The sequence below is a fragment of the Passer domesticus genome, chromosome 2, assembly GCF_036417665.1.
Source record: "Passer domesticus isolate bPasDom1 chromosome 2, bPasDom1.hap1, whole genome shotgun sequence".
Taxonomy (NCBI): domain Eukaryota; kingdom Metazoa; phylum Chordata; class Aves; order Passeriformes; family Passeridae; genus Passer; species Passer domesticus.
The window spans coordinates 6335366-6858784 of NC_087475.1; the positions used below are offsets into that span (position 1 = coordinate 6335366).

Sequence of the window (523419 nt, forward strand, 5' to 3'; positions counted from 1 at the left end):
TCGGCAAGCGACGCTTTTTTTGGGGAATAAAAAGCCAGCAGAGGGCACTTGGTGAACAACGTTCTGTGCAGGATTCCACTTACCCAGGGACGATATTCCAGCTGTGTAACAACTGGAACGTGGGACAGTTCTGTAGGGCAGGTTTTTTGGACATTTTGGATCCATATGGAGAATAAAACAAATATTTCTTCCTCCTAGCTTCACAATAATAGATAGGACGTCCAATTCCATTGCAATGAATGCATTTGTCCTGCTGTGTTGTTAGGATTCATTTCATTTCTTCAGCACACTTATTTATCCCTCTGAAAATATAGTAGCAAATACACACCAATTAAGATCTAGCCCCTTCCTGTGATACAAATAGCTCAGAAAAAAAGTGTGGTATGAAGTCATAGAGGTACATGGTGAAGTTTGGGGTTTTTTTTGTTGTTGTTTTCTTTTGTTTTCTTGTTTAGGTTTTATTTAAACACTAGTGGTGTTATGGCCAACATGACTGAAAATGAAGTTTTGTCAGGAAGGACTTTTATCAGGCTTAGAGATATCCATGGAAAGAAACACACTGTTTCTTGGAGTATTTGTGTCTTTGCAAGCTAGCAGTACTTTATATGTGTGAATATGCACTTACTTATAATTTTTTTTCAGAGTGGGAACTTAGATAAACTCCACCTGCAAATAATTAAGAGTTGTCTTCTTGAGTCTTTTATTTGACCCGATTTTCTTTTTCCTGTGGCTTCAAATGCCCAAGGGGAAGCTTCCTTATTGAATGGGCGAGCCTCAGCCCTCAGGGGAATCAAGGAGCTGATATTGGGTTATTTTCTCCAGGGTGATTCCAGTGGTGGCCAACATCTCTGCAGAAAGAGAGAGAGAGGGGAAGAGAAGGGGCTAAACTGGGACTATTCCAAAAGCTGAAACAGAAGTTGCAGTGAGGATTGCAGCACTGATAGCCACGCGATTTCCTGCTGCATATTTAAAAATAATCACCTTCCTTGCTTGTTTTCAGTATTTTTCAGTACTCTGTTCAACTTCTGGGTGCCAGGCTGTGGAAGGACTGGCCTCAGGCTCAGCTGAACTAATGGTGAAAATTCCAGTCTGGTGGAAGGTGTCCCTGCCCATAGATGGGGTTGGAACTGCGTTACTGTCATATTTTCTAAAAAATTTCTTTGCCCACAATTCGTCTCCTGGGAAGCTGAGAAGCCTCAGAGAAAAATGAAAACAATAATTATCTGATTTGCTTCTCCTGAGTTTTGCTGCTTTAAAATGTAGTTAGAAATTGTTTATCCAACATGTGAATTGTTTTGACTTAATGACCAATCACTGTCAGGCTGTCTGGACTCTGGAAGGAGTCACGAGTTTTCATTATCATTTTTTGTAGCCTTCTGTCTGTATCCTTTCTGTATTCTTTGGTATAGTTTAGTATAGCATTCTTTAATATTATATAAGATCATAAAATAATAAATTAACCTTCTGAAAACATAGAGTCAGATTCCTTCCTTTCCTCACCTTCTCTGGACACCCTGAAAATACCACAGAATTGGAAGATCTTTAAGGCCCCTTCCAACCCAAAACATTTTAAGATTTTATGATTCTACATCAAATGTGTCCCCATTAATTTCTTGCTGATGATCTCTATGGGCCATTTCTCCCATGTCACTAAAGGGAGCTGACAGAGGAAAGCATTAACCAGTTAATCTGGCCTTGCTGTAAACTTAGAGAAATATGATCAAGCTAACTCCTGGTTGTCTCTTACCAGTGTCACTGCCAAATATTGAAAAAAAAATTAATTGGCTTTTACAACCACTCTGTGGCAATAATAATGTCCAAAGACCTGTTAAAATTTTCTTTAATGTAACATATTATCAGCCATATGCTCCTGCCATGTGGCATATGTAGGTGTGGGCCACCAAGGTACTGCAAGTGAGAGAAGTGGAGATTACTCCTTAAATGTGTGAATTGTTTTTGTGCTCCTTAGTTTTCAAAATGATCCCTCTCGTTCCCAGTGAAACTCTGGAAGACACAAGAACTGTGTGCTCCTCACATTCTGCACAGTGAGGGAACTTTCAAGGCAGACACCTCCCGTGTCATCACCCAGCCAAGGAAGGACAAGTCAAGGTCAGCTGGTCACTCAAACCTTCACTTGCAGGAAATTGGAATGGTGGTTGTGGATAAGCACTGGGAATGGCATGAAGTGCAGCTCTGGGAAAATATAATAAACAGGGACGTTTAAACATCCCAAGTGCTGCTGCAAATCTGAGTCATAAAAAAGGAGAGTTGTAAATAATTTAGAGGTCACCCAGGCTCTTCTGTAGTCACACAGCTCACACTCCTCAGTGGAGGTGCTCACACAGCACAGAGCAGCACACAGCAATAATTACATTTAAAAACAGGTGGATGATACAACAAAGAAATGTTATTTTCCCAAAAATAGCACAGTTTGTGGACTCAAGTATAAAAAGTTTATGCCATGTGAAGCATATTAAAAAAATGAAAGCATCTGAGTCTTATTCATATCATGGCTTTACAAATCAGTTTTAATGGGCTTGACTTACAGGTGATAATCTATTAACACCATTTTTTTCAGTAACTTTTCAAAGCAGCCATTAAAAATTGAGTTCTACAATTTTTTTGGGGTAAAGTTGGTAGAAATTAAATAGTATATAATCTAGCTTATATGTTCATACTGGGCTTATTACTGAAACATTTTAGTTCCATATGCAATGCACTGGATTAATTTGTGGTTTTGTGCAGTTATTACAAGGGTTTTATTTTCAAAATACACTCTGAGAATTAATACATTGGTCCATTTACATGATTGGACTCCTAATACATTTTCAGTTTATGACCAAGAAATTATGATGCTGATAGAATAAATGCCCACTACTGTGTAAAACAGTAGCTAGGAAATTTCTCCTGCTGTTGGCACAAAACAAACCCAAAACAAAGTGAGGAATCTTGGCTCAGGCTTTTGATGTGTCAACAATGTCAGCTAAAAAAAATTGTACAGCTTCAGCTTTCTCCCACTAAACCAGGGATGACTCTTTTCCAGCACTGTGCAGGGATGGTGTTGGGAAACTCCCTGAACTTGTAAAAATGCTTTGAGCTGCCTGCATCAAAAGGGCTTTGTATGGCTGGTCACTGGGTAAATGAGATTTCTGCATTAGTGTCTTCTGTGTTCTAAAGCAATTGGAAGTTTGCCTCCCTTCTGTGCTGTAAAGGAATTCCTGGTTTGGGAATAAACCAGGACTGTGCTTTGGGGCTGAAATTGCAAGGTTGCTTTAGCCATGCAGGTGTTACTGAAATGGATTTCCTTGTGTTTTAGTTTTCTTCTACTTTGTTGGAGGGTGCTGTGGAAAAAAGGCTGCAGAAGCCCTCTCTTTATTCCAGCAATAAAGGTGCATTGGGCTGGGAGCACAAGAAGGACCCTGCGCTACCACTCTGGATTCCTTAAATGCAATTTTAAGACTGCTTGCATATTTGCTGTTGCAATTTACATAACAGTTTACATTACAAAACCTATTTACATTACATCTTCAGTGACCTATCAGAACCTGATCCTCTGGGTCCCTGCAGCTCAGTTCTTGCTGCTGCCCTTGCACCACTCGTGCCCTGGCTTGGTCTCTCTTTCTCATCTCTGGCCAAGAAGCCAACTGCAGCAATTTTTGGCAGGAAAAAAGATTGCCATCAGTAAGTGTAATAATTTGGAAAATGCCATGAACCTCCTTCTCCTCTTCCCCCTCATCTTCATTTGTTTGCTCCAGATCCTCATTCTGAAAATTCTTGCTTTTAGGGAAAGAGGAACTGCTTGACCTGTGTTCTTATGCCATATCCTGAGTGTATCATGTGTAGTGATACACTTCTGATAGTCCTTTCTTCTCAAAGGGTGAGATAGAAAAAAAAAGAAGAGAAAAAATAATTAAAAACTAGGTGTGGGAATATTTTTGTTCTGGTTGGGGTTTTTTTGTTTGTTTGTTTTTTGCCGTTTCAACTTTCTTTTGTGACTCTTGTGAAAATGTCTTTCTGTACTCAAGAAGTATGGAAACATATTTTTAATTCCATGTAAAAGTGGAGAAAAATGCTGTACTTAGTATAGGCTAAATCAATATTCACACAGTGCCTGTTGATCTAGAAGGGATGAAAGGCAGAGCTGTGTGACTGATGTGGGGAGGGGAAAGAGAGGAATTGGGGGAAAGGGAGAGGTTTTAGATGTCTTATGTACAGTGTAAGTGGAATGTGCCTGGCATGAGATATAAACCCAAAATCTGGCCATAGTTTAGAAGAGAATGGCTAAGAGAAAAGGCTTAAGGAAAAGGAAAAGGCTAAAGGGAAAGGAGAAGGGAAAGGATGGAAGGATATTGTTAAAGGAAGAAGACACCCAAGTTCCACCTATACCTCCAAAAATATCCATCTACATTGGCTAAAAGATGTGACCTTGTCTTTTTTGGCCGTCAGTACTATGATTAATTAATTTTATAATTCCAGTCTGGATTGTTGCTACATACAGCACTATGTGGGAATGCAATTAGCACAGCTAGAGCAAATTAGTCCAGGATGTGCTGTTTCGACATCCCTTTGCCTTGTGACACCCTTTGCAAAGAGGAAAGTTTGCTCCCAAAATGCATTGGCTCCTGCTTTGTTTTCAAAACCAGTTTTGAATTTTTGAGTTTTTGAAATTTTGAGTTTTTGTGACACAAAACATGGAGTTTAGTTTATAAATTAGATATGGTTTGAAGTCCTTGCTCCTGACAGACTGTTTTTTTCCTGGCAGTCCTCTGGGCAGGAGCACTGCTGGCAAGGGAATTTGTCTCTAGTCTCTCTCTGCCTGCAGATCCATCAGAGCCATGTCTGGACATGTACCATCCTGTGTCCTCACACAGAGCTGGCACCAAAATGTTGAGATTGTTTAACTGAACTGCCATCCCTGGGTGGATCTAAAAGATGTCTAGATGTGGCTCTGAGGGACGTGATTTAATGGTGGACTTGGCAGTGCTGAGTTAATTGTTGGACTCAATGATCTTTTCCAGCCTCAGCTATTCTGGGATTCTACAGTTCCTGAGAAATGCTGAGCTGCTTAAGAGGCTATCAGATTTTTAGAGGTCATGGAGTCTTTGAGATGTGGCAAGCAGTCCAGACTTTTAGGGCCAACAAAACCACACAGATGTTACCTTTTAAACCTTCTAATTGCAGAGGAAATTCTCTAACTGTAGAGAACAACTGAAATACAAATAACAAACTCTTACAGACCAAGTAATTGCTCTCATCAGGATTTTTGTTTTTATTTCAGGTTTATTTCAGGTGTCTTGAAAAATACACAAATTCTGAGACAAACATTTGGAGGATGGGACACAAAAAGTCGCAGTGTGTACAATTCTTACAATCAAATCTCTCTGTCCAGTTGGACCCCAGCTGTTCCACTGAGCTGCTGTGTACTCAGGGTAGCCAAATATCAGCTGAGCTTCACTGCAGCACCAGCACAGGCCATGTGTGGGATTTTGTTTCTCTTCCCCACCATGAGGAAAGGGCCTTTAGTTAATAAATTCAAAGGTAACTGTCTCCTCTACATCCATTTTCAGCTCTGATTTATTCTGTCCCTTCCTTGCAAAAACAATCTTGTCTCTCCATTGGAAAAAAAAAAAGGTGCAACTGTTCCAAATCCAAGTGACTGAGTGCATCCCTGTGAGTCACTCCCCCTGCCCGAGGGCTCAGCCTGTTCAGTCACTGCTGGTCTCCAGCTCTGTTCTCTGGATGCTTCTTGGTTGTGAAACAGGGCTGTTGCATTTCTGGCCTGAAAAAACCTTCTGCGCTTCCTCGACGTTGTTTGTATGCAGGATCCTTTGGACCCAAGTTTTGCACGGGAGACCTCTGCTATCTGAATTATACATTTCTAGAAATAAACCCATTTTGTTTGTATAGGTATCAGTTACAATTATTCTGATGAGTTTTTAAATATATTTTTTCCTCTCCAAAGGTACTGTTTTTAAAGAAGTAACATTGTCACAGTAACGAGTTCTTATTGCACAGTTCCAGCTTAAGAATCCAGCTTTGCCACATTTCATGACAGAAAAACATAATACTGAATTCAGCCTTCTGAATTTTTTAGCTGTGGATTTTATAGTAATACATCACTTCCTTCCTCTAAGTGGATATGTTATGAACTTCTACCCTCTTTCTCAGTCAGCTTCATCCTTATGCTGAAGAAATACTACATTTTTGTGGAAAAAAAGGGTTCTTACTCATAGCCTATGACGCTTAGAAGTGAAAACAGAAGCTGAAGTTCCACAGAATCAAGTTTCACTTGGTTTCCATCCTTCCATTTCACAAAATGGGAGTGTCTTCCTACTTCCAGTTTTTGTCTGACACAGAGAGTAGTTACCCCCACTCCTCCCTTCAGTTGTCTTGAAGGACAGCAGATGAAAGGCACAAGATTTCACTAGGACCAGCTGTAATCTGATCCTGGAGTTTTGTGAGCCTTTTGTCCTGTCATTAAAGCAAACCCACACAATCCAAAATAAATTGTATATCCTGGCAGCACTAAAACTGGACTCCAAGAAACAAATGCAGAAGCAGACTTGCCACCTCAGAGTTTTGCTGCCCTTGGTTTTGTGGAACACCAGAATGTGGGAGGTGAACGCCTAATGCTTGGTCTGTTCTCAGCTCTTGGTGCTCTGGAGCAGGTGTCACACTGACCCCACAGACCTGTCCTGCCCAGAAGGGTCCTCTGGTGAGGAGAATTTCCCAAAGACAAGGGTGGCTTCCCCTGTTACAAGTGCCAAAGCCCCAGGGGGACCAGGAGGAGCAAAGAGAGGGGAAGCACAGCCAGACGTGGCACATCCACGGGGCTTCCGGAGGGAATCTGATTCTGCTCTGAAAAATTGAAAAAGAGGAAGTCAGCATGTCAATGATGGCATGACAAAAAAGTGTATTAGAAGTTTGCAGGACAGATATTTTACATTAATGCATTGAGGGAGGTTGTTTTTAAAACTGTGGATTTTGGCTCATTGTCGTAATTCTCCTTTTTTGTGTCTCTACAGAGTCCAGACAAAAAGGTCTCAAGGTACTGGGACAAATAAATTTGTCTTTTTCACAGAAGAGGTGCAAAAACTCAGCAACAATGATTGCAACTTTTCTGGATGACTGACAATCTTTGTTTAAAATTCTGAGAGAAAAGCAACAACCAGCCAGCTGTTTATTGGGAGCTGTCCCTGCCCATGGCAATGAGGTGGGAACTGGGTGATCTTTGAGATGCCTCCCAGCCCAAGCCATTCTATGATTTTAGGATGAAAATACATTTTCATTCTTCCTACTCAGGGCCTGAGGGAGATGTTTTGATTAAAAGTCCATCAATAATGGTAATAAGTATTAAAAAATCTAGGTCACACACTTTAGGTGGTGGCAGCACTGTGGGCCACTCTTGGTACAAAACCCACAACGTGGACAAAGGGCACAAATTACCCTTGGCACAGGTGGTACCTTCAACTTGTGCTGAATGCAGTACACAAGTAAAAAGAGATTTTCAACCCTTGACTTAAAAAGAAGAGAAATTTTTCCTATAAGTGTTCCAAGTCCTTCTGTGTGAAGAACAGGCTGTATATTGGTTTTTATACACCTGAGGGCTGTTCCTATTGCTGTAGGATCAGCTGTCAGTATCTCACTGGAACTAATTTATCTCTAGCCAGGGTGCTTCCCCCCTGTTCCTGGAAGGAGTTTGTGATATTCATGTGTAGAGAGCAAGTAAACATCAGGTAGTCCTCAGTAATGCTTTGAAATAAATGTAGGGTTGTAACAACAAACCTCCTGGCCTTTTGTGTCTTCTGCCTGGCACAGGCACTTTCATTTTTTTCCCAGGGAAAGTGTTAAACTAGTAGTTGGGAAAAATAATCCATGCAGCAAACAAACAGATTTGTAGCCATAGTGAAACAGATGAAAATTGTTTCTGTTTGACGTAAAAATAGTATTTGTTGATCTGGCTGACTGTGAAATGTGAGAACTGTTTCTGTATATAATGCCTTTGTTCTCAGCAGGTCATTTTAAAATTTTCCTAAGTCCCTTCTGAAATAACAGCTAATATAAAACATGTTTCCTTTCTCTCTTGCTTAAGAAAAGAAAAAAAAGTGGGGGAGCTGTGGCTGATGATTTTCTTTAAAAGAAGTTGACAACAGGAAATATATTTTCCCTTTTTGCAAAAAATTACACTTAAAAAGTTAGGGTTTTGTTCTTTCCTCATGCCCAAGTCCCTCAAAATCTGGCAGTACAAGAACCATCAGACGTCAAAGCTGTGTCTCAGTTTGTACGCCTAAAGTGAAACACTCCCCTTTTGTTTCAATAATTTATTTTCTTCCTCAATGAAAATGCCTTTTAATTATAAGAAATAGTTTATATTCAGGGGTAGTTGTCAGGAAGGTTTTGGCTGAATCAAACACATATACAACTATCTCATTTAAATACAGCCCATTTATATTTGGTTTTGAAAATCTTCCACTGCTTGTGCATTAAGAAGTTTGACCCTCAATAATTTCTGATTTCTTGTGAAAGGTAACAGCTGGAGATATTCTAATTCTGATTCTATTTGCTTTTGTAAAGTAATGTGAAAGCACATTATACCATCTTGAATTTAACTTCATGGTTTTTAAATACCTTCAGGCCAGACAGACTACCTAGCTTAGGTCTAAAAATGAATATTTCCTGTATTTTTTCAAGTTCTTTTTTGCTCATCAAGCACAATAACTGTTTTTGGTGGTTTTTTCCTTCTTCTGTGTGGTCGTGAGATAAAACACTGGAACATTTCTCTTTCTTAGTTTCTTTTTGAGTTTATAGCAGCTTAATCTGTCTGTAATGTCATAGTGTGGCTGAACTTATCACATTAAATGTAATATAATAATTACTATGTAAAGGATCATATCTTCCAGCCCGACTGAGTAAAATAAAAAGTGCTGCTGTTGATTTTATATGACAAAGTGTTATAGGTTTAATGCCAGTTTAGGATTTTGTGGCACTAATAAGAATCATTTGGCTTGCAAGGAAGATTTTTAGGAAAGAACTTACTGACAATGGTATCTAGAAGCTGGACATCCCTTCTGCATTGAGTTCACTCCAGAAGTGTTTACAAATGACCTTAGTGTAATTACTTCTCTGTAATGAATAAAGCTAGATAATAGCATCTGCACTATATTGCAATATTGCCTTTGGAGGAAATCTACCTTAATTTCCCAGAAGAGCTTATGTGGACTCATTAATCATGTTTTTCTTTTTAATATTTATTACCAAAAGGACCCCCCAGATCTCTTGACCTGGTACCTGGTACTGTAACTTTAGAACTGCCTGAGAGGAAGGTGTAGGTAGGTGGGGTTTTGTCTCTTCTGCTATAACTCAAATGAGAGGATGAGAGGAAGTGGCCTTAAATTATGTCAGGGGACATTCAAGTCAGATATTAGGAAAAATAAAAAATCACTGAGAGAGTGGTTAGAGGCATTGGAATAAGTTGCCCAGGGAGGTGGTGGAATCCCTGTCTCTGGAAATGCTCAAGAGGCTCCGGGATGTGGCACCTGGGGACACGGTTCAGGGTTGATGATGGTGGGATGGATGACCTTGCAGGTGTCTCACAGCCTTGATGATCCCGTGGTTTATTCACACCAAGGTAATTTACAAAGGCCTTAACTCCCAGAATGGAGTGGCTTCTGTTTTCCTTGCTTTTCAGTGGTTTTTATGGTGCCCATACTGAACTTGGAATTCCTGGCCCTTCAGCCTTCTTCTCCCTGCAGCCCAGGTCTGTCTCAGTGCTGGAGATGTTTTTCCCTCTCTGAGACAACTGCATTTTGCCAGGCTTAGTAAGAGAGAGCAAGCACCCCAAGTTTATTGGACTTACTCTATTCAGAACATTTTGCCAAACTTGCCAATACAAAATAAAGCACAGGATAATCACTCAGACACTGCAAGTTAAGGAGTGTTGCCTTACCAGAAGGGGAAGGTGGCTCCTCAATCCTAGGTGGAGCTGGGAAAAAACCCCACAATAATCAAGGTTAATTGTTTGAACCTAGAACTTTTTCTATTTTTCTTATAATTGACCTAAGAGTTAATGTTATTTTTTTCTACCTTTGTCAAACAAACTGAAAGTTTAAGTATGATCACAGAATAATATCAAAGACACCTTACTGATCCCAAAATTTAGATGATTGAAACATTTTGATTCTGCATTTTCAAAACATCATTTTTTTTCAATTTGAAAACTGCAAAACATTTAGCTTTGAATTTTTTTGAACAAATGTTATTTCACTTTACATTTTGAAAACATTTTTCTCTTGAGAATTATGTGCATTAAAAGAAAGATATTAAAAGGTTTATATTATTTGAAAACAATTTTTTTTCTGTTTTAAGCAGAAGTAAATCTATGTGGCTGATCATAATGAAAGTTTCCAGCTGATTTATTCAAGCAAGACACCTTAAAAAAGTATGATCTGTTTTGATGTGTACCCCTTATTTTTTTTATTTTCTTTTTCAGTTGGTCAGCTGGTCAAACTCAATGCCTCATCCTTCTGGTTGCTATGCTTCTGGGTAGCTCAAACATATTTGGCATTATTCAAACATGTGTTATGGTGTCACTCATTTTCCTAAGGAGGAAAAATAAAAATTCTTGTTGCATCTGTCCTGCCATGCCACCAGACCCACATCTTCCAGCTGCAAGGGAAAAGGAAAGCAGCAGCTGGCTGTCATTCCTCTGAAAGGGTCTGTGACCTGGACTTTGGATCCAATTGCCAGGATTAAACTTCTGCTTCACAGACCCACGTGCAAACAGTGAAATTAACTCTGCTGCTCCTCAGGGGCAAACTGGATCAAGGGCAGTACAAACCCATAAATAACCAGATGCTTAAATTTGGGGACATTATTCCTTAATGTTTCCTCAAAGGAAGGATGAAGAGGCAGGTGCCTTGCCTTTAGGAGTCCTGAAGTGCTTAACAAAAAGGATTTAACTTTTCTTTCTCATGTATTCTTCCAACAAAAGCAAGGAACAGAATGAAACTGAGTGAAAAATTGCTTTAAAAATTGAAGTAATCCCTGTCAATGGCTGCATATGGCTTATCAACAAGAAATGGTGCCCTCAGCTCACTCCTCTGTACTAAAAAAAATCTTACCTAATACATTGAGTTTAATTGTAGATTTCTTTGTTTGGTGGCTCTCAGTGTGTCTGTAGATGCAGGAATATTCAGCATCATCCCATAACTGGACATTGGAGATCTTTAAGGAAAAGTTGCCGTGCTTCATCTGGTCCAGAAAAAGGCTGGTTCTGTTGTGGAACTTTTCATCCTGGCCCTGCAGTGAATCCTGCCCGTTCTGAAAGAAGTGCACCAGCTGCGTGGTGCCAATCTGCCAGTAGAGCATGGACTTGGACAGGGCCAGCTCTCCAGGAGGGGTGGTGGTGCAAGGCAGAACCACAGTTTCTCCAACAAATGCATGGCATGTGGCATCCAGCTGACCTGGAATAAAACCCAGACAGCTCCATCAGCAAGCAGCAGAGATAGAGGCACCAGGTTTCCTATAATTTGGCTTCACCACAAAATTATTGCCACTCTCCCTCCCAAATTCTGCTGTTTCCAGCCAGGAGGGCCATGTGTGCTCAGAGCCCAGCCAGCTGTGCAGCAGGACAGATGTTGATATGTGCAAGTTGCCTCCACTTTGTGGCTTTTGCTTGAGCTTGTTTCCCCTTAGCTGGTGATCTTCCAGCTTTTGGGAATCTCAGTCTTTGGGGTTAGGTGTCTGATTTGATTTTAATTAATAGGTCACTTCACAAGAGGAAAAGGGGATGTGGGGAAGTGGGGGTGGGCAGATATGATGAAACAAGTTCTGGCTCTGTAGGAAGTCTGGCTGAAAAAAAGGAGAAGTGTGAAAACAGTGCTAGACCAGGAGAAAAATGCTGGATGAGTTTGGTCTCCCACAACTCCCATTATTTGACTACCAGATCACAATTCCCAGCTTTTAAGCAGTGTGCTGGGGGCTCCCATCCCCCTTCCCCTGCAAAATCTTGCAGAGGGTCTGACAGAAAAGAGCTTTTTTCTGGAGATCTGGCTTGGTGCACTCTTGCTGATCCCTGTCTGGTGGTCTCTCATACTCTTTGGTGTTAATTTCCAGCAGCCAGAAAGAAGAGTCTGTCATTCCCACTTTAGAGAAATGGTTTTTCCAAGACCTTGGGGAGACTTGGTTGGTGTCCCTGACATCAGGCAGAGGTGTTACCAACCTTCCCAACCAATTCTGGCACATGCAAGAGCCAGGATGAAGGAATCCTGCAGGTGGGCAAACAGGGGCACAGGCAGGGCAGGCAGCCAGCTGCACCCCAACTACACACACTGTTCATTTCATAACTTTGGTGCCAATTATCTCTATAAATCCTTCCAAGTTAGCTGAAAACATACTAAAACTTGCAAAAATGGGTGAGTCTGCCACTAATAGGTAGAACAATTCCTATCAGATTGTAGTGCCACATTTTCTAGGGAGACTGGGTAATAAAGAAGGTTTTTATGTATTTATAAAGGATGAACAACTAGGTATTTCCAGCACAGAATGTGGGCTTAAATTAGCACTCTGACCAAACCTGTTGCATGAAATAATATTATAAATTAAATGCAGATTATTGAATTTGGATGAAAAAGTTATTCCCAGCACGGAGCAGAATAAAAGCAGTGCGAGTCTGTGATTGCACCAAAAAGAAAAGCTAAATTCATTGTGAAACAACTCAATCTGCTTCCATGGCCAATGTTTTGTGAAGCATAAGGAGCAAGTAATTGGACTCAGTATTGAAATAAATATTCTTGGTTGCAGTTGGGTCACTCCTGTGTTCCTGGCTTGCATCAGCTCTCCACATGTCAGGCTAAAGACCAAAGAGAGTCCCAGTTTCCCCTTGAAGTCAGTGACATCAGCCATAGCTCAGCTTGTCACATGCTCAGGCCTCTGTTTCCATATCAATCAGCCTTCTTTGGTGTCACACTGTTTATCCAGACATGAAAGCAGAAGGAAAAACACCATCCAGACAGCTGAATCTCAGAGCCAAGTAAACATCTTTGGTTATAACTCTGTCACCACACATCTGCTTTTCTTTGTTTTCAGAGTTTTCAGCTGAAAATCCCAGCCCAGTTTGCCCAACAGTGTCAACTTTTAGCTGAAAAAAACACATATCCCAAGACATTTCTCTGGTTAGTGGTGGAAGGAGAAACCCCTTGTTGTGTGGTGAGCTGAGCCACTCAGTCATTATGCTTTGGGCATGACAAAAATTCCTTCACAGGGTGATCAGACCTGGGAGTAGGCTGCCCAGGGAGGTGGTGGAATCACCAGCCTGGAGGTGTTTAAGGAAAGACTGGATGTGGCACTCAGAGCCATGATCTGGCTGACAAGGTGATGTTTGGTCATAGGTTGGACTTGATGATCTCAGAGGTCTTTTCTATCCTAATTGATTCTGTGGTTCTGTAATTTTCAGAATGTATCAGTTGCTGACCAGGTTCTGCTTCTCAAAGGGCACTTGAATGATAACAAAGCTCAGCCTGCCCTGTACTGTGCCCTTCCTGCCCCAGCATCTCACCTGCAATCCCAGGCCCTGCCATTAATGACACACCCAGGCAGGGCCATCAGCTGTCCCCAGCACACCTCAAGGGGCCACTGCTGGATGAAGGAGGGGAGGGAGCAGCCTGAGCCCCTTCTCTGAGCTGTTTGAGGAAATGTTGGAACCCTGGATGCTGAGAATTTAAAACTTTCTGTGCTGAAAGGCACAGAACCTCAAGGGAACACTGCATTTGACCTGAGGCCATGGAGAAGGTTTCCAAAATTGACAGAGCAGGGATTATGGGTGTGCAGTTTGATTAGAAGTGTGTGATATCACAGGGTGGGAAACTCAGAGATTAAGGGTTTAGAATACAGTAATATATAAAAAGCAAGATGGAGGTTTTAGGACTGTGGCTGGTCCTCCTTCACCTTCTTCTCCCTGGGTTTGGGTGGTTTTGTGTAATTGGATAAAAAAGTCCCCATTGTGGGCACGGGTGGTTGGTTATTGGGTTAAAAGTAAAAATAATTTAGGTGTAATTTCTTAATTAGACAGTTTTTCCTTGAAAGACCTTGTAGAGAGAGAGATACGGGGCCATTTTATAGCTTGTTAGTAGAATGCTGTAGAACTCATGACTTGTAAGATTGTAATATAGATAAGAAATAATAAACATTTGAGCCAGAACACGAAATACCATCTCCAGTGCTTTCATCCTGATCCTGACAGGGAAGGGCTGTGCTCAGCAGTGTCCCCAGGGCAAGGCCACGTGTGAAAGCAGATTGTGGTTCTGGCTGACCCTGACCATGGTCAGGAAACCACAGAGGGAGAGGAGCGTGCCTGAGGCTGCTGCAGGGGGTTGGCAGGCAGGGCAAGAAAGGAGCCTCCAGAGGAGGAGGGAGAGAGACTTTCCTGGTGGGAAAAGTCCTGTCTGCAGGGTGCTGTGAGGAGAGAGAGTGCTTGCAATGCTCGGTGTTGCACTTGGATGAAGAAAAGTTGATAAACAGAGCTTGTAGTTCCATTCAGAAAAATGGACAATAAGGATTTTCCTAATGAGCAAAGGAGGGAGGAAGGGTGTGGGTCCTACCTGCTGGCTGTGGACACCTGTACATTTGATACTGGTTTTGGAAGTGCACCTATTTCCTCTTGATTCTTTTCTGAAGGTGGAGGACACCAGTATTTAGCACATCTGAGCTGAGCCATACCCATTCCCTCTCCTCCAGGACATGTTGAACAAACCTCATAACACTCGTGATGACTCCATGAACACCCACAGGGTCCATCCCACCCTGCCCTCGCTGCTTCCAGCTGGGAAAATCAGGGCAGAAGGAGGCAAAAAAGGAGGTAAAAAAGGAGGCACTGCTGAAGCTGGCTGGGATAAGAGCAGGTGACTGAAATCTGCTGTAAGGAGTAATTTAATCAGCCCACAGCTGCAGAAAGTCTTTTGTAGATGGGGAGAACAGACTTCTGGGGCCAAATCAAGTATGAGGTCATACAGAAGCCTGTCTTGAGAAGAAGAGTGAAGTCCTGTGGAAGCTGGTGGTGCTGGTAAAGCTTCCCTCTGAGGCTGTTGCTGCAGCAGGAGATGTGGAAGCAGGGAATTCCTGGCCAGAAAACTGAAGTAGTTGTGGTGGCAGCTGCTGCTGAGGTATGTAAATCAGGATTAATTGTGCTCATCTTGCCTACCAAGTAAGCTTTGCACATGGAAGGGGCAGTTTTCCATCTTGGAGATGAATGTTGCCACACAGCTTTCACTTGCAGTTGTGAGGCTTGAATGGAAAGTGGGATGAGCTTATTTTGTGGATCCTTTTTAAAAAAAATTATATGTTTTAAATATTGCTGAAATGTTTAAGCCTATTAAGATGAAGTTGAATGTGACAATTTAGCCAATCTGTAAGATTCCTGTAATGAGAAAACACTCCTGCTTCAGCGATTGAAGTGTGGTGTAGGGAAGCTCATGAAAATTGGGCTTTTTTTGTTCCTCCCTTTTGTTCCACCCTGTTTTCCAGGTGAAGTGTAGCATCCTTAACCACCACAGTGTCTGGCAAATGTGAGGACTTCTGGGCAAACAGAGGAGTCCTGACCACACACAGAGATCTTACTGCTGACTTTAAATGTCAATAAGGAAACTACATCTTGTATGAAGTTCTCACAACAACTTGTACTAGTTTATTGTTTTCATAGGGAAGATGGTATCTAATTCATGTAATGTCAGAAAGTCAACTCTGCTAGAACTAAGCAGATGCAAGATGGTTTGGGGTTGTAAAGGATGAGACTCCAAATCATCTTTAACATTATTAAAATGATGGGGTGCTTTTAAGGATGTGGCAGGATAAACTTTATAGGTAAATGTTTATGGGTCTGAAACACCTTAAATTTGAAAACCACTTCTTTTGGATACAGAAGTTTATCTGAGGGTTACGACCTGTACTCACAAACCTTGGATTGTGATGAAATATATGCAAAGCAATGCATTCATTTGTTCTGTTTTGCTCCAAGATTCTGCTTGCAGCTTGTGTGTTTGCACATAAATGCCTCTGCAAATTCCTAGGTGTGCACTATGTAATATTTACCTCTGGGCAGAGAAGCAAGCAGTGAGCAGGCAACCATCCAGAGAGCAGTCTCCCTAATTGAGGAGAGAGAAGAGAGAAAGGTCAGATGCTTTATTAGGTTGCTAGAGCAGAGATCAAAGACCTTTTCCCTGGTGTAATTTATGCCATCTTTCCCAGCTCCCTCACCTGTGAAGGTAATTTGGATATGAAGCTGGATGGGTTACAAACCCTGGCTTGTTTTGCCATCTAGATTTGGTGTGGGTTTTATCTGCTGCCTGTAGAGCTGAGGTTTCTCAGTGCTCATGATGGGACAAGGCTTCATTTGCCAACACCAGCCCTGTACTTTCCTCTTGCCTTCACATATAGGCAATGTTAATTGCATCTGTATCGTCATAGTTTGAGCTTGAGATTATTTTCTGTAGGTAATTAAATGAAATTCCTTCTGCTCCCAAACTTCAGCTCCTTCACAGCCCAAGGAAAAGCATAGCTTACCATTTCATTTTTTTGCCTCCCAGCCCTCGGGAATCTGTCCCTGTCAGGAGCTTCACCAGACACTTCAGCTGCTACTTGTGTCTCTGCAAAAGAGTGAAAGGCTTTTAATTTTTGTTAGAAGCATCCCTTATAAGAGAGAATAGGTTATTTACTGGTACTTCATTTGCTGTTTTCTTTCACTTTGTGTATGCAAAACGCAAGGTGTTGTATAGTTGCTGGGTATATATGATTTACAGTCTGTGTTTGTATGTGTGTTTGCTTTTGCATACACTCTTGCAATACAAAGAATGTGTTTTCCTGTGTAGGACGGATGTGAGTCACAAGCCCTGCACTGACTAGCCCTCAGCTCTCAGCCTGGTGAAGGGATTTTTGTTCTACAGCCAGCTGAGAGCAAAGAAAGTTGAGAAACTTGATGGGTGTTGTATTCATCAGGAGGTGTAGGCACCATCCTGCAAACTGCTAAATACCACCAAAGCTGTACATCTTCCAACAAATAATGAGCCTGTAAGGAAAATGAAAAGAGTTTCTTTGAGGAGGCTTTTAAATCAGGTACTTTCTCAGGAAAACAATCCAAAATGGAGCAGGAGTGGAGATGGGAATGAATGTGGAGTTTGGGATTCCTTTTGCCACCCTCATAGGATCCCGTAGATTAAGGAGTACAAATAGCTGAGTGATTCTTCCTCTCTGTGTGCTCCAGAGATGATTCTGATGGTGGAAGCAGTGGTTTAGCCAAGGTTCTCTTCCCCCTGAGGAAGCTCTGTGTGGGCAAGGTGCTGCTGCTGTTCTCCTGGCACAGTGTGGCTTCCTGGGGTGAGCAAGATCTGGATTTGTGTTCTTCACTCTGTCCTCATGGCCAAGCCCTGCTTATGAATTGTTCAGCAGCCCCTTCCTGATACCCAGTGCAAACCATCTGCCATGGTTGGCTTCTTTGACATTAACAGTGTGTCCTGCCTGTCTCTGCTGGACTCCTGTGATTACCTCCCTCCCCACTGAGGAGGTTAATGTTTTGGGCAAGGGTAGACATTTATGGAAGTTTATTCTATATTGGTTTATTTCCTGCCTCCCTGTTGTCAATGAAACTGATGGCCACTCCTACCACAGAATCATTTAGGTTGGAAAACACCTCTGAGGTAGTCTAACCTTTGTCTGCTCACCACTTTGTCAGCCAGACCAGAGTGCCACCAGTTGTTTCTTGAACACCTGCAGGGCTGCTGACTCCACCAGCTCCCTGTGCAGCTCACTCCAATGCTTAACCACCCTTTCTGTCAGAAATTCTTCCTGATATCCAGCCTGAACCTCCCCAGGTGCAGTTTGGGGCTGTGTCCTCTCATCGTGGTTGCCCATGACAAGAGTTTTTCTGTCCTCTCAGCTTTGTGCAGATGTTCCATTCCATGTAAAGCTGCCAGAATACCAGGAGCAAACTTGTTCTTCTGGACCAGGGTTCCCCAGCAGCCTCTCCTGTCAGGCAGCAGTGAGGTCTCTTCCCATGATGAAGGTGTCTGCCGAGCAGCTGGGCTCTGTGGTATTTGTGGCTGTGTCCACTCTCTCTGTACATACAGGTGCTCCTTATGATGATCTCCTTATTCAGAAACAGCTGAAAATTTTGGCATGTGTGGCCAGCTAACAGGCCTTTTTAAAGGTGGAATGACAGCAGACAGGAATGACCCACAAGGCAGAGCCCCTGGAAGTTGTATCATTCTTCTGGAGGGACAGTCACTTTCTGACACTTTTGATTGTGACTCCAGGAAAACCAGGGTGGCTGTTCCAGCATAGCTGGTTTGTTTGTGTCAACTTGGCTTCCTCCCACGGACTCCCTGTGGAGTTTCTGGTTCTCAGAAATGCCTCTTCGGAAGTTTTGGATTGGGGAGTGACCCAGATCGGAGTTAAGATACAGAATTGTGTCTGAATTGTGCATGTTGAGCTCTCTTGCCATCCACGTGCTGGTGTTACTTCCCTACTGGAGTTAAGCTTCTGCATAAAGAGAGCCATGCAAGTCTTTTTTAAGGAAGGAGAATCGAACCACAGGAATGATTCAGATGGTCTAGCTGGAGCACTCGACCCTTAATTTCGCTGAATTCAGTACTGTTTAGTTGAAATAGCATTTTTTTCTGGTTTGAGCTGACTTAACTTGATGCTCCTAGTACCCCAAAGGAGAGATCTGTTCCTGTCCAGTTGAGCTGGTGTAAGATGTTTCATGCACCGTGTGGATAACAACTTAAAACAGTTTCTATTTGATATTTCATGTTTCTTATTCTCCATTTCCGGTTTAAAGTAAATGGAAGCCTGAAAACTAACAGTTTTTTCTTTCTAATTTTTTTTTTCAAATTTAAAATTTGACCCATTTATTAATCATTTAAATCAGCTGTAGGAATTATTTAGGACTTCCTTTTTCCAGAAGTTAAAATAATTAACTGAGTAAGGCTTTGCAATGAATAATCACTTCATGAAGAATTCAAATGCTAATTAGTAACTCTTTAACATACTAACCTACCTGAAATAACTAAGGCATTGGGTGCAATTAAAATACATGATTAAATTGTAAAATGTATGATTAACTTGTAAAGCATATGATTAAATTGTAAAATTATGATCTTCTTGACAATCTTTGTCACCCAACTTTTGCGTCATATGTGCGAGGCCATGTATTGAGCATGCTAGCTCAACCTGCATTAAAATTGAATTAATCAAGTAGGGAAGTAACCCAATGTTCCCAGTAGAATAGCAGGGCTTTGTGTCCCAAAGCAAATGGGTTCCAATTGTCCCTTTCCAGTGCAGGAGGGATGGGGTGAGAAAGGGGCTAAATGCTGCTGTCAGAGTTATAATGCTCTTGGGAGCACTAAAACTCTCCCTGTGTGGTGACCACAGAGTGTGACACTGATATCCAAGTGGTTGGCAGGACAAAGCCAAGGAACTGATTTGCTTTTTCAGCTCTTCCACCTCACCTGGCACCATCAGCACTGGGCCCTGAATGAATCATTGTACAAGGTGGAGCAGACACGAGCTGCAGAAGGCAGCAGCAGTTCTGAAAGGATTACCCAAAATCACCTAGCACATGAATGAAGGCTGCTGCCAAGGTGGAAACTTCTCATTGTGCCCCTGGCAAGGCTTGGTAGCTTAGTCATTGGTAATTTTTTCAAATGTGTTTTCTATTCCCCTCCCTTCCTTGCATACCTTTGCATAAATCTCTTCTCAAAAGCCAAAGTGACTGCTGTTACTGGTGCTTGTAGGAGGGTGGGGGAGGCACCTTTCTCCATGACTTTGTGAAATCCTGAGTGTACCCTGAGCTGAAAAATGCCACCTTGCTATTCCTTAGCCACATCAAGGCAATTTTCTGTCATTTCTTTAAATGCTCTCCTCTCATGTAACCACAGTAACAGTCCCATTACCTTTAGGTAAAAGCCATTAGTTAATAGAAAGCTAATGAGTGAGTTTGCAAGTGGAAATTACAGTCTGGTTTCTTAGAGAAAGTTTTATGATGCAACAGCTTGTATCGAAACTGTGTGATTACTTCTGGTCTTATCTGAAAGCAACCTATAAACAACATGAGGCATCATTTAAAGGCCTGTCCTATAATTAGCTCAAGGAGAGAGATTTAAGACATCTTGGTGAGGCATACATGCTGATGCATAGTCAAAAATGACAGTGGCTTCCTCTTCAAGGATTCTAGGTTTTGAAATTGCCCTAATTTGAAAGCAATCTTCTGGAGGTTTGTGAGTGTTTCTGTAGGCACCCTTGTGGCTCAAGGCAGTGGGAAGGAGTGTCCTCTGCTTCCTTGGGGGGCTGCCTGGGGCTTCAGGCTGTAAAATGTGCTGTGGTGACAGCTGAGAGTTGGATTGGCTTCCCTATCCTCAGGTGCCTTGCTGTGGGTGGCTGGCCTGGTTTTCATGTTTGTTTGTTTTAGCAAACTTTATACAGTTGTACTTCTCTGAATTTCCCTTATCTACTGTGCACTGGGGCTCTGTGCTGCAGTCACACCAGCCCAGCTGTGGAGGTGGTGGGTGGGGTGCTGCCTTTGGGCTTTCCTGTGTTTCCCCATGCTGCTGGAATTTCCCATTGCCTGTTTAAGGCTTGTTGTGGGCCACAGACAGGCTCTGGGGACTGAAAGATTATCCAAGGCATTTCTGACCTGAAAAGATTATCCTTCTTGTGAGTAATGAATGAATGAGTGATGGTGCTTGGTTTGCTCCTGGTGGAAAGCTGTAGAATCAAAGAATCATTAAGGTTGGAAAAGTCCTTTAAGATCATAAAGTCAACCCAGCACCACTACTGTGTTCACCACTAAACCATGCATGCCCTCAAGTGCCACCTCTACATATTTTCTGACCACTTCCACAGATAGTGACTCCATCATTTCCCTGGGCAGCTTGTTCCAGTGCTTACAACCCCTACATTTTTTCCTGATATCTAATCTGAACGTCCCCTGGTGCAGCTTGAGGCCATTTCTGGTCCTGTCCCTTGTTGTCTGGGAGAAGAGGCTGACCCCACCTGGCTACAGCCTCCTTCAAATAATTGTAGAGAGTGATAAGGCTTTCCCTGAGCCTTCTGTTCTTCAGGCTGGACATCCTCAGCTGCTCCTCACCAGTCTTGTGCTCCAGAGCCTTTCCCACCCATGTTGCCCCTTGTTTACTCCATGGTACCACATACAGGTCCTGCAGCAGGAACTTAGAGCCTCCCTGGCTTCTAAATAAACAGCTTTGGTAAAGAGGAATTTATCTCTGTGTATGGAAATAAAATGTGGAGGGAAAGCAGGAGTTTCAGTTTATAATGGGTCAGTTTCCAGAACTCAAACATAAATAAACATCTTCCCAAGGGTTTGAGGGAAAATAGCAAAACTCTCAAGGTGTCTGGCCAAAACCAGACTATGTGTGACCTTGCACACTTAGAAGGCTGGAAGCCTTGGGAAACTAGACTGTGTTCTTGCTTTCAGAACAGCCATTCTAAGTAGCTCTCAGACTAAACTAAAGTAGGCTGTGGCTTTGTGAAATGGGAAGGGTTTAGTGGCTCAGGGGACTGAAGCTAAAAGTGGCACGTTTCATTTCAAGTTTCAGGAGGAAGGAAGCACGCTCTTGGTATGCAAGGGAACAGAATTCAACCCTGAGCAAATGATGCTACAGTCTTGTGGGCGTTTGGTGGTTGCATGTCAAGTCTTGTCTGACGGAATTCTCAGACAGTCAAGATCCATGGCATCCATATTTCTAGCTGTTATTTCTGAGAAATTTCTGCCATCTGCTCCATTGCCTTGTGTGAAGGCAAATCCAAGGATAAGAAGGATTTTTGTGCTTGTTCCTGAGGGATGTCATGTCACTGCTGCCTGTGGGGACAGCATTAGGCAGTTTGGCATGACAGCTGTGTAATTTTCTGTAGTGGAACCTCATCCCATTCTCTTAAGACATGCTTTATTCTCTGTGTGAGAAAACTTTTGGGCATTTAGCTTTTCAAGAGAATGCTGCTGCATGGCAGGGCAGTGCTTTCCCTTTGCTTTCTTCCTGTTGCAAAGACTCTTGGCACAGGGAGGGATTTCTTCCCTCTAAATCCCTAGCGAGTATTCCCAGCCCCAGCTATCCCTGTCCTGTGAGTCCTAAACCCTCCTGGGACTGAGCCCTGCAGATCTGACACTCTGTGACACCTCAGGAAGCATAAGGTTTATCCCCCCTTGACCCTCGTGCTCATGGGTGAGATTTATTCCTTGTGACTGGTGGGGTGTGGTGGTATCGTGCCCTTTGATGAAGCTTCTGGAATGAGACCTAAAAGCCACGGTTCCTTTTTGTAAAGTCCTTCTGACAGCTCCCACAAAAGTTCTTCTTTTTCTCAATTCCTTTTTGCCTTTCTGAGAGTTTCCACTGCTCTTTATCTTCCAACAAAATTGTTTTTCCTCTTTTGGTGAATAAATTATTCTTCTCAAGAATAAAGATGTCTTCTTGCAAGAGATTACAGTTGTGTGAAAAAGGCATAGGTGTGTGAGGCTTTAGCTTTTAGGAAGCCTTAAAGAAGTACCTCCCAAGTGACAATGCAGAAAGAGAAAAGGACTCATTCAGCTGAATCTATGTTACATATTTTTTATTATTTTGGAGGCAGTCCCTGCCTGAACATCTGCTTCTAATACTGTCTGTATAATGGTTTATTTTAGTGTTGCTTAACCTACAGAGGTATTGTAGGCTAGAATGTTAACATGGACATAAGGATTTAATTTTTTTTCTTCACTGGGATTTTTTCCTCTGGCATCTGCTCTAACCAACCCTTAAATCAGTGATATTGCCTGACTCTGGAGTACCAAGCATCTAAGCTGATTCATAGATTAAATTATATAAAGAGTCCCAGAGGGTTATTAATTTAACTGTTATCAGTGAAAATGTTTGGATTAATACAACAATGACCAATACTAATACTTCTAAAGTGGATGATCTGGAGATGTAAAAATAAGACCTGGTTTTGAAGAGTGATGATCCAGTCTGGGTTATTAGCATCACTTTGGAGCAGAGAGCTCAGCTTCTGTGCAAGTGTGCCATAATCTCTGATATGATTACTTGGCTTTCTTACTGACTGGATGTGTGTGAGGTTCTTGCTAGTTACAAACTGGGGAGAAACTTATTGGAGTAGCATAGAAGATAGGTGAAATAAAAATACCTCACCAGCCTTCCTCTGGCCCTCTACACATGAACTATGCATTAATTATGTCAAATGGTAGGAATTCCTGAATACACCTCCTCATAAGACAGATACAGGCAAGAAGGGCCAAAATGGATTGAAATATGTGGAAAGTTCTTGCACAGTATGGGTGTGGTTGGTAGGTATTTCTCCTTGTTTTTCTCATGGCCTTTCCCTTCCATCATAGTTACTACTTGCATTAAAGGGCTTTGTGCCACCTGGATTAGACATTCCCTATGTGAAGTAATTAATGTCTCCTTAAAAATGAGGATGGAAGCCTAATCCTGTTGTTACAGAAGCCTCCCTACACAGAAATATCTCCATCTAGTTTAAATTTCTGCAAATAGTTTGCAGCTCCAATGTTCAGTGGGCTGAGCTCCTCTGCCTGCATGAAAATCACACAATCATTTGAGTTCTTCCTTTGTTACTAAGCTCTCACAGAGGGACAAGGTACATGCACTGCTAGATGTGTACAGGGCTGGTTCAGGCTTCTTGGAAAAACAGAGTAAAGAGAGTATTGCTGCCTGAAATGATGGAAAGGGCAAGGAAAGCTTAGAGAGGATGTAACTTGACAATAATTGAGTTACTGAGCACTTAGTAAGAACCCAAAGCCAGGATGGATGAGGCTTTGAGCAACCCAGTCTAGTGGAAGATGTTCCTGCCCATGGAGAGGAGTTGGAATGAGATCATCTTAAAGATCCCTTAAAACCCAGACCATCCATTGAGCTGTTAAGATTGTAAAGCTCCAAAATGATCCATTTTAAAAGTGTTTTTTCCTGCCCACTCTGCAGCTATCTTTCACACTGAGCCAGGATTATAAAACCCCCTTGGTAAATGTTATCAGCCCAAGGAAGGAAAGAGGAAAACTCCCTCCCTTGGAAGTTTTGTATTCAGGTAGTGGATGTAGCCTAATCAAAAGGGAGAGGGAGAAAAGAAATTCCCCCAGAATTTCCCTAGGAAGGAGAAGAGAAACTATTTCAGGCTCAAGAGACTGCTTTGAGCTGACCGAATAGTCAATAAAATGCCTTTATTGCTTTTGTTTGATGTCTTATATAGGAGGAAGTGTAACACACTAATGCCAGAGAATTTCTAGTCTCCAAAATGACTTTCCAGCCCAATACTGTGAGAACAGGGAAAATCCTGACATGCAGATGTTTATTTTTGCTAGCAAGAAGCTCCAGGATTACCAGTTTCTTTTCCTTATTGTGATTCCTCCCTTCCCTTAGCTATTTTTGTTTCCATAATGTCTCAAAAAGAGGTTCTTTCTACAAGATGTGGTTGTTAGTGATACATATAACAATCTCACCAAGGCACAGCAGTCAGTTTTGTTTTTTTCCTCTATCAGACCTGTTAGGACAATATATCTCGTCCCTGACTTGTAATGCCAAAATAATTGTACTTATATTTCCCATCAGATGAGAAGAGGAAGAAACTTGGACTAAGTTCAAAAAATGTTTTTGTTCTACAGGAGGGAGTTAAGTATTCATCAACAAATTGATGAGCCTGACAGGTAAATGAGGCTAATTAGCAGCCTATGATATTGAAGCTGCTGCACTGGATGTTGAAATGTGAATGGTGAATTCTGAAAGTGGAATTTCAGAGGGTAAGAGGAGACAAAAAAACTGAGATTAATCAAGGCTGCTGTAACTTTTCTTGGCTCTTCCCTGGAGGATAAGGTTCACTTGGGACTGAACTGCCAGAGTCCCTTGTTGAAGGTTTTTACACCTGGAAGATAAACCCTGACAACAGCTCCTCTGAGCAACTGAAACCACCTGAGTCACATCCAGTGTTTTTCTACTCAGCTGCTGAATGCCGTTGTTTGAGCACGTTTGTGAGCAACTGTTCATCATAAAGTTTTTGTAGACCTGGAACAAATCCTGGGGCCAATCAATGATAATAATTAGCCCACTGATGTCAGAGCTAAGGAAAAAAAAGCAGCTGGTCTCTGCCTGAGCTGGTCTCTCAAGGAGCATTGCTCTCTTAAAGTAAAAGTGAAGGTGTCTGGGTTTTATTTGAGGTTTGTTTTCTCACAATTCTTGTAAGCAGACCTATAACTGTGAACTTTTTGAGGACAGAGGAGCTGTTTATAGAATAATTTTTCCCAAGTGATTCATAGCATACACCCAGTACCTCTGGTATGCTGCTCAATTATCTCTGATATTTCTGCAGATTGCAATGGCACCTTTTTTTTATGCAAGGAAAAGATCAGATGTGTAAATAATTAAATGTAAAAGCTGTTCCCTTCTCCAGGAGTCCAACTTGGCTTTTTCCATAGATGGCCATTCTAAAGCACAAAGTACTCATGGAATACTTTGTACTAGTAAAAAGATGGAGTCCTAGTGATTCAAGGACTCTTGAACCAGTGACAAAAATAAGACTGAGAGTTGCCAAATATGGCAGGCTTAAACCTGACCCGTCTTCCCCATGGAATTTCTTTCCCAACCCCTGCTTTTTGAAAATATTTATGAAGCTGAAGCCTACACAGTCTTTTAGACCTAGCTGCTCTGGAGTTGGAGCAGAAAGCTTCCAGTTGTATGGCTGTGTTACAACCATGGTAATATTAATGTCCAATTAACTCATGTTTGTCAGAGATAGATATGAACAGGATCCCAAGCACAGGCTCTTAAAAAAGCCTGTAAGCACTTCATGCTTCTTTTGCTAATCTCTAAATAATTGTTCCAAATGCAGAACAGTCATACAGAGTTATTTTGCCTGGGTGCTGAAGGACTGTAGACTTATAGCTTCATAGTAGAGGTGGATGTATTTTTTTGTCTGAAGAAAATATCTCTAGCAGTCAATTTGTGTAAATAGGAGAAGGAAGAGTGGGGATCATAAGCACTTCCTGCAGGCCCCATGCTCTGGAATGTTTCTCAAAGTTCTTAAAGCTTTCAGATCTTTTTAATGCTTGGTTCAGATTTAGTTCAGCCAAATGATTTTCTATCTGGAGCACCCATCTCTCAAGCATTGTGTAAGCATCATCAGATCTTGTCTCATTCTTGTCCCACCAGCAAAAGAGCAAATTCTGTTATTAGTATAATAGCATTAATAGCATTTTTTGCCCCTGACTGTAATCACAGCCACACAGGGAGGTGCTGGCTGCTTTTCAAAGTAAAAGAGTTGGAGTTTGGAAGCAGAGCAAGGGGCTCCTCTTTTCTTCTGAACTTCTCTGAAAGACCACTTGTGTTTGCTTCCTACTTATGCATTTCTGCTCAGAACCATGGCATGAAAATGAGGTGGCATCTTTCCTCCTACCCTTTTCTGACAACAGTTCCCTATTCTTCCATGGCTGTGTGCATGTAAATTAATTTTCATATTACCTGCTCTCGCCTTTAGGTCTATGTGGGGACCTGCTGAAATTTGTTTCATTATTATCTGAACGTGTGTCTTGGTGGGGAAGGGCTGTGTGTTACTTTTGCTTTTTCTGTGGTGGTTCAGTGCCTTGGTTTTCCTGTTGGAGACTGCAGGACTTCAGCAGGATGTTTTTTTTTTTTAATGATCTTTTAAATTAAAGCTGTACTTGGTTGAAGTGTTTCTCTTCTAGAATTGGAAGATGACCAAAGAGCTCTGGTTTTAAAAATCCAAACCCAGCTCCTCCCATTCCTGCTCTCCCCTTTCCCCCAGTGAACAGTGAAAGGTCTCTTCCTCCAGGAGAAAGCAAAGGAACAGTGTAAGATGGAAGCCACAATTCCTCATGCTGTAGCACTTTTTATTGCAATTTCTTTCAGTGTCTTCCCTTTCATATTGCAAATCAGCTCTTGCAAGCCCTTATCTGGGGTAACTAGGAGACAGAATAGAAAATCCAGCTACAGCAGCATTACAGATGGTTTTACAAAGGATGAATTTAGAACCAAGAGACAGCAGCAGCTGACATAGAAATGTTTTGCATTGGGTGTTGCATTCCCTGATAGTTGAGGGAAGGCAAACTGTTGTTCCATAACTGCTGTGACAAAAGTGCACAGAAGTGTATAGAAAGGGCAGATGAATTCTGCTATGTGTTCTCTGATGTCTCCTGATGTTAATGCTTTTGCCCTCTAACACAAATTCCCTGGACTCAAGAGCTAGCTTTACAGAACTTAGTTTTGTCTTCTCTCTTGCCTTGAGAAGAGAATCTCTTTGGAGTTCTTTTTTTTTTTTTTTTTGCAAGATTTGTCAAAGGGCTAAAAGGAATGTTGGGGGGAAGAGGAAGGAATTAAGCAAGTGTTTTGCTTGATCCCACAAACCTTACTCTTAAGAAACCAGGCTGTGAACTGTTAATTGCATCTTTGTGCAATGGCTGGTGCTGATCTTTGAGTTGTGATAGAATGGAAAAAGTTAAGCCAGTCCTTGAACTTAACAACTGGAGATCACAACCCAATATGTAAATTTATTATAGCTTCCAAGAACTAGGTGGAGGGATAGAAGTCCTAAAAGTTACTGACTTTATTTAAATAAGTCTTTAGTTTGCTTTTCTAAGGTGAGATGGTTCAGTGAGAAGGGAGATCTGGTAATGAACTGTCTCATTGCTTCAGAGGATGCTGATTTTGGTTGTAGCCACAATAATCCTCTCATCAGTCAGTATGTCTAATACCAGAGAGTCCTGAAAGTAGGACACAGCTGAAAGTAGGCTGGAGAGTGAATATCTGAAATCAGCCAGATGGTATCAGGCTGATAAATTCTGCCCAGATGTCTTGTGTTGCAATAGCATCTGGTGGTCACTTGGTAGTGGACCCTAGGGTCATCCTGAGGGGCCATAGGGTCATCCTGTGGGCTGTGGTGGAGGTCCCTTTAGATGTGGCCCTGGGCCCAAACAAAGTACCTTGGCAGTGAGTCACTGGATCAGCTGTGTGAGGCTCTTTTATAAAGGAAACTTGCTGGCTCTGCAGGCTGCTGCATCTGCAGCAGGGGAGCAGCACACGGCTTGCTGCTCTCTTGCCTTTTTTGTAGTCTAGGGTGCACCAAATGAAATCTTTCTCAGTGTCAGAGATGCCAAACAGCATCTCTTTTTAGATGTTTATGCTGTTTGGAGCATATTGGTAAGTAATGACTTGGAAAGAAAGAGCAGCAGTTTGTGCAGAACCACAAGGTTTCATGCTATGAAAGATCAGCCTGACCTCTTTGTGGTTCTACACTTTCAATGTAGGAAATCCCCCTGTGAAAGTTTTAGGTGAACTTTGTTTTGCAGTTATTTTCAACTAGCCCTGAAGTGGAAGTTGAGGGTGTGAAATGCACCTAAGGCTTGACAGTTCAGCAGAGCATTGCACTGCCTCACAGCTGGGTCTCTAGGACTTGCCTTCCCCCAAATGACTGAGCCCTTTCCTTTCCAAACCAGCAACATTTACCTTCACCAGTGTTGTTGAGAGGTCTTCACAGTGCTCTGGCTGAAGCACTGCTTGTGTGACATCTCCTGCTCCCAACACTCATCCTTACTTCCCTTGAACTCGTGCTCTTTTCTTTCCATTGATTAACAACATCCTGTGAGATATCTTCTGATGCTATCTCACACCAGATGTTTTTTTCCCCTAGGATGATCCAGTACCTGCTTCTGCAATGGCAGGAAAATGTTGTAGCTCCACAGTTGTGATCTGGTATCTCTGGGTAGCTGCAGGAGCAGTTTCAGTGCCACAGACACAAATCTCTGCACAGTAGCAAGTGCCTGTGGCACATCTGCTTTGGCACCCTCTGAGCTCTTAGCTGGAGTTTTGCATCACCCAGATAAGAACTGTTATTTGGAAATCCAGGAAAAAGGGGTTGGAGCACTACATGATTGTGTCTGTGCCTGTGATTTTGGAAACACTATTAAATACATGTATTATATGGCAGCTAATTGCTGGTTGGGGGCACGATGTGCCTTGGAGCCTAAAAGGCGGAAAGATGCACTGGTTCCAGCCATGTCAAAAATCAAGGTGGTGTGTGTGTGTAAATCTCTAATATCACCTAAGTACTCAGAATCCTTGGGTATCTTCTCCTGGGATACCAGAGAATCAATGTCATTCATGAGGCTATCCAGAACTGAGCAGGTGGTTATGGCTGTGTAGTGTCAGGGCCAGCCTTCTCAAATGTTTCTCTGTTCACATTTCCTAGAGTCGTGACAAAAACCTTGAGCATCCAAGCTGTGATAACTTTTAAACTGGTTACTCTCAAGCTCCTCTGGTATTCTCTGCTTTAGTGATTTCCTAAGGTGCAAATAGACCTAAATCAGAGACAGGATTTCAGCTTTCTCTTGTATCACACACACTGAGAACATAAACACCAGTGGACAGCCCTGTTTTCTGGGAAAGCAAGATGTGTAAAGTATCAGCTGAAGCAACTGGGTTTCTATATATGTGAGAGATGATTGTTTATCTCTGGTTTTTCTAGTTAGGAATGCCTGCTGCACTTTCCTTAGGAAGGACTACCTTCCTTTATTCTGTTCTTGCACAAAATGTTTAAAATCATAGGACAAATCACTTATTATTTATCCATGTGCATATCTGGATGGGCTCCTTTGGCATCTTGTAGTATGCTGTGGATATTTTGTTTGCATGGAAGGGATGTCCTTATTTGCATGTCTTAAAGTACTTTTCAGTGTGTTTCCAATACAGTCAAACTCTCATAAAACACAATATTATTCAATACACAGCTGTTGCTGCCAAAGTAAACAATTGATCTTTCCGCTTTGCCATCAGATTCTGGGGAAGTAGGCACTTCTGGGAGAAGTCTAACAAAGCTGGAGGATTTTTGTCATTGCCAGGAGGCAATGGAGGATTTTTGTCATTGGAATGTGCTAGACAGATTTAGCAACTTTTACTCTAGACAGATGTAGCAACTCTGAGTGGGTCTTTGTATGGGTGGGAGAAGTTTTCCCTGAGCCAGCCCTGTTCCTACAGCTGGTCTGTCTGAATTCACATCCTCTCTTGCTATCAGCTCTTCATGAAAACCCATATTTTTTCGATGAGCCCAAAGCTTGAATTCTGAGTATTTGTGGTAAGAGATGGCCAGACGTGGGCCTTTAGAAATGACTAAACTTGAGATGAAAACCGCACAGGAACTTTGATTTGGAAAGGCAAGACTCCTTCTCCGAATTGTCTTTGCTTATTGGTAAAAAGAGCTGATGCAATCAATGGGAATTGAGTTGATTGATCCTTGATAGGAAGGTGACAATTACCTACTTCTTGTCCAAACTGCATCTCGTAAGTTCAGCTGTGGGGAGGAGTGTTGGGTGGGACTCCTGTGCAACCTGCTGCATCCCTGACTCTCGAGGGAAAAGGGATGTGATGTCCTCAGATGGGAAAATACCAAGTGCTAATTCATTAGGTACGGCATTTTGCATTTTACAGGCGGCTGCCAAACATCTGCAGGCCTCATTATAATACAGGCAAACAAAGACTTGTGTTTGGATCTTTAGAGCACTATGGAATGGCACTAAACATTAAACATTACAGCTGCCCTTTGTGCAGACACAAATGTCCATTTGTGAGAATATGTTGTGGAACAAGTTGTTTTTGTTTTTTTTCCTCCCCTTGCTGACACATTTGTGGAAATTTAACTAGTGGTTATTTGGTGTGATTTGTCCTGTGCTTTAACTGACAGCTGTTAAACAAAGTAGTAGTTTCTGGGTTTAACCCAGAAGGGAGAAATGATTTGTAGGAAGCACTCAACGTAAGTGAAGTTTACATGACCTAGTTTTGAAGCACTTCCTCAGAGCACTCACAGAAATCTTCTCTTGGCGTTGACATGCTGATCTCATATTTGTGGTTCAAAGCCCTTACATTCCTGTCCTTCTACCAGATGGGATTTGAAGAGCCTTGTTAAGTTTGTCTCTTTCAATGCTCCAGATTGTGAGGAACTCAAAGCTGACCTCGGTGCTTCTATGACTGTTTATTTAGAGGGCTAAACTAAGAGTGTTACATGTTGGCCTTTTTATAAACACTCAAGCTGTAAACCATCATTTGAGAGATTGAATTGGCAGCTGAAGGACAGTGAACACCTCAGAGCAGCTCTGAAACGTAACACAGGTTTCAGAAATTGAAGCAATCCTTTTTCTATGCAGTTTTTCAGGGATGGCAAAATGTCTGGGCCTTGCAGACCCTGTTCTGGAGCCACCCAAGACGAAATGCCTGCCCTGGTCTAACCAGAGCAAGACATGGGGAGTCTCTGATCCACACCTTGCTGGTAGGAGGTCAGTGGTGGTCTTGCCATGATTTATGTTACCTGCCTGAGCTCTGTCTCTCACAGCTTCTTCATCCCAAAATCCCTGCGTTTTATGGCCTCCACATGCAAGGCACATTGGAACTGAAGTTTCCATTTTCCCTTGGAGATAACCCCTGACATGAGGACTATTTTTGAATGGGAACTTGTTTGTGCATCTCTCAACACAGAACAGTAGGAGAACATAGGAGCCAAGCTAATAAAACTGTGTTTTAACCAAGGCTATCCTAAGTTAGATCCTTCTCTCCCTTCCAAGGTGTGGGGCACATCTGTGGCTGGGCTGAGGCAGGGACACTTTGCCACACAAGCCAGCAAAGCTTCAGTGACTGGGATCAGCTCCTGCAGGTCACTCTGCATCTCAAGTGAGTTGTTCAGCTTCAGTGAAAGCAGTATTTGGAAAACACCTGTAATAAAATGGTTTTCTTCCGTGACCACCATGAAAATTGTAGCCACAGTGAGGTTCTCAAGAGGTGAAATTAATTGTATGGAGGGTGATCTTTGAGGATAGAAGTTTCCCATGAGGAAATTCAAAGATCCCCTAGACAGGCCTACCATAAAACCCTGCTAGCTCTTTATTAGATGTTTTGCAGTTTGGTTTGAGGCTCTGAAGCTTTCATCCAGGTACTTGTGCAGCTCTGTCTATGAGGAGTTTTTCCTCAGCAAGGCACTGCTGCTTTCCTTGGCTTTAATAGATCCCAAGTGTGGGCCCAAGAAATGTTTATGGAATTTGCTTCCCCAGGGTACACTTACTGGATGGATGACAACACTCTAGTACAAATCAACACACTCTTTTCTGCTTCATTCCTCTCTGGTGAGTGAAGAAATGGGGGAGGAGGTAGTAAAATGTGTTACAGCACAGGGACTTACATGGGTCTTAGGAAAGAAATTACATTAAATTCTGACCCCTGACCCTCTAGCTTGGCATAGCTGTCTTGTAGAGGGGACCTTTCCAGGAAAACCTTTTAGCCCTAAAGCTTTTAATTTCATGCCCCTGCTTCCCTTTCCCAGCAGAGGATTTAAAAAGTACAAGAGATGTGACACAACATGGGGACCCCAGGGAGCCTTCACTCCCATCCTCATATGTCTTTGCAGAATTTCCTGTTAAGAAAAAATCCTTCCTCATCTGAATCCGACAAATAATGCTGCAAAAAGAATATTGATTGTGTTGTAGAAGATGGTAGAAGCTCTGACAGATTCTACTCTATAGATCCTATCACTGTGGGCCTTTAGATTCATACAGGGTCATGCTTTGCTTTCAAAAATCTCTGAAAACTACAAGTACAGTGCTACCTATAGTGCTGCCAGAAGAACTTGGCTTGCAGCCTGAGTCTTCAAAAGCATGGCTCTGGGTGACTGAGTGAGGAATGAATGGGAGTGAATTAACCATGGAATGGCCCTTGCAGGATCTGTGATAGAGCTGGAAAAGTGGTGACACTTCTGTCTCCATTTCTTCTCACCTTGTGGGTTTCTCAAATGCTTCTGGGCATCTCCTTTTTTCCCTTCATCATTGCTACTGCTGTTTAAAGAAAATGTCATTCTCTGGATAATACATTGCATTTGAGTAAGAACAACCAAGTTTAAGCTGGTCTACCTCAAATAAATAGTATATGGAGTTCTGTATGCTGTTCCCTCTCCTGATGTCAAAATAAATCAGTTCTCTTTAGAGATACAATGGGAAGGATCTGCTTGGCTCTAGCTCTGATCTCTCTCTGTGGTGACACCAATCATTGGCCGGGCAAGAGTATTGATAAAGAAGGCGAAAGCAATTTTGCTTTTACAAAAAAATTCTGGTTCAAAACTGTAGAACATGGGGTGCCCAGATGTTAAAAGGGAAGCCAGAATTAAAGATTACACTTAAATGCACTTAGTTGAGAAATGTGTTTGGACTGTACAACTAACTATATTCATAAACTGATGGGAGGTAAAAAAAAACAAACAAGCAAACAGCAAGGAAATGGTAAGTGGAATAAAATAATATGGAAAATGACATTGTAACATAAGCATGAAGTGGTGTGAGAGGAAAATACATACAAAACGAAGTTGTAAAACTAATTTTAAAAATTACATCCCTATAGATTGTAACCCATCGTAGTTATGTAGATGAATAATTTGCCTGTTTTCTCCATACTTCCCATTCTGTAATGAAGTTGCATTCTCCAACTACACCAAGCAAAATCTGGATTACACCACTCACCAGTGTTCTTTTTTTATAGAACAGAACTGAATTTGGAGTGAAACTTTGGGTATTGGAGTGATGCAATTAACAACTTCCCTTCATCACATGGAATTCATGCCCATGCAATGCTGCACGAAGACAGCAGCACTTCTCCAGCTCCTGTTAGCACAGGCACCTTGCTCTGGGGTTAGGATTTGCCTCGAGGTGTTGAGGTGCTGTTTTAAAAACATGTCAGCAGATGTGACCTGGAATCAATGAATGGAAGTCTCTGAGGCTCAGGTGCTTTGAAAAATGTGACAGCAGGTACACTCACAATGTATACACATCCCCAAATGCCCCTGAAAATTGTCAGTGCTCAATGAGACACACTCACTGAGGTATGTTCACCTGTGTGTGTGCATTCAATGGACTGTAGCAGAAAAGTATCTCCCTGCTCAGAGGATAGTTTATATGTATTTTCCTCTCCTCCCCTTATTTTTCTCACCTGTTGAACCACAGCTCAGTCATGGACATATCCCAGCACCTGGACTGTCCCCTTTGGTGGCTGTTCAGGGATGCTCAGCTTCCATAGGAGGCAGTTGCTTTGTCCTGAGAGGGAGGGAAGGCTGTAACACAGTTCAGAAAAGGAAAATGAGAAGGGTGTGAAAGACAAACCAGCTGAACTCTTTCAAAGGATTCTTAAGTACTTATCATAGAAACATAGAATGATTTGGAAGTGACCCTGAAAGATCATCTTGTTCCACCACCCCCTGCCATGGGCAAGGACATCTTCTGCTACTCCAGATTGCTCAGAGACACATCCAACCTGGCCTGGATGCTTCCAAGGATGGAACATCCATAACTTCTCTAGGAAACCCATTTTAGTGCCTCACCACTCTCACAGTAAAGAATTTTTTCATTATGTGCAACCTACACCTACCCTTTTTCAGTTTATAAATCGTTGTCCTTTGTCCTGTCATTACAGGCCCTGGTAAAAAGTCTCTTTTTTCACCAGCCCTGAAAGGCCCCTCTGAGATCTCCACAGAGCCCTCTCCAGGCTGAACAACCTCAACTCTCTCAGCCTGTGTTCAGAGGGGAGGTGTTCCAGCACTGACTGTTTTTGTGCACTTCTGGAGCTGCCCTAGGTCTCTGTTTTGTGTTAACAGAAAACTGTAGATGGAATTTACCATGATAAGGTGAAAATCCAAGAAGCCCCCTAAAGAGTTGACTGCATCTGTGTATTGGCTTTTTTTTTTTTCTTAAAGAATACATATGTTTTTTCTTTTGTAGAGTGAAATGCTCTTCTCCCACCCATCCCTCACCTCCCACCAACCACTGGGTGGCTTCTCTGGAGATAAAATACACAGAACTCTGGTGACTTTTTTACCAAAAGATCAGTCTGCTGAGTGTAGTATACACCCATGCAATCTTTTTTTAGGGCTTTCCCAACTGGGGAAAGCCTATCAGAGATATTTTTGCAATACTCATCTTGCCAAATATTTCAATAACCTGGTCTGTGTTACAAGAAGAGCACTTGGAGCTGGAAATTTCCTGTCATCTCCTTTTCCTTTCCAGAAATAGATAAATAATTTCTCTGGAATGAAAAATCTGTGTTGATTCCCACCTTTGCACTACTTACACTTGTGTTACAAGATAATCTCCAAAAAATGGCAAGATTTTTGATTTAATGAGAACTGAAATCTATAGCTCTGTCATTTCACTTCTTCCTCAGGATTCACTTTTAGTCAACTGGTGAAACATTTCTATTTAGCTTTCAGAAAGGCAAGATTATCTAGCATGAGCTGGCTCTTGAGGGGGTCTGAGTTCCAGGTTCACATGGAGGAGGTGTGAGAAGTTGGACTTTGTGGCATCTGTTGCTCTGTACTTTCCCCAGGTGTCTTTCTCCTTCCCTGGGACCTTCCTCTGTCCCTGCATTAATTTGGTGGGTACAGTTCCCTCTAAAAGCAGCAATGAGCTACCAAGAATAAAATTAGATTTTAAGACAGAAAAGTTGTTTTAAATGCCTTGTTATAGGGTTTGGCTTGTACATCTATTGCTGTGTAGGTTTTGTGGTTTGTTTTTTAATTAATCTAATATAAATCTGTCAAAACCAAGGCACCAGGTTTGTCTGGAGCCTACTTGTGCCACAGAATTTTTTTTCCCAAACTCCACCACCACTTGTAATAGAAACTGCAGTGACTCAGTTTGGGAAAACCCTCCTGTGCAGCTGTTTGCCCTCTTTCTAGTCTTGTCACTCTTGCACTTGATTTCTTCACTACCTGCAGCCTGGACCCTGGGACCCCTTGCCTTCCCTTTTAGCTGCTGTTACCTCTGCCAGTTTGTGAACAGTGACAACTGAGAGCCTGAGAAGTTACCTGGAGCTCCCTTTCTGCCTGGATGCTGAATGGCTCCAGCCTTTGCTCTTGCTCAGGTGACATTCTGAGGCAGCAAGTGTGATTTGACTGTTTTCAGCCTAGTGTTTGTCCTCTGAATTTCACTAAACTGAGACTCCCTGTTCAGTCACTTCTGTCAGTGTGCCACTTTAATGGCTAAGGAAAAGCAAAAGGATAAGAGTAGAAATAAAGGCAAATCAGTGCTCAGTGAGAAAATTATTTGGAAATGCCTTTTTGGTGGCCTCACTTTCCATTTTGCAGTCTAAGCCCACCCCAGCTGTGAGCCAGCACAGGGGAGAGCATTACACAACTGGGAACCCCCTCAGTCTGGAGTTTTTCCTCTCTGGCAAACTTATAACAAAGAAAAAAAACACCCAAATCCCCAAGTCAAATCCACACTGTTTCTTTTTCATTTTTCCCCATGGAAACATAATCCGAAGCAAGTGTAAAAGACCTTAGCCAAACCCCATAGCCCAAATACTGCAATTTTAGCACTTTCTTGTTCAACATAGAACATTTGATCTCTTGCTTACCTCTGTGGAATCTCCCTGTGTCCCCTCTGCATGTGCTGAGATCCAAACGTGCTGCTGCAAGGAGCTCCTGCAGTGAATGAGGAAGTCCTGGAGCAGGGCAGGATGTGAGCAGTGACTCAGAAATCAGGGGCTGTTTCTCCAGCCAAGCTGAAGAATAAATGGAAATATTGTCAGCTCTCACCATAGCATTGCAGCTGACGTAAGGTCTTGCAAGCTATCACTTTACCAATAGAAAAAGTTCAGCATCCACCTTTGATCTTTTCCCAGAATTTAGCTATTTATGATAATGCAGCCTTCAGGTATTGTAGTTCCTTCTAGGAGGAGTGCCTACCTTTTGTCTTGCAGTTAAACATTTCTTTGCATCAATTTGCCACTTGAAAATGTTCAGAACAAGGGTTTTGCCAGTGTTTCTGAAACAACTCTTGTCTCTCAGCTTAAGCAGGCACTTGAGACTTTGCTTAGTACTTTCTATTGAGGAAAAAAAAAATTAAAAACTTTTATCTTACAATTAGTTGTGACTGATGTTAATGTATTTGGTTTCCTGTACAGCTGAGCACAGAGGCTACTCCTTGCACTTTATAAGCATGCTTTTCCACACTCTACAATGCCAAAAAAAGCTGTTTCTTTATTTGCTCTGCAATCAAGCACTACTTTTTCCTGGCTCTCTGCTTTTGATGTGTGGGTACTGAGCAATATTTAGCCCTTTTGTTTTCAGCCAGCCATGGCAGAAGCCTTTCTTTTTCTCCTTGAGAGCTCTTGCATCTCACAGAGCATAGTCTGGCATAGTCTGTTGTTGCATTTCATAAAGAAATTTATGTTTTTCTTTCAATGGGCATTTGCTGACAAGGGCATTTCTTTACTAGGGTGGGGTGGTTTTTTTGCACATAGTTGCTTAATTGCACAATTCAGCAATTGTGGAATAATATATTTGGTGTATTCTGTTCAACACTTAATCAAACTGCTAGTTTCTGGGTAGTCTCTCTTGCATTTAATTGAATCCTTCTGACATCTCCCTTTGTTTTCTTTACAGATGTGTACACACACTTCTTAATACACTATTAGTGTTGAACTTTGTGTTATGTAAACATGCCATAAAAGGCATACCCCATTGATTTGGATTATTAGTAAAAAGTATTAAATAATATTTACTTATAAAAATAAACAGTAGTAGTACAAACACTGTTTTCACTCATCTCAGCTCCTCCTCTCCTCCTCTGCTTGGATTAAGTGGAGAGCTTGCTATTTCATCATGCTGGAAGAATTGAAATATTAGCATGTGACACTCATACAAAAAAATACTTAAACTTTAGAATAACCCCGTTTGTTTTTATTTTTTGGGGTTGTTTTTTGTTTTGTTTTATATTAAGCTAGAAGTTAAATAATTGAAAAAAGTCTAGAAAATTGTATTTCGTTATACTAGAAAACAAACAAAGCCACCCACACTCTATTTAACTGTTTTAAAAGTGAGACTTAGTAAATCAGTCAGCTTCATGGTAGTATTTCAGCAATATGTAATTTCTCACTCAAATAGGGCTGTAATGAAGTTGCTCACTCTCTCCTGTAGCAGTGATAATCCAGAGTATTTCCTGAAGCACTTCACTTTTGGAAAGCTTTGAATGCCTGATGCAACTCATATTTAGATGGATGGAAGACAAAGCAAGGATGGAAGGATGTAAGACTGAAAATAACGTCTAGAAACTTAGAAGTTTATTCCTCAATAAACTTCTGAGTTTCTAGAAGTTATTTTCTCTCTAGCACTAAAACACGGAAGTGGAAGACTTCCAAGGCTAAAATTCCTGATGAAGTCCCAAAACCATCTATGGCTGCACTAATGTCAAGAGAAAGTCATATTTGTGGGGTTTTTTTTCCCCTCATGCTCTTCTGAGAGCTACTCTTCTGGAAGATCCTAATGCTACTCTGAGAGCTCCTCTCACAACAGCAGAGTGTTGTCCAAGTTAACTCAGTTGCTGGAATCTGACTCTGAGGTGCCATGTCCTGCTCCAGATAAAAGAAAATCACTCCATAACAAAGTATAAGGATGTGACCTTAATGCTTCATAGGCTAATTCCTTCTTTACATGCTTTGAACAAGCCCAAATTTAAACTATCAGCTGAAGTAGTTCCCCTGTGTGTCCACTGTTTTCAACAGCCTTTTCCACTGCATCCCTTTAAACTCCTATGTCTTTAAACACAGGTTTTTCTTGTGTTTTGTCTTCCAAGTGCCCTGCCTTGGTGATTAAATACCACCTAGCAAAAAAACTCATGAGGATGGAAAGGTTACTGTGTTCCAGCTTTGTGCTTAGGTACCTCTGTGTCTTCCATTCTTTTTTTTCATGTTATTGCTGTCCTCCTGTCTTGCAGGAGGAGGTGGCAGATATGGATCACTAATGCATTCTTTCAGAACCTCTCAGTTTACAAAAATACAGGAGCCACAGACACTTGTGGTCCTTTAATGCTCGGGATGAAGGCTGTGGGTCTGGTGGGAACAGCCATACAGTTTTTACTCAATTTGATTTTCAGTGATAAACACAAAGGAGTCATACTGATCTGTGGTGACTGCTCACCAGGATAAACCTTTCCAGTGTGTGGTTGAGCTTTGGTTTGGAGTTGGTTTTTTGTTGGGGATGACTTTTTTCCCAGGCTCATTAATGGCTTGTGACAGAAGTGAGGTGCTGTGATTGCTCAGTGTTCCATTGTGCTACTCTGAGTGTAGTCAAACGTGGAAGAAAATTAAGACCTGGCAGCAGTGCAATACTGGCTTATAATTGTTTATCTTGACAGAAAGAAAAGACTGAAAGAAATATTTTTCTCTTCCTACCCTTCCTGTTCTTTCGACATTATCCTATTAAACTTAGCATGGGTTGAGTGACCTGCAGGAGATTGCTGTTATGGCTGTAAGCTTTCAAAATCCACTCATAATTTTTCCACAGTCACAGAGTGGTTGAGCTTGGAAGCCACCTCTGGAAGTGATCTGCTTCTGCTGCCCTGCTCAAGCCAGGCCACCTATTTTATCTTCAGACAGAGCCTCCTGTGTGTGCCCATTTCCTCTGGCTCTGCCCTCTTTGCACCCTCCCTGGAGGTATTTCCATGCACTGATGAAATCCCACCTGAGCCTCCTCTGCCCCAGCAGCCCCAGCTCTCTCAGCCTTTCCTCACAGAAGACACACTCCAGTCTCTTCATCATCTTTGTGGCCCTTCACTCTCTCTCCTTTAGACTGATATATTTGTATGTTTTATGGGTGAGCCCAGAACTCCAGAAGTTGCCCTCATTAGTGCTGAGGAGAGGGAAGGGATCACCTCCCTCAACCTGCAGGCAATATTTTGCTTAGTGCAGCTCAGGATGCCTTTAACCTTCTTTGCCACAAGGATACAATGCTGACTTGTGTTCAGCATGGATCCTTTTTCTTTCTCCTCTTGAAGACAGGAGTAATGTTTGTTCTCCTCTGCTCCTCTGGCACTGCTCACAGCAGCCATCATCCATCAAGGATTATCCAGAGGGGCCTTGCAATGATATCTGCCAGCTCCCTCAGCACTCATTGGTGCATCCCATCAAAACCTTGAACGGATCAAATTCCAGGTGGATTTTGGCTTTTTAAACCATGTTTCTGCATGCTCAGACAGTGTCTCTGTTCCTTCCATGTTATCCACCCCTGCTCCACCTTTTGCAAGCTTTTTTTTGTGCCTGAGTTTTGTCAGGATCTCCTTGTTCATCCATGCAGGCCTCTTGGTATGTATTTTTTTTGTTTGTTTGTTTGTTTGGGTTTTTTTGGTGTTTTTTTTTTCTTTTTTTGGGTTTGGTGGGTTTTTTTTTCTTTTTTTTTTTCTTCCTACACATTGCAATGAAGCAAGCACAGAACAAAACTTTGTTGAAACAAGCTACCAAGCCAATGCAAATCCTTGAGCTGGCTCACTTCTTACAGTGCTTAATGTCCATTGCTTAATGTCTTCTTGGTTTTCAGCACCTGGGGACTCCTCACTTCAGTTTTTGGAGATGTTCACATAATCAGTACCTTTGTCATGCTGCTTTTAGAGTGTATAAATGTACTTTCTCCCCTCTATTTGCTATATCCTGTATATTTGCTAAAAGGTTTCCAATTAAAGCAAAATACAGCCTGCTTTTCCACAGAACACAACTCCCTTTTTTTTTACCAAACACAGTTGCCCACACATCTGCTAATTCAAACACTGTGAATCAGATGCTTTCCAAAATCAGATCCAGAATGTTTTCATTATCTATAAGTGAATTGATGGAAGAATGAATAGCTTAAGTATTTTAATTTCTGGAATATAAATTTGAATTCAACTAAGTACTGGTGCAGACCGGTCAAGGGACTTGTGTGTTTTCATTTGGTGCTATTATAGCATGTTGCAACCTTGCAATATTCCTTTTTCTAGTTGTATATTTGTATATACAACTATATATATATGTAATGACTAGGGCAGGAGATCTTTCTCCATTTTAATGCCTTTATTAAAAAGAATCTGCTCAAGTGGGGAGAACTGATGGGTCGTGCCCGCGCTGCCGCTGCTCCCAGGAGTGGCACAGAGGAGGAGGATGATGATGCAGCTGTGTCCCTGGTCTGCGGGCAGAGCTGGGGCTTCTGTCCTCATGGGAAAGTAGGAGATTCCACTTTTTCAGTCTAACATTTCAGGTCCTCTCTCTAGTTAATATCCGGTTAGGGTGAGAAGTACAAAGGATCTTAGCAGGTACTGGATTAAGTTCCTCACCTTTAGGCATCACTTAGGTCTCTTAATTCCATGTTGGCTCGTTGTTGTTAGGGTTTTTTTTTCCTGGAACATTGCAAAATCTGGTGAAATGCATTCTCATCTGCGTAGGAGCTCTGATGTCACTCCCTTTCCCTGCTACCTGCAGGGTCTGGTGTCACTCCCTGGCAATCTGCCAGGCTGATCACCAACCATAAACAGGTAATTGAAGAAGAACTATCAACAACAGGTGACTGCAACATGAAGGTAACTTTCAATTCAACAGCAACTGGTTCAACTTGTTTTAACTCTGCAACCTTAAAAAAAAATGGACAACTTTTTACTCATAACATATATATGTATATCCTCTCTGCTTGTGTTTGTTATCCAAATGGTTTCTAAGCCTGCAGGCAGAGTTCTCCAAAAAAGTGAGTCTTTTTTTGGCTCTTGTTCATCTCATATTGGTGATCGTAGCTGGTATTATTAATAAATGTGAGTTTTTCTCTTTGCCCTGCCCCCCATTTTGTTATCAGATGAACCAAATAACACAGACAAGCTCTCCTCAGAAGGAAAATGCAAACTCCATTTGTCATTCTGAGCAGAAGACAGCAAGGTTGTTTGGGTAAGGCAGTACAGACCAGCTATATCTTGTCATGCTCATCTTCTCTACTTCCTGTTGATAAACCTTAATCCTTCTCCAGTTCAGGTGGAAATCAAAAGACTGTTCAAATGAGCCTAGTGAGCACCTGAATCTGTGTGCTTTATTTGTCATTTTGGATTTGGCTGCTGAGTGAGGCTTTCCAGCCCTGGTTGTGGCTGGTTTCCCTTGTTTCCATGTTTTTAGCTAATATCTTATGTGGTTAGGACTCTTATCTCAGGGTGTGGGCAGATGAGAGATATGAAAAATTAATGAGTTTTTGTGCTGGCTTTTGAACCACTTGAGCAACAGTGGAAGGCCTTTCATGGTGCAGCCATAGTAGCAAAAATTGAAGCAGCATGTTGAATTGCACAGGGAGAGGCGACAGCCAGCAGCGTTGCTGTCCAAGAGATGTGTAAGTCCTGGCATGGGAGATGCTTGGCAAGAAATCTGCATCTGTTACTGAGGCCTAATGACCTGAACACCCAGTAGGGATGGGAACAAAAATTCAGCTTGACTGTGAGAAAGGAACAAATGTGAACTGATTTTTGCTGCTACTTTTGTCAGTCTGATCCTTTAAGTGATAAAGCTTTTGGGCCAATCAATTAGCTGTTTGTTTCTCTATGATGTGAATCCCCCCACATTTTTCAGGGTACCCTGCAGTGGATGGCTGCCCAAGGGCTCAGGATCTCAGACACTCAAGAGAGAGATTTGTACTTTTCTGTAAAGGTGTTAATGGTTCTATTTGCCACAAGGTTTCTGGATTTTCCTCGGGAATAGCAGCAAGCACTGGGAGGTGTTGGAAGGGTAATTTGCTCCATGTATGGTTGCTTTTCTCCCAGCATAAGCAAGACATAAAATAGACTACTTCAGTTGGGCAGGACCTGCTTTAATCAGGTGGGGTTAAATACCTTTGGAAAGGTATTTAACGTTCCAACAAGCTCATTTGCAACTATGATAGTATTTGGGGGTGTAACTGGGTTCTTCTCCGAGTCTGTGAATTGTGTAAGCCAGGCATTGAGCAGAGGGGAAGGTTCAGAACAGTACCAGCAATGCCATCTGCAGCTCTTCAGGGATGCAATTGCTCAGGCCAAGGCTAAATATAGGAAAGGTTCTTCTATTTAGGCATGGCAGGGATACCACGAGATCCAAGAGCAAAAAAAAAATCCTCCCACTTGGTTTATGCTGTCAGAGCTATGGTCTGTGCTATCCTGTGTGAGCTTTGTCCAGCCTGATGCGTTCATTTCTGAGCACAACTGCAGATCCAGCCACTCTTGCTATGTTTTGTAGGTTTTTTGTCTCTGAAGGGCTATGTGTTAATGTAAATGTTAGCAAGCAATGAAAGTGCCCATTCTGCAGTTGTTATCTGCAGTGCTTTACTCCTGGCCTGGCAGAAGTTGGTCTAATAGTGGGGAAATGGTTTAGTTCACCTGCTGAGCTGTGACCCACAGGGACAGCAAGGTGAGCAGGGACTTTGTGATGGGAGAAGCATGTAGCAGCAACTCTTCAGATCTTGGAACTCACCTTAGCTAAAAATCAATATTTATTTCTAAATTTCGTGAGAGAAAGCACAATTTTTCCAAGTGGGAAAGTTCAGGCAGACCCTAATAGCTTTCTGTGTAATTAGGTTGCTGGTGTTCTGCTAACGTGTGGGCAGCAGCACCTCAAGAAGGCAGAAAATAATCTGTGCTGTCTTGGCAGTGAACAGGGACATGAGCTTTGACATGTTGGGGTGTGGAGGAGATAGGAATATCAATCTTCCCTCCCAAAAAACAAACAGTCTGAATGAAAGCAGTGACATTCCAGATGTGTTTGCATCCAGTCTGTGACAGTCCTGCCACTCAGACAAGGATGTTTTGGGAGCCATGTGCTTTCTTGCTTATCTCCTTGCAAAATTTGCTGCTGAATTGCACTTTATCTCTGTTCAAATACACTTTTGCATGTGCAAAAGTGCTTTTTGCTCACCTCTCAACCGTGCTGACTGCTTGCATGGAGCTTCCAGCTGATAGGACATATCAGAGATATGCTATACAAGTGTTTATTGCCAGGCTGGGTGCTCCATCCCATCACCTGGCAGTGCAGAGATCAGGATTATAACTTGCTTTGTAAAAGCTGCAGTGAGAGATCAGGAGCATTGCTGGGCTGTAAAGCCAGGCCTGTGTAGGAGGGGTTCAGGGTCCATTGCCACCTTCACAGCCAGCTCCTCACCTGGCTTCTGCCTAGGTGCAAAAGTTCAGTGCTTCCCTCCTTGCTGTTTGCTGCAGCATTGCCTGGAGACTAAACCAAACAATTCCTTTCCTGTCCTGCCCTTCAACCACACCCCAAACCTTCTGAAAAATATTCCAACAGGAGCACACCTATTGTGCCTGGGATCCCTCGTGGCTGTAGGGTGCTTGAGCCTGAGCACTGGGAACACTAAAACCAGTTTTAATGCAAAAGTTGATGAAGTATAAAATGGAAGAGGTATTTGACACATGGATTATGTACTAATGTAGATAATGTTTCCCAAGACTCGAAGGTCTACTGATGCAATAAATGCAGCCACAGAATCTGGTGGATTCCTTTGGCCAAGTTTTCTGTTTCTGAGGAACCATTTTTTGATTTTGTTTAGAAATAATTTTCTACCCAGGTTATGTTGTGATGCAGTAGGAATTGCTCAAAAATGAAGCTAAGACGCATTATATGAAGCTGGTCTGCACTTGCCACATTGCCAAAAATGCTGATGAAAGGCACTGGCTCACTCTGTGCATGCCTGGTGGTTTTGTGGTTAATCATTCCAGCTGGCCAGAGTATATGTTTGTTAATGGGAGCTCTTCTTTAAGGGCTGTTTAAAATAAAAATGAATTAAAACCCAATCAATTTCCCCCACAAGGTTTCATCTCTTGCGGACTGGCAAATTGTTACTGCTCTGGAGCAGATTAAAAGATTTTATTTTTATTCCTTCTTTCTTTTTTGCTCCTCCTCTCAGCTGGATCAAACTGTCCCATACATAACAGTGTGGGCAGGCAGCTATCTGTCCCATGGTAGTCATGAGAAATGCAACTTCAAATAATAAACAGATAATGTGAAATTAAACAGAACAGTTGTGTGAAGTTTGGATGTTATTTATTTATGTGTTTAATTTTATATTCTTTTAATTTTTCCTGCTCAATGGCACTTACCCCTCAGCACTGGGGTGTGCCCAGAACTCCTAATGGGATCCCCACCTGCTGAGAAGAGACCTGGCACCAAGGCTCACCCTGTCAGAGATTTCCCTGTCTCCAAAGCCACTTCCTCAGCTTTTCCAGTCCTTCAGTTTCTGCTTTCTGTGCCAGCTGGTGCCAGGAGTGCAGGAGACCTTCCTGGGGTGGTGTCCCTCTGTCCCACCCTGTGCAGAATCAGTCAATGAATCTCCTGGAAAGTGTGGGCACTATCTGGCCAGCCCTGCTGCCTTGTTCAGTAGGTCAGGAGCCAGCACAGGGCTGGACTTTTCTCATGGTTTTGATAAGGGAATTCAATAATATATCTTGAATAAGATAGCAATCCTCTGTGCTGCAGATACAGCCAGATGGAAATATGGGCACACCCAGACTTAGTTCATGAGGGCAGGGAAAACCAAACCAAAGGCTTTCAAAGACCAGGTTTATGATAGGACTTACAGTCCTTTGCTGAGGCAGAGTTTAATCACACTGATCTGAGCTGGTTAATAAAACTTCCAACAAGGTGATAAAGATATTTCATGTTTGCCTACTCTTATAAAATTAGCTACAGTTCAGGCATTTTGCACCTTCCATGACCTATTTTTAGTTACAGTAACTGTGATAACTGTGGTGGTGATGCATTTTAAAAGCTAGGTAGCACAGTAATGGTAAGTCTGATTGATAGAGAGATGAATTGAGAGGTGTAGAGTTGCTTCTAGTCCAGCATGATGTTGTGGGAAATTTGTTTTTGCAGGCAAATCTGATCTTGTTTCGAAACTGCAGTCTCAGCCGTGTAAGAGGGATGACATGTGACAGCACTGACCTGGCAGAAGAAATTAAGAAAAAAACATTTTCAGTCACTCCCTGTCCACATTATGGCTGTGTTACTGTTGCTTCTTACTGACAGATTCTTTAAAGATTTCCAGTTTGAATGAGAGATATCTTTTCCCTCCTTCTAAACTTTTTTAGTGGTGATTGTTTTTTTTTGTGCAGTGTAATCTCATTCAAAATTAGCAAACAGCTTCTGTTGACTTATGATGTCTACTGGGGTGGATGCTGCAAAAAAGTAGACTTTCCAGTCCAGCAAGTGGGAAAAGGTCTCTGCAAGCTGGAGATAGGAGTGTAAGCACCAAGTCAGCTACAGGCAGCCTTGTGTGACTCTGAGCACGACTCTGTGTCCAGTCATCCGAAGCAGAACTTCTTGGAATTACAGAAAAACAAATAAGTAATTTATTAGTAAATTTTTGGGACTTATTTTGGGCAAGTTCAAAGGTCAGCCTAAGCATCTTTGATATATGAGTATCTATCCCTACATAGCAGTTTTCTGTGCCAGACTGAAATGGGAGACAGGCTCTTTCCTAACAATGTGCAAACAAAGAGTTTGTGATTAACAGCAATGTCACGAGCAGCTGCCAAGGGCTTGCATTTGACATCAGGGACCATGGCTCAGATGCACTAATTATGCTAAGTGGTGCTGATAACACAGGAAATGTTGGAAGCGTTTTTCCTGTGTTGGAAGGTAATTGTACAAACTGACCTGTTGTCACTTAAGTGCATCCTGAGAGATGAATGGCATAGAAGTCACTGCTCTGTAATTCCCTGGGGTGCCAGATGCAGAGGAGATCACCTCCAAGAACATGTGGGGTGTCTTTTATAAACATAGAATGGGTGAGTTGGGAAGGGACCACAGTTGGTCATCCAGTCCAACCTCTCTGCTCCTGGAACACATTACTTAGGATTGTGTCCAGACAGCTTTTGAGCATCTCCAGGGAAGATCTCCACAATCTCTCTGGGCCTCCTGTTCCAGTGCTCAGCCACCCTCACCAAAAATTTTCTTCATTTTCAGGTGGGACTTTCTGTCCACCAGTTTCTCCCCATTCCTCTTGTCCCATGTCTCAGCACCACAGAGCAGAGCCTGCTCCCTGCTCTGACCCCTCCCTGCAGACAATGACAGACATGGCTGAGGTCCCCTCTCAGCTGTCTCTTCTTGGGGCTGAACAGGCCCACCTCTCTCAGCGTGTCCTCATCACTGAGGTGCTCCAGTCCCCCCATCAACTTTGTACCCTTGTTCCAGACTTGCTCCAGGAATTCCACAGTGATCCTCAAGTGAGGACCAGATTACAATGATTCCATCCCATGTGATATCATGGAGGTGCTGAAGGCCCTAATTCACATATTGAGAGGAAAAGTCCCAAGAGCCTCACAGCTATGGGGGTGTTTTCCCCCTGTGGAATAAGGCTGTACTCAATTGTTCTTTAGAGCAGTTTCTCTTCCTCTGGAAAACAGAGAGGTTAGAGAAATTACACTTGGGGATAATATTACCTTTTGTGTGTGTTTGCTACAAATATAAGAAAGATTCACTTTGCAAGTTGGGAAAGAAACAAATAAGTTTTCTTTGATGTAGCCCAACAGCTACTGAGAGCAGATGTTGGAGTCAGGGTAGCTGGAAAAAGGGAATGCTTTTTTGAGCAAAAGAGATACTTCAGCTCTCACAGGTAAAAATATTTAAATGGTGAATCTGACAAGAGGACAGATGGATCCAAATCACTAAGTAGCAACACATGTTTTCTCTTGGGGCTTTCCACTTGTGGTTTACCAGCCATGCCACAACAAAACTCTTTCCCTTTTCTGTGAAAGTGAGTCCATTTATTAGTCTTCCTCCAAAGCTGCATCAACTGTTGCTTTCTTGTGTTTAAGTGAGCTGCTGTCTTCAATGAAGGCAGAGGGATGCTGGTGCTCCTGTGCAAGACTGGTCTGGGGGGAGTGCAATGAGCTGGTTTCAGTTCTGGAAGCAGGAGTGTGTGCTGTACCTTTGCTCTGCTTGGTGTTGTGGAGTTGGGTGAGAAAGGGATGAATCAGCCCAGGCTTAGTGCTGCCTTCAGGCTACTGCCTGGCTTTTGTGGAGTCTGTTGTGCTGTTGGAGGGATTTTGTTGTGTGAGCCAAAAGAAAGCAAAGGTGGTCAGCTCTGTGTTGTGTTTGTCTCCCCTTATTTGAGGCTTTTGAAAAGGTGCACTGAGGGATGTGGCTAAAATAAAACTCACTTTGGGTGGAGGCAATGGCTTGGATTGACTTGTCTCTGTGTGTTGGTAGATTTAGTCAAACATCCAGAAGAATGAATAGATTTTATTTAAAATATAAACATGGCAAGTGAAGACAAAAAAACCTGTTGTTACAAAATTCCCAAATCCTTTGAATGTCATCTAGGATTTGCTGACCTCCAGGAATAGCTGCAACCCTAAGCTAAATGAAAGCACAGATTTTGCAAGAAAAGGCTTTTGTATTTAGGTGTATCCCTGAAGTAGCCCAGAAGTAAGAAAACCAGTCTAAATTTGTTTCAATACCATATTGCAGAGTCACTGCTGGGTCACTTATATCTTTGAACCGTTACAGTTGCAGAATATAAAAGTGGAAAGCACAGCAACTCAGCTGGGAGCTTCCCTGGGGGTATTGCTTTGACAAAAAATAACTGCTGCACTATTGCCAAATGGTCCTGCTTCCACATGATGTGAGTACAACAGAATTTTCACTCGGCTGGAAATTGAAAGCTGATCTTCATATGAAAAATCAGTGTCTGAGCTCAGAGTTGCTACTGGAGTGCCTCTTACACACAGAGCAAGAACAAACAAGGCTCTGATTTATTCACAAAAATCATAAAATTTTAGTCTAGCAACTGGTGTAGGAGAGGTCAAGTGTTTCCAGAGCTCAATTTAAAATAACAATCTCCATCTGCCCATGACAAGATGGGGAAGCTGTCCCATTTGGGAAAGATAGCTAGTAAAAATTCATATTATCAGAAAATTTTACTGTTTTGCTATTTTCAGCCAGTCAGTTTGGCTGACTTGGGGCTGAAACAGCAAGGCACATGCACTGGCACAAGGAAAATGCAGCTCTTGGCTTTCTGGGCATTCATGGACAACACACTGATGGAATGTGTTTTTTGTTCTTTTTCGTTTTGTTGGGTGAGTGCAAGGATGAGACACAAACACAAGTTCAGTTTAAAACATTCAGTTTAAAATCCTCCCTGGAAGCCACAGGAAGGTGCTTAAATAAAGATTCAGTTGAATCAAGCAGAGCTCAACCACAGTTTTTGTTCCATCCTGAGAAGGGTAAGTCCAGGTAACATGACATTCACATAGCAGAGAGCACTATTTTTAATTGTGCTCTTTTAAAAAACACAGCCTGTTTTTTTCTCACAGCTGGCTCCTGTTGAAAGTGGAAGTCCCCTTTTTTGGTGGAATATTTGGTAAAAACCAAAATATTGCTATCAAGGCTTAAAGAAGGCACCTTCCCTTATGATACCAAATTCAGTATTTGACCCCATTAGAGCAACTCCTGTTTTTGGAGGACTGGGTCAAAGTGTTCTGCCTGGTTCTGTACACAGTAGCAGTTGGTGAAAAGAGACAATGAAAGGATTGTAGTCTAGACAGAGAAACATGGAAGAGGTCACAAATCTCACTCTGCAGGGCCCTTCAGTTTTCTTTCTTGGTTTTAGCTGCCTTTCTTCACATGCAGTAGCCATCCTCAGGGTAAGGTGACAGCAAGAACATCCCATGCTCCTGAATGTGGCTGCTCCTGACAGTCCTCAAGGATTGTGGTGAGAGGCTGGACAGTCACCAGCTTCCAGTGGTCTGGCACAGAGCAGCTGAGTCCCAGGCTTTCTGCTTTCCCCAGTACAGGTGTCCAAATCACTGACAATCACAGAGGACTGTCCAAAGTGCTGAGCTGGAGTGCTGACACAGCTGTTCTGTGGACACAGTCAGTGGCTGGAATGAAAATCCAGCAGATTTTCCTCTCTCTTGTGCTCTAGAAGCTTTTATTTAATTTTTTTTTTGCCATCTCTCTTGGCAGAAGTCTGTCACTTTTATTATAAACAATGCTGCCACTGAGGGAGTGATGCTTCTCTTGACACATCTCCAGCTGCCCAAATTGTTGGCAGACCTTCCATTTAGGCAGGTGCTGTAAGAACAAAAGAACTTATTTTAATAAAAAATAGACAAAAAAACTTCTCCAGAAATAATCATTCATATGTAACCAGTGGAAAAATCTTCAAAGCTATGGAAAAGACTTTCATGCTGCTGAGAGAGAACTGAATGGGGAGAAGTCCTGCCTGGATACCCAAGACACTGGGGGATTTCTGTCCTCATGGCACAGCTGGAATTGCCTCTCTGTGCAAATGGGAAAAGTGGCCTCCCTTGTGAAAGGATATCAGAGTCACCTTGGGTTCACTTAAAACTATATCAGAGAATGAGATGCACAAAGTCTCTCTGTGGCCAAAGGAAAACAGCTTCCCCTGGGTCCTCTAGGGAAATGAAGGAATTCCTTCAGGTAATAGTCCAGAATTGCTCCAGCTCTGAATTTCTCCTCACCAGAGCTTCCTCCCCCACTGACTGGAATGGGTAATTCCAGATTAGTCTGGAAGGACTAATCCCACTAGGATGGAGTTACTCTTCTTTGCAATCTGCCTTCCTCCCAGTTTCCAAATGCTTTTTTGCCTTTGTAACAGCAAAGTTCGTTTCAGTAATCTCATTTTGGTTTGCAGTATTCAGGATCCTCACTGCCATGAAACAACCTGGCCTTCTTCATACAGCAGTACTGAAAAGCAAAATGCTGTGGCAGAGCATTCCCCTGGATGCACCTCCCCAGGGCCTTATCCCCCATCTACCACATACAACAGGACTGAAAATACCAAGTTAAGATTGAATTAGGCTGGAATTTCTCCTAGAGCTCATCTTTTGTACTAAGGTAGTACCAGCTTGATTTCTAAATAATTCCTGACAGATACTGGTTTTCTCTTTTGCTAAGAAATCACAAAGCAGCAAGCCTGGATGGATGGGATAGCCTGGACAAACTCTGCCTCAGTGCTCAACTATCATTACTCTTAGACAATCTCTTCTAACATCTGGCTTAAATCTCCTTTGTTTAAGTCTGCTGTGCCTTAAAACTTCAGTGTCAGCTGGGTTAGCAAAATAAATAACTTGTCCCTTCCTCTCAAAAGACACTCTGAAGAGGGTTGTTATTGTGTCCTTAATCCGCCTGGCCTTCTCCAGCCTAAACACACATAACCCATCTCTCACCAGAGATCACATTCCCTGGACCAGTTTCATTTCTCTGGTATCGTTCCAAGTTGCCCTTAAATTGGGATGCCCAAAACGTGGCCCTCAGAGGTGGGACACCTTCTGTCATCAGTGAGCCACCAAAGAGGAGGTACTGTCCCACCACCTGTTCCACAAGTTGAGTGGAGAAATGATAATAAAAAGACAGCATCTGAAAGGTGCCTTTGGTTTGTTCCTAATGAACAAATCATGCTACAGCAGCCTTCAAGACAAACAAGATAAATATTTACTCTTATTTATGTCACAGAGGTTTTTTTACTAATGGGCTAAGTCCAGGGATCAAACCAAGAAGGGCCTGGTATAAGTCAGTCTGGAGAAGAAAAAGTTGACCTTAAATGAGCTGCTTGTGTTACGTCAATGCAGTTCCTAGGAACAAAAGAAGAAAATGTCTCTTTATTTTAAAGAGGAAATCCATCCTCCTCCATAGATTATACTCTGCAGGAGGGAATGCAATGGCTGTTGATGTTTATCAACCACAAATGTTGGGGATCAGGCTATGGTCTGAAAAATAACTGACCATTAACCCAGTTCCTATGATGGTCAAAGAAGTTCCAAGAAAAGTAAAACCTTTTTTTACAGGTTTATTTATTTAAGGGTTATTTTGCTTCTGCTTGATACTATGAATTGTGTATATTCACAGCATCTGCTACAGCAAACCATGCTTTAACTAGTACAGTTTTAGTGAAACCACAATATTTCCTGCCTGTTCTGCAGAGACACACAGGCAACAGTGATTAGATTCAGTAGAAGCTACCAAATGAGATATCAAATAGGCAGATATTTCACCCTGTACTCTTGCAAGTCCTCTGTCCAATTATTTTTCCCAAATCTGTCATTTTTCTCACTCAATTTTCATTTTTTCCCTACTATAAAGAACAAATGAATTTGTAAACGAGCTGGCCTGCAATATTGCATGGCAATAAAAATAAAAATAAGAACATGGTGAAGGTCTGAAGAGCATGTTTCTCCTAGGAAAGGAGTTGTTTTTTGTTTTTTTTAAATTGGGTGTATATAGGCTCAGGTTCACAGGCATGATGCAAATGATGTCCCTGTATCCCAGTTAAAGACCACCCAGGATGTAGTGCACAAAGAAATGCTTCAGTTTGTATCATCCAGCAAGTCTAATCTAAAGGCTTGTGCTGAACTTGAGTACTGAAGCTATGAAGTTAAGTCATTTGAGACAAACAAAATAATATATTTTTAATACTTACAGCTGAGTCCTCCTTGGTCTTCTCTTTGTTGGACATCTGTTGAAAGAAATGCATGGGTTTCAGCATGTAGGATAGATAACCACAGACTTCAGAAAAATGAGATTAATATTAAGCAACATCCACCAAAGCTGAAGGTTCAATGTGTTAAATGTTCTGTAAAATGCAATCCAGTATTCTATTTGCTTACAACCCAGGCCACCATTTCAGAAAGGAGAGATTTTGGGATTGAAGTGATAGCCCCGCTCCCTGTCTTGGGACAGAGTCCTGCTCACTCGTGGGTTGTTTCTGTAGGAAGGACATGACTTCTACAAGAGCTGCTGCAGATCCTGGACAAGATCATGACTCTGCTTTCCCCTGATCTTTTCTGAGGCACCCAGGGTTGCTAACATTGAGGAAGAGGGCATGGACTGGAAACATGGATTGCCCCTGTCCATGAAAAGTGTGGTTGTCCCTGCTCTGTCCCTTAGATGTTGGCTCCTGGATAGAGGGTTAGAGCAAGTGCCAGCTATGTTGGCAGACTCAGTCTGGTCCACAAGATGTCTCTTAGAGCTTTTTTTAGAGTCACACACATGGGCAAATCCAGCCACATGAGGGTACCCTTGTGACCAGCGACATTTCTGCTTGATCCCAGTAGGATCCTGACCCTGATCATCCAGCCAGTGACACTAAAGCTCTCAGGACTGAATTATGCTCTGATTTCTGCTTTGAACTGTGCTAGGCTGAGCAAGCTACTGACCCCGGTCCTGTTTCATGCCATTCATGCCATCTGTCAAGAAGGAGCCTGCAGGGATCACAGCTGACAAACCATGGCCTGAACAAAGTCTGAGTTACTCTCACATCCAGAAATTACTTCCTGTGAGGCTCAGAATTCCCAGAATCACTGGGTTGGAAAGACCTTCAAGATCATCATGTCCAAGCCAGCCCCAACAGCTCAACTAAACCCTGGCCCCCAGTGCCACATCCAGGCTTTGTTAAACACCACCAGGGATGGTGACTGCACCATATCTCTGGGCAGCCATTCCAGAACTTTATCACCCTTCCTGTAAAAAAGTTTTTCCTGATATCCAGCCTGTATTTCCCTTGGTGCAGCTGCAGGCTGTGTGCTCTGGTTTTGTCAGTGCTGCTGGAGAAAGAGCCCAGCCCCATCTGACTACAATCACGTTTCAGGGAGTTGTAGACAGTGATAGAGTCACCCCTGAGTTTCCTTTTCTCCAGGCTAAACACCCCCAGCTTGGAGAAAGACACAGACACAGGAAGAAAGGTTCAGACACAGGAAGAGAAAATCATAAAGAATAACATATCCTGGGGCATTACATTTCCTCCCCAGGGCACCCCAAGTTTTTGTTAATGGCCTGATTTCCTACTGCCAAGTGGAGGCAGCTTAGTCATACTTCATCTCTTCCTGTTGGATAACATTAAGTATTTTGGCAAGTGCAAAAGGATTCTTATAATTTTGTCATGCAAATGAAGAGTCTCATTACCTTTATAGGACACTAGGTTAGAGGACCTCCTTCTCCACAGCCAGCAGATTAAACCAGTTAGAATACCTATCACAAAGACAATACTAATGATGCCAGCTGCTTGAGCACCTCGTCCTTTTTTTTCTGTATTTTTGTCACTTTCTGTGCCAGGACCACTGCTTTTCTTCTGCTGCGTGTCTACAATAAATAAATAGAAATAAATAGAAAAGGATGTCATAAGGTGTAAATTTTCACATTTCATACCAGGCAAATATTTCACCAGGTTTTACACGCATAAAAAACTCTGAAGGAGTCAAGATTTGTGCTATTCATATCACTGTGATTTTGGTGATTCCTTCTGAGTGAGACACATCTCCAGCTAATTATGTCTAAATACCAGGTTATTCTTCCCTGTCATCATATCACAGAATTGCATCCATGTTTCACTTTTCCTTTTTCTTCTTTCCCTCCAGCTTTGAGAGACTGTATGTTTGGTCTTGTATCTAGACTCAGTTGAAAATAAATCTATATAGAATCTATAATGTAAATCTGATGGTATTCAGAAAAATGGGTGAAAACCTGCTTCCCTGCAGTTAGTGAAGAATCTTCACTCATTGCTGCAAACTGAAGGTTTCAAATCACGTCTCTTATTCTTTCAAGTATGATTGTGAGACTTTAAAAAAACCCACAAAGTAGTAACATGAAGGTCTTTTTCCCTCAGAAGACAACATGGCAACGTCATTAGGAAACTAATGATGAGGTTACGTAGTTTTCCTTTAATTTGGGATGACAGCACAGCGTATTATCACATAAACACTCTACCTTGCAACTTCTTCTCATGTGTTCAACTTTTGCTCCTGGAAATAGTTTATATTGTTTGCCTACATGCATGGGATCAGTGTTTGGGGTGTTCAGGTAAATTAGCTGTGGGTATCCAGCTACAGTTATGGAAACATTGCAAGATCCTTGCACCAGGGTGCAGAGACCTGTGAGAGAAAAGCGTGGCTGGAGGCAGGGCCAGGAACAGCAGTGAGATCAAACAGCCACCTCCAGGCCAGCCTTCCACTCCAGACAGATTCTCTACACAGGTTTTTGGAAATAATGAACTACAGCAGTGGTACTGGAACTGTAACTTCTTAATACCTTTTTTTTTTTTTTAAATAGCTTTCTGGTTTTGTGAAGAATTGAGTGACTAAATACTTGCTTTTACTATTAATCATCACATCAGTAATAATTAGCACATTATACTTGTGCTAAGGTACATTGTTCTATTGAGCTCATATTGCCCATTTGCTGCAGACCTAGTTTAAGTTGTGCACTGTATTAAACTGAGTTTTGGAGAAACTGGAAATTGAACTTTGGAACGCGGCAGAGTAAAAAGCAAATGTTAGTGTTGCAAGGCCATTGTGTAGGGGGTCAGAAATCACAGATCTGCTTTATGGTGGCCCCTAAAAAACAAGCTGACTCCCCAAACCATCACGTTCCTGAGGAACTAAAAGGTTAAGCTCAACAACTGCCTCAGATGCAAGAGCTTCTCAGTGCTTTTGTCATAATACACTTGGTGGGTTATTCACTTCACTGTGGAAGATTTAAACATCAAGTCCATTGGCTAAGCATAACAGGAGCTTGAAACAAAGCCCGAGATCTTCTCAGAACATTTTGGAGCTACTGAATTAATGCATAGCTGTTATTAGTGTGCATCTACAAACAGAGACATGCTGGTTGATACTCCTGCTACCTAGAAAACAGAGCCAGCATGAGGGAACTTACAGTTGGCTGACAGATTTTCCTGCAGCATCTCATTTTCTATGGAGCACTCTATTTGCATGTTAGAAGTGGCTTTCACCTTCAGTGTGCTGAAAACACTGAAAGTGCCATCATTGTGGGGTATGATGTCTGTTTGTGATGAATTCAGGCGACTGTTGTTCACTTTATTGATCCAGTAAACATTGGGCTTTGGGTATCCATTGCCAGACCTGCAGTAAAAGGTCACCTCCTCTCCAGTGCTGTCACTGTTTCTTATTGGTCCACTGAGTATTGGTTGGCTGTAACTCGCTGGAGAGCAAGAAGAAAAAGAAATAGTTGTTGACATTTTGAAATGTACTGGAAAGGCAAAAATTTTGGGATGGATTCTGAACAAAGTGCTGGATTTCACATCACCCTCATGACTTGAAAGAGAAACACCTGCAGGTTTGGTCTGTAAACCAGAGAGCTCAGAGAATCACTGGGAGGGCAGAAAGCTAAAGCCAAACCCAAAGGAAGAAATTACCAACTTCAGCTGCTGTCACCCAGTCACATGCAAGAGCTCTCATACCCATGAAAAACAAGAAGAAAAGAAACATACACTGGGTAAACAGTTTTTACATGCATTCTCCAAGGTTTACATTCCCTGTCTGTAACATTTAAATTAAGCAGAGCAGACTTCATTTCAGCAAAGAGCAGAAGTCTGTTTCAAAATTAAAGTTGTGCTTATATATAATATTGAAATAGCACAAATATGAAAAGTGGAAATGAGAATTTGGGCAAAGTGACACAAGTTCTTACCTGCTAAGCTGAGAATCACTTCTGCCTGGTGAATCACTTTGGCAAGTTCAGTTTTCTCCTGCACTATGCATTTGTATGTATGTGCATCACTCTGGCTGACATTTAGCAATAGCAGAGAAAAATCACCATTTTCCAACCTATCCCAGAATAACTGAGTCCTGTCTTTAAAGCGAATACACTGATTACTGTTGTCATCTTGGCCAGAGATCAGTGCATGTACAACTGAACACTTTTCTTGGTAGGAATCATCAGCTATTTGCCAATATACCCGTAGATTTTTTAATTGCAAGGGTTTCTTTTCATTATAAATGCAACTTAGTGTGACGTCGTCTCCAAGTTTACTGATGATGTTCTTCTTCTCTGCTGCGGTAACTACAAGATTAAAAGAGAGAGAGCGAAAAAAAAAAGGGAGGTTATATGGGGAAAAATTATTTTCAAGTACATTATACCACATATAGACTCTAGTATTAGTTTTATAGCAGGTAGGTGAGTATGCTCTCTTCATAGTCATTCCTATCCTCCAAATTTCCAGTGGCTAATTCTCTCCATGTCTGTTTGTCTGTGCATTGTCCAAAGGGACCTTTTCTCTGAGAGCCAAGCAGTGCTAATCATTCCTAGCCCCATGGATACCCACATTTCACTTTGCACACTGACTGCAGACACATATTCAAGTCCTAATACTTCAATAATAACTTTTTTTTAATTAAGAAAAATGCCAAATAACTCCACTTAGATCACAAGAAGTGGAAACATTGATAAGAAAGACTGCTGCCATTATTTTGAGACCCAAAAAATTAAGAAGGGGAGTAAAGGTAATATTTCTCAAAGCCGGCATGACAAAGCAACCACATTTTACTGCTACTGTCAGTGACACTCTCTGAACAAATAAACTCACCTGGCAAACCAGCACACCCAGGTACCTCCAGTGACACATTCATTAGACATTTACATCTTGAGGGTCACTTGAGGCAAAGTCAGCACCTTATCTGGCTTTCAGAACACTTTTCCTGCCTTTTGGAGATGAGAAAGGCAGCCTCTGCTCCATGTGGGCAAGGCAAAGGCACGAGGTGGCTGACAGCTGGTGCAGAAAGCACAGCTCAGTGAGTCCCACAGGGCTGGGCAGCTCTGCCACAGCCTCCCTGCCGGATCCAGACCAGCAGCCAAAACCTCACTGGTGCAACTGGTTGGAGGCACCAAAGCAGTGTTTGTGTTGTCAGTGCCAGGCAAGAGGGGTCAGGCACGGGGCTGGATGGGAGAGATTGCAGCTGGGGGAAGGGATTACGTGGGTGGATGGCTGAGGGGAAGGAAGATGACAGGAGTGGAACAGTTTGGAAATGCAGAAACAGTGGTGAGGTGGGAGGGAGGTGTCAACGTTAAAGGGGAACCTGTCTTTGTGAGGGAGCACTGAACAGAAACAGCTCATCTACACGTCTGAGTAGGGCACCCTGGTCTAAAACTACCACAGTGCTTGCAGGGAGAAAGGCAGGATGTTTACCAGGCACTGGGACTGAAATAACAAGCTTGAACTGCAACACAATTGCTTGGCTTAGATTTTGGGAAACCTGTTGGAATAGCAGGAAAAGTAATGCCCTGGCAAGATGGGTGCAACTTCATGACTGGCCAGAAACCAGTCATGGTTTCATCCTGGCCAGCCAGCATCTACTGAATCTGGTACAGTTTGTTTTGATATTGGGGCCAGGGAGTTTCCTTGGTGACTTTGTTGAGGTCCTTCTCAGTGATTAAGCAAGAACAGAGGAGAGAACTTTAAAAACACTTCAATATCACCAGGTGGTGCGATTTAATTCTACCATTGTTTTGCAAGGGATATTTTAGAACCATAGTTCTAAAATATGCAAGAGCATATTTTAGCAAATTTACTCCACTCGTAGTAGGAGTAAATTTACCACTAATAAGCAGTAGAAAAATTACTAGTGTTGGCTACTTGATAACGTGACGTATAATTCTACTCTTGATTATGTTTATCAGCTTATCAGCAGCTCTTATTACTTCACTTCTAAGGCCTTTTGTTGACAGAGATAAGTACACAGGGAGGTCTCTGAAGCAAGCAAAGCAATCTGAGCAAGAGCATCCATAAGATCCCTTGCTGTTCTCTGCAATGAAAATGATAGAAATTGATTGTGCTTTTTTTCCTTGATGCATGCCAGAGAAACATTTCACTCTGAGGAATTTTTCAGTATCTTGTAGAAAACACCGAGATGTTCATATTGTGCATTTTACAACTATTTTGTGCATTTGGCCAAACACATTGAAGGGAGGGCAGTTAAATTTTTACTGAGTTTTTCTGAACTTACCAGTTTTGAGGACAAGAAGGAGCAGTAACAGAAATCCATACCTAAAATGAAAATCAAACGGGAGTTACAACTGACTTGGCATCTCTGTTGTTTAAATAAGCAATAAACCCAATTTTGATTGTTTTAATATAGTGCCAGAAGTAGGTAAATTAGGTACTGCTTCTATGTAATGCCCCATTAAGTATTTGCATTTTTGACAGCTGCAAAACTTCTGTTTCTACAACTCAGCAGTGGTTTGGTGGCCAAGGCCACAAATAGCAAAATGCACTAATATTGGAATCAGGGCAGAGGGCATGAAGCTGGTGCTGGGCCTGTCTTCTCTTCTGAAAGAATCAATTGGTCTGCTGGACAAGCAGGCTCTGGAGGCTGTCTGGGTCACTGGGAGGGACAGTGGCTGCACAGGTCAAACCCCAGGTTTTCCAACCTTTTGCTGAAACTCAAGGAGTCATTTTGTCTGGTTAAAGGAAAACAGCAGCTGACCATGCTGCCCACCAGGTTGTGCACTGAGTAAAAATGTGTAAACAGGAAACCTGCTGATAGTGGAGAGCTGTGCAAAGGTTTTTGCTGGGAAGAATTTGGTGTGTTTGATTACTGAGGAGGGGCAAATTTCTGCAGGAGTTTCTCCAAAGGAAAGGAGGCCATAGGAAACCCAGTTTAACCCACCTATAAAGCCCAAGTGATTTAACTCTCATCCCACAGGGGTTTAACATAAATGGACAGCACTTCCCTGTGAGTTACTTTAAAATAGCCTTTCACCATCACACCTAGTTACACACTGTGCTCTCCTTCCTCCAGACTGCTGTGGGAAAGGAAAGAAAAATGCTGGAAAAGTTCTGGAATGAGAACTGTGTGGCTGAGCTGGCCACCTTGACACTGCTCAGGTGCAACAGGGTTGCAAAGCTGAGCTGACAGGCAGAGTGACATGAGCACTGACCTGTCACCAGCGTACCCAGCTCACCTTTGCAAGCAGGACTGAGAGGCCACACCACCCAGGTTCAGCTGGCTCCCTTCCCCCACAGTTCTCATGATGCCTTAAGTTTTAGCTTTCACATTTTCCAGATTCTGTACTGCATTAGTACAGAATTCTGAACTTCACATAAAGTGTTAGCAAGTTCTCTTCACAGTTTAATTAGATAAAACAATCATTTTCCAGGCCCAGAACCAAGGACACCACTGCAGCTTCAGCCCCAAAAAGTGTAACGGAGAACTGAGGAGAGCAATCAGGGAGGATGGGACTCCATAACTTGAAGCTGTAGTTGGACAATTAACCCCAATATGTAAATAGACCAAAACTTATAAAAGTGTGAAAAGGTGTGACCCAGGAGCCCATCTTGAGTGTAGCCACAGCCAGGCTCTTGTACTGCCCAAGGTGTATCCTTTGAAGGCCTTTTGAATAAATCCCTGCTTTATTCCTTTAACACTGTCCAGCCTCTCTTCCAGGTAGCCTCTGTGTTCTTTGAAATTATTTGATAGATGAGGCTTGAAAAGTTTAAGTAGATGTCCAGTGTGGAAAATTTCTGTTCTATTTCTTCAGTAAATCTGCAATCAGTCTCAAATGAAGTCTCCCAGGGAAGCACACCTAAACATTCTGTTCTGTCTCTTCTACTACTTCTCTTTCATTAAACAGTTTATCAACCAATATAAAAGATGTAAAACATACAACTCTACAAAACAGAACAACAACAGATTTTCTTTTACTAATGCATAACCATAAGTGTAAAGATTTTGACAGTGGCCTTTACATGTGGATTTGTATTTTTTTTTTCCTGTTGTATTTTTTACACTGTTCAGGAGTCATCACTTTTGTGCCAGGCTTGTAGAGGTCTGTCTTGGCAAGCTCAGCTCATGTAGTCATCAATCTTTCTTAATCCCATACCTGTGTTTGTTTTGTTATCCCCATCCCAAGTTAGAAGCTGTGGATATAGCAACTCATTTGAATAGAATGAAAACAATACCTGACTGATGCTTATGGGGCTCTCTAGGGAATTTCCCATGGTAGGCATTTGCTAATGCCAACAGACATTTAGATATTCAGCCAGAACTGATTCTCATATGTATGTATACAAAGCAGATCTTGATTTCTCATTTTAATAAGTGATGCCACAGTCAAGGTTAGACAGATCCAGAGATGCCTCATCCTCCTTCTTGAAGGAAGCTGCAGCTGTGGGTTTGTGGGGGCGGTGTCCACCTACGATGTTCCCCTGGAATGGCCTTAGTTCCAAAATTCAAGGGAGAAATGCTCTGCCTGCAGAGAAACATCCCTTTTGCCCTCTACATTCACTCAGATCCCGTGTCCACCACTAGCAGTGAGCTCAATTAACTACTGGCATAAGTGCACAAACGTCTTTGGGTCGTGCTCTCCTAATTTTTAAAAAATATTTACATTTTTTAACTTTTTCAATTCTTTCCCACACCTTCCCCTTCTGCAAGTGTTTTAAAACGCCGTGTGAAACAGGAGAAAGTTGCACTTCTCCTTTCATGGGTGAGATGATTCTTCCTACCAGCACCTCACCTTTTTCATCACTACTCATCTTAAAGCCATGGGATGCTGCTGCCGTGGCAGTCTCCAGCCAGGCAAAGACATCCTGATGCTTGCAGTACCAGCTCTGGGGGCTTTGTTCCACTGCTGAGACCCGCTTTGTCCCCTGCCTTGTGGCGACAGCTCTTCTCCATCAGCAGGTGCCCTGAGCAGGTCACCTGCGGAGCTTTCCTCACACCTGCTGTAAAGCAGCGCTACCCGGGGCAATAAACCCCAGCAGAGTCATGTCCCATCGCAACCCTTCAGCTGAAAATATCCATAAAGGCCCGATAATTGCCTGGAGCCCTCGATGGCCGCGTACGGACAGGGAACCCCTGCCCGGGCTGAGGGGGAGCTCAGGTAACGCCCGGCTCCCCCTCCGGGCTCCGGGTCCCCCTCCCGGGTCCGAAGGTCGCCCTGACTGCATTTTAGCAGCCCAACCCCCGCCAGCGCTTTCCCTGCCCGCCACAGAAGTAGCAGCAGCAGCAGCAGCAGCAAAACTCGCGTTTCCCAAGGGAGATGCGCATCCCCGCCCGGGCAGCGGCCGCCGCGTCCCGGCGCGCACAGGGAGCGGCGGCAGCGACCCTTCCCCGCGGCCACCACTCACCCTCGCGGCTTCATCGTGCCGGAGCCGTGCCGAACCAGCCGAGCCGAGCAGCAGCCGTCCGCCTCGAGCCGTTCCTTTATCCCTCCCACGCCTCCTCCGCCGGGGATTTCCGCCTTCCGAGCACCGGGGCGCTGCGCTGCGCGGGACCCGGCCTGGCCCGGCCGTGAGGGGAGCTCGGGCACCCACTCGCAACCCTTCCAGAGCCCACTGAGCCCTTCCAGAGCCCACCGAGCCCTTCCGGAGCCCCGTCGGTGCCTCTGGAATGGGGATCCCGGCTCCTGCAAGTCCATGTGCCCTGCGGGAGGACGCCGGGCCCCGTGAGGCGGGCCGGCCCTCAGCGCGGCCGGGGAGCCGGGGCTGGGCACGGACACAGCGGCTCCTCCGGGCTCCGGAGCGCTGGAGATCGGGGCCCCAGCCCGCGGTGATCTCGAAGAATCCTGCCTGGGAAGCGGGAAAGTTGCGCTTCAAAGTACGCTTAGGTGTATGCTTGCATAAATAGCATATTTATTCCGTATTTTGTAAATGGCTGAAGGGGGATTGACAGAGAACAGGACCGCACCTGGAGCTGTCGTAGGTGTGTTGGTGAGGGGGTGTTTTAGCACCTCCCGGCTGTTTGAAAGCTGCGGTTCTCAGTCTCGACAATTTCATTTTCGGCTCCACATCGGTGGCTGCGTTTGCCTCGTTTGTTGTCAGGAGCTCCAACCCAGCTGGGACCTCTTTGCCAGCACGAGCGTTTGTGACACACAGCACAAAGCTATCACAGCAATGGTTAAACGTTCATGTTTTATTTTTTTCTGGCTTTTAGTCACCCTGGGAATGTGATTACGTTGTGCACAATGAACATGAAACTCTGGGTTGTGCAAGACCCGCAATCTCAGGGCCGTTTCCGCTGGCAGCCAGCAGCAAGAAGGGGGATTTCAGTTTTGGGTCTTACAGCTGATGCTACTTCAGCCTGTGTATTACTGACACCTGCAAACCAGTGATCACTGTGGGAGCGTAGGCTTAAATTTGTCCTAAGTTTAAAGGAAGATAAACATTCCTATGGAATTGCACCTGAATCCGAACATATTTTCATCAGCCAATTCATGTCTCACTGAAATATTTCCTGATGGGATATCTTAGTTTGTGAACTGTTCTTTAGATATTTTAGGTGTTGTTTTTAATAACAGGCATTTGGTGAATGGGGATGCACATGGAATCAGTGCTTTGTGGCTAAAAACTTCCTGACTTTAAAAGCTTGGGAGTTTATATGTGACTTTTTACAATTCTGGATATATATATTTTTTTCTAAGATACATAATTTGAAAGAACTCTTCTGCTGTTATTTGCAATGGCTTCTATCCTGCTTTTTTCATAACTATGTACCAATTTTGGTGGAAAGGAATTTCCCAATAAGCAAGAAAGGCAAATGTGTCTCCATAGCCAGGAATCTCTTCGATTTGGAAAGGTCAGGTTGCAAACCACTTTGCTGCCTGTATCAGACTTTTGAATGTAGATTGCCTGATGACTTTTTAATCTATAAGGCAACCTTGTCATCTATTTCCCTTCTAAATGGTGTTCATGAAGGCCCAGCCTTATGCAGGTAACTCGCCCCTACCTGCAGAATTCCTCAGAGGACATGAAACATAAGGATGTTCTTCTGCCACTGCCACAATGTCCATTCCTATGGCACACACTGAACAGCTCTGTGGTTAATAAAAGCAGGTTCTCACTGCTAAATCATTGCCATTACGTATAAGATGTTTCTTAACACACAAGCAAAAAAAAAAAAAAAAAGAGAAGCAGCTGCAGCTGATATGGTTCCTTGTATACACTGAATAGCATACAATAAAAATATATTTTTATTATTTTGAACACAGATTTTTACTTTGGTATTTGCTAGCAATAAGTTGGGGTATTTGGTTCAGGGTCAAAAGAGAGACCTCAGTGACACAATCTTTGTCCTACAAGAATCCCATCAAAAATAAGATGAACAGTAACAGAGATGTTTGAAAAGGAAAAGCCTATGTGAAATGTTTTCATCAAAGACGTGGTTCCTCATTCCTATTACCATACACTTACAGAAAAATTCAGACAGAGAGCCGAGTTCCTAGAGTGGTTAAAAAACACCCGAATTGTTGACAGCTGATTTGTCCTCTCTTCAGTGTGGACACATGACTTGACACAAAGCATCTGTGTCAGGAAAAAAAAGTAACTCCCATAGCTTGTGTGTGGCAAATATGTTGCCTATGGACTTTTAAACTAGAAACACTGGGAAGACTTAGAGAAAAAAAAAAAAAAAAAGAGAGGAAAACAATATCCCTGTTTTTGCAGGCTCTTAGAGAAGTGAGAGAGCTGTTTGCTTTCAAGTGTGTCATGCAAAGAGAATTGGTGGATCTGCAAAACACTCATCTTACTAATAGAGTTATTGAGAATCCAGAGTGAAACAGAGACATACCTCTCTCCATATAGAAAAGAAAAGATCTCAGACAGACTGAACACCTCTGGGGACAGGAAAAAGGGGTGACATGGCTGTGTGTGGTGTGTAGGACTTCAACTGTATTTGGAGCCAGCCATAAAAGGAGTGCTGTGACACCTGAAAATATCCCATCCTTATGGAATGATGGCCACAAATCTCTGGCTCTTGCACTGTGGAGGTTTCAGTGCATGGTACAAAAGCTTTACTAGAGTCAAGTTTGCAACTGAGTAAAAGTTGCAACTGGGAAAAAGTCAAGAGAGAAATCACAGTAGCTTTGGCCACTTGTGTGATTTTTTGTAAGGCTAAAGAACAAAAGCAGGTACAAGGTGTGAATGATTTTGCAACACTTTTCCAACACTTTTTCTCTGCCTATAGAGAAGCTAGTAGAATTAGCAAATGGAGGAGGGACATTTAATAGAGAATGAGAGGAGGATAGTGCACGCTTTTTTTTTTTCCTTAACTAGTGGAGGCAGTGGAGTAAGACAGCAAAGCTGACTGCTAAGAACAGTCTGGTGATGAGGGAAAAGATGCAATTGCAGTTAAAGTATCTTGTGATTCTGAGAAAACCATCTGTCAGAAGTCAATGAAAAAGAGGAAACAATAGTGTGTCTGTTTGCTCTCTTGCTCATATTTTGTTGTCACACCAGGCACTCAGGGAATTGGCCAAAAATATCACTTTAAACACCAAAATTCCAAGATTGTTCCATGCAAAAGAGGAAACCTGTAGCCCTGTAAAACACATGTTTTGGGCAAAATGTACTCTCTTGGGCAGCAATGGAAATGCATTTATTTATATGCAGAGAAGAAAAGTACTGTGTTATATTTAGTTATGTTGTTAGAAAGGAGCACTGATATTCACAGTTCTTTATTAATTGTGCATGTTGAAATAGTTGATTTCCTGTTGTTTTAGGAATAGCAAGGGAATAACTACCTCAGCAATACTTTTGCCAGCTCACTGTGTGTGGGCATGTCAAAAAAAAAATAAGTGATCCACCATGGTATGTCATTGCTGAAAATGTCTCTTGAGCCTCTTGTATTCAGGCCGTGTTATCCTGTGTGGAATGATTCCAAAGAGAAGAGTGCTCTTGCTGTCTGAATTGCCCTCTGCTCCTTTGCTCAGTTTCATTTCTGCCAGATAGCCTTTGCTCTGATCATTTGCTCAGGTCACTAGATAATGCAGCAAAGAATCTGTTTGGGAATAGAGTTCACAGCATTTTGAGTTCACAGGCTTTAGAGTGTGAAATGCCTTCTGGAGAAAGGTTACTTTCTTTTGCCCAGGTTCACTCCACTGATTATAAGAATGACAAGAGAGGGAGCACAGCTGGATAAACTGAGCCTCAAGCCAGATGCAGATGCCTTTAGCTGAGGGAGAGAAGGACCAGATTGTCTCAAACCATCCAGCAGAGGTTTTCCTTCTCCAACAGAAAGTTGTTCATGTTTAGGACGACTTCTTCAGCATGGCATTTCTAATCCTACATAACACACAAGCACTGGAATTCCTCTGAGCAACCAAAAAAACCCCATCACAGCTAAGCCTGGATCCCAGTGACTGCAAACTCTCACAGAAAGCATGAATGGGGGGGTCTGTGGTGCATACACTGGTTGCTATCTGGTATAAACTAAAACATAAATTTATTTAGAACCTACCAAAACTGATTTCAAACCTCAGCCTTCCCAAACAGTGGTAAGATGAAGTCCATAAAATGCCATGCAATTAAGGTAACTTTTTGTTTGTGATCATGGTGATCTTCTGGGAGGAGAACTAATGAAATGTTCAGAGAAAATGCTTAAGAACCATGGTGGCAATATCTGAACAGGTGAAATGTTTTTCAGATGCAAACAAAATTACATAAAGTCTCAGTTAAGGAAATAAAATGCAGCACGGGTATTTGCTGTACAAATTAAAGATTACATCAAAAATTTTTAAGAAGCGGATTAAAAGAAAGAATATTATCCATAATTTTATATATATAATTGTAAATTGATTATCACTATGTCAGCATAACTGTTAAAATAAATGAGCTCTGATTTGAAATTGTAAAACATATTAAGCATGGGTTTGTGTTTTAAGTCTAAATGGACCATAGAGAAAGCTATTTTAAGAACAGGTATTGTAAAAAAAAAATCTTAACGCTACGTTAGAAAGAAAATATGTATGTGTCCTGCTCTAAGCCACTGCCATGAAGCAAAGAATCTAGCAAATTTTGGAAATAAATCTCTGATATGAAAATATACCCTCTTGAAGAAAAAAAACCTGTATTCCTGGGTACATTAGTGCCAGAGCAAAACAGTGCTCATCACAGAAATAATGTTTTAATGTTGTCTTTAGAAATAAAAAATATAGAAAAGTATTTATTTCTCCTCATAGCACAGTCAAATAGGAAACCATGTAATGCAACAGGATATGATATGGGTGCCAATTAGTGAGAAACAGGAACTGAAATCTGTGTGGCTTAATGTTGTTTATTGAATGATTTGATAAAATATGGTACTACTGCTAGGATTTGATGAGAACTGTAGTTTCATTTTATTGTAAAAAGCTGGTTTGGCCCTTAAATAACTCAAAAAATTCCCTTTGGTACCATTTACAATACAAGTGCAAAGTGTAGATATAGTGTAGTGTGGCATTTGGGTATTTGAAAATGTGGTTGCAGGACAGATGGGTGGCTGGGCTGAATTCCCCTAAAAGCCCTGTCTTTCAGGAGGTGCAGTGGTCAGGACATGAACCTGATTCCATCATGGGTTAGAGGCAGGTCAGTAGCTGCCAGCACAATGAGTACAGGTGGGGATCTGCCTGCGGATGCTGCCTGGATTTTTGGGTGTGCTGCCATGAAATGCAGCCATGGATGTGCTGCCCCTTTCTTCTATTCACAGCAGGGCAGGGCTCACCCCAGAAGTTAAAAAAGGAGCAATATTGCATGGCTTATCAGCTGGTGATCAGCTGTCCAACATCTTCCTCCAGCCCCTGGTGCTCGACTTCTTGCACCATTGATTGCATACATATAATATTTTGTAATGTTTTAATTCTGACTTTTCCAACTTATTTACTTCCTTTTTTTCCCTGGCACTTGTCTCCAGCTAATATTGCAATTACGGCCTCTTTGTCCTTTTCCCATCACTGCTGCTGGTGTGATGTGATGCAGGCAAGATTTGGTGCAGCAACATACACTGCTGTACTAGTTACAGCTCAGAGAGAGAGAAGTGGGTTTTATTTCTCAGTTTTCTTTGTCAGATTATTGATTGTGATTTTATTTTGCAGGGAGGGAGGGAGGGAGGGAGGGAGGGAGGGAGGGAGGAAGGAAGGAAGGAAGGAAGGAAGGAAGGAAGGAAGGAAGGAAGGAAGGAAGGAAGGAAGGAAGGAAGGAAGGAAGGAAGGAAGGAAGGAAGGAAGGAAGGAAGGAAGGAAGGAAGGAAGGAAGGAAGGAAGGAAGGAAGGAAGGAAGGAAGGAAGGAAGGAAGGAAGGAAGGAAGGAAGGAAGGAAGGAAGGAAGGATCTACCTCACAGAGCTGTAGGTGCTCCTGTGACAGGTGAAGGCAATAATGTGATCTTTGTCTAGACCCATTCTGGAGATAATGCACTCTGGTTTTCATTTCTGAAAGGGACATTTCGAAGACTCTGCTCTTTTGTGTGAAAAGAAGTCATGATCTGCCATAACTTGATGATATCTAAGACGAGTTTTTGCCTTTAATGACTCAGAAATAATTTTTCCTGGGGTAAAGAAGGATGTGATCTGGCAGGGTGTCAGCTGCTCGGTGAGCACTGCCCACTCTGCTGTTACTTCCCTGAAATCCTCCAGAAAGCAGTGAAAAGGAGATGAATGTTGCCATTCATCTACACACACATGGGTTGTCATGCTGCACAGCCAGCACTGTGAAGCAAACATTGACCCCTGCTTTTGTGACAGCTGAGGTGACCTTGCTCCAGAGAATGGAGAACACTCCTGCTCTGCCATCTGGCTCCAGCCCTTCAGCTTCCCAGGCATCAGCACTTCTGGGACCTGCTCCTGGGGCAGTTGGCTTCAGCCACAATGCTCCCTTTGGCACAATGAACAAAGAAAAATCCCACAGTTTGCTTTCTGAACATGCTGTACCAGAATACTAAGAAAGCTGGCTAGCCCCCAAGGCTGACAGACATCACAGCCACCTCCACCCAGGCTCCCTTCAGACTTCATCCTTCATTCCAAAGACAGTAGCAGAGGAAAGAGCAGCTGGAGACTCTGGCGTGTTTGCTCCCACAGGCACCTTACTCATCTCTTGTCTTGTTTAGGATCTGTATTTGTTCTGGCGACTTTGCAGAGGCTGAAGGGTCATTAAACTTGCTATTTTGACTCCTCTAAGCCACCAGAGTCAAAGGGCCCTGAGTTGCTCAGCAAATGCTTGGCTAGAGCATCACCTTCATATAGGAATATGCCCCATGTTGATGGAGTGACAAAACTACCCTTTGTCCCCTCAAAAAGGAAATAAGCCCAGAAGTTTCTCTCCTCAATGAGGTGAAAAGGCATCTCATAGGACCTGGGGAACTTCACCTCAAACTTAAAGATAGCTAATTGGACAGAAGCCAAAATGTCCTGCCTAAACAATTTACTAGAAAAAGAAGATAATAAAGAAATGAATCGCTTTTGTGAGGTGTTTTACCAAGGACAAGAGAGCCTCTTGCACCTAGATAATTTTTTCTCTGTAAAAAGTTTTGTTATTTTGCCTTTTATTAAAACCTTTTTGTTTCCAACACTACCACAGAAGCCATCCTACTGATTTTATGCCTTCTAAGGTGACTGAGCTATCTTGGGTGTGAAATATATCTCCAAGAGCTTATGAGACCTGGCTCAAGGAGACTCATATTTCACCTTCAGAAAGACCTCCAGATTTAACCTACAACCCCAAGACAACCACATCCACATGGATCTGTTATGTCAGTCAGTGGCTCATTTCCAGAGCTCATTGTTCTTACTCTTAACAACTTCTCCCCTGGCAGTTGCCTGGATTTGCTTCCAGTCTCAGGTTTCCCTTCTCATTTCTGTGCTGAAGAGCCTCGCTAGAGTGACTACCTCCTCTCTCCTCTCCCTCATCCAGCCACTTGATGGGCTTTGTGCCACAGCATTGCACTGAAATACATTTCTGCTTTTTGTGAACATTGACCTTTTGTTGCATTTCTTGCTTTTCTGCAGCTTGAGGAATTATTGTCATGGCCTACTGTTCTTCACCTGTACAGCAGTGCAGCTGAGGGTGGAATAGAGCCCAAATTCAAAGGCAGTTCAATGAATGAGTACAACAGGACTGAGGTGCTTTAAATATGCAAATAGGTCCTTTGCCTATACTCCATCAGAGGAGCGACATATCAGACAAATTTGAAGTCTATAAACACTTGTGTCCATTCTTAGCAGGGCATTGATAGTACTGTCTTCATTGCACTGTTAACAGACTGGCTCTTCCCAAAAGGTTAAGTGAAAAATGGAAAAAGAAGAACAGAAAGGCAGGCAGACATATAAAATCCTGGTAAATCCACTTTTAAGACCAGATTACTTGCATAAATAAGCCTAAATTAGGTTAAATGTTGTAGAAACTGATTTTGTGAGAAGGACAGGCCAGAGTTCAGCTTTTCCTCCTTATAATTTTACTGTACCTCAGGAAAAACAGGTCCCCAGTTTTGTTATTTTAAAAATACAAATAATCTGCTCTTGTGAGCAGTAGACAATTTTTTAAAATAGTCTTGAGTACATAAATTCAAAATGTTCTTGGTTGTACAGGAAGCTTTTTTTTTCTTTTAAGTGTGCTAATTCATGCTCTAAGTGGAAAAGTGGAAACAAGGAAATATTGCCCTTGCAAAGACAAATATTTATTTTATTATTGAAAGCTCAGAGCAGTCATTCAGCCTTTGAGATCTGAGATTGCTGAGAGATGTTTTAAGATTGTATTCTAAATGTTTAAGAGATTACAGGCTTAGTTTTCTAGAGTGCTCATTAAGTTTCTCTGGAGTGTGAATGAGGAGTTGTAATCCCTTTCATTCTCCTCTTTGCGTGTGTTTGTATTAGCAGGATCTGTCTAAGTCTATAATTCTGCAACAAATAGGATTAACAGGCTGTCTGCTCCTGCTGCATCTCAGCTGGATTGCAGAAATGTGCATTTCTTTTCCCCTCATGAGCACGTTTGTGTGTGTGGTACACAGAAAGACCAGGAATGAAGGATTGCTGATGGATGTGCAGCTGTGTCCCTCCTCTGTCCTCCTTCTCAAATCCTCAGGAGATTTCTTAGGAGCAAAAAAGCTGCTGAGCAGTTTGGATCTTCTCTGAGTGACTGCTTCAGGGACTGACTCATCTCAGCAGTGGCTGCTTCCCTTGTCCCAATCAGTTTTATTTTATTTTCCAAAGTTGGTCACCTCAGAGTTTGTGCTGTCACACATCTCCCTGAAAAGTTGTATTTGTTTAATGTCTCTTGTTAGAATATAGTGTATTTTGGCTGTGGGAGAGGAAAAAACAGATGATTAAGAACATTCAGGGATGAATTTGCAAGACAAGTTGTCTATGAACTAAAAGAAAGTTTGTGATTATTTTTCTTGCCCTAGTGGTTTTCACTCCCACTTAGTGCATAATTCATCAGCCTTGATAGAAAGAAGCATTGCCCTTACAGCTCATATGATACTCTAGAGAAAGTATAGGGGTTTTAAAGTTTTGTGGGTTTTGTGTTTTTGTTTTGGTGGTTTTTTTTTTTCTTTTTAAATGGACCAGATTGGGCATTCATGTAATTTTAGGGGAGAGAAGGAATTCCTGTTCTCTTGCATGCTACTCATGTATCTACACAGCAGATGCAATCCATCCTGTGCACTGTTTTCAGAATATCAGAACCATGGCAAGAGAAATGCATGTATGTATTCACATATGCATGGATCCACAAGAAATGCAAGATGACATTGTTAAAAAGCTGTATATTTCCTTTGACCATTTCACTTTTGAGAACTTCCACCCACCATGAGCAGAGGATGTTAGAAAAGAAAGCAGTAGGGATGAGAACCACATTGAATGAATACATAGGAACACAACACACATCACCGAGGCAATTCAAAATCCAGTAGACATTTATCTTTAATTTTGTTCTCTGTACTCCATACAGAGATTTTTCACCCAGATTCCAGTCTGCTGGAATGAAAAAGCGCATGTGAGGTAAGAGCGCCCACTTTCCCCATTTGTGCTGGTTTCCCCATTTGTGCTGGTTTCCCCACCCAAACGCCTGCTTTTCCTCACGGGGGTTTTCCTGGAATCACAGCTGGAAGGGTCTCAGTGGAGCATGCACGCAGAGGTGCTTCCTGTGCCTGCAGCTTCTCACATGGGCTGCCCAGGCCCGTCCACCCACACAGCCACAAAAGCAGAACAAGCTGTGAAAACAGGCAGAGATGGTGAGGCAGTCACTCAGTGACACAATGGAAAATGTTCTAGGGGTATGGAGCACTTCTAAATCAGCACAGCCAGGAGTTGCAGGGATGTGGGAAAGTGTGCAAGTGCCTAAATCGTCCATGGTGAGACTGGTGGAGGGCATCCCTTCCTAATGGGAATATTGCTAACAGTGGAAATAATTTAAGAATATTTGGGATAATTCTGTCCCTGAAATTTAGGGAATTTAATTTAAATCTGCAATTTGGACCCACAATACCAGATATACCTCTGATATATATTACAAATGTTTTTAATTTTACTACCTCTTTGGGATTAATCAAGTCTATTCATTTCTAAATAAGATTCCTTGCCAGTAACTTTTATTTTTTCCCCAGCCAGTATCAGTCTCCAGTAAGTTATCTGGACTGTTTATATCCTCATGGCTCCTAGATGTATTTGTTCCTGTATTACCCCCCAACAGTGTGTTTTAATTGTTTCTGAGAATCTTATCTTTTGGTTCATGACTATGGCTTTGTGTGAAGCCAGTCCAGTATGGTCTTGCCCAAGCAGAAGGCATCCATTTGGCATTCTTCTAATTCCCACTGGAAGGATCAAAATATTTGGAAAGCCATTAAAAGGAAAGGAAGTCCTGCAGGGGAGAACATCCCTTGCTCTAGTACCACAGCCCTCAGCATTTTCTGAGTCGTATTTTGTAGAAAATTTTAACTTTCTGCTGACCACTGGCAGCCTGAGAAAGTGCCTAAAAAGGGTGCCTAAGGCTGCTACAGAGATTGGGGGGTTTCACTGGGGTTGTGCTGAGGTCCAGCTGTTGAGCACAGCTGCATGGCTGGGCTGCCTTTGGCCCTGTGTTCAGAGACAGGCAGGGTTTTTACTCTGCTGAGGGGGTGTAGCTGAGAAGAGAGAGGTCTGTGGGCTGGTCACTGCCTGCTCACACCTCAGCAGCAGCCTTTGCCAAAAGGTGATGGGCTTTGAGCCAGGGACAGGGCCATGAGGTGAATTAGTCTGAGCTCAACATCAAGAAGCAGCAGCAGAGATCAGTCTCCACCCAGCTGGCAGTGGTGCTTGCTTTGAGAGTGTTTTATATGGCCTTTCCTCAAGTGCTGAAAGCAATTAGCTCTAATAATTAGCCTGTAAAATAATAGTGGAGCTGTAATTTAATGTGATTGCTTTGGTTCTGTGTCTGCTTCTCATCTGTTGCCAGACTAGATGTGAGTTGAAGTAGCCCAGAACAATAACAATAACATACAGATGGAATTGTACCACTTACATTGACTTTATTTTCTGTTTTCCTGTCAGCACTCAGGAGTTTATATTTTCTGATTATTATCCTGTTTCTATTCAGATGTGAAAAACCTTTCAATTATACCATTAGAAGCAAGATAAAACACTTTCAAGTATGTTTACAGGATGATTTTTAAACTTGCGGACTAAGAAATCCTGTTTCATTCTCACATTCACAATCCTGTACAGTTTTCTCAAAATGAGACACATTTTACTGTTCTAACCTATAAATAATTGTTGCGTTGGTAAGCGTTTGAAAAGGATAAAGAGAAAGAATATTTTTATATGTTAGTGTTTATGGAAAAGACCTGGTGGATACTGATGGAGGTTTCCACCCTCCAGGCAAGTAGGCTTTGTGACTGAGGTCACACAGGTTGACACCTGTGGGATTGCCTCAGCAGGGATTCACAGAATCAAGACCCCAGTGTTCTACAAAGTCACCACAAAGGTCAGCATAAACAGTTTCTGGGTAGCTAATGCAATAACATAAAACCAATCTCATCCTCATGTCAAATAAAGACAATAATGTGGTTGTAGAAGGAAAAAAAAAAAGTGTGGTTTTTTATGTACTGTGGAAGAAATATGAAGAAGGAAATTTGCAGTCTAGATCTGAATCAAGGTCATTAAGAGTCAACAAGGTCTTACTTACATAAGTGAAATCTAAACCAGGACTTAATAATAGAAAAATAACACAGAAATCTCATAAATTTTGGGGTAACCCTTGACCTGGGAGACAGCCTGTTTTAGTCAGTTTACATATCTGCTATATATTTGGAAATGTTAATTGAGCAGTTCTTGTAGCACTAGAGGGAATATTAGCGCAAGCCAGGGAAGAATTTGTTAGGTTTATATTTTAAGCATGCCAGCAATTAGTGTTATCAAAACTCTATTGTATTAAGAATGTTTACTATCCTTTTAAAAGCATTTTAAAAGAATGTTTTCATAGTGACCATGGTAGATGTAGACACAAACTTAGTCATAATTTTACCCAAACAAGCACTATCTGCTTGTGATTTAGCTAAATAAAAATGTGACCTTATTGTCTTAGGTCAGCTTTGAAGAATTAAAGTAAACATATTTTATTTATCAAGGGAAGAGTTCAAAATGTTTTAATAGGACTTTCATTGTATATCAAGTTTAGGGCAGTAAAGAGGAACTGCTTTGCAGTTTCTGTGATAATTTCATTCATTATGAGATGTAGTTAGGGGAAGAAACTTGCTCTAAAAAAGAATCCCATTAATTCTGGGAATGCAGGAAATGTAAGGCAGTCTTATCTAGAATTTAAGTAATATCTCTGCCATCCTAAGAAATATCTTAGGTTCTTTAGCCTGAGGACAATACTACAAAGTTGCAGACAAGGTGAGAAAAATTTATTTAAAAATGTCAAGCCAAATTCACTGGTCAACCAGACGATCAGATCCTAATATGGTGCTAAAATACCTGCAGATGACAGGGCAGGCTTTATTCTTCAATAGTAACCTAAGAGATGATGGGAATAGCTGGCTGTTTCACCAGAAAAAGTAGGGCCAGAAGTGAGAACTCTTGAACCTACATAAACTCCATGGCTGGTCACCTTTGAGCAGATGATGAGCAGTGTCATTTCCTGTGATTATCCAGTTCTGGATGTTCTCTGTGTGATATCTCTGTATGGTCAAAGCTTTTGTCTTTTAAAAGAGAAAACTACACAGTTTTGTGCAACTCTTAGGCTACAGTGTCAGCCAGTTTTTAATATTGTGAGGGGCATTAAACATATCTTTTTATTGTGGGCTGGACAGAGAAGTTCCCTTCTCTGGTGAAGAGATTTCTGCTGAGGCAAACACAAGCACTTGGCTCTCATGCTTTCTAAAAATCAGCATCTCAACTCTGTGGGAATGGGCTTCTCCAACAAATAATACTGTAATACCAGTGATAAATCTATGGTGCTTTAAATTGTGTAAATGGATTATAGTTCTTTTAATATGAGATACAGTGTTGTTTCTGGTATTGACAAACTCTCATTAGGAACACCTATTTCTCATAGAAGCATTGAAGTTCTTGAAGAAATAGGTGCTGGAAAGTGATAAACACACAGCAGAATAATTCTGAGTGTATTCACTTTATTAGTTTGTATTAGTGTATCAAAACTAAAAACACAGATGCCTGTGGCATGCACAGACTCCGTGGTTGCTTTTGTGCTGTTTTAAAGTAATTTAGCATTCATCCATAACAGACTTAGGCCAAAAGCTTTGTCTAAGACTTTCCACAGCCAAGGGTGATCAGATATGAATCCCAGTGTAATATGAGATCAATTTGTGCAAGATAGATTCCAAGATTTCAACGTCAGCCATTTATTTTTTCTCTAATCCTTGTAGGACCTCTGCTTCAAACTCTGGGTAGGCTCAAGCTGAGACCCTGCCTTTATTTTTAATCTGATGAGTGGTTGATGCTTTGGCTGAAGAGACACCACAGAGGCTGCTTCACCCACCCACACCAAGATCTGAGAGGCTTAAAGAGCAGGGAAATAAACTTTTGTTTTTAAGAAAACAAAAGCATTGTCATTCTGAAGGACAAAATGTGCTTCAGTTGGGAAGGACCTAGACTCCAAAGTGTGAGTGTGAGTAATAAGGGAAAGCAGTGGGTTTTCTGAGAACTTTCAAGGTCTTTAAAAAGGCAAGAAACTGCTTGTTGTTGCCCATTAAAGATTATTAAGATTATCCACATCTAACCACAGGAATGACCCCCAACACTGCCAGGAGCTGGGGGACGCTCCAGGCCATGGGGAGGAGGAGGGAGAGGCAGGAAGGGCAATGGGCACACAAGGCCCCACTGGCCCAAGCTCATGAAAAGAGGCTTCCAAATTCTCTCTTTTAAGTAAAGAAGACAGTATAAGTTGTTTGAGAGGGAATATGCTGCTTCTCACATGTATGAAGATTTTTGTAGGTTCAGCTCAATGATGTGTGTTGGAGAGAGGATGCTGGGGGACGCTCAGGATCAGCACAAGGCCCCAGACCACATGGAGCAGCCACTTCCACCAGGTTTGTTTCAGACCCTGGGTTGTATGAGGTCCAGGAACGTGCTGAGAGGAATTTTGGGATGTGCTCCATACTTGTAAGTGACACGGGGTCCCTGAGGTGTGGCACTGTGGCAGAGAGCACACCCTCTCTTGGAGTCTGGTGCTGTCTACAGGCACACCAAAAAAAAAGAACTTATACAAATCCAAATACAGAAAGAATGCACCAGCTAAAATTTGTGTGGGGTTGATCAAGTCTGTACAGATGTGAGTCCAGAGTCTCCCTGAAAATAAAGGAAGGGAGACAGGGCACTGGGTGCTGTAGCTCTGGAATTGTTCCCATGGCTGCCAACCCCAAACCAAGTTGTCAGTGGCCGAATGCCACGTTCAGTCATTTCTTGAACACAAAACCACTTGTAAATCACTTGTAAAGCACTTATTCCTTTTATTTCAATCTAAATTGACCCACTTGTAATTAAAAAAAACAAAAAAGAGGACTGGTAGAAGAACCATGAGAAAAAAAATCCATTACCCAGAGCCCCAGATTTGGAAGTGCTCTTCCCAGAAATGCACAGGATTTATATCACAGAGCTGTTTTTGGCACTGGCAGGGAAATGAGCATGGATACAGTCAGACACAATTGCGCAATCTGAACACAGCTTTCGTATAGATAAGGGTCTTTTCCAGCAGGCATAATTAAAAAATAGTCTAACAGAATAATTTATATTGTATTGATTTGCATTAATGTGGAAGAAAATATTCAGCAGTTCCTGATGGGAAATATAACCTCCTGGAATGGAGAAAGTGGCAGTGAGTCTTGTATATAATTAAACCATGTATACCCTTAGAAACTCTTTTATTCAAGCATTCAAACTCTTTTATTCTTCTATACTGGAGATATAAATCATAGTGCCAAATTTTATTTATTTTTATACAAACATTGGCATGCACAGAATTGTTTTCTGCTCCCTGAGGATGCATACTCAATATGGAGGCTTTTTTTCTAGGAGGAAACTCCAAAAATTCTGGGCCAACAATGCTATATATTGCTTGTGTACTTGCTTTTCCCATAAGAACCAAAAGCCTGTGCATTATACAAATGCACAGAAAGGCATAGCTGAGAACTAGGATGAAAAAATATTCTCCATGTTTCTCAATTAAAAAAAAAAAATTGCTTGGTTTTGGTCATTTTGAGGAAGGCTGGGAAGTAAAATGATTTAAAAGTTGAGGGCTAACACACCCTATTAGAAATACTATATTGCAGGAGAACCTGAATATCTTTTGCTAAAAAAATCTGTAATAAAAAAAATCTTTTTGATTTTTTGTCCAGTTTTTTTGCTAACGGTAAGGGGAACAGCTCTGTGTGCTTACCACAGGGTAGTAGGAGCAAGATCTACTTCTAATGCATGTGCTATTTCCTCATTAAAACCAGTGGGGCGGAATGTGCTTGGTGAATCCCTGAATTCATACCGTGTTTGTTTGCTGACCCTAAGGCTTGTCAGGTGTGCTCACCTTTCAAAAGGGAAAGGACACTGCTTTGGGCCCTCAGGCAGATTGATCCCTCACTGGATGATTCTGTCGGAATCCGAAGATTGCTTCATGTGTTTGTCTGAGTCTTTGAAGTTATCCACTGAGGACAATAAACTGCACTTATTTGTGCTGAGCTTTTGGTTTTGATTTCCCAGGGGGACAGGTCTGGAGTGGTGCTTGCTGTGGATGTTGCATCACTGCTTGGCAGCAGGGCTGCTGGTCTGCTGTGGAAATCACTGCCTGCCTGCAGCCTGCCCTTCCTAAAGAAATGATCCACCCAACACACATGTTCTTTGTCACCCCAGCTCCTCATCCAGCTCATAAAACAGTTCTGTTGGCTTTGTATCCTTGGAGCAACTGAAACTGTAGGTAATGATTGCAGAATTAATGGTTTTACGTGCTGCAGACACGCACCCAGCCACCACTGCACTGTGGTCACGGTGCTTCGTGGGAAGGTTTCATTTTCTGAGTCCCACACTTCATCCTGCTGCTCACAGACCAAACCCTGCCCTGCAGGGTGGGCAGCCAGCACATCCAAGAGGAGGATTTGATGCCCAAAGGTGGGCAGTGGTGCCAGAACAGATGACCCTGAGCATCTGGGGATGCAATGTGGACCTAAAGGAAGCTTGAAGCCACCTGGGACCAAGGTGTCTCCAATGGTGATGCCTCAGGGTTCAGCTTTTATATGTTTCAGATTCTGTGCTGCTTTAGTGTGTAGTTCTGAGGTTCATATTAGGGGATAGTAAGCTCTCTTCACAGAGTAGGGAGGCAAAACAATTCCTTCTCCAGCTGGGCACCAAGGACAAATGATCCAAATCTCAGGCCCAAGAGCACAAACAATGTGGGCTGAAGAGAGAATAACAAGCAGGATGGGACTTCATAACCTAAAGCTATAACTGGACAATGAACTGCAATCTGAAAATGGAGCAGAGCTGATCCCAGGGAGAGACCCTGTGAGAACTCGTGCATTTTGGGACCATTTTGGTTCACCTTGGGTGCAGCCCTGGCTGGGCTCTTGTGCTGCCCAAGGTGGATCCATTGAGGCCTTCTAATAAATCCCTACTGTATTCTTTAGCTCTGTCCAGCCTCTGCTCTAGGTCAGCCTTCCCAAGGCATCAATGGCACGAAAGTGTTCTGGCAATTGACTCACCCTCCTCATTTCCAGCAGTGAAACTAGCCTTCTGTGAAAGTAGCTCTTCTCATTATGGAGAGGAACCCTCCAGACAGGCTGCTGGCCCTGGATAACAGAAGAGTTTCTTTTTGTGTTAATTGAAACTGATACTTGGGCTCGGGAGTCCTTGTTAATGCACATTTGTGTGGGTGAGAGGAGAGCCAGAAAAGCCGTGTGGTTCATGTCAGCTTCATCCTCCTATTGCTCAAGAGCAAAATTGCCTGAGAAAAAAAAAAAAAAAAAAAAAGAAAAAAGAAAAAAATCCTATTTGACTCAAAATTTACAGCATTCTCAGCCAGGATAGAAAGATGCTTGTCCACAGTGGGGAGCCGTGGGAAGAGACACTTGGAGAGCATTAACTTCATTCCTGGGAACAAGCATAAGAACAGTTGATGTTAAAGAATAAAATATCGTTCCCACACTTCCCTTTAATTCACTGCAACTTTATTCTGCAACTGGCGGAGCTCGGCTTCCCCCTCCTGGAGACAGGATGGATGGGCAGAGGATTTTCCTTCCCTCCGTGCTCCAGTGTGGAACTGTTTTTTAACTGCTGACTCTGGATACCTCTGGCTTTACCTAAAGGGCTTGTGAAGGGCAAGGTGATTTGGAAATCAAGCCTGTTGAAGCAGGATGAAATCTGCTACAGCAATGTTTTTGTCTCTGCTAGAAAAATATTTAGTGTCTAGTCATCAAAGCCTACAGTTGCTGTGTTGAAATGTTCCATGGTGATAATCTGCATTGTTTTGGTGCTGGAAATAGAAACCCTGAATGCACCTAATAGAGAAGTTCAATTCTGAGTCACAGGAAAATACCTTTGCCTTCATTAACTTGAAAAATCCTTTTAAAGTTTGCAAAACAGTGATTTTAAAGTTCAAGGGTAATTGATGGTGATTCCCTTTTAAGAAGAAAGCTCAGTATCTGTTCTGAAAACAAAGGCATGCATTATTATAATGATATGGACAAAGGAAAACAGTGTAGGATTGATCAGGCTCAGTAATAACCTCACCCCTTTCAGTTAATAATCAAATGACAAGGAAAATTTATACCCAACATAACAGCCCATCAGTTTTGCAGGTTATTTCTGATTTCTTTTTAGTAACCTGTGAGTACTCAAGCACAGATACATAAAACACAGCTGGTTACTCGTGGCTTTAACACTCATGGAAGTGTCAAGGGACCCAATCTCTTAAAGCAGGAGCACCTGTTCATGTGAAACAGCAAAGTTTCAGATTTTGCAGATGTACAGGTTCATTTTCATGAAGGCTCAACTTAATTTTTTAATTCTTTCTCCTTTTAAAATCAAACCCAAAGATATCACCTTTTTTGCCTCAGTTTTTAACTTTTTCAAAAGAAGCTGGCAGATATCCCACCTTTGATAAAGGGGATACATTTAAATGGACACAAGTCTGGGAAGATTTAAAAGAAACTGCTATTTCTTTATGCAGAACTTGGTGCAGGGTAGTCCTGGAGGCACATGGGAGTTTGAATTTCATTAGTGGCAGCAATTCTACATATATCCATAAATATTCTTACATGTTTTATTTTATTTTCTAAGACAGCTTCCAGAAAAGCAAGGGTATCACTTATTTGTGTCGTTTGTGACACTTATTTGGGGAATTCAATTTTTTACTGAGAAAGGGAATTAGGGTTTTAAAGTTACAACTCCTTCCCTATTTCTTACATAACTGCTGTCCCACAGGTAATTAGCCTGAATATATTCGGTGAATAACAAATACTTTAAAAATCTATATTTGCACAAACCTGAATTGAAGGCTTAACAAAATAAAAAAAAATCAGAAAATGGACCATATCTTAAGTAGGGTCATTGCTGCATGTTTCCACATCAAAGGTTTGTCTTTCATCTGGATTTGTGTGGCTTTCTCATTCTGAGTTCTACATTTTGTTGTGCTCTTCTGCCAAGAGATATGAAGAGTTACAAATATCTCTATCATTTGCTCTAGTGGAATTACCTCATAATTATTTTTCCACATTTAAAAAATGTAACCTACTTGGCATTTTACAATTTCCTCAGTAGATTCCTGAGTACCAGCAGAAAGTCGGGTTGCTCCCCCAAGTCATCATGACAGGCAAATCATGATGCACAGGAAACAAATATAAAGTATTTTTTTAATAACTAATTCAGGATATGAGCCTGCAAATTGCCAGACTAGATGCAAATTTCAATGAAAATACAAAGATACTATTTGTGTCCTATGTCTTTATCTAATCCAAAAGTAAAAATTTCTTCCTGTGGGCCCCTTCCTGTTTAGATATCCAATTCTTGTACACATTGACCAAAAAGCTCATAGTTCCCCCATAAGTAGCTCTTATTAATGCATATTCAGGAGGTTTGCTAGAAAAGAAAATCCAAGTCAGGGGAGTACTTTTCTGTGTTAGAAGATGTATTTCAAAAGATGTGAACTTGGCTGGAATAGTACAAAGGTTCCAACATTAGAAATTCTCAGTTCTACAAAAGATCATCTGGTGAAAAGCACTTGTTATTATTAAGCTATGCAAATTTCTATCTTATACAAACCAGCTTAAGTTGTCACTTATGGAAATATTTGCTTCCAGATGTGCCAGCTTTAACTCCGTTTCCAAGACTTTCATTTCCCAGTGGTATCTGCTGTTGCCTCATCCTTCAGTCAGTCCTCCATGATTTATTTTTAAGAGCAGGCTCTTCAACTTGCAGCTTTGATTTAAAGAAAAAAAAACAAAAAACAAACCAAACAAACCTCCACCACTAAATATTTTAACTAAATTGGTGTCCTCTTGGCCTTTCCTTCTGTGTCCCAACACCATGAATTTGGAGGATCAGGTGTAAAATGCTCATGGATTCCCCTAAAAGCAGCCACAGGCAGCAGTGACAGATCACCCTGTGACCTCCATCCTTCTCCAGAGCTCCGGCTAAAACTGTGCTCCTCACAAAGTGTTTCAATTCTTCATTAGGTGCTGACAATGGCATCTGAATATTTTCAACAAGATTTCCAGATGATATAATTTCCAGGTTTAATAAGCTTTGAGGAATTGACAGCATGGATCAGGTTTACAACTGATGAATTGAGTATGAAAGTATCTGTGAGCCTAACCCTCATGACAGCTTATTTTTCTTACTGTACTTTTCCCTCTCTTTAATAATCCCCTGCTTTTAGCTCCTTATGCTAGCAATGGAACTGAAATAAAGAGCAACACTAGTGGGAGCCCTCGACTGGCTGGACAGCACTGACACAGCCCAGTGACAGGACAGGGAGGAATGGCCTCACACTGAAAGAGTAGGTTTTAATTAGATATTGGGAAGAAATTCTCCCCTGTGAGGGTGGTGAGGCCCTGGACAGGTTGCCAAGAGAAGCTGTGGGTGTCCCATCCATGGCAGCGTCCAAGGCCAGGCTGGATGGAGCTCTGAACAACCTGGGATAGTGGAAAGTGTCCCTGCCCATGGCAGGGGTTTGGAACTGGAGGATCTTTATTTTCCTTTCCAATGTCTCAGGGCATTCTATGATTCTGTGATTTAACTTTCCTACTTCCATTACCCCACTTTTTAACCCCTGCTGCAGTCTGCTGAGATTCCTGGGTGTTTTTCTCTGCAGCAGACAGGAAACTCTGCATTTCCACCAAGAGTTTTGATCCATTTGCAGAACAACTCACTTGACCTGTGCTTCCATTTCAGGGGGTGGTGACATGAATCTCCCAGGGCTATTCAGGCCACCAAGACAGACCAGCTCTGCCTACACCATGCAGTAGGACCTGACCCATCCCTCTATTTTCACTCTCCCAAAGGCTCTCCTCCTTCCACTCCACAAAAAGATTTGATATTATTATTCCATAAGATAATACAACCATAAGGATGTGGCTAATATTCTTGGAATTTCTGTATTGCCTGAGGTATATACTGTTCAATTTTTTAGTGGTAAATGAAAAAGGGGTTTTAGCTCCTTAAAGTGATAGATCTTTGGTGATCTGTGTAAAACCATACATTTCTTTAAGATAATTGAATTGTTAAGAAATGCATATGCTAATTTTATTGTAAATTTTTGCCTTATTAGAAGATCCATATTCATGTAAGGATTCAGTGCTGAAGATTTATTTTAATGTCTTTTACTCAGGATAGCAAACAGTTACAGTTTCAATCATCTAGACTACACTTGATTAAACCATCTGTGAACCTGAGTGAATTAATTAACTGTTTTCCTAGTTTAAGGATTTTTTTTTTGTGTATAATTTCTGCCTGAATGGCAAGTCATCTTCCCATGCAGTATCAGATGAAGTTAGTTCAAATAATCCTGTCACTTATTTTCCACACAATTGTTCTCTTCTGCTTTTGTGGTGTGTTTTGCTCCTCAGTGCCTTTTTACAAATTTGTGACACTGCTGCTCAATATGAAATCAATTATGGTTTGACACAGTAGAGTTGCAGATTTTTAAAAATTTTCTGGTGTGAGAAAGATTACCCATGATTGTCTTCACAGCTTATAAAATTCTCCAGAAACATCACAAATTTCACATAATAAATGAGAAATATAGTTGTTTGTCACTGTTGTGATTTCCTCTGCAAAAACACAAACATTTCCCTCATTCATCAACTAAACCTTAATTAAATGAACCTCACAAAACTCTGTCTCAGCAAGGCTCTTGTGAAATTTATTTTATGTTTTGAGGCCCTTAGCTGAAATGTGCTCTGCAGCTGCAAAATGCTCCTCTTGTCTATTGAACAAACTCTGTATCCACTGCCTGCTTCTCACACTTCAGGGTTTTTTCTCTGATAGGGTAGAAAGTGAAATTAAACCCATCATATTCTGTAAGATGTCCTGGGGAAGGTGCTGGGTTTTGTGCTGGAGGGATCTGTAGTACCAGCAGAAGTTGATAGCAATGATGGAATTTCTTCAGAAATGAATGAAAATAAAACAAGGCTTAAGGCAGAATGTTCCATCCAGTGAAATGAAAGAATACTTTTCTGCTGTAAATGAAGAGCTGAAAGATTCTTCATGAGGGGAAAAGGCCCACATAGGGACCTAAGGCTGATCTGTGATCCAAACTCGTGCCTTTGTCCAAGAAACTGAGACAGCAAATGTGAATTCCTTGCACGAGTTAAAGCTGAGGTAAAATTTAATATATACAACATTACCACATGACCTGCTGTCTCTACCACTGTTCCAAGAGAAAAAAGGTGTAGGCAATTAACTCTAGTGGAGATGATGGAAATATTAATCCAGGAACAGTGTCAAATGATAAATCATCTGCTTTCTTCATCAAGGTAATGAAAGATTTAGAATGGACAAAGATGTTAAGCAAGGGGAACTTTCCAATTGCATGCAAATCAATGACTTGGTGGGAAAACAGTGCTTTAGTAGGAGGAAACAAGCTCATGATAATTTTTGACCTTTCACTTTGAAACATATAGAAATATTTTACAGGCAATAGCATAAAGAATCTTAGGGGAAACAGATGTTGCTCAGAGTGCACAGTCTTTTAGTAATTTAAGGTCCTATTAAAATCTAGCAGGGCATCAGAAAGTAGAGGATAACCTCCATCTTGCTTCATATTTATTTCTATATTCTAAAATCCCAAACTCTAAGTTGTCCACCCTGTGATATTACACACTTCTAACCAACTACACACCCATAATCCAGTACTATCAATCAATTTTGGAAGCCTTCTCCACAGCCTCAGGTCAAAGGCAGTGTTCTCTTGTGGGTCTGTGCCTTTAAGCACAGAAAGTTTAAAATTCTCAGCATCCAGGGTTCCAACAAGGGAGAGATCATAGGAACTAATGAGCACTAAATCAACACATGAATTGTTCCATTGATACAGCAAATTAATGTGTGTTCTAGTGCAGTGAGTGAGGTGTGTTCTGCTTCTCTTGTAATGATCATAAGTAAATAAAAAGAGAACTTATAAGTCTTTACTGTGACCCAGTGTGGGAGGCAAGTGGTGCATCCCCACTGAGCAGTGCCCACTTTGCCACTGCAGGTCTTTCTCTGCCTGGAGCTAAATGCTGTGGTGAGAGAAGTCAGGTGTGAATATTCTCATTGTGAAACTGGTTGCCAAAGACAAACCTTGATGTAAAATATCTGGCTAGCAATTGACACGGAAATGTGCAGGGGGAAATCCATCCTTGCAGGTGAGCAGCTTTGTAAGGCATGTCCTCAAAGCTGGTCTAACCTCTGTTTCAAAATGCACAGGAAAAGGATGGACTCTTCAATTGGAGAGGAAAAGCATTGCCCACTCTCCATAGGTACACAGACCACATGAAACAGACCTGGTTCTGATGAGCTCTGTGGGCTGGCAGTCCTGGAGGCTGAAATCCCACTCCTGTGTGCAGGCAGTGCTTACCCACACCAGCCAGAGGTGTCAAGTGTGCTCAGACACAAATAAATCTTTGATATCCAAGGTGGGTGATTAGGATTAGTGGTGTGGTGTAATGAGTTACCTGTTTCCAGTTGTTCCCAGGTTGCATCCATCCAGGATACTACATTCCCCTTCTCTTTCCCACTCTTCTCCCCTTCCTCCACACCTCTTCCCAGCAGCTCTGCTTTGGGTGTCAGCTCCTCAGACCTGCCCCACTCCTCTTTCACCTCACCCCTGTTTGTCCCTGCTGCTCCAGCCCAGCAAAGCTGCCTCTGCTCCTCCCAGGACCTGGTGCTGCCCTTCCTTCCCTCTGCTGCTGATTTATCTCCCTGCTGGCAGCTGGGATGTCTTATCACAGACCAAAACCTGAGCTGGGCCAGGCAGCTCCGGTCTTCTGAGTCCCCAGAGAGGCACCTAATGATTAAGTATTTAATTAAAGATGACATAACTCTTAAGCCAAAGAGAGAACCTCATACCTCATACCTTATTTGATGCTATTAGAAAGATTTGGTGCCTGGTTTAGTGAACGGAAAATAAATTTCTGCAAACAAATGTAGAAATGTATATAAAATACCTACATTTTAACTATACTTTTTTGTTTGTTTGTTTGTTTATTTGTTTGATTTTTTTCCTTCATTGGATCAGTAAGTCTTGCCCAGGGTGACTGGAACACCTTGGTAGGTCGTGGCATGTTCCTGTTGTTCTGCAAGGTACAGCTGATGTGGTAGGGATCCCTTCCCTGCTCCCAGTAAGATTTGCCTGTTTGGGGACTTCAGGTCATATTTTTCATGGTCATTTTTCATAGAATCACAGGGCATCCTGAACTGTGTGAGACCCATCAGGATCACTGAGGACACCTCAAGAATCCCACCACGTGCCTGAGAGTGTTGTCCAAACACTTCTTGACCTCTTGAGTCTATGATCACTTTCTATAAGTGAAATTCAGTATCTTGATTTGGTTTATCACCCATTTCTTCCTCTAGTGATCCCATTCTGACTCTCCAATACTGAAGTCCATTTTAGGTGGTGCTCCATCCTTCTGCAGCTGTGTGACTGCGCCTGTATGTGCTGAAAGCCAGTCCTACTCTGGAAGCTGTTTAATAGTAAATATATTAAAAAAATTCAAGTGTGAGATCCATTCAATCAGTGCTGTTTTGTGCTGCCAAGCAAAAGGAAAAGAGAGGGCACTGGAATAATGTACCCAAACTTTTCACAATTTCTGACAATATTGAGAATGTCTTTGATTTTGTAAATGAATGACTTGAACTGTTCTTGCCTCCATGGCAAATCTGTGAGGTATCAAGAAGGAATGATGTCTTGGAGATACTCTGATGGGTAAGGAGGAATCAGATTGCTGCACTGGCACTTGTGCTCTGGAAACAAAGCAGTGCCATTATAATTAAAGCAGCATCACCTGAAAGCAGATGAGTTGGGGGAAAATTGCCCTTTTATGGTGCTGTACTTTTCTCTGAAGGAAGGAATAATTTATTATATTACTGTGATCTATTTACTGAAGACATTTTCTCATCAGTGCTTGTCAGGTTTCAATTCATAAAAGCTGATTTTTCTTAGAAACCTGCCTGCTTTCAGAGCACCATCTGCTGGTGCTTCCTGGGCCCCGTGGGCTGCTGGAGAGCTGTGCTCCTCTGCATTCCCCAGAGGAGAGGAAGGGTCTGGGGTGTTCCCTGCAGCTTGGTTGTGTTGTGAACCATGACAGCATTTCTCTAGTTAAACTTCAGTATCCATTCATCCTGACAGAGTCTGTTTTCTGAAGGTAATTCTTATCCACATTATGAAAACCTTTAAAAGGAGCAGGAATATTTGAATTATGGGGATAATTAATGAATGGTGATTTGTGGGCTTGGGCCCTTAATTTTGTGTAAGCTCATCCACAGTTCGGTGGCTCTGCAGAGAAAGGGGCTGTGCTTTACCAAAGGTGGGCAAATGTGCTTAACAGACTTTGTGTTGAACTTGTCATATTTTCAATTACAATTTTGTCTAATGCTTCATTGCCTCTCATCCCTGCTCAAATATAATTTATTTCTTTCATAAACACAAATGAACTTGCCACATTTGAGGGAAATCAGTGATGACTTATCAAATTTTAAGAATTTGTATGTATGAGATAATTTTAGGTCTGAATTGTGTTGAGGTTGGTAAAGAATATTTATGTGGGTTCTAGCCTTGGAACAGTAGATGGGTTATGAAAGCCCAGTGACCTTTTCTCAGTCAAAGTTATCTTTTGAACCATAGCACAGGATATCCTGTGTCTCCAAAAAAGTGAAGAACTCTTCTATTTCAAGCCACAAACTTATCTAAATTCTTTGAAGGATTTAATACCTATATTTTAATCATGTTGATGACTTAGTTGTTTTTAGAAAGAAAACTCTAGCTGAACTCTATGGTACAAAGCCATCAAAATGTCTCCTAAAAATACTTACAAAGCAGTTAATGTTCTTTCTAGCCTTTAAATGTGCCTGAAGACTTAACACTGCATTAAAGAAGTACAATTAGAGTGTATGATTATGTGGAGATAGGAAGTAAAAGAGGCTTGTGAAATAATAATTTGTTAAGCAAAATGTGAATTATTTCTGGAAGAAGATGGTGTGTGAATGGTGTCAAAACCAGCAGTCTCTAAGCCAGTGGTGCATTGGAGCCCCATGCCCTGATTCACTTTGCCCTTTGGCTCCTTGCCCAAACAGCCCCAAAAGGGACTGGTAAATCCTAAAGGTCCCATTTCCCATGGCACTCCTTCCCTAACTCAGCCTTGCAGCTGTTCCTGCAAGAATGGACTTCAACTCCTCATCTTTGCCCAGAGGTTTGGGCCTGGTTGGTCTGGAATGCCAGGGGTGTCCTGTGGGACTGGATTGTTCTCACATTCCAGGTGTCCTAAGAGAATTCAGCCTGAACAGCAGGATGTGGGATCTTGCACCTCCAGGAAGCTTTACCACCTGCAGGCATCCAAAGCAAGAAAGAAGAAGAAACTTGAAGGCTGAAACAGAGAATCTGTTGGGAGGATGACTATGGAAGATCAGCTTGTGAATCCACACAAAGTACTGTTATTGAGTCAGGTGCCACAGTTTGGGCAGTTAGATTGTACATATTTATTTTACAACACGGCTGTGAGGTGGTTTTATCATTTTGTTATGGGCGTTTTACCTTTGTTTCAGGGATAGAGGTGCTTGTGCAATCAGGTAGGATATCTAAAATGCAGAAGAGAATGGAATTGCCATCATCTACATCCCACTTGCACAATAAATCCTTTGCTACAACTTCCTTCTTAGTACAGTGAGTTTGGTGCGCCACTTTGGCTGAGTGAGGTACAGCTGAGCTTCTCAAATACTTCACTGTGCTGTGTTTTTGCAGAAATCTGTTCCCAAATGTCATCCCAACAGTGAATTCAGTGAGCTTGAGGTGGAACACAAGTACAGTACTTGTCTTTCATCCTCTGTCAAATTTTGTGTGTGTAGGTGGCAAGCTCAAGCAGCACCTGCCAACTGCTTACTGGTTATTGGCTTGGGACAGAGCTGTTTACATTTAGTTCTGAGGCATCCATTTGTGTACCACTTTGTATCTGCTTTCAGAATTGTACTAAAAATCATGAAATTTAGGTTCAACCAAGTACACAGTCTCAAATCAGGAGCTCTAATTTAAAACCACTTTGTAATCAACAAAGAAAAATTGGTCTGAAATGAGTTACCAATGCACAGCTTGGTGGCAGGACTATATTTAAGATACGCAGTGGATCAGCCATTGAGGGCACAGGAGACTCCAAAGAGTTATATTAACATTTTCCAGACTGGCTTTTAGATCAAGGGTTTAACAGCTTGGGTTGTACCCCCAAGGTAATTGTTGAGATCTGAACTCACATCAGAACATACAGTCCCTTATGCTTCAAGGGGCATGAACACATAAGTGTGTAGTAATAATAATAATAACAATGATAACAATAATGATAACAATAATAATAATAATAATAATAATCTGTTTTCTGTGCCATGTTCAGAGTGTGTCTTAGGTGATAGTTGCAAAAATGAATCTGTTAGCTAGTAACACTTTCCTCATTCTTGCCACTTGTGGTATCACATACAAAATTAGCTTCTGATTACTTTATAGTTTTATTTACTTGTGTTCTGACCAATGGGTCCCTCTCCTCAGACTCTGTTGCTGATGTGCAGTTTGCAGTCACCTTCTGCACAGTCACTGCTGTCCCCAACTTTGTTTTGAACATTGTGTTCACCCCTACCAAGATCCATCTTCCCTTTTCTTGTTGATGTATCTGTCTAAAGGGTATTTGGTATGCCTTGGGTTGTTGGTGTTAATGTACATTAATTACACAAATAATGCAACATTTCCTTACCTACCTCCCCTGCCAGAAAAGAAGTTTGCTTTGTTTGCTTGCAGTCGAGGTGATGCCAGATTTGCTGAATCTTCCATTTGTGAATTTGCATTTTGAAAACCTCTTTACTCAACAATGATCAAAACTGTCACAGAGTTTTTACATGGGGAACATTTTACGGTGTTTTCTTCCTTAAATCAAGTGGTATCAGATTTGACAGTTAGTGGAAAGGCTTTATACCATATTAAAGAGCCTTTTTGGGAAAGCTTCTTCCAAAAAGAAAAAGTGGCTTGCCACACAATTTGATTACCATGAATTATCCTGAGTCTTAGGTTAACTTGAACTAGTTGAGTGGAAAACAGAAATCACCTTGGACCCAAACCAGGTAGCAGGCCCACAATAAGTTAATTTCTCTGTATTCATCTCCAAGTGTCATTCATTCCTGATACTTTGCATATTGATGTATGACAGAAAAGACAAATTTTTGTCTCCTATTTGAGACAAAATGTGATTTTTCAACTGCCCCCTTCCTAAGGGATTGGTGAAATCACCGTGGAGGTGCATGGGATCCCTTGGTGCCATGCAGAGAAGGATTTGAGAGGACCCTGCAGTGCCCCTGTCCTGAGCTGCAGGCTGGGAGCAGTGAAGAATCTCCCATCCCTGTACCCAGGATCTCTCTGGCACAGGGGAATGCAGACAGGGAGAGATTTGAGATGAGAAGTCGTGCTAGGAGCCAGGCAGATGCCATATGCCTTCCTTCCTTTCTGTGCTTCCACAAACTGTGCCCAAGTGCTTGGTTTGCCACAGGGGAGGCTCAGGTTGTGCCAGAGCAGCTCTGGATCAGGCAGGGAAGGTTGATGGCTGCATCTCCTCACTGATGCTCTCTTGCTGCCTGGTAACCTGTCTGCTCATTTCTGCACTGCCAGACACCTTGCTTTGGGAGAAGTCTTTTCATTTCTAAGTCTGTGTGGGAAACAGCCCTGTCTGTGGCAGTTCTGAGGAGGTGTTGTCACATCACAAGGTGCAGTTCTGGCTTTTGAACCAAAGCCTAATGCTCCCAGCTCATACACACCATTCTGCATGTCTGAACAGCACTGTGCTTGTTAAATATGAGTGTTTCCAGGACTGCTGCCCGGTTCTGCAGATACAGCATTCTAAGATTATCCATTTTCTGTCTTTCCATCACTGTGATCATTGCAGGAATGGAGATTATCTATCTGCCAACCATGGAAAACTCTCAAAGTCAAGCTGTGTCCTTTCTGGCTTGTGAATCATCACCTGTAACCTTGACTCAGCAATCACAGGGGAGCACTTAGGCCATGGTTAATGTGAATTCTTCTGATCTAAAAGATTCTCTGTGCTGCTGTGTTATTTGTTATTTCTTTAATAATGCTTATGTAGAATCCTACCCATAATCTTTAGTTCCATGGAGCTAAGGGAACAAAATGGTGGAAAATTATTTTTAGTCTGTTCAGGGAGCAAGATCTGACATTAAATATGTTTTGAATACAGATAGATATATATATACACACACACACACACACACACACATATATATATATATATATATATATATATATATATATGCATGTTTTGAAGAAATATCACTTTCCTGGCTATAGTTAACTGAAAATCAAAATAATAAATTGAAAAAATATATTGCTTCACGGTGTCAGGTTTTAGTTCCAGTGGGATATGATGTTCTGGCTATAGGAGGAAATGTATGTGAGTGTGAGCTGGGTGTGAGAAGAATACTCAAGAGAGAGTTTTCTTCATTATTTACATAACTTTTGGATATTCTGTGATTATTTATAACTATAAAAAGTGTATTTTGCATCAAAGACAATTATGTCAGTTAACAGCATGTTCAGGCCATGATAATTGACTGAACAATCTTTTAATACTTTGCCCCTTTCAAACCTGTTGCTTGGATACCACTTTCTTTGAACTATTATGTACCTTGCTGAAAATTAAATAGTAAAGAAAAGGTTTTAGCAGCTCTTTCCTTTGTCTTTTCCTTAAACTCTATATTATAAAATACTTTCAGAAGTGGAGACAAAGGGTTGGGGCTTTCTGGCAGCAAAGTACTGACAGAAACAGCTGAAAAATGCAACTCATGTACAATCTGAATTGAAACCTTTGTTTTCTAGATATATTTTCTCTTTTTTCTTGCATGAAAGCTTTCCCTTCCTTTTCCAAGGGAATTTGAACTTGAGATGCAATGAAGCAATTCTCAAATTGCAGTCATCCAAAAGTAACTGGATAATGCATCCAGGTGAGTCTCTCACTAGTGAGAAGGGTTTGTTCCCTGCTCAGCTTTACTTACTCACTAAAAGATGTAATCTAAAATTGTGTGGTAGCATTTGTGATTTGGAGTTTTTATATCATGAAAGGTATTTTTCATCTCCATCTAAATGCCATGTTTTCTGTTATATCCTGCCATGAACTGCTGTGATTTCTTTAAGCTGTGAGCTGCTGCTTTATCTGTATGCACAATCCTCTCAGAAACAACAGAGGTGTCTTGTTCAAGGGCTCAGATTTGCCTACAGGACTCATTTGCTGGAAACCTCCAGGTCTTTCCACCTAGCTTCACTTCACTCTGATGCACATGAAAGAAGGGTTGGGGGGTGAATGATCTGGTTGGCTCAGCAGGCAATGTCTTTAGAATCACCTTTTTCTGGGATCATTTTACCATCTGAGTTGAGCTTAAGCTGAGGACTTAAGTTATGTGACATTGCTAGCAGAAAACACAAACGTTTTCCAGTGAAGGTCCAACCTCTGACCAGGGAAGTCACTTGTTTACAGAAAGATGTTGACTCCAACCTTAGGTCCTGTTGGACCTAGATTATGAAAAGAGTTATTTATTAGAGATTGGTCCCAATGAGTATGTTTTTTTCTTCCTGCTGGAAGGCAAGGAAAATCTCCTGCCTGTTCCCTGTGACCCTGTGCCTGGGGAGGGCTGTCCTACCCCAGGACTGACCCTGTGCTCCTCCCAGAGAGGTGCAGGGATGACTGTCAAGGACTGGCACAGACTGGATTTTGAGAAGCAGCACTTCCCACAGTGAGTGAGAAGTCAGGACTTTGGTGCAGCTCATTGCTCCAGTGGGTGATGGGGCAGAGCTGCAAGCACAGCTACAGTCCAGCTGTCTCCTGTTTCAGCTCCTCGCTGCTTCCTGTCATCACAAAAGTGAGCAGAAGCAGAGGGGAAGTTCTTATCTGGGTACAGGGTTGGACCACAGACATCTCCCAGTCTGGATTTGGGGATTTGCCTGTGATCTCTAATGCAAAGGGAATGTTTTGTCACTTTATGTTCATAGCTGAGCCATTCAGCAGCACTGCTGGGGTGACTCACAGCAGTGCTGAGATTGTGACTCACTGCTGCATCCTTTCTGGAAAGACACTAATCCTCCTTTCCTGCTGCTTGGGCTGGTTTGGGAACCACAACATTAAGGACTGAAAGGCACATTTATTAAATGACACATGCCAGGACTGGGTTTTGTTTGCAGCAGCGAGGGAGGGCTTTGTGGCCTCTCTGCTGTTGACTAGACACTGACACATCTGGCACCCAGGCACCAGAGGATGGAGGGATCTGGGCATTTGTTTCCCTGGTTAGATCTGGGTGTCAAGCTTATTTCAGTCAGTGAGACTTTGGGCTGGATTCCAGCGTTTTTCTTAATTACCAACATCTGTCAGATGTCAGCTCTCTGAATCCACCCTTCCTGATCATGCTATTTTAAGGCACTTGTATTTTAAATACTACTACTACTACTAATAAAACCCTTACAGATTTTTCTCTGAGTAATTTGTCCTCAAGGGACGTGGAAGTCCTCAGGTTTCTTCCTGACCAGTGACAGGATGTGGTTTATCCACTAGGAGTCATCCAACCTTTTGCCACACAGGCAGTCTGGCCAAAATCCTTGGGGATTGCTGGTGGAGCAGCAGGAGCTCTGTCCTGTGAATGCAGTAAGGGGTAGCTCTGCTTCAGCTGATTATTGGTGCAGCTCTTGCCCTAAAGTGGGAGATTTCTGTTCTAAACCAACACTTGTTGCTGGTTGTGGTCTCTTGGAGCCTTAGCTAGAGCAGGAATGGTCTTGCATGCCCTTCATGTCTACAGACATTTGAAGGTGTCTTTATCAGAGCTGATCTCCCTGGCTCCAGTTACAGTCAGTGGAGAGAGCAGCATTGCTGAGTGTGATTTACCTGACATGTTTTATCTTTCTTCCTTAGGATGAAGCAGTTATGTCCTGGGAAGCTGGATGGAGCAGTTATGTTCTACCTGTTGCTCTCAGTAATTTGTAAAATAGCTCTTGGAAGAATCTGTACTGAGTCAGGTGACCAACACCCACACGTACTCAATAAATAAGCTCTAAAATGATATTTATCCATGGAAATGCCAATTAACTCTGTTACCACAGCTCTCTCCCAGGGCTTGGCCTTTGCATATTTTTAAAACTAATTAGGGGTATGGTAATTTAGGTTTTTTTTAACCAGCAGAGTTATATATGTGTGGTTTCTTCTTCCTTGAGGGAAGGAGGCACATTTGTACCACTGTCTGCACTGGTGTGGCTGCACTGATTCACTCAACTGTGCTGGCGTTTCTAAATATAGCTGTTAAAAAATTGTAGAAAGTTTTCAAACAACTCCTCTGTGGAAGTACCTACACACCCTAATCAATACACTCACCTTAGCTGGAGGAATGACCTCTGCCTTAAGACTCATTAGGACACCAGAATTTGCAAGTTTCAACAACTTCTATTCTTAAACTATGAAGGGATGTGAGGCAGGATCCTTTCTGATGAGGAGAATGTGTTTGTAATGTTTGCTTTGTATAGTAAAATGTTTAGAAATCATGAAATAAAAATTATTACAAATCAAATACAATTTTTTTCAGGGTGAGAGGGTTCTTAATTTTCTGCTCGTTGCTGAAGTTTTTGAATATTTTTTTCAGGGTGAACACTGATAAAATTAAAAACATCCAATATTTTTCTTAACAAACATCTTTTATTAACAAGAATGGTGGTAAAGAAAGTGTTGGTAAGGCAAAATCAGTCTCAGCAACAGTCTCATTTTTGAAGCTTTCTGCTGTTACATGAAAAAATGTAAACTAGAAATTAATATTAATTAAAAAATATTATCTCCCTAAAATACTAAATAAGGGAGTAATGTTAAAGCAGGAAAAGTATAAGGTTGGTATTTTACTGAAGTGCTGTGCAGCCCTGCTCCATGTGACAGGTGAAATTGGAGGCTGGGCATGTGCCAGGCAGGGATGGTCAGGGCATCCTGGGAGCCTGAGGAGGGCTCACGAGGTGCTGCCTCCTACCAGGGATTCATATGGATTTTGTTTTCACATGAGCTGTGTGAAGGTGGTGTAGCAGATGTTGGACTTCCAGCCATTAACAATTTTCACCTTTGATGGCACAAGGCTGTTCCATCCCACAGAAACACAAGTTCACTTGAATTCCCACGCTGCCCATCTGCCTGCATTTCAAAGTTTGCTACCTTATTAACTGGTGAAATATGTTCATTATAATAGCAGCAATGAGAAGTATTTAAGTGCACCTCAAGCAGTCAAACCCCAAAGATTTAAATCTGCAAAACCCATCTGCTCCTAACTCTGGAACTCACATAAAATAAGAAGGTGCAAAGGATTCCTATATTAAGTTTTGCAAGCACTTGCTTTCAGCCTTGGGGACATTGGAATTTCACTTGGAAGTGCAAGACAAGCCAACTTTTAATTTTTTTTTTCTCTTCAGTTTGAGTAGGCATTATAAGTTCATGGGTACTGCTGTTTTTTCTCAAGCTGATCATTCAGTTTTCAAAGCACTCTAGGAGCTCTCCAAGTTCTAGAAATTTTAGGTTCAGTTCTTTACTCAATCTCAGAATTGTCAGTGGTGCCTATCTAAACTGCAATTCCATTTTGTGTCAAAGGTGTCCATATTAACTTTAAAAATAAGGATTTGGGTCTGTGGCTTCCAAAGTTTGGAGATGTTTCCTTGCAGATGAAAATACTGCATCATTCAAAACACAGGTCTTCATGACTGAGTATATTTGTCCTGCCTGAAATATGTGTAGGACTACCAATTTAAAAAGTAAGATTTTCTTTTAGGACTGTGGAGAAACTCCTCCTTCCCTTCAAGAGGCAACATGTTTCTTTTAAACAACAAATAACATTTATAATAAATGCATAAGTTTGGAGAATGCCTTGGTTGCTGGAGCTGCCACTTTTCTGAGCACCATGAATTCTGAGATTTTAAGTAAACTGAGAATTATTTTAGAAAAAGGATGCTTGCATTGTAATCAGTTACATTTTCCTCCCTTCAAAATCTATGTTATCAACAAATAAACAAAAAAATCCTGTCAAAAAAGTGATAAATGTTAAGTTTCTTCTCTGATTTGTTTTTCATGTGAGATATTTCTCTTGTGCCTGTAACTGCCCTTTCTGTGCAGAAAGATGCCATGATCTGGTGGCTCAGGTGTTGTCTTGTAACCAAAAAACCTGGGTTCTCTTCCCACAGGTTTCCCTGCTATTGCATCAAAGAAATGGCAGCAAAAAACCAAAAAGGGATGACTCTCACTGCTGAAAAAAATCAGTCTAGAGATTAATTTGCTGATCTTTGATACCAAGTTTTTCTTCAACACCTACCCTAAATGCCTTTGCTGCAAGGAGGGGTGGATGTGTCGTGCTTGTTGCAAGGCTATGTCAAGGCGGAGTTTGTGGGGGTTTTTTAAGAGCTGTTTTAATCTGTTCTGGAAGTCTGTTTCTTGCCACAGAAAATCTAATCACACTGTTCTCTGCACGAGTGGTTTAGAGAATCCCTCTGTATCTTTCAACATGGAAATGCTCCTTGCATATATATTGCCTAGCAGTACATGGTGGAAAACTCAGCAGAAGGAGCAGCCTCCTCATACCTGCCATCCTGGCCTGCTGAACTATGATTTTCCCCCCTGTTTTCTATGTTTAAATCTTGTTTTTTGGTGGTTTGCAGATACTTCTCTTGCTTCCCACATAAATTCCAACAGTATGACCAGATGTCTGCTTGGTTTCTCCCAACCACCCTTTTCAGCCCTAATCCGAAATGTTTTTAACACCAGCCACACAAGGATCGTCCTGCAAATTACCTCAAGCAGATAGCCAAAACATTATCTCATGCTGGCCTGGATGTTAGAATGCTTGCAGCTGAAATGCTCCCTCAGGATCCTGGGAAGATGACTCTGGACTTTCTGGCTCTTCTCTGGGATGGACAAAGTCAAACCTCAGCCATTTCCCCATGTAGGAAATGTGTTGTTGGAATGGAGGCTGCTAGAAGACCAGAAATATATTTCTTGGTTGTTCCTTTGCCCAGAGGGATGCAGATACCAGCCACAAAAGGTGTCCCTAAAGAGGAAGACTTCATTTAAGTGGCTTACAGGAGGGAGAAGGTGATCCTGTTGGTATCAGTCCAGCTGAAAAACTTCCTCTTTGGAAATCCTGCCACCTTTGGGGCTGTTCTGCCTGTTGGCAGTGGGGGCAGAGCAGTCCAGGGCTCAACTGAGGAGCAACAACTGCAGAGCACAAAGTTTTTGCCCTAAGAACTTGAGTCTTTCACTCACCTTGATAAATTCTTGAAGGTTGGGTGCTGGGCTGTGAAACATGCTCTGCTCACCTACCACTGGCCTGCTTATTGTCCTTATTATTTTTATTTTTTTTATTTGTGTTTTTCTATTTGTAAAACTTGTGGGGTTTTTTTGTGTGTTTTTCTATTTGTAAAACTTTTAACTTCATTAAACTTTCTGAGATTCATGGTCAGAAATTGCTGCTTAAAAATTGAGTTGTTCATTCTGCTACTTGATTATTTTTTTCCCAAGGCCTGGGTGAGATTAGAAGTTTGAGTTTGCGTGCTGAAGTTGTATTATTGTTTTGTTTTCTTTTCCTAACCACTTCCACATGCAATCAGGTTTTAGTGCCAGCTGCTCTCCATGGTTGGTCTCTGGGGAACGTAGGCTCCTGTTTGTTGTTAAACTCATAAGAGTTAGTTAGTTAGTTTAACTTTTTTCAAATGTTCTAATTTGTCAGGTTTGGGTTTCCACCAGTTGTCTTTACCCAGCCAGAGGTGGGCAATGGAATAAGCAATGATGTGTAAAAAGGGCTCATCAGAACCTCAAATTCCTGTAGAGGGAGAAATGGGCAAGTTTATCACCAATCTTGCATTCTTTCTGTATTAAAATTAAGCATCTTGGAATTTTTCACTTCCCACAGAGCAGGAACATGAAATTTCATTTAATTAATAAAAGAAAGATTTTTATTTCACAATTTTAAACAGAAAAGCACAGGGCTCCCTGTGATGATTGCAGCAGGGAGCCTGTGAGCCCAGACATGCTGCTCACCAGGGAAGCTCCCAGGGAGGCCAGGAGCTAGCAGGAAACCAGCCAGGTTTCCCTAGGAAATGTGTTAGAAGATTTGATTCAATCAATCTGTTCCTGCAGAATATATATGCATATTTTTCAGGAACTGGCATTTTCCTATGGAAAAAAAGAAAAAGTCTTGCTGACTTAAAATTGGAGATTAGTGAACATGCTTTTCTAGCTGCATTGGTGAGAAAGCCACATGTACTTTGTAAATGTATGTAAATATATGACAATCTAACATGCACTTAGGCAGCTGTACCAGACCTCTAAAATGCAGCCTATGGATGATCTAAAATTATCCTTAAGGATTTTTTTTACTGTTATCTGTCCACCTAAAGCTAGTACTGAAATGAGCAGATTATTGGGATATTTTTCTACCTTGCAGGGAAAGGCTGTGTGGAAATGAGACTCCAGAGAAAGCAAAAGAAGCCAAAGGCAGTCACAGTGAGAACATGTACCCTCTTCAACTTTGCATATTCAGTGTGACAGCTGTGAGTCCTGTGCGTTTCCCTGTGGAATTTATTCTTTTAAACCAACCTTCTGATTGTGGGCTCGACCCCATGGTGCCAACAGCTGGAGGAATTCAGGAATTGGGTGTCTGCTCTGGATTTAAGCATCAGTTATTGGTACCAGCTGAGCACTGGCTGCTTTTTCAGCCGCCTGAGGGCTGGGCTGTCCCCAGACCATGGTTTGGAGGCCAGTGGCCAAGCTGCTGTGGTGCCACAGGAGGGACAGAGTGGGGGTGAAAAGAAGGAGGGTTTGTGGCTCAGTGGGGAAGCGTGGCCCACGTTCAGCCCCTCAGGAATTCCCATGGGTATTCCAGAGCATGGCACATGGAAGGGCTCAAGTGAAATCAGGACAGAAACAGAATGTCTGGCCCCAGGCACCAGATAGGAGCTGAAGCAATTTCTCCTGTCCTGGCAGGTATAATGGACAAAGGTCCCATTTACTGTTCAGTGTCTAGGAATCTAAACACCACCAAAAGCAGATTTTTTTCCACACAGGCTGTTAGACAGAGATGAATTCTTGCAAGGGTTGCATATGGACACCTTACTCTGTAGGAACAGGGACCTGTGCTAAGGAAGGAAAGGGTTTAAGTCCTGAGTGAGCTCTGGAGATCCTGCAGCATTTCCTACCCTCACCCTCATAATCTTGCCCTGTTGCTGTGGCTTTCCTAGAGAAAAACTGGTTTTAATGGGGCCACACATCCAGTGCTCCAGCTCCATTTCACAGGGAGGGAAGAGGAGCTGTGGTGGTGCAGGATGAATCCTGTCCATGGCTCTGTTTGTAAGGCAAATGTGGGTGGGAGGAGAAGGACCAGAGCTCCAGTTCTCTGTGTGTGGAAGTGATGAGGAGACTGATCCTGGCAAGACAGAGCAGTGTCACTGCCTGATGTGAAGGTCTTACTATTTAATAATTGGATGAAATGATCTCGTTTCTAGATGCAGGAAATAAAAGACTGTCTGACTTTCTGAATTTTTACCTGTGTAAAGCTGTTGCCCTCATTGTCCTGGCTGAAGAGAGCTGTGTTTAGACCTCAGCTGGATCTTGGTTTTAGTGGAAACACTTCTTTGGAAATACCTTGTCCCATAGCACTGACCCCACCAGTGACTCAGTGCTGACTCAGAAGAGAAGGTTCCACCACTGAATCAGCCACAGAGCTCAGGGACAAGGCGAGGTTTTCCTTGGCTCTGTCCATCCAGACTGTGATCAGAGCTGCACATCTACTCAGCTTGCTAGGTGGGATGAGGTCACAGCTCAAGAGGCTGAAGTCACATCAGAACATATTTGTAATGAGAGAAAAAAACCCACATTTTCACAGACTTGTTTGTTTGTCCAGGGTGTAGAAGGAGGTGTGATGCAGGACACCCAGATTTGGAGCTCTCTGGATGCTTATTTTAGAATTTTCTAAAGGGAATTCATCATTCACACTTCAGAAATGAGAAGACACAGGTACTCTTTGGGGTCTTTAAACTGAAATATGATGTTAATATTATGTCTGATTCAGGTTCTGTTTTCCCTGCATGAGTTGCCTTCACAGTGGTGGGGTTTGAGTTTTGTGGACTTGTTTATTTTTTAAACTCACCATTATATCAGCTGCAGTGCTTCTCATAGGGAGTAGTGCAAGAAGCTAAAAGTTACTTTATGACTATGTAAGAGCTGGTATATTACTCACCTTTCTAAAATAAAAGTTGTATAATGAATTAAATTGAATGATACCAAAAAAGGTAATTTTAAGCTGAAACTTCACAAAGAAATTTCGTCAGATCTGTTATTCTGCAAAGTATTTCCCTGCAAAGATGACTGGGGGAAGATCCTTAACACAGTATTTGCCTACACCTGCATGGAGTGGGCTCCTTCAGCAACAGAGCAAGTGATCCTGTCCCTGTCACTCCTGCCATCTGTGACTGCAGCCAAAAGAGTCGAATATTTGCTCCCTATTTATTTGCTGCCATGGTAAATTTTCACTGGGACACTGCTGACCCTGTCAGCCATCTGTTTTTGGTACTGGGCTGCCACACAGTGGCCTCCTTCAGAAACCTGGAGAATGGGAGGCGGAAGGGGGAATATCCAGTTGATAACAAGAATGAGGGAATGCAAACGTCGTGGTTCAGTTTGCAGCGTCTGTTAATTCCTTACAGGGTGGGGAAGCAGAGCTTTGTTTTGTACAGTCCAAACAACAAGAAGAAACAAACGTGAGAACACAGAAAAAAGAGGCAGGAAACCCCTGAGTTAACTAAAAAATATTCTTTCAAGAAATTTATAAAGGAGTTTGTATGAAAGTAGAAGAGTTTTCTCTGATTTACTATTACCTGCTTTCTTTTCTTTGCTACTTCCTCTTTTTTCCCTAGATACCGACAACTAAAATTTAAAGCTTTTTCCTTTGAGATGATCTCATGCTGGGAGGATGTTCAGGGTGGTGGTTTGGTTTTGTACTGCTGGTGGATTGAAGCACAGCCCCTCCTCAGGCAGTGGAGAAATCCTGTTTTGATCCAGACCTGGAAACTCTGTGATTTCAAATTTCAACTAAAGTGTTCTCTCGTGCAGGTTCTGCCTTTGTAAAGTGTCAAATAATTGTTTGGGGGTGGAAGGGGCATTAAAATCCATCTTGTTTCAAACCCCTGCCATCAGCAGGGGTGCCACCCACTGTCCCAGCTTGCTCAGAGCCCCATCCAGCCTGGCCTTGAGGGATGGGGCAGCCACAGCTTCTCTGTGCCACCAGGAGGGAGGTGTTAATGGGATCTGCTTCATCCATTAGGATCCTCCTGCATTATTGCTTTGTAACTGTGATAAAGTGCATGGGGTTTTTGCTGCCCTAGAGGTTGAGATTTTGACATTCTTCACTCCCCTTTTGTCTTCCCAATTCCTGTGAGAAGAAATCCATGGCAGGGGTTCTGTTCTGGAAACTTCTAATGCGCCTAACCCTGACAGCCTTCTGTGACAAATAATCTGAGGCAGCAGAAGATCTGACAGTGTGAGGCACTCTGATTTTCTGACCTTCCAAATATGCACTTCAGACCATCAGGAACCCTTAAATGAAAGACAGGATTTGGGAAGTTTGGACTTCAGTGGCATTATGTGCCTGCAGTCAGACAAATTGTGTTGGTTCATTAATATGAATTATTGCCAAGTAAGGAAGCAGAAAGGTAGGAAAATTAACTCTGTCTGTAAGAAAAGACTGTTTAAATCTTAAAAATATGATGATTCATGTGATTATATGTCAGGTTTCATGTGATTATATGTGATTCATATGATTATATGTCAGGTTTACATCTATTATTTGATGTATTCATCTCTGATAGGAATGTTCTGTACCTGCTTGCTTTCAGAATAAGCATCCTGTGGCCCTTGATTTGTCATAGTGTGAGGAGTTTGATGTTGTTTACAGCAGGTGGATGTGAAATATGTTTCTGTAGAAGCTTTGGGATCTTAGTTTTAACACCTGCACGTTAGTGCTATTAGAGTGGTGAGTGTTTCCTTGGTGAAATTATTGTTTGCTTTGTCATTGTGCTTATAAGGCTGGTTTTATTTTGTCACAAATTCCAGAGCAGGCAGAGAAGCACAAATGACTGATACAGTTGTTGCAGGTAAAACTGTCCCTACTCAGAGAAATGTTATTTAATCTAATTTACTGCCAATTAACACAAACTTCTGCTCACCTCGGTTCTGATGTTGAAAAAAAAAGGATAAAACTAATCAAACAAACACTTTGGTAAAAAAAACCTTCCTGCCCCTTCCCCAGGCTCAGCAGAAGTTTGATCAGCATTCACAGGAGCAAAAGCCTGGGTGTAACAAATGAGAGTGGAACTTAAACTGCCATAAAGGGATGTGGTGGGGCACCAACTTTCCTGGATAAAAAATAAATAAAGTTTTTAATAAAACTCTTTTCAGTAAAAGCAACCACTTTCTGCAACCTGATAGATGTCTCCTAATGGTCTGTTTATCTGAGAAATGGAGAACAGGTTAATTTTGAAAGGAAAAGTCCATGCTGGGAAAGTATGTGCACTCAAGATCCCAAAAGGAAGTATAGAGAGGAAACAAAATTCTGCATTTGACTGAGTGAGGTTTTTAGGGGCCCTCCTCATGGAAATCCCAGTGCAATTAGCCAGAAAAGAGATTGTCAGAAAAATCTGATGAATTTTTTACGTGGAAATATGCCCATGTGTTATCTTTTCCAAGCAATTTTACAAAGAATAAAATAAAATTAAAAAAAATAAAATAAAATAAAAATAAGAAGAAGAGGAAGGAGAAGAAGGAGAAGAAGAACAACAACAACAACAACAACTTTCCATTTTGGAAGATGTTTCAAAAGAATAACATGTTGCAAAAAGAAACTGCATATTTTGCTTGAAATTTGATTTAATCTTTTATATATGTTCTGTTAGCAAAATTGTGATGAAACTTTCAGCACAGAGAAATAAGTTTTAAGCAGAAAGAAGAGCAAAGCCTTCAGTCTGTTTTGAATTGCTACTGTCATTAATGACTTTTTAAATGGAATAAAAATTTAATGTTTCATGAATTAATGGGAGTAGTTATATTTAATTCCTATTAAATATAATATTAAATTATATATTAAATAATTATATACATATAAATATAATTAAATATTCCAATTTCCTATATTTCAATTTGTTAAATAATATAAAAACAGTGTATCTAAACTATGCAGTAAAGAATTTCTTTAAAACAGTTGAAAATTCCTACTTATTCTTTTTTAAAGAAACAAATTTCAGAGTTTTTATTTCATGGGAAATTTTGGAAATAATCTTTTCCTTTGAGAGTAAAAAAACTTGGAAAAGGTGGAATTTCCCACAAAATAAATGCTAGATTTTGAGACACTTTAGCTCAGAGTTTGAAGGACAGTCACAAAATTCAGTTTCCTGCTGGAGAATGGAGGTTGAGTCCTAAAATCTCTGGGAACTAATAAGAGAATTCTTGTCTGGCTGAAAAAAAAAGAAAAAAAGAAAAAAAGAAAAATCCTATCACTGGGAGCTGAAACATCCTTGGAGGTATCACCCAATGTGTCCTCAGAAATGTTCATCCCCCTGGTCGTGTTTGGAGCCCAGAATTTTTGTTTGGGTGTTTTTGGGGCAGAGGGAGGTTATGACACCCATGTCAAAATCCTACTGGCTGGAGAGAGAGGGTGTTGGTGTGGGAATCCTGCACTCCCAGCTGATTCAGGGCCCTCTCATCTGCTCCTGCCATGGCATCTCCTTCATGGGAGTCTTGAAAGGTTTGGAAAGCATCTGCCAGAAGTGTTCTGAGTGCAGGGGATCCCTCCTCAGTGGAGGGAGAGGGCAGTAAATGAACTGTGAATATTCTGCTTTTATTTCTCATCCCAGGTGTGACAGCAAGGGGGGTCTGGGGCCTCTCACCTGTGTTGTTCTGTGCTGCCTGCAGCTGAGTTTGGCTGGATGTGGCTTCTTTCCAGTGCTGTGTTGCCAGGTTTTTGTTGGAAACATGTTCTTTCACACCATACCGTCACCAGTATTCTGGGGCATTGCTGCAGTCCTGGTCCTGCCCTCTCCCCCAGGAGGATTCCCCTGGGATGCAGAGGTTTCTCCTGGATACCTGGTGTCTGGCAGCCTCTGCTGTCAGTGGTTTCTGTTCTCCACCAAGCTGCCTCCTGGAGCTGAGTGTGAGACTGACTAGAGCACAAACCACAGGAAAATAACCTGTGGGTTAATCCAAACAGAGCTCAGGTGGTGGTGGCTGCAAGTGGGCTGTAAAATCCATAGGGCAGGTTAGAAAAACAGGGAGAGCAACACCATTTAAAAGTGTCAGTGTGCCTGGGGTGGTGGGAGGAAGGTTACTACTTAGAGCTCCTGGAGAGAGAATGGAGTTACACAGGAGCTTGGATGGTTTTCCCTCTATCTCCTGCAATTTAGTAAATGCAAACTGGAACTGTTTTGCAATGGGATGCACACTTGCATTCCTGGCTGAAAAGCCTGGGAAGAAGAGGCTCCCACCTCCACTGGGATGTGCTGGTTGCCCTGTGGCTGTGATCCTGATCTTCAGCAGATTCCCAAAATTCATATTAGCAGCACAGCAAAGCAGGGACTGCCATGAAATCAGCTGCAGTAAAGGAATACCACAAATTCTGTCCCTGCAGTTCTGTCCTTCCTCCCCATATGCCTTTCCAGTGCTTCTGTTGAGTAAGTTCAGGTGTGAGGAGGTTCCTTGATTTTATAAGTAATGTATTTTTCTTGCACTTCTTATCATTCCTATAATGGGTTTTTGCAATACCCAGATTCTTTCTTCATGTTGAAATAGGGCTGTTCCAAGTGTAATTTTGAGAGCTACAACTTAAGAAGTTTTAACTGACACCACAACAGAGTATGCATTGAGTGGCAGCAATGTTTAGTGTTCTTTTAGTGAATATTCTTCTTTCAAAAATGTTCTCTTGGTGAATTTTACTCTAACTGATGTCTGTGTTGCTGTCCCAGCCCCTTTGCCAGCAGTCAGGGTGATTTAATCAATTTAGAAAGCAGGGGAGCACTGGAGGAGTAGTGTGTCAATCCAAGCAAATGCAGAAGTGGAGCTCCAAACCAAATACAACATTATAAAGATTTCCTACATCACAGATAGTGGCTCACCATGATCCTTGTGAATTCAGAGGTGTTGGCAGGTGAGTTTTATCTTCTTCAAATTTAAGAAACAATGTCACCCAATATATACAGCTTGAGAAATTTCTGAAAGAAGGAATGTAAGTGTTAGTAATGATCTTGGGTTATTTCATTTATATGAGGAGCATCCTCCTGCAAAGGTGCTGCCCTTTGAAACATTAGTTTTTATAATAATACCAGTATTTTTTACAGTGTGTTACTTCCATGTTCTTATTTTTCACCAAGAAGCCTGTGCTTGATGTAATGTAGAGGTTGTCTCAGAGAAATGCAGTTCAGGGTTTCTTAGCAGTGGCCTTTTTGCAGTGGCACAAAATGGACTTTATGACAACATTTTACCTGCAGCTAAGTGTATGAGACCCATTTTAATTGGCTGAATGTCATTACGGCTGAAAAAATCCAAAGAGTCACAACTGAATTAAGTAAATCATCTCACCACATCTTTTGACTTTAAGCCTTAATGCTTATAATGTCTAGATTTTTCCCTTCCATCACCTCCTTTAAAGACTGCAGAAGAAAGACAACCCAGCCAGCAGTGATGGCATCCATGGCTTTTCCTTGGGCAGGTCTTCCAACCTCAGGGAATTACAGGCAATTGGGAAAATGTGTAATGAAGAAGAAAGTTGTCAGGTTTTTTGCTAGAGAATGTATTAGTTTGAATTTACTCAAATTTCTCTATTTTTCTGCTAATTATTGCTACGTATCTGAGTAGGAAATAGAGGGGTGATTTAAATACCATGATGAAAACAAAATTATTTTTAAGTGCCAGTATAGGGAATCTTCCTGTAGAACTTCTGCTGGACTTCCTGCAAAGATGGTCCAGCCCCAGGGAGAAAATGTAGCTGAATATGATTATGCAAAAGAATATGTGATTTCCACCTTTGATCACTGGCTGATAATAAAATGCTGAAAGAATTATCAAAAAGAGTGGTAACAGTGGTTTTAGGAGTGCAGTTTTACAGCTGGTGAGAAGCACATTGCTTTGCCATCCTGGCCAAACACAATGCATCTTTATTTTTTTCCTTCCTTAACCAAGGAATGCAGCGTGTTTGACAGCTCACAGGCTGAATGGGTTTGCCTTACATGAGGAAAAAATAAAAATATGTGGGGATGTGGAGGTGGTGTTTAATTTCTGTTTAGTTTGTGGTGGGGTGGTGTTGTTTCTACTTAATTTGTGTAAGGTTAAAATCAGATATTTGGAAACTTATTTGCTGTTATTTAAAAGGTGTTACAGGGAGGTCTTGAACAGGAAATTGTGAAAAAGGAAGTTGTATGCCTTTGAATTAATCCTTTATAAATAGGTGCAACCAGAGGGGTTGGATAAAGGCTAGGATTTATTTGCATAGGAAAGTAAATTATGCATGTTATCTGCATAAAAGCAAAGGAGGAGAGCTGTGCAGCAGTGAAAATGTGAGCTGTTTCTGTAAAAGGCTATTTTTTACTTTATAAATATGGCACAGTTTTGACAGCATTCATGACATCATGCGATGTAAATGATGTCAGCAACTTGGTGCCATGCAGTTGTGTATTTTAACCTGCATTTCAACAAGAAAAAGACAAACTCTTGGGTTTTCTTTAAAATGTGAAACATAAGGGCTCCAAATTAAATGCTCCAAATAAAAATAGCCCACACTCCCCTTGCTCCAGTTTAGGGAATGCTGATCTCCATCACCCAGCCCAGGGAGGCAGATGTAGGTGCCAAGGTAGGGATGCTCTTCTCTCTGCTTTGCTGAGACAATTTCTCTGGTTTTTATGGCATTTCTCTTTCTCCTGACCAGTGAGATCAGAACAGTATCCAGCTGTAAAATGGCAACATGCTGAGGAATTTGCAGCCCGATTTCTTGTAGTTAATCCATAAAATAATTCTGTTTCTTAGACATTTATCTCTTCTGCAGTACTGACTTGGGTGATAATGTGAGGGGGAAAAAAGCACCCCTTGGGTAAGAAAGTGAATTTCTGCATTTCACACTGCTTCTGAAGAGCTTCCTGGTGCTCTGTTGGCAACACAATGATAATTTTCCACTCTGCTACTTCTCAATGCAAGGCAAAAAATTCTGTTAATGGTGAGATGCTATGCTAATTAGTTAATAATTTAATTGTTTCTAATAACTGTTTCTACTGGGGCAAGGTAAAGAGATATAAATCTAGCTATGCATATTTATTTACAATCTGGAAGAGAGGAGGGTTTGTGCCTGGATGTGTATTTCTAATTGGATGGATTTTTCTAAGAACCTGATTTACAGAGAAAATATATTGACAACAGACTTTAAGCTTTTTCCTTTTGGGAACTGAAAATTCCTAATTACTTTTCAATCCTGCCTCTTGATTTCTTTATTTTTATTGTCCTTTTTTTTTGGAAGAGAACATAAAATAACTCAAGTATGTTGTGCTTTACTGGTTCTAACTTAATTATAGTTCTGCACTTAATTAAGAAGAAATGATGGCAAATAACTCTTAGTGTTCAGCATTCATTGAAAAAAAAATCCTGGAAATAATGGAGGCCAGATGAGAGAGAGAGGGAGAGAACTGAAACTCTGAAAAGTGGGCTGGTGGGGCAGCTGCTCTCCCAGAAGCCATGTTCTACTACTCCATATATGCTTCTTACAGGTTCTTGATTCGGGAAATAGAAAATTCTGAAAGGAAAAGTCTGTACTGAAGTGGTAAAAGTCTGATCTTACACCCCTGTTTTGTGACAGCAACCTTTTAGTCTTCAAAGCTTGGCTGATTTTTTGAGGTGTTTTGCCAATGGGTGGCATTAATTAGTGGTGGCAGGGGAATTCCTGTGGAGTCCAGGTGATCCCCAGGGGTTGTGTGATTCCTGATGGGGGGATGCAGGGTAGATGCATCCTAAAGAGCACAAAAAAATTAGGTATGTAGCTAAGAACTTTTATAGATTGTCGGCAGAGGAGTAATGTTAGGTTTTTAAAAATCCTGAGTGTATCCCAGTTGAAACCTGGTGCTGAACAGTTCCATCATCACAGCACACGATGCTCTTGGGGTGTTGCAAGAAGAAATACCATCACCAAAGCACACTCCACCTTCCTTTAGTGTTTTGAATTTCACCGCTGGGTTTTTTCATGAGGTTCTGTTGAAGCTGTTCATACACTGCTTTGTTTGTCTTGCTTGGGACTTTATTTACAGAGTGAATTGCAGATGTCTGAAGATCAAAAACCTCCCAAATGCCTGTTGAGAAAATTTAGGATAGGAACAATCATGAGTGGGTAGTTTAGGAGTTTGCCTCTGTTATATCACTGAATAAAACCAATTTGATATCTTTAATGAAATGAGACAGTCTGAGGGCAGAGAACAGCTCATGTTTACATTGTGGGAGCATTGGAGAAACTGTCTGTTCCCAAATTCAGGAAAAAAATTGTTTTGTAGCTAAGGGTCAAGAAGAAAATACCCTCTTTTTCCCCTCTCCATATCCTGCAGGATGCTATAGAACAATTAGGTTCATTGGGGGTGGGGGGTCAGGATTAATCCTCTCACGGAAACATCTGGAATTGGTAAATATCTGAGGTGGGAGACCCTCTTAGAACAGAGTATGAAGGATTTCCACAATGGAACAAACCAGCTTTTATTCTTTCCTTTCTCCTGTTCTCAGCTCTTTGTTAAGTGACAGATTTTAAGACCTGAAAGGTAGAAAAAGTGTGTCTGTGCTTAAGGGGGAGGTAGGAAGGAAGAACTTCAGCCAAAATGAACACTGCAGACCAGACAGAGGATATGCTTATTCAGGATGGGATGAAAGAACAAAATATCTCTCATTGCACGAGACCATTTGAACTTTCAGATACCTGGAAATAACAGTTAATGGCAAAATACAGTTGAAGTTTCTTCTAGAGAGTAGAAAAGCAGGGGAAGGATGGAAGGGGCTGGTTTGTCTCAGAAGGACATTTCCCCAAACACAAGTTAAAAATCATGAATAAGTGGTAGATATTTGCTGCTGACTTGGAACTCACACTTCCTTTTGTCTTTGTTTCTCTGTCTTGGTTTTTAAAATGCATGTAACAGATACATATTCAAAAGTGCTATTTTTTATAGACCCTCATATTTCCTGGCTGAGAAGTGACTTCAGAGCAGAAAACCTGAAACTTCCTGAGCCTCAGGCAAAGTGGAGCCATATATGATAAACTCCTCTGCAACTGTAATTTTACATGGCTTATTTGGCTTGTGCTTATTATGATTTCTGCCTGTTTTTTTGATGAGTCCAAACAGAAGGGGCTGATTCTGTGGTAACACTCTCTTCCAGCAGAGAGTAATCAGTCTTTGTATAGATACACCAATAGGATAATTTTTCTGTAAGGAAAAGTTTTGTCTTGATGTTTTTGCATCAAGGCTAAGTGGAAGGAAGCAAACTGAGTCTGTCTCAGCTGATGTTTTCAACTGACTGAGGCTTGCCCACCAGACTTAGGGAATTTATTAAATCTGACTTGTGTGGTATATACTATACTTTTCAGCTTCCTGCCTCTCTCCTGCCAAAAGCAATTTCAATTAGAGCACCTTATTTCCTGGGCCTCCCCCTCCCCAGCCTTCTCTTCAATGTATCAGTATTTGACAGTCGTATTATTTTGTAAATATATGCATGTGTTTAGCACAAACTAAACCAGAACTGGCTGTGCTGGAGAAGTGAGAGTTCTCTTTAGGCATCTACTAAAATCCCTTTTCCCAAGAAGCTATGAAAATTTTTTCTGCTGAAAGTTGCAGTATGTGGCATCAGTGATAAATCAACTTGATTTACTCTAGATTTGTTAAATAACATTTCGTTTCTATTGAAATTGTAATGTTGGATGCAACCTGATTCTTTCTAAATTACCCCCACTCTCAAATCTCCATCAGCTTGTTTAATATAAATTGCTATTATCAAATTAAGATATTACCATTTAAGAGTGTCTAAAACGTTTTGGTTTTTTTTTTTCCTGTCATATGTAAAGTAAATATTGTGACAGCTGTCTTGCTGCAGATGTCTTCATAATCCTGCTGGTAGGATTTCATATTAATGAGATTTTTTTTCTGCCCATAGGTTTGATTTAATGGATGTAGGGCTGCTGCTGGGTCCCTGCATTCACCACTATTTGCTTGAGCACAGCACCAGCCTGTAAATGTGCTCCTCTGCCTGGAAGGTGACTCAGGCCAGGACTAAAAGTTGTTGTGTGTCTTCAAAAGACTGTGAGTACACAAACAGTCTCCTCATGAGTATCTGAACCATCAGAGCCTCTGAGACTGTATAAGGCACAAACACAGCCCCAGCTGGCCCAGGGATTTCTGTTTGATTATTGGCAGGGCTCTGCTGAGCCACTCCAGCCACATTTGCAGCTCAGATGTTTGTCTGTGTGAGATATGGATGTGAGGCTTGAAAGGCACCTTGGACTATGGTCTGCCTCCTTCTCCTGGAAACTTTGCTTAAAGCATTCCAGGAAAGAAAAATAATTCTCCAAAGGGATTTCTGATCCTCCAGAGGCTGATTGGTGTGACATCAAGAAAGAGCAGTTAAATGTAGTTACTCCTTATAAATTCAGGAGAGGGTGAAGTCAGTTCTCTGTTTAACAGTAATTTTATTTAATATTGCAGTAAAGTGTGCTCATTTTTGTGATGCCTGTAAAAAGTGCTATAGGAATTGACGAGTATTTTATATTCTCAGAGATACTGCAAGAGGTACAGAAACAATTTGTCTGTTTCTAGGTTTCACATCCCATTACACGTGAAGGAGCCTTAGGTACCCTCTTTTAAGAAAACTGGGCAATTCAAAATCATTGAAGGACCAGGAAAGGACTTCAGAATAGAGCAAACAAAAATGAAAGAATAAAGCAGCTATTTCAAAACTGCAGACAAAAGTAAATTCCTGACAGGAGTATCCCACCTAGTCAGCCTCAATCTGTGGGGCAAGGAAGGATGCTTGAACTGAAATCTACAGCAGCTGAAAACCAGAAGTAGCTAATAAAGCAGTATTAGCTGTGGTTTGCTACCATGCTTTAACCCCCCAAAAAAGGCTGACCCAACCAGCTAAAATTCCTTGAGACACCATCCACAATCTTTTTACATTACCACTAACACTTTAGCTAATAATTAGGAATTCCTCTGGTTTCCAAAGTCACTGTATGAATAATTTGGTTTAAATGTGGGTACCTTAAGTGAGTCTGAATGATTCTGCTGGAATCAGCAAATTAAGTAGACCATTTAATCTCCTCAGCTGCATTTACCTGGCTAGAGGAAATGTGGCACAGACATTTTGAATGTTAATGGGAGACTTGTAAAAATGAAGGTTCCTCTTACTTTTGTAAAGGTCAGCAGAATGAATGGCACAATTCACATCACCTGAAGAAATGAAAACATCTTGGGAAGTGTCAGAAGTGAAAAAAAAATAGTATTGAAATGAATAAACATGTGAAGGAATTAAGTGAAATGGGTACAGGATTTGCTTTGGGTCTAGGGATGAGCAGCTAGTGCGATCTGTGTAAGGAAATCAGCTGAAAATGTAGAGATAAACTTAGACTGGGAAATCAAATTCTAAACAGACAATTGGTCTGCAATATGTCCATTTCCCTCACCCCTTTATTGAATATATGATCAGTGATTAAACAGCATTTTAATGAGTATATGTATTACAAACTTTACAGAATCAATTATGAAGCACCAATAACAAAACTCTGTGAATGTACTATAATGGTAAAATATGTGATACTCATAATACTAAATGTTGTGAAACCCTCCATTTTTCCATTGGTAATAAAATAGGTGAACTTGGCACTACATAAATTAACTAAATATGGGATGCAATGAGTTTCTGTTTAAGCACCTCCTCTGAAGTTGTTACTATTCTTTCATTTAATTGAAAAAATCCAAAACTTCCTTTGCTTGTTTTTTGAGAGTTCCCTTTGAGTGTTGCATTTCCCATCATATTTGTGTTTTGATGGGTTTTTTTAAAATTATTTGCTCAAATGGTTTGTTTCTGTTTTTTACTTTTAGCTTTTTTTCCCTACAACTGACTCGGTGCCATTTTCCTGCCTCTCCAGCCCCAGGCTCAGCAGGATCTGCAGGTCAGCTCAGTTTTGTGCAGACTGGTGAGGAATTGCTGGGGCAGCAGAGTTTTGTGTGGAAGGAAATGCTGCAACTGCTTTATGGGAGCAGATTACATTTCTCACCTGAGGGGCTACCAGTGGTTAAATTGATTCTGTTGAGCAGTCTGTGGGTTCAGAGCTCTGAATTTATTCAAAGTGTCCTTAACCAAAGCCAAGATTTAACTTCCTTGCTTGTTGGAAGTCTTTGAGCCCATCTGCTCTAAATGAATCTTTAGGTATTGTTATTAAAATATCAGCAAGGGATATCACTCAGGACTGGAGTGCCCTTGCTCTGATTTCTGTGAAAACACAGACAAGGAAATGTTCCCTGCCCCAAAGAAATAAAATGGGTAAGACAAAACCAACAGAAGCATCTGGAAGGGAATGAACTTGGTTGCAGTCACACAGTGAATAAATCCTTGGCAGACCTCAATGTCTCTTGAATTTTGTGTGGTTGATTTTTACTTTTTTTAAAGTAAATGCAACAGTAGTTTGAAATGGTATCCAAAATGTCAGAAATCCCCTTTTTATCTCTTGTTGTTGGTCCATAGCTGGAAATACCCTTTCTGTCATATGAAGATCTTCCTGACCTGCTGCAGTCCATAATCCCTATCACCTGTCCTCTTCCTTCACCTGCCCTGTGATGTAGGAAAGGTGTGAAAGAATATTTATCTGGCATCAATAGCTGTTTATCAGAGGCAAATGAACCCCAGAGTGAGCAAAAAGGGAGATATTTTGCAGTAGCCTGATTTATAGAGGTGGTAGCTTATTTTGAAGACCAGGAATTTAGTCAATTGTTTTTAATAATGAACAGATCAAGCCATAAATCAATTTACCTAATGGCACAGATTGGTGAGAGGAATAGAAACAGTGGAGACCACAGACATACTGTGCTTTTATATTGCTTTTTCATCTGGTTTCCAGTTACCTTTCCTGCATATTTATTTCCTTACCTTCTTCCTGTCTCCATGGTGGTATTTTGAAGTGCTACTGGAAACCTTTTTGTAGGAGGTCTCCACCAAGGCAGCTGAAGCTGTAGAAGTGCCACCAGCTCTGCTTTCTGATGCGACACAAAGATCCCTCTGCCTTCCTCTCTCTTTCCTACTTGGCACCTTATCTCCTACAATTCTGTTGAAAAAAATAGTAATTAGTGCTGACAGAAATGCACACACACACACTCATATACATATATATCTATATATACGAATATATATATATATATATATATCAGTCAAGATTTAGGCCAAGATTTATACAAATAGACTTAGATTTTAAAAGCATTTTTCTTTTAAGTGGTTAGGTCCCAGTTTCAAAAGGCACTTTGGGGTCTCATTCATGCAGAAAGTCACGAGAAATCACCACACCATGAGACGACAGCAGTCACTGGCAAAGCTCAGGCATGGTGTGGATTCAGGGACTGAATTTGTGTCCAAACACCATGAAACTAATCCTGCAGGGTGTGGTCATGGTGGTCCCCATGCTGGGGGGTTCTCCCACATCAGAACCCTGACTGGTTCTGCCTGGCTTACAAATAATGTTTCTTTGGTAAAATGACCTACTTTTTGTACATTAATGTGACTCTCACTCTGCAACAGTGGATTCATTCAGGCATTGTAAAATGTGTAAGTGACCATTTTCAAATTTAGTAGCATCTTGAGGTATAAGTTAGGGTTAATGTCCCATTATACCAGCCACTGTAAAAACTCACAGGAGTGTTTCCATGACAGGAAATTTCTCTTATCTAAGTATTCAAGAATAGCCAAATTTAGGAGGTGAAGTAGTGATGCAGAGGGGAAAATAATCTGCCAATGTCTTGTTGCAAGACAATAGAAAAGATAAGAAATTAAACCATAGCCCTGATTCAGTGTCTTATCCAGAACCACTGTTGTGTTCCAAAATTAAACAGTAAGACTTAAAATTATGTTTAGTAGAAGACAAGGAATAAAGTAGAACTGTCCACCTTAAATATGTTTCTGCTTTTTGTGGTGCTCTGGACTTCTCTTTCCTGCTGTTTGCCTGATATTTGGGTACAGTGTTGAGGAACATGGACTTGCACTCTGCCCCAGTTATGTGCTTTTAAGTATTCTTCTCCTTTCCAGCATGGAAGGTTTTGATTGTTTATTTTATGCCTGTCTCTGCCCCTTCTGAGCAGAAGAGGACATTTAGGCTCCCTGTCCCTGTTGCTCATGGGCAACACTGGATTTTTCACCTTGCTTTTTGCACTGCCTTGTGCAATGGTGCTTTGTGCAGCAACTCTGAGCCAGCTGCTGGTCCTTCACCTTGTTGTGTGCAAGGGTCTGTGCTCAGAGCATGATTTTTTTTTTTTTTTTAAAGTTTATCTCCTCATGCTCTCTGCATGCCTTTTTCTGGGTTGGATCTCGCCTGTTTTCACAAACCAGAACCTCTCCTGCTGGCTGGAGTAAGTGAGCCTCAAATGTGCCTTTAATTAAGGAACTTTTAACAACTCCAAGTTAAGTGTTGATGTGTGAGTTCTTGGGTCCATAACATGAGCATGCAGCTCATATTTTGCTGCTTAACTTCTAGTCCAAGGCCTCTATTCTGTCACAAGAGTCACAGCAGTTCATGGTTGGCCTTGTGTTAACTCTTGGCAAGAATGTGTGTCTTCTATGTCCTTTCTTCTCAACAACACAGCAAAAGCTCCACGTTTCTTTTCTCTGCCCTGCTCCCTGTGAATAGGTTTGTTTATGGCCTTCCTTGTTGTTACTCTTGCTCCAGTGCTCGACCAGATTTGTAGACTCAGAAATGTAAATGCTGCTTTGTTTGCCTGTTCAATCATAAATTCTGTTCTTGTGTGTGTTCTGCCTGGCCGACCATTGGTGCTGTGCTTCTCAGATATTTATTAGGGAAAAGAGCCAGAGTCTCTGAAGCTGTATCCACTCCTTGCCAGGGACATCATTTGCAGAGATGTTGCTGGTTCTGCTCCTCTCCATCTAAGCCCATACAAGCTGGTTTCTTGGCTTCTTCCATCTAAGTGTTCCATTTAGGGCTTTTCAGTTTTACAATATAGCAGAAAAAAATGGAGTGAGTCGCCTTCCTTACTGTTTTCTGTAGCTCCTTCCTTGCTAAAGCAGAAGAAGGGTTGAAACAACACAAGAATGAATTAATGGTGAGGGATAGCAAAACCAGAAGCAGGACCACAAAGCAGTGAGTGCCATGCAATGCAGTGTGAAAAATTTCAGGGTAGCAGCATTGACAATGCCTGAATTAAGAACAGGAGGATTTAGGAGGAGAAATGTTCCTCTGTTGAAGGTCAAGTTTTCCTATGTCTTCTGTTTCTTGTCCTGTGCTTAACATTGATGACAGCAGAAGGAATTCTCTATTTTCTTCTTCATCTGCATTTAGACATGCTGTATTTCACTTACAAGTACCTTTTAAATAACCAAAGCAAAACAAACCACTCTGTGATTACTCCTCTCTTTAAATGCAGATTATTGTTTTTGCTGTTGAGATACAGTAGGCTGATACATACATCTCTGTGAGCACTGTCTTTACATATGGTTATTCCTGAGGGGTTTTTTGCAAGAAAGCAGCTCTGAAGATAGATTTTCTTGTTTCCAGCTCATGAACTTAACTATGCTGATCTTTCCACTGGTGGCATTTTAGATTCTTCTCCTGATACATATGTTTTGATATTTGCATGACATCTGCTAGTACAGAAAACCAGGTGTGGTGTGATGAAGACAAGGTCTATGTTACTTGGCAAGTTATATAATCTTAAAATCTGTCATAGGAATATAAAGTATTGGAGTTTAAAGACAGAGTATTTGTAAGTCTAGAGTTGGTATTTGCTTTTATTTAGAATAAATGCTGATGCCAGGCTCCTGAGGGGCAGGAGCAAGGGTTGTCCAGGTGGCAGTCCAAGAGGATGCAGCTTTCCTAGTTCAGGGTATTTATGATCTTAGACGGAAATTGAAAAGTCTGCTTTGTTTACTATCCCTTTTCCCTTTCTCTTCCTTTTTTTTTTTCTCTTTAGTATGTGCAATATACATCTCCCTTGGAATCTGTCCCAAATGATGGTGTTTAGCCTTTTCGTGTCATGCCCACCTGCTTTTTTTCAGACATTTCAGAAAATTACTGGTTTCACAATAGGATTGCAACATATGTCAGAGGGATGGGGACATTAGGACAAAATTGGAGAGGGAGGAAAATATAAATGCATCCAGAGCTGTTATTTCATGTTAATATGCAGATGTTTTTCATTGCATAAGGACGTGGGGAACCATGTGGAACTTGCTCTCCTCACTCCTTTTGTCCCAGTCCTATTCCCCATTTTTTTTGCATTATGTTTGACTGTTGCATTTCCTTGTAACCAAGAGTGTGTATTATCCTTGAGGCACCATCTGTTTGCTTGGTGCCTGTCTGAAACACCACGCTGGGACCTGGCACACACGGGCCCTGAATGCTCTGAGGACATTCATTAATAGCCTGATGAATGGGGCAGTTCTGCACTTCCTTGGTGCTCCTGGGCTCCGAGGGTGAATAAAACAAGCTCCAGCCCAGGCAGCTCTTGAACACTCTGCAGTCAATAGGAATTGGTTTGGAAATGTAGGTGAAGATTGCAACAAGGCGTGTGTGTTGTTACAGAAGGTTTCTGTTTGGAGTATATTTGGAAGGAGTGTATTTTCTCTTGTAATGCAGTGTGAAGACACAATTCTTATTGCTCATTTTGGCTGAGTTAGAATCTGACCCAGCTGTCTGAGCTGCAGCTGAATTAACTCCTGAGTCAGTTATAATCCACTTCTGAAGTGTGATAGGAGTCCCATTTTCCCTGACTCATTTTTAGCCCATTGTCAGTAATTCAACATGATCTTCAATAAAGATATGACAAACTCAATTTTTCCCCCACTGCAATTGCCTTTTTCAGCAATAATATTTTTCTCAGCCTGTATTTTTCAGTTTGTTTTGCATAGTCCAAGACTCAAAGCCACAAAATCAACAACATTTAGGTCTTTTGAAATCCACACTTTGTGTGGTTGTGTATGTCCGCATCCTTTTCTACAATGCAGTAGAGCAGAGATGAAGCACATCCAAAATAAAGCCAAAGATTTTTCTAATATTTAAAGAGGAAAAAAAAATATATATTTTAAAACACGTGTTTTTGTGAATCAAAGCTGAATTCTGTTTGCTCCAAGCTTCCCATTTGCTTTCAAAAAACCCCCAGGTCTGAACTTAAGCTATTAAAGGGAGGAAACATCATTGTAAATGCCTGTGGGAAGAAAAGATAGGACACCACTTGAGGGCAGCAAATGCTCAGCTTCTCCCTGACATTATAGCAAAGTATCATGAGGAGGCAGGAGACTGTACTTTTATTTTCCATTCATTTATTGTGTAATTTTTCACTTGTTTTACAAAGAACATTGTTTCCAAATAATTGCACAGATACAAAGATTTTTTTTTAAATTATTGCTGCAAAAATAAAAAAGGGAAAATTTGTTCCGAGTTTTCATTTTTGCTTTGGAATTTAGCAAACATATGAAGTTGCATGGAAGTTTTTTGAAGGTGGAAGAGAAGGGATCCAGCAGTAGGAGCAAATTTTCACCAAATATGTCTTAGGAATTTCACATGCCATTTGTGCAAAGTCTTCACACTAGAAAATACAGAAAAAACATATGAGCTAGGAAAGAAAAAAATTCAGTATAAATGATAATGTAAGATCATGTAACTTTCAGATACCTAAAGAATGAAGACAGTGTCAAAATACACATTTGATATGTCAGATTAAATCTGCACAAGAACCTCTAATCCTAGCATACACTAAATTCTTACAGAACTTGATTTCACAACCTTATCTTTTCCCAAAAAATGCTCAGTTTTAAAATGCAGCAAAATCATAAAACACAATCCATCATCTGGAGCTAAATTTATGCCTTTGTGCTCTCTTAACAGTTTTAGAATTCAGATGCCAAGTAGAGATCTTTACCAATTAGGGTAACAGGCTGATCAGGCAGGAGGTTATTTGGGAACTCAGTGGAGAAACCCATGAGGATTTTTTGTGATTCATGGTGATGACAGAGAAGTGCAGGTTCCAGTTGAGTTTTTTACTTTCTCCATCTTTCCTCAGCTGACTCATTTTGCAGCTTTTCTTGTACCAGTTGCTGCGTTCTCTGTAGAGACCTTTAGTCCTCTTTGGTTTCCATTCCTCTGCTCTGCGGTTTGAGCTGCTCCCCCTCATCCCCTGGCTTCCTCATCCTCTCCCAAGCTCCTTTTCCATGTCAGCTGGAGTTCTCCTCCTCCCCCTCGCTGAAGCACCAGGATGGGAGCAACCAGAGTGCATCAGAAATCACTTTCACCTCCTCTGCCTGGTGCTGCAGCATCCTCAGCTTGTTGGAAGATGTCAGAGCAGGGATGTCCTGCTCAGCCCCATCAGCTGTGACTGTGTGTGAGTATTTTGGGACCTCGGAGTCTTGTACAGCACAACCTGAGCAGATTGTCACAGAGGCTGCAAATATCAGCACTGTTTTTATCCACATTTTTCCCAAACTTTAATTTCTGGTCAAAAGCACGGAGTTGCTGGAGAGTTCTAGTTTTATGGTGGTATTTATTTTAATGTTAGAGGAAAAGTGAAGTCAATTTACCATTTTCAGAAACGAGTGAAAAGCATAAGCCAACTAAAAATATATCTGCATACAGAAATAAAATTCAAATTCAAAGCTTAATGCAATTCAGCACCATAATAGGCAATTTCAGTTCATGTGAACAAAGTTGATGAGGTTTAATTGAAGGCAGGCTTATGTAATTGAAAATGTAAAAGGTGCCTTACCTGTAGGTATTGTCATTGGTGTTACCTCTGCTCTGTATCTTTTGTCTGAGGTCATATTTTCCTGTGGATCCACAGGAATTTTGAAAGGGGATAAATGTCTCTATTTCACAGATGTAAACCCACCACTCAGAAACACTGTTGGTCAGAGTTTTCAAGATTTGGCACTGCTTTTGCATTTTAAAATTTTCAGCTTTTTAAAAATCCAATCTGTGAGAAAGAAGCTGTCTTTTCCACAGTGCCTTTTTATTGTCCTTCCCACTGAAAGTAAAGTGTAGCTTGCAGACCACTCTTCTAAAAATCAGTGTTTATATCTGTTTCAGATGAAGTCTGCAAAAACTGGCCATTACTGAAATGCTGCTTTTTTTCACTCTATCTTGCACAGGAAATCTGTTTCAGAGCCAGAAATACAGATTGAATCTCAGGACTTCTACACCTTTGGTTCAGCAGCAAGACCATCTGTCACTTCTAATTCCTGGTATGAAAAAGATGATCTAGTTATCTTTGATGGAATAGTTCTGAATTTGCAAGCTACAGTCTTCTCTTTTTCCTCAATTAGATTTTCCTCCCCTCCTACATACTGGAATCTCTATTTGAAGGTTCAGCCTTGGATAAAGCTAAACCCCAAAAGAATGATGCCTTTTTAATCACTGGCTCCCCACTGCATATGATATAAACTTGCAAAACATGCTAGCTCCTCTCACCAAAGCAATCTTGACTTGCTTCCAAAGAGGAGAAAAAACAGGTGAATTCCTTGTCACTTTAGATTTCACTAAAGATATGCAGAAATTTTGCTCCATTTTAAGCTTGATATATGTTTTGGAAGGTAGACGATTTATAAGGAAGGGCTGGATATTTTTTCAGGCATGTCTACATCTTAACCAGCATCTGCATATCATTCCAAGGTTACTTTTAAATCTTCTGGATTTTCACCCAGCTTTGTTTGACTCTCAAAGGCAAAGCACTCTTCCTCATAGGACCATTAAATCATGATGAGATTCTCTTTCACAATGAGGAAAAAAAATCCATATTTTCTTTTTCTTTTTACCCTCATCTTCATCTGGGTAAAGAGATGCTTCCTGAATCATAATATGTTCAGTCTTTCACACATGTGTGTTCTTGGTGTAAAATACAGATAAAAAGCACATGATATAATTACATGCTTTTGTACTATAGGTGAGGGATTGTCTCAGGCTGTTCCATCCAGCTATTGTTTTTTCCCACCCATGTACACATAAACACATTCCTGAAGCTCAAACTCAGCTATGTTTCTGTAGGCATGTCTAAGGGTATGTCTCTGCTGTTAAATTTTAATGAAAATAAGATTGAAATTTTAGGGATTAATGACCACTTGGCAAAAATTCAGCTGATATCTACTTTAGCTGCACCACTTCTTCCAACCTCCCTTTTCCAATGAATAACTGAAAAGGACCGAGGAACAGAGAGCTGTTTCTAGGATACAATGTGCAGCACTTCCTACTCTTGGCTCACTCTAACTTCAGCCTCTCAGCTCTGTCATTTTTTTCTGTCTATGAATTTTAAAATAGCTTTTGCCACCAGATAGTGAAGTGGAAGCAATAGCATTTGTCCCAGCTGTGAGTGGGATCACCTTGCTACCGTGGTAAAATCGAAGGGGCTGATCTTCACATGGATTTTACATTAAGGTAATTTCCACACCTTACTTTTCTTGCTGTTGGGGTAAAACCTTTCCTGCAGTGAGTTCAGAGGCTTTATGCATGTGTGTGAGAGCACATATGTCTCTGTGCAAAGCATGGCTTCTCTGCATTGGCATTCCAGCTGGCAGTTCCTGGAAAGCTGTCTGGAAAGCCTCCCTGCAGCTCCAAAATCTTCTGCAAAAGGGAAATCATGAGTGCTGTGGCCTCCCTCCTGCCACTCATACCTGTGCTGTCCTTTCTGTGCTCTGTGCATGGGCAGAACAGAAAAGAGATGGTTGCTTTTTTTTGTAATCCCTCTTTGAAAGGAGAACAAATTCCTTTTTTTTTTTTTTTTTGACCATTCCAGAAGAGGGAGAGAAAAGTCTGTTGAACTGGGTTGCCCCAGGTTCATCTGGGTACAAACACTTTGGGTACATTGATCCATTGTAAACTCCTGGAACAGGAACAGGATGCAGGTATGGTGGACAATTACTATAAAACAATTGCTGCTCTGTATCCAGCCAGTTTACAGCTTTCTGGTGTCCCCGAGATATAGGTGCTGGTTTCATGTTCTTGGCAGCCCTCCACACCCATAAGTCAAGGTCCCCCTTTTTGACCAGGAGCTGGCAGGAGGCTCACAGATCAATGGTGAGGGGCTATGGAGAAAAGCTTCCCTCAAACTGGAAAACTGAAGAGATTTTTTTTGTCATTTAAGCTCGGGAGACAAACCTCACCAGCATTTTCCACTTGCAGTACATGATTACTCTGAGATTTAGGAAGCAAACAAACAGTAATCATTAAGTGCAGTTTATTAAACAAAATAAATTTCTCCTTGTGCCGTTGACTAAAGAGTAGGCAATTTAGCTGTTCCTAATTATGAGGTTATGCCTGGATTTTTCTAAACTGAAATGACAGTTTATATACACGTTTTGTTTTTTTAGGAACACAGTCACTTTTTGAGGCTTTTGCACAGATGAACTCTTTAATATCACAAGTACCACCATGTGCAAGAGATTGAAAATGGTGATGGAAGTGATTGAAAATTGTGTTGTAAGTCTTGGTGCTGCTTCTAGCAAATTACAGAGCCTTGAATACGTGGCACATACCCACAGTATTTTATACCTGCCCTGATGTTTAACAGAGGGCTGTTTTTTCTAAGCCAATTCAGTCAGATACACACATTCACTCCAGGCCCATGTTTGGGATGGCGAAATGAAATAGTTCCCATAGCTATTCCTAGAAGTTAATTAGCTGTGACAGTGGGAAAGTGTCCACCTCATGATTCTTGGATATTTATAACGAGGCTGTCACTTGCTAGGTTAGTCAGGTCATAGAGGAGATGGGAGTGTGAAGTCAGCTTTCTGGTGGCACACAGGGCTGACCCTGCATCACTGCTCTTCCTTGCCATGGCTAGGTGTTGGCAGGAAGGATCTCCTGGTGCAGGACTTGTAACACAACCCCAGCTGAGATCCCTGTCTTTGGGAAACATGGCTTTGCTGCTCTGCAGAGCTCTGTAGGTGCATCTGCATTTCCTTCATCACATTCCTTCAGAGCCTGGCCTGGGATTAATGAAATGGAGATGTCTTTTCTGCTCCTGCTTCCCTGAGCTCAAGGTCAGACTTCCAGGGGCAGAGGATGAGAAGTGTCACAGTGCCATCCCTCAGCTGCAGAGACTGCACCACCCTGCTGCTCATCTGCACCAGGTGCTGGTTGCTCAATGGGGGACACAGAGGGAGATTTGGGGTTTTTTTCCTCTACTTTATATATTTTGCAACTGGAACTTCCACTATCGTGCCTCAGGACTTACTGTAGCTCAGCAGTTCCCTAATGCATGAGGAGATGTTTGTTTGACTCTCCAATTTTGCCATGTAATCAAGACTTAATGTGCTAAATGTGTTCTCTGTAAACTGGTATCAGCACAGCTGAGCATGACCTGAGCAGCTGGGAATATTTCTGAGAGCATTTTTTTGTGGTTTTGAGAATTAAGAGAGCAAAGGAGTTACATCAGCAGGGGAAAAAACCCTCTCAAATTACATGTTTTGTGCAAATCAGAGGCATTTTATTGGTAATGATAGCCTAACCTGGAACAGATTATTCCAAAGATCTTTTTCATTTAGAGTACCATTTATAAATGTTGTCACTGCTCAGAAAAAGACATATCTCACACTAGAAAAACTATGAGTTACTATCATGACAAGGAGAAAGCACAGAAGTTCATTTTTGTCTGTCTGTCATTATGGTCCTTCAGTTTTAGCAGGAAAAAACTTTCATAGAACTTCAGCATGATTTTCAGAGTGTCATTTCTCATTTCTCTGTTAAAATTTCCTGCCCATAAATAGTGTGCCAAATGTTGTAGTGGGTTTGTCATCTGCCCAATATTCTTCAGAGAAAGCAGCTGACTGTTGGCTTCCCTAATTATTTCTTCTTCTAATATTGTTTCCTCAGAGTTGGCTTGAAGGGGGAACAAACCCTAACTATATAGGCACATATATAATCAAGTAAAACCAGACATTTCTGTCCAAAAATAAAAAAAAAAAAAGGTAAAGCTTTGGAACAAACAATAAGTTTCATGCAAATGTCTCTCTCTTAAAACTGGCAAGATTTCAATAAGCATTTTCTGAGAAGTATTTCATTTTATTTCACTGAAAGGTGGGACACTGCTTTCTGCACAGCTATGAACCCCCACTGGAGAGCCAAGCTGGGAAACTGCCAAACCTCTCATACCTGCAGTGACAATGGGGAGCCATATCAACACTCACAAACCCATATTTAACTAAACTGTTCAATTGAATTCTAATCTCCAGCTAATCACTAAGGTTGAGAAAAAAAATCTCCCTATTCATGTTTTATTTCTCAAAAATACCTTTATGAGGTAATACAAGTGCATGAATGGATGAGAGACTCAAGCACAATACACTGTCTACAAAGCTCAATGAGCTAGGGGGGTCACATTCTATTAAATATCTCACCCATGAAACTCCCAGTTAAAAAGAAACTTTAAATGGAGTTTGGAAAGTCACTGAAGGACCTTTTTTGGGGGTTCCCAGGGTAGAAGGTGAGACAGAGGTGTGTTTTTGTTTTGCTTCACTCCAAGTCTCCATAAGCCACACAAATCAATGAGATTACAACAGAAATACCACGGGACACCAATGTATGTGCAGTTGGGCACATTTTGTGCTCAAAACAGAGCTGCAGCCTCCTGAACAGGGCACGTCTGTGTCTTGTAGGGCACAGGGAGACCTTTCACCCTTCCTGCTGCAGGACCATGTGCAGGAGAGAGCATGTCAGCCCCGAGTCTGGGCATCAGCCTGGACATCTCTGGTGTGACTGCCACTATCCAACTGAAATTCTGCTCAGTATTGTTTAGTGGGAGGGATCACAAAAGAAAAGAGGTGCTCCTTGACTTATCTGGGGGCATATTTGAGGTTAATAATGGGAGAAATGTGGGGTTAAAACACACAGTCCTTAAGTCAGGACTTGTAACACAGTCCCTCATCACTCTTTGCAAGGTAATGGGTGCCCTCCCCTGGTTTTACCAAGGCAGGACTGATGTTCCTGGTAAAAGCCACATCTGGAGAAGGTATCTACCTGTTACAGAACCAAAATACAATTTCACACAGGGATGCTGTGGAGCAATTGTGAAAAACAAGACATTTGGGTACGGCTGGTTCTCAAGCACAGCTGCTCAGGTCTCTTGCTCTCCAGAAACCTGTTTGCAAAACAGGAAGGTCTTCCCTGGACCACCCCCTCACAGTTTCAGGTGCTTACTCTCTGATTCTGAGTTTCCACCTTTTTTGCAGACCCTGGAGGCCAGTCTGGTCTGTGCTAATGGTTGGCTGGGGAATCCCACGAAACTCTCTGTGGGTATGATGGCTCCTCTTTGCTGACTTCAAGAAATTCCTTGCAAGCAGCTCATTCTTCTGGCTGTCCTCCCTGCACGGCAAGGCTGGGCGTATCCTTGATTTAGCCTGGCAGTGAGAAGTCCTGGCACTTACGTTTAACTGAAAGGGCTCTCCCTGACCCAGGTTTTGTGCTTGTGTGGAAACCCCGTCAGCAAAAATAATTTTCCAGGGTCTTCCCATTTGTCCTGTTACTTACTGTGTCTCCAAATCTCACCTTTCTTGATGTGAACAGGCCAATGTGACGACCTTGGCAAACACTTGTTGAAGTTTAGAGCCAGCAAAGTGTTGTGGGGGGCTATCAAATGTCTCCGAGGTAAGGCATGCATAAAACATGAGCACAGAGTTGTAAATAACTCGGCTCCTCTTCATTTATTTTAAAATAATGACGGTTGTTTAACTGGCTTAAAAGGGTTACTCTTTCACCCCTAGCTTGTTCTGAGCACCGTGGGAAAATGACACGAGCACTGTTTAGTTTAAGGGATGTAGTCATGCAAAACCTTTGCTGTACCTTCTGGAGGAAGCTGGAGTGTTTCAAGAAATAATGAAGGTGTGAATCATCACAATTCTGAGTTGTCTGATAAGAAAATCTTTTAATCTCTTGTAGCAATGCAAGGGCTCCGATTGCTGCAATTCTCTTTTATAAATTGTGCAATAAAATATGGAATAAATCATTGCAAATGAATCCAGGATTATCAGCAGTATTTTCCTTTGATATCAGTATTTCTGACCGGTTTTCTTTAAAGGCTTTTACTTGTTAGTTTACTTTTAGGAGACAAATAAAGTAATTAGTGCTCTTTCTTTTTTTTCCCCATTTTATGGTCTGTTCTTGGCACACTTAGAAAACATTTGAGCTTGAACAGTTAATTTTCAGTTGTGCCTGTTAGCAGGAATTATTTCAATTTTTCAAAAACAACCTAAGAAAACAACCAGGATGAGATACTGGTTTCATTAAAAGTCTGTGCAAAGGATGAGGTGTTTTGTTGCTTCTGTCCCATTTTTTTTCTTTAATTTTACTATATTTCAAGTACTCAAAATGCATTAAAAAAATTCAGTTTTATATGTGTGTGTTTAGTCAACAAAACCCTCAGGAGTTCCATTTTGAAAAATATTGTCATTGTTTCTGGAATTTGGCTCCACACGCTCTCAGTGTTTTTACAGGACAAAACCTCTAGTCTTTTACCAAGGTTTTATGTTTTTATTTATACAAAAACCACACAATGCCATAGGATGCCAAGAAAGGGAACAGCTTGGTAAGATTTAGGCTTTTTTTGGGAGAATTTTTGAGATCAAGAAATATATACAATCAAGTAAATAGCTCAAATTGGACACCTCAGAACCTAGCTTTGATATAATATACAATATGACTCTGATTTAGCTTTATCACTTCATTGGTCACTTCTTAGGCAGCAGATGCCCATTGGCTAGAGAGAAAATCAAACATTATTCACTGCTAATTTGACTGTGGATGGTAAACATGTATTTATAATATAAGGCAATGTCCTGCTGTAAGAGACTGGAATAGTGGAGCTAGAGATGAAGAAAGAGCTACAGCCATTAAAAAATACAGTTTGAAGTGTTTGGGTTGAAATCTGTTGTGATTTATTCACCAGCTCCTTGCTCAGGTTGCTGCATGTCCCCTCTACCTGCTCTGGGTGGGACAGCTCTGCTGGGTGTCCATGAGCATGCTCCACACCCTCTGGTTCCTAAAGGCTGAAAAAAGGTGGAAAAGCACTTTTTGGGAACAGCATGTCCACTTACCTTTTGGAATTTTGTTAGTTTCTTTTATTGCTGGAATGCCTTTTACTAATATTTGATGAGTGTGTGAAAAAAATGTGAGAAAATTACATCAATAGTAAGATTGCTCATGGTGCTTTAATTATTTGGTCCATTTGCTTCACGCAGGAAGTTATTAGGTAAAATACCTTTGCGTGCAGATTAGAGATGTGTGACACACTCTGCCTAATTGTCTGTTTTTTTTGTGCAGCTCAGAGGAGGGTCAGGCTGCCTGGCCTCTGTCACCTCCCTCCCTTCATACAGCTGCTCACAGCCAGCAATCAGCTTGGGAAATAACACACTGCTCAACCTCTGCTCGTGTGTCAGTCATGAGTGACTTCTTCCTACAAATAATCCCCAAACTGGCTTAGGAAACTGCTTTGGATGCTGGAGGGAGGAAGCCAAGTGGCTGTGAGCTGCAGGGAGTGAGTGAATAGCTGAGGATGAGTAGTGGAAGGGGAAGGCCAGCTCTGCCAGGCATGGTTATGTCTCCTGGGCCTCAGAGGTGTGGGACAGCAAAATGTCCCTGTGAGGGCTAGAGAGTCCTGAAGATGAGCTGAGACCCCCTTGCAGCTGAATAAGATCTCAGTAGGCATTTGTGGAAGAGGACAGACTGGGGAGAATACAAGTAACAGAATCACAGCATTTACCTGGTTTATGTGCAGGCCACGGGCTGAACAGGAGGACCTGACAGGCCTGAGCTCTTCTCAGGGGTCCTGAAGTGCTGAGATGGTGAAGAGGAGGAGGAGGAGGGAGTTCCTCTCTGCAGCTCTGCCGTGTGGTGAGGGCCAGCTGGCCCTTCCTGGAGCTCTGTGACACTGTGTGAGGTCACCTTGCTGTCCTCCTGCTCTCAGTACATTTGTGGGCTCGTGGTTCTCTGAACAAAGAGACACCTAATTCCCTCTCTCAGGTTTTTCCTGGAGAAGCACAAAGATCAAAACAATTCTTATCTCATTTACTGCTCCTGTGTTTTGGAACATGTGGAATGTGTTGGAAGAGTATTTACCTGAAGGAATTTGCTTGATTGGATTCTGGTGTGAGTGTTTTGTTTTCTTGACCAATCTCTGCAAACTGTGTCCTGACTGTCGGTCAGGAGAGAGTCAGGAGATTTTGTTGAGTTGAGTGCTTGTGCAGTTTCAGTTTAGATATATTGTAATATAGTACAGAATAATATAGTATAATAAAGTAATTAATTAGCCTTCTGATATCATGGAGTCCTCCTCATAATTTCTCCCTGTGTCAGGGGTCCTGAATTATCTGATATCATGGTCCCTCTTATGTTGCTGCAAAAATTGCATGGATGCCTGAGCCTGTGTGATCATACTCTGTCTACAATGGGCTTTAAATACCATCTGGTTCAGGTACAATCTCATGCAGCAGTTGGGACTGTGTGTGAATTGCTTGATTTCTCCTTGGGTTTCTTTAAACCTGAGGCAATGGCACGGCAATCTAGAGATAACCTGGTGTAGAAAAATAATAGAGATGCTTCTGTTGTTCCCTTGCCATTTTCACTTCCTCTCTTTTTCTTCGAAACACTGTTTATTTCCCCGTAGGGCTATGAAATAACAGGAAGCAAGAACACCCCAGTTAGGCAACACCTCTTCTGCAGAACTACAGGAGATTACATCCTGTGAAAAGGTTAATGAGGAACTGAGACTTTTTTTGGTCAGGATAAAGAGAATTATTCACTTCCTGGTGCACTAAAAGCATTCGTGAAACCTTTTAGGAAATGGCATAATGTATTTTTAGTGCAAAATTAGGATGGAAAGAAGTTGCAAAAAGCTGTACCATCAGTCCTGGATTTGATGCACCCAACATTCAGCAGCTGCAGGTTTTCTTACTTCCTTTCTTCATTGAAAACGGATGCAGAGGACTTTAGAAAAAATATCCTTATTTTCTTATATCCTCATCAGACTCTCCCTAGAAAATGTACACCACCCAGTGTGTGCGAGCCAGGCTGGTGCTGGACACTGATCCTGCTGGGCTTCAGGCAGAGTGCACAGCTCAACCTTCACTTTCCACCTTTGAGAGGACTTTTGTGGCTCAGTGCCCATTGCCATTTCCCTGCCTTCCTCTCCTGGGCCATGGAAGCTGCTTCCAGGGCTGCTACTTTGCACACTGAGAGAGATGGTTTTTTTTTTCAGTCTCTGCATTTTAATTACACGTCCTCCTTTTCAAAAGGCTGGATGTTTTGAGATAATGAAATCTTTCCACAGGTCATGCTGCTTTCTCTTCCTCTGGATTCCTCTATTAACAGAAAGCTACCGGTTTCCAGAAGGAAATTGTCTTGATTTCTTTATAGCCTCAATCTGTTCTCACCAAAGCCACTGGCAAACCTTCTGTTTATTTTTCAGAGATACAAAAACTAAGCCAAGTGCCATCAGGCAGAGATCAGCACATTTACTGAACCACTAGCAAGGCTGGGGAGCCTAGTTAAGTAATTCATTACAGCTTTCTTGAAATTCCTCACTAAATAGGTTTGGGGTTGGTTTTTTGCCAGAAATGCTAGCTTGCTGAGGTGGAAACATTTTGTGGCAATGTACCAATTTCTGTTATCCAGAAAGTTATTTTTGGGTCCCAGGTGAAATTTTATGGGGAGAAAAGGAGGCAGAAAAGGACTTTTTATCTGTAATACTTTGCTGAACAAATGTAGCTACCACAGCTTCTGGGCTAGAATTGCTTGCAATTGCCTGAGAACATCAGGCACATGGACTTAGCCCTTGATTTCAGGTGTCTAAATTGAAAGGCATTTGAAAGAGCATTTAAAGGGGGTTGGACTGGATGATCTTGAAAACCCAACCAAGCCAAACCATCCAGTGACTCTATGAAGTCTATATGTTTGTGATGTGCAATTGCTAAATATTCCTATTTATATGCGGTTATGAAAAATGATGTTGGAATTGAGAGGGCCATTAACCTGAAGGAAGGAGAAACCTCATTTAAGCCCAGTATTTTCATAAGGATTTGAATTCCATGTCATGATGAAGTATGACATTCCCTGTCACAGGGCACAGTGTTAATTCAAGGCTCAGAAGGCACTTAGAGACATCATAGAAAATCTTGTCAAGAAGTATCAGCAAAAGCTGTTTCTAGTTTAAGAAATCACTCGAAACTGGGCAAGTGTGTTGAATTAAATCCATGCCATCTTTGCCATCTTTACCTGGTCCTTACACCTTTTTCTGGCTGTGTGATCACTGTCCAAGACAGAACTCTTGGCTAGTGAATACTTAGTTCAGTCGGATGCATTGGGATGTTTTATGCTATTTTAAAGAAATTTTGCATGAAGGCAACAGAAAAAATCCTTCCTGCCCCTTTCAGCTGTGCTTGCTCTCTGCAATTAGCACTCTGTGTCTGTAGCTGCACTGGCTCTTGCAGCTGAGATCTTCCACAAGGCTCTGGAGGTGTCAGTGAAGGAAAAATGATAATAGAGTCGTGAGGAGTGCTGAGGCTGGAACAAGACCAAATACCCACCAGCATTCCGCTGGTTTTGATACATCACTGACAGTAAACCAAAGTCAGGGATCCACATTAATAAAAGCTTTCAAATACCTGAAGCTCACCAAAATCTCTGTGAGTAAAGTGTCTGAATATTTTTATAATCTGGATCCTAACAAAGTTAATAAATAATGCTTGTGTTAAATCAGAGTGTTGATGTGGCTGATTCATGTTTTATGGGAATACGGGAAAATTATAGTTATTCTCAAATAGTTTAAGGTATCACATGGTTACCTTGCATTTGAAACACCTCTATCAGCTTACCTCACTGTTGTGTTGTGTTGTGTTGATGTCACAGGCAGTACGGAAACAAAAAAAAATGAACTAATGATGAATGCTGGTACTCCAAAAAAAAACCAGATCAAAATTTGCTTTGTATGTTGATTACCCTTCTATTTATAAGCAGGATATATTCTAAATGTTAATATTAAGTGATCTACTTTGCCCAACAGTGTAAGTATGAAGTTCCAAGGTTTTTGCTTAGATGCTGGGTCCCCATCTGTTGTATCCATGGTGATAGCAAGACTTTTGTTCTGATTCCTTTTCAAATCAATGTTGTGATTCTTAGTGATTTTGAAACTGCTTTCCAGCGACACTAAAAATTAATGGTTAATCAAACAATCTCAGCTTTGGCTCAGTTATCTCTGTGCATGCACCCATTATTAAGTAGCAATCTACCTCCAGCAGCAAAACCTTTCATTGTGGTTTCAGTTCTTGTGTTGTGTCTGTAGGGATAGTATAATCTGTTTGAAGAAAATCTGATGAAATTGCACCAAAGCTTTCTACATCCTTTATTGGGAAATATAAAGGTCAAGCTCTTTCTTTGTAGGGATTACTGGGTCTGTAGAGCCTCAGCAGTAGGAGTGAGCAATAGGAATGAGGGAGTGGGGTGATAAATCAGAGGAACACTTGCTTCAGTAGATATCTCTCCTACAGCAATTTGCTCTTGGAAAGATAGTTAGGGTTTGTGTATCATCACATCTTTTCTGGAAATTTTTGGGTAAAAAACCCCAAACATAAAGTTAAAAGATGTGACTTTAGGGAGAAGAGAGATTATAAAGGAAGGGTGTCCCCATGTGCATGTTTTGGAGGAAAGGAAAGCAGGAGGTACAGCAGTGTGTGCAGAGGATATACTTTGGAAAGCAAGTGAGAAATAGTCTCAATTTTGACAGTCGTGGAATGGGAAAACTTTAGTTGTCCACCCCACACGAGGGATGATGTCAATTATGCCAATGGGACCAGCAAGAACCTGGCTTAGCCCAGAGTGTGGGACATGCCAGTGGAAAAATCAGTGTGTGACTGCTGCAGCTCCTTCTCTTCTAGCTAGAGACTTTTCCCCAAGCTTGGGCTGAGTCAAATGAATACATGTCTGATAGGAAACTTGAAAATCTTCCTGGTATTCATCAGGAACTGCAGGTTTCCAGAAACTGTGTATTGCTGTGCTCAGGCTGAACAAAATGAAGAAGTACTCCAGAGATTTGCTGTGCTGTAATTTGCCCTTGAACAAAAATGAAGCTTAAAAAAGGTTTAACAAATATTCACACTTCTCAAATACTTCTCTGGGGTTCTGGCCTCCCACTTGGCTTTATACACTGAAGATGAGGGGGAGAAGCCTGCACTGTGATTAATCCCCCTGACAAGGTCACCTGGATAAAATATTCTTGGCTAGAAAAATCCAATGAAGGGTTTGCAGTGATGCTACATATGTGGTTTGTCATTAACATACATTATCAGTGATTGAAAAGTAACCTTAAATCTTATTTCTGTGACTTTGCAGGGCTTTTATAGTTTCAAATAAACAGATGAAGGTTTTTTTCTGTTTCCCCCTCAAGTGAATGTGCAAAACATTTGGCTCTGGCCATTCCTCACACTTGCCATGAGAGAGCTCCTCCCTGAGCCAGTGATGACAGAACGCGGTCCATTTTTTACATGGGGATTTGCAAACTCAAACACATTCACAAATCAAGTTCAGTCAGGGGATTCCTCACATTCCTGCCCTGAATGGTCTCCAGACTCAATGAAAAATACAACTGGTCTGCACTCCATATGACCATGTTTTTTAAATTTTGCTCAGGGGGATGTCAAATGGTAATCATTGTCAGCCAGTTTCACAAATGACTAGAAATTATCCACAAAGCCAGTGCTATCAAGATGGAACATTTCTAATATATCTTGTGCTACTTCTGACGTACAATAAGATGCAAAAATACCTATCTTTTTTACAAACAATTTGACTGATGGAAGAGATGCTTTTAAAATTTGACACTTCAATTGGTGAAGTTGCAAGATGTACTGAAGGACACGATCAGAGTTCAAAATGAACTTGGTCAGACAGACAGATGAATAGAGAACTTGTCAAAGAGATGAATAGGTGAATAAGCAAAAGGATGTTCACTGTGGTATTTAGGAAGGAGAGTACAAATGCCTGGTGGGTACTGTCTGCTAAGCAGCAGTATGGGAGAAGAAGGTTTAGAGATGAGAGTGGAGCAACACTCTTTTAGTCAGCAGCATGGTATTGGAAAAAATGAGAACTTCACCCTAGGCTGAAGCTGAGTTTTAAATAGTTTGGTAGTCTTAAAAGTTCTTTACCAGTACTTCTGTGATAAATGCCTCATTTAGGTCTGATGGCCATTTATCCTCTGTGTAGATGCTCCATTTATTTTTGCAAAGCCAACTCATTCATTACGGTTAGCTCTTAGTATAATGAAGCATTCAACTGGGAAGGTTGGCTTATGGCAGTCAGCCTAAAGACATCTCCAATTTTGTTTTGAATTAATTGATACAGGCCCAGTGTAAAAGCTCTTAAAGCCCACGTGCAGCATGGGGTGCCTCCTTTCCTTGGACTTGCTTTGTGAGAGTGAATTTTTCTGTGGAGAGAGACAAGGTTCTGCAGAGGACATCCCAGGGAGCTTTCCTGGGACTCCCATTGTTTGGAGGAATCTAAGGAAATCCATGCAGACTAAGGTAACATTTTGTGGCTTTATCCATTCATATGTCGTGGTTGACATGGATTGATGATGAGCACATGATTCCTATATTGAATTAATCTGAATTCTGCATTTTATTAAAAGCAGTGGGGACCAAGCTAAAAATGATCTTGCACACAGACTGATTTTCTCTTTTCTTAAAGCACAGGCAATACCGAAATACAGAAATGCAGATATCTTCCTTAGTTTCCCTGTGCTTTCCTTATCTCTACATAACCATTTACCCAATACACACTTAAACAGGAAGATCTTCTTACCTGTGTATCATGTATTGCACAAATTTGACACTAGTTTAGCTATCCATCTTAGCTGCTCAGAGCTTGGTTTAAAGCTTTACAGCAAAAGGAAATTTCAGGTGGTTTTCAGTGGAGGCAGAACAGACTGTATGATGGAAGAGTGGAGTGAGTTTTAACTGAGCAGTCTGGGGTCCCTCTCAATGCTACCTTCTTCCTTTAGGAGTTTCACAAACTTTTTTTACATATACCCTATTAATATTTATTCCTGACTCATGAAAGAAGGGCTGGGCTAGATGACAGCCTTGAAGTGGCCTTTAATTTCTATGACTTCTTCATATCTTACATAATGCTGTATGACTTCAAACTGCTTGTAGGTAAGTGCACACTGAAAAACGTTTCTTTTGCCTCCCTGAGGGCACCACCAAAATGGAGCAAAGCAAGGAGAAGTAGGATAGCTGAATGGGGCTCTCAAAATCTAGAAGATACTACATCTTGTCTGTCTGCAGATCCCCTCTGTGCTGCAGCCTCTGCTCACTGCTTAGTTTGCAGAGATAAGTTGGTCTTATCTGGAAATATCTCTGTACTTGAAACTTCTAAGCAGAGCAGATGCACACACCTCCTCATACTGTAGAGTAACTTGTGAGGTTGGACTATCTGGTCTCATAAACCAGACTCTGTCATCAACAGTCTGCTTTTTGAAGTTTCTGCATGGGTTAACTCTAGAGTGCCATCTCCCTCTGAAGATAAGATCACAGACTGGACCTTCTCTGCAGTGGTAGACAAATGTGCCTGGCAATGTTTTTCTTTTTTTTCCCCCTTCTCTGTCACCCATGCAAACACAGACACAGCTAAACAAAACACAAGAAAAGAAGTGGAAATAATTAGGATAAACCAATCTAATATAAAATCTGTATCAACAGCCTCAGCCTCTGCAAGGGTTTAAAAGCATTTCTGACTGATTTGGCTGACAAACCCCCATCACTCTAAACATTGTTCCTGGTGTTTGTACCTGAGTAACCAGGAAGATGCCTACCAGAGAGACTCTTGCTCTTGGTTTTCTTACCAGTAGTGCCCAAGTTACACAGACCTAGAGCACTGCTGTTCCAAGCTCCTGCCAGAAGTCAGAAACAGAATGTAATGCACAGTGCCCAAGGAAGGTCAGAGGCAGCAGTGGCAGCTCTTGAGAAGCGTTGGGTCCACGGGCACAGAGGTTGTGCTGTCACCAAGGCTGTGCCATGGGGGGCTGTGGGGTGAAACCCATGCCCAGTTCTAAGGCAAGGAGCTGAGGTGAGGCCAACATCTCTTTTCTGTCCTTGAGCTCCATCTCACAATGGAACAGCAAACCCTCCGGGAGCTGCTCTCATTTCCTGTCTCCAAGCCATTCACAGGATTTCCCAGATTTGCCAAGGTATAAGAGATGTAGCTTGGGCTTTTCTTCCTTGCAAGAGAAGTGTGGGATTTTCTTTAGAGAAAATTATGGCTTCTCTCCACAGTGTGTAGCTGTTTGGAACAGTCAAGATCTGTCTTTTGGATTGATCTTCTCGAGATTAATCAAATTGGAAAGATTCCTGGCCAATTAATTCTTGAACACTTTATTATTACGCTCATCTGAGCTAAAATAGCTATGGAAAATTCTCTTGATATTTTGGATAAATAGTAAATGATTTTTCCTTATACTTTGGAATAAGCACGCATTATCCCTAGAACCAAAATTTCTCATATTTTCCCTAAATGAAAGTTTAATATTTATTGAAATCTTCTGTTGATTAAAAGCTCTGAATAGGGTATCCAGAAGACTAATCGATATTTTAAATGCACTCAGACATATTAGCTGCTTACTGTTACATAGAGAAATAATGAACTTGCTATATGAGAAGGTAAAATTCATGAATAATTCATAGATGCATTAATTTATTCAGTTTTGCCTTTTGAATTGATTTGGCAATTATTCTTGTACTGCACATCATTTACAAACGCTTAGATATAAATATTTACAGTTGCAAATTTGCGGTCAAATCATTTCTGTTCTCTGATTGAATGGCTTCTGTAGCACATCAAGCAGTGCAAATTGTGATTTTTACTGTTAAATATACAGCTTGGTGGAATGTGGGTGCTGGAACGATCAAGTAAAGTGGATACATACTGACTGCAAATATGGCCAAACTAACATATTTTAAATAGAAATAAATGTTTGCAGGCAAGTTTTCTTAATTTCTTATTGCAATAGGAACAAGGGAAAGACCTCCTGTGTTGTGCTGCCCCAGACAACAAAGACTAATGTCCTTTGGCACTGATATTTTTATTGTTCATTCAGCTCTTCTCACTTTTTCCTTTGTTTTCATTCTTTTCCCCTTGCTGATTGTGTTTTACGTCTTTCAAGGATGACTGCAATATTCAGGAAAATGAGAAGTCCCCCTAAAGGGGGATGACTTAACCCCACAGTGAAGCTATGAAAAGAGAGAGGATCCAGAAGCTGAACATTATGGATTTCTGAAGAAAATGATGGTCTGAGTGAAAGGGTTAATTCACAGTAGTTTATTTCAGCCAAAGGAGACTTGCCTCCTGAACTCCCCTCTATTTATTGGAGAAGGAGAGACTTCTCTAGAGGATGATTCAGAACAGGAGCCTAGTTTTAAATGCTCTGAATCACACTTTTAGTCTGCTTATTTTGAACAGTGCAGTTTATCTTCCCTCCCTTTCCTACTTGTTGCCCTGATTGATGAGTAAGGATTTATGCAGAATGAATGAATTCCACCTTTCATACCATTGTGAGCATTTAGAGAACTTGATTTGAGAATAAAAAACAAGTGAAAGTATTAAGAAGTATTATTTTATATACTTCTTTCTCTGCACAGTTAGAAGAACCTTTAAAAATTCCAGCTTAAAGAATTTAAGTCATTTAATATAAAGCAATAATTCAAAGTCACTTCATGTGATTTTTTTGTTTTCTTGAAGCACTCCAGAAAATTGTTTTTCCAAAGTTCTTTCACTTTGAAATGTCTGCACAGAAGCACTTGAGGCTGAAAGTAAAGCTAATCCATTTGCAGATAGCACGTTCAGAAAAGAACAAAACCTGTGAAATTACGAACAGTTTGTTCTGAAGAAAAAAAGATGAATGCCTTAGCATTCAAAGCAATCCTAAAGCAAAAGTCGGTATTTTGATGAAAATGCATTTGAGAAAAGAGAGTGGATGCTCAGTTGGTCTTAAAGGCAGACCAGTGGTAGCCTGGTAGGAATGCAAGGGATGCTCAAAGGAAATTTGTCACTGTGTGTAGCTCATGATAGGTGTGTAGTTCAAACCATCAAGGGCTGCTCCCCTCCTGGCATGAAGTTCTTGTGCTCAGAGAAGAGCTTCACCATCACAGCACACCAAACTGCTGGAGCTTCTGCTCTTGGGGAAGCAGCACGGGGCTGCTGGAGCACCTCACACCTGAGTGAGTTTTGGGTCAATGTGCTGAGCTGATGCCCAGGAAGGAAATTCCTGACCAGCAGCCTCCTCAGGGCCTGCTGTAAGTGCTGTCCACTGCCTTGCTCTCCATGGTGGACTCTCTGTGTCTTTTTCTTTGTGACACTGGGGATGTACAGGGCTGTGGATGGTGTCCTCCTGGCACATCAGCATCTCGGGACAACCACTGCTGATGCCTCTGAGCTGAAACTGGATCACTTAACAGATGTTTCTACAGGTGTTGAACAGTGCGTCTCTGTAAGGTGGCCTCCAGTAGGAAACTCAGGACTGCCAGCTGCCAAGGGCTGTTCTGCAGGGACCTCCTGTCCCAGGCAGCCACTGGTGATCCCACTCGTAACACTGACCCCCTGCTGACATCCACTGCTCTTTCCCTGTGCTTTTGTCACCCCTGTGCTTGCTGAGGGCTTAAGAAGAATTTCAAGCATCCCCACAGATGATTTAACATTAAAAGACTATTTTAAATATGATTTCCATTATGGACAAGGTCCATATGGGGATTTGTGCAGCTCAGAAATGCTGTAGGAGGGGAGTGATGAGTGAGCTCCTTAGGGCTCTGCCAGGTGCCTGTAGCATGTGTGTGCTCCACTTGAGTCACAAACATGACTTGAGAAGAGGGGAGGCCACAGGGCCATTGCACAGAGGTGAGAAACTGCGCTGCTGAATTCAGTGATGGTGTAAAGCATGCTTGAACCTGGCTTCCTGCTCGTGATGTGGTACATTGTGGAGCAGCGTGCCTGTGGTTAACTCTTCCTGTCATGGGTGAACAGACAGAAATGATATTTGCTTTTCTGTGCAGTGCTGAAACACTCTTGTAGTCTTTTCACATTTTCATGTGAAAAACAGAACAAAATTCTGCTGTCACTAAAATGAGTTGTCAGAACAACTGCATGTATGAGTTTAATTTCAATTAATATTTAATAACTATCTAGCTTTTCTCGGGGTAATGATTTCACAAGAAGAGAAAGATCAGAGCAGACCTCCTGCTAGTGTAGCACAGATACAGCAGGAACTGCAGAATTGCAGGGTCAATACAGCAGAATGAGATCCTGCCATCTGTAGTCATTGGGTAGCACTCCACTCCTTGAGAGCTGCACTTAGGTCAGTAGGACTGTGTGAAGGAAAGGATACACTCAGTGTTTATCGAGGAACAGAGTTTGACCCTGACTGCAAAATACTCCTTCCCTTGCAAAGAATAATCTGGGCATGGCTTAAGGCAATCATTGGTGTCTGTTGCCTTTTGTGAAAGGGGTGAGATGTCTCCTCACAGATCTTGCCTGTTTTAAGTCTGTGCTGTCCAGCCTTTTCCACAGTCACATAGCCTTTTCACTCAGCCATGTCATGGTGGTATTATTTTATGTAAAGTGGACTTTAATACAGCAATTTCTACAACATATTTGGAAGAGCAAACACTTCTGTATGGCAAATGATGCTAGAAACACTCAATCATCAAACAGTAGCTCTATGGTTTTGGCATCAATGTCAAAAGTAATATTTCTACTCTCAGCAGGTTAGCAGATATAGGTGGTTGTGGTTCACAGAGAAGAATAGGTGCTGATTTGTTTCCTCACAGTTGTATTGGCTCTGCAGTGCTAAAAGTCTTGTTAGTTCTTGTCCTTGGCATCGTCAGATGCATTACTTTGAATTTTGAGATTTAGAAGAACCATTAGGTACAAAGGAGGGAACAAGAAGACCCACAGCATATGTTCAGTCTGCAGGCAAACAGCACTGCCTGTGCTAACCCCGATCCATGTGCATAAAGATGGTCTGGGAAGTTAATTATGACAGGCAAAAAAAAAAAAAAAAGGAGAAAGGGCTGTAGGAATTTGCTCCAAATGACAGCAAATGCAGTTGGCAGGATGACTGAAACTCAGTCCCTGAAGAATCCCTCCAGGATATGTAGCTTCCCTGACACAAAGTGAGTGGGCTTATTAGCTGGATTTGATGATAGATTCATTTGCTACCCATAGCCAGACTAACATGTGTAATTCTTCCTCTTTCTAATTTTTTTCTGCCATTGGATAGGGGCCAGCTCCATAGATCAATTTGTTTATTTGTGGTGGGATGTTTTTTTCTGATGATGGATGAACCAACTGATAGTGCCATCACTGCCTTGTGAACCCAAGGATAAATTCATGGGCTGTTAGCAAAAGCACTGCCTGATACTTGTCATCTCCACTGAGCAGGCACTGCTCTTTTCTCCCCAAATTTCAGGATGGCTGGAGGCACCTTTTCCTTTAATGTTTTATTTTTCACTGAGCTGCACCCTGTGGTTAATTTCCCTTCCTACTTTGCAGCTTATCACCAGCCTGCTCTGTTACGTAGGTTTATTCCACTTTCAGATCTCACAGCTCGCCAAGCGCAAGGCACAGGGAGGAGCAGTGGCACAGATTCCAGAGGATCTGGCTAATTTCTCTCCTGGTTGGCATTAAGGAGCAAATAACTGAGGATTTGTACCTGTTCATTGGAAATGAACCCCCAAAGGTTAGTCGAGACAGAGGAAAGATGGTTTTGAGGCATGGCCCACCAGATGCCAACAGGGGGAGTTTCAGCTCTGCCTCAGATTTAGGCCTCTGACAGTCTCCTCACCTTTGCTGATATTGATCATGAGGGATAAAAGTTATTTATTTTCCCACATTTCAATAACATTTCTTAACGCCTCTTTCCTTTAAAGAAACACTTCTGCAACTCTTCTATAGATTGAAAATGAAGGAGCAGTTCATATCTCTTGTTGAAATCCTTTTAAAAAGAGACCAGTGATGGAATGGTTCTACACCTTGCTTTGCTGGAAGGAAAGAAAGCTAATTTGCCTCTGGGACAAATCAAAACCAGATTTTAGAAAGTAATCTCCATTTCTCTCTCTTCCCTGAAAACCTTGATGATGAGGCACTGTTGACTTCTCTTGCTCATTTTGCATTGACCAAGATTTGAGTGATAGGATTTTAGAAAACCAAAAATCTGCATCTAGCCTACCAGTTTAAACAAATTGATTCATAGCCAGATAGAAAACAAATGTAAAAAAATAAAGTCCTCTTTGATATATTTGTTTGTTTAGGGGGGCAATAAATGGAAGGACTTCCATTGTGAGGAGGCAGAAAACATCTTATGAAAATGAAGCTCAGTCCTTAGAGTGGGGGTGTAAACCATGCTCATGTACAAATGAATGGAGGAAATTTTTTTGAAGAGACATTTTGTCTCTTTATAAACAGGATGGATTATGTCTGTGCAATGCTGCAATCAGTTCTGCCAGGTCCCAGTGAACTGCACTTTCTTTTCTTTTCACAAAATTTCTCTTTTCTTATTTGAAAAATTGTCTTGGAAATTGGCTTCAAGGAAGAAGGACTGTGTATTTTTTGTAACAGAATCATGATATTTCCAGTTGCTACTGAGGAGGGTATCTTCTGTATAATGAGCCTCTAGGGTTCACTCAAGTTGCATTTCAATCATTCTTTGCAGCCATCCAGACCAGACTTCAGCTGCTGAATCTGCTTCATTTCTGGGTGTGAAAACATGAACAGATTAAATCCAAAGCTCTTCAGGAGAAAGCTGAAATGTCCTGAGTCATCCAGTGAGAGTTAACACTAGCTCCTCTTTGCAGAGACTTATTACCTCTGGCTCTGAGCTTCAAAACTACAGCCACTTTCAACTATGATGTCTCAGCTGAGAGGGTCCAGAGCTGTGATCTTGTCAATAGAGGACAGGATGGAAGAAATCACCCTTTGGCAGAGTTGGGCAAATCCTGGAAAATGGACTTCTTCTTACTTTGTGGAAAGAGCATTTTTAAGGGATTAAATAGTCTTAATTTTCCACTTGGCATATGAAATTTGAATTCACAAGCTTTGTATTTTTTTCATACCCATCTGTGGGAGGGTCATGCTCTGTGTAATATCCAATAATATATAAGTAAGAATGTCTGTGTATATATGTATGTATGTATACATATATATATATATAAACTGTAATTGCCTATTTCAGAAATCCAAATTAAAATTCATATCTACAACAGCGATATTCATCATTTCACTCAGTCCAGTTTTGCAGTCAGTTAAAAACCTTTAAAAACCTTTTTAATTAGTAGCTATCAGCAGTCCTGTGAGTGGGTTGCTGAGTAGAGAAGGTTAATGCTGTATCTGAGGGGGAAGGGAGAGAACTTACGGCTGTAGGAATTAGGACATTTTTCTTGATTTGATGAAATTGTGTTGGAGAGAAATCCACTGTGTCTTGATATTGACGTAATTGCATTGCATATGCTGAAACATCCCTCTGTAATGGGCTAATCCAAAGGGCAAGGATGGCCTGGTGAGGTTTGCCGAGATGCTCTGTCTATTCCCATGCCAGCAGACCAGCCAGGAGGGGTGAACGGTTCCAGGGGTATTAGGAGGGATGCCAAGATCAGTCAGGGCTGGCAGGTTTCACTAGGACAGTTGCAATATTGTGGTAATACATCTGTCTGGGCATGGCTCTTGAGTCAGAAATGGAGAGTAAAAGTAATTCCCAAGGATACAGAAGTAGGTCACTCCATCCCTGACTGTGACCCACATATCTCCCCTGAGAATGAAGCCTCATTTCACACCCCAGCCAAGCGGTGTGAAGACAGGGCTGGAAACCATTCCAGTTCTCCTGTGTGCGAACTTCTGGTTGGAGCCCAGACTGGTTGTTGAGGCCACTGGCAAAGAGTGAAAGAGAGGAAAGGCATGTGGATGTAGGGAAGGTGTTCAGACCAAGAACTGAGAGAGGCTGTGTCACAGGATTAAGGCAGCTATGCAAGCTTGCACAGGTATTTCCACTCGCGCTGTCCTCACACCTTCTCTGAGGGGAGGTTTTGGTCCTGGACACAAGGGCTGTTTGTACATGGCCATGCACCACACACACAGCCCTTGGCAACGTCTGCTTGTGTGGACATGCCAGTTTGCACCATGCCAGGTGTACCCTGGAGAAGGGAATGGACAGGGAAGGAGCTGTGGAGTAGCAAACACTGGTTGGAATGGCTGTGGGAGCAGGCCCTGCAGAGCCCAGCTGGAGGCCATGCTGGAAACCAGGCCTGCATCTGGTCTGTGCCCTGCTGGGCTCTGAGCAGCGCTCCTTGGGTTGCAGCACTGAGGATCCCAAGGCTGTATCCTGTAACTGTGGGATCTGGTCCGTGTTTGGGAAGCGTACAAAATGTTGCTTGGGAAGCATGCAAAATGGCTGCAGCAGGACATGGCACCACACACACACACAGCCCCTGGACACATCTGCTTGTGTGGACACGCCAGTTTGCACTGTGCCAGGTGTACCCTAGAGAAGGGAACGGACAGGGGAGGATCTGTGGAGCAGCAAACACCAGTTGGGATGGCTGTGGGAGCTGTGGGATCAAGCTGTGCAAGGCCCAGCTGGGGGCCATGCTGGGGACCAGGCCTCCGTCTCGTCTGTGCCCTGCTGGGTTCTGAGCAGCGCTCTTTGGGTTGCAGCACTGAGGATCCCAAGGCTATATTCTGTAACTGCGGGATCTGGTCCATGTTTAGGAAGCGTACAAAATGTTGATTGGGAAAATGTTGCTTGGGAAACACGCAAAATGGCCGCAGCAGGATGTGGGGTACGTCTTTCTGTGCCTTTGGCTAAGAAGACCAAACTGCTGCTGTCACAAGACCATGTGAAACACCAAGGGTCATGGTGGTGTTTTAAATAGGATCACCCAGTCAGTGGGGAGGCATGCACAGCTGGCTTTGCAAACCACAAAATCAGAAGCCTTTGGAAAGAGTAAGTAGGAAAGCATCAGTTGACTTGTAGAGTGAAGGTGGACATTTGATGGAAGTACATTAAAATTGTTTAATGCTAAATTAAATATCAATAGAAAATGCCTTATATCTCTATCTGAAACTCCCAGGCAGGCTTACATGGACAGTAAATAAAACAGTGTGCTTTTATGGAGTAAGGTCAAGATACTGTCAAGAATCACATATCTTTTAGTCAAAAGCGATATAGGACCATTCTGTCTCTAAAGAGAAAAGGGACAACTACAGAGGGGAAATGTCTGTAGAAGAATTGTTGGTTCTGACAGCTGTGTGTTTAAAGCACAAAATCCCATGAAACACCACCAGGAATTAGAGAGGAATGTGAGGCAATTCTTTAGAGCAAAACAAAACAACAAAATGGGAAGCAAGTAAGTTGTGTCTACCATGTGCCTAAGAACAATAGTGCTGAGTCAAAACCTGCTGGATTTGGTTGGGAATGCTGTGGTTTAGCAAGCGCAACTGAGTTGAACTGGAATGCTCTTTTTGTCTTTCAACAAGCCTGTAAAGGCTGGCAGAGATCTGGTCAGCTGTTCAAGCCATACAGAAGAACCCTCAGAGTTCAATTTTTATATCTGGTTAGGGGCCCAGTAGAAAAATTAAGGGTCAGGCAGGTTGTGTTTGAACAGTGTGTGGAATGGGTTTATTCTGCATGGAAGAAAAATGTTTGTTGCCTCAGAAAGATATGTCCTCATGCACTCTTCTGAAGTAGGGGATTGCTGTGTAAATAGGAATGTGAGCAGCAGTTTGGGGGATTATTTCATGCTTGTGACGTTATACAGACTAGTTTAGCTCTTTGTTTAAGGGCTCATGTCCAAATTGATTCAGGTCCAAGTCAGAGCTTTGGTCTTGCACCTTGCTCCCTCTCTTCTTGCCAGCACTGATATTTGCATGGTCATGTCATGAGCCAGTTCAGGGAACTAAACTTCTTAAAGGCTTCAGCTTTTTCTGCAGAGTTACTTTTTACCTGATTTGACTCCCTGAACCAGCTCATAGTAGGAACATAGCAAGGCCTGGTACTGGCACACAACATCTTGCTGGAATTTATGGCTGGGGTGAAATGGAAATTGCAAGACTTGGATTGGTTGAGTTCTTGGGGAACCTCAACTTACAGCAATTCATCCGTCCTCCTGCTCCACTGCATCCACTCATATACCTTCAGTCCCCTTGGATATTTTATATTCACTGTAGACTCTGTAACTGGACTCCTGCACTCATTAGCATGTGTCCATTTTGGTCTGTGAAATGCTATGGGTTCCCAGCTTGGAAAGATTAAATCTCACCACCCTGATGTGTCCTTTCCAGGTCAAGACAACCATGGCAGATGGAGAGGTGCAAAGACTCCCTGACATGTAACTGAGTTAATGCTGATTTTTTTGGGTCTTGGCCTCATCCATTGCTGGAGAACCTTAAGTTAATCACTCATCCTCTGGGCATAGGCAGGCTATGCAGTCACATCCATTTAATGTTAGAAGGTATCTATGTATGAAAAGAAGTAGAGCTCAGGATGGTAATTATTTGCTCCCATCTTCTTTACAGGGCCACAAGTATGAACAGAAATGCACACTTTGGTAGAACTGGTAGAAGACAGGGCTTCAGAGGATGGATCAAATGATGTCCCGTAGGAACTTGCCCTACCAAACAACAACATCTCCTTCAGTACAAAGGAAGTCAAAGTATTTTCAAAATTTGATATGTAAGTAATAGTTGCAGTTGCTGCAGAGATATTGAGCAATTGTGTCTCAGTGTGGGAAGTGGCCTGTGAAATCAGGAGAGGTGGGGAAAAGTCCCAATGTACAATTTCTCTCTTGAGTGTGGGTTCCACATTTTGTGAAGGCCTGAGACCCTGACTGTAATTTCACCTTTTCTGACAATTTGACTTCTATTTCCATTTGCCAGCTGTTGTCATTATTTTGTGCCTCCATTGCTCATCTGTTTGCCATAGCAATTTCTGCAAACTCTATCCCAGCTTATATGTTTTAGTTACTAATGGCTTCCTTAATGTTTCCTCAGTGTTCCTCTGTTCCTGGGTATGGAATGCAGGAATTTTTCCCCTCAAAATGAAGCTGTAGTTACCTGAAGGTTGAAAAATGAACATTGTATTTCAAGGCAGTAGCACATAGCAGTGGAGAAAGTAAGTGGTGCTTTTCACTTAGCCTGTTTTTTGTTTTTTTTTCACCAAGAGCAGACAACTGACTATTCTAATAATTAAAAGGAATACAGCTGGAGAATAAGCTGCATAATGAGTGCCCCAGATGTTAAAACTTCAGCTCTCTGATTGTGCTTTTGGTCTCCACAGATCTAAAATGCAGAAACCAAATTCCAGTTTAGAGCTGCTGCTTTCAGATGGTAGCATGAGCTCTGGTATCAGCACTATATTAATTATTTTTTCCAGTGCATACCTCAAAGTGACACTTAACAGGAGGAAGACTAGGGAAGAAATAAACACTGAAATGTGATAGCATACATTTTATATGATTTACCCATGGTCAGAGTGAAAACAGTGACTTGATAAGTGTTTCTAGTTTTAATATACCTGAAGAGAGGAGGGAAATACTCCCACTGTGGAGCTATCTATGGCTGGTTTTGTTCATGTGGAAATATGTAGCTTCTATGCCCAGGGGTGATGGGACAAAATCTAGAGTAGCTGTACTCCTCTATGTATGAGTAAACTGTCTGTATTTCTCTCTTATTCAGAGGATATTCATCTTGCTTTTTAATCTTAGAATATAAGCATGGCTGAATCTCAGAGAAAAAGGATTTAAAAAACCCAGTAAATTTCTTTTTCTTGTTATACTGCTTTGGACACCCTTTTATGAATAAAATGGCACGGCCAAGCGTGAAGTAACAAAGGAATTGTAAGCAGTGGCCAGCATGTGGGAAGTCAAAACTATCTACAGCTGAAAACGTTCTTATTAGAAATGAAGGGCAAACAGGAATATAATTTATTATTGCCTCTCTATGTGGCTTCAGAGATCACATAATCCAAAGTAAAAAATGGCATGCATATGTTCCCTAAGATATTCTTCACCATAGAGAGGCTATATATCAAAACCTTATTTCCTGGTAATGAATTTTAAATAAGTGCCCAGGGCATCAGGTCACTGATGTTTCCACTTTGCAAACTGGGTGGGCTATGAAAGCCCCTAGAGCCCTTCAAAGGCGCCTTAAAAAAAGATCCCTAGCTTTAACTGACCAAACTTTTCAAGAAAAATACCTGAAACAATTAGGAGAATGAAAACCAGGAGGTCAGATTACTTGGCCCATGGCTGAGGATTTACATAAATAGGCCTAACCTTTGACTTGAAAATAAAAGGTAAGTACAGAGCCCTGACAGAACAGCAGGTCATTGGTATTTACTCTGTAAAGTACTGCCTCTGATGCTATGACAAAAATGCCAGGAATTCCACTGATCACTGTGTGCTGATAGGGCTCAAAGGTATGCAGGCAGCTAACAGAAACCCAGCCTACCTGACTGATCGAAACTGCATTACTCCCACGCATTTATAACCCGCAATCTGCGAGCGTGGGAAAGCGTGCAAGGCCTCAGACTAATTCCTCAGGAAAAAAAAAAAAAAGGAGAAAGTTGCTGTCCTTAAACATTTTTATTTTTTTAATGGTAGTTTGGGCAACATATAATAAAATTAACAAAAATTCTCTGAGTGAGCATCTTGAGACATATTCTTCACAGTGTGTGCTGCTGTCCAAGAGACTCCAGAGGTGGTGTTGCCCATGCAGGCTGAGATTGGTACCACATTCAGTGTCTTGGGACTTTGTCAAAGATGAGCTGTGCTTCAGGTATTGAACTGGTAACCAGCTGTAGGAAGCCAGTCCCAGACTTAAGTGAGGAAACTAGACAGCAAACCTACAGGAGAAATGCCATGCTGTGTGTTTGTGCTACATTTTGTCAAGAAATGGCTGTGTGCTCACAGGTGAGAGAGGGAAAGGTGAGCAAAACAAATCTTTTTTTTGTTTTTAGTTCTAGTACCATAGCAAAGATGCTTTAGATATTGTTTTCTTTTCTACATGGATAGCAAAGAAAGGAAGACCCCTGTGAAAGTGGAAACAATAAGGGCAGAGTTTTTATGTTCATGTTTTATAGGGAGAGATTTGGTTTCCTGTTCCAGTTTGAGACACAAGCACACACCAAGTATCCTGCAGGCTGTTTCAAACTTGTTTCACTAATTAATCAAAAGTGATCCATTACAGAAAACCTGCAGGAATGTCAGAGATGGATGCTTCTGCTCTACTGTTTTTGACTTGCTTGTTGCAACAGAGGGGGAAGCTGTTAGTGCCTGTCTAGTAAATTATTGAAGGATGGTGTAAGAGAGCCTGCTGCCTTCCTCTTGAAGGGCCAGGGAGCCTGGGGCTAGCCAGCCACATGCTGATCTCCCTGCCTGCTAGACCACTGTGGGGTTTTGGAGGGACATGGAGGAACACCCCACAGCTGGGTATTGATCAAAAAAGACAGGCTGGCCCCATGCCCTGGGCACTGCCTGGCCAAGCCCCAGGATTGGAAAGCTGGGTAGGCAGTGCTGAAGCAGAAGGAGACAGTGGCCACTTGAGGATGGTCAAGCAGAGTGTCCCAGCATCCATGTCTGACCAGCGTGGCCAGAGTACCACTGGGCACAACTCCCTTTCCTCTGTGGCCAACAGGCATGAACTCAAATGGAAGTTAAAACCCTTTGAGGGACATCCTGTCTGGAGGGTGTTTGTGGCGACTACAGCCCCTTTGGTGTTAGTCCTTGTGCCTCCCCTCATCAGCCTCAAGCGCCTCCTCCAGTGGACCTCACTGGCCCTGGTCTTCCTGGACAGAGCAGTAGCCAAATGGCCCCTCTTCTGGAACCTATTCTGTGATCCCCTCATGTTGAGAAGGCTGCACTGCTGTGGTGTCCTTGTGTAGGCGTGCTGTGCTGGCACTGTGTTACTGTGTCACTGGTGCACTAGGCTGGGAGGCCACAGGGCAGAGGTGTCACCTATCCAGTCCCTGTACTGCGCTGCCACGTGCTCGATCTCTTGTGTGCTGAGCTGTGTTCCCTGCCCTGCTCTCATCATCTGCTTCTGTTTGGCAGGGAGGCTGTTGAGGGCTGCATCCTTTGTGGAGTGCTGTCCCTGCACAGTCCACTCACAGACTGCTCTTGAGTGCTCTCAGACTAGATTTTGGCCAGTGAGATCGATTTTGTGGAATGCTGAACTTTGTACCCTTACCTTGATCAGTGGAGCAGCAGACTCTGGCTGTACTCTTCTTCTGAGTCTCTTTTTACTAAAATGTCCAGTATGTAAGTCCTCTTATCCCATTTTACCATCCAGAACGTGTTCTGGCTTCCTGTGAAGTGCCTAAGGGCAGTATTGAATTCATCTTTATGTGATCTCTGATGGTAGGCGGCTTTTTCTTAAAGGTGCTTGTGCCACTCCACTCTTGCAAAACCACAGGAAAATATTTAGTATGACAGGACTTTCAAACATAGTGCTGCCATTTGCTTTCTTCAGATAATTATTTGCTTTTTTCAGGATCACTGTTAAATGTGACATTCACCCTGACATTCCCTAGTGGCTGTACATGAACTGTAGCTTTTCCTTCAGTCTCTGTACCTAATGGAGAAATTCACCTTTCCAGCTCATCTTTTAGCTTCTGCCTTGGAGGTAGAACTAAACTTTTACTCCCTGGAAGAGCTGAATGGAATTTGTTTGGAGAGACTGCTGGGGTTGAGCTCTGCTCCCAAAAACTCATCATCAGCCCCTTCAGTCTCTACCAATGTTGTTTTGTCCCCTACCAATAAGTAGCTCTCAGCAAATAAAAGGAAGAATTTCATAAAATTTTAACTCTAGGGAGACTTTTTCTTCCCCAGCTCTGTATTGGTTGAACATGTTATTAATTCCTCCACTCTTCCACTTCCTCTGCTGCCTAATTAAGGTAAGACACTGGCCCTGTAAAATCCAGATCAGCCCGGCTTGCCTTCTTTTGCCTATAGATTTTCCCTCAGACCTAGCAAGACCACAATCTAGACCAGAGATTTGGGTACCTACATTCATTGGAGATTAAGATGCCCCTTGTTTTGCTTAGGTTGATCTTCTGCTCCGCTGCAGGCACAGTGCTGTCCCCAGCTCTGTCAGAGGACTCCCTTGAGTCGTATCCCCTGGGTTGCTCAGCACATGATCTCCACACATTTGTAAACTCCTCCAGTGCCCTCAGTGTAGCTCAGGCTTGTTAGATTGCTTCCCACTGCACAGAAGAGCTATTTCATATATTCACTCATAGCTGGAAAGCATAAACATTCTGAAACAAAACATTACTCAAAGTCATAAGGATGGAAGACTGCAGTTGTAAAATCTTGTGTGGAGAAGCCCATTTTCTCTTGTGAAGAGCTCTCAGGCACCATATCAAGCTTGTGTTTTGCTAGAGGAGGCATCAGCTGAAACAGCAGCAGCCAAAAGGCATTGATTCGTTTCATTTATTTTTAACTTTCCCATTGAAGTGCCTGAGGGAAAAAAAAAAAAAAAAAGGGAAATCACTCCCTTGGAGAACCCTTCAGCTCTGGGAAAGATACCTGCTGCAATCTAGAAACAAGCTTGTTCAGGGAACAGCCAGGCCAAGCACTGCCCAGGGGGCTGCAGTTTGTTCTTTCCTAATCTATTTATTTTAACCATGAGCGCAGCCACCACTTTCAAAGGCTGTTGCCGTGGGTTTCGGTTTTGGGGTTTTTTGGGGTTTTTTGGGGTTTTTTTTGGCTTTTTTTTTTTTTTTTTGTGGAGAGTTGAGCAGACTCCAGTCATGGGGGTGGAACGAGCGAGAGCAGGGAGAGCCTGAGCCTGGGCAGCCTGGGCTGTGTCAGCCAGCCGGTCACAAGGATGCCTGTCATGTGCTGCTGCTCCTCACACAAAGATCCCTTTCTTTCCATGCCCGGTGGGTTCTCCATCAATGAGAGGACCTTGTCCTACAAACAGAAATCAAACATCTGTAATTGCAGTGTCACTGATAAAACATGACTTCTTTACCAATTTCTGTGAGCACTTTGACCTCCTGCCTCGGTGCAGCAGACTTCGAAGATTCTTTTTTGTCTCTGGCTCTTTTGAAGGCTGTGCTGGAAATACTTTAGGAAAGTTTATTTGGGGAGTATTTTTGATCCATCTCAAGTAAAAAGCTAAGCTCGTGCACTTCAGTCAAAATTGTGCTGAATTGTCTGGTGTGATTGCTAGCTCTAAAAGAAAAAAAAAGGATTTCAGGTTATGGTTTATTTTTGCTTAAATTTAGAACTGCTTTTGCATGAATAACTAGTATTATGTATTTTCAACAAAAATGAGAACAAAATTTCTGCTCCACACAGCTTCCATTCCTAAAAAAAGTGAAAAACTTAAGAAGGTTGAAAAGAAAAAAATTTCAGTGCTGAATAGCATGGCTGAGCAGCTGTCTTATTTTTTTTCTTCCCTAAATTGGATTATTGCTATAACTGTTCTTTCTAAGTTAAGATCTCACTGGGGGAAGGAAGAAAGTTTCTAGGTTTCCCAGCAGGAAAGTCTTTAACAAGAAGTTAATGTAGGATAATGAAAGGGTCAGGAAAATCGTAAGCACAAAGGGATTGTCCAGAAGGCTGTGCAGAGAGGAGTACAAATAAAGATATTAAAGAGGAGGGGAAATGTGCAGCAAGTCTTTTGAATTTTGACCAAGCTCTTCATGCCACAGCACATCACCCTGGGCACAGCAATCAACAGCACCCATGGTCAGTGTCCCAAATTGTCACAGAGAAGGGAAATGTCTTGTTTGTTCACATGTTCTTCTCTAAATGGAAACACCTTACAAGTGACAGGATTTAAAGTCTAGAAGATACATAGGAAGACAATTCTGTTTAAACACAAAGCTGAACTGAAAATGGAGAGAAGCAAGTATTTTTGGGATTTTGAGATTATGCTTGAAGTTTCTAACATTTAACTCCAACAACAGGGAAATAGAGCAAATTAACGGGGTTAGCAGACCACTTAGATTTGCCGTTGTTTTTCAGTCAATAGGTCACTTCCCTGGGTTAAGGGTTGTGCTCTGCCAAGCAGCAGGATTTTCTAGCTGGTTCTGTATTGATGAGAAAATAACTCTCGGATTCTGTGGTGCCATAGGTCATCAATAAAATAAGAAATTCTTATGTTCTTCAAATACTGCAAAATTTCTGCCTTTAATATTCATAGAGTACTATGTTATTTTTCAAATATACTAAAATTTTTTCAAATATATTAGAAACTCCTCTTAGCCAGTTTTTTTTTGCAAGCGATTTTATTGACATTATCTTCTGAATTCCGCTTGAGATGCTGTGTACTAATGGTGCTGGTAGTTAATTCAGATTTAGTATCTAGAGTGGGATTTTGCCAGTTAGATCCCTTTAGGGTCAGGCTTGGACACAGAAGTGTTATGGCCATGGAGACTGTTTCATCATGCAGATGTAGGTACCTTTCTGGTCTGTATAGTTGTGTTTGCATTGTTACCCCTAACAGTGAAATAACTTGCCAGCTTTAAACACTGCGTACAATGGATGAGAGACAGCATGAGTAGCACTGAGTTCCATGAACAGATCTGTTGCTGAACAGCATTGTTAGCATCAGAAAAAACACTATCTCATCTACCAGTTTCAGAAGATTTTATTGTTCCAGGATAAGAAGATTCCACATTGCTTATTTCAGATAGAAGTGGTTTTTATCTGTGAAATGTCCTCACTTCTCAAAAACAGATGTCACAAGTTAAAATACTTAAAAACTGAGGAAAATGACAGCTCTCCCCTTTCCTTTTGCCCTCAGCAAAAATGAAGTCTTGGCTAGCTACTGGCATTTTTTTGGGAATTATGCCTGCTCAGTTATTTTTTTTAATATTGCTGCAACTTTTTTTTCCTGATTCCTGCAGAAATGACGCTTATGCAATCCTGCTGCGTGCGCTTGTATCTTCGTCACTTCCACACCCCCGAAATCTTTTGAACCTATTGACAAATTTCAACCCATTGATCTCTCAAAGAAAAGTTCCTACAAGCTTTGTGAAAAGAACCTGCTCACAGAGAGGTTGGCTGCAGTGTGAACAGGCACCCTTTCAGACAGAGGAAAGCCCACTTTTAGGAAAAGTGTTTATTTATAGATACCTGTCCATGGAGAGCATTTCAGGGAAAGCTGTTTCCTTCCTTGAGCTACAGTCAATTTAGTTTGAGGCTCTGGTCTTCCAGCAGCCAGGCTTCAGTGGACTGATCTCCACAGCATGTGGGGATACTGATTTGCAGTAATGATTTACCACCTTAACTGCATTTAAAGCAAATTATTTTTAAAAACCACTTAATTTTCCATTTCCTCTCCTTTTTTTCCTCCCTTCCTTTTTGTTAAGAACCAAAAACTACCCAATAGCCTGTCTCTTAAGACCAAGACATTATGCCCATCACCCTAGAAGTCAACCCTTGACCTTTAACACTGTCACTTTTCTCTGTGGATTCTCTGAGGTTAAAGTTACAGAATTGCTGAAACAGATAACAGAGTGCAGAAGGCTGAAAAGTGACTGCGACGAACCTCCAGGGACAAAGTTAATCTGTTGGAGCATTTCCTGTGTGTACTTTGAAACCTCTCAATTTAACTTGATCAAAGCATGAGCCGACACGTTTCAGCTCCCTACTGAACAAACAAATTTGGTGCTTATCGTTGTTGCCACCTCAGCCTTTAATTTACTTTACTTAGTAAGCCAGTACATGTTAAATGAACAACCTGGTTGCTACAAATGCTGGGTGCTAGTCTCCAAAAAAGGCTGCAGTTCCCTTGACATTGTTTAGTTCAGCACATCAAAGACCCTGTTTTTCACCATAATCTCCATGTAAAAGGACCACAACCATTGTGGTCAACAGAAGCCTCTTAGGGAACCACTAGATCCATCAACATTCATTGGTTTATATTTCAGTATCTTGGGATTCTACCTTTCTTTTTCATTAATTCCCACAGGACTTAGGTGGACCAAGAAAATAAATGGTGGTACTTTTAAAACACATTGTTTAACTCACATTAACACATTTCAAAGCATATATGGATTAACAGATCCTTTAAACATCACTTTTTTTATCAAAAGCACTAACGAAAAATTTTTTTAATGTTCTGGTAGTTGGGAATTTTTTTCCCAAAAAATATCTTTAGTCAAGTTAATAATAGCAATAGTAAAAACTAGTGTGAGGTGTCACGACCAGACATGATAATGAGCTAAAGTGGCTGCTTTCTGTTTTTAAACCAAAACAACTTGACAGGTGTTTTTTAACCAAGTCTAAAGTATTTTCATTGTTTTCCACTTACTAAAATCCACTGGCCCCTATTTTCCAGCATATTTGCCTTTCCTTATTCTCAGAGAAATTGAGTCCAATGATTTGAATTGTTCTTCAGTGCTTCCCTGTGGCTGCAGAATCCCTGAACTAGGAAATTACTCCTGTCCCTCCAGGCTATAGGTTTCTGGGTCCATCATGCAAATATTGAAATATCCTGGGCTACAGGAAACAATCAGTCAATAAGCAAACCTCTTAAACCAACCTTCCTCCCAGAGCAATGCTATAAGGGAATTTTGCTTGATATAGGTGGGTACAGATATAATCTACTCTTCATCCAAACCATGGTTGCCTTTGGCAACTTCTTTCCTTCTTTCAAGTAAAACTGACTTCTTAAAATATTCTGCAGTCTCAGATATTAACCATAATCAGTTTTTATTCTACCTCTGTGCTCATCACTCATTGAAAATGCAAACTACTTAAACAACGTAAGTAATGATGGAAAATGTCTAAAAAAGTGCAGTGCAATGACACGTCTCCTCTTGGAATTAATGGGACACGTGTGGTGCTCTCCTGAACAATTCCCTCAGTGTCATTCAGAGACTTGTGAGCATCTCTGTAGGAAATGAGAGGGCAACCAGCCACATGGCAGTGTCTGCTGAAACAGATCAGCCTCCACAAGCAATTCAATAATAAAAGTATCGTGTCTTTCCCCATGATAACCACAGACTAGTTGAGTTTAGGGGTTTGTGAAACTTGCAGGTGATCTTTTGGTTTTGCTGGCATATAAGACACTCTCAGTTCCACAAGGTTCCTTCCCAATGTGGACTTGCACTGATTACTCTCTTTCTCCATGTTGTTAATTTAAACAAGTTAAAGAACTTATTTTTCCACCTAAATGAAATCTGTGCCAAACATAGAAAACTCCTTGCCCAAAAGAGGAGTTTTCACAAATAAATGACCTGCATTTTGGGGTTAGCTTTAATGAATTAGCCGTAATTATTGCAAATTAATGCAAGATTTATCATTTTGCCAACCTGGTTTCAAACTTGTCTAAGGAAATCTAATTGTAACTAGTTGCCATTTTCAAGAACAAATTTAGTCACCAGAGTTGGCTGGGTAGTGTTTCCATACTTCTCTGGCATGAAACAGAACTCTAAAAATATTCTCCAAATAGGGAAAAGAGCAAGTTTGTTCTGGACTAGGTGGTAGCCTGGTGCTTGTTTTTCACATTGGGGTTATTGGAAAAACAGATTTCAACCCTTCCTTGGCTTGATCTGGGTTTCTCACGCCAGGAGGGATTCCCCTGACACCACTCCATCAGCTGCTCTGTGATGGCTCTCCTTAAATGGGTCTGGCCATATAAGTTGCTTGTGCTTCTCCAAGAGATGCTGTCTGTGTGGGCTTGAGCACTGCTCTAGGATGAGGGACACTCAGATGCTTGCTCCTGAGCGAGGTATTTTTTATTTATAAAAAGTGGAAATTTCTCCAGTGGGTGGGCTTGGAGAAAATGCCTTTTCCTTTCTATCAAATGACGCTGGTGAGGAGAACACCTAATCCTGAAATTGAAATTCTTACATCAGCTCCAGAAGCCTTGACACATATTGTCTCCTAGAGTGACACGAGCTGGTTTTTATACCAAAAGTTTTGTTTTAACATCTATATTTCCATAGGATTCTCTATTTTTTAGCAAGTCCACATTTTGTAAAAAAAAAAAAAAAAAGGTATTTTATAGAAATTTCCACAGCAGCTCTAGAGAACAGGAGGTGAGAGGACTGGTTCCTTGAGCTGCTCTGTGGACCTTCTCATTCAGCCCCCAAAAAAACTTCAATCCTTTGACTCCCCTTCTCATCCCAGCTGGTCTTGGTACAACTAATCACAGAACATCACAGCTGATGCTGTCTGGAACATGCTGCTAAGGGCTGCAAATGCCCTTGCAGGTATCCCTGTCTGTGCTGAAGCAGCCAAACAAGTCAGGGCCCCTAAATGAGCAGGGCTGCACAGAGGCCAGCAGCCCAGAGGTGCCCTGTCCCATGTGTGGAGCCCTTACACAGCTAGTAATGGTTTCTAAAAGCAGAATGGAAACAAAATATTTAAAATTCCCCAAAAAAGAGTCACCATCAGCTGCTCAGCTGTACTGGAGGCCCTGTCTCAATGGAAGTCTGGTTGGATGGGTGGGAAGTAAATTCTGCACACCCCTGGTTACTAAGGGAATAGGAGCCAGGATTTGTCAGCCTTACATGCTCCTTGGTCCTCCTCTTCTGGATGAATATTAGTTACACTTTTCTAGGCAGTTTTGTGGGTGGGTAGAGACAAAGGAGAAAATAGACAGGAGAAAAAAACAAAACCTGTTTCTGTGACAAGGCCACCTGCTCATGTCTTCTCAGGGTGGTGGCCTCATTGTGTGTACTGCTTCTCTTTTCCTCTACAGACAGCCAGTGTTCCACACATCTGCAATTTTCCAACCATGAGTTATTTTAAATTCAAACACCAGTTTTAGCCTTCAAAAATTAATCTTTGCAAAGCATCTATGTCAGGAAAACTGCTGTCCATTAGTAGGAAATTATTCAGAAAAAAGGAAGACAATTTGCTTATTTATGTAAGAAACTGCTGTACAACTAAATACAGATATAGGTCAGTAAAATAAGTTCTTTGATCTATTGCCACAAGAAATCAGTGTAAATATGTTTCCTGATAAGAGTTGCTACAGCATAATTGCATTTTACAAACTGTGTAGTGTGCTATTACTCAGGAAATGTGTTCACTGATATACATGTCTCCACTCAGCCTCATGGCTGAAATGTTTGCTTTTTCTATTATTTATACTTCTTTCACATTTTTAATAAGGTGATTAAACTCACAAAGGCATGGAAGAGGTACAAATAGGGAAAATTGATTCTAAATCTTACACAATCACTATTGAAATAGACACCAGTTGATTGTTTTCGAACATATGTAGGTTAGTGGCATTTCAGATTAAACTGCAAGGCAAATATTAAGAGGGATTAATTTATACTGTCAACTATGACTGTTCTGGGCTTCATCCTTTTGCTAGAATAGCTGAGAGCACAACTCCATCACAGCTGTAAAAAGGCTTGTTCTTCGTGGAGACTTGTCCTGTTTTAGGGGGAACAGTTCTCCCTGTAGAAATTGAGCCCCCCCCCAAGCTTGCTGCTCACTGAATGCTGGTGGTGTTGAACACTCACCAGGTCCTCACCTCAGGGCAGATTTACCCTGGGCTTTAGTGGGATTGCTGATATGGGAAGATGGGGATGATCATAGCACTGTTAGAACTCCAACTGTGATTCCCTATTTACTAGGGATGCTGCCATAATAATGAAAGGTATTCAGGTAACTCCTTTCAAGGTTTGTGAACCTACCTGAGCAATGCCTGCTGGATAGAAATTGTTCAGCTCAGGCAGGACTGAGCTTATTAAACATTGTCTCAGCATGAAACTATGTATATGAGTGTACAGGTTTAAGCAAAGCCATCTCATCAGATTTAATATGGGAGATATGAAAAGACCATTGTTAAAAATAAGAGTGTCAGGGAAGTGGTTGCAGTAGTATTTCTTTACTTTGGAGAGCACATGGTTGAGCTACCAGAATCAGAACACTGCAGCAGGATGGGAAGGGCAGGAATGCATCTCTGCACTCAGGCTGCAGAGGCTGGGATTTGACTACTTGTGGGCTGCTATAAAGTCCCATTTTTCCAGGGCATGGTATTCATGACAGGGTAAACAACCCCCTTCAGGCTCCAGTGGGATGTCAACCATCCTCATGGTCTGTAGTAGGCAACAGAGGAAAAAACAGTGGGTCATTCCTCAGAGAGAGGATGTGGTTCTGGGTTCATGGCCAGAGTGGGAGGCAATTCCCGCATCCTGCATTTTCACTGGGTTCTGGAGCCAAACGTGCTGCTCTGCACATCATGTTCTTGTCATAGAAAAACAATTTCTACAGCTGTCTTCCCTGCAACAGCTTCCGGACAAGGCCTTCCTGGGACAGCCAGAGGGAAGCTCTTCCTTTTTCTTAAGTAGGTGCAATATGCAGTCACATGGAGGACAGCGTGAAATCAAAAAGAAACTGAAATATGATTTGTTACTGTCTGCTTGTTTAGAGGAGTAATGGGGGCCATCACCATCATTTAGGGTCTAAGTGAGCCTTGTGCTGTTCCATGGCTTTACTGCTCCTGACCTCTCTGCTCGAGGTATCTCCTTTCAATTTAATGGGAACCAGTATCTTTGTGTAACTGTGAAATGGTTGAGTGATAATTGCCGTCCTTAATTCACTTGGAGATTGACTGGTAGGAAGTGTTTTGGTGGGACAGTCTAAGTTTCTGATGGCATGGCAGTTCAGATTGTGATCAGGTTCTGCAAAGCTAGAAAGATGCTGATGTTGTCTTGTTGTAATTGCAACTCTCAGAGTACGTAGAAAAACCTTCTCCTTAGAGATATGTAGGATTGTCATCACCATAGTTATTAGAAATTTAGCTTTATCTTTTTCTCTCTTCATCTTTCTTTTTATTTTACCTTTTAAAATATGTTGAAATATTGAATAAGATGGGGAAAATGAACCTATAAAAGAATGAATTAGGAATATACTGTAAGGAGATACCAGGAAACAACAACATTCATGTTGCACACAGAGTCTCAATTTGGCTGCTTTGGGACAGTACAGTCTCTAATTACATGAAAAAATATAATTTTTGGAGTCATATGATATAAAAATATAGACTACTTAAAACCTTAGACAAACATGAAAGTCCCACCAGTTATGTTACTCTTCCTCTGCTTTGTTGCCCTTGTGGGTATGACACTCATTTTCTACAACAGTTCACTGACAGTACAGGGGGTTTGCAAGTGAGTTCAAATGTTCCTGACTCCAGTGCCATCCTGAACAGGGATAGATGTATTACAATTTTGAAAGGCTTTCCTCGCTCAAGCCCACAAAGATTGCTAGCAGTGGCCATAGCTGGGAGCAGAGAACCTTGGCTTGGTTCCCTCAAATCATAGTGTCCTATCACTATGTATTAGAAGAGCAGGGCTTATCTTTTTCAGATTTCTGAAGAGAAGTCTGGAAGGATTTCAGAAGATATGCAAAAGGGATGTAAAATAGGATATGTAAAAGAGGAATAGTCTGACCCAGACAGAAATTTGTTTTTCCAGTCTGTGTGAGGGCATCTAACTTGAGTCATCTTACTTAGGGGTGAGAAAGTTAAAGTAAGGCTCTGGATATTAAAAGATAAGGCTATTGATAAGATACTTGAAAAGCATGAAAAGAAATTAGGTGTCTCCTTCAGACATGCATCAGGCATTTCCTCAACCTCTTCCCCAGCAGTATTCCATGAAGAAATGCTTCCTTCTGTACAAGAACTTTTCTAGTGGTTAAAGACATTAATGAAGTCTGAGACAGGCCTTTGGGTCCTTTTTCTTGACTGCTCCTTATGGACTGCATGAACTCAATCACAGTTTTACATCCCTGAACTTCACCTTATTTCTCTGTAAGACAGCCTTTGCTTTCAATGTCAGATAGATCACACAGCCTTGTGAGGACAGACTTTATGTAAAGCCAGCAAAGATTTGCTGGGAGAAAATAATGTGTGGTGTAATCATAACATCTTAGAGTTATTATCTTTTGCCATTAAAAGAATTGTACTTTGGCATGTGAGAAAGGGAAGAAGGAAAGATTCTCATTAGCAGCTTCCTTCCTCAGGCTCTGATCTTCCAGGGGCTCCTCTCTGAGAAGTGTGAGCACAGCTGCAGTCCCACAGCAGCCTCAGCTGATGGAACAGCTACCTCTCCAGTGCAGTGCCATCATCTGCCCCTCTCCTTCAGCCCCACTCTATTCCCTCCATCCCCCGCACTGGCCTGGATGTTCTCTGCTCCTTTGTGGAGCCATTTTAAGGTGTTAACGTGGGAGAAAGCTACCTGTGACCTTTTGTTTGTGGAGATAAGGAAGGCTCTGAAGTGTGGCAGGACACTCAAGGTACCCCAAGGTGCTGCAAGAGAGGGGCAGAGTGGTGGGACAGGACAGCAGAAGACACAATGACTGAGGCTGCCAAGAAGCCACAGCCTTTGCCTTCAAGCCAGAGCTTCCTGGTGTGCTGGAAGCTCCTGCTGAGACTGCCTGGCTTCCCTAGAGCCCCACAAGCGCCAGTGTTGCTCTGACTGCTGGGGAAGTGCAAGAATGAAGAGGAGGAAGGAAAGGAGTGAGGATGGTGTAAGATGGTACTACAATCAAGAATTACTGTAAGAGAGAGAAACAGGAGTCTGAAAGTACCATGGGGAAAATGTTGTTTCATGGCTCTGCAAAGTTGACCAAACTGCGGTTATTAATAGTCTGGATATACCATTTTCCCACATTAGAAAGTGCCAGATTTGCTCACCTCTTAAACTCTGCAAGGAGCTTTGGTCTTTCCTCCCTCCTTTAGAAGGGATGAAGCTGAATTAATAAAGGTTGAGAGAAGGGCAGCAAGGATGAGTGAAGACACAGGGCACCTCACCCTTTTCTAAGGGGAGAGGCAAAACAGAATAATCATTGGAAGTGGAGTCTGGAAAAGAGACCTGGCAAGGGCAGAGAGGGGCTGTTGGTTTGTGGTCCTTCATGGGATCATCAATGGTGTGTTTGATGGGTAAGAAGAAAGTGAAGAAAGAGGTGTTTCACTATTACTTGCTAAAAAGGGGGGCAAACACTCTGGCAAGTTACAAAGGCAGGATGATTTAGGTTGAAAGGAATGCCTAGACATAATCTGGTCCAAACCTCTCTCTAAGCACCCCCAGCTTAGCTCAGCATTTTTCTTCCTTGGTTTTGAATGTAGGATGCAGATCCTACAGCTTCTCTGGGCAACCTCATCTAGTGTTATCAGATTAAAGATCTGAAGCAAATTAAGAAAGTGAATCAATGCAGAAATCAGATCATTGGATATGTTTTACTCATAAGATGCTATGGAGTGGAAAGTCCAAATTTCTTCATAAGATGACCAAAACACAAAATAAAAAATGCTTCCTGAGCTACTGAAACTGTGAGCACAACATCTGGCTTGAGGCAGCAGCTTGAGGAATCAACATGATTCCCACCATAACTTATTTGTCCTCCTCTGCCCTGAAACACCTGCTATTGGTCAGGCATTGGTTTTGAAGGGTCTCTGGTCCACCCAGCATGAATGTCTTTGGTCTGATCAGTGGGTGACCCAAGCCTGCCAACACATCAAGCAGGTGAAAATGCTGCTCCTAGTGCTGCCTTCAGTTTTCACAGGACAGCTGCCCAGGGAGGTTCGGACCTATTTTCATCAAGCATTAAAAGTTGATTTCATAACATGTATTTTTCTGTCAAACTTTGTGAATAAAACAGTGCAGGAAGATGTCGTGACTAACGCAAAGCTTTTTATTCAGGCAGCAGATGAAGTGGGTTAGTTTTAGAAAGGAGTAGGAGTCAGAAGAACATTCAGCTTAAGCAGACAGACCAACCCTGGTTAAACTGAAGGGAAAAGCAGTGACACCAGGCCCTGCATATCTGATGTGAAAGACTAGGAATACAATACTGGATTTATTGTTCGGGTTATACATTATCCCAGAAAACTGTGGTTTTATAGTGGCGACATCTGACCGCTTGCTATCAAGAGATAACTTGAAAGTGCTGCATGATAGGAGAGCTGTTTTTTTCTTGTTGCAGTTATTTTTATTGACAAGCTTTCAGACACCATGAAAGAGTCCACTGGTACTCAGCAGCAAAATACTGTTCACAACCAGCCAGAGGAAGATTGAAGGCATGAACAACAAAGCAAATGAATACCCTGCTGCCTCTCTGCACACATAGCTGCTTGTTCAGCCTTCAAAAACAAGTAAATAAAACACACAGATATTTGGATTCAGAGATGATGATTCCTCAGTGCGGGATGTCTCCCATTTGTTGATGCAATGTCTTGCAGGAGAGCTGCTTCTTTCTGCAGTGTGTCATGTGCAGCAGAGCCCCCTTAACTCTCACATCAGACCCCTCCTTTCCCACTCACAGGAGTTGATAATCTCTTTGTTGCAGAAACATTAATTGATTGCTTGGGGGGAAAATACATTGAGAAGGAATGCAATACTTTATTTATAGGTTAGCTGTTGCTTTTCCTCCTGTAAATTGCCTTCACTTCTGGTGGTTGTTTGTTAAGGAGAGCAATGCTGTGATCACAGGCAAAGGCTTTCTGGTGTCTCTGTCTTCTTGCTCTAATTTCTGCTGTTCCCCTGCTGAGCTGAGCTGCAGAGGGAAGTTCTGCACCAGCTGTGGTGGTGTCCAGGGCTCAGGATGGGACAAACCAGAGGCACAAGAGCCCAGCAGGCAGGTCCCAGGCAGGGGATGAGCCAAGGTACCTGTAACAGGCACGGTGCCTGGATCTGCAGCTCCACTTCCAGAGGCTCAGCGTTGCCAGGAGTGTCATGGCCAAGACATGGTGGATGGGCAGGTGGAGTGAGCTCAGCCAGGTGTCATCATGGACACCAGCTACACCAGCACCCAGTGTCTGAGTGTATGAGCAAGAAACCCTCATTTCCCCTCCACATGCACTTGCAGGAAAGGAGGAAACCTAATCTGCGTGCAGTGTGGCCCCATGTCAGATGAGCACCTCTGGAGCCAGGATCTGTCCTGGATGGCAAAGGAAGGGCAAGCTGGATGTTCAAGTCTGCACACTGCAAAGATAGGGAGACAATGAACATGCACATTACTTTGTTTTTGCAGCTTATATCTTACCCAAGCCTTTATTTTTAGGGATCTCAGTTAGAACAAGAGAAATAGCAAAGCTTTTAGTAAGATCAGTTTCTCTAATGACTCACCAAGTGCTACAAAGTCAAAACAGGTTGCTTGTGCTTGAAAGGTATAAAACATGTCATTTTTATGGTTACTGTACAAAACACTGCATATATGCATGCAAGGGAACATTTCAAAATCTCCTCGAGCTTTTTTCTTGTGCAGCTAGAGGCTCCTTTCTCCTGTTCTTTTATTCGTGTGTCATGATTTGTATTAAGCATTATTGCTCTAGCAATTAAGCAAATTTCCTCGCTGCACTCTGCCAGTCAGAATGTTGCTCCTTTATACTCCCAAAAGAAAGGAGGAATTAAGTTGCTGTACCAGTGTCCCAAAACAGTTCCTTTTGCAGTCCACTAGAGTATTTTCATTGGTGTTGGAAGGGGCATCAAGTTCTGTGAGCACTGGAGAATGAGTAACACCTGAATCTGACCTCCAACAAAGACCTGCAAGTCCTTCAAATGTCTGTTACATAATGCTATTTTCAATAACATTAATACACCTACATTTCTTTAATGTCTTTATTCCAAATGAAATTTCACCACCATAGTGGAAAATGTGTCTTTACTGTTGTAATTACACAAGATTTGACAAGAAAAATATCCCTTTCAGCAAAGGCTGACAGAAAAACAAAATTCCAAGGAAATAAAATATTGTGTAATGCAATTAGAGATTTTAGCAAAAACCTTTTGAGGGAAACACTCTGATTTCTTCAGGAAAAATGACAGCCATTTTAGAATTTCCCATTAGTTTCTTAATCTTTCCCCCTTTTTAAAGTTTTTAAAAATTTTATTTGATGGAACCAGAAGCATCCAGAATTACCCAAGCCCCTAGAGAATATAAATAGTAGCATGTGATATTTCCTTGGCTGGAGAATAAGTCTTGTGCATTACATTCCTTTTTCAAGTTAGGGGATGCCTCTGCTACAGCAACTGATGATTGCTGATGTGGTTGATCTACACCAAAGTCCCATTTCCACAGCAGCACCTCTACCCAGGCCCCCACAGCTGGTGTGGAGCTCACCTGGGTGTGAGCTGCAGACAAAAGATGCTCAAGACATCCCTGCATTGTGTTTAGACCTGCCTGAAATGGACTCTGAAAGGAGTTTATCTGATGAGTTAAAGCAGCAATGCATACAAGAAATAACTCACATCTTTGAGATCCTTGGTTTCTTTGTGCAAAGGTAAGTTACAAAATCCCTGGTAGGACTCTTTAGGTGAAATGGTCTTTTTCCTCCTCTTCCTTCCTGCTGGGGAACTCTGCCAACTGGTTGCTCAGGGAATTTGTCCTTCTTACCATGCTGGTTACAGGATGAAGATTTCTTGATGAAGACTGTCTTGAGGATGGGGATGAATTAAAAATTTAACCACACCCTTCCCTTGCAACATTGGCTTCACGAGAGCACTTCCCCTCCCTGGGCCATGGGGAGTTGTTATAAAAACAGGTGGAGGTGCATCACTCCCATATGGAACTGTGGAGAACATCAGATTCTGTGGGGTATTTTCTACACTGTTGCTCTGTGACCTCCACAAGCCGTTAGAAAAATGGAAAGAGTTAAATGTGACGGCTTTTGGAAGTGCCTTCCCAACTTGGTGCAGGTATTTCCTGCCTGACAGCTCAAAAATGGTAATTCATGGACTAGGATGAACATTTCTTTCTGCTCTCTGCTCATTAAAACATCAGTGATGAGAGACACAATCTCCAACAAGGCTGTTCTGTGCCTTGCCATGGCTCTGGCCTTCCCCCAAACAAGAGGGCTTGGTGCTGGTGAGTACCAGGACACATCTCCAGGGCCCAGCCACACATTGTTGGGGCAGAAGGAAGAGCTTTGAATGGCCTTTTGACCCTCTAGTCCTTAATCCTATTTACATCCTCATGTGGCCAGAGAAACCTTTGACTAAAGTGGTCTTCGAGTTCTGGGAGAAAAGTGCTGATCTAGGTATTATGTAATTGACTGAGGACAACCCCAGCAGGGAGGAGTTTTACAGGAGGGTGATGGAAAGGTGGGTTTGTTGCCCATGGATGGCTGACCTGCACCCCAAACTTCCAAGGACTGGCCCAGTAACTGCTCTATGCTCTTGAAAACGTGTCTTGCAAACGTGTCTTGCAAGTCCTTCTCCAGGACTACTGAGTTGCTCTGCTTCTTCAAGATCTTTAAATTTGGGTTTCCCCACAGCCAGACCTTTCTCAAGCTGCTTAGCTTTTTTTTCCTAGTACACCCACATAATTACTCCAGCACAAAGAGTGGGCTTGTGAAGCAGCAGCATTTAAAAAAACCACAAACTCTGATCTCAAGGCAATCTTTCCCTCCCACTTCCTCCCCCTTCAAGCAGGGGTGTCAGCCGTGCTGTTTCTTTCAAACTTTCTCTGAGTCATCTCATCAGGCAGCTTGTAAATACTTGAATGCATCCATCAATGTCAAGTCAAAGTAAGTAAGCAGCAGCACATGCTGTGCAATGGACTTTCCCTTGCTCACATTTCTCTCATTTTCAGGGATGCAGAGAATTTAGGGGTGACCCTATCTTCCTGCACCATCAGCATACATACATGTGATCAAAGATTTGTCTCATCATGAGAACAAGACACCAGAAATAAGGTGAGCTGCTTAAATTCAAGAAGGCTTCAACTCTTCTGAAACTCCCACTACTGTATTATCCAGAGTGGAATGCCTTCATATAAGATGCTCCATTCATTTAATCTTAAACCTAAGAAATTTGAGGAGCTGCATTACCAGCATGCCTTTGAGAATTTGAGAATGTGTCATTGCTAACCATTTTGGACCAGCTGGTCACAGCATTATGAACTGTTGCTAGAAAAATATTATGTTTTCATATTACAAGGGTGTAATTTGCTGTGTCATCATTGCGTACTAAAATCTAAAAGGCAGAATGTGATTCAGAGGGTGCATGGAACACAAACCACCTCCTCAGAAGGCAAAAATCTCTGCTGAAGAGCAGCAATGCTCCCAAGTATGACTGATAAACATGTGAGTCTTGTCGTGAGCTAAATGGCAAAATATGGCCCCTGCACCAAGGCTTTGCTCAGCACAGTGCATAATTTCCTGGTTTGTCTGCTAGCAGGCTGGTTTATGGTAATGAAATCATGGCAGTGGGAAGAAAGGAAAAGTCTTGCAAAATTTCTGAGTTATTCCCTCCAGATGGCTTGGAAGGAAGGTCTGGTGTCATCGTGATATTTGCCTAATAACTCTGAAATGATCAGTTGAAGTGGATGAGTGTACTCTCAAACAAGTATATGTGGAAATATGCTCCTCCCCAACCCTTCCACCCAGACAGGTTGGTTATGTGTGAAAATTACATTGTGAACCAGAAACTCAAGCTCAGTGCTACCTTATGGAGAAGACTGGGGGGAAACTGGCTGAGTAAGAAGAATGTTATACTGCAAAATGGAAGGGAAGGTGTTCTGAGTACTCTTCCTCCTCTCTGCTCCAGCCCCCGGTGAGAGCTGAGCACAAGTCCCGCTGTGAGGGGCATCTCACTCATATCTCCTTTGCTTTTAAAACATAAGGCATGGAGATCTCTCTCTAAATTCAGTGGCCTGCCAGAGTAAGATACTGGTTAAGGTGAGTACAGATGGTAGAACTGATTCACAAGCAACTTTTCCCTGCCATGACCAAGGACATTTCAAAGGTTGCCCTTCCCTCTTTTTTCTCAGGGAGTGCAAGTTGAAAATCAGGATAATTGCACAGCAAAAATGCTTTCCATCTCACTCCTTTATTTACTTTTTTTTCATTATTTCCTTCCACTCCCAGGTGAAGGAATGTAGGCTGTTTGAAGAGCTGATCTGCTCGGGTGGGGCATTAACTTAATTTGAGGCATTGCTGAATATTTAGTCATGTTCTGTAGGAGTATTAGAATCAGAAAATTCTTGGATTCCTAACAAACTCTGCACGTGTACACGATCTCCAGAAAGAGAACAAGTGTTTAAAAACAAGGCTCTGTACACAACTCTGAAATAATTTAAGATATATATATATATATATATATAATTTAAGTAAAAAACATCTTGCAGTACTACATTACTGACAGCTGAAAGTCAGACACCAACTGTGATGGCATAGATCTGTAAAGTGCTTTAGGGAAAAATTACTAACTGGTATAAATCTGATTTTAAAATAAAGATAGCACAAAGAGAAGTTTGAGTTAACTTAAATAGGAACATGCCATTTACAAAGAGATGTCTTTTTCCAATGGTCAAACTGGTCAACCAACAGTGGTTTGTGAAGGCAGTTCTCTTATTTTTAAATCCATTAATCTGTGCTATGGCATGTGGCACCTTGCTTTTGTGACTTATATCTTGAAACCAGGACACTTCTCAAGTCTGCTAAGGGCTATAGCAAGATTGTCCTCTTTAAAAGATTTTGTGTTTTAAAAAAAAATTCCCATTTTGGACAAGGATGAACATGAGCACTTAAGTGAGCATTTAATCCAGGGCTTACAGAAGTGTTTTCAGAATGGAATCACTTTGTCTCCCTTTTTCTCAGAATAATAGAAGTACACCTTTTTTTAGAAAAGCATAAGTGCCTGATTATGTGATGGCTTTATAAAAAAGCCCATTTCTGATCCTTCAGACTCAGACTAGAGATGGAAGTCTCACAATGCATACTGGAGTGGTGTGCAACAAGAACTGCACCCAGCATTTTCAAACCAGGTCCACTCATAGTTCACACACACTGGCTCCTGGCTCTTTTGGCATCAGATTTCAGAGGAAGGTAGAAATTGTTTGTAAAACACAAATACTTTATAGTGAATACCCTTTCACTGTGTGAAAGATGAGCTCAAAGCTGATGGTGGATGATAGATTGGCTGATTTATCCAACTTCCATGGACAGTTTTCCAGCTGTAGCTTCAGAGCCATAGTCAATATGTAGTCATCTTAACTACTTCCTGGAGAGGCATAACGAAGTAATTAGCTGCCTAAGCTCTATCAGATATACTTGCCCCTATGTGCCCACAAAACTGCTCCTGTGAAAGTCAAAACACAAATTTGGGAGGAGCTCCAGGCCATAATGCTGCGTTCACAATCAAAGTGAGGCAAAGGCAGCTGCTGTATCAAAAAACTCCCCCCAGCTTCCATTGTCAAAGGCAAATTGGCTTTCAGGTCTTAATGGTCATTACCCAATCCCTTATCATTCCCAGTGGCTGAGAGCAGCTCCCCCACAAAGCCACACAACATCATTCACTCTCACACACCACCTTGACTTCAGCACCAAGGTGCATCTCATGCCCTGACTTATCTTGGTACGTGCTGCCTATGAATAATTCAGGACATCTCCAGACAAGTTTACCATTTCAGTCCAAGTGAACAAGCAGCAGTAACAAATCCGATGCAAAAGTGTAGCAACAGACTGAGCAGCTAGTGCAAAGCAAGGAAGGTTTCCATGGACACACTTCTGCTCTGCTAGGAGGCTTTAAGAGGGAAATGCAGCCTGAGTGGAGCAGGTTGAGGACATAAGGGAGGATGCACTGTTCCAGAGAGCTGTGCTTGCCTGGTCAGTGGGGCAGGAAGGTGTGATGAGAGCTGGAGGCAGGATGAAGGCTGTGCAATGTGCCCATCCCTGCAGTGCAGGGCTGCCCGAGCTTTGCCAGCATGCTGTGCTTATTAGTCATTACTGGTGTGACAATGGGCTGCACTGCTGGCACTGCAGCTGTGCCAGATGCTCAGAGCTCGGGTGCCAAGTCACACCGTGCAGGACGCGGTCACACACAGATAGACCTGTGCACGTGGTTACAAACACACTTTGTTACAGTGTTGAATTGTTTCTGCGTACATAGCTTCCTGATTTTTAACTTTTTTAGCCAGAAATTGTACCAAGCAGCTCAGAGGCTTATGTTAGAAGCAGGCAGAATTCTTGTGACAATGTGTTTGGCAAGGATAACACTCAGCAGATTTCAAGGACATTTTGACAGGAAACTTTAAGATACATTGTCAGTGTTATAACAAGAAAGAATATCCTCCTATTAACATGTATCTAGATTTTCTCCTTGATTGTTTGGTTAATGATCCCAACCTTGTTAGCTGCTACCAGGGAAGATCCAGCAGCTAGAGGTCTGAGATGAAGAAGATGAAGGATCATGGATTTCTAAATTAGAAATGTTCAAAGGTAGAAACGGGTAATAAGGAAATGAAAGGAAAAATTTTTGTGATCATCATCCAAACTCTAGGGGGAAATAAAGAAATCTGCTATGGATAAGAGGTGCTCTCCATTCAGCCCTTCAGGTCAAAGATTTTCTGAAGTTTCTTTCTTTGAAGAGAGAATGTAAAATGAGCATAGATTTAGAAATACAGGGGGAACGTGGAGTGTGGAATACAAACGGGAATACTTGCAAATGTTGTGGTATTTGGGTCCCTTTCTTTGGCGAGAATGACTTTACCCTGCCAAAACTTGTCACACCTAAATTACTTAACTATTCCTGTTATGCTTGTCCCTTGAAATATCTGAGTAGATGAAAGCTGGCCCAGCTTTATTGGTGGATTTTGGAATTTGTTGGGGTTCAGGGTTTGGACTTGCAAAATTGTTTATTTTTGTGTTTTTCACCACAGCTTGTCTCTTCATTCCAATGTTTCCTTCAAGTTCTCTGAGCAGGGTTTGTCTCTTGCTATATTAACATATCCTGCTTCTGGTATGAGGCGTCCTGCTCTGGGGCAGGGGTGCTTCTCCTGCACAAAGCATATCTAATTTTTTATTTTACAACTAGCTTCTAAAGGTCTTGGTTATCTTTTATCTGCTATTTAGGTAAAGAATCTACAGCAAAGAATCCTATAAGTCTTTCCAGCTATCTGCCAAACTAATTAAAAAAAGTCCCATTAATTTCTTTTGGGCAATTACTACATAGTGAATAATGCAGTAAGTCACTCCAAGCTCCTGTGTAACGTTTCCTTGCTTTATGGATTGTTTCCTAGCATGCCTGCAGCAGAGCTGTTTATGTTGTTTTCACTTTGTAATTTTGTGCATGAAGAACTACAATAAACATAATTAAAACCAAATTTCCCTATCTCTCCTCTTATATTTCTTCTCATGACTCTTCCCTTCTCTTAATCTTCTTCATTCTCCTGCTTCCTTCCTCTCAAATTTATTCTTCTTTCTTCACTCTTTCTGCTTTTGCTTCTGCTTCCTCTCCATTCCCTGTTCTTTTTTTGCCCTTTTTTTTTGTATTCCTTGTGTTTTTAGAGCCCTCAGAGGGCCTACACTTAGCATAAGCTGGGGTTTCCAGAGATGACAAGTTTGTGGGTAGATGCCAATAAGATTTGAAGCTGAAACACAATCATAAAAAAGATCTACAAACTCTTGCAAAACTGGCTTGTATAGACTCATACCTGTGAATGACTTATGAGCAGACTGTCTGCATTGCTTGTATTTTCCATTTAAGGTGATCAAATGTCATCTTTCCACCATTCATCCAGGTGTCTGATTTTGTATCTATCAGTCATTTTCTTTTTAAGGAGATAGCTGCTACAGTATTGAAAGCACAGCTGGATTTTATTCCCTAAAATGCCCCCTTCTGCATCTGGGTTTGTGAATGCAAACCTTATTTTAGGGGTCAAGATTTTAGGCTCTCCAGGCTTTGTTTCTGCATGACCATGGGTTGACCAGCTCATCCTTGATCTTCAGCCTTCCATCTGCAAGATGGAGATATTGACTTCTATGTAAATTACTTGGAGATCTACAGATGACAAAGGTCTTTACTGTAAAAAATGCTTTTTTCTTTATTTACACCAAGAAAGCACTAAGCAGTTCTTGATGAGTGTTTAGCCCTTGCATGTAGAGCAGATGCATTCTGACCACTGGGATGAGGGGGTGAAGTTTTCCACAAAATTTAGCAGTTCATCCGAAAAATGTGTAGAAGCTGATGAGCATTACCCAGTGGGATTTATTTAATTACTTCTTCCTCTGCATCTTAGGAAAAGCCATCACATCATTATGCAGATTCTGCTCACTAAGTGGGAATAATTGGCTACTGGAATGACACTGCTTTAGGTAAGCGCTGCCCATGACACAATGACAAAAAGTGTATCCCTTTGGAAAAAAAAAAAGAGATGCCATCTTGACTGTGCTGAACACCAATATCAGTCTGCATTTTGCTATCTTTTCTAAGAGTCCCTGTAGCACTTGCTCTGAAATTTTATTTGGCCATTGATAAGGACTGTAGGATTTGGCTTTTAATGAAGATGATACAAATTTCACCTCGGCATCTTTCAGAAATGTCATACTTCAGTTAAAGGAAAATGCTTCTGCTCAGCACAGAATCCTGTTCTGACAGACAATGAAACACAGATTAAGGCTTTCATGCTAAAATGTTCTCTCATGTACCTTTGCTAAGTTTACAACAAGAAAACATGTCCCAAGGTGTGGAATGGGATCATATTTTTTTCTTATGACTACATAGCTTCCAAGCTGTTTTGAATGTTATTTACCAATGAAAGAAAAGAAGGTGAGAAGGATTTCCCCACCCCTTCATCCCCTCATCTATGCTTGCTGCTCTTACAAAATATCCAAATGAAGAAATGAAGCAAAGATGAAGATGAATTAACATTAAGCACATTTGAACACACCTATGAGAAAGACTTGGGAGGTTCCAAGAGAGCTGAGAGAATGAACTTCTCTGTTTGTTGACAGCTGAAATGGGATCATCTGGAAGAATTGCCACCAAAAGTCACCATGTTTTGTCAAGCCCAGAATATCTGCACTTGTAAATTACACAGTATAGTTGCCTCAGTGTAAATACAAACGCCATTATTTCTTTAATGCTATAGTGTTAGAAGAGACTTGGTGCCCCAAATACAGCAGCGACCTTCACCTAACAAACTTTTCTAACCAATTAATTCAAAGGTTCTTTGCTCACTAGAAGGGAAGAGAAGGGTCTTGATCCAGATTTTGTGGGGATGGGGAGACAGACTTCCCTTTGACTTTGCTGCCTCAGGCCCCCAGAGACCACTTGTATGTGCATTTTAACGTGGATGTTCCTTGCAGGTCTCCAGTCCAAGCCAGGGGTCTTGGCAGGGACACAGCCTAAAGGGGTGACCCAGGGTTCATCTCGCACTGCACCGAGGGCAAGGCAGCTCTCTGTTTCCATTTTAATTGTGTCAGTGTTAGCCAGGGCTCACGTCTGCTTCCTCTCTCACCCCACAAAGGGAAAATGTGTGCCAAAATGCTTCCTGTTTTTCACTGCCAGCTGGGTCGCGTGCTCGGGGTGAAGCTCATTAAGGCAGTGTGTGGCACTAAACCCTGCAGCCTCCAGGAGTGGAAACAATCATGTTTCAGCATCCTAGTCCTGAGTGGACTCAAGTGGAAATCAGGCTGCAGAGCACAATCAGTCCAGAGACAAAACCTGAAAGAGGGAAGGCAGACACATTTAGAGGTCTGAACAAACCAGGGGAGGAGGGCATTTGTTCCACACAGACAGTGTAATTGTCCCTTGCTTCAGACAGAGTAGGAAGGAGAGCCCGAAAGGAGCACCTGATGGTGCAAAATTGCTTATAGTCACAGGGATTTGCCTTCTTTCCCACAGTATGAAGGGGTTGTCCATTTGGGCAACCCTTTTCTGATTGATGGAGCTGACATGCATTACAAAAGTATTATCCCATTAATTAACCTTTAAAAAATCCCCGTTTCTTGACAAAAGCACACACATCTGTGTCCTTGCCACACTTTTCTGTATTTTATACTTCTCAGCTGTGATATCTCTCCCTCCCAGTGTTGCACCTACATTTTCCTAAGCCTTTGAGGCCAAATTGTTTGAATAATGCTGGTCATTTTGTCCTATAAGGGCTTCTTTTTCTCCCAGAGCAGGTTACAGGGCTGTTATGTCTAACTCCAATCTCACACACGGAATAAAAGACAAAGAAAAACTGTCTAGTGCTTCACTCTCTCTTCTTTCTTGGTGGCTAAAACAAGATTTCATAATAATGTTTATGTTTAGAATTTCTGCAGTAATAAGCAGATCAGTATCAGTGCGTATGCAGTAAGTTTAAAGAGCTGTTAATAGACAGTTGGATGGCTTAGGAATTTAAAACCTTCATTACTATGTCATCAGTTCAAAGCCAATTCACTTTACCAGGGAGCCCTGATAGCATCAGTCTCTCCTTCCCAGATGAAGCAGGTATGCTTGTCCAAACTTGGAATTGCATTGCAATTCCACAGAAAAATCAGGAATTGTAAACTTTTCATTCCACAACTTCCTAAAAAAATCCATTCTGAAAGTGGTATTTTTAAAAATTTCAATGCTCATTTAAAAATTTCATTTGGCCTGCGAAACACCCATAAACACCCAAGATTAAACATATGCCAAAAAGTAGAATGATGCAACAATAAGAGATAATACACAACATTCTTTTTTTAAAGAGTGAATTCTGAAAATCTATTTTATAGTTATGATCAAGAAAGGATATATTCTATAATAATGTGTCATTTTGGTTATTTTCTCAAGGGGAAATAATTATGAAATATTCTATTTTGATTTTTTTCATAGGAAAATACATATTTAGTAGTTTTTGGAGATAATTTAGGTTAATGTGCTCTGAATGTCTTTCTGATATTGTGTGTATACAAATTCCTTATGAGGAAGGGAAGGGAAAGAGCTGCTTACTTTGAGTATTCCACTTAGGATGTCCTAATAATTCGTTAATGAGCCACCAGTTGTGATCTTGCAAAACAGATTGGGACAACAAGGAAGTGAGGGAAGGAGAAGGAGGAGAAGAAGGAGAAGGAGGAGAAGAAGGAGAAGGAGAAGGAGAAGGAGAAGGAGAAGGAGAAGGAGAAGGAGAAGGAGAAGGAGAAGGAGAAGGAGAAGGAGAAGGAGAAGGAGAAGGAGAAGGAGAAGGAGAAGGAGAAGGAGAAGGAGAAGGAGAAAACACAGTTTCTTTAACAGTGTATATCCTACATGTAATACAATGCTTTCCTCTTCCACATGCTCCATGAGGAGACAGTGGATTTTTAAAAATACAGTTGTAGGTCTTAAGTATTTTCCTTAAATGAGACCCATCAAGTAAGATCAGAGGGCTAAAATGTAACTCATTGTTTGTCTGTCCATTTCCACCATCATGGAAAATCCCAAACTTATCCACCAGTGATTGGTTTCTGCCTTCCAAAGCCAAGTAAGGAGTTCAGAGAGGAGGATTGTTTCCTTGTCTGTGAAAAGTCGTTTTGTATTTATCTGTGTTGGTCTCCCAAGGGATGATTTTCTTGATTAATTGGATTCTGGTGATGAGAATAGATGAGATAATGGTGTGGTGAGTCCAGTTTTCAGCGATGGAAATGCTCAGGATATTGGTTGTACTTAACCCTCTATTTAAAAAGAAGAAAAATTCATCATCCCTTTGCCTTTGCTACTGTCATTAGGAATGTAGGGGCCAATTAACATAAATAATAAAGAAGGAGGAAATTTTCTTAAACCACAAAATTTGAATGTGGAAAATTTCCACTTTAATTCCTGAAAAAAATGCCTTTATCCTTTTTTTAACAGAAGTTTTCTTGGGCTATGACCCTTTCCTCTAGTGCTATGGTTTTCAGCATTTTGTCTATGAATGCTTCATGGTCCACAAAGTATTCCTTGGGATCAGGAAAAGGTGAATAAGTAAAGAAGGTTCATATATGCTCTCGAGTGATCTGTGCACATGAATAGTTGTGGAAAATTGAAAAGTTTTGGACATCCATAAAGCAAAAATTGCATTTGCAGTTAGCTAGGAGTAGAGAAATTTCGGACATGGGTATCTGGATATTTTGAGTTTAGTCTAAAATACTTTTGCATAAGATACTTTACAAGTTAAAATGGTATAAGATAGTTTCATGATATTTTTAAAACCTGTAATGAAACAGATAAACTGATTCTCACTTGAGGGTATCTAGGAATACCAGACAAACTCAGGATATGTACAACATGTAGGTACTGCTTCACTAAGAGGTATTTGAGTAGGAATGGAGAGACAATTTTTTTTTCCTTTAGAAAATCTCATGGTTAAAGAAAAACAGTGAAACAAATTGCTTGCTAATATTCTTTCAACAGAAGGATGTCATGTGAAATTGCTCCACTCCAACCATCAGGTTGTAACTCCTGATTTTTTCTTTATTTTTCTGAGCTGCAATAATGACATGTTTCTCCTGGTATGGTATCTGACATCAGACTGATCCACATACTCTGAATGCCAGGGAAATCTGGCATATTTTGGTCATTCCCTGACATTCTTCTGTATCCTGAGGCTGGAATCAGGCATTGTCCTTTCCCTGGTAACACAACTTAGAGCAACAGGCATCAGCTGACCTGCAGGTTTCTGTAGGTAAAGAAAGCTTTCCAAAGAGATCTCAAAACACATCTTTTGACAATTACTATTATTGCTATTACTACTGATTTTTTAGAAACAGAAGAACTCCCCACACCTTTTTCTGCAAGGCTGTAGTTTCAGTGTGTCCAGTAAAGTACTCACATTTTATATCATCTGATGGTCTGAATCCAAGCATCCTTCAACTGCTGGTTATGTAGAGTACTGCCTTTCCAGGCTGGTGTAGCTGTGTATGAGGGTGTAGCTTTCATGCAAAATCCCAGTTTTAACATAAAATCAGCTCTTTGGGTCAAGACTTTCAGATTTTCAGACTGCTAGCTACACACGTAGCTCCATGGCCAGAGATGTTTGGACCAGTGGGAGCCACATGCATTGAACTTCTTTGGAAACCAAATTTCTTGTGCCTGTCTCCTACAAAAGCTTTACATGTGCAGTGAGGCATGAGCAGTTTTGGGGATGTCAGTGGAACAGCCTCCATGTATGCAATGAAATACATGAATATGTGCAGCATTGAGCCACTTATTTTGTGATTTGCTTGTCTTGATCTTAACTCGAAGCCAGCGAGGCTTGAAAAAATTGTCTTTGTTCTTGTAGGAGATGAGGTGAAAAATGAAGCTACTGTTTATACTGAAGAAATTTCTGAGTAATCTCAAGGTAAAATAGCTAAGGAACATTTATTTTGAAGCAGTCAAATATTGTAGCCTAACCATGACTCATCGCTGCCAAGTTCAGCATCTTAGAACTTAAAAATGACTGCAACTTCATGAGAAAAAACAGGTGAAACAGGAGATGGTGCCACCTTGAAGCATCTTTCTTTGACAAGGAGGTAATGTTTTCTGGATTGCAGCATCATTTCACTTGCTTGTTATTTGCAGATGTCCATAGCTGAGACAATCTGAGTCAGTGAGACAAAGAATGCCGCAGTAAAATTTGTATTTTCAAAGGAACTGAGTGGTGATTGCAACTCACTGTGATTGTGTGAGCATCTCTGATCTTCTCACAATTTCATGAGTGCAAAATAGAAGAAGGCTCAAAAGTTGTTGTGTTCCTTCCTTTCTCAGTCTGATTTTCAGCTATACACAACCAGGACATTCAGCAACCTTTGTATCTTAAAGAAAAGAATATAGATATAGATATATAGATATGGATATAGATATATTTATATTCTAATTTTTTGTTTGTTTTTGGTTTTGGGTAGACATAGAACCAGGTGCTTCAGGTGCTTGAGAATCTCAGCTATCAGCATCAGGTGTTTCTTACATGGAAGACTTGTGCAAAGAGAACTTTCATGAGCTTTTGGTATAAACAAAATGTTCCATAAAGCTCCTTAAGTGTTCCTTCCTGCTACAGAGTGCATGGGGGAAGAATACTCTCCATGTTAAACTTATTTGTCCTCAAAAAGTGAAAGCTTGGCTTTGGTGAGCAAAGGAATGATTTGCTCAAAGGCAACCCAGTGAAAGATGGTATGAAATTCTGGGTTCTCTGTAGCCAGATCTCTTTGGCCTCAAGGACATCCTTAAGCCTTAAGTAGTAATTACAGAAAAGAGCTTGCAGTGATTGTTTCAATATCTCTGCAACAGAACGTGTATATCACAACATGCTTTATGAAATGCTCCCTGGGTAATGTTTGGAAGTTAACTTTGCCATATGAAGGTAAAAGTTCCCCTCCTGTTTGAAGGGTTTCATGAAAAAAAGAAAAAAAAGTGGATCGCCCACTGACAATTTCAAAGACCAATTTTAACAATATCACACTTTTGTTTGTTTATAGTAAAGCTCTTGTCTAAACTTGAAGATTCAGGGTTGTTTTCCCCTGGAGTAGTTTTGTTGGCACTGTTCATAATCCTTTAAATTCCAAGCTAGATTTTGGAGGACAGTCAATGCATTACTTCATGTGAAAGCTATTATCCCCTATGAATAATTAGCACTCCATTCTGCAGGAGGCTGAACGTGAGGCTTAGTGCTGAGCTGCTGCTCGGAATGCTGACTGTGGTTTGCACAATTTACAGTCCAAAGTGGAATAAACTGTGGGCTTGGGCTGCCTGAAACACCACTCCTAGGTGTATGGGCTGCTCACTGAATGAGTTCTCTTTGGGAGAAAACTCATGGAAAGCTTTTTGTGCACGTGGATGTCTGTCCTCCCCAGCCCAAGGTCCATCTGCAGGAAGAGCAGCTTGGAAAAGTGAAAATGGCTGCTGTGGAATTCCTTGCCATGTGGAGGATTGCAGCTTGGAAAATGATCAAACTGCACACGCTTGTTCAGCGTCCTCCTGTCCACAGGAGTGTCACTGAAATTTTTATCCATTCCCAAAGAAGCCAAATCCTAAAGCAGGAAAAGGATGATGAAGAAGAGCAGGAAAAGGCAGATTTTGTTTATGTGCCATGCTTTTCAGGCTGCCAATCCACATATCTCTGTGCTGGTCACACTTACAGAAGCTTCTTGTAATCCTGACTAAGAAATTTCATCTGTTTTCTGAATTAATCTGTCATAATGATGTAGGGATATCAGTGCTGTAAGGCTTCTGTTATCTATGTAATACAACCAAGACATCTTTATAGATTATTAATTCTAGTGTAAACCATTTACCAAAATACCCACGTAACTGGTATGTGAGACACTGATAGTGTTGGACTCTCCCAGAGCACGGGAGCATGTTGCACAAAGAATCCAGTACACAAACCTAAGATATTGAAAAAGATAGTGCATGGTTGCTTATGGAGTTGCTAGAAGTCATAGCAACCTGGAGAAAAATTGATCCATATTTGGCACTGCATCTCTGTCATCAAGAAAATATGATGATTTCTAATGGCAGGCTATGAAAACAGTTTTAGATCCAGGGCTTTTCAGAGTGCTCCCAGGAGTTTGAAATATCTCAAGAATTACTTTTCCTCATTAATTGTGGGATTTTCTATAGGAGTCTGAGGTTTAGACTATAGATGTTTGCACATGACCTCAAAAGTCAGTGAGTATTCCTGTGAGAGGACAGGGAAAGTGAACAGTTGTGTTGACCTTAGCTATTTTTACCCAATATCAAAAAGTTTCACACATCTTTATAATTATTCTTTTAAATTTATTTTTTCTCTGAATTGAATATTCTGGTCAAAGTGGGGATCCTCAACAGCTGAGTGTTCTGGAGAAGAGTAGAATAGGAATTTGCACCCAGTGAACTCTAAATCTTTGTGTGAACACTGTGGCCATTTCACCTTTTTTCCTGAACAGGCATGTTTTGAGAAAGAGAGTGAAAGAGTGACACTTCATTGAAGAGTTTCTAAATTAAATACTCCTCCCTTTCTGCCACTTCAATTGAATGCTAGGAATATAGTTTTAATGCCAGAAAAGACTATTTATTACCATCTTGCCTGACGAAAGCCATACATTTTTATCAAACTGGTTTCTCTTTTGAGCCTCTAACCCTTGCTAGGGTACACAGGTTCAATTTCAAGGCTTCACCTGAGAAGGAATCCAGTGTACCCTTGAGCAAGTGATTTGGTTGGAGATCTCGGCTGTTAGGAATGCATGCCTTTGCTCCTGAATGCAGTTAGCATAGTTGCCAGATGTTGGATCTTGCTCTGCCCTAATCCATTAGTTTAAAAAGCCCTTTGCTATCAGAGGTATTTACAGACCATGTTCAGATTCTTTTTTACCTTTCTGGGGATAAACTAAACAGACTGAAGTCCAGGAGTCATAAAACTCCTCCTTACAAAAAGGTTTAACTTTAGATTGTTGCTCCCTCTGAAAGGTGACTGTAAAAATAGTGCTGTGGAGTTTCATGTTGATGGTTTTAATGGTTTCTATATAAAGAGCTTTGGTTTACCAGTTAAAATGCAGTGTGACTGCCTGCCAGACCTTTCAGTTTTATCATAGTCTCTGAGGGAAGTTGAGATTTTGCATCCTGTCTGTCATCACAGGCAGTAAACACAGATTAAATCAGACCAGGGATTGAAGATTGCTGTTGAATTCCATCATCTGCATCCCTCTCCCCTTGAAGGAAAGGGATCACATCTCTGGTGACAGCAAGCCATCTCATGCCATGTGATGTGACTTGGAAGTTGCTCAGTCCCCCATCCCCTGGGTCCCTTCCTGGCCCCCACCACCAGGAGCCACCTCCAGTCCAGCCTTGTACAAGTGGGGAAGGAGAGGCTGGAGGGCAGTGCCAAGGAAAGGGCTCCTGCTCAGTGGAGAGTTGAATGTGAGCCAGCAGTGCCCTGGCAGCCAGGAGGGACATCCCTGCCCTGAGGGACATCAGGCACAGCATCACCAGCCGGGCAAGGGAGGGGATTGTCCTGCTCTGCTCTGGGCTGGAGCAGCCTCACCTCGAGTACTGGGGGCAGTTCTGGGCACCACAATGGAAAAAAGACATGAAGCTATTGGAGAGTGGCCAAAGGCAAGAAAGATGGGGAAGGACCTTGAGGAGAAGCTGTATGAAGCTGAGGGCACTTGGTCTGTTCAGCCTGGAGGAGACTGAGGAGACCTCACTGCAGTTACAGCTTCCTTGTGAGGGGAACAGGAGGGGCAGGCACTGATCTCTGCTCTGTGGGGACAGTGACAGGACCCGGGGAAATGGCCTGAAGTTGTGTCAGGGCAGGTTGAGGTTGCATATTAGGAAAAGGCTCTTCCCCCAGAGGGTGGTTTGGCACTGAACAGGCCCCCCAGGGCAGTGGCCACAGCACCAGCCTGGCAGAGCTCAAGAAGGGTTCAAACAATGCACTCAAACATGGTGTGACCCTTGGGGATGGTGCTGGGCCAAGACTTGGATTGATGATTCTTGTGAGTCCCCTCCAACTCAGCGTATTCATTCATTTTGTGATCTTCTCTGGTCCTGCCACTGCACTGTCAGTGCCTTTCACTGAGTCAGCAGCCAATGTCACCCCGTGAGGCCAGACAAGTGGCCCTCTTAATGAGCCACAAGATGAAGCAGAAGTCTGCCCTTGCTCCTTCAGCCACATCAGCTCCCTTCTGCAAACACCCAGTGAAGCAGTATGTTGCTCTCCAAAAAAATAGCTTGAATGTCCCCTAGTGCAAAAAGCATCAATTTTGTTCTATGAGAGGATTTCACTTTTACAAAGTCATTTCCTCACAGCAATGCTGCCCTTTGAGGCAAAGAAATGTTTTTTTACTCCCTCTTGTTCCAGCTGGTGGGTGTAGATAGAAAGAAAATTCCATACTTTAAAGATAAGAATTATAAAACTAGTGGATTAGATTGGTGACTGTGAGGAAAACCTAAATACAGAATGAGTGAAAGAAAAAAGGAAGAAGAAATGAAGAATATTTGAGGAAAGAATACACAGTGTTTCTTTTTCTCTCTACTATTTTTACTTCCCACCACTCCTTCCAATTTAAATCTTTCCTTTGGTTGTAGGCATAAATCCAGCAACTATATGAAGCAAGTAATTAGTGCAATGTATGAAAATAGTATTATTAACTTAGGTGACCACAGTCAAGATCAGATTTCTGTTCTTTTTTTTTCCCCTATAATATACATGTAGAATTATATTTCCCTTGACAGAATATTTCCTTTGCAATTTGTTAATTGCCTCTTTTATTATGAAGAAAATTTGTACTCGGAGAGCTGCAAAAGGCCATAGGGCTCCAGCAGCACTTAGAAACAGTCAGATCTGCAATGGGAAATAAAGAGATGAATTAAATGATCCCCAAATGCTTTCCAAGGCTGGAACAAGAGCTAAGGTTGTCTTTTGACATGTTACCTTCTCCCTAAACACATCCACATTGTCAAATAGGCAAATCCAGGCTCTCCTGGGTTAGAGCTGCACCTGCAAGACCCAGAGGTGCAGGAACAAACACTGCAGCTGTTTTTTAACAGGTGGGGAGATGGGTGTGAGCTCTTTGGATTTGCCCCAGTTGCAGGGTAACAGATGTAATGCTGGTCCCCAAAAACCCCAAGTACAGACCACAGTCTGACCAACCTTCATGATAAAATACTGGGAATTCAGGCTGCAGTGTTTGAGGCTGGGTATCATCACCCTCTTCCCCCTGCCTGATGTTTTTGCCAAATGGAAAAACTTCCAAATACATTTCACAAGCTGTGTCATTTTAATTACCATTAATGATATTTAATTCTTGAAGATACATGTCTGCTAAAATATTTATTATAAATAAGCCCTCACTATAGATTTAGAGTCCATTTTAAAATACAAATCATCTCTAAAAAACAGATTTAAGACAGATCTTATGCAATATTTATCAATTAAAACTAGTTTCAGGGATTCATAGTTGCATAAGGATTTATAAATAAAAAATAATACTGGGGGATATGTTTCATTTAAACTTTTATTTTCTTTAGATTCAGTTATATCTAATATTTTGGTAGTTAAACTGAAATCCTGCTACATAATTTACATCTGAGAACATAAGCTAACATCTAATTTAATTTCATCTTCTTTAGAGCACATATAAAACACATTCTGCAGATTCATAGAGACATTGTGTGATTTTTTATAATTAACCTGACAGGACACAAGAAATGCACGTATGGATAGTTGTTAGCAGTCTTCCAGCATGGTTAAAGTCTTCTTGTAATGAAATCAAGAGGGTGTGGATCCCTTCAGAAGATCACAGAGATCATGCATGTTTGTTCCAAGTGTTGTCCAGACCTGGACTGTGAGATGGAACACAATTCTGGTCACAGTCTGTATTGGTTCAAAAGAAAACAGAAGTTCTGCAGCTGCTGCTGCTGCCTGAAATGTTTGGTTGCTGCATCCAGTCAGAACTGCCTTGGAAAGTTACTACGTAATAGCAACTTTTTATTCCCCCAGAAATAAAACATTGGGAAGTTAATATTGATGTATTTTATTCACAAAGTATTTGAAACTTCCCGAGGCTGCAGAGGTTGGCAGTGTCTTAAAAACAGATTCAGAATTTTGTCCTGGTATTGCTGTGTAGATCAGTTTGTCCTGTTTCCCTGCATCCTGCTGCTGCTCCTTATCTCAGTCGTACACTGAAAACCCCTTCAGACACAGACCAACCTTTGCTTCTGACATTGTGCCCATGGCAGCGTTGTCTTTCCCTATGAAGTCTTGATGACACAAACAATTATACCAAAAGGCCATTGTGGGAATCTGTTTAGGATTCCTGTAGTAACAAATCTCTGAAAGCTTTGAACAGACCTTGTTTGAATTGCAATGAATCTTTAGGGGGAAAAAAAAAATAAATATGGTTGTGATTTAACTATTTTCCAGTGGTGGAGAATCCATCACAATCCTCTGCAACTGATAAATGTTAATTATCAACACTTCTATCAATCGTTATCATTTCCTGAAAACAACCACATCAAAACTTACCTGTCTGTTTACTCAGAATTGCAGATGAATCAGATCTGCTCAGTTTAGCAGCCTGCCAGGATGAAGGTATCCTCCTGCTATCCACTCCATCCCAAAGGATACTCTATTGCTCCAGAAATTCACCCCAGGACACATCAAAGAGTTTTGGGGGACATTGCTTTACTTCTCTAAAGAGTTAACAAGCAATAGGGCTGAACAAATAATGAAATATGTAACACTGTGGATTTCACTTCCCCTGCTGCAAAATGTCCACGAGCAGCACATACATTATTTAGTGTGGCTCTTCAGAATTGCTGCAAGAGCTGAATATGGTGTGTGTACGTGAGAAAGGAGGGTTATTATTCCTTCCCAACCAATTCCTTGGCAAATTCCCTGCAAATATTTGGGTCTTGACAAATATTAACTGTGATGGATAGTATCAGTATTTTGGTATTCTTTCTAGACTTGGCAGGTGCTATCAGCAGGTGGAATGTATTTGGGCTTCAGCTCTGCCATGCAGACACACAGTTAGAAAATTCAGAAAATTGAAACTAAACACAACAAATCTCCCCCTCTTGAGTCAGTCAGTTACATGAGACACTGTTGTTGCAAATCTTGTGTTTGGTGGTGAAATCCACAGGCAAATCTTGAAAAGGATGCACTTTCCTGGAGCCAGGCTGGCCCTGGACACCTGCAGCATCCTGGCCAGGAGAGGTTTGAGAGTTCCCTGCCAATCACAGCCTTGGTAAGGAGTGGATGAAGACTTCAAGTTTCACTCATTTTTCCCTCTCAAATACCCGCACACCCCCTGATTCACAGCCTTCAGCAGCAGTGAAACCTCAGGTGGGCAGCAGAGGACAGTAACCCCTGGAGGTATCCTGGCCCACCCACTGCCTCCGGCGAGCAGGAACGTGGACTGGGTACAGCAGCATGGAAGATATGAGGGCATTAAAATAAAGATTGTTTTTTACTAACAATCCTCTGTGAAATTAGCACCTACTTTTCCTGATTGATTGTTTGTTTGTTTTTTAAGTACCTGACACTGAAATGCAGCTAACAGGCATTCTTGGTATGGCTTGTATTATGAAACAAGAAATTATTTTAATTGCCCTAGCAATTCCCTTCCCTTGCTGTAAACAGAACGATTTCCTTCAGCAGCAGCCTGACTCATGTGCTGGTTGACAAAGGAGCTGCTCCCTCGGATCAGGGCTGCTGGAAAGTTCTCTGGGGGCTGCAGGGATGCTGCTGGGGCAGGGACTGATCTCTCAGCCCTTTGCTTCCAGCTGTCCTCACCCAGCTCAGTCTGCACAGACTCTGCCCTCTCCTTTGCAACTGCTTTCATTTTTCATTTACAAGCATTTCAATGCTGCGTGTCTGGAAATCATTTTAGGATAGGGGAAGGGAAGAGCTCTGAGCTGGGAGAGCTTCGAGAGCCCAGCTCTCTCTGAATTATTTCTAGATTGAAGTATCTTTGTAGAGTTTGAGGGATTTTTTTCCCTTGAGCAGGTTCATGCCCTGTAAAAGGATTCAGTTAAGACAGAAAAGCAGTTGAATCCAAAGGAGTAGAAAAGGGATTTTGGTGCATGGGAAAATATCCTGTGGATTTTCTCTCAAAATGTGCTGATCTATAAATTTATGTGCTAAATGCAGGACACAAATATTATGAAAATGCATCTCTAGCACTGCACAGCCTGCAGAACCTCCTCCTCTGGTGTTGGCTTTGAACTCACAGCTTCAAAATTATTGATTTAAGCATGTTATTATTGATTACATAATTAAAGTATGAGTGAAGGAAGGAACATGCAGCCAGTTATGGTATTCAGCTTCACTTTATTTGACTTTATGAGACACATTATTTATTTGTGTCTTGCTGTGGGATACGACTGAAATGTGTCTTTAGATATGCTTTTGGCCCTTGGCAGGTGAAACATCTTGGATTAATATCAAGTCTTAAGCCAGTAGCACAATTATATGAACACCACACTTCAGCTTACATATTCTGGATGTTTAATCATAATGCTGTAGTTAACTAAATGCCTGTAACTGTCTCCATAAGCCTAGTAAGTCTGTATTATTAATAAAAAGGTATTTTGCTGAGACTTTTAAAACTCCTCTATATTCTCAATGCTCAGGTGAAAGAGGAATAGATGAAAAGAGATTTTCAGACACTTCAGGGTGTAGAAATGACATTGCAAGCTTTTTTCTTAAATTAATAATAATTTTCTGCAGGCTGCACTCTGACTAATCTGCAGCTTAAATTGTGTAAAAACAAATTGGTTTTATTTAAGAGGCACAGATTTCTCAGGAGAAATACCTATTTTCCCTGCATGTATCTCTCCTGGTAGTGGGACTGCAGAAGGACACAGATGCCCCAGTCAGAATTTGCTCATAGACACAAAAAGTCCTTTGATAGTGATACATACACATTTTAATTAAATAAAGAAGACACGCCTTCAAACTGATTCATGTAGCAAATGATACAGCAAAGCTAATTATTATCTTTGAATCTGATAACAACAGTAATAAAATCTTCCAGATGCAAGGGAAAGAGATATAGAGAGCATTTGGGAAAGAAGGTAATGTAGATTCAATGACTCTTATTTTCTATTAAAATCAGATATGAAAGTAATTATAGAATTTTTGTGTGCCTGTGTCAAATTTTGCCAATGCCAAATAAGCTGGAAGTACAAATTTTTAAAAAGATACCTCAAGTAACTTGTAGTATTTATCTTATCAGCATTTTCAGGTGGATATAGTACTGGTTTGCTGTGGTGGCTGCACTTATTCAGCCTGAGATGAAGTAGAAGAGATGTTATTTATAGCAACTCCTTCCATTAAACTCGAAGCTTGTACTCTGTGCCACAGAGGAGCATCCAGCAGTCTACAGAGTTCAGATTACTCCAACTGCTCAGACTCCAGTCTGGCCTTTATTCCATAATCAATAATGATACAACCCTCATTTTTTATTGCTACCTAAGCATAACTACTAAATAGATTTGGTGGGAGATATACACCACTGCTACCACTAAAACATCTTTGTTCAACATCCTGTCCATGACACAACAACGTTATCTTTTTTTCTTTGTCATCCTTTGAAAAAAAGAAAGATTTTTAAAAGATTTGCCATATTGATGAAGTGGATTTTCCCTTAAGTCTGGAAACTCTTTTGGGGAACTTGATGAAGCTAGGTTACTGAGTGCTTTTTCACTTGCTTGTTTTCTAATTGCATATGGATTACAGCCAAAAACTTGGTAGATCTGAACACATATAGCCTCTGGAAGATGTGATCTGAGCTCAAAATTGAATTAGATTGCAAATTTTTTTGTTTTCATATCACAAAACTCTGAAGCCAACCATACTGACCTTGAGAACACTCCAAACTATATGGCCCAGACTCATGTCCTATAAAACCCTAGAATTTACCATCTGTTACAAAGAGAGCAGAAGAGTCTCTTGGTATTGATACTATTAGTATCAAGGTTAATTATTCCATAATTAATTACATTTGGTTTGAATTATTAGCTTTTGCTTTCTGGTCTTCATTTGTTTGCATACCTGTGCCAGCTGGTCATTACAGATTGCATAAGATTGGGTTTCTTCATTTGGATTGCTTGATACTTGTAAAACAGGAAAATTCTAAACAGAACAATTTTGGCTATGAATTTTATTATACAATTTTAGCCCTTTGAACTAAAATTTGTAAAACTCTGGGTGTCCTGTTAATACATAAAATCTAATTTGTTCTTCTGAATCGTTGGGGCAGTAAATAACACAATTCTCTCATAATCTGTAATACAAAACAAAAGGAATTTCTTTTTTTTAATGTGCCAATCTTTCATGGAAAACCAAGTGGCATTTTAACAGCATTGCTAATTTCTAGTTAGTAACCAATAACTAGAAACCTAATTATTCAAGATTTCCTGTTTCTACATTTTGTAAATTCTGGTTGTTTATTATGAGTTAACTCCTTAGTAAAGATTTGTGAAGGAGTGTTTTCTTGCCTTTAATATGAGTAGTTTTTTGCTCTTCAGATTCTGTTCAGAATTCTGAAGGTTATTTTCTTCTCCAAGGTGAATCTATGTAGAAGCATGAACTCAACTGCAAATGAAAAAGGTTGAGGGCAAAACCTGACCTCAAATTTTGATTTTGTTCAAAACCAAAACCTGGGTGAGAAGACTGTATTTTTTAGCACTCTGTCAAAAATGAGCAGCATTGGGAAATCTAAATTACTCAGGCACAGCTGAGAAGTTCACAGTGCAGTCAAGAAGGATAATGTAGTTTTCAGGTCTGTGGGTTGAGACCTGGGCAATTTAAAGGAATGTTGCTTAAACTGATCATCTTCTAAGGAAATATGCTCAGGAGCCTCTCCAAAATGAAGACAAGCTGGGTTATCAGATTTTCTAGTAGATACCCATCTAAAAACCAAGAAGTAAAGTTCCTTTCTCAACCAAAAATTCAGGCAAATAGGGCATATTTGAAGTAGGGAAGGGTTCAAAGTCTTGGCTGAACTGGAGAGGTTCACCTGTTCACAACAGGCCTGGATTGCAGCAGTTCTATGTTATTAAAAGCTATTCCTACAGATGGTTGCAGATGTCCAAGTATCCAAGAGTTTATGCCACTAAACCTCATGCCACAGCTCCACCTTGGTAGAAATTGGCTTGGAGCTTAAAAGCAGTTGATAAACTGAAATAATTAAGTCATTCTAGGGAAATTAGGATTCAAAATAACTCTATTTCCTAGTATTAACTCTGTCTGGCACTGTACAGATTGGACAACATGGATTGCTATTCCATGTTTATTTTATGAATATGGTCTGAATAGTATTTGAATTAACTCCTGCATTAGGAACTTTATTCCCTGGGTTTGATCAAGCTCAAATTGCATGTACATGCTTCACATTTTGACTGTGTGCATTAAGCATTCAGTTTGCAAGCAATCATGCACATCAGAGCACTTACAGATCATTTCAGATATGACGAGAAAAACATCAGCTCTTGGGTAACCCAAACCTGTCCCAGTCAGGTATCTCTTCCTTCCAGGCTCACTGTATCATGTTTCTATGTAAAAGTCAACATCCTTCCTGGAATGCTCCCCCTTAGGGGGAAGAGCAAGGGGAAAAAACAGGGAACGTGCCTGTGAGACAATGGTATGCCTTTGATTCATTGATCCTAAGGACAGTGCTGAGACATCCTCAAGAATGTAATGGCTTTGGAGCCTGAATTCCAGTTTGCCAGTGCTTTTTTCAATTCTAAAACCCATGGAAGACTGAAGAATTTTTTTCTTCCTGTTGTTGTGGGTTTTTTTGTTAGGTTTTTGGTTTGGTTTGCTTTTTGGGTTTTTTCTTTTTTTTGGGTTTTGTTTTTTCTTTTCTGGCAGTGAAAATGCTGGTTCAATATTTTTCATTTGTTTGGAAAGAACAAGAATTAGTCCTCCTCTCTATAGTCTTGTGTTTACCTACACTACACCAGCATGAAGTCAGTAATTGAGGTTGGTATTAAAAACTGAATCCATTTGTTTTCCTGTGTTTGGATCATCTGTGGATTATAACCCTGAAGCTGCACTGAGCCCCCAAATGTCCATAAAACTGCAGTTAGTGTTTCCACATGTAGTTTGATTGCAGGGACACATTAAATACAAATACATTAAAAAGAAGGACTCAAGAGCAGGCCTGACACTCTTCCCTGTAAATCTGGAATATAATCACACATTTTTTCTGTTATTCTAGCTGTATTAATGTAACTAAAACAAATAATTTTAATCAGAGTATAAAGTCTATCTTAAAAACTTCATTTATTTATGAGCAGTATTATAAAACAAGTAGTATTTACCCTGGAATGTCTTTAAACTTGTTGAAACTGTAAAATCCAATTAACGCTCTCCCTTCTTTGCTTCAGTCCATTCAAAAACCAGTGTCTAAGTCTTCCAAATACTGACAGAAGGGTTTGTTAGCTTCATAGAAAACATCCAAACAGTTCATGGAATTTATGCCTTGGGGAAGCATTTGTTTTTCTTGTTTGGTCAATTAAACACTGCCTTTCTTAAGGGAGGGTGTATTGTAACATCAGGCATGATAATAAACAGAAATACCAATGGATTGCTGTAAAAAAAGTTTGGGTTGATGTTGGGGATTCCAGTTATGCCTTTGGAGAGCTCAGACACTCAGGGAAGGGAAATGCAAACTGAGGAGCCTTCTGCACAACTTTGCTTGAGATTATTCAAACTGAATAGCTCCAAGCTCCTTATGAATCTGATGGTGCTCTAGTAGCAAGAAGTGAAAAAAAGAATAAAATTAAGCTACGTGATTATTTTTTTCAATGTGAGCAAAGGGAATTTTAAGCAGAAATGCTATGAAGAAGTTATCATGGCGCCATCAAAAATATCAGGAAAGTTTTTCTTCTGAAAAGAAATAGATGTACAAAGCATACAAATTGTTGAGCTGGATGGAGGCTTAGAGGGTGCTGATTCAACACAGAACACAATAATTTCACCAAGACCTTTAAGAAAAGTTTTGCTTTATTTCAATACATTTAAGATGCATAATGTTCAATTTAAGTTTTATTTTTATGCTTGCATTTAATCTTTTTTTTTTTTTTTGTAACATTATAATAGAAAGGTCAAAATCATATGAAGCAGTAGTGAAGCATTTATGTAAGTATGACGTGAGCAATTAATTTTGAATTATCTCAATCTCACGCAAAGTCAAGGACTACAGATTCTGAAGCCTTGGACTTTCCCATGAGGTGGTCTCGGGTGGGAAGTCTTCAAATTGCAGAGGATGTGTTTCCTTTCATTGGTTCCATTTTCAGGTACTGCCTTCACAGACACAAAGTTGATCCAGCTCTTGCTCTTTCCAGGAGGTCTGGTTGTAGAATTGCACTCAAGAAGCTCTGTGCTGTTCCTCAGTCTTTCCAGTGTCTCCAGTGATTTAAAATTAAATACAAAGTGTATTCTTCAAAGTAGCTGTTGGTGAACTTCCTCCTTTGATTTTGTTCCTACCTTCCCTCTACCTACTCTGTCCCTCCTGATCTGATTATGTTAAGAATTACTCTGGAAGAGGAGGTGGCTGGAAAAATACAAAAAGTACACACATCTGTTCTCTCCCTCTCCCCTCACTGGGTTGCTGAGCACATGCAGAGACCCTGGACCACAGTCCCCAGCAGGCCTGTGGCAAACCATAAGGAGGACTTGTTAACTGTGATTCTCTCACAAAGTCCTTATTAGGCTACACCATCAGACTTCCCTCTTCTTCCTTCTCCAGGTTGCTGTGGGAGTGTAACTGATGCACTTCATTAGGGTTTGAAATGGTGTGAGTAATCCTATTGTTTCTATCACTCTGTGTAAAGTGTGTATAATCACCCTGCTTCCTCATGAGGGTATGAGTAACCCTTTTTTATGACAAGCTTTTTCCATATTCCCTATTTTTTTGCTTTTTAGCTTGTGATTCTACTCCTGCAGCTTTGGATTGATTCAGGTGAGGGGGGAGGCTGGGAGGTGGGAAGAAGGAGGGATGCAAAGGGAGAAAAAGAGCACTTTTCCTTCCCTCACCTGTTACCCTGATGTTTCAGTTTTGCTGTGGGCTGGAGATCAGATCTTAAACCAGAGGAAATCCCACAGGCTGTGACTGCTGAGGGTTATTGGTGAGGATGTGGCAATAGAGGTTCCTTGTCCTGTTCCCAGCAGATGGAATTGGTGGTTTGGTGAGGGTGTCACCATCCCAGGGGTCTTTTCCATGCTCACTCTGCCAGTGCTGCTCCTGCTAGTGCAGTTGTACTGAGATGGGAAACCTGGGGCCAAGAAATCAAATGTAAACAACATCCAGAGTTTATTTACAAGTTCTTTTGACTAGTCTGTGAACAAGGATCTGGAAACCAAAAACCTGAGCTTGTTCTGGGCAGAAGGACAGCATTGCTTCTTACTCATGTCTCACAGTTACTAATAGCACTGAATGTATAACTTGGCTTAATTATTTCAAGTGATACATTTCTTTTCCTCATGCTGCATATGCCTTGTTCTTGCTGCTGCTCAGTATTCAGTACTGCCATCACATCCAGCAGTTTGCAGTGCTTTCCCCAGTGTGCCCCTGTGTTCAGCTCCCTCAGACAGTCATACTGGGCTCTACAGTCACATGTATTTTGCAATATTCCTCTGCCACTCATTTCCACCAGCATAGTCTCTCTGCAATGTTTTGCCGCAGGAGATGGACAGCGTTGTTCAGAGCATTTCCCAAATGCTCAATAAGAATTTTTGTTTCTGAATTTGAGGGTTTGTAATACTTCCTGGGAATGAGTCAGTTCCCATCCTATTGGAAGAGCGGGAGAAGAAGGCCCAAGGAAGAAAGAAGATTAAACACCAGCTACTGGATTGATGGATTGCTTTGCTTTACTTCCTTGATAATATACGGGCATAAACCAAAATCTTCCATCTCACACTTTGACATTTCTGGCAAACGTAAAATGCAGACCAATAGAAAAACAAAAGTAGCACATACCAGGAATCAGTCCCACAAACCCAACTTTTTTTTCACTTTGCTGCCACAAACCCTTATCCCCATATTGATAAAAGAATTCCTTCTCTTCCTTCCTACATACAAACTCAGCCCCCTTGGTAGATAGTCCATTTCTTTTTAGCATCTACTGTCTTTGTGGTAACATTTTTATTTGCTGGATGAAAGGGTAGGAAACCCACTGGTGATTTTCTATTGCTGTTTATTTTATGCAGAATTTCCTCAGATGCTCCAGCATGGATATCTGGGGATCTTTTCTTCTGTAGTATCCAGCATGGAAGGGTCTTGATCCTTGTTACACATTCAGTAAACATTCAGCATTAACAACATATCAATGCTTAGTTGTTCTTAAATAATTGTTATTGCCACTGGCTAGAAAATAGAATAAATGGGAGGGGAGGCATACCCTGGGCAAGTATTGATTGCTGTTCCAAAATATTGTCAAAAAATGAGATCCACGGAACCTATAGTAAAACATTACAGTACAAGTTGGTGAGACACTGTGTTCTGAATTGTTTTCAACTTTATTGAGAACATTATTGATCTTCTATATCCAAAGGGACTTGGTTTCCTAAGCATTTTCATTACAGCTTCTGGCTCACCTACAAGCACACTAAACCAAGAATACTTTGTCTGGGGAACTAAGTGGTCTCTGGTCTGCCTTGCCCTTGAGTTGAATCCGACTTCTAAGAGACTTCCTCAGCCCTGATGTCGTCAGCAGAGCACAGTGCTATGTTGGAACATGAGGGAAATATTAGATCATGGAAATTAACTAAGTGGAAGGACTTAATCTAATTCCTTCATCCTAGGTTATTGTTCTTTTACAGTCATAACAAATTAGGAAGACTATGTAGTGCAAGGAAAAAAAAGAAAAACACTTTATCCCAAAATCCCCTAAGAAACAAAACAACAGATCCTGGCTCATGATGTCTTTTCCTTGTGTTCTGATATGTCCCTACTCTTGTCCCTTTAATATACATCATGAATTTTTCAGAATGTGCTCTCTGCTGTTGTGCATGGAACCGTGGGTTACAGATGTTAATAGGATGTGGTAGAAATTAGTTTTAAATTTTCTGGTGAAGAGAACTGTGCTGGATATGGTCATAGGCTGGTGAGATGATCCACAAGTGGTGCTGAATGTCTGTGATTTCACTGTTTTGAAAATACACACCCCAGGAGTGGGGCTGATTGGAACAGCTGTAAAAAATGGCACTTTTATTTTAAGTGTTTGAGGAGAGATGCTAAAGGGCATTTACTGCAAACTGAGGCTTGTGAACATGTTGGTCACAGTTCTGATACCCTGGCAGTGGCTGCCACATGAGAGAATGCCCGAGCCTGAGGAGGGGCTGGGGCAGTTTCCCAGCTGCCCTCAGACAGATGGAGGAATGGATGGATGCCAGACTTCTCTGTGCTTTCTCGACAGGTTTTATGTGACCCAGCAGAACACTACCGAAACAGCAGGTCCTGTACCACTCATGTAGTAAAAGCTAATGGGTTTGTTGCTGAAATTTTTAGGTTTTCTGTGTGCAGTTGTAAGCATCCCATTTATCTAACAGCTGTGCTATTGTTGTTTATGACCACTGACTTGAATGAGTTACCAGGAGCTGCTCAGAAGGGGCTCTTTGCTGCCTATGTCTGTTTTCATCTATGCTCTTGTGTCCCCCAAAAAGAGCTAGGCTTTAAAAAGGTGTGACTCAGCACAGTTGTGTCACGTAATTTATTATTATTCTTCTTGAGAGCCTTGGGTATTACCTCAACACAATTATGAAACAGGGCCCTATTGTGGTTAGCCCTGTACACAAATATGCTGAAGGGTAGTCCAGTTATAAAATGAACAGTACAATGAGAAATACCAGCTAGAGACACTAAAATGAGTGCAAAAAAACAAGATAATGTTTTAGCCATCAGTGGTTGGGTTAGTCTGCAACTGCCTCAGCTGAAAGCATAGGATTTCTAAACTGTAAAAGGCTCCTTAAAAAAACCCAAACATAAACTTTACACCATATTTGTGAGCCAAACAGAAGCAAAGGTTTTGAGGTGGTGAAGCAATTGAAAGAAAAAGTGTTTGCAGAGTGATTAAAATAGGGTACTAGCGAACCTGGGCTTGCATCTCATGGTCCTTACTGCTGAAGAATGAATCTGTTTCTGTGGCTGGTGGTTGTGCTCCCAGTCCTATCCTTCTCTAGCACCACACTTTTGGAAACTGCTCCATGGCAGGATTGAGAATGTGTTGAGCCTCAGACCAGCTGGCTCAGGCAACATGTCCATTGCTCCAGAGAGGATTTCCAGAATCCAGTTTTGGTCCCACAGGAAAGCACTGGATTGCTCAAAGAGATCCCATTAAATAAAGGTTCCAGAAATTTCCAGTCTCTCTGCTGCAAAGCTTGATCTCAATTAGACCAAGAGCTGCAGGACCTTTGTTTTAGCTCCTTGGATGACTAACATTATCTGGGGGTCTGGTTTGTCTCTCCCTGCTGATGAAGTTTTCCTCTAGGAAAAGTCTGATGAGTTGTGGTGGGTTGGTTCTGGCTGGATGCCAGGTGCCCACCAAAGGCACCCTATCACTGCCATCCTCAGCTTGACAAGGGAAAAAAATACAACACAAGGTTCTTGGGCTGAGATAAGGAGAGAGACCACTCACCCATTACCATTGCAGGCAGAGCAGTCAGGATGTGAGAAAATCAGATTAATTTATTACCAATAAAAGCAGAGTAGCATAGTGAGAAACAAAAAGCATATCTTAAAATACCTTCCCCCTGCCCTTCCCTTCCTCTTGGGCTCAATTTCAGCCCCATTTCTCCTCCTCCTCTCTCTTAGCAGCACAAGGAGACAGGGAATAGGGGCTGCAGTCAGTTCATCACTCATCTCTGCTGCTCCTTCCTCCTCAGGGAAGAGGAGAACTCCTCACACCTTTCCCCTGTTCTAGTCTGGGGTCAGATATAGGGGAAGCTTCCAGCAGCTTCTCACAGAAGAAACCTTGTAGTCCCTCAGCTTCCAAAACCTTGCCTCAAAATCCCAATCTAAAGAACCATAGAATGATTTGGGTTGGAAGGACCTTAAAGATCATCTAGTCCAGCTTCCCTGAGAGGAACAGGGACACCTTCCAGTAGATCACCTCTAATCATGACATGTAAGTGTCTAACCCCTGCCAGATGTCTAATAGGTCTTGTGGTTGAAAAATGCATTTGATTTTAGGGAAGCTTTGAATGGGCAGCAGTGATTCTGCTTTGTATATTTCCATGAGTGCTCCAGCAAGACTGAAGTACCATGGTGGCTGAGGGGAGATTTGATTTGTGGGTCAAGAATACATTTTCACATCTCTGAATAGTATAACACCCTTTCACACTGATCCAAGAACACAGAGAACTTCTGACTAAACACTGTTTTTCCCTGTGACTGTGGCTTCTTCCTTTCACCTCCCTGCAGGACCCAGACCTTCCTGCTGCTGCTGCTACATAAAATTGTTCAGCTGAAGTCCGTAAGGCCATGGCAAGTGACCACAACTGAGTATCTGTCCCATGGATTGTTTTCTTCTCTGATTAAAAACTCAGAAAACTTCTTTTCATTCCCTAATTTCCCAAAGTGCCACGATCAGGTCTGTGCACCTGCACACCAGTTCCCCACGAGCAGCTTGGGGTGACACAGAACTGCTCTATGGCACATTCAGCTGGGGATGTTGCAGAGTGAAGATGTCCTTTAGCAACTCCCTCTGAAGTGACACTTTTTTCCTCCTGAAAATAGAAATAAAAGTTTTTCTGTCTCTCAGGACAGGTTCTGAGTTACAGCAGGTCAATGGTGTCTGGGCCAAGTGAAGACTGCATCAGTCAGCCCCCAAAGGTCCATGCAGGAGCTCCAAGCATGCTGCTATTTATTTTACCAGGTAGAGAGGTGAACCTAGCACAGAGCAAATACTGTACAGTCATCTCTGCAGCCTCAGAATGAGTATTTAACCTGGGGGGGGGAAAAAGCTCATAAGGAGATAATGTAGATATATTGGGAGGGGAGGCAATTTTTAAACCAAAAAAATATGATGTTTGGAAATAACAGTTTGATTCAAATGGTTTTCTAGAGCTAGAGGAGGGATGTGTGGTGTTGAGTCAAGGCTAGTCTTTGGGGAGGCATTCTGAAAATATAAAATGACACGATTAGTACAAGCATTCTCTAATCATCTACCCATAAGACTAAAGAATACTTTTTTCCCTACTTAGCCATGCACAAGTTTTTGTGCTGAATGGCTGCTTTTGGGAGATTGACAATGCCAAAGGTAAAGGCTGGCTACACTTTTCCCTCCAGTTGATGCATCTGGATGTATCAGTCAAGGAATATATTGTGAAAATAGTAACATTTTAAAATTAGACTAATCACTGAGAGAAATAATTCATGTCACGGCAAAAAATAGTTTAGGTAGTTTAGGAAGTGGCATATACGTTGTAGCCAGCTGCAAGTGGATCTTGTCTGTCTCTCAGTTGTGGGGTTTCTTTTCAATTGATACTGTCATTGAAATAGCTGAGACTCAACTCCAGATACCTCGACCTTTTTCTGCTTATTTTAATGCTGGCTGATTCTTCTGGATTCCCTACTCTGCTTATTAATTATACATTGAAAAATAACAAAATATTATGAAGCACTGCCATGTCTGTGGAATCCAGCATATTGGATTTTTCTCCTGGAGTGTCAAGCTAGATTAATTATTCTGATAACAGCAGGACTAATCCATTCATCACATACAGTGAAAAAGGCACCGTTAACATTCGGACTGAGTGATTCTTGGTCTTGAGAGGTGCAAATGGCAGAACTGGCATTTAGAGGGCATTTGTGCCTTTAAAAAAACCACATTCCCCTGTTACCTTCTCCCTTTCTTGGGTCAGATTCTTGCTGCAGGGCTGGCTGTTACCATGGGGGCAGGAGGCAGCTCTGTGCAGGGCTGTGTAGGTACAAATGTTTGGCAGAACCCTCCAATGTTAGGTAGAGGATATAATTAACCCGTCATTTAACATTAAAAAATAAAACAAAACATTAAAAAAAAAACAAACCCCAAACCCCCAAAAAACCCAAACAAACAAAAAAACAGAAAAAAAGAAAGAAAGAAGGAAGTGATTTTGTTTTTCTGGTTGCCTTAGTTCCTGCTTTCCTAAGGTGAGATTGCCAAGAATCATTTCATGGCTTTTGAAAGCTAATTTGAGGTCAGACAGTGAATCAAAATCAATTCTTGATTTTTGTCAAGTGTGAGCTGCAGCCGAAGGGTCTGATTTGGGACGAGGGTGAGCATCCACAGTGGCATCCTGCCCTCACTGCTGCTTCCAGCTGCCAGCACCTTCCTCTACTTCCTCTGAACTTATGAAACTCAGGGGCAGGATTCTTTCAGCTCAAACCCCTCATGTTCAAAAAAACTTATTCTATTTTGGTACAGGGAAAGGAAAAGAAAGTTAGATCTCTGGAATGTGCCCTCATTAAAAAGAGGCAGGTAACTGGCTGGCTGCATGACTGGAACTCGTCTCAGCTCATGCACTTGTAACTGAAACAACTCAACTTTCCAGAAGTCTCTAAATGGATTGCTTTCAGTCGGAACAGTACACAGACATTATAAAACCTGCAATTACTTTTACTGTAGGGCCATAAAATATAGATCTGTTAAAGTCTGGGTGTAGAACACACGGACATCCTACAGTTCCGACCAGCCCAGATGAAAGTCTATTATGAATGATGAAAACAAGGTACTAGAAAATCCATTAGAGCTATTTGTTCCCACTTGCAATGATAGTCTCTGTAACCACATTAAATCAAAGCATCTCTGGGACTTCATTACAAATTTCATTTATCGATACCGTAAGCTGATATAAATAACAGTGTAAGAAAATCTGGGAAGAAATTACATTGCTTTGTATGATTTAGGGATTTGTGATCAATTATTTAGCATTTCTAGCAGAGATGCACTTAATGTTTTCATTGAAGTGGGACCCTCTAGTGCTGGGGACCGTGTGCATATTGAGTGAACAAGAATCGTTGGCCCAGAGTGCTCTGACCATTTAAATTGGGTTAAGGACATAAGAGTGTAAAATGAGAGAGCAAAAATGACTAAACTCCTCTCTAGATACCACCACTGCTCTGGGATTGAAACTACATTCATATCTAGTGAGAAATGAAAAGACATGTTTGGTTTTGAACTCTAGGAAACAGCAAAAACAGAGACCAACAGAAACCTGTGGTCACTGTGTGTAGCAGCTCCTTCCCCGTGCTCTCCCAAGCCCCTCTTCTCTCACAAACAGGAACAGGACTGGCTGGGGTCTCTTCTGGAAATAATGACCTTGGCCAAGAATGGTTAGCAAAGAGAAGCAAGAACTGCCTGTTTTTGGGGTAAAAATTGAATCAGAAATTTCTGCAAGGGCAGGCAGTGATAGGATAAGGGATAATGTCTTTAAACTGAAACAGGGTAGACTTAGATTAGATATTAAGAAGAAATTATTTACTGTGAGGGCGGTGAGACACTGGAACAAGTTGCTCCAAGAGGTTGTGGACTCTTCAGCCCTGGAAGTGTTCAAGGCTAGGTTGGATGGGGCTCTGAGCAACCTGGTTTAGTGGAAGGTGTCTCTGCACATGGCAGGGGGGTTGGAAAAAGATGATTTTTAAGGTTCCTTCTAAACCAAACAATTCTAACAGTCTCTGATTCTGTAATTCAGATTGTTGTTGTGTTTTTGACACAGTCAAAACCAGCCTTGCTCTTCCTGACCCATCAAGATGTTTGCATTTCAGTTTTCAGGCCTTGTGAGCTCAAAATGTAAAAAAGAGATATTAATCAAACATGCCAATAAAGTTCAGAGAAAGCAATATGAACCCAAAACAATGATTCTCCACCCCACACCACAGATTCCCCTTCCTCTCTGCAACATGCAATTATCATGAGGTGGTTATCAGTCCTGCAATCACTAGGCACAACAGTGTGAGCTAGGAATGTATCATCAATTTATCATCAACATTACCTTGTAATTTCTTTGCTTTTATTGGTCTATACAGCCTCATCATACATAAATAGTGGTATGCAACTTTGTGAAAATTGTTCAGAATGAAAAAGCCCACCTTGAAATAAATTATATTAAACACATCAATTTCTAGCATAAATATATAATTTGCAACCCCAAATTATAAAAACTGTGACTTGTTAACATAGATGAGGAGATGTGTCTGTGTCAGTCACTGGTTCCAAAATACTTTTAAACAATAAATCTGAAACTCAAACTTTCATGATGCCACATTTGCAGGGACTGCTGAGGTGGGTGAAGTTCAGACAATGATGGCAAAGGCTCTAATTTCCTAAAGGATGTGAAAATCCAGTTTTTACTCAAGGTGGGATTGAAAGTTTCGGACTGTTTATTCTGTTTATTATCACCTCCATGCATTTTTTCCTGTGAACTGGATGTGTCAGGGAAACGTTCCTGTCCTGAAGGATGGTGCTGCTGTAATGAAGACAGAATTCCAGGAGTATTTTTCCAGAATGCACACAGGGGACAATGGAGTGGTCTTCTGAAGGCCTCAAATGTCAGAGAATTCTTTGTGTCTCTCTAAAGCTAAAGCTCTGGAGACTTTCCCCAAGGTCTGGACAGCTGGAGTTGATGCCATGTGCAGGAGTAAACTCTCAGCACAAGCAGCAATGCTTGTTCCTGACCCCAGCCACAGCCCTCCTGTCAGTCAGGGTCTGGTTGGCTCCAACACAACCTGCAGCAGCTCATCCTTTGCCCTTCTTTGGGTCTGAAATCTGGGTCTGTTTTACCATTCTCATTCTTTGAGAGGAGGAGCAGATGTGAGTATCCTAACCAAACAGAGCCTTTGGGGCAGCGGCTATTCCTAACTTGATCTTTAGTCAGTGTAATCATGGAAGCAGAATGTCTGCATCACTGGCATTCATGAAGAAAGCAGGGGATCCTGCAGGTGGGCGTTGCAGCATCGTGTGAATATTGCCCCTTTTTCTCTTCCACTTCACTGTACCAGAAAAGTGAATCTATCAATTATGTCCCAAAAAGCTACAGATTAAATAAACACAGCCTGCTGTCTCCCACCAGCCTGTCACCATGGTCTCTTTGACCTGTTTGACTGAATGCCACATAGCAAAGCCAGAAAACAGGAAAACTTCCTGTGCTCACAGCACTGACATGATATAATCAATGTCCTTGTCTCTAGTATCCCTTAGAAAAAGCCTTTTGAGGTTTAGCTGAAGCTTCTGAAAACATCCTTGAAAATGGTTTCTGAATACATCAGAGTTACAGCTTTTATGTGTATATCTGTATACATACATATAAATATTTTTAAAAGGTAAAAGTCCAATTCATCTTCCATTCCTTACAAGTCGAGTACATCCACTGGGTTTAATAAGAGAGTAAAATCAGGTCCCAGCTCATGAAAGAGCTTCAGTCTGAGCTTTGAGGAGGTGACACATACCAGAGGCTTTAATTAGTCATGTCAGCAAAAGCTTTGCTGACTAAGGGCTTCCATAGCTCAGCTGGTCTGTGGGGCAGCATCCAAGCTGGATGCTATAGGATATTGACCTCTCTTGAGAACCCTGTGCAGCAGCCAACCATCTGCAAAACATGCAGAGTAATCATAATAATTCCCTTGGCAGTCTGTTTCAGAGAGGAAAGGGAAAAGAAAGAGAGAGAGAGAGAAAAAGGAAATTAATTTCAGTTAGCGTTGAAATACTCCTGTGATTATTGCCTTCACATTTTTTACTTTGGGGCTATATATTAGAACATTTCTACTCTCAACACCAAATGTTGTAACAAGGTCTTCAGGGCTAAGAAAAAAAGAAAACTCGTTATACTAGTTTGGTATTCTCCCCCATCAACAAAGATAGATCTTGATTCTTAACAAGAAATGTGTTTTTACATATTTTTACACAGAGGTACTTAGCATTATTTATTAGTAGCCACAATAGCTTTCATATCTAATTGTAGGGGTGGCCAACCTCCCTGACCCCATGAACAATATAACAAAATCTTCATATGCTTGACAGTCTGTTATCCCAGAATTTATAAGGAAAGGAAGGGAAATAAGTTTGTGGTGGGGGGTTTTAGTTTTTTTTTCCTGAAGCACTGACATATAAAATACCTCAATAATGTTGTATTTCTGTATCTGATGCCCTGAACTCCTCCATTCCTCTGGAAGCACTGGCAAGGGCAGGTGTTGCTTTGCAGAACAGCTGCCTCTGGCTGGTGACTGCAGCATTATCAGGCCAAAACTGTGTTCCATGGAAGCTCTGTTTACCCAGGAGAGGTCAGGAGGTGGAAGTGTCCCCATGTGGAGCTGAACCTGTGACAGTGCATGGAGGTGACTTTAAAATGAAGGCACTCTAGCAGGTTCAGTTCTCAAATTCGTCACTTGTACAAATGGGGGAACAGAAAGTAAAATAAGACTATTTTTCATGTAGCACATGTAATAACCCTTTAAATACTTTGTGAGCCCTCTAGTGGTGCTGTCCGTGCCCTGGAAACCTCCGGGAGGCAGCTGGAGCAGGGCAGCCTCTCCTGTGAGTACCAACACTGAGTACCAACACTGCTCTTAAGGGTGCAGCGTGCACATCTCCTTTTTTTTTCTGATTAGCTTTTAAAACGACAGAGGTGAGGGCTTTATTTCTGCTTCCCCTGATAAAAAATTCTTCAGAACAAAGGTGTGTGTCTCCTACATCTCAGGCAGCTGTGGTGAACAGCTAAGACAACATCATCCTTAATGTGCCTGCTGCAGGTCTGGTTTTCAGTACGCCGTGGGTTAAACAGCATAGTAGGAATACAACAGGAGTTCACCAGAGAGGAAAAATTTGGCTGCAAAATCCTAAACCCATTTCTAAAAGAGCTCATCTATGGGATTTCTGTGCTGTGAAAAGCATCACTCTGCTTTTATTCCAAACACAGTTTGGAGCGCTCCTTTATTTTTTTAGAATTGACTCATAAAGACTACAGGAGGGCAATTAGTGAAATAAACCACTAATCCTCGGTGCAGTGCCCGCTATGGCACTGCTGTTTAACAGTCTCCTTGCTAATCAATTCTCTTCAGTCGGCTCAATGCCATAGATGCTATGTAAATAAATGCAAGTTTAAGAGTGTTCTACAGCGAGCAGTTACAGGTCTGTTCCTTCTCCTCCACCATAAAATCAGCAGGCATGTTAACAGATATCTACTCCACCTTGTAGAAACGACTTTCCTTGTTTGTTTGATTGCTGCAGCTCAGGAAAAACAGAAGCAGGGAGCAGCAATAAAGCAGCCTGTTCATCGTGGGCAGCACCTCCAACATCTGATACCTCGATGGCAGCCAAGGCATGGAACAAAGGTGAATATTTTAGAGTCAAAACAATGCCAGCAGTTTAGGTGGCTATTTTATTTCTTCTGTGATATTTTTTGTTTCTGTGATAAATTTAAAGCCAGATTCTCTTAATTAGAGTTTTCTGGATGAAATGGTTTTTACTTGTCATCTTCTTCCTGCATAACATTCCTCCAGAGGAGAGGTTTTCCTTTACAAGTTGAGATGTTTTCCTTTACAAATTGAGTTATTAGTGGAATATGTAATAAGTATAATTTGAAATGAGGCAGTGTGCAAAATCCCATCCAAGACAAATGAAACCTAACCCTGTTGAGGATGATGGCAAACCCACATCTTCTTTAATGGAACTAGAATTTCACCCTGGTGTGTCAGTGAGCAACACCTTTTAACTAACTTTTCTCTTCTAAGAAGGGTCAATGCTTTTTCAGAAATCTGGAAAGCTGTGTGTATTTGTCATTTCTCTTCTGTGCTGTCCTGAGGTAAGAGCAGTGATGCTCAGAAAGAGATAATGAAACCCTTTATATTTCCAATACTACAATCCAGTATCCTCCAGCACAGAGATGAGGGTGAAAAAAATGAAGACACAGGGAGATGGAATTACTTGCCCTGAATTATCCATCAGAACTTTAAACAAAGCACAGGTCTTGTATGCTCATGGCATTGAGCAGACATTTAAAACCAAGCAAATAAGAGGATGTTGGGTCCTGCAAGTTTCACTGAGTTACTTACATAACATTCTTGTCAGTCTTCATACTTACATTGGATGGCAAATCTAAATAAACAAAGCATTTTATTTGAGTTGAATAACAAATCTTGAATAAACACAACATTTTATATGAGTGTCTAGCATTTAAGAATTTTTAGAAGCTCCAAAGTTCCATTATGTTGTCTTTGTAGAGAACAGCTTCCTTCCCTTTTTTCAGTGTGGATTTTTTAATAATTTCTGATAATGTTGTGATACATATCACTGGCAACTTCAAACACTCACTTTTTTACAGATAAATTATCTTAATTATACAAATTCCTTCTGCCTAGTGGGAACTTATTAATATAGCAACATCTTATACATTAATACTAACTAATTTCCACATATATTATTTATCAATATTTTAGCATCTAGCACAGGTGGTGAGCTTTTCACTGACTAAAATGGTGAATGAACTCAGGTAAATTATACTGACAGACCATATGCACCATGTGCATGACTGCTGAACCTAAAAATTTCACAAAGCAGGAAAAAAGATGCCGTATTTTTTTTTCTCTCCAAATGTTACCAGTTTTGGAGCTCATTTCCTTCTATGAGACACAAAATATTCAGTAACTTCATTAGGTATATTTATTAAGGATAGAGAACTGGACCTGTTGACATACTGCACATGCAAAGCCATCCTGAAATTATTAGTTTAACTAATAGGCAGTTAAATTATTTCAAAATATGCTTAGAACACATAAAATTACTTAAAGAGGAATATTTCTGAATTCAGTAACTGAAAAAGGTGGCAACAAATCCTGGAAATTCAAATCAGTGCAAGCTAAAGGACAAAGAGCTGGTTGTACAAAAAAAGAGAATTGAAAGGACTCAGTGAGTCCTGCTGAAATTCCACAATAACAATATATAACAATTTCTTTGTAGAACATTGGAGAAAGTTTGTTTATTTAACTTTATTTGAATTTTAAATTTAGTATGAAAAGTTCAGAAATTTCTTTTTGTTTTCTTAAATTAGAAAGATCCTATGTATTTAAGAAAAAGAGTGGGGGCTTTTCTTCTACCTTGCATTAGACTGAAAATGTACATGCTTAGTATAAAATAGCTTTAAATTATGTAGCAGAATTTCCTGCAAAAGATTTGGGTCTGCTCTTACTAGGGCTAGGGGTTTGCCAGGATAAACCATACATGTTTTAATGGAAAAAATGCAAGGTGAGCATCATGAGCATGTACTATAAAACACTGATAATTTTATTTAAATAAAAATATTCTTTATTTTAAATACACATGGATATGATTTATTTTTAAACGCACATGCTAAAAAATAATTAAAAAAAAATAAACGAAACCAAAACAATTTTGGTAACTGTTTATCTTTACTTCAGTGGTAGCAATAGCAGAGTGGTGTTATTGCCCCCTCCTCATTTCTGCTGTTTTGGCTGTGCAGAGGGAACTGAGTTCCTAGTTCTGTGGGGTCAGGAGCTTCTGAGTGCACAGAGGATTTCTCTAGGGGCTGCCAGGAGTGAGGCAGCCAGCCACATCCAGTGGGTCACCCTACCAGCCTCCAACCCTCTGACAGAGAGCTCCAGGGGTCTGTGATGGACAGGGTGGAAATAATTGCTGTTACAGATTTCCACCGAGCAGCCTTGTCCCTAGAGAGTGCAATTACAGAATCATCAGGGTTGGAAGAGACCTGCAAGTTTATCCAGTCCCACTGGCAACCCAGCACCACCATAATCACCCCTAAGCAGTGTCCCCAGGTGCCACATCCAGATGGTTCTTGAACACTTCCAGAGATTCCTCCAACTCCTTGGGCAATTTATTCCAATGTCTGATCACCGTGTCAGTGAATTTCTTTACTAGTATCTAATCTGAACCTCCCAAATTCAAATTCAATCCATCCCCTCTTGTCCTTTCACTTGAGACATGGCAGAGCAGACAGACCCCAGCTCACTGCTACCTCCCCTCAGGTGGTTGTAGATGTCTTTGGGCTCCTTCATGATCATAACTGAGATAATCTGATACAACTGAGATATGGTAATCTCACAACTGAGATAACATAACCACTTGCCCAGAGAAGTCTGTCTGCTAATTAATCAATCAACGCTGATAAATGAATCTCCATCAACTAAAATGTTTCTCTATGAATTTTTTCCCCTGTTAAGCCGTTCCATTCTAAGCACAGGTGGTACAGAACCAGAGCGGGTGGGTTTACACTAACAACAGCCTTGCCACCTCTGCGCCCACCTTTCATTGAAAAGAAAGGTCCTGCTCCATCTCCCCTGCCCTTTCTCCCCAGCTACAGGCACCCTTCTCCCTCCCCATATTGGCTTTGGAAATTGTGTGGCCTCAGGGCGAGCCCGCTCACTTGACAGGTTGACATATCTGGCAGTAAATTGTTCTTTTACTTGCATATTTATTTATCTGCAGTGTTGGATTTCCACCAGGTCAATTCTCTGCATTGATTTGCCCCAGGGCTACCTGATCACTAGAACCATTCCAAGGGAATGGGGCAGGAGAGTGTGGCTGGGGGAGCAGAGAGGGTGAGGGGCAGGGTCTCCTCTCTCTTCCTTGGCAGGACTCAGTGAGATGTGAAACCATAAGAAGATGAAGCTCACTGGCAGATTGATGTCCTGCCTGCTCCTGTCACACACTCCTGTCCTGTCCTTGCACCAGCCCCAGCAGCTGCAGGAGCTGCCTTGGACAAAAACCTGACACTTCCTCACAGTCCTTGTTTCAGCTGCACTGCCAGAAATGCATTTCACTGCTGGGCAGGCAGGCAAGAGCCCACCCACACTGACAGGAGGGAGCAGGCAGGGCAGGGACATGGAACCACAGCAGATAGATAGGATACAGATGGCTTGAGATGCTTTGGAAGGGTTTCTGAGATATCCAGAAGAAATCATGAGCTCTAGCTGTGGGATTGGCATCCTTGAGAGCCCCTCTGAATGTGTTCATGGTGTCCCTCTTCCCGCATCACTCAGCACATCTTTCTCCTCTTAACAAACATCTCCTTATGGCAGGAGTTGTGGATGGGTTTAAAAACACACGAAGCCAGCTGAAAACAAAATTCATGTGACAGCTATCACAAAACTGCAGCTCTAACAGTGATGGCTGCCTGGATGTTGAAACAGTGCTGAAAGAGAGTCGGACTCAGTGCAGTGGCACTCATCAAACCCTGACATGATGGCAGGTATCCTTCCTGTTCTCACAGGCATCCCAGAAGCCAGAGCTGTCTTTCTGCATCTGCTTTATAAAAACTTGCTTCTTGAGCTGCACATATCAATTCAGTTTTCTTTCCTTCTGGATGATGAGCAAATGTGAGCTTTGAGTTTATCAAGCCACAGCTGTGAGATACCTTTGACAGGGAATCTGCAAACCCAAATCCCCCAGTCTGATGAATATTCTCAAAACTAAGCACATTCAGGCTTCTGTGCACTGGATATCACACAGGCTTCCACAAGATGTGAGGGACTGGCAAAACAGAGCAGTGGGTTTAATTATGAAACAAAAAGTAACTATGAGAGAAACTATGTAGTAGCTAAGGGTACCCAAACCCCAGAGATTAACTCTGTCTTCCTGAGATATGAAGGACTGGCTGTTACATGTCTGGTTTATCACTGTGTTAAACCAATTTTATGTTGGTGTAAAAACAGGATGGTAGAGCTGTGCTGAATAAACCTAAGTATCCATCCCCTCTGCTCTGTCATATACTCTCATAGATAAAAAACCAGCTAATGATTGAGAAAATCAAAGAAAAACCTGTAAAAGTGAAATGGTAGAAATGCCAGGTGCGGGGGAAGAGAATCATTACGCTACTTGATCAATGCACTCCTACTGAAATGATTTGGCCTGAGGGGCAAGAGAAATTATTGGGAAGATAACATGCAGCAAGATAAAGACCTCTTGCAAAGCAGCATTAAAATATCTTTTATGAGTAATTAGACCAGGCTGAAAGTTTCTACAAGACTTTAGATTTCAACACACACTTTGTGTGCTTGACCACCTCCATCTCACTGTGTTATTTAATTCTTGCAACCCTTTGAACCCTGTTCTGTTGTTACTGAGCTTGTTATACAGTACTTTATTGGTTTAGCAGACACTTTAATTCACAGTGACTTATTCACAACATAATTCTATTCAAGAGAAACAAGCATGTGGTTCTGTACAACAGCAGCACATTCTGAGTGGATAGCATGGCACACATTGCAAAATCTATATTCATCACAGAGCATGTGTTCATGCCATGAGAATTCATATTTCTTCTTTAAAACTACACGAGTCTTTCTCAAGTGTAAAAGGCATTAGGAAGTGCACTTGAAAACTCTCTGGAGTTCAGGAAATGCCAAGGAACCTCATTTTTAAGTGTGTCTATTTGCACAGGAACGTCAATATGCAGAATGGCTGCTGGGCTAGAACAATGCAGGAAAAGAATTTGCAGAAAGGGGGCCAGCATGGCTGGGGTGAGAATATTGTGAGAAAAGTACCTTGCATGATAGCAGAGCTTTCAAATAATGGCTCCATTTAATTCCATCTATGATCATTAACTTTAGCTGTTTAAAATATTGCAAATGTATTCCTTATGAAATTGTTTCAAAGAAATATTTGGCTTGCAATAAGTTAGTAGCAACCAGTGGCAATGGTACTTTTACAGTAAATGTACATGAAATTTATGAGTGACTACACAGTGGGACATAAAAATATCTATTTGGAATTTCAAAGTTTTATAGGTTTTCTCCAGAAACAAACCCCAACCTTCTGAGAAGCCTATTTACCCAAGTAGATATGTATATACACTCATTTATATTTATATTTATATACACTCATTTACTAAGAGAAAGCAAATTTGTGTCCTCTGTAGTGTTTACTTTGATTAACTATAGCAGGTTTGCCCTTTGATTGCTGCTAATGTTCTGCGGAACCATTTGTTTTCCTGCAGAGTTAAGGGCATTAAAGGAGGAGGTATTGGCTTCTTTTTGGCATAAATTAATTTTAAAAGAATTTTTGTTGAGAAGGATATTTTAAAAATCCTGAAGAAACAGAGATTGCCCAGTCTCTTACCTGTCCACTTTAGGAGTGTGCATGAGCAGACACCTGGGACATGGACCTTATTAAGGAAGAAGGGAGAATATTTTCGTAAGGAGCATTCTGTTAAGTTATTGGCAACAAATCACTTGTCCCTCAGGACACACAGCACTTTCATTTCTGCAGGCAAAACATGGAGGGAGCCTGTTCTAAGTTTACCTGCTATTTATTCTGAAAGGCTTTAATAAAGACTTAATTGTAGAAGGGTTTCCAAGGAGTGACTTGAAAGTGAATGTATCCCTGTCCAGGGAAAATAATGGTTGTGCTGCATAGTTCAGAGTCTTTGGGATTAAGGATGTGGCTGGCGGAATTTATGAAAAGTAGTGTAAATAAATACGTCAAGATGTGATCATGTGGAGGTTGTTTCTCATAACTGCTCTTCCCCCTCCTTTTGTGATACTGATTCTTCTCTGTTGTGCAGCCCTGTCTTGGTTTGAAAAGACAGGAGCCTGTGAAGGAAGGCAAAAGCCTCCTGTGAAATGGAGAAGGTAAACCCCCTCCCTCCGAATTATCACAACTTCAGAATTAAAAAAAGGCTCTCAGGCAAAGATATGGGAACAGGAATAACAGTTCTTTACTAGGAAGGAAAAAAAAAACTAAATAACAATGTAATTTAGCACAAGCAAAGAAACCACTGGCAGAGTGAGAAAAACCTGACACCCTGAGAAGTCAGGGTGTTGATAGCAGTCCAGCCAAAAGGTGGCCGCTCCTCCTGGAGCGGCGATCTGCAGAAGGGTGTAGATCCTTTCTGAAAACGCGGCGAAGGAGCAGCTGGGCCTTGGTTCCCGATTCCTCTGAGAAATCCAGCGAAGAAGGTTGTCTGTGGTCTCAGAAATGCTTGTTTTATGGTGTCAGGGATGCTTGGCTCCTCCCTCTGGGTGGAGCATCTCTCAATGGGATGATGTAACTAATCTTACCAGCCACAGTGAGTAATTCAATAGCCCATTAGCAGGAGATTATCTTCCTGGCAGTGTCATTGTTCTTGAAAGAGATAAGAAAAACTGCCCAACCCCCAACAGATGGCAAAATAGAATACATGCCTACTTTACAAGCCAGGACAAGCCCTGACAGTTTCCTTTGGGAACTGGTGCACAGACCTGGGGTCTGGCGGCAGGGTCCCCACAGTTGGGATGGGCTGGTCCCACCTCGATGTGCTTAGAGGGCTTCAGCCTCCAAACACACTTTCCCAGGAGAAAGCAAGCAAAGGAAGGCTCAGGCTCCTTTGTTGGTGTTTAGAGAGATGCTGTACCTGCTGTGGGTGGGGGCTTCACCACCCTACAGTGCTCCTCTGGTGTTCTTTCCTTTGCTTTCTGTGGAGGAGTCTGTTGACAATAGATTATTTTCCACCTGAAAAATGGAAGCAGTTTTGTTGTTCATCTTCCCTGCTGGAGGTTTTCAATGGCAGGTGTGCTGCAGCAGCCCTGGAGAACTTGAGGAGCCCACTGCTCTCACACCACGGAGTCAGAGAAAGGCACGTGGGCTTGAAGAGCCTTTTGAGAGACTCTTGAACCTGAACTTGGCTGCTTCTCTTGTGAATGACAGCAAAGAGCCAATCGCCCCTAACCAAGCTCATGTTGCAGTAAAGGGAATTTAAATCCTGAGAGTTTTGCTTCAAGGCTGTACCAACACCTCAATTTGGCCACTGGTCTGTCTTTTTATTCTGGCACTGTTGTAGGAACGTAGATTAGGACCAACAAGGAACAAAATGGTTTCTGTTCCTAAGTAGATGCTTAAGTTAAGGCCATCAGATGCAAGTTTTAATTATCATTGAGGTAATTGAATACTAACTTTTTTTGCTTTGTTTCAGGCTGTAATTATCTCATTTTACACCTTCATGGTCACTGCTTGTTTTCATGGGGACATTTTTTGCAGTCCCTCACACTGATTTAAAAAAACATCTGAAATTACTGGTACCACAATTAGGACTGAAACTAGGAACAGCTCTCCCTGATAATTGCAGATATGATGAGTAACTGTAATTTATGTTGGCTTTCTATTGCCATGAGTTTTACAAAAAGCAAACAAACAAAAACAGGTCAGCATCCCCACACTTGCTTTCTGCCCAGCCTGTCCCCTCCCCTCCCAGCTCCCGTGGGTTGTGGCTACACAATGGCAAAGGTGTGGGCTGAGCATGTCTGTCTGTCAGTTTTTGCTGCGTCTCTCCAGTGTAACATGGGGGTGAACCACACTGGATCTCATCCACATCCATCTCATCCACATCCTCAAGCACAGCAGCTCACAAGGGTGTGAAAAACTGAGCTGACAAAGCCAGAGGACCCAGTGGACAGGAACCCACAACACTGAGTGTTGTGAAGCTATGAGGAGCCATTACAGAAGAGTTTGGCCCCAAATTCTCCTCCCAAGTGTGTCTGCTGGGCAAGGGGCCATTGCAACCTCTCTTATTTCAAGATACTCCAGAAGTACTTTAAGAATTAAAAACCATCATGTTTCAAAAAATAACTATATTTGGGGGAGTTGCAGGTTTACTTTTTAGACACAATTGTCTAAACTCCCAGATGTTTCATGTTTAAATCACTTACCATGAACTCAGAGGTCTGATGCTCCACTCAGGCCAGGCCCAAGGTTTGGAGGCTTGGGACCATCTAATAAACCATCCATATGTTTTCACTCTGTCCTACCAGTGATGACTCAGACATTAAACTTCTCATTTTTATGATTTGTCTTTCAGTGTGTTTTTCATTAATATTAAGATAAAAATATACCCCAGAAAGTTATTAGGTGTTTGAATGTGTCATTAACACAAGTGTTGAATGATTACGTAAGATAAGAGTGCTTTTCCTCCTCCCTTGCATTTCCATGGAATAAGAAACTGTAATATGCCTGAAAATTCTCCTTTGAAAAGTTGCTTCACAATCATTGACTAGAAAAGATCAGAACATTTCCTGAAATAATGTGGTTTGCATAAGGTCACAGTAGAAATCAGAGGGAAGAATTGCACCATGTCCCAGTTAAAATATGTCTTTTAACCACTAAACTTGCTCTTTTGTAATTTTAAATATTTCCCCTGAATGTACATAATCAAGATACCTCCACATGTGTTGTTGTGCATGTATCTGCATTTATATACATGCCCATATACACAGCAGATGCAAAGATTTTGGTTGTACCACATGCAACTGCAAAAACAAATTTACTTCAGAAAATTAACCAGTAATAAAATGCTGTAATTTTTCTTAGAATGACAAGAAAATGTGAGCAAAGATTAGATTTATAAAAACAAAAATTAATCTGGAAAACTCTTCTACAGTAAACAGAACTGTTGTTCTTTATCACAGTGTAGTTGGACAGTCACCTGCAGTGTGGCAGCTGGCCCTGAACACCACTGGGTTCTGAATGCCCATGGCTCTGTACTGCTCTCATAACTGCTAACTGAAAGTTATAGGAAGGAAAATAAAATATAAAATAAAATAAAATAAAATAAAATAAAATAAAATAAAATAAAATAAAATAAAATAAAATAAAATAAAATAAAATAAAATAAAATTAATATCAGTTGTAACAGAGCGCTGGAAACCAAAAAGCCACAATGTGTTGTCTGGATGATGGTGTATCCAAAGTTCATCTGGAAGCTGAAAGGGGCTGCAGGAAGACATCGAATGCACCTGAGAGATAACAATGTAAATCAGGCTTTGTGGTAATTAAGGTATGTGTGGTGAAAACAGAGGCAGATGCATGTTTAGATTAGTGAGTTGTGCCAGACATGATTGGTGCTGAAACTTCAAGAACTGATTGCCAAATTTGTTGTTATTCCCATTCTGGGCAGAGAGTCTGGAGCAGGAGAAGAGTCATGAGCAGCAGCTCTCTCAGCACTCACCAATGATCAGTAGAACACCTGAAAACATGCTGTGCAGCCCTCTGGAGAGCTGGCTGCTTATGTGGCCCTATAAGTTTCTTTTACATTTTGTCTTTTACCTCCTGGTGTCCTAAAATGATATTTTCCACCTTCTTTTGTCCTAACCCCTGATTTTGGAGACCGAAATGAAACATATGACACACCCTTCAGTTCTCAGGGTCAGTAGGAATATTCACTTGCTGAGAGTTAACCACACACCAAAGAAGCATTTTTGAATGGCCATTTTAACCCTCCAACACCCTGCCATCTACCAAAGAAAAACATACTGGCAAGGATCAGTGTTATTCCCAGTGTTGTCTCCTCAGCTCTGTTTATGGCAAGAACCTGTGTTTTTAATTTACCATAGTTCCCTCCTGAACTCTGGTGTTGTCATGTAAAGGCAAACAGAGCAGATGTTGTTATGACGATGATTATTAACATTATTATTGATGTTTATAAATTAAAGCCTGTTTAGGGGAGCAGTCACCTGCCTGTTTGAGTTCCGTGGAACTGACAGGACCACTGAGGTCCCCACACTTGACTGAAGGCTGTTTTAAATAGGAATGAACCCAAACATATGTTTAATTGCTTCACTAGAAGTATGGAAAGTCTCATTCTCTTCATGGGACAAACCTTTGTTCCTTCCAGCCAGACCATGCAGGCATAAATCACTTTGAGCAGCCAAAGAATCCTCTGCCTGCAAAAATCCCCGGATTGATCAAACTGAACACCTAATTACAGAGCTGGTGAGCTTACACTGAAGGCGGTTTGAAAGGCTGCCTGGAACATCATGGGTTGAGCTGCCTTTGTTGGGAGCATTGTGCTGTGATGTGTAACGTGGGTAGATTCCTGTGGGATGTTGACAGTTTGTGGGAAATGCATGTAGGAGGAACTGGGTTACGAAGACCAGGGGGTTTAATTTTTATTTTTTTCTTTACTCTCTCTCTCTCTCTCTTTCTCACTGTACTGCATGTGAGCTTGGAGATTTTGGGGGTTTGGTTTTCTTTTCTTGGCTTTTTAAGGTATGGGGAAAGAAGACCTTCTGGTTTTGGAAAAATCTGGCCACTACATGCTGAGTGTTATGAGCCACTCGTTCCTGAAGGTTCAATACTGCACAGGTCCTACCCTCCCCAAAAGGATGCTGGTTGGTGCTCCTGAAAATGCTAATGTTCCTCTTTTTTTGCTTATGGCATTTATATTGAGTGCTAATCACTTGTTAAGCTATGGATTTATGTAATAAATTAATTAGCTCTGCAATGTTTTCTCCACTCTCTGCCTGCCAGTCGTCTCTGCTGGGACTTGTTAGTTTTTTTCCAGTTACAAATAGCTCTCGGTATTATTATTTGCTTTTAAATAATTTCTCAGGCTGATATTTTTTTTCCCTTTCCCACCAGAAGTGGATTTTCTCCTGTGTGTTATCCCAGCCTGAGGCACAGGGCAGGCATGATTTGGGTCTGCACTGGCAGTGGGTTTTCCACACACAAACATACAGAGTTTAAAGTTCATTGGCTTAGAGCAGTGCAAGGATAGGGCCAGAAGGTTTGCCTTTGGAAAAGGATGAATCTTGCCTTCAATAATAACTTAGGCCCAGTATTAACAGGGCATGAGATATCCAAAGTCATAATGCCATTTGTTATAGAAAAAACATTTTCATGGCACCCTCCCTCCCATGCTTTCTGTTCCCTCTCCTGAATGTATGCTGGAATTGGTGTGATATCAGCGCAGGATCTGTTTAATCTAGAGATGGTGTTTACAACTTTTTGGAAAATATTTCTTGAAGTTTATGAATATATTCTAGTTTTTGCATATTCTAGTTTTCTTCATATGCATTCAGTCCATTTTAATTTTGCTAGAACAAAGAATTTCAGAGAATAGTTTTGTATTGGTCTTGTGAGAAAAAAAATGCAGTCTTTTATCACTCCTTATGGATTTTTATCATGCAATGTTTCCACCTTTTTGAATGAGAGAAACATTGAATAGGAGCACAGGATATTTCATTTGTATTAGACTCATCGTATTGAAACCTCTAATATATTTCTTCTTATTTTGTCTTTAAATTAAATGGACCTAATCCTTTTATCTTTTCACATAGAAAATTCCTCATTCTGCTATTTATTTTAATTATTTTTCTCTGAATCCCCTCTGTTGTTGCATTATCTCCTCTAAAAGCACTGACCAAAACTGAACACAGTGTCCCTGTTGGCAGTGCATTATTCATTTACCTATCACATTATGCTGTTTATAATGTTTTCCATTATAATACACAATTCCTCATAATACACAATTTGTCATTTTTCCCCCACAGATTCCACACTCTACAGAAGCTTTCCTGCAGAGCTGTCATCAGGAGTGAACCAAGCCTTTTCCAGAGTGTAGCAGTTCATAAGTCAATAAAATGCCTTTGACTTTCCAAATTCTTCTTACTAATTGTCAATGCTTCTCACTTATCAGCATGCACTGGGCTGTCATTCACCTGGTATTGTTGGGGTTGTCACCAAGTTTTTCTTTAATTTCAGCCAATAATATGTTCAGTTCTGGGCCCCTCACGACAATGAAAACTTTGGGGCTCTGGAGTGTGTCCAGAGAAGGGCAATGGAGCTGGGGAAGGGGATGGAGTACAAATCTCATGATCAGTGGCTGAGGGAGCTGGGGGTGTTTATCTTGGATAAAAGGAAGCTCAGGTAGGACCTTATCACTCCCTAAAACTCCCTGACAGGAAGTTTTGAGCAAGTAGGCATTGGTACCTTCTCTCAAGAAAAAAAATTAGAGGATGAGAGAAGAAAGGGGAGGTTTAGATTGGATATTAGGAAATATGTCTTCACAGAAACAGTTGTCAGGCATTGAAACTGGCTGCCCAGGGAAGTGGTGGAGTCACCAACCCTGGAGGTATTTAAAAGACCAAAAATTGGTCTTCTTTATAATAGATTAATTATTTTTATATGAAAGTGTAAGCATGGCACTGAGGGACCAATGGTTTGGTGGTAGATCTGGAAGTGCTGCGTTAACAGTTGAGACTGATGCCTTTTCCTGTGATTCTACATGTGTGTGTCCTGCAGATGCTCCCACACAAGCACACATCCCTTTCTCAGGTTCATTTCCATCAGTAGCCCTGCTAGAAGACACCAGGCACCCCAGCTCAGTTTCTGCCAGGCCACCTGGGTTTTTTGTTCCTACTCTTCTCCTCACACCTCTGTGCTGTGCTCCAGCTGTCAGCACAGAGCTGGCACGGGGCTGGTGCAGACACCTCTGAGCTCCTCGGAGCTGGCTGGCCCAGGTGGAGCTGGCAGCAGTGTGGGAGGCTGAGAGCCTCCCTGAGGTAGCTCTGATGATCTCTGTGCTGATACACCTCCCCTCCTGCAGCACGGGAGCTGCGCTGGCAAAAAATGACTCACGTAAAGCTCCTCAGCCTCCAGCTGCACCTCGGAGTGCAACTTGTGCATGGCCGGAATATTTCAGCTGTGAGGAGGGGTTCTCCAGAATCCTGGGCTGCCATGTGTTGAACAGCCTTTCTAGGGAAAAAAAAACCCACTTTATCAGAGGCTTTTGGATACTTCTATTGCATGATATCCACTGAGGTGACTCCAGTGATTCTAGGTTCTTTCAGGCCTCCATCAAGCAAAATAATCTTTTGCTTAATAGTAAGCTACCACCAGTGGGATTTTTCCTGTGCTCACACGCAAAAAAGCATGCTCCTACATTAAACTCAGTGACATCTTTCTGTTTGAGTACTTGGCTGAAGAAACAAGCTGTTTTATGGGATGCAGTCTTTACATTTTATTTCTAAAAAGTTCATTTCTGTAGCCTGCAGACCAGGTTCTGTGGTCCTGTGCCTGAAAGGCTGCTCACTGATAGCAGGAAATGTTGGCTGCAGTACCTTTCTAAACTCTGGCCAAAAGAGCATTCAGATTAAGCAATAATTTAGGCAACATCATCATGAGTGGGGAGAGCACATGGCCAGTTAGTCACCAGAGGTACAGACGCACGCAGAAAGTAAATCCCCAACCTGTTATAGTAATGCACTTAGTTACTGGAAATGCAATATGAGCCTACTTTCATGAGCAAGGATGAAAGAACTCGTTTAACCTTTGTACAGCATTTTCCACCCACACACAGGAGTGACATCAGATGCCTCACATAGGTAAAAAAACAAGTCAGCATTTGGGAGACTCCCGAACAAGAGACACAGATAACCCCTCACCTCTAAATTTGTGCATTTAACACACTTGTGGTGGGTCACTTGAAACTTCTTGCTACTTATTCCTGGATCCTGATGACTCTGACAGAAAAAAAAACACCTGAAAGATCTTCAGCCCTAACTGAAGTTAACTTCTAAACTTCTTGTGCGTAACACACTGGACGTGAAGCACTTACTGGAAGATATTTTATGTTTGTACATGCAGTATAAAGTAGGGCTTTTGCATTTAAATCAGGGGATATTTTAATTTTGAATAGCCTGAAGATCAAATCATTGGAGAAGGATTTTCAGGAGGCCAGTCATTATCTGGCCTTTAAGTAAGATCATCAAGCCTGGGAATGGGAGTTTGAGTGAGCGTCACGGAGCCAGACAAGCAGGACAGGGCTGGAAGTGTCTGGCTCTGTGCAGCACCTGGGTGGATTTCAGTCCACTCAGTGCCACCTGAAAAGTCCTGCAGGATTTCTGAAGTTCAAGATTTCCTGAGCAACTCCATGCTAACTTTTGTGTTACTTTCAAAATATGTCGGGGCTCAGTTCCTGTGTGTCCCAACATGCAACAAGAAAGGATTTGGTTTTAATTGATGATTTTGATTTTTGGAACAATCTGATTCCTCTTTCCTCCCTCTTGCTCACCTCCCACCTCTCAAAAATGCTTGATAAATAAACTTTGAAGTCCTGGGAGAAGTAGCATGTGTTGGTGAAGGGAGAAGGTGGGGGTGGCAGGGGTGGTGGAAGGAGCTCAGTTTGTCAACACAACAGCCAGGAAGCAAGTTATTTATACGGCTTGTGGTGGAGAGGGGGCCAGCCCACATGTTTTTAAAAAAGGGCTTAACTAATCACATGGTACAGCTAATTCTGGCATTTGTAAATACAGTTCACTCTCTCTTGGTGGATGAAAGGAGAGCTAGAAGAGGATCACAGTCCAGGACATGACAAGTCCATCTCTACACCCAAGTGCTGCCCGTGCAGGTGCTCAGATTCCTCTGGGCTGCAGTGATGCTCCTGAAAAGGACTTTGCTGTGCCTAGGCAAAATATGGATGGAGATGCATGGGAACTGGTGCTTTCTCAGAATTCAAAACTCCTAAATAATGGCTCTGACAATGCTCAGCCTCAATTTTGAACCCATTCTTAAACCACAGAATGTCTCATTTTCAGCAGGGTTTCATGACTCTCTCAAGGTGGAAGTTGACTGTGAGAGGCATATGACCATGAGACCATACTTGGCTGGACTGACATCAAAAGTGAATTTTTGACACACAAAGATTTTTAAATCCACTGATTCACTGGAGTCACATTTATATATTTTTTTTTTTCTGTGTAGAGCATATAGTGAGCTATTCTTGTGGGTTGAATGAAACTCAAAGTCCCATGATGGAGGCATGACACGGACTTGACACTGCTGCTACATTCCTCAGTTCAATAGCCATGGAAAGGCTGTATCCTCCTCAGCTAAAAAAGGTTCACAAATTAGCTTTATCTCCAGTGGGATAGTCTGCAATTTAGTGTTTGGCCAGGCAAATTCAAATGTGTATGTATTTATATTTATTTATTTATTTATTTTTATTTATGCATAACTAGAAATATACATATACATGTTGTATATAAACCACAGTATTTCACTCTTCAATACAGTTATGTTTAATTTCACTTTCTTACAGTAAAAAAACTAAATCACACTAGTCCATCTCCCTTTTTTCCTTAAAGAGCAGTATAAGACATAAACATGTGACATAGCAGATATGCAAGTGTTTGTACTTTATTTTTATACTTGGAAAAGTATATTATAGACATGTTAAATAATAGCAGTAGTACAGTAATAATAATAATAATAATAATAAATAAGTAAATAATAATCTGTATTTAGGTCTGCCTTGTTAAAGGAAAGCAGAGAGAAGTTTCAATAGGTATTGCTGTAGAAACCCCCCTGAGTTATGTCCATTTACTGGTCAGAGAACTAAAATCACTTGAGGGCATGCCCTGCCCTTGATCCTCTGGATGTGATCCCAGTGGGATCCTGCAGAGCTCTGGAAGTGCAGCAGAGCTCCAGCTGGGGACGTGCCATCACCATCAGGAACCTCACAGTCAGCCTGGAATGAAATTTCTGCGTGAAATTCTGGCCCTGTTGACCTTGGCAGGTGTTTTGCAACTGGATGAAATGGAAAGAGAATTTAATCCTCTTCGTCCAGAAGAAGAGAGAAGAGAGAAGGTGTGAATCAAAATTAATACCCAGCCGCAAAACTTTTATTTTATAAAGGCAATTTTATACTTTTGGGTATCAGGAGACCTGCTCTTGATCTGGAAGGTCACTGGATGAATCAGGAAAGGAGTAATAGAAAATAATTCAGTGTCAATTTCACTGTTTTTCTGGTGTTCCAAAGAGGTAGGAAATTAGGATCAGTTATAATTTAAATGTACCTTGCTAACAAAATTTACCAGAACTTTCCCACACCTGGTAACGAGAATATGTGACAACTTTTACTCTCCTTAAAACAAAACAAAAGACATCCAAGAGCAGACTTGGAAAGCTACCTTTTGAAAACAAAAAGTTTCAAGAGAAACAAACATCTGGAAAAGATCTTTTAGAGAACATTTTGGTACCCTAAAATGCAGGGCACTCTGTGCCCTTCCAGTGTTGCATAAAAATGATGGAATTTGCTGTACCCCAATGTCATTGTGAAAGGTGTTCCTTCCTAGCCAGCAGAACATGACATTGGAAGGACAACAAAAGGAACATTTACTTAAAAGTTACAATTCTTATTTAGCCTGTAAAGTCTTACAAAGAGGGGAAGACTGAATAGAATTTCTATTTTATATGCCTATATGAAAATAGGTATTTTAGCAATCTACTCCATGTCACTTCTCAGGCCAGTTAGAACAGAATGCATTTAGGGATGCACAAAGAAACTATATTTCCATTTAAGCATAAAAATATGAAACTTTCATTTCAGTTTTTGGTTTTATTTTTAGTCCAATATTTCTATTACTTCACAGAGACAATGTATCAGCAGAAGCTGTCCTGGCCCTACAAAACACAAAATTGTCTCTAGTAATTTTCAGAGGTGTCTGAGCCCAATATTCCTTACTGGACAGTTTGCTGAATGCAACCTGGTGCTGCTCTTCCCAGAGGATCATAAATAATATTTTCACTGGAAGTACAGGAGGCTTCTTGACTTTAAGACTCTCCCACATTCATATCAGGCTAATATTTGTTCTGTGTTCTTGTGTTATGTAAAATAAGTGAAAGCAAGCAACATCTGAGTTCCCAACAATGGTTTCTGGCTGATATTTTTCTCAGAAAAAAATTCAGGCAGTCAAATCCCAGCACTCCCCTCCAGTTCAATTTGTAAAAATACAATTTTGTGCTTTCAAGGTTGGATTGCAATTTCTTGGTATTTTACCTATGTTTTGAACCATGATCAAGAAATGATAAATTGATCTCATATGCAGTACCATCAGTCTAAAATGTTATAATAACTTTGGCTAATTATTTAAATTGATTGCAAACAATTCTAATGAGACTTTTTTATGTGAATTTATTTTTAAATGAAACGTAATTATCTTAAATTGGGACAAGTGTTTAAACTGGCAAGCAAACTAATTGAGACAAATGTCTCAAAGCCATGATTTCTTGTCTAGGAGAGGAGATGTTAAAGTAAGACTGACAGTGGATAAAATGATAGGATTTGTAGAACTTACTTATACAGGGAGTCTGTAACATCTTAATGTCAAATCAGTCAATCCATTTCAAGCAAGTGTGTTCTTTCTAGGCTGACTATGGATCCAAACCAGAAGTCTGTGCTTCAGAAATATTTGGTTTCAAAATTCTGATTCTCTATGCATTTTATGGACTTTGAGTAGAACTGGATCAAAATTTCCATGCAGAGCAGTTCGAGCACCAGTGATCCATCCGTGAAGCTGCGTGCTAGCATTGATCAGGCTGTGTTGCAAGTATTGTGAAACTGCAATATTTGTTTTGAAAAAGCACAGATCCTGAGGCTCGAGAGCCTCAGCCACTTTATTTTTGATTAACAAACTATTTCTAGCACTGAAGCATGAACTTTTTTATTCTGTACAAAACATGGCCTTGACTTACTAATGGAAAATTATAATTAGACTCAATTTTGTGTTTTCTCCTTTAGATATTTGTAGGGCAGAGGTGGCATTTAATTAGGGAAGAAAGAGAGCAGAGTTTTTCACTCTGAACCCACCAAGCCGTGGTGCTGCCCTGCAGAAATCTCTCACGTCTCCCATGTACCAGGCAACAGCAAATGAGCCCATGTTCTTCCTGCTCAGATGACCAGCTGGGTAACAGTTAATCCTGACATTTTAAATAGAACTGACAATTCAACAATAGTTGCTACAGCTGTGAGGGAGTTCATTACGCCAAGGGACTGCATCTACAATGCACAATGGAAGAGAATCTGGGGAGGATTTGAATAAAAAAGGAGCTGAGCTGTTTGGAGGGGAAATGTGGAAGATTATATGGAGTCAGGAGCACTGCCTTTGTATAAATATGAACATATGAAAAGAGGTTGTGGAGGGAGCTGAGTTTCACCAGGGAGGTGGGCTCCTGAGATTCCCTATCAGACCTGGGTTTTGCCAAAGTGCAGCACAGCATGGGGGAGCTGCAGGCAGAGCTGTGGCACAGAGGAGAAGCTCAGGAGGCCAAATAAACCAGCAAGTAAACAAAGAGAGTACTGGACACCTAGAAAGAGCACGTGTTATAATTCTTTTTCCTTCATTTAATGGATCCTAGAAGACAAACTCTCTGTTCAGGATGATCGGTCAAGGTAGATTTCAACCGTGCTGTATCAACTTCCTCAGAATCCCCTTGCCCAGATATTGGTTAATTACTAATATTAAGAAAGGTGGGCAGACAGCAATGGGCTGCAGGCTAAAAAACATAATTCAAAACGACATAAAAATGTGTGTTAGGCTTTTGGGTGAGCTGTGCAACAACCCTGGTGTTGCGTGACCCAGCCTAAGGAGAGATGCATGAGACAAACCTGCACACAGAGTCCTTAGAGGGCAAGGAGCACATGAAACCACATCAAGGGCTCTGTGAGCTCCTTCTCAAATGGTAACAGGCAGCTTGCTTAAAGAGCAGTGGCAGTGATGAGAGAGACAGAGGCAGAGAGTGTAATTGGCTAGAAATAATTTTACTGCCAGAATGCTCTTTTGAACTGCTTGTTATAGCTTTCCAGCAAGTTATTTACACTTTCAGCCCGTGTTTAGCAAAGTTTCATTTGAAACAAACAAACAAAAAAAACCACCCCAAAAACCAAAAAATAAAATTAAAACAAAACAAAACCAAAAAACCAAACAAAAAAAAATAAAGGGGCAGCTATAATCCTATGTGTCTGCTAAGAAAACAGTACTAGCTGACAAGAGGAAAATATGACTTGGCCAGCAGTCTTAGCAGCTTTTGATCTTTTGGAAAAACTCAGCCTGGATGAAAAGAGAGGGAGTGTGTGAAAGGTGTCTGATGGTGTGTTGCTGAAGGGGGGAGGGATGAGTGGGTTGTGGTAGTTGTTTTCAAATTGTAATAATAAAATGTTTGCAAAAAGGACTTGCATGATAGTGATATCCTTCCTGAGATACGGGAAGACAGAAGAGAAGCCAGTCCCACCTGCAGCCCATCAGCTCCTGGGAAAAGAGGGGTACAGGGTGGAGGTCCCAGGTGAGATGCTGAAGATGAGACCCTTGGGAGCTTCAAAACTGGGGGTGCACCACAAGCCCTGGAATGGTTTCACACCTCTAGCAAGGAGTTTGCTCCCACAAAGCAGGAAAATAATCACAGAATGATGTGGGTTGGAAGGGACCTTAAAGATCCTCCAGTTCCAGCCTCCCTGCCATGGGCAGAGATTGAGTGGTCATGGTGCCCTGTGGCTCCTGAGAAGTAACCTCAGAAAGAGTTTTCTCAGAAATCATCTGAGAAATAGTTTCGGATCAGCCAGCACTGTGCTTTAATTAGGCACAGTAGCATTGTTTGAAAAACCTGGCAACACACTGGCCATGGCTGATATTAAGAGAACCTGAAAAATTACGAGAAAGGCCCTCATACATGGCTTTTTTTCATAGTTCTTTATGCAATCCAGTGCCTTCAGAGAGTAGCTGTGCTGTTTGTTTATTATTGTCATTAGCTTTTATTAGATTCAATGCAACTTACCTCAGAGTCCCTCTGTGTTTCAGTCTCTGTTTTGACACCATTATTTGCACTGAGGAAAATTTCAATATATTGTAGAAATTATTGTAAAGTAAATTATTATAGGATAAATTATTAAAATTTCTTATATAATATTTTAATAAGTAATGACCAATTGTTGAAAACATATTAAATGTAGATACTTCTGCAGCTGGCTGAGGGGAGACCAAGCAATATTAGCAGCTATGAAATGTTTATATTTGTGGTATCTATAGGAAAATGGAGGATTTTTTAACACAAACTAAGCAATACCTTGATTCACACATGGTCTTGAGGTGTAGATCTGTAGCAGTTCCAGCAATTGGTTGACTCTGCATCTACCTACCATGGTAGTTAAACAATTTCTTTCTATAAATGCAAAAATGCTGTAGAGCTGAATGATACTTGTTTGCTGTGCAATTAAACTGTTAAGGTCGACATTTCAATTACCATCATTAGCCCTCAGCCTGAGCACCCCACTGAGAGGGATGGAATCAGTTTACAGCCACACAGAGCGCCCCGGCTCCAGGCTCTCTGCAGAGCTGGGCAAAGCTCCCTGTGCTGGTCTCCTGCTCACCCAGGGTCTGGAAGGTTGCTTCCATCCCCAAACAGGCTGGAAAGGATGGTTTAGTTCCTAGGACAGCCACACTTTTTCTCACTGCAAGCCAATTTCAACAATCTCACGTGCTGAGAGCTGTGACGGCTGCTTGCACTCACTGCATTTCTTCAGGTGAGACTCACTGCATTTCTTCAGGTGAGACCCACGTCCTGCTGCTGTCAGCTTCTGCCCCACACTCACTGGAAGATTTCTCACCCTTCCTCTCCTGTACTCTCTATTCCCAGACCTCCTTTGCTTCCACATCTTGTTGCACAAGTGCCACACCAGAGCCCTGTCCTGCTCCAGAGCCCTGTGAGGCTGCTGCCTCTGGCACAGGAGCCAGGCTGTGACAGACACACAGCCAGGAATTTGTGTCTCTTTTTTTGCCCTGAGCCGCTGCCCCTCCCCAGTTCCACCCTGGAATTCCATGTCCCCTGGTGGAGCAAGGCACCAGTGACAAGGGTGACACTGAAGGAGGGGGAAGAGCAGCCAACAGAGAGAGGGAAGGTGGCACATTCAAAGCAGAGCTGGCAGTTTTGTAAAGCTGACACCAGCAGTGACAATGCCCAGGCAGATTACCCAATACACCTCAAGGTTTCATCAGGAGAAGGCAAGAAACTCTGGTTTCAAGAATGGAAAATTTGGAGCAGTTCTGCCCTGTATGAGGAGATAGTTCAACCTTGAACACAGATTTTTGTACAGTACCTCACATCTGTGCATCTCTGAAGTTACTCCCTGACTCACCCAGTCTGTGTTGTAAATGCAGTTATGAAGGTGTCATCCACACAGGAGCCAGAGGATGGATGGATCTCCCCAAACCCGCAGGCAGAGCTGTGCAGAGGTCACAAGACATCTTCATTCAGGATGCCTGACACTCTTCTGTCTCTTTTCCAGCTTTTTTTTGTAGTTCCCCTTCTGCAGGTGTGGGATGAGGACAGACTGCCTAGATTTTGTGTGCATTTCACCAGGGCTGGGTTGGGCCTTTTGGGAGATTTAACCACATTATCACTGCAGCCAGCTCCTTATTGTGCAAGGTCAACAATCCAGACTGTGGGGTGAAGAGATGCCCAGCATGAACCCCTGTGGTTCTGGCTGGCCTCCTCACTCCAGCTCAAAGCTGACCATGGATGAACAGTGGAACCATGGCATGACCATGGATATCTCCACCCTGTGCTTCCAATTCCTGCATCCCCCCTGATCCCAGGGAAGGGGGAATTGATTGAACCCCAGAATTACACTACAAGCATTGCCTTGGCAGGCTTGCTAGTGTGGAGGATCAAATTAAAAGTGACAATAACTTTTTTTTTTTTTATTACTTTATGAGCATTTCTCATTTTTAAGTCTGGCAAAACTGATGCAGAGATAAGGTGACTTATACAATGTCACTCATCCAGTGAGTATCAGTCAAAATAAAGACTAAGTAGCCTGAATCCCTTTATAAGCAGCTTTTGTCTCATATTTTGGCCTGACTTAGCATCATCTCACATCCCAAGGACTTCTAAGTGAATACTGTCTTCAGCAATGCATGACAGTGACTGCATGACATCTCCCAGACTCCTGAAAACTGAATACAGGAATTCAGTGGTGATTCTGATGTGCTTTTATGTGCCCATCAAACCAAACCTCACCTTAGCACACAGGCACATTACAATGCCAGCTTTATCCCCATCATAACTCTGTTGGCTCTAATGGAGCAGCACCAGAAACGAGGTTTGGCTGTAAAATGTTAAAGCAAGTTTCAGGAACAGGATTTTCAGCCCATGTGCAACTGTTTTCCACAATGGCAAGTACATTATTCAGCCAGTGAATGAAATAGAAACACTGACAGTCTGAGTGTGATGTTGAGGAAAGCAGTTTTTTCTTCATGTGTTGGAGGAAAATGAACTGGCTGTGTTTAAATATGTGGCCAAGCATATGTGATGAACAACATATAAAGTGACTGAAGGAAAAAAACCAGGACATTTTCAGCATTGCTGGGAGCCATGCTTTCAGACCAGAATTCACACTAAATCCAGCTAGTGGGACTTTTTTGATTTGGCTTTTAAAAAAAAATTAAATCCAACTCAGGTTTATCAGAACACGGCAGAAAAAATTCCTGTCCACAGCATTTTTCCCTGTGGGGAAGGTCATGGTGGCAGAAATTTCACAAGGAAAACTGGCATCATCCTGTCCACAGCATTTTTCCCTGAGGTGGAGGTCATGATGGCAGAAATTTCACAAGGAAAACTGGCACCAGCACATTTCCACCTTTCAATTGGTTTGGGGCCAAAATAGTAATTGATTTTTCACTTTCTGCTGGAGATTGTAAATAGCCAGAGTGTCTATTTTTTTTTGCAAGTTTTTTTTTCATTAGTATGGTACTAATTAGCTACAACAGAACTACTTCTGATCAAATTTTAATTCCTTCATCTTATCGTTAAATGTAATAATTTATATTTGGCACATTCAATCAAATTTGAACTCAGATAAGCTATCTTTAATGAAATACAAAATAAATGACAAAGAAGATTGGAGTACTACTGTGAGTAGTAAAACCAAAGCAAATTGGTAAATGGGTATTCAATTCCTTTATTTAAATGTCTACGGAGAAAAAGGTGAACAAAAATATATTTGACAGTGAGTATATCCAGTGGGAACATTTCCTTGTATTTTACTTTATAGTGGCTAAACATTAAGTCAAGCCTTTAAGTTGAATTTAATGTATTAAAGCAATAACAATCAAGGCACAAGGCATTTCCTGGGAATTAATGACTGACTGGGAGAGTTGATGGGCCAATGTGAAGCTGAGGGCCATTAACTTTGGCTAGTCATTAATTTCCCTGAAAATTCCCTGTGCTGAAGTTGTTAGTGCTTTTCATAATCTTCTTATCTGTTGAGTGTAAATACAAACATTTTCCCTCATGTCCAAGAAATTTTTAAAAATAATCCATAGGATGGAGCTACCAGCAGCAGTGTGGCTCCAGATGTCCCTCTGTGACATCTGGGAAAACAAAGAGCTTTGACCACAGAAAAGATTCTCCCAGGAAATCCTTATGAGTAAATGCCCAATTTCCAACATTTTCTGAAGGCCCTGCATGGCAGCAGTCTCATGAAATCAGATCCTGAACTGTCTTATGGAGTATGAAGCCAAAAAGGGCAGTTATGCCCCTTTATTCTGATGACATGTGTTCCTTTGTACACGTCCCTTACCAGGTTATCTTTATGCATTATTAGCTGTTATTAATAAAGTTCACTGCAGTAGTATCTCAGGGCTTTGGGGAATGGCTTCCTTTTGTGTCAAGGAACCAGAACAGACTCCCAGACATTCCCATGGTATCCACAATCTCACTTCTCCTACACTGCTTGGGACAATAAATAGATGAGCCACAGCAGCTCTGAGGAATAGAAATGGTGATGGCATTTTTTGTCTCATTCTTTGTCTGGCTTTTATTTTCTTCCCTTGATGGTATTGATTTAACCTTTATGAAAATTAATCTCAGGAGAGGGCCAGAGCCTGAAGATTTTATTTTTAAGACTTGCAATTTGCAAGAGCAATTGCAAGTTCTTGCTCTTCCTGTGTTGTTTTTGGTTTTTTTTTTTTCTTTTCAGGGTTTTTTTGGTTGTGCTTTGTTTGGGTTTTTTTTTTTTTGTGGGGACTATTTTGAGTTTGTTTGTTTGGGTTTTTGTTTTTTGTTTGGTTTTTTTTGGTTTTTTTTCTGTTTTTTTTTTTTCTGTGGATTAATTTTCTTATTTGATGAAAAGCTTATTGGTTAGTGCCTCCTAACTTTGCCAACCTGCTTTCAGGAATCATTATTTCATCTTATAATTGGCAATAAAATGTTCCATCTCATACTGTAGCCTGCTTAAAAATCAGTCATTGCTAACAACAAATGAAAACCCAGCATGTGGAAGTGTTGAAAAAATATGCTGAAGCATGTGTAGGGAATTTTATTCATCCTGATATTTTTGTGCACCTGTGAAGTAAATTGGGGCATATGAGCCCATGATTAAATGCAGGTAGGAAAGTAAATCCAACCCTTTATTAGACCTAGGGATGAAATTACTCACATGAAGAATAACCTCTGTATTAACAGATTTGAGATACACCCCTTCAGCATGGAGAAATAAAGAAAAAAATCCATGATTGGCAAAGGGCCACTCCTCTTAAATCTGAAGTCCAGCTTCTGTTTAGGTAGCATTGCTATACAATTTTCCACAGCTCTGTCAATTTTCTTCATGGATTCAGCTCTCAAAGTAAGCAGGAATTGGAGTGCAACCCTGGCTCAACCTGACCAGAAGCAAAATAAGAGTTATCACCTCCCTCTGTGCCCTGTCCTGACTGTGAATAGGAGAAATGAAGTCTAAAGAGGGTCCTGAACCAAAGGTGCTTCATTCAGCAGACTCTGGGGAAACTGGGACTCAGGTCACAATCTGAACTTTGTGGCTGACTCTTCCTTCTTGAACGGGCTACATTAAATTCTAAAACCCAGTAAATGAGGTTGAATTTACAGAGGGGAAAAGACAGTTCAGATATATTCTGTGTTGCCTCAAACAGTAGCAAATTACCCAGTAGGAAACTATAGAAAGCTGTATCAGTGCCTTTTCTTTTTGGCAAAACACAGTATATTTGACAAAACTGTTTCCACTAACTGAAACAATTGCTGGTGAGGAGGCTGTATTTTATCATTTGAAATGCAGCCCCAGCTGCAAGAGTTCTATTAGATTCTCTAGCTCAATGTTTTATATTTATTCTTATCATTTAGGAGCATCAGATACTCATATCTTGGAAGGTGTCTCTTCAATAAGTGTTTAGTACTTGCACAAGTGATAACACTGCATTGGAGTTAACTCAATTTCCCAATCTGTGAGTTCAGAGTATTATCATGGAAAGATCTTGGAGTTTATTTACATCAAATTGACCCATAATTAGGTTTGGCACTTGCATATATAAAATTTGTGATTTCTCCAGTGCTTTCTTTCCAAGATAGTCTACAATTCTTCCTTGGGCAGTCAGTCATCTGATTATCCTATTCATTGCTGTTATAAACCCCTCACTTTAAAAATGTATATATTGCATGGGTAGTTAGAGACAGAGCCCTCACAAATAAGTTTTAAGAATATATTCTAAAGAGATCCAAACTACTAGAAAGTGAACAGTCTACATGTTGAAATGTTATGAGCTGAAATGACTGTAGGGAGCAGAAAAAGGGGCACTGGAACTGGAACCAGCTGTGTAGTGGTTGAAGAAGTGTCATCAGGGAGAAAGGGATGTTTGCAGAGAATTGCAGGTACCCTGCTAGTTGAGGTGTCAGGGCTGGATTGGACTCCTTGATCTTGAAGGTCTCTTCCAACCCTGTGATTCTGTGTGATTCTCTGTGATTCTGTGTGACTCATTAGCCTGGCAGCTATTTGGTTAACCAATTAAGAAATTATATTGATTTACGCAGCGGTTCTTAGAAATGCATGTCAGTTTTATTGCAAATGCTTTTAATAACCAGTGGTGTCTCTAAATAGGTTTGGTCCAGGGAAATGGTTGCATTAGAAAACAGATTAATGAATGGCTTCAATGGCTGATGTAGACAAAAAGGGACAAATTTCCCAGTAGTTATGTGGTCATGGATATCTAATTTGTAGGCCCATATTAGCTACAATTCATTTAAAGCAAATAAAAATTTGTAATGATTTTCCAGTCTGTAGGAACAGAGCTCTTCTATTTTAGGTGAAAAATAGAGGGTTTTTTTAACCTGTATTGGAGTCTAAATGTAAACTGTATTGCTTTTTGGTTTCTTCTTGAAGAGGATTTCAGCAAACCAATGTATTCCTTAGGGGGGAAGAAAGTGACTTGAGATCTAATGAAATGCACTTGGAGAAGAACATGCAAGGGTTTGGGCAGAGAAATGGTGAAGACATCCTAAGGAATGAGACTGATTCTACTCTATGTGTTTATTTAACAAGCAGCACTGATCATGAACCTGCTACAGAGATGGCAAGGGAAATACTTTAAAGCACAGTAGATGAAGCAGAAGAGTTTCATTAAATGATTTTGTTTCCATGGAATTGACACTCAAGCCTTACTTTGCTCAAGTTAGATGGTTGCTGGCATTATCATATTCATTGAGTAGAGACCAGAAATAGTTGGTAACGAATAAACTGATGTGAAGGAAAATCTCATTTTCTTGTCCTGATGGTTGGAGATTTTGTAACTCCAAAACAAGGAGTTTGGAATGATTGCAACACCATCAAATTGAAACAGCCTATTGCCTTAAAATGCTGTCCAGGTTTTGTTAACATTTCATGACTGAACATAACTCTCAGCTATTCTTTTCCAAAGAAGGAGAAAAAGGCTCTTGATGGTCCTATTATTAGAAGGATGATAATTTAACTGGGGAGGAAAGATGTAACGTGAGGAAATTGGTTGTTGTTATAGGCAACTGTTATTCATTCCCAATGATTTCAGCTAAAGCAGATTCTTCGAGGGAGAACTTGTTCTGGGGGAGCTGATCAGCTGCCTCCTGGATTTTCTGGCTTGGCTGGAGACAGAGCCTTTGTAGTTCTGTTTGCTTAGATGTAATGTGCAGGATTATAACACTTCCTTACCCTTGCAGAGGTCTGGCCACACATCTCCCACTACCACCATGAGCAATTCCTTCCCACTGCCAGCTCATTTCCTTTACTCTTCTGAATCCCATGTCAGGGCATTTACTCTCCTCCCCAACACTGAATTTCTCTGGTGTAAATTTCCATGCTCACTAATGAACTAATGAATGTCTCTAAGCAGATGTTAAAACTAAATTAACAGTTTTAACTATAACTGTATTTTTACTCCATAGCTCTGCCTGTTTTTGTCTCTGATGTCCATTGGGGAATGTTGCAGAGCTTTGACAGAAGCTGAAGATATTAAAATACCCTCACTTGCTCCATGCTGATGTTCAGTGTACATAGCAAATTGAGGCAAGAGGACTCCCTGAAATCAGGAAAACTGTCCAGCTGCTTGCACTACATTCTGCATAGTTCCTAAGGACTGTTTAACACAGATTTCTCATTGTCACAATATTCTTGCATGCTAAATGTTTTATAGGATATTTTTTTGCCGCTATTACAGGCAATGGATGATTTTCCTATATTAAAATTGGTTCTTGATAAATGGGCTTATGAAATGGTTTTAACTCCTTCCTACTACTCAGAAACATCATGTGCTATCCTAACTCAGTCTCTGATTGCTGGTGTTCATCTGTGAACATCAAAGAGCCCACACTGTTATTCTTCCTCAACCAGCTGTTGGCTTTATTATGCCAAATTCTGGTTTCCTTAGAGTAGACTGAAGTCATTCTTTTGATTATAAATGGATCAAAATTTGCTTCATCACCTCACTGACTCTTAGAAGGGATTTTGCATGTATAGAAAACAAAAAATATTTTCTCCAAAGTAGTTTCTATGAACTCCCTTGACACAGAGTGAAAGATGTCTGTGCCCACTGTTCAGATTTCCCTATACAATAAACAAGGGTGTAGTCCAGCCTGGAAAGTTTAAGATTGTGACCTGCATGTTAAACACACTTGGTAGCAACTGAAACAAGGAGCTAGACCAGAAAAATACTGTAGTAGAAGAGCTTTCACCTGATCTGGTCTCAGGTGGATGGGGCAGGACATGGTGTGGCAGATTAGACCTGCAGACACAGGAGGGTTCTTAGCAAATTTTTGTGGAAGGAAAGGGTGAGATGATCTACCAGCACATAAAACAAATGGATGGTGCATTGAGATGTATCAGTAGGAGTACTGAGTCACAGCTCTTCATCTGGAAAACTGGAAATTTTCAGTACTACAGCAACGCATTAGTTGATGTATATATTTTGGGAATGAGGGGACAGTGATAAGTAATGCTTTCTGGAGCATATTATAAGAGAACTGGATTTTATCTTCTGGGTGTTTCCATCCTATAAGTCTTCCTGTCAGATTTGGGAGAACAATATTTCACTTGGCTTTCAGTTTGTCTCTGAATCATTGTTACAATGGAATTTATTCTTCCAAGCCTGAATTGCTGAAGAAAAAAGGCAGAACTGTTTGGGAGGTGGGTGGTATAGAGGAGAGGAGGTGAAAGAAAGGGTCTGTGCATGACTGATCTAATTATCTTCATCTCACACACTCAAGGCAAGTATGAGAGTGTCTGATTAATAGTCATTATTAGGTGACCAAATGCTTATTTTCATGGTTGGAAAATAAGAATTGAGAGAGCATTTCTCCTGTGATGGGCCAGATTTAACAGCAGTGTTGTGTAAGACCTGAAAGGAACAATGGCTTCTTTTGCAGATGGAACAGTTGTTGCACTGGCCATGCTTCAGTGAAAAGACAAGAACTTCCTACCAACATTTAATACATTTGTAACAGTTATAGGAAAGACACCTGTTGACAAAACATTATGTTTATGAAGGGCTGAGTGGAAAATTAGTTCTTCTGCACTGGAGGCATGTCAACGTGGTTTCTATAGCTGAGGCACTGTTTGAAGAGACACAGTCCTGGAAGTCATGGGCAGACCTCCCTGCAGATAACTATGGAATTTCATATGATATTCAGCAGTTGCTAACTCTTGGTATATTGATAGTTGCATTTAATTGAAATTTAGGTGAGGAGGTAAAACTGAAAAACTTAACAATTTTGTCTCATGTACCATAAGCTCAAGAGGATAAACATACAGTCTAGAGATAAAACAAAATTTATCACTTATCAGCTGTAAAAGCTTGTTCTGTATGTTTAACAAATGCCTTTTTAAGGAGAGCCATGGCACAACCGTTTCCAATATTCACATTGTTTTCTGAATTATTGCACCAGTGTGCCACTAGGTTGTTAGGTTTTGAAGGGAAAGACCAGGAGTGTTTTCTTGGATGAAGTAGATTAAAAACACAATTTCTACATGCCTGTATCAACTCTTATCCTCATCATTATTGGGTTAATTTATACTTTTTTAGTGTAAGTTTTGTTTGATTTTGATATTTTTACATTAGGAATGGCTGCAGATATGATTAGATGTAATTGCTGTTTATTAATCTAATGGAATTAAACTGTACAAACTTTCTCAGATAAGGACCTGTCTACATTGCTATCAAAATATGTGTGTTATAATTGCTACTTTTACTGATTTCTGGTTTACTACTCATTAAATATTCAGGTAGTCTGGCGTCTCACTTATGAGATGTAAGAAGAGGAACCGAAAATAGCCTTAATTCTGCAGAAGACTAGATGAAGAAAAGTGATTTTATTTTTGTAGCTTACTTCTTAACATGTCTAGACTACAGGGTGATATCACAGTTTGTAACATGGCTGTATGGATTTCTGGCTTACCTTGAAAAGGTTTGGTCCCAAAACATTAGGAGTAGAATAAAACATTTGGGAAAGGTAAAGATTGTCTTAAACAAAGTGGAATCTATTGCTGTGGGAAGAATGAATGTAGTATATTTTGATTACACAAATTTGAAAGTGGTATCAGTTGGTGTGACGCTGCACCAATGCACTCAACTCCTCCCAGCGCTCCTCTTCTGGGTTGTGCTAGGGCACACTTTCAATGCCAACATCACCCATTTGAACAAAAAGAGACAAACTCAAGAATTTCAATGCATCATATGTTTCCAAGATGCAAACACACCAGGCAAAAGACAGAGAACGAGAGAAGTGTTCATGAGGATGTGCTGCTCTTCCACCAGTGCGAGAGCTCAGATGGCATGTGCACAACCTCAACTTGAGCTGCAGTTTTAGTTACAGCACAGACATTTTCCTAACACTTTTCTCTATTTACCTGCTGCTTTCCTCGAATTTTTTAAGCATCGCAACTCACATTTTTAAGACCCCACCGCCTCCCGCCAGGCTATCCCTCAACGCCAGCTGTCAGAGACCCATCAACAGCTGGGCTTCCAGCACGTTCCTGAGCACGCCAATTATTTGTAGCGGCCAAGACTCCTCGTTCGTTCGGGCGGCAGGGCGGGGAGGCACCCGGAGCTCCTCCAGCGCCTGGCGAACGCCTCCCCGCCGCGGGGGCGGCGAACCTGCCGGCGCTCGGGGGCTGCGGGCGCAGGTGGGACGCGGCACGGCCACCGCGGGAGCGTCACCGCCGCCTCCTCCCTTTCCTCCGCAGAGCCCCAGCCCGAGCCCGCGGGCGGCTGCGGGAGCCGCAGAGCCCCGCAGAGCTGGCAGAGCTGGCGGAGGCCGCTGCGGTGAGCGGGGCCGGAGCGGGGGCGGCTCCGGGGCGCGGACAGGTGGGTGGCGGGCGGTGCGAGCGCGGCGGCGGCGGCGGGGGCGGACCGGCCGTGCGCAGGCGGCTCCGGCGCGGATGCCGAGCCCCCGGCACAGCGGCGGGAGCGGCGGCGGCGGCGGGAGCCCCGGCCCCGCGATAAAAAGGGAAGGGGCCGGAGGTGCGCGCTGCGGGTCCGCCCGGCGGAACGTGCCTGGAGGGGCTGGCGGCAGGCTGAGCCGGCGGGGGAGCGGGAGGCTGTGCCCAGCCGTGAGCCGCCTCCCTCGCCCGCTCCCGCCCTCCCTCCCGCAGGAATCCCGGCACCGGGACGCGCGGCTCCCGCGGGCTGCGCAGCGCTGGCGAGGAGGAGCCGCCGCCACATCCTGCGGCACCGGCCCGGCCGGCGCAGGTGGGTGGGTGGGTGGGCAGCGCCCGCTCCCCGGAGCGGTGACCCTGCCCGGCAGCGTCCCGGCGGAGCCCGTGTGCTCGGGGGTGCTGCGAGGGGTCGGGGGATTGGGGGGGCTCGGGGAGCGGGGCCGCGGGCAGCGGGCGGTGCCCGGCGCACCTGAGCGGCCGCGGCCGGGCTGGGATGGGATGGGATGGGATGGGATGGGATGGGATGGGGGCCGGTCCCGGGGGGCTCCCGCGGAGCCTCTCCCGTCCGCTGGGAAGGCGAGAGGGTTACCTGGACGCGTGCGTCGGGACGTGGGCAGCCTCGCCGGCGCTTGGGGATTTTATTTCTTTATTCTATCATCTTCGGGTTTGTGGTGTATTTTTTTTTCTTTCTTTTTTCTTTTTTTTTTTTCTTTTTTTTTTTTTTTTTTGTTTGTTTGTTTGTTTTTTTTTTTTCTCTTCTTTTTCTAAGACCAGCTTGTTCTTGGAAATCGCGTTTGATTTCGGTTTCTGTTCCATTCAGTGCGAGGTTTTTCTGCGGGTGCCGCCGCCGCAGGGCAGCGCAGGGCGCCCCGAGCCCCCCGCGCTGCGGGGACCCGAGTTCGCTCCTGGCCGCTCCCGACTCCGGAGCGTTTTTCCCGGGAGACGCGAGGTGGGAGCGCTCGGGCGCCCGCTCCCAGGGATGGTGAGCAGATCTTAGCTGGAGGGAAGGAGAAGGCGTGTGCGTGCAAAAGCCAGGTTTTCCCCCCGGAGCTTGTACTCCGAAACTTCGCTATTCGGTGAAACCCGTGTTCTGAGCACCAGGAAGCTTTGGTTTTTCCAGGAAGGCATGAGATTTCTGTTTTTTTCACATTTTCAGAGAAGGATTAACGTGAGGGCTCCAGCTATATTGTGTTTAGGTCTTGTTTTGTTGTAAATTGTTAATTTGGCCGGATCTGTGGCATATTGCTCAAAGTGCCGTAAGCCTGGAATAAATTGGATGCTTTTCATTGTATAAAAAAGTTCAAGATCACTGCTAATTCTATGAGATAATCTTTCAAATACTAGCAGTTTTTATTTGCATACATTTCCTTATAACCTATATAAGGCAACTAAGCTGAGCATGGATATTATGTTTCTGTAAAACTATGTTCATTTTTCAGGTGGAAGAACAACTCCAATTAGGTTTTTTGTATTTACCAAGTAATTAAGTGCAGATGTTTTTGCATTGCCACTTCAGAAGTCATTTTGCTCTGTCAAGGTTATGATGTGTCCACCAAGCAAGAGGATAAAATAAAAATCTGAGTCTGAGAGTTTTAAATGTCCCCTTGGTTTAAAATGAATTTGGATTGTTTGGTGGTAATTCTTCTTTCTGTTTTCTTCAAATGCATTAAAGGGAAAAATGTAAATAACTTGGTTTGAATATTGAAATGCACCTTTTACAAAAGGGGAACGCTTTGGAATGTTTGTCTAGAAAAACAAGTGAGCTGAAACATTGTGCTAATAGGATTTGCAGCATAAAATATTGCTAATTTCTCTTGTGTGACTACAGGTGGCAGTGTAGAAGCCAAGAACAAAAATTGGCAGAAATTGTGTTCTGTGTACGAGAATGTGAAGAGTGTACTCATGACTAAGCACAGGAACCTGGAAAACCACAGGTATGTGAAGTGATTCATACAGCTGCCTATGGTGCTCCTGGTATTTACTGTATTCTGATATTCCTGGCTCAATAAGTATTTTTGGACCAATTATCACTTAATGTGTTCACAGTAAGAGCCTAATCAAAATGTCATGGAAAAATCTATATTTGACTACTGAAAGGAGAAAAAATACTGTGAAGGCAGTATGGAAGGAGAGGTGGGATTTTCCTACTTTTGATGGTTTATTCTAACATTGAATTTATTGAAAATTGGAACACTAAGTAGCCTGAAGTTTTTTTTTTTTTAATCCCTTTAAATAAATAGATTTTATATTGATAAACCTAGCAACAGTTACAGGCCTGGATATCCTTGGAAAGGAGAAACTTTAGATGCAAGAGACAAGTTTGCATGTCTGGATGTTTTGGATATCTTATCAGTAAAGTTTTTTAAAAAGCACTGAAGAATTGAAAGTGTGAGGAAAATTTCAGAATTAAGAAGATGTAATTAAGAATTACATGCAATTTCAAATAAGTGTCCAGTAGAGATACGTATACCTTGTTAAGGGTTAAATCTTGTAAAATTAAAAAAAAAAAGACAACACTGTTTTCAGTTAAGAAATAAAAGTAAAAATAAGCAGTAGGTAACAAGAGCTCAAGATTAGGTGTCCTATTTCAAAGCACAGGGAAACACTAGATTATTTTAATAATTATTTGGTCATTAATTAGCAACATTAGAGTAAGGCAAAGCTTTTCTTGCATGTTTGGTGTGCATCGCCTGTGGAAATTAGTCCATGGGTCTGCATTCCAGAAGCCATGGAGGATGAGAGAAACTCAAAGCTGGGGCTTGAGGATTTTTTAGGACTGATGAGTGGGAAGTTATCCTGGTAAGAAGCGTCAAAGTGGAATGATCACTGTGATCATGGATATATTTATAGTCTTGCACTTCCTTTTCTGGTCTAGGGGAGCAGTTTGTCTAAACCTTTCAGCTGCTCCTGAGAGAATGTGGTTCTACTGCAAATTCCCATGGATGGCCAAGCCACCTTGTGTCAGCCCTGCTGGAAGGCAGGAACTGGCCTTGGGCACAGTTTGAGTTATGCCCAGTTCCAAAGAGAATTATTTATTTTGCTGTTAAAATGGGCTGAGGCTGTGCACCCCATGGGTACAACCAACCAGCTGTCACCACTAAACTGTTAAATTGTAGTGGCTTGGCATCTTTAGATTATGGAATCCAAGTAGAAATTATTAATTATTTCCACTCAGCACTTAAAGAAGTGACCAGGAAACCGTAGTTCAGGTGTGGCTCTGTAGGCACTCAAGCCCTGAAATTGTAAGGTCTCTGTAGAAAATCTGAGTCTGTTGGGGAATAGTGAGACCCTGATCTATGGGTTTGGGTACATCATAGTGCTTTCAAAATACTGTGTGCCTTGGATAGAATACCCTGCAAAGCTTTCACAGTTCTTCAATTACAAATGAAAAGGTGGCTAAATCTGGGTCTTCAGGCTGGTGTGCAGAAGAGAGCTCTTCTAAGCATCTGGCTGTCATGTTTTTCTTGTCAGCTGTTACTTCTGAGTGAGCATCAGCACTAACTTCCACATAAACCAGCAGTTCTTTTATTATTGTATGTTATTGAGCAACAGGGTTTAAATATCCATCAAAAACTCGCATTAATATCCCTGATCAAGTCAGTTGAACTGTTTATGTAGTACAGGTCAGCATATGCTTATGGCTTTGTTAAACATTGAGTTCATTAGCTTGTGCTAACACATTTGGAAGAGAAAATGAAAATCTCATTTGTCATTGGCACAAAATTTTAATGGGGTCTTCCATTACATCAAGTGCTGAAAATATTTAAAAAAAAATGGTAACTAAGCAGTGTGATGCTCAAGAGTTCAATTTACAGACACTTCTCTGTGCTAATTATGAAGTATTGACATAAATGAATGAAATCACTTGTTAAAGCGCCTTTTTCAGTGTATGGCAGTTATGTGTTCACAAGATGATTCATAACATTCAGCAATTTGTGATGAATTTCCCTACCATTACAGGAGATTACTAAGTATCTGATGTATTTGCACTACAGTGGGTTACTTTAAATTAGATTTGATGGTGGAAAGGGAACTAGAACCATTTTCTATCAACAGAAAAATCAGGCCTGTTTTGTGAATCAGTATTGAATTTTTTTTCTGTACTGTATGGCACAATTTACCCCTTACAATAAAATGCAAATGTTTGAGCATCTTGCCTATAAATACAGCAGTGACAGTGTGTTTGTGGAAGCTCTCAAGACTTCTTTTGTGTCGAAAGCTGTGTACATCAGAGCCAACAAAATGCAGCAGACTTGGTGTAATTGAAAGTAGAATTCATAGTAAGAAATCTAAATTTGGAATCTAAACGCGTGAGGTCCCACTTTGAATCAGCAAGTCTTGGTTATGAAGAATACTCTTTGATTTGGTGAAGGGTGTGTTTGTCAGTGCAGCTCCCCTCAACATTGCAGAAGAGGCTGCATCTTAAAAAACAGCTCTGTGCTTCTGTTTTGAGCTAAAAGTTGTGGCTGGTTGTGTTCTGTTGTCTTAGGGAAGCAGTGTTTAAGGGCTTGCACAATCAGTCCTTTCATGCTATCATAAAGTGGCTGTGATCTGTTAGATTATAAAGCATGATTGCCCAGCAGTTATGGGAAATGTCTGTTAATGATACCAGAGTGTTACACAAGAAAAATTAAACTTTCTTACTCCTCTTTACTTTCAGTGGATTGTCTTGAAAATGGTTTGTGGGAACCTGAGGAATGGATTAAAGACGCTGAATGGAAGGCAGAGAAGTTATTAACATTGCTCAAAATAAATAAATACTTTACACTTTCACAAGCACAAACCAGTCCAGTATTAAAGATGGATTTTTAGAAAACCACTAGAATGGTTTTAGAGTTTTAGAAAACCAGTGTCTTCCAGGAGGATGAGGACAGTCTGAATCAAAGTCTCTGGAGGGAGAGACACAAAGTGAGAATTTCAGTGGAATACAATGAGAGAGCATAAAACACAAGGAGTGTCTGAGGCTATTTAGCCTAAACCCTTTGGCTTCTCAGGCTAAAGGTTGATATCAGATCTCCAGTTAGGAAAAAAAAAATAAAAAGAAGCATTTACTTGCCCTCAACAGTATTAATGCAGCTGTTAAACCAAAGGGATAGTTATGACACTGCAAGATGCTCGTTGCAGATTAATGCAACTGAACTCTTGTGAAAGTCACAACATGCAGATGTGCAAAGCAAACCTCCAGGCAGGTATTCCCACCTCTGTCTCCAGGGAGGCTGCCATTGGGATTCCATGAGCAGCAGGACATCAATGACCCTGAAATTATGTCCAAAAAAACCTCATCCTGTAGATGAGACCTTGCTGTCAGGTGATGGCCAAGTGTCCTTTTGCTCTAAAAATTCCATTGTGTGGTGTTGGTTCCAGGTGATGCAGAGACACCTCCTGCTGAGGAGTGTAACCAGTGCTGGAAGGGAGCATTTGGTAACCTTCCAACCACAAAGTGGCTTACAGCAAAAGGAGTCCAGGCTGTCTGCTCAAGGTGGAGAAGTGCTGGTGACATAAAGGCTACCAAAAGAGTGCTGGAAGCAGCACACGAGTTGCTGGATAAAAGGTGAAGAGTAAGGAGCTGTGCAGCATCAGTGTGCAGTGCAATCCCAATGTTCTGCATGAGGGAAAGCAGGAAAGGCACACAGCTCAAGGTGACACTGGCTGTAGGTGAAGTATGTGGGGCAGAAGCTGATGAAGGTCATCTGGAGAAGAGTCAAGGATTGCTGGAAAAATTGGGTCCTATTTAGACAGGAGGACAGGCAAGCAGGCCAAAATGGAAGTGTTCCTATGCAAATGTTGGAAGAGTGGAATATAAAATGGAGGGACTGATGGCTTCGTTCTGCAGTGAGTCCTTGACAGTCCACATCTGCCACAGAGAAGGCATCAAGCAGGACACTGATTAGGGATCCTATGGACAGCCTGGTAAGAGGAGCTGTCAAGAGAATAAAATGCTTGCAGCCATTGTGGCGAGCTCAGAAAAAAAAGCATTTTTCTTAAAAACTGCTTCTCTGACTCTTTAAAAAAGTTTTGAGCGGTATTTAGCACGGTTGAGCATAATGTAGGGAACAGAAAGATACTCTGAAAAAGATGTTAAAAAATTTTAAAAGGGTGAAATTAATGCAAAATAAACATGAAATATATAGTAAAACAAGTTAAAGCCTGATATGTAATATGTAAAAGGCAGGGGAACTTGTCATGAGTTCTTTGAAAATGATCAGAAATGGGATGGCCAATGGTGCAGTAGATAACTAACATCTAAAAGAGCTCAAAGCATGTTGCACCTTTAGCTAAAGGCATGTGAGATAACAATGTTCACAGTAGCAGTGAAGCTGAGGGTGCCAAAGGTGATGCCAGTTTTTAAAAAGGCTTCCAGAAAGCCTGTGGGAAAGAACAGGACAAGTTTGACTGGCACTCATACCAGCCAGTTTTCTGGTAAATACCATGGAGAAGAAAACTGAAGCACTCATGGACAGTTTGAGGTACCAGGAAAGAGTCAGAACAGTCTCACAGGTCTGGTGGAGTTCTTTGAAGGCACTGCTGAGGTTGTGAGTAAGTGTGATTTAGCTGATGCAGTACACTGGGGTTTCAGGGAGTCTTGTGAGAGCGACTCACCAAAGGTGCTGAGCAAAATGAAACTTCTCTGACATAAGAGGAATTTTTTTTTGTCCTAGACTGCTGGCCAAAAGATGAATAAATGTCCTGTTTAACAGAAGGGATGGATAGAGTTACTCATGGATCTGTGCTAAGTTTAACACCAGTATGCATTGGAGTGCAGAATGATTCTAAGTTAATGAGAGAAGCATAAATGAAGGCCAATTATGAAGAACCCAAGAGGGAGCTTGTGATGCTTAGTAACTGGGGTTGAAGCTTGCTGCTGGTGCTATGAAGTAATGCATGTGGTGGAGAACAATCCTGCCATTGTTGAGTTTATTAGCATGGAAGGAAGTGATGTTGTAGAGAGTTTATCATGCCAAATCCAAGCATTGATCAAGAGTTTGGGATTGGTGAAAAAAAAAAAAAAGAAAAATTAGGGAAAGATGGCTCACAGAGCAGAAGTCTGCTATGCCAGTTTGTAAACTGCCTGTGCTTTTGTCTTGACCTCAGGGTGCTGTTCTGAGTCCTGGGTGTAAAGGAAGACTGAGGAGGGGAAAAAAGGGAGATAAGAGAACTAAAAATGGGTGGCAGTGATGATAAAGAGAAATTAAATAGATTGAGAACCTTCAGCCTGGCAAAGAAGTAGCTAAAGATGAAAATGATAAAAATCTATATAGGAGTGTAATGGAAAAAAAAAAAAGAACAGGGAATGCTCATTAAGTGTTTCTTGTAGAACAAGACCCAGAGGGGATCAAATGAAATTATCAAGTGGCAGATTCAGAGCAAGTAAGAGGTGGTATTTTTTCCATGGTGCATAGTTTAGCTGTGAGCCACTGCACACGCTGCAGGATTATCTGGGTGTGGACTGATGCAAAAGCATCAACTCCTGCTTAGAAGAACACAGAGCCCAGTGCCTGAAGGCTGCAGAGGGATCTCAAAGTCCATCCCTGCATGCTTTCCTTGTCCTGGTGCTCTTCCCAGACCTCTGCTCTCAGCCATTGCTAAAAACACAATATGAGCAGAGGTGTATCTTGGGCTTGATTGAATGTGGCTATTAATATGTAAAATGAAGAAAAATTGCAATCCCATACAGAAAATGCTGGCCAAATGCCACTCCAGAAGCATAACAAAAATATTGGTGAGGAAAATATGTTGAGAAGGACAGAGTTATGTTTTTTTCTTGGGCCTGATGGCTTCCCAAAGCAAAAAAGTTCAATTTTATTTGAAAAATGTACCAGTCTTTACTATACTACATTTTAGTAGTGTTGTGGTTTAGTTGATATGGTGATTATTGGCCAGAGGTTGGACTCACTTGACCCTGGAGGTCTTTTTCAGCCTTTATGATTGTGTGATATGTGGAGTTTAATGCCCATACAACGGAGTTAAGATTCTTAGTTCTGGAGTATCAGTATTCAGCTTTACTTCTGTCCTTGTTCAAAGTAAGTTGAACACTTGTTATCCCTTGCAGCATCTCTTCAGATGGACTGAATTAAAAACCTATATGCAAAAATAAACTGGAGAATTTTGGTTCAGGATAAAATGCTAATTGATATAAGAAAATTAATAATAAAAGTTTTGAACATGGAAGATGAAATATGTTTTCCTGTACAAATGGTGAAGTTACATCTAGGCTTGTTTCTTATCCAAATGTAGAAGGACTAAAGCTATGTTAGACTTGAACTGAGTAAGAGCTTGGAGAGGATAGGTTGTTCAGAATAAATAACAACTTGACCATTAGACATGAGAATGGCATTTAAATATTAAAATAATTTAGAAGTTATGAAACCAGGCTTGTGTAGCCTTCCAACCCAGTAATAAATGAAATCAAAGAAGAGTCTCCCAGTGGCAGATCTTGGTGTGAACCCAACAGAACCAGCACAAACTCCGTGCTGCACCCTACGAGGAGTCACAGCAGTGGATGGTGCAGGGGGCACAAAGGTTAATCTAACCCAGGAGTATTTGTCTCCTTGGGTTCCTGGGGTTGGTACAATAACTCAGCTTCCCCAGCGGGTGATGAGGAGCACCCCAAGCTGGTTTCTGCTCTGAGTTACCTGCTGGGGGAGGTTTTGTCTGTCCACACTGGCTGCAGACTGATGAGGGAAAGAAAGCAGACTGGCCTCCCTAAGTCAAAGCTGTTCTATATTCCAACATATAGAATATTCCCATTCTATATGTTACTGTCAGATCTGATTTTTCTAGAGGTTTTTGTAGGTCACTTTTTTTTCCCCAGTGGTACTAAGATAAAAATACATGAAAAGACAATACCAGCTAAACCCATTTTTAAGAGTTTTATGGAGAAGTGTCTGTTTCCTACAAAAGTTCAGATTGTCCTACAAAGTTTTCCATAGTTGCCTATTAAGCTGAGAGCCATATTGAAACATGAGACTAAAATATTCTTCTGTTTAAGGAAAAAGTAAACTCAGAGATTTTTCTGAAATAAAATAAAGAATCGTGCAAGAAGATGATATGGTGTTTTTGTAAATTATAAAATTAAGGCAGTAGAGTCTATTTGAAAGAAAGGGTTAATTATTTATTCCATCTAAGACACTCACCTCTCACAAGGATGGGAGAAGAATCAGTCCTGTCATTAGCTCAGTTATTTTGATGATTCCCTTGAATGATTTTCAGTTTCCCTATTTGTTCAACAACAGCAAAACAGATTTTAACTCTTTATTTTAATTTTCTATTGTGGAATGTTATAGTAAAGGAAAGAAAAAGTACAGGAAAAATCTTGGTTTTCCCTTTATCCACTAATTAATGTAGTGAGGTAATGAAGCTGAACCACTGGCAGTCAGACACTAAAGGAGATTTGGGTCAGCACAGATAACAGCAAGGTTTGATTGTTCTCTAAAAAGAATTTGTTACCAGGCACTGTGGAAGTGAACTTCACTTGTAGCATAGTCAGAGGGTTAGACTTTCATATCTATTTAAAATCACACTTTAAACTGTAGTGTGTGGTCTTAAGTGGTTATAAGGGGGTGCACCAGCCATAGCATATTTCCCAAGCAATTGTTTATTCCAGTGTTATCTTAGAAAGTGGACACTGCTGTATGTTTTTGTTTTTCTTTTTAATTGAGTGGAATCAGTTATTTGGGAACTATTTCAGTTATATTTTTCTAATACAACATCCTCTGAGAAAACAGGTTGTATATTTCAATATTATAAAGCTTGTGCATACATACCTTTTTTTAAATTTTCCTTTTTGTTATCAACTGCACTTGTATTTTTCATTTTTTGTGGGGAGGGTGTAATTATTCTCTGATGCCTTACAAGTAGTTGATTGTACTTGTTAGTTTTTATCTGGATAGTTCTTAGTGTTCCTGATAATTGAGGTGGTTGTGCTCTATATAATGAAAATAATAATAATTCTCAAGTCAAAATGAAAGTCACATGCTGCCTTGATTCAGATTTTGGTTGTATGAAGTCTGTGTTGCTCACAAAGAAAGTTGTAAACTCTTATGAAACCTTTGATAAAATGGAAGCCAGGGCCCAAAGCAAACCAGAAATCTGCTTATCAGGTCTCTCCTGAGCCCAGTGGCGAGGCACAGACACACTTCTGACATCACCTCCTACAGCCTTGCATCCTGCAGCCTCCTGAGCATGCACAGAAATTCCGGGTCCTCTAATTTCAGACCCTGAAACTCTTGTCAATTTGCTTTTTCAACTTTTAGATATGCCTTCTTTTCTCATTTCATTTTTCTGTTTGTTTTTTCTTTGCTTCACAGCAGTTTTACCTTTAATCATCAAATTTATAGGTGGAGTTTTTTAAAAATTTTGATCCATCTTGGTGCTTCTTGACACATGTAAACATAATCTCTGTGGTTGCTTTAGCCCATGCACAAATAATTTCTAATTGGAATGACTATTTAACAGCATATCAAACACATAGACATAACAGTGCTCTCCCCATTGACCCAGACTGGGTTATTTTATGAAGTTTGGAGAAGTTTTTTTGTTTGTTCAGTCAGAGCAAGCTGGGCTACTCTGAGTGGTGGTGTGCTGTGTCAGCTTGCTGGTGGCAAATGCCTTGAGAGGGTTACTCAATTCAATATATTTTTCCTCACCAGATAAACATTCATATTATCCTTTACAGAGACCAGCCAAGAACTGACAACTCTTTTTTCTCAAATGCTTTCCCATGAGGGCATTTGCCTGTTAAACTTTTCTGTTTGTAAAGGTGCAAGATTTTGTTGGCTGTGGTGAAGATGCTTTTGAGCAGGGGGTTCTGTTGGATGGTTTGTGGAATTTCAAGGAGCTGCAGCATCCAGACACAGCAGTTGCTCTGGGGTGAAGTTTCCTTATCTTCATCAACCCTGATTTTCTTAATTTTAACTCCCAAAGAACAGGAAGGCCAGGAGGACCTTAATGCCTCCTACAACCCTTGACAGGAGGCTGGAGCCAGGTGGGGTTGGTCTCTTCTCCCAGGTAACAGTGACAAGAAAAGAGGAAATGGCCTCAAGTTGCACCAGGGGAGATTTAGATTGGATGTTAGGAAAAAATTGTCGTGGAAAGAGTGGAACATTGGAACAGGCTGCCCAGGGAAGTGGTGGAGTCACTGTCCCTGCAGATATTTCAGACACACGGACATATTTGAGTGGTGGATTGGCAGTGCTGGGTTAATGGTTGTATTTGATAGCTTTAAAGGTTTTTCCAGCCTAAACAATTTGATGATTCTATGAATTTATTGCAAAAATGTCTTGTGAATCTTTAATGAAGTCTGTGAAAAGAAGCATTTCCTCCCCCTGAACTCTGCTCCCCTGTAAACAGACCTAGAAATCTCAGTCTAAAATAGAATTGTTTTGTATTTCTGAGGCTGGAGAATGGAGGAGAGTGGAGGTAGTGCTTGTGATGACTTTTGAAACCTTTAAAAGGTGTCAGTCCTTCCAAGAAGTCTGCTGTAGCTCCTTTGATTCAGCAAAACTTACAAAACATATAAGAACTTGAAGCCAGGTGGATTACTTAAGTAGATTGCTGATTTATGACTGTTTCAACAATTACTTCAGGTTTTATTTAATTTTAATGATTCAAGATAGAAGAAAGTTTTGTCCCACAGAAATTTCCTTGTGTTTTATGTCTCATTAATTAATGTCTTGGAACATAGTGAGGATGTGACAAACCTGTGGATGATATAAAAGCTGGGAAGAAGGAAAATTCTTAGGTAGTTAGAATTAAATCAAACTTATCTGTGAAGTTTTTGGGGAGTAGTGTGGTGTAAAAAATGAAGTTTTAGAAAAATATGGAACCGTTCTAAAAGACACAGAGTTACATTGAGTAACTTAGTGAGCAGTGGCACTCAGGCAAGAATTTTGTAATTAGCAGTAAGAGTTTAAATTGTTCAGTGGAAAAGAGGAATGTGTAGATGTCATGTCCATCAGGCTCTTTACATTTAATGCAGTCAGAGGTTAGGACAAAAATTTGTCAAAATGTTTAGGGAATAAAGAACCAAAAAGTTTAGGGAATAGAGAGCCAAACAATAAGGTCAGGCAAAATATGTAATGGCTGAATAACTAAACAGGTATTAATAAAAAAGTCCATTTAAAAATAATTTTGTCAAATGTCTTGTTACATGATTCCAGTTTTACATCTGAATTTTACCTGCTTGCTGAAGATTATTTTCTTATTCCTCAGTGGTCATGTGTTCAAAATATGTTTATCTTTAATTTTCCACATTTGAACTGGGGAATATTTTCTTCTGAAAATGTTATAGATGCCCAACCCTTACATTTGGTATTTTATGCAGAAGTGTATCTGGGGATAAAAAGTTTCATCTCTTAGACCAAATGTTTCTGAAATAGCACAGGACTTTCCTTGAGTGGCAGCTGTGTGTTTCCTTGGTTATATGGGGAAAGAAATACTTCTGCCTTCTTGTTAAAGTTCATAGATGTTTTTGTTGCCTGCTCTAATTGTCTCAAATGTTCTTTTACTTTTGCTGTCTCCATGCTGTTGTAGTCTAAGACCCTTATGAAGAAGCTTCCCTTATTTTACAAGCTGATTGCAGTTACCTTTCAGTCACTTGGGTTTTCCACCAGCTCTGCTGGTAAAGACATGTGGCCACATGGCACCTTGAAGATCTAGCACATTTTTCTCTCCCAAGGCAGTCACTTTACTGTGATTTTTTTTCTCTAAACTTTTTTTTTTTTTTGCACTGAATGTTAATCTCTCTCAAGCTGGTCTCACTGAAATGTTCTTCATTATCACTCTTTTCCTCCCACTCTGATAAATCCATTTTATGCTCCTGCTTTGTCAGGCGAGGTTTCTCCTCCTTCTGTCCTTCTGTCCCTCTTTTAGGTAGCATTATTGTCTGCTGGAGTGTTAGTGTGAGGGAATTAGCTTTGGTGGGGCATCCACAAAGGCTGTCCTTAATCTGGAGGGAGCACTGACTGTGTTTCCTCCCTGGCTAGTGGAAAATGATTGGGGTTTCCAGGGCAAATCTGAGTTTCCAAGTTGGTTTTTTTTCCTGAGTTGCCCTCCAGAGAAGACCACTGACTCCTCCAGCTGCAGCAGGGCTGCGTTTGATGTCGCTGGTGAGGAGCTGGATCCCCCTGCCCAAGGCAGCTCAGATTTTTCCTATCTGCAAAGGAAAAATAAGATGAATGATTGGGAATTACACCTTTTTGTTGTGTTGCACCACCTGGGTTGGCTTAAACTCTGTATTACACCATTTTATACCTGGTATAAAATATACCCTACAAGTGTTTCAGTGCTTGAGTTGTGTTTCCAATTCCAGTGGCTGTTGGAAAGTGCAGAATCCAAACAGCTTGGATTTTCTAGCTAGAAACTACTCTTAACTAGCTGGAATTTTCTCAGGGTGCTTCTCATTTAGTTGAGCTGCAAATAATTAGTGGCTGGTATCATTTGCTTCATAATATAGTCATTAATTTTCATCACAGTTCTGTAGAACTTGTCCTGTTCTGCCGTGTATAAAACTGTGCTTTTTATCTTGCCTGAATTGAGGAGAGTTTTGAAGCTGATACATGGTTAAAATATTATGTGGTGCTTTTACAAAGTTGTCACTAATGAATTAATTACAACTCAAGAATTTCAGTTCTTGTAGCTTGTCCCTATCTCTGTTCTCGTTCTGGAAAAAAATGAGACTTCTATGGAGACAAAGCTGGCTTTGAGTCCTTGGAGGCTGTACTCCTCATCCCCTTGAGTGGTTCCACACTGTATTGAATCAAAAGTTAATGTTTGCTACTGAGGATATCCATGATGCTTCACAATGCATGGATTTTGGGACCTTTAGAAGTAAATGGCATCTCTGGTCTCAGGGAGTTTTTTGTAGAATGGGACACTGGACAACAGACAAAGCCTTTGCTCTGTATTCTTTTTACTCTCTCTTAATTCATTATTTTCTCTTTCCCATCATATTCACTGTCTAGTCTCATTCAGAAAGATTCCCTCAAATGCATAATGTGTGTATTTTAAAGTTAAATTCCAAACTCAAATTTGTAATATTTACTTGTCCCTCAAGTAGAAACACATTGATGAAACCTGAATGATTGATTAACTTAATTGCATTTCTCAGTTTTTAATGTGGGTGGGTTTAATATTTGCACTTCTTGACCTTGCACTTCCTTTACATGTTTTTTTGCTGCCACATTTCTACCTGTATTTTCATTTTCTTTTTTTTTATGTTTTCATTTTCTACACCTACTGGGAGGGGATTGAGGATGACAAAAGGATGTGAAGATGTGCAAAGACCCATGGCCTTGAGAGACATAGAATTAAATTGTTTATTTGGTGTTAATAACTTCCTTAATGCTATACCTAAAATCTATATTTGGAAGAAGAATGTGGGGAATTCCATTAAAAAGTGGCACAAAAGCAGGAAAGAAAGTTAGCAGACAGTGATTAATTGCTTTATTGCAAGAGGGGAGGTTTTTGTATCTCCTCTTGGTTTGAAATGAGTTGCCATATGTCGAGAAGGTGGAGACTGGCAGAAGACTTTCCTGTCTTACTAAGTTGTGACATCAGGAAATAACTAAATTTACCACGGGGAGTTTACCTAACTAACCACAGCCTTTTACTGATATGTTAACTTTGCCCTCACATACAAATTTTGAAATAAAAATGCCAGTATTGGTGTGTCACTGATGGGAAGTAAAAGGCAATATTTTGGTCATAATTGGTAGGAGGCGAGACTGACATTCGCCTGAATTTTCCCCAATTAGAGAATGAGCAGAAAATATTTCATAGAAATTAAATTATTTCTTAAAATTTCTGTCAAGCTGATTTGGCATTTGTAAATGCTTGTGCTTTCCCCACTCATAATGCTTACTGTATGAAAGTGGTTTTATTTAAATAAGAAACACATTATTTGTTTAAAGCATTAAATATTTTCTTTAGATTTCAGTCTTCAGCTTTAGCACAGCCCGCAGAATTTTGTTTTCAAGGCCAGAAAGATCCTCATGCTGTCTTTTAAAACATCTTGCACGCCAAAGGACACAGAAATATATTCTGCAATGATTCTGCTGTGCTCAGTATCTTGCAAAAACTTAAGGGGATGACAGAGAATCCATCACTTAGCCTGGTACTCTGTTCAAGCAAATTACCCTCGCCGATAATTTATACAGACTTAAATCCTCAAGTCTCACTTGAAGGCACTTTGGTTTCATCCCTTAAATCACCTGGGGCTTCTTCTATTTCTTCTCCACTTTTATTTAGCACCTTCTGCATACAGTTCCAATGCCTGTGCATTCTAGTATTGATCTGGCCATGCAGAGAAGGAGCAAGATCGGTGAGCTTGTATCTGCTGGGTGTCTGAGGACTGCCCTAATCCTTCTTTTCCACAGCACTGCCTGCCAGGCACGTGTTGGGTGATTTGTTCAGCGATCCTGCAGCTCCACGAGAGCAGTGCCAGTCCAGGCTGTGGTCCCAGGTTTCAGACACACACCAGCTTTGTGTGCTCTCAGAGGAGTATGGCCTTGCATTAGCATTAGAGTTTGCCTTCATTGGGTGTAATTGGTGTCTGCAGATGGGATTTTGGGGAAATACCAGGCCTAACTGGAGATAAATCTGCTTAGATATGGTGTCTGAATCTTGTAACACTACTGTAGACCTGATTCTACTCTGTGAGTCTTAAGAGTAAGAAAACAGTCCTAAATTGTGTCTTCTGTATCTCCCTGCATTTTGTAATTATTTGAAAATGAGTCATATACATAAATGCTGGCTTATCATTATGCTTTGCAATTAAGTCAAGCTGTACTTTCCTCTTACATAGGGAAAAACTAGAAAAATTTTACTTTTTTTTTCAACAAACTCTAAGACCTCTTGGGAACTCCCCTGTTTCCAGTTTGCCCTTCTGCAATCTGTTTCTGCCTTTCTGACAAGTTAGATTTTAATTTCTTGGCAGATCTTTCTGAAACCTGTGTCTGGTAGTTTGTAACTGAAGACAGGCAGACTAAACCAGGCTTTCCAAAGCTGCTCCTCTTGTGTAAATAGTCTAGTGTGACCCTCTGACTCTGCCATGGATGGTGGCAGTGGTTGGGAAATAGGTCCTGGGGACTCTCAGCTGTGCAGTGTCCTTGGAGTGGTAGCAGAGCTGCCTGAGAAATCTGGGAGAGGAGAAGCAAGCAGCATTTCTTTCCTGACAATGAAGTGAAATGTTGGCTTTTCCATGAATAAAGTTGGAACTATTGATCTGTTTTGGACAACTGACAAGTGAAGATCATCACAGAGCTGTTCAGCTGCCTTCACACGAGCCCTTTTTGGTCCATTTATGTGTTTCAGTAATGGGAGCTTTGCCAGGCACCAGGAATTCCTGGTGTGTGCTGGTTCCCTGTAACAAGGTGAGCTACCAGGAAAAGCACTGTAGATCTCCAGCCTGAAGACTTTTTCAAAACATACTCTCTATTCCTGTCCAATATAAACTAGACTTGGGCTGCTCAGCTGCTGAAATCCTTATGTGGTCTTACCCAAAGTTTTCCTCAGTGCAGACCCTGGACATGGAAATATCACCCCGTTAACTGCTGCTGTTTTCCCTGCAGCCCCTCTGTTGTCACTCTCTATTTCTCCTCTGGAAACACCAGGGCTTCACATGGGTTGTCACCACCAGCATAATTCAGTTTGTGTGGGTCCCTTCCTTATCCAAGTTGTTGCTGGGGCATAACTGAGGCTGCTCATGAGTGGAGTGAATTATCCAGGCAGTCATTACCCATTCCTGGACATTGACTTCCCATCCCAGAGGGCAGGTGAGGATTCAGACTGTGTTGTGAAACATGAGTTCAGGAAGTCTGAAGCTTTGAGAAAGCATCCAGGATTTGCACTGGTTGTGTTGTGCTCGTGGAATTTGTGCTGCTGGGATGTGCAGAGCCCTCAGTGCAAATGAAGGGTGTTGTACATCTCACAAGATGTTCAGGAGGCTGAGAAAGGAGGTATAACCTCATGGTATTTGGCATCTTTTTGGGTGTGGAGCTTTGAGGGGCTGGAGTTTTTGCTCCTCAGCTGGTCCAGTTGGTGAGGTCACCATGAATGCTGGTTCTTGGAAACTGGAGAATTGAGTTATAGTGAGAAAACTCTGACTCCCTTCTCTGTCCCCCTGTGACATCAAGTTGCCTACCCCAGCAAACCATTTTTTTTTGGGGTGGGTGGGGGAATTCAGAACCCCCACACTGGCTGCATTTGTGCCTTGTTTTCACCCTCTGGAGAAAGGCAGCAGAGTGGCAAAGCAAGGAATGGGTCTTGTCATTGGGAGCTGGGGGTCACGAAGACCAATGGCCAGCAGAGCTGCATCGTGCAGGGGTGTTCAGGTGAGACAGCCCAGAGTGACACTGAGGACGACACAAGGTCACCTGCTCTGGCTGGGCACCACAGCACCTCTGTCATGGTGTGCTGGGTCTTCCCTTTATGTAGGATTTACCTGTGTGTCTGCAGAAGGGCAGGTCATGGGCAAAATAAAAGGAGAAATTGCCTTCCTCAACAGCTGAAGGATGTGTAGGTTGCCCAGCTGAAGCAAAATTGAATTTCCAGAGGAGAGGGCAATGGAAAAGGATGATAAGACACAATGGACTGAGTGTACATGAACAACTCCTACAGTGTTAAATTGACTTTGAAATAAAATATATGCCCTTTGAGTTAAGTTACTTTGAGTTTCTGGGGCTTAAGTGTACACTGGAACTCAAAACTAAAAATGGAGGGGGAGTTGAAAGGCCCAACATGGTTGTGACTAAAGTGAGGTCCATGTAGAGAAAATTAAGGCCTCTGAAGGCAGAAAACCAGCTGCAGAGAGTTGAATGGGTTGTTTCAGGTAGTATTCACTAGAATAGACTTAAAAATAATGAACATGTTGATGTTTTTTTGGCAAAATGAAGAGCTTGTTTTGGAGCTGTTTAAATTCGTGGCGGGTGGGAGGGAATAATACTATTGTAAACGTCATGAAAACAGGGGAACAATGTAGATCTGAACTCTTATTCCCAATGGGTTTTTTCTTTTTTGTGTTCTCTGGTACATGCTAAAAATATTTTCAATATCTTAACATCTGCATTGTTATGAAATATGGCACGTCTTTGTTTTGTTTTCAGCTGTGTCATTCTTCCATTACATTTTGTTCCATATGCTCTCTTCAGTTGGGATGTGAAGTCATTTTCTTCAGACAGTTTTAGGCCTAATTGCCTTGACTCCAGAACTGCACTGTACACCACTTGGAAGAAGTTATTTCTTTTGTTCTGGCTCAAAACAAACCCCAGGCTGTATGTTGGGGAATATGGATTGTGAAAATGTCTTCTGATTGGCAGAGGGGAAGAAAAAAGGGTAAAAAGAAGACAGTTATGCTTCTTTAAAGGTGGAAGAACATGAGGCTGAAGAAGGACTGGGTATACCAATGTATTTGGGATATTTCTGTGTTTTAGCACATCTTACCTCAAGTGCAGCCTCATGTCCCATTAATTTGATTCAGTTGGAGGATGGGACGGCTGGATAAGGCAGACCAAAGCTCCAAAGCTCCAAGCAGCAGAGGAAGATGGTGGATGAGGGTGGGAAGCAGTTCTGATTCGTGTGCAACAAAAGCTGCAAAACAGGCAAGAAACAGGGCCAGACTTGCTGTGAGCACAGGAAAGGGAGACATTAAATCAGATTGGTTAAGAGGGCAAGATGGCAGAAGATGAGGGGCAACCATGGGGAGCTTGGATGCTGCTGCTCCCCAGAACACTGCCTGAAACACAAGATTTCTGGGCTCTGCTTTCTCTCCTAGCCTGGGGTGCTGCAAAGTAAGATGGACCCTGGTTTTGGGTCTAATGCACCTGTCTCTCAGGTGTGCAGTAGTTGACAGGTTGCCCCAAAAGAAAAAAAAAAAAGGAATTTGCCTGGTTTGATTATTTTTTCTCTCCCCTAAGTTTGAGGAAACTTTACGTGCACACCATGCACTTTTAAAAACTTGCTAAGGTGACAAATCTTGGCCACCAGAACTGGGAAATGCTGAAATCAAAGTTGCACGTGTTACTTTAATTCTGTTTTCATGGATGTGTGTGCTGTAGCAGAATTGAAATAAATGGTAAGTACTGGAGGTTTTGTTGAGTTTTGTTTGTTTGTTTTCGTGTTTGTTTTTCCTGGGAGAAACACACCTGTGATAAAACTATGGTGTTTAGGGGATGAATCAGGGATAGGCAGGTAATGAGATGTCCACAGATATTTCTGAGATTAATTTTTCTGCACAAAGCTGTAACAGACATTTGCCCTTGAAAACATTCTCTTCCCAGGGGCTCTGCCACCTGCCTCTGTGTGCAACTCCCCTCTTGTTCATGGCAGCAGCAGCCTCTGGGAATTGCTGAAAACCCCTCAAAGGAGGGGGTTCCCTGCTTTGAGCCCTTGTCCAGAGGAGGTGCTGGGCTCTGCAGGCAGCCTTCATTTATAGCTTTGAAGTGGCCAACATCCCACTAATGGTGCACTCGGAGAACATCTCATCTCTGAATCTCCCCTCGTCACAAGAGTGGGAAAGTGTGACTGACAAGGCACAAGGACAGAGAAGGGTCTCCTGGCTGAGGCATCAGGTGCTGTGAGAGGGAGCTGGATTCTGGCATTGCTGCCTGTGCCACAGAGCTCCTGCCCGAGGCTGTCGTTTTGTGGCCAGCTGCTCAAACACTGGTACGTGTCTTGTTTTCTGGGTTTCCAAATCAACTCCAGGAGCCACGTGGTCATTCAAAGCCAGTTTTAGATGATTTGCTCTGAGGAATTCAATAAAAGGCACAACCACTATTAAGGGGTAATAGGGAGTGAGGCTTAACTATTGAATAGATTACGTGAGACTGGAAGGATCAGACAGCCTGAGGTCTGGAATGGTCTGCTGTTTGAATTTTCAATTCCAGGTCAAACATAACTTGCTGGGGTTCCCCTCCTCCCCCCCACCAAGTTGTTATGTTCCCCAGAGTGCAGTGCACTTAAACAGAAGTGATTGGAACAAAAAAGGCAATAGATGTGTCAGTTAATCTATAGCTCTTTTCTGTATTAAGTTAGTTTTAAATAGCATTAAAGGCTTGGTTTAGTGAAGCACTTAGTAAGGCATCTAACGGCATATTTGAATTGGGGCCAGCATTGATAAACTTGGATACTGTGTGATAATATATTCTAATAGGAGCACTGCATCCACAATGGTTAATGTGTACATCCCAAACAGGGCTGTGCTCTTCCTTCTGCTCAGATTCAGGGCTGCAATTTAAAGCTGGTTTATTTGTGGGTTTGGTTCACAGTTTTCCAGTAAAAATGGGATAAAAATGATTTTTTTTTTCTGTTGAAGTGATGGATTTGTAAACAAAGTTTATTCTTTAACTTCCCAAAATACCTGCTGTCTGTCACAGACCTCACTCCTGCTTTGATTCCTTTAACACTTCTTTATTTTCTGGTGGATATTGGACCATTTGATGTCCCTGTATGAGATCCACTTACAGAAGGTTTTCTGAAAGAGGGTTCTGAGGCTTCAGGAAATGGGAAGGGAAAAAACCAAACATTCTTTAAGCAGACCCTCATTAAAACAATGCTTATTCTTAATTTATGGAGAAATATGCAAATTGTGTCTGGAAGGTCACTGTAATGAGACCTTTACAATTTTAAAAAAACCACTATTTGCTAGGTAAAAAACCAGACACAAAACCAAACAAAACCACAAAAACACTAAGGCTAAGACTTTCACAGCTTCCAGAAGGTAAAACTTCGAACAGTTATCCTCTTAAAAGAAGGGATAAATATTAAAAATTTCCAAAACACATGAAATAAGAGCAAGAAAAGTAAACTTGCAAGGAATTAGGATTGCAATCAAGGACCTGTCTGTGTAAGAGGCACAAGATGTACCTAAAGCATTATGCAGATTTTTGAAGTCTTGTTAAAGTCATGTCAACCTGAACCATTATAAACAGAAATTAAATTAAAAGACACATTGTTTTAGCCTGACAATTGATTGAAAAAATATTGACTTCATTTTGCATTTAATTCCTGAAAAAGTTTTCAAAGTCATTTCCTGTGACTTTGGGCAAGGGCACCTTGGCAAAATGTTATTTAAAATGTTGTGAATCCTTCATTAGTTTATAGGAAATAATAATAGATTTTTTTTAAAAGTACTTTTTTTAACATTGTGGATTTAGTTATTATTTCAAATTTTAAATAATTCTCAGTAATTCCATTTCCTTTAGGTCTCTCTTTAAATCAAATCAAGAGTCAGAAAATGACACAGTTTTCTAAATGAGGATGCTGCCTTCTAGAAAATAGCATCTTTTAGATAATAGAAAATTTAACCAAAGTGTTCACATCCAAAACAAAATAGCTGTTATGTGCAAGGAAGTGAATATTTGATTATTTTACAGTAAAATGTAACTGCATTTGTTGTTAAGAGACCAGTGAAGTGGATACATTCAGAAAAGCTGTGATTGGAGAGAATGGCATTTCCCATTGTACCCTCATAAAACTAAACGAAGCAAATAATGTTTGGTTTTCATGATGCATTTGATCAACATGTTAAAATAACATAATTTGAATTTAATAAAACTATTACCACCTTCATTTATGGAAAAAGAAGATGTCTCCTTTTTTTTTTTTCTTATTTGTGATCATCAATTGAACGATTCTGTCTGGAAATTCTCCTACAAATTGAGCATAACAGCTGATAAAATAAAAAGTACTGTTTCAGTGTACAGTGATAGGGCACTTTGCTAGTTTTAAATCTTAATTTTGAAGTGCTCTGGTGACAAAATTACTCCTATTTTCTGTATTTATGCTAATCTTTCAGTGAACACAACTAAGTCATAAGAACCCCTAATTTCAAATTTCCACCTTTTTCTTTAAAAAGAAAACCTTAGTAAATTTTATATAAGTTACTCATAAATATGTGTCTCTGCTAGGCAAAATACCAGAATAGCAAAATATAACTTTTTGTCCTTCTCTTTAGCTCTTATTGGAAAAAGTTATGACATACCTTGTTTCCTTTCTATTTCCACATCTGGGTTCTTGTTCTCTTTCTTCATGCACAAAGGTCTAACTCCAGTCTACAAAAAGACAAAAATCCCACAGACAACAGTGATGTAAAGATTTAATTTTTTTCATCAGGAATGTGTTTCTATATTCCTATTGTGCCCCATCTGGGTAGTGTATATTTCTCTGGTGTGTAGCCCCAGCTGGGTTCATGGTTGTAGAGGAATTTTGTGTGTATGGGTATCTGATGCATCCATAAATTAGAATATAAACAAGGCTGTGCTTTAACCCAGCAACATTTAAAACAGTAGGGTAATCTGTAGTCTTTCCTCTCCCTCCTGGAATAATTGTTCTATAAATTTTTTTTTCACCCTAGTTTTCTTCTTTAGAATTTCAGATTCTAAAAAAAAACCCCTCAAACCAACCTAGCCAGCTGATACTGCCTTAGTGTATTTCTATTTTTATTTCTATTTTTTGTTAGCTGTCATAAATATGTTAGGTCATTTGAATTTTTGTTTTATATATATCCCTTCTGTTTTATTTATGTTTGTATATATACATAAAAATATGGGAGGGGTTTGTATATATATATTAAAAATATGGGCTGTACATATAAATAAATAAAAATACATGGGGTGTGTGCATATATATATATATATACACACACACATGTATTTTATACCTATCCAACTTCCTTTGGTTGTTTCTATCATTGTGACTGAGAAAAATGGGGTTTTTTTCTCTTCAAAGGAAGAAAATCACCCCTCTCAGTAGGTGATTTGCAAATGCAAAGTTGTCCTGCACATCTAGTTCCACTTCTGGAACTCCCCCTCCAGAGAGCATATGAAGGGAATATCCCTGGGTGATTCATAGGAAAAAATTGTGAGTGGGGGCAAGATTTTGACAGAAGTTAATGACAAAAGCCCTGTTGACTCCAGTGGGATGAGAGGAGTCACAGTCAAACACCAATGGTTTAAATTACTGTTGTTCCCAGACATAATTTGTGCTGTTTCACCACAGTTCATTGACTGTGCCTTACTATGCAGCTTATGAAAACTAACTCAACTAGTGGCAAAATTCACCTAATCTCAAAATTTACTAGTGCTTTTGTTGTTCTTATCAGGCAGCAACTTAAAATACTATTAGAAAGGTGTTGAACAAAATCAAGCTTGGTTAGTTTTAAGTTTTTTTTTAATGCACCTTTTTCTCTCATGTGCTTTTACTTCTGTAGAGGAAAAACAAGTTTCAGTTCAAATTCACAGTGGAGATCAAGAAGTACATTGATAGTCTGCTAAGACTTGAGAACCTTAATGGCATTGCATGATCAGTAGTGCAATAATATAAGGAATTTGTTAAGCACTTATGCACCAAGATCTGCCCTGTTCTGTGGCTTCTGAGTGCTGAGATTTTGGGTTCAAAGTATTTATGTCTCAGGCCTTGCAGGAGTGGTGCTGCCTTCGTGAACCTGAGCCCAGCTGGTGAGGTGTAGGTGGTACACCTGGTGTTCCTCTGTGTGAATTCAGTGAAAAACCGGGCAGGTTTGAAGCAGGACCCTAAAGATTTGTTGCAATTTTGGTGAATTACAGTGATTTGTCACAGCCTTGCCTAAGCAGGGATTGCTGCATTGCTCTGCAGAAAGTCATAGAACTAGAAGACAGCATCTAGAATATCAAAATCTCACATTTGTGGCACTAGAAATACCATACAAAGTAGAGTTATGATTTTGAAATTCAGTTTATTTAGAAGAGAGTTGTTGATCTTGTTCTGAAAATGTGAACCTGCGTATTTGGTAGTTTAGAGATCCACCAATTTTGCTAGGAGTTGCCAAGAAGAAGTTGCCAGCTTGGACCAAGGATTGCTGTGGTTGCTATGTGCAAAAAGCCTGGAACAAACCAGCGGGAAATAATACCAGGGTGGGAAAGTATTGCTATGGTTACAGAGTATTTTCTTTAAAGGAGAGGTGGATAACACAGCAAGAATCACTGAAACTTAGGAATAATGTATTATACAGAAGGAAAATGACTGAAAGATAATAACTGTCTTCTGCTCTTAATGGCATTTTGTTAGTTTCCAGCAAAGAGGGATTTAATTAAAGGAGGAATAATTTCTGAAAGCTTTGTTAGAAAAGTATCCTTAGCTTTTATTTTTTGAAAATGGAATGCCAGCACAATACCTTGCATATTTTGGCTTAGTCTCTTTGTTTATTAAAACAAAAAAGATTTTTTTTTTTGTCAAGGAGATTAAGAGTTCTTTTAAAAATAATAAAAGTGTAATTATACACAAATAATTTGGTTCATATAAACTTTTAAAACAGGCTTTCAGAACATTAAAAACTATAAAAGAACTGAGTTTTGCAAAAGATATATGTGATATAGAGTGACTACAAAATACAATAAAAATTATAATAAGTTATAAAAGCCTGCTTTAAGTGGTGCTGTAAATCTGAACTAAAAAATTCATCTGGGAAGTATCCTGATTTCATTTGTAGACGAAATGGTTGTAGATGAAATGTAGATTAATTGTTCTGCAGGATTTAATTGTAACCACCTCTGTGGGTTTGAGCCTGAAAATCAGGCAGCAGAGGACCCCTGTGCAGCCCAGAGTTATTTCTGATGGCCTGGGCTGGGCCATGCCCACAAGTGCCCTGCTGGGAAAGGTGGGGCTGGGGACTGGGGTGGCCTGGGCTACATTCCAGGTGGCCACCAGAGCCACTCTCACTCCCCTCCTCAAGTGGAGAGGGGAGAGAAATTAAGAAAGGCTCGTGAGTTGAGGACAGGGAGGAATCACTCAGCAGTGACTTCATGAGCAGCCTGGTGGCGGGTACAGGACAGATCTGTGCTCCAGGAAAAGGGAAAATGTGAGAAGTGGACTTTTTTTTGTTGTTTCCTGTGGCTCCTGTACTGTTTGTCCTTCACTCTGACATCCATGCCTGGAATGCTGCCTCGTTCAGCTGCTCCTGGAGGCCACCACTGCACTTCACTGGGGTGTGGTTGGTGGAACCAGATGCAGCTCCTGAGCTGTGTAAGTGCTGAAGGTCTGCACCCGACCGTGGCTCATGTGTCAGCCTAATCCCTTGTCCAGGGACATGGAGGAAAATTTATTGTGCTGGGGAGTAAAGGATGGGAAAGAGAATAAATGGACAATTGCTCTGTGCTCGAGAGCCTGCTCTCCTTCAGAGCTTGACTCCACCACACCACATCAATTGTTCATCACATCTCTGCCTTGGGCACAATTTGGGGAGGAGGAATTAAATTGTCAGGTGAAATATGTTCAGCTGTTTGTGACTGTTTTCTGTTCCTTTAGTGCCATTTTGCCTGTACTGTGGGGTAGGGATTTGAGACTTGGAGGTGAGGCAGCATCCTTTTACTTTGCCCTTGACAAGTGCAATTAAACATGGACATAACCTGCTGTACATAGCAATGCAGACCCTGGATATTAAAACTGAGATCAAAGACCCTCCTCAAGTAAATTTAGTAGTTTTTCCAGCAAATTCCTCACTTCTTTGCAGTGGACACATTAGACAGACTGTGGAGTACAGCGTGGGGAAGGAATAGTCCTGATGGGAATTTATTATACCAGGGCTGGACTTCTGTATAAAAACACTGAGACAAAGGTCCTGAGAAATCCAGAACAAAGATCTGAGATGGGGGAGAAGCAAGGGAAATTAAGTCAGCTGGGGAGATGAGGAATGGCCATTTTGTCAGGAAAACAGGGAATTTAAGAAAGAAGTCTTAAGAGAGAAGGGAGAACTAGACTAGATGCTGGAAGGAAATGAGGAGCTGGGACCAGTGGGGTAATGATGAGGGCCAGTGCTTGGAAGCTTGACAGTGGATGAAGAACAAGTCCTGAAAGGAAAAAAAATCAAGAGTATAGAAGGAGAAAATGTCAAGGCTGAGGAAATGGGTCAAAAGTTGTGTGCAACTCAGGTGCACTGCTCCTTGCAAAGAGCCAAAGATTTCTGAGCAGAGGCTCCTTTCTTTTCCTAGATGTCTTGTGTAGCTGACCCACTGTCAAAATGATGGCTTGCATGGATGAGAGCATCTCACTGCTGTAATTATTCCCTCCATTAGTACAAATGACAGAGACAAATGTCATGTGGATTCAGCTGTTCCACACTGGGCCATTTCCCTATGAGCATTTGTTTTACATTTTTTTCCCTGGGGTTTTAAAAAATATACTGAATAAAAGCACATTGAATAATAAGGTAGTAAAATAATAAGGTAGGTGCTAAAGATTATCCAAAGTTGGAATAAATTTTTATTATGCTGTCTTAGCTCACTGTAGTTCTGATTATTTAGCCATGTTAGAGGATCTAATTACATGCTCACATGATATTTATTCCACAGGACTTCCTTCTTGCACTCACTAGCTCAGGTGGATTTGCATGGGGGTACATCAAAATGTGACAGCTATGGCTTCTGAAAGATGTGTTGTGAAAGAGAGAAGTTTGCAAAGCAAGAACAACTCCCTTAAGGACAGCTGAGGGCTGCCCAGGGGCTCTCCCAAGGTCTGTGGGACACTCCATTCCCTCACCACTGCTGCAAAGCTGTGTTCCCTCCTCCTTTATCCCATTTTCAGAACATCTGACTGCTTGGCATTGCTGAACAGCCTCCTGTCCTTCAGAGAGGTCAGTGACAGCTGCATTTTGAAGGTCTCTGGCTCCTGGTTGGAGACACCTTACTCAGACATGGTTGCCCCCAGCCCAGATCTGTGGGAGGGTCTTGCTGTGGGCATGGCTGGGGTGGTTTGGAAGCAGCTGAACCATTTCAGTATTTATTTATACACAATTTAAATAAATATATGTTATATATTATTATATATTTCAGTACAGCTCAGCTGGTTGAGGTCGCCTGGCACCATTTCTCATTTTCTTTGCTACAGCTGAAGCTGGATGACCACAGTCATCCAAGCCTTGCTCTCTTTACAGCTCAGTTCCCCACGTGTGAAATTAAAATAGTTCTTCTCCCCTTTTTTCATAGGTAGGCGGTGCTTATAAATATTATGGAACTCATTTTCCCAGTATGCATAAGGTGGTGATAAACCCATGAAGAAATTTGAAGTCTCAAAGCTGGAGTTAAATAGGAAATGGCAGGAAAGTCTGTGACCATCTGCTGAATGGCAGAGTAAACTGGAATATCCCATTGCTTGTTGAGCAAACAGCCAATGATCTTGTGCACTGACTGGGATGGACCTGTTCAAAAATTAAAAAAAAAAAAAAAAAAGAAATCTAGGTTTTGAATAATAACAGAGGATTTTTATCGTGGTGTGTGCACACACAAAGCAAGATGGATTTACAGGTGCTCAAGGGTCCTTCAGTCTGGCCCCATCTGCCTTTGAATGCTCAACTTCCCAATCTTTCAGATACCTTTTTGTGCATCATACACTTTTAGAAGCACTAATGCTTTACAAACCTGTGTGCCTTTTTACCTCCTTAATGATTCTGCAAAAGCATTAAGGAACTGGGAATAGTAATTCAGCAATTAAGTTTTCCTGAGATAAGTACTTAAGAAGAGTTCTAAAAAGCTGGTCCCTTGCAAGCCCACATGTGTCTCCATCTGGCTCACAACCTGAAAGATTCAGAAAGTCATTGAGATAATTTCTTTCAAGATCATGGCTTTCAGTCCTATTGTTTAGGTGCAATGGACATTATATTTAAGGACTTGCATAAGCAAATTTAACATTCCTTAGGTCTTGAAAACTCCTTCTTTCTCTCTGTCCTGTTCTTGCTCCCACTCTTCCTTGAAATCTGACATTCATTCAGTTTGCCAATGTTTTCCCATGGTTCTCAAATAAGACTTGATTTAAATAATGACATGCTATAGAAAAGAATTAGGCTTCTAGCCATAAAAACTGTGAATAAGCTATTTGAATTTTAATTAATACATCACATTTGTACAGGATAATTTTTTTAATAAGTTGTTGAAACTTTTTTAACTAGAACAAAATAATGACAGTTTCTCAAAGACCAGAGAACTACAACTCTCATTTCTTCTCTATTTTAACAAAACCTAACCAAAATGAACCTTTTTAGCTATTATGAAGAATACTTAAATTTTTTGATACATCATCAGTGAAAGCAAGTGCAGTTCTTGTTGATGAATGTCACTGCTTATTAATTATGGCATTGATTGTTTATAAAACAGCTTGGTAGAACAGAACAGAGAGCAGGGTGCTGATCACTGATCATCAGTCTTGTTTATGCTGATAAGTTTTTGATGTCCTGAATAATCCCAGTGAGATAGAACTGGAAAAGAACAATGAATGGGAAATCTTCCTGAAATCTTCCTCCTTCCTTTCTACTGGGAATCACTGCAGGACTCTTCTTTTTTAGTGTAATCATTGCTTGAGATGATATAACAAGATACAAGGATGCTGAAAAGTACTGAGCAGATGTTTTTACAGACACATGCAGTAAATATTCTTCCTGGTTTTGTATATATGGGACAAAAATTCACTTGTACAGGAACATTCCAGGCATGAGGGAGCTGTTGCAGCCCTCCTGTTTGTGTGCCCGCCTCCAGCACAGTGAGATTATTCACAGCATGTCTCATTGTAGCCATTGAGCCCCAAAAGGAGGCTTTAAGGGTGTCCATTCACAGCAAAATCCCAAAATTATTACTGTGCATCAAACAAAATATGTCACCACCAAAGCCTGAAGCTGCAGCACCTGAAAATACTGCAGCAGAAGTGAGAGTAATTATTGGTGCTGCATTCCTTGATTGGCTTTATTGGCCTCTCTGAGGAAGCTGAATAAATATCAATGTACTTAAACTGGTGCTGGTCCCTGAGGAGCCAGTTCAGAGCTACAATATCCCTGCACCTTTCTGAGCCAAGGGATTGAGTTCATATTTTCCTTAGAAATGTTGCTCTGGAGAAGCTTTTAATTGTTTTCAGAAGTGTATTAATAGCAAAGAAGAAATATTTGAAGATACCTTTCCCCTTTTTTTTTTCCCCCTTAATTAGAAAGATCATGGGTCTGTAAATATTTCAGAGCATAAAACCGGATTTGAAAATAGGGAGGTCACTGGAAAAGATGGGAGGAAAATCTAAGCCCTGGCAGTGTAATTATTTTTGTGGGACAGAGTGTATGAAATTTCATTGGGAATATGAGGCACAGGTGCAGGGCTCTGTTCTGTTTTGGCTGGTTTTTTTTTTTTTTTTGGTGCTGCCAATGTCTGAGGGGTTCTCAATAAACTTTGTGCTGTAAGAAAAATCACTTGCTGTCCTATTCTGGAAACAAACCAGTTTGTTTCCCTTTTTCTGCTGTGGTAAGGTGGCCTAGATTTGCCTCTGTGTCTTGTTGAATTATAAGTAGTTTCTGGTTTATGGCTGAGCATAATTGCTCTTACCTTGGGACAGGCAACGTACACATTTATGTGATAAAGAGCTTTAGGGTCTTGGACACACATCTTGCCCAAAGGATTCAAATATGAGCATGGAAAGGAGTCCCATTGTAATTTGGGGTGCTTAGGGTGGGTTTTGGTGCCTGCACATCGTTGCTCTGTGCTCTTTGAGGTGCTGCAGTGTGTCCCAGGCATGGGGTGTGCAGCCCTGGGCAGACCCTGAGCCCTCTGGAGTTTGGAGAACTGGCTGCAGGAGGTGCCACCAGAAAACTGGACTGGAAGAACTGAATTGCACCTGTGAAAGCTGGAGAGAATTTGTGGTTACTGCATTTGTGTCAGAGAAGCTGTTTGTTTGGTAGCTACCACTTTGGCAGTAGATTGTCTGATAAGAAGACCCAAAAGAAAACATTTTCTGCTGTCCTTCCTATGATAGTTTGACATTTCAGAGACTGCAGTGGGACTATACCAGTTCATCAAACTCAGAGAGCTTTTGCTGCTTTAGTTCTGTTGGAAAACAACATGAGAGCATCCTACAAACAAATACCTGAGTATCTTTACTACTTTTAATTATGGAAATATTTTACGTATATTTCCTTTCTAAGTTCTCTGTTCTAAGCCCACTCTCTCAAAATGCTGGAAAACTGTGGAAGAGGCAGAAAATGTCAAGGTAACAGAAGTGAACTGTCACTAAAATCTTACCTTTTATACTCCAGGGAATACCTGATATTGGAGAGAGAGAGAGGAAGAGAATAGTGAGGCTGAGGGATTCCTTGTGGTGGAGGGAAGGGAAAGAAAACAAAACCTGTCTCAAGAAGCCCAGCCTGTGTCTGAAAGTAAGAAATAATGGTGTCAATAAAAGCAGTGTGCACCTTAGTCCAAGTATGCAACTTTTCCTTTCCTCCAAGACCTGTACACCTGCAGGACCTACAGAGGCAAGCACAAAGCCCTGCCCCTGGGGAGGAACAGTCCTGTGCCCCATCCAGGGATGCCCAGCTGGGAAGCAGCTCCAGAAGAGGCCCAGGGGGGCTGGTGGACACCAAACTGAGCAGAAACCAGCAGCGTGCCCTTGCCTTGAAAAGGAATAATTGCATCCTGGGCTGTGTTAGGAGGAGTGCTGCCCAGCAGGTGAAGGAAGGGCATCCCTGGGGCATCCTAAGGTGATCCTTCCTCTCTGCTCAGCCCTGATGATCTGCAGTGTTGGGTCCTGTTTTGGACTCCCCACTAAAAGTAATGGAGCTACTAGGGACATCCCTTCAAGTGAAGGGACACAAAAGTGATGAAGGGTCTGGAGCATCTCACCTGTGAGCAAAGGCTGAGAGCTGGGACTGTTGTTCCTGGAGAAAAGAAGGCTTTGAGCACAAATGTGCTCAAATACCTGAAGGGGTGTTGCAAAGCAGACAGAGCCAGGCTCTTCTCAGCGTTGCACAGGGACAGGAACAGAGACAGTGGCCCCAAACTGAGGCACAGGAGGCTCCATCTGAATGTTAGGAATCACTTTTTCACTGTGAGGGTGACAGGGCGCTGGCACAGCTTGCCCAGAGAGGTTGTAGAGTCTGTCCTTGGAGGTGTTCAAAAGCTCTCTGAAGGTGGCCCTGGGCAATGGTCTGCAGGTGCCCCTGTTTGAGCACAGATGACCTCCAGAGGTTTTGTCCAGCCTAAACTATTCTGTGATCTTATTGATGTGCTGACATGCCTCCTTTGAGGCACTTCTTTACAAAAAAAAAAAAAAAGGTGGAAATTACCTTCACTACTCTTGCATCTGTTTATTTAACCCTCAAAATGTCCTCTATAAGTTATTTTTTTATTTATAAAATTAGTTTATATTAATGTCTAAAAACTGGTTTTTATTTTAGAAGGCTTAGGTAATAAGTTCTGCTCCTCTGTAGCACTGCAAGGTCTGCGAGTAGTTCACTGCACAGTCCACACAACTCTGCTGATACAAGTAAACAACAGTGTGGTAAACACCACTGCTCTGTGGAACATAAATTCACTCACTGGTGGTAAAACAAATATCAAAACTCTCTAAACATATCTAAGCTCCTAGATATGAATTTGTATACATTATCTGACCACACTTTTGGCATACTGAGATCAGATGGGTTATTCTTGGATAGCTGAACACTTCCTTCACCTTTGATTTCTTATTATTTTTTCTTTTGCACTAGATTGTCACCTTATCATTACACTGATACATATAATTCCGTTCATTCTTGCTTGCAGCCATAATGTAGTTTTGAGACAGTTGTGCACACTGAACAATGTACCAATCTGATTGTTACTACTCTACAAGTCTCTCCTGTCTCTTCCCATCCCCTCTCTCTCTTCTCCAAGAAGCAAAATGCTGATTAAGTTCCTTTCACTTGGAAATTTTGCTCTGATTACAGACATGATGACTTTTTGTTTCCTTTTCTTCCTTTTTTTTTCCCTTCACCTACTTCCGAATGGAAGTAGTGGTGATCTTTCTCATTGTTTTCTCTGAAGTAATTTATTTGATGCTATTTATTCTCTTGTGTTTAGGTAGTGACTCAGTAGTCTGGATGCTCTGGTGGAGGTTGCTGGTTTGGTGGACACACTCATACTGGTTTATGTCAACACAGAATTTCTCCTGTAATGTAGACTCAAGATAAATATTTTGAAGGAGATAAACTTGAAGTGTTCATAGCATTTCTTTCTTTAATTGGTTTCTTGGTTGGTTTTTTTTGGTGAAATTTTAAAAAAAGATAACTTCTTCCATCTTTGGAAGAGTTATCATAAGTATTTTGTGGGTTTTCCTCCTCTTTCTTCCTGCCACAAGTTATCAAACCATTAATGGTCATTTGTACTGAAATAGTCTGCCAGTTACAATAAACCTGCTTGCTGTGAGCTGGGCTATATTAATTATATTGAACAACAAATTATGGGGTTTTTTTTAATATTTGTTTTGCAGTTCAGTTCTACGCACAGTTCCTTGGGGACTGAAGACTAAAAATATGTGTAACTGTACAGATTGTTCTAGCTGTTAAAGAGCATTTCCTTATTCCTGTAAGGACTTGCTGTGGGAGCAGCTCTGAGTTGACTGAAGGGCAAATTTTTTTGGCAGAATGAGAGTCATCCATCTAATACCAGATCAAAAGAGCATCTCTCTCAAATAGATGCTACTGAAATTTTTTAAAAAGTGAAAAAAACCTAGAAATTGGAAAGTCACAATCAAAAAAAGTTCTTACCGATGCCCTGCCAAGAAGCCAACTGGTTTAAAAATAAAAAGCCCAGGAGCATCAGTGTTGACCAGGGACAGTGTCTGGTTTTGCAATGCAGCACCTCATGTTTTCATTCCATCCACGATGCCTGGGGGACAGGTTTTTGTATCTCAGTATTAATGGGCTTGCTGCCACATAATTGGTGAACTTGTTGCAATGAGAGCCTTGGAATAAGAATTGTTTTTTGAATTCTTCCCAATAGTGTAGGAGAGTAGGACAGCTAAAAAGTGACCCATGTAAGTAAAGATATTTAGGATGGCTTTTACTTGACATTATAGAACGCTGTCCCGTAGGCAAAATGTCTTGGAGATGCAATTTCTTCAATCTTAAGAACTGGAAGTTGGTTCAAATTAAATCTGAGAAGTTTATTGATGTTAGTGTACCAATTTTGAATGTCTTGAAAAGCTTGAAAGTGTGGGTTAGAAATAAATCTCTTTCCAGGCTCTGCATGTGTGTTTTGTGCAGCAGCTAAAAGAAACATGAGCAGATGCTACTCTAGACTAAATTCCTTTAAATATGTTATTCAAAACTTAAGTTTGCACATAGTTTTGGTGTCACAAATGGTTAATGGTTCAGAATTTTCCTCTAACCCTGCAGAAAATGCCTGTGCACCACTGTTCATTTCATTAGGTTAAAACCTGCAGGACTGTTGGACTTTTTGATGCTTGTTAGCATAAAGCAAGGAAGTTGCTCTTTTTGTTGGGCACAGGATTGGTAACCTGGAGATGAAGTTCTATTCTTGCCTCAGTCCCCAAGCCTTCCTGTGTGACCTGGAGAAAATAGTTTAGTCTTCTTTAGACCTTATAAAGAGGAGAAAAGTTCTGAAAGTCCTCAGTAATGGGACTTTTTCATTCCTGAGCATTTTCACGATGCCTTGTGATTCTGAAAAAGAAGGTACCAGATAAAGGCAAAGAACTGATTGCCTTTATTTTTGCAAAGAACTTTTGTCGATGTTCTTCCTTTTCAAGGTTCAAAAGCACAATTTGGAAAAGCCTTCAAGTCTCATTTCCTTAATATATCCATCATCAGACATAAACACCTTTTTTCCCCCCTCCCTCTCTCTGGCTCATTTTTTAGCTTTTATTTCTTACTCCTCAGGAAAGTCTCCTACAAGTGATCCATGTGTTTCTGCTGATTACTACTTGATGCCATTTTAGAAAAATGTGGCATAATTAAGTAGTAAGAGGAACTGGGCAGTAAAAGGGGTAGCTTTTGGACAATTCATTAAATACTCGGTGCCTTTTAATGGTAGGGTACTTCCTTTGCTCATGAATTATTCATTTTAATGTTTTGTTATAATGGCGACAGTGTTCGGTCTCTGAGGCAGTTCTGGACAGCCTTCCTCTGCTGAAATACTGCACAGCAGCAGCTACCATTTATTTTATAAACTAATGCATCTAAGTCAATAACGCAGTGAGTAAGTGTATTTTCAAAATTGAGAACATGAGAAAAGAGGACAGATAATACTGTAACTAAGGGGATCTGTTTTGCTGAAGGGTTCAGTTTGTTTACTTTTCTACCAACTATTTAGGGATGTAACTTAAAATAAATATTTTTACAGATTATTGTGTTTAGTATTAGATTCAAATTATGTCTATAATGAAAACAGACATTAGTGTCTCTGCTTTATACAGCATTGTGCAATAAAAGGTAGTTTAAAAACACTCCCTGTACATAAACACATCTAGTTTTTCTTTAAACTAATGTTTAAAGGTCTCTTTGAAACAGTTTTTTAAGATGAAACATAACACAACCGCATAACCCACACAGAAAATGCATCTGAGTCATGTGTGTAGAGAAATAAAAGTTTCTTTGTGGTATCTAGTATCAGTCTTTCATTAAAGCATGGACTTTCCTGAAGAGAAATTCCAGTGCAGGCGCTTGAGGGCTCTCCCCATCTTCCCCCCGCCTCCCTACACTTCCCTGACTCTGGGTTAAGCCCCTGGGTCTGGGCAGGGTGTGTTAGGGACAGTCCCGCGAGGAGCAGGGAATTTGGGACTGGGAGCAGGGAATTTGGGGCTGGGAGTAGGGAATTTGGAGTTGGGAGCAGTGACTTTGGAGCTGGGAGCTGAGAATTTGGGGCTGGGAGTACTAAATTTGGGGCTGAGAGTAGGGAATTTGAGGTTGGGAGCAGTGAATTTGGGGCTGGGAGCAGGGACTTGAGCTGGGAGCCGGGAATTTCAGACTGGCAGCAAGGAAATTGGGGCTGGGAGCCGGGAATTTGGAGTTGGGAGCAGGAATTTGGGATTGGGAGCCAGGAATTTGGAGATGGAATCAGGGAAATTGGGGCTGGGAATAGGGAATTTGGAGCTGGGAAGACGGAATTAGGGCTTGGAGCAGGGAATTTGGAGCTGGGAGACGGGAATTTGGGGCTGGGAGCAGGGAATTTGGAGCTGGTAGCAGTGAATTTGGAGATGGGAGCCGGGAATTTGGACCTGGGAGCTGGGAATTTGGAGCTGGGAGCAGGAATTTGGGACTGGGGACTCCGTGGTGCTGTTCCCAGTGGACACCAAGGCGTGCTCCTCGCAGTGCTGTCCCTCTCTGATGTGATTTTGGAAGCGCCGCTTTCTCCCCAGCCGTGTCCTCACTCCCAAAATGCCTCCGAGCCAGAGATAAGTGCGTGTGGGGGACGGAAGCAGTGAGCAGATAGATGAGTGATTAGGTCATTGGGATGAGGACGGAGGGGTTTTTTTTTGTTTTTTGGGTTTTTTTTACGCCGAGCTCCCTTCTCGTTTCTTGCTGATCAGATTCCCTGCGACCACGGAGGGCTGAAACTGCGTAAGTAGAGGAAACAAAACTCCATAGATGGATAAAGCTGCGGAGCTGTTAAGGAGCAGCGAAGAAGAGAGAAGCCTGAACTGAAAGTATATGTGGTTTCGGGGAATCTGAATCATGCAGTATTACTTTCACTTTTTCTAGGCTTGCGTTTCCTATGAACAAACCATCGGGGAGATAGAGGTTCTGATTTAGGTAATGTCTTTGGGATAACACATCCTGCTGGAGGGGGAGTCCTTGTGCAAAGGTCGTGCTCTGTGAGCGGAGAGCTTTCCCCGCTGCCCACGTCCACATTGTTTCTGCTGGGAATGGCAACTTTGGGCCTTTTCCTGCGGATTTTTCACATGTTTAGGTGACCACCCCATGTAAAATGGAAGCACCAATAGGAACCCCTCCTTTCCTTTTTCCTGTAGCTCTGCTCAGACCATTCTCTGTCAGCATGGTAGTGGTACAAAGTGTGTGGTCTTTCAGCTCTGACTAATGCATTTTGTGCTGTGTGACTGAAAATGTCTCGTAGTCTGCCAGGGCTGACTGAGGGTTGTGGAATGCGGTGCCTTTTCTCTGTTTTTCTCCGATTTATTTTTCTCCTTCCCTTTTAATTTTTTTCCCCCTTCCCTTTTTTTTTTCTTTTTTTTTTTTTTTCCCTCCAGTACAAATGTGTAGGCAGCTTGTTGAGAAACCTCGGGATGCAGGGGAAATGCTTGTGCGTTGTGGAATGCGGCTTCCCCTGGGAGACCCCAGCCAGGCGGGCAGTGAATGAGCAAAGTGGAAGAATGAGAAAGGGAGGAGGTCGGAGGCAGGGACAGATAGGAAAGAGTGAGCGAGGAGGAAGGAAGGAGGTGGAAACAGAGGGGCCCATTTCCCTTTTTTTCTGAAGCAATGACAGCTGGTCCTGTCCTGCCTCACATGACAAAGTGCTGTGGAGAGGAGTTTTTAAGCTGGAAGCCAGTGAGCGAGGGTGGTCAGCTGATTGTATTTTAATTTCTTTCCAGGCTTTAGTCAGGTGATCCCTGATGAGTAGCCAGCCCACCAAGAAGGGACTTGAGCACACAGGTAAGAGAGAAGCTGTGTACTCTACATGCAGCTGGGGGGTCCGGGGGAGGAGGTAAACAGCTCTAACATTGTTTGAATAGTTAAAAAAAATCCAGACTTGTTTGGATGTGTAACACTGTGATTGTCTCTTTCAATGCTGCTACTTCTGCTATTCAGTCTTGTTCTCGGTTTTTTTTTTTGAATCTGTCTTTAATTAGAAGCTTTATTGCAAAAAAAAAAAAAAAAGAGAAAAAAAGAAAAACCCAATTGTGTGGTGTTAAATATAGACCTGGGTATTGCATGGATATTGCATTTTGTTACTTTTTGAATAAAATAACTTTCCATAATGCAAGTGTGTCAAACTCATATTTAGAGGGGAATTCCCAAATACTTGAACTATGAGTCATAAAAAGTTAAAGGACCAGTACAACAGTTCAGGATAAAAACTCCGTTCTGCCTTGGGTGGCTGCTTTTGCACACATTGGTACTAAAATATGTCTTAAAAAACCCCCCAAAGATTCACAAAGCTGAAGCTCTTTAAACCCTGCTGACCATAACCTAGAAGATAGGTGGCAGAGGCGAAACAGATGAGTGGGGAGGAGGATGGTGCAAGGGCTCTTGGTTTCATGCATCTTTTCTTTCATCGTGTCTAACAACTTGGTGAATCAGTCTTCTTGTGTGCTGAGGATGCTTCAAAGAGCTCTGGCTCCTTAATTCCTGTTATATAATGTCTTAGCAAGAAAACAGACTCAAAACCAGTAATAAGTGCATTTAGTGTAAATGAAATAGTACAGAATAAAAATTCCTGGTGACTGTGACAGATAAAAGTGGGGTTTAACTGGTTTTATGTGTGGCTACTGTGCCACACTCTCTTCTCTTTTAACATAACTATGCAAAATTTTCTTCCTTACTGTTGTTTTTCCTTTTTAGAAGAGCTCAGATATTCTCTGAAGTTCTGAATTACTCCTGTTTAAAGATGTGTTCAGAGTTTTTTTAAGGTGAAAAAGGCATGCAAGTGTTCCCACCTGGAGCTCTGAAAAACTCCTCGTGGTCTAGGGTTGAAAACTTTACTTTGGAAACCTGTCATACAAATTTCCATGTTTTACTGGTGGCATTGCTCCTGCTCACTAATTTGCAGTATTTAAATAAAAACTATTTGAGCCGTACCTTTTTCTAAGAGGCTGGTGCTATAGAAGAATATATATATATAACAAGAATAATAAAGACGCGTGGCTTTCCAATTTTTTGTTTAATTCCATGATGTTTCTCTTTTTCTCATTGTTAAAAAGTCTCTGCTTGTGACAAGCTGGCTGTGGGATGTTGGTATTGTCTTATAGCAACAACAACTGGTTCTTAGATGCTCAGATATCCTGAGGTTTGATGTGGACGAGACCCTGGAATGGGGTTGTGGGATAGTTGCAGGAGTGTTTCTGTTGGCTTCAGTGGACCTTTACCATGTGCAAGGCTGAGGAAACACTCAGGTTTGAGTGGAAATCTGGGAGGATAATTACAAAAACATGGGAAGCATCAGAGAGGTTGAGGGTAACAGTGGATTTAGAGCACGGGCTAAGAGCTGTGAAGTTGGTTTTGCACTAATCATGGCACAGAGAGGTCTCCTCGGTTTCAGATAATCCTTGGCAATAGTTCTCCACTGAAGGTTTCTGAGATGTGCTTTTCCCTTTTTGTGGGATGGGAGGAGGAGAGGTTTCACGAGGTGAGGAAAGCTTGGTGGAGTGAAACAATGCCAGGCAGAAATGGTTCTGGACAGCAGGGACTGCTCTGCAGCGGCTCCTCTGCTTGCCCTGAGGGCCAACAAAGAGATACCTGGAACTCAGTGCCCCTTTCCCCTAAGAACTGGGAATTCCATGGGCTTGGGGGTCTGGAAAATTAGGCAGTAGCCCTGAAAGTGGCCCAGCTTCCTGCAAGCCCTTTCACATTGGTTTCATCTTCAGCAAGGGGATCTTTTATGAATGGATGCAAATCTTCTTAAGCTCCTTGCAGTTGTCCTTAGGGGAATTCCTGGCAGGTGGGCTTGTCCGGGCTGCAGCTGCAGAAATGCTGCCAGGGCACACCAGGGCTTCATGTCCTCACTCAGGGCTGCTGCCGTGGAGTGAAAGAGGGTCAGACACGTGGAACTGGAATGGGAAAAACTTTCAGAGAGTATGAGAGTATTCATTTCTTTGCTTCCTTTTTTTTGGTCTTGTTGTTGCCATTTTGGTTTTTGGGTTTTGTTTCCTTTATTTGATGAAGTTTAACCTATTGATTATCTGTGACCAATAACATCATTAATAATGTAGACTGTCTAGTTCAAATATATCTCAGAGACAGGAAATGTTTTAGTTTCAGGTCTATTTCTGCCTTTTCGCTTGTGTTCTTAATACATTTTTTGTCTGAAGAGAGGGATTTGTTTGAAATATTTCAAGTGCAGTTCCTAGATTTCCACTTATTGACATGAGAATATCTCTTTCACATAACTTCTGACTTGTGATCACTTTAGGTCATATTTATTTAACCCTAGCAATGCCTAGTGATCATGATTGCCTTGAAGATCAGTGGGAAAAAATAAATAACTTGCCCTGCAAATGAGGAACTGATTCTCTGTATATGGCATTATAAAGGATAACATCTACAGCATTTAATTCTCCTTAGTGCAGGGGAAGATGAATTAAGAGTTTTAACAGCTGTACTGAGTAAACTTGCAAGAGCATGAGCTCTTAACACCTTTAAATACAGAGATGCTTACTTTCATAAATAAAACTGGTCTAAGAATGTCCAAAAAAACCTTGAGAAAGTTGAATCACAATATTTTAATGGAATATTTATTATAATGAACTTGTTTATTATACAATTTATCATAGATTGTTATTATTAACTTTGGAAAATGATTTTTTGTTTTGTTTTGCCTTTTTTTTTTTTTTTTTTGCTAGATAGAGGGCAGACCCCGATGTTACTCATTTAGTAAGATCTCTGTACATTTCAGGGCTTAACTTGACACCAAAACAGTCATTACTTAAGTGCTACATCCCACTTGTCTTGCAGTCGGACAGCGCTTTAGCTGCTTAAAACCAAAACCCCTCATTCCCCCCTCTCTTAGTTATGAGCACGAATGCCTGAAATGGGATTTCCCACTCCTGCACCACTAAGAGGCTTAGACCTTTTTGGTATTATTCACCAATCTCTCAAGGCTCCACTTGCATACTAACGCTCGGACAACCCCGCGAGGTTTCACTGTGGCCTGGTGGGACCCTCCTGGTGCCTTTGGGGCGCTCCCAGAGGGGTTTTTTGGTGGTTTTTGGGGCTGTTTTGGCTCCTTTTTGCGCTCGCGGGCGGGGCAGCGCGGCTGTCGCCCTCCCGCGGCAGGGCGCGGAACTGCACCGCCCGCGCCGCCCCGGGGGGATCCCGGCTGGAGAAGCAAAGGATGGATCCATCACTTCTCTGCCTTTTTTTATTCATTCAGCCGCCGAAAATGAAAACAAAGAGACTGTTAGAGGCAGCTCCAGCAAGTTCGACGTTTCTCGCTTTTCCGTGATATGATGGAGAGGGATTTTTACACGGACAGGACAAGGGGGAATGGATTCCAGCTGAAAGAGAGTTTGGATTAGGTATTAGGATGAAATTCTTTACTGTGAGGGTGGTGAGGCACTGGCACATACTGCCCAGGGCAGTTGTGGCTGCCCCATCCCCAGAGGTGTTTGAGACATAGCTGGGTGAGGCTCTGAGCAACCTGGGCTAGTGGAAGGTGTCCCTGCTCATGGCAGGATGTTGGAATTATATGGTCTTTGAGGCCCCTTCCAGCCCAGGCCATTCTATGATTCTGTGGTTTTATGCATTTTTTTCCTGTATTGGTGCAGGTTGTGTGCTATAATACATTGTAAATGGTGATTAATACTCTGGAGAGATACACTAAAAACACTCACCTCAATGAAAATTGATAATATGCTGAAACAACAAAAAAAAAATCTTAAGAAGTCTCTGTTTACTGAAATGTGACATTAAAGTTAGCAAAGCAGATTTAACCTTGCAGCAAAAGCAAAATTATTTTTTACACGTCTGGATCAATTGGAAAGGCTGTTTGTGAACTTTGCATTATCTTTTGGACTGTAACAAAATGTTGGAAATACCCAAAGCTTTCCAAATCAAGTGTTTCATGTTAATATTTAATATCAATATACATGAACTACTTCCCAAATCAATTTCTTCTCAACTCCAAATTTAAGGAGTTGAGAAGAAAAAAAAATAAAACCAAACATTCCCTCACTGCTATATATACTGGTAGTAGTAAGAAGCTTCTAAAAGAGTCATGAGCTCTGACACTTAATCACTCTTTGTGATGAATGATTATTCAGAAGCGAAAGTCCTGCCACAACACACATTTCATTTGAGAGCTGTCACTGCACCACGTACTCCAAACCTCAACTCCACAAACTCACTATCCAGTCAGTTCCCTGAGGAAAAGGCACAGGCAAGGAGCTATCCTTGATCTGAAAACGTCTCTGTACTTTTGGAGCATCTTAAGAATAAAGGGGATGCTCAGAGAGATGGGGCATGGGGAGCTGCTTGCACGGGGTTTGTCCCTGGCAGCTTTTGCCATCTCTTCTCTCCCCTGCCACCACGTGCACCACTTGGACCAGCAGCAGCAGATTGCACTCTGTGGAAGCTGATGAGAAGGATTTTTGTGACCTGAACCCAGAAGATGCCATAGCAAGCATCATAAAAATCCCATACTATAAAAATGGCAAAAGATGAGGAGGTATGAAAAAAGTTAGTCAGTGATGCTAATGATGTCCGAAATTCTTCAGCAAAATCAGGACTCAGTACCTGCTCACAGAAAGCAGAATATGACTGAAATGAAGAAGAAAAAAAGGCTGCAGTTTAAATTAAGCAAGAGGCACCTTAATAAGTTTTGGGGGTTTTAGGGTTTTTCCCCCCCATTCATCCAGATCATAGCTGGCTTTATGTTGAATCACCTTTTCTGAGGAATTTATTTGTGTATGTGCATTTTTTAAAATAGTGTCATGATTTGTCATTTGTAAGACAAGAATATGGGTAAACCCCAAAACAGTGACCTGCAGCTGAGGCTGGCAATCACTGACAACAAGAGAAATCAGAAAAATCCACAGTAGGGGTGCTCCCCAAGTGTTGCAGTCCAAGCACTTCAGTAATACTATGTATTCTGAAGCTCATATTTATTTTGTTATTCAGTCTAAAATCATACCAACAGAAGCAACATATTATGACAAGTTAATGTAGTTTCTACTGCACAGTGCCACTGCTCAAGGTGTTGTTTTCATTAGAATTTTTTTTTTTTTCGTAAAAATAGAGACCTATTTTGATGACACATCTTGTCTGTCATAACAATAGAAGTTCAAGACCTGCTTTTCCAACTGTTTTCTCCTCATTTATGTAATTATTAAATACCCAAGTGTGCACTACATGATAGAAAATTTTAATCCTCTAATCTCTACATTTAATCTGTGATACAAATTCATTGCTTTTTTCCAAGACTGCCCACTGCTTCCTACTGGGTGGGAATTGCTGCTTTTTGGAGCAGGGTATAACATTCTCAGGAAGTTTGTTCCTGAGGAGTGGCCAGGTCTGAAGTGTTGCAATAAATCTTGCAACTATGTTTTTAATTGTATTTTAATCTGTGCATGCTCAGATTGTTCCAGTGGTTCTGAGCAAAGGCTGTGTGAGATCTCTTATTGACTACTCCATCTGAAAAATGTATAGGAGAGAGTATTTTTAAAAAAAAGAATATTGAAGAAAATAATTGCTAGGGTTCACTAAAATTAAAAAGTCTCGCTGTTGTGAGAATTCTGAAGATGTAATGAGCCTTTCCTATAGCTCAACCTGTTCATCATCACACCAAATTCCTCTGAAGAAAAACAAGCCATAGAGTTGAAGCTTTTTCACTGAACACTTTGTTCTGTGCAAAGCGTTGGCTGATATGGGACATACATTACGTGCTAAAGCTGAATATTCTTCGTAATTGAAGACAAAGCTCTCTTTAGAACTTCTCATCAGTCTCTGAAGAATGCTTTGTAGACACTGATGTAAATGTTTCCTGAGAACGGGGGGGAATCCCCCTCAAAAAAACCTCTCTGTCTGCAGGGAGAGTTCAGCCCAGCGAGCCAGGATGGGGATTTACTGCCTGGGGGCGGCGGCGGCTGCTCTGTGCTTTTGCGGGTTATTTGGTTGAGGGCTTTAACTGGAAGAGGTTTTATCGCAAACCCAAACCCACGGGAAGGACCGCGAGTACCGAGCGGGGTCGCGCCGGGAGGGAGCGGAGGCGGCGGCGGGGGAGCGAGGGACGGGATGGATGGATGGATGGATGGATGGATGGATGGATGGATGGATGGATGGATGGATGGATGGATGGATGGATGGATGGATGGATGGGGCGGGTGGGGATTGCGGGATCCCGGCCGCGCTTCCCCCGACACTTTTAAAGGCACAGCCCGGACACGGCGTGCGGAGCCCGCCGAGCTCCAGGAGCAGGAATAACTCTGGGCAGCGCCTAAAGGTTCTGTGCATTAACCTGACATAGCCCAGCTCCCGTGCAGGAATGCAGCCTTTATTGGTTTCCAATTAACTTCAAGCAAATTTGCATTCTGTTTGCTGCAAGCAAAGCCCTTGTAAGCAGCATTTTGGGGTAAGGTTTACTCTCTATTGTGGTGGAAAATGTGTTTCTTCCACCTTTAGGTTTCCCGAGCCTGACTCGCTGCAGCTCTGGATGTGTTCTGTGTTCAGTGTTCCTGTGAGCATTTGGCATAAAGTGCTGAACAGCTTGTTGCTACTGGTGCCTGTTTCCCCCTGAAGCACGCAGCACCTTTTTTTATTTAAAGGAAGAGCAATAAGTTAACTAGTTAACCCCTAACTAGTAGAAAGTATTTGCCTGTTTAATTTTCCTTTCAGTTATGAAAGTGCAAAATAATGTTAGGTGTATAGTCTTCATTCTTGTTCTGTGAGAAGCTTAGAAGCTGTTACAGATTAAATGCTTGTCCATTTATTCAGTATTAGTAATGCTTGTGTTAAAGAAAATGCAGGCATAGAGTGGGTTATTCTGTGAACCCAGGTTACTTTGGTTTTTGTGAGATTTATTTTTCAAGTAATAACATCCAGTTAGTCAGCTATTGGGTGGACAGGCTGAATAGATTCCAACTTTATAAATGTTAATGCATGCTGTGAGTGGCCTTGAGTAATAATGGATGACAGTACAGCATTCAATCAGAGAGGACGCCTGAACCACTCCAGCGTGGCTCTGCTGCGTGCTTTGGGGAGGGCATGTGAGTTCCTAGATAATAGGAGAGAATCTGGTAAATGCAAAAAGCTCCTGGGGAAATGCACCTTTGTTTTTCCAAAGAACACAGCAGGCAAAGGCTTAGAATCACAGAATCATAGAAAGGCTTTGTTTGGAAGGGATCTGAAAAACCATCTAGTCCCAACATCCCCAACAGGGACACCTTCCACTACACCAGGCTGCTCAGAGCCCTGTCCAGCCTGGCTTTGAATACCTCCAGAGCATCCACAACTTTTCTGGGCAACCTGTTGTTGCCTCACCACCCTCACAGTCAAGAATTTCTTCCTAATGTTGGATCTAACCCTCCTCTCTTTCAGTCTGATCCATTCCACCTTCTCCTGTCACTCCAGGTCCCTCTCCATCTTTCTTGTAGCTCCCCTCAGGTTCTGGAATGCCCCAACTGGGTCACCTCAAAGTCTTCTCTTTTCCAAGCTGAACAATTCCAATTCCCTCCACTTTTCCTCATAGGAGAGGTGCTCCACCCTCATAATCATCTTTGTGGCCTCCTCTGGGCTTGCTGCAACAGGTCCATGTTCTTCCTAGAGATGACTTCTCCTCCTAATTAAGTACTTTGACATATTTGGTGCCATACCTTCATTTATGAATTTTGTGGCTTTCTGCTTCTGAGAAACCTAAGCCTTAGTACACTAGACAGTTTGTACCCATTTTTCAGAAATGAGCTCTGCTATGGATCTTAAACTAGGAAAAAAAAAATGAAGCAGTTGTGGATTGATATTCAAAAACTGAATGAGACAGCAGCAATCCTCTAATCTGGTAGTGTTGAGTTAGCATGAATGATACTTGTCAGATGGGCCTGTAAATATGAGCTGACACTTGTTTGTTCCTTGCTAATTTAGGCACAAGCATTGTCTCATAAAGTTGTGCAATCCTTATTGGAAATATACAGGCACTTTTTCAACCAATGATGAGAATGAGAATTCATCTGCTCTTCATTTTTTGGTGTAATTATTTAACGTGTTCATCTGACATTTGGAAACTTTAACTGGAATTAGTCTCTCTTAAATGTGTTTGTCACTAAGATTTAAATGGGTTCCAGTATATTTGTTTCATGTAGTGGAGGAGGAGGAGGGCAAGTAACATTTGAAAGTTATCACTGCTTGCCTAAAAGCATACAAATGCTACCATATGTCCGGAGGTTTTACATCATTTATTAAGATGAGAAAATAACCTAACCATTCATACTTTGAACAAGATATCTGAAAGTGAAGCAGTATTACCCTGAGAATGATATTGTGCAGTCTGTTCAGTGTAGGAGAGGTCAGACTCTTGATTATCTCTAGACACAATGTTGCCAAAGAGCAATAAATCAGGTATTTTTAAGCTACCCTGTGAACAGGAATACTTTAATGTACCAGCACCACTTGCCTTTCAGACTCGACTGAGCAGACATATTTTAAGATGTTTGTTACAGTGTATTTTTAATCTAACCTGCTTCCCAGAACATTTAATTGTGGAGGCGTCTGAGTGGTTAGCTGTCCTGGACTTAAGTGCAGGACACTCAGAGCCTGCAGGAAATCAAAAGATTCCTGGGCATGGTGTATAATAATCCTGCCAAACCTCACTGCATCTGTGTCACGGGAGGGCTGCTGTGGGGCAGGAAGGTGCAAGCAGAGCTCCAGGAACACCTAAATGTGCCACCTTCCCTTATGTGTAGATTCTGCATGTGCCAGAGTGCCCTGGGAGTGCTGATAATCCATATGCAGGGACACTTTGGCTTTGGGAAGGGTTTAACCAAAGGATTTTCCTTGTGAAATGGAGCAATTTGTGTGTTGAAGCCAAGGGACATTCAATAACAGAGCTGATGTCTGTGACATGAAGGAAGGAAGATGTGCTGGTCACTTTTTGTCTGCTCTTGGAGGGTTTTAGTAGCTGTTCACATGTGTTTTACCAGCAGAGATCTGTGAGTGGGATCTTTAGGCTGTTGAGCAAACAGGGAGCTTAAAGAGCTTTGATGAGGAGTTACCAAGGTGCCATTTTTTGGGAGTATTGGCCAGAAAAAATGCTGAAAAGATTGTGCAGAGCTCCCAATCTGCCCATTTAATTGTAGTAATGGCTGTGATGTGGCTCCCTTTACAAAGCAAGGTGGGTTCAGAAGAGAAAGGAAATGTTAGGGGTATAGAAGGAGGGAAATTATCCTTGTGAACTTCAACTGCTCCTGGAGCTTTCCTTTTTTTTTTTGGTGGGGTTTTTTTGTGTTTGTTTGTTTTTTGTTTTTGTTTTTTTGTTGGTTTAGGGTTTTTTTGGCTTGGGGTTTTATTTTTTTTTTTCCCTTTAGCTGCTGCTCTGCTGTTGATGATCCCTCCTACACACACACACACACACACACACACACACACACACACACACACACACACATACCATGCTGGTCTTTCCTCTCCAGCTACAGGTTGATAGGATTTCCACAGGCGTGTTTCACAATTGTCCTGAAGTGTGTGGGGGTGATAATCAGACAAGGGATGTTACCTCCCAGTGCCATATTTGCCAAGGCTCTCCCTAAGAAACCCTGTAAGAAAGACTCAGCCAACACAGCCTCTCATATAGTGATGATTTCAGGGTGGATAACATGAGGATAAGGCAATCTCTGCTCTTTCTCCAAGTCCTGCCTGGCCAGTTCATCAGAAGATTTTCCTTAGGACAAGATAACCAGCTTAGAGCAGAAGATTGAGTATTGCTGGAGTGCTTTTTGTTTGGAAGAGAATGTTTCTGTTGATCTTCTCCACATATATGCAGAGTAGTTCTTCGAGATGTCATTTGGTTTTTTTGCTAGAGAAAAGGTTCTGCCCAAGCAGACTTGGTCACAGTCATGCCACAGCAGCCAGGGTGTGAAATGGGGTGAGGTACCCAGACCTGGCCATTCAGGCAGGTGACAGCAGGTCAGCGTTGTCCCTGCTTAAGCAACTGATTGCTGAGCAGGTCTGGGTCACCTGCAGCCCTGGTTTTGAGTCTTGGTGGCAGCATCTGCAGAGGGGTCTGGGCTGCCTGTGGAAGCTCAGAATTGGGTTAGGATGTGAAGTGTCTCAGCTCTCTGCAGGGGAGCTGACTCTTGCTTTGTTCCACATCTCAGTTCTAGAAGTCTTACTGGGACTTCTCCAAGCCAGGCTCCCCATGTTTTGTCAGGCAGCTCCTTGCAGAGTTGATTGTGCTGGCTCTTTTCATCAATTATGTCACACACAGGGGTTGGAAAGAGTGGTATTACAGACCAGACTCTGCTGTTTAAGGTATGTGTTGGCAGTTTTGCTCAACATCTTTCAGGGACAGTCATGGACAGCTGTCCAGGCTGCCTCTGCTGCTCCCTGTGGGAAGGAACCAGTTGGATCCTAGGTTTTCCATCTGCCTTTTATCTTTTAGCACCAAGTCTTACCTCAGCATCTCTTTTTTTTTCCGTTTGGTTTTTTTTTTTTTTTGTTTTGTTTTGTTTTGTTTTGTTTTTAAGTGTAGAATACATTTCTTATCCATTCTTACACATTTCTTATGTGCACTCCACACAGTAGTCCAGGTGTGTTGTCAAAGTTGTATGCAGATTATTCAGCACAGTGAAGTAACTGCAACATACTTTCACATGATTCCAGAGATGGAGGAATTCCATGCTGGCTGAGCAATACAGCATTTCTCAACCTTAGGGGCAAGGGAATTTTGTAAGGTGGTTTTTCTTTTTCCCTCAGTAACAGAGCTTCATTTGTTTGAACTTTAATAGTTGGGGTAGAAAAAGGCAACTGGCTACATCCCATTTTTCAGCTCGGAGAACTTACACAGAATTACTGCTTGTAAATTTTAAGTGATGTTTAGATTGTTAAAGAACAAAGTGATTAAATTATATTATTTGGATCCTCTGAAGTCTTTCTAAAGATCTGAGTGTTGTTTGGTTTCGGTACGCTTGCTTTAGTGTTTGGTTAGGGCTCTTCATAAACAAAATACAAACATTATCTTTATTACTCACAGTGCTGCTGCATACTTGCGGTTTAGGTTTTGCCAACTATTTGCATTGTATAGCCACAGACTCTGTCTGGGTGGCATAAACAAAAACAAAGCCTTTCTGTTCCTATCAAGACTTGTTTTTTCAATTAGGTGCATTAGTGTATCGTTAGGTAGAGAGGTAAGATTATGTCTGTGTGTGTGTGTGTGACTCTCCTCGAGTCTGAAGTGGCAAAAAACCACATCAGAATAGATTTATGTGTGTCTTATTAGCCTTGAGCACCCACAGCATGATTAATGCTCTGCAAGAGAGACAGGCAAGGCTGTCTCTGCCCCTAGAAGCTCACAGTCTAGCACTGATAAGACTTGCCTTGTAATTTAGGAGGTGTGAAATTAATTTTGCGTTTATTAGTATTGTGACCTCCTCTGGATGCAGTTCTGGGATGCAGAGGCTGTTGTAGGCACAAGAATCAGCCTGCACTGGCGTCACTAATCCATGCCAATCAAATGCCTCCTGTTAGCTCTGTAAAAGGTGCCAGATCAGGGTTGTCTGTGCTAGGACTTCTCTCTCCTGGAGCATGCCTTGAAACAAATTTCAAATAATGGGTTTCAGGAATCGCAGGCTAATTTAAAACTCACATGTGCATCCATTATGAAGTCACCAAAACTCATAATCCTGGACTGCCTTTTAAATTTAACAGGGCAGGAATAAAAAATGCACTGGAGGGCAAACATAGTTTGTACCCATGGTTGCACTGTGCCTATGAGTTTTGAAAGAAAGAAGTTCTATATTTTGTTATTATGAGTGGTGTGTTATGTTCCTGACTACAATTGCCATTTCCTCACATCCCCACACACTGCCCCTTCCTATAGATTTTCTTCACAGGATTGGAGAAACAAAATGTGTAATTGTAAAGAAATATTTGTTCTTCGTTCTTGATGATCCCATCCCATGCTTCAGATTGTATTTGCAAGTGTTGGCATTTTCAAATGGAATTTCCCATCATCTTTTCTTGAACAGAATTGTTCCAGCAATTCTGAAAATGTGAAGGATGTGTGGACTTTATTGAAACCAAAACAGAATTTCAGTTTTCAAAGGCTACTTTCAGGAATATTTCTTAAGCCATTAGAGTAAATAAATAGTAGTAATATGTGTTCTAATTTAAAGCCATTGCATTTACCGGAGGTTTTTTACAAAAATCTGCGGTGTTTAGATAAATCCCTAATGATTTTGCTAAGTGCATAAGTGTATTATTTTCTGTGCTTGGATAAAAATTACTCTCTACCCTTAATATGGTTTTGTAGCCAAATGCCTAGATAGAAGGATGTATTTGAAATTTGTCACTGAGATGGTTGAGGAGAGCTGGTAGAAAAGATATGTTCTAGCAACTACTTAAAAACCTCATAGATAAAATGTACAAAATTATATTGCATATAGTAATAATATTTAAAATATGATTAATATCTGGGACTGAGATGTAAGAGCTTTTCTCCTTAGTGGCTGAGAATGATAAGAATGGCTCTGATCAATATTGGTATACAGTCATTTTTTGCCAAAGAAAAATATTGTTTTCTTTTCTGTACCTTTCTAACAACTGCAAGAAATGGCAGCTATTTGCCATGGAAAACTGGGAATTAACTTTACCAAGTGGTGTATATAGGACAGTCTTGTAACTTTACCAAGTGGTGTATATAGGACAGTCCTGTAAAAGTCCCTAGTAAGCTCTGCCATTGTATGCCAAAATAAGGAGGATGGACATTTGAGAAGTTTGGTTTCTACACAGTAGTTGAGAAATAATTTAACCAGAAATGTAAAAAAGCCCAACAACCCACGGCCTGTGGTAATCTGTTGTGTAATAAATAAAGATGACCACAGCTATGGTAAAAATGCTGATTTATCCTTCAGGAAGAGATATTAAGCATCTTCTCTGGTTAACTTCTGGCAGCTTGCATTTTAGTTCTGCTTAGAGCTTATTCTTCATTTCAAGTAAAATTAGGGAACATCAGTGATTTTTGTCTTCAGGCAAGTCAGGGGGAATTGGCCTTCTTTGAGGTTGTGAATATAAAGAAAAAAAATTGTATATTCTTATTATACCACCAGACCATCTCAAAATACTTGTTGCCACAGTGACACTCCTCTCTTTGCAGGAGAATTTCTATTGCTGTGTTTTGAGGATTTTTAAGGCTTGTTGGAGAGTTTCAGTTGCTGTGTTCTAGAGAGCGATTCCAGCCCGTGCTGTTGTCTATAACCCTTCAGTCCTAGGTGGTTATGTCAAAGACATCTTCTGAGTTATTTTGTTCCCCCCTCACATGTCCTGTGTGTGAGGTGAGACTGTGAGATGCTGTAAGGTTGGGATAATCCACATGGGATGTTTTGGCTCTGCCTCTCACCAAGCACTGCAAAGTTGTCTGGGCTTTTGTCCCACCTGGCAGAGGTGAGCCTGGGTACTGAGTGATGCTGATGGAAAAGGAGGAACAGCTTCCACGGGGCAGCAGGGAGGTTCTTGGGCCAACAACTTCGTGTTTGAGATGGTCAGAGGGGGTTTTCCAGAATGGCTGAGGGAATTGTCTTCCATTTTCTTCCTTCCCCCACGCACAGCACTGGAAAGTCACAGCAGCTGCAGTGGGCTCGACAGAAGTTTTCTGTCTGTCTGGGAATCGTGTCCTTAAGGCTCGTGGTTCAGCTGAATTCCTGAACATGCTGTACACCCGTCCTTTATACAGAGAGTTTTACTGGGCACGTGCAAGAGAATTACTATGGGAAAGATCTGGAGTTGTTTAGGGGGAGGAATTGATTCCAAATGATGCCTTGCTGAGGCTTTATTGTGTTTTTCAGACAGGGAATTAAATAACATTTTCTCCATACTAGAAGCTTGGAGGCAAACTTTGTAGTTATCAAAATCAGTGGTTCCTCACTAGTACAAAAATACATATATCCTTATTTATCTACCTAACTAGTAATTAATAATGCATGGGTTTGTTTCCAAGTATTTGTGTTGGCCTCTTTAAAAGAGGTTTTATGGTTGAATCCCTTTATTCTTTACCCATTATTTCATAGTTAAATGGCTATTCCAAAGTGTAAAAAACCCAGTGTTCAACACTCATTTTTCCATGACCTTATCTCACTCTTACAGGAAAAGACAAATGGATATTGAGTGTTTTTCTGTTTGGCTTATTCACTAAATAAGTTGTCTTTATTAGAACCTCTAATAAAGCATCTGTGCTAGGGTAGTAAATTCCCTGGGCTTGCATCCTTGAGCTAGCCCTGACTGAAGAGACTACATGTGGTCTAATATCTAATTTTCATTATTAGCAGCATCTTTTTACCATTGGAGCAAAAAGGCTTCTAACAGATGAAGAAAGATTTTGTTCAAAGATGCTCATCTTTTCCTTGTTATAATAGGGAAAAAAATTAAAAGGAAGAGGAAAGTAATTGAAAGGTTTTAATTCCTGTGAATTTTTAAATTAATTATATTGATTAACAAAATTGCTGCATCTTACAAGAGAAACTTTTTACAAGAACGCATTAATTGTAATTAATTTTTAGACTGTGCCACATATTTGATGATAGCTCTGATTCATGCTATTATATTCTCTCTTCCTTCACCCACAGCAAAACAAATTTAATTTGATTCATACCCTTAAAAAAAAAAAACAACAAAATTACTCACATGGTTATGATTCAGCTCTTGGCATAAAACCCTGTCCTCCTCCATCCTCCCCTTCTCCCACCCAAACCTCCCCCACCCTCACCCACTGTATATTTATGTCACCGTAGTCTGAAAAAGTTGATTTAGAAATGGAGCAAATGAAATCCTTCTTCAAGCTGCTGTTTTACTTACGTTGATAAGAGTCTAACAAGACTTCCTTTTCATGAGTGCCATAGAGGCAGCAGCACTACTCTGGTTTTCTTGTTACTTTAGCAGACAACAGCACTGTGTTGGTCTTGAGTCGTGTTTGATTTTAGCAGTTCAGCAGAGCTGCAGCAAGAGATGCTGAAACTGGTCAGGTTCTTGTATTTATGAATCTATCTTTGAAAGAAAAAAAAAATTATTTGAGAAAACCACATATAGGGATTTTTTTGTTGAAGTGGAACACCAGAAGACCTTACTTTAATATTATTTGTTCCTTAACGAATCTTAATTTTGTGTCCTTAACAAGCTTTTCCCCAAGAAGAGATAAAAGCTGCAGTTCTTTCATTAGACAAATGTGTAGCAGCGTGCCGTGTTTCCTACAAACTTGTGCCAGATTCCTCTGTGGATGGGTGGTGGAAAGCTCCTGTCTTCACCCACCGCTGGAAACACAAATGTTACAGTTCTGCCCATCATTGTATCTGACAAGCCGTGTTCCCTGAGAGCCGAATGCTGAGCACAGCTCAGGTTCTGTGATCAGACACTGCCAGCATTCAGGGGAGATGTTTTATACATGAAAAAGAGATGTTTACAGAGAGCTGGAATGTAGAGGTGATGCAGTCCAACAATCCCAGTGGAAATTAGGAGCAGCTCAGTGCCTCTGAACACTGACGTGTGTTATGTATATAACGCTGGGCACGGGGGGACTTCCTGCACACTGATGCTGTGAATCAGTCACAGCAGGTACCAGCACTTGCATAAGCTGCTGGGAAAAAGTGCATTTTCAACCAGGCATGCTAATACAGCCCTTCCACTTTCACTAAAACAGACAAATAAGAGATACCTTAAGGGTAAATATCAAAGAGAATTGAATTTTAGGGTTTGTTGGGGTTTTTTTTGATTTTTTTTTCTTTGTTTCTTTCTTTTGTTTGGCTTTTTTTAATAAAAAGGTTCTCAGAGCCCAGATCACTTGTTTACCCAAAAGAAAAATAAACAAACATAGACTTGCTCACTTTCTAGTTAAATGATGCATATTTCTTTATATCTGTGCTTACAAGCTTTACTTTTTCAGTAATATCGACAGAGAAGGGGATCTGTAGGGGAGAAAAGAGAAAATTCATTTTTTTTCCTCTTCTTCCTAACATCCTCTGCTTCTGCATGGTGCTATAAGGAAATGATACATTCACACGCATCCCTGGTCTGTGACTTTTCCTGGTTCACACGTCCCAGTGGTGCTGGGAGCTCCCCCGTGGGCTGGGCTCTTCCCCTCCGGCAGAGGAGGGCCTTCAGTGCAATTAGCACTGAGGGTGGTGTCACTTTACTGGGGAGCTCACTCCCTTCCTCAGGGAAACACCAGAGTCTGCTCTTTTTCCCCAGTCCTGAGATCTTCAGCTCTTCCACATCTTCAGTCCTGGTCACAAAGTACTGCTGTAAATAAACCTGACCTACAGTGACAAGTGCACTTGTGGTCTCAGTGCTGCCTTTTCCTCTCCCTCTGCTGCCTGATGTGAGATGGGAACTGTCTAGCTTGGGCTGTCCAACTCCCCTGGGGAACAGGTGTGGTGGGTGGTGGCATTTGGCAGCACTGTGGAGTGCTGAAATATTGACTGGATCAGTCCCTCTTGTCCATGGTGTCAGCTGGATGTTCCCTGTGTCCAACACCAGTGACCACTGTCCTCTGCCAGTGTTGTCCTGTCCCTGTGTCCAATACAAATGACCAATGTCCAGTACCAGGGCTGTCCTGTCCCTGTGTCCAACACCAGTGACCAATGTCCTCTGCCAGTGTTGTCCTGCCCCCGTGTCCAACACCAATTACAAGCATCTCAAAAGCAATCAGGCAATTTATCTGTCATGTCTGGACCAAGACACAAAGGTGGCAAAGTCAGAAGAGAAAAATATTTGGGAGAGGACAATTGCTAACTACAGTAGGAAACTGCTCAAACAATAAAGAGAAGCAGGTCTCCTGAGGGAATGGTCAGAAGAGGGAGAACAGGTGGGAGATTTTGTCTGTGAGGGTGCACAGAGCAGGGTGAAGAAATCAGTGCCTTCCCTTGCACGTTCCTTGTTCTCTGCCTTCCTGCTCTAGCTGGGTTTCTGTGTTAAAGCACCCAGAGAATACAACAGAGGGAATCCAGGTGAACTTGAGTCATGTCTGAATGGCCAAGCTGCTGAAATTACACCATCACTGCCAGCAATTCAGTGATGCACCTTTCTGCGTTCTCATTCTGCAGTAGGACAAAAGTCTCAACCTCTGACGCTCACAAAAATGACCCAAAAATGCCATCACCAACTGTACTGACTTCACCAAAAAGAGTATTTCTCAACAATGAGGACAACAATGAAAGCACTCCTTACCCCATTAGAAACCAGCTGCTGTAAGTTTTCAATGTTCTGGTTTTGCCACATAGAAGGTGTCTGTAGGTGATCCAGCTCAGCACTGGGTTGGAATGAGATGCACAGTGTGCTCCAGGAGATGTGACATGGCACAGGGAGCCAAGAGCTCCTTAGGTGCAGCTCACTTCCTGATGGAAACTTCTGTGATGCTGGTCAAGACATTTTAAGTATTCCTGGCCTCTCATTTTCTAAAGGAGACTAAAGACTACCATTTCACAGGGATATTATGAGGATTTACCTTAAAATGTACTTCTGAAGTATTTATAATGGTTAATCAGCTTTTCCATTATGGAGTACTTATGTTATTTGGCTGGCTTCAGCCACACGAATTCACACAAATGCTATACATAGAATACTTTGGTGGAATATTCTGTGTTTGGCTCATCTGAGTCACGGTTTCCATTCAAAAAGAACTGATTGTTTCAATCTAAATTATTTTCATGAAGAACCTCATAATAAATGCTTTGGGGAGAACTCAGAGATGGAGCATGATAAAATTGTTAGCATAAAATATCTCATCAGAGTCAAAGGCAGATATGACTGCTGCCTACCAGCGAGCTGCAGCATGGAAGAATGGGGGCATTTGTGGCACAGCACAGGAAAAGGAAAAGCACTGTTCTAGCAAAGAGAGGACAATGCAGATCACTTCATGTTGTGCCAGCAGCTGGCCCTGACTAAGTTTAAGATGGAAATTTTGGAAAAAAAAAATGAAGGTCCACTCCATCAGAAGCGACTTCTGGAAGAACCTTTCAATGGCAGGAGCTGTGAGGAAGCTGGAACTTTTTTCAAGATGGGGATACAGTCACATTTATGGAGTCCTCAGGGAGGTGTTGGCTGGTTTGCTTTCCAGTTGCTGATTTCTGCAGCTCCACCTGTTACCTTAGGTCTCATATTCAGTGCTGTGATCTATCACTAAAGTTCCAATGAAGGTGGACAGTGTCTCTCCCATTTTTTATGTTAACAGAAAACCCCTGGCTATTTTAGGAGAGATTTATTCACTGTCTGCTAAGAAGATGGAACATGTTATTCTCTCTAAACTAATCTATCTATTTAAAATCACTTACTGGCATAGTGTTCATAGACAAGATTTATAAAGTATTCTGATCTCTTTATTCTAATCAAATAACTTTACATCAAAGATAAAATGTACCCCCAAAAGATTAAAACATGTGATCATTTTCTTTAAAAAAATTACAGTAGATGAAAAAGTGATACTGAGTTCTGTATGTACACAGTGTGAAATTTTTATTAAGTCATCTGCCTTTAATTAACCATAACATTTTCTGCTATCCTCATGCTATTCTAGGATAGGATGTTTTTGTCATTTTATGGTTTTATTGGTCTATGGAATAGTCCAAAAAATTTGAAAATGTGGTTGGATTAGTTTTCCCTTGGGTTTGACCTCTGTAAACTTATCTTGTGGTCCAACTAGATTTCTCTTTAGTGTATTTGTTACCTCAAGACAGTCGCTGTGTGTTTAATTAATACAATGTGAAAAAGAGGAGGGGGTGGGGAGGGACTTGGGTGTTTTCTCTTCTGTGGGGGTTTTTCCCCTACCCCTGAGAGCAACTTTGAGTCATTCCTCTAAGAGCTCCTACTCCCCGCTGCTAAAGAGGGCTGTTGTTCTGTGGAACACGAGGGTGGGGGAGAGGCGACTTGAGTCATCTCGGCTGGTTTGTCCTGGCATAGGTTTCCTGCCCATAAATTGGGATTGGCAGGGTCTGTCGGTGGCAGGCAGCCTGGCCCTTGTTCCGGACGGCGTTTGCAGCGCCCGTGTGATGCTCGCGGCCGCACGTGTTTCTCCAGGGCAGGAAAGCCGGGATGCAGCGTGCCTCGGATCTCAGGCAGGCGCTGGGAGGTGTCGGCCTGTGATCCATACGCGTTTGTGGGCAGGTGAGGTTTTCAGCGTTGCCTTTGAGCGAGCTTGTTTTTATACGCCGTTCCTCTCTTCTCGCAGCAATTCCTCACAATTAAAACGTAAAGCGTTAATTAGCGCAGGCGCGATTTTTTTTTGGTTTTGTTTTTTTTTTTTTTTTTTTTTTTTGGTTTTGTTTTGGTTTTTTTTCTTTCTGGCGCGGGGGGCTGCTAATTGCCAATCGCTCAATAATGCCTTTCGCTAATTCCGATTTTTCATTGACTCCTGTCCTCCGCCGAGCGCAGAAGTTTTTTCAGGGCAGCGCCGGCACATCGCTCACCATCAGCCTTGGCTTTGCCAGCCGCTCCCAGCTCACACATGAAAATATATCCGTAAATGTGTGTATATATAGGTAACAGGGCTTCTTTAAGCCCTATTACCTATATATACACACATATACGCGGCTTTGCGCCCCTGCCCTGGGCGATGGCCGCGCAAACCCCGGCTCGGGGGCGAGGATTAGCGCAATGTGCGCCAGACATTCCTCCCGCGGAGATGCTGGCCGCTGCTGAATGCGGCCGTGTCTGTGTGAGGCGAGGGAGTTTCCTGCTTTAAATCACCGAGCAGGCTCCGGCTGGGCGTTCCCGCCCGCTGCCCTTTTTTTTTTTCTTCCTTTTTTTTTTTTTTTTTTTTCCTTCCCCCTCAATGAGTGTCCTTTGTGTAACCCCGCTAATTCAGAAAAATTCTCCGCCGTAATTGGAACTGCCCCGTCACGTGGCCCGAGCGCGCCCATTGGCCGCCCTTAATTGGCGGGCCGCTATAAGAGCCGAGCGCGGCGGCGGCGGCCGCTGCTCCGCGCCGCTCCCGCGGCCTCGCCGGGCCCGCCCGCCCCTCTGTCCGCCTGTCTGTCCGCCCTCACGGGGCTGCGGGGAGCCGGGTGCCGGCGGGGAGCGCCGCCGGGCCGGGTGAGTGCGCGGCGCGGCGCTGAGGGAGGAAGGGGCGCACCTGTGGGCCGCTGCCGGCCGCCCCCGCGGCCCGGCGGGGAGAGCTGCCCGCGGGTTTCGGGAGGGAAGCACCCCCAGCACGTGTGTCCGCGGCTTCCTCGTGGCCCGGGAACTCCTTTCTCCCGGCGTCCAGGTGGGCGAAGGGACGGGGGGGAGGATGGGGCTGCCGGCGCTGGAAGTTTTGCTTTGCCATTGTTTTTCGCGTGTGCAAACCGGAGTGACTTTAAATCACGAGCCGAGCGTGATCGCTTTGCGTTCTGCGTGTTAAAACTAGATATAACTTCCCACGTGCCTGTTACTTAATATCCTCTCAGTGTTTAGGGGGGGGCGAAAAAAGCAATGTGCTTCAGAGACACAATCTTCAAAGCAGAAATATAGTGATATATAAATACTTGTAGATATCCAGAATGTTGGTTTTTACAAGATAGCGTGATCCTAGAAACCGTGTTACTGTATGAGTGCGTATAAAAAACTCTTTTAATTATTTTTAAATGCTGCACATTAATTGCTACATTGAAAACTGCCTGCAAGTCAGATGGGAAACAGTAGTGCCTGTAATACATTGTAGACCTTGCCTTCGGTCAATAAGTAAAGAATGGTTATATTATGTGGAAGTTGTAACCTGTGTTTCAAATTTGCTGTTAAACTTTGTAAGCTTTATTTTTGCTTTCTTTTTGAGCTGTAACTCATTCAACGTGCACTTGGAAAGATCTTTGGTTACAGGTTAAAAGGTGTCATGCAGAGTATGGTCTTCCCTGTTGGTTCTGATGCACAAAATGCTGCTCCTTGATTTTAAATCTCTTGCTTTCATCTGTATGAGATCCCTATGTGAAGATTTTTTTAAAAAGGGAAAAAAAGAAACTAGCTCGTGTTGAGATTACATTTCTATTATGAAGCTCGTCTTGGTTGTTCAAAGGCCTTTCTCTCTTTCCTAATACAATTTTCGGAAGCTCTTTGAACAATGCTGTGCATAAAAATAGAGCTCAAGGTTGTTGTGTAGCTAAATTTATTGCAAAAACGAGTAGGAAATGTCTAATAAGAGCAGCAATAAAAAGAATAGATGGTGAGATAAGCGTGTCTTCCACAGGCACTCTGGCTTCACCATTCGGGAAGAGCGTAATCCAACTTCTGGAGTCTCCTCCTTAGCTCAGGTGTGGCTGGGCACCATCTGAGGGAAATCTTCTGTTTTCAGGCTGGAGCATACTGCTCTGAGGTTCTGTGATTGTGCTGGGGCTGGGGAGCAGCTCCCTGCAGCTGGGTACGTTTTTACTTATAGATTTACCAATTAAAATTCCAGAGGAAGAATTCATAAGGTTAGCATTCTTCCCAGAGGTCCCCCAGCTCCCTTCCCCCCACTCTCCCAAAAATAAAAAGCACATACTACTCTGTTTAAGTAGTCAGTGCTTGAAAAGAATTTAACTGTAGTCGATTTGTTGTCTATTATTAAAATGATCGGTTCCCTCCCACTGGGTTTTGCTCACCTATTTTGAAGTACTTGTATGAGGTGAGGGCTGACTGATTTAAGCATAAGCTGAAATTTTGAGAATTAAATAAACATGTTCCAGTCAAATTCTGTTTAGATCATGTCTGTTACTTGTACTTTGGTTTGTGTCATACTGTTGACTGTTCCAGTTTATTCATTAAAAAAACCCCTTACGTTTTGTAGTATATGATCTCATGCAAAACCACATTTTACTCTCATTCTGTTAGTAAGTTTTTGCTGTCTGATTTCTGTGAGCGTATGTAATGAAAATATTTGTTTTAAAAAAGAAAATGCCTGGAATTACAAAATGCTTTGGGGGAATCTGAAATTTTAACTGCAGCAAGTAAATTTTGTTATGTGTCATAATAACAGTTCTTACTGATTATTGCAAGTGGTGTTGCTTGACTGATGTAGAGAAGGGAAAACATGGGAAACATGAGGAATGCATAAAATTAGCTTTGTTGGGGGGAGGGATTGTGCTAGTTCTGTGTCAGCTTAGATGCTGAAAGGGTTACATGGCTGGTTCACCTCTGTCCCTGATTTACTCAGTTGTTGGGTAGCACTTGAGCAGTGTCTGGATTCTGTAAAACATTTTGATTATATGGACAGCAAGACAGTGTGGAGATACCTCCACATGTGTGAGGAGCAGCACTGCATGGTAGCACCCAGAATTGTCAGATAGCAGCAACTTCCAGACCTGTTAATTTGGATGTTCTTAGACCATGTGCTGGTGCATGTCACATTGCTCTCCTCTCTCACACATGACACACACTGATCTCCTGGATATCAAAACTTTTTGTGACTAAACGGGTTTTTTGAGTGAGAGATCAGAAATTGTTATAATAGCTACAGTGAGCCATAGAAATTTCAAATGTGTGGTGTGTGCCACCCTCACCCTGTAGCATCTTGAACAGGTTGGGTTCCATGGGTCATTTCAGTGTCTGAATTGCACACATCCACACTCCCAAGTGTGGCAGTGGGGGATTGCTTTTGGCAGTGCCATGGTTCCCTGTCTCTTAGACATTACTTTTTCCCCTGTCCAGGAATTAAGGGCTGGGTTAGCCACTGCACTTCTAGTTAGCTTTAACTTAGGGAAAGATTTTAATAGGCAAGGATGCTTGTTTCCAGTCCCTGAAGATATGTTACATTTATTACATGGCAAAGAAAGGAGTTGCCCTTTAGATTACTTTTCTTCACTGCAGTTCTTTGAGCAAATTTTTCCCCTTTATATTCTGGTTGCATTGAGGTTTGAAAACTGGTTTCTTTATGGGGAATGTGTTCTCTACAAATGCAGAAACACTTTGTTCATCTATCCGTAATATTAGTACTGCAGATAGTTCTTCTGCCCCTATACTTGTTAGAAATGCGGTGTAACATGACTGAAGTAGTTTTTTGGGGGGGGTTATGTTTGATTTGTTCTTAAAAATTACTTGACACGGCTGAAAAGTTGAGCTGATATTACTTATGTGCTTGAGAGTTGTGAGAAAGATGAGACATCTTTAAAAAGACGTGTGTAAGAGATGTAGCAATTTTATAGGCTTGTGATAGGCTGTTAATATTTCTTTGAATGTCTTGTTGAAAATCCTCAACACCAATAAAAATAACTTAAACCTTAGCTGCTGCATGGACAGACAGAGGTGGAGTGCATATCTAAATTCTCCTGTCTCCTACGTATGATAAATATGATTTATCATTGGTTTCAGTTCATAATGCCAGAACATCATCATCAGCTCATTTCTGTGAAGATCTAGTATTGCTCATAAATGCTGATGAGCAATAGAGATTTATATAAGTGATTTACTGGTACAAATAGCAGTATCTTAAAAGTTCAGCAGTCCCAGGACAGAAAATCTGCCTTTATGGTTCAGCTGGATGATGTAAAGTTCACGAATGAATTGACTCGAGCAACCTTACAGAGCTGCTGGATGTCTTTGAAGTTGATGATGGAGTGATGACCCACAAATTGTTCTTTCACTTTCACACCTTCTGTCTGGCACATTGCAGATTCTCTGGACCATCATCCTGCCCAAATGGGTAGGCTGACAGTTTTCAAGCAGATCCTGGTGGCTGTGTTTCTGACTTGTCCTCAGAGATAACCCAGCCCTGTTGTGCAACTCCCAGCAGAAAAGCTTGCCCTGTCTAGGCTTGCCTAACAATACAGATGCTGCTGAATCTGACTATTCCTGGAGATAAATTTGAACTGAAACTATTTGTCCAAGAAGAACAGTTTAAACCTCCTTTTCAAGTTTGTGTACTATTATATCCCCACAGTGTCTCAAAAGTCACATCACTGTGTTGCCTAAACAGAGATTTGAAAAGGTGGGACTGGGTGTGGTGCGCAGGAGAACACGCTCTCCTAGAAATTATTCTTTTTTTTGAGTCTGATTTCTTTATGAAAGTGAAAACTTCTGTCTTTGACTATCATATGCAACAGTCAGATATGCTGTTGTAAGCATCCAAGCTCAGGGAAGAAACTGTAGTCATTCTTTAAAAAAAATATACTATATTGGCACAGCTCATACTATGTATTATGAGGTATTGAGCCAGGGAAACGAATGATCTGACAGAATTATTGCCTAGAAACACTGCACAAGCAGCGTGTTTCTCAAATGGAAATACAGACTTTTTGTATAGCCCCGTGCAGATTCTCCCCTACTTCTAAAACATGCTTGTATTTCTCTGTGAGAGCACAAGTGAATGCTTGAACATCTCAGCCATCAAGAAGTAAGTTTTCTAGGTCAAGCACTTACTTGTGGCTGTGTTGAAAGTTTCTGGTTGTTCCCAAAGATTTTTGTAGCTGAGGGAGAACAAAACCCCCTTCATTTTGAATATGTCAGCTCTTCCTTGTGTTACAACAGTACATGCTTGCTTTTAGTACTAGGCAGTGATGCAACCCTCCTAGTGAATCTGCAGACTGGAGTTATTCCCTGCATAATGAGATATCAAAGTCAGCATCCTGAAAAATATTTTTGGCCTTCTAATGGTCACTCTACACTTCATCTTTACAATAATCTACTTCATCTGCAAGTACCTTTCTGCAGAATTTTGGGTTCCTTTATGCACATCAGTTTGTGCTCTTGAAAAGTTATGCTGTGTAGTTATTATGTGATGAGATTTGTCTGTTTCATAATCATCTTGAACCAGATGTTTCACTTTTCTTCACCATCAGAAATATCTCCTATAAATAGATGCATAGTGCTGTACAGTTTTGTAGCTGTCTTGGTCATGGTGAAACTGCATGTTTATAAATCAGTGCTCATTTTAAGAGCAACATCTGGTCTAAATTTTGTAGTCAGCTGTTCACACCTTAAGGAAAACATCACAGTTCTGGATGGCATGTGAATAATTAAATATTTGTATTTTGCTAATCTTTTGGTGCCCTTGTCTAACAAGTGTGGGGTTGGGCAATGCACCTGAAATTATTTCTATTGGCAGTGATGTATATTCTCTACCTTCACTGCAAATACTTGGAATAGTTGTTAATTTGAGAAGCCCATTTTGCTCTGTCCTTTTAATTTATATTTGAGGAGGGAGGGAGCAGATATTAAACCCCTGAATAACAACACTTGAAAGAACAAACTTTTATAATGCTTGTGCCCAATACTACTTTAAATTTCAGGTCTAGTTAAAAATTATGATGTTGTGATTAAGAGAGCTCAGCATTTGGAGGTGTGCTTTACTGAATGGGATTTGAATGCTTTGAATGGGAGATGGTCATGTGAATGTGATCATGTGATTATATTTTTGGTTTTGTGTAAAAACTGGAGGTATTTGCCAGTATCTACCTGCAGATACAAAGGGGAAGCTTGTGTGCTGGCAAGTTAGGGAAAAAAGGGTGAAAAAATTGGGAATATTGACCATTCTGATTGTTTCAGGAGGAATCTGTGGAAATTAAAATAATTTAAAATTTGATGGGTTTTGAACTATTTCCTTGATTCATTTAACACGTGGGAAGAGTCAACTTTCAGACAAATCTTGCAAGTGGTATCCAAATTGACTAATTAGTAAGATGACAGCCTTTGGATGGAGGAGATGCTCCTGTAGCATCAGTAAGTATTTAACTCCTCAGACCTATGGCTTTGGTTAAGCTTCTCGATGAATTAATGAATATGTAAGTATTCATCATTAATGACTATGCTTGTAGCATCACTAATCACTTATCAGTGCACAAGTCTTTTGAAATCAGTTTAGCATGTCTCTCTTAAAGCTTGAGCATGTTTAGGTACCTGATAAAGCACTGACTTTTCAATAAGTAAATGAGGGTAAAAGTGTTCTGCTGGATATGTTTTATGTGTGCTAATGGTAATCAATTTTGCACTGTGTTTACAAATAGACTTCTTTTTGGGAGCCTGCTCTTGACTGAGTGAAAAAAAATTAGATTACCATCAATAATTAGTGCTTCCAATTTACCTCTAACAGGAGGATCAGCCTCCAGGGTGCCAGCTCCCTAAGCAGGCAGGTATTTTGCAGGGTTTGGTGGGCAGCAGCTGAACCAGGGGCTGAGCTGGAGCCCTGGCCGGGAGAGCTCCACGCCTCCTCCCAAATTCCTCAGGGGAGGAAGGAGTGGACGGGAGGCCTCCCTCCCCACAAGCAGCTGTGGAATGAGGATGAAATCCAATGTTTATTCTTTCTCCCGGAAACTATAGGAAATGTAGCACTCACATACATTGCATAATAGTGTTTGCAGTCGTGATAGGGAAAGCCTGAGTAGGGCACGAGGAGAGTGAGGTGTTACAAACTCGGTGCTCTCAGGAGCAACCACACTATGGACTGTGAAGGCATTAAGCTGCTTTATCAGGGAACTGATCCTTGTTTAAGAGATTCTGAGCATCCTTAGAGGATTTTTGGCCTTCCTTTAGTAGGTGCCAGCTGAACTGAGCTGCAGTGCAGCCTCTTGGGAGCATCTGTTGGTGCAAGCAGACAGGAGGATGTGCCTTGTGGCTGGGGAGAGGAACTGGAAGTTGAGTGGCTGCTTTGTTTCCACTCTGCTGCTTAGCCCAGGCAATCTTTTGGTGGAAGCTGTCTGTGATTTATGTGTCCTGTAAAGGAGTTGCTCACTTGAGTGCTGTAGTGGTTCAGTCTCCTCCACTGTTGCCAGCTACAGGAGTGTGACCCCACTCTGTGATGCTCAGATGGCTGAGGAGTTGAAATCACTGATGATACCCAATCTTCACATACAGAACATAAAAATGCTGCCCTTTGTTGTGTAGTGTGACCTGGTCTCTCACCACTTTACCTGGGAGATCACCTGCCTGTCTGGAGCTGCTCAGAAAATGTTGAGCAATATCAGGCAGGTCTCATTAAAGCCTTCTTTAGTACAGCAGCTGGAGAAGGCAAAAATCTCCTGCCACATTCAGAAAATCAAAGTGCTTTCTTCCCAGCTAGCTTGTGGCTGTAGGAAGAATGAAGCTCTGAGGCTCTGAAATCCATATACAAACTTACTGAAATTGTGCTGGTGTCAGGGTGATGCTCCAGGTTGCAACTGCCTCACTAGTTTTGTTCAGCTGTTTTCAGTAGGCTGAATGATGGGGAGGAATGGCTCTTTTCTGGATGTGGAAGGTGATGTCTTCCTCTAGGTGAGTCAGTAATAGCAGCAAGGTAGGAGAAACCTTTATGCAAGAAGAAACTGAAATGTACCACTTGTTTCTTACACCAGGAAAGAAATATCTTATGACTGTTATCCTATCTAGGTGTCTCTTTCTTGTCAATGATGTCTTTTAGTATCATTATTATATAACCAAAATTCCCCTAAAAACATGTGTGGATTGTACTCTAGAAAACTAGTATAGAAGGTGGAAATGTATTTGAATTAGAAGTCTCTAATTGCCTCCTAAGTATGAAGTACCATGGCATGTCTTGCTCTTCTGTGAGGATTCATCTTCTTGCTTACCTGATCTGGTGGGGAGAGGGAGGAAAAGAGCTGTATTAGCAAGATGAGTGCTGTATTTTCCCCAGGATTTTCTGCATGTTATAGTCAGAATGCCCCTTAATAATTTGTAACTTCAGGGATTGACTTGTTTGGTTTGAACACTTCCAATATGCTTTTGCTGCCTGATACATTTCCATACTGTAACTTTCTTATTTCATGGCTGAGGTTAAAAGAAATGCTGTGGTGGAGGAGCAGCGTGCAATTCAATACCACAGAAATAATAAGCAATTAAAAGGTGCCTGGATATGGGCAAGGATGCTCAGTCAAATATTCATTTAGGGGAAGGGGGGAAACCCCAAACAAAAAGTTTGTATGTTGTAGATAAAATTGCTTCTTTACCATAGCCTGGAGAGCCAAACCCATGGGGAAAACTATTCATGGGATGTCAGGTAAATCTGCTTTTAAAGGGGTGCATTCAGTAGCCCAGTGAGATGGGAGCAGTGAAGTTTCTGATGGATATCCTGAGCAGCATAGTTCTGTACTTAGACCAAAGGTGTTTTCTTCCTGGAATCCCACCTTTACTTTCCCTCATCTATTTGGTGCAGAGTTGCTTCTTTGGCATCTTATGCTTTTAAGTGTAATTTCTGTGGGATTTCAGAGATGGGTCTTATGCTTCTGGGATGTGCTGATAATCAAAAATTGTTAAAAGAACTTGCTTAGCAGACACCTTGATTCAAAAACAACACACCCACTTCATTGTGATGCTGTTCAGGGAAATGATTCAGTGCAGTTTCAGTGGGTTTAAACAATGGCCTAGTGGCACACCTATTTTGTAGAAAGCAGAGTTTTAAACGGGATGCCTGTTTTCTGCAAGTCTATACATAGCTAACAGCTGCAAGGTGATACTCAGTAGTATATATGTCCTGTACAGAGCTCCCCTCACTGCATTCTATTTTCTCATGCACTGAAGACTGCTGAGTGAATTGGAAATATTGAAATGATTTGTTGGATCCTTCAAGTTTTGCTTTCAGAACTGTTTTATCTTGCAGTAAAACATAGCTGGGGCTGAGTTGATTCACACACAGTACACACAGCCAAGTCCATTTTAAAAAGTACACTTGGTTTAGGGTTTTTTTTCCCCCTGCTCTACACACAGGCTGTAATAGCATAACAGCTTATTTATCTTTATCTCTTTGTTCATGGCTAGTTTGAGTTGCAAATAGTAAAATACTGCGGACAGCTCACGGTCTGGAGCTCAGCTTGCAGCCTTCAGTTCTGTGCATAAATTTGTGTTCAGAAGCAGTAATAGCAGAGCTGAGGCTGCAGTGAGTGGCAGGCTGCAGTGATAAAGATGTGTGTGAGCACACCTTCATGCTGAGCACCGGTGTGTCGAGGCAGAATCCCAGAGTGGAGTCTCTCAAATTCCATGTGAACTTTGCCTGCTTTATCCCTGCCCACGTGCACCTCGGGCACGCATCTGAGTGTGACTGGTACTGTACAAATGAGTCAGTTCCTGTTCCTTTGGCTGGAGCTTCGTTAGGAGTTCTCAAAAAAGTATTTCAGAATGTGGATGTGGTCAACACAGTCATTTTCCAGGCATCTTAAAGGAAACCCACATCAACTGTGAAAGTGACCTTTTAACTCCTCTGTCCTGCCACTGTCAGAACTCAGGCAGTGCTGGATGGGAAGGCTGGTTTGCTTCCATCTACATCTTCCCTCACAATTTGCACTTCTTGCCATTTAGATTTAAGTGCCTGGTTATTCTTCAGGAGAATTTCCTATAGCGTGTCCGTGTATGGCTGATCACTGGTGGCACTACCAAAGTGGTTAGAAGCAGCTTCTGACAAACTTTGGGTCATATTTTGTTCTTCACCACATTTTAGTATTGGAAGCAGTTAAAGCCATTAGAACCCATCTTAGTTCTTAAGGCAGAATGTGGTGAAAAACATTTGTACTGCATCTCCTGGGGTTTAATATATAGCTTCAGCTAAGTAAGTTCTCTTGAAGGCATCAATTATTAAGAGTCTCTTTTTTGAAATGTCAGAGGGATTACTTTCACTGAAAATGTCTGCCTTGTACTATGAATCTCTGTCTATTTAGAATGACTTTTTTCAACAACTTTACCAGAGTCTTCCTGCCTTATACTATGGACTTATTTTTTTACATATAATGTTTATATTTACGTGCACCAGGATGTAGGCTCTGAATGGCATTATCTCCAAAATTACTGTTTTAATGTATTTCCTTTACTGCTAAGTGCAGCTCTGCCATCTAATTGTCATCTTGTGCTGCTGGTTGTGTTCTTGCAGTGCACTGGATTTCCCAGCTATCCAGTGATGCTGCGTGAGGCATTCTGCCAAGAGTAGGGAGATGCTTCCCCTGGGAGCCTTTGGAAGGCTGCTACGGTGGGATGGCAAAGCAAGTCTCCAAATGGGAGCACACTCTTCATTTAGAGGAAAATGCTGCTACCAGATGATGGGAAAATGCTTTGAACCTGTGTTGGAGTGTAGAATTCTCAGGTCTCCTCTCTAGAAATCTGTGCATTATTTACAGTGCTGGCTGTGCTGTACAGGTACAAAACAATTAGAGTGGAAAGGCTGAGTTATCCATAACTCTAAAGCTTGTGAGTGGCTCTGTTTTGTTAGTAAAGCTTTGAGCCTTCCTTACATTTAGCAGAATGAAGGAATTTTGTTACATTACTTTGTGTTCACATCAGTAGTTGTGAATCTCTTATGGGCTGAGAGACAAAAAGACTTACTCTGAAGCTGGTCATGCCATTAGCAAATGCAGAATGGAGAGCCAAGAGTGCCTGTCATCCTTGCTGCCTATCAGAAATATTCATGCAAGTGTTTTTGTTTGGGTTTCCCCACTCATCTTTAGAAAGGAGTGAGACTGGCTTTTTGATAGTAGTTCTTGTGTTACTGCTATGCATTACAAGCTATCAGGCTTAACTAGACTTTACCTAATGATTTATCAGTATAAATTCACCAGGTGTTTTTAAAACATATTTTCATAATATTTAGAATTTTTAACAGCTGTTATGCTACAAAGACAATATTTCCTTCATCTGACATGAAGAATAAAAGTATGCAGTGTGTGATTTGAATTTGGTGTAGGCACATTTCAGTTCTGTTAAATTTAAGTTTTCTCAATGTCATCTTGACCTGTAATAGGAATCTAGTTCTAAAGGCTTTGCTTCAAAGATTAAATTTAATTCTAGCAATGCATCTGACACATTTCTGACTGTTCTACAGTATTTTGCAGTGAATATTACTTTCCTTGTCCAGGTAAGCTTGCGTTTAGATAAACTACTGTGCATGAGTATAGAACTCTCTGCCACTTATCTTCTGTGCTTGTTGCAGAGATTGCTACTGATATTTCTCTTTAGACCAACAAAATGCACTTATGGATCCATCTCTTGGAGCTGTAGAGAGATGGAGACTGCTTCACTTGTGAAACAAATCTTTCTTCAGTGCAGTCTTCATTTACAATACCGATGCAAACACACCTGAAATGGTTGGTCTGCATCTTCTGCTTGCTGATTCATACTTAAGCTGACTTTGAGTTTTGCCCTTTTGAGGTGCTTGTAGTGTTCTAATGTACCCTAAGTCTTTGGGTTGTTTGATGATCCTTGCTGTCCTGGTCTTTAAAACCCTTTAAAAGAATATTCTGCTCTCACCTGTTCATGCTGCATCTCTGATTATGAAAAAGCCCTTTTTTGTAGAAAGTTGAGTTGGAGTAGATCTGATTCAAAAATGTTCTGTTGTTTATTCTAGTGTGCTGTGGCTAATTCAGTACTTGAATACCTTAGAATTACTTGGAATTAAAAAAAGCAAACAGTCCCACAGAACCCTTAAAACTTCTCAGAGGAATAACCAGAACTTGCCCCTGCTCTGCAGAGGTGTTTCTAGGAGTAAGGATAGATAATGTTTGCATTTAGAACAGATGTCCTATCAAGTAGCTGAATTTAATAATGGCTAATGAGCAGGCATGGCAGTAAGTCAAACTGGGTGAAATAGGGCAGGTATAGCCTGGGTTTCTGTAATTCAGTCTGCTTTGAGTTGGTGTTTGAAGCATTTTGGGAACCAGGAATAATGGCTTTTCAGTGGAGTTCTCCACTTGGAACCTGTAGTCACACACTCCTGAAGCAGTGCGTGTTCAGGCCACATCAGGAATGTCATGAGAAGCTCCAGTTAAATCTGCTGTTGTAACACAGTGTTCATAACTCTCCAAGGGACCTTCTCAAATTGCAGAATGAGTTTAATCACTGTGCACTGCTACACACTGTAGTAGTGGGTGTTAATCTCAAAGCTTTGGTAGCAGGTACTGTTTAATACACAGCTCAAAAGTGAGACCACCTCATGATTGCTGTGGTCTGCTGTTTTGTCATAGCCTGAACCTATTAGCAATCCACACAAGATTAGATATAACTGATATTTCATACTACCCAGGATTTCCCCTCAAGAGCCCACTGGTATTCTTGTTCTTATTCTTTTTCTCAGTGTTGTGAACTCCTGTCACCATAGTCACTGCCTGCCCTGAATAAATTTGCCTTCTTCATTTTAAGGTCACCTCGGTGAAGGATGGTATTTCTTCCTATTTGTCCTGGATGTACTTTTGAATTTTTGAGTATTCTTGAGATTCTTGAGGTATCCCAATTAATTGGATACTTGAGTGAGTTGCTTTTCTGTTCTTTCCAGTCACATCTTACACAACAGTCCTGGGCTAATTTTTGCCTTTTTCTTGGCGATGGTCTAAAAACAGTCCATGTTATGGAAAAACTAAAAGATAATCTTGGCAAGATTCTGAGTGGGTAAAACAGGCTAGAGATTGTATCTACCATGAGAGAAGATGCTTCTCCAGCTGGTGCCTGCTCTATTCTGTTTTGTGGGAGTTATATCACTTGCATGGAATATTTCTAGAAGTTCAGTCTTCTCTTCCAGGTTCCCTTTTAAAAAAAGGGATAAAGTCAAAGTTAAATTTTAATATCATAATGTGTTCACATGAATTTTTGACCTGCTAAGGTTCTGGGTTTGTGGTTTTTCTTCACGATCCCATTTAAGACTTGCCCCAGCCTTTTGTGCCTTTTTAGCATGGTTACTGTGACTTTTTCTGGAAGTTTAGTGATTAGCACTCGCTGTGTACAAACTGCTTTTGCAGCCCCGTGTTTTGGCTCCCTCTTAATTATCTGTAGGGTGTCAAGCATGAGAGGGCAGCCTGGCTTTGACTTACAAAGTCAGTGGCCTTGTAACACAGCTCAGCTGGTGGCCCATGTCACAGTCCCAGACCCAAACAGGCCTTTCTGCTGAAATGCTTAAAGAAGGTAAAGCAGCACTGACAGCCATCCATCTCCCCTGCCAAGGCACTTGTTGTGTCCTTGTTTTCCTGATGACTCCAGTGAAGTCTGTGTGTGTGTGTTTGTGTGGAAGGAGCAGGGGATCTTCATTTAAATGGTTGTTTCATTAAAACACAATCAGCTTTTTTCCCCTAGGGATCCTTAATTCACTGCATACTTTAAAACTCTTCTGCTGGTCAACTTGTAAAGCTGGAACTGTGTGACTTCTTCCACAGTGTTCCTGGGAGTACCAATTTAGAATAAGAACTTTACTAACTTCAACAGCATTGATGCCACTGTCCCTTCCACATCACTATTCCTACATTCTCCTCAGTTAAATATAGAATATTGCCTCTCTAGAGCTGCATGAATTTGTGTTTGTAACCTGTGTGTGACTTGCTGGTGACCATCACTTTATGCAAATTCAATACCAGTAAATATTACCCTGGCTTCTGCAGAATAGATGCCTATTTTAGGAAACTTCTTAGTACATTGTACCTGTGCTCTTCTGCTAACCATATTTCTCTTCACTGTTTATGGTCTAAAGGAAGCAAAGTCATGTGAGCTGTGGGATAAACACACACATTTAAGTCTCTGTGGCACAGTAGCATGCTGTTGTCATGTGATAATCTTCAGGCAAGATAAAATGTGCCCTTGGCTTTCAGATGTCTCTTGCAAAGCTTTCTTAACACTTGAAGAATTGCAAACTTTATTTTTGGTTGTTGGAAGGTGCTTCGTCTTCTAAGCAATTTGCAGAACACTTATCTGAAACACCAATTGTGGTTTAATTTCAAATTTTTTGAAGAGCCTTAACTGCATCTGCACTGTAGTCTGGGCATTATGTTCAGATTTCCAGATTTCTGAGGGCTTTAATGTCCCCTGATGAGTTTTTTTTGGCATCCACCTTAAGACTATGTGTGTGTTCTTGTTGAAGTTGTAGCCTCTGCATTTTCTTTGATACACTTGTAACTTGCCCCCTTGTGTTTCCAGGGTAAAGACTGCTGCTGTGTAAGATAACTGTGATACCTTGTTTGGGATGGTTCTAGAACCTGCCAAGGCAGAAAGGTGGCTGTAATCTAAACTGCATGGCTTGGAGGGATTCATTATCTCTGATCCATAAGGCACAACAATGCCCAAACCATGCGTATAGTCCAGATTCATAATCCTACAGGATTAATTGGTTTTAAACACCTGTTTAGGTAGTTTATTTTCTTTCCCCACTTGCCCAGATCTGCTTGGGCACCAGAGTTACTTTCCTTATAGCACAGGGAACATTTTAAGGATTTTAGGATCAGGAACATTTTAAGTTTTAAGTTTGTTTTAAGTTTCATATTGCACTTGGCTGAAAGGGAGGGGGAGAGGGGGTGTGTTTACCTCCCCCAGCTGAATTCACAGGACGGCAAGTAGGAGATGGTGGGCAACAGGACAGTGGATGAATTTATATTCACCACCCTCCTGTTGCATGTTAGGGTGTGATACAGGACCAGGTGGCTTTGCAACATCACCTCCGTAATTGACTAATTAAGTGCCTTATTTTGTGAAGTTCAAGTAACACAAATGCTATTCTCCTCTGAAATAAGTACTAACTGCACTTAGAAGAGTAATTATCTTTAAAGTAGGTCCTTGAGAAGGATACAGAAGGATTACACTGTCAGTGCTGCGAGTTAGTCTTAGAAATTGTTGGCATTTGGCTTCTTACCCAACTTCTGGATCAAACTGGTCTCATCCCTGGTATGCTCTCACTTGTTTACTAGGTGCTTGCCATTTCATGCTGGTATTTTCTTTCCCTGATATTTTCTGCCCCTTAAGTGTCCAGCATGAATAAATAACAGCGTCACTAAAGATGAGGGTTCCTGTTTTCCACACAGACTGGGTACTATAGAGGGTGGAACTGTGTGATAGCTTGAATTGAATGGCAAGGACATAGCAGGCTTTCAGAGCCCAGCCATCAAAGATTATGTGCTGTGGGGGTATTGAGAGAGGCTTGGCTGAGTAATTTCACTCAGCACCAGAATTTATTAGTATTTAGTCTTAACTTCTGAATCATACCTGCACTAAAATACAATCTTTTGTGATTACCCATTTGTTTTCTGCTCATGTTTCAGCTGCATTGCTAGTCAAATTGTTGGTATTTGGCATCTGGGGGGGTGCTGTTGCAAGGTGCATGCATGCTGTTTAGGAAAAGAGACTTGAGCTAGCTAAGAAACTGATAAAATAATTCTTTGATGGCTGTTGAATCCTTAACATCTCTACTACAACAATATTGATATGCTGTGAGCACCAGCTGTTTGCTTCTTGAATGGCTGGGTGGGTCTGTTCTGCACATGTTCTACACCCTGATGTGTGCCCAAAATGCTCCTGGGCAGTGAGTCTGGCAAACCCTAGTGGCACAGGGGCTGTGACTGCTGAGAGGAACCCAGGGCACACAGGTTTTTTCATTTTTTTTTCACCTTTCTGTGCTTTGGCAGCCTCCTGCACTGTAACCCTGCCTCATGCTTAGAAGTGTTTGGTTTGTGTCCATGCAGGCAGCTCTGGCTGTGGGTGTTTCTCTAATGCCTTTCGTGTGCACAGTGCTACCTTCCATATGTCTTGTAAAAAACAGAGCTGGAATCCTCTGGCAAGGTGTTTGTTTAACACTGTGTGCCTAAACAGAAACTTCACTGGCACTGCTTGCTGCCTTTATATAAAATTCTACCTTACTGCTCATAAAATCGTGGTTTGATGAATAAGTTAATTCAGTATCTCACATTCTATTACCATCCAGAGGACAGTTACAATACACTGGGGTACGAGCATGCACTAACAATAGCTGACAACTGAATGTTACTCACTTGCAGAACAGTGTGGTCCTAATGCAGGCATTATAGAAATTTAGCTCATTACTTCCTAGCATACAGAAGCCCCTAGCTGAGGGACCCTAACTCATGCTTATACCCTTCCATGGAAGTTTTGTGCCACTCTTCAAAGCTGCAGGCTTCATTATTCCATCAATTTTGTGAACAGTTTGCTTAACTCCTTATGAGACCTATTTTATTATGGCTGTAAAATGTATGTTGAGTTAATGTACGTTGAATTACAGCTTGGCTTGGTCACTTTTTGCATGCTCAAATAAGTAATTATTTATAGTATCCTTTATGGATTTTTGCAGATAAATCAGTTTCTTATCTGCATCCAATCCTTCAAAGACCATGTCTGTGAGATCAATGCAAAAATACGTCCTGATTAAAGGTAACTGTTTGCATTTCTCAGCAATCAAAATTTAAAAACAGGTTAGTTAGTTGGGCTTTGAGAATGAGAGTGGTTTTGCCTTTAGGAAGTTGTTTTAGCAGGCTGTGCCAACTCTGTACCTCCCTAGGCTTGCTCATACTAGTGCTCTCTGGCAAAGCAATTTAAGAAATGTCTTGGGCAGGATTTTCATAAATCTATTCAGCCCAATCAGAAGCGTCACTTAATAGAGCAATGTATAAATAGTGCAGAGAGTCAAGTGACCATCAGCTGGTCTGAATGGGTTTGACCACTACAGTCACAGGGTCTGAGGTATGCAGGGGCTGGGATCACTGCAAACATGCTTTGCTGCAGAGATATCCTGGCTCTGGCGTAATTATGTAACTGCAGAGGAATTCATGTGTGTGAGAATGAGTTTTAATTGGACACCTGTATTTAATGTTTCACCTTCTGTGTCATTACCGTGGGCTTTTAAGAAAGAAAAGTTACTGCCTTGATTAACTTTGCCATTTTGTTAAGTGGTGTGTATTGCAGTGCAGAGCTGAGCTCCACCATTATGCATTTCCTTTATAAACTCTGTGCCTACTCGCTTGAAACAATGCACTGATCTGTTTCACTGAATTCAGAACTTAAGACAGAATGGCTCTCTGCCTAAGTTCATATTAGGTAATTAGAAGTTCTTGGCATGCTTGGTAAATGCTGAAATTCCATTGTGTTGTGCATTAGGCATGGGGAAATATTTCTTCAACTGCAGTGCCAGTGCACTAAATTATGTGTTTTGGCTGTCCTTGGTGATGGCTTTATTAAATCTCAGTGAAACTGTCAGCTCTGGACTTGCAAGGATGCTGCCTTGCTTTTGTTTGGGAAGTTACTGAAGTTGGCATCCAGGTAATGATTTTTTTTATTAAATATATCCAGCTTCCCCACTTGTAAATATCACAGTATGGATTCTAAACAAACCAGTAAAATGGCACCTATTTCTCCGTGTTCAGTTCACTTGACACCAGTGGTTCTGCTGTCCAGGACAAAAACATTTTACCAGATTCAGTAGCTTCATGGGAAGAGCTATTGTCCAAACACAAGTAACTGGTATTTCCCTTCTTCCTCTCCCCACCCACCAAAATATTTGTACTGAATAGCTTTCCCCTGCTTCATTACAGATTTTAATGTTTGTCAGTGCCATCCCTATGCTTAGAATGTATTAGCCCATGATGTGACTCTCACAGCAGAGCTGATTGTTCCCTTTCCTAGCAATTCCACATCTAGACCTTTGATTTTAAAAGTTACATGTTTAATTCAAACCAGAAAAACAATGGTGGCCTATGCATGTGTTGTGTTTCCAGCCCTGACTGGTGCACTTGATCATCATTCAATCATATTAAACATACCTGGATTCAGCAAGTAAAGGTGTGAATCTGTTAGGAGGTGATTCACAACTTTTCTGATCACCTGCCTTTATATTTAAGGCACAACACACATCCAGTTGTTTGGGGTTTTTTTTCCTAATTTTAGCATTGTATGGTGATGGGCTCAATTGCATCTTGCTTTTTTGGCAACAAACCTTTATATTAGAACAGTTCACCAGTGTCAAAAGCTTTGCCTGTTGGATTTAGATGATGACAGATGGTGGGCTTTTTTCAGTAACTTGGTATTTTTTGCTTTCGTGAAGCAGTGAGACTTCTGTCTGCACAAATACCAAACCCAGGCACTGCTCAGGATTCTGGTACAGCTCGAGGCTTCAGGTTCCATATGTGCAAAGAGCTCCTGCATCTCTGAGGTGTTCACAAACCTCCTCCCTTTCCCTTCCTGCAGGAGCTCTGAATTTGAAGTGGTCCAACCCTTTGTCATCTGAGGGGTTGGACTTTTCCTGCTGGGATAAAGTTGAGTGCAATTCACACCCTTAGAGGTTTGGGGGTCCTTACAAAACTACTCAGCAGCTCCTCCTCAGCATCAGCTGCCCTGAAACAGAGGGTGATATCTGGGTCCAAGGCTCTGCTCATCCCCTCACCTCACTTTTCCTCTTACAGTTGCAGGGGCTCTGGCTAAAACACACAAATGACAGAATAGTGGATAATGTAAAAAATTAAACATTTTTTCATTAAAATAAAATTTTCTAATTTAAAAATAACATTTGTACCACCAAGAGTCTGGTAAAGCTGCTGTCTGAGCCTCTTTGCCTCTCCTTGAGGACAGTGCAGTCTCTGGCTTGTTCCAGAACCTGCTTGACTGAGGATGGGAAGGGAGATGTTTCCTCTGAGTGGCCCCAAGCCCAAAGTGCCTGTGGTGGAAAAGTTCTGTCTCCTTGTTTCAGGAGGGATGATCCTTTGCCTCCTGAATGCTGGCTGAGAGGGAAGCTGGGGGTGTTGTGCTCTGAGGTTGGAAATGGCTTCAGCTCTAAGCTGCAGCATGGTGGCAATTCTGCAGTGGGTTCTGTTGGCTTGTCTTGAGGAGGATTGAAGCCAGGGAAGGGTGGGATTATTGCCTACAGAAGGAGGGAGAATTGGGCAGGTTGCAGTGAATGAGTTGTGCAGATCTCTGCTCCAGCAGAGAAGTGTCCAATTCCCAGCTTCAGAGCCGCTGCTCTCGTGCCTCTGGTACCTTTTCCTGGGAAACCTCCCTGTTCTGCAACCTCCAGAGGCTGGCATAGGTACAATGGCTAAATAATGTTTGTTCATCATTAATAAATGTTATTTGTGAAACCCTATTGTGGAAAAAAGTTCAGCAGTGCCTGCATGGTTATATTACAGTGGGGGCATAGTGACCACCACTCTTTTCCAGAAGTATCTGACAGCAAGCTGTTCTCTTATTTCCTTTGCAATTGTCCAGTCTTGAATCACTGCTGATATTGCTGTAATCCAATCAAACTTTAGTAGTAAAACTGCTCAGAAATTATTAAAAATATATAAAAATTCTTACAGTTGGTTTTGATCTTGTATTTAAAAAGAAGGAAAACAACACTTGGCAGGCTGATGGATATCAAAATACTCTGTCATTGAAGTCAAAAGTCTTCCCAGTTCCCAGATAAATGTTTTATTTAAACAAATACTTAAAATATTTAAAGAGCAGTTCTAATTTGATGGGCATTTTTCGTTTGTTTTTACCAATAATGACATTTCTTGCAATGGATATCTTAACACATGTAAGACTTCAGGGAGTTACCTGGAGCATGTTTCAGCCACCACTGACAGGCCAAGCTGGGCATGAATCCACTGGGATTTTTCTCAGCTGTGCTGGGGCAGTTCCTGAGCTGGCAGAGGGGAGCCCAGATTTCTTCATTTAACAACAGAGATAGAAGAATTTCCAACCACCATGAATGGGAGATTTTTATGCAAAGACTTGATGTGCTGGACTTGTATCTAATAGAAACTGACTGAGTCTTTCCTTATCTCTGCTAAATTACACTGGAGTTGTACTTGTTTCCCCACTGCAACATGAGATATGTTTTCCCATTCCAGGATTGTCTCTGTGTCTACAAATTTACTTTTATTTACTGAATGCCCTTTCTGACAGACTAAGAACAGCCTGGTTTTGCATAATTCATGGGGTTTTTTTTCATGTCATTTTGTATAATATTGTTGGAGGATTAAAAAGAAACTTAACATGACTTTGGTTCTGCTGTTATTCTACTTCGCATTTGTGAGCAGTTATTATTTGTTTTTTGGGGGCAGGTCTTTAGTAATACATGGGGATGAAACAGTTTATTCCAGAATAAAGGTGTAAGAACACTGTGAGTGCTGTTTAACTCTAAAAGCCAATGACTGCATACCTGAGGTGACTGTTCTGGAACACACTTCTCTGTTTGCTATACACAAGAACTCTGTGTGATACCAGTGGTGGAAAATTCTTTATTGATGAAGGCTAATCTACAGAACTCTTTCACATACTGATTTTAATTTTTTTTCCTGATTGTTTCTGCAGGTCGTTTTGGATTAAGGCTGTGGATCAATCAACCCAGAACTTGTAGTTGCCCATCAGTCGCTCAGTAGTCAGTGTAGATTCTGTCTTTACAATCAGCAGCTACATCTGGCTACTGGGTCTCTGATGACATCTCCTACCTCCTGTCTAGACTTTTTGTTGGATTGGTGTCTTCTCTCCTGGGTGCAGAGCAAGTTCACAGTGCAAACAAGTTAACGCCTGAGGTGTGGCCCCAAATAAAGGATTGGATATCTGTTGGATCTGCTTCACAGTGGGAATCAGATTAAATACCTGGATGTTGTGGCTTGGAAAGAAACAGCCTTTTCTGTAGCCTAGTCCTGGGGCTTACAGCAGTCAAAACCCATGAGAATATTTGCAAATTTGAGCTAAGAAGATAGATGAACTTCACCTTTTTTTCAGTGAAGGATCTTTAGCCTCTCCTGCAAAGGGAAGGTGCTGAAACACCTTTGCTGATTGCACACCTCCAGTGTGTTAGGGGAGGAAACTGTACTGTGAACTGGGTGTGCACAGCTGGTTTTTCTCAGTTCTGTGTGAAGACTGTCCAGGTTTGGGGCATGAACCTGGCATACAATGTAGATTTCTGTGTTTGTTAAGCAACAGCTACATTGTCTGCTGGGTTTCCAGCTGCCTGGAAATACAAAGTGGAGGGTTGTCTACAGTTTTTTTCTTTTTTTGGTCAAGTTACCTCCCTTATGTCTCTGAGGAAGACAGTGCAATTCATGTCCAGTTGCTGCCTCCCCCTCTCTTCTCTCACAAGGGATCCAGCTGGTGTCAGCTAGAGCTGGGAGACAGGGTAGATCTGAAATTAGCTGAGAGGATAAAACCTCAAGGAATTGAAGTGTAGAGACACCTGAGCATGAGTAGATGTCAGGCAGAAGCTAATGGCTGCTTTCTGAGTAACCATTAGTTTCTCTTGGTGCTTCACTTTTATTTTTTTTCTTTCAAAAATCTTCAGATGGAAAGCTATATATGTGTGTGCTGTGCAGTTATGGAATTCTTTTTGGAGAAGGGAGTACTGGGGAGCTATTTATAGGCCTGACCTTTTTTTTTTTTTTAAAGTATGCTGTGTATAGTGTGACTTATATGCAGAAAGTGCCTAGAAATAATTGGGGAGGAATAAGATAATGTCTTGAGTGCTGATTCCAGCTGGATCTCTGTCGTTTAGGGATACTAATCCTAATATGCTTCACTTGTGCATCGTATCCAGCACGCAGTGAGATAAGGGCAGTTTCAGTTTGAGAGCATTAGCCTGGAATAGCAGGGGGCTGCTGTCCTTCCAGACCTGGTCTGCAGTCACTGCAGTAAATGGGGAAGCTTCTACATCACATGTCTGTGCTGTTAACCCTTCTCTGGTGAGCTCTGGGCCATTTCCCCATGGAAATCATGACAGTTGTGATGGCTGCTCAGTGTGAAGGAATGGATGGTTTGGCTAAGCTTGTCTGGACTTTACAAAATGTGATTTTTAGATCAGCAGACATCCAAAACCCTTCCTCTGGAAGGGCAATACTCAGGAGGCTGAAGGGCTCCTGAGTGAGTGTTCCTGTTGAAAACTGTGTATTTTGTTAAAAATGAATAAAACTTCTCATGCAAAGAATTGTGTGTCTTTTCTTGTTTTTTTTTTTTTTAATACCAAGCTTAGGTTTTCACCAGGTTGTTTGGACCTATAAAGGGACTATAAAGCTGTTCATTACAATGTCTAATGTAGACAGCCCCTCAATACTTGTCAGCCTGACTGTTCTCAAAAAATACACATTCACTTATGCATTTGTACCTTAAGCAAAAATGTACAGACAATTACCAGCAGCCAGTACTTGGCACAACTAATCACTCCCTATTGAAATAACTGTGGATTGTCTAGATAGCTTTGAAAACTGCTTGTTAAGGCTGAACAACTATTTATCCTTTGCTTTATGTTGTTTTCCTCGGTGCCAGCCTGTTGGCATCTGCATCTCTGATATTGCAGAATTGGTAGGGGCTTTGATGTAGTTGAGTCTTTTTGTTAAATTAACTGGCACATTCTCAGAGGTGTTAGTGATGTTTCATTGCATAGAACCTCCTAAGTCCTGACCAGCATATGCACAACTGTTCCTATAAGTGGTGATAAGTTACTCTCTGCAGTGTTTTGTGGCTCATTTAGTTTCAGCAGCATTAAGATATCAGCAGTTTTTATAGCATTGTTTTGTTCCTCTATTTATGGTTGTTCACCTCAACCCCTAAGGATTCATGTCAGAATAAGGTATGTCTGCCCCAACTGTATATATGGCAAACACCATAAAGGATTGAAGAGCAGATCAACCTAATGTTTAGCATCAAGCCCCTCTCCTATTCAGTTTCACTTCCCCACTGTGTTTCAGTTAAACTTTACCATGTTGAAATCCCCTTTGTGGGCAGGTACTTCTGGTTCCTCTTATTTTTCTGTCATGCTACTTGGTTTTGTATATGGACACCTTTAAAATAAAATAAATTAAAAAAAGGAAAAACCCCACACACTTTCCTTTGTTACTTTAAGGTTCTTACTTCATTTTCAGTGTCTAACATAGCTAGTGGAAGCATGTAAAAGTGGTTATTCTTCCTACTGTGATATTTATTTTTTCTTTATTTAGTTCTTTTTTCCTTCTGTATGGATTTCAATGAAACTGGCAAAAATGCATGACTCTTCCTTCCTCTCCCCTGCTGAGGGTGCCTTTACTACTCCTGGTTAAACTGCTGTTAACTGCAGCCCCAAGTCCTCCTTCAGCTTCAATGAAAGAAACTGGGTCCTGTGACATAACAATTTCCACCTGCTCAACCTTAGTGAGGTTCTCAGAGTTTGCATTTTCGTTGTGCTTTTGTGCCCAACAACACCCATGGCTACATTTTCATGATGTTTCTCTGCTGTGATGCTCACCAGTGTGAGACCTGGCTAAGGTGAAGGTTGTTCCCAAGGCTCTTGGGTGGCCAGAGCTGTCCCTCTGTTTGCTGTGAGGGGGGTGAGACAAGTTTTGGGTGCCCCATCCCTGGAAGTGTCCAAAGCCAGGTTGGAAGAAGCCCTGAGCAGCCTGGGATAGGGGAAGGTGTCCCAGCCCATGGCAGGGGGTGGAATAGGATGATATTTAAGACAGTAAATGGTAAGAGTGCAACTGCTGAAAATCTTGGTTATATCCCTTTAAAATGCAGAGCTTGGAGTTTAGCATTCAGACTTGATTTCCCCCAAATGCCCCCTCTTTCCTGCCCAAGCAAATAATGGGAACTAAGATAATAGTGGCAGTTGGGTCTGTTTGACCTGTAGATTGAAGAGGATCAGAGAACTTTCCTAATTTTCTATTTTCAGTTGCATCTCAGTTTATGTAATATCTTCCCACACTGATATTTCTTCCCATCCTCTGACTTGCTTTTAGAATTGACTTGAATATCTATTTAAATCTTAATAGCAGGAAGAACAATATTTTTACTTTCTGGCTCCAGATAACTGCTAGGAAAGCCTCACTGCCTACTATTTCTCTATTCTGTGACAAATACTTCTGTAGACTCTAAGCTTTGTTTTCTTGGCTATGTTTATTCTTTCTATGCAAATCAGGATTGAGAGGGTACATTTAGCCCAACCTTGCTGTACTTGCAGCATATCCTTCCATATCAGTACATGGTAGCAAAAAATACATTCTGTAAGTTTGTTATAAAAGAAAAAATCCAAACAACCCTGCAGTCATGAAGTTTCTGAAATGGCAATTACCAGTATAAAACCTGAGACAGGGACACCAAAACTCAAAACCATGATTTTTATAGAACAGAATAATGAATGGGTTGCTTTAACTGCTCAAAAGTGTGAATAGCCATTCCTAATGGGAGAGCTCTATCCGTTGGATAGGTGGCTTGTAATTAAACTATGGAAACCTGTAATTTGCACTTCTGTTGCTGTCCTGGGTAATTGAGCAGATTTTGTGTCTTGTGCACAGCAGCTTTTGGGGCCTGTGTGGCTGTGGCTGTTTTCCCAGCTCCACTCAGCACAAAGAAATCCCCTGAGGAGTTACCTATGGAAGGTCAGGGCAGAAGGAAGGTGTTGAGGGTTTTAGAGCAGTCTTTTGGAAACCTTCCAGCGGGTGCATTTTCTTTCCCTCAGCATGAGCGAGCATTTTCCAAAGGCATAAACACACCTGGGACTCCTCACCAGAAGTGCCCTCTTCACAATGTGCTTTGGTGTCTGACTTGAGTGATGCCGGTGTGCTCGTGCATTTTTACTCTGTAAATCTCCCACTGGTCTCCTGAAGTGGTGTTTCAGGCAAGATGAACAGCCCTGGCTCCTTTATCAGATGTCTCTGGGCCTCTCATGGAGGGTTGTAGCACAAATCCTGTGGCACAGAGCTGCTTGTGTGCAGTGCTACAGAGCCTGTCTGCCTCTGGTGTTGTTTGTGCTGTGATGTGTTGCTTTGTACAATAAACTGAAAAACGAGACCTTGGTTGTGGGTGTTTGCAAAACAAACCTCTGCTGAAGAGGTGTTTAGCTCAAGTGGTCCTTGGCATTGGAGAGCCCTGCAGTTTCTGAATCTCTCCTGTCCCTGGCTAGCCAGCTCCTCATAAAAGCAGCTAACCAAAACTGTGTAAAGCCTTGAGAATCCAGTTTAATGCTGACATTTTTCTCCTACTGTGTGGCTTTACAGTTGCTAGTTGTAGCCCACAGAAAATGCTGAATTGTTTTAGGAGACTGCTCCAAGGCAGTGGGGTGGCTCTGACTGGCTTGTCCCTGTGTACAGCAGCGAGTTTTGGTTCAAAGGCTTTGAAGAGCAGTTGCTGCTCCTACACATTAGCAAACTTTATCCTTTCAAGTTGGTAATTTTTCTATCCACTCTGAAAGTCTTGTTCTGTAGGTTGCTAAGTAACACCCGCACGTATTTAATTTTCCATGTGCTCTGAATGCCAGTCTTCCATGCAAAACACCTTTCCAAAATTAGTGTCTGTCAAGCTCCTGAAAGGTAGTGGTGCTGTGATGCAAGTCAATCATGTTGCCTGCTGTAGGAGTTAATTCTCCCATCTAAAGGCACTTGCAGAATCACTAATATGATGAATCTCCAGTTCCTTTTAGCTACAAGAAAACAGCATATTCTGAAATACTTACACACTAATTCCAGAAAGAGAAGTGGGTTGCAGGGGGCACACTTATAATATCAATTTGTTCATTATGGTGATAACATATAATTTAAAGCTTAGGGTTTTTTTAGAGTGTGGAGTTCAGAAGGGACCTGGACTGAATCATTAGGCAGATAATTTCCTGTGCTCCAAGGCTGGCTGACCAGCCAGGACTGGGCAGGTGCTGAGGACTTCATGGTGCCTGCCCCCTCTAAAGATGTGAGGGAAGGGTTGATGAAGAGTGTAGGAAACTTTCCCTTTCTTTTGACCTGTTTTATCTTGCAGAAGGAAGGATTGGCTCTGCACTTTCTCTTTCCCCACCTCTAGAAATACAGTATACTGTTCCACTGGACATATGTGCTATACCAGACACTTCAAGTATTTTTCTTCCTGTTTGCCTGCGAGTGTTCCCTGGTTACTTGTATAATCTGGGCTGAGCCTGTTTTAAGATTTTGAAAAGAATATCAACACCTGAACAGGGCACTGGTGTTCTTTCCTTGAGCACACCTTCTCTGTTCCATGGACTTCTCACAGCAGAGTGTCTTGTACACTTCCGTGGAGAACTGTAGATAACTGCAATTACATGCAAAACATCCGCATAAAAGACATTATAATCACAGCAGCATAGCCAAAACTACCAGAACTTTGTAGCTGCAGCAATGAATAAGCCAAAAATAAATGAATTTTAAAATAAACAAACTTGCCAGTGTGTTCTGTAACCTCTGTGGGCCCAGAAAACTGCTACAGAGCACCGTGGCAGCATTTGTCATGGTTACTACAGAACTGACTCAGGAGATATAGGATTAGGAATTGCAAAAACCCTTCCTAATGTCTCCCTGTATTTACTTACAGACAGATTGGCTGGCTAAAGATGTGAGAGAGAGCCCTACCTGTTGCTGAATGGCCAAAATCTGCAGTGCTCTGCAGAAGGTTCTTGATCCTTTCTGCCACCCAATTCCTCCTGGCTGTGACAGCCACCCCGGGTGTGACTTGGCTGCTGATGGATGTTTTAATTACTCTCAGTTATTGCTACACTGGCCTCATTATCAGTCCCCTGAAACTTTTATGCCCTTCTCAAAGGCTGGTGTACTCCATTTTTTCCTTCATCTAGGGTGAACAATGCTAAAAGAAGGATTTGAGGTACTAGTTAAGAGATATTTCAGAAGCCAAATTTTCATGGAGGATTTTGACCTCAAGTGAACTTTCTGGTAATTTAGAAGGACATGGATTTACATGGTGGAATAGGCTGCCAAGATCCTGGGTTTCTTTGTGTTTAGCAGTGTTACGAAAAACAAAACCATTCCAGTGGCCAAACTCCCTTCAGTTCTCCCCTAACAACAAGGACAGTGTGATTTAATGTGTTCTCTTGGATTCAAACTTCTGCTGTGTTGTGGGACCACAAAAGAAAGTTGCTGTCCAAGAATGCATGTTGTAAGTGTGTCAGATCTTCATCTGCCCTGTAACATCCCTGTTTCTCAGATGCAGAGTTTGGGCATAGTGAAATTCAAAGCCAGTCTTTCTCCCCCCTTCTCCATGTGAAAATCGGATTTGAATGGAAGTCTGAAATGCTGCACCTCCTGAGTAGCTTCTCAGCCCTGAGGGAAAAACCTGCAGAGAACTGAAAGTCATTGCTGTCTTTATTTAAGAGAAGTTGGAAGGCAGAGGAGAGGATCTGAGTTTTGGAAGGCTTTGAATGCTGATCAGAAGAGAGAGTTCTTGTCTTTACTGACACAGACTATATAAATATGAATACAACCCAAGGAAGAGGACCCAAATTTATTACCTGTGGATTGTCCTGACCCCTAAGTTTTAGACTGCTGGGCAGCAGGGGGGTGCATTGGTGCATTCCCCTAATAAAGTAACATTGGTCTGCTTCAAAGAAGTGGAAGTTCATACACCCGAAGAGTAGAAACAGAGTTGTGATTTGGTGGTCAAAGCAGACAGGACTGAAATAAATGGCTGCTTGAGGTAGAAAACCTGCTCCTTAAAAGTTGATTGAAGAGCTCCTGGCTGCAGCAGCCCTAGGAGCAGGACTGTTAAAATGGTGTTTTGCTTCTCAAGGATCTCCTCCTAGCAGTGCATTTTGTTTTCACCCCTGTTAAAAGACGAGATGAACTTGGTCCCAGTGTTTGTAATGAGAGAGGGCACAGGACTGGAATCTTTCCTTCTGCTTTCTCGTGGTTCTCTGAACTTTGCTACTTACTCCCTGTCCCAGAACAACCAAAGTGGGAGTAGGACTGTTCCCCCCGCTCCAAATGTGAGAGGTACAAGAGACTAAACCTGAAAATTCATCAGATTTTTAATCAGTTTAAAAATGTAAGTGAACAACAGTATTAATTTTGTCCGACTCTTACACACCACACAGTCTCAAGAAAATGGAATATAAAGTTCAGACCTCAGCAGATAATGCTGCAGGGTGCTCTCAGACACAGCTGGTGTTTTGGCTGTCCATAACTGGGACTCCAGGAACTCTAACTGGAGTTTATTAGGGTCTGGTGTACAAAGACAAGCACCTCTATGGGTGTTCATTATGTGTAATACTCTCAGAACACGAACATAAACTCTCAGAAAGGGATTTAACCACAGTTAGATACTTCCTTGAGTGCTGTGTTGACATTCATTGTTTATCTGTTCAGACTAGTCATATTTGGAAACACTGTTCTATTCTGACATATGACTTTTCCCAGGAGCAGCAAGACTCACAACGAAGATTTCACAATAAAGAAAATTCTGTTCCTCTTTGTGGGAATGTTATAGTAAAGCCATGACAACTCATTTGGCACAAGATTGTTTTGTGTTCAGCAAGGATTCCCCCTCCCCCCTATCCCTACACATTTTTGATGTGTTTCCATGTGTTGGGGATTTGTTTTGGTTTTTTAAATGTTTTTATGGGTTTTGTTGTTTTGTTTTTTTTTCAGGAGGGTGGGGGTGGATCATTTTACATTTAGCCTTCCAGCCATCAACTGAGAAACCAAACCCTGCAATAGGTATGAAGAACCCGAGTCCAGGCTTGTGTGTTTCAGTGTCACCACCAGCAGTGGAGTTGCTCCTGATTTATCACCACGTGAACAAGTTCAGCATCAGTCCCTTGGGATCTGCTCAGCTGGTGCAGCACTGGAATTACACATCCTGCTCCAGGCAAAGGGGAATCATGGTGTGAAATACTGAGAGGTGGCACGAATCCACAGGCAACAGCTTAAATACCAGGTAGCAATTCCAAACCTGCATGACTGGAAAGGCTGAGCTATCTGCAGTAACCTGTGAGGCCAGTAAAGATCAGACACCAGTTTTGTTCCCTGGCTCAGTGTTAATGCCATATAAGCCCAGGGTATATTTGGTACTTCTGGAGGTTGTGTTTCTGATGTCTGATCTTCTTGGATTTTTTTTTTTAACTGCAGTGCGCAGTGTTGAAGTGGAAATTATTTTTATGATGTTGCACCAGACCTTTCTCCAAAGTACAAGGCTAATTAACCAGGTTTCAGTGAATTACGCTGGGGATGACAGTCTAGCAGCTGAAAAGTCATTAGGCTTTTTTGCAACCTTCCCTGGAGATAAAGTGGTTATTTTGGGATGAATACACATATGGTGAAATCTGGTCCTCAGTGTAGTTCTTGGAAATCTTCCTCATGCTCACAGTTTGCACCCACCTAAAATTCCTGAGTTATAAAGAGGGCAGCATTTTCCTGCTCAGTGTTTACTGCCCCATCCAAAAACTCTCACTGTGTATTTAGGAGCTGGAAGAGCCACAAGGTTACACTTTCAAAGAAGAAAGGAGAAAGATAGAAGGTTTTCAAAGATGTGAATTTGTGAGGATAGCAAATAAAAATGCAGTGGCATTGCCAACACTTCTGAAGCATTTCTGAAAAAGCTGGTAGGCCAGCCTTAGCCTGAATGTGTTTGCTGCATGCTGCTGAAGCTATAGTTCAGGTTATGTTGCTGTTACTATTCTAAACCCTAGGAAGTGGGTGTTTATAAGTGCAGTCAACATTCCCTCTGAGCAAAAAGCTGGCCTTAAAAGGGAGTTGTCCCAACAGCAAGAAGGATTATTTAAAGAAAAGAAAATGCTAAATTTTTGCTGTTCAGAGAAAAAAAAAAAAAAAAAAAAAGAAAAGGAAGCAAACCCAGGGATGGAATATTACAGCATTGCCCACACACAATTTTTTTCTTTTCTTTAGTGGCTTTTATCCAAGGCCATTCAGTACAGGCAGTGATCATTTGTGATGGAAAATTAGTAAAATGTCTTTTTTTTTCGCTCACTAAATTAACTTGTTTTGTTTAATTAGGAAAAAAATACAGTAGCAAATGCACAGAAATGCATTGTCACTGATAGCTTTATCATATTTTACTGCTCACAGTCACTGAAGTCAAGAACGTGTTCCTGGTGTTTCACTTGCACCTCTGTTTTGTTCAGTAGCTCCCAAAGGTTTTGCTAGAGCACTGGAGAGAGAATGGCAGAGTCAGCCCAGGGGATGCCCAACCAGCCTGCCTCTGGGAGAGAGGGATGCTGGCTTGAGCTGAGATGGAAGGAGGAAGCAATTAGGGATGGACACTCCTAAGGCTGCAGGAGCCTGCTGAGACAACTGCCTCCAAGCCAAGGTGTCCTGTGAGAAACAACTGCTCACTTTGAAAATTTAAAGAGGTTTATTGAACGTTAACAAAAATACAACAAAGGACTACATAAGGTAAAAGTTACAGCACAGGGAACTGCCCTCGTGGATGCCACATGGCCGGTTCATCCTCAAGGTGGATGCTCAGTCTTTTATACCCTTGGGATTATATCAGCCAGCCCTGGCCCCTCCTAAATTCTGTCAGTCAGATCTTCTTTGCCATTTATAGGTGGAAACTGCTTTCTTGTAACTTGGTTGGAGATCGGGTGTTACCATGCCCCCTCTAAGCTCCAAGCTTTTCCATTCCCCACTGCCCCATGCCAGGCACACACATGTGCACACCTTCTTCTACCTGTCCTAGACAGCCCAGGCTGTCTGATGGCAACAGTACAGGGGGGAAAAGGCAACCATGGGGAGAACAGAGGACATCTAAGCTACAGCAACATAACTGTACATCACTAAAGCTTTTCTTAATATTCACACAATTGTCATCCCTTAATTGCGAGAGCCAATCATCTCATTGTCCATCTATAACAATCCTAAGTCACAGTTTAACAAAGACATGGACTATGACACGGTCCATAACAGGGACTCACAGTCCACTCAACCCTGCTCTAGACCTGGCTTTATTTAACATTAATAAATCATATGATTTCCAGAGATCTCCAGTTTCTGTGACATCTTGTGACATCTACTTTTCTGCTCTCAGGTCCGATGCCTTCTGTCCCTTTTAATCTCTCCTGTGCCTCCCCTGCACGGGGATATTCTTAAGGCACCAACTCATTGACAACAGAAATTAAAGCCACTGCTGGGATTTCTCATTCCTGACCAGGGCTTCTCTTTCCCTCCTCAGCTGCTGTTTGTGGCAAGATGCTGGCACTTTCTGTCAGGTTCTTCTGGGTTTCTTGACAAATTGGGTGCAAATGAAGTGCAGTGCTCCAATGGTGTGGGTGTGCACATATTTATACATCCAGGTATCACTAATGCATGTGTGCTGTGTGACAGGGGGAAGCTGAGGAGTCTCTGCACAGGACAACCAGCATGTACTGTAATTCCTGTACAGTACGTGCATTAAAGTCCTGGCACTTGTATTCCTCTTAATACAAAATCTTTCAAGTGAAACTTTTGAAGATAATCATGCTTTGAGCCCTTGGGATTGTAAAGCAGGAACAAGACTTTTTTTTTTTTTCCTTTTGAGACATGAAACCAAGAAAACCCCTTCAAACAATAACAATTTATCTTAAGATGTATTGAGAAACATAGGGAGGCAAAGAAATGAGGCAAGATTTCTACAAAGAGGGCTGCAGCCAGACCATTTGTACCGCATTGTATGAAATGCATACAGGGCTCCGTGTGTCTGCAGGTTGCAAATCAGTCCCTCATCCCCTGCCTCCTGCCACTCCAGTCTGAGTTAGCATCCAAATTGTTTAGGTTGTGTTCACCAGTGAATTTTCTTTTCCCAAAAGAAGAGCGAGGGCTACAGCAGTCTGTGCTCAGAGTGTTTGCAGTGCCAGCTCTGGCACTGCCAAACCCAGAGCTCTCATGTCTCAGCCTTACTGTGGTTGTGCTTTGGCTGCAGTTCACTGAACAGGATGGTTCTAGCAGACAGGACAAAAACAAGGTGAAATGCAGCCAGGGTTACACCGCTGACCTCGGTGAACTGCTGCAATTAAAGCTAATTTGTTGTCTCACTCCTCTGTGCCATCTTTGTATCATGGTGCCACTTGGCTGCAGGATGATGCTGTACTTGGAACTCTTGGGTCAGGTTGAAACAGCATGAAAGAATATTTGTGTCTGTGCATTGAGGTTTCTGTCTACATTGGTTTAAGTTTTATAAACTTTTTTTTGTGCTAGTCTGCCCATCACAGTGCATCATCATTTTTGTTATTCCCCCAAAACTGTGAGAATAAGGACTGCTAAGCCAAAGAATAATGAACAGAGAAAAAGTCATAGGCAAGAAATGCCTCAAAATGTAGAGCTCTCAAAATATTTTCTCCTTGAATATTCAAAGTGAGGACATTAAGGTGGAGAATTTGGGGGAGGACTGCAAATTTCCTGTAGTAACTCACAAGGGGCGAAGTTGGAACTGCTACTTCGCTTCTACTCTTTTATGATCAATTGTGATGTAAATGCTGATGGCTGCCTAACAGGCAAAACAAAGTAGGGAAATGATGAGTCATTTGTACTTGTAATTTGTCTGAACAAGTAATGTGCAAGTCAAGTTTCATTTAAGAGCAGCAGAACTTTCCCCCAAGGATTACCCTCGCAAGGCAGGGCAGTGGAAGACCGAGGAGGGCTTTGGAACTGCAGCCATGGACAGACAGCCATGGACAGACAGCCTCTCAAACAGACAATTTCCATCATGCCCAGGCTGCCCAGCTGCAGTGCCCACTGTTCTAGGGACACTGAGATACACATGGCAGCAGCCTTCACTGTATGATGTGTAACACAACTGAATGTGTACACAACTGTATGTTGTGCTATGTGAGTGGAATTTTTTCTGTTGCTCTTCAAGGACATGACCATATTTCTCCTGATGTGGGAGAATACATCCTCCCTATGGAGAGGAAGCACCTATACCTCTCCAGAATCTGGGAGGAACTGGCTGACCTTGCCATCCAGGAGGTTCAAAGAAGACTGTCTCACTACCCTCACTCCTCATCTTGCTCTCAACTGCAGCTCAGATGGCAAAAGCACCTTTAATATTTGCCTTGTAAAACAGCAACTAAATTACCTCTCAATTGATTATCTTATGCCCTATTGCAGTTTTTTTGTTTTTTTGTTTTTTTTTTTTCATAAACAGAGATCCTTTAGTAAAAGGATTTTCTTCAGCAGCAGAATACTTTCCTTCTCCACAAAAGAAGAAATGTCTATACTGGTAATCCAAGGTGCACCACTCATTAGGAAACTGGTAGCGCAACTCCCAATGACTTCAGCAAACCCAGAAAGGAAGCCCACAGCTCATGGAAATCTCCAAATGTATCTGTGGTGCTGTAGCATGAACCTGACTGTGACATCCACGCTAAGTGTACCCATCTGTAGCTCAGAAATATTGTCCTTTTCCTGGCAGCTGTTCCGAAGGCTGATCTGAAGCCTGGTCCAAGCTGCCTGCTGTCATCTGCTGGGATGTTATTGAAATAGATGCATGGGAAACAAGTCATGGTTGTTCAAACCAGCCAGAAACCAATCTCAGGAGCCAGGGTGCTGTGTGTATATATATATATATACAGCAAAGGTACAGTCCTTTGAAACTGTGAAGTGAATAGGATACAGTTGGAAACGTGCTGCAAAGGGAACAAGAACACAGTCTTGCAGTTTTGAAAACTACTGTTTGAATAAGTAATCCAGTTCCCAATTCAGACCTAAAATAGCCTTCCTGTTAGTGCAGTGCTGCAGTCTGTCACAGTTGGCAGTGAGAGTTTTCTCTTTTGGGTTGACTTTAGGTTTAAGTAATAATAAGAATATGCCTGAAGTGCACTTTCTCTTCACAAAAGGCCTTTTTTTACACGTTATTTATTAAAGGGTGGCCCCATCATTTCAATGTTGTACAGTTACATGTTTTGGTAAATTTCCACCCATAATATGAGGTGCCATTTGAAACACAAGTGTGTTTTCTTCCTAAGTTTTGGTAAAAGTATCTTGGACATCTGCTCTTAGTCCCAGAAGGTAATTTTGTACTTAATCGCCTGGCTAATAAAGATTAAAGGTCTGATTCAGTTCTTTGTTACAACTGGTGGCATAAATCAGTAGGAGCATTACTGGCTTTGGGCTTTTTAAAATTCTGATTAAATTACTAAGGAAAAATTTAATATTACTTAATGAAAGCAGATGCCAGGTAAAGCAGTGGGAAATGTCCTATTATTCACTAAACAGGACTTCAGTGAGTGAGTCAAAGGCTCCTGGAACAATTTAGAAAAAGTTGGTGGAGGAACCCCAGGAGGTTTGGATGGTCCCACCATGGCTGAGCAAGTATGTGCAGCCAACCCATCAGCCAGGAAAGCACCAGGGCACGTGAGTGGCAGGAGCAGCTCTAAACCACATCTGGGGAATTCTCTGAACAGGCATTTCTTGAGACAGAACTGCAGTGTCAGCTGTGGGGCAAGAGATGGGCATTGGAAGCAGCAGGAATAATCAGAAGTGTAGCTGATCCCAAGGTGAACCAGGAGCAGTGCAGCAGGGAATCTCAGCCATCAGTGTTCACACGTCTGAAATAGAAAAGCTCACAGGAAAAATTGCAGAGATCAATGTCCAAGCAATCCTGTGCATGATGTATCAGTTACTTATGAAGGAACTCACTTCTTTTGCTGAATTCAGCCAGACATGTAAAACAATCCATCCTATTTCAAATGAGTGGTTGGATGGATTAAACACAAATGTAATTAGCTTTTTCTCTTGTGCTGGATGCTTGTCATTTAAAATGATGAGGAAGCAGGAGTGAGCTCTGCTAAAAGCCCACTGTGTTACACTTGTGAAAAATGCCTGGCTGTTCTGTTTATAGCCTGCTCCATAGCTGTAATCTTCAGCAGCCAATAAGGAACTTCACCATCAGCAAAGCTAAGTAAGAACAATCTAATCATTGTGTCTTAGCATTTTGCTTATTGCTGTAAAAACACAAAGTGCTCATATTTACTTGTGAAGGATCTGGAGTGCACTAGGGGCTCCTGTGACTAAAGGAGGTGTCCTTCAGTGTAATTTAAACTTCCTTGCTCATTCATAACCACAACCACAAGGTTAAACTGACCTTCTTTGTTCTTCTGAGTTTCATCCCTGAAAAATGCACTGAATACCCGCCCCTGCCAAAACTATGGATGTTCCCTTCACATGAATTTTAAGTGTCATACAGAACCCTGTCCCAGGTATGTGACTAATTCTTAGTCACCTTAACAGAAGTTTTTCATCTTGAATAAGGCAGTTTGTATCCTTCCCTCTCCTACCATATGACAGATTTGTCTCTTGAAAACTATGCCCTAGTGACATGAAAATGAACATATCAACGTCAATCCTTCTTGATGACAGTGCAAACACCCAAACCAAAAGAATGAAAAGTTTGGAGGAAACACACACTGTCCTCACACCTCTACAACAAGAAGCAAAACCTTGCACGAGATGTCAGAGCAGGACTGGTGAAGGGAGCCAAGAGCTCCAAAGAGAAGGTTTTGTCCTCTCTGCTCTGGAGTGTCTGAGGTCTTCCAGCATGCTTCACCCTGGGAAATGCCAACTCAGGAGCATCTGACACAGTGCAGAATTTTTGACTGTGAGAGGCAGTAAAGTGTTTAGAGAAGCCTGGAAAATTATTTTGGGACTTGGCAAACACTGCTCTGATTTCTTGCTCTTGAAGCCTTGTGCTGTGGGGTGAGAATTAGAGGTTCAATAACAACAAATCAGTCCAGTGGCATCCGATTCCCAAATCACACAACTGAGTTGCAACAGAAATTATAGACTGATAAAGACTAAGCCCTGAAGAGAAGCTAAATACATGTGCAGACACATGGATACAGAACCTCAGAGAGGAAGCTCTGTTCTGGCTGTACTGACATGGCCCATTAATGACAGTCAAATAGAAAGGGGAAACAAACCCATGACAACCAGGCTCATATTGGTTATTTTCAGGCCCCGTGATGTAATACCTTTTTCAGGCACTATCGCACAAAGTTTCTCTTTCTTGGGTTTCTTTTTCCTCTAGAAGAAATAGAAACTTAGCAAGTGCTGTAAAGCAGTCAGTCAATGTTTGGATTGTGTCCAACTCACTGAAGCACATGAAAATGCATGGGAGAAATTGGTTGATTATTAGAAAGTCAAGCCTTATAGAAAGTAAAGGGAAATATCAGCAGCTATTTTAGACATCCATGCTTACTCTTGGTCCTTTAACTTGATTGTTTTAAGGCATGTTAAACTAAGTGTGAAATGCACTTATCAGTTACATTACACTGCCAGTTTGGTGTCAATAAGAAATTCATTGTATCAGGGACAAACTCTTCATGGTTTTGGTATTTTTTGTAATCTGGAGTAAAACCATGATCCATCATCTTCCAGAGAGGTGAAGAATTTTTTTTAAAATTGAGAACAAAACTTGAAATGCCAAATACCTATGTTAGTGAGCTTTGCTCTGTAACTTACAATTAACAAATTTGAATGTAAATGATAATGAAATGGTCTTGGAATACCTCTAAACACCTCAGTGTCCTCAAGAGATATGTGTCCTTAGATGTGTCACTCAGTGTAGGAGAGTACAGAAGTTGTTCACAGCACTGACCTTGCCCAGTAATGCTACATTTGCTCTTCTACCATGAGCAATATGACTTTTTTTTCTTTCCTCATCTTTCTGGTGCCAATTTCATAGTTAAAGCAATTAAGGCTATGCCAGGCGGTACTGGAGGAAGCATTTGTAAAACAGAGTCTAGCTCTGGGTATGCAATAGGTGCATTTGTCAGCTGCAGCCTTGGTGAGTGGACAGATAAAGCAGAAGCCAAATCCCAAAGGTTGTGGCACTTTCACTTCTTAGCTGTGAGCTCACAGAACGATTTTTTTGTCTAGACTTAGAGATCCCAGCTCCCCTTGGCAGCTTTTGCCCTTGCTCCATGCAGCACCTTCCCTGCTGAGGTGTTACTGGGGTGTGCATTAGCTTGGCCACTAGCTGAAGATCCCTTCCCAGAGCTGCAAGGACACCAGGATGAGGCAGGCAGGCTACAGCACAAGCTGCCACCAGAGCAGAATGATGAGAACTTGCATTCTGATGGTAAACAGTGTGTTAAAAGCCCATTCTGGTACATCTTCTTTGCTGCCATCAGTGCTGGCTGGCACAGACATGCTGTGCCTTCACTTTATATGTAGATAGATTCATTCCACATCTCCCTTCCTCCCACTGGCCCTTCCATAACACAGTAGGATTCTGTCACACCCTAACATATTTTTCTCCCCATCCTCACGTTTTTCTTTGAAAACACTGATTGCAGGGAGTGGTGGTGCTGAAGCTCAGTGCTACACCATCTGTTTAGCAATCCCAGCCTGGTTCCCAATAACCCACCTGAAATGCATGGTTACTTCCAGCCTTTCCTTTTGCTGGCTGAGCAAGCCACCTTGCTTCTTGCTGGTGTCAGCAACCACAGCCTCTCTGAGCACATCAGGGTGTGGGGAGAAAGTCTTGTTTCACAGCCAGCACTTGCAGAGTTTCTGTCAGCTTCCACAGAGCCCAGACGTCACCAGGATGTCCCTGCTTCCCCCACAAAGGGTTGCATAAGCGCTCATGTAATCCCTTGGTAGGTGGTAGGACTGGCCCTCCATGGCCACACCAGCTTTCTCCAGGCACAAACCAGTCCTCAAGCACTGCAGGGATGCACCCAAGTCTTGAGTTGCCTGGTTGTGGAAAGTTGATCCCGGCTGGATGCCAGACACCCACCAAAGCCACTCTGTCACTCCCCTCTGTAGCTGGACAGAAAATGTAATGAAGGTTGATGAGTTAAGGACAGGGAGAGATCACTCACAAAATACCATCATGGTCAAAACAGACTCAAATTAGAGATATTAGTTGAATTTATTGCTGACAAAATCAGAGAAAGATAATGAGAAGCAAAATAAGACCTTGAAAATACCTTGCCCTCACCCTTCCCACCTTCCCAGCTCTACCTTCTCCCCTCCAGTAGTACAGGGAGATGTGGAATGAGGTTTGCAGTCAGTTTATCACACATTGCTCCTGCCACTGCTCCAGCATGGGATCCTTCCCAAGGGAGACTGTTCTCCATGAACTTCTCCAAGGTGTGTTGATCCCATGGGATACAGTTCTCCACAAATTGCTGCAATGTCGGTCGCTATTCCACAGGGTCAGTCCCTCAGGCACAGCCTACTCCAGTGTGGGTCCCCCACAGGGTCACAAGTCCTGCCAGGAAACCTGCTCCAGAGTGGGCTTCTCTCTTCATTGGCCTCCCATGGGTTCACAGCCTCCTCTCAGCATCCCCGTGCCCCATTCTGGGTCTCCTCCCTGGGCTGGAGGTGATCTCTGCACCCCTGTGCCCCCCTGGCTGCAGTGATCTCTGCACCCCTGTGCCCTCCTGGGCTGCAGGTGATCTCTGCACCCCTGTGCCCTCCTGGCTGCAGTGATCTCTGCACCCCTGTGCCCCCCTGGGCTGCAGTGATCTCTGCACCCCTGTGCCCCCCTGGCTGCAGTGATCTCTGCACCCCTGTGCCCCCCTGGCTGCAGTGATCTCTGCACCCCTGTGCCCCCCTGGGCTGCAGTGATCTCTGCACCCCTGTGCCCTCCTGGCTGCAGTGATCTCTGCACCCCTGTGCCCCCCTGGGCTGCAGTGATCTCTGCACCCCTGTGCCCTGCTGGCTGCAGGGGCACAGCTGCCCCACCAGGGTCTCACCAGGGGCTGCAGGGAATCCCAGCTCCAGCCCCTGGAGCAGCTCCTGCTCCTCCCTCTGCCTTGGTGTCTGCAGGGCTCTTCCTCTCACACATTCTCACCCTGCTCTCTTCTGGCTGCAACCTTTCTTCCTTCCTAAATTTGTTATCCCAGATGTGTTACCACCTTTTCTAACTAGCCCAGCCCTGGCCAGCAGTGGGTCCATCCTGGAGCTGTCAGGGATTGGCTCTGCTGGACATGGGGGAAGCTTCCAGCAGCTTCTCACAGAAACCACTCCTGTAGCTCCCCTGCTTCCAAAACCTGGCCACACAAACCCAGTACAATGGTCCAGGGCAGTAACAGCAGAGCAAAATTTGCAGATGAGAAGCTGAATGTAGTGCTCCTGGTGAGGGGACAAGGGGAAGGAAGATGAGGGATAAGCAGTGACCATGGCCCATGCCCCAGGAACCATGCAGGGTGTACGGCAGTGGTGCCTGGTAGCTAGAGCTCCTTTTATTCAGCCCACACTGCATAAAATAAACCCTGAGGAGATATAACATGGCCTTGGCCAGGAAAGGAATGCAAGACAAGACATCAAGAAGAGCAACCCCTCCATATGCTGAGCATCTTCTACAGAATCCCCCATAGCCTGGCAAAGTGTGATGCCACCCTGACCCACTGGCCACAGCCACACAAGTTTCCAGGTGCTGGGCATCAATTCATTCTGAAAAGTGACTGCTCCTGTTTTAGGACCAAATATCCTTCTTTCTTCCCATTAATGCTCTCCTGTTGGCTCCATCTTCTGCCATCACACGCCATGAAAACCGAGCAGGAAAAAATAAATATCAAGGGGAAGTTAAAAACATGATATGCTAATTAGCAAGTGTTCTCAGAGTGTTAGCCCCACAAAATAACCACTGACCTGTTTGGGTATATTTTCAAATGCTCTTTCTTTTTTCAAGTTGGCTTCTTCTGCAGCTTCGGATTAAGCAGTTGCCTAAAAGCCTTCATTGTAAAGCATGCCTTGCACTCACCCATCTGGCAACTTTATGTTGTATAATACAAGGGAGTGCACAGTATGTGGCATAAATTACAGACAAGAAGAATGAACAGCACAGCATGTAGGGTAAATTAAAGCAGGCATTCTTCATGACCCATAGCAGAGAAGGACAGAACAATTTTGCATCATAAATACAGGAAAAACATGTGTTTTCAAATGAGAAATTTTTTTAAAAATAAATAAATAAGATATGCCCTCAGAGGCAGGCAGCTTGTTCCTAGAGGCAGCAACAACCATGCAAAACCACATAAAGGAGTAAAGAAAGGCATAATGGTAGATAACAAGAGGTAACAGATTGCAGTAGGAGGACAAAGAAAGAAAGAAACCAAATGCTGAGATGGAGCAAGCCCCAGTGGACTTTTAAAAACAAGAGTGCAAATTGAAAATGAAAGGAGCAGAAAGCACACACGGATCTGAGGATGAAAACCATTCCTATTGGTTTTTTGTGGCATGAGCATATGTAATGCACATTGCTTGTTAGTGACATTTCACTTGACATCAAAGGGTTCACAAACAGGATCTCCTGACCATGGCCTGGTGAACCCAGAATAGCCCCAGGAGCCTTCTGCTCTGAAGATCCAGAAGTGCTGACCATCCTATGCTGCTCCTCACCCTCTGGACCATTGTGTGGGCCTCTGTGTGTCTGTGTGTCTGTATGTCTGTGTGTGCAAAAATGCCCACATAGGAGAGAAGTGTGAAAAATTGGACAAAGTTGAGCCAACTCCACTTGCTAGAAGTGCCAGGGCTTTTACTCTGTGCCTGACCTCTCCAATCCTGGGTGTCCCACTTCTTTTTTGTGAGCTTCCACAGCATCTTACACCAGTGTAGGGCACAGCCTTTCCTCTTCCACTGTCCTGCCATGGCCCTTCCATTGTGCCAGTGCTTGTGCCTGTAGTGCAGCACTGGGAAAAACTTCAGGATGCTAACTCTGCTACACCGACCTCACCAAAGGAAACAGGGGACTAGTTTCAGATCAGTGCTGCTCTTCTCCTTACTGGAGTGGAGTTAGTCAAATTGTGAGCCAGTTTAAGCCACTGAATGGGCAATTTGAGTTCTGGGTTGGAGGTGCAGGACCTTGGCAGCTTCAGTTTAGATGAGGTTAAGCTGCCATTGGAACGGTGCTCTGGCTGTTTTCCTTTCCCACCCTGAGCTGCTTTTGTCAATTTAGAATATGTTTTTCTCAAGGCAGGGAGTGTTTCCCATTATATGTTTGTGCATTGCCTAGCAAGTTGGAACCCTGATCTGAGGTGGAAACTTGAGGCCCCACCATAGTACAAATAATAAATGTAACACAGTGAAGAACAGATGCATTCACATATGGTGCTTTATAATTCAGACAAATAAAAATTCTTATGTTGTATGTTAAAATAATTCTATATGTGCCACAGTTAGCATGAAAACTGAAAATAAAAACAAAGCCATGAAGAGTCCAGGCATTTAGGAGTTCATACCCTACTTCTGCATCCACAAACACAAACTCCTCTGTGGCCATCCTCATTGCCTCATCATGCAGCAGTGCCCTGTAACTTTAGTGTTTTCCAGGTTGTCTTTTCTTTTAAGGTTAATTTCAGAATTCCTTTCCAGTCTACTCAGGCATCTTCCCAGCCAGCCAGCCCCTCCACTGCACATATGGGGCTGTATGTAAGATATCCACAACTTTTTCATTTTGCATAGCTCCCAAATAACACACCATTTTTGTCTTCTTGAGAATGTGCTCCCTAATGGCAGCGTCCTCCTGGGGCAGTTTAGGTTTCCATTGGACTCTGAATAGGGATCATTGTGACAGAGGGTATTTTCCTCTGCTGTGCTGGCATTGGCAATAATAGTAGCAACAGCTATTTGCAAAGAGGAAGGATATTTGTGGCAATCTGGCATATAGTATTATTTAACTCTTTTGGAAGAGACACCTTCCAATAAAAGAAAAAATTACTTTTGAAAAAGTTACAGCCATATGGTAGTTCTGAGTGAATTATATGAGTCAGGTTCTCACATGTTGATAGAGATGGAAAAAAATTCTTTAAGTGTGTCTTTATTAATTTTTTTAATCACACTAATTCAAACTCTGCTATACCAATTTTCAGAAGACTTATTCTGTATATAACAAGTGCTGCAGATTTTAGAGGGTTGTTTTACATTATTCAAAAATAATTAAATGGTTTAATTCCTTTTTAAAGCACCCAAATCATATCAGGCTTTAAAGTCATGAGCTTTGCCTCTATAATTAACATTAATAAATACAGACTTAGCAAGGCTGGCTTTCAAAAGGATGATGCATTTCAGGAATACAAATTCGCATGTACAAACTGAAGACACCAAATGCAGCATTTCTGACTTCTCAATATTAATTTACTTATTTTACCAATTTGCTTCCTTGCTAATCAATGAAACCCTAAGAAAAAAAGCATTTTGGACAATTGCCAAAAGTATATCTCAAGGGAGCATAAATCAAGGCACTAGTCTTCTATGCTGAGCATTCATTAGTAACTAACATTAAATTGAAGTGAACCTTTTTACAAGCAAGGAAAACAGGCAATCCTGGAAATTGTTTTACTAGCAGCTCTTTATCCCACTTTTTCTTTCCCAGTCAACTGGAGGAAACACAGCCTAAGCAAAACATTTGGCATTAAAGATCTTACATAGTTTCCACTGTATTAATAGATCTGGAAAATGTGCAGAAAATAATATCCATAGAAAATGTACACAGGGCCAAGCCATTGCCCAGAAGCAGGACATTCATTTAATAGGTGTAGACACAAAAATTAACATTTCTACATCAGTCTCATCTACCAGCTTGAGAAATCCATTCTAGTGGATGTCAAGCACTGACCATACAGAGGATCACAAGCAGTGTTTGGACTTCAGCAGCTTGACAATAAGAGAGAGCTGTAAAACATGAAGTATTTCTTCATTCAAACCAAGCTGGTTCTTGCCAGTACAGTGAGGTAAAACCCTTGCCATACTAAGGGATTAAATAGTTGCAGAATAGGGCCAGACTCTCCAGCCAGTTTATGAACTCAGAAGTTTACTCAGGTTGCTGGACCAGTGCCAGTTTACAACTGCTAATGAGCTGATCCCCACAATCTTTTTCCTTTTAAATCAGTCAGAATTAACCAAGATAAACTCTTCAACCCTACACTACTGGTTGCCTGAGGAAATATTTTGAAAGGATTCTTGCCTAAAATGTAAATATCTCAGAAACTAACTTCTGGGCATATATTTGGTGCATTACTGGAATTGGTGAACATCCTATATAATATGAGCATGTTCTGCATCCTATGTGAAAAACCATGTAGCCAGTAATTTTCTGATACTTTTGGAACAGCTGCTCACTTCTCCAGCAAAGTAGTTAGCACACACTATTCGAAGTGCAATCATGCTGTACTACAGTTATTTTTCCTTAGTTCTACTGTGTAAAACCTGGCAACTTTACCTTGGCAAAGGGCTAAGTTCACCCAAGCTCGCAGTCTGTCTGAGTTTTGCTATGGTTAATTTGGGAACACCCTGTTCAGCACCTTGGGCCTTTGTGGTGTCCATCAGCTCCATGTCAGTACAAGTGACTGAGAACAGCTCATGGAAGGCTGAGCAGAAATCAACCTCGTGGCTCCAGAGGCATTCCTTAGAGAGAGCAGACTCAACTGGACCTGCCCAATGTTGCTTTCTCCCTCTGTCTTCCCACAGGGAATAATTGCCTGGATTAGTGAGAGGCTAGGATGAGAAAAAAAAGCAGGTCATACTCTAGCAGTGAAGACTGTCACCACCCACTTGTCACTCATCTCTGATTTTTCTCACAACCATCACCTACAGTGAAAAGAATATGGTGTCTTTTGGGCTCCCACTCCTATCCAGCTGGCTTATCCTTTTAAAATTCTATTTCTCTAATTATTTTAGCCTTTCCCCCCTCTAATCCTGGAGCCCTTTTTTTGACTCAGCACTGATCACCACGAAAAAATGCAACAACAGAACTTCCTTCCTCCTTTTTCTCCCATTCGCACAGCGCTGGCAGAGTTTCTCAGTGCTCAGGATCTGGTTCATTTGGTGATCTCCTAGTGAGTCACCAGGAGCACACAGTCACAGCCACAGCCCTCTGAAGGCACGTGGTGACCTGCTCCAGCCCTGCAGAGCCAGTGGGGAATGACAGGACTGCAGTGGATGAGTCCACAGCCAAGGAGTCAGCAGCACCCTGAGAGCCAGGAGGAGCTGTGGGTTGGCAGCAGCTTCTTCCCTAAGTCTCCTTGGGTGGCAGCAGCTGGCTGGGCATGGAGAAGCCCTGCTGGCCCTGGGTTTTCACTTAGTTTTCCAGCTGTGAGTGTGCAAGGGCAGTCAGTCTGTCTGTGAACAGAAGAGGAAGAGCCAGAACATGTGCATGTGGACAGGGCAGAAGAAAGGGGGGTGAGTAGGGGGGGATTATTTGGAAAGAGAGCTCATAACCATGGTTATGTGTTTGTACACATGGGGAGAAAAAAAGAGACCAGCTTGTGGACTGGAAGTGATGGGAAAGTTTTACAGTTTTGATTTTGACAGTTTTTCTGAAGATAACTCACGTTTCTTGTGCCTTTCACTGAGGAGCTGCATTATTCCTTTTCCAGGCTAGTGCTTTGAGAAAAGCCTTTCTGTGAATTTTTATGGTATTTTTCTGCTCACTGTGGTATTCACAGATATGAAGGGAGGTGGGAGCAGAGTGAACAGGCCCCCTAAATCCATAATCACTCTGAGCAATTACATTCATGAATGTCACCATTGATAAGTACAGTGTGTTGTACAACCAGCCAAGTGTTACCCAAACACAGAGCATTTTCATATGACCCATCAGAGCTATAAGGAGACATTTTGATGCCAGGAGTATGTCCTTCACCGATTTCTCCAACTCCAAAACTTCTGGCCACCACTGTTGCCTTCAGCTTGTATGGTTTGCAGCCACAGAGACAAGACCTGGTACTGATCTGTTGCTTTTTCCCCTGTTCAAAATGCCCCTTTAACCCTGGTGTTCTTCTCCTGTCCATTGAAACCTTGCACCCTCCTGTAAATCAAGTCTTTCCTTTCCTGGGAATGAGACCTTGGTCTTGTGTTGCAGCCTATCCAACTTGAACAGGTTCTTCTTGCATGTGTTTGTTGTGTGACAGAAGACATCTAAAGCATCTTCCAAACATGAACAATCGGCCTCTTCCACTGCAGTCAAGGGGAGGTTTGCCAACAGCTGTACAAAAATTGGGTTCAAACTCTCATCTGAAAGACAGATGAATAAAAAATGCAACAGACATTGCTGCTGAAAATAGATAATTTTTAATTCCCACAGCTCTCTTTGTGGTTTAAAATAAGCCTTTCTGCATCAAGACTGCAGTTTTTAAACTAACAAAATTTTAAAAAACCCTGAAATGTTCTTTCTGAGTGTTGTTTCAATTACATTTCCATGAGTCTACATACTTTTGATGTGTGAATTTTCCCATTAGATTCAGATTGCTTTGGTTTGGACTCCACCAATGAGGCATACAGTGGCAGTGGGATGAGACCTCATTTTTACATCCGAGGGACCAAAGGAAATGAATCAGCAAATTGGCAAGGTCCTATCTGATTGCAAAACTGCTGAGCATGATCAGTCCTTGGGATTCAATACCTATCCTCTGCCTTGCAGCTCCACATCAGTCTGTAAGGGATCATGGTTTCAGGGTCAAGAATGAGTGGGGACTTTTATGCTGTGTGCTATCCTAGTCTCTAATACATGCATCTGTAGGACCTGACTGTTAGTTGTTATTAAGAATATTTTTTACTCCTGTAACTGAATCAGCTGCTGCCTGGAAGCGTTATATTTAAGTAATGGATTGTTGTTACTAGTGGGTTTTGAGTTAAAACAGATGCCACCAAGATTGTTCTGGCCACAAAGAAGCATGTGGAGGAAATCAGAAAAAGATAACTTGTAGGACATGGGATAGCCTTTCAAGAAGCAACAAGTTGTCTTCTTTTCAGGGTAGGACTTGACCCATTTATGAAAATTACTCTATTGTAATTTTGTGTTGCCTGTGACTGAATTTGATGGTTCAGGAGTTTTTTTTCCACTTCTGCATTCCATGACTTCCACCTTAGGTGTGCTCTAAGCCTACTTAGTGCAGCAGTGAGCCCTAAACAGGCTCAGATGCAGTAAGCATTAATTTTGTTTCTATTCTTCATGCCTCTTTCTAATGTATTTCATCTGCTATGAACAGCAAGTGTGAACCACATTGAAATAATGAAATGTCAATATGCAAACAATACCATTTCTCAGGGACAATGTAAAGGGCAGGAATATAAACTTAAGTCTCAAAGGCAATAAATGCTCCTAAATTAGTCTTGAAAAAATGCATTTCATCTGCCTAAAACACATGAAAGTTTACATATTTTGGTATTATTTACTCTTCTTCCCTATTAAGTACATAGTGCTTTTCTGATTATGGAATCTGTCTAGGGAAAGAAAGTAAATTTGTTCTAAGGGAAGCACAGTAATTGTCTCTATATCTCCATTCAATCACTCTCCAGTTTTTAGTATCCAGGCCCTCCTATTATATTATGTCTAAATGAGGCTGAAAATCTATTCCTTTGGGAATTTGCTAGTGATTTGGTTTGGAACAGGATTTCATCCCAGGAATGTCCAGAGCCTGGCAACTAATAATGACTGTACATCTTGGGCTTTCACCTTCACTGGTTATGGGGGAGATAAAATTTTGTATACAAAGCAAAAAGAGCTGTTAAAAATTTTGATTTCCAGTGCAAGTCATCATTTGCCATATGGTCAGGTATTTACCCCAGCTCTGTGTTGTTCAGCAGTCATAGAGGTTTGCGTGGGGTGGAGCTGAAGCAGGGGGTGTTGTTTTGATTTCAAAGTCCTGTGCATCAAACTGTCTCTAAATTGCTGTCACCACAGTGCCTGTGAACCAGTCTGCTGTGTGAGTCTGACTGGAGCCAGCCCCCAGAAACACTGTCCTTCATCCTCCTCCTCCCCACACTCTTGCTGTGTGTGCTTCAGAGCTGGGACCTTTCATGCACTGCCCCACCTTACCTGACTTTCGAGCAGACAAGACCTGTCAAACCAAGCACAGGAAAGACAATCAGAGAGCTGATCCTGGAGGTTTCAACTTTGCTCCTACTTTCAGTGGTGAAAAGCAAGTTTGCCTCTCAATAGTTAGGCTACTCAAGTTGCTAGAAAGGCAAATAGCCAATAAACACCCACTGGCCACCTCTACGGGGCTTTATGTTGTTGTTTGTAATTTATTTCTGCGGCTGGTACTAATTTTCAGTTTGTCATCCTTTGACTCATAGAAATTCTTCCCCTTCAAAAAGGATGCATCTCCCTGCCGACCACGGAAAAAATGTGGCATGCAATTCAATCCTTTCCTGATAGCACCGGAGACGAGGAGAGGGCAAGTTAGAACACCATGATGAGGAAGTTTTGTCATTTCCAGAAGGAAGCATGATTCACTGTGCAGAGCATTTTTGGGAGCCTGAATCAGAGCTGTCGAGGAAGTCAGTTCTTGGACAGTTTAATGTTTAGTTTAACTATGACTTTACCGGTGAAACGTGTGCCTCTCCCCACAGCCAGTGGGTATGGAGAGATCAGATAACATGCCACCGAAGAGCAGGCAAGAAGACTGCCAAGGAATCGGCTTTCAAATGTTTCAGATAAAATGAGAAGTGCCCCAGAAAAATCTGTCCTTAAACGTCATCGCGAAGCAGCGCTCTCCTGAAAGCAGACTTGAGGGAGAAATATTTTCTCACACTTTTCCCGAGCACAGCGCAGCAGTGGGAGGGACCTGCAGGGTGGCCATAAGGAGCCTGCGAGGAGGGGAGGGCCATGCAGTGAGCTGCAGCCGGGCTCCTTCCCAAAAGGTCTGGAATTAGCGCGCTAGCGGAGAGATGGCTTCATTAGTCATGGCACAGACCTGCTAAGTAAAGCTATCCGCTATCCGCAGAAAGAATGAGTTGTGTGTGTTTGTTAGCTGCCAGCAGGCTGCAGGAGAAATTCTAGTTGTTGTTTTTAATTGCCTATTGTACGCTAAAAGATTCACAATTTGATTAATGTAGTGTCCCCCCTCCACCCACCACATACCCCCTCACACGCAGACACCATAATGCAGGAAACAAGGTTAGTTTGGAGTGTCTTTCCCTGATCTTCTTTCTCCTCATCTTCCCTTCTTCCCCACAGGAAAGATAAAGACAGACTGGCAAAGTACCCATCTGGGTCCTCAGCTCAAGAACTGGGCATATTCCTGGGCTACCACAACTGGTTTGGAGCAGGTGGCCAACTACGCCTTTTCTCCCCAAATGTAGTTTAATAAAGTGAAGAGAGGGAAGAAAAATCTGTGCTATTACTTGTGAAGATTAGCAGACTGTTGATGTGTTTGTGCCTCCAGGGATGTGTGTATATCACTGAGGTCGAGCAGAGGGAACTGTCAAGATATTTACTGTATGGAAATACATGCAAGAACCCAAAACATAGTGTAGGAGGGCGGTGTTTATAGCCTGTACATTTATATAAATAGAAACCATCCTTCAAACTCACTCTTTGCACTCTGTTGCATGGGGATTTACATTTCTGGCCTCATGGATAAGGAAAGACTGAGTATTAGGGAGAGGCAGTGTTCTTATAGGATGTGAAAGGAAATAATGGCATACACCGAGCATGCCTACGCATCCCTCGAAGACGTCACTCTATCTGGGAGCCAGAAGGTAAGGGAGTGGGTTTGCTGACTGTGACACATGGTGGGAGGAGATCTGAGACACAAAGGAGTCATGGGTGTGAACCAGGAAACAAGACCGTGCCCACCCAGCTTTTTTGTTTGCTTGAGGAGGATGTAAAATATGCTTACACCAGTTGTGCTCCAGCTCCAGCGCTAATTGTTAACAATAAAAGGTCACCAGAAAACAATTGCTGGGAACCAGAATTACACAAGGGGCCTGGGTAATGCGATCACTCCTTCAGGAGGGAATGCCATCCCGCCACGGAGCGGGTGCTGGGAGATCCCTGGGAGGACTGGCCAGGTCAGCCCAGGAAGGGAGGTGCACTCCTGTGTCAGCCAGACCTCCCTCCCTGCTCCCAGACAGGCACCACGCACCAGGCAGCTTCAAGCTTATTTAGCACCTATTTTAGGGAGTTTAAATGCAAGGTGAAGGGCTGTTCTTTTTCCTATTATCCTGGGAGGAGAATATTGGCTTTGACATCCCTTCCTGTGGCAGCCTTGGGGTTTGAGGGGGCATGCTGGTTACGTTTGCACAGCAGGAACAACGACTGCCATCTGAGGGAGGGCAGGATGAGCTGGAAGCAGCACATCCCAGAGGAAAAAGAGGGAGGTACTGCTCAAGTGTCTTATTCCCTCCCAAAATACGTCTCTACTTCATGGGTACTGCTCTGGAAGGAATTTCTAAGCTAGCATTAAGTTCATCTGTATGAACACAGCGACAGCTGAAAACTCCTGCCAGCATGTTGGATAAGTATTTTGACAACCCATCCTGTCCCAGCTCTGTGCTCTTGTGGCTGTCTGGTCTACTTGCACATGCCTGCTCGAGTGTTCAGCACACCACGAGGTGAGTTCTGACCATCCTGGTTATTCAACCTCCAGGACCAAACAAAATAAAGGGATGTCTGAAGGAATGAGAGATGCTTTTAGGCCATGTCCATGCTGAGGAACAGCCTGAATGTCAGAGAGGAGTTGAGTTCAGGCCATTTGACAGTCAGTGGTGGGAACAGCCACAAAAATGCCAACCCCATGTGGATTTTGAGGTATTCTGGAGCAGACTCAGACCCTGTCTGCCCTGCCTTCATTCCACATTCACACAAGTTCAACTATTACTAAGTGGTCCAAAGACATTTATTTACCTTCTCCTATACCTTGCCCTCTGGGAAGTTGCATGTGTGTCTAGCCCACTCTAAACTGAAGTGCTGAACCCTGAGCTTTCTGTTGCTGCATCCACCCAGAACAGCACAACTTTGTTATCCCCACAAAGGCTTCCATCAGCCACAACCAGCATTCTCCCAGCCCTTCAAATCATTTCCTGTAGACAAATTTTACAGCCAGGGAGAAAGAGCAGACACATGTGAAAAGCAGTAACTGGGGGACAGTGCACAACTCTTTTCCCTTCTTCCAGTGATTGCATGTATCTGATGGTGCCCATGCCCTTCTGTTTTGTGGTGAGGCTCAAGTCCGTTAAAAGAAGCCAGTGCCAAAAAACATTTTCTCAACAATTCCATCAAGTCTAGAGACAGAGGCAAAGAGGCCACAGATGACCAAGTAGCTATTTCATAGGTGTTCAGTATAGAAAATTTCTCAAGAAAGCTGCAGGAATAGCATGACATAAAGCAGGATGGGGATAATAACAACTTCTTGAGCAGCTGAAGGACACTGAGAGGGGAGTTAGATGATTTATGTGAGGAGAGCTTGCTAAATTCTCAAGCCTTCCCACATGCTGCTCCCTCGTGTGAAGAATTTTGTGTTCTGCAGACAAGGAGAGCTCAAGAAATGAGAGGGTGCATCCCTGTGAGCTCTGGGACTGAAAAGGGGAACAAAGATTAATTCAGGGCCTGGTTCTCACTGAAAACACCATCATTATAAGAAGGCAAGAGGCCTTTAGTTCTCTTTGAAGGGATGCCAGGTATGTGCTAGGAGCTGTTGGAGCATGTCTGGGATTATTCAGATGCCATATGCAGGTCACAGAGTCTGGGCACTGTGGTGTGCCCAGTACCAGTGCTAGAAAAGACACTCAGGACTTACAGGACACTGGGTGCTGTAGGTATTTTGTCCATCTATGAATCCAGCCCCATTTAGTTCAGTTTGGTCACAGCACATAAGAAAGATGTTGATAATCTGATGGGGATCCAGGGCATTGTTGCAATCCCCACAGGTACAGCAAAAATTACCTGTGCGGGAAGTACTGGAGAAACTGCATCTGCTTACTGTAAAAAAAAAACAACAACAACAACAAAAAAAAAAAAACAAAAAAAAAAAACAAAAAAAAAAAAAAAAAAAAAAACCAAAACCCAAAGAGAGATAGGAGTGAATGATGCTGGGAATGTTTTTAAATATCTGAGGGGTTACTACAAATAGCAGAACACAGATCCTGTGGTGAGATAGAGAGGTAAGGAGAGGCTTCAGCTGGAATAGGGAAGATTCTTATTAGACACCAAAGAAAAATATCTAATCTTTGTGATAGTAAGATTATGAAGCCCAATGGATTGACTGGAGAAATTCTGGGTCTCCAGACTGGGTGCTTTTAAGAGTAGAAAAACAGCAGCCAGGAAGGACAAGGATGTAGCTGATGCTACCATGGATAACCTCCTGAGTTCCTTCCACGTAGTACACATGCTGAAGAAGAGGAAGGAACTATTTTCCAAGTTGTCCTTCATTCATTCCTGTTTCCTCCTGTATCACTTTTCACTCCAGCTGCATTTAAAATGAGCAAAATTATTCCTCTGTTAACAAATGACTGTGTAGTAAAACCCAGGAGTTAGGAATGAGCAGGTCTTGAAAAAACAGAGGATATGAAAAATTTATACTTTTATTATGGCGACCAGATCCTCCTTTTTCATAGAGCTTGTCTGATTTTGTTCATTTGCTCTCAGCAAGCAAAGTTAATGGTCACCGTTTTCTGTAAAATAGAACTTCCATTACTGAAGAAAAAATCATTTTACAGCACTCAGTCTTCAGCCAATAAAGTTTAAAGGCTGCATGAGGAGTTTTACATTTTGAAACATTTACTTTTAAGTGAACTATAAAGATGAGTCTTAATGCCCAGATTTCTGAATCAATAAAAATCTTCAAATGTCTCTGTCAACAGCATAGAGAAACTGAAGCCAAAATGCCACTAAACAAAAGATAAAATCTTGGATAAAATACCCTGGCCTTTACTGTCATTTGTGAGAAGTGCTGTCTCTTCATATAGAGATAGGAGGAAAAAGTGAGTCCTGCCACTGTGACCAATGGGTCCTTATGAAGTGAGCCCAAAATAGACCAGTTTAAATAGTGCAGCATTTGCTGTGTGCACAGGACTTTTAGCACATGCTTTTGATGAGATCTTTATGACAGTAAATGTAGATACTCATTGTTATACTTAAGGTTGAATTCCAGCTTTTGTCCTAAATCCTTCCTCCTTGTCCTCTCTGCTATATTTTTAGCTGCTCAAAACTTTTGGAAGCAGTTCCTTTTGTGATTACAATTGTCACGTTTGCTTTTATCACTTCCTGGTAAAAGAATCCATGTTGGACTGAATAATCTTTTTTTTGTTTTTCCTACTTGTTTGGATATCCCTAAGCTGTAATTTGAAACTCAGCCCTAGCCTAGCTCAATACTAACAAGCTACACACCCCAGAGGTGTGTGAGAGAGACCTGTGAAACAAAATCAAGCCTCAGGCAACAACTGAATCTATAAGGGTTCACTACCCACATCACCTTTTATGGACTCATGGTCCACAGTTGCAATAGAGATTCAATGAGTAATCTAAAATTGGAAGGAAAAAACCTCCCAGGTTCAGCATGTTAAAAGCATTAATGTCCTGGAAAGTGCTAATGTGACTGTGGATTTGAAATCTCACACTCTCTTGTCCCAGCAGGGACATGTACATGTGTGCTCTCTACTGACCCTTAGGTTTGCTCCAAGGAAATGATGCCCCATTCTGATGGTGCTCATAGATCCTGCAGTCTCAGAAACCTTCCTGTCAGTGGTATAAAATTAGTGGACAAATGAGTTGAAGCATGATGATTAATCATGACTTGAAATCACCATGTACATCTGTTTGCAGATTTGGCTTTCCACTGTTGTTTTTCGTGAGCAGGTAGTGTAGTGTGTGCTCACCAAAAGCAGCCCCAGCCTTCAAGCAGGGTGCCTGAAGGAAAACCCTTTGAGTACCTGCAGAGCCAAACTTTCAGCAAAAGGCAGGTGTGCTCCCCACCACAGAGATGCCAGCGAGAGCATCACAGACAGATTTGCTTAACCAAAGCCCCATTTAGGAAAAAAAAAGCATTATTAGCATGTGAAGTTTTCTGTTATACAGAGGCTGAGGTACAGTCCTGGCTTTCCATGGGATTGGGATTTCAGGAGCCTGAAGGAAAATGAAGTTATAGCTTTGTAGAAGCCATGGTCTACAGTGTAAGCAGCTATTGAAAAATTTGTGTCTTTCCTATGATGGTGTGGGGAGATAGGGACTGCAATATTTATCTAACACATAAATGTATGTAGGCATTTATATCTCAGTGCAACCTGTAAGGGGAAAGCAGCTCAGCCTAATTCCCTTCCTCAGGGCAGAGCCTGGAGTGTGCTGCCTGTCCCATCACGTGTGCACATCTTCATGGACAAACAAGAACTTTCTCTGGCTGGAGAACAGTAACTTGCAATGCAAGGCATGCCAACCCATGTCAGCAGTATTGCTCCCCTGGCACTGCTCCTCCCCATTAATTGTAGAGTAGAAAACATTCTTCTTCAGGCTTTTCCTCTAACTACCCCAGTGTGAGAGCCAGGAACTGTGGACATTTGTGTGGAGGGAATTTGGCAGCTGAAGCCCGTGGAAGCCTGGCTCTGGAAGGAGCCTGTCCAAGACCAGCATCTGGACTCCTGGTTAGCTTCCTGACTGATCTGCTGCCTCAGACAGGATGCCAACCTCGATAAGTGCACCAAACATAAGGGGAGGGCTGGGCAGAGGCTTGGACATCTCTCCTGGTTTAAAAATAGAGGAGCAAATCCAAAGCACATTGGTAGAAAGGCTGTAACTTCAAAGCTCAACTGGAAAGTGCTTCCTCCTGATGTTTGTCTTGCAGATTAGTGCCTGGGTTGAGTTTCTGCCTGTCTCTGCAGCAAAGCTGCAGCTGCAACCTCACTTACACAAAGAGGTGAATTTGAAGCTCAAACACAAGACCATTTCTGGTGCACAATGAACAGCTTGGCTCAATTTACAGGGGCATCTGTGTCAAAACTGTTGTGATGTTTGCAAAGCCCTTCAGCATTTTGCTTGTCTGGGTGAAGATGGTAGTTCTGTGTGTGCTCTTTTCCTTGTTTATGCCATTAGGAGAAACCTTATATTTGCTTTCCAAAATAAAAGGGAAAAAAAGGTGCTGTTTAGGTTACATCTCAGCTGTGTGTATGTCTGCATGTATATGGCATATGGAGAGTGTGCACGTGTGTATAGGAGAGCCTTTCCTTCAGAGCTGACTCAGAGATTACAGGTGACTGCAAAGTTATTTGGTGTTTCTTCCACCCAGAGAACCACCTGCCAAACTTGGATTCTCCCTCAGTGTTTGAAACATCCACATTAGCCCCTTGCCTTCTGGAATTCCACAGCTGTGGAGATGAAAAAGCCAGAAGACTAAAGAAAAGGGCCTAAAGCAGGTGGCAGTGTGTTATTCCAGTACCCCACTCCTACACAGGGCTTGTACAGCCCAACCCATGCCTGGCTTTCACCATCATGGTGCTTTCAAACATGAAAATGTGACAAGGCTTCTGTAACTTCTCTGGGACCAGAGTCAATCCTTTTCCTACACACCAACACTTTATACATACACAGATGAAAACATGCAGGTGCTTGCAGACAGTGTAAACATCATCCAGCACACCCTTTATACAAAAATCACCCACTTTGTTGATTCACCATTTCTCTTTTCACCACATGGAAGACTAACACTTTCTGAATAACAGACACAAAGTGTTTTGCAAGTGGGAAACAAGTGGCATCAGATGAAAAACTCTTGAACAATCGATTTCTCTTGTCCTTCTGCAGTTCTTTCTTTCCATTAGCATTGTTACCCTGTCATTCTTTTTTAAAGGTGAGGAGGAGAACAGAGGAACAGCTAAACCCAAAGGCAGTTATCCACGATGTACACTGCATCTTGAGGGTCCTCACTACCAGTACAAACAATGTTGATTTCCTGCCACAACAAGGCAGCAGGGAGGTGTGCCAGAGGAGGAAAATGATCTTTTTACAAAGAGAAACTTGTCCAAGACAACTTTATTACCAGACATAAACTCAAGAGAGTTAAAAAGCTGCTTTTAAAAAATGATCAGGTGCAGGGCAGAAGGATTAGGTCAGGACTTAAAAGCTTTCCTCCAAAATGTGGCAAATAGATTCTGAATTCTGATCGTGTCTGCAGTGTCAGCAGGTGACTGATTCATCTGCAGCATGGGAAGAAGACTTTTAACACTGTCCAGACAAGGGATATTCCACTGCTCACAGGACACCCTGGCCTACTTCAGTCACTTGGCAATTCTCATCAGGCCATGAAGGCAAGTTAGTCATGCTCCTGTTCACAAAGTTTCTGACACTTCTGCTTTGCAGTAAGCCATGAAGCCTCAGAGAGACTTTCTGCCTTATGGGTGTTGTGCAGTGAGTGAGACTGTGATATCTTAAATTTTTTTTGCAGGTTTGTCTGATAAGTGGGTGGCAACAGTTAGAGGCCAATTTGTGCTTTTCCATCACTCTGTCTAGACATATTTGCAGGGACTGCTTTGCCTAAAAGAGGAAAGGGTATATCATATATTACACAATAATAGGTTATTTTTACTTGTAATGCATTAAGAGGCTGTTTTCAATCAGAAACCATTTGATATGAGGGTATGTTCTGGACGATAAATGGAAAAAGTGGAGCATATCCTTTTTTTTTTTTTTCTTTTTTTTTCACACAGCAGACAATACCCATACTTTCCATATAGACAGGAAATGGCTTAGGTTTATATATAGAAATACAGTCTATTTTATATGCATACATAATGTATTGATTTATTTAAAAACTGTCACTGTAATTGGTTGAAGCTGCAAAATTGATACACACCTATGTAAATACTTCAGTGCAGCCCAGAAAAGACAAATCTGGAAACTTTAAGTGTTATTCCTTGCCATCAGAAGATCTGATTCCTTGCCATCTGAGGGCACGACACACATAGTGTGAGGGTCATGTGCCATTCAGCAGTCACTCAGAGCCACCAAATCTGCTCTGTTCAGCTTCTGAGTGCCCTAACTTACAGTCCTACTTGATTCCTACAGTATCTTCTCACAGCTGTGTCTTCTCACCACCCCTTCATCCCACAGCTCCTAATGGGGCAGCAGATTTTGTTCTTACTGACACAACAACCAGTGGGGCTGGCTCCCATTCTGGCTCAGGGCTGTGGAGTTCTGCAGTCCCATATTCCCTGGCTACCTGCCACTTTTGGCTGGAGCTGTCCACTGTCCTCTTCTGTCTCTGGATTGGAAGAAGATGCTCTACATTCCTCAGCAGTGGGGTGTGTCCGTAGCAGAGCACTTTTTTGCACAGCCGCGTATTGTCTGTAGCCACCCCTTCCCCAGGGGAACAACACACAAAAAAAACCTTTCCTGAGAGGGGCACAGTTCCCAGACTGTAGCTCTGTTTGGATTTCAGGGGTTTTTTCTGCATCTTTGTGCTTCTGTCCCTGAGATATGAACATTGGGAAGGTGATGAGCTGCTCCCAGGTTTCTGGAGTCCAGGCTGCTTAAGGAGTCAAGGAATCCCTGCTTTATCAGTGCTGTTCTGCAGTTCAACAGAGCTAAGTAACTTTTTGAATCTAAAATCTTGCAGAAGATATTTGGATTGTTTTAAGATGATCTTCCACTAAGCTGAGACTCCAGGAGTTAGGAAGGTTAGGAGCTACGTGTTTAAAACTGTGTTCAGTTCAAATTGGATGAATTCCTGCTCACCAGACTATGATCCACAGTCAGGCATTATGGTCAGATTATTTAATACATTAGCAAAAGTGAATTTGATGGACATAGCTACCAGCTGGACTGTGATCTGATAAGGCAGTCGCAGAGAAGACACAGTAATAGGCCAGAAAAAAAAAAAATCTCTTTCAGGCACTGTAAACAGATCTGTGTTTACTTTATTGCAAAGGGCTTTTTTTTCACTACCAACATGTAATCTTTCACTTGACTTAATATGTGTTTGATATTGTTTGTTTGTTTGCTTTTACATATGCTACATCCCTTAATGGGATTCTTCAGCCTTGTATTTTGTTCCGTGTAGATAACAAATTTCTCCAATGCTTCCCTTTAGATTTCTCAAGCTCCACATGGCTGCACTGCTCTTTTCAATACATTTTTTCCCCAGCTGTTTTTTAATAAGGCAAGAAGTACAGTAAGAGCACTTGGCTACTTCCTTCTGCAACCATTAATGGCCATGGTAGGCAAAGACTCACAAACCCTGTTACAGATAAGAAAATAAATCTCTCTCTACCATGAAGCTGTAGTGTAAGGACTGAAATACTCTCTAAGCCGTAAAAGTTGAACTTGGAGTGAGGAGAACTCCAGCCGTCACCTTGCATATTTCATTTGTTACAGGCCATCTGTGTGCATCATCAGGGATCTCAGGAAAATATTACTCAGCTGTCTTTTATCTCTGTCTAGTCTAGCTGGAGCGTGGGTAGCAGAATACAAAGAAACAGGTTCCTACCCTCAGCCTGATGATAAAAGATGCTGGTAACCTAATGGAAGCAAATGTTCTGTATTGATTAATAACACAGGGCTATAACCCGCTGGATGTGCTGTGCATGGAGCAGAGTTTGGAAAACAAGTAATGAGTTTCTTCCTTCCTAATAAGCTCTTTATTAGTTGTTGAAGTGGAATGTGAGAGTAGAAAGTAAAGCTCAGGTATCAAAAGAAGTGGTGATGACGGGTTGAGGGGGGTCACTTGTGAAAACAGTGGAAATCAAATCAATTAGGCCTGTCAGCTGGAAAACATCATGGGGAATTAACACTTGTTTGTCTGGATTCCTGCAGCCGGCACAAAAGTGCACAAAAAGAAAAGTGTATTCAGGTAACAAAGAAAGTGTTGTACTAAAACTGTGGTTTCACTAAAGGAAGAAAAAAGGTGTTGTGTTATGTAAGACTTACAGCCACTGACAGATGAAGTGAGTTAATAGGATACAATTTTAAAACCAGCAATGAGCTTTTACCCTTCAGAAACAAATGCATCTGCTCAGCAGCAATGGAAGGAGGTACAGGTCCCACCTCCATGAACTTTAGGGCTCATAAAGAGTAGAACCTGGCAGAGCCCTGTTGAAAATGGTGAGATTTTTCCTGGTTACCATGAAACTGGAATTACAGCTGGTGGCATAAATGGAAAAGGCACACAAAAAAATCCAGGGAATATTTGGATCATGGGGCTACAAAGGAAGGAAACCTGGGGGGCAGAGACCTTCCGGAGTCTTTGGATGTCAACCTCATTTCTGGTTTGTTTTGCTTTCTCTCACCTCAAGTTTGAAATATACTGAAAGGCCCTTCCCTCTACTGAAAAAGAGTTGTTTAGTTTTGTTTTGTTTTTCATATCACACTTCAGGAGAGAAAAGATGGTGCCAGGGCAGTTACAACCACAGCTTCTACTGGATCAGTGCCTGGCTGAGGAAAGCAGGAATTCAGGTCTATGGTCTCCAAGGCCTCTGACTAAACTCATTCAAATTTGGACACAAAAATTAACCAGTGGGATACATTGGCCCTGTTCCCTTTTCCTCTCCTAACTATGGCAGATACCAGGGAGTTCTCCCCAGCCCCTGCCCCTGGTGCTGCCAGAGGGGTCACCACCTGCACAAGGCAGGGATGCCCTCCTGCATCAAGCTGGACTACGCAGAGCCCACACAGAATCAAGCCTCAGCCTGCCAGATGGACTGATCCCATGGGTGCTTTTTATCACTGGTTAATTCCTGTGGGTTCTTCTGAGACACCCCAAATTGCCAAGAAATACTGCAGGAATAAGCAATAGGATCAAAAAGTTTCAACAACTTGCACTTATGTTAAAATAGAAGGGAACTGTGAATAACTTCTTTATCTTTTAAACTTGTGTTACCATTTTTGATTTTCATTGCTATTTTTTGAAGCAAAGTAGTTGCGGTAGCTTTCAAAGTCTGACTGGATTCCAGAATTAAAAAATGCAATTGTTCTTTCCCTGTTCCCCTGTTTTATGCACTGACTACACATACACATTCTTGGCACACAATGCAGCCTTTAAAGTGCACAATTTTTAATGCAATTAGAAAAAGAAACAATTCCAAATGACAGGAATAAATTAAAGGAATGGCTTGAAGGTGCAATCACAAATGGCTTAGTACTTTTTATTCAGAGGGAATTGTTTCATGAAAAACATTTCTTCTGACTGTCTAGCAGTTTTTGAATCACCTTGTCCAGTGTTTCAAGAGTCATGGCCATCCCTAGCTGTAGTCTGAATCATTTTATTTGTAAAAATGCGTATAAACATTTTTTTTTCCCTATACTTGGGTGAAATAACAGAAGAGAGAAGTGTTTAATTTTTGTCTTTGTTACTCCAGCCATTGAAAAGCCCTGGTCATTCCTGCTTTCACATATTTTATTTCACAATGAAGTTGGGATATTAAGTTAAACAACTTACACATTTCAATGCAAATAAAATATAACAAAGCAAGAGCTACTTGCTGCCCTTTACAGATCAGTGGTAGGGAAGGTGTGGAAAGCTATTTGGAGCTGCCCCTGCTCACCCCTGTTAACACATGCACGCTTCCTTAAAGGAGTGATTACACCTTGCTGTTGGCAGTGCAAAGCTTAGTAAATCTTTACATTTTCACTATGAAAGAAGGGAATTTCCTCTTACTTCTGTGGGCAGCCAGCCAGTGAAAGGTGATGGGAAATACATGACATCCAGTTCTGTCTACCTTTCATCTTTCCTGTTCACAGATGCATTTTGAGCCTGACATGCAGGTGTAATTAAAAACAGGTTGATGCCATGCACAGCTCAGCAGATGCACACAAAATTAGTACCTGCTGTGAATCCAAGTACTTTAGCTTTTATGAAGCAGCCAGGCATTTGCAAATTGTCTCTTGTAACTGCAATAATATGAACATAAGAATAAAGTGGATCGTGTGGCTTTCACTAACACAGAAAAATGGCAAACACTTTCCTCATTAGTACTCAAAGCTATGTAATCCTAACTATTCATGCTGATGGTTTTCAAATAAGCTAACACTTATGCACTGGTGCATTTCACACTTAAAAAAGAAAAAAAAAATCCCTCTTTTCCAACATTCCCTGCTCATGTAGGCAGCGATGCAGACCTGTATTCTCCAGCTGGCCACTGCTGTGCTGAGGCTGGGAAGGGCTGGTGCTCTGGTTTGCCATGATCTTTAAATGCATTTCTAAGGAGGATTCAGTTCTGCAGCCTACTCACTGGAGGCGCTGTGCTTGGCATGCCTAATGTGGCTGCCACACCTTCTCTTCCCTAAAAGTCCAATGAGGAGAGGCAGATGCAGGCAGGAGGCGCTTGCTCTGCAATTGCCTGGTCCTGCCCTGCTGCAAATGATGAGAGATTCTTGCCAGGAGGGGATTCCAGGTGAGGACACGCATCAAAGTGACAGGGAGCAGAGGATGGGACCATAAAATTTGATGGCAGTGGAGCTTTCAGCTGCAGTACTTCACAATGATGCCACGCTGGCTCCTCCCTGGCAATTGGCAGCAAGAAAAACACAATAAAAGGAAGATCCATCTCTTGCCTGCCCCACCAGAAGCTCAGCCAGGTTTTGTTGCTTTCAGTACTGGGGCAAAGTTGGCTACTAAACTTCTCCCCACCTCAGTTTAGTGATCCCAGACCATGAGTAGGAGCAGTGCTTCACCTCTGATGAGCGCAGCAGCATAAATCTGTTCAGCTGCACATTTCAGCTCCGTGGTGTCAGACAGGCATAGTGAGAGCTCCAGAGTCCAAGTGCCACCACTCCACTCTTACAGCAGTGCCACTGCCCACGCTCCATGTGAGTCAGCTGTGGGAGGGGAGAATTAGGCCAAACATGTCTGGGCTGAAGCAATGATTTAATCAAACTGCTCCTTCCACCTCTGACAAGTGCGTTTTTATGCTTCGTGGTGTTTAGTTTGAAGTTGCCAGTTGGAATTTTTCACACCTGTGGTTTATTTAAGTCCTTATTCTGCTATAGCTCTACAGATTTGAGACAATAAATGTGTCCTGTAGAGCTGTGAAGTATTAGGTGAGGGAAACATTTATGTGCAGGTGATGGGAATAAATGAATGATGCAGGCACTGCTACATTTTCTATTACTTTCCAAATACAGACAACTGCTACCCATGACCTCCTAGGTCAGAAAACCACTTTTAAATGCTGTGAGGAACTCCTGGCGGAGTCCTCAAAGTATTCAGTGTGTGTTCTGGCTATTCATGCAAGAAAATTTTTCATACCACTTATAAATATTCCCAAGAATGATCACATGGGCCGATTGTGTTCATCAGGAACACTTAATAAGAGAAAAGGAATGAATTCAATTTAATGCAATCACACCTGAGATCAAAATCTACTTAACAGAGAGGAAATTAGAAAATATTTACAGAACAAAAATTCCAAAAATAAATAGGAAACTCGCACTGGGAGGAAAAATAAAAAAAAACAAACCAGGCAATTCTAGATCAGACTGCAGGAGAACATTGCCATACCTGAGAAGTGGAGTTACAAAGTAACCCAGAATTATTTTAGACAGTACAGTGGGTTTATCAAGACTTTAATCAACAGGTAAGCAGGAGATGATTTTTTTCTTTTTCAATCATTAGACATTATTGTAATAGTTTGTTAATCATTCATTTTCAAAAATCCTGGCTTCCTCCAGCAGTTTAAGGTTAACCAAAGAATAAGCAATTGTATCTATTTGAATTACCTTGCTTCAGACATAGTCGAGTTTCCATTGTCAGGGCAGCAAGAGCCAAACACTTCCAGCTTCTATTCTCAGCTGTAACAATTCAAATTGATTACTCCAAAAATTTTAAAAGAACATAAAAATAAAGCAACACATTATATATTTTCTTGTTATATAATTTTCTTTAAAGGCATTTTATTCAGAACAGCTGTGTCCCTGCTACTTTCCATGACTGTCCTGTTCATCTCACTTGCACTATCAAGATAAATGATTTTTAGATATACATGGCTGGACCTTGCATTGAAACAGGCTCTAATCCCCATGGCCAGAGATACCATGAATAACTGAAATACCAGAGAATGAATAGTTTCACTAACCATGTTTTGCCTTAAATAATCAGAGCACCTGGTAGATCCACACACATTTAATTAATTTGCTGTTTGCTCCATTGCATAATTAACCATTTCATTTCATTGCCCTCTGGTTTTGCTCACTAATTAATTATTTCTCACTATTTCACCAATCGGCTACTCGTACATTTCTTGCTTTTCCAGATACTGGGTTTACCTTTTTCTTTGTTATCTCAGCCTTCCTCCCTTTTTTGTTCCTGCCCAATTTCCATTCCTCTTTCTGTCCTTTCTCAGCTGTTGCCCACTCTTTGTCTCAGCAGTGGAGTGCCCAGTGGGGCACAGCCTCTGCCCCCAGACAGAGGGACCTGGCTGGGCACCACGTTCAGGTGTTGGACAGGGTGGGGACCTCACTGACAGAGCAAAACCTGTTTGGAGTGTGGTGGTCCCAGGACACAGCATCATCCTGGCTGCAAATTATTCATTTCCAGTTGTTAAAGCAAACCTAGCTGGTCTGGGGAGACTTGATTTAGGATAAATGCTGCTTGCAGTTGTTTGAAATGGGAAGGGTTTGGTGACTTGGGGATTTTCTATTCCTAAAACAGGAACTGCTCTAACTGATGTCTTAGACTTACTGTTAATTCTTCATGGCATCCTGCAGGTTACTAAAAAGAATGCTGTATGAACAATATAAGAAAAAATTATCTAGGAAATTAGCTCCCGTGGGTACACACAAGTCTCAGCTGATGCCTGGAATACAGATTTGTTTCCTCTCTCCTCTATGAACTGGTGTGCTCATTGTCCAATCTGGGTTCACTTAATTCTCCCAGAAGTCTTTAAAGCTATTTCTACTAAACATTTTGGATATTTTTTTTCTCACAAACTGCTTTAGTGAACTTGCACTCTCTGCTGCAACCCATTCAGTCAGCAAGTTTTAGGAGTGCAATGGTGACTTTGAATTCAATCTCCTGATGTTGGGCTCTCATTATCTAAGTGTAGCCAATGCTTTTTATTTCTGTGAAAGCTTGTTTGGATTTCTGTCTGCCCCACTGTGCTCTGGTTTAGATTTCTTGTCTGAATGCTGTCCAGAATCCAGTGCTTACGCTACCATTCACCATATCACTTTTTGCTAATTGCTCCCATATTTGAAGAAGTCACGTGTGCCAAATTGCTGGATTGTGACTGCACTCTCAGGCGGCTTCTAGCACCTCCCCAAAGAGGCAATTAAAACTCCAAACAGTGCAGGGACAGGAAAATTGCCTGTCAGAGGCTCTGGGGGTCACCCGACATTCCTTCAAAAGTGTCATTTTTGTGCGTTTGACCTTTCTAAAAGAGGGAATATTTGTACCGCTAAATTTTCCTCTTTCTTCCAGCAGACTGGAAGCGTGTTTTGGATGATCATTGCTTGAGAGGATCGGGGAATGTTCCCTCTGATGGATGGGACAGTCGTGGCAGCTCTGCCCCGGTGGTGGTTCAGTGAAGCACTGAAGTCAGCTCTTCATTTCATGGATGTGAGGAGCACCGCTGACCTCAGCAGGACTGCAGGCACCTCTTGATCCTGTCACTGGCAAACTGGTCCCAGAGACAAAGAAATAGCTCAGCTTGAGCTGAATCTGCAGAAGAGATCAGTGTGTAACTGCGTGTCTTGATGAATTAAGCAATTTTCCTTGAGATTGCTCCTACAGGTTGGTACCATTCTTGGAAAAGGGCAACACAGAAGCTCTGGAACACAGAGCAAAGTCAGGCCTGGTTACTGCTTAAATCTAGTCCTAATTAGGAGCTTTTTGTTCCTAATACTGAATAAAAGGAAGAAGAATCCTTAATTCAGTATTCTACATAACAACAGGTGAATGTAGCAGGATGAAGGCAGATGACATTTCTGGAAACACAAAGAACCTCCTGTGACTGAAGGAGCATCATTAAAAGCAGTAAGAATGGTGGTTGCAAAATCAGTTGAATATTGGATCACACGGGAATTAATTTGCTTAGCTGTAACAGAGGAACTAGTGGGAAAAAAGACATAAAATCCTCTTTCTGCCCTGTGCTGATGAGAATCACTGAATAGCTCCACATCATGTCCTCGGTGATTTGGGAAAAGCATCATTAATGCTGGGTGAGCTCTGCACCCCAGAGCACCCAGGATGGGTGATGTTTCCTTCATCTTCCAGAGGAGCCTCCTCTGGCTGCAGGGAGACACCAGAAGTCCTTAAATGTCCAGTGAAAGCTTCTCCATACAAAGCTTCAGTCATGTTACACCTGAACACATGTTTTTGGACATCTGTCTTCCATTGAAAAACAGAAGGCTGAAAAATGTTTCTGAGTCTTTGGAGGGGAGAAGGGGAGGGAAACGACAGAGGATGCAGCTTTTCCAGCATCAGGATTCTTGAAACAGTTCTCCAGCAGGGTCAAGTGTCTCATTCTTTCTCAAGACCTCATTTTTATGCTGCTTTATATTTACCCAGGCTCCTTCCTGCACACAGGGAGCTGCTCAGGCTTGGAAACAGACACATGTAAGACAAATTGTTCAGTACTGGGTGAAGAGCTCCATAAAACCCCAACAGCTTTGGGTGCTCTAATTTGCACCTTGGCAAAATATATGTATCTATTCGCACTGAAGGTGGGACTGACAACAGAAGAGCTTTCCATAAAGAGGAAGAATGCCTTCAGGGAAAGGGGGAAAAGCTGTTTTTCATGTAAAGTATTCCACTTCTCAATTTTGTAAACTGATAAAAGGGTGGACAGCATGGGCACTCAGCAACTAATGGGAAAGGTGAGGCTCTTCAGAGCTCAACTCGTCCCCTGGCAGCAGAAATGGCCCTGTTTGCCAGGTGCCAGCCAGCAGGTGCAGAATGTCCCAAGGCATTCTCCCTCAGAGGGCCACCAAAATCCCCAAAGAGGACAGCTCCGAGGGGTCAGCTGTGCCTGAGGTCCACACATCACCCTCAGGTGTCTAGAAATAGGGGGTTTTTTTTGTTTATATTTTTTTTATTATTATTCAACCCAAGTTTGCCAGATATTTGAGCTATTTCTTTGTCTCTGACCAGTTTGCCAGTGACAGAAGAGAGGAGCAGCAGTGGCTGGGTGACCTGGCCCTGGAACAGGCTCCGTGCAGGGCTGCCACAGCCGATCCCTTTGGCCACTGCTCCACCAGCCCTGCAGAGGAAATGTGAGGAGTGAGGAGCAAGGGCAGATTTTTCTGGGCTCAGTGGCTTTGAGACAGCACCTGGCAGCACAGTGCCCACACAGACAGCAGCCTTCACAAGAAGTTGGCTCTGGCCCACAGCAAGTTCTGAGTTCTCCCAGGCAGAGGGTCCAGGCAGTGAGCATCTTCCTGAAGGGATGTTTTTGGCATAAGGGGAATGTGGATGGAAACAGCTCTGATTTAAATTGCCTAAAGTAGTATTTCCTGGGGAAAATAACTCCAGTGAGGTTTGTCTGCAGCCCTGTTGGGGGAGATGCCTGTCACTTAGGCAGAGGATGATGCTGTGTGTGGTTCCTCCGTAGTTTGTGGCAGATTCTTCCCTCCCTCCCTGCCCTGGCTCCTCTCTGTCACCTGGTCATCAGTCCCAGGTCTGGTTTGCTTTTCTTCCCCCCCTGCCAATTCCTTCCTCTCCTGCTACTCTGTACCAGCAAATCGAGGCAGGTGAATTGCTGAATTTTACAGAAAATGGCCACTGGCACTGCACCAGGGACCTCCCTCACCTCTGGCTGCACTCAGTGCCTGTCAGGTCTCTGGTGAGGGTGGGAGGGGGTTGGGGGGAGCAGCCAAGTGAAGTGCTTCAAGCTGTGAGACATTTTCTGTTTATGTTGCAGGCCAAACCTCTTGGATTTGAACCAGAATGGCCACTTTTTTTTCCCTTCTTTTTTTTTTCTTTTTTTCTTTATCTTTTTTTTTTTTTTTTTGAGGCAGATATGTCTGTGGAGAGCAGGAAAGAGTAGCACATATCCTGGTTGTGGTGTTCTCTCAGGGAAAACAATAATGTGAAGCAACACACTCCCTGCTGCAGGCTGCACATTGTCCTGCTCCATGGGAACAGTGGCTGGGACAGCTGGCATCGCTCCCTAAATAGGGAGCAGCTCTCTGGTGCAAATTCACCTCTGCACCACCAAAATCACCACTGCCACGCTGCTTCAGATTTTCCTTTGGAGGGGCAGATTGCTCAGAAGGAAGTAGCAAGGCAAGCCCAGTGTCATGTGGAATAGCTGAAATTCCTCAAGTTCCTTTTTGCCAGGATTTCAAGCTGTGAAAGACACATGATCTCCACTGCTTGAGACTTTAACTGAGGATTTTCCCCAACAGAGATGGATAGGTAGCTGCACAATTTTTCTCTTTTTTTCCTACATCTGAGTTAAATCATTGTTAAGGCCTGCATTTGGAAACAGTAACCTCAGATGGGGTTTATCAAAAGGAATATATGACTCCTTACCCTCAGGAACTGATCTGCCCTACGATCACTTTTAGAGGAAAATACAATTAATTCAAATTTTTTCACCTTTTCTGCCATTCACATTGTTCACAGCACCCCATGAAACAAGGGGTTGAGATCCAGTGGCCTCAGACCCCTTATTGCTGTATTTGGTCTCAGTCAGGGGCCAGTAACAAGCTGTATCTATAAATCTCTCTTGTATGCCTATAGCAGGAGCTGCTGTCCATTTTCACATTGATAGGGGATGAAGTTTAAATACTGAACAGCTTCATGCTGATATTCACTGATTCATCAGAAGCAGATGAGGTGAGGAAAAGAGCAGTTTTATTCCTTGCCACATCAGTGGTTTTTTAATTGCCCAGCCCAGTCCATCAGGGGGTACCTGGTAAAATGAAGAGGCATTGCCATTTGAGGGGAGAAGAAGGTTGTCAATAATTTGTGGACAGGAGTGTTGAAACTGCCTCTTAAATAAAGTTAGAGATCAGCAACCTTTGAGGAGATGGCGAGAAGATTTGGATTTGAAAAAAAACAGCTGTAGGAGGCACCAAAGGAGCATGGTGTAAATGCAGGTTAGCATGATTTAGCAAGAAGACCCTGTGACTCTGAGCTCCTTGGAAGAAAATGGGGTGTAATTTACTTTAATTTATTTATCACTCATGTCTTTATGAACCTTTGAAATTCTTGTTATCTGTTCCAGATTTTTTTTCCCAGATAAGTATTTCAATGAACTTAAGATCACAGTTCATTTCCAGATCATTTCCAGATAATTAGCAAACAAAGGCATTACACATAGAATTCCTTCTCCCTGTGTGTCTGGAGCACCCACACAAAGAGCCAACACCTCTCTGCAGTGTCCAAGGTTTCCATTTTCCATGCCTTTGCTTCCCAGGGCAGCTTGAGAGCTGATAGTGCAGGGACAGGAGGAGAGGAACTGTTTCCAGGTGACCCCATGCGAACCAGGGCAGAAAGGAACATCCCTTCACCTACAGAAGGTTTGCCACAGATTTCACTCAGGGCCAGGATTTTACTCAGGGTCTGTGAAGCTCTTGGCTGGCCTGAGGATTTGAGTGCTTTTGGAGCACATTTACCGAGCATGAATAACCAAGTCAGCAACGTGCAGCTGCCAGCTCAGCCATGGGAATGCAGGATGAGCTCCCTGCTGGGTAAAAATAGGGCAGGTAAAAGCACAAGGAACCACGGTGCTGCCGCAGTTATTTCAATTTTACCCAAAGCTTTGAATGCAGCCAATTACAGCTGGTGAAAAGCAGCTCTATCACCTCCATTTGAATTTTTTTTTTCTTCTAATGCAGATATCTACAGCTTTGTATTATTGCCTTAATTTTGGAAATGAGAAAGGAGAAAAGAGAAGGAATGACACTTGTCCCTGATGATACAGGCATTGTCAGACCCATGAGGGAGGCTCTGAAATGCCTCCTCTTACTCTTGTTCTCATTCCTCTGGGTTATAAAGATGTGACAGATACAGTACATGTTCTCTTCTTACACTCTGCTTAGCAAAATCAGACAATTAGGAAGACTCCTTGAACATGAAAACTGAAGACTGAATGATCCAGGAATGTACTATCTGCTGTTTTCTTTATTTTTTGAATTTTAAAAGTGTTTATTTAAACTCTGAAATAAATTATCTATTTGTTACCGGGTTAAATCTTATTTCATTTCCTCAATTCTTCTCTCTTAAGGCTTTTTTTCCCAGCTTGCATTACATTGGATAACGTTTGGAATTAATATCACATAATGTTAGTCTAAAAATACATGTACCATTATTATTATCAAATAGAGATAAGTGTGCGTTGCCAAGTAGAAAAGAAAGCTGTGAAATATAATGCCATGTACAAGTATTTTTTTCATGATCTTCCAGAACATGAAGGATAGACTTGGGCTGCCAGATACTCATTTCTGATGGATAAATGCAACTGTGGTTTCCATAGCTATGCAAGGTTTTGTATAGCACCCATCACCACGGTACCCAAGCATCTGTTGCTGCTGCTGCTGCATGCTTGAGTCCATGGAACACTGAGAGAATTAAATGAAATAAATGAAGAGAAGGTCCCTGAGCCTGGCCACCCAGAGTGTGGAGTGACTTGGGCCAGGCTCACCTGTAAAACAGGTTGTTTGTTAATCTGTCTTTTCACAGCTCTGCAGTTGCTCAGCTCCTTTTTCTGGTAGCACCTTTCAGGAAAGGTCTCCATGTCTCTCCCACAGCCCCAGGACAGGGCTGGTCAGGACAGGGCCACCCAGGCCCTCAGCTCTGCACCAAGTCACACCAAGGCTGCTCCCTGCACTCTCACTGCCTTCTTTAGCACCTGTGGATCCAAAGACCCCTCCCACTTGAAATCATAAAACCATATCTTTCTTGGAAAATGCCTTTAGAATCATCCAGTCCAACCACTAACCCAGCCCTGCCAAGTCCACCACTAATCCATGTCCCTAAGAGCCAAGTCTCCAAGTCTTTTAGATACCCCCAGGAATGCTGACGACCACTAACCTGGGCAGTCTCTTCTAGTGCTTGACAACCCTTTCAGTGAAGGTATTTTCCCTAATATCCAACCTACACCTCCCCTGGTGTAACTTGAGGCCATCCCCTCTTGCCTTATTGCTTGTTACGTGGGAGAAGAGACCAACCCCACCTGGCTACAGCCTCCTGTCAGGGAGCTGCAGAGAGCCAAAGGTCACCCCTGAGCCTCCTTTTCCTCCAGGCTAAAAACCCCCAGCTCCCTCAGCTGCTCCTCACCAGATCTGTGCTCCAGACCCTTCCCCAGCTCTGCTGTCTTCTCTGAACACACTCCAGCATCTCAACATCCTTCTTGTCTTGAGGGGCCCAGAACTGGACGCAGTATTTGATGTGAGCATTTTGTGTCTGGGATCACTTTTAGTGGTTTTCTTCCCTGGTCGTTCTAGCTGAAGATCTGGTATGCAATTGTCAGGCTTCCATCCTCTCTGCACTACAGGAAGTGTTAAGTGTTGGGAATTTGGCTTTCCCTCTGCAGTTGAGATCCCTCTTTGGCAGGATCCCTCTTTGAAGATTTATTCAGCTTTTTCTTTTCTCCAGGAGATTTCCTTTATCTTTAATCAGGGAGGTTTACATCTTCCTTTTACCAGACCACTGGTTGTTCTCTCCCTTTTAACAGCACAAATATTTCTTTGGGATGGTCTGATGCAGTTTTTATTGGCTCAAATATTAAATAATTCCTGTGCTATCTCATCCTTGGCTTTACTTTTTGATGATGCAGATGCTCCCCATACTTGGAAGGCAGCATCTGAACTCAGAGCAAAATCTTCCTCTAATGCAATACTCAAGTTGTATAAGAACTTGTGCATTGACAACTTGATTTTATGCATTGGGAGCAAGAGAATCAGGGGTGTAAGCTTTTAACTCAGCTGTGCCTGAGACCAGGTACAAGAACCAGAAAGAATTTTGAGGCATTAATAGGGCCTGAAGTAACCTGGTCAGGTTTTTCTCTGAGGGAGATTTAATACAGCTCTACGTGAAGATGGCAGGATCAGGTCTTGGAAGGTGAACAGCAGTGTCTGCTCATCACACTCCTTAGTGACAGAGTCATAGAATGGTTTGGATTGGAAAGGACATTTAAAAGTCATCTAGTCCAAGCCCCTGCAATGAGCAGGGACAGCTTCAACAAGATCAGGTTCCTCAGAGCCCCGTCCAACCAGGAGGTCACAAATTCACAGATCCTTTCAGACTAGCACTACCACTAATGAAGCACTACCATCATCTCTCAGCACCTCTTCCTTCACCCACACCCTCCTTCTAGTTGATCTGCCACAAACCTTTGCACCAAAGTGGTTTGGAGACGTGGAAAAAGTCAAAACTAACTCATACAGACACTTCCTTTCAAACCTGTCCAGTGCCCTGCTCCAATTCAGGGCACCACATGTGCTTGAGAAAGGAGATGACATGAGGCTAAAAACTCACAGCTGGGACTGGAAAGCTTCACTTCTCCCCACAGGAGCCCTGGCTAATTCCTGGTTTAAGGGAGTTGTGAAATTGTGCCATTAAGGATGGGTTAACTGGCTTTTGAGTGCTGAAAAAAACCCACATTTTTGCTGAGCCAGGCCAAGTGTTTCCTCATTAAACTCTGTTGTGTGGCTCCGTCTTACTCTGGATGTGTCACATTATCAGTCTCCAGTCCCAACGCTCCAGTCTTTTCATCCATGTCCTGCAAATTATCTGCAGGACTTCAGGGGATGATTCTTATCCAGCCCTTTCAGAAGGACATCCATTTTAGTGGGGAGAAGTTACACCAGGCATTTGTAGTACCAGGTTTTTTAGCTGACCCATTTCCTCTGGTTTTCTCAGCACATTGTCATTGGTTTAATAAAACCCCATTATGAGAGCTGGATCCTCTGATTGCAACGATCAATTTTGTATTCATGGATTCCTTTACTGTTTTCTGCAGTTCTTAAAAAGTCTGGCTGAATGTGGGGCAGGAAAGGGAACTCTGCAGTGCTCTCTTTTAAACTGCACTAGCAAATACTGTAAAAATCAGATTCTAGAACTTTCTGTAAAATCAGATGTTTTTGAGAAAAGCCTGGAGCCTCTGCTCACAGTCCGAGTGGGTGGATGTCCTGCAAGAGCAGCAATTACTGTACAATAAACTAGTCAACATGTCTTGTGTAACTAGCATGAGTGTTTATTATAGGAATATCACCCGTGCTGACAGATGAGGCCAGGAAAACCACCCTTCTCCACGCACACATGGGCAGACAGGAGGGCTGTGAGGATGCTCCACACGAGCACCCCCCAGCTCCAGCTGAAATCATGCTCCTTTTCCTTCACTCAGCACCCACCACGAGCCTGGAGATGGCTGATTTTGTGGGACAAATTGAAAGGGGACCCAAAAAATCAAATTATCTTCTCAAGCCTCTGCCTGCCTCCCGCAGGGCAGAGACTGAGCAGGGCAGAGCAGCCGTGGGCTGTGGGCAGGGGGTGACCCAGCTCTCCCTGTGCTGCTGCAGCACTGGCTCAAAGAGCTGTCCAGGGCAGCAATGTCCCTTCCATGCACTCCATTGTACTCACATCCCCCTGGTTTGCTCAGGGGAGGGGGCAGAATCCCTGCTTGCCACTTGAAATCTCACTTGAAACTTGAAGGGATGAGTGGGAGAGAGAGAGAGAGACACTGTAAAACAAGCTGGCATTTAAATTTGTCAATTAAATCTGCAAAGATTCACTACCTTGGATTTTTGCTGCATCACTCCCTAGTTTTCCTTTTTCAATGCCTCTGTCCTCTTGCCTTCTGCAGGTTTTGCAACAGCCTCCTGTGCACACGCTGTCTTACAGAGCACCACAGATAATTTTCTGGTTTTTATTAGCTTTCCAAAAACACATGTAGCTGGGCTCCTTCACTTCGGCCCCCCTAAGAGGGTGTCTATTGTAAAGCTAACTTTTTCATTCATTTGCTCGTAGTGGGAATATTTCCTTTGAACAGCAGGCATGTTCTGCTAGAAAAGTCCCTCTGGGAAAATATGAAGCTTTGAGAAATGTTCTGTCCTCCCTCAAAGAGGTCCCATCTGAAGGCAGACCACTTCTACTGCAATTTAACTATCAATAACCACCCCCTGCTGTAGCAGTATCTGCTGAAGCACCGAGCTCTGCAGCCATTCATAACTTCCAGTGAAATGTAAGCAATTAACCCGATTTTAATGTTAGGCAGGTATGTTACCAACAGTCATCTGTAATCCTTTAACATTCTTGTCAGTGTAAATCACCTCGGAGGCAGGGCAGCCCCCTTCCTAAGGAATTTCAACAAATGCTGAGTTACTAGTCAAGGAGCAGAGAAATAACTTTAAAAAGGAATATATACCTCAATATTTTTCAATAAAAAACTCAAAGAAACAAACCACACACAACCCAAGACAAAAGCTTTCATTTAAAATAAATTAAAAATGTAAAAAGGTTTGGTAATACAGCTGTCCAAGAGAATGATTCCAAAGAAAACCTTTATGGGATTTTTTTTAAGGTAACTAAATTTCATATGATTGCACATGATTAACTAAATATTTCTGCAGATTTGGAGTCTGAAACACATTTCTAATTTTGAACCCAAATATTTCAGTTGCTCAGAGACCACGTAGGTGCATGGGATCCAAGTAGGTTCTGGATGAGGGAAATACAAAAGCTTTTCTTTCACTCACTTTCCAAATCCAAAATTCAGGCTTCTGCATTTAGGATTGAAACCCCAAAAAGCATTCTCCTACATGTCTGGGCTCTCCCAGATGATGCCTCCAGTGCACAAGAGTACCCCAGCAGCACACGAATTCCCACTGTGTGCACAGCTCCTCTCCCACTGAACCCACCCCGGGGAGCTGCTCCTGCAGAGGGAAGGGATCAGGCCCAGCTCTATTTTCAGTGTCACCCTGGCAACCACTTTCCCCTCCATCTGGATGTCACATCAGAGAGATCCTGCCACCTCTGAGGTTTAACACAAGCCTTACAACTTCTGGGGAGGTCTCACAGCCCCAGCCCCAGAGACTGAAGAATATTTTGCTGCACACCTCCCTTCTGGAAATTTGGAGTATTTAGCTTTCACACATAGAAAACCAAGAAAATGGGACATACTTATACTTTAAAAATTGGAAATTGAGAGGATTAATTTAGGGAGGGGTTGTGATTCTAAGTTTACTCTGGATAGTGGAATGCCTGAGGTTAACAGTACTGCCCCAATTTAGAAATTTGAATTTGTATTGATGCCGCTAATAAGAGAAATGGATTTTTTGTATGTTTTACTGGGGTGCCTATGAGGGAGCCATGTAATTTAGCCAGCACAAATATCCAGGTTTGTGGGGTGGGAGTTTAGCCTTTCTGGCTGGACAGGTTCCCCAGAGCAGTGTCTGCTCGCTCCCCTTGCCCAGCCAGCCCCAGCACTTCTGCTCCTGCAGCCACCCACACCAGAGCCCAGTGCTGGCCACCCCCAGCCCTCCCTCTCCTCCAGTGGCAGTGGCAGCAGCATCAGCACCCCTGCAGGCAGGTGAGAAGAGAGGGATTCCCCTGGCATTTTATTCTGCACTTATTTTTGCTTTATTGTTGTGCTGCTGGTGCTTCATAAGTCCCAGTCCCTCAGAGCATCCCTTGCTTGCAGAGTCACACAGGCTGGAACACCTCTGAGGCCATTCAAGATACGAGGACTGATCCTGAGGCAACCAAAATCACAAAAAAAGATCTTCACTTGTAATTATTTTCCATGGCCAGAGCTGCACAGTGCAGAGCAGAGAGGGCAGCATATGGCCTCTTTCTGAGGCAAATGTTGCAGCTGCCCATTGCACAGCCTTAAAGTGCTTTCCACCCAAGCTGCTCAGGGTGTTTTGGCCTTGTTAAGTACTATGATGCCCATTTTAAAAACGGGCAACCTGTGGCCCATGGGGCTTCCTACAGCCACACAACTTGCCTAAGATACCCTTCAAACTGCAGGAAAATACCATATGCCTTCAGTTCTGTCTTTTCCTCCCATTGGCTGTTCTTTCGTGCATATCTGAAAGAAAAAAAAATAGAAAAAAATGTACAAAAACAACCATAACTCCATAACTTAGTCAAAGCAATTATTCTCCCACGATATCAATGAAACACTCCCACAGTCCATCACTGGGTCCACAGCCTCCCATCTGCCACTGCTGGCAAAGGAAATCAGCAATTACTGGAAACTCTAAGGAACTGTGCAATACCAGAGGTGAGAAAGCAGTGTGTGTGTCTCTTGCTGCCTATAAAGATGGGCACAGGAGAAAAAAGTTCTTTGCTTTTCATCCACTGTGATCTCTGGCCAAGTTGCCAGTGCCTGGGAAAGGAAAACTGACATTCCACTTCCACAAAATCAGCAGGGTCACTCCAGGTCTCTGGAGCTGCTTTTGCCCATCCTCAGGGACAGAGAGAAGTGGGACAAAAGCAGGGTGGGTGGGAGGAGGATGGCTCAGACACCTGAGTGTAGCTGGGAGGTGCCCAGCTGGCAGTGACTGGTGCTGGCAGCAGGTGAGGGAGCCTGTGCTGCGAAGTTCTGCTCCTGTGTCACTTGTCAGGGCAGTATTTTGGGCCAATGTAACAAATAAACCTCATTACAGGTGGATCTAGAAGACTGATCCACATCTAAGCTTTCCATGACCATGGAGGAGTCTCATCTCCCATTCAATTCTTGTCTTTGAATGTGGGTAGCCACTGGATCAGATACATGTGCTGTTCTAGACCAAAACTTTACCTCTATCTCTCATCTTGGGAAAAAAAAAAGAAAAAAAGACAAAATCACCTTTTAGAGAATTAATTTACAGACAGATAATTACTAGTAAAGCCAATAGAATCTGAGTGGAATAGGAGATTAAAAATCCCCAGAATTCTCTTGGAAGTATTGAAAAAATATCCTAAATATAGAAAGAAATTTCCATTTAAGATGACATTTGAGATTCACTGCAAGAAAGAAAACAAACCCAAATCAATCTTCCCTGTAAGATCATCAATACAGTTGCTTCAGATTAATGCTGATAGAACTGAAATCTGCCTTCCACCCATGTAAGAAATCTGTGATTAGCAGGTGGGAGATCACACACAGTTCTGCAGAAAATTTATGTATTAAAAAAATAAAAAAATCAGCAATGGAACAGAGCTGGTTAGTTTCCCATTCTGGGTTTGTTCCCAGTAGCACTTATGCAAAATTGTGGGTTTTTTTCCTCCTTCAGGCAGATTTTGGTTGTGTGAAGCAGCACAACTTGCCCTGGAGAGCTCTGCAGAGCAGCAGCAGCCGCCTGCCACGAGCTGCTCTCCTGCAGGTCCTGCTGCCCCTGAGCATTGCCACAGCCAGGGCAGCAGTGAGCAGCACTCAGGGCGAGATGTGCCACCCCTTTCCGTGGTGCTGGAGGTGGGGAACATGTGGAGGAACATTTTCTTTCGAGCAGAGGCAGATGGAAGCAGGCACTGAACGGAGAGAACGTTTCTGATGTGCTCCCACCAAACCCACTGAATGTCTCAATGCCAGGATTGCACTGAATTTAAAGGAGAGGGAAAGCAGTGGAAAAGCAGAATGCCTGAAGGGTCTATCAGATCTGACACTCCAAAAATATGGGAGACAAGTGGGAGAAATGTAAGCCACACTTCACTCCATGTCTGTAAGCAATGAGTGCTGGTGAAAAAGGACACAGATCTTGCTCCTGACAGTAACTGGGTCTGATATCTTTGATGTATTCAAGTTTCCAGTTTCTCAAGCAGAACAGGATAGTAGAAATTTAACAATCCCATACTCCCAACACAATGAAACATGTAAGACATTTCTAACAGATTTATAACATGAAGGTAGAAAAAGGAAGGAGTAAAAGTTACTGATCTAATGATTAATCTTGTCACATGAGATGTCTCATGGATTATGGAGAAGGGATTATAATTTAAACATGAGGAAAAAACCCAGCTTTGAGGGTGGGCAGGAGAGCCACATTCACCTTCAGGAGAGGGAGTGCAGATGGGAGAGCATAGTGCTTTGCTGCCAGGTGTCTGCTCCAGGAGCCCCAGCACCAGCATGGTTGTGTGGCTCAGAGGCACCCAGGTCATCCCCAGCACAGCACAGGTGCTGTGACACCTTTCAGCAGGTGTAGGAACTGGTCAGAAGGGCCTCTAACTGCCTGTATCAAAATAATTATACATATATATATATACACACACATAGTTGTTGTTGCATTGTGTTTGGTTTTAGATAGAGGATGAAAATGGACGGTTTGGAATTTTTCCTCTGAGGCCTTGGTTTCAGAGACCGGGAGCCTGAATGAGGTTGCAAAATGAATGAGTTGAGCACTCACAGGCTTCTTGCATCTCTCATTCTCTCTCTGGGCTCTGGTCCCCCTTCCTCCCCTGCAGGGGGTGCACCTTGCAGTTTGGGAAACATTGCTGTAGGATAGAAACTGGAAGGTAGGCGAGGAGCTGGAGGCTGTTACAGGGAGTGTTTGACAGGGTAGGAAAATAATGGAGCAATCTGCAGTAATGGCAAGGCAAATTTTGTTTTGTTTTGTTTGTTTTGTGTTTTACTCTGTGTAACTCTTTTGCTATTTCATTGAATTCCCAACCTCTCCCTCTCCGGTATTGCTCCATCCCTCCTCAGCCATCCCCTTAAGCCTCCCACTCACATGTTCATTAAGGATTAATTATTTCCTTTGCACTCATCCTTGCCAGCCTTGGCCTTCCCCACATGTTCAGAGCTTTACCAAGCTCCTTCACCTCTGCACCACCCAGCTTCTGGTCACTTAGAAATCCCCTCTTTGAGAGACAACAAACCTCTAGCTACAATCCAGCTAGCCAGGACCATTCCTTCTTTCCTTCCCCCAGGGCAAAACCACCACTCCTGTCTCAAAGCCAGGCCTTCCCTTGACCTTGACACTGAGCATGTACTGCCCCATCAGCCAGGAAGCCTCTCATCTCTGCCATCAGTTCCATAAAGGGGCTCAGAAACCCTTCTATTCTTGTTCTAGCCCTAGCAGACTGAAGAAAGCAGCAGGACATCCTACAAGTGGCCTTTATCAGATCAGGTCTAGGCAGAAGCTGATGCACTCTGTGCTTGGGCAGCCCAGGGATGCTCATCCTGAGGGGATGATGCAGCCAAGCTGCTCCAAGGCACTGTGGCCACCCTTGCTGTCATGCAGGTATTCACCAGCATTGACCACATTGGATATTTCAGGATAAACACCCCCCTTGCCCCCAAAAACCCAGCCCAGCCCACGCCAAGAGCCAGTTTGAATAGCTGCAGTTCTGGCTTAGTTGGTGGGGCTTGGTCCATCACCTGTACAACCAAAGTGCAATGCAGCTTCATGAAATAAAGCTTGTGTCTAGGGGAAGGCTGGAAGCAGGAGAGGGGAAGGCACAAATCACCCAGGCACAGAGAGGAAGAAATAATGAGGAAAGCAGGTATTTATAATTTTTTTTTCCCTGCAAGGACACCTACACCTTACCCACAATGGGAGAGTGTCAAACACTCAGAGCAGTTAGAACTGGGGGGTTGGGAGGTGGAATTTTTGCCTGGCTCTTTCTCTTTTAACAGAAGTGTTACTCCATCTCACTAGCTGAAACTCAAGGAGCCTCCTGAGAAAGAGGTAGCCCCTCCACTGCCACTCAGGATGAATGCATTCATTTAAAGACAAAACAAATGTGTTTGTCCTTGAAACAACTGTGACTCTGCTGGCTGGAAGAGCTGTTTGCATTTAAAACAGTATGAGAGTGTGAAGTGTGAAAGTTATATATACAAAGACTAGAGGAGAGCAGCCTTTCCTCCTTATAAGGAGAATATTTTTTGCTTTTTGTTTGCTTTTTTTTTGTTTGTTTCTTTTTTTTCATTTGGATCCACACATCACCAGGATAGCAGGTACTGATCGTGTTCTTCCTTTGTGTCCCGAAACGCAAGAGGGTGTTTGCCTAAACATGCAAGCACAGAGGCAAGACTTGTGTATTTTATATAGGAAACTGCTTTTGTTTGCTGCCAGTAGGATACACAATGTGCTCTCTACAGGGGATCAAGATGTAGGGTTGTACAAACACCAAGCAGCAATACCTTACATAACCAGCCCCAGGGGAGAGCTATGTGTCATGAGGAGAAACAGTTTTGCCAGGAAAGGTAAAACACAAGAGGCCATGCGGAATTCATGGAAGAAAACAAGAGGCTGGTGGAAAACACAAACCCAAAGAAAACAAACTCTCAGAGCAGATTATCAGCAGGCAGAGGCTCAGTCAGAGCAGGTTCACAGTCAATTCACTGCTTATTGCAGCCTCTGCATCCCTAACTCTGCCCTCCTGGGACTTGCCATGTTTGCCAGCAGCAGGCAGGTGGGAAGGCAGTGGGCACCAGCCTCTCCCACCTGGGATGAAAGGATAGGGATGCTGCAGTGGTGCTGGAGATGGGACCAGCTCTGGGCTGGGAGTAAAGGTCCACTGGCTGCGTGGTTTGGGGGAGGGGGTTGCTCTAAGGCTGGTGGGGAGCCCAAGGATGGACAGAGCCCCCGGAGTAAAGTGCTGGGCTTGGAAGGACCAGGGATCTTGGGGACCTCTTAATGCACCTTTGCTCCCCACCAGGGGACTGCCTGGGTGTGGGATGAGAACAAAGCACATTGGGCTCCCCCTAAGAGGGCTGTTCAGAAAATCTCTGCTCCCATAAAAAAACACTGGGGACCTCACAATGAAAATAACCCTGTAAAGACATGGCATGGTGGAAGTTTTGCTCATGAATGAATGGATAGGTTCCCCCATGAGTGAACTGGAAAGAAAGACCCTCTGGGAAGAGAGGGAGACTGGATGAAAGAGTGAAATGGGCTTGTAATTTATTGATAGCCTGAAACTCTGCATGCAAGAAGGTCACTGACTGCTGGGCCTGGCAAGAAATACAGCCAGTTTTTGTAAACCTGAATCAAGAGAGCACAGTGAGAACATCACTGACCCTCCCTGAAGCTGTAGATACTCCCTGATGCACCAACGACAGCTTCTTGCATTTTAAGCCACCCCATTAACACTTATTTGTCTTTGGGACACTCCAGGACATCAAGTGACTTCTTGAGAGCCTTGCAGACCACACGGAAAGCAGGTGCAGGAAATCAGCCTCACCAGTACTGTCTATCCAAAAGGAAGGAATTAGGGCCTAGGAAATGAAGAGCATTCCTTCTCCAGCTTCCCACTAGCACTGCCTCCAAGGATGATCTCTCTCTATGCAGATGTCTTGGAAATACAGGACACTGTAAGGAGCTCAATGTCTTAACCAAGATATCAGCAAACATCCAAGCCAAGCCCAGTGCTCTCTCTGATGATGTTCAATATTCCTGCCACTTCACTGAGGGTCTTCCACCTGACAGAGCCCCTTTGCTGATGGTCACTGCAGAATTCTGAAGAAAAGATGGAAAACCTGGTGTAAGCTGGGAGCAGCAGTGAGCTGCTGCGCTGTGTCTGATGCTAAGCAGGGAGATGGGTTTGATTTTTATAGATGTCTTTTGCACTTCAGAAAAGTACTGTAATTGCAGATACCAAACTGAGTAAGAAATAGCAGTTCTGCTGCCAGTGCAGACGAAACACTCCCCAAAGCCTGTTATTAATAGAAAGGCAGGGGCATTGCCAGCAAGATAAAAAGGTCAGGGAGAACTTTTAGCCATTTTCCAATTAAAAAGGGAAAAAAAAAAAGAAAGGAAAGTCACTCTAGACATATTCTGAGGTGAAGCAGAAGTCAGAGTGAACTTGCAGGCAGTGAATCCAAATGTCCTGAAGACCAAATCTGCAGAGAGCAGGGACACCCTGGCTGGCTCCCTGCAGCTGGGAACAGGGAGTGCCCTGCCCTGAGCAGGAGGTCTGTGACCTGGGCTGAAAGCACTGAAAGAGCAGGGGAATTTCGGTGCTCCTGCTGTTGAAAGCAGTAGAGCTCTGCTGAGGGCTCGAGAACAAGTCAGGAGATACTCCAGATCTGCCCCTACGCCTTCTCTGTCTGTGAAAAATGTTCACAAGACTCAAAGCCTCAGAACTGGCAGAATTTATTTTGGTAAAAAAGTCAACAGTTGCATTCCAAAGTTCCCAACCCAAAAATCTGAAGGAGTTCCGGGGAATAAAAGAATATCCTTGCTCAAAAGATGCATAACAAATTGTATTTAAAACATCAAAACCACAGAAAAAGACCATACAACAAACCCTGTGGAGAACAGATGCCTAAATAGAATTTCAGAAAGAATTTCTATATGAGGATGGTTTTGTAAGAAGTGATTTTGCTACTCCTTTGCAGTATTTTTTGTTATGTATAGGTTTCCTGAAAAATGAAAATATGGAACCGACATACCCTCCACCTTTTTCCTAAAACTGCTTTTTTATTTTTTTAAATAGCATTAACTGAACCAAATAACACTGCTTTATAAATAAGTAACACATACTTTTAATGAACTCTATGGAACCTGAATTCAATTTGCAATCACAGAAATATTTGATCCTGGATTTGGCAACTTGAATTTATGCTTGCAGGTCAGACACAACCATTAAATCTTTTCCAGAAGCGTTTCAAGTCCTGAGTTCTGTGGTATTGGTTTAAGTGCTTGCAGAAATGGATCATAATATACTTCTGAAAAAGGATTAATTGTTAATCTGTTAGGAAAAGGTGTTTGAACTACAATTGAAGAATAATTTTCAAGCATGTAACACTTTCCTCTGGCCAACAAGAGAAAATCCTGAAAGCTTGAGAGTGTTTTTTAGAACTTTACCTCAAAACCTTGATACTTTGATATTTTGTCAGGACCTTGGTAAAAGAGATGTTCATTATTTTAAATATTTTAGAATGAAACCTTAAGAAATTATTACTTCAGCTGTATTCCTTGATTCCTTACTAGTTGTAAAACTCAAATTGAACCCATGCAAACTGAAATAGTGACTGAGAAATCTGTGAAATGTAAAATACATTTTAACCTCCCAATAAAAATCTATAATTATTTTTCCATTTTTAAAGCACTGCAAATGGATTAATAACATTTCAGAATTATAGCTTTATTTCTATCTCCATCAAGGCAGTAGAGTATGGCTGATAGGATGAAAAAAGTGTTTCCTACATTGGAAAACTTTGCTCTTAACATAAAAACGTGATAAGATGGAAAGATAATTTATGTTGTTCTATGATTTAGTTAAATAATTTATCTCTTTCAAGATATATATGATATTTTAAGGAGTTTTATTCCAGTGTGAACAATTTTTGATAACAGATTACATGAGATGCCAACATATCATTAATGGTCAGTTTTCCTTTTGATATAAATCACTAAAATTCTATCATGGAGACCATTGAGTGTGAGACATAAAAAATATTTGTATAGTTCTTTGAAAAATAAGTGTTTAATCGGTATGTTTTAATCTTGCACAATTGAGAAAGTATAAACATAATAATTTAAAAATAAGTAAAATGTCAGATGCTCAGTAAATGCTTTTTAATTTATAATAATGTAGTTCATATTGTACATTATACAGCATAACATTTCATCGTGGAATAATTTTCTCAAAAGATATTTTATATTCAAATTCAAAACAACCGAACAAAGTGAAATTTAAAATCCTGTTTTTTGGGAAAAAAAAACCCAATCAAATTCTGTAACAATAAATGTGGATCTTTTTCATACTTTTCCCTTTCAAAATTTACACTATATTTGTTTGGGGTTTGGGTTTTTTTGGTTTTTTTTTGTTTGTTTTTGGTTTTTGTGGTTTTGTTTTGTTTTGTTCCTCCCCTTCATGCTCAATGACATTCTCTTTTTAATTCATAGAATCACAGATCATCAGATGAAAAAAAAAGCTAACATAAAGACAGGCAAATTGCCAACAGTCTTAGGTGGTTTTCACTGTTTAAAATCCTGAACTGTGAACACTCTTAAAACCCATAAATGACTGGTTTGGGAAGTGTTCCACGTAGGCTGTAAAGGAGAGGGATGTAAGGGAAATGTAAGGCTTTTTTTCCCTAGAGTGAATGGATGTCCATTTTCAGATCTGTGCCTCATGTTCTTTGATCTGCTCTTTCTTTTATACTTTATATAGTACAAAAAAAAAAAAGAAAAAGGTAAGAGAAAAAAAAGTCCCAATGTGACCTGAAATTGGTTGGAATCCAAACAGGTCACCTGTGCAAGGCTGCTTGCACCTTGACAAGGTCCCCCCCGTCTCAGCGATGTGGGAGCAGCTCCCAGCCTCTCGTGCAAGTCAGGGCAATTCTGCATTCCCTGAGCTAAACAAATATTGCATGAGGTACAGCTTGATGGGGACTTAGGGGTGTTTTAGAAACTGCAGGAAATCACATTCTACCACTGCAGCAGGCTGAGCAAAGCATTACCTGCCTACGTGCAGGGTGTGAAGCTGGGGACAGGGTGCTCTGTTAGCTCTGTGCTCACACACAGGAAGGAGAGATTAATGGGAAGGATTTCCTAGGCACATATCAGGCACAAAAAAAATAAGTCTTCAGCTAGTAATCTGATTTTTGAGTACAATTAAAGAAAAAATTACACAAGGCATAGGGAATTAACAGGTTCCATATCTTGGTATCAGCCCTAACATTAATTTTGGGTGCCATGTCTCTGCCATAACAAAGGGCAAATGCTGCAGCTCAGGTAACCAAACACCTCCAGGTGTTGTAGGAAAGTCTGTTCCTATTAGCTGAGGAGCACTGAAAAGTTCCTCAGAGCTCATGAGCTCCCTGAGGCAGTATTAATTCATACTAATGATTATTATGGAACGACTATAATAAAAAATGACTAATCATTCATTAATGATTATATTAAGTGTTTTATTTTGCATGGATGACAGCCCTGTGGCAGGCAGTGGGAAATATCTGCTTCCCCTAGCGTTGCCTACTTGTCAGTGTATCAATCTTCATCATGCTCAAGGAAGTGGCCAACATGAGCAATTTACTACAACAGATAAAAAGTGCTCATCCCTTAGTCCTGAAGGTATTGGTTTAAAATCCCATTAATCCTAGTTGGGAAATGCTATATAATGGACCAACACTTTGCACATAGATTTTGTTAGAATGTCCAGTTAAAATACAGAAAAAGAAGGCCCCCAATTTCCACATGCTCTTAAAAGATTTTAAGGAAATTATTTTAACATAAGCATGTCTGTCTTCTTTGACTTCTTAATTTTAAAATTCAGCCAATTATCAACCACAATAAGGATGGAGAAAGGTACAAAAAATGTCCTTTTTTCTCTATACAGAAATCAAATCCTTTTTTTTACTATATAAAAATTTCCAAGAAGCAAATCCCATTCTTCAGTAGCACTGCCAGAACATTATAGATTTTTCTGGTCCCCTCACATCTGCACTACTCCTCTCCAGCACCAGCGCTTGCAAGCCACACTTCCTCTGGTTCAGGGGGTAGCTGGTGAGATATTTATATTGATTTCCTTCACCCCTCCATGTTCTTGGCTCACCTTCTCCCTCCACATCCAGCTTCCTTCAATTCCTGCCCAGCTCTGGCTGTGTCACCCAGACAGGAGCCCAGCACAGGGTCAGTTCTCCCCTCCACTCCTGAGCCTGGTCCCAGCACTTGTGCAATTCCCTCTGCTGATCCTGGAAGGCAAGGCTGCCAAAATGTGTGGAACCAACAGCTCTCCCTCCCCTGAGCCACCTGCAGGGTGGTCTTCACCTGGGGCTGGGCTTTTATGTGGCTTCCTCTGTTCAAACTCTGCTGGGTCTCATCCATCTGCCTATTTCTGCCTCCAAGTACTTCTCCTTATGGATTACATCACGTTGAGCCTGGCAGACTGACTGTCACAAAAAGAAGGGCCAAATTAGGGAGCTGAGTGCTCAGAAATGGCCACTCACAAGAGCAGCAGCAAGAGCTGCCTAAAAAAATACATCAGCCTGGAGATCTCCAACTTCCTTACTTCAGTTTGTCTTTTTCCTGACGTTCTTTGCCACAAAAGGGAAATGAGGAAGGAGTCATGAGCACTTTTACTTTCCAAATGAACCAAAGTACTTTGGGACACTTTGTTTGTTTGTTTGCTTGTTTGTTTGTTTGCTTGTTTGTTCTTTTGTTTTTGTGGGGAGTTTTTGGTTGTTTGTTGTCGTTGTTGTTGTGTTTGGTTGGGGTATTTATGGTTAGTTGGTTGGTTGGTTGGTTGCTTGCTTGCTTGCTTGGTTTGGGGGGGGTTTAAATTAATTTGGGATGCTGTCTCTCAGTTTCTGTGAGGATTTAGTGTGTGGCACAAAATATGTGTGTCTCACACACAGTGGTGCTGCCTTTCCTTTGCTGCTGTCCCTGGGATCCGAGCTGCCCCTGAGCATGAGACTGGTGGCAGGAATGGCCTTGCTCTCTTTCTTTGCTCTTGAGAAGCAGGTTTGGGTTTACACTTCCCTCTTGCTTCTTTTTTGGCATCTGGTGCTATTGCACAGAAAGCCTCAGCAGCATAGAAATCAGGCAGTTTCTCCCAAATTTACATTTCTCATGAAGCTTTATTCCAAGAAGATCCCTTATTTACGCAGAAGAAGGATGCTCCTGTAGTTAGGGCTGCGGCCTAGGCTTTCAGAGATGTGCTCTGAGCTCCTTGTGTGGCTGGGGGATTGTGGTATCACCCTGCCCTATCCCTACATGTACAGAGCATTTTTATATTTCTGGTTCTGGGGCTACAAAACACCTGGGAGATGCTCTGCTGTCACCCTGAGTGCTGTGGAGAGACAGAACTGCCAGCTTGTGACAGGGACTCACTGGAAATTTCCCATTTTGTTTCTGGGTTCAGCTAACAGTGGTTTCCTAGTGTTGCACATGAGCAATATGGCTGGAGGAGCTCTAAATGACCTGGAGAACAGATTTTTTGACAAAAAATGTGTCTTTGGAATAGTTCTGTAGTATGGGTACCATGCTTTACATCCCCACACTATTCCTTTCCTGTGGAGGACAGCAGGGATCCCACAATCCTTGGTCTTCAACTCAAAGACTGCATGAATGTAATAAATATTCCAAACTCCCCATCTGTGGTCACGAAACCAGCGTCTAAATCATTGGTAGACATGAATTGAAAAGCTGCATTCCTGTCATACATACCTAGGTTTATACAAATATACCTATATATGTGCCCATATATATGCATACACCTTTATGAACTGAGTTATGAAAATATATTTTAATCATCATCCTATAAGACTTGACAGTCAGCAGCTGCCTGCATGCAATAACATTTTTTTAAAGCTTCAGAAGGAGGAAAAATTTCAAATACATCTCTGCTTATGGGAAATAAATATAATTTTGATTCAACATAGCAAAAACCTTGACAAATCTGAAATCTTGTGTCTCCCAAACTCCAAATTCAAGTGAGTCTTCCAAAAGTTTACTGAAGGAATGCCTGACCACTGCTTGACCTCTCAACTCTCTGTTTTCTACTCCTTCCAGATAATAGACTGACTTTCCTGTTTAGGTCAGAAACTGTAAAGCTGGTCTTTCAACATCACCAGCCTGGATGCTGAATCCTAAGCTTATACTTACTGACCTGGAAAAAAAAAAATCCCTGTTACCTTCCGAATCAGCAGACATTGCAATGCTGTGCAGAACTCACAGAAGTAGACATACAAAATTTAACACCAGTGCAAAGCAAACGAGGAGCAATCAGAGAGATGGAGGGCTGGAACAAACAGTCTGATGAACTTGAAAGCTTATTCGGAAGAATACTGGTAGTTTATTTGAAAGTGAGAAAACTGCTTGAAACTTCAGATTTTTTGGAAGGGGGGGTTGTTGTGTGGAGGCTTTTGATTGTTTTGGACTTTGCTGCAGGAAAATATTGTGTTGGTTTATGTATTTTAGAGTCACTTGTGCAAGAATAAGGAATATAAAGCAGTAAAAAAAAAAACAACAGTAAATGCAGCTCCCCATAAGAGTGTAACTGCCTCGAGACAGTAAATATGGGAAGAAAACTGGCAAACTCTAAACATTTCATATTTTGAGCCCAAGCACAGTGCAGTGCCCAGCATGTGCTCTAGAAGTACCTATATTCCTCATTGATGGGAGAAGCCCATTCCCACACAGAAATTTTATGCTTGAAATGAGGTGATCTCTGGGGTATAAATGAGTGTATAAATGTGTACAGAAGCTGCCCTCAGTAAGATCCAGACCCGAGATTTGAGCTCCAGGACACCGAGGGTTTACAAACCAATAAGGTGCAAAGTAAATGCAGTCTTTATAACATTCAAAATCTAAATTTTGTAGACCTTGATTGGAACATCCTGTCTCTGAAGTTTTGCTGAGGTTGTCTGGGAATGATTTCACTGTAACTTTCTATTTTGTGAACATCCTCAGGGAAAAAGGGTGAACAGCTGAGAACTGTGGCAGTCAGTAAGGTATCACATTAAGACACAGCAGGTCAGAAAGATGTAATTTTGTGGTAGGCTGCTACAGCATGTAATCATCCTTGAAATGTCTCATTTCTGTCAGGAACAAGTCTACTGTATGAGTGAGTAAAAGAAGGAAGGAACACATCATTCCGAAAATTCAATGTGGTTGATGAGGCACCTCATAACAAAAAAAACTAAACCCTCATGTTTGATATAAACAAACAGACATGACATTATGCCAACAGAAGGATAAGGAAATGCTCCATCAGGAGAAAAGGACATGGAAAGTCCACCTCTAAGAAACAGATAAAAGAAATGGAAGCAGCAAGAAATGGGGAACAGAGGCAGATGGAACTGAATGATCTGTTAGAGGGCTGGTAAGGGACAGCCTGGTTCTGGCAATTTATTCTGGCAGTTCTGTCACCCAGATAAAGTCCTCACTGAATTATAACAGGTTAGAATTGATTCCAGTTTTGCATCCCATGAAAAATGGACCTCCAATTTGCTTCTGAGAGGAGCTCATAGTGAAGTGGGTATGAGCCTCTTCTCCTGACTAACAAGTGATAGTACAAGAGGAAACTGTCTCAAGTGGTACCAGGGGTGTTTAGAGTGGATATTAGGAAACATTTAGTCACTGGAAGGTTTGTCAAGCATTAGAACAAGCTGCCCAGGGAAGTGGTGAAATTGTCATCCCTGAAGGCATTTAAAAGAGGTGCAGATATGGTGCTTGGGGACATGAATTGGTGGTGAACTTGCAGTGCTGGGATAATGGTTGGACTTGATGATCTCCAATCTAAATGAATCTATGATTCTACAAGAAAAAATCTATATGGGATAATGAAAATGGGGGAGCGCCCTTGCTGCCTTTTCTTTCACCTCCTCCCCATGTCCTTCTCTTTGCATTTTGTATTAAAACCTTTGGATTTTAATTTAATTTAATTTAATTTTGGATTACCCATTGAGATACTGAGGTATTGTGATAGGTGAGTTTGAACATGGGGATACAAGCAACACATGCTTGGGAAACAGCAGTGTGGGCATGCTGTGAAAATCAGGTTTTTCCTCAAAAAAAAAAAAGAAAAAGCCTAGATAGACCCTGTGAGGAGCTCAGAAGCCTGGCTGAACACCCTGGCTGGTGGCTGACAGGGGTGGGTGGCAGATCTGGGGTGACCCTGGTTGCAGCCCTCCCTCCCTGCCACACTACCCTGGGCTCATCCGCGCTCAGGGCTGCTGTCCTGGTGTTCCCTTCCTGCTGCTGTGGGATCAAACAGGGCCAGTGAGTCAGCCCTCGGAGCCAGGGGAGCTCCATCTCCTGCCAGCCCCACGTGGGCACTCAGTGAAGTGGGTCATCCCAGGCCTGCCTGCTTCCCAGGGTGGCTTCTTGGCTTCTGGAGGATGGTCCCTCCTCCGTGCTGCAATGCTCCAACTGTTCGAAGCATCTGTCCTTTGCTGGCACTCAACACCCAGACCTTGGGGATGTGAACTCGTTTTTTGAGAGTTAACATGTTCTGGCCTCTTCCCCTCCACAGCTCCCCATTTTTCCCTTCAGCCCACCTCCCAAAAAAACCCCCAACCCAAACCACAATGCTCAAACCTCCCTTCTCTGAAAGAATTGCTGTTACTGAACTGTGAAAAGGAGGGGGAAGAAAAAAAATGGTTTCCATGGCAAATTTGCAGGATTTAATCTCAACACAAAAAGAAGAATTTTAACATTCTTTCCCTGTTTTTAGCACAAGCTGGATAGCAAAAAGAAATTGTCTGTTGTGTGTTGGCTTTCAAGGGTATCACAATGATTTATGTCCACAGAGACTTTGTCCCAGTATTTTCTTATTTTGTTCTTGTAATCAGAAAGTTGCTTATCCCTGCCCTGTGAAGAAGATTAACATAATTTAAACCAAGAGCTTTGTCCAAAAGCTAGTCAGAAGCCTGTAGAGCCTGCTAGGAAATAACCAGGATTCTAGAAGTTTCTCCCTGTTGCAAGCACTGATGGCAATGATATTATTTCCCCTTTGTTCTTCCATGTGGTACTGGATGTCTTGGTGGAAATCACCCTTTCTCAAAATGCTCCAAAGGTCTTTTCTAAACTGGCTGCAAATATTTGATTTGCTGCCTTGTGACCCAAGACATGTTCAGTGTATGGATACAGAGGAGACTTCAGCACCCCCAGAACATCAGTGGTGTCACACTGATTTTGGCTTCAAACATTTATTTTTCCCCTCATGTGAATTCAATCAAATTGATCTTGGAGGAGAGTGCCTTTCTGATTGGCATCATCTGCACACTCTTAATTTTTCCAAGATACAAACACATCCAAACAAAGCCTGGAAATGATCAAAGATGATTAAATTAATGGATCTTTTGTCTTCTGTTTCTTTCACCGTGGTAACCGTTCTCAAATGTTCCTGATAAATAACTTCTCTCCCACCCCTCAGCTCCACTTTCTTCTGCAAATTACACTAGTTCAGAGCAAAAAAATTACCAGGAAGCTTTTTTTTTCCAAAAAAGCAGCATGCATACTGTTAAAACCACCTCTGTGCTTTGCTGACACATTTCCTAGCTTGGCACCCTTTTTATTGAGAAACAACAAAAAATGGAAATGGTAGGAAAAATATCAGTCTATGTTTAGTTTATGTAAGTGAAACAAGATTTTTGACTTCTGGTTTTCAGTTGGATTGCTCCTCTTACCCGGAGGGATTTTAATGTAAAAGCAAAATCAGTATATGTTTGTTTGTAGATAACTCACTGGACAAAAACCTATACATTGAAAAATGTTTAAATGTACAGGTAAAATTGACTTATATGAGACCAGATTTGCTCTCCAGCTGAAAGTTCCTCTTCCTTGCTCTTTCCTTGTATAAGAATATACACATTATTTCTATATTATGCAAACTTTAAATGTTTTCCTTGAGACCTCTAGCATGTTTAGTTAATTGTTAAGTCTCAGTGCATAGGTACATCCAAATATCAGCTTTAGGGATTTTTGAGGATCCCAGTCCTGCTTGTCCCCACAGAATAACGACTACTGAAGTCATTAAAGGAATTACATTATGATCTTCATAAAAATGCATAGATTTGGATTATTTTTTCTCTCCATCAAAATTTCTACACAATGTTCCAAGAAGAAGTAGACCAAACATTCAAACTCAGACCAAAGTTTTTGAACCACCTTGCATATATTAAAAAAAAAAAAAAAAGAAAAAGAAACACACACAAAACCAAAAGGATTTGTTTGGGCTCTCTTATTTATCCTAAGACACATTGTGCAGGAAGTAAAAGGATCTTTATTCTGAGATCAGTGTCTGCATGCCAGGGCTGTTTATTATTTATTATTTGTGCAGCTTCTGTAGGTTTTGGTGGAGGTCTGGGTGCTTTCCACCTGTGGAAATTCTGTGTCATTATAGTCTTTTAAAGACCTAAACATAAGAATCCTATTGGCACCACCAGAACACAAATAGTGACAGACATGGCAGCTCCTACTGTAAAGTACTCACACTTAAAGTTTGGGGTTTTTTTACCATTTTTATTTTTCAAAAAGAAGCAACACAACAATCCTAGATATCTAGGTATTACCCTGTTTTACAGACAAAAGTACAATTTGCTGCTTCTTATGTATAGTGAACACAAACAAGTATAGCATAAGCACATGCTTGTTTTATTGTATAGACTTCTAAAATGCTTGTGAAATTATATATACATATACTTTTCATTGCTCTGTTGTATTTTTTCTAAAGTTTTAATAAAAGTCTTAATCAGCAGGACATAAACATTCAATGGTGTTAAAATATCAGATGCACAGGTAAAGTTAATGTTAAAATTTTCCAATGAAAGTTTATGACAGAGGCACCTCAGTTCTGTTGGGTTGGCTCAAGAGCTGCTCAGACTTTTGAAGATCTTATTCCAAATCTAACAAGTTAAACCTAAACAGAACAGATTCTGAGAAAGAGCTTGGGCTAAGAAAGTGAAGTGTTTACAACCCATCTTAATGGGAATATAGTGAAAATGGAATCCATCTGTAAATCATTTGTCATTATGCTTCCACCTCTGAACTTTTTTTCCTCACTAGCGGCTGGTGAAAAGAAAGAAAAAATAATTTCATATCAACAAAACATGTTGTTACAACAGTTTCAGGTTTTTTTCAATACATTCCCAATATAGAGAAGCTTTTCTTTGGCTCTGTTGCTTTCAAGTCACAGAGGGTGAGGATGTAAAACTCCACCAGACACAGTTCTCTGAGGATCCCACACGTTCATCAGCACATCAGCTAATTGTTTTTGCACATTAATCAAATCTCCCTTTGTCCTGAGCTCCACGCAAAGGTAAGTCCTGCTTACAGAGATCCTGATGATTTCATTTCTTTCAGCACACCCAAATTCGCACGGTGGCTCTAGAAGGAATTTTTAATTGATGGTAATTGCATATGAGCCTCCTAATGAGTCAGATGAGCTCTTGCTTTCCTACTGCATTCCAATGAATTCATCTGGGTGTGGGAGCTGGGGAAAGCTTGTTAAATATAGAGCCCTGGCACTGAGAGACAAATGCAATGCTGCAGGACTGCTGCTATTTCTTAAGAGTTTGGGCTTGGTGAGGGCTGTCCTCGTTAGCACTTCGTAGTCTTTCATAACTTTTTTTTTCTAAATCAAATAACAGAATTAGAGAGTGTTAAATATACACTAACATGATTTACTTGCTGCCTTCATTGTCATATTTAGAAATACAAACACTTGTGTATTTGTAAGTCTTTCTCAGGCAGATGTCTCTAGCTGTGTTGCAGGCATGCCCATTAAAGGTTAATCTCATTTAAAAGTCTATGAAATACAAAAATTTCAAGAAAAACTGGGAAAAAATCCCACCAAATAATTACTGAACTGACTTTGATGAATTTTTTGCAACAGAGTGCTTCAGAGCAATTGAAATGCTTTTTCTTGGTGCATTAAATACAGCCAATATTAATTGAGTAAACAAAAATCAGACCTTGCAAGTCTTCTCAGGAAGCATCATCCTCTGTCACCTTTGCCAAAAGTACAGCTGCTCAGCATGTATGGATCTTTACTTTACATGTACTGCTCATCTACAAACACTGCTCAGTGCACATATTTCTGGAGGTGATATATATTTAATTAATGATTCTAAGATTTTCTGGCCAATCTCTGTCCACACACACAGAGTACAGTCCATACCTCAGTGTAGCTGTGCTTAATTCATTGTAAAAATGCAAGTAGGGCTCATTCAAAAAAGCAGAATATTTTCACCTCTATGTGAAAGTTCTCTGAGCAACCTGGGATCATCATCCAAGTCACTGGACTTCCAGCCTGACATCCCCCCAGCTGGAAAGCTGCTTTTGCAAGTGCCATTTGCTGACAACACCTTCTATTATGTAGCAGTGAATAAAGTCTGGAGATTCCTTTTTTTTTTTTTCTTTTTTTTTTTTTGGTAGGAAGAAGTTTCAAAGAGCAGAGAGCACTGCAACAAAGGAACAGCCACTCAGGAGTGAGGTCCATGTTCTATACTTCAGAAATCTCTTTCTGATAGGAAATCTATCAATTTGATGTGAAAAATATGTCAAAGTCGTGTTCTGTACTCCAGCAGTAAGGCCTGGCTGCAGAATACCCTCAGTCATGCTATGATGAACAACATTTCTAATTCTTTTCAAAAAACAAGCTCTGGGTAAATTGTCAGGATATAGATAAAATTTACCTAAAGATTAATACATGCTGTGCAGCTTGGCAACATTTCAGATCACTCTGAACTAAATAACAAATCCTTTAGATTTCCTTGCAACAATTAAAAAGGGGCCACAGAAATTTAGTTATGGCCAACATCAGATTATTACTGGTTAAACAGGCCACATTCCTGGGCTTAATTTTGTTGCTTGCTCAGAAAACTCTACAGAAACTAATACAGGATGTAAATGGAGGGGGCAAGCAGGCATTTGAAAACAAAAAAGAGTTCAGAATGTTTCCTGAGGTTTCAGCTGTAATCTTTTCTTTTCCGTAGCTGCAGTGGCAGGTGATCTACAATGGTTTCTCAGAGGCTGTGTGGATATTTGCTGACAGCAGAGGAGTAGGATGATGTGAGCACCCCAGGCTTCAGGCTCTGTCAGGCAGCACCTTCCTTCCACTCTCCTCATGCTTGGGTTTATCTTCACCAACTTGTCCCTGTCTCCTCTCCTTGTTCATGTCACTCTCCTCCCACACTCATTGGTGCTGACTGTTCACTCAGTCCTAGCCCACAATTCAGGATTTCCAGACCCAGTCTCCTCATTCAGCCCATCCTTTCTGTCTTCTTTTTCCTTCTTCTATCCCTGCTCTCATGCACAGTTCACTCAAACACACACTTTACACCCATGGTCCATCTCTCTGGTTCCCCATCTGACCTGCCTCTTTCCTTCCCCCATCATATCCTGACTTCTCCTCTTTTCATCTGGTCAGGCAAGATGTGATCTGTCCATCTCCACTGGGCTGTTCTCTCCTCTGACAGAAAATAGAATTTGGAATTCATGCCCCATAAAACAGTTCTATAAACTACATCTCTTACGACAGCATTTCTTGGGATCAAACCCTGCAGTAGTAGAAGTCCTTGAACCTTGCTCATGATTATCCACTTTTCTTCCCCCATCTCTTGAAATAATGTGCCTTTCAACTCAATGTAGCTTTACATTCTCCTGAATGCTTATTATTTGGCTGTATTTTAAGTGCTCTTCCAGTTTTCCCTCTGCATGTGACCACCCACCTCTCCACCTACAGTCTCTATAATGTGATTTCTATCTGCTGTAGCTTATAAGAGTTTAAATTATGCTAATTGTATTCAGAGATTAAAGTAAAAATCAGTTTGACTATTATTCTGCCCATATACTGTACCAGTGCTGGTAGTTATTCACTTCAGAAATGAACATGGCTAATAAGATAAGAAAATTACACTTGCATACCGTTACTCAGTTTCATATCTAATTAGCAAGAAAAAAAATTATTTCCATGTCTTCTTCTTGAAGCAAAATTAACCCTTTTTCTTCTGGCTATGCTCACTGTTGAAACTCCAATTTGTACCATGCCAAGTGCCCTCTCTAACACCTTGAGATTTGATTTTCTAAATCTCTTAGGCTGGTTCAGTAAATTTTAATTTTTTTTAAATACCATGGGTAAACACATCCACAGACATGACTGTGGGCCATGGAGGCCATGCCTTGGCAGCACACACAGCAGGGAGCACACTCCCAACAACCTCACTCCTTATAAAAGCACGAGAGTTCGTTCAGCAAAACATTTCCTGGTCTAATTTTGTTAATGTGTCATGAACAGACTGGTCTCCAAATCACTCACAAATTCAAGATTAAACTTCTTAAGCATTTACTGTGGCAACAACAACGAAAAAAAGTGCTTTCAGGATTTAAGATGGCCATGATATGCTGTCAGAAGGGGCCAACACACTCCCACACTCGCTATAAATAACGAACCCGAACACAAGTACAGGCTGGATTTAACTGAATCTCTTCAATTGCTGCAAAGTACACTTTGCTACATGGTGAGGAGATAATGTGTCACAACACATTTTGTGTAAAGTGAAGAATCTATCCATGAGAAACACTTCTGCTTTGGATTTCCCTCCAGCCAGCACCATGGCAGGGTCCCTCTCGCTGAAAGTTTTCTAAATCTCCATCTGAAGCAAGTGGACACCACCTTAAAAAGGGAAACAGAGGCTCAACATCCACATGCAGCTGGGGTTTGCCATGTGGAGCTTCACTCCTCTTGCAAGCAGATGGGCAGAGTGCTCCAAGAAAATGAGTTCAAAATAAGTTTTAAACCCCCTGGTTAGTTTTTGATAAAACCACAGGTGAGGGCAGAGACCCAGTTCTGCTGACGGGAATTAATTTGGTTTGTGCATCACCTTTCAGACTATTGTGCCCAGGTTTTCAAACAGCACTTGTCAGCAGTGGTGAACGCCCTGCTGCCAAGCCAGCCTGTCCTGTGAAAGACAGTTCAGGTGCAGACTGTGAACAAGGGCACTCCTGGACATCATGTGTGCCAGGGCTATGATACATCTGGAATATGGGTAATAAAAGTCAATTTGCTTGTGTTGATTCACTAAAATCTGAATGCTCTCAGTTGCAAATTGCAAATTTATCCCTCTGTGACTGCAGAGTTTAATCCAGCATGAGCAGCTCAAACGTTCAGCCAAGTCAGTGCAGACCAGCTATTGCATTTAGTCTTTTAACAGCATTTTATAGCCACACCTAATTGCTACCAAGGATGTAGGGCAATGGAAAATCAGTCATAACTAATACAGATGCTCTGCCTTTCCTGTTATTGGACTTTCTTTATTTTGTTTTTGTTGTGACTCTGTCTCTGATCTTGCAAAATTTATGCCAATATGGTCCCTATACTTTGATGAGCCACAAGCTACATGTCCATATTCATACTAAACACTACAGTATAAGTTACTTAAAGATTAGGTATATTTTTATTTATTTTATTACAATTCAGTATATTTGTCTCAAAAAAAAAAAATCTGAAGAAGTAATACCCTTTTACACTCCTTTTTTAAATTTTTTAAATTTTTAAACACACACACACACATATAGAGGTGGATTGCTATCCTCCTTGTCAACACAAAGACTCATGGGTGAAATCTGCATTTTATCACCATTGGAAAACCTACAGTGCCCTTGCCTAGAACATGAGGAACATTTAATCCCTCAGCACATGCAGGAGAACCATTTTTCGCAATAGCAAAACCTGGCTCTCTGCCTGGGAGGTTGAATTTCCTTCAAGCTAGCTTGGTTGTGGAGATCTAAACACCTGATTTGGAGTTTTTATGATTCTTCTTAGTGCATTGAAAGTGTTTCTGGGCACATGACTGACAAACCAGCAAGAATTTGGAATGGTGTGTGTTTAAGAGATGCAGATGTGATGCAGATTAATATTAGTTTTAAAATAGCTGAAATTTATTATTCTGGACCATTGCAATTATTGGGAAAGTTTTTGGGAAGAATGTGTAGTTATGTTTATGTAGCACACTCAAGGATGCACGGCTGGGGAAGTCCCTTGGCATGGAATTACTCAGGTGAAGGGAAACCTGCTGCAACACCTTCATCTGCTTAAAGTGAGTATTTGTCCCACCCTTTTTCCCTTTGGATCTTTTCATTTCTGTGACTTCCTGTGCTTCCAGGACTGCTCAGCACCACCTTGCCTGTCACACTGTACCACACCTGCCTTCCCACAGGGGTTCTTTTCTCTATCCTCTCTTCTACCTGCTCCAATGGAAGTTGTCCATGCCCATGGGAGTTGGAACAGGGTGATCTTTAGGGTCCCTTCCAACCCAAACTTTCTTATAACTCTATGATTGGCAGAAAAGCAACCACATTTAAAAGCAGTTATCTCACAGCAGTGATGTTATATCTCCTTTCTGACATGACCTGTTCAATGTTGCTCTTCAGGAAAGAAGTTCTGTTCTCTCCTGGCTCATCATTAGCAGCTTTTTTATAAGTAATTTCCATTAATGACTATATCTTCTTGATTCAGGAACCTTAAAATGAAGCACATGACTATTTTTCTGTTGTATAGCAGCATCAATGGAAGCCTAAATGAGTGTCAGCCCAGCCACTATTCAGTAAGAAGGCGAGTAGGAATATGCAGAAGTTGTAGGATCCCAATCCAGTTTGATCCCATGGTCACTGTGGCAGTAGCTATGTTCTAAATTGGCTTTACCTACTAAAAATCAGCCAGTCTCTTTGAGTCCTGGACTGCATTTTTAAATTTATCCATTTAAGCTTCCTTGGATCTCTGACACTCAATAAACCATCTGCACTGCCTTTGAAGAAAAGCATTAAACCCTTCCCTCCGGAGGGAAAGTCAAACTCTGCATCAAAATTAGCAATGATCTGCTGTGGTCCAGACATGAATAACACTCAACTTTACAAGAAATCAAAACTTGAGTTCTGAGAAATGAAAAACACCTATTTGTTGCTCTGCAAAACGAAACACCTCGATAGATCTCAAATGTTACTGTGGAATGGACTGTCCCTGGGCTCCAGCCCATCATAAAAACCTCACTGGGCACTGGGATCTCTGCTCTCCTGGCACCTTCATTCTGGTCTCTTCCACAGTGCTGCCACAGACCCTCCATATGCACAGAAGGAAAGAGAAGCCTCAGGCTTGGCAGAAGATGGAGCTGGACTGGGCTTTTTTCTGCCAATGAAGCAACAAAATGATTTGTTTTTGCCTGAAGTAATGATTGCAGTGTGACAGAAAAGCAACTGGTGCCAGAAAGTTAATCATCAGACCCTTTGCACACTTGCTTCCCACACCCTGAAAATTCAGCTCTGTGTGTTAGTGCAACCTCCTCATATTGCCATTGCAACCGTGAAACCAATTAACCTGATGTGACCATTCTGCATTTTACCATCATTTTTTTTTCTGGGATATGTCTTAACTGCATCAAGGTATTGCCAGGAAAATGCAATCCACATTGCTGGATCACCACTGAACTGCTCAAATTAAAATGCATTTCAATATTTTATTTTGTTATCACACCAAAGTATTGATTACCAAGTTAATCTACAGATGCTCAAATGGAGATCAACACAGCCACTTAGACATAAAAAAAAATTACTTGTAAGGATTATATAGTTAAATGGTACAGAAATCCTGACTACCACTTAGGAAAGGTATATCTGGAAAGGACTGGAAACACAGGAGAACCTACAAATCTTGCATGTTAAAAGTTCAAATCCTAATTATTCTTACTTAATGATATCTCATAGCATGACTCCATGCAGCTGAGGAAATAAATCTCTTACCTCCTTATGAGTCCAATAATAGCTCTTCCTGCACAGAGCAATTGATGAGAGCCTTGCCCAGATTAACAGGAGTGCTTTCTAGAGCACTCTGCTTGGAGGATCTCATCTTTCCAGTACTTGTTATGCTTATCTGAACTTTTGTTTAACTCCTTTGCTCTTCTGCATTTCCCTCTGAAATATTGATTTTGATCAGAGGCCAGAAAGAGGGTGGGGTTTTCCAAAACTCGAGCCATGGCAGCTGGGACTGCAAGGATTAAAGACATCAAGGAAGAGGGCGTCCACTTCTCTAGGATCAGCACTTCACTGCCACCACTGGGAGATTTCATAAATATTCACAGCCATTAGCTAATTACAGACGCTTGGATCAGCTCCCATTTTGCTCCTCTTTCGAAAGGTCTTTCTTCACTCATTTCCCTTGTCACAGTTTGGATTTCTTATTAGAAAACATCAATAGTAAGGGAGTTAAGGAAGAAGTTACAAGCCACATCGATCCCCATCACTTTGTCTTTTGAGATAATTTGGGGAGCCCTGTGTGGGCTGTGCAGCCAGAGCCCATGGGGCTGAGAAGAACACTCGTGGGGTTAAGGTTCAAGCCCAGCTTCCACCCCTCCTACCCCTCCCAGGCTTCAGATTTATTTCAGAGTGTGTCTACACCAAATAAAACAAATTTGGAAAAAACCTCTCCAGATACGTTCCTCCTACACAGCTTTAGATGACATTTGCAGCAAGGCAAAAATACAAATTAACAATAAATGTGTATCTCATATCCCTTGAGACCACAGGCTTAGTTTTCCTTAGCAAAAGTACAGTTCTCTCTTTTGGAGATCGAGAAGAGCTGGAGTCGGTTTCAAGGGGATATTTCACATCCAGTAGTGGATGCTGAGTTCATCTGTAATGCTGGTCCCACAGAATTACACTCCTTCCTCCCACAGGACTTCCCAGCAGGAGATCTGCCATGCAGCAGGACCAGAAGCTCTCCCTTATCTGCCCTCAAAGACATCCACATTCTTACCATATCTTCTCTCCTGACAAAGTCAAATCCTTGGGTTACTTTTGGGGAGATATCGTTTTAATTCGAAGCTGCAGCTGGGCATGCAAAGTTATATTTCCTACTGGAAAAGAGAGTGCAGGTGTTGAGCTCAGTTCTCTGTCAGGCTGGACCCAGACTATAACTTCAAACAGGTCTGAAAGCTCATCTGGGATGGTCTCAGGACATTTGGATAGGAACAGTTTGTACTTCCCCTGGTAGGCAAAAGTAGGCCAACCAGTATCACCAGAAAAATAAATATTCGGGTGTAGCAATCTTCTTCAGGTGTATGGAATCACTTTCAGTGACATGACTGGGCAAAATTTAGAGATTTAGCAGTTCTTCCAGCCTAGGACACATGTGGCGTCAGTCATGCTTAATCATGTTAACTGCTGTACAAACTTCTCCCTTGCTTGAGGCTAAGACAGGTCTGGAAATCCAGAAATGCAATGTTGTTTCTGGGTAAGATTTGCCGTTCTATTGTGTTTTCTTAACCTGAGATACACAAAGCATGCCTTGAACATGAAACACTTGATCTTGGCAAGGTCTTTTTGAAATGGCTGAATGCACTCATGATTTTATGCTGGAAGCTGGGGCATGGATAAGGTGTAGGGACTGGATATTGTCATATATTAGTACAATCAGGACATCTGTCCATTTCATTATAGTTATTTAGCAGCAAATTTTGAAGCTTTTCTTTACTATTTTATCCATAGGCTTATCTGGTTTCCATGAGGAGTTTCCATGGCTCTCCTTGAGTTAGCTTTAAACCAAATAACTTAGAAGCAAGATAGCCCTGTTGGGTTTGCATCTGGGATTCTGCCCTTTCCCAAATATCATAGAATCACAGAATGGCCTGGGTTGGAAGGGACCTTAAATATCATCTATTTCCAAGCCTCCTGCCTTATGAAAATCCAACTTTGAGATGATGGGTTTTCCAGTGGCTGCTCATTTTTCAATTTCCCAGGTATCTCATTTAAAGTCTCACTGTGAGTTGCAGAACATATCTCAGAGCTTCCCCTTTACCCAAAGCCCCTCCAATGGAGATGCAAATCTTCTTTTGCTGGAATGAATTATAATTATAATTTTGTATTCATCACAGTGAACCTAAAAGTAATGATAAACTTGCCCACTACAAGCCAACTTCAGCTCAGAGGTGAAACCTCACAGAAGCTGGCTGGCTAGCATCTAAATTTCACAGCTGTGATTCTCCATTTCCAACAGCAACAAAGACACAGGTGAGAGCTTTTACCACTTCATCTTCCTTAGTTATGGTTTTTCCCAGGATTTTCAGGTCCAGATCCCAGACACTGTAGAAACCAAGGAATGTCAAGCCTGTGCAAGCTCACTATGCCACTCCTTTCTATTCACAGCTTCTGCTGAATTAATTTTCCTCCTGCAGACTTCACACTTGGGCCTCCCATGGACCTTTTCAAGCATTCCTTTTTTGTCTTCTTCCCCTCTGTGAGCAAGGGGTCATCAAAGCTGGTGAAGCAACAGTAATCAGGGGTGAGCAGTGAATGTTGTTAGCAAGGGAAACCCACCAGGCTAATGTTGACCAGCTGTTTTAGAAAGCCCATGGCCCGCTCCCCATCTATGTAGCTGTCTGCTGAGACCCCAGGGGAGGGTCTCAGGTGGTGAAATGAGGTTGTCCAAAAGGGCAACCAGCCAGGGCTGTAGGGTTTTACAGTAAAAAGAGAACAGCACTGACCTGAAGCAGATAGATCTGACTGTGGAGCAAAAGCTAAGCTCAAGGTGCATCAAAGACAGGTAACTTGCACCTTGCCAGAGCACCTGGGACAACACCCATCCCTGGGACTCTGCACTGACATGGAGCAACCAGCCCTGTCCTCCTGCATGCCTCACTGAGGGGATAATGTATCAGGATATGTCACTGCCAGCACCCACGGGGAATCCCAAGCCTAAAAACCCCACAAAAGTATTTTATATCCCCACCTACAGCAATATTGTAGGCTATAAATTTTGTATGTGGTCACTGTGTTCTTCCAGAGCATGTAGGCGGCTGTCAGCTTCCTAATCCTGGATTTATTGGCAGCAAGGAGAGGAGAGAGGAGGCTCATTTCAGGGACCAAGAGGACAAACCTATTCTTGGCACCTTGGAGGGCTTTCCTGATGCTGGTTAGATGCACTGGAGTCTCCAGGGGCTCCCATGAATGTCACCCTTCCCAAAGCCAAAGATGATCCACCTCTGCAAGCAACCCGCTCATGTTTCCATTACAACCAGCCCTCAATTCCCCTTCCTCTCTCAATCCCACATTCTGAATGACAATTCAGCACCAGCACCTTCACAGCTACTGATGAGGAGCTCAGACAGAGGAGACAGCTCAAACTCTGTCTCCTTGCAGGGAGGCAATTCCCAGGACTCTGATGGACTCTGGATGTGCCATGGTGCTCACAGGTTGGTTACAGCTCCAGGATCTCCAGATCAGAGCTCCTGGTGCCTGGTTTGGATTTATTACCAGGTTAGCATGAGTTTCCTCACTGTCCTCCATAGATTTTAGCAGTTCTTTCAGAAACAAGAGGGCTGTCTCTCTGTTCTTACCTATGAAGAGTGCCTTTAGCTGGAGTGCTCTTGTATGAAAACCAGGCAAGAAAACATTCCAGAAGAAACCAAAAAGCAAGGAAATCCATAATTTTCTTTGTGTTATTCACATGGACTCTGCTACCTACAGAATGTCAAGCACAATTTGTGTGTCTCACATTGTGCAAACATGTAAGCATCTGGCAGGAGTGCACAACTTACCCATGGCTGGTGTGAGCAAGTGGAACTTTTGCATTAAGTAAAGAGCAACAAGTATTATGCCATATAAATAAGTGACAGCTTTGGAAATTAATTCATTTTAAAAGAGCCCGTCAACCTGAAACCTGTCCACTTTGCAAAAAAACATTTCAAAACATTTTCAGGTTGATATCTTCCCTGAATTTTCCCCATCACTCTTAGTATGTCATTTCTGTATCATTTAAACTTGCTCCCTCTTGTTCTGCTGTGAAGAATACACACACACAGAGACACAAATCTAGAGGAAAACCAATCATGCAGATTTACATGATAAGACAAAACCAGGAATGTGTCATAACTGAGGAAAAACTATCAAGAGAAATCAACTCAAACCTGAGAGTGAAGGCAGGAAAGAATGTTAGATCTTGTAAAACAACTTTCTAACATACCTGTAATAAAATTGAGCCTTATCTGTTTACCAGGACAAGCAACTCCAATTCTGTAAAGGACAAGCAACTCCAATTCTGTAAGCTCTGCACCGGCTTCTAAACCAATGGGGAGTTGCACTATTTTAATTTAATTTTGTTTTGTTTTATTACTGACTAGGAGCATATCTCAGAACCACCTTCAGCACATCATGCCTTGATGCAGGGAACTTGGGTTTTCACAGCAGCACTGGTTGCAGGCAAAGGGGTCTCATCAGGCTTTTTTTGCATTTCCCACTTTGGCTTCATCCACGGCTAAAAAAATGAGTCTGCTTAAGCATAACTCACAGTTATCTCTTTCAGCTCGTCTGTAAAATGTGAATGCAATGTGTTCCCATTTAAAGATCCCTTTGCACTGCGAGAGCCACGTGAAGCACTCTCTATAGACAGGAGCGCACCCCGATTAACCTGCCGTGGAAGCAGGAGGGATGAGGAACCTTTCCAAAAGGCACGGAGAGATCCACCCAGTGCCAGGGAGCCCACTGGCAGTGTGGGCAGGCGGCACGACCAAGGATGGGCGACTCTGTCCACCCTGGTGCCGGAGGGAGCTGCTCGGCTCGGTCCTGCAAGCCAGGCGAGATGTGACTCACGCAGCCTGCTCGCGGAGAAGGAGGACCATCTGCTAGTCATGAGCAGATGACAAATTCACTGCATTGCGTCTTGCCGCTACTTCCAAATCTGTAAGTAAACACATTTTGTAACCTCTCCCGGAGTGTTTGAGATCTTCGATAATGGGAAGAAAAAAAAAAAAAGAAAAGAAAAGAAAAACGAAACAAGAAAAAAAAAAAGAGAGAGAGGAAAAAAATAAAAGGGGGGAAGTTTATGTAAGGCACGGAAGGGGGGAAGTGTTCAGTGCCGGATGGGGTCCCATCCCCATCCCCGGGCTCCGCGGAGCCCCGCGGGCGCAGCGCGGTGCCTGCGCTCCCCCGGGCGGCCGCGGCTCCGCGCTGCAGCCGCCGCCTCCCTCCGGCAGCGAGCCCCGGGCCGGCAGCGTGCCATGGGAGCCCTGCGATCCCCCCAGCCCGCGGGGCTGTGTGTGTGTGTGTCACTGCCGCCAGCAGATCCTGGAGCGGTTCAGGGCACGAGTTACGATATTCTGGCAAAGGAGGGAGGCAGCGAGGGCTTGCAGCAGCAGCACCTGCACTGACAACCTGGCACCTCAAATGGGTCAAGGTACCTGTGCGCTGAATTTAAGCGAGCGTCTTCCAAAGAAAGTCTTAGGAACTGCGCCAGAGGATGGCTACACTGGCTATCGGAGAACATTTCTTCGCTGAAAGGGTGATCATGGAGCAGGCTGCCCAGGGAAGTGGTGGAATCACCATCCCTGGAAATGTTCAGAAGTTGTCAAGATACAGCAGGTGGAGGCATGGTTTAGTGTTGGACATGGAGGTGGTGGATTGGACTCAATGAGCTCACAGGTCTTTTTCAGATTTAATGATTCTAGAAATTTAAGCATCCCTATCTTTCTGTCCCTCAGTGAAGACTGAGAGAATTCATGGAAAGAGCAACCAGGAAACACTTATCCGACCAGACAAAGTATTCCCACAATTTTTGAAGGACAAGAGCCTATGATAAACAAAAATTTGTATTTTTCAGAGTTATAGAAGCTATACATAAAATGCAGACATAAGAATGACTTAAGTCACAGGACCACCTTCATTTTACATCTGTCCAGCCCTTACTGCTCTTAGACATAATGCAGTCTTCACTGAATGCAACTTTACTGCTTTTAGAGAGAAACTGTCCTTTTCCAATCCCTCTCTTGGTGAATAACTGCTTTGCTCTGAGTCTCTGCCATCTGGACCAGACTGACAGGATGATGAAGGACTAAAACCATGCTGTCTCTGAAAACTGAAATCGGGGGAGTAGGGTGATGATGGAGCCTGTAGCTGTGCAACCCAAGTGTTTGCTAGCCTAAGGAAAGCCTCTTGCTGTTCTGCCCCTTCTTTCCCAGCTCTCTGCACTCAATGCACCTGCCTGACTGATTGCCTGGCTCTGCTTTCAACACCTCTTCTTCTTCTGGGTTTCAGTAGTGCTGATCTTTCAAGTACTGCAAGAGTGCAGGATGTCCCAGCCTGTCCTCTGCCTCCTGGGTGTGTGTTCACACTTGAGCAAGGAGAGCAGAGCAGCTGAAGACAGAGGAAGAAAGTCAGAGACCAGCAAGAGACCTCTGCAGAGCAGCCTGTGAAACCACAAGGAGCAGTGCCCAGCCCTGAGGACACCACCTGAATCTTTCACTGGCCAGGCACCCATGGAGCCACCAACCTCTCTTGGCGACCCACTGGCTTCTCTTCCTTGCTCAAGTCTCCTTCTGCAGATGCTCCTCTTCCCTGCCCCACTCTCCAGGGACTTCTCCATCTTCTCTCTTCTGCTTCTCTCTGTGTCTTCATGTTTTCTCTGTGCAATCTCACCTACAACCCCAAACTCGAATTCCCTTTCCCAGTCCCTTGTGATTTACAGATCTGCTTCCCTGCTCCATCCCTCCCAGCTGAGGCCTCTCCCTCTAACACCACCCAAAAGACAACTCCCCCCCAGCTGCAGCCCAGCATGGTGGGGGCAGAGCTGCTCAGCTGACAGCTCTGGGAGCTACCCCATAGCCTCAGGAGCATGCTGCCTGTCCCACAGGCATCCTGGGAGACATCTTTGGCTCAGACTTCTCACATCCTCAGGGATTTTAAAATTTTTTTTCTCAGTACCATCTTTACTCTGTGGCCTTTTGTCTCCTTTCATCTAAAATTCCTGTGCAGGCTTCTGGCATTTCGAATCTCAGCTACTCCCACCACTTTTTCTTTCTGGCCTTGAAAAGCACTGTCTCATCCAACTTGTACCCAGCTTAAACACTGCTATGAGCATCCTTTCCTCAGGGGTGGCTTTTGCTCTTCTGCTGCTGCCTCTGCCCCCCTTCCTCTGCCCTGCTATGCTCAGGAGAAGCCCCTTCCTTCTGCTTTCAAGGCTCAAGTGCATAATTCACTAACCAGATAAAATTTCTGCCCTCATCTAGCTCTTCATACAAGCTTTATTTGCCCACTTGATAGATTTCCAGGCAGGCACCTTTGCTCATCACTCCCACCACTCAGGTGTGAGACGGGCCCACCACAAACACCCACGCAGCCACTCTCTTGTCTTCTGTCAAAATCTCTGTTACAAGCTCTCAGAAAATCTGTGCTGTGGACTGCCCCTGTGCTGGGCTCATTTCTGGTGCTGCTGTTCCATCATTTTGTTCTGCTTTCCATTCCCTTTTCCTCCTCTGTCATTCCCCTTGGCCTCTGCTTCAGTGCTAAGCTCTCTAGCACAGGGCCCATCTTTTTTCCTTAACCATTCAATACTCAATCTGGTGATGTCCTGGTCCTTGATTAAGATTCCTATGGTGATATGAATCATTAGGATTGATTCCCGGTGCTATACTGTCATTTAGTGCATTTGCTACAGCTCTTGGTAGCAATTTGTACTTAACTTTGCTTCAGCACCTCAGTTCTGAAGGTAGGAAATGTGTGATATTAATTACCTCTAATCACAGCTGACATTAGAAGTTCTGGTAGAAAACCCTTAGAAATAGTTCCATAATTCCTAGTCTCAGAATGGAGATACAAGTTTCTCTAGCATTACATTTTTTAACCCATTTTGCTGAAATTTAATGTAGTTATTTAACTTTCATTTTCTTCAGCTGCTAACCCCTCACCTAGTTCAAATGATTCATCCCTGCTGCATTCACTGCCCAGGAATGTTGGCTTTCAACAAACTACAGCAAATAATGTAAAATAAACACGAGTGTGCTTTCATCTCACAACAATCTGGGTTAAGTACATATTTCACACACTGCACCACAGGATATGTTAAATTAAAATCAGAACCACCAGATTTAAAAATCCAATGCCAATTCAAACCATTGATGAGTTATTTTTGTATTCACTTATATCCAGCAGTGGGCATGAGCAACAGCCAGTGCTTTGTTAACCCTGTGCCACTTGACAACTTTTTGCTGCATTAGTTGAGGAAAACCAAGAATTTTGATTTGAAACTATTGTTTGTGGAAATTACTTTTATATACTCAAGTATCCTGATCTCCTTGAACAAATTTGAGAACATACCAGTAGTTGTGTCTCCATCTTCCTCTTATTTTGGTGTTCTACATTTCCTAAACTGCTTTCAATCACTCTCAGAAGAACAACCTGGAATGGTTTCCTCGAAATAATAAAAGGGTTCTTAAACGTTTGCTCCCTCATGCTGCTGGAATCATGTGGTCTGGGGTCTTGCATGTATTCATTTCCTAGCAAAAAACTGTAGGGGAGCTACATTTGAAATAAACAGCGTTAAAAAGAGGTTGGGATGGGAATCTGACAGAAAAGTGACAGACTCAGATTTAATGAACCCTTACTCTAGATTTCCATAGTGTAACATTTTGTGAATCTAGCTTCTCCTTCCAACAACACTAGGATAGGAATCGTGCTTAGTTGTTGATTTACTTTGAAGATATTCAGAATAGGCATTACATTTCCTTTAGGCTTTAAATACAAGGATAGAGATTCCCTAAGATTTTGGAAGCCTTCTGTTCGGTGCCATGTTGCTATGTTTAGACTCTAAAAGTCAAAAATTAAATGCTGGGGCTAGCAAGAGAAAAAGAGAATTAGTTTAGTTCATTTCTTTTCTTGACATTATGGCTTGATGAGCTGTTGCCTTTTCTCTGCAGTGTCTGCTGGAAGAGATGAGCAGGGACCTTCTGGGGAGCTTTGCTTCCTCCAAGTTGCTTGGAAGGATCTGAGCTTATGGGAATGACTGAAGTGTCCTGGGGACAGAAAAAGAAACAGTTTAATTTTAATAGGTTAATGGTTCCTGGACACTGAAGGATCCACCACTTGCCAAAACTACTTCTTTCTTTTCTTCTTTTAGCTTTCATGCTGCTGTAAATCTAGACATCATCTTTCCCTGACCAAGGAAAAACATTGACCTTTTCTGGTATTGACAAAAACAGCAGAAGACAAATCCAGATACAAATATTTTCATCCATTGCCACAGAAACTCCTTGAGAGCCATATAGCCCTGTCTGGTCAGCTGAAATGTGAACTTGAAATGTGTCTCCCTTGGCTGAGAATGGATGGAAAACCTTTCTCTAACAAAGCAGTGCTATGTATTCTTCCACCCACCTCGGCAGGAGAATCGTCTCTGTACCACAACCCTGCTTTGGTTCTTTTAGCTGAGGTTTTGTGTAAGGAAAATGGTGAAACTTCTAGACCTAGAGGCTGAAGGTGGTGATAAGAAGAGCAGGACAGTTGGGTTTAAAGGATAAGTACCTTTTAAAAGACATTTTATTCCAGCTGAGACCTTTGAGAGACAACGGAATGTTTGTATTCCCAGAATTAGAATGGCTTTTTTGCAGTGCTGCTACAGTAATTAAGGTTCAGAGCTCAGTTCAAAACCTAGTTCTACCACAGCTGGCAAAGAAGAGAGCATAAATAAGCTAACAGTTCTTCCTCCTTCAAAATTAAAAAAAAAAAAAAAAAGAAAAAAAAGAATACATAAATGTCAGGATTTTCAAAATTATGGAAAAATTCATTATAAGGGATTTTCTCAGCTGGATTCAGTGATCTTTGGATGCAGTCTTTGGAGACAACACTCCTCAGAAAAACTGGAATATCAAAGGAGAAGAGCCCTGAATTTCAGCCACTGTAGAGCAGAATTAGATCTTCCCACATTTCTGTGAAGATCTATAGACTTTATTAGAGTATCTTTCCAGCTTGTTTCAGCCCTTTTTCTCTAATCTTCAGTTGTGCCTGTATTGTAGGTTAGGGGAGTAGTTGGTTTGTGCAAGAACTCAGGGAAGAGAAGCAGCTACATCACTGGAGAGGAGAAGCTGAGGAGACCCTAGGTCAAGTTTTGTTCCAAAATCTCCATGGGCCAGCTCATTACAGAGCTGCATGGAAATCTTCCATGGTAACACCTTTCCCACCGGAAAAAAAACCAAACAAAAAAAAAAAAAAAAAAAAACCCAAACAAAAAAAAAAAAAAAAAAAAAAAAAAACAAACCCGACCAAAAAACCAAAAACAAACAAACGAACAAACAAAAAAAAACCAAACAAAAAACAAACAAAAAAACCCCAAAAAAACCCCAAAAACCCACAGAAAACAAAAAACAAAACAAAACAAACGCCCCCCCCAAAAAAACCAAAACAAAAAAACCACCAAAAAACCCCCAAAAACAAACAAACAAAAAAACCCACCAAACCAAGAAACAAAAAGCTAACAATGGTAATTTGTTAAAAATGAAGGGTTTTCTCTAAAATTAAAAGAAAAATTTAAAAGACCCCCTTCATTTGGAAAACAAAATATCTTAGAGAAAGCCTTCAAAGGTCTAGCCTGAACTGCTTGAAAGCAAATGTTTTAGATTTTCAGCTTGAAAAGATGGGTTACCAGGGTTTGACTTTCATTTTATAGTACATGAGAAAAAAATATTTTTCAAGGTGGAGTAAGAATGAGATGAGTTTTTTATCAAAATGAAACTTTGAGAGCAGTTCAAAAAGGGGGTTTTAGGAGTGTTTGGGGGGAGGGATTTGGTTTGGCCTCATAAGAAATTTGAGAAAAAAAAATCAGTGGTTTTTTTTTCATTCTGAGAAAGAAGAATGCATTCCCTGTGGACCAAAAAAAATCCAAAAATCCATCTCCCACCCATCCTTAACACTCAGGAGCCTGCATCTTTTGCAATGGCAAGGCTGGAGTCATGCTGTGGGTGCTTGGTGGGATCACAGCCAAAGAAAAGCACTTTGCTGTCAGGGGCATTGAAACTGCAGCTCGTGGGCAGGAGTGGGTGAGCCTGAGAATTACCCAGGCTGGTCTGAAAATTGGCAGCCTGGTTGGAAAGCATCCATGATCTCCAAGTGCCCAGGCCAGCCCAGGAAACAGCCTGATTTAACAACCCTGGGACACCCGGGAGGCCTTTTTTGGTGAAGTGCAAACCTTTAGTCACAGGCACACGCCCCACCTCGAGCAGCAAGCCCAGTCATTCCCAAAGAATGTCTTGAAAATAATTAAATGGCTTTACGTCATGTTCCAGGAGATTAAATTTTTCTGCCTTGCATTTCTTAAAGCTACCAGCTTATAAGGTAGCATGTCAAAGCAACAAAAGGTCATATGTGGCCCTACTTGCTGCTTCCAACAAGGAGCAGCCTGGTACATTACAACCCCTTTGCTTTGCTGGGGAGAGAAAAGAATAAAAATGCAACAGTCTTGGCTTAGCCTAAGTAGTGTCAACAGAGTTTCTGCATCTACAAGTTCTCTCTGGTCACGAAATGCTCACAGAAGATAGGCACTATATTTAAGCAGAGCTGATACACCCTTTTCCTGAGAAATTGTTGGTTTGTGTACATCTGACTGCTAAAACACATATAGTGTCCCCCAGTCTCCTTAATACAAGTGCAGAGAGGTGCTTTTGGAATTGCTTTACCTCCTGTGAAGTTGTGGGTGTCTTCCAAATATGAAGAATGATATGGAAATTATGTATTGAACAGAAAAAGGATCTGTCCTCAGGTGAAATCTGCATATTCCCTTCATTTCTCCATTATTTATAAAACCAAAAAATCCCAGATTAAAAATGAGGATAAACTCTAAATAATACCAGTGCAGTATCACCTACTGAGCTTGGAGGGCTGTTTTGCTTTCCTTTTCTTTCTTTTTGTTCACTTTCATGAGACGTAAATACCCATATTTTAGGACTATCAGTGATGAATAAAAAATAAAGTCTCATCAGCACTAGGCAGAAGCAGCCCTTGGAGTAACACACTGCAAACAGACACCTCGACCTCACAGAGAAACCTTTCTGTCACACCACCTTTGCAATCTCCTTTTTCACAAGGCTTTTCACATCAGCTTAATTGTGATTCTTAGGGAAATCTCAACTTCCACTTTGTATCAGGGTAATGAAAAATTTAGGTGCTGTTTCTGACCATTCCTTTACTTTGCAACCCAGTGTTTTGTTCCAGCTCCTGGCACCCCAAAGCACAGTAGAGACGTGGCTCTGATAACCTCTCCTGGATGAGCTGCTAGTTTCCTCACATGGAGAAAGGGCATAGAGACTAGAGAGATCAGGATAAATTAAAAAGCTCAAAATTTCTGTCTCTCTTCTCAAGTTTGATGAAAACATCATGGAGGATGACATAGGGAAAAGTGAAAATGACAGTGTATCATCTCTGTGTCAGCCAGAATATGAAAGATGAAAAAGGAAAAAGAGATAAAATAAAGGGAAGAAATAACATAAAAATGAATGAAAGAAAGGAAATTGTTATGGTAGGGAAAGAAAGAGAGAGACAAACTGGCTGAGAAAAGAGGGAGATGAAAATTTAAAGGAAACATGTGAGGCAGCAAAATAGTAGCTGTACATGTCTCTAGTGGAAAATAATTATGGGGCACGTATAAGCAAATATGACATTAAAAATTACACAATAGCAGATAAGTAAAGGCTGTGGGTAGGTCTGGATAATTCTCCTCCAAATAAGGCGGCTGAAAGTCAGCATTCCCTTATTGCAGCTATTGTGAAGCTAAAGTTCACTTGTACTGAAATGTTTCCTTACTTTGTATCATAGCCTGATAAGTGATTTGTTCCACTGGGAGAAAATGTTTTATCACCACGGCCCATGTGTGTTTTGCTGGCATAGTATCTGAAGTGCAATTATTCAATATAGTTTTTCAGCTGGTGGGTATTTGTTTTAATTTTTAACAAAGGCGGGGTAAAAGAAGTGTTTTCCAAAAAATTCTGGTTTGCACTTTTTTGTCTCTTCTTTTGCTGCTTTTCCTGTCTGTCTACAACCAGATCCACTCCCTAAAGCACCGAGGCACTGCAGCCCTTAAATGAAAGCTCCTTTGGGTGTTTTTAACACTCTGCTCACCCACAGGCACTCCCACCACTTGTTCCAGTGGCTGTTCCCACTGTCCCTGTGCTGATGGGCTCGAGGATACGAAGCACTGTCACTTCTGATTTGATCAAGGGGCACTGCAGGGACTGCACATGTAGCAAACCAAGTGCCAAAGCTGCACCAGGCCTACTGGTTCTCCCGGCACAACCACTGCTGGTGACAGCTTTTACAACACTCGTACTTGTTAAATTCCTCCTCTCCTTGATTTTGTATGCTGGACAGCAGCCAAAGCCATAATCTGTGATCTTTATACCTCCCAAGAATCTTCAAGTCATACAGTTTAACAAACAGGTGCCCTCTTACAATTAAAATTACCTGGAAATGAGAAAGAACTTTTCCTAAATGTGCCGTGTAAATGTCACATTTCTTTCAAGGTGTTTTCTTTTCCTCTCAGCTATATTTACACAATAGCCTTTATTTTGTTGGACTTCTTTCTCTTCAGCTCTTGAATTATACAGGTTTTACATTAAAATAAAAGTCATCCCTTTCCTTTGCCTGTGCAGACATGTGAACCTCTGTCTAAACTGAAAAAAATCACAACTTTCTACATAAGGCGTGTGATGTTTTATGATAATGGTACCTTTGACCATTTTAACCAATAATCTTTGAAATGTACATAGAAATTAGGCAAGGTTGGGCAATATGTAAACATTACCTGCCAAGAAAGGCTGTTATACTGTACTACTGCTATAAATCACAGACTTTGTAAAGGCTGATGCTGGGAGAAGTATCCTACATTCAGTAATGAAACCATTTTCTTTGTTTGATGGTGGGGGACCATCCCCAAGCCACCGACCACATACCATGAGATGTGTCCCATGGGATTTCCTTGGAGAGAAGTTGCAGATCAAGACATTGGAGTGCTGCTTGACTGCAGGTCTCTTAAAAATCGGCCAGAGAGTGAAAACAAGGAGAAAGCAACCACACAGAAAAGAAAAAAAAGAGTGGCCCTGGGTAGAAACCAGAACCCAAAAGTTCTTTTGGTTAGAGAGCTTACTGACAAATCCAGCCATCATTTCCCAACAAGGAAATGAACTTGTTGATTGTTCCCACTGGTCCAGGAAGAAAAACAAAGCAGGATAAATAAACAGGGTTGCCCCAAATAAATATTTGTCTCTAAGTATCAGTGTCAAAACAGCATCCTCCTGGAAACAAACTGGCATGATCCTAAATGTTGTCTCTTTTACTGGGATGAGGGAAGAGCTGCATGTAGCCACTGGGTAGCTCATGGACATGTGGATACAGAACTGTGGAACTAGGACATTGCAGGGAAGACTTCTCTCTCCTTTATCTGCAAAAATCCTCAGGTCTAAAGAAGAAAGTACCAGTAAGTGAGAGAAATAGCATAAAGTCAGTCTCATTTCTCAGGCTGACCTGTCTTCCCCTTTCTGTGAGCCAGTGCTGCTGCCTTATTGAACTGGCTGAAAACCAAAGGGAATTTTGCCACTTGAAACTGTTCACATTTAAAACAAAAAGACTTTCAGCATTCCCACAAGGAAGAAATTTAATAATAATCTGGCAGCTGTGGAAAACACTTACTGCAGTATTCTGAGACTTCACTTAAAATGTTATATCTTAATGCATGGGGTTTCATCTGTGGGTTGGTTAAAGGCCTGGCAGCAGGAGTACTGGGCATGGACCACTAACAATTATTTGGAAGCACTGTCCCTTACAGCCAAAACTGTTGTGTGATATTTCAGTGGCAGCAGGTTACGATGATCTCTGGGCAGTGATAAGGATCAAAGTGATCACAGAATCAGTTAAGTTGGAAAAGACCTCTGAGATCATCAAGCCCAACCTGTGACTGATCACCACCGTGTCACCCAGCCCATGGCACAGAGTGCCACATCCAGTTTTCCTTAAACACCTCCAGGAATGGTGACTCCACCACCTCCCTGGGCAGCCTGTTCCAATGTCTAATCACCCTTTCTATGAAAAAAGTCCTTGTAATGTCCAACCTAAACCTCCCCTGGCACAACTTAAGACCATGTCCTCTTGTCCTGTCACTTGTTACTTGGGATGAGAGACCAACCCCCACCTGGCCACAACCTCCTTTCAGGGAGCTGTAAAGAGTGACAAGGTCTCTCCTGAGCCTCCTTTTCTCCAGGCTAAACATCCCCAGCTTCCCCAGGCCCTTTGCCAGCTTCACTGCCCCTCTCTGGACTTGCTCCAGCACCAAAATGTCCCTTTTGAAGTGGGGGACACAGAGGTGGACACAGGACTTGAGGTCCTCAGTGCTTTGGGGCAGCCAGCAGGCACAACAGGGTGGTGGCACTGCCCCATTCGTGGGTCCAACCTTCTGAGCTCCTTCCAGCTGGGGAGCACTGTGAAATCTGTGCTGCTCGGTGTACGTGTTGTAACTCCAGTTTGCGCAGACATGGAGAAGCCACAGTAACACAGATTAGCTCCAATTCTTGTAAAAGCTTGGGCTTTGGCATGTCTTTCCATCAGCTAGCTGCTCCCTTGCATAACAATCCTCTTTATTTAATTATTACATTTTAGAGGTATGGAATGAGAAAAAGGCCTCTAGAACCACCATTCCCCCTCCTCAGGCGACTCCACAGGTGACTACATCCCAGAATTTTCTTCAGAAACCTGCTCCAACTCCACCTTAAAAATGTTTTGAGGTTTTTTTAACATCATGGCTTAACACAAATATTGAAACGTGAGATCCTGATAACATTCTGACTGCAAGCTTTAAAGTAACCTCTGAAAGCCCTACAAGCAGGTTGTTTTGTGCCTTCGGAGGACTTGTTATTCTGCAATGACATCTGCCTTTCTTCTGAGCATGGCACACTGTGATTAAGAAGTGAGTTGTTTATCTCCTGCTCACAATCACTTGTAAGGATCTGAAATGCCCTTTACACATCACCAGCCACCCCTCCTGTGCTCTGTTACTTTGTCATTTGGCTTTATGACCAGTTTAACATTCTTAAGCCAAATGTGAATACTTGGGACAGCACAGTGTTTGTTCCAGGCACACGGAGAGAATGCTGAGGTAGGATTTCATGCACATCTCTGAAATCCCCATGTGCATTCTGTTGTGATCTCTCCACCCAGAAGTTTTATGGAAAAGTCAAGGCCAGGAGTTCCCATCACCATCATCTGCAGTTTTTCACCCGCTCAATCCCTTAATGCCCCTAAGGGAATTGCTGTTCCCTCTTAAGTGAATGAACTCTCCTGAGCCAAGTAACTTCTGTTTAAAGTAAAATCTTTTCCTCAAGAAAAAAAAAATAAAAAACTCCAGCCTTGCTTACATCACCTTTCACTATCAAATACCTTCTCTTAGCATAAGAGCTAATAAACTACGAGTAAGCCATCTGCTGACTTCATCAGTAAGTTAAACACACAGAGCTTCAACTCTGCCTCTGTGAAGCAAATTTTTCCACATATCCAAGGCTTTTTGAACTCTCTCTGGTTGGTCACATTCATTGTGAGGAGGATGCCAAAGCAGACACAGCACTGCAGAAGAGGTCTTGGAGTCTGGCTTAGTGCAGATATCCAAAATAGGGGTGTCTGCTCCTGAGGCTCTCCCATGGGCCACACCTCTTCTCTGGAAATCTGTAGCACAACTTCCCTCTGCTGCCCACAAGGAGCTGCTTTTTAGGGCCTGGGAAATGGGAACCATTTCTTTGCACCTCCATGAGGAATCCAGGTAAAAGTTGTGGGTCCCTGGTTCTCTCTGGGGATGGGAACAAGGGAGAGAGCCTGCTTTTGAGGACATTTGTTTCTCACCAGCCCTGATGCAGTTACCTGTTCAGGAGACAGGTTTTTATATCTACATTGTCACAGCATTAAACAGATGCAGAGTCAGGGTCAGAGCCCCACTGTGATGGACATTTCTGATCCAAGACCTAAAGCTGCTCCCTGGTGTGGGAACCACAATATCTATATTTTTTCTTTTTTCTTTTTTCTTTTTTTCTCTGCGGACTCAGAGTGCTCACAGGGTTTTTGTTTACTGTTTGTCTCACTATGTTTTAAAGTAAAAAATGTAGTAATGATCAGCCTGGTTCTTCTGTATTTTTTTCAATCAGTGCCTTATTTTCATTCTTCCAACTCTCCAGCAGTGTTTACAGTGGTTCAAAGGGCTTGAGAGCTAGGACATCAGAAAACACATTGTCAAGTCCAGCAGACTAATATGTAGTACAAAAATAATAGTAGTCTTCTCTTTTTTTGTTTTTAATCTTTTAATTCCTGACCTGTAACAAAAAAAAAATATAAAATTACCGACATTTTAAGGGAAACAGGGAGGATCATGAGATTTTTACAGGCATTAAAAATAATGATTTTCACTTCATTAGAGTTTACTTTACTGTCTAATTTTCAGTGATAGCTCTGCTTGTTGTACCTGGCTAGTAAAGGTGTTCAGTAAAGAAACTGGGGCTAAACTCAGTAGGAAGCAATTATGGAACACTTTTACCACAGAGAAACCTTATGAAAGCAGAGATTGTATTCATTGCTTTCACTTGGAAAACAGTGCTGGGGATGTGGATGAGGAAAATTTAATTGATACATGCTGTTACTCGTCATTTTGTTCTCTGAATAATAACTGATATAAATTCAAGACAAGTCATTCAACTCTAGATTTGTTTAGAAAGAGGGCAAGAAGTAAAGGAAATTGCATCCCATCTAAGATTTGATTTGCATCTCATAAAGAGATGGGGAAGATGTAACTGAATTCTTATTTAACGTTGTGGATTTTGCCTAAATTCTTCTCTAGAAATAAAAATGTAATATATCCTTATTTAGGAAAGAAAGGCTGTGATGAAAATGATAAAGCAAAAGGTAGTGGGAAGATTCTGGATCCTGGCAGTCCTTCTGCTTTAGCTGCTCTCATCACTGTCATTTTTATGGGCACTGGGCTGGACTGGGATGTGGCTGCTGTTTGTGCAGTACTCTGGAGGAATTGGGGTTTTTTCAGGCTTAGACAGAGACTTTCTCCATAATGTTGAACAAATTACCTATGAAAATAAAAAGCATAAAGGTAGTGAGGCAAATGCATTCAGGCCAGTGCTTAAACACTGGAGTTTATAGCATTTCAGCTTTAGAAACAGTATGGTTTTTAAAACCTATATAATTTTTAAAAGAAACATAACGTCAAGATTTACCCTGTTATCTTGTGAAGCGAGTTTTCCCTACATAACAATTTGGATGATTTTGTTCTTAGTAAAAACAGAATTAAATCCTTTAAGAGCAAAAATAGCTATTTAGAAAAAACAATAATAAGCAAGCAACAATAAGTGTATGTCATTAGTGCACTCCAGAAATGGAGCCCATCTGAAATCTGCTCTCTAAATCTTACTCCACTGTGCTCCTGTGGGCACCCAGACCTCTGTGAAGGAAGAAGAGATGGCAGAGGAGAAATGGATCAAAAGTTCAGCCAATAAAACATAAGTGCTTGATAAAATAGGTGAAAAACAGTAAGTACAAATGTCAAACATGAGTTAAGGAAAACTGGCCATTTCATTTTCCTCAGCCTCAGAGGGAATGGTTGGCTAAGTGAGTTTGTGTCCCCAGAAAGTGTGGTTCCCCCAGAAATTGCTCTCTGCACAAGAAGTTGGAAGGCTACCTCTGCCAACCCATTTCTGGACCATTTCATCCCATTGCAGAGATGCACAGAAATATCTGCCATCCTCCCAGGCTCCATATGGACCAGAGCCTGGGGATGTTCTTATGAGATTCAGTAATTATATTTTCATTTTCCCTCTTCTTCACTGGAGGGAAATATGCTATCAAATTAAAAAAAAAAAATTAGAAATTCATTGGAATAAAAGGAAACAGAAGGGCTAAGTGCTGAATTACTGAAGAGTGGAAGGAAAAATAACCCACCTTCCAAACCTGTAATGTTTCCACCAGGAGAACAGAGACACCCAAATGCAAAAAGGACAGAGGAAACAGCAGTGACTTCGAAGATCTAAATCTTTTCCTCTGTGCTGTACAGTGTGTGCAGTTTTGACTTGTGTACACACGTGGAGAAAGTGAAATATCATCTCTTCTCTGAAAAGTTAAATTACTTGAGAACTTTAGAACATTACATTTTCAATGAATTAAGCAAGTCAGAGGAGACGCAGCAGCTCCACCTTTCTTCTGTAAGACAATACTGGCACCTCAAAGGGTATGATGGCCATGGAGAACTTGCTTTTCGTGGTCACTGAGTACACCTGAGGAGTGCCAGCACCATTCCTGGTGCTCTGCAGAATACAAAATATACAGAGCTCTCATTAAGATGAATTCCATGTAAAGGTTCAACCCAGACACTCCAGGAACCAGTGGGAGGGTTGCAAAGCCAGTCACAAGAATATAGGACTCTGTTTTCCAAAAATGCCTTCCTGATGTAGAAATACCATCATCAAAACTGACCTGGGCTGTCAAGATTGTAAATTCCACTGACAGACACCTTAAAAATGCCTCTCTAGTTTTTGCTTTTGAAAATGCTGTGCCCAAGAACAACTAAAAGCAACTCACCCCGTGGAAAGCATACTGAGGGAACCGCAGACTCCTTGAATGTCACTGGATTTAGAAAGCAGATCTTGTAGCCACACAGTGTCCCCAACTTCCTGCTTACAAACTGCTTCAGCATTGACTCAGTAGGAATAACACCATCCACTGAATCACCCACCCATCTGCAACACCTGCTTCTTCCCCAGCTCTTACGCCTTCCCCGGGATGACTCAGTTGAGCTGCTCTGAGCTGGGAGATGGGAGAAGACCATACCTAGAGACACACGGGCTGGGGGAATTCAAGGCCCCCTACTAATTCCTGGTTTTCTGCAATCTGGGATGCAATAATCCCTTGTCCACTCCCTGTGACTCCACACAGCTGGGGGGTGTTTTGTAACTTGTCCAGCCCTGCCTATCTGGAACACTTTTCCTGCCGAGACAGTGACTCACTTCCTCTTTAGGAAGCTCACCCAAAATCCTTTTCACTTTAGCTTATAAACTATTATTAACTCCATCTGTAAAGCAAAACTTTTTACTCATCAGTAGTGCTAAATGGGAATTTTCCAGTGATACACACTTTTTTTTTTAATTGGAAGATGTTGATTTGTCAGAACATAAATCTTTTTTAGAAACAAACCAGTTTTGCTTAAGCTTTCATCAGAAAAAGTGTTTGCATCCAAAGAAGGAGAGCAGCTCAGCTTAGCCAAGACACCAGTGGTTAGGTCACTGACAGAGCAAAACTGAGCTTTTTGTCTACACAGGGATCTGAACCTGGCCACACTGTCCTCCACAGTCCCAAAACAGCAATCATCTCTTAGGATGGAGCAAGTTCATGGTCTCCCACTGATGGTGTTCTATTGAGTGACCAGTCAGTGTTATCAGAACTTGGTCCTGATGTCTTCTCTGTTTCATCCTTAGGTGACTGGCAGTTCAGGAAAACCACAATTTTTTTAGTCTTTCTCATTTTCCAGTGAAGCTTCAAAAAAATCTCAAGTTGTTCTCACCGAGGAGCAGGATGTTTTCAAATCCTTAAAGGCTGTCACAGAAGAGGAGAAATACAGAAGATTCCAGATTATTTGTACTCACTGTTTTTCTCAGAAGTAGTCCCAAGCAGGAGGTCACTCCAGTCACCTCACAAACACAGAGGCTGTAGCAGTGGGGGTTTTTAGGACTGGTGGCAAATTTCTTTGTGATGTGCATAAGAGACACCACATGAGTCAAAGTGTTTCCTCTGAAATCCTTTTTATGTATCTTACTCTGAAGTCCTTTATATTATTCTGATGAGTGAGGTGATGGGTTTCTGTGGCCAATGGACACTCCAAATTTGTTTGAACCTAGGCATAACTGCACATTTGGATTTTGTTCAGATAGTAGATTGTCCATTATCCATGTGTCTATATTTTTCCATGGGCTATAAAAGCAAGACTCAATTAGCAAGTATGGCTTTTTTCTCCCTCTATTTTCACCCATGGTTCAGGATATGTTTTTCAGATTCAGTTTCAGAAATAAAATTAAGTTCTGATATTTAAATATATATTCAGTAGTTTAGTCTTTGAAAATGCTCCTTTTTGCAGCCAGAAGAATGCCATTATCATCTGAACTCTTTCCCTATTTTGTATTCCTATAGTACTGCTCAGTAGGAATCGTGGGGCTAATGGAACTATTCCTGCTCATTTTGGTTTTTGTAATCTGTTATTCATCAAGTGTTGAGCTTCTGGGGATTTTACAAACTATATCAACTATCTTACACCTCTAGGTTGCTCCCCATCTAACAGCCAAGAAGTCCTGGAACTGCTGACCACCATGGTCCTGCAATCACGGGCTGTTCAGCACCCATTTGATCCACACAACCAAGCAGGATGGTGGTAGATCTTTCTGAAAAGCAAAGGCTTTTGTTGCTGCTCAGGCTGGAACACTCTCCTGTATGAGGACAGGCTGTCTTTTAGCACTGTTTACTTAACTGAGAGGCTCCATGGTGAGAAAGGGCTTCTTTCTGCTAAGAGAACTTCATCACTGGAGATATCTCATTTCTGGGGAAAATGTTTCTCATCTGTTTCTAGGAAAGACATTATTTCAGGGAGACTTAGCCTTGGCTGTGCCTGCTTTCCATGTACATGCTGTGGACCCATATTTACTGCTAGAACAAAAGGACAAGGGAGGGAAGTGTCTGTGCAAAGGAAATTTTCAACCTAAGAGTGAAGAGTCTCAAAGGGTTTTGACTGCAAAGGAAAAGGAAAGAAAAAATCCAAGCCAATCTGCCTTTTCCACCCCCTCTATTTGTCAGTTGCTCCCCCTCCTTTAGACTGTCAGATTTCACTCCCATTCTACTGTATGGGCACATAAATCTTGCCAGAAATGCTTCACTCACTTAACACCTACCTGCTGGAGCTTAGATTCAGAGAGAGGGGAGAAAAAGCAACCTCAAATCCTGGCAATTCTTATAAATCACAGTGTTGCTAATCTCTTTTCAAGAGAGTCGAATGTAAAGTCATGTTCCTTCTTGTGAAAACATTACTAGCCTGTGGGTGTCAACACAACCTTCTTTTCCAAGAAATCTGTTGCATCCCACAGCGACTCTAGAGAAATTGCACTCTGATGACAGTGAAGAGAGTCTGCTAGAAAAACAGCACACGCCAATTCCATACAACAGCAACCTCAACAAGCACTTGTTTTTGTAAGATCAGCTCTCTCTAATTTCACAAAAAGCAGAACTGAACTTGACCAAGATATATTTTATGGGAGTTGTTTTTACAACCTCATTGTTGCGAGCTCTTTCCCCACCCCAAAATCACATTTTCAGCTTCCTTATTCATTCCGTGCCAAGACACACTATCCCATTTCTTTACAGCTCCCATACAGAATAAACAAGAACATAAACCACCTGGCTGCTACCTTTACACATCCTTCCACACCCTGGCTTCTAACAGTGAGACTGTCTCCTCCTCTGGGAGCTCCTCAGCCCCAAATTGGTCAGCCCTTGCAGTTACCCTGTTTTGATAAAAGTTTTGTCTCTTCCTGAGGAAAACATCATCCCAAATCCCCCAGACCATTGCAGAAATCCATTTAATAATGAAATTTGAGGAAATCTCAAGATGCTTCACAGATTATTATCTGGAAAGTGTCCATAGATAACTTTCAGGGAAAGAGCCTTTAACAGGTAACATTTTTGCAACTAAGTGAAGGAAACAAGAGATGCTTTATGAAAAAAGGACAAAAGAATCTCAATTCTTCAGAATGCAGTACATTACTGAAAGGCAACAGCCATTAAGTATTCCAGTATTTAAAGGGTGGCTACAAAGAGGATGAGAACTCCATTTTCCACGTGGAAGAGACAAGGGGGAATGGGTACAAGTTACTCCTGGAGACATTTTGATTACAAACAAGAGAAAAAATTTTACAATGTGAGCAATCAGACATTGGAATGATCTGCCCAAAGAAGTGGTGAATTGGACACTTTCAAGATGCAGCTGGGGAGGCTGCTGGGGTATCTTGTCTAGACTGCACTTTTACCCATAGAGGTTAGACCAGAGATCCTTGAGGTCCTTTCCAACCTGCTATTTTATTATTCTAATTGCATTTCAAGTCACATAGATTGTGAGTTCTCCTCTGTGTTAGAAGTTACCAGAATAGGAAAATAATTTGAATTTGTGTGCATGATGAGGAGCACCATAAAATGACCAGAGATCCTTCTAGTTAATCCCTGAATTACCCACTCTGAATCACTTGGGTTAAGTTTGTGTGTGTGTGTTGGGTTTATGTATTCATTTATTTGGGTAGAGAGGAAAGTTCAGATACCCATTTGTGTGTCTGGAGCTCAGACCATGACTTTGCCTGGGCTGCATTTCTGTCCAAAATAATGACTCGGCGTGTGACAACTTCATATGAAGTCATGGGGCTGTCTGAGAAGACTCCACTCCAAACAAGACTTATCCTTTCCAGCCCTCCCACTTCCCTTCTTGCAGTTACCACACTGCCAGGGTGAAGTCAAGTCCCCACCTTTTCAGACTGCCCTGAGAAAGCACATACCAGGCTGTGTCTGTCAGCCTTGCATGCACACCTTAGGCATGAACAGGCAAAGCTTGGTGCCTCACATCCCTTGAGGGGTGCACTTGCTGGCTGATGTGCTGTCACCATGGGATACTTCATTATGGGAAGCTTTGTTAAAAAATAAACAAACTCCGAGCTACCAAAAAAACCCCAAAACTGTGGACAGATGGAATGTAGGAGAATAGAGATAGTGATGAAGGTAATTTCACCCCTAAGGAGTTACAGCTGCACTAATTACCAAGAATTAGCAACAGGCCTGCCCTTAATAGGCCACAGCTAGGTCCAATTAGGATGGGTATTGTAAAAGAGTAGGTTGGCTGGTCCAGAAGTTAGTTAGAGTTAGTTGGCTGTGCTGTAAGAAGAAGTTATTACTCTGAGGAGCTGCCCATAAGAAATCACAGAGAAGGTACAGAACTTTTGAGTTAAGATGACAGAAAACCATTGCTCAAATGCAACTATTCACATGGAAATAAGTGCCTGCTCAAGACAAACAAGGAGCTGGTTCCACCTCACACATGGTTCTTCACCTTTATCTTCCAAAGAGCAGGAGGAAGAGGTCACCTCCTTCTTCTAAAGTTCACCCTCTCACTTCATCATGCAGTGGGAAGGCCTGGGGAACTCTGCTGTTTGTAATTCCCTCTCTCCCCCTCCCAGGCTGCAGCCTGGACTGCCCAGACCCAGGAGAAATCAGCCCAAGAGCTGCCTGTGCAAAGGGGTTAGGAATAATGTCCCCACCTCACAGCACCAATCAACCCTGCTCTCACCTCCCTGTGACCACCCCTGTGGAGCATCTGTCCTCTCCCAAATCTCTTTCTTCTCTGACGATCTACAAATCTGAGAAAATCTGACAAAACCTTCCAAAAGCCAGCAACAATAAGGCAGGAAGTGATGCCTTGAGAGGCTACCTGGAACAGAGGCTGGACAGTGTTAAAGGAATAAAGCAGGGATTTATTCAGAAGGCCTTCAAAGGTTACACCTTGGGCAGTACAAGAGCCTGGCTGAGGCTACACCTAAGATGAAGATGGGCTCCTGGGTCACAGCTTTTCACACTTTTACAAGTTTTGGTCCATTTGTGTATTGGGGTTAATTGTCCAATTACAGCTCGAGGTTATGAAGTTCCAACCTCCATGATTGCTCTCCTCCATGTGCTGATGTTTGCACTTTTTGAGCCTGAAGCTGCAACGGTGTCCTTGGTTCTCGATCTGGAAAATGATTGTTTTATCTAATTAAACTGTGAAGAGAATTTGCTAACGCTTAATATGAAATTCAGAGTTCTATACTAATGCAGTACAGAATCTGGAAAATATGAAAACTAAAACTTAAGGCATCAAAAGGAACAGAAGAAAAAGTCACTGAAAACAAATGAACTAAAAGACAAAAGGAAACACACACATTTTACAATTACTGTCTGAGAGATTGGAAGAAAACAAAAAAATTCTTCTATGAATTGTTTCCTATTAAAATTTTGTAGCAAATTATGACCCCAATAAGAACACTGGCAAGCTGGCATCTATTTAGTTCTAGTTCATTTATCCATTCTGAGAGGTGACAGCCCATATAATGATTTCTTGGCAAGGCAAAGAGGCATTTCTTTGGGTAAATCATAACTCCACTGGCATCACATGGTACCACAATAATTTATACCACACAAGGGCCTGTTCCACCATCTGAATTCCCTTGCCCATCACATTGCAGCTTGTATCCAGGCCAGCTTGACTTTTATGGTTAACATCCCCGTCGTTTGTCATTCACACTGTGGCAGAAACTTGAAGTCACAACCAGGATGCCTCTTGCACAGGGTTAGATGCTGTGACAACATATGCAACACGATTCCAAAGGGCTTTCACTCTTCCTCTGCTGTTATCTGTCACGTTCCTACCCCCAGTCCATCCAAACAGATTTTCACCAAGTGCTTAAATGGCTGAACTTTGGCCAAGAAGGCACCATGGAATTACTCACAGTGGCAGGCCAGATGAAATGTAAGCATCACCAATTCATCCAATTATTTTTCAATAGAAGCTGGGGCCAGAAGGGACTTTGTACATCATTACTCTTGATATTCCAGACATTCTTGTTTGCACTTTGGTTCTGCAGAAAGAAATAATAGTTTGTTTCATTGACAAGAGAGGACAAGTAAAAATTAGCAGATTTTATGGGACATAAAAAAGCCCATTAGAAAATGATGTTTAGAGAGAGAGACATTTTTTATTGTGCAACACAACTCTTCAACATGTTTCAAAATAAAATATTGATGAAAAGAATATGAGTGTGCTTACCAAATATTATTTTTGAGTCATATATAAGTTTAAAGAGATTATAAGAGAATAATAAAGGAATGTGATGGATAAGGGGAGGGGAAAGGTGATGGTAGTTTAAAATACATTTCTTTTTTTGGCTCTGTTCACAGAAGAAGCTAATAGTGGCTTCCTGAAAGTTGGTTTTGGTAACACTTCCCTTCCTTGCTTTAGTTCATTTACTGTTCCTGTAAAACTGAACTTCAACATAAATCCAAACCATAAATATGGGCACCTCGGGACTTCTGGATCTCTTGACATTTGAGTCCAGATCTCTGTTATGCATATGAGCCAGGACAGAAATCTAGCTCTGAATGCCCTCAAATACTACAGCTCTACTTGTGGGTCCACAGTATCCTCAGCTGGGTCTTCTGTCCACTGGAAAGGCAATTATTAACCAGGCAACAAGCAGGGAGAATCTCTTAAAAAATACTTGCAAAATGAGAGTTGAACAACTTGAGCTGGAATCTGCTTGGAAATGACTCTATAAACAGAACTTCCCATGAATCGAAAACCTCTTTAAATTTTTGTTGCAACTTGATTTAAATTTCTGGGTTATTCAAATTTATGTGAAATTGAGATAAACCTCCAAGATTCAGTCACTTTTAATAGCATGAGATACAGACTTCTCAAACCTGCTGTGAAAGCTGGAACCTGGGCCAGCTTTTCATCCGCAAGCCGAACTTAACATCAGTAAGAAACACATCACACTCTTCTCTTATTTCCTATACAGTTTAAGGAAAAGAGAAAAAGAAAAAAAGAAAAAGAAGAAAACAACAAAAGAAGCCAAAACAAACAAACAAAAAACCCACCACCAAAACAAACAAACAAACAAAAAAATCAACTCAGAAATATCCAGGACAGAGAAAAAATTTATTTCTGAAAAACACAGTCCTTTCTCATTCTGGCACTTCAATCAGATGCTTTGCTTCATACATTCAGCAGCTTGCATGTATCCCCACTTCTTCCTGGGAGATTCACAGTCTCTTTACAAGCAGGGCACACCTCAGAGGTGACCCAGAAACCCTCTCAGCAAAGCACTTGCCTGCACCCGTCAGAGGCTGAGCACAGCTGAGTTGGCACCTTAACCCATACCAAGCCACCTCTGCCAACTGCAGGCAGGAACTTTCTAACTCCTTGTTAGAAAAAAAATCTCTGCAGCCAAAATCCCCTCCTGGCCTGCAAATATGTTCAGGCATACACCTCTGTGTTGTAAATGAAATATCTGGCTTGCTGCAAAGCCGTGCTGGAGGAGCCAACTGGAAGCGAGCAGAGCGAGCGCTGGGAGAAGGTGTTTGAGCTATTGAATTTAGTGAATCCATGGATGTATCATCCAAGGCAGCACTGCACATTTCCCTTCAAGAGTCATGCTGGTGGGGATGAATTTAACACCTGGTCTTTCCATTCCCAGTAATGGGTGTTTTGAGGAGGACTTCTTGGATTGCCTCATGTGGAAGACACTCATCTTTGGTCCCGCTTGCAAAGGGGAGCAAAGCCCCTGTGCCACCCACTGACTTCAACAGGAAGAGTTACAAGGGGCTCAAGGTGTCCTGTTTAGTCCCAATAATGTGATTATTGTGCCCAGACTGTATCTTTTCAAGTCCAGGCCAAAGAAAGTGGGGACTTGGAAACCACTAATGAACACCAGTCCAAAGACTGCAACTTATACATGCCTTTGGATACACAAAACATTTCTAATGGAGTTGATATGAATGGCTTAAAATTTGATATTATGTTTTTTCTGCTTTCTAGATTTCAGCGCTTTTTAAAGGGACACATTAGTAAGAGGGGAAAAGAAAGAATATTCAGTGGAAGGGATTTTGTGTGTTTCTTAATGAACTAGGAGGGTGATTGGTCACAATTCAATCTGGGGCAATGAAAAGACCAAAGCATGAAGCCATAAGCTTTCATTCTAAGAGTAAATTGGTACTGAAAACTGTCTGAGTCAGTGCCAACAGTCTGATTTCTGATCTTTGGTGTACATGCATTCGGGTTTATTCCAATGTAATACATGAAGTAATATGAAGTAATAATGAAGTAATGAGGTAAGACTGAAATAATGAAGAAAACCTATATTTTCCCAGAAGGCAGTAGTAGAGTATCTAGCAGTCTTGAATAGCTGTGCAAGGTTTGCAAAACACTATATCAAACATTTATTGGGCAGAGTTTATATATTACCATAATTTTCCTCCAGATTCTACTCTCTTCAGAAGTCAACAAAGAAAAGCAGAAACAAAGGCTGGATGATTCCTCAGGAATCATTGGTCTGTTATTTTCCTGAGGGCTTGACTCTCCACACCCAAGAGACATCTGACTGATCTGGTATCAAAAATCCCCAGCAATAAAGAATCTATTAAGCTCTTGTTGAACTTGGCACATGCTATTTCAAATTAAATTAATAAAGGTGAAGAGCAGCAGTCAGGCCCCACATGCGTGGGAGGACACAATTGTGCAGCAAATTGTGGGAGGCAGCACCTGACCATGTCAAACCCATCCAGTCTCCACAAGCTGAGCCTTGCAGGCAGCTGCTCCTTATACTGTGTCCTGAATAAGCAGCTCTTTCCCTCTCACAAGCAAGGAAAACAGCTTTTAAGAGGGCAGAAAAGGGGAAGAAGCATCAGCTTGGGAAAGCATAGCCACTCTGTACCCATGAATACCAGGAGCACCTTTAGCAGCAGTCTGAGTTAACTCAATGTCACACTTCCCATGTGTGGATGCCCAGCAGGTGAATGCAACTTCTCCACATCATCCATGTGCATGTCCCCATCTCCCACACAATAAAGCACAGCAGATCCTTTGCCACTCCTGTCCCCCTTCCCAGAGGCCAGCTCTTCCAGTGTTTAGTGTGTGTAGGAACCTTGCATAGGCTTAGAAAGAAGCTCTTCCATCCCAGGAGGTTTCTGTATCCCTCTGCCATCCTTTGGGAGCTCTGGCGTTTCCCCAGTGCTCCCAGCCCACCACACTTTGCCTGTGTGAGGTCTCTGCAGTTTGGCTTTTCCTTCATTCACCAGCAAGGGGAGAAAAGGACACTGTTCTCCTTGGAGCTCCTGGCTGCAAGATTTACAGTCTGGGATTTTTTTCTCATTTGGCAGCCAGGTCCTTTGACACCTCAGGTACTGTGCTGTCATAGGGGTCCCCAAGGCCAAGCCAGATGAGATGCATTTCTTGACACCCAATATGGAGAGATTTTGGTGGGATAACACCCTCAGGAGAAACTTCCAGTGCTTTTCTAAATTTCTCAAGCAGCTGTTGCCACATCCTACATCAGGCTGCAGGCTCAGCAGGCATTGCCCTGCTACTCTGTGGATTTTTGGACTGCAGTGTTGAGGGGCAGTGAGAGATGGCTGCTCCCTAGGAAAGGGGAGCCAGGAGCCCAGACTCATAACAAGGCATCAGTGCATCAGCTCCAGGGCTTGTTGGACTCATTGTGCAGTTCCCTGGCCAGGCAGAAAAATAACTTGTTAAAAAGGAAGAAAAGTGTAGCTGTTTCCTGACCAAAAGAGCTGAGTTAACTAAAGAGAAGAAACGAAGGGTCAGGACCGTGCAGGCAGGAATGGGGCAGGGTATGGCATGAGAAGAGGAGGAGGAAAGGTGCAAGGTGGTGTTCTTGGAGTTGGCAAACCACAGTAATTGTTCACCTGCTGTGGGTGAGCACAAATTGATCACCTCTGTGCTGTGCAGCAGGAGAAACCCTGGAGAGCAGCTCTCTGGAAACGGGAGCTGCATGTCCCCCCCAGGTTATCACTACTTGATAGCAGGAGACCTCTCCTGCCTGAAGCATTTTTGTGCTTACTTACAAAAAGCAGTGCTGTGCTTGTTCTTTCCTTTTTTACCTATGGATGGGAGTAAAGAGCTTTTTACCTCTGAAGTGCCAAATCACTGGGCTTACAATAAATATATCCACTTTAACAAAATGCAAGACATAGGAAGCGTTCACAACAGTTAAGAAGAATAGATTATCACATCAGTCTTGGCAATTTTTTATAGTTTTCCATGCATTTATACATTTCATGTGGTGCAGCTGACGTAAAATACAACCCAAAAAAAAGAAGTTGGCCCAGCTTGGAAAAATCTCATATGCTTCAAGGTATTTGCCTAGGCTCACCAAGCTCATTTTTTGCTTTGCATTAAAATTCTACAAGGACACAGGATTAACCCCACACCAGCTATTTCAGACCTGGCAATGTGGTATTTAAAAGTTTAATACTGTAATCTTAAACCTGTAACTTTGGCCAAATCACCCTAATGCACTTTTCTTGGAGCAGCTTTTTATTATGATCTTTGGGAACTGTATATATGTTGTGCATTAATCTTGTCCTTAATTGTGTGTTTTCTATACATTTTTAAAAGCTAAAAATAAATATTAATTTTACCCGTTTAAACATATAAAACTCAAATATGTATTAAAAAACTGCATCTACTTAAAAATACTCAAGCAGATATATAATATATAGAAATTATATAGTGCTGTCAACTTAGTATTTTTTTCAATGATGCTGTTTTGGTATGAGGACACATATTTTATACTCTTCCAAATATGTTTTATGCAATAGGTTGTATCCCAGAGAAATTGTGGGTGCCCTGTCCTTGGAGTGTTCCAGGCCAGGTTGGACAGGGCTTTGAGCAACCTGGTCTAGTGAAAGGTGTCCCTGCCTGTGGCAGGGGGTTGGAACTGGATGATTTTTACTCTCTTCAACCCATGACTGCCAAAATACCTCTTTCAAAAGAATGAAACAAAAGTTATTTTATTTTTCTCCCTAGCATGGTCTCTTTATTCTATTTAAGCAGGTTATGATGAAGACAAAATGCTTTTGTCTGATCACTTGCTCATGTTGCAGAGAAATCTGGATCCTGTCCCTGCCAGGTGAGTTTCAGGATTTGTGAGGGTCCAAGCCAGGCTGATGCAGACAGCTGAAGGCCAGGCTCTGATCCTCACCACTTCTCCAGGACAGCAGGTGAGAAACTGCAGAGCAGTGGCACAAGCAGGCACCTGGGGTCATGCTCTGATGATTTCTGTGCAGCTCCCCTGGGAATGTCTGTCTCCTCTCCCTCCTCTTTTTCCTCCTCTTCCAAGCCCCAGCACAATGTTTCTGTGCCAAACACTCTCCCATTGTTTCCCCTGTAGGACACTGAGTGCAGCATAATTCATTTCCCTGATTTGGTTCAGAAGAGCACCAAGCAAGAGACTTGAAGAGCTCCATATGTTTAGGCTGTCAAAGGAAAGATCGAATATTCCTTTATTATAAGTACCTTATGTACTTTAATCAAGCAGAAGGCAAACATGAATCAATATCTGGGGGTTAAATCTGGGAAAATTCAAATGAGAAATAAAGCACAGTGTTCTAAGATAATGATTAATTATTTTCCAAACTACCACATGAAGTGGTGAATCCTTTATCTCAAACCCAGGTGCCTTTCTGGAGGAGATGCTTTAGGCAAATACAAGACGTTGAACCCAGGTAAAGGTAATTGAGTGAAATTTTCTGGAACTCAGACCACTAGCTTTCTTGGCCTTGAAGTGCTGATATCTAATAATCACCTGATTATAAATGGTATTTAACTTGAACACAAAGCACTCAAGGCAAAAAACCCAAAACATTTTAGAAGATTAAAAAGCTTATCCATAGTTTATGCCATTCAAATCTGTAAAGCCACAAGAAAAGATTATCATATTCCCTTCACCATGGAAACACAAGTACACTGAAGAAATCAAAATGTTGGTTGTTGTGTGATAGAAGACAAAATGGGACACAAGGGCTGTGAAGTGAATGGCTAAAGATTAATTTAAACAGAAAAAGAAAAGCAACTTGTTACAGACAGAACTTTTTTAAAGACCGAAGGACTCAGTCTCTAAGATGCATCCTGTAATTGCAATGGGAGGAAAGCAGCAAAAACCACATTTCTTGGGAAGGGCACTGGTAAAACCCAAAGACCATACTCAGAAAGCCCAACATGCAACAGCAAGTTGAGAGGGAAGGTTGTAAGGTAGCATGGCAAGATAGAAGATGATGAAAAATAAAAATCAAGCTATCCTAAAAGTTGGGCCAGTAAGTATTACATGAAAAAATTTATGCCATTTCCCAAATCTGCACTGATTTTAATGTCATTCACTTCTCTTGTGGCAGTGGAAGGACAGCAGTGTCAGGTTGTTGCTGGCCATTTTTCAGCTGCTTTCTGTTGCTAAGACACAGATGTGATTTTTCAGATTGCCTGAACATGACTACCAGTGAGTTTTCTATTAGAAATAAATGTGTAAAGTGACTATTTCACTGTCGATACAGAAATAATGTCACAAACATGAAGAACTACTTACAAAATAAGACAGCTATAAATTCACAACCTCTTGGATATTGTTTTTTCTCTCCCTGGAGTAAATCAGGAATAAGTTGGAGTAAGGGCTGAGGCTTCTTTTGCTCTCAGCAGCTTCTGGGAGGACTTCCCAAAGTCGTGGGACGTGGCAGCCTGTCCCTGAGGGGTAACATGGATTAGGTAAGTACATTTAGCTTCACCTCTCTTTCTTTTGAAAAAAAACACCTTTCTTTTTTTCTTCCCTCAAAGCAACCACAGCAGTTAGCCAGTATTGAATACCTTGAGGGTTGTTTCTATTGGGAAAAGAAGCCAGTGCTGGAGCTGGGTGCTTTGTGCAAGGCTTATTGTTGAAAAAGGATGGCAGGAGCCCTATTTCCCTGAACTCAGCATGGATGGACAATAGGACGCAGTTTCTATTTCAAGACTCTTTTCAGCCAACACAATCCATAACAGAACTTCTTTTTTCCCCTGGTCTCTCTCTCTCTCCACAGCTTTATCTGAACAGCAGATGACAAGTAATTTTCTGGTGTGTCCTCATTTTCCATCTCTCTCTATTTCTTTTCCTGCAGACAGGGCATGCACACTCAGCTGGTATTAATTCAGTCCTTACGTCTTTTTGTTCTCTGTGTTCCCATTCAGGCTACCATGTAGATGGGTTTCTCCCATGAGGAACAAAGAGGCCATTAATTTCTCCACTAATCAAAGGTATTAATGCTCACCAGATTCAGAGCAGAGATGTGACTGCACATGGATCAAAGACAGGATTTGCTGAGGGCCATCCACTCAAGACAGCAGCACCTCAGCTGTAGCTCCCTCAGCCTCCCCACTTGACTTGCTGGCACGTGCAGTGACAAACCACTGAGGACAAGTTTCTATCCTGACACAGATCACTTGCCTTCATTTGCTGAAAGCTGTGCCATATCAGTTTATATCTACTTGAGATGTAACTGTCTAAGGCTGCAAAGTCAAAGAAGGGAAATAGTACCCCCAAATATGAAAGATATAGGTCTGTCTATATAAAAAAAAATATTTTATTTCATGGTGACATCATTTTTTCTTTTGTGGCATGGCCTGTACTTGATTTCAATCTAAACCACACCCTGGCTCACTGTACTGGAATGCTGTGCATAATGGACAGGTGGGCAATGTGAGACACAGAACACAAGAAAGCAAATGCAAAAGCTTCCGTTCAGTTCCTATCTGAGTAGAAATCACTGCTTGTTTATTATTTGTTTTCCAGGTTTTTTTGCAAGTGGGTTGTTTCCTGTCAAGCTGAGCCCCATGATAGAAATCATATAAAACTCAAATGTCCAAATGCAATTTTTTAAAAATCAGGTCAGGTAAATCCTATGAAGAGGGTCAAACAATAGAAAGAAGAGAGAACAGAAAGGGGGAAAAAAATGTACGGCTGTCTTTCCTGTTCTCATTTAACCTGAATAAGAAATTAAGCGGAGGGGGGGAGATAGAAGGAAGAGGAAAGACAGAACTAGAACAAAACTATTTCAGGATCTTTTATGGATGACAATCTTTATATTTACATATGAAACCAGACTGGACAAAGCACTAAAAATACACCATATCTCATTGGGAACAGCAGCAGGGAAATACAGCAGTTGACATAAATGGCCTTTTTCTATCATTAGCCTCTGTGATTCCATACCCATTTCATTCACAGCGTGTATCCTTCTTACAAGTCTCTCTGTAATAATAGTTCCAGAAATACAATCCACCCAGCCCTCATTCTCTGCACTACTGAGGAGCTGGAGCTTTTTAGTGCTTGCCATATTGGTATGGACATTGATGACAGACGTGCTCCTCTCTATTCCATTAGTTTTATACCATTATAATTCATGCAGGGAAAAATGTACAAGCAGAATGTCTCACACAGGTTTTGGGGTGATTTCTGCAGAAAGAACAGAGGATGCAGCGTGCTGCAAAACTCCTGGAGGAAATGAGCACTGTTATCTCTCTTTGATGTACACAGAAATTACTTATCAGCCATTAAACAACTGCCTTGACTTTTTACACTTTCTCCCAGTTGTCCAGACCTAGAGTTACCTGTCTTGATTAGACTAAAGGTGTCTTGTCAGCCTTGCAGCAAAAGCTATTTTTACAGGGCAAATTCCCCTCACCTGATAATAACAGGGGATTTGTCATTACCAAAAATACTGGGCATATGGGGAGTTCCTGTTAACAACAGAATAAAAGTAAGAGGCATATAAGGGGTTTCAGTTAACACCAGAATAGCCCTTAAAGCACTCTCTGGGAAGGTGAAAGGCCACATAGGGCACCTACTGTAGGTTTTAAGCCCTACCCAGCACCCAAATGTCATATTTCTTCTTTCCCTTTTAAAGTTACCACTCGGCAGGAGACTCCAACTTGTTTAAGTATGTGGATACTCTGACTGAAGCCAAAGGGATCAGGAACTTTGGTCAATCAGTGTTTTTGTTTCAGGCTTTTCCCCCAGAGGTTATCTGAGGATCACCTTTGATGTCATATTCTGGTTTCTCTGTATTGTTACAGAACCAACCTGGCATGCAGTCTGCACCAGGCAAATACTGTGGAGGCTGATCTTCTTCTCCACATAGTCAGCTTCTCATTGCAGGCTTGTGGATTTGTTGTTTGGTGTGGGACAATTTTTTGTTTGGGCTTGGCTGGCCCAGATTTCTTGTATGAGGTGCTCTTGCAGCAGGTTGTGAAGGCCAAAATTCAATCTAAATCCAACTGATGGTTTTAGAAATATTTCTAACTCCAAGATGGCATGAGACAAGAGGAGAGGAATGGAAAGGAGAAGAGGGAAGGGAAGGGAAGGGAAGGGAAGGGAAGGGAAGGGAAGGGAAGGGAAGGGAAGGGAAGGGAAGGGAAGGGAAGGGAAGGGAAGGGAAGGGAAGGGAAGGGAAGGGAAGGGAAGGGAAGGGAAGGGAAGGGAAGGGAAGGGAAGGGAAGGGAAGGGAAGGGAAGGGAAGGGAAGGGAAGGGAAGGGAAGGGAAGGGAAGGGAAGGGAAGGGAAGGGAAGGGAAGGGAAGGGAAGGGAAGGGAAGGGAAGGGAAGGGAAGGGAAGGGAAGGGAAGGGAAGGGAAGGGAAGGGAAGGGAAGGGAAGGGAAGGGAAGGGAAGGGAAGGGAGAAAAAGAGAAGAGAAGAGAAGAGAAGAGAAGAGAAGAGAAGAGAAGAGAAGAGAAGAGAAGAGAAGAGAAGAGAAGAGAAGAGAAGAGAAGAGAAGAGAAGAGAAGAGAAGAGAAGAGAAGAGAAGAGAAGAGAAGAGAAGAGAAGAGAAGAGAAGAGAAGAGAAGAGTTCTATGCACAGATTACTCAAGAGCCTAATCAGCCCTTTCCCTAAGGTGGAAAAAGGTAACTTTTCTGTCAGAACTAGAGTAGGCAGCCTTTAACACATTGATCACGAACTGACTTTGGTTGTTTCTGACCCAGTTGCATCATTTTAACAAGGGAATGAAGAGCACTCCTCATGAAACCACAGGCTTCCCACTCAAGCTGTCTCGCCTGCAATGTTTAATATTCCACTTTGCTGACGATCATTGCAGCACTACGTGCAGGGACAGGAGGATCAAATGCCTGACACTTCCTCCACTTGAATTTTGTGTTCCGGACACCCGTCATGCCCTGGCCCCACAGCAGGAGCAGCAGCCAAGGCAACTTGTGCAAAAGGCCTGAAATGCCATGTTTTACTAGCTGAAATATGAAGTGATAACTTCAGGAAGTTTGTTCATGCTTTGGATTGGTGACTGAGGGAGGAAGCAAGTGCATGGTTTCAGAATGAGTGAATTATTTAAGCCAGCAGTCCAGAAATGCAAAGGAGGGGCGTCAGGTCTCTGCAAGCAGCTAAACTGGACTGTATTCCCTTGTCCTCAACAACAGTGTGGGTGTTCTGAATGCTACCAAGTTCTGGGTTTTGACATGAAATTGTGCATCACCACAAAAAAACATCTGTTCAAATTTTCTTCACCAACACTTTTGTAATTTAGCAACTTGCCAGTTGCATAATAAAATCAAACTGGGCATGTTGCCTTATGTTTGGCACTTATGTTTTGCAAAGGTGCCCAAAGATCATTGGGCAATGACTGATGAGAAATTCACACTATTACTGCAGGTTCTTAGATTATTAGTCATTCTTGGACAACTGAGATAATGTCACACAAAAGCTGAGAGAGCCAGGGGGCTTTTTTAAACCTGCTTTTCTAAGCTAATGAGGTTTGTCTGTTTCCAGTGTACGTGTGTTTTAATTACATGCAACTATAAGACCTGGCAATACTTTTTGAACCTGTTCACCAATTTAAAAGGAAAAAATCCAACAGGAAGAGGGGAAAAGTTGTCAAAGATATAAATTTCAGACAAATTCATTGAAACAGAGAGAGAAAAAGCTAATTAAAATTTACATGGGAGAAAGGAAAGGTCAAGAAGGCGAGAAAGAGTAAGAGAGACTATAAATGGAAAGACTATAAATGGCTATCTGTAAGGGAAAACTTGAGTTGTAGTTCATATCTTAGCAAAACTGAAGTTGATCAAACTCAAAGAAAACCCACAGTGAACTAGACTTCTTTTATTCCAATGCTTGGGGAGATACTTGGGGTTTTGGTTTCTTTATGCAATTTCATTTTCCAGTATAATATTCTTTACACATATTACTCAGCTACACATAAAGGTGTTTTAAACAGTGAGGGGTGGCTGGAATATTTAATGGACAAATTTAGAAGAGAGGGAGGCATTCCATTGTACCAACTGGACTTCACCATCTCCCCTTCCTTGGCATCTAGAGAAAACTCCCTTAGAAAAGCAAGAAAGCATGACAAAGTAAACCACAATTTTTTCCCTACTGAGAGCTTCAGGCATACAAATGAGTTCTTGCCAGATAGCAAGTGAGATTGTATCATTTCCAAACAACTGACTCGAAGAAAAAAAATAAAATGCAGGCACCTTGAGAATTCTCTCAAACTCAAAACTGCAGAGATTGTTTTGCAGAATTAAGCTTTGCTCTTGGATTACAAATGTTTGTGCCAAATTTCAGTTTCCGATGCTTTTGCCTGTGTGTGAGTAAGTGTGAAATTATTAATCCTTGAAAGCAGGGATTCATAATAACAGAGTTATTGACATTTTCTTGGCACTAGCATTGCAGATGTGATGCTAAAGACAAGAAACATTCCCACTGTTTGATGAAGAGGGTACCCAGGAAACACCAGCAGTAATCATTCTCCAGGCAGAAGATGTTTTCTGTCATCTGGTTCTTGACAACTATAAATAAAGGGCTCAATCTGATTTTTATACACCATTTCTACACTGTAAGAGACAGAATGATATATCCCACAGTTTGCAATGGAAGCCATATACGAAGTGATGAGATTATAAACAAAGTATGTGTGCACCACAAACGTTTGTATTTTTAGCAGTGTTGTGAAGCAGAGTCTCACAACTGCACTTGTGGGCCTTGGTTAACAGAGAAACACCATTTCTGGTGCTGTAGCTGAAGTGTTTCAGAGACAAATGTTGGTACACAGGCAGAGGATGAAATCAGTATTTGCTTGCATAAAAGAAGTGCTATTAAAGGCTATCAAAGTGAAATGCTTCCACTGTTTTCTTTTGTTAGCTATATAAAACTAATTTATTTGAAAGCAGAAATACAGAAAACACAGTGTGGTGACCAGCCACAGGCCTAGAAGATCTCTAAACAAAGCACCAGCACTCCTTGGGAGAGCAGGGGAGTTCAAGAACTCTGGCAGAACACAGTCCTCCTCCTGGAGCTCACAGCTGAGCTCTGCTCTCCTGTTCCTCTGCAACAAGGTGGGAGCTCACCAGGAAAGGCTCACAAGAGGCAACCAGTGAAACCTTCATTGGTAGAGGAAACAAAAACCATGGAATTGTCTTTACTTTGCTAGTCAGTGTGATTCAGAGGGCCCTGAGCTCACAGTGTGGAAGTCAAATGGTTTAAACAGCTTAGCCCCACCTGGGCAAGGCACCAAACTCCAGCTATGAGATTTTCACCAGCAGGACAGCAGTGATGCAGCTGTGCTGCTTCCCAGCCAGAGTCAGCAGGACTGCCAGCACCTCCACAGTGAGCTCCAAGCAGTGGGTACCCTTCCCTTCCCTTCCCTTCCCTTCCCTTCCCTTCCCTTCCCTTCCCTTCCCTTCCCTTCCCTTCCCTTCCCTTCCCTTCCCTTCCCTTCCCTTCCCTTCCCTTCCCTTCCCTTCCCTTCCCTTCCCTTCCCTTCCCTTCCCACACAACACACAGAACTACTGGGAAATAAGATGAAGGAGGTACCAATCCAATGCTCTGCATTTGAACACTTAATTTCATTTTCTCATTATTAAAACTCTCTTTGTATTCTGTTGCCTGAATCAGCAATGGGCTCCCTTGTCACCATGCCGAGTTCCCAGGAAAATGTGTTCCCCTTCCCTCCTAACTTCTTCCTGCAGGATTATGGCCGTTCAGCCCCATGGACTCCATCACCTGCCCAGCTGCAGCCAAAAAAGTGAAAAATAAAAAGCCTAGAAAGCTCTAATTGCCAATGTTCACATCATCGAATCTGTGACGAGAATAAAGTTTCACGACCATACCCCAGCTCTGGGAGGGTGTGCACATCTTTGGGAAGCAGATCTCCCCCTCTGCCCATTCTCTGCAGACAATCTGCCCTGCAGATCAGCCACAGCTTTTCCAGGAGCTCACACAGAGCCCTTCCCTGCGTGGCAGAGGTGTCAATTTGCAGGCAAATGACCATGGCTGGCAGGGCGAGTTCTCAGGCTATCCAATGACTGCTCCAGCATGGATGTGTCATTGCTGTTCCCACCACAGAGCCATGTGAGTGAGAAATCAGCTGAATCTAATCAGAAGGAATGGCATAATTAACACGAATTCTGTGAGGAGCTGTTTGGTAAGTGATATGCAGCTCTCTGTTTAGTGGCTCATTATTCAAGCAAGCCCGGGTGAAGCTTTGCTGTCTCCACGGAGCACAGTGTAAATAGAAAAAAACAGCTTCACTTTCCCCATCCTGTCACTGCAGACCATCATTTAAGCTGATCATTCTTTTCCATTTTTCACAGAATTTTTCCACAGCGTGGACAGGGGCATTTAAGTTGTTATTAAAGCATGTTAGGGAGGCAAGCTGGCCAGGGCTCCTTGGGGAGGGCAGCCCCAGCGCTTTGTGGCTGCTCCTGAGTCTGCTCAAAGTGTGAGGAAACAAGGGTATAATCACAGATTTCTGGTGAGACGAGCAAAGTATCAGTCAGGCAAGTTCTGCAGAAGCATTTCAAGATCACGTGGTGAGGTTTTCTTGGGAAGCAGCTTTCTCTTTGGGAAATAACCAGATATTGTCAGGAAATGTGGAATCTCACCCGTTCCACAGCGCTGCATTGTATGCAAAGAGAAATTTCAGTCAGTGGAAGGCAGGGAGGAAGAAGAGGCATCAGAGTGGCCATTGCTGAAGGAGTGGCTCCAACAAGACATGACATATTGCCACTGCCTCAAGCCAGCCAGCATTGCTTCTGCCCCACCATCCACCTCAGAGCCTGGTAAAAGCTCTTCTTCTCCCTACTGCCAAGGACTTGTGTGCTAATGGACTGCTGACAGATGGGTGAGAACATTTGTTTTGGTTTTTTTCTTTTTTCTTAATTTCTGAAAAAAAAGCCACCACCAACAGAAAAACAAAACAAAACAAAAACAAAAAACCCCAAAAACCAACAAACAACAAAAAAAACACCCTTGGGGGAGGAAAAAAAAAAAAAGTCAGCCATTCCTCTGCAGTCTTAAGAAAATATGGGCACCCCCTGTTGATTTATATAACTTTTTTTTTAAATAAAATAAAAACCATACCATGTCCTGGGGAATTTTACTTTCTTCCATTTTGTGCAGGAAATGCACTCATGTTGCAGCTGTTGTCAGATCCAAGTCGTGCTCCACAGCTGCTGCTGACCAACAGCAAACAGGAGGCCACCACCGTGGCAGGACAAGGACACCTGAGCAGTGTGCCCCAGGTTCAGTGTAAAATCAAGGCAGGAAATCAAGGCCAATACAAGGCCAAAGACATAATTTAGCTGGAGAGCAGCACAGTGAACGCTCTCCCATCTTTATTTCACCTTTTTTTAGTGCCCACATTTGGAACAACGTCTCTTTCTAGGATTTCTACAAGTCTGCCAGAGATGTCCTGAGCAGAAATGCCTCTGTCCATGAAGGATATTGCATGTTCATGGGCCTTTATCCATCTTCAGTGTCTTGAATTCACTGTTCTTGGGCAGAACATCTGCCTAGGATTCAGATTTACCAGCTGTGCCTTCTTTCTCTGCCCAGAAACTCCGTCCAGACAAAATCTAAAAAATACATGCCCATTTGGCCTGAATTTCTCAATGTTCAGCAGTCCAGAAGGAGTGATATTTCCAGTCAGAAAATGAGACAAGATCAGGAAAACCCAGAACACAGGGCAGTTGTATCTCCTACAGCATAGATGCATCCTCTCTTGGAAAACACTTTCATCCTGACACCTCCATTTTCAATAACCTGTATTACAAGCTGGACCCCACTGCATCAATTCACCCTTGTGCCTGCAAATCCCAGCTCAGCCTTGCTCCTGAGCTCCTCTTAGTGAGCCCTGACTGGCAGCTAAGGAAATAAGAGTGTGCTTGTAACTGTGGGAGTTTGGAGAACCAAAAGTAACCCTAAACCCCAGACAGTAATTAGAATGGAAAAGTGAGGAGGATCGTCATACATGGAAGTGTAAAGAGAAATAGAGACCAGCCTGAACTCCATTGCTGGTGATGACTCAGAAATGAAGGGGCAGGAAGTGTAGACTGAGAAGCAAACCACCCCACAACTGAGACACCTGATTTCCAAATAAGCTGCAGCTTGGCCAAGCTATCCCAAGAGCAGCAAGTATGTTTGTGGTAGAAAATAATTTCTTGGGAACATGAAGCTGTGCCTTAACTTGAGCAGAAAGGCAGCTACACCTACAAGGTAAGAAAAACCCCTCCTAATATAATAGTTCAAAACAAAAATGGAACAGCTGAATGTAATTTCTCCCCATTTTCTTATTTCTTTTTCTCTCATTAGACACATTAGATCTGCTGAAGGAAATTTTTTTTCCTATTCATGTTTCATTAATTTAAAAACATGTGCAACGTGTGCAAATTAAGGATATAATTGACAGACAAATGGCAGCTGCCAAAATCAGGAGGGAAATGTTTCTAAAAGCTAAAGGTTTCATAGATCCTTTCTGTTGCATTGTGGTTTTGTATTTCTTGTTGTCTGGTATGTAGTAGATTCTGGTAAGAATCCCCCAAACTGATGTTTTTTATGATTTGAAGTACTCTGTCCATTATTTATGTCGGAATCAATAGAACAGTTTATATAAAAAAAGATGCATTGCAACAGTCAATTCAAAGAGAGCAATTTGTATGCAAGTGGAACTGATCAATCCAATAAAAATGATTGCCAAGTCTCCTGAGACTTACAGAAATATTTTCAATAAATGCATTTTTAATAAAAAAGCAATGAAATATATCACAGCATAGGAGTCAAATAGAAAGCAAACATTTTCTGAACAACTGAGGAAAAGAATTTACACTTTTCTTACAGTCTGTTTTCATTCAATTATTGATGTAATATGGGGATTTTAGTATGGAATATTATTTGTTTTTAAATCCTGGATTGCTCACTCAGGTCCCATTTGTCCATACAGTTATTTCAGTGGAAGCGCCTAACTCCAGGATAAGGATCTGTTCCCAGGATTAAGGAAATAAGGTGCATCTTTAAGCTTGTATTGTGATATCTCCGCAGTAAGATACAGAAATATCTGCTCAGAGAAGGTGCTCAGAGTCTGACTCAGGCCATGCTCAGCCTAGCTTAGCTATGACTGTAAGAAATTTTATTTCTTGTGTGTCAGAAAAGTTCTGAAATACCAGTGTATGAAGGTGACACTTTTGTTAAGAAAAAACCACGATTTTCTGGGGAAGACATTACATTTTCTGGGGAACTTTGTGCTGTTCAGAGTCTCCTTCACTGGAAAGCAAAGCCCAGCTATTTGGTGCTCAGCTGAGTCAGCATTCACAGCAAAGAAACAGCTTCCAAGGCAGGAAGGAGAGGATTCTTTAGATTTGGGTGATATAAGCCTTCCTTCCTTCCTTCTGACCGTGGCAGGCACAGCTCTGTAACAGGACTCTCCCACCCAAGTCCCTTAAATCATGGCTGGTTCCATTCCAGCCTCAGGGGCTGGGATATGACCTGACAGGGTGGGTGGTGGCACAGCCAGAGTGACCTGCAGCTGTGCCCTGCTGTGTCTGTGCTGGCAGGTGACCCAAGGCAGTGACACTGCTGCCTCCCAGGGCACGAGGAGCTGCTCTCACATCATCTCTGGGTGCACGGGGACCTCCTGCCAGAGGGCTCCTCATTACGAGATGAAATGGTCACTTTTGTGCTGTTATTTCTTTACACTGCAGATAGATTCAAACAGGCTGGTGTGCCAGACAGAAGGAAACCCAGCTTGTTAATAAACCTGCATGTTTATGAGTTCTGCACTCAGATTTCTCAGATACAGACATTGGGGTTTTGTAAGTCTTTTCCTGGCCATGGTCTCTCTGGAGGGACTCAGTGTCTATGGGATTCCTTTTTGAAATTACAATTTCAATGAGTGTGATGCCTAAAGATTTTAGCTTTTTATACATTTTTCATGCATTTGTAGCTTTGTAGACTGTTAATACATCATTATATAGCTCTTGGTATTTTTCCTACCCTTTCTCTTAGATTTTGGAATAATAAGCTAACCTTCTAACATATTCCTGAAATACTGTTTACTGTTTTATTGCCAAGAAGAGAACCTCCCAAAGGACATTTTGTTTTCCAACCAGAATCTGTGAGGACACAACAAGAAACGGGGCAAAGGAACCCCTGGACCAACTCCAGTAGGGCAGAACCCAGGGGATAATTACCTAACCAACTGTTCTTCTAATTGAACAATATTTTTTAGATATGCTTATTTGTTAAACTTATAAAAATTAATTATATAAATCTGATGCCAGGTGTGCCCATGACCGTGGGGTACCTGGAAGCTTCCAATAAAGACCTGCTTTTTATTTTACTATTTTAACACTGTTGCAAGAGTTTGAGTTAATTTTTTGTGGGTTTTTTTTGGTTTTTTTTTGTTTTGTTTTTTTGGGGTTTTTTTTGTTTGTTTTTTTTTTGTTTGTTTTAGGTGACAAATGAACTCACCTTTTGTCTTGCTTTAAATCTATGAGCCTCTTTATGAACCCAGACACAGCATCCTCCTGCTCCTTCACCAGGAATGTGCTCACCCCAGCCCTGCTGCCTGTGGGTGAGAAAGGCAGAGGGGTTACAGGGCTGACTGCTCCAGAAGCCACTTCTCCCACCTACTGCCATTTCCTCGGGCCCTGGGGAGCCATGACTATTAGCTATGCAATAATTACATCAGCAGCAATAAAATCATAGAGCCCAGGCCTTCCCACCACAGTCACAAGCTCAGATGATGGAGACAAACAAGAAGTGTCACCACTAGTCACCACCAGGCAGACTTAGGCTTGCACAGTTGTGGGGTACATGAAATAAATGACCTTTGGTGTGGCACACGCTTAGTCATTAATACTAAAAACCCCAGTCATCCAGCCTACTGCTTCTCCTACACTACCAATGTGTTTTCATATTCCAGAAAATAAGTATTCCTGTGAAGTCACCCAGTCGTCCTCCCAGGCTGCTCTCTTTCCTAGATTATATTTCTTCCAGCTTGGGACCAAAACCCTGGGTAGAAGCATGAAAAAATGGAACCATTAGAGACACATTTGATGAACCTCTAACATTTGGACTCAGGTACAAGAGTAGTCATCTCTGACGTCAAGGTTTCCAGGGACATATGGCAGCAAAATATAGGTCTGTGAAACAGAAATAAATGGGTGTCTGAAATGAGTAACCAAGCTCACAGCGAGAAATAGGTGAAGCAGTTTGGAGGATGAGATCAACCAGTTATCTCTTGACATTGCAGTATCATTTTTGTCAGCTAATTCTTTGTCAAGGAGAGCCAGGACAAATTCAAAAGCCTGACAGTGAACATCACCAAAGAGGAATATGTCTTTACTAATAGTATTTATTTCCTCCTCTGATGCTTAGTGATGTGCTCCACCAGATGCAAGTCCATTGAGGGGTCAAGGAGGTTGAATCAGATGTCAGCTTTACAAAACCAGCCTGGAGAAACACCCTCTGATTTTATCTTCTGAAACACAGAACTGCTGTCACAAGCCCTCAAACTTACACTCATATGTGCAGCAACTTTTCCTTATTTTCTTATTATGAACATGCTCAAATTCCCAGATTTGTCCTGATAATTAATATTAGTCACATATCTTCCGATGGAATTTGTCCATCAGAAAATGATGCCTTAAAAATCTCAAATCCCTATTTTGTAGCATGTTAAAACAGAGCATAAAACATTTAAAGTTTCATTCCAACAAGGTTAATTTCTTCATTTTGACCTGCAGGTATATTGCAGATTACTATTCTCATGCTAGCAATAAATTTAAAGATCAAAACAAAATGCTGCAACTTTATTGAAACTGATAGCTGGTATTTCTGAAATAACCTAAAAAGGTATTTTGCCAATGATTTAAAATTGTAAAGTTTTACTGTGCTTTGGAACAAGAATCATTGGCACAGTACCATGCTGTTCCCTCAGGCAATCATGCACATTAACCACAAATGCAGATAAAAATTTCTCAAGAGCAAACTCTTTATGTTTTCCTGACCACAGAACACATGGAAGTAAAATATCACACATTAGACCTTTTAATAAACAGTCTCAAATTATTGAAAATACTGCAACAGGAATTTCAGACCCAAAATCCTGGATTTTGGGGAACTGCAGATGGAAAGCTGGGACTCAGCAGCTACTTTGTGTTGCACAGACAGCGCTGACATTACGATGCAGTCATTTGATGTGACAGGGATCATATGCATTCCCAAAAGCAGCTCCTCGGGCTTACAGTCCTTGAGCAGTCATAAAAATAAGATGTCTCTTGAGACATTTCAAAGATAAGGCTGGAGAGAGAAGGGCCATGTGGTTTGCAACACTCTTGGATGAATCCCATGACGCGCCAAGGCCGTTTGCAGAGTATCCGGTTCTTTTCATGATAGCGGGCAGAAGCGCTGTGCTGGGAGAGCAAAATAGGAAGTATTTGGAGCTTTGCCACTTCTCCAGAAAAATTATGGCTTCATGAAAATGCACTCTCAAGAGCATCTTTGTCATAAGATTTGATTTGGGTGCTGGGTTTCATAACACACAACCCAAACACCTCCATCCCCACCCCATCCTCTGATCCCCAGGGGGATGTCTTCTGGGGAGGCTGCCCTGTGACATCCTTTCCCTTTCTGAAGGATCAGAGGCACTTTATTGAAGATTTCCACAGCTTTGTCAGTTTGTGCCTTTAGGGCATCTGGTGTTTAGTCACACAATCACACGAAGGAGGCCTATTAGGCTTAATTTCTGCCAAGTTTGCCGCAATTAGTAAAGATGCTCCTGGGTTTTAACATCTGTGCAAAGCATGTCCTGGTATGGTGTTTTCTGTCCTTCTTCCCTGCCTTTCCCACCTCCTCCTACTCCTCCTCCTTCTCCTGTTCCTCCTCCTCGACCCACAGCAGGTGTCAGCAGGAGCTGGCAGTGCCTGGTTGGGTCCCTGCGGTGGCCCTGCCATCTGGGTGCCCCTGGCATCACCCTCCTGCAGGGTGTGGCAGGCAGGGCTGGGGCTTTTGATCTGAGATCAGAGGTGGGGAAGGAGCCTTCACTTCAAATCCCTTGCCAGCTGGTGTGGTTAATCTCTTCCCGTGCCCACAGCAATAAAAATCAGCATTTACATAACACCTGGGGTCACCTGGGAAGCACTCTGCTGTCAGTGAAGGATTATGTCCCAAGCTCAGATTCCCCTGCCCCTGAAGATGAGCTTCTGACTGCCAGGCACAATGAAAAAGCCTCCTGCTCCTTTTGGGATGATGGCTCACCCCACAGTGAGGTATTTCAGTGGGTTTGTGCTTGGGACAGCACAGGGCTGTGGGTCAGCATCCACCTGCCTGGATCCTCATCACAAGCAAAGACTGCTCTGGCCACACAGGACTAAAAAACTTGTTTAAAGTGATCCCAAAGCAAATCCTTATACATATAAAAGAAAAAGCTTGAAGTGTTATTTCTTTTGCTTGGAAAAAAAATATCTAAATATTAAGTCCTGCCTTTCTTATTTGTGTTCTTGGGTTCCTTGGAGGGCTGGCAAACATGGGGAGCTGCAGCATCAAGCAGCAATGGGAATATATTTCATGTAAAATGCTGCTTATGTTAACATCTCTTCAGCACAAATGCCTGCAAGAACACTCAGGGGACAAACTCTCTTTGTGGAAATTTCAATATCACTGCCTCTTTCTCTGCAGGCAAGAAAGGATTCCTTTCCAAAACAGGAAGGGAAAGTGTGTGACATTCTGGATATTTCTAAAAGAGCAAAATAAACAGATAGCATTTCAAATGAAGTATTTTAAATATTTACATTGTTTGGAATGTGGTATGTATGATAAATTAGTAAATGAATACAGAATTATCCATCTATACAGAGAACTCTGTATGTTAAATATAGATGTGTCTATAAAGGCAGAGCGAGAGATGCAGGGATAGAAAGAACTGAATCCCACAAGTGTTGGGGGCAGCAGGATACATCACTGGACACTGGGCTAGAAACCACAAAACTTGGGATTAAAACCTGACTCTGACACTAAGGTTTGGTGTCATCTTGAGGAAAAAACCTTCATTTTTCTATGTCAGCCTTTCTCCTCTCTTCATCAGCTTAAACTGCAACTCCAAGGGCTTTCAATTACCTTGTGTTGGTACCGAGGATCTCCAGGTGCTGCTACCATCACCCTCAGTGGTTCAATCCAGCTCTCTTTCTGAGGACTGTGTGTAAATCTGGGAATGCAAACCAGAGAAGTACATCCACTGTAGTTTTAGCAGCTTCCAGATTGCAAGTCTAACAGCTTCGGTTCCCTCCAGTTTACAAAAGACTCTGCTTTGAAATGTCAGGTTTCAGACGCATTTAAGCAAAAAGCTTCCTCCTAGGTAAGATTTAGAAACTAGCAGCAAGTGTGTGTACCCTTATGGATTGCAGTCCTACCTTTTCTGTACCCGCAATCTGGGGAGTAAAAACTTTTGTAACAAGATCAAAGTGAAGAGTTTCCCATGGCAGAACAGAACTGCAAATATGAGTGCTGTTTACAGCAGAGAGATCCTGCTGTTTACAGTCCTGGCCAGCAGGATGGTTTAATTGAGGCTGGTCTAAATAATGGAGGTTTTCATCATAATAGAAGTAATTTTTCTTGTACTTCTTGGGTAAATGATTCAGTATGATTCGACAGCAACTAACAGCTAGTTATTACATTTATTTATATGTATATTTCTTACAGAGAAAGGGGATAGGACAGTAAGTGAAGTCCTTTTCTAAGGGAGCAGAAGGAACCTGCCAGGATTCCCCACCTCCCTCTTGCTCTGGGCAGGCAGATCAGCTCCAGCCAAGCTTTTTGGGGGAAGTGATAATCTCCAGCAGCCCTGAGTGGCTGTGAATGGAGACAGTGCTCTGCCAGTCCTTCCACAGCTGTGCCCACAAGACTGAGCATCACAAAAGCAGCCTCCACCAACAGGGCACACCTGGTACCTAGGCAGGAGCATGGAAGCAGAATGGGAAGAAGAGGCTGGTATGCATATATGAAAATTTAATCCCAAGTAACGATCTGCACATCAAAAGAATTTGCAAGCATGCCTTATAGGTGGGGATACAGCAGATGGCAGAGGATTTTTTATGAGTTCTTTCTGAATATAAGGAAAGCAGAGAATGGAGCATTTATGCAACTGCATGTTGCTTGGCTTTTTTTTTTTTCTGTTTCTTAAAGGCTTAGATATTTGAATTCTAGTGATCTGGCTATGGATTCTGCATTATATCGGCTTTATCAATGGCCTCAGGTATTTAAATTTTATGCCCTCAAAGACACTAGAAGTGGAGTGAAATATGATTGTTTGTGTGGGTACATGTGTTTTTGATAGGAAAATCAAATGTTTATTATGATTCAGCCATGATGCTTGTTAGAGCACCCTGGAGTACAAACATGGACTGTCTCCAGGTTTGCAGTTTAGAACTAACAACAGACAATTCATTCTGTGTATTGATCGCGCCTCTGAAAATTTTCCATGAGGAACACCTCTTCTCCACAAAACAAAGGGGAAAAAAATCCCCAACCTAACAATATGTAACTTCAAATTTCTGATATCACCTCCCTGCATGAAGAGCACAGATCAGTTTTTCCAAGATACACGCAGGGAGGGAAATCATTGTTTCTGCTGGACAGCTGTACTCTGTTCAAAATGTGATTTGCATTCACTTTTTGGTTTGATTGAAATGCTTTCATTTCTCCTGGAATATCTCCCAGAGGATTTTCACTCAGAGTAACTCTGGTATTACCAAATGACAAAAGGAGAAAAGAAGAGAAAATGTCCATATCTATGCATACATAAGTTTTGAAATAGCTAAAATCAATGCCTTAATGTGACAGGGGGAGAGAGGTTAGGAAAAACATACTTCAAAGGGAAGAATATTTAATTTACTAATAAAATTATATTCATTCTCTGAGGCCATGTACGGTCCTTTCTAAAGAAAGAGAGTGTACACACTTATAACTTACCCTACCTCAGGATAGCTCCTACTTTAAAGAATGAAAAACCTCACCCAGAACTCCATCCAAGTCTCAGGACAATTCAGAATACACACTTCTAAGGTTAACTATATTTTAAACACTGAAAGTTGTTCCCTCCTGTTTACAGAGGTCAAACTGGCTCCCTCATCCCCTCAGACCCTGCCTCCAAGGGCTGAGCAGCACTTTCATCCTGCACTGAGCTCATCCATCACCCTCAAGTTCTGCCCCGAGCAGCTCCTGCACCTCTTGGCCAAGGGCTGCTGAGAGCAGCTGAGCAGACAGAAAATGGATTTAAACACCCAAGGAGGTGCTCACATTCCCATGGGAACTGAGGAGCTGTGTGGCACAGTGTGTGACAGCAGGGCTGGGAGGTCCAAAGCACCCTGGACACTTGAGCAGCTTCCCTTCCAGCTCAGGAGGGTGCCAAGCCCCAGGCCAGGGCTTCCTCTCTTTTGCCAAAACCAGGGGGAACTTCTCAGCAGCTGAGGAAAGAAGGCAGAAGCCAAATACCAGCATGGGAGAGAGAGCAGGCCGGTGCTTTGGGAGGTGGTGACAAGCTTTGGCGAAGAATCCAAACTTTTTGCCAGAAAGAGAAACTCCCCCGTTCGCTGCAGGAGCTCCTTCCAGGCTCGTTCCCTCACTGCCTGCAGGCAAACACACACACACACACTCATCCTCTCCCCACTGGAGCTCTCCTCAAAGGCAGCTGAGAGGGCGAAACCTCTGCCGTGGCTTTGAGCACGGCTGTGGCTCGCCCGAGGTGCACAGAAGGCTGGGCAGTAGGGGTTGGTCACTTGGCCTCTAAAGCAAGATAAGGCATTTTCTCTGCCATCATCCAAATCAAGTATTGGGCTCTGTTCGTTCAGATGATCTCTGCTACTCCCTCCCTTGATTAGCCACATAGCAGAGCTTGAACCCAAAGGAAACAAGACAGCATGAGAGAGAGAAAATGTCTGCCTCTTGCTTTTCATCTGCCATTTCAACAACACTGGCTTCTCCAACAGCAGCAGTAGATGCTGATCCCCTGACCTGCTCTGAACGCCACAATTAACTAATTTCACTATGACCTGGGGCAGGGGGAAGCAGCTCCCACCATCCTCTGACAGGGAAGGGACTGGGCAGTGCCAGAACCAGCACGTCTGGACACATCTGGGTGATCTGACCTTGTAAGAGTTAAGCAACACGTGGAGAAAAGAACCTATTTCTGAAGAGTGGTGTACAAAAGCTTGTAAAAATTCCTTCCAGATTATTTTTTCCTAACCTGTGATGATGTTTGTAACAAGCACATCTCAGAGGAAAGACTCCATGAGACATGGTAAGCACATCTGTGATAAATGCTGTCTAAAGGGCAGAAGAGACCAATCTGCCATGAGAAACAAAAAAAAAAAAAAAAAAAAAAAAAAAAAAAAAAAAAAAAAAAAAAAATGTGAGAAGTGGTGAAATACCTGGGAATAATTCAGTTTGGGGTAAAAGGGTTGAGAGAGCTAGGGTTCCCAATTTTTATACTTGAATGCAAAAGTTGCAAGCAGTTTTCAATCTCTTGGGATCACCTCTCTAGTCAAGCTGGGAGTCATTTGAAAAGCTGATTTTGAGACAATTCTTTCAGCATTGGTGTCTCCGTACCACACAGGGAGAAAAAAAATACAGAGATTGTCTTTGATACAGTGATCATCATTGCTCAGTGCCAATGCTGTTGTTTTCAACCTTTTCAGTTCTGTCCCTGAGTTTCCACTGCAACTTTTCCACCAGCCCTCTGGTGTTACCTCTTGGAAGCCACTTCAATTCACTGCTGTCTGCCTGCACCCCACTCCCCATGCTCTGTGTTTGGACTACAAGCTACTCCAGGTAGAAGATGTTGAATGTACCTCTTTAGGAGCCTTTTTTCCTGGGGAGATTCTAGAGCCACCCCACAGGACTAGTTTGGTTGACATGGCTGAGTCTAATTCCTGTTCTCAGTGAACACAGTTGGAAACACTGGCATTTTTAGGCCTAAAAAAAAAGGTGATCAATCATTTACCAATCTGAGCAACTATTTTTCTGTACAAGGAGGAGGAGACAGGGAACTCCAGTCAATCAGCCTCACCTCCAGCCTTGGTAAGGCAGATAATACTATTCACCATCTCCAGGCATAAGAAATTCAAGAAAGTCACTGGGAGTGGCTTCACCAAGTGGAAGGCATGGTTGAACTTCTGTGATGAAGTGACTGGCCTGGTAGGTGAGGGGAGAGCAGTGGACATCGCCTAGACTAAAGCAAGGCTTTTGACACTCTCTTTATTGTCCATTTGATAAAATGTGGACTGAATGAGCAGTCAGGTGCACTAAAATCCTGCTGAACAGTCTGGCCTGAAGGACGGTGATCAGTGACATGAAGTGTAGGTGGCCAGAGAAGGCCCAGGGGTCTCAGTGAACACTGAGCTGAAGATAAGGCAGCAACATGCCCTTCAGCAAAGGCAGCTAAAGGTATCCTGGGCTGGAAAAAGCACTGCCAGCAGGTGGAGGGAGGTGATCCTTCCACTCTCCTCAGAACCAGGCATGTTGGAGAGACCTCAGCAAAAAGCCATGGCAAGGATGTTTAAGGAACTGGATCATTCCTTCTGTGGGGAAAGACTGAGGAGATTAGACTGTTCAGCCTGGAGATAAGAAGGCTCAGAGGGGATCTCATCAATGCAAATAAATACCCAAAGGGAGGGTGAAAAGAGGACAGGCTCTTCTCAGTGATGTCCAGTGACAGGACCAGAGGCAGTGGCACAAACTGAAACACAGGAGGCTCTGCCTCAGCAGCAGGAAATGCTCTTTCATCGTGGGGGTGACAGAGCCCTGGCACAGCTTTCCCAGGGGTGTTGTGGAATCTCCATCCCTGGAGATATTCAGAAGTTGCCTTGACATGGTCCTGAACAACTGGCTCTAAGTGATCCTGCTTGATCCCCCAACCTCAACCATGCTGTGATTCTGTGGTTTGAGCTGCTGGCCAGGAGCTTCTCAAGAGCATTTCATGATTCCAAAGGCTTCAGTGTTTGGTGTGTTCAGATATTGCACATCACCAACATGGCTTCCAGCTGGGGGTGCTGATTTGGCAATTCATTTGCAGTAGACTGTTCATCTGATAAAAAATTGTCATGTCATGGTTTGAGCTGCTCAGATCTCCCATGAAATTATAATTAAGGTATATTTGATATTATAGTTAAGGTGATCTGTGGACTGGCTGATTTGAGAGAGACAGTTCTGCCTGGAGAGGTGGAACCAGAGGGGTTATGAGACTCAGCTCTATTCAGCCATAATATCCTGTGAAACATCCAGCTCTGACCAACAGACCTGCTTTTCTTGAATGTCAAGATGCATCTCAGTCTCTTCCTGACCCTGAAAGTGACAGAATAAAAAATCATGGCTCTTTCTAAATGTTACTAATTCATGGCACCAGGAAAGATGTGCCTGGTATTGAAATGGGGATATCTGGCATTATCCTCTTCCTCTGTTAGAGGAACACCACAATGATTTACACTGAGTTTTCAGTATCAGCCTCAGGAACACTTCACATGTCATGGGGCTATGGTGCCAGGTTTTCTGCAGACTCGCCTTGATTACCTTAATTCCTCATTTCTGAGATTCTTCTTCCCATCACAGCACCTGCAACCCTGTCTGTGTTGTTATATGAAAGTACAGTTTCCAGAGATTAAGAAAGTCCCTCAGGAGAAAGGCACAGCTACAGCAAATTGGCACATATGGGCTATTTCTAAAGTTGCTTCCAGTAATTTTGCAGCTGTTTACATGGCATCTTGGTTCAGTCCAGAAAGCACCAGTACTAATTCCAATCCTTGGGAAAAAATAACAAAAGAGGTGAGTGATTTACCATCTCATGCTTCCTTCATCCTAAACCACCTGTTTAAATTCATCAGAGCACGGCCAAGCAGCTTTGTGAATTCAAGCCTTTCTACTGAAAGTCAAACATAATTGTTAAAGGACTTAAAACCCTGAAAGTTTGCAGTCATTATTTTGGCTGCTGCTTTCCATATGCCTGCCCTGTTGAGGGAAGATCTCTGGAAGCTTCTGCACCTTGTGTAGAGAATAATAAATTATTTTGGTGAAAGTGCTTACAAAGGTGCATACAGGAGAAATTTGTTCTGAGGGTCTGGTCTGAATATCCTCCATTTAAAGGTTCTGGTTGACCTGTGTCACTGAGACTCAAAACATGCACTGGTGGCTTCTCATTTGTGCACTCAGAGGAGGTAGAACCAAGAGGACAGTATGGATGGTATGGCCAAGGACAGAAAACAGGCAGGCAGGGGTTCAGCTATTCATTTTCTGATGTTTTTCTCTAGCTTTCATTTGAGCTAAGACTCTTACAGGAGTCTTCAGCCTGTTGCCAGTGTGGCAGATTTCCAATCCACTGTAGCTATCAAATAAGAAAACAAGAACTATAGGTTGAAAAAGAGTATGAGAAAGCAATTCTGTGCCCTTGAGATGCATAAATGGCAGCTGATCTGAGAGGGACAGCAAGGACTCTCAGCACAGGCTTCTTCTTCAAAGGCTCACAGATGGCCCTACCCTCCAGCCATGGACAAGCACACACCCCAGTGGGCTGTACTGGATGAGAAAGGCTAAATCCATCAGGTCTTTGTGGTGGCCACGTTCTCTCCCCAGCATGAAGGATGTGCTCAGTGCTGGGGCAAGCTCTGCCCGTGGGCAGATGTCCCTCAGCCAGGCAGCAGCAGCAGGGGAGGTGGCTGTGGTGGCAGAGGCTGCTCTTCTGCCAGCTGTATAGCTTCTTCAGGTCTCTGATCAGCAAACCACCTTCAGTGCCTCTGGATTTGCCCATACACCCTTCCAGACAGTGGCTGCATAGAGCAGAGCCATGGCAGATCCAGGAGGGACAGCAGCCACGGGGTGCAAGCTCTAACTTCACCATTTGACCCAGCTGCCTGCACAGCATGGCGTGGCAGCCAAAACCACCCAGGAGATGTGCTCTGCCCAGCTCTGTCAGCCACCAGCACGGGCATTCCTTCAGAAAACATCTCTGCCTGATGCCTTCTGCTCCCCCAAGGAGCCCAGTCCCAATCCCTGCCTTTGCCCAACACTCACCTTGAGCCAAACCAGGGAGAGGTTTGGTGACCCTGGCTGCAGGATGGGGCAGATCCTCCCCTCCTTATTCACTGTGAGCTGTGCTGTAGGCAGCTACAGCCCCACGGAAATCAATGGGATAATGAATACTAATTAGTGGCAAGCCATAGTGGGAGAATCTGGCAAAACATCCGTGCTTGCCCCAGGAGTGGGAGTTCCTCAGGTCCCTGCCATTGTCACTCAGTTCAGGGGGCCCTCATGAGCCTGCGGAAAGCCAGATTTTGAATATTTACAAGCAGCATAAAAATTGGCCCCAAAAATCACTTTCTCATCAGTTTCACTAAGCCTTAATTATAATGTAAATTGCAAAATTGGAAGGAATTCAGAGACGAGCAACAAATACGACTAAGGGGATTGGAGGATTGATTTATGAGAAAAGATTAAAAGACCTAAGAATTATGCAGTTTGACTAAATGATGACCGTGGGCCTGATCTTGCAAACTTTTCCCAGAGATGGCTCTCCACATTAAAGAGCAAGTATGATTTAAAAATATCTACCATGTCCTCCAGTGAGAAGTTCTGCAAATCAGTATTCCAGCCTAAGACAGAGGGGAGCATTAGTTTTCATCTTGCAGCTAAGAAAGTACAAAAATTCTAGTACAAAGCTCAAAGATAATTTTCATTTTTGGGGGGTGTTATATCTGGAAAAAAAATTCTGAATTTATTTACATCAGAAAGAAATAGGAGATATTTATATACTTGAGGTCTGAAAATGACCAGTGTTGCAGGACTGATAAAAAATTGATTCTTTTCACATGCTAGCCTGTTAAATATCTTTATTTGTACCTTTCTGAACTGATGAATTCCACATTTGTATGAGTTCTACACAGCTTTTAGAGCTTTTAAGGATCTGCTCAAGCTGTAGAAAACATTATAGAGATGTCACAGGACCAAGCACATGAAGCAATTCAAATGACAGAAGGAAGCAATAGGAAAATGAGAGATGCAGCGCCTCACAAGGAGAAATTCAACCCCAAGTCCTAAAATGCCTTCTTGCCCCATGGCATGGCTGTGTTTGCAAAACCAATGTACAGTAGTATATCACTCACCAAAGCATGGTTTCAATACTGTTGTAATAATCATCACAAGATTAAATAAATAAGATTTATCATGATTGGAAAATTTGTCTTCCTAAAGAAAAAAATTAGACAGTATTTTCCTTAAAGTTGGATTGAAATATTTTACTTCAGAAAAAGCAACTTTCTTTTTCTTAAATTTGTGAAAAATCAGAATCTTCCACTTATTTTCAACAGGTGTGGCTGGTATGGCCATAAAAAACTTCATCAGGTTTCTCTCAATTAAACACTAATGTAATCTTTCATAGAGCAAAAGAATTTTAAAAGTGTCATGTGAATCAGAATCTAAACCAACATGAATCAAAAAGTAAGAAAATCAGAAGCAAACCCAAAACTCATACGGATCAAAACATACTGAAAACAGGGAAAAAAACCACAAACAAACCAAGAAAAATTTTTGTGGTTTGCCTCAACCTAAGCAAAATTCCACTCATTTTTTTACCTGTCTCTCCATTTCTAAAATCCATCTCTCATCAGGCTCTTGCTTTTGGTAGCTCATGGACGTGGACATGGATTCAGTGCATGACACTGGCTCTGCAAAATAGGGTGCACGTAAATAATGCCTCCACTCTTGGCACAACTGAAAATCCTCACAGTGCTGCTCCCCAAACCAAACCTGCCCCAGAGAGATATGTGTGAGTCCACGTTGTGATGGAGAAAGCAAGTTCCCAGCATCTCCAGGAACAACCTCAGTGATTCAACAGATTTGTGTTTCTATCAGCAAGCAGAGAAGAAGTAATGCCTACTGCAGAGGCCCTGGAGCAAAGAGAAAACCCCACATTATCTTTCCCAAAACCCTCACAGCTGCTTATCTGAGGCAGTTCATGGCAGTGAAAGAGGTGGATAAATGTGTCATGTAATGCTGCAATGAGATTTTTAAAGGCAGGCATGATTTCACCCGGGCAAGCAAGGGAAGGGTGAGTCAGCAGATGATTTCGTAAGAGCGATCCGCAGCTGCCTCCAGCGGGGTGGCTCCAGCCTGGCGAGCAGGGCAGGCTGGCTGCTGGGCTGGGATGGTGCCAGCTGTGACCCTGACCCGCCAGGACACCGTCACCAAGGCCAACAGGGAGAGAAGCAACACCTGAGCAAAACTGCTGGGGCAGGGAAGGCAAATGCCATGGGGAAAAAAACCACCAAGAAGTCTTTGTAAGCCAGGGTAGGTCTGCCATGGTCTCCATCCTCCATCCCATGGCTGCTTCCTATTGCACTTCCCTGATTCCCACAAAAATTCCTCTTATGGAGGAAGAGGAGGATGAAGAGGAAGAGGGAGAGAAAGGCTCTAGGAGGCCTGTGAGTTGATGCTCTCCTTCCTAGCTTTTCTTTCACACATCTGGGTTCCCCTTGCCCAGTGGGACAGGGCTGATGACGTGCTGGTGCCAGCACTTTCCCACCCACCACAGTGCCAGGCTGGAGCCAGCTGCTCCAGAACTGCCTGGGAGCCACGGCACAGCAGCCCTGTCCAACCCCCAGGCAATGCTGCCACAGTCCCATGGAGAATTCCCACCCAGGAGCCCACTTGCAGGGAACGATGCTATGATACAAGAGTAGGTGAGTTCTGTGAGTTCCAAATGAAGGGCAGGTGGGTGTCCTTCCCTCCCTCTGAACTTGGGGACATCAGGGCCTCCTCCCTGTGTCCCTGTGCTGCAGGAGGAAGCAGGAACATCCAGGAAGGAGCCACCAGGCAGGGTCTCCTGTCACAGATACAGCACAGCCCCTGCTCCATGGAGGGCGGCGATGGAAGGAGGAACTGAGAGGCACAGCCTCTACAGATCACAGAATTCTACCCGTGGTCTGCAGACAAAAGTTTCACCCAATTTTTTTGCTGCTCACTGTCCCTTATTCACATGCCTCTGTCATAAATATCCTGCACAGGTGTGTTCTGCCTGACATCTACCAAGCACGAGCAACACCTCAGCCAGCTCCAGGATACTCACGAGGTAACATCAACACACCTTCAGGGAGAGAAAAGGAAGTAGTGAATAGGGGAGGGTGAGCAAGATAAAAAACCAGGGAAGCTTCAAAAAACTGTGGATTTATTCACAAAATTTGGAGAGTTTATCAACCCTAATTTGTATAATAAGCCATGCTTTCAAATATTTTTTCCATGCAAACTCTGGTAGGTTTTCATGCCTTAGTCTGATATTGGTGTTGTATTTGATATTTCCTCTGGTTATTCCTGCACAGGTTCACACTCACCATTGCATTTCTTTCTCTTTTTTTTTTTTTTTCCCCTTGCAAGAAACTCATAATCAGCCTGCCTGAAAAACTCTGCAGTTCAAGAGTGCCATCTTGAGGCTTCCTACGTATAAGAACTATGTGCTGATTGAATCTCGAGTATTCAGGGAGTTATTTACATTTAAAATATCATTTTAAAAAGGCATGAGTATGTGTACAGAGGGGCAGTTAATTTCTGCTGTGTATTACCTGGAGTTAAGGGATCCAGCCAACAGAAATGTCACCCACAGTCAAGATTTTCTAAAGCAAACAAGACTAGTGAGTGCTCTGCTTTGGGATATACTATTTGAAATGCCTCAGGAGATACCTGTTTTTCAGACTGTGCTCAGTTCCAGCCTTCTGCAAAATCAATGAACTTGCAAAGTATTTTAAGCCGGTACTGAAAAGGAATAATTATTATTTTAATTTTTTTTTCTATAAGATGCATGTTTGTATGTTTAAGTTAAAGGCAAATTCAGAGGAAAAATAAGACTATGGCTTTCAAAACTATTTTAAGTCAACATGGGGAGAATATTGCTTTAGATATTCCCACGCTTTAAAATAAAGGAGAAACCTTCATGCTTTGGGATTATGAAATCTTTCTCCTTCCACAGCATAGTCCAGACACCAGTAATTTATCCCTGCAGGAGAGCAAATGGGTAGATTGCTACAACAAATTGTGCATAGGTTGAGAATTTACCATTGAAAGTGGGATGTTGCTTTTCATTCTTCCTGCTGTAGCTGCCAGGTGGCTCTGGGCTTGGGGAAAGGATGTGTGCCAGCACGTTCACAATGAAGTGCCCCAAGGATGAGGCGCCACAGGAAACCAGAGACCCTCAAAAATATGCATTGTTAGCACCACAAATAACCCCGTGTTTCCCTGTGATATTTTTCATTTGGAAGACAAGCAGAAGTGTAAACCTTTCTAAAAGGATTGCCCATGATGCACATCCCCCAGTTATCAGCACTGTCAAAGTTGGACAAGTGTGCTCCTTTTGGTATTTTCATGTGAATTTTAGATTGCATTAGATGGGAAGTCATAAAGCTGTGAATTTGACTGAAGTCCAGATGAAAAGCAATCTACCTCCAGCTACAGGAAGAAGTCCTGCTTGTTTTCCAGCAGCAGCAGACTGCAGCAGAAGGTAATTTTATCCTCAGCATTTAGTACAGCTACGACACATCTCACAAAAGAAATCCAGCATCGGCTCTGATCATCCTTAAACTATCAGGATCTGAGTCATATCCCGGTCTGGAAGGAGGAGTGGGTAAGGAACTAATTTCCCTTTCACAGCAAAGAAAACCACGAATTAATTTTTTTTTTCTTGCTCGGAAGTCCAAACCACCTTGCCAATAGTCGGTGAAGATGTGTCAGATGTTCTGGATGGGGTGGGAGCACCTTGGGACAGCCCATGGACTGTGAATCCCACCCAGATCTCATAGTGCTGCTGGCCAGGGCAGCACTGGGATGACTTGGGCTGAAAGAGGATTTTTTAGTAGTCCAACAGAGCCTAAATAGGACAGCCACAGTGGAGGGGTTACAGCAAATGAGGTCTGTCTCCACAAAGAGAGGCCATTTTGGAGACCTAGGTTGTGTTAAACCTATTCACAGAGAATAAATGCCTGATTCTGGGTGTAGCCTGTGTTATTAATTGAGGACTAACACACTGCTGAGCATGAATGGTGCGGCAGAGTCTGTCTCTGTGTGAGTGAGATCGCTGAGACTGAGCTGGGAGCTGGTTCACTTGGAAACTATGGCTTGGGAATGAGCCAGGTGTCTATTTTGGGTCTCTTCATAGGCTGGAATTGCCTGCAGTCAAGCTGGACTCCTTTCTAGGACAAGCTAAAATGTTGCTCTGTCTTCTAGAGGAGCGAAGAGCAGGAATACTCCAATAACTAAAAATATTTCAATTTAGTTGGCTCTTAGCTCTAGGCATGTTCAAATACTTTTAAGCCTGCTGCTGTAATTTTTATTATAAATTCCCAGTGACAATTGGGAAGCTAATCAAAAGGTTCAAGAAGATTTACACAAAAGTTAATTCCGCAGTCTAATCAGCCACTGAAAGGTTTTGAATGTGGAAATTTTGACAATTATTTAGCCAAATGTTACATTTACATTTGCCAACGAGGGATGAAATTTGAGTACATGTTAATATCCTTTTGAATGTTTCATAAAATTTGCATTAATCAAGGCATTACTAAGTTGTCTTCAAAGTTTTTTTTTGTTTTGCAGTCATTGCAGTGCATCATAACATATCTTACGTGGGCTGTAAAAGGATGACATTGTGTCCTGTCACATCTTTAAGTTGCATTTTAAGCAGGTATTTTTGCCTATGTAAGTATGAAATCTAAATGTTCTGGAAAATTGTAATTTTGGAGCCTTTTTCCTTTGTCTTATTCTGTACCTTCTTAAGAGGTTTTAGATATTTGACATTCATATGTATGCCTTTCTACAAACTTGATTTATAATTATAAATCAAAAGTAATTCGTGCTACCTTCTAAAATAATTCATACAATTAAAACTTAAAAGTTTTTTCTATCAAAGTCAATAAACTTTTTTCTCTGAAGAGATAAATTAATAAAAGTAAAAGAAGATTTGCTTCACAACCATTAGCCAAAGACTAACCACTGACAGTGATTGGGATGATTTTCCCAGGTTATGTTCAAAAATGGGACTGAAGGACATACATCGGGAGAAAATCTTTTCATTGGAAGGAGAAGAACAGCTTGTCTTTCTTGAGTTAAGCCATGATTGCAGTGACTTGGAGTGGTAAATGCAGGAACATTCCAGGGATGTAGCTGTGAGGTAAGAAAACCATTAGCGGTTTCAGGAGATATTTCTGCCAGGGACATGCAGATCATTTTTTTCTATTCCTGCATGTGAAAGAAGTATTTCCAGGAGAACTTAAATAGCATCACTTGCTTGAGAGCTTGGGGCTCCTGCAATGAGAAGAGAATATGGAAATTAACAAGTAATAGAAAAGAAAACTGTTGTTTCAAACACGCTCTCCATGCATTGGGAAACACAGAGAGCTCCACCAGTGCTGCCACCAGCAAATGCCAACTGCACATTGTGAAATGCTGGGTATAGCTCAGTGATAAGCTTATGTACATATTTCTCTGCTTTAAGCAAAGAAACTTTAGGAATGGGACCTAAAAGAAGGATTGTCCTTGAATGAACTCTGAAAAAATAAAACCATATAGAACCTGTATGTAACCCTCCTACCTTTATAGTTTTTTTTGATCCAGTTGTAAAGTAAGATGCCAAGTTTACCTGCCTGAAGGTCTAGAGCTAGAGAAAGCTGGAGAGGAATGTAAATGAAGAGACCTAACCAACCTTGTGAGCAGCAAATAAGAGGGAAAATCATTACAAAGAGAGTGTGTGTATATGTGTGTGTGCACATGCAAAATTTTACCATGTGGATGATGGAATATATAAATACATATATGCTGCAGTGCAGCTGACTGAACAATTGTTCTGCAGTCAACCCCAAAATTACACAAATGGGAACTTGCAGGCTATGAATTCCTCATGGTGTGAGGAGGCACCATGAGGTTATGCTCACCTACACCAGTCATCAGCCGAGCCAGCCATGATACAAAGCCAACAATATCAGTTCAACTCAGATTTAAATTAAAAAAATAACTGTAAAGCTGTCCATATTAAAAAAAAAAAAAAAAAAAAAGACAAAAAATATGTGCCTCTGTGTGCAACATCAGCTGTCTTGAGGGGGTCCAGTGTTTCTGAGTAAAAACCACCAGTGCTGGAGGTCTCCAGGCTCACCCCTTGTAGCAAGGCTGGTGCCTTCACCAGCTGGACACTTTGCACCAGTTCATGTCATGTCACACCTGTGGACATGATGATGGGGACAACAGCCATGGACTAGGGGACAGAAGGGAAAGAAACCATACAGAAAGCTGTGCATGCCTTTTTCCTTTGCTAATTTTCGATCTTACCCCGGGGGAAGATGTTCAGTTTGCCTGTTAAATCTGAAGATCCAGATGGGAGAAGGCTGTAAGCAAGACGGCTGTGGCTGCTGGCATTCCTAAAGCAGAGCCACTTATTTCTCAGTCAGAAACAGATTTGACAGTGTTGAAAAGAAGGGAGGCACAGGAAGTTTGCTGAACACTTCTTCCATCACTGTGGCCCTCAGTGGGGCTGATAGCAATTGTAGAAAATTAGTGCAAAAAAAACCAGCTGCAAACATAGGCACAACCTCAAGCTATCAAAGCGACTCCTGAGTATTATTTTTACTCTGGAGAGGACTGCCCAGTCTCCCAGGAAACCAAGTTTGGCTACATCCTCCTCTTGCCTTTCATGTAATGTGTCAATAACTATTTATAATTGTTTTTTCCTTCACATGCAGTCAGAATACACATTAAGTCCAGGCAGCAGTTTTTTCTTTTTAAAGTCGGTGGAAACACAGGTTTCAATTTCCTCCTTGTTTCTGATTTATGATTAATACACATCTCCTTTGCAATGGCTCATATGCTGTCACTTTTGAACAGAAAAGCACTAGGGAACTTCCAACTTTGAAATTAATTACAGGAATAAAGGCTTCTCTGCCTATTTTCTAATTATCCCTTTCTTTGTTAATGCCAAATAATGCCTTTAGCATCTTCCTGGAAAAAGTCTCATTGATCGCACTCTGTGATTATAGTGCTTTTATCTCCCATCTGTGCTGTGAAAGCTACAGGCCTTCCATTTCCAAAGCAAAAACCTCCATGATTAAAATCATTAGTACAAACAATAAAATAAAATAAAGAAATCTGTACAGGTACACAATGCAAGCCACAGACAAGGCAGCCTTATCTAGTCATGGATGAAGGAGGAAAAAAAAATTACATGACTGTGTGATTGAAGGACAAATTAGACTTTAAACTAAGAAATTTTGCAGACACTGAGAAAACTCCCAAGCATTAAGAGTCCCTGGTGAGGATGGCTGGACAAAGGTCACATCTAGCCAGCACTGAGCTCTGGAGCAGAGCACTTGTGCTGCTTCACTGCTCACATTTGCTCTTTGCTGGCCCTGTGTCTCAGCTGCAGAGGGGGCTCTCACAGGCCAAGGTGTCATCCCTGTCCACCCTGGCGTCCCCAAAAAGCTGGGAGAGCAAGGAGGATCCTGGAGATGTCTCGGGATCTCCTCTGGTCAAGATGACCCCAAGATGTATTAAAAGTCTCTTTTCCCTAACCCAGCTGTCGAAGAAGGAGTCAGAAGTCTTCGTCTGTCGTTCTCAAGGCTGTTTATTATTTCTTGCTAAAACATTTTCTGTCTGGCCTGCCCAGGTCTGTTCTGCAGGTCAGTCTGAGGCACACTGCCCGCCCACAGGGCTGGTGTTGTCTTTTATACTACAAACTATGTATTTGATATTTACAGTTATGTTCCAATACCTATCACCTGTGTTAGACAGTGACTTTCTACTTTACACCAATGACAAAGTGCCACCATCACCAAGAAGATGGAGGCTAGGAAGAAAAAGGAAGAAGAACAGGACAACGCCCATATTCCTCCATCTTGCCTCCTAGACCCCTATAGTAAAAATCTTCAAAATTCCACCTTTCACCCTGTGACAACTACTGTTATGCTACTTAAACTTTTGTGACTTGTAATTCTTCACATAAAGTTGGTAATTTGCTCCATGGGTTGAGATGGAATTCCCAAGTGCCTTTGGCTTCCTGCCAGGGTCTCCAAGCCCCTGCCAGGATTTTGAGCCATCCAGGGCACCCAGAGGGATGTCCTGGGTTCTGACAGAGACAGAGCTGGAATTGAGATGGATGATAACCTGAGACCAGAGCCAGGAATAAAGGATGTCTTGCCAAGCTCAGGGATCAGGCAGGAGCACCCTGGGTGTCATCTCCAGGAGGCAGCAGCAATCTGTCTGTCCATCTCCCCCTGCCCAGCACAGGGAACCAGCAGGGATGGAGTGATTGTGGTTTTACAAGTTGAAATAAATAGGGCAGGAGATCTTTCTCGTTTTTAATGCCTTTATTAAAAAGAATCAGCTTGGGTGGGGAGAGCCAATGGGTTGCGCACACACCATCACTGCTCCAGGAGTGGCAGGGAGGAGGAGGAGGATGATGCAGCTGTGTCCCTGGTGTGCAGGCAGAGCTGGGGCTTCTGTCCTCACAAGAGCACCAGGAGATTCCCCTTTTTCAGTCTGACATTCAAGGTCCTCCCTCCAGCTGACATCCTTTTAGGTTAGGGTGAAAGGTGAAAAGGGATCTTAGCAGACACTGGATTCAGTTTCTCACCTCTAGATATCACTTAGATCTTTTAATTCCATGGTGGCTCGTTGTTTTAGGGGTTTTTCCTGGTGAGGCGTTTCCACATTTGCATACCAGCTCCGATGTCACCTCCTCCTCACAGTCCCAGGTGCCATCTTCCAGGAAGCAGCAGGGTGATACCTGACAAAAAGGGATTTCTAACCATCAACAACAGGTAATTAAAGAAAAACTATTAACAACAGGTGATTACAACATGAAATTATTAACAACATATAGTTAAAACTCCAACTTAGCAACAATTGGTTTAACTTGTTAACTCTGCAACTTTAAAAAAAATGGACAACTTTTTCTACTCATAGCACAAGTTACTCAACCACCACTCAGCTTTGCCAGGTGTCTCTGGGAGGAGGTTTCCATGCACAGTGACTTTTGACCAGAGCCCAGAGGAGGGAGTTCCCCAGTGTGACATCCCCCTGCACTTGGTGGATTCTGCTCCACTCCCCCATGAGATTTTCCCTCCTGAAGGGAGCAGTCACTTCACAGGACGAGCAGAGGACAGCCTGTGCTTGCTTGGAACCCTCCACCCCCCCTGCCACACCTTGTTCTGTGCCCACCTGCCACAGCCTCCTGGGGACACCAGCAGGGCTGGGTGGGCTGGAAGAGCTGCATTTCCAGGACAGAGCTGTCAGCACACTCCAGGGATCTGCCAGCATTATGAAACTCACAGAAAAGTGCACGTGTGTCATTTTTTTTGCTGCACACACCTCATGTCAGACCTTGTTCTCTTTTTTTTTTTCTTTTTTTTTCCTTTTTGCTTGATCTCAGTTTTGGCTCCACAGCCTGTTGTTCTCTGGCTTGTTCTCATGATCCTTTGAGCTGTGCCATGGTGCTTTGAGCTGCTTGCAGAGGAGCTGGCAGATAGCTCCTGTTTTTCCTCCTGGAGTGGCTGAACCACGGAGAGCTGGAGGGGATGACGTTTGTGCAGGTTACTGACCTGAGGGCCTGGAAGCCTCCTGGAAGAGGATGATGAACTGTTGTGTAATGGAGAGTCCAAAAAGTACACTGAAAGCTGAATTGCAAACACCTGGGGAGCAGTGGTGCTCTCAGCTCCACCTCCCACATCCCCCCTTGAAATGTGTGACTTTATTTTCCATTGCTTCCCTGATATTTATTTTTTTTTTTTTGCCAGTACAGAAAAGGCCAAAGCTTTTCCAAGGGAAATATTAGTGAAGTGTCATGGAGGATCATAAGTAACACAGCTCTGAGTTACCCCCCTCAAAAAAGATCTCAACAGCTCAAAAACAGCTACAAAGCAATCACATCATAGCAGCAACAGCAGCAATAAATGTCTGATAGAGCATTTGGAGAAAGTTCTGTGACTTTTAAGACAATGCGTGCTGTCAAAAAGGAAAAGAAAAAAACCTCCCATGTGTTTAAGTATTCGTTATGCAAAAAAAGTCTACCTTTTTTGGCAATTTCTTGAAGGGCTCGATGTTTCTTGGGTTTTCTTCAAAGAAGATCCACAGAAACCAGTCAGAAATGAGCACATTCCTTGTAATACCTAAAATTAACAACAGTGAGGCCCCAGTCTAGACCTGATTCACTTCTTTAAAATTAGTTTGGCCTGCACTTTTCATTTATTTACTCACCCAGCAGCCCAAGGGAATATTCTTCGTGTGTGAAGCAAAGCACGTGCCCTTGCAAGAGCAGATTTTATGTCTCCAAGAGCAAAATCGTAATGCTGCAAATGAAGGAATGCCTCATTAGAATTGCATTTACTTCACCACAAATGCCAGCCAAGAATTTTTTTTAAACATATACCCACACTTATGGCTTCCAGATATATTCTGCTACCAAAAAATGGGACCACAAGTGGCCTGTGATAAGATCCCTTGTCTAAGGGTGCCTTTGCAGCTCATTAAAGAGTGCCTAAGGAGCAGGTAAGCAAAGGGGTTGTGGGGAAAGAGAGAGGTGGAGGATGGCTGGCAACGATCACAATTCAAGAGAAATTCAAAGAACAATGGGGCCCAGGATGGGATTCTCACCTCTGTCTTCACAAAACTTCCCACGAAGAAATACTCTTCCCCACAGACAGTTCCATCACAGCAGGAGCAAAGGATCAAAAGCCAACCTTGAAATAGCTTTCTATTAAAGTTTGTTTTAATGAAATGAGCTTTGGATGAAATTTCAGTTCTTGAAATTACAGCAGACTTTTTTTCTGGTTGGATTCAGCTCTGCTTTCCCATCCACATTTTGCTACAAGCAAGGTGATGGCCAACTTCTTTTATCTCAGTGCAATTTTGCCTTCGTGGATCAGGACAAAAAGAAAGTGGGGTGTTTGTTGTAAAACACTGCCAGGAATTCCCCCAGCTAACACTCCTTTGCTTCTCTCTCCGTAGGCTGAAACAGAACATTTTGCTTTTGGAATGGGAATAGTTTGCATATTGCAGCTGGGAAAAGCACATCTCCTGAACTCTGGGAGGCAAAGGCAGCCCAAGGAGGCACTTGCACGGGTGCCTTGCAAAGAAATGTTATTACCTTGGGCTCCCACAGACTGCTGTGACTCTCCATGCCAAGAGGAAAATGTATTCTATTTACAAAGTGCAGGAAAGTTGCAGAATGTTTCTGGAGATTGGTGGCTGCCCTGTGAATTCACTCTCTGCAGAGTTCAACGAGCAGTCAGCAGCTGAAAGAGCCTCTGAAGGTTTCCATTGAGCTGCTGGCTGCCTCCCCTCACCAGCTATCTTCCTGACTGAGGTTAAATAAGGACAAGCCTTTAAAACTCTACTATCTTAAAACAAGTTACCTTATTTTTTGCTGATTTGGCATCTATTTCCATGGAAACAGGAGCAAGAACTAGAAGCCAGCAGCTGAAGTTGGCTACACCACTGCTCTTGGCTTGTTCTACTTCCATTTCCATGGAAACTGATGCAAAATCACTGCAAACAAGGCAAAGTTTGTTGTTTTTGTTTTCTTTTTATTAACCCTTTCTTCATTATCCACTTCCAGATTAATTTGTTGCCAGAAATGCAGACCAAAAGCCACTGGAAATGCAAGGAGGAGCAGCACAGATGCCTCCAGCAGCCTGTGCAGGTGTTTGCATGTGAGCATGTGCGTGCACTTCATTTCCTAACACAAATCTTCAAAGTAATCTCCAATTTGCTCTGAGGATGCTAAAGAAAAGGAAGTGTGTGATGTAGGGGAGGGTGACATGCATGATTGTCCCCCATAGAGGTTAAAGGCAGAAGAAATAAAGTGGCAATGGAGGGAAGCAGTTTGATGAAAAGGCACTTCTTGCCCACGGCTTTCTAAGTTTTTTAGAGTTTTCTAGACTATTTCTCCTCTGAAGACATGTATGGTCTTCTTTTTGGCTAAAAACCTATTGGAATTCAGATTTTGGCTTTCCTTTTTCTTTCTTCTTCCTTTTTTCCCCCCTCCTGGTCTGGCAGTGTGCTAGAGCACATAGAGCACATGCCACAGGCTTTCAGAAGTTCTGGGCAACACACAGAATTTAATGTGGAGCCAGAGCATTTTGGGCTGTGTTACAGAGTTTGGGCAGGCTGGGGTTGACCTTGGAGCATGAGATATGCAGGTTTTCTTTGAGTTCATGGCTGAACCTCATCTGAGATTAACTCATGTTTAAGGAATTGATTTACTTGCCCTGTTTCATTAGCAGGGATTTTGGTGCCTATCCTAAAAAACCTGGATCCAGACATGCAAAGCCCGATGTAATAAAGCACTGAATCATCTACTTGAGTCCTGGAAAAGCCAAAATAAAATCAGTTTTGGTTATGCTCTGCTGTTTCACACTGCTGGACCAATGCATTTCATGTAGAAAATGTTTTACAGACAGTAAATCTGCTTAGACCTGGGGCTTTTGAGGAGTCTCCTGCAATTGATTGTTATTTCTTCTAAAATGCAAGAAGGAGACTGGTGGGAGAAAAGAATGGAGGTGGCCTAGGTCACACATGTAGCTACAAAAAATATTAGAACACCATATTTATAGCCAGAAAAGAATTGAAGCCAAGGTTTTAAGAGAGATGAAAAAAATACAAAAAAAGTCAATCATTTTCAAGTCTTGATTCATTTTTTCTTCCAATTAATACACTTGCCAGTCTTAAGGAACCTTTCATATTTGCACTGGACACAGCAGAACCTGGTCTGTACCAGCTCTGAGCCCTGAACAGGAATCAATGCCTGGATATCAAAAATTGTTTATGAATATGGAAAATTGTCACCTGCAAATGTCAGCTGCATTCTTACAAAAACATTCAAGACTACAGGGCACATATTCCCTTTGGTATGTGGGGAAAACAAAGGTCACTGCCTAAAGTGCACTTGTACTGTTAAAATTCATCCTGAAATTCCCCAGTCCTTGAACTGGGTATTGGTCAAAACCATTCCCAAGATTACTCAAAGCATGCTCCACCTCTCCCAAACTACTTCTCCTTCCACCCAGACAGCTGGAATGATACAGCTGTTTAAAAGAGAGATTCCAGTCTGATGGACAGAAAACAAATGGGGCCAAACAATGAGTATCTAGAAAGAAAATTGTGGTTTGACAAATTTATGGCTTAGCAGTCTGCCACCGGATCAAATATCTGTAATTTTTTATTCTTTCAGGGCATTTAAAAAAAAAGATTTTTCATATACAAAGTAACTAAATCAGAATGAATTTTTTCATACCCATATTTTAAAAGTGCTTCACTTTGGTCTTTGAAAGCAGGCTGGTTTTGTTGACAGCTCTGGCTCATTGGCCAACCTATTCAAAACGGTCTCCCTGCCATGCCATTTTTATTTTAGAAGACCATGTTTTGTCCTCCTTCTGCCTCACAGAGGAAGATGACCGAAAATCTGAATGACACCAGAAAGTATGCAATATTTTTAGTCCTTTTAACTCCTGGGATGCTGAACAAATAGCATATCCAAGAAAAATATTGTGGGTAGGTCCTTTCCCTCTGAAAAACTGTACGACGCAAAAATATTTCTGGTTTTCATTAGGAAGAGATTTTTAAAATTTTATTTATTTATTTAGCCTAGGAAGTTGTTAGGAAAATTAATCCGCATAAACATCAGAAGTTTAAGTCCAAAAAAGAGACAGACTTTTACTTTATTTGAATAAAGGGAGAGGCCATGGGGCATTCCCCTGGGGTCTCTCAAAGTTTTGGAGGACGCAGCCTCCTTTTTATCCCAATTTCCCAGCCATATTTCCCTTCTCTCTTTCTCCATTGGCTGAGGTACTTGAGAGGTACAGACTTCCCAGAACACCTGATAGCAGAGGTTTCCCTCTAATGTATAACCCTCCCTTTCAATTTTTAATTCTTATGGAATTTAGGGGTTTTTCTTCCCCATTGTTTCTTTCATCTTTCAATATCCAATTTCATTTATCAAGAAACCTAAAGTTTATTTGTAAAGACAAATATCTTTTCCCATTCACCAACCAGTGGAATCCTTCCCATTGTTTCTTTTATCTCTCAGTGCTGGTTTTATCTACCAGCAGACCCACAGCTAGTTTGTAAAGACAAATCTGCAATTCCTCTCAAAGTGATGCTTTTTTTCTTTGTTGCAGTATCATCAAAAAAAAAAAAATAAAATCAGGAGGCAGGTGCTGGTGTTGCAGTCAGGTGGGCTTGGACTGGACCTGAGGAGCTGCTTGGTTGTACCAGTGGTCAAGGAGCCCAAGGAAAGTCACTACCAAGGACAGCTGCTCCTTGAGGAGGAGCTTTTTTCCCTTCCCAGCCGCTCATCCTGTCCTCTCTCCCTCCTGCTTTGTGAGGGAGTGACCAGCACACCCCGTTCTGGTGTGCAGCCAATTTTCTTTTCACTGTCATTTTCCCTTAGGCTTGAGGGAAAGCATCTCATTTTCAGTCTGTGGATACTGATGCACCAAAATCCAGGATGCTCTTCCACAGTTTTTGCTGCTTGGGATGGTCTCCCATAAATGCTGCAAACACCAGAGCAGCCGATAGCATTCAGTGGCCTTTTGTACTGACATTTCAGCCTCTCACAAACTAGAACTGGTCTTATGTGTTGGCTGCAGTGCCTGAGGCTTTTCTTCTCACTGGCTTCTTCTTCCAGCTGCCTACCAGTATGTAAAGACTTCCCAAAGAACAACAGGTTTCCTCTTCTGCAGAAGAAGAACAGAGTCAAGGAGAATCCAAAAATTCCACAGACACACAATAATACCTATTTTTACATATAATTAATATACTCAATTATTGTTGTTTCAGATTAATTACATCCAAGATTACCACACAATAGGAATTATTCCCTGCTGAAGAAAAAAAAAGGTCAAATTTGTATCTTCTTTTAGTATTTTTATTGATTAAAAATGTAGAAATATCCATACACACACAACATCAAATGTTCTCAAAGAGAACTGAAGTGCAAACATTCTCTGCCAGCTCAGCTGTGCTGTTTCACACCATCCACACCTCAGTGGCCCCTTTTTCTGCCTGTATTTGTAGTCTGGGCAGTGGGGTTTGTTTGCTTGAGTTTTTTCTCCTCCTCTTCTTTTCTCTTTCATCTTTCAGCAAAAGAAAAAGGGAGAGAAACAGGGCTGGGGAGAACAAGACTCTGTAACAGAAGTTGTCCATTAAAAATCCAACTGGAACAAAAATTTTCTGTTGCAGATCGCTTCACAACAGATGTTTCTTTCATAATCATGCAATTGGGAGGAAAACAGAGGAGAAGGAAGTGATTGCATCCTCCCAAGTGCTGTGAGTTTTGTTGCATTCAGAGTCATATTTTTCGTTTTGAAAGAATTGAAAATGTGTCAAGCTGCTCTAGCTATTAATCCACACATCCAGCCTGAACTGGGATTGAAGTGATAAGCAGTTTGATCCCAAGTCTGTACTGATTATTTGGCAATAGTTTAAATTATTATCTTGGATGTGATTAATGAAAAATGCTATTAATAATAATCATGGTTGCACCACACCCTGAGCTGCTTTCCACCCGGTCCTGCGAAGCCGCTCTGTGTGACAGCCAAGGTCTTATCCGGGCCCTGCAGGCAGCATGACCCAGGCAGGGATTGCTGAGGGCCTCAGGAAGAGCAGGAGCCTCTCCTCTTCCAGCAAAACTCTGATTTTTCCTGTCTGTTGTTTCCTCTCCGTGCGTGGCAGTGAGATGCAGCCCTCCTGCAGCCCGCCCAGCAATCCATCTTTGCTGAGCAGGCTCTTTTGCAAACCTGGGCTGAAGAGGAAGATGAGATGATGTGACACCCAAAATCTGCTGGTTTAGGTTGGCAAAGCAGCAAAATCCCCATGAGCAGGTGCAGGTCAATAGCAACAAAGACCCTGGTGGCAACGTCAGCTGAGGAGCAGCAGCACTGCACCTTCTGCTCCTCTGCAGCTTCATCTGGGATGTTTTGAAACACTTGTTGGTGATTATCCCAAACTATTTAATTAATTTTTACTAATTTAAAAGGTCTCCTGCTCTGCAAAGTAATTTCCAGTGTCCCAGTTTGATCCAGAGCATGGAACTGGCACCATATTTTGCTCCAAGTGAACCAGCCAGCAATGAGATGAGGAGAGGGAGGCTGCAAAGCTCTGCTGACATGAAACCCACCCCTGGGAGCAGCTGGCATTGACCAGGGAAGGTGGGCAATAGACTGGGCTGGAAAGAGGCAGTGAGGAACAGCTGGATTGCATTGATGGATTGGGTGGAAACTGGGAGGTGGGTTAAGTAAAAGGTGTATTTCATCCCATGAATACTTGGGAAAAATCAGTTTGTGTTCTCCTGATCTCCTCCAGAGCCAGCAGCAAGGCAGGGCAGGCCCTCTCCCACATCGATGAGCAGCTGGAGATCACAGCCACACCCACCCAAACCTGCAGGGACTGGGTGGATTTTGGACCCAGGAGCTCCCCTGCCCACATGGTTATGACCAGAAGTGGGGCTGTACTTCCAGATGTGTTTCCATGGCATGCAAGAAAAGGAGGGATCAGAGGCTAGATAAAAAACTTTCACCTCTATTGGTAAAAACCACTCCAAAAGCTTTTCTGCAGCCTCTCTGACTTCAATAGGGCAGTACATTCATATTAATCCTTTTTAGAAATTTTTAGAAATGATGACTTTTAGAACACTAACAAGACTTTTCTGTTAGGGTGATGTTCTCACATGGTAAATGGTGTTATGTAGGAGTCTTGTTACAAATTTTGGGAAGGTCCCACCGGGTTGTTAGGGCCAGCCCTTGATTCCAGCAGACACCATGGTGATCCATGCCCTGAAAATCCCACATCCTGGCACAAGGAGGAGATCTACAAGGCTCCTGCAGACCTGGCTGTTCACCACCTGGCCACAACAGCTCCGTACTGTGTCACCAGAAGGAAAGGAAAACAAATACAAAGGAAAGCAAATACAGGTTTGACATTACCTGCTGAATGACCTCAGTGTAAGAGAGGTCACTTTCAGGAGTGCAGCTGTGGGGGTCCCAGCTGTTGGTTTCTCTGGGCCCTTGAGACAGTAGTTCATGTTCAGACTCAGGTGTTTATTATTTCTTATCACTAAAACAGTCTCACTACTGTGAGTTCGGCAGCTTTTCATTAGAAGGAACAAAATGGCCAACAATCTCTTGTTACAAAGCCTTTTAAGACTAAACTATCCAATTAAGAACTGGCAGCTAGATTATTTCCCCTTTTAACCCAATAACTGATCCCAGGAAGCACACAATGTGGGCTTTTCTGCCCAATTACAAAATGCCACCCAAACTCATGAAGAAGGTGGAAGAAGCAGCATGAAGAAGAAACCCAGGACAACACCCCATGCCCTCCACCTTGCTTCCATCCACAACATACTAAAAATCCCAAAACCTGAATTTCTCATCAAGTGATCCACCTACACCACTCTCTATAATCTCTTTCACACTTTTGTGGATTCCAGTCTATCCTGAAGTCTAGGAAACTTTCTCCATGAATGAGGGTCAGTGTTCCCCTGGGGGTCAGGGCACCCCAGAGCAGACAGAGAAATATTCCCAGTGCCCTGGGCTTCCACATGCAGCCCCTCTCACCACACTCACCAAGCTGTGCTTTCTCGCCTGCCTCTCTGGCTAGTTCAGATATACATCTACTCATTCTTAAGCTTTGGTTTTTCAGTGCTGTGAGCATGAATGAGTGTTTCCTACACACATCATCTGTGCTCAGGGAGTGCCCAGCCTGAGCAGAAATGTTTGAGGGAAAGGAGGAAGCTCAGACCCTGGGGGTAAATGCAAATGCCAGCAGCAAGCTTGAGGTGGTCATGATGGACCTGCTCCCATTCTTTGAATAAAAAGTTGCTTTTATAAATATAAATATAATAATAAAAAGTTGCTTTTATAGCACTTCAAGGTAATGCAGGTGTCATACACTGTACAAAAGCACGCTTACACATGCTGTTCCTAGGGAGGCATAAAAATTGCCTTACATGTGCCTGAGCTACACAAAAGTGCAACACAGACATTGAGGCATCATTAACAGCACAGAAAGCCTGCTGCCCCTGTGTTGGGTTCTGTGCCAGACCCTGGGGTTTGCCATGAGAAAGGCTCAGTTACCACCCCCAGAGGCTGAAGCCCTCCCCTTTCTGTGGGGCACCAGGGGATGGAAGCCTTGGTGTGTCTGCTCTTAAAATTACAGCAGAGGGTAGAAGACAGAAGGAAGGCAACTGAATTAGTAAAGAAACTGAAGGATATGTGGCTTATATATTACGTAATGAAGATAAAGACAGATTGCTGGTGTGTAATTTTGGTACCATCCAGGGAAGAGCTGGGCAGGGAGCAATGTGGGCATGGCCAAGTTTGCAGAGCTACTGGCAGGAAACAGTGGGCAGGGCTGATTCCTGCAGAGGGGAGAGGAACAATGTACCAGCAATAGAAAAGGCCAGGGATAAACTTCTGGGAGTGAGACACAGCTAATATTTGTTTTGCTTCTGTCTCTTTCCACCAACGTGTTTCAAAGAGCTTTGCATTGGAGTGTTAGGCCAAATGGGATGATGGCTCAGTGCAGAGTTGTGCTGAATGCACTTGCTGGTGTATTTGCACTGCCATCCCCTCTGCTTTGCAGCTTCTGCAGGGTTCATTATATCCTCCTTTCTTCTCAGCAGGGCTCGTTGTCCTCCTCTGTCAGTGCTGTACCCTCTAGACAAACCCCAAATGTCACCATCTCCATTTTGTGCATAGGAGGCACCAGGAGGTGAAGCAACCTCCCACAGGGGTGTGGAGCCACAGAGAGACCCTGGATCTCCCAGGCGCCACAACTAAGGAGTTTCTCAGCTTTAAATAGTTGCCTTGCACTATTAAGATCACCCAGCAGCCCCTTCAGAGAGTGAGGGGTAATCACAGAGCCCAAGGCACGCCACTGTGGCTCTCACATCCCTTAGTCCCATCAGGTTAAATGACAGGGGGGATAATAAAGGATGGCTACAGTGCACCTTTTCTTCCATTAAAAATGTGCTGGGAAATGGCTTGGCCACTTGGTGTGAGTAGTCCTGCTGGGGGGATAAGAAGTCTCCAAAGCCTCAGTCTGCTCCTCACTGCTCCCATGGTGAAATATGGCCCAGTAGAGTCTCCCTGTCACTGAAAACACAACAGCTGGGGACAGAGAGGACCCAGACCCAGTGCCACCACAGCAGCATGTGCTGTCTGCAGCCAGAGTACCACTTGCTCCTTCAAAGTGTGCTTTCCTGGCCCTGAGCAGCCACCTGCCAGATCTCCTGGCATAGTCCCCAGCACCCAGGCCAGGATGGGTAGCCACCAGTTCCCATAACTTCCAAGTCTTTGTCCTAACAATAACAGTTTCTGGTGTGATCACAGTAATCTCTAAGTCTATTTGAAACCTCTGACATTCTCCTGAGTTCACCCCCATCCCTTTCTCTAGCTTCTCTCTATGTCAGGACCATCAAGAAAAGACATTCCAAAGCACACAAGCCTTGCTGAAAACCTCATTTTCCAAGAGGGGCGTAGAGGTGAGGCTGCTCTATCAGCTGGGAGTTTTGGGAATGCTGCAGGTTATTCTGCTTTCTGTAGTACAATCACTGCTAAACAATGCTGTGTTCAAGAAACAGAACAGTGATGATTCCACCTGACAGCATTTCCAGTGCTTTTATGAGAAGGGCCAAGGAAGCATCCAAGAAGTCATGTTATGCACCATCACAAATCTCCAGGAATAAAGCAACGCCAGAGGTCTGGCTTCTGGTAAAATGTGCATTTCTGCCATGCTACTGCTCCTCCCAAATCAGTTTTTTTACTGAGTGTCCCACATGTGCCCTTTTCTCCAGCGACAGGATATCCTTCATTTGTCTGCACCAGGAGCAGATGAGCACTTCTTCGTGTTGTTTTCCAAGTCGGCTGATGGGAGGGTCAGCAGGGGCCAGAGCAGCTGCAACAAGGAAAGGAAAGATATCCATGGCAACCCAAGTTATCTGCATCCTCCATGTATTTCCTTCTCCCCACCCTACAGCATATCTTTCCCACCCAAACCTCAGGCTGATAGAGCCAGTGACCAGCTGGCAGGATGGGGACTGCAGCAGTGTCTCCTGCACCCACAGTGTCTTGCTGTCTGTCGGGGCTCACCGCTGCAGGCTGAAGTCATCAAAAAGAGACTGAAATCCTAGAGAGGGACAACTTGCAAAAAGCAGAGCTCTCCACTACTGTAGATGGGGCGCTGGACATGCTGCCTGTGCTCCAGAGCTGCAGATCCATTGATGCTGCTCCTGGTTTTGGCTCTGGGCTGTGACCCTTCCACAGCAGCAGCAGCTTCTCCGTCTGTGCCCCACGTCAAACCCAGCTACAGTTTTGGCCGGACTTTCCTGGGACTTGACAAATGCAACGCCTGCATTGGGACATCCATATGCAAGAAGTTCTTTAAAGAGGAGATAAGGTCAGAAACTCAGCAGGGTAATTTTTAAAGTGTTCTGTATCGTAATTTGAAAGTTGCCTGTTAGAATTTCCAGGTATTTTCATGAACAGTAATGCAAAGAGCAACTTAGCACCCAGTTGCCATTACAGCACTTTAGTGTTTTAATTAATGCCTGTAAGCTGATGCTTTGTCTCTTTTCTTTTAAAACAATGCAAACATGATCAGACTTCAGCCCTAAACTATAACTTGAAAGCAGGAGTAAAAGGCACAAATTTCTGTCTAGAGAACGGCTCTGAATAAATTCAAGACAGTGATGGGGGAAGGGAAGAGGGAAGGAAGAAATCAGCTTGTTTAGATTTACTGGATATATTTTATTATGAGCAACTAACTAAAGGGAAAAGGGGGTTTAGGCTCCCAACAGAGTATGTTAACTACAAACATACAAACATGCTGTATAATTTTGTACCAGGTGCAACAACGTGAATGTGCAGAATTTCACGTTTTAACTTAGATCAAAAGGGATCTAAACCTGCCTGAGGCACCAGGACTTCTGCACATGAGGTTACCCACACGCTTGAAAATAGCACGCAGCTAAATTACTGGTGCTTTTTGGGGAGATTTGTGTGAGAACTTGAAGGCAGAAATTACATCTGCCTCACTGTTGATGAGACACACACACTGTCCAAGTGGTCATTGGACCAATCCAATCATTTTTGGGCTCAAAAGCAGACAGTATCTGATGACAGCAGGGAAAATGTTGCCACTTGTATTTGAAGAAAAAGTTAAAGGCAGTGCTTGGCGGAGGAAGGGTTTATGGGTCTGATATGATTTATAGAGCCATATGCACTTTCTTTTATAGATATAAAAGCCTGGGGGAGAAGAAATTATTATAGTAAAATTGTATTTTTAATGCTATAATGTAAGTAGTATAGTATTAGACAAATCACCATTTTTATCTTAAACTATCCTATAAAACGCAGCATTGTAAAACCATAATGGTTTGTCTGGGATGGACTTGTAATACCAGACATCCATCCTTTCCTGCTGGGAAAAGGCAGCTTGTGGCTTTGCTGAGCCAGAGCACTCCTTGCTGCTGCACATTGTGGGTCCCAGTCCTTGTCACTTTGCCCTTTGGCTTTCCCCATCCACAGTGCCAGAGCGAGCAGTGAGTGAGGTGCACAGGGCTAAGTGCCGGCTCTCTCCCAGCCCAGCCTGGATTCCTGTCCCAAAATGCAGTGGGTTTGCAACCAGCCCAGCATGCTCAGCTGGCTGATGGGCTGGTGTGGGTCTGCAGGGGCCAGGGGTGCATCCAGGGCAGGGTCTGCTCTGCATTTTATTCCCTGCAGCAGGATGGAACCACAGCTGGCTCCTGCCCCAACCTGCTGCAGCCCCTTTGGCGCTCACCTGTGCAGGGTTTTTAGGGAAGTGCTGCCAGGTACAAAGCAGCTCCCTTTTGGCCACTGCGGAGGCTGAGGCCATGCAGGTTCCCTCAGCCCTGCCAAAAATAGCAGAAGTGCCTCTGGCTGTGGGGTTCCAGCTGCACAGTGCACTGAGGGAGGGAGGTGCTACGTGAGCCAAGGCAGGAGGAGCCGTGCTGGCTTTCCTCCAGGGGACAGCAGGAACGGGGTCCCACTGGGGTCCAGGAGTGAAGAGCCACAAACGTGTGGGAGAACAGTACTTCTGCCTCGGGGGACACAGAGGGGCTCCCTAAACCAGGCACTTCTTCTTGTCTCCCACCAGCCTGCAGTTGGCTTCCCACACATAAGTGATAACGAGAAGTTCTGCTGCGAGCGCTTCGGGAAGGGGAACTTAAAAATGTTCTCCTGAGCAGTCACTCAGCTTCAGGCTTTCCTTTGCATGGGGAAAACTTTTTCTCCCACTTGATTTCTTGAAAAACTGGGATTGTTTTTTGGCAAGTGGGAGCTGAAACTAGGGAAATTTCAGTGGTGCTTACACTCTTTGATCCACCCTCGTACCTTTTCACGTGTTCACAAAGGTGGATGGCACTTGGGCTTCTCTGTGTTAATTCACATTAGAACATGCTTCATTAATTCTCCATCATTTCTGGGAGCTCTGACATGTGTTCACAGTGAGAAGATGTGAGTTTTGTTCCCAGAACGGCTGGTGACTCATCTTGTGCTCTAATGTTCTATACTTCCCTTATCTTTGCCCAACTTTATCCATCTGTAAATGAGGATAGCAAGCCTGTCTACCAACTGTACTGAGAGCAGAGTGCAGTGGAAGTTTTTGTAAAATATTAGATTTTCAAAATACCGCAGAACTGAGCCGACCAAAACTATTCAAAGACTTGTGCCAATGCTGGTCCTGAGCTTTGTCCAAAAATAATGGGAAAGAAGACTGAAAAAGTTGGAAACCTCAATTAGAAGGGGGTTTATAGGTTACTTCTTTTTGTTTTGTTTTGTTTTAAGGCTTAGCTTACTTATTTTTTAAAAGAAATCTGAAATACCAAATGCAAGCAAAATTATTTTGGCTGAAACAAAATACTTAATTTCATTCAGGAAAAAAAATGAAGGAAAACTAGTTTGGATTTCTTCAGCATTTAGTTGTGGGTTGATCTAAAATCTGTAATCTGTGACTCACTTATTTGCATAGATCTTAGAGGATTTGCTGGCCCTTAGCTAAAAATCTCTGTACGAGAGGGAGCGGTTACAGCACAACTTGATGATGAATCTTGAAAGTATCCAGCAAATGTGCCAGGCCAGCACTGTGCTGCCCAGAAATGATGCCAAATACAGACTTGCTGCAGCCCATGCTGGGTTCCCAGGCCAGGGTGGCTCTCCCCCCAGAGATCTGCAGAGGGAATCACTCCATCCACCCTCAAATTAATGCTCAGCCCTGGATTTCACACATCCATGTGCTGCTTGCATGGAGGATGTGCCACTTTCCTGCTCTCTGCCTGATGTGAGCTGCCCTGAACACACAAGCTTGAGTCAATTCACAAGGCACATTTGTGCTGAAAGAAAGAAAGAGAGAGAAAGAAAAGAAAGAAAAGAAAGAAAAAAAAGAAAAGAAAGAAAAAAAAGAAAAGAAAGAAAAGAACCAGCCCAGAGCTATCTTTTCCCAGAACATGCCTGGCACACTGTGCCCACTTTGCAGATTAGGCACTGGGAGGGGTCCTGATGCACAACAGTCACAGTGAGGCACAGCAATTATTCTCTTTCCTTTAATCCTAGCTCAAAACCAGACCAAAGACAGAAAACCTAAACAAAACACCAACAAACCTACCAAAACAAAAAACCCAAACCCAAACAAAGTGTTTATTATCATGTCAGGTGCTTTAATTGTAGGGAAGCTTCAATTTCGTATCAGGCAAAATGCCCAAACAACTGAAATGCTGGAATCCACCAACCTGTTCACACAAGGTTCCCCCACTTCTAGTCATCCTCCATGGTAAATTTTTGGAAGGAGGCACATGGCAGGAGTTGAAAGCCAAAGCAGGGGAAGCAGCAGGGTTTCACCCATCCTGGGCACCTGTGCCTGCCCCAGAGCTCAGCTGCACAGGGTCTGTGGTGGGGAAAGGGAGTGGGGTGCTGCCTTCAGGAGGGATCATCTGATCAGTCTCTGATAGCAGCTGGTGGCTCGTGTCACTGAGTCAGTTATTTGCCTGAAATCATAGAAAATTCATCCTCCCCAAATTTCTCTGTGCCAATTTCCCGAATGGAATTTGAAAGGCAAGACCAGCTTCAGCTTTCAGACTTGTTAATGTCTTGTAAGCTGTCTGAAACTCCAGCTAGGCTAATCCTGCAGGGAACTTCTTGCCTCTCCTGTTTCACTTCTGAGCTACCGGCTTTAATTTAGGGTGAGATTAAATTAGGACGTGCTTTCCTACGCACTTGGACAAGGAGCTCAGGGCAGGAGGCTTCAGAGGCACCGAGGGCAGGATGTTGGCCAAACCAAAGGTCAGAGTTGGGCCATTTTTCCAAGAGCAGGTTACAGACACCCTCCCAGATCAGGCACCGCGCTCCTCGGCTCCGGCGTGTACGACGCGCGTGTGGGCAGGGCTGAGGGGGCTGCTGAAACAAAAAAAAAAAAACCTAATTACCCAGCCCATATGCTCCCCTCCTGTGCCTGTGGAGGGGGAGCAAGTTAGTGCAAGATCTCCATGGCTACAGAGGCGCTGCACGCCCAGGGCACACACACCCTGTCCCCCCATCACACCCTGTACCTCCATCACACCCTGTACCTCCATCACACCCCAAAATCTGCTGCTGTCAGGGAGGTCCTGGCTCACCCTGGCTGAAAATTAGTCAGGGATGTTGGGGGAGAAAATACAGTCAGAGATATTGGGGGAGACAGATAGACCCTGTCAAGATTCCTGACAAAAGCCACCACCTCAAAACAAGAGGTCATTTTGATATTCCCAAGTAGATTTGTTGTCAGGAGGTTTTAATATCAGGAGGGTCCTTTAAAGTGTCAAGTACTCCTTTTTTGGGACCCCTTCTCTAGAAATAGGAAAATTCAAAAACACCAGGAATTCTTCATGAGCCAAAACCCTGTAGCCCTCTCCCTTTCCTCCCTCCCTCTACCCAAAAGACCCCATTTGGGTGTTTTACCCTTCGCTCCCTGTCAGCATTCATGACAAGGGATGGTATTAGTGGAAAGCAAAGAAGGACTTTTTTACCAAAGCAACTTCCTTAGCTGATGGTTTCAGCCTGCTCACCCTGGGGCCACCCAGCCAGGGTGACTGGGTCTTTGCCAGGCCATGGCAGGAAGCCCCAGGGAGAAGAAGCTCAGCGGGGCGGGCGCTGTGTCCGTGTGGCTTTTAACCCGCTCTCCGTGGGGCTCTCGTTTTGGTTTGGCAGGTTTGACACCTGGCTTTCTTCTCGTTTAAAGCTGCCCCCCAGCTCCCTGCTCAGCTACTCGGGCAACTACACGGACGATGCCAAGAGCTGGCGGCTGGTGGACATCACCCGGCTGACCTCCAAGTACCAGCACGACCGGGCCGACAAGCGCATCTGCACCTCCCTGCTCAGGAGCAAGAGCTGCAGCCTGGAGCGCGCCCTGCGCCGCACCCCGCGCTTCCAGAAGTGGCTGCGGGCCAAGCGCCTCACGCCCGACCTGGTCCAGGTCTGTGCCCCCTGGTTCTGGGGCCCCACCACAGCGCGGGGACAGCAAGGCCCGCGGGGTTCAGGGGCTCGTGGGGATGTGGGTGTAACTCGCTGGTTGGAGGGTGAGATTCACTCAGCCTGGTCAGTGACAATGGGGCAGATTTGTGTGCCCCCAGCCAAGCCCACCAGCCAAAGGGGAGAGGCAAAATGATGCCCTGATGGGAAGGAAAGTGCCACAGTTGAAGGCCGAGCCCGGCCAGCCGTAGGTAATGCCATGGCACAGCCTGTCCAGGACTGGGATGGGCTTGGTCCCAGCTCCTGGCTCCTTGTGCAGGTTGAAGCTGAAGTCCTGTGGAAAACCCTGGCACCAGGTGGCTTCAGGCATGGGCATAACAACAGGGTGTGCACACAATTGTGGTCACAGCTCCAGTGGGAAGATTAATGCCATTTTTTTTTCTAGTTTTCCATCATGTCTCAGCATTGTGGGGGTTTTGGGGCTTTTTTCATCATCAATTTGTACCCACAAGGGCAGCCAGTGCCTTGAAAGTGATTTTGCTTTGGGCCAGGGGCCCAAGTCTCTCTTGCTTGTGGCTGGCAGGAGAGGGGCATGGGCAGTCAGAGCCAAAGCCTCGATTACTCATTCTCCTGCCATCCATAGCAAATGACCTCAGGCACAAGGAAGCACACTGCCCTTTCTCCCACAGTCCTGGCGTGTCACAGGTGAAGCCAGGACAGGAGCACGGTGAGTGTGGGTCACACCACCAGGTAAATGGGCAGCTACAGCACAGGACATCCCCCTCACCCCACCCAAACAACAGCAAAACATCACAATAACCCCTGGAAAAGGCAGGGACCAGGGTGGGGGTTGGATATGCTCTGAACAAGACCTGAGAGACAAAGGATTATTCCAGTACTTCTTCCCACTCCAAGAGAGAAGTGACTGTGAAAAAATTACTTCATTTATATTTCTACACAGGCAGCTTCTTGCTGCATCCACTCAGTTTTGGTGAGTGCCAAAGCTATGCTGCTCTAGTTCTTCCTCTGCTGTTACCCTGTGGAGCATCACACCTTAGGAGGGAGAGGGAGGGAGGGATACACTGGGGTTATGCCTGGACTGCCCCAAAGAGGACTCACCCAAATCACTGACAGCCCAGCACAGCCAGTCACCCTGAAGTCAGTACCCTCCTGGGCAGCACATCCCTGACAGGGAAAAGATTTTTGGAGCAAAGCTACACTGTACTTTGTTTAGTAACCTCAGATGAGGCACTAGAGAGAGGGGATGGTGTATCACTGGCACTCAGAGCATCCCACACCTGAGTTGTGGGCAGGGACAGCTCTTCAGGCTGGCAGGCACAGCTGCCCAGGCTGGCCACCACTGCTGCCCCAGCAGCACTGCAGGGGCTTGCAGGAGGGCAAGATGGGCTGGCAGGTCCCCCAACCTTGCTGGAGTGTCACAGGTGTTTGTGCCAAACTGTGCTGTCCCCCCACTCCCCAGCAGTGCTGAGGGAAAGGGAAGGAATCGAGAGCTTGAAACTTGAATTTGCTGAGCTGGGTGAAAAAGTAACTGGAGAAATGTGGCTCTGTGGTATCTCAGACCTGCTGCAAAGCTAAATCATCAGCTGAGCCCAAATCCTTCTCCTTAAAAGGCTCTTCATGTGCTACAGTTTTGCCTACCCTGTCCTCCCGGAGTCAGAAATGCCAGCTGAGCTGGCAGGGCTGCACACAGGGGCACACACACATATATGGATGCTCATGTACACACACAGCACCACCAGAGACCCTGGCTGGGGCACCCTGCCCTTGCACCTATCCAGTTTCTCCCAGGAATTTCCCTGGGCAGCACAGTGGGGAGCTGAGCTGATGGCAGCTCCAGGGCTCAGGGCCAGCCTGGGGGGATGTGCCCAGTGACAAACTCCCTGGGACACTTCATCAACCCCTGCAGCTTTTTTAGTTGGAAAGGGCATGGGAGGCTGCAGGGAGGCCCAGACCTTTGCACATCGGCCTCAGGGTTGTTCTGCTGTTGTTTTCACAATCCTTTGGTTCTGTAAATCAATCAGAGAAACAAAAATTGGAATTTAAATCCCTTCTAACAGCATATAGATTTGAATACACAGAGAAACACAGTGATCCAGAGACTCTGGGACCTACTTCCTCATCACCAAATTTCAGCAGCAATCACTTTTTAAGATCAGGGCAGTGCTCTGCAAAATGGCTTCTGGTCTCACAGTGGTCTTAATTGAAAAAACAGCCAGTGGCAACAACATTTGAGTTATACTGTGTGTGTGAGTCTGTGTGTGTGAGTCTGTGTGTGTGAGTCTGTGTGTGTGACCCCATCCCAGCCCTGCTGTGTGGGCCACCACAGGTTACAGCCTGACCTCCCCAGCCCATCCAGCCCCACAGGGATGGGGATCCCATTCCTCCCTGGCCATCCCACCTGCCCTCATCCCTCTGGAAACCAGCTCTGCCTGCACCCAGCCCAGCACTGCTGCCCCTCTGCAGAGTTTGCTGTGCAGACACATATTGGCAACCCAGTAGGAGCCACTGGAGAGGGGTTTTTGGGGCTCCCTTATGTCTCTGCAAATACTTACCTAAGGAATTGCTCTTATGGCTCTGTTCTCCTGCTTTCCCTCTTTTCAGAGGGGTTAACAGAACACCTCTCTCAAGGCCTGACAGGATGCCCAGCCTGTTTCACAGAGCTGCAGTCACACAGCAGTGCTTGCTCTCCCTTCCCTGCAGTTTATCCTGTGTAGCAGCACTGGGGAAAGCTAATGGGCCCAGGTAATTTTGTCTGATAGACAAACCACAACGTGCTTGAATCAAAATGACAGACCATGAAGTGATGTTTTTCCACTTTACGCTGCCTGCCCTGCCTGACCCAGCCATCAGCTGAGCCTCCTGCCACAGCGATTATTTCACCAGCCACGCTGAAAATCTTTATTGGATGCAGCAAAGTCTTCAGTCTTAAAATCAGCCTGCCTCAGAGATGAGCAGGATTTAGCTGGAGTTCAGCCTGCACAGCAGCCCCAGACACTCGCTGCTTCACCAGGAGCTCATCACCTCAAACCACTCTGGGTGCTTTCCTGCTGGAGGGGCCACAAAGCAGGTTGGTTTCAGCACAGATCACTCACAGGGAAAATTTACAGCCCTGCCTACAAAGCACAGCCTGGAAAATGCTGAAGGCAGATAGAGGAAAGCAGTACCAAGGTGAAAAGCCAGCATTTGCAGACCCTCTCTCTAGGACTCTTTGAGACTACTGACCAGCAACTACTGACCAGCAACTATTGACCAGCAACTATTGACCAGCAACTAATGACCAACATCTACTGGCCAGCAGCTGCTGACCAGCACCTTGTTCTGCCCACAGCAGATGCACCAGCACCCCAGTTATGAGTCCAGTCCACATCTCTTCTTGCTGCACAGGGGCAGCAGCTCATTCACATGAGTCCAGTTATCCATCCTAGGGAAGGATGGGCACTCTGGGGCTCCCAGAGCCACCTCCTAGAACTGTGCCACCTCTTTGACCCAGTAGCTCATCATCAGAGACTTCCACAAACCTGCTGGCAGTGGGGATGAGTTTGTCAGGGAATTCTTACCTGCTTTCTTTTGGGAGTTAAGGAAACCCTTGGATTCACATCACCAGGAGCTGTAGGTGCTTTGACTCCTACATCCAAGTGTTTCCTCCTGGAACACATCCTAAACCTGGTACTTTGGTGAAGCTGGACCCAGGTAGTGGCTCATGGGGCAGGAGGCATCTGTGCTCCTGGTCTGGGCCATCCCTCCTTGGGCTGCCTGAAAAGAAAACAGAGCAAGAGGTTGTCTTCCACAAGTTGTCTTTACATCCAAGTGAATTCTGGGTGTGCCTGTGCTACATATGCATAAACTCATGGAGTTTAAAATGCATCCTGTACTGTGCAATAGGGTTAAAAAACTAACAGCTGAGTGGAGGTAGGCTTTGCAGGAACTGCTCTCTATCAGATATAGAAATGTGGGTATTTAACTGAAGTAAATAAGGAGCTTTCCACATCAATCACAAACAATACATCAGGCTGTCAGGTCTTATTCTCTAGGGTGATAAGTCACTGCAAAGGACTTAAGATATTCTCAGATAAATCTGTATCTCCGCTGTTTTGAGTATGTGTTCTTCACATTTTTCTTCTGCTGACAGTTTTTGTCTGACAGTTTTACAACTCCAGCTCCTTTTTTGCTGTAGAGATGTTTCCATCAGCCTGCAGGAAGGTGAGACCCCTCTTCACTGAAACAATCAAGCAGGTGCTGAGCTTTATGCTGTTGACTGTCTCTGCTTAAATCAAAAGGCCCCATTGCCCAGTTTTTGAGGGTCGGGGCTTCATTAAACTGCAGGAAGGTGTCATCACCCAGCCCTGCTCCTCTGCTTCTACTCCTCCCTGGATGTGCCTGGAACAGTTCCTCAGGAACCATGAGCACCACGGGCAGCACGTGCCCACATTTGTGTTAGGAGGATGAGCTCTGACCTCAGAAAAACCCTAATTAACCGTCCATGCCTTCTCTGCTGCTGTGATTTATGTTCCCACTGTGTACTCTTCAGGGCCTCAGCTTTTGCATTGCAGACTCCTGGAAGCAGAAATGCTTTCTAACTTTGGCTGCAAATATTTGCATACACACAGAGCTGCAAGAGTCTTTCTCCACCATTCATCTCTTACTTAACACTGCTCTGCTCTGCTCATTATTTATCACATCTCCTCCAAAGGGAAAGTGACAGAGTCAGCCACAATGTTCTTGCAAGACAGAAATCCATAATCATCCCTCCCCCTGCACCTCTTTCTGTGGTTTTACACAATTAATTGAGAAAAAATTTTCCTCATAAGGCTACACCAGAGGAGTGTATGAAGACTTGCAAAAGGAACTGAGTAAAATTATTTTTGGCAAATGTTTTTTCTCTTTTTGGGAAGAAAGGTTTTTTGTTTTTTGTGAAACAACACTTCAGTTGTGGTTGAGTTTCTCAGGTAGTTTTGACCAGCTGTTGGCATTTTGGACTTGTTTTGTGCAACTGATAGCCAAGGAAGGAGTAGTTGGAATATCACCAGGGCCAACAGGGATGCAGAGGAAGAGACGTGGGACATCTAATCCCCCCATTCCTCCTCCAGCTGGGAAAGTGTCCTACTCATCCTTTCCACACTCCTTTATTTCTTTGTCACGGCCGGGTGGTTCAGTGTCCTGTGCCAGATGAACAGCTCGCCCAGGAGGGGCTGAGAAGGATCTACCTCAGAGCTCCCACGTGGCCTGGGGAGATGCTGCTCACATCTTTGCTCCCAGCATGAAGGATGGCAGGGAGAAACGTGAGCTCCACCTCCCTTTCCTCTGAAGCACATCTCCCAGCCATCAAATTATAAACAAAACTCAAAAGAGCAAATTTGGCTACTGGGAATCAAGAGGCTTAAAAAACCTGATTCCCTTCCCCAGCAGAGGCACGTCAGGGCAGTGCTTCTGTGCCACTGTGGGCAGCTCTCCATATATAAAAGCTCCTTGGCTATTAAGGAAGACTAACTGACAAATTAAAAAAGGCCATTTTTGACTATGAAGGTATAATTTTCTATGCCATTTTTCCCAGCCATAGATTGCTCGTGCAATTTTACAAGCCAAACCTCCAAATCTGAAGGGTGGAATACAGTGATAATTGACTCCATTAGCACAACGGTTCTCTATTTGTTGCTGGTATTTGCAAAAAATAAACACAGGCTATTTGGTTTTGATAGTTAATGCATGAGTTTATCAAAAGGAGAACATATCCTGTGCTTATACTCACACATAATGTTTATTTACATTTTTAAAGCATGTTTACTGACCTTAGCAAATAGTATTTCCAAGAAAGCTGCTCTCAGGTTAAGCAAATAACGAAGTGATCCGAAGATTATTTAATGAGGGAAGTGACTCACTGTGGTAACAACTGGAGGGCCTCCACCAGGAATGCCAGGGCTGGAAATCCAGGCAGAGGGAAGAGTCCCATGGTGTGGAGAGATGTGGTGCTGTGCAGCTGGGGGAATACGAGGTTTGCAGTGCCCAGGAATGGGGGCCATTCTTGAAACCTGAGTTGGGAAATGGCATTTTTGGACGGCACAGGTCCTCTCCTGGGAAGGGTGAGATGCCCACATCCTTCGGAGCTGTGCCGCAGCAAAGGGGGCACAGTGGGCAGAGCACAGAGGTGTGTGTGTGCACCCCCAGCATGACCCGAGCACATTGCAATGTCTCGGGCTGCAATCAGACATCCCTGCTGTGTTTTCCCCTCTGGCAGGGCCTGCCCAGCCCCATGCTGCGCTGCCCTTCCCAGCGCCTCCTGGACAGGATCGTGCGGCGCTACGCCGAGGTGCCGGACGCCGGCAGCATCTACATGGATCACCTCACAGACCGGGACAAGCTGCGCCTGCTCTACACCCTGGCAGTGAACTCACACCCCATCCTCCTGCAGGTACGTGCCAGCCTGCCCCAGCTTGGAACACCACCCCACAACCGCTCGCAAGCAAACCCTCGCATGAGATGTGTGCCAGCCTGGAGTCCCAGCCCTGGAATTTGTCAGGTCCCTGGCCTTTGTCAGCTCCCTGGCCTTTGCCAGATCCCTGGCCTTCAAAAAACCATGTTTCTTCTATGGGGTTGGGGAGCTGAAGCCAGGCAGGCTCGTGAGGTGCTTCCTGCATCAGTCTGTGAGGCTGGGGAGAGATAGGGAACCCCAGGTGAGTTGTTGCACTAGAGCACTGTGAAACCCAGGGTTTTACACATCCCCAATGCTTCAAAGAGTTAGGTTTGCACTGCTAATGCATTACATAAAATCACAGCCTGTTTCTGGAAGAGAAAGAGCATGATTTCCCATGCTCCACATGCCAGTGCTCTGTTTTCCATTCGCCTGCTGCTGGTAACTGGCTCTGGGTTTCAAAACTCTGGGTTTGAAGGCAGTGATCTGGGAGGCTTCACACCCTTCCCCTGGACGCCTTCTGACCTGCCTGGCAGGCAGCTCCTCTCTTTCCTTATGTTTCCAAGGGAGATTCCTCACCTTTCACCATCCCACCTTTAGTCCTCACTGCTGGTTCCTGCAACCCTTCATGATTCCACAAAGGAAAGATGAGAGTGGCAGCATCATCCATCTCTGGCCCAAGGCCTCTCTGCACTCAGCAGCTCACATGGCTCTGCATGGTCCCAGGGAGGGGGATTGGTGCTGGGAGGTTCCTGGGGCTCATTCAGCCACCCCAGTTGTGGGTCACTGGGACATGAAGCTGTGGCCCTTAGCACTCTGAAGACACGGAAACACAGCTTGAAGAGATGAGAAAAATATGCCAAAGAGAAAAAGCTATATTTTTACACGGCTGCCCAGAATGCCTTCGCAGCAGAAGGGAGAAGTAAGCTTAAACATGAAACTGGATGAGTTCATAATGGCCTGGCAGAGTCTGAGGTGCTGGGGTCTGAGGTGCTGGGGACACAGATGAGTTTTAATGCAAATGACAGGAAGCTTTGTGCTGGCATAGCTCAGCAGTCACACAGTTTGGCACGAGCTGCAGGGATGCAGGGAGCCCAGCCCAGGTGTCTCCACTGGAGCAAACACCCACCACTTCTGCCCCTGAGACTGCAAAGTCTCTTACAAATGAGCCTGGCAGTTCTCACCAATTAGCAAAAACTGCTTTAGCCTTACCTCAACTCCAAGCTGTGACTTCATCTGTTCAGTGCTCATGAGGGACCCATCAAAGACACCTAAATTTAGCTGTTCTGTGGCTAAAATTTTCATGAATCTGAAAACTATTATTATCTTGGACTTTCCAGTTAGTCTCTCTTACAGAATAAGTCTTGAAATACCAGATTCTTCCTCCGTTACAAAAAAGTACCATAAGAAAAAGAAAAAAAAAAAGCATCCTAACTCCTCCAGGATGGGGTACTAAGTTCCTTTCCCAGCTGCTAGGGTTGGATGGGGCGAGGAAGGATTGCAGGCTGACTTGGGAACCAAACCACAGCCCTGCTGCTTGGAGCCAGAAAGGGCACTCTGAGGGGGAGGCAGCTCCATGAGCAGAGGGCAGGGGTGATGCCCTGTTGGAACCCAGGACACCCCTCTGGGTGCCCTGGGTGACACGAGCCCCTGGCAGGGGCTGGGGAGTCCTGGCAGGAAGCCAAAGACACTTGGGATTTCAATCCTAACCCATGGAACAAATTACCAACCTTGTATGAAGAATCACAGGTTCACAGAAGTTTAAGTAGAGTAATAATGAATTAATACTGGGTGAAAAGTGGAATTTTGGGGATTTTCACTATAGGGGTCTAGGAGGCAAGATGGAGGGATTTGGGCATTCTCCTGTTCTTCTTCCTTCTTCTTCCTAGCCTCCATCTCCTTGGTGATGTTGGCACATTTGGATTGGTTTAGGATAGAAGTAGACAATCTAACATAGGTGATAGGTATTGGAAAATAATGATAAATAAAGTACATGTAGTTCATAGTATAAAATGCAGACACCAGAGCAGAGGCAGGCAGTGTGCCCTTGACAGACCTGCTAGACAGAGCTCTGCAGGTCTGAGCAAAAATATTTTAGATAAGAGACAATAAACAACCTCGTGAACCAGAGCCGAAGAATCCCAACTCTTTCTCCGACCACCGGGCTGGGAAAAAGGGACTCTCAGGGTCATCCTGAACGCAGGAAACCCGAGATCCCCCCATTTTGCTCTTCCCACAGATCTTCCCCGACGTGGAGGGCTGGCCCTTCCCGCGGTACCTGGGCTCCTGTGGGCGCCTGGTGGTCAGCGCCAGCACCCGGCCCCTGCGCGACTTCTTCGGCGCCGCGCCCGAGGTGGCCGCAGACCTGGCCCTGCAGCTCCTGGCCGTGCTGCGCTCCATGGCCACCAACGACCTCAACTACTTCTTCTACTTCACCCGCGTGGACGCTGGCACCTTCGGCGTGTTCAGCAACGGGCATCTGTTCATCCGGGATGCCAGCACGCTGGGCATCATCGACAAGGAGGAAGGTACTCAGCGGGCTCCGTGGCCACGCATCTGTCGCGGGAGGGCTCGGCAGCCAGGGCAGACAAATCTTTCCCCTTCTGCCCTTGGCTCTACTGCTGCCTTTTTTTCTTTTTTTTTTTCTTTTTTTTTTGTTTTGTTTTTTGGGGTTTTTTTGAGTTTTTGGTTTGGTGGGGTTTTTCGGGTTTTTTTGGTGGGGTTTTTTTTGGGTTTTTTGGATGTTTTTGATTTTGTTTGATTTTTTTTTATTAAATTAACCAAACACCCCTTACTGAATTAAACTATGAGAATTTCACAGAGAGACTCACCACCAGCAGCTCCTGCCATCCTGGCTCTGAGTCGGGAAGGCGACGGGTGCTGTGTTTGTGCAGTTGGTGATTTGGTGGCCACCGTAGCTGGCAGCAGCTTTCAGTGTGCACAGTGTGCTGAATGCTCTCACTTGAAGCCATCCTTTTCAAAATTTTGCCACGCAAATGCCAATATGTGCCAGCAGAAATTTTGTAATTTCGTTTGTTCTAAGAACTGGGTCAAATTGGACCCTTTTAACATGCATTTATCACTTTGCTAATAATGGTTATTATTATTTATAACAATATTAACAAAATCTCCCTTTTTGTCACTTTTACATAAAACCAAGGATTAGTATTCAATTTTCACAGGTTACATTGGTCTGCAAGCAGAGCTAGTCAAAGACTATTCATCCAGTAATTTAACAGTTTCATTTTGAATATTCAGATTTTCAAAAGGTTTTTCCTCAGCTCACACATTCAACTGAGCATTCAGAATATTCAGAAGCAGCTGTCAGAAAATTTTCCACTGGATTTCCTTTTCTTATCCCAACAGCTATGACTGTTAACTTGACTTCAGCTAGATGAGCTGTTGTTGCTCAATGTAATGATTTTGGTTAACATGGAAAAAATTACAGGTCTGGCTATTTGTGGTAGGTTTTGTACGAGCGCCACATTTTAGATTTGTACTCCAATTCTCATTTTTTTCTGCATCAGCTTGACTCGACAGACTCATCTCCAGTTCCTCTGACAGGCAGCTCTGAAGAGCTCTGTCATTCAGAAAAATATACATATTTCAAAAGCAAGAAAATTGGCACATACGCCGCTTCAGCACTGAGTAATTTGTAGTGAAAGGTGGTCACATCCTTTCGACAGTAACAAACCCCATGTTAACACAGAGGCACAGACATCTCTGGCTGTCCAGGAGCTCACTATTATGTTTCCAACAAGCGGTTTAATTGTCCCCAACAGGGAGCCAGCTGATCGATGGCCAGCAGGAGTATAAAGATATCTTCAGCTGCCTGACTGCGGACTGCCAGGCTGCCTTTGTGTCCTGCGACTCCATCAGGGAGAAGCACAGCCTGGTCATGGTGTGTCAAGACCTCCTGCCGAAGCTGCTGACGGGGAAGTTCCTGCCCCCCGTGCAGGAGAGGATCGACGCCTTCCTGGAGCGCTGCGCCCGCGGCCTCGGCGACGACCGCGGTGCCAGCGAGGCCATGGAGGAGCTGGCAGAGATCCTGAAGCCTCTGCGGTCCTGCGACTCCCGCTTCGCCTACCGCTACCCTGACTGCAGATACAGTGACAAATACTGACACTGGAGTGCCCCTGGCCAGCACTGGGGCAGTGCCAGCCCCCTCCCAGCGCGGGAAGCGAGAAGGATCCAGGGTGGCTGGGAAGAGCTGCCCCAAATCCGGCGTGTTCACGGTGTAAGAGGGAGCAGAGTGCACGTGGGATTTATTATTCATCTGCCAGAGATGCATTTGTTACGTGGGATATAGACATGGTGTATGGTTTAGACATGGTTTGTGGATTATTAACTGACAAGGGGCCGCAGGATTAATAAATCTCATTCACGTGTTTTGGCCTTGGAAGAGTTTCCCCATGCCATTTGTTGAAAAGCAAGGCAGGATGCTCACAACCAACTAGATAGAGGATCTTTATTGCCAAGAAACTCTTTCTGATGGAGATGATATATAAATAATGATGGATGGATGGATGGATGGATGGATGGATGGATGGATGGATGGATGGATGGATGGATTTAAGAGTTTCTCTGTGGCTATTTTTAATGTGCTAAGAATCATAGATAAATGACCAGATCATTTCTGTACCATCACCCATCACAGCTCACTTTTATAAAATATTTTAACTTTATTACTTTGATGGAACACAGAACAGAAAGACACAATCAAAAGCATTAAAAAGCTAAAGGTTCCATGTCTCTTGAGATTTAATTTCTCTAATCCCCAAATATAATTGCTTCTAGTCTTTCCCAAGACAATGGACAGTAATCAGAGACTAATACAGGACTTTGGTTTAAGATGAGAAAAGGAACCCCAGCTCTGGGATGGGATTGTTCAGCAGACATGTTCACATTATTCTCTCTAAAGTGGAGGAACCATTTGCACAAAACCATTCAAATGGGAAAATTACCTAAAGAGGAGAAGGAACACAGGCAGAGGATGAGACATTGATTTACACTGACCTGACAAGACTTGCCAAACACTCAATACCCCAGTGTAGGTGCTGGGGCACCCCCCAAGAGCTGGGGAGATCTAAGTTCTAACCAGCAAGAGCTACAGCAATCCTCATCCATTTGCCTTCCAGAGGAGGAATTGGTAAGCCAGTCCCCAAAGAAATGAGTCAGGCACTTAAAATTTGGGGTGGTTCTGGAAACATTTCACAGCAGTTGTCAAATCAGGGCTAGATCCAGGTGCCTCATTTTGCACAAGATGGTTGCAGAAGTGGCAAAACACAACTTTTCTCACCCAGAATCTGTCAGTCCCCCTCATGTGAGCTCCCTGTGAGGTGTCAGAAGCACACACCAAACCTTCCCTGATGTGTAGGGGTCAGACAGATCTCACCTGGGTTTGGGGCTTTCTCCAGGGATCCAGGCACACAGGAGTCACTGAGCAAATTTGACTGAGCTAAGTGAGAAACGAGGCTTTCTGCATCATCCACAAGAATTTTCATCATGGAAAGAGTCTTCTTCTAGCTATGGTTTAAAAAAAAATTGTTAAAAATGTAAAGGCAGAAAAAGACGTGAGCGCATTTGCATTGCCAGTGGTTGTTCTGACTGTGCTGTACAGAGAAGGAATGCAAATCCAGATTTTGTGTTGGCTGTGAGGGGCTCTGTGCACACAGAACATCCAGCCTGGGGTTCCAGGCAGGTGTGGGTGAAGGCTGATGGAACAGGTTGGGCATCCAAAACCACACACATGGGGAGATATGACTCAGGACAATTATTTTGCCTTTCTTCCTGGCATAAATTATCAAGTGCACCTTTTACCTCTCAAGATCTAGAAACAGTGAAAATTATTTGTAGGTAAGTTTAGCTGCAGGCCCAGATGGTCAGACAGCAAAAAGGTTTAAATATACAGCCTCAGCTACGGCTGCAGCCCTCTTTCCTGCTCTCAGTCTATTCCTACATCATGGCTCTCTTCCAGAAAGGAAAACATGTCCTTCACTGGGATGCACAAGGCTGTCTAACAACCTGCTTCCACCAGTTTTTCTTGAATCTTTCTGCATCTCCAGTCTCTTGGGGAGTGGAGTTACCTGGGAGCTGGGTGTTAGCTTTTCCTGCAGAGATCATCCCACACTGTGCTGGAAACACAGAGAGGATGTGTGTGCTCAGCAGAGAACGCCAGGAGCAAGCCCAGATCCCTCAGGAATACCCAGCATTGGGCAGAAGGACAGAGATGTGTCCCACAGGCCCTGGTAACTCACAGCCCTAAGGAGCTGGGGGTCAGAACAGAAGAGTTTTGCTTTGCTGCTTGGACTCATTTTGCAAGGCTGCAGCAGAAGCCTTGAGACACGTAGCATCTATTTTTACAGGGCTTGATTCAAAGTTGTTAAAGCTTAGAGGAGTCTCCCCACTGCTTTTAATAGACTTTGATACGAATTTAAATAAAAGAAACCCTCATGATTAAAAATAACGAAATTGTGGATTTACAAATTATTAAATCATTGGGAGCTGTGCTCTCCACCAGTTTCTTTGCAGACATTGACTACAAAGGCCAGGCTCATGTAAGACTGTGACTAATAAGCCAGCAATAAAATCAGTCCATGGCTCAGAGAACAATAATTTTCCTAAACTAAATCTCATTTCCCTGTATTTCCCTGGCCTCATTTTTTTTTTTTTCAGAATTGCCAATTTTTACTCTTAATATTTTCCTTTTTCTTGGCAGTCAAACTCTGGAATCAGTGCCCACCCGGTCTGCCAGCTTCAGTCAAGCCTTCAAATCCTAGTAGGCCAAGCTCCAAAAGGATGTGAAATTAACTTATAAATGGCAATTATTTAAAACCTAATCCTTCCCAAAAGAACTCTCAAGCAATTTTTTCCTCTCTGTGTTCAAGTTATTTCTGTCAGTGGCTTTGTTTGAGCCTTTCCAAACTGTTCCTGGTAACAACTTCAGCTGTTTCCACAGCAGAGCAAGAATGGCAGGAGAGATCTTCCACCAATCTCGCAGGCAGCCTCAGCACCTCCTTTTTCTGTGGGCAGTTTGCAGCTGCCTTTATGCCCAGCTGCTCATCAGGTGTCTCTCTTAGTGCCCTATGTCCCACATATTTTCAGAGTTTTCATGTCAAGAGGTCTGTAAAAGTGGTTTTTTTGGCCTTATTTTGACTTGCAGCATGTTTTGACACTGTCCTTTCTCAGGGGGTTGAGGCTGCTACACATCTTGGGGTTGGAGATTTAGATTTCCCACTCCACTGCTTTTGTGGGTGATAATTTCTTGCCACACTTTGCACACACACACACACACACACATCCCCTTCCCTGCCAGCTCCCAGCTCCCCACAAAGGGCTCCCCAGAGAACTTTGTGGCATTTTGGAGAGCCTGGAACCTCAACAGCTCCAGCCCACAGGAGCAGCCAGTCAAGCAGATTTCATGCATCTTTCCAGCAAGCTCGGCCAACATCAGTTGTTTGCAGGTGCTTTCTATTTGCTTTCTGGTTTGCTGAGACTTTAGGATGCACTTGGGTCCCATTTGCCAATTACTCTCTACAGCCAGGTGCTCTAGATGCTTTATTGCTAATTCTTCCTCAGCTTCTCCCATCATCCCATGAATCTGGAAAGTAAAAATTATTTTAACAAAATATATTGAGTGTCATGAGATGTTATGAAATCACAAGAACCAGCTCTGTGGTGTTCTGAATTGGCTCACCAAGACACATAAATTTGATTAAGAGGTGAATCTGTCTGCTACTGTGCCCTCTGTTCCCCTAACTCAGCGCTGGAAGGAGCTTGGTAACCATCCTGAAACTACAAAAACACAAACAGGAATTTCGGGGGAAGGAAAAATGGAATGAAACAGCTACTCCAGGCTGGGGGCTGGGAGAGGCATGCACTGTTTCTGTCTTAGGGATTACAGAATATGGGCAGACTCTGCTCTCCTCCACAGGGGAATGGTCTCAGCCACAGTGGGGGCAGTGGGGTTTTAGGGTGACCTGAACAACTGATAAGAGAGCCCAAGGAAGGGTGAGGATGATCCAAAAGTCCAGAAAAAGTGAAGAGGAAAGAAAAGACAGGAAAACTAGGGAGGGACACCTGATAAAGATCTTCAAACAGTATTTATTGTTACAGTCATAGCTTTACTTGCATCATTCTACCTTTCTGCTCTTCCACGAAACCCCACCATATCTCTTCCTTGCAACACACAGTATAAATGACAATAGTTAGTCTAGAACAAACTTTTCAGGTGTTTGAAGAGCAGGAATTCACCAGCCTGTTCCCTGGGGACATGCAGGTTTGAAAGAAGCAGCTTGTCAGGTTGTACAGGGCTCGAGTACGACTCAGCAAGGCTGCACAGAGCTCCAGCCTCGCCTTACACAGTTCATTTGCTGCATTGCATGCAAAGATAGCTCTTTAGGCTTAACACCCACAGAAATGTCATGCAAGGTTCAGCATATTATGTGGTTGAAAAGGACCTTGTCAGTCACACGGGAGGTTTTTTTCCCCCTTTCAAAATTTAAACATTCATTTGGATAAGGGCTTGTCAGATTCATTCCTCTGGTGATGCCTGAAAATAGTGGGTTTTCTTGCTTTGAAAAAAAATTATCAAGACACTTGGAATAATTCAGGGACTTTTCTCAGGGACTGAAATCTCCCTCTGTTCACATTTTTGGTGCAGAAAAAGTAAGAGAGAAAATCACCTCTGGGTGTTCACTCTGCTCTGGCTGGAACAGCTGTAAACATTTACTCATTTTTTTTCCCCTACACATGAAGATGAAGATGGAGAAGATGAAGATGGAGAAAACAAAGTGCCTTTCTGTGTTTGCACTATTTCTACAGAGCAGAACAAAGCAGGGATTTGTGCACAGCTCAGGCACTGCTAAGGACAGGAGGAGGAGTGTGCTGGAACAATGATGCTGCTGGGGGCAAAGGCTGGGATGAAACACCTCTGCACCCAGTCAGGGCACTTGTCACCACTTCAGCCACCCCTGAAAGGAGTCACTGCATCACTGCTGGTGTTCCAAAATGGAAATCCCTTCAGCAGGTGGAGAAGGGATGGGAACAATTGTCCAGATTTCGGGAAATCAGCGTGTTATCCCTTCCTGTTTCCACTCACAGCACTGCCTGTCCTGCCTGAGGCCCCCGTGGCTGCCTTTGTTCCACGAGGACCAAACCTCCCAGGTGTCAGAGGACAGCAGCAGCTGCCTGAGGTGATGGGGCCTTTCCATCAAATGGCTGCATTGACTGGGGACAGATATTGACAGCAGTTTGTGTCTACAAGGTGTGAGAGAAAAAAACCAAACCTGCAGGAAGTGGTCTTGTTGAACTCTGTGAGTAAAATGGCCAGAAAAACTTTAGAAAAAACCCCCAGCTGCTGACTTGTTCTGTCAAAGTGCTTAGGGAAAGGCTCTCCAAAGCGGAGCAGTTTGGCTTTTATTCCAGCAGGAGTTCTGGGGTTACCAACCCCAGGGAAGGGCTGGCTGAACTTTGTGGTCACACGTCCCTAGGCTGGAGCCAAGCAGAGCTGTCTAAAAATACAGCTCTTGCATGACTGCAGGATGGCATGTGCAGCAAGATAAAATTACTGGGGAAGGAGGGCAGGAGAAAGGAGCTTCTGAATGGAGCACAGGAGCACAAATATGACCTTGAGGTGCCACCAAAAAATGTGTATGTTTTTCAAAAAAAAAAGCCAAACCCCTCAGCACTGGCAGATCAAATAGGAATATAAAAGGTCAAAAGGCATGGAAAAAAATTGATTTTTCTAACTGGATCAGAGTCTTCAAAAGACTGTCATTCCCAGAGGTGTCCATGTTCATGGGATTTCATGAGAGAGATGGTTCATAAATTTGATAAAAACACAGAATGAGCTAAAGGACAGAGGACTCAGTACTGCAGAGGCAAAAGTCAGGAATTATTGGAAAAGCTGTGACCACAGGCTCCCTCTTTTCCCTGCTGCAGACCCAGACCCACGAGCACACTCTGAGACACTGGGCAGCTTCTTCTGGGGCTGGTGGGAGCCAAGGCCCTCAGATGCAGCTCCCCAAATCCCCCCTGCTGCTGGACAAGGATGGAGGGATTGCTCCCTGGCAGAAGAGTGAACTCACCCAGAGAGAAACTTTTGGAGACTGGATTTGCAGGTTGCAGGAACAGCTGTGAGCTGCTTCATATCTTTTTTAAGCCATATAAGGAGCCCAATGGGAAAGTGGGATCTGCTGTGATCTCTGCCCAAGTTTTTCTTGAAGAGCCCTGCAAGAGTGGGATCTCTTTAAAGACACCACATTAGAAGTTCACAGTGAATGTGTACTGACAATAAATAAAAAATACACACACACACACACACACACCCCAGGTGGCTGAACAGCAGCACAAGGGAGCGATTCTAACCAAACAGACACCCTTCAAAAAGGAGGAATCAGATGCAGAAATTAGGCAAATTAGATGCAAGGCTACAGTAAGGCAGCCCCAGAAGAGAAATCCAAGGAGTGACTTGCTAACAGCGTGGAGGCTGACAATGAACCCTTTCTCGAGCACATCAGAGGCAGAGAGTCTGCCAGGAGAGCTGCTGAGGCCAGCAGGAAATCTCAGTGCAAGGCAGCCCAAGGAATGAAGAAATCAGTGTTTTGCAATGACAGTCACAGGCGGTGTTTCAAAGAAGAAATAGGACAAGAGCTTAAGTGACTCTGTTAAAACTAAAATCAGGTAAACCCCAGGACAACCTCTCTTCTGAGAGGGCAAGGAGCACACGAGGGAGGGTGCACTCGGACTTTGGTGCTGTTTTGCAGTAAAGATGGTGAAAAATGGGTGGAAATAGCACGCAGTGGGTGCAAGTGAGGAGCCCTGCTCAGGGTGTGTGTGATTCCATCCAGGGCAGATGCTCTTCATGGAGAGAAAACCAGGAGCAGAGCAGAGGCTCCAGGGAGCTCAGACAGCCAAGGGAGCCTGGGAAGAGTTGGGGTTTCAGCACAGTGCAGAGGAAAACAGGATAACTGGAGGGACACAGGCGTGGGAGGGCTTTCCCAGGGGAGCCCTGCAAGATGAGCCTGAGGAGAGGAATCCCCCACATCAGGGACTGCAGGGAGTGCAAGGACACAGCAGGACAAGGATCCTTCTTTGTCTTGTTTCTTACACTCCTCCCCAAACACAACACCAGAGATTTGGCCCAGTGTGATTTGCTCCAGCCCAAGGGAACTCCAAATGTCACAGGAATGGCAGGAACAAGGACTGGGGCTCCTGGGGTGATGTCCCAGGTTGTGGTCAGGTGCCCACTTGTCATGACCAATGAAACATCTTTCTCAGTTGAAAAGGAGTCTTAAGTTTTGCAGTGTCTGTAAAATTAAAGATGTGAATAATTTTACAATATTTATGAATAAAGCTGTTGCAACACAGCTACTAATGACTCACTGTCTTCTCAAGGAAACACCCTAATTTTTCACTGCTATCTCCTTTTGGGGAATAAAAACCCCAAACCAAACCCAACTTGAAGGAAATAACCTTATCCTGATCCAAAGAAACTGTCTTAACATCAGAGTCGTGAGTAGGAGGGAGGGAACACTGTGTAATGGCACATGGGAGCTTTGAGATCCCAGACCTATTAAAGTGCTGCTTTGCCAGATTAGCCACTTTGCATGCCTGGAAATGTTCATTCAGAACAAACTTTCATCATAATCAAAAGCAAGTTATCAGGCAAAAATGCATCTGGTTTAATTTTCAAGGGCTGGTATCTTCGAGAGACTTTTTGTTTCAGCATCTGAAACAGCTTTCAGTGGCTGTACATGGATTGATACAGGTTTCTCTCCTCTCACAGAGTCAGAATGGTCCAAGAGAGTTGTTCTGCTCTTTGTTTGCTTTTTAGGGTTTGGGCTCAGAGAATTTGCTTTCCTCCCAGGTGAAACTGGGAGGAAAAGGCTCAGGCAACTGTCCCTCCTCCTGTCTTTTCTTGTCCTTCTTGAGATTTTGGAGAAATTAACTACCATGACCAAGTTGTCTTGATGTCTTACCCACAACAGCTCTTTCTGTTTTTCCTTCTAACCATCCTCACACCCTTGTGTTTGCTGAAGTTGAGTCATTTCTCTCAGAGCACCAGAGAGGTCCCAGGCTCCTTCCCAAGGGACAATTCCCCCCTCCAGAAGAGGAGACAGTGGTGTTTTCTGACCTGAAATCAGGGAGGGCTGGGGGCAGGCAGCCAGGGAGGAGGACGCCTTTCCCCAGGCTGGGATGGTGCAGCTCCAGCCCTGTTTGCTCCCAGGGGATGTCCCCAGGGACAGGAGCCAGGTCCCTGCCCTTCCCAGGGGTTTGGCTGCAGAGGAGCTTTGCAGGGACACCCCTTGGACAGGAGCAGCTTCAGCTGCTTGGGACAGGGAAGAGGAATTCTTCCCTCGAAGTCGCTGCAGCTGGAGAGGTGCCAGAGGAAAAACTTCCCCTTGGTGCTCCCAGAGAAGATGAAAGAAATGACAAAGAGAAGAAACAGGGAAAGGTTGTTATCCCCCAAACCAGCACTGGGCCCTCCGATTCCAGCTTAGTTAAGGGAGCATGGCAGGGCAGAGGACCCCAAGGCACGAGGTTTTCTGTGCCTCTGCACACCAGAGGAGATGAACTGTGCTCAGGGGAACCTGCCATCCAAACAGGGGTAACAAACACATGAAAGAAAGCACAAACTGAACGAGGTTTCACTGAAAGAAAAATGTAAATGCAACTCTTTCTAGTTCATTTTCTATCAATTAGACCATTTTTTCCCTCAGCTGATCTAATGACTGGTCAATAGCCTTGAGGGATAAAGGAGGGAGGGAGAGGAGGGAAAGACTTCCACACTTCCCTGTGTGGCAGATCCAGAGCATTTTAGCATGGCAAAAGTAAAAAAACAAGTAGACAATCACAAAGCAATTCAAGTCAAACCAACATTTAAAACAGCATTTCAGTAATGTGGATTAAGGTGCAGGAGCATTGGAGGGACATTATGCCTTCAGTTTTTAAAACTTTAAGGACATTGAATGCTTTCTCAGACAGCCCAAACAAATGAATCACCTTGCAACGAGACAAATAAAAGCCTGTTTTAAAAAGAACTATTTTTCTTGTATCCCAGTGGATTTGCCATTATCAGTGACAGGCACAGGCCTACCTACAGTATTGAGCGAATTGCTTTATGATATCCTTTGGTCTGGAAGTTTCTCCTAATGCCAACCTATTCTTCAAACCCAAATTTTTCCTCCCCTTTGAGCATTAAATCCGCCAAGAGAAGGTGATGAGCATGGCTGAGACACAAGGAGTGTGTCAATGAAGAGAAAGGCTGCACTAGGGATGCTTGCCAGTGACAGCATGGAGATAAATGTGAAGAGAAAGAGAGATATTTTGAGGAGAGATGAGCACAGCCACTGAAAAGCACCAAAATGAGCACACAAATAAGGCACAGGAGACATTCAAGAAGTGAAGAGATTTGCCAGAATAGAGAGAAAGAGGGCTTCTTCTCTGGCAGATCTCAAGCAAGATAGCTTGCCAAACAAACTGGAAGAGGAAGGAGGTGCAAAAAAAAAAAAAAAAAAAAAAAAAAGACACAGAGCAATGAGCAGCACTTCCTCTCTATGTGAGATTTTTTTTTTTTCTGTGTATTCAAGTTTTTCCAAAGCAGTCACACCACCCAGCTTCTGGAAGATGAGAAGAAAGGCACGTCCCTTCTCCTGAGCCACAGAAAAACCCACTTTTAAAACTCACATCACCCACTGCTGCCCTGCACCCTCCACCCCTGCAATGTGGGGGTCCCTGGGCAGAAACACCAAACGTGGGTAACCACTGGCAGGGAGGACAGGAAACCCTGGAGCAAGCTGCTCCACCCCTCTATCCTCTCTCCAGGTACCAAAACCCACCGGCACAAACCTCCTCATTCCCTCCAAGGCCCTTTCTCAGCAGAGCTCAGAGATGTGTGTGGGAAAGCAGCACATTCCTCATTTTCCTGGCAGCACCACCCGGCCTGGCTGGGGATGAGCAGCAAGGGAGGAAGGTCTGAGCTGGCCCAGCACCCTCCTGCAGGAGCCAGAACCTCTGCAATGGCCACCCCTGTGACCACCAGCCCCCCTGGGACAGGCTGATGGGGACAGGAGGTGGTTTGAGGGCAGGGGACCCACGGGCACAGGGCTGGGAATGTTTCCGTGCTGGAGGCCAAATTGATTTTTCTAGCGCAGTTTCCACATTAATGCACAGCCCAGCAGAGTCCAGCATCACACCCAGAACATCTCGTGGCCACGACCCCGAGGGAAGGAAGCCATGGGTTGTGCTGGCAGGGCCTGGGGCTCCTTCCCTGCAGGCGCCAGCAGGGCTGGAGGTGGAGAAACACCAGAGAGAGCTGAAAAAGGCAGCTCCTGGCACACACAGGGCAATCAAATACCTATTCAAACACAGCAGCACTTCATTCATAGGCTGTCTTGTGTTCTCCCATCTCGTGGTTGTGTAAATAAGCCATAGAGAGCATTAGCCATGGCATTCTTCATAACACAGCCCTAATTGCTGGAGGCTCCATCGAGCTCTGTAAACAGCATTTTGCACTGATTTTGAAAATTAGGAGCTGAAGTTGCACTTATGATAATTGCCAACTCATTTTGCTCAGCGCTGGAAAACTCATTCCACCTTTGCTTTTCCCTTTGTAGCTGCTGAAGCAGCTTTGCAAAGGTATCATCACTTACTGGCACACACATTATTTCTCTGTTAACAGAACTGAGGGGGGTTTACAAAGCTCTCAGTCAAACAACTTTTTGCCTCCCCAGACTTTTGCCCTGCCAGAATTTGCTTCTCTACTTCTTCATTTGCTACCTTTAAAAAAAATTGTATTCTTGTACCACTAAGACACTTATTTTTGTATTCTTGTACCACTAGTACCACAAAAACTGGAATTTTTTCCCCGGAACTTTTTTTTCTTTTACAGGGGAAATGTCTGTATCTGTCTTAGAGAAAACCCTGTAGAATTTCTGACTGAATAGCATGGGTAAAAGCTGAAAGATTAAAAAATCACAGAATTATTAATGTTGGAAAAGCGCTTCGAGATCATCAAGTCCAGCCTTTAACCAAATACCACCACACCAATCAAACCACAGCACTAAATGCCACATCCAGCTGTTTCTTGAACACTTCAGGGTGGCACCACCACCATCCTGGGAAGCCCCTTCCATTGCTTGACAACCCTTTCAGAGAAGAAATTCCTCCTGAGAATGAAGAGGCTGAAGCAGGATTTAAATGTGAGGCTGCAACTTGGAATCACATGGTTACAGGACACAGACAAGCAATTCCCCTCATCCATGGTTAGGAATGCCAAAATCTCATTGCATTTGAGTGCAGGAATGGATAATGGTGAAGAAAACCTAATCCATGTGGAGCTGAGGTATTTTTCTCCTAAGATGTCCACCTGCCCAGGATCTGTTGTGGGCTGGTTCTCAGCCAAAGCTCAGAATTTTGATGCAAAACACGTGCCATGGGGCACCCCTGGGCTGAGCCCACACTGCTATTTCTCAGCAACATTATACCTCATCAACCTGTCACTGAAACCAATTTTTTGTTGTTAAATCTCCCAGCCAGGTATCCAGCATCCTCACCCTTGTTTGATGGCTGCACTTCAGCATCCCTGGGCTGCCCAGGCACTTCTGCCTCCTCAAGCATAACCACAATCCCTTTTCCACCTAAAACCAAACATTTCTGATTGCTCTCCCGAGGCTTCCAGGGTTGCACCAGCCTGGGAAGCATCAGGAAGTAACAAAATGGGCAGAATATTAAAGAGCAGCAGCCCCAAACCCTCTCCAGCACATTCCCAGCTCCCGCTGTCTGCCCTTCCCAAGTGCTGTGGGTGAGCACCCAGCCCTGCCCTGGGCTCTCCCACAGGACTCAGGGAAAACTCTGAGGAGCTGCTGTGCTCCTGGCAGGTTCACACAGCCCAGGGGACCCCAGCAGCCACTGTGCTGGGGCAGGGCTGCAATAATTTGCTCTCCTGTGCCAGGTGAGCCAGCTCCTCTCCACTCCTCCTTCCTCCTGGTGCCCAACACAGGAGCTGGGAGAGCTGCTCTGTTTGCAATGGCTGCATCCCTAAATCACCATTTAATCTGGGACAGCAGAGATCACTGGCATCTCAAAACAAAGTCCTGCACATAAATACTGAGCTGTAAGTCTGCCCCAAGCCTGCCAGCAGTTCCTGAGCCCCTGGAATAGGTTTCCAGATCTTCACTACGAAGGCATTTGACCTTTAGGGAGGTCTTCAGCTACTGGAACCACAACAGATGTTCTTGTCACATTGCACTGGATACCCTCCCTGGTGCTACCACTCTTAAAAAGCCATTCACACTCCCCCCTACACCCCCCAAAAAAACCCAAACATGTGGCAATTGTGACTGGCTGCTGGATTTCATCACAGCTCAAATGAGGCTGCTCCTGGTGGCTCACTACCCTCCAGCAGCCAATGTTCACTCCCACCCGAGGACCACTTTGGTTCCCAAATTGGTCATTTTTGCACCTTGCTTGCAGACAGGAGACCAAACCCTGTTTGCACCCCCTGCCCACCTCTCAGCCTTCTCCAGGTGCCACAAAAGTCCTTCAAGTTTCTGCTGTGAAGGTCAGCCTGTGGGACAGCCCACTGGCAGTGACGTTCTGGGGGAACAAAACAACCCCAAAGCCCTACATTTTATATATGTTAAAATTGAACAGATTGAAGCTCCAGCAGCATCCAGGACATGAGCTGCGTGTTGCACTCAGCATAAGGCATTGACAGCTACAGCTGACTGACCACTGCCACAAGAAAAGCCCACTTTCCTCAAAGGACTACTCAGTTTCCCACTGATTTGGTGATGAAAAGTACAGAGGAGGAAAGGGGTGAAAACATCCTTTATGCCTGTTGATTCCTCTGTGCCCACAAGGCTGAACTAAATGATAGCCCAGCCATGCCACTGCACACATCTTAGGCTACTTCTTCTCTCAGTCTTCTCTTGTCGTGTCCCTTCCTGACTCTTTTTTTAAAGTTTTTGCAAGTACTTGGAGCCAACTCTCTCATGCCACGTTTCAGTGCTCCCATGGACTCTGGCAATGGCTGTGTTGTTCGGGTGTGACTCCAAGAATCTTCCAGCTCTGTGCATTACAGGAGTCAGTGCTTTTAGCCCCTTTGTTTAACCATTAGCCCATCCATTAACCCTTGCCTGGGATTTTGCTGCTTTTAAATTGCTCTGTCCTACAGCTTGAAAATACCTTTTCTATGAGGAAAAAAAAAAAAAAAAAGGTGGGATGTCATTTGGGAGCAGTGCTCCATCCTAATAGAAAGCAGAGTGTGCTGCCTTCTGTGAGAGAGGAACCACTGCCTGTCAGGAGCTCCTGTGAGGAGAGGAGGGAGGCAGAGGGCTCAAACGATAAATCCATTTTCATGACCCCCCAACTGCTGTGCATGCAGCAATTGCATTTTAACCCTTTAACAAGGTCCCTGGCAGCAGGAGCTGCAGTAAAACAAACACTGCTGCCCTAGGGAGACTGGGAGCTGAGCCCTCCCTGCTGCTGCTCTTCCCATCTTCCATCCCTTCAGTGTTTTTATGGCTTCCCAAAATAAATATGGATAAAGGCACCTCACCCCTCATGCCTACAACTCATCCCTGCTCCTTTTGTCCCACTGCAGTGGGAGAGGCCAGCACTGCTCCTCCTGGGCACAGCAGCTGACAGGACAGCTCTTCCCTGCTGTGGTGACAGGGGACAGCTCCTGTGGGGTCTGGGATGGTGCCTGTGCTCCTGTCCGGACACACGGCTGTGCTGCACCCCCTCCCCATGTCCCTGCCACCACAGGGGCTCTGCCCAGCACCTGCTCTCCCTCTCCTGTTTTCAGCAGGAGTTTCCAGCACCAACAAGGAAATGTCATGTTCCACCTCCCCCAAATGTCCTGCTCTCTCCTGGTTTGGAGGAATACCTTTGTTTTCCTGCCATGAGGCTGCCCTGTGCCCTTCCCCTGCATTGCAGCCTCCTCCCTGGGGCCCTGGGGCTGCAGCCCTGCACTGAGCTCACCTGGGGCTGAGCTTCAGCTTCACTCTGTGCTCAAACTCGAGTGGGCAGCACCTGCACCCCTCCTTGCTCCACTCAGCCCCAGCCCAATGGGAACAGGCAGCACTGGCTGGCTCTGACCCATCCCCGAGGTGAATGCTCACATTCACCAGCCCTGTCTCTGTGTACTCCCAGCTGGAGTGACTCCTCTGCTGTTCCCACACGGGCTAAAGCAGCCATGGAAGATCACAGAATCATGTTTAGACTCAATCATAGACTTTAGAGCCCATCTAGTCGCAAAATCCAGCCATGGGAAGGGACATCCCCACCAGACCAGGTTCCTCAAGGGTTTTATCCAACCTGGCCTTGGACACTGCCAGGGATGGGGCATTCACAGCTTCTCTGGGCAGCCTGTGCCAGGACTCTCCACCCTCACAGGGAAGAATTTCTCCCTAATATCTGAACTAAATTCCCCCCCTCTTTCAATTTGTAACCATTCCCCCGTTCCCTGTCACTACAGTTTCTGGCAGAAAAGTTCCTCTCCAGCTTCTCTGTAGCCCTTTCAGACTCTGGAAGCTGCTCTGAGCTCCCCACACAACCTTCTCCTCTCCAGGATGAACAACTCCAACTTCCCAGCCTGTCTTTACAGGGAGAGTGCTCCAGTCCTCCTTGTCAGCCCCATGGCACTTCTCTGAACCTGCCCCAAGCTCCATGGCCTTCTTATGGACGAGCCCACCTCACACGACCACACTCATCTTCCTACCACGCTCATCCGCTGGCCCCGTCATGGCTCTCTGCTCTAGTTCCACACAAAATGCTTCTGACCTAGGTAAGCTCAGGTTTAAACACCCTCCTCCCTCCTAACCCCTGCACTAAGCACCACGTTTGAACCCCTTCCCAGCAGCAACCAAGGATGAGTACCTTCTTCCCTGTGGTCTTGGCTGAACCCCGGCATCTTCCTTCTCTTTATTAACCAATAAATGTGTTTGTGGCCAGGCAATCACCAGCTGTGAAATCCCCAAGCCTTGCCCACCTTTGACCCAAGAATCAGCTCAACTTAGCCAAGCTATGCTCATTTAAGCAAAGCATCATCACTCCAATGCTACTTGGAAAGTCCTTTTTCCACACAGCAAGGCACAGATTCGGGGTACTTTGTCTTTAGGATCAACAAGTTCTCTGCCACATAAATTCAGGAAATTTTGGGATTTCCTCTCAGTAGATACTTCTCACTTTCTAGTGACTTTTTATATAAATATTTTGTATATAGATATCAACATCATTACTTCTAAACTGGAACCACTGATAGGACTTCTCCAAGGAAGCAAAGATAAATTGCTCCCAAGTTATTTATCTGGAGGAAAGTTTTAAAATCAAATGCTGTTGAATATATTTATGGAAGGACTTAAGCTCAGAAACACACAACTATTTATTTTCTCATTTAAGGATCCCTTTTTGTCAAGCTCAAGGACAGTTCTCAGACCCACTGCTCAGTAGCAAATGTTGCTCTTACTTTCTGATTCCTTTTTATCTGTAATTCAACTTTATACTATTTTTTCTGAACACCCATATTTATCTCTGGTTTTATCAATCTAACAGTGTAATTTTTCTCTCAGCCTGTAACTTAACGAAAATTCTTGCAACAAATGCCACGTCTTTGGCCATTTTCATCTTAAATCTGGCTGCTACTACAATTAGTAGCTACAAGCAGATCAGAGTCACTTGCAGTAGGGCTCAGCTGTGGACTTCAAGGGCCCCAAGATCAAGATTCCTTGGAAAGTTCAGCTCCAGACTCCAGCCTCCCCCACCCTGCCCAACTCCTAATGCTTGGAAACACCCAGAGATTACAAAGGCTTCACCTGGCATCACGTGCTCCATAACTGAAGAAGCACAAAGTGCTTCTTAAGAAGTACAACTGACGAAATATTAACTTGTGCTTTTTTAATAAAGTGAAACAAAAGCATTCTAAATCATAGCAGCTTATAGAGCCAAACTGTCCATCGCTTGGGAGCAGAGTGTGATTAAGAAGTGTGGAAACTGCAAAATATTAAAGCCCTGCAGCAATTCCAATTCAGGACAACCCTTCCCACAGCACGAGGAATGCTGCCTGATGCTCTACTGATTTGGTCTACTTGCTCATTGGCAAAATATGAATATTCTTCCTTGGTAATGCCATATCCTCTTTTCCAAAGGGGAGGAAAGGTACAAAGCCCTTCTGATTAGCACACAGTAGCTCTTTTCCTAATTAGCAATGTTCTTTTACAGCACTGAGAAATGAGGACTTTTTGTTTACCATTAGTTGAGGTAAGTGTATCTTGCTTTTATTTGGGTTTAAGACTACTTTAAAGGAGTAGCTTTTCAGTTGCAGCATGGTTTGTCAAGATTACAATATTTATGACTGCATAAAATACATAAGTAAAAAAAAAAATTATGATTTGTAGAGTTTGTTATCAAGAGCTGAGACTTACACCTTTACAGAACTGCAAATACTGGCTTCCTAACTGCTAGTTGATAATTTTGCTGGCAAGAACATTCAGATATGCTTTTCTTTAATCTCTACACCCTTTTGTCCAACTAGTGAGAACTAGCAAGAAAGTCAGCTCTACCTGTGGTTAAAAACTGTTGTAACAGCATTAGATAAACTGTGCTGATTCTTCATTAAAACACCCTTTGTTTGAAGCTACAACATAAGAGGCGATTCTTTTTGTTCAAAAGGAACTATCTGCATGCTCTGTGCCTGGAACACTTCACATTGATTACAAAAAATTTAACAATGCAACCACTAACATACCCCACTAATGAGAAATTATGAGAAACTGTTTGATGCAGAACCTTCCGCATCAGTCAACTCTGATCGATAAGAAAGCTATCAATTTTGAAATTTAGATTTAATGCATTTTCAAGAAGCTAATGAGAAAGGAGCAACTTAAAATAAATACCATCATTAAAACTGCAAACTGTTACAATGATATATTATAAACTTGTCCTAAATAAACCTAGTGCTTCAAAAATTTACCAGTGAATTCGTATTACAAAATATGTGAAAATACAATAGAATACCACAAAACAACGTCCTTTTTTGGGGTCAACAATGACGCCAAGATGATTCAGTCTTAACTTTTAAAATTGTTAATAGAACATCTCGTAATATATAAGTTGCAATTTGGTTGAAATCTAGAGAACATCCCCACCAAAACTCAATCTTCTTCATTCCTCCTCTAAAACTAGTGCCAAACTTCCTGTCAAAGTTGGTATTTTCTTCAAGAGCTTTAAAATTTAGCTGTTACTTATTTTCTACTACTACATTTTGGCAGCAACTATTTATTGGTCTGTTATTGCAAAAAGTGCAATTTAACAATAAACCAGTCTGAAGGTCATTCTATGTCTTGAGGATACATACCATATATTTCTTTAAAAATAATCATACTTTTGTAAGCAATACTTTACAGTAGACACCTCAAATCTACCATAGATGTAAAACTTAAAACGAGAAAAATTTAGTCTCTAAATCTTTATACACATATTTATATTCGAGTTTCTATATATATTATATATATACACAAGCACAAGAGTATATATAAAATATATATAATCAGATTCAAAAAAGAACAAAAACTGGGCACTGTACATAAAATCTTTTTAAAACTCAAACAATAGAAAAACTTTAAACATTAAACAATTTTAATAAAAGTTTCTGTACAATGCTAAGCAGTTTTATTTACATATAGAAAATGTAATAGGAGTAGTGTTTGAAATTACAGAACTCCTTAAAATTTCAATGGCAGGTAATCTGGAAAAAATAACAGCATTCCATTCACAAATATTTTCAAGCAATAAATATGTATTTATAAATAGTGTAAATTTACATCAAGATTAGAAACAAAAATCACAAATCTGAAGTTTATTCCTTAGTCTATGTGCAACCCATTTATCTTTGTGACTTGGCTGTTAATTGTTTTAAATTTTATTTAGGAACCAAAAGTGTAACCGTCATGGTTTCAAAACAAGACAGAAAAACATAAAAGCAGTAAAAAATTTATATCACCTAACTCTTCACATTAAAAAAAAAAAAAGGAAAGAAAAAAAAAGTTGCCCAAAGAAAGACTTAAAATTTCTAACTACCTTACAAAGAAATGACCAGCTAAGCTAGTACTTTTTCCAAGGGAAATTCTGAAGGGGGAAAAATGGATGAAACCAACTCATCAGCCCAGAAACAGAGAAATACAAAAGAGGTGGTCTTCAAGTCAGTAGTCTGTATAATGTTGCCAGTTTTGTCAGATATATACAAAACATGGAATTATTTTTTTGAAGTACAGCTGGATGAGCTTTATTTGTTTTGAGTTCTGGAGTAGGAGGCAGTGCTCTCTCCTGTCCAGTTGGTTGACACTCCGCACTTGGAAGGTTGCATAGACACAGCTTTCAGCCAGCAGCCTTACGGGATAGCTACAAAAATCAGTGGTGCAGAACTGGGTCACTTCCTGAATATCAGAAAAGTTTTCATTTAATGTCCATGAAAAAATGTCAAGATGAGGAGGATGGCAATGGAGGAGCCTGAAAGAGAAAACATTAAATTACCTTTTCTACAAGGGTGCAAAACTCTGTGTTTAACTAAGACCTGCACAAACTGTAACCATGAGAGTTTAAAAGTCACACACACTATTCTTTTTACACTTCAGGACTCTTTAGAGACAACAGCATCATTTTTTTTTCCACCTTACTCAAATACAACATGTATTTTATGAACACTGCATTAGGATTTTGCCTGTACTGCAGTCTGGAGTATTCTGTGGGGATGTCAGTGTTAATGTGATGTGAGCAGCCACAAGTTCCACTGTGGCAGCAAAGAGCTCCATGTGGCCTCAGCATAGATGTATCTTTATACAACCTAAAACAGGGATTCTCAACCTGGTTACCAATGGGGAGATGGTCCATTTGTGGCTCTCCAAAGCCTTTGTGGGCTTCATTTCCCCTCTTCCCCTCTACCTGAGCAGTAACATAACCTTAATCCCCCTGAGGTTAAGGTATCTGTGGAAAGGGTCTCAGATTCTCTGACATGGGGACCAAGTGCCTCAAGAATGAAGTGAGGTGTCTTATTCCTGCTGCCAGGAGGTCCAGAAAATGACCTAACTGCTTCCCAGTACTGCACTTTGTGGCATTCCATCAAAGTACTGAGTCTCTGATGGCATTTCCTCATCTTTTCCTCACCTGTGCAACCTCTTCAAAAACTCCTCACAGTCATTAAAGACACTTTAGATCATACCAGAGTACCCAGCTAGGAACTCTTAACGCTGGCTCATCTCTGTGCTTGCTCCTGGTACTTTACCCCAGTCTCTCTTTGGCCTGATTCACCTTTGCCAGTTGTGATTATCTCCATCCTGTGATTTACTACAAACCTTAACTCTCCTCCTACACCTGACAGATGTCACTTCTGGGCTATGACTCTTCCCAATTGAGTGTATATCCCCTTTGAAAGAAATGAATGTCACAGCAACTTCATAGAAGAACAATTATCAATGTTCTTAGCCTTAGGTTTTGGTGGGGGAAGAAGCTACTCACAGGTTGAGAACCCTTGTTCTAGGGAGAGTATCACCACTGTTACCTATATAATGTATAAGCACAGACAACAAAATACCCCTCCCTCCCTCTCATCTCCATACAGAAACATTCTTCCCCATTTCCACTCAACTGGATGAAGTATCTGAGAACAGGTGTTTATTTATATGTTTTTCTATAACAGATCATCACTTTGAAATTGCAGCATTTCACAGACTATAATGACAGTGATCTTCTAGAAGCATGAACTGAAGTTTAACCAACCCAGGCTCTGTGGGACTAATGAAGGGAATTAAATTCAGAGCACATGGTCCCACACTCTCGCCAGCCTCTACTGATGAACCTTGAGGCCTTAACTCAGAAGGTCACAACTCAGCATGCTACCAACACATGAAATAACTAAACACACATTTTCTGCAGCACCTGGAAATGAATCAAAAGGCACAGCCCTTACTGGGCTGTCATATTAAAACCCAACATGAAATTCCCATAACACTTAGTCCAATGTTTGTCTCCTTCAACAGAAAGCCAAGGCTTATAAACACATCCAGCATCGCTTTCATTGTGGTTACAAAAAAAGCCATCTTTGCCTGGAACAATGAAACCTGGGTGAAATGTTAGGACAGTTGTGCTGACGCAGTTCAAAGCAGGAGGCTGCCATATATAGCACAGAGCTATAATGGCAAAGAGGCTTTTTGCTTTAAATTGAAATGCAAAGGAGGCCCCAAGCCAAAAGACAGAACTGTTTGAGAGCATCCACTTGCTAAGCAGAAGGACAGTGCTGATTTGGGAGGGGATGGGTGGGGAAGGGGAAGGAAGGGTCTGAGTGCACAGGATGCTCTGCTGCTATACTGACTTCATACCACAACCAATGTATTAGAGATGCTCTTGAACCTGGTGCTAGTTTCTCCAAGCTTCACTGTCCTGATTCTTCCCATCTCCATCTGATCCAGTTATGGTCTTCAGGTGATCTCTATTGGATTTTTAAAGCCACAACTTTATGAATTGTAACATCATACTTTTCCTGAAAACTCAGTGGTTATGTTCTGCAGTAAGTTACTGTAGTATTTCACACAATTCTGACTCTTCAGGTTTTGTTCTGCAAATATCACACACAACCCAAACCTCCATTTGAATCAGGAAGTCCGTGGTACTCGTACAACGGAGCACCAAGACAGTCTACAACTGCTTTACAAATCATGTATTTATGCACCCACTTATTAATTTGACTTACTAATGTAAATTGATCATAGACTTGCATCAAGTCCTCCATTTTGTACTGTTCTAGCACCACAAAGTTTTCCAGGTTCGTGCTTATCTTTCGTGCACAGTCTTGGCAATGTACAACATAGGTCTTTCGAGAGTTGCTCTCACTAGTGACAAAAAGCAGATCAAAGACTTCCACCTATTAGACAGGAAACAGAAAGCCAAGCGTTACAATTTAGTTTTTTAAAAAGTTAAAACCATGAAAATGGCGTTTTCTTCAAGATTTACAAGCTTACCCTGTGCATGCAAAGAGAAAAATTAGATTTGTTCAGGGAAAATCTATTCTCCTAGGGCTCGGGCAGAGAAGTGAAGCAGTGTAAAACCACTAATATTACACTTAGGATGTCTGCATGAACAGCACCACGGGAAAGCCTTGGTCAATATTGACAAAGCAGGATTCATTTGCTGAATAGTAAGGTGAGAATTTAAAAAAATTATACTTATTTTTCCTTTTTACTGTCTGCTAACGAAGTTTGTTATTTATTTCCTTACTACTGAGCCACATGCTCATCCTGCCCAACAGGCTCTGTCAGAGGATAACTAGAAACTGATTTCCAGGGGGTAGGAAAATGGTATTTTCTTTTCAACTGCATGAAAATTATTATCCAATACTTTAAAGCAACTATTAACAGTAAGCAGAACGAAAAAATTCAGCAAAAAGGAATGTCCTGCAGAAAAAAAGGACTTCAGTTATCTCTCTTCTGGGTGTGTTGGTGACTTCTGAAATGAAGACCAATATAACTTTAAAATTAAGCTCAGCAGATCAAATTTTATGCAGGAAGGGATAACAACATTATATAATAACTGAAAATTGAAAATCGACCCAGTGAAAAACAATGTTGTGGAAGTGCTGTGGGAGAGTCTTCAGCAAAATACAGCCCATGTCTAGAAAACCATCTGGATGAGATCCTGGAAGGCACTACTGCATCACACAGATGTGCCCACAGCTCAGAGCAGATTTGCAGCTTAAAACCAAAATTTAAACATCAACAACAAAAGACAGGACAAAATTTAAATAAATATTACAGGAGTAGATGACCCAAGACATTTTTACTGACCTCACAAATGCTACAGTAATGAGCTGGCTCATCCTTTGCTCGTCCATGCCAGACAATCTCCTTTCCTGCAGCAATCAGAGCTTCCCTCAGTGTCTGACACTGTTTGAGAGTTCTTAACAGGCAGTACCTGCAACCAGAAGCAGTTCTGTGTTCAGTTCAACATTCAATGGACAGCAAAACTCAAGAAGGCTTCAGTTTCCTCCCTGTACTTGGAGCTTGCTCTTCCTCTGGGATTTCAGAAACAGCTCTCTAGAAAGAATCACTGGACTCAGGGCTTAGGGAAAAGTCAGACCTTGTGCTTCTGGACCTCCTTCAGGACTGCCCCTTGCCCTGCAAACAGGCTGTACCTTTCATTTTTGACTGAATCACATGAATGCTCTTTTAAGCACAATAGAACAATGTGTCTTCAAAAGCAATCCACATATTTTATTTTGAACCATAACTTTGTCAGCAAAAAGTTAGCTTGAACTGCCAAGTTCAGCATAGCTGTTTACATTTTGTGTGACTGTAGCCTGATCCAAAGGACTCTTTTAACATCCTAAAGCTCCTGTGACTTTCTCAGCACTATTAAAACTTTATTATCCCAAGTTTTCTGAAACTCCAAGGTCTGCCAGGAATCACTTTGGGAATAGACTCTATGAACATGTATCTTCTCCCATAGAGAGACAGGTTGGTATTAGAAAAAAAAAATCAACACAAAAAATAATTCTAGCACTTATTTTATGAATGAAGAGAATAACTGTTCAAATGTCAATTCCCTGTCATACCCCCTGTAAAGGCAAAAAATACCAAATAATTTTGTGTCACAATTTTATACATTTCTGTTCCTTACAAGAAAATGTAACTTGTTTTCTAGCATTTTATGAGCTACATATGTTCTTCAAAAAAAAGGCAAAATAGGTCGCCAAATTTCTAAATTACAATGTTATTTACAATAATTTTAGCTCCCAGCTACCTTATTTATTTCAGCTGCAGCCTTTGCAGCCTTCAATTTTCTCCTCCACAGGGTGGTTATGCTACATGCTCATTAGAAGCAGAAGGAAGATTGGAGAAAATTAAGGGTAAAAACAAACGACAGAAAACGAAGAGCTCATGAGTTCTATCAAGTGTTTTCAACTTGAACCTTCTCCCATTAGAGCCTTAAACATGTAACACATACATTCTCTATTTAAAAAAACACATTTCTTTCATGTGCTTCCAAGTAGTTAAGAGAATCCCAGGATTCTGAAATGCTCTCCTCTTGTTTCACATTCATACTGCTCATCTTCACTAAAAACAGTGTCTTCACTATGGCTTCACTAACACCCTCACTGTAAGGATAACACAAAACTGCAAGTGTGTTTCTCTGTTAAACATTTCATTTTCATGTACCAAATTTCAAGAGAATTATGCAGCTCATTAAGCTGTAAATACTTCAATATTTTTGAAGTTTGATGTGAATGTGAGTTATGATGTTATGGCTAACCACAGGTGAGAGACTGAGTATTAATTCATTTGAGTTGGGTTACTGTGCTCCTGACAAGATCAGTAATTTTGGAAAAGCATTAATTTATGCAATACGGCCTAATTATTTAAAATAAAATTAAAAGCTCCCATTCTTCTCTTCTGCTGTTACCTGGAAAAGTCTTTGGGCATCCAAAAGAGCAACTGCAAACACACCTGCAACCACAGTTCTCCACTCTTGACTTCTAAAGACTTTCCAAAGTATTATTTTCAAAGTGTTTGCTATTGCTACAGTTGTGAAACAAGAACTGCCCAGAATGTAACCCACTTTCAACACTGCTACAATGTTTGCCAAATTCACAAACAAAGCAGAAAACAATAGCTTGAGGTTGAACTCCCCCTCCTTGGATAAAATTCAGGTCCTAGTAATGGAAGTTGAAAACATAAATGTTAACTATTTCATGCATTTAAAGAAAGAAAGGATATGAAAGAAAGGATACAAACTATCACTGTGAATATGTGGCACAATTTCCTGAAGTTTGGGAAAGAAAGCCAAAAGGGTTCCTAGCAAAGTTCAATGGGGTCAGCTTTTAAGGATTGCAGGCCAGTTTTTATTCTGGTACAGTGAGAATTCAATTGGAAAAAAGTCTATACCATCCCCCTCTCAAAGTCCTTGCAGGTATGGCATAAAGATATGAGTAAATCATGTCCACTCAAATTCAAATATTCAACAGAAGAGAATTAAAAATGGACATAATCCTGATTTATTCTAGAAGGGCAGTGATAAACCCATTTAAATACTTAGATATTCAGTAAAACCTCTCAAAAGTGTGGAGAACATCCCAATGGCAATGCAGAACCAACCTCTCATACCTTCCAGTAATACATCTTCTCTGAGGCTGAAAAGTATTTTACCTAACTTCATGATTTTGTGCAAAATAATTTCTCCCATGTCACGCTCTTTTACATTTCTGAAACTATTTCTGTAATAGACTTAGTATTTCAGTTACTTTGGAATTAATTTTTTAAGCTTTTATTACGATGTTCGCTCTACCTCTAAAATTCTTCTCTTCCTCAGATGCATTTGTAAAAGTCCTTCTGGCTCCCATCTAAGAGGTCTGCAGTTAATTTTTCTTTTTGTGAGGGCTGTCCTTTCTCAGCCAAGTTTTAAATAATTTCTTCTGCTGTGTTCCTGCTCATGCTTCTACTGTTAAAATCTAATCTTTAAAAAACATCTCATGAGAAAGTTTCAGGTTTTGCTCTTTGACTTTTATCTTGCAAGACAGCACTGAACTGCACATTAACTAAAAATATAACGAGGCATCAGATTTCTTCCAAAAGCGAAGTTTCCTTCTATTACTTTTTCTCTTCTGCTACTCCATTTCTTTTCAACACTAACCTGGTTCCCAATACTTATATTGATGCTCAAATTTTAAGTTTATTGGAGTAGCTGCTTTCACACAACTCACGAAGACATATTTGTATTTATCTTTCAAACTGAATTAGAAGCTCCTTTTTAACATTTTCCAAGAGCTAATCTTTTGTACTATGCTGGTACCTAAGAAGTCCCAGAGACAGAAATCAAAATTACCTTAACACTTTATGTATCTTTGACATGCACTTTTTGACAGACCTGTGCTCAGCAAAAAGATGACAGCTGTGCCACTTATTTTTATATCCTGATGACAATGAAGCCAGCTATCCAAGATGAAATTCAACCAGCCCTATCAAAAATGACTATTCTTTCCAGCATTTTTATACATATGCATACACTCAACTCACAAATGTCTCTATTTTGTACACAGAAAATCCAGGTGCTGTGGACAACAGCCACAATCCCAGATGGTTTTTCCTGCAGACAAGGAGCCCACAGGAAAATTATGCAACTGCTTCCCTCTCTCAAGAAAATTCATGAAGGTTTCTGCATTTCCAGCGTGTTTACAAAGCCAAGGTCAGACACCAGGCTGTGCTGATACTGATTTCTAGGAACTGCTATTCCAGAACTACCATAGGAGTGACCAAACAGAAAGTTATCTCAGGCTGCTGCTGCTGGACATTACAGACCAGAGTTAATCATCTCCTCTTTTGGAGGGGATCATCCCCTCTGCAGCCACAGCAGGAACTTGAGTTTTGGCTGACCACTAACCTGGGTGGGGGAGGCTTAAGCTGAGAAAACTGGAAATTATTTCAGTAGACTGGAAAAAGAGAATGCACATGCACACCCAAAATTTCTATCTGCTCCTCAGCATCTCTGTAATGTACACTGAAGTTTGAGTCTCTTGCTAGAAAAAGCTGGGCTGCTGTCAGCCAGCAAGACAACAGCAAATTACCATTTTGTCCTCTGTGTTTCTTCATAACATTTTAAGTGATTCTCTTGGAGAAGGATGCTGTGCTCAGTCATATTCTTCTCCTTTTAAACCCAAAACCATGGCAAATGCAAAATTACAAGTGGCCAAAATACTAAAATTGTATTTTTTCAAGAACATTCCAGAACTGCTTTGAGCTTTACAATAGATGTCTGCTGGGCTTTGTATGTATTTTGTATAAATAAAGATGAAAGTGAAGCTTGTGGATTTGGTATTTTTAAATGGACTTTTTGGCTTTCTCCCTCCCACACTCTCCTGCAGTTCCCCCTGTTTCTCATTTCTAACTACTCGATTTCTCTTCTCCTTTTTATGACAGCTGGCATTAGGAATATGAGCACTAATTGTTTAATTGAAGGAGCAGGATTGCCAGGCCTTCAGCAAATACTTCATTTACCCTCAGTTCCTAGATTTTAGGAAAGTATTCACACACAAATGCTACCCTATAATCAAGCTTTAGAGTGACTACAATCTCCCTGTTGTCAACTTCCAACATTCTCAGTTCTTACAAATTTAACATTTCCCCAAAGCCACCATTCTGCAACAGATGTTCCAGCCTAAATTAAATTTCTACTGTAAAAAGATGTTGCACTCAGATGTCACCAAAAAATCCCACTGGGGAAAAAAAAAAAGACACTCTTCCTCTTTGCCCCTTTTTTCACAAGTTAGCTCACCCATTTTTTTTAAAGCCCATTTCAAGGCAAATAATAAAAAGACACAATGCTTGTTGATCCAGAATGTTGGTAAGACCAAGAAGGGCTCAGAAGTGCTTTGGTAGAGTCAGGCAAAGCAGAGAGTGCTGCTACCAGAGGATTCTCATGATGAGTAATATGCTTTGGAATTCATTCCCCCACTTTAAGACAAAGCTGTGTTATATGCTGAAATGTTCATTCATTCCCCACCCCAGTATGGTGCTGCAATATGATTTACATTTCTTGAAGTTGCACCTTTTGAAGAAAATAACTACATATGCTTGAAGCCTGGAATATTCCTGCATTTTGGAATGTGCATATGAGAAATGTCACTAAACTCAATTATCATTTTACCCATCAATCAATTCATTGTTCAGAAGAGCAAAGGGAAGGAGGCTCTCAAGTTCCTACTTGCCTTTATCTAAAAGATTTATACTGGATCTCCAAATGACAACATGAGAACACTAACTACGAGTTCTAGAAATGTAGAATTTAACTTTGCTGCAAAAGTGACTATATATTCCAATTCTAATAGTTGGGTTGATGACCTAATTTTTCTGTTTCTGATGACAGATACTCTAAACAGCTGCTGTGATCAAAGCCATTTTTCTGTAAGCTGCTGAATTAAGTCTATGGCACATTAAGCTAAAAAAAGTTACTTACATGATTCTAAAGCTATGCCACAATAACGTCATATAATAAAATTAGGGATGGATACCTATAAATGTTGTGCTTGAAAAACACAATCTAAAGTAATTTTGGTTTGGTTCCCAGGAACAGAAAAGTCTCGCAAAGAACTATTTATAAATCAACCAGTGGTTTATGCGTGAAGAGGAAAAGGGCACAGTAAATCTTCAAATAAACAAAAACTTACTTTATCATTTCGAAAAGCTTTGGATCTGAGACCTTGATATTCCGAGCCATATTCCAGGAAAGGTGAACCATGGGCACTATGGACTTCACGCTCTGCAGCTTATTCCACTCGTACCGTTCCACTGCCAGCTTGTACTGACAGGCTGCACAAACACACAGGCACAGCAGCCATCAGCCAGGTGAAGGAACAATCAGCAGCCAAGATCACTCTGTTTGTAATAGTAATTTATATCTCTAACAGCTAAACTTCATTCACAATGAGCCATTCATTCCAACTGCATTTCCATTCTTTAAAATGTCTTAAAAAGTGTATTTATGATGCTGAAAGAATACACAATGCCACAGCAACAACACAAGTTACTGACAAGTGTTTGATTTCTTTGCTGAACATGGAGCAGTATTTCAAAAATGGTGAATTAGTAAATTTTAAAATATTCTAGATTAAAAGAAATCCAGGTTTGAAACGTCTGCATCTCACTCTATTCACAATTTATCATGCTTCTACACTATGGTATATAATCGCTTATTGAGAGAAGTGAGTCAGACTTTTTCATTAAGCAGCCTACTCACTCCACCCTTCTTTTAAAAATGTTTTACAAAATTTACTGTGACTGAACATGAGAGGTCTCTCAGTCAATCACATAACCCTAGAGATACACTCTTAATTACACCATATAAAGACACATTTTAAACTGCTTAAGAAAACAGAAGCTTTTTTGGAAGTACATTCTCTTCAAACACTTGACAGACTCTTGTTTCAGCTGCAGAACTTCCTTCCACACTCACAGATAAAAATCCTTCCAAGACCATGGTTCAAAACTGAAGAGTTCTAGAGCAGTAGGTCTGAGAAACTTAATGTTCATTTATGAACCAGATTTTACAGCTGTTTGCATTTCCTGATGCTCTCACCAAAGAGCTATTAGGTACCCCCTCTCCCATAAATATTAGAGGACTAGTCCTTAAATTAATATGAAATCCATAGTGAAGTTTGCTGGGTAGAACAAATCTGGGAGAAGAAGTTAATAAATGGCCTAAAAAGACAGTACATAAATTAAAATACACATTTTACTTCTACAAGCCCATTCAAAGCATGAGTGCCAAGACTGCATTCTTGCTGCTTTCTCTTCCTCTTACAATGGAATTCTTTAAAGCTTCAACACATCATATTTTAAAAACACAACACATTGGGGTTTTTCTCACCTAGCAGAGCATGGCAAATGAGTAAGAATTGGCAGGTTCTGTGCCATGTGCAGGATAATGTTACCTGCAGAGCTCAGCACAGGCACTGCTCACACATACCTGTGAGAGGGCCAACGTTCCAGGCAATGTTGTTGCACCAGCCAATAGCCTGAACCCAGTGAACAGTGCCAGCATTTATCCACACCAAATCCCCTGGTCTTTGAATAAATCTATAAACTGGGACATTGGCTTCGTATAAATCTTCCAAGTTTGGCCACCAAGATCCCATTAGGAAATTCATATTGTTCCTGAAACAAGAGAAAATGATTAAGTCTTCAGCATTTCCCAGTGGAGATGTTAGTGGCAGATACTTCAATGCAACTACCTGTGAAAAATTACCATCACCATGAATGTTTTCAGTGACCCACAAAGAGTAGCCAAAAGGAAAGTGTCATCTGTAAAATTCCTGACCATAATTCCACATTTCACATCCTGCAATACATCAGAACACCTTCCCATCCACCTGCCCATGTGAAGTCAGTTTACAGCTTCCAGTTAAGTTCTATTTTCCTTTAAGTTTCCCAGTATTTTACTGATGCTGAGGCAGACCAACCCTTGGTCAGATCCAGCATGGCACTGGTGACCAAAGCTGCTTTTTCCATCACTGCCTGACCTCCTGTACAGACCACAGCAGCTCCCAAGGATGTTTTCTGTTCTGAGCATGTACTCACACTGCCTGTGTGTGCATGTGCAGCTTGCCCACAAAACAAGCAACCTCTTGGCAACATTTTAACTGTGATCCATGGGTCTGAGCTCTCAGCCAAGAAATGCTGACCCTTCCTGAGCATCATGGAAAAACACCCCCATATGGATTTCCTAAGTATGAAGTCTTCCCCTATGGTTATGCAAAATCCACGCTCCTCTCCCATCCTTATCTCAATATTACACTGCTTTTATATGCACCATGAGAGATTATTTGCAATGCACAGTTTTAAAAGACAATCAAGTGCCTTTGAGAGGCACTGTAGACATTTTGTGAGGTTACCAAGCTCTCAGTTTCTCTGCCAGCCTCAGAAGGACAGTGACATGCAAGTAACAAGGCCTGTTGTGCCAGAGACACCACTATTCCATCAGTAAAAATTACATTTTTTAGATGGCTTATCTTTTTAAGGGTGGGTGAAATAAGAACAGCTGTCAGTAGACAGACAGGAAATACAGAGACACTGAGATGAATTCAGAGAGCTCTGGAAAAGTTCTGATGTCAAGAGCTTAATCCAGTCTCAACTGGGTAAAAAAAACCTTCTCCCACACAAGCAGGCTCAGAGGCTCCTGTTTGAGTACTGGCATGATTAAGGAACACAACTGATGCTCCTTCTTCTTTTGTGTGTGCATGTACAAACAAGTACTGCTCTGTTTGTTTTTAAAACCACTCTACACAAGGCATAGCAGAGAAATCCTAATCTTAGAGCTGACTGAGTAGGTACTTCAGCTTTTCCAGGGAGTTACAAATATGTAAGTCTAAGCAAAACTTGCCATGGCACTTCCTGGGATCTGAGCAAATAAAGCTTTCACTCTAAATGCAACACGAAAACCTGCCAAAATACCAGTGACTCTGTATTTGCTTCTGACAAGAGAATTCTGCTTTTGCTTTTGTCACAGGCAACTTAAGTTTCTGTATATTGTATAAATGTGGTATTTTGCATGAACTCTAGATTTTGCATTTTGACCTACTTTTAAAGGACTTTTCTCATTACATGGAAAACCCATAAAACAATGTCCCCTTAGAACATCCTCAGTAATTTCCCCCCTCAGGTCTGAGACAGGCACAAAAAAAACCCCGATAAAAGTAAGAGAAAAACACCATGTCCAGCTTACTTTTCACAGAAGTCATTCATGACACCCCAATAGCTTTCAGGGACAACAAACCATTCACAGTCACCTGGACCAATATTTATATTTACTGAGCAAAAGTTGTTATTTTCTTGATGACCTGAAATTTAAGAGAAAAATAAACACACTTTATGTAAGGCCTTCCTATCAAAACAATGCCAGGAAATGCAAAGACACAACTTCTAAAAAAACGTACACCACAGTTAAAGCATTTTTATATATTTTATATGACACAAACACTATTTAGATGCTTCACACAGTTAAGCTACCAGTGACATGAGAATTCTCCTTTTGTTAGTTTGTGGAAAACAAAATTGGAACTACCAGTCTTGGGGATCTGATCAATATTTCAGCAGTTCCCCCCTCCTGCAGAAACAAATACTTCAAAAGCTCAAATTTTGTGTTTCATGCTATCTCCTGACAGTCCTGGTCAGTGCAAAACTTTGTGACTTCAGGCACTGAACAGACGGGGAGTACAAAAATCTTTCTGAAAGAGATTTCAAAATTCATGTGGAAATGCCCAGTATTTTATCTTTAGACAGCTGGAAAACTGAGCCATAATTCCTAATGTAATTTTCTGAAGATCCACTTCAGGAAAAAAAAAGACCCTGAAATTTAGTCCAGACTCCTCAAGTTCCAGTCCAGGTCCCCAACAAAGAACAATTAATCATGGAGGGATGAGCTTATTCTCAGAAAATAAAAATCTAAAAAAGTGGAAGTCTCTGATTTCTAGGATTGCACCAGATGATCTTGGGAAGCCTCTAAAAACTTCCAAGGTATGTAAAATAAAAAACTGTACATGTATATAAACCAAACTTTCTTTTTCTCCTTAAAGAATCCACTATTGCATGCAAGAGGTCAACAGGGCAATTTCATAGCACTGCAGAAATCCAGAAATTTCCACTCTAAGTGCTTTGAACAAGCAGAGTTCAGTTAATTAAGAACTATAAAAATCTTGAATATGTATATTAATCATGTTTAGGCATGCTCTAAGATAAAGGAAATCTGCAGTGCAGTTAAATCCAAGACCCCACAGGAGAACCTGATTTTTTTCATGGGATTATGATGATTATACTCACCTGGTGTCCTGCTGCCTGGAACCTTCATGTAGAGCTGCACTGTGTTCATGCCCAGGATGGTATGACCAACATGGCTTAGAAGATTTCCTGCTGATACCACACGTACAAAAGCAGGAAGTTTTGTCAGTTCATGGAGTTGCAACTTCCACCTGCAGCAAAATAGCAAATTGACAAACTGTGAATCCCTGAAACTCTTAGAAGAGTCTGGGAAACAAAAACACTTTCAAAAAAATGTTAGCAAAGGTATCTGTGTTACTCTTTCAATTTTAAAATAATTCAAAATACAATCACAAATCTGACAGGCTAGTTGAGGGGAAACATAATTTTGCAGCCAAAGATGAAACAACAGATCAGAAGATCTGGAATCTATCCAGGATCTTACAAGGACTATTTCAAGCATCAAAATCCAAGTCCCTATGAACCTCAGGTTAACCTTTCTTAGCTTCACTTAAAGTCTCTCTCCCAGTGGCTTGTTCAGAGTAATAGTTAACTATCAACTAGTTTATACCTACAGATGGAATCCCCTTTTTAGAAAAATGGCATCAATATCTAAAATTTTGTAGCAACCTCTAATCACATCCACAGATGAACACACTGATCTTCCAGTGACTCTGCCACAAAAGATGTCTTCAGCTTAGGTGGTCCTTACTCCCCAAAAACCATAAATTTTTCTTCTGGCTGAAGTAGACCAGAATTTTTGTACTGCAGCTGGTGGGACTGACAGCCTAGACATGCTGGATCTTTGATGGAAGTATGTATTAACCAGAGGGTGAACCAAATAATTATTACTGGACAACAAAAACATGCTTTCACAGTATTTCTAATATTATCTAAGCTACCTTCATCTACCCACAGAAGGAGATATAGTTTAAATAATACTCAATATTGGTTTTGAGGCTCTTGAGAGGTATCATGGCTTACCCACAGGTAAGCATTGGTCTGGTCTTTTCTATGTATTTTGAACACTGTTACTGGATAAAGAAGCAAGTGTTATGTAAAGGTAAAAACAGATGATAGCATGAATGAAAGGAAAACACCCATGAATAACAAAAATCCAGACAAAAACCAAAAAAACCTCTTTAATCTTACTATTTCTCTGCAAAAACTAAGAACTTGGTGTTGTCAGAAGTAATAAAGTAGGAAGCAAATAGTTTAAAGCCTCACAATGAAACAAAGAGAATGGATGAGAAGGATGACTAGAAAGAATGGTTTCTGATGGATGTTTCAACTCATTTCTGGAAAAACAAAAATCCTGGGAAGAGAAGTTTGAAAATATATTTTAGTGTGAGAAGGACTCATAACAACAGTTTGAAGACCAAAGGTAACCATTTCATTGTGGAAACTGGAATTTAACAACAGACTGACTGATGTCTGAGAATACTTCACTGGATTTCCAGAAGGATTATTATCATCTAGAATCCCACTGTGAGCAGGAGAAACTGTAATCAACTTACTTCTTGTCATCTGACAGGTCAATGTTGGTCCCAAACTTGATTGTTTTAAAAGGTCCTCTTCTCCTCCTCCCAGAGCTGCAAATGTAACAAATGTATCAGGCAAATGTGAAAAGGGAATGATGGAAAATAGCACATAGAACCAACTACAGAATGAACAGTTATAACACACTTACTTATCAGAAGATGTGGATTCGTTATCTGAGTGGTCCTTGTGGTGACTCTTCTTCTCATTTTCCTCCTGTAAAATGCAATTTTGAAATGTTTTCACATATATACACATACACAAAAAAACCCCCATATAAAATATACAGGTATAAAGAAATAACACAGAGATATAAGTACATTTATTTGAAGACACTGACACAATCTTTGAAACATCCATGTCTAAGATCTTATGTCAACACTTCTTCATTGTGAAGAAAATAAAAAAGAGTCAGTCAAATGCACTGAAATGAATTTCTTCATGGCTGCAGATTCCATGACACTCAGGCCAGGACAACAGAAAATGTCTACACTGTAAATATTTCTGCTGGCCTGCATTCAAGTTGGAAATGAATATATTGGCTTGCTCCATTCTGAGGGTGACCTGGAATCCAATATTAAAGAATTCTGTTAACTTTTTCAAATAAGAACATCTACCTCCCTGCAAAGTCAAGCAGGTATTCTGACAGGAAACTAGGATGACTAATATTTATAAAACTAATTTAATAAAATCCATTATATAAAATCTTTTGAATTTTTCATAGCCATATGCTATTTTAGCACCAGCAGTAGCTGAGACCATGACCAGTGGAAAAAATCCAACCAATATTAAAATGTGCAATTTGATCTTTTTAGCAGACTGTGCTCAAAACCCTATTCTAAAGACTTCTATTTTGGCAAGTATATGGACATAGAAGGAAAAAGAAAAGAGACAAAAAATAAGAAGGAGCTGTCTGGATTCTATCCAAAGATCTCTGGCTTTGAATGGGATTGTTGTTAAATCTCAAAAGTGTCCTGTGTACCTGAAAAAGTCTTATTCATCCTTTGAATGAAGGACAAAGAGAAACAAAAAGGAACCTAGTGATGATGGATTTATCAAATGCTGCAAGACATGTTAGAAAAGCAATGCAATTGCTGTTAGAGGAATAAAGAAAAAAGATAACTTAGGGGAAGCCAAGAGAACTGTGGCTATGGAAAGAAGAAATAAAGCTTTCATTTAAACACTGGAATGTCACCTAAGGACAGGTCAGAGCAGTGTTGGGCAAAGGACACATGTACAGTGTCTTTCTAATTTCCAGAAGAAAAATGAAAATCATTACTCTTAAAAACTATTTTATGTATTGCATTTTACCACCAGTTGGTAACAGTGAGGAATAAAAATCAGAACACCCTATGGGACACATCGTGGTGCAAATCCAAAGCTGAGGCTTTCAGTGGTATGTGCTAAATTATATACAATTAAAAAAAAAAAAAAGACATATAGCTAAACAGATATAGAGACAGATATTATATTCCAGTGATGTAATGTTCTCCAGTCCCTCTGGAATGACATACAGGAATACAACATTGGTGCCACTGCCCAGGGGGCACCAGAAACCTTCAGCCTACTGAATATCTTACTGAAATTTATTACCATGGCAGAGGAAGAAAAATCCCAAGTTCTAGAATATTTCTGTGCCCCCCCCCTCCCATGGTACTCCTGTTTCTTTTCTTCATCCTGCACCAGCTCAAAGCCTTATGACTAGATTCCCTTCTGCTCTCTTCAACTAGCAATTTCTTTGTTTCTAATCCTTTCCTCTAATGCACAAAATTTAAATTTAGATATTCTCTTTCCCTTCCTACTAAAATCATTCATATTTCTGTGTAAAGGCAGTGAAAACTGCAATAGTCAATTCTTCACATTGACTTTTTCCCTATTTTCTAACAAACAACTGGTCAAAATTATCTTCATGTCTTAGTTCTACCTTAGCCCAATCTTTCTGCAACATCAGGTAACACAAGCCTCCAAGGAGTGCCCATAGCCAGTTTCAAGAATGTGCTCATAACTTCAGTATAAAATGTTAAAAATACCAAGAAAATCACATTTCCCAGAATCCCAGAGTAAGAGAATAGTTAGGGTTGGAAGGGACCCCTGGAGATCATGGGGTCCAACCCCTCTGCCAAGGCAGGAAGGGGAAATATTATTTCTAATACTTCACTGTGTCACATAAGCCTAAAAACTTCTAAACTAAATATGAACTGTTATGCTTGGCACCCAACAAAAGACTAGCATTAGTGTAAACTTCTAATAAGCCACATCCAAATTAATTCAGCAGAGTAGGAAGAACAAAGAAATCTGATTTCAAAACACATGAAATTAGAAGCAATCCAAATTGTAAAAAAGCCTCAAGTTCTAAACATTTTAATGTGAATTTTGAGATTATAATACAAAAGATTAAACTAACAAACTTTTAAAGTGTGTAACAACCATGAGTTTTACATTATTAAATTTAAGTTTACACTAAGCATTTGGGAAAAACAATATAGTATTTGACCCTCTATTCAAAACAGATTTTGAAAATTTACCTGTGCTCTTCATGCTAATGGAAATGTCTCTTTTTCCTTAGCAGTTTTCACATTTTCCAACAGCCATTATTAATTGGCTCCAGAGTCAGAATGGAGTTTGTGAAAAACTCAAATAGTAGCAATTAACTTACCCTTAAAGACTCCTGGAATGAGGAGGCTTGGTACTGTGCATATTTAGCAATTGTTGTATGAGATCTACTGCTTTCACAACGCCAGATTTTCTTTGTTCCAGTGGGGTCCCAGTTTTCATCTGCTGGCTGCAGTAGTTGTGTCCTTACTTCTACTATGTGTTCATTATTCGCTTCTACCAAAGTCTTAGTAGAGAAGAGTCCTAGATCTAATTAACAGCAATGAAATTAATAAATGAAGGTTAAAATAGAATAAAACAATTTCAGGAAAATGCCTGAAGTTATCAAAAAGTTTAGTCTAAAAGAATTTTTACCCTTTAAGTCTTCAAAACACTGCCCACCTGAATGTTAATTAACACTCAAAAAACTTTCCTCCACATATCCAGAAAATTAGAAAAAACTTGGAAGCTATGGACTATTTTACAAGCAACATTTTACATGCCTTGGCTAAACAAATCTGCAAACAATGTTTAAACCTATTACCATGAAAGTATTTTTCAGAGCAGAGCTTAATGAATGTACTTCCATCATAAAATACGTTTCCTACCAGCAGTGGTAGTTTATCTACCCAGAGACTTCAAAATATTGCACACAGTCAAATTATAGATCATTAGATCTAAACACAAAGACATGCACCCAGTTTTTTATAGGAAAATGTCTGGCTGTAAACCTCCATATCCACAGCTCAGCTCCCCTCTGTGCTCAACAAAATCTGCTGTATTTGTGGTGAGGTTTTTTTTTTTGACAAGACCAAGATTAGAAACAACAGCAAATTGAGAAATGACAAATTATCCTAACGACTTGGAATATACAGGTAAAGTAGTATTACAGAAATAAAGTACCCATTTCTAAGAACTAAGAGACTTCTCTTTAAAAAAAAAAAAAATCGTTCCTCCCCAAAGTTACAAAAAAAAAAAAAAAGAAAAAAAAAAGGTAAATTTACCTAATTTAAGCGCTCCAGCAAGGCCACGTATTACAGTAACAGGGTTGTTTGGATTTGTACAAAACTGATGTAAAGGTGGAAAGAAAGCATCTCGTTTATTTTCCAACTGCAAAATTATAATGGAATATTAGATGTCAGATCAATCTAGATTCCGTATTTTTAAAACAATAAAGAATGATAAAACAAAAGAGAAATAACAGAAAGAAAACAGGAATTTCCTGCATTTCCCTGCACTGTGGGGAATGAACAGCTACACCATACAATTCTTTCTATGGTAAATGCTGGGTTCACTCCTGAAATTAATTTGTTACTGTAATTTGTTTCTTGGCAAGAATTATTCCCAGGTTGCTTCAGCTTTGCAACTCAGGTTTCCTGAACTTAATTTCTTTATCTGACAGTAGCCTTGTACATTCCCTAAATCTACAGAATTCTCTGAAGAGCAATACAGTTACTTTTCAGAAGAAAAAAAGTGCTAATTTTGCAGCTAATGTATACGACAAACAGTATAATTAAAAGACTACTCTCATGGTATAGCTCATGTTAACCAGAAAGGTTGATTTGATTTTCTTATGCTTCTCTGCACCTATAACCTCAATTTTATGCTATAGCCTCCCTCCTGATTTTGTCTTAAATTGCTATGAATCCTTTAGAATGCTGAAGGCATTTCTGGCAATAAACAAAACACAACGGGGAGTTCCCAAAGAGTGGCACAACTGCACAGTCTGGGGCAGTGTGGTGACTTTCCAGATTTGTGAGGACCCAACAAAGCTGGGATGGACTTTTATTAAGGCAAATGAGTTCAGGTGCAACACCTGGAAAACATCTGGAATCACCACTGCATCCAGCCTAACCCAGTTCTCAGCACACTCAGAGCCAAGTGCCAGCCTCACCTGGTCCCCAAATTGAGGTGACCAAAGCCAGCTTGAGCTTTTCACACTGCCTGTATGGACATACTGTAATTTATTTTTCTGCTATTAAGGAAGTGGACATCCTGTAATTTATTCTTCTATTACTAAGGAAGTTAGCTCAATAAAGCTATTATGAAACTTTATTTTCAGAACAAAAGTTGTAATGCTTGCATAAGAAAATACTACTCAACTAAACCCTGCCTTTTCCTGGTGACATTTTGTTCCTAACATCACCTCAACTTTTATTCATTTTTCTTCACTATGTTTTGGAGCAGATTGTTATGGGAGTTTAGTTTAATTACTTGCTCATTTATACATAAGCTGTCACTTGCAAAAAATTGTACATACATTTTTGAAATACTGTGCATTGTATATAATGAACTGTTTTGCTTATTCTGCCAACATTTTGAGTATTAAAAATAAAAAATCAGAAGAATTTTTCATTTTGTTTACTAAAATCCTTAATTTAAAGGTCCTTGAGTCAAACTATGTCTCAAAATTTTGTTTAAGGTTGGCATTTCTCCTGCCTATATACCAGTCTGGTGAGCACCGTAATTAGAACTCAGTGATGAACAGTGCATCTTTAAAATAATTACATTATGTAATTCAGATATCCAAACAATTGCAAAAGACAGGCAGCAATGTACTTTTGCCACTAGATTTACTTACATAAATACTAGGTGTAGGTGGATTCAGCTTGTCCTTTGGCAAGGGAGGGTACGGTGGAGGCGGTGGTCGTGGAGGTGGGCATTTATCCAATAGAATACTACTGTTAGATAAGCCATTTTTACCCAGATTCCTAAAAGGAAACAAGAGCTGTCTCTGTCAATACTTGACAAATAAAATAAATGCATATCAGCGTAATCTCTTATGCAAAATAATGTTGTATAAGGAGAAACCGTAATTTAAGATGCAAATAAAGCTCGTATGTTTTAATCAAGAATTTTCCATGTATAATTTGATATTATTCAAACTTATTCCCACTTTGCCTGCTGAATTTGCAACATCACCACTATTAGTCAAAAATACAGCCATTTTCAATAAGAGCAAGCATGACACATTTTGATAAAATTTAACAGGAAAAGAAGGTTTCAGCTGCAAATGAAGAACCTTGGCAGGTGGATGATCATTCCACAGGAGCTGAGGTAGCAGAGCAGAAGTCAAAAAATGACAATGTCTCAGCCAAAAAACTGCTGAGTCACAAAACCCAACTACAGCTACACTACAGACACGGAACTGAACCACACCTACCCCTCCCTGCCTTACACATTTTGGAGCAGAAGGAGCCACTGGTGTACAATCCATTTTTTGGAGACACAAGGGAGAGGCCCTACCCCCAGTGAGCTGCTGTCAGTGCCCCTGTGTGTGACTCCAGGGACAAGCTCTCTGCCTGCACTTGCAGCCTCTCCCTGGAGATTTCCAGGTGTGCAGGACCCCCTGGATGTGTAACTTTTCCTCTACTGGATGACCTGAAAAGTCTCCATCCTGACCTGAGCCTGTAGTCAATACCCAGTCACCGGGTATGTACTGACAAAATCATCTCTTATATTCTTGTTAAAAATTACTCAACCACTTCAAAATTCTTCCCACTAAACATTATTCAAATCCTTCTTCCAAACTCCTTTGATTCACTGTTGTTACCTCCCACAAAACAGGATGTTTCTAATGTATAATTTAGTCATATATCTTCATAAAATTCACTGGTTACTAAAGTTGCTTTTTGGTTTGTTTTTTTTTTGATAACAGCAGTCTTCAGCAGAAAACAAAAATTTTTATTAGATGAAACTCCCAGTGACAAAAACTTCTTTCTGAAACTGAGCAACATGGTACAGCCAGATACTGAGTCATGAGATTAAGCTAGCAGAACCCACAGGATGGACTTGGGGCTTGAGATGGGATCAGACAGACTGACATGACAAACACTTTAAACAAAATGGGCAAGCATCTCACACACCACAAAGCACACCTGTCACAGAGCTCATGCCTTGTGCTAGGTGAATCCAATGCCAGAATTTCACTTCTGAGAAAGTGAAAGAGTGATGCAGAAGTTTTGATTAGTCATCATCCAACTTGGCAGAAAAATCACTGGCCAGCTCAATGTCTGCTGTAGTTATTGCAAAGGCTTCATTGTCCCCACATATACAAAAAAAAGCCAACAAAAGCAAACAAAAAAAGAACCCCAAAATCACATAGCAATATAAAATCATCACCCTTCAGAAATTTATTGACCACAGCTGCAGGAACCTGAGATCCAGACTATCCATGCAAAGTGAAACTAGAATCTGAACAGCAGGTATCAGACATTACTATAACCTCTGCATTACCAAACAGAGAAATAAACCCAAGAAAAACAAAATAGTATTAAAAACAGGAGAGAACTTGGACAAAATTCAGTCTGCATTGATAAACAGTTCTCAGGAATTCTAACTCAAGAAAATGAGGAGAAGTGAACTTGAAGAAAAAGGGACATTGCTCAGAACTAACAGGACCTGAGCTGCTGCAATCACAGCAAGGTAATCACAGTGAAAGCTCTGTAAAGCCAGAGCACCTGGGGGCTTCAGGGAAGGTGACAATGGAGAGAGGAAAAACTTCTGTTTCCTTCCTTCTTAAGAGGAACTACAGGTCTGAAAAGGCAGAGGAGAAAGGGAAAGAAACAGCATAAAAGAAAAGATCAGATTAACAAAGATATCTCATAAACCCAGCACTTGAAGCTGGTATTACCAATTGCACGCTGTAATTTCCTATTAAGCTACTGAAATTCCATGTAGAAATTTTAAGAGGAAAATGAACAAAGAATAGCAAAGCTGAGATAGCAAAACATTCATAATTTAAGTGGCACAGGAAACAGATGGGCAGAATATTTAAAGTTGTCTTTAACAGACCAGCTTCACTCTATCATAATTTTTTTCCTATAATCTTTTTTTCAACTATGAATCAGGATATCTTACTATTAATAACAAGGCAAGAGAGTTATTAAATAACGATTCAGTAATTGTTAGTGTGCCAAACAGAGCAACAGAAATTATAAAAAACACTACAGAAATACTAAGAATATTTGCTACCATGGTGTGAGTATCCACTGCCAGCCTCTCCACTTCTGGAAATATGGAATTACAGCCATTGCAAGGAAAAGTGAAAAACCCTTTTTGACCACAGCACCTGTGCTGAAAATTCCACATATCCCAGTTTCAAGAATGCAGTTTTTGTGAGAGGGTTTCATAGTGGCTGAAAGGGGTAATAAATGCACTGCTCAAGACAAAACAAGCCTGATTTATGTCCCCAAAAGAAACAGGATACCCAGTCATCTGTGATGAAGGAATGAAGAGAAGGACAAACTTCATTCATTTAAACTGACTTCCAGAGGAAACTGGCTTGTTGTGGACTGTGCTTGGACAACACCCTTCATTGCCAGAGTGGGAAGAGAAGGCAGGAGCAGCTGTCAGGCTCAGAGGGACACAGCCAGGGGTGCACAGGGACATGCAGCCTGTCCTGAGCCACATCTGCAGCACTCGAAATTGCTCCAGGGGTGAAAGCACCAACTCATGGAAGTGCTTCACCCTGAGGAGCAAACCCAAACCGCCATGCTTAGGAGAACATCAGCCACTGAGGATGGAACTGGTGGCTTAACTCCACACAAATCACTCAATCAATCGAGTTGGAAAAGACCTCTGAGACCACTGAGTCCAATCCATGACCAATCACCACCGTGTCACCCTGAGTGCCACATCCAGCCTTGGAGGAACCTCACCCTCCAGGGATGGAGACTCCACCACCTCCCTGGGCAGCCCATTCCAATGTCTGATCACCCTTTTTGTGAAGAAATTCCTCCAGATGTCCAACCTAAACCTCCCCTTGTACAGCTGAAGACCACGTCCTCTTGTCCTGTCACTGGTTGATTGGAATTATTTCATGTAGTCATGGGATCTCTTGAATAAGCAATCATCACATTCATTAGAACACCCCTTTTAATTGTATTTTACTGTTTTCTAGGATACATTCCCACAGCTTTTAAGAGATAGTTGACAGCCTTCAGTCTTAGGTAAAAGCTTCCTCTCTGGCTGTACCTAAGAGCTGACACAGCCCAGGTGTGACACAGTTTCAACAGGCACCCACGGAACACTTATCAGGAAGTTTCCAGACACTTTTCAGGTACAGGACTGATCCTGCATCATCCCACCTGCCCCCCCAAAAAAAAGGTATCATGCAGGTTTAAAACTACCCGTGTTACAAAACAATACCAATTTTAACTCTAGTTTAAAATAAAAATTCCACCTCGAAAATATTAACGTTAACAGGATAAAACTGATTTTCCAAGAACCAAGATTATCAATAATATATCAATATACTAATATTGATAATTATCAATAATTATAATTCTTTGTTTATTAAATTAATCACCTCAATACTTTTACTGTTTCACTCAACCCTTATGTCAGACTGAGAGAATTATGTCTATTTCTCAGGAAGTGTGCTCTTCAAGTCCTCTGGAACTTTTCCTGTTTTCCAAGAACTATTAAAAAAACCCTATATGAATTATAAACAGTTCTCTGGCTCGCTCTTTCAGAGTTCACGGATGCATGTTATCTGGGCCTCTGACTTAAAAATACCATATTTAAGTATAACTGCTGTTTAACCTTCTCCTTGACAAGAGAATATATTCCACGATGTGAACATTTTATCTGCCTTTTTCCCAAGCACAGAACAAAAATATTTACTGAACACTCTTGCCTTATTGAACATTCTGATACTTCTGTGCAGACATTATTTTTTTTATTCTTTTTTTGTTCTTGTCTAAAGGTTTTCCTCTTCCAAACATAATTTCTGTGTTTTCTAGAACTCTTACCTTCAATACTTTTAAAAATATTTGCCCTTTTTGTTTCTGCTTGGGAGATTAGTACTTTTTGGTGATAATAAAAAATTCCTAAATAACTTCTAGTTATCTATACATTTGGATTTTAGGTACAATTTACAGGTCAAAACAGAGTAAGTTACAAGCATTTGTGCTTAAGCAGTTATTTTTGTTGTGATGTGCGAATTATTATTTGAGGATTAGCTGTATGAGAATTAACAAGGTTTTACTGCTCAAGAGATTATAGTTATTCACAAGAACAAAATTAATACCCTCTCTTCCTCCAATAAAAATCACATTTAAAATGAACACATGGAACTGTGGATTTACTTGATAGTCTATCTCAATTCTATCAGAATTAATTAACTCACAAAGAGGAAGGAACAAGACTTTTCTGAGAAGGAGCCAGCTGAAGCACTGGGCTGCACAGCACCCACTTGGTGCACTCCTGCTTCAAACCAGAACCTCCCACCCTTCACAATTAGCAGATACAACCAGTTGATTTCTCACTGTGAGTTATTACAAAACCCCAGAAAAACGCCTGTCAATCCCCAGCAGCCTGGGAAGGAGGTGGTTACACACACAACACCCAGCTTGGCTCCCTGAGCTTCCCCTCCCCGAGCTCCTTCTGCAGCCAGGGCACAGAGAGGAGCTCTCAAAGGGAATATAAAGAAGTCAAGTCAAGCTTACATTATGCTTAAATGCAAGTAATGCCAGATAATTACAGAACCTGTTTATCATGCAGTTCCCTACCCCAGCCTTTCACAACCAGGTACTAGCTGGCAATACTCCCGGAGATCTTTCGTGAAACTACAGAAAATCCTACAATAGAACCGTGGATTTTCTCATTATGCAAATGTATTTCTAATTATTTTTCAATTCTGTTCTGATTTTGACCTCAATAGTACAGGTTGGCAGTGAATTTCATAGGTTAATTACATGTTATATAAGAAGTAATGTTCGTTTTTTTTCTTTTCTTAATGACTTTTACATCTTTCCTCTATTTCATTTGCTAATCACCTCGCTCTGAGGCTGTAAGACAAACAGAATCACATCACTGACTTACGTAAGAAAAACATTATAACAAGTGGCATCAAACTTTTTCATATGCTTGCCTTTCCCTCTGAACAGTAAATTTTCCCCTTTTTTTTACTCCCAGATAATTGTGCTTCCCATTTGCAGAGTTCAGTATCTGCCTTTTGAACAAAACAGAATCTCTTATTCTAAGCAGTGTTCAGCTTGTGAAATCACAATACCTCAAATTTTATTCTTAAAGCTTTTGCTGTGGTGAAGATCACTTGCAAGATGTAATGTGCTTTTAGAGGAACTGAGCAATTCTGTCTTGAAGCCAAAAGAGTCCTTTGTTTGTAAATAAAATTTCCAATAAAACAAGAATTGCTTTTGTTGTTTTTAAAAACAAAACACTAATTCAATCCAGGTCCTTCCTCCACAAAATACTTCCCCTCAAATAGATTTAGGCTCTTTTCCTGTGGAGATCCCAAACTAGTGATTCACTGACTTCCCAGACCAGGCTCAGGGAGCAGCACCTTCAGTAAGGACAGAACAAACTTCTTCTGCCCTGGGCTCCGAGAGAACCCTGTGAGCAAGGAGGAGCCTGCCCACCTGAGCCTCTGCACTGCCCACTCCTCCTCAGGAAATGCATTTACTGCCCTCGTGTACATGCTGGCCATTTATCAGACCCTTTTCCAGACTGTTTAGCCCAGACCACCTCCACAGAATCCACAAATCATTACGGTTGGAAAAGACCTCTGGGATGATGGAGCCCAACCTGAGAACAAACACCATTTTGTCAACTTGACCATGGCACCACATGCCACCTTCAGCTGTTCCTTGAACACCTCCAGGGAGGGTGACTCCACCACCTCCCTGGGCAGCCCATTCCAATGTCTTATCACTCTTTTCGTGCAAAAATTCCTCTGTTTGTTCCCTGTCCTGTATTTTTATCATTTTACAAGGCTCCTTGAGAGGCAGCTCATCTCTCCTGGTATCCTGTCACTTTTCTCAATGGATTGCTCTACACTTTCCCTCTTTGAACACCAAGCAAAAAGAACTACAAAAAGACCTTATTAGCCCCTTTTGATACACATTACAGTCAAAACTAAGCCTCTCATTTGACTTCCCCAGTCATGCCAAATTGGTAAAGCTTTCAAGCTCAGAAATGCTTAGAGTTGTCAAAAGAGTCTTTCCATGTATCACCATAAAAATGACAAGGACAACTTCCAGCTGACACAAACAGCCCAGTTTTACCCAGCTGGGCTCTCAGAACTGCCTGAGGACCTCTTACCTCTGGAGTTTTGTTTGGACCTCTGCCTGCTCTTTCAAGGATGTGAACAAACTTTAATAAACAATGAGGAAAAAAAATAATAACCAAGATATTTCTTACTTCTTTTATGAGAAACAACACAAGTCAACTCAGGAACTTCTCTATGCTGCTTAAACTAAGGACCTAACCTTAGATCAGTTTTAGAAAGGACAACTGCTAGACTTTAACTGAGATGGATCCCAGGTTTCCATCCCTACTCCGGGATGTTAATTAGATGCATCAGTAGAAACACAGAGTGAGAAATCAGCTGGTTTCACTTCAGTAGAAATAAACACCTCGAGTGTTGAATCTCAAGTCTTGTGATAATGTTTCATTAATTCTCCTTTCAGAAAGATTGCTCACAGGGAAAAGATACTTATATTTCTAAGAGCACAGAAAAGAGCTTTTGATAACAGTCTTTTTAAGGAAACATGATCCACAACCAGACCAAGAAGCGCACTCTTTTTTTTTTTCCCTATTAACAATTGGCTTTTCTAATAACAAACTCAGAGCAGTTACTCTTAGCATATTTTCTTCTTTTAATTACACGGGTTTCACTTATGCTCAGTAATTACTTGGGGTTGTGTTGGTTTTTCGCTGTTTTGTTGTTGCTGGTTATTTTTTTTAAATGACCTTAACAGGAGATTTTCTTTAGGAATCCCAGGAAGGATAATTAATCTAATAGTGCACTCTTTTATCTGTTAATTTGCTCAGAGGCGTAAAGAATTTTACTTTACTATGTAAACAGTTTACCAAACATAATTCAGTTGGTTTATAACCACCTTAAAATTTACTGCTGCAACCAGTTTTATTGGTAAGGGAGACTAACCAAATCACACTTCCCTGAATCACCTCCGCGATTCCTTTTCATCCCTACACTGCAGCAGCAGTTTAACAAGATGAGCACATTTGCCACCCTACTGTTCTCCAGAACAGCATCTTAATGAGATTTGCATATCTGAGTCAATAGCTCAGCTCCTGCGTTTCTCAGTTCCTTGTGGCTTTTCAGTGACATTGTCTGGCCCTTCAAGGGAAGCTCCTTGTACAAGTATCAATTGCTGTGCCTGCACCCTATGTCTGACCCCTTCTCAGCCTCCTCAACAACCTCATTTCACCCCAGGAACAGAATGGAGCTCTGTTAAATATTTCCTCAACATTCGCACCAAGGAAGATGGATATAAAGAAACTTTTCAGCCTCCGCAATTATCTTGCCCTACTTAAGTGCTCACTTTAGTCTTTGGCAAAACAAAGCATTTACCAAGTCTGTTTCTACAGAGCAGACAACCTATTCACACGTAATAAAAGAAGAATCAAACTGAGTTTTCTCTTTGGCCTGTGTTTTGCATTTTATGGTACAAAGCATCTCCTTTCACCTAATGGCTTCACTTGAGCAGCTTTTATTAAGACAACATTTGTTTATGTAACACAAAATGACAGTCTCCCAGCATTTGTTTTTGTCTAACTAATTCTGATTTTATTTTATTGTGATGCAAGACTTTCTGAATGCCTGTTCTAACAAATTTCTTTCACTATAAAAACCACCAAATTTCCATACTTCTGATGCTCCTTTGTTTTTAAGTAACACACAAAACCCTTGGAACTTTTAACAGGTCACTTTTTGGTGGTGAGCATTACCATAAAATCGCTCCTGTGAGATGAGGAACTGCACTATCCTGCAGTAGGTCAATTGTAGTTACCTTGTGAATCAACTTTTGTGCATTACTTAATCCCAAACTGCTACTAATTCCAGGTCTTTTGTGCTCTAAACACAAATAAACCTGTAGGGTCTGAAAGATGCAAAAAATGACTCTTTTAGATAAGACTTTTTTAAAACATGAAAGCATCTGAAGAAGAAAGAAAATTAACAACTAGACATCTGAGGATTTCAATGCAGCTTACAAAGAATATAAACACCCTGGTTTGGAAGTAAGCATATAGTAAACAGAGCCAAATGCAGAACAATGAGGAAGAAAATAAAAATGCATCATCTAGTGCTCCAGCTATGAAAAAAAATCCAAGTTACATCCACCTGTTCCTACCTATAAAAATGTCTATTTTCACCTGGAGAATATCATCAAGACAACTTGTTACAGATTGTAACAAGTGACTATTGTCAGACAGCAAGAACAATGTGCCAGAAGACAACAGAATATAATTATCCATATTAGGGATAAAGCCAGAAGGTTTTTCTGAACATATCAAACAAAATAAGGGTATGTATGCAACAACTGACACACGTGATTACATTTAAGGCCCAATACAGTGTAGCTCCAATACATAAATCTAAGAGAACAACTCCCCTCTCCCTGTGCATTAAGCTTATTCAACACAAGTGTCTGGGGTCTTGTCTGGTCTTTTTATCTGTTGTGTTTTAGGGTTTGTTGTTGTTTTGGTTTTTTTTTTCTTTTTGTTTGTTTTTTTTTTTTAAGAAAAAAATATTTTCATGTTTTCTACTGTGGGTGGTTTTTCTGCAATTTTAAAAGTAATTCTAAAAGTCAACATATTTGGTCACAAATTCGTATTTGAATCTCAAGATACCACTGGCAGGGACAGCACCCAAATATAATCAGTACTACAGGAAGTACTTTCAATTCTTTGTTATTGCATTCCCACACTGTGTTAAAAAAAAGATCAACATGCAGTATTGAAGTATCTAATATATTAGCATATAAATATCTTCCATTTTACTACATATATATATATATTGCCAATCAGCAGGCCTTTGAGCAGATTATCTTTTAAAATTCTTCCTCCCAGACATTTTTCTTTATGTCAGTCAGCCACACAACAGCTGTACCAAGGATGTTCTGCCCAAAATTCTGCTCCAGAGCTGTCACATGTATGCTTGTACATCTTAAAAGAAATCAGCTACTCAGTAAAAGACTGAAAATCCCTGTCTTCGACTTTATGAGTACAAACTGTCAGACATATTAGAATGGCAGGGAGAAAATCTCCACTATTAATATACTGTACAGGGTTTATATACAGAGTTATATTTTTTATTATTATGAAGTAACAGATAACCAGCTCTAGCAAAGGTGAGTTACTGTATTTCTCAGTCTGTTATTATTAGACATATGCAGAATCTCCAGAAAGCTTTGTTTGCCTAGAATTAATCCTGTATCAAAACCTGCAAACATAGTTCAGACTGATGCAGTAACTGACCTCAGAGCTGCTGAAAAAACCAAGTCTCTCCCAACCTTTCCCTATCACCCAGCTCTAAGTCCTCTGCCTTGCTGGATGGAGGTGCAGACAGGCTGAAGAGGGAGCTCTCAATCTCTAGTCCGTACAAAAGAAAGGGAAAAAAGCACATGTAACACCTCCAGAGCTGTCTGCAAACTACACGGGACAAAGTATCAGCTTGCCTCCCTTGAAAAATTATGATTATGTGAGCCTGGTACTGACTGTAAGAAGCCAAGTGAAACACCTTTATGAATCTTCCTTTATCTTGGAAATTAAGTATCATTAGGAATAGGAAATTAAGTATCATTAGGAATACTACACCTCCATCAAAGAGCACAAACTCAAGGACTTGCTGGTTTACAGACTTTGTAGCTAAAATGATAAATATTTTGCTACGAACACTAACTGCGGATCTCTCAGACAACAGCACACCAAATACATCAAAACACAACATTTCACTAGAGTGAAACACTACCCATTATTCTCTCAAGAAAGCTACAATCGAATTTTGGAGGCAGATCAGGTAAAATTTAAGAAAAAACTTACTCTCTAACAGTTTATAGTATGCCTATTTGCAATGCACTCATCCTAACACCATACACTGAAGCTATTGTCATACTTCTACTAGAAAGTACACATACACGGTCCCAATTTAAAAAAAAAAAGCTGTTAAGGTGTTAATTTTTATGAATGTAGCAATGTCACTTGGAAACGAACATTACAATAAGACTTAATATTTGAAAGATGACAAAAGAGGCTCCCTAAAGATTTTTTTTCTCTCTCTTATGAAATTTATCTTGGTAACAGATAGTGACAGACTGCTATATCATGGATCAGTATTAGTCATCAAATCCCACAACATTAGGAACTACAAGCTCTCAGTCACAGTAACAGATGCAGGGTTTTTTTGTAGAATGATATAAACATGCTTTTACACTACTTTTTTAATATCAAAAAGAGTAATGCTCAAAACCACCAGATCTGCAATATAAAATATAGCAAACATACATTCTAAATAAAATGTTTCAGAGTAAAATATATTGAGGTGATAAAAATTCCAACACAAATTCTAACAGAGAAAAATACAGATAACACTTCAACTAAAATAACTGCAAACAGAGTTCAGGATGGAAAACAGCAGAGTACAGCCCAAAACATTCAATAACCATATGCTTATGACTAAAGGGACTTCTGTGAACTTTAAAGGCATCTTAGGTTTTCAAACACAGTGACAACTGTAAAGGACAGCTACAGAAATTACAGTACTCTAAATGGTCATTTCAATTTCTCAGCTTGTTTGGATTTCAAACAATTTTTAAGAAAGCAGGCAAATCTCTCTAAAGACTACCAAGAAAACCCGAGGACTCTGAGGTATTTTACATAGAGAAGGCTGCGAGCAGCAAGCGCTAAACGTGAATTTGCAAAGCTAATGACTACCTGACAGGCTCCCTGCCAGCACATGCTCCAGAGATGAACACTGACAGATTTAGCTGCAGCAGTTTAACTTATTATTGCTCAGGGTTCAACCATCCTCCTCTGCCACAGGCCACTGGCTCTTGCAGGGGGGGTTGAATTTGCTGCATTTCTAACACCACTGGAGCCTACAGTGAAACATCTTTGTCACAAGTCGTTGCTAAGAAGTGTTATCTGGGCTTCTACAACCCAGCCTTCCACACTCTGTGCCATTCTGCACTTCCAGCCATGAAGACACCTGGGAAAACACTGTGCAATGTGCACAACCACACTGCAATCACTGCCAGGTTTTCTAGTGGCTGGCCTCACATTTTGCCCTAATCTAGTCTGCCTCTGATCTAAAATGATCCAAGCTTACTGACCAAAGATAAAAACCAACAGTTACACACCTGCTGATCAACTGGAACATAAGATGGACCAAGACCTAAACTCCTGAACAATCAGAAATACCTGAATTGCAACATGACAGACTCACAACCTGCTGCACAAATGCATTTTTAACACGATCCATCAGCTGAACAGCTCCTGGGCTTGA

At 42.1% G+C, this 523419-nt stretch overlaps 5 protein-coding genes and 12 long non-coding RNA genes across 54 annotated transcripts in view; 7 read left to right on the forward strand and 10 right to left on the reverse strand.

Annotated features, from left to right (window-relative positions):
* Positions 1-1708: 1708 nt before the first annotated feature.
* LOC135293041 (uncharacterized) lies at positions 1709-16050 on the forward strand. Its single transcript, XR_010355194.1, has 5 exons — positions 1709-2109; positions 5279-5352; positions 7026-7213; positions 14734-15158; positions 15520-16050. It is a non-coding gene; the product is annotated as an uncharacterized LOC135293041 (long non-coding RNA).
* On the reverse strand, positions 5243-36863 carry LOC135293028 (V-set domain containing T-cell activation inhibitor 1-like). 2 transcript variants are annotated; one of them, XM_064407043.1, is made up of 8 exons: positions 36447-36863; positions 35896-36060; positions 34026-34146; positions 16555-16637; positions 16084-16136; positions 11121-11462; positions 9947-9982; positions 5243-6858 (listed from the first exon to the last, which is right to left on the reverse strand). In XM_064407043.1, exons 4-8 carry the CDS (start codon positions 16560-16562, stop codon positions 6755-6757), a joined length of 543 nt encoding a protein of 180 aa, XP_064263113.1. In that variant the 5' UTR covers positions 16563-16637; positions 34026-34146; positions 35896-36060; positions 36447-36863; the 3' UTR covers positions 5243-6754. The 2 variants fall into 2 exon arrangements, with proteins under 2 accessions (XP_064263113.1, XP_064263107.1); XM_064407037.1 differs by lacking the exon at positions 35896-36060.
* An 11206-nt stretch (positions 36864-48069) lies between these two features.
* ICOSLG (inducible T cell costimulator ligand) lies at positions 48070-63038 on the reverse strand. 3 transcript variants are annotated; one of them, XM_064407069.1, is made up of 8 exons: positions 61732-61771; positions 59333-59402; positions 58607-58646; positions 56295-56666; positions 55521-55805; positions 53772-53948; positions 52291-52326; positions 48070-49922 (listed from the first exon to the last, which is right to left on the reverse strand). In XM_064407069.1, exons 2-8 carry the CDS (start codon positions 59363-59365, stop codon positions 49912-49914), a joined length of 954 nt encoding a protein of 317 aa, XP_064263139.1. In that variant the 5' UTR covers positions 59366-59402; positions 61732-61771; the 3' UTR covers positions 48070-49911. The 3 variants fall into 3 exon arrangements, with proteins under 3 accessions (XP_064263139.1, XP_064263131.1, XP_064263123.1); XM_064407061.1 differs by having other exon boundaries at positions 59333-59405; XM_064407053.1 differs by lacking the exon at positions 59333-59402 and having other exon boundaries at positions 58607-58647; positions 61732-63038.
* Positions 63039-75429: 12391 nt separating this feature from the next.
* On the forward strand, positions 75430-97070 carry LOC135293066 (uncharacterized). Its single transcript, XR_010355209.1, has 3 exons — positions 75430-75869; positions 93456-93559; positions 95744-97070. It is a non-coding gene; the product is annotated as an uncharacterized LOC135293066 (long non-coding RNA).
* An 8362-nt stretch (positions 97071-105432) lies between these two features.
* Positions 105433-114195, reverse strand: LOC135293177 (uncharacterized). Its single transcript, XR_010355299.1, has 3 exons — positions 114002-114195; positions 112746-112920; positions 105433-107920 (listed from the first exon to the last, which is right to left on the reverse strand). It is a non-coding gene; the product is annotated as an uncharacterized LOC135293177 (long non-coding RNA).
* A 2922-nt stretch (positions 114196-117117) lies between these two features.
* On the reverse strand, positions 117118-129488 carry LOC135293158 (uncharacterized). Of its 2 annotated transcripts, XR_010355285.1 has the most exons (3): positions 126907-129414; positions 126551-126817; positions 117118-117400 (listed from the first exon to the last, which is right to left on the reverse strand). It is a non-coding gene; the product is annotated as an uncharacterized LOC135293158 (long non-coding RNA). The 2 variants fall into 2 exon arrangements; XR_010355284.1 differs by having other exon boundaries at positions 126551-129488.
* Positions 120103-211324, forward strand: LOC135293142 (uncharacterized). Of its 6 annotated transcripts, none has more exons than XR_010355279.1 (6): positions 120103-120234; positions 120593-120701; positions 143392-143548; positions 143866-143986; positions 199172-199275; positions 211216-211324. It is a non-coding gene; the product is annotated as an uncharacterized LOC135293142 (long non-coding RNA). The 6 variants fall into 6 exon arrangements; XR_010355278.1 differs by lacking the exons at positions 120103-120234; positions 120593-120701 and adding exons at positions 140619-140858; positions 208572-208721; XR_010355277.1 differs by lacking the exons at positions 120103-120234; positions 120593-120701; positions 211216-211324 and adding exons at positions 140624-140858; positions 208572-211209.
* Positions 197448-230845, reverse strand: LOC135293182 (uncharacterized). The gene is made up of 3 exons (XR_010355304.1): positions 230770-230845; positions 198061-198261; positions 197448-197576 (listed from the first exon to the last, which is right to left on the reverse strand). It is a non-coding gene; the product is annotated as an uncharacterized LOC135293182 (long non-coding RNA).
* On the forward strand, positions 230133-353682 carry LOC135293073 (cAMP and cAMP-inhibited cGMP 3',5'-cyclic phosphodiesterase 10A-like). 12 transcript variants are annotated; one of them, XR_010355243.1, is made up of 4 exons: positions 230142-230493; positions 232009-232114; positions 266499-266559; positions 349157-353682. XR_010355243.1 is itself a non-coding variant. In XM_064407086.1 (3 exons), exons 1-3 carry the CDS (start codon positions 230184-230186, stop codon positions 246819-246821), a joined length of 489 nt encoding a protein of 162 aa, XP_064263156.1. In that variant the 5' UTR covers positions 230133-230183; the 3' UTR covers positions 246822-248271. The 12 variants fall into 12 exon arrangements, 6 of the variants coding, with proteins under 6 accessions (XP_064263156.1, XP_064263180.1, XP_064263165.1 ...); XR_010355252.1 differs by lacking the exon at positions 349157-353682 and adding an exon at positions 287963-289774; XR_010355237.1 differs by having other exon boundaries at positions 230143-230493; positions 349160-353682.
* Positions 285214-286488, reverse strand: LOC135293191 (uncharacterized). The gene is made up of 2 exons (XR_010355306.1): positions 286212-286488; positions 285214-285979 (listed from the first exon to the last, which is right to left on the reverse strand). It is a non-coding gene; the product is annotated as an uncharacterized LOC135293191 (long non-coding RNA).
* Positions 342927-382938, reverse strand: LOC135293167 (uncharacterized). 2 transcript variants are annotated; one of them, XR_010355293.1, is made up of 4 exons: positions 382798-382938; positions 359662-359714; positions 347458-347529; positions 342927-346557 (listed from the first exon to the last, which is right to left on the reverse strand). It is a non-coding gene; the product is annotated as an uncharacterized LOC135293167 (long non-coding RNA). The 2 variants fall into 2 exon arrangements; XR_010355290.1 differs by having other exon boundaries at positions 342927-347043.
* A 2522-nt stretch (positions 382939-385460) lies between these two features.
* LOC135293162 (uncharacterized) lies at positions 385461-417832 on the forward strand. The gene is made up of 3 exons (XR_010355286.1): positions 385461-385594; positions 385835-387729; positions 413516-417832. It is a non-coding gene; the product is annotated as an uncharacterized LOC135293162 (long non-coding RNA).
* Positions 417833-423370: 5538 nt separating this feature from the next.
* DIPK2B (divergent protein kinase domain 2B) lies at positions 423371-474467 on the forward strand. Its single transcript, XM_064407186.1, has 12 exons — positions 423371-423990; positions 433464-435585; positions 440182-441421; positions 442387-442488; positions 442811-442960; positions 449390-449491; positions 453013-453099; positions 457228-458229; positions 463032-463296; positions 469546-469719; positions 471959-472247; positions 473502-474467. Exons 8-12 carry the CDS (start codon positions 458006-458008, stop codon positions 473840-473842), a joined length of 1293 nt encoding a protein of 430 aa, XP_064263256.1. The 5' UTR covers positions 423371-423990; positions 433464-435585; positions 440182-441421; positions 442387-442488; positions 442811-442960; positions 449390-449491; positions 453013-453099; positions 457228-458005; the 3' UTR covers positions 473843-474467.
* LOC135295178 (uncharacterized) lies at positions 426237-430588 on the reverse strand. The gene is made up of 3 exons (XR_010357200.1): positions 430469-430588; positions 429889-429976; positions 426237-428186 (listed from the first exon to the last, which is right to left on the reverse strand). It is a non-coding gene; the product is annotated as an uncharacterized LOC135295178 (long non-coding RNA).
* LOC135295179 (uncharacterized) lies at positions 430721-433138 on the forward strand. The gene is made up of 3 exons (XR_010357201.1): positions 430721-430830; positions 430954-431023; positions 431879-433138. It is a non-coding gene; the product is annotated as an uncharacterized LOC135295179 (long non-coding RNA).
* LOC135293207 (uncharacterized) lies at positions 445442-451184 on the reverse strand. 2 transcript variants are annotated; one of them, XR_010355315.1, is made up of 3 exons: positions 448426-451184; positions 447844-448121; positions 445442-447393 (listed from the first exon to the last, which is right to left on the reverse strand). It is a non-coding gene; the product is annotated as an uncharacterized LOC135293207 (long non-coding RNA). The 2 variants fall into 2 exon arrangements; XR_010355314.1 differs by having other exon boundaries at positions 447844-447941; positions 448030-451184.
* A 15512-nt stretch (positions 474468-489979) lies between the features above and the next one.
* Positions 489980-523419, reverse strand: part of KDM6A (lysine demethylase 6A) — a 150178-nt gene continuing 116738 nt past the window's right edge. For 9 of the 16 annotated variants that reach the window (XM_064407271.1, XM_064407245.1, XM_064407247.1 and 6 more), the window contains 13 exons: positions 511726-511855; positions 510149-510254; positions 509209-509414; positions 506704-506768; positions 506531-506605; positions 505077-505225; positions 503983-504097; positions 502228-502415; positions 500930-501071; positions 495558-495684; positions 494468-494638; positions 494128-494206; positions 489980-492231 (listed from right to left, as the gene is read on the reverse strand). In XM_064407271.1, the coding sequence (XP_064263341.1) occupies positions 494150-494206; positions 494468-494638; positions 495558-495684; positions 500930-501071; positions 502228-502415; positions 503983-504097; positions 505077-505225; positions 506531-506605; positions 506704-506768; positions 509209-509414; positions 510149-510254; positions 511726-511855 (1531 nt within the window). In that variant the 3' untranslated portion in view covers positions 489980-492231; positions 494128-494149. The other 7 variants (XM_064407273.1, XM_064407254.1, XM_064407258.1 and 4 more) reach the window with 2 other exon arrangements.

Excerpts from the sequence above, each read along its gene's own strand:
- LOC135293028 (XM_064407037.1), bottom strand. Across the intron at positions 9,983-11,120 it reads AATTAAACTCAATGTATTAG|CTCCACCTAGGATTGAGGAG; the intron begins GTAAGATTTTTT and ends GTTTTTTCCCAG. Across the intron at positions 6,859-9,946 it reads GGAGCCACCTTCCCCTTCTG|AGCAGAATCAGATTCCCTCC; the intron begins GTAAGGCAACAC and ends TCAATTTTTCAG.
- ICOSLG (XM_064407053.1), bottom strand. The coding sequence starts at position 62,021 with ATGGACTTGCAGGAGCCGGGATCCCCATTCCAGAGGCACCGACGGGGC. Across the intron at positions 58,648-61,731 it reads GGCACGATGAAGCCGCGAGG|GTATGGATTTCTGTTACTGC; the intron begins GTGAGTGGTGGC and ends TTTTCATTTTAG. Across the intron at positions 53,949-55,520 it reads GGAAAATCTGTCAGCCAACT|ACACGCAGCAGAAGAAAAGC; the intron begins GTAAGTTCCCTC and ends TATTTATTGTAG.
- LOC135293073 (XM_064407084.1), top strand. The coding sequence starts at position 230,184 with ATGCCGAGCCCCCGGCACAGCGGCGGGAGCGGCGGCGGCGGCGGGAGC. Across the intron at positions 230,494-232,008 it reads CACCGGCCCGGCCGGCGCAG|GTGGCAGTGTAGAAGCCAAG; the intron begins GTGGGTGGGTGG and ends GTGTGACTACAG. Across the intron at positions 232,115-248,281 it reads AGGAACCTGGAAAACCACAG|CTGTGTCATTCTTCCATTAC; the intron begins GTATGTGAAGTG and ends TTTTGTTTTCAG.
- DIPK2B (XM_064407186.1), top strand. The coding sequence starts at position 458,006 with ATGGGGCGCTGGACATGCTGCCTGTGCTCCAGAGCTGCAGATCCATTG. Across the intron at positions 463,297-469,545 it reads TCACGCCCGACCTGGTCCAG|GGCCTGCCCAGCCCCATGCT; the intron begins GTCTGTGCCCCC and ends CCCCTCTGGCAG. Across the intron at positions 472,248-473,501 it reads CATCATCGACAAGGAGGAAG|GGAGCCAGCTGATCGATGGC; the intron begins GTACTCAGCGGG and ends TGTCCCCAACAG.